The 553082-nt window shown below is 42.8% G+C and overlaps 26 protein-coding genes and 10 long non-coding RNA genes across 74 annotated transcripts in view; 19 read left to right on the plus strand and 17 right to left on the minus strand.

Annotated features, from left to right (window-relative positions):
• Positions 1-61650, plus strand: part of LOC139636012 (malate dehydrogenase, cytoplasmic-like) — a 171774-nt gene extending 110124 nt beyond the window's left edge. For 2 of the 5 annotated variants that reach the window (XM_071503659.1, XM_071503658.1), the window contains exons 2-9: positions 55132-55231; positions 56202-56298; positions 58238-58413; positions 60142-60264; positions 60366-60542; positions 60730-60843; positions 60962-61051; positions 61184-61650. In XM_071503659.1, coding sequence (XP_071359760.1) covers positions 55132-55231; positions 56202-56298; positions 58238-58413; positions 60142-60264; positions 60366-60542; positions 60730-60843; positions 60962-61051; positions 61184-61306 — 1000 coding nt within the window. In that variant the 3' untranslated portion in view covers positions 61307-61650. Of the gene's footprint in view, positions 1-49134; positions 49578-53969; positions 54140-55131; positions 55232-56201; positions 56299-58237; positions 58414-60141; positions 60265-60365; positions 60543-60729; positions 60844-60961; positions 61074-61111; positions 61129-61183 lie in introns of those variants that run through there. The other 3 variants (XM_071503656.1, XM_071503661.1, XM_071503657.1) reach the window with 3 other exon arrangements.
• LOC139636910 (homeobox protein OTX1 B-like) lies at positions 13769-20023 on the plus strand. Of its 2 annotated transcripts, none has more exons than XM_071505326.1 (4): positions 13769-14096; positions 15646-15827; positions 16413-16564; positions 18409-20023. In XM_071505326.1, exons 2-4 carry the CDS (start codon positions 15731-15733, stop codon positions 19207-19209), a joined length of 1050 nt encoding a protein of 349 aa, XP_071361427.1. In that variant the 5' UTR covers positions 13769-14096; positions 15646-15730; the 3' UTR covers positions 19210-20023. The 2 variants fall into 2 exon arrangements, with proteins under 2 accessions (XP_071361427.1, XP_071361428.1); XM_071505327.1 differs by having other exon boundaries at positions 13769-14006.
• A 1666-nt stretch (positions 61651-63316) lies between the features above and the next one.
• LOC139636005 (UTP--glucose-1-phosphate uridylyltransferase-like) lies at positions 63317-75905 on the plus strand. 2 transcript variants are annotated; one of them, XM_071503641.1, is made up of 10 exons: positions 63317-63483; positions 67127-67242; positions 68902-69009; positions 72559-72744; positions 72845-72978; positions 73445-73742; positions 73828-74025; positions 74418-74660; positions 75095-75199; positions 75518-75905. In XM_071503641.1, the coding sequence occupies exons 2-10, from the start codon at positions 67144-67146 to the stop codon at positions 75623-75625; spliced, it is 1479 nt and encodes a 492-aa protein (XP_071359742.1). In that variant the 5' UTR covers positions 63317-63483; positions 67127-67143; the 3' UTR covers positions 75626-75905. The 2 variants fall into 2 exon arrangements, with proteins under 2 accessions (XP_071359742.1, XP_071359741.1); XM_071503640.1 differs by lacking the exon at positions 63317-63483 and adding an exon at positions 65521-65835.
• Positions 75906-77062: 1157 nt separating this feature from the next.
• vps54 (VPS54 subunit of GARP complex) lies at positions 77063-96733 on the minus strand. Of its 2 annotated transcripts, XM_071503634.1 has the most exons (24): positions 96454-96733; positions 92840-93017; positions 92353-92594; positions 89829-89913; positions 88923-88957; positions 88553-88684; positions 88062-88447; positions 87310-87436; positions 86924-86953; positions 86057-86164; positions 85859-85914; positions 85145-85241; positions 84681-85045; positions 84226-84355; positions 83951-84132; positions 83590-83702; positions 82979-83042; positions 82334-82439; positions 81979-82066; positions 81749-81870; positions 81456-81536; positions 80973-81080; positions 80289-80383; positions 77063-79650 (listed from the first exon to the last, which is right to left on the minus strand). In XM_071503634.1, the coding sequence occupies exons 2-24, from the start codon at positions 92985-92987 to the stop codon at positions 79545-79547; spliced, it is 3006 nt and encodes a 1001-aa protein (XP_071359735.1). In that variant the 5' UTR covers positions 92988-93017; positions 96454-96733; the 3' UTR covers positions 77063-79544. The 2 variants fall into 2 exon arrangements, with proteins under 2 accessions (XP_071359735.1, XP_071359736.1); XM_071503635.1 differs by lacking the exon at positions 86924-86953 and having other exon boundaries at positions 96454-96732.
• Positions 89927-92331, plus strand: LOC139636017 (uncharacterized). The gene is made up of 3 exons (XR_011694335.1): positions 89927-90278; positions 90635-90770; positions 90919-92331. It is a non-coding gene; the product is annotated as an uncharacterized lncRNA (long non-coding RNA).
• Positions 96734-98003: 1270 nt separating the features above from the next.
• Positions 98004-115544, minus strand: LOC139636633 (E3 ubiquitin-protein ligase pellino homolog 1-like). 2 transcript variants are annotated; one of them, XM_071504862.1, is made up of 7 exons: positions 115292-115544; positions 106523-106697; positions 102333-102462; positions 101910-102011; positions 100542-100739; positions 100262-100450; positions 98006-99198 (listed from the first exon to the last, which is right to left on the minus strand). In XM_071504862.1, the coding sequence occupies exons 2-7, from the start codon at positions 106606-106608 to the stop codon at positions 98620-98622; spliced, it is 1284 nt and encodes a 427-aa protein (XP_071360963.1). In that variant the 5' UTR covers positions 106609-106697; positions 115292-115544; the 3' UTR covers positions 98006-98619. The 2 variants fall into 2 exon arrangements, with proteins under 2 accessions (XP_071360964.1, XP_071360963.1); XM_071504863.1 differs by lacking the exon at positions 115292-115544 and having other exon boundaries at positions 98004-99198; positions 106523-106692.
• A 1926-nt stretch (positions 115545-117470) lies between these two features.
• On the plus strand, positions 117471-124622 carry LOC139636586 (equilibrative nucleoside transporter 2-like). Of its 3 annotated transcripts, none has more exons than XM_071504795.1 (13): positions 117471-117560; positions 118440-118527; positions 118610-118691; positions 118804-118952; positions 119035-119174; positions 120452-120586; positions 120717-120814; positions 121384-121459; positions 121577-121665; positions 122610-122718; positions 122912-122997; positions 123141-123337; positions 123493-124622. In XM_071504795.1, exons 2-13 carry the CDS (start codon positions 118490-118492, stop codon positions 123602-123604), a joined length of 1311 nt encoding a protein of 436 aa, XP_071360896.1. In that variant the 5' UTR covers positions 117471-117560; positions 118440-118489; the 3' UTR covers positions 123605-124622. The 3 variants fall into 3 exon arrangements, with proteins under 3 accessions (XP_071360896.1, XP_071360897.1, XP_071360895.1); XM_071504796.1 differs by having other exon boundaries at positions 117490-117560; positions 118480-118527; XM_071504794.1 differs by lacking the exon at positions 117471-117560 and adding an exon at positions 118176-118272 and having other exon boundaries at positions 118480-118527.
• Positions 124623-124894: 272 nt separating this feature from the next.
• On the plus strand, positions 124895-133584 carry LOC139636587 (galectin-related protein-like). Of its 2 annotated transcripts, none has more exons than XM_071504798.1 (6): positions 124895-125363; positions 127212-127313; positions 128363-128446; positions 129474-129562; positions 130551-130734; positions 131589-133584. In XM_071504798.1, the coding sequence occupies exons 2-6, from the start codon at positions 127275-127277 to the stop codon at positions 131730-131732; spliced, it is 540 nt and encodes a 179-aa protein (XP_071360899.1). In that variant the 5' UTR covers positions 124895-125363; positions 127212-127274; the 3' UTR covers positions 131733-133584. The 2 variants fall into 2 exon arrangements, with proteins under 2 accessions (XP_071360899.1, XP_071360898.1); XM_071504797.1 differs by having other exon boundaries at positions 124903-125363; positions 127269-127313.
• Positions 133585-134729: 1145 nt separating this feature from the next.
• Positions 134730-140794, minus strand: LOC139636846 (myelin and lymphocyte protein-like). The gene is made up of 4 exons (XM_071505213.1): positions 140541-140794; positions 137771-137938; positions 136482-136607; positions 134730-135956 (listed from the first exon to the last, which is right to left on the minus strand). Exons 1-4 carry the CDS (start codon positions 140628-140630, stop codon positions 135882-135884), a joined length of 459 nt encoding a protein of 152 aa, XP_071361314.1. The 5' UTR covers positions 140631-140794; the 3' UTR covers positions 134730-135881.
• Positions 140795-145603: 4809 nt separating this feature from the next.
• pgap4 (post-GPI attachment to proteins GalNAc transferase 4) lies at positions 145604-154101 on the plus strand. Of its 4 annotated transcripts, XR_011694437.1 has the most exons (3): positions 145604-147052; positions 147912-149456; positions 151911-154101. XR_011694437.1 is itself a non-coding variant. In XM_071504834.1 (2 exons), exon 2 carries the CDS (start codon positions 148151-148153, stop codon positions 149345-149347), a length of 1197 nt encoding a protein of 398 aa, XP_071360935.1. In that variant the 5' UTR covers positions 145604-147052; positions 147912-148150; the 3' UTR covers positions 149348-154101. The 4 variants fall into 4 exon arrangements, 3 of the variants coding, with proteins under 3 accessions (XP_071360935.1, XP_071360937.1, XP_071360936.1); XM_071504834.1 differs by having other exon boundaries at positions 147912-154101; XM_071504836.1 differs by having other exon boundaries at positions 145604-146733; positions 147912-154101.
• A 2605-nt stretch (positions 154102-156706) lies between these two features.
• tpcn3 (two pore segment channel 3) lies at positions 156707-173340 on the plus strand. Of its 2 annotated transcripts, XM_071504959.1 has the most exons (20): positions 156787-157030; positions 158124-158206; positions 158828-158942; positions 159221-159349; positions 160884-161000; positions 161570-161688; positions 161886-161987; positions 162847-162973; positions 163932-164139; positions 165559-165703; positions 165802-165987; positions 167282-167311; positions 168782-168846; positions 169220-169307; positions 169503-169572; positions 170017-170236; positions 170650-170740; positions 171694-171807; positions 172540-172655; positions 172958-173340. In XM_071504959.1, exons 1-20 carry the CDS (start codon positions 156935-156937, stop codon positions 173089-173091), a joined length of 2355 nt encoding a protein of 784 aa, XP_071361060.1. In that variant the 5' UTR covers positions 156787-156934; the 3' UTR covers positions 173092-173340. The 2 variants fall into 2 exon arrangements, with proteins under 2 accessions (XP_071361061.1, XP_071361060.1); XM_071504960.1 differs by lacking the exon at positions 167282-167311 and having other exon boundaries at positions 156707-157030.
• Positions 173341-176022: 2682 nt separating this feature from the next.
• On the plus strand, positions 176023-223751 carry ttbk1a (tau tubulin kinase 1a). Of its 4 annotated transcripts, none has more exons than XM_071503407.1 (16): positions 176023-176110; positions 187133-187291; positions 188811-188958; positions 190026-190099; positions 190529-190669; positions 193793-193897; positions 200738-200803; positions 200978-201070; positions 201859-201984; positions 202076-202230; positions 202603-202813; positions 203068-203240; positions 203765-204105; positions 204807-204988; positions 221239-222692; positions 222809-223751. In XM_071503407.1, the coding sequence occupies exons 2-16, from the start codon at positions 187184-187186 to the stop codon at positions 223218-223220; spliced, it is 3789 nt and encodes a 1262-aa protein (XP_071359508.1). In that variant the 5' UTR covers positions 176023-176110; positions 187133-187183; the 3' UTR covers positions 223221-223751. The 4 variants fall into 4 exon arrangements, with proteins under 4 accessions (XP_071359508.1, XP_071359510.1, XP_071359511.1 ...); XM_071503409.1 differs by lacking the exon at positions 176023-176110 and adding an exon at positions 179399-179536; XM_071503410.1 differs by lacking the exons at positions 176023-176110; positions 187133-187291; positions 188811-188958; ... (1 more) ...; positions 190529-190669; positions 193793-193897 and adding an exon at positions 197240-197527.
• Positions 212190-213365, minus strand: LOC139635877 (uncharacterized). The gene is made up of 3 exons (XR_011694304.1): positions 213270-213365; positions 212949-212997; positions 212190-212328 (listed from the first exon to the last, which is right to left on the minus strand). It is a non-coding gene; the product is annotated as an uncharacterized lncRNA (long non-coding RNA).
• Positions 223752-225246: 1495 nt separating the features above from the next.
• Positions 225247-234427, plus strand: pex6 (peroxisomal biogenesis factor 6). Its single transcript, XM_071503412.1, has 18 exons — positions 225247-225778; positions 226787-227404; positions 228112-228278; positions 228407-228490; positions 228715-228841; positions 229231-229364; positions 229479-229581; positions 230203-230405; positions 230488-230674; positions 230831-230907; positions 231292-231409; positions 231544-231749; positions 231921-231982; positions 232813-232921; positions 233113-233229; positions 233604-233681; positions 233821-233960; positions 234049-234427. Exons 1-18 carry the CDS (start codon positions 225251-225253, stop codon positions 234183-234185), a joined length of 3195 nt encoding a protein of 1064 aa, XP_071359513.1. The 5' UTR covers positions 225247-225250; the 3' UTR covers positions 234186-234427.
• Positions 234428-237693: 3266 nt separating this feature from the next.
• On the minus strand, positions 237694-243050 carry LOC139636980 (uncharacterized). 5 transcript variants are annotated; one of them, XR_011694505.1, is made up of 3 exons: positions 242925-243050; positions 239363-239510; positions 237694-238123 (listed from the first exon to the last, which is right to left on the minus strand). It is a non-coding gene; the product is annotated as an uncharacterized lncRNA (long non-coding RNA). The 5 variants fall into 5 exon arrangements; XR_011694504.1 differs by lacking the exon at positions 242925-243050 and adding an exon at positions 242723-242915; XR_011694506.1 differs by lacking the exon at positions 242925-243050 and adding an exon at positions 242375-242496.
• Positions 243051-247336: 4286 nt separating this feature from the next.
• kcnh1b (potassium voltage-gated channel, subfamily H (eag-related), member 1b) lies at positions 247337-294976 on the minus strand. Of its 2 annotated transcripts, none has more exons than XM_071504702.1 (11): positions 294780-294976; positions 287919-288042; positions 287718-287824; positions 287070-287198; positions 286846-286964; positions 283355-283747; positions 276193-276622; positions 269147-269376; positions 268779-269031; positions 261650-261846; positions 247337-253210 (listed from the first exon to the last, which is right to left on the minus strand). In XM_071504702.1, the coding sequence occupies exons 1-11, from the start codon at positions 294850-294852 to the stop codon at positions 252362-252364; spliced, it is 2904 nt and encodes a 967-aa protein (XP_071360803.1). In that variant the 5' UTR covers positions 294853-294976; the 3' UTR covers positions 247337-252361. The 2 variants fall into 2 exon arrangements, with proteins under 2 accessions (XP_071360803.1, XP_071360804.1); XM_071504703.1 differs by having other exon boundaries at positions 269177-269376; positions 294780-294975.
• Positions 294977-297764: 2788 nt separating this feature from the next.
• Positions 297765-307869, plus strand: rcor3 (REST corepressor 3). 4 transcript variants are annotated; one of them, XM_071503145.1, is made up of 12 exons: positions 297765-297987; positions 298092-298148; positions 300014-300091; positions 300180-300232; positions 300485-300646; positions 301444-301580; positions 301762-301840; positions 302483-302698; positions 304345-304422; positions 304652-304709; positions 304940-305184; positions 305565-307869. In XM_071503145.1, the coding sequence occupies exons 1-12, from the start codon at positions 297864-297866 to the stop codon at positions 305946-305948; spliced, it is 1671 nt and encodes a 556-aa protein (XP_071359246.1). In that variant the 5' UTR covers positions 297765-297863; the 3' UTR covers positions 305949-307869. The 4 variants fall into 4 exon arrangements, with proteins under 4 accessions (XP_071359246.1, XP_071359249.1, XP_071359248.1 ...); XM_071503148.1 differs by having other exon boundaries at positions 301444-301568; XM_071503147.1 differs by having other exon boundaries at positions 297766-297987; positions 301444-301574.
• On the minus strand, positions 301573-304315 carry LOC139635757 (uncharacterized). Its single transcript, XR_011694283.1, has 3 exons — positions 304027-304315; positions 302600-302765; positions 301573-301829 (listed from the first exon to the last, which is right to left on the minus strand). It is a non-coding gene; the product is annotated as an uncharacterized lncRNA (long non-coding RNA).
• Positions 307870-308469: 600 nt separating the features above from the next.
• Positions 308470-315904, plus strand: traf5 (Tnf receptor-associated factor 5). Of its 2 annotated transcripts, none has more exons than XM_071503141.1 (11): positions 308470-308646; positions 309872-310211; positions 310443-310506; positions 310779-310880; positions 311018-311182; positions 311429-311506; positions 312120-312194; positions 312315-312407; positions 312584-312724; positions 313575-313737; positions 313914-315904. In XM_071503141.1, the coding sequence occupies exons 2-11, from the start codon at positions 309922-309924 to the stop codon at positions 314498-314500; spliced, it is 1758 nt and encodes a 585-aa protein (XP_071359242.1). In that variant the 5' UTR covers positions 308470-308646; positions 309872-309921; the 3' UTR covers positions 314501-315904. The 2 variants fall into 2 exon arrangements, with proteins under 2 accessions (XP_071359242.1, XP_071359243.1); XM_071503142.1 differs by lacking the exon at positions 308470-308646 and adding an exon at positions 308649-308762.
• A 14-nt stretch (positions 315905-315918) lies between these two features.
• On the minus strand, positions 315919-338718 carry LOC139636113 (uncharacterized). Its single transcript, XM_071503823.1, is given in 22 exon segments — positions 315919-316861; positions 317021-317067; positions 317388-317561; positions 317820-317993; positions 318175-318348; positions 318545-318718; positions 320152-320325; positions 320431-322198; positions 322708-322761; positions 322891-323019; positions 325013-325092; positions 326475-326636; positions 326967-327137; positions 328135-328308; positions 328717-328890; positions 329377-329550; positions 329757-329924; positions 330925-331098; positions 331205-332972; positions 333298-333348; positions 333471-333599; positions 336815-338718. Coding segments are annotated over 22 exon segments (6750 nt in total). The 5' UTR covers positions 336876-338718; the 3' UTR covers positions 315919-316265.
• A 134-nt stretch (positions 338719-338852) lies between these two features.
• Positions 338853-343932, plus strand: LOC139635748 (creatine kinase M-type). 2 transcript variants are annotated; one of them, XM_071503164.1, is made up of 9 exons: positions 338853-339902; positions 340468-340514; positions 340807-341005; positions 341458-341615; positions 342071-342203; positions 342363-342519; positions 342671-342794; positions 342985-343174; positions 343539-343932. In XM_071503164.1, exons 1-9 carry the CDS (start codon positions 339887-339889, stop codon positions 343697-343699), a joined length of 1185 nt encoding a protein of 394 aa, XP_071359265.1. In that variant the 5' UTR covers positions 338853-339886; the 3' UTR covers positions 343700-343932. The 2 variants fall into 2 exon arrangements, with proteins under 2 accessions (XP_071359265.1, XP_071359264.1); XM_071503163.1 differs by lacking the exon at positions 338853-339902 and having other exon boundaries at positions 339921-340514.
• A 157-nt stretch (positions 343933-344089) lies between these two features.
• Positions 344090-356334, plus strand: LOC139635729 (NLR family CARD domain-containing protein 3-like). 4 transcript variants are annotated; one of them, XM_071503131.1, is made up of 11 exons: positions 344090-345716; positions 345826-345994; positions 347089-347244; positions 347367-347451; positions 349788-349905; positions 350000-350074; positions 351566-353360; positions 353464-353637; positions 354064-354237; positions 355313-355359; positions 355512-356334. In XM_071503131.1, the coding sequence occupies exons 4-11, from the start codon at positions 347398-347400 to the stop codon at positions 356036-356038; spliced, it is 2964 nt and encodes a 987-aa protein (XP_071359232.1). In that variant the 5' UTR covers positions 344090-345716; positions 345826-345994; positions 347089-347244; positions 347367-347397; the 3' UTR covers positions 356039-356334. The 4 variants fall into 4 exon arrangements, with proteins under 4 accessions (XP_071359232.1, XP_071359233.1, XP_071359236.1 ...); XM_071503132.1 differs by having other exon boundaries at positions 345833-345994; XM_071503135.1 differs by having other exon boundaries at positions 344090-345994; positions 347370-347451.
• LOC139635755 (uncharacterized) lies at positions 347378-349225 on the minus strand. The gene is made up of 3 exons (XR_011694281.1): positions 348662-349225; positions 348456-348506; positions 347378-347505 (listed from the first exon to the last, which is right to left on the minus strand). It is a non-coding gene; the product is annotated as an uncharacterized lncRNA (long non-coding RNA).
• LOC139635758 (uncharacterized) lies at positions 349271-352071 on the minus strand. Of its 2 annotated transcripts, XR_011694285.1 has the most exons (4): positions 351954-352071; positions 351815-351859; positions 349954-350089; positions 349271-349400 (listed from the first exon to the last, which is right to left on the minus strand). It is a non-coding gene; the product is annotated as an uncharacterized lncRNA (long non-coding RNA). The 2 variants fall into 2 exon arrangements; XR_011694284.1 differs by having other exon boundaries at positions 351815-351955.
• LOC139635756 (uncharacterized) lies at positions 353218-354115 on the minus strand. Its single transcript, XR_011694282.1, has 3 exons — positions 353899-354115; positions 353450-353623; positions 353218-353358 (listed from the first exon to the last, which is right to left on the minus strand). It is a non-coding gene; the product is annotated as an uncharacterized lncRNA (long non-coding RNA).
• A 2020-nt stretch (positions 356335-358354) lies between the features above and the next one.
• mark1 (MAP/microtubule affinity-regulating kinase 1) lies at positions 358355-381297 on the minus strand. 2 transcript variants are annotated; one of them, XM_071503137.1, is made up of 18 exons: positions 380116-381297; positions 371720-371923; positions 368795-368848; positions 368434-368482; positions 368267-368332; positions 368059-368129; positions 367019-367075; positions 366589-366723; positions 366033-366134; positions 365614-365733; positions 365087-365186; positions 364826-364938; positions 364490-364631; positions 364208-364341; positions 363565-363650; positions 363338-363487; positions 362972-363241; positions 358355-362566 (listed from the first exon to the last, which is right to left on the minus strand). In XM_071503137.1, exons 1-18 carry the CDS (start codon positions 380140-380142, stop codon positions 362224-362226), a joined length of 2223 nt encoding a protein of 740 aa, XP_071359238.1. In that variant the 5' UTR covers positions 380143-381297; the 3' UTR covers positions 358355-362223. The 2 variants fall into 2 exon arrangements, with proteins under 2 accessions (XP_071359238.1, XP_071359237.1); XM_071503136.1 differs by having other exon boundaries at positions 380092-381296.
• A 1250-nt stretch (positions 381298-382547) lies between these two features.
• On the minus strand, positions 382548-402597 carry LOC139635735 (atlastin-2-like). 2 transcript variants are annotated; one of them, XM_071503143.1, is made up of 14 exons: positions 402461-402597; positions 396571-396851; positions 392701-392832; positions 392458-392562; positions 392223-392273; positions 390365-390421; positions 389761-389853; positions 389417-389555; positions 387922-388049; positions 387349-387405; positions 386465-386536; positions 385959-386390; positions 385716-385730; positions 382548-385541 (listed from the first exon to the last, which is right to left on the minus strand). In XM_071503143.1, the coding sequence occupies exons 1-14, from the start codon at positions 402519-402521 to the stop codon at positions 385431-385433; spliced, it is 1734 nt and encodes a 577-aa protein (XP_071359244.1). In that variant the 5' UTR covers positions 402522-402597; the 3' UTR covers positions 382548-385430. The 2 variants fall into 2 exon arrangements, with proteins under 2 accessions (XP_071359244.1, XP_071359245.1); XM_071503144.1 differs by lacking the exon at positions 385716-385730.
• Positions 402598-405256: 2659 nt separating this feature from the next.
• Positions 405257-425644, minus strand: LOC139635738 (heterogeneous nuclear ribonucleoprotein L-like). The gene is made up of 13 exons (XM_071503151.1): positions 425350-425644; positions 417110-417228; positions 415247-415484; positions 414581-414668; positions 414160-414254; positions 413919-413991; positions 412608-412667; positions 411673-411923; positions 411386-411507; positions 410541-410739; positions 410121-410178; positions 409846-409944; positions 405257-408812 (listed from the first exon to the last, which is right to left on the minus strand). Exons 1-13 carry the CDS (start codon positions 425536-425538, stop codon positions 408757-408759), a joined length of 1647 nt encoding a protein of 548 aa, XP_071359252.1. The 5' UTR covers positions 425539-425644; the 3' UTR covers positions 405257-408756.
• Positions 425645-431865: 6221 nt separating this feature from the next.
• LOC139635754 (uncharacterized) lies at positions 431866-435060 on the minus strand. Its single transcript, XR_011694280.1, has 2 exons — positions 433126-435060; positions 431866-432795 (listed from the first exon to the last, which is right to left on the minus strand). It is a non-coding gene; the product is annotated as an uncharacterized lncRNA (long non-coding RNA).
• Positions 435052-442531, plus strand: slc22a7a (solute carrier family 22 member 7a). Its single transcript, XM_071503156.1, has 10 exons — positions 435052-435492; positions 436392-436495; positions 438575-438729; positions 439396-439564; positions 439669-439792; positions 440274-440383; positions 440475-440689; positions 440826-440934; positions 441464-441670; positions 442091-442531. The coding sequence occupies exons 1-10, from the start codon at positions 435142-435144 to the stop codon at positions 442176-442178; spliced, it is 1632 nt and encodes a 543-aa protein (XP_071359257.1). The 5' UTR covers positions 435052-435141; the 3' UTR covers positions 442179-442531.
• Positions 442532-454492: 11961 nt separating this feature from the next.
• On the plus strand, positions 454493-471950 carry LOC139636114 (uncharacterized). Its single transcript, XM_071503824.1, is given in 21 exon segments — positions 454493-456206; positions 456512-456685; positions 456829-457002; positions 457134-457307; positions 457390-457563; positions 458371-458417; positions 458544-459146; positions 461352-461440; positions 462346-462631; positions 463175-463234; positions 464034-465897; positions 466193-466366; positions 466536-466709; positions 467633-467806; positions 468015-468188; positions 468407-468580; positions 469769-469942; positions 470373-470546; positions 470663-470836; positions 471097-471143; positions 471276-471950. Coding segments are annotated over 21 exon segments (7161 nt in total). The 5' UTR covers positions 454493-454683; the 3' UTR covers positions 471830-471950.
• A 2383-nt stretch (positions 471951-474333) lies between these two features.
• On the plus strand, positions 474334-476035 carry LOC139635753 (uncharacterized). Its single transcript, XM_071503168.1, has 2 exons — positions 474334-474475; positions 475655-476035. Exon 2 carries the CDS (start codon positions 475656-475658, stop codon positions 475815-475817), a length of 162 nt encoding a protein of 53 aa, XP_071359269.1. The 5' UTR covers positions 474334-474475; position 475655; the 3' UTR covers positions 475818-476035.
• A 3168-nt stretch (positions 476036-479203) lies between these two features.
• On the plus strand, positions 479204-493440 carry LOC139635759 (uncharacterized). The gene is made up of 4 exons (XR_011694286.1): positions 479204-479512; positions 479997-480061; positions 489559-489677; positions 492513-493440. It is a non-coding gene; the product is annotated as an uncharacterized lncRNA (long non-coding RNA).
• On the minus strand, positions 481270-484106 carry LOC139635731 (paramyosin-like). The gene has a single exon (XM_071503138.1). The coding sequence runs from the start codon at positions 483996-483998 to the stop codon at positions 482097-482099; it is 1902 nt and encodes a 633-aa protein (XP_071359239.1). The 5' UTR covers positions 483999-484106; the 3' UTR covers positions 481270-482096.
• A 547-nt stretch (positions 493441-493987) lies between the features above and the next one.
• jag1a (jagged canonical Notch ligand 1a) lies at positions 493988-523303 on the minus strand. Of its 5 annotated transcripts, none has more exons than XM_071503126.1 (26): positions 522937-523303; positions 520775-521077; positions 512783-512840; positions 509542-509799; positions 509068-509128; positions 508188-508318; positions 507918-508037; positions 507665-507778; positions 507448-507561; positions 505999-506112; positions 505364-505410; positions 504395-504568; positions 503328-503478; positions 502747-502911; positions 502535-502648; positions 502316-502429; positions 501116-501229; positions 500923-501039; positions 500263-500290; positions 499351-499436; positions 498576-498689; positions 498096-498205; positions 497466-497696; positions 497157-497288; positions 496572-496722; positions 493988-495761 (listed from the first exon to the last, which is right to left on the minus strand). In XM_071503126.1, the coding sequence occupies exons 1-26, from the start codon at positions 523012-523014 to the stop codon at positions 495232-495234; spliced, it is 3729 nt and encodes a 1242-aa protein (XP_071359227.1). In that variant the 5' UTR covers positions 523015-523303; the 3' UTR covers positions 493988-495231. The 5 variants fall into 5 exon arrangements, with proteins under 5 accessions (XP_071359227.1, XP_071359226.1, XP_071359228.1 ...); XM_071503125.1 differs by having other exon boundaries at positions 493988-495764; positions 522937-523296; XM_071503127.1 differs by lacking the exon at positions 520775-521077 and having other exon boundaries at positions 493988-495764; positions 522937-523297.
• Positions 498110-501046, plus strand: LOC139635760 (uncharacterized). Its single transcript, XR_011694287.1, has 3 exons — positions 498110-498290; positions 499787-499843; positions 500915-501046. It is a non-coding gene; the product is annotated as an uncharacterized lncRNA (long non-coding RNA).
• Positions 523304-553082: the final 29779 nt, after the last annotated feature.

Raw genomic sequence — 553082 nt, forward strand, 5'->3', positions numbered from 1 at the left:
TTAAAAAAAAGCAATAATAAACTGATAGATATGCAAATGCTAAAAGATGTAAAAGGAGCCCAGTCAATCAAGATAATGTGACACCTGTAATCTTGATAACAAAAATGGAGCATGAAAAAAAAGAGAGAAACAAATACAGTCCTCTTGGTTTATTCAGAAAATGTCTGTTTTAATCAGCAGATGATGAGAGGTAACAGTGTTGAGAGAGCAGGCCACTCTCATTAGCCTTATCTTTTTAATGTAGCACTGGCTCAGATTGTGATCTTAATCTTATTTGGTTATGGAGGCTTCGTTCACTCCGACGAGCACAAAGACCTTTGGGGGGAACAAATCCGGAGCCTCCGCACAAAAAAAAAAAAAAAAAAATCAGCGCCTTGTTGTCTGCGATGGCTTTTGGGTTTGTTCCTCGGGGTCGTGAGTTGACCGGCCTCAGAGCCGAGCGGCCCACATCCATTGGCCAGTCGCCCGTTCCTGTTTTGTCCCAGTCTTTGTTTCCCTGCGCTCGCTCTTATTTCTTTACCAAACACTGTTGTGTCTTACGGAGTCAGGGTTAGGACGGGGATTTAATAAAATGTGACAAACATTAAAAACATAATTTCAAAAAATATTTTTAGTCATTTAAATCTTTGAAGGGGACGACATCAGCACTAAAATATAATGTGTTTAAGAGGCAGTAAATGGAGGAGACTGTCACTGATTTGAGGGTGAAGGAATCATTTTAAAACAAACATCTCATTTGTTGAGAATGAAAGTTCATTATTCATCTTACAGTTTCCTCCATCTGCTGAGGAGGACTGAGGATGAAAGCTCAGGAAAAGCTACTAAGTGAACTTTGGGTTAACATTTTTTTCTTAAATCTCCCTTTGTTGCTTCTGTTTTTTGCTGTGTTTTACTTTCGCTGACTTTTAATAATCTTGGCAAAGCTCTTCTATGTGCAGAATTTTAGCCTGAGATCTAAATGCTGCGTCCACATCAATTTGATACACAAACATTGTGTAAAAGCTGCCATAACTCTGGAGTTTAGTGTCCCATAATGGTCTAAATGCAGTTTCAGAGGCAGGAGAAAAACATCTCAGACACATTGCTGAACAGTATGAAACAATGCTTAAACTGGATATGACTCTGGGAGTACAATTATCACATTTAGTTGGGTTGTCAGATTGGGTTGTCACTTTTCTGCACAAAGACAACAACCTTTAGCTCTTGCAAAAAATGCAATTTTGAGACTCATTGTACCAAAAACCACATTAAGGCTTAAAGAGCAGTTTGTCTGGGGGGGCGGTAATTTATTTTCAATTTCATGTAAAATATACTGTTTCTATTCTGCATGGGACTGACTTGTTTTGCTGCAATACAACACAGACAGTGAAATGAAAAATCCTTTTATAAAATTTTATTTTACATTGTGCATGTCAGTTAAATGTTTCCTGCAAATGTGGTCAAGCAAACCAGACAACAGCACTGCACTGGGTGATTCTGAAAAACCCCAGACAACATCTGTGTTTAAAGTTTTTTTTTTACGCCCTCTGGCACCATGTTTAAAGTTCTTGTTTCTACAGTACCTGCCTATGGTAAATACGAACAGTTAAGGCTTGAGAAAGGTTGTGAGTGTGACTAAGGCATGGTTAGTGACACGCTACATGCCCATCACAAGTGGCAACCTCTGGGGCTGAAACACGAAGCCAAAACCTGCAGTTCCTCTTTTATACAACTCACCTGTTTACATTTTATTAAGGCTTAAAGTTATGTATTATAGAGGGTGTGGCCACTTTGAGTGACAGGTGGGTGAGTGTATGATTCCCACAAACGGACATGCACTGAAGTCTCGGCATAACACACGTCAGAGTTTTGGATTAGCCGGGAGTTAAGGGCGGAGTCAGGCACTACCTAGATAGCGACGGTGGTGCAGCCCACTCTGAGCTTCAGAACCACTCTTCAGAAACCTGTGAGTGACAGAGGCTACGTCCATCTTTGTTTACAGTCTATGGCCCATCCACCACATCATTAGTTCCTGTCTCACTACATAAAGGACACATTTGGACACAACATTGGTGTTAAATGTTGGCACTGGAGGTGTGGAATCACCCAGTATGGGTGCAGCTCCCTCAGATTCCTGGCTGCTGAGCAGTAAACCTGAACTCCAGGCTTCAAACTGTCCACGTTCTCTGACAGTCCTTAAGTGTTAAACAAAAACTCCTGCAGTCTTCCCCCAGGTCTACCTCACTGGTGTGTATATAAATGTGTCAGGCAGCGTCTGCTCGACTTCACCGGCTCCTGTGAGGCCTGTAATCCAATCTGTAACCCAACAAAGAGACTCCTACATCTATGCATTGCTGTGGGTATTGTCTTGTGTTTTCTGGTTAATGGTGATTTGGCTGAAGGCCCAGTGCTGTCAGTCACTCTCACTCATGTTTCTGTCTCTGCTTGCACGCATTCCTGCAGGTTGGTTTGCACCAACACAGATAGTCTACTTTTCATCATCTCTGGAACTAACCCACGACATCGTATCGTGTGTGTCTACTTTGATACACAACACTGACAAGTTGTTTTAAGTAAACTTTTTTTTTTTTTTTACTTAAACTCTACTCCACACTACTAAAACAATAAAAAAATAGAAATCAATATTGAATATCAATATCAGCTACATATCAGAAATAATCTCTATCCCCACTACAACATGCACGTGTTGATGTAAACAGGAAGCAGATTTTCTACTCTGCAGTCGATTATTTGCAGAAAACACAATGAACGAGTAACTGTAAAGACAATTGTAGTTTGGAATTTCCATTCTGTGCTAAGCTAGCACGAACATATCAACTCCTGGCAAGACAGCAAACAATACGCTGCTCACATTTATTTATTTATTTATTTTTTTTTTTTTTTTTGCCATTCAGATACAACCCAGCCAATCAGACTTCAGAATCTAGGATTGAGAATGGGAACATCACGCTCCTTCATAACCAGCTAGTTAACTACCTACTTACATCCGTGCAAACTAGCGACAGAAAAATGGCCACAATTCTTGCAACAGGCGCTGGTGAGATCAGCGTCGTTGTACATGAAGTTATAAGTGGACAACATTTTTCTGTTATTGTCCTCAGGCACTTTCAGATAACGGCTTCTAGCAACCACCACCACAACAGCTTCTCTACACCAGTTACAGAAATCAGCAAACATGGGATTAAGAACACTCCTTCATACCTAGCTAGCTAACTACCCACTTACATTCATACAAATAGCAACAGAAAAATGGCGCTAGTGAGATCAGCGTTGTCGTACATGATGTTGTTGGTCAACAAACAAGAAATAAACATCAAAGCAGTGATGAGTGATTGTGTAGCATAATTTGTCCATTTAGTCGTACTGTCTTTGTTTTGTTGTTCATGCTCTTGTTTCTGGATCACAGGGATGAAACAGCATTTGACTGTTTTCTTCTCTGCAGCTTACAGAGCCTGAACATGTTTCTGTGGGTGGCCTCTATGAGAATGAAACTTTGGCAGATAATATGACTCGTATTTTAGGGAGTGTCTTCCCTTTTAAAAAGCTTTTTGACCTCAACAACAACAGAAGAAGAGAAGGGTGACTCATCTTCTGACGGCGTGAATCGGCCTCGTTTCATCCCTGCCACAGAAAAGCGTGATCAATGTCTCTCATGTCCATTTTCTATTGGTAATCCTCCACAAATTGCCCTCCGTTGCAGTTTGTGTATCAGCTGTTTGCAGTGGATTAATGCGAGCCACTGGTGGCAAGTGTTCAAATCAATGTTTATTAATGGTTTCTTTAAGTGTTTAAAGATTAAGTCATTAACATATTGATGAAGTTTTCGAAGTTGCCCAGGGAGAGAAAAGGAGCCGGAGCTGGAGAGGGTTTGACGAGCTGCTGAACTGTCGCCAGCCGCCGAAAAACAACAGGCTGAAGACGGAGGGAAAAAAAGCGGAGCTGTTGGTTTCCTGAGAGGAAGGACTCAGGCGCTCCTCTCCCTGAGGCAGGTTCCTTCAGGTCCTTAACTACCTCTGGAGATACATTAATATTTACTGAATGAAATTATTACATGATTATGAGTCATTGAAAAGGCAGGTGTTTTCGGTCGTGTCCTCCGTGGAATAAGGTGCAGTCGACTCAGATTGATTTTACCATTCAGCAGCGACCTGCTGCAGCCCTTTGGCTCACCATGGTAATTCCCTCTCTCACCTGATAAGGTGCCTGATCCATAATAAATCAATTCTAATTAGTTTTATGTTTGAAGGGGGGGTGGGGGGGCTGCACTTTGCTTAGGGGACTCTCTGCCGTCGAGCCCACCTCCTCCCATCATCCTTAGTTGTTTTCAGCCGCCAGTCATCTGCACACCTGGTATCAGTTAATCTCCTGTGCAGATTATTGATGGAGGGGAAGCGGTGGTGTTCGGCTCTGCTTCCTGAATCAAGGACATGCAGGTTTTGTTTCCCCTGCGCTGAGCTCCACTGGGAGGAGTCAAACACGTCCTCAAACACGTCCTCAAACTTCTGATGGCGTTTTCCTGTCAGCCTGATGTGTAAAGTGATGGAATCTAAAAAGGTTTTTTTTTTCCTGGCTGTCCCTCTGCAGGACATGTCATCAATTAATGCTCAGTTTGTCAGAAAAATGTGGTGGATGAACAGGTAAAGACGTCGTCTCACATCTGAGAAGTTCCTTGCAGCAGCTGTCTGTGTCCCGCAGCAGCCATGTGACCTGTCCACCTCCTCCGTCTGTCATGATAACACCGGTTATGTAAAATGCTGAGCAAGTTTTCATTGAATTTCTTAACTTTTAGCTAATTAAAATAGACATTACATTAACTTCCTTTACGTGAATATATTGAAGAGGATGGGACCAGATTTCATAATGAATTGCACACCGGTAACTTTAATGCACTGTGGGATTTCATGGTTGTAACATGTAACAAGGGTCACAATGTCAAAGTATGTAAGAAAAACCTGTTCAGTCATCAGTTATTGTTTTTTGTTTTGTGCCAAATTTTCCACAACAGCTGAGCTTAAACAATTTTGCAATTTTTTGTCTTGTTTTCAAACTGTGGTTTTTAATTGTAAACTGAAAATGAGAGTTCCTCCTCATCCGTGCTCTAAATGAAATAAAATCATATGGTGGATAACGTAAAAGATAGGGTGTGGTTTTCTTCATGAGTGCATCAGAATATACAACGTCTGCAGTTACTGAACAGAAGATGAGACGTGTTTTTACCTCCCTGATAAAGTTAGTTACTCAAAGGAAGTTCTCCAGGGAGGATGCACCTCCTGTTAAAGTGGAGAGAAGAGAGGTGATATTATAAATGTGTTTGAGCACTGCATAAATATTTTCACCCTCAGATATCAGTTAACAACATAGAAGCTTTCTGGACAGAGTGAAACTTTCAGCAGCTGGTGGTGTCAAATAAAATGAAAAAACTGGGGGTCACCAAAGTCATTAAGATTCATCGTCTGGAAACTTTGAATATTTGCACTAAATTTAAATCTGATCCACTGAGTATTTGTCTGGACACTTCAGTCTCAGTCAAAGTCAAAGTGGAACAGTGAAAAAGGCCGAGCGTAAAAACACAAATACACTTTATTAAGTTTTGCTTTATTTTCTATTTGACCTTTATTTAATTTGAGATCTAAATCTCATTATGGAGACGGTCTGGTCAAAATGGCAGCACAGACACTGAGGAAAGAAGAATTAGGAAACATAATGAAATAAAAGTACAGCAACAAAAACCTCAGTGGGAATTTAACCATTTAATCAGCCCATTTCTACAAATTATTCAGTTCTGTGAGAAGAATTTTAAGAATAAAACTAAATAAATCAACACAACACCACGAAGCAAACATGAAGCAGCCCCCATCCCCCCACCACAGAGTTGTGATTTCCCAGTTAACAATGTGCCACGGTGCCTCATCCCTGCCATTGATTTCTCCTGCATTCATTTCTGTTTTGGTTCATGCTCGGGGTCTCTGTATTTGAAAGTTGATGCTCCTCTCTAAAAGGCGAATTCATGCATAGACTCCGCTACTTTTGTAGTCTGTGGCGGTTTTATATGATAAGCTTTTTTAGACGTTCAAAATCAATATGTAATCCTGTGCAGGGGCTTATCCCCAGGACTAGGCCATTTGTGAGTGTCTTTGAGCTTTGTTACAGGTCTTCTGGCAGCTCTGTGCTGCAGATTGATTAGCTGCAGTGCCAGAATCCTATCAAATGGCCAGCTCTGATGATGGAGCAAACTCTCTCGCCGCCTCTAGTTGACTGGACCTGGAGATAAGGCCTGATGGCAATTCCCTCCCTCCTGTGTGCACGCTGAGGGGCAGCGAGGGAGCGCTCGTTTCTGCCCTCTGCTCCTCTGCAGCTCGGAACAGGACCAGGAGCCGTTCGCAAGGTGTAACATCCAGATTTAAAGACATTTAGCCGGGGCTCTCATCCACGGGGACGTGCAGTTACAGGTACAGGAGGCTTCACTACGTCACCAACATCAGCAGCTGAGAATGAACTGGTTGGTTCAAAAGGATTGTTTCAAACCTTTATCATCTGGAGAATATCAATCAAAAAGAATATCAATCAGTCAGCTCAGCTCGACTTGACTCTACTCACTTTGGTACCAGGTTCATCCTTTTCTATTGCCGATAGTACCCCCTCAATGTGGCATTGTTACTATATTGACGACGCACAAAGCTACAGTGACAGAGATCAGCTGTATCCAAATTGCGGTTCATAAAGATGTGGCCATTCGTAGTCGTTGTAGAACTGAAATGAGACGGTCTGGCCTGCGGAAGAGGTTCGTCACTAGAGGTGCTCACCCTTACTATTGTGTCATAAAGCATGGCTCCTGTTGCCTAGCAACCTTGACAACACATAACTTTTATCACAAAAACTTGCGGTTTTCAGGCCCTTAGTTTTGATCCTTCGTTGCCCAGGAAAAGAAGGATGCATTTGTCGGCCGTGTTTGAAGGATCCTTTGAGATGGGACAGCCTGGTAACGCCAAGGTCTTCAGATGCAGCCCTTGTAGGATGGCCGAACCTGAACTGGGACCCAGCTGTTAAAAGGAAATCAACCAGAGAAACATCTGCACCTCTGCAAGGTTTTGCGGGTAGCCATACTAAAAGTAGGGGCAGCTGTGGCTCATCAGGTCGAGCAGGTCGTCCACTAATCGGACGGTTGGTGGTTTGATTCCCGGCTCCTCGAATTGGCTTGTGGGTGCCAGACGGGTTGACATTGTATGTATGTGTGTCGATTGTGTGTCTAGTTTCTGTTTCACACACAATCTGGCAACATGGATAGCGTCAGGCAAACATATGGATGTGTCTATGATGATTCTTCATAATAAAGGTTGAAGGTCGTGCAAATGAGATCACCTTGAAATACAAGAGACGGGCTGATGGCAGGTATCTTTCAGTTGCTTCCAATGTAAAGCACTTCCATTGTTAAGTGTATTCAATTGACCATTTACTGAAAGTATTGTACAATAATTGTACAATAGCGTAGCAGGGTACAGCTGCTCGGCTGTTTAAACATGGCGGGTTGTTCAGAACGTCCGTCTCGCCCAGCGCTTATGCATCAGTGACGATTCTCTCTAACCAATCAGTAGCCTGCAGTGTTTTCATGTCTCCTCAGCTCACTGGAACCTCGGTGGGGTTGATTCAAGGAAAAAAGTACCAGATAATAAAGGTGAGTAGAGTCCAGTCACTGAACATCTACTCTCTAGGTTCTAGGAGGAAATACAACTGTTCCTCTATCATTGTTTACATCAAAGCACTTTTCTCTACAGTGTCTTGCTCTGGTGAAGTTAAGAAGTTAATTCAGGGCAATAAACACAAGTGTTTGATATAGTGAAGCTACATCTGTTACTATGTTTGGTTTAAACCTTGTTTTAAAACCTTTTTAGCTCCGTATCAGAAACAATCTCCATCCATACGATCACACCTGAAAACACATATACACATGACCATTCAGATTCTCTACTCTGCAGTTAATCCGTTACACAAACGAGGAACAACAAAGACAGTTGTAGCATTAAAATAAAGAATTTACCTGCACAACAGCTGCTAGCAAAGACAACAAGGTCAGTGACGCTAAACTGAATTTGTTATCAGGGAGTGAGCATCAGCGTCTACATCCCCGAGTGGTGTGGACACCAGGAGTAAACGTAGAAAAACAGAAGCATTTTTAAACTAAAACGGAGCCGAAGTGAGAAACGTCCTCTGCTGTAAATATTCGTCCATATGAACTTTCACTTCCTGTTTTCACATCTGGAAACTCACATCTGAGCTCAAGTCTTTTGTACTTTTAGGCTGAAAATATTTGTGTCACATGTGAAAACTTCACCTCACAATGAAAAGGTCAATATTTTACTTTACTCTCATTTTTTTTCTACAAAGCCTGCTTCCCTTTTAAAACAGCCATTTTCCTGCAAGACATCTGGGTAAAGCTTCATCGCCTTCGATATTTTTATTTTTTTTTTTAGCCCAGGGAGGGTGACGGGGAGCAGGACCGGTGCATTCCTGCGAGCCGTGCCAGTGCTCACATGGTTACCGCTGCTCCACATTGTTAGAGATATCTGAATGAGCGCTGGCCATGCAAGTTTTAACGTGATTGCCCGAGGGGCAGCAGAGTGAAAGAGCGAAGAACAGAGCCAGAGAGAGGAGAAGGGGGGGGGGGGGGGGGGGGGGCATAATCCTAAAAGGATTGGAAGTTACCCCCCACACACACACACACACAAACATCCAAGTAATTCCCTGCACACACACCTCTGTGTTTCAGGGGGTGATGGGTACTGGATGGGGTCAGTTGGTTTTGTGGCTCTGGTGTCTGATTTCTCCCTCCTCACCCCCCCCCCCCTCGCTTCATTGTTTGCCTTCTTAATGAGAGGGGCGGGACCACAGGGCCTGTGATTGACAGCTGCAGACTCCTCTCTGCCTGCTCCTCATGGTGTCTCTGTGAGGACCCGCTGCTGCCTGTACTGTACTTGACTCCGGGTGATGAGCCGTTTCTCATTTCCTGTTTGCTCGGCGCCTCCTCGGCTGTCCGTCAGTCTGAGCGGCTGTTACAGCTGACGGCTGACACACAAGTGAGTCTCATAACATCACTGTGAAAATACACCAGTCCAGTCTCCCACCCTCAGTGACAGAGCTTCTCCACAATCGCTCACATTAAAAACACGACTGGTTAAATCCACACACCCTAGAGATTGTTACTATGAATTATGGGTAACTGAAGGTTAGGGTGCACAGTACAAATGACCAGATTTGTTTTTGACTCTGGAAAGCTGGATTTTTTTGCATTGATCTAGAGGTGGTGGGAACTGGAGCAGTAACAGAGTGGGGCCCTCAGGCCTGGGGGCCTCCAATCATTCACCTGGCAGCTGTTCGTGAACCTTTAACCCCATCACAATATTGTTTTGTTTAAAAAAGAAATCACAAAAAAAAAAAAAAATCAAGCTTCAACCAAAACATTCACATTTTCTAAAGAGAGAGAAAAGCAGCTGCAACAAAACCTGCAGATTTCATTTTAATATGAGCACAAATTTTCTCTATTTCTCCTCCAGATAATTAAGTCAGCATGAAGCCTCAGATTAGGAATCACTGTTGTAACTATCATGTCCTCCTCCTGGCTGCATCACACTGCCCCCCCCCCAGTGTGAATCATACAGACCACACCTCCATACCACTGACCAATCACTGCGCAGAGTGGCCATGATTGTGGGATTTTAGGTGTCAAGGGCCGGTTGCACAAAACACCTTGAGTTTTCTGCTTAAGTATGGCACTTAAGGTTTAATTTTCTCCTTAGCTGAGGGAGTTACCTAAGGGGGGGTTGGACAGAATCTCCTAAAGTTGAGGCATTTGCAGCAGTGTCAGATTTTACAGCAGTAAAATTTTACTGCCAGTCGCGGAGCACCTCCTGGGATCTTTATTGCCTTCATTTATCCCCATAAACTATGTTACAGTAAAGATGGAGTCTGAGGCAGCTTTAGTTTTTTTCCTTACTTTGGATGCTAAGGTCTTTTGTGCAACGGTTTAACTGACTTCAAGTGATTCCTTAAGATAAGGAGAAAACCTTAAATAATTAGGTGAACATTTAAAGGAAACCTTAAGGAGAAGACTTAAGGATGTTTTGTGCCATTGTTTTTATTTTAAGGAAACCTTAACTCAACAGCAGAAGAAAAGTTCACGTACATTTAGAGACTGTGATCAGTTTAAACCTTAGAAACAGAGAAAAGGTCGTTTGAACATGCAGCCAGGTGTCAACGTTAAACACCTCAAACCTGAACTATCATAACACTGAAAACTGATTGAAAGCCTGTGAAACAGAAAAGCTCCACACTGACAGTCAGAGATGTGGATTATTAGGTTTCACAGTCTGATATCTTTTATTTTATTTCCTTGATTTTCAAAATAAAATTATCTCTGCTCCCAACATGAGTTTGTTTGATTGGTGCTCTGGTTATTTCTCCTCTCATGCAGCTGTGTACAGCTGTGCAGCAGCAGCTGTTATCCGCTCCGTCTGCTCCACTGAGCCAAGTTCATCATCACTGAGACGGTGAGGGTCAAGTGACTGTACCGTCCACTCAGAGAGAGAGGAGGCGTCACTATCAGCCCCTCTGTCCTCGTCACACCTGCAGGTCCACAGCTGATTTAAAGTACTGATATGTCCGTACTTCGCCTGAAGGCGCACCACCTGTATGATCTGCAGACCTGTCAGGAACTGCAGCTCTGCAGCGATAACAACCTCCACAGCTCCTCTAAAGTTTTATTTTGGATTTTCTGTTTAAATGTGTGTTGTGATGGTTTCACAGTGAGCAGACGTCTGCTGCAGCCACGACGCTGTGCACAGTGTGGGGACGACTGCTCTCTGACAGTGCTGCTGTCTAACAACGCTCCACACATTGGAAACGTTTCTGTTGTAGTGTTTAGATTTTTGGATGTTTCTGGTAGCATTACCCATAATCCCTTGCTGTCACTGCAGTTGCACAAACACTGACAGTAAGTATTGAAACTCCACGCAGGTGTGGTGGGTGTGACTGTTCAGGGGCAAATTGGACCATTTCACAAAAAGCTTTAAAAACTGTTCTGTCTGTAACATCTGCACACAGCGAGCACGCGAGCGGCTCAGGCTACTTCCTGGAGAGGCTCTGACCACGTCACTGCATGTAAAACCATCAATAACACAGGACAAACCAACACCCTCGCCACAGAGGGATTCTGGGAAATTTACATTTAACATGGAGGAAGGTGAAGAAGAGACAATAGAAAAAAAAATAATTTTCATCAATGTTTTTAAACAAAAATTATTTTCATCAATGTTTTTAAACAGAAAAGTGAAATTTATTTTTAAATGATTTGATGGTGTCATTATTTTTTGTTATTAAAGATAAATTCTGTGATTCTGTGACTTCACATCATCACTGAGCTTCTTTGATTTAGTGGCTTTTTAATTATTAGTTAGTTAATAATTAGTTTTATTATGTTTTTATACTGTTGATAGAATTTCATTTTATTTTAACAGCTATAATATTATTTAAGAAAATTAAAGATAATGAAACTGTTAATTTTTTTGCGCATTTTGTTTATTTAGAGGAAAAGTTAAAGATTAGAAAGATGTAAAACAGGAAATTTGACAACCAGAAGATTTTATAACAAACATAAAAATGTGTCATGGTTTTTGTAAATTTAGTAACTTTTTTAAACAATTAAATTTCAAATTAAACTGATTTTTTTTTTTTAAATCAGTGAGTTTACAGGTGTTTATGGCCGATCCTGAAATTTCACTGCAGCGCGTGGAACAGTAAATGTGATGAAGAGGTGTTACATAATCACACGTCTACGTCACCAACCTGTCCCCTCACACACACACACACACACACACACACACACACACGCACACACACGCACACACACGCACACACACGCTGAGTGTCACTGAGGATCTGTGGCCTCTGGAAACTCTCCCACCAGTGATCAGCTTCAGCTCCATCAACGTTTCACTGTCACCTCTCACAAAATTCTCCAAAACTAATCAACGAACACCGGAGATCAACTCAACAACACACACACACACACACACACACACACACACACACACACACACACACACACACACTTTCTACAGGAACAGTTCCAGTGTTTGACCTCGTTTATATTTTTAACAGCTTCTACCCACAGACTCACAGACTCTAATATATTAATTACCAGGGGAAAGAGGAGGTTTTAGTTCGTCCTACCTGAACCAGGTCTTGTCCTGCTGGACCTCGTCCGACAGCAGAGGTGTGTGTGTGTGTGTGTGTGTGTGTGTGTGTGTGTGTCCTGCTCCGTGTGTTTCCCTCTGTCCCATCTCCACCTGCCTCCTCCAGCCCGCAGATAAAACTCACTGCAGTCAGCTGATTTCAGGGGATTTTTTTCTGCCCTGTTCTGAGTCTGCACAGCAGCTTTTCTGTGTGTGTGTGTGTGTGTGTGTGTGTGTGTGTGTGCGTGCAGCAGCCCCCGGGCCGGAGCTTCCTGCATGCTTTCTGACGACCTGGGATTTTATGCATCATGCTTTTAATAAGCACAGACGAGAGAAGCCTCTCCAAACTTAACCCCCACCACCTCACACACACACACACACACACACACACACACACACACACACACACACACCTCTTTAGGCTGCCTGATCCCTGGATTTACGGGCTTAGTATTAAGAAAATACTCCTGCAATTTGGGATTAGATCCAAAAAGCCTCACAACAACAACGACTGTTTGATATCTTGATGCTTGTGATCGATCGCGGCCTTTGTCGGACACAGACACAGACTCTCACTTTGTTCACGTTCATTTCCCTCAAATACAACGTGACCTCTCTTTTTTTTTCCTTTGGTCACATGATTATTTTCCACCTGAAGTTTAGATCAGCTGCTTCCTGCCTATGATTTTATTCCTGATTGTATTAATTTATTTTTATGTTTGTTAGTGTAGTTTGCATTTTTAAACATGAATGTGTTAAATTTTGAAAAGATCTTTACAGCGTTAGACAGCAGGGGATCATTCGGCCTCTTTACCGTGAGAGAGTGAATCCTACACACTCTCATGTCACATTATGATCAGCTGACATGAATGTGTTGATTTCAGTTACAATTAATTTAAATAAAATGATTCATGACAGTGCATCACTCAGCTGCTGGAGGCTTCTGCTGCCAGGTCGTTTTATTTCCTAAAATAAAAAATGAAAAAATTATTTTTTTTTTAAGTAAAGTGATTCATAAATATATTTAAAAAAAAATGTAGGCCTTTTTTTTTAATGAAATAAAAAAGGGAATGAAGGGAAAAGTCTTATTTAGACTGAAAAGAAAAGCTTTGCAGCAGGTTTTAAATGTTTGATGCAGTGAAAGCTGTTTTATTTTGTAGCGTGGCCTGAAACTGGAGAAAATGAAGTGTTTGTTTGTTTATATACAAACTGCTCTCGGGTCATTTTTATAGTTTTATATATCACGTTATTATATGTGTGTATATTTGTCTTTTGCTGTAATGACCTGCTGCTGGGATCGAATAGAAACATTATTGTCTGATCACAGATAAAAATATTCACGACTCGCCGTAAAATCCACGCGTGGACCGTGAAGCTTCTTCTGCAACTTTCTGACCCAAACTTTCCCGCAGGTCACGTGGTTTCCCTCGGAGGGGGCGGGTCTTTCGGAGCCGACTTCGCGGGTTGATTGGCCGCCCCTGTTGCCCGGTGACGGCCCCGGAGGGCTGTGATTGGCTGGGAGCCGCTCAGACCCGCATGCTTTCTTGACTCAGAGGCGCGGGCCTCGGAGACGAGCGTGGATCCCGCATCAGTCAACACCGGCTGGAGAGAGAGAGAGAGAGAGAGAGAGAGAGAGAGAGAGAGAGAGAGAGAGAGAGAGAGAGAGAGAGAGAGCCCGGTGAGATGTTCTGAACAGGTGTGAGCTGCTCGTGTGGATATTTCCTGAGACCGTGGATCTGGTTTCACGCTGAAGCGGATTCTGCCTCTGAGCAGCAGAGGAAGGTGAGGCCCGGTCCGTGTCTGTCCCTCACTCACTTTGACGTCTCGTCAGGTGAGAGCGCGTCTGGAGGCTTTTCCTCAAACGAACCTGAGGTGAGTTTCAATCCCGAGACGCGGACGCTGCGTGTCCGCTGCGGTAAAGCCTCACTGAGCGTGACCTTCATCCAGGCAGGCCAGGGAAGCCTCTGTTTGTGGACTTGGTTTAAGGCCCGGCCCGGCCCGGCTCGGCCCGGCTCGGCCCGGCTCGGCCCGGCTCTCCCCGGCTCGGCCCGGCCCGGCCCGGCTCTCCCCGGCTCTCCCCGGCCCGGCTCTCCCCGGCCCGGCTCTCCCCGGCCCGGCCCGGCTCGGCTCTCCCCGGCCCGGCTCTCCCCGGCCCGGAGTCGCTTCACTCCGCCTCAGCTGCTTGTCTCCGGCTGCAGGAGCCGCGGGTCGCGCCTCAGCTCTGAGCTCTGTTCTCAGCTGCATCAGAGAGAAGACACATCTTCATCCTGTCCCGGCGACAGGCTGGTGCTTCTCTTCTTCAAGCGTCTCATGGTTTAGACGCCGCTTCAGGAAACAGCGTTTCTTCACTTTTATTTAGTTTAATTTACATTTTCTTCTCTGTCAGAGCGGAATTCTACATGATTCGGTTCATGTTCACTGTATGAGGCCTCGTCGTGTCTGCGAAGCTGAAGGATAAAGACACATGTGTAGGTGTGTGTATGGGAAATGAATGGACTCATAAATAGATCAAAATAAAACCCAACAAATCAGCTCAGGGATATTAAGCAAAACCAAAAACAAGTCTATTAAATATTGTAACGCGTCGCCCGGAGGTAAAATAATTCTAATATTAATAATAAAGTCAGTAAATAATATTTTATTCCAGCTCAAACTGAGTCCGTGTGTGTGTGTGTGTGTGTGTGTGTGTGTGTGTGTGTGTGTGTGTGTGTGTGTGTGTGTGTGTGTGTCCACAGGTCGGTTTAACTGTGAGTTATTGAATTAATTAAAGCGCAATGAAGATGTTAGAGGCGGGAAACGTCCTGATGCAGAGGAAGAGTGTGATGAGAGATTTTCTCAGCATGTTCCGGGTGTCAGGGTTGGACGGGTCCGGGTCCTGGACCCGGTCCGGGTCCTGGTCCGGGTCCTGGACCGGGTCCGGGTCCGGGAGAAGTTAGAGTTTTATTTCTCGAAGCTTCTCCAGGTGAGTGTAGGTGTGAACACTTTGATCAGAGTTGAACCTGCAGAACATTTTACACCAACAACACCGATGGTTCATGAGCTCGGGTCCCGCAGGAGCCTCTGTCTCCGGGCTGAGGATCATTCAGAGGCCGAGAAACCAGATCCTCCACGACGTGGATCTGTCTGTTGTTTGTTTGTTTGTTTGTTTGTTTGTTTGTTTGTTTTCCTCTGGGAGCAGCGGATGATTTTTATTTCCTGCAGCGTCACAGTGTGTTGTGTTGTGTTGTGTTGTGTTGTGTTGTGTTGTGTTGTGTTGTGTTGAGTTGTGTTGTGTTGTGTTGTGGTGTGAAAGGTGTGCGCAGTGCTGGGGGGTCACAGGGAGGGGGGCGGCCTCCAGGCGGTGTGGGACAGTAGAGTTGATGGATGGTACAGATTTCACAGGCTGTGTAATAATCAGTGACCGTGTCTGTGCCTCCTGCAGGAGCCGAGCCGAGCACCTGAACTCCGGGGACCTGCGCCTCCTCCGTCCGTCCAGACTGCGCCCCCCCCCCCCCCGAGCTGTGAGCATGATGTCTTATCTCAAACAGGCCCCGTACGGGATGAACGGACTGGGCCTGAGCGGAGCCGCCATGGACCTGCTGCACCCGTCCGTGGGATACCCGGGTAGGGCCCCGAGCGCACGGCCCCCCCGGCCACACGCTCCGTGACCAACATCCATGTTTAAAATACAGATTCAGTGAAATGAAGCGCCACGATTTTCTTCCGATATTCACTGATTTAGATGATAAAAAAAGATTTCCCTAAATGTTCCAAACTTTCCTCCGTTGATGATGTGAGCCGTGTTTCTCTCTGCGAGCTGCAGACAGAAACTCTGCTGAGTCTGCACTCGACGGTGAAATGAACCAGTGATTCAGGAACCGTCTCCAGACTTTGAGCTTGTGAGTCTGTTCGCGGCCACAAGTCAAGTGTGTTGATCTGTTTTATTCTGAAACGTGGGAAGTCTGTCACTCACTTTTTCTCATTTAAAACTCTGCTACCTCAAAAGATTTTTTTAAAAGTCAAACTGTTTCATAAGATCCTCGATTTACATTCAATTAATAATCACAATTAATATAAAACATAATACGAATTAATCTGAGAAATTATCGTTAAAAAATCTGCATCCACGCAGACAGCGGTGTCTCTCAGCGCAGGGACCCGCTCTGAGGGTCGTTTCACCGGTGCTCAGCTCCTGTTCTGCTCCCGCAGCCAACCCGCGGAAGCAGCGCCGGGAGCGGACCACCTTCACCCGGACGCAGCTGGACATCCTGGAGGCGCTGTTCGCCAAGACGCGCTACCCGGACATCTTCATGCGGGAGGAGGTGGCGCTGAAGATCAACCTGCCGGAGTCCCGGGTGCAGGTCAGAGCCAGGAACACAACTACATTTACATCTGTAATCTAGGAGAAATAAATCTTTCTGCTAAATTTGACAAATATTCCACCTGCATCAGTTTTTTTTTAGATTTAAATCGATTTAAAGAGAAAATGAAGAAGTGCCAGAAAAACAGAAATAACTTTGTACTAGTTTCCTCTCAGCTGATACAGTTTGATCTAATTTACCACATGTAAGTGGAGTCCAGGGGCCCCCAGGGGTCCTTGAGGGAGTCTCCAGCAAAAAAGGGAATAATTAATTTTCACTATATTTCCATCCATAAATAACACAGCGACGGACTGTTGGACTGTTCAGGTCACAGGTTTTAAAAACCGTCTGACAGCAGAAGTCTGTGTTTAGGTCGTTGATGTGAAAAAGTTTGAGACACACACAGTTTTACACAGCCCAGGCTTTAGAGTTGGCTTTCTGGACTCTGCAGGATTAGCTTCATTATTGATCAAGTGGAATCGAGGAGAGTCAGGTCTTTACTCGGAGGCTGAGTCAGAGGCGCAGTGTCCCGGCTGCAGAGGCCTCCGCTGGGCTCAGAGCTGCTGCTGGCTGCGGACACACACTGTCAGAGCTGCCGTGACAGCAGCAGCACTGCAGGGGCATTTATTCCTTTTAAAGCTGCTGCCACAGGCCTCCTGCTACCAACTCTGCTAATAATAATAGTCACTTTAACATAATTATTATAACAACATTTTATTACTTTTAAAAAATATTACATATACTACATATATTAATTAAAATGTTCTTGAGGCTGTTCAGGAGTTTCTGTGTATTTTCTACAAGAAAAGATAATTTTTCTCATCATACACTTTAAAAGGTTCATAAAAAATAAGTGTTTTCATTTAAATAGACTGTAAATGTTTTTCTGTTCAGTTTTTTTGTGGGATTAGTTACTTGGGCTTATTTACAAAATTAACACATATTTATAAAAAAGAAAAAAAGACTTAGTCAGGAATAAAAAGATGAAGTAAAAAAAATAAAATACTGAAAATGAAAATAAAAACTGGAACATTTCATAATAAAAGCAGAAAATCACATTCTTATAATGTTACTAAATGTTACACCCCGAAAAATATAATCACATTATTTTTTATGTTTTAAGTCATTTCGAAGTTTATTAGTTGAAGTTTTTTAGTTATTTTTTGTCTTTTTTGTTTTTAAAAAATGAGCTGAACCTGTTCATTACATCATTTAATTTTACAAAATTTTACACTCTGAGATTCTGCTGCACTTTTACTGATAATATTCATTATTTCATTTGACAAATATTTCATCATTATTATTATTATTATTATTACATCAATATTTAATTAGAGTGTGTCAGAACAACACGATTTAAAGGGTCTGCTCACAAAAAAAAAAAAAAATTTACTGACCTTTACTTCACAGTTTTATTTTATTCTTCCAGGTTTGGAGAAATGTGTTTTAAGCCTCTGTCACAAAAACCTGTTTTCTGAAAATAATGTTTTGCTGCTAAATTATTAAAATCTCCTTTTTTTCTGCAGTGGGCAGAAGCAGATATCTGAAATAAAACCATGAAAATAAACTCAATATATTTAGTTTTTTGTTATTTTGGTGAACTGGTCCTTTAAAGGACGTCTGATGTGATGAAATGTGACGAATCACAGAAAGAAGCTGTTTTCTAGTCATTTAGTGACTGAGTGAAACTGTCGTCCTCACAAAGAGCAGCAGTAAAGGTCAAAGGTCAGAGCCTCAGCTCCCCAGCGGGGTCATGTGAGGGTGGTGTTACGATCACTTCCTGCTCCATCAGTGTTTTTTTTAATTCCGTGGTGATGACCTTTTGACCTCTCCTCCCTCCTCAGGTGTGGTTTAAGAACAGACGAGCCAAGTGTCGGCAGCAGCAGCAGAGCAGCAACAGCGCCAAGGTGAAACCAATGAAGAAGAAGTCGTCTCCAACCAGAGAGAGCACCGGTTCAGAGAGCAGCGGCCAGTTCACCCCGCCCGCGGTATCCAGCTCCTCCTCCGCAACCTCTTCTGCTTCATCCTCCTCTTCCTCTTCCTCCTCCTCCGTTTCCTCCGGTCTCGGTGGTCCCGGTCTGATCAGCACCTCTACCTCCGTCACCGCCCCGGTGTCGTCCATCTGGAGCCCGGCGCCCATCTCCCCGGCCCCTGCTCCGGCCACGCTGCCCGACCCCGCCGCCCCCACCAGCGCCTCCTGCATGCAGCGCTCCGTGCCGTCCTCTGCCACCGGGGGGACGCCGTCCTACCCGGTGTCTTACAGCCAAACGGCGGCGGCGTACAGCCAGGGCTACCCGGCCTCGGCATCAGGCTCCTACTTTGGCGGCGTGGAGTGCGGCTCGTACCTGGCACCCATGCACTCCCACCACCACGCGCACCACCCCCACCAGCTCAGCCCCATGACCGGCAGCTCCATGTCCGGACACCCCCACCACCACATCGGCCAGACGTCAGGGCACCACCACCATCACCACCACCCGCCGCACCACCACCAGGCGTACAGCGCGCCCGGCCTCGCCTTCAACTCCACAGACTGTCTGGATTACAAAGAGCAGACGGCGGCTTCAGCCTGGAAGCTCAACTTCAACGCCTCCGACTGTTTGGACTACAAAGACCAGGCCTCTTGGCGTTTCCAAGTGCTGTGACTTCCTGTGTTTCTCTTCTTCTACGCCTTCAAAGAAGTATTCCTTTTGTTGTTGGTGGTTTATTTTTGAAAATCCTAAAACTAATAGTAGAGACATTTTTAAGAAGTTTATTTGTGAACAAACTGAAGCGATGCTCAGAGATCTGACGTCCTCGGGTTTGGCTCTGTTGCTACAGCGACCAGGATTATTTTTCTACTCCAGAACTCGACCGACCCACTTACAACTGTCGAAGGCCTTTAATAGTCAAATTTCAGTGGAACCTGCAAGATGGTGCAGTCTGGATCTGGATCCACATGGGTGGAGATGATGCTTCAAAGAAAAACAGAAACATCCCTGATGAATCGGACTTTTCTAAATCCTCTTTTTCAGTAAACACGATGCTGCTATGGTTTTCAGGTTGCTGGTGTTCATTTGAATCTCGTCGTCCAGCCTGTGGGTGTTGTACTTTGGAGACTAAATTGCAGCACTTGTTTATAAGGTGAAAGCTTTTTTTTCCGCTATTTGTTCTTTGCAGAGGAAAGAAAATTTTAAAAAATGTGAATTAGACACGCAATGTGAGTATTCCATTGAAATTTGAAAGATGTACATTCGTGTCTTTATAATAAAGTCTTGTTAAAACACGAGATAAGTTTGTTGTTTCTACAGTGATGGTGTCGACTCAACGGAGCAGCTTCCAACTGGTTTTCAAAGACCTGAACTGAACTGGTTGAACTGGTTTAAAGGTGTAAACGGAGCCACGTTAGCAACTGTTTTAATCATTATTGATTAACAGCAGCTCTTCAATGATTTATAAATAAATGATTGTTGTCTTTAACCATTGTTTATTCAGGGAAGTGTCACTGAGATTGCTCTTTGTCTTTTACACACACACACACACACACACACACACACACACACACACACATACACACACACACACACCTGGAAGCTGCCCAGTACAAACACAGTCTGATGTGTTTGATCTGTTGGCAGTTGAAGGATTAAATGATCAGTTTCACTATAAACTCAACAAACTCCTGCAGTGACATCAGTTCATTTAGACTGATCAGTGGAGATGAAGTAAATCTGTGTTTAACTTGACTCTTCAAACAACATCTTTAATGTTACTGAACACAGAAACACAAGAGGTTTGTCTGGACCAGAAGTTTCAATCAGTTCAGCTTTGTGAGGAATCATGTTTCGTCAATCATAATGAACATGAAGGGACCATTAGTCCAGTATAAACAGTGTGTGTGTGAATAGTGACCTGCTGTGATGACCCCTCAGCCAAAAGACAACAACTACATACTATAATACCCATGAGCCTCAGGCTGCATCCACACTACTAGGTTTTCGTTTTAAAAGACGACCATTTTACAACACACCTGAAAACACACACATACAGGACCGTTCACGCACACTGTGCATGTGCGAGCCGGTGGAAACAGGAAGCAGATTGTCTGGTCTGCAGTTGTTTAGTTACACAAAATATCACAATGAGGAACAACAGAGACAGTTGTCGAGTTAAAATACAGAACTGAACTGAACAACAGCTGCTGCAAAGACAACAAGGTCAGTAACACTTTCATTCATTATCCATATTGTTTCACCACTGGAAGTCCAGGCTGATAAGAGCCAATCAGAAGCCACCGTGGGCGTCTACATCATCATTTCCAAAGGTCTCTGTTTCTGTCCCTCCAGGCTACAACACAACCCTGGAGTTTTCAAAATAAAACGTTGTCAAATGAAAACGTAGCAGTGTGGACATAGCCTGAGAAATCATGTTTTGTCCATCATTTAATCCATCTATCATAATATATCAAATATGCAGATATTGCTCCCTCACAGCAGCAGCTGAAGGACTACAACAACAACTACAGCTATAGACTACAATACCGTCGTACAATACAGTCGCAGTTAACTTCTCACCCGAAATTATTTTGTGCAAAAACTTATGTCTTTGACTTTTTATCAAAGAAGATAAAGAGCTGTTAAAGCTCCATCCAGTCTAAAGGTAGATGTCCATGTGTTTGTGATTATAAAGCAGGTCTAGGTTCTATATTAATACTGTGAAAGTATCAAAGCCTCAGTCCACAGAGAAATGCACACAGCCTGTATTCAGAAACTGAGCCTTAAAACCAGCCGTCAGGACTTCTGGAACTTTGTGATGTCACAACAAAACACTCACCGCCCTCAGCCCTGCTCCAAACCCCACCCACTTGGACCCACCATCCAATCCTGCAGGATTTGGTTACTCTGAATGTTTGCCTGAAATCTGCTATTTTTTTTATTGGATCACTCAGAAAACAGCCAATTAGCCAATCAGCAGAGAGGCTCAGATCCTCTCTGCTGATTGGCTGACTGACCTGTTGTTACTAGAGCTCCAGAGAGAAGCCTGAGAGAGGACCAACGACACTGAGATGGTTTTGGTTTTTAAAACTACAAATATATCTTCTGATGGAGATCAACACTTCAGATAAAACACAGAAGAATAGTGAAATAGGGGACCTTTAAAAAATCATTTTAAAAAATCAATGTGAACATTTTCTGATCAGCTGCACAGTTTGCCTCTGGCTCATTAATGTTTTCTATTTCTGTCTTTAGATTGAAATGCCATGAGAGCTCCTCATCAGTATAAATGTCAATCAGACGAATGTTGGATTTGATCCTGAAGAAAACAGGAAGTGTTTTTCAACCAGTGACCAGGTCAGAACATGAGTCTGTTGTGTGTAGAAACATGAAACTGATCCAAACTAAAACACAGCATCCAAACCAGCTGTCAATCAAATTGTATATTTCAGTACATATCATATATTTTAACATATTTGTAATAATAAAGTGTGGATATGAGCATCTCGAACACAGCGATTGGGCTTTTAAATGACAAAACACTTCCTCCTTTTAAAAACACTCAGCTGTATACAACACGCTGAGGCTCCTGGGACGTGGTGCAGAGTAAATGTTATCTGTGGTACCCAGAGGAACATCCAAACAGCGTGTCAATAATCAGACCCCTCCCTCCTCACAGCCCGGCAGGTTAGCAAACATGTACGCTGGCATCCCGCTGTTTGTTTGGCCGTGTCGACAGTAGTGTACAACTCATTTGATCCAAGGAAAAAAGGGACGAATCACGATTTTAATTAACAGCCGTCCCGCTTCCTCGCGGCGTCCCTCCAGCAGCTGGACAAACACTTTTCGGTAAACATGGCGTCCAACGCTGTGTGTTTGCCCGCTCCGCGTCCCGCTGGGCTTTACCAGCGTGCACCGCTGCCTCGTGCAAACACGAGCCAGGATTTACCACACCAGGACAAACTAATCTTCAGGCCATGTTCAGGCAATCTCTGCTGCTTATTTTAGAGAAAGGACGCCCCTCTCTGAACAGCTGTTGTGGATGTCTTATTACCCCGCCAGCCTCTCCCCAGGGGCGTGAACTTCTACTCCTCGCCTTTGTAGTGACAAAGTGACTCGGCTTTTTGGCTTTTTAGTTTTCCAGAAGGAGAATGAAAAAAAACACTTTGACTTCTCAGGGGATCACCTCACTTTTCCTGACAACACAGCGTCCTCCCAGTTCTCCTGAAGACGCAGCTCTGGAGAACCAATGGGAACGAAGCAGCTTCCTCGACTCTGTGTGGACCTGAACCATGAGGAGACAGATTTCCACCATCGAGATGGACGTGGTCAAGATGGGTCTGCTGGTTAGAGGTGCATTTAAGGACCACTTGTATATTTGTTTGCTGTCCAGCACCAGGTTGGATGGGACAGTGGATATCCGGTTTATCCAGTACAGGTGACGTTTAGCTTAGCTTTGCTCTAACTGTAAAAAGTAAAAATGTAAACGCCGCTGTGACGCGGTCGCTCTCTGATGCAGCCTCTGATCATGTGACTGAGGTGTCGCCGGAGCTCAGTGCTGCCACCTGTGGCTGGACGATATCAGACAACCAACCTTACTGGACCCTTTAGTATTTATGGGATGGCTCCTGTTTGACCGGCTGTTCTGGAGCTTTTGGTCGTATCACATGGTCTTCGTCAGCATTTTTTAAGCCTTTACTCAAAAGTTGGGTTTGAATGTCAAGCTTGAATGTTCAATCTCAGCTTCACTGAGCGACTACTAGCAGCTAACAATTAGCCGTTGACAGGGCTAATATTTAGGTTTCCAAAAAGGCTCAATTTAATTGTGTTCTGATCTTTTTTTATAGACAAAAACACTGTGATACGTTCAAGAGCCTCTGAGAGATATGAGCAGCAGAGAAATGAAGGACGGTGGTAAACAGAAAATAACACAAAACCAAACTGATAACACACAAGTGGGTGGGAGATATTTATTACTGGTGGTGAAACACACACACACACACTGAAAACACTCAACCATCCAAATGTAAAAACAATAAATACAGAATAAATGACTTAAGCTTTAAATTAAGGAGATTGATCAGAAGCTAAATGATCCTCAACCGTAGGATGACCAGCAGTGTGTGTGTGTGTGTGTGTGTGTGTGTGTGTGTGTGCAAGATAACACTGCAGGTTAACTCTGAAATATAATATTCCACCTGAATAAGAAGAAGAAGTATCAGAAAAATAATTAAATGGTTTTTGTTTCCAAAGTTTTAAATGAGTCTTAAAATGTAAACAACAGTGACTTCTCCAGTTTGATTTTCTCACCACTGATCATTTTGTTTCCACGGTTATTTTTTTCACATGGACTCATCCTCATCTTTGTTTCTTACTGGGAGTCAAACTAACGCAGCAGCGTCGCATCTGAAGAAGTTCAAAGAGAAAAAAAATGTTCACAGGAGAAGTGGGTAAAAAGCCAAATGATGAGTTATGATTTTGAACACTTCCAGCATCTCTGTGTGTATAGTTTCATATGGAAATCCCTTTAGCACGGCGGGTAAATAGATTACGATACAGCGAGGGATTAGGGATTGCCTCGCCGCTGGCCCACTAATCCCGAGCGCAGACTGTCAACAGCCCTGACATGTCCGGGACTCCTTCTGCACAAAATGGCTCCTCGGCTGTTTAAGAAGCCAATTTAGAGACACACACACACACACACACACACACATACACACACCACCAACTCCGCCGACATGAATATTCCTATCAGGGCTCAGCGTCGGGAGAAACAATGACGTTTGTCTTCAAAGGGGGAGATTAGATGCTGCACGAGACAAAAACCGACTCTTTGAAGTGATTTCGGTTCAAATTCCAGCAAAGTTTTGGGCTGAATGAAAGTTTCTGTGTTTTCAAAACTTCTCTCTCAGACTTTAACACTTTCAGTTTGCAAATCATGTGACCGCCGGAGCAGTTTCAGCTCCTCCTCGTAGCCACTCTCATTTGAATTTGCTTGTCTCGTATCTTAAGTTTCACATGATAAATGATTTTTGTGTTTTGACTCATTTAAAAGTTGTGATGTTTCTTGTGTGAATTTGCAGATAAAATTATCTTGTGTTTGTGTTTGATGTCTTATTTAAAAAAATTATTATACTGATGCCAAAAAAGCAGTTTTCCTCAGAATCGTTTGATCAAGGTTGAAAATCTTCCAAATCAGCATTCATACATAAAGGGACAGAAAATTAAGAATACGATCAGAGTCCCTGTGGAAACCAGTTTCATTGTTTAAATGTGGACAAGTGATGAAATCTGTGTGTTTGTGATTGTTACGTCTACGGGGGAACGAGCAGGGCGACGAGGGGAAGCAACCATGTGAAAAAGAACAAGAATGTTCATTAACAAACAGAAGAAACGATGACGCGTGGAGTCGACCTCGACCTACCTGCTGCTCAGGAAGCTCAGAGCGGCGCCACAGAGAAACGTCGCGGCAGCAGCTCTGCAACATTCACAGGTTTGTGTAATATTTTGTTTTTTCAGGTTAATTGTGTAGTTTTGTTCGGTAGTGGAGGAGGAACTCAGACCTCTCACCCACGTCTTTTATTATCATGGTTTTGATTCAGGTGATTGGTGGGCGGGGCCGTCCACTCAGGCTGACTGGGAACACCTGGAACCAGTGCTCCCAGTCACTATAAAAGCTGAGGGACTTTCCACCAACATCCACCTCATATCCTGATTTTACAACCTTTACCTGATCTTCATGGATTTTTTCTGGATGAATCAGGTCACTGATGTGTCAATAAAACCACTTTTAAAGTTGTGGATAATCAGTGTACGACGTGTCTACATCATATCAGAGCTGATCAGACGATATTGATGAATCTATCGATACGACCCGCGTCTCTGCTCCTGCTGCCCTGTAAACAGCAGATGCCTCCACTCTGCGGCTCTTCTATAACCTGGTGTGTGCACCACAAATCAGACCCTGCAGAACTGGAGAGCATCTTGTTTTCAGGTTCAGACGTTTGATGCATTTGCCTTCCAAGTGCCTCTCACTTCTGAGGCCGTGCTGGCTGAAGCGGGGGCCTCTCCTTGAAACAAACGCCGATAGGGAATCTCTTTGTCGGGGCCGTGCCTAAGCCTAATCTAATGATTCAGATGACTGGGGGCCGTACTTAGCCGGATAGCCACTGGCTCGCTTCAAACAAGCCGCTACGGGTGGAAGTTTCCCAAGGATTAACACTTAAAGAAGCAGCAGAGGAAGAAAAAAGAGAGAAAAAAGAGAGAGCCGGTGCCTTCCAGGGAATCCCCATTAAGTCGAGTCTTGGAGTGCCAGAGAGGAATGTGTTTCTGCTGAGCTGTGATCCAGGTCTATTTCAGCGCTAATGGAAAAACTGGCCTCGTACATTTGATCTGTGACTTCTTAGAAAACAATAGAAACACGCTGGTGGGCTTTAATTCCACCTCCAGCGGAATCTGCCTGAACACAGACATGGTGATTTTTCTGCTCAATATTCAACACGAGCATAAACTCTGCAAAACCCACTGAGGGTCGACGTCACTGGAGTTCTCACACAGACCAATATCTTAACTTCCTCTAAGATTTTAACCTCTGAAGATTCACTGATTTGACAAATAAAAACTCATCAGAGCTCAGTGGGATAATAGAAATACACACACCTACCTACCTAAGGCAGTAATGGCAAGAGGAGGACTTTAAACATGTAATCAGTGCTGAATTTCAAATATCCAACATCACAGTGTTTGTGCTGACTTCACCTTTTTTGTGACATAATTCTGCAGCAGCACAGACTCGGATCTACCTCGTTATTCGATCACTCTGAAGGGCTTTTTGCTAATTGAGCTTCGGAGAGGCTCCTCGCTGTTTGTTTGAGGTCGACTTTGTCTCTGGTGCCTCAGTAACGAGTCGGTGCTTGTGTATGGGTGCAGGCTGTTTGAGGTGCCCTTCGGTGCTGCTGTCACTGCTTTGACTGACAGGCCTGCGCAACACAAGAAACCCCGGATTAAAGTCGGCCGAGCATAAACAAACACTGAGGGTTTAAAGTGCAGGAAAGCAGCAGGCAGAGAGACTTTTGACCGAGGCTGTTTTATCGCTGCACTGTGGGAGATTTTTAGGTCAAAAACAGGTAAAACTCCAAGAGTGTTTGGGGTCACATCAGCTGCATCTGAGATGCTCCAGGTTGATTCCTCTGAGTGTATGGTGTCTGCTGGGAGGCTGAGCAGGCAGAACGTAGAGGTGTACCAAATACCTTCATCCATCTCTGAGTGTCCTCCTCCCAGGTAAGACTCCTGAACACTCCCTCCTTCCTCTTCTACAACTGATTGTAAATGACATTAACATTCATATTTATACAACAAGAAGTTGTTTCCTGTGTAATTGTGATGACTCCATTTGAATTGGTGTGGTAGTCCTCACTTTGTAATGATGAATAATGGATTTTGTTGTTTCCCCTTTGGTTTCTCTGGCAACAAGTTGTAAGGTAGAAAACTAAAAACCCTTCCCCTCATTTGAGGTTTTCATCTTGCAGTGTTGCACCACTTAAACCACATGAACGCCAACGTCAGAAGCTCTGTTAGGTTATTGAACACTAGTAGCCATGTTTTTATTGGGTGTTTGGTTTATTGTCATGTATCTGGTTAATACCCGGCCTTTTTTAACAGACGTAAAAACTTCAAGAAATCAGGACTGAGGGATTTACTGACTTATTTTATGTTGTAGAATAAAATGTGAAAATGTCTTTAGCCTGTTTTTACCAGTCATCAGTCATCCAACAAAAAAACCTGCAGACTTCAGGAAGTGCTAAAATGCTAACAAATTACTGGATTTTAGGACTCATTCCTGCAGAACTCTCTGTTCCATAAAATACAATGAGGATAAAGGATTTAAAAAATTTTTTATTAGAGGCTCTTCAGCTGTATAAAACCTGAGCTGTTTAAAGTATGAAGTTAATGTTGTATCTATCTATAGTTTGGTAAAACTACATGCTACAGGTAGTTAGTGAAAAGTGTCTAGATAAGTGAAGGGCTGCAGCATGAAAGTGTTGGAAGGCCGGGAATTGTGTCGACTCCTGGTAAGGGAAACAAGTTTTTCCGAACGCCACTTTAACACCTCATCATTCCTCAGTGGAGAGATCCAGACCGAAAGCTAGTTAGTGGCTAAGTTACGACCCAGATACAGTTCAGAACAGGTAGCACGAAGAACCATACAAGACCCGAGAGCGAGTGGTAAGAAAAAGATTTTGGCTCATATATCAAACAATGATCAACCAACGTGGTCCTTTAAATCCAGACAGTTCAGACTGAAGTCAAAGCTAAGCTAAGACACGAGTGGACACAAACAGACATGAAAGCATCATCACCATCAGTTGGAAAAGAAGAAGAAAACTCTTCTGATCCCTTAACTTCATTAATGCACAGAGAGAAAAAAACACACTAAAGATTCAGTTGGTACATTAGACACATGAATAAAATGAGTTGGAATTGCACTTCATGTTCAGTCTGATGGGATTTCACCATCCAGAGAACACAACATCCAGTTTTTAGCCGTGCAGGTAGGTCACTGCACCACCTCGATCCAAACCGAAATATCTCAACAGCTATTGGACGGATTGGCATGAAATTTTCTGCAGACATTCATGATCTCCAAATGACGAACCCTACTGACTTCGGTAATCCTCTGACTTTCCCTCTGGCACCACCATCAACTGCCTGTTGCAGCTTTAAACAGCCACGTTGATTGATGGAAAGCACCATCAGCTCAGCTGGTTAAAGAGATGACTCATTGAGTGGGTGTTAGCACGCCTGCAAGGCAGGAACAAAAAGGTTATTATATTATATCAGCTTTTGTCAATCTGTTGATGAAACATATTGTATTTAACCTAGTTTTACTGGAACCACGATGGATAGATGGATGGATGGATGGATGGATGGCAGAAGAAGAGCAGACAGGGATGATTTGGATAATGCGGATCGCCGGCTGATCTGATAGCGCTCGTCTTATTCACAAATGTAACACGGGATATGCACTAATCTTATTTATTTAAGAGCTTTAGGGGCTCACAATGAGGGGCTTTAGTCTGAGCGGAGCTGCAGCCTTATCATTAGCAGAGAGGGAAGGCGATTAAGAGCAAATTATAAAACAAAGAATTAAGTTCTGAGAGCCAATCTAGATGAGATCTCAGTTAAACGGAATCAATTTGGAAAAGTGCAACGACATCTGGACCTCACAACGGGGGAATGTTGATGACTAGAAAGAAAGAGAAACACACACACACACCTTTCTTCTTCCTCTCTCTCCTCTCTGAAAATGCCATCTCACACTTCTGTCGTTGTGACTGTTTAAAGCTGACGTCATCTAACTGGGCGACAGGTGTCACCACAACGCGGCTGTGAACGTCTCCTTCACTTCATCAACTCTTACAAACAACGTTTCTGCACAACATAAGGAAACAGGGTTTGTAGGAAAGTCCCAAACCCGTTCGTCTTTCTCTAAACCTGAACCACAGATGAGACAGTAGATGCAAACTCTGGTCTCTGGTGTGACAGTTGTGTGTTTGCAGGTTGGAACATGCACAGGTTTCTTTCAGAGGTGTCCATGTGGTGTTTTTTTTTACTCTGGTGAAGCTGTATTTCTTCTTTTCTCCTTTGAATCGCAGAGGCAGCTCCACACGATGCATTTCAACACGTGCAAGGTTTCTACAAGTTTCTGCAGCCTGAAGTTACCCATAACACCTTTCTCCACATGAACAGCGTGTGACATTAATGAGACAGAGTGATTAGCATAACAGGCAGGATGCAGGTGGTATGGTAAACTAATCTGGTGGTTGCACACAGTAATACATTTTAATTTTAAAACTGCATTTTAAAATTAAAATGATCTTCATCTAATCCTGTGTTTTAGCTCCGTGTTATTGGTTGTTTCGTTGCAGAAAATACTGCGAATGACGAGCAGCAATAGTGAGAAGTGAGACCAGAGATTAACAGATGAGTATCAGACGGACATGGTGCCGGAAAACAGAGATTTGTCCACAGAAAGGTCACGTGATGAATCAGGGAAGGATACGTTGTGACTGATAAGACCCAACAGGAAGCGACCGTGGGCGTCCGCATCATTGTTTCCAAAAGCCTCAGTTTCTGTCTGTCCAGAGTAAAACACCACTCCAAAGTTTTCAAACTAAAACATGTCCAGCAGCGTCCACACTTTTAAAACTATCTCTGTGCAGACGACCGTATTAGCTCCGTCAGAGACAATCTCCATCCACACTAACACACCTGAAAACTCAGCCATTCATGTTCACTGGGCATGTGCGAGGCGGTGTAAACAGGAAGCAGATTGTCTGGTCTGCAGTTGGTTAGTTATACTGTGAAGGAGAGGCAACAGAGACAGTTGTAGAGTTAAAATTCAGAACTGAACAACAGCTGCTGCAAAGACAACAAGGTCAGTAACACTTTCATTCATTATCCATGTTGTTTCACCACTGGTAGTCCAGGCTAAGAGCCAATCAGGAGCCACCGTGGGATTCTATGTCATTGTTTCCAATGGTCTCTGTTTCTGTCCGTCCAGACTACAACACAATTTTCAAAGGAAACAGAGAAGAAGAAGAAGATGAAGATGAAGAAGATGAAGATGAGTGGACATATCTGTGATCTGATCTGTAAGTTTTCACACCAAGAAATCAGCTGCGTCTGAGACACAGAAATAAACAAGTTTTATTCTGATTTGTTCTTATCACCAAATAAAAGTCTCAAACATTTATGTTGCAGGAACTCTGTGTGTGTGTGTGTGTGTGTGTGTGTGTGTGTGTGTGTGTGTGTGTGTGTTGGGGGTGGGTTAATTTGGTGACTAATTGAAGTAGTGAGTGACTGACTGGGTGAAACGTCAGTTTCTCTCTCTCTCTCCTTTGTCATCTTTAAAGTGGTCGTAGGAGTGTTAATAATTTGACCCCCCCTCCCAAAGTGTCTCTTAAGTGAGGGGGGGGGGGTGTTTGAAGACTGACCCTCCCCTCTTGTTTCTTGTCACCCCCTCCCCTCCTTTCCCCTTTCTTCTTATTCTCTCCACTCCTGTTGTCTTCTTCTTCTTCTATCCTCTTTCATGCTCCGCGGCCTCAGCTCCTCCTTTTCAATCTGCTCGGCTCAGCGGTCGAACCGACTGGAACTGTTGCTGCTCCCCCTCATGTGGTTGTGAGGGTGGGGGGAGAGATGGGGGAGATGTTAGGAGGTGCCTCCTTCTGTCCTTCCTTCCTTCTTTTCTACCTCTTCCTTCCTCCTAACTTACATTTCTTCCTTTTTCTTTGATTTTTTTTCTTTCCATTCCCTACAGCTCTGCATCGTCACATTTGGATGTCAGCTGATAATACTGATAATTCTGATAATCAGTATCAGTGTAATACAGCTTAAAAATGGTGAGAGGCATCGGCATCATCAGTGAGTGTTAACCAATGACGGCGTGGCCACTGGGAGAACTGGGACAAACTGGTGTCGCAATGTGAAGTAAAACATGAGAAAGAGACAAAGAAAGTTTTTAAAAACATAAATGTCTGAAAAGCTCAGAAGAAGAAGAAGTTAAAATCCAGGAAAAATAAAATGTATATTTTTAATATTTGTTAATAAGATGTATTTCTGATTTGTCTGTATTATTGTATTATTAATGTATTCTGTATTATTCATTATTTTTTCTTTTATACCTGTTAGACAAACAATAGCAACCCAACCAACTTTCATCCTTCATTTCATCTCTTTCTTCTTCTCCTACACAAACTGTAGGAGAGTGTATTTTTCTTTATTTTAAGATGTTTTAACAACACTCACATTTCCTTGTTTTCAGCTTTGTTACAACATAACAACAGGGAGTGTGATGATTGCACTCCTCCTCTTTTTTTCGTAGTCTAATGTAAAAATAATTTTCTTCCTTTTTCCTTTCTTGCTTCCTCTGTTCCTTCCTTCCTTCCTTGCCTCCTTGCTTCCACACAGTTACATATTTTCCTGAGCTCTGGAGGCTGCAGGCGGTGGAGCAGCAGCATCAGCAGTCGTCTCCTTGTCGCTGCCAAAAATGGAATTAAGTCAGTTGCCAGGCTGGATAAGGAATTGGATTCTCTTCCTCTTCTGTTATCCCTCTGGACCAGATCCTGTTCCCCCCTGAGGGGAGGGGGGCAGGGGGTGGGGGTTGGTGGTGATGGAGTGGGGTGGGGGGGTGCATGGTACGACGGGGGCACATCTCTGCCAGGTCACTGTCACCGGAGCACCTCAGTGGGCCCACATCAGGCCACACCTGTCCCCCCCATCCCACCAAACCCAGGCGCTGTGTCTTGGGCAGCAGCTGCAGCCAGGCCGGGGGTCTGAGTCTCCAGACCGGCCGAGGTCTTCTCCACGCCACGCCGGCTTATTTATCTTCACAGGATGCAACACCTGGCCGGGCCCCCCCCAGCTGGACTGTAACACTGCTGAGTGATATCAATAGAGGCTTTGGAGTTTCATCACAAATCTCCTAGCAACCACAGCTGGCACCATAATGGAGGAACTAGCTGTGTGAAAATAATGTGCAGCGTGCACGGCATCCTGGGTAAAGGAAATCAGAGATAGCTCTCCATTGCTGTCGCCTTGTGCTTTAGGTACTGGGCTCAGAAATATCTGAGCTGGAGCTTCAGGAGAGCGGCCGGGATCGATTCCAGCTCTGGACAAGCTGATGACATGAAGTCATGTCTGAGAGGTTTTAAAAACACATTCAGAAATTATAAAATCTAAGTTAGCAAAAAGTCAACAGTAAAATTCTCTAACAGACAAACGGTCCTTTTCATTAGTTTGATGGCAGTTGAATATGAAGGTTTCATGTTCGAATAAGCACCTGGGTCACTTTTATGAAGTCGGGCCTCACTAAAGCCCCTTTTCCACGTGTCAAAAAACCCACAAACATCAGGCTTTTGTCAGCAGTGTGAACGGGTACAATCATCATTCACACCCAGATCAAATGAGTCCGCAGGGGACGCAGGTATTTATCAGCTCCGATCAGCAGTGATGTAAACACAATATCCAGGTGAAGCTGCTAATTCACATCCCTTTTCCTGCTGTGACGTCTTTCAGAGCACAAACGCTGTGAACACACCTGTCACCTGGTCAGCACAGAGCTGATAAACCAGAAAGCTGCAGCCCAGAAATAAGTTTCAAAAACACACAATCACCAATCAAAGCATCTCACACTGAGTCTTCGACACTGACAGCTCCACTGATGAGATGATCAGTGAAAAGACATGTACCCACTAATTTTGGTGTAAAAAGGGTCTGTGTCCCTGTGAATGAGCGAATAGGTATGCACAAGTTTACGCCAATACTGACATGGGATGTTTTTACATTTTGTGCAGTTACTAATCACGACAGCTTAGGAAGTTAAAAAACTGCGACCTAATCACATAGATTTGAAAGTGTCAGGTTTGACTGGAAAGAAGAATTGTCTTGAATTTTTTTGAATAACAAGACAAGTTAAAATATTCAGCTGGAATAGCAGAGGAATGACACAACACAGAGATCAGAGAGCTGCTTTCTCTTCAGGCCAAGGACGAGGGAGCCACCAACAGTAACAGGAATAAAGTATTAAAAAAACACTGGTTGATAATTTTAATATCCACTGTTTTCAACCGGTAAATTACACGTTCTTCATAGGAAAAGTTATTTGCCTATTTTCAAAGGAAATATATAATTCTGAAAAATTTAAAACCAGTCTGAAAAATCTACAAGCTTGTGTCCATGCCCCCTAAATACAAGGCAATTATCATTGTACCACTGAACCCTCATCATTGGCCGTCAGTGAAGGTGGGGGCCTGTGGGGGCTAAAGTGACTGTCACTGCTTTCCATGTCAGCTGGTTAATAAAAAAAACAAGGGAACAAAGATCCCTCAAAACTTGCGTTTGGAGTCGTGTGCCTGATTTATCTCGGCTTCAGTCCAGCCACCAGCAGAGGAACAGACCAATAAGATCGTCTGTTCTGCCGCTACTTTAACTTTCTGTAAATATATTTAATTGTTTTATACATTCAAAGATTATTGGTGAGAATCACTGATCGTATTTTGTTGTTTGTCTGTCGAATCTTTTGTTAAACGCAGCTCCCTCTGGAGGGGGCTGTATTTGGGGGTGAGGGGCTGGTTGCGAATTTGACCGTCGGACCATCGGATCTCCTCCTCTACTTTTTTCATTAAAATTATTTTTTTCCATTTTCCCAAGAACGAAGTGGAATTTAAAGTCCTCTATAATTGGGCCTATATTTTCCCGGCCTGCTGCGGCTGTGCTTATCAGCGAGGGGTAAGAATTAAGACCACATAGGGAACCAAATAACATTTTTTAAAAGCTGGGAGACTTAAGTAGAAAATTGGCTTAGCATGCAGATAGCAAAGTCAACAATGGGAACATATATCCCAGCTCGGAGTGATTGAAGTCCCTGTCTTTCTGATGAACAAAGTGTTTGATTTTCACCACGGCTCTTACATAAACTGCTAACTTGATTTCACACCCCGGATCTGAGGGTGACAACAAACACTTTAATTAGAGGAAGATGATGCAGGGAAGGGGAGAGAGGAAAAGGTGATAGACGGTAACAAATCCCCAGCACACTCCAGACGGCCTAAATATACAGCCAGCAAAGCGAAATATAATAATTTTTTCTCCTACTTTTCATATCTTATTATTTTTCTGTTCAATCTCCAGCTTGGAATTGTGAATATTTTTGCATAGCTTATAGCGCCGCTGCTATCTCGCTCAAACCTACGTGGCTCATTTGCATTGTCAATGGTTTTTGCGAGGGAGGTTTGTGGGTCTGTAGCGGGGTTACGTGCACCATAATTAAGCCTTTGTGGTACAGTTTTGGACCGGACAGTGAACGCACCATCCTGGCCTGCAGCTGGAGTAGCGCTGCAGCCCGAGTGGCACCTTGTAGCCCTTTGAACCGAGCCTCTCCACACGGCAAGATTAGCTTCTTTCAGAGCGCCTCCATTTCCTAAGTAGTTGTTTTTACACCAATGGAAGAGAAGAAAGAGAAAGGGAATGAAAAAGAGCTGAACAAAAAGCTCAGACCCTTTGCACTTGATCCTGCAGACGTTATTAAGTGTTGGGACAGATCACCAGAAATGATAAACGCCGTCCAATAAACGTGCCAATCAAGGCCTCCACCTTTCTCTAAAACCCCCGAAACAAACGCCACCTCTGCTCTCAGTTTGGGCTTTATTGGTCAGCAAATAATCAAAGCACTTTTTTTCCCTCCTCTGGAGGGGATTAGAAAGGCGAAGCTTAGCCCGCTGGACCAGACACTGGGGGGGAGGCCAGGGGGTCTCCTTATCAGCGCTGGGCTGCTGGATGCAGCTCCGCTACAGGACAGATTGCTTTCACTGTCGCCCGTCTGCGGGGGGAGAACAAAGACGCACTGCCGCTGCTGCCATAATGCCCCGGCTCTGGTGGGACACCAAGGGCTCCAAAAGACGCCTTTATGTATTCATTAGGATGAGCAGTGATATCATACATGCCCACCCCCCTCCCCTCCCCCCTTTCTTCTTCTCCTCTTTTCATCCATCCATCTGGCCTCCATTAAAATGGGGTTAATTTCTTCCTCATAACCTGTGCAGGCGGAGCATATGTATACAGATACATGTGCTGTGTGTGTGTGTGTGTGTGTGTGTGTGAGTGTGTGTGTGTGTGTGTGTGTGTGTGATGACTTGCTGTCTGCAGCCTCACAGACTCTCTGCTGTAGATGTTGAACAAAACTTGGACAGTTCATGCAGAAAAAGGAAAGATTAATGACAGTGAACGCATCACACTCTCAACCGGTCCAGGATATCAGGATTGTTTGCGTCTCCCTGTCAGAAAACATCTTTATTTAAACACAGACATCTTTCTCCATGTGTAGGGTTTGGGATTGAAACCCGGTTCCAAAATGCACAGAACAAAGTACCAGAAAAAGAACTGAATTCTGCTTCGTATCGATTCCTGCACATCTACAAGGAAGCGGCTGCATGTCTGTTTGTTTTTATACCAGCTGGTCAGAATCAGAGCCAGAGCACCGTCCACGACAACGAGACAAAGTGCAGAGTATGTTAATACTAATGTTAATAGCTAATAATCTGCAGGTCAGGTTGAACACAGGGTTCAATAAGGGACACAAAGCTGCTGCTGCTACCGAGCATCAGTCCAGGCTCCGTTCAGCTGGTTCAGTTAGTGAAGTGTGTGACGTCCTTGACTAGTAAAGTACAGGAAAAACAAAGACACTCAAATAAATCAATTAGCAATTAGTTTAATTAACTGATGCAGATTCATCTTTATCTGTCATATTTTTTAATACATGTGTCTGTGGATCATAATCTTTTATTGTAGTAAAGAGTAAATATTATTGACTTTGTGAAAGTTTCATTTGCACTTAAAATAAACATCAGGCCTCTTTAACCATTTTAGAATCGAAACAGGGAATCGATGAGGATCAGGATCGATCAGCAAAAATGGAATCAGAACTGATCAGATTTAAATGATAATTATGTGGCTGATGAAACTGTTGTGTTTCATATTAAAAATCCACAGCAAACAATAAAGAGGAGAATAAAGGACAAGAGTTTCTGACAGCGACGTGATAAAGTGATGAGCGATGTGATATTTTCTGGCTGTTGTTTAAACTCATGAATCTTTGACTACATGTTTTTTCTGGGGCCATTTTTCACCAAAGTCGCCACATTCACGCTGTGATGTGCAGCTTCAGGTCGTTTCTTCATCTCGTCTTGATGTCATAGATATTCAGTGTCCGACTCTGCAGATTTAAAAAAAAAAAAAAAAACAGTTCAGGTGACATTATGTTTCCCAAAAAATGTGTTTACCGTCATTCAGGCAAGATGAAGTTTGAGTGTGTGTGTGTGTGTGTGTGTGTACCTTTTTCCCTCCACGTGTCTTTATGTAACACAGCTCGTACAAGAGCTGACAGGAAGTCTCTGTTAACAGCGGGTCTATAAATGCGCTTGCTAGCGGCCATGTTGCTTCTCTCCTGACATCTAACCCCAATTTGCGTCACACTAATTCCAAGTTTTAAATTACACCTCTTTCTCTCGTTCTCTCTCTTTCTCTTATCATCTCTCCTTTCTCCTCGTCAGCCCTTCACTCTCTCTCTCTCTCTCTCTCTCTCTCTCTCTCTCTCTCTCCCTCTGTGTTTTAGGCCTTCGGGGGTTTTGGCTCATTTCTTGCGGAGAAGAAAAAAGCAAAATAAAAGGGACATAAAGGAGCGAGGAGGCGATGTGGCGTTGGGCGGACAGAGCGGCGCCAGTATTCGCCATCAGCACACACACACTCACACACACTGCCACAATCCACCAGCCTTTCTCTGATTGGCCAACAGCAGACGGAGACACGTGACATGTCAGGTGAGGGTAACCGCAGTTTGACCCACGCAGAAATGTCACCGGAGACACTGGTATTTTTACACTGATGCTGCTGATACACGGTCGTAACCAGATCATTTCAGCGCAGACATATTTCAGTCAGTCACCGTTTTCTCCTGAAAGTGTTTCAGAAGAAAAATTAAAGCTCCATATTTTAATTTCTCCTGTGTTTTATCTGAAGTGTTGATCTCCATCAGAAGATATATTTGTGGTTTTAAGAACCAAAAACCATCTCATTGTAGTTTTACATCTCCTCTCTCAGGCTTCTCTCTGGAGCTCTAGTAACAACAGGTCAGTCAGCCAATCAGAGGAGAGGATCTGAGCCTCTCTTCTGATTGGCTGACTGTTTTCTGAGTGAGCTAATAAAAATATAGCAGATTTCAGGTAAACACTCAGAGAAACCAAATCCTGCAAGGTTTTGGGTCCAGGTGGGCGGGGCTTGGGGCGTGGCTGAGGGCAATTTACTGCTTTGTTGTGACATCACAAAGTTCCAGAAGTCCTGACGGCTGGTTTTAAGGCTCAGTTTCTGAATACAGGCTGTGTGCATTTCTCTGTGGACTGAGGCTTTGATACTTTCACAGTATTAATATAGAACCTAGAGCTGCTTTATAATCACAAACACATGGACATCTACCTTTAGACTGGATAATCATAACTTTATGTACATATGGGACCTTTAAATATTTATGTGTACATTGTTGAAGATTAGTTGAGCATTGAAATGTTCAACAAAGAATTCTGAAATGTTACAAATACTCTGTGAACTCTCTGTAGGTGAATCCAAATATGTTTGTTGCAGAAAACTTTATTCAAATAATAATGGAAAAGCTCCATAAACAAACTGTAGCTAGTATTTACATGGCGTCTTCCATCCCATGATTCATCAGTGTACCCGTCCTCAGCGGTGCTCTGAATGAAAGTGTCCACTGGACGACAGATGTCATGTCGCTGCTCGTGCCTGGAATTTGTGTTTTCAACAAACAGATGGACGAACGCTCCTGAAATCTTCTGTGTGCAGACTCGTCGATGACGGAGGAAGAGAGCACATCTGTCGGGCGCCTCATCAGGCTGCCGCTCCTCGTGTCTCTGTGCATCCAACATGGCTGCAGGATTCGGAGCTGGGCAAGAGGTGATATGACGGCGTGGGGCGTGTTGGTGAGCATGTGAGACGACAGACTTTCCAAAGGTCACGCGCAGACAGAGAAGACGCGAGGCCCTTCGGGACTCCTGTCCCCGGGGACGAGGGCAGAGTTGAAGGGTTGAAAAGTTCATCCATAGGGGAGAAGAAAGGTGAGCGAGGCAGTCATGCAAAAATCTGACATGAAGACAGGACACGGGGGCGGGGGCAGGATTAGCCTGGGCTAAGGTGACAGAGGACAAATAATGGGCGGGACAAAAGTGAGTGTTTTACAGCGTAAACTGAGACGGTTTATGTTTCCTCTGGGCTGAGTAATCATTTCCAGCCTCTGATTTTCTACATTTTACTACACTCTGAAAGAAATCTGGAGACTTAATAAACACAATTATTGTATCACTGATGTTGGACTAAAACAGGAACGTAGTTTGTTTTTTTTTCTGCTGAAGTATTTTCCACTGACCTGCTGCAAAACACAGTGAGCAACAAGAATACACAACATTTATATCTGTAATTGATGAGGTGCAGGTCCTTTAAACTTCTAATTAATTAATCTAACTGATAAATAAAACAATAACTGAAGGTTTTGTTTGCTCAGTAATGGACAGTGGTGGAAGAAGTTAGAATATCACACTATTAAAAATATTTCCATACAAATAAAAGTCTTGTATTCGAGATTAAAGGTCCAATATTATAACTTCTCCTGTATTTTATCTGAAGTGTTGATCTCCATCTGAAGATATATTTGTGATTTTAAGAACCAAAAACCATCTCAGTGTAGTTTTACATCTCCTCTCTCAGGCTTCTCTCTGGAGCTCTAGTAACAACAGGTCAGTCATCATGAGACCTGATCCTGGACCCAGCCCCTGTTCTGTCCCAGTTATATTTAGTTGGTTACATTTTCACAGTGTATTTGTAACATTTCACTATTCTTTGTTGAACAATTGAATCCTCAACCAATCTTCAACAATGTACATACAAATATTTAAAGCTCCACACAGTCTAAAGGTAGATGTCCATGTGTTTGTGATTATAAAGCAGGTCTAGGTTCTATATTAATACTGTGAAAGTATCAAAGCCTCAGTCCACAGAGAAATGCACACAGCCTGTATTCAGAAACTGAGCCTTAAAACCAGCCGTCAGGACTTCTGGAACTTTGTGATGTCACAACAAAGTGGTCACTGTCCCAAGCCCCGCCCACCTGGACCCACCACCCAGCCTTGCAGGATTTGGTTTCTCTGAGTGTTTACCTGAAATCTGCTATATTTTTATTATTATTTTATTGTAGTCTCAGATCCTCTCCTCTGATTGGCTGACTGACCTGTTGTTACTAGCGCTCCAGAGAGAAGCCTGAGAGAGGAGATGTAAAACTACACTGAGATGGTTTTTGGTTCTTAAAACCACAAATATATCTTCAGATGGAGATCAACACTTCAGATAAAATGCAAGAGAAGTTAAAATATGGAGCTTGAACTCTTTAGGTTTGGATTGGATTGATCCGAGGTGCCCATAATGATGCGTTTCACCAAACTCAAAGACAGAACTCATACAGTGTCATCGTTGAAGACCAGAGACAATAATGTGTTTTTTGTTTATGTAAGATTAGAGTCGAGGTGTTGAAGTTGTGCGCTGTGACCCAGACTGACACAGCGACGTGATCTGAGGCGACAGACTGAGAATTCTTCACATTGTTGTGTTTCATCTGAGGTCAAACAGCCTTTATGTGAGAGTCTGAAGGGGGGGGGGGGGGGCATCGCACCGGCCTCCGAAGAGAGGAGGGCTCGATGCTCTCGCTCCAATCCCGTCCTCACCATTAACCATTAATCAGCGTATAGACAGCGGCTCTGGCCCCGCACCAGCACTTTAGGGCATTTTCTATCAGTGCCATTCCAGGCAGATGGTGGAGTAAGTGTGATTGGCAGGAGAAGTGGCAGAAGCAGCGACGGAGCGGATACAGTTGCCAGGGAGCATGGGGATGGGGATAAGAGGGTGCGGAGAATGGGGGTGGGGGGTTGTGGGGCGTGACCAGTCTTAATTATCCCAAAGGTTTGCCAAGTGTTGGCACTTTGACGAGGTTTCAGCGCTTCACTGAGGAGTTTGTGGATGGGTTTTGTTTTGGGTGGAGGTTTCTGATACCAAAATGTGACTGATGTGTTCATGACCTCTCTCCATCAGCTGTTCCCATGAGACAGGAAACAGCGCTGAAGGGAAGCAGCCAGCGGTTGCTATCGGAGCATCTGAACAGCTTCAGAGTTTTAATCCCTGGTTCGATCCGCTCTGCAAATCCCTGCTGGAATGCAACTGTGTGCATGCCGCCCTCACCGAGATACGGACTGACTGATGTGGCCCTCGTGGAGCGGCGAACAAAGCCAACTGCCTCCAGGTCGAGATACTGCAGGTGCAACGTAACTGCCTGGAGAGGCAGCAAAATGGCAGACGGGTGTTGGGTTTATAGGGGCGACTGGGAAGACGGCGGCGAGGAGACACCAGGCCGCCTTGTCCCTCCCCCACCTCTGATATCTGAGTCACGGAAGGAGGAGGCGATAACCGGCCATCGCAGGTGAGATCACCAATGCCGGGTTCAAACTGAGGTCAGGAGAAGATCCCACAATGCCCCTTGTTTTCACAGAACACGCCAGCATTGGCCTCGCCACCTAGAAAACCGTCTCCGATGCAATCACGTTTCCTCTCCGCCGTCTGTGTTGTTGTTGTGGCGCTGCCAGGTCCTGAAAATATTCATAATCCCCACATTGTTAGTTCAGACATAACAAACAAACGGCAGGCTGCGGCGCCGACGCCAGCCCGGCCTCAGGATGGTCACAGGCGGCTCAGGCGACCAAATGGACTCGTTTGTCCTCATGAGTTCAGCGGCGGAGCGATGACAAGCTGCAGCTCCGCGGTCAGAAAGCTGCATTCCCCACATTCCTCCTCCGTCCTGCTGAAAGAGCTGAGAGCTGGAATTACTGCACAATCATCATCATCGACACGCTCCCGCCCCAGGTCAGGGGTGGGACCAAACACGTCGTCTGTTCCAGTAAAAGTGACCTTTAAATTTTACAGCTTTCTTTTCAATAAACATCATTCGGACTTTGAAACGCTGAGAAATGACCATGAACACTGAAGCAGGGGTGGGAGATACCAAATGTTTACCGATACTGTCCTCCTGTTCGAATCATGTGACACATGCTGGCCGTTAATAATGAATTTATCACAAGTAAATAAAATAAGAATGTGTGCTAATAAATGTAAATTACTGAAGGTTTCACAGAAATACTATAATTAAATAATAATAAAATAGAATAATAATTATTAAAATAATTATCACAGGAAGTGCATCTCACTGTAGTTTAGTCCACAGATGAAATGTTCAGGCTGTTTTAACACTAGAAAGTACCAAAAACGTGATTTTTATATATAACATTTGAAGTGATTTTTTTTTTTAACTCGATACCGAATCAGTAACTCATGTGTACCAAAGTAGCGACGCTGTAGAATCGCTCGGTCCATCCCTACACTGAAGTTAATGTGTAAACTGTGTCTGTTACTAATGATGTCGCTCCTTTTATTTTTACATTGAACAAACCTTAAGCTGGAAGTTGTGTTTTCCTCTGTAAAGTCTCGTGAGCTGGTCGGAGAGATTTTGATTGATTTCCAAACACTGGGCAACATTTCCTGCTTTTTAACAGACACTGAGATCTCTCTCTCTCTCTCTCTCTCTCTCTCTCTCTCTCTCTCTCTCTCATGAACTCATCCTGACCGATACACTGAGATTGATGAGGGTGTCGCGATATCAGTACGGACGATAAGTGTGATATCGAAACAGTGTGATATCTAATACTCATAATAACATTGTGAGTATTGTGAGTGTGTGATAGTAAATAAACAAAGAGGTGCAATCAACATAAGATAAGTTAAAGATTCCATGTTGAATTTTTGACCTGATAGTTTGTTTTGTTAATCTTCGTGAACGACAGGACGTCCAGCAGCACACAAGCAGAGGCAGAGAGGAAGACGACGCAAGTGAACAGGGACGTAAACAACAAGGGAATCAAACTTCTAAGAAAAAGTTTTAGTTTGAAAAAAATATTTGCACTTTGAGATTTGTATATGGATATGAAACATATCTGTAGTATTGTATGTTGTATATGTTGTGTGTTTTTAATGATGTGTTGTGCAGAGTGTCTGTATTTTTACTTTACTGTGGAAGAAGCCAAAGGCAAATTCCCACTGAGGCGAACAATAAAATCAATGAATCAATCAGTCAATCAATAAAAATCAGCTTTATGAGGAGGGAAATCCACTCTGCGTTTGTTTGTTTGTTTGTTTGTTTGTTTGTTTGTTTGTTTGTTTGTTTGTTTGTTTACTAGAAACCAAGCTGTGTGTCCCTCTAAACACAACAGCTCCTGCCTCAGTAAAGTTATTGAAAAGACCAAACTGTGGTGTGAAAACACCCAGTAACTAAAACAATAGTCAGGTGTGTCACAGCCTGTGTTCACCATCGGTCACATGACTCAGATCATGTGACTGGGAGACACACACACACACACACACACACACACACTCGCAGGATTTCATGATTCAGCTAGAATTCGCTTCAAACATTTTTTTTCTGTAGCTGCGACCAAAGTTTGGCAGAAGAGGAACCTGCAGAGTCTGAGCCTGTTCGTCATGTTCTCCGGTTCCTGATCCACTGGTCTTCATCAGAGGAGGAAGGAGTCATTAACTCCTCTTCATGTGTGTGTGTTGTACATGTGTGTGTCAGGTATGTGTGTGTGTGTTACTTGGCGGCGTGGGCAGGTGAGCGCCACGCTCATCCCCTCCCTCCTCGGGCGTTTGCCGGTGACTGACAGCTAAAGCGGAGGGCAGGGAGGACAGACAATGCAGAGTAATGAGAGATGTGGTAAACAGGCTCGGCCATGCCTCCGCAGCTGTAACGTGACATGTCAGCTCCACGCCACGGCACTTTGTATACGCGTCACCTGTCACACCTGAAGTGGAAAAGAGGCTCTCGTCAACACCAGCCGATGATTAATGTTTCCAACATGTGAGGAGGCGCCGTGCGCTTTCTGGAGTGGCACTGATTGGGATATTGAAGTTGTAATTGGTTAAGTTGAACCTAATTGGGTGGAGTTAAGCATCACAATTATCAAGACCCTGACGTATTGGTTGATACAGTCTGGTGTCTTTACATTAGTATAAACATTTTGTCTCCATTAAGATCAGAGCCTTTAAATCTTTGTGACGTCTTAATCATTCAGGCTGGGGTCAACTTTGAAACTGTGGTTCATCTAAAAACCAGAAGAAGGCATCTACGTCCAGTTTTAACCCCAAATAAGGGCATTTAACATTTCTGTCTGAGTGTTTATTCCCAAATACAAAAAATAATACGTTTGAGTTTAATTACTCTTAAAATCTGATCTGTCTGCTGTATTTAAATGTGATGAAATGTGTCCAAATGTACAGTAAATAAAGACTAAATGACATTTCAGTTAGCAGCTGGGTGCTGAACTCATCAACATTGTAGGGTACAAAGGTCAACAATGGAAAGACACAAGTACACAGAAGTTACAGCTGTTACTTAAGTGTCAGATAGATATTAAATCATTATTGAGGTAAATATAAATATAATACCAGATCAGACCAAATATAAGCCAAAATAAAAAAAAACTTCAGTTATATTTGCATGAATAGAAAATGGAAACATCAACACTTCCTGTAGCTTCTTCACAATAAAACAACCCTGTCTCCTAGAAATCACATTTCTATACAATAAACTGCACAACATTTTGTAGGAAACGTAATCAGTGGATGGATTATGTTCAGAGGCCTTGTATATTTTAAATGAATGAATGAAGTGTTATATTTATTAGTGGCAGAGTCACCGGGACATGTTGGGACAGGACATTATGATGGAAAACAAATGTGTGGTAGTTACATCACACAAAGACTATGAGTCATTAAACTTCAAATGAAGATTCAAACAAAAAACCAATAGGATCAAAGAGGAAAATGTATCAGCCAGACGTCTGCTACCTAAGGAGCAATGCGTCATTACTCAGTGTTTACATGCTTGCTAATCAGCCAAGTGGAGGAAATATGGCCACAGTCATTATTATTCACTGCTGAATAATGGGCAGTGTTGTTTTTGCAGAACATTATGATGTCACAGTGAAGTTGACTTTTGACCATTTGGATATAAAATGTCATCACTTCATTTTATCCCTATAGATACATGAGTCAAATTGTATTATAATTGACGTATGAATTTGTGAGTTATGGCCAAAAACGTCGCAGTGACGTTGACCTTTGACCTTTGATGACCAAATAATAATGATAATAAAATAAGAACAATAAAAACCAGCTCGCTCTAGAAGCATCTCTCCATGCAGATAGTTTTAGTTTCAGTTCTCCAGGTTATGAAATACTTCAGATTTCTGCCTCCACCCAAATACAGGAACCATGAAAGGCATCTGAATTTGGCACAAGCAAGAATCCATCTCACCAGGCTCCGAGATATTCACGTGTGGTCAAACCACGAGTGAATATCCGACCAATCAGCGTCCAGTGAGGGAGGAACCACAGCAACGCAGCTACGAAGAAGCAGCTGTTTTGGTTTTCGTAAGAGTGGCAAGAACCATCTAGCATCATGCTAACTCGCTTTCAAAGCTCCTCAGACTGCAGCTTGTTGCTGAGTTGCTTCTTCTCTTTGGCGTTCTCTTACCGCGTCATTTGATTGACAGATGGTCTGTCCACTCACCTGCATGGTTGAAGAAAACCAGATGCCAAAGCATGACTGGGCTCCCCGGACTTGCTTAACCTGGTTATACATGAGGATTAAAAAATAAGTCGAATATTTAGCTGTTGGGTTTATGGACGAACAAAGGCGAAGAGGTTTAAGTGGTTTCTCTGGATGTTTCCACGCCTTTTTAAATATTGTTAAAATGTTGCCTCCATGTTGACCCACAACTGATGAATCAAACTGACATTGTTATCATCCTTAATTACTTTTTAAGTCCACCTTTGAAGAATGTCTTCACACCCAGAGAAACCCACAACATGACAGTGATATGAAAAACCGGTTCTTTGCTTCCTTGAACTTTAGCTCCACCAGTGAGAGGATTGCCTCCAACTATAATTACAACTGCAGTCTGCAAAATCAGGCTCTGGTGTGCGTGTTTGTGTGTTTGATTTTCACAGTCCAGAATGTGTACTCTACCTGGCCTCAAAGGTCATGTTGTGGGAGTCTCAGGGTGTGAGGACACAGCGTTCTTCAAAGGTGGATCCAAAAAGTAATTAAGATGGAAACAATGGTGACGTCAGTTTGATTTGTCAGCTGTGGATTCCTGTGTTGACGACATTAAAAAGGTCCTGAAACATCCTTAAATCGACCAATTTTCACAGCCCAGGATGCGTACCCTAATTGACCGACTGACTGACGGGCTGTTACTTGGCGGGTCGGGGCCTGCTGTGCACATCACTCAGGGCTGCCTAATCATGCATTGTCTGTGCCAGCGATGGCTGCGTGAAGGAATGCCAGAAATCAGCTCGCGGTCAGACGAGTTACTGACGGGCCTCGAGGATTCAAGCAGGGACAGGCCGCCTGGTCGGTCAGGGTCACGACTACGCGAGCTGCACTTCCCCTGTGCCTCGTCTCACTCATCACAGGCATTTGGTTTTTTTTTTTACATGACACTTAACTAAATCATCACTGTACTGAGAAGTTAAAGTGTTGGAGTCAGGCGCCGTCACTCTGCAGGGTCACGGTTCAGTTTCCTTCAGGACCACCCGTGTTGGAGATTTCCTGCAGGTTTCATCTGATGCATTTGATTACAGCTTGAAGACTGTGTTTAAAGTCATGATTGCTCCTGTGTCGCTTTTCTCTGATCTACAAGAGCTCGACAAAATAACAGGAACACAGATCCTTCAGAGCCAGTAGAGAAGAGCCCCACCTGCTGGCAGCAGAAGAAAAGGTGGTTTCAGTGGTAAAGAGTAACTCAGAAGTCTCTATTAATCTAGATCCACAGCAAAAACATCTTGGATGCTGCTGTTATTTATCAGTAGCTATCACTAGTGTAAAAGTGTTGATGAACGGGGAAACTACAAGCTATTGGCCAAAAGTATTCCCAATGGGAAATGACTAGAGGTTGATGGTTAATGTTAACAGTGACTGAATCAGCCGAAAAAATCAAGAAAAATCATATTTAGCCTGAAAAATCATGAGGAAGACCTTCAGCATCACTGACTGAAAGACACCAAATATGATATTTCCTCAAAGGTTAAAATGTCAGTGGCATATACTGCATGGTACATTAACACAGCAGTGATCGTGACAAGAGTCACTGATTGATTTATTTGCATGGCACTTGGCGCTCTGTCAAAACAACACGTTACGTTTCAGTGATACAAGAAATTATTACAGAATAAACCAAACAACCTGCATCAACAGATGTTCAACAAATGTACAGATGTTATCAAAGAACATGTTTCTCACATCATCAGATAAAAATAGGTCCAAGAAAATGTCAAGCCATCAAATTATCGACGATTATGACTGCGGTTTAAAAGTTGCTGTTGTCTGTTATTCCAAGGTACAAAGGCTTCAGTTGTTCATTACAGGTTTCTAAAGCTAAAACCAGTTCTGCATCAAGGAGAAAGTCTGTAATCTGTGGGAATCATCCTAAGGCCACAAACAGCTTGACAGTTACCCAAACCCCTGAAGAACAAGGCACCAGCGTCTCTTGTGTCACTGAAATCAATTCTTCATGCAGGTGTCGACCTCTGCTGGCAGCAGGCAGGAACGACACGGCCTGGTTCGCCTGCAGTCAGTCAGCCACAGTTCCTCACAGATTACATACCAGAGTCCATACAGATTTATAACATTTTTACAAGGTCAAATATATTTCTTTGGTTTTACTTTAGTACAGAAACAATATTCATCACAAAAAGTTAAGGATACTCGACATCTCAGTGAGTCCAAAGCAAACAGATTAACATTTGGTGTCTGGTTTTATTATTATTAGAAGTATTGTGATTATTCATCTTGTTATTTTTTAATGTCATAGGTCATTTTTGGATTCATATCTCATGTTAGTTTGTAACCCTGATAACTGCCAAACACTAGCACAGCAGAGTTTTTATTTTATGATGATACAATATGTGGAAGAACAGGAATTAGTCACAGTGCCACAGGGAAAACTGTGGGCAAATATAAGTGAGGAAAGATAATAAATCAACTCCTCCAATAACATGCAGGCAATTACTGCTATAACTGAGGCGTCACAGCTGGATGAGAAAGGCTGGTAGAATACCAGTGTTCATCAGTGTAAACTTCATCTTTTATGCATCAAAGATATTTTATTGGCAGATAAACAGATTGAAAACATCTGGAGGTGGAGATATGTCACCTGACCGTTTTTTTGAGGTCTGATTGGTCGTTGTTGTTAAAGTGATCTTTAAATTCAAACTGAAAACCTGCAACAACAGAAACAAAAACAGATTTTTCCCTTTGAATTTGCTGGATTGGACCTTAGAGTTTTCATAGACACATGACATCAGCTGTTCGGCGCCGTCACTCATTCATCCATGTAGATTTCACAGAATGCCCCCCCCCCCACCCCCCCACCCCCCCCCACCCCCCCACATCCTATTTCCTGCCACTATTTTTGTGTCCTCGTAACTATGCTGGTCAGTAATGACAAAATAAACACACGACCATGGATCAGTCCACAGTGTCAACACGGTCAGTGAACACAGCATGAGCACATCTAGCTACTGAAACTTGTATTTGTATTAAATAATCCTCATAAATATGTAAAGGGGCTGTAACACTTTAATACTTTGATTCTGCTCCTGCATTTGTCTGGTAAGTTTCTAGCTGCTTCGTTTCATGTACATTTACATAAAGTTATAAATGATCAGACTTAAAGTCACTGAGCTGATTGACCTGCAACTATTTAAATAAAGATCTGTAATAATGTGTATTTCATTATATTTCACTGCCTTTGTATTTTTAGAGAAGAAGAATTTTGAACACAAGACTTTCACATTAAAGTATTTTCAGAAATGATCGTAGTGACGTCTCAGTGTTTTATATTTGCCGTCACTGACTCGTATTTGACCTCATACCTGGCCGTGACCTCACTGTGATTAGTGACCTCAGTGACTCAGACATGACCTCCAGCACTATACTTAAGAACAATTTATAAAACAACTGTAATTAATCATTCTTTTACAAATTAAGATTAATAACAGTTCAGAAAAATAAAAACGTATAAGATGGTTTAATTTCAGTAACTGTTCAAGGCCAAAAAATATAAAATTATCCATATTACACAAAAAAAACCCAATTATTAGAGAAAAAGAAAAAAACACAGATTTGTGGAGCATAGATTTATTATCTGACAAATCCTCAGATTTATCATGATTCCTGCTGCCTCTCCTGCTCTGGTAAAAAAACCACAGGTCCACCCAGGTGCATGCTGGTCCAAAACCAGTCTACCCACCTAAATAACCTCATAGCGTTACCCAAATAAACAAAAAACTAGTTAACCAAAACTGACCATACTAGATAATAAAAGTGAATGTTGTCAAAATAAAATAGATTAATTAATCCAAACTCAGAACAGATAAATAAGTAATAGAAAAACCAACAGACAAACTAGCAAATAGCTCCTGCAACTACTTCTGCATTGATGCATTAATATCAACAAATGAAAAATGATATATACGGTCATTTATCTGTCACAGGGGCCAAGTACCTTTACTTTTGATACTTGTGGTACACTGCATGTACTACAACTATGTACTTTGCTGTTGATACTTGTGTGATTTTGTGACTACAGGACTTTATTTGCATTGTTGTAGTGGCGCTTTAACTAAAGCATCTGAGTTCTTCTTGCACCACAGTGCACATCTCTGCAGCCCCCCCCTGCAGCAGCCCCCCCCCCCCCCCGTCCTCATGTGACCCCAAAACATACACTTTGGGATGGAGCGTCCCATTCCCCCGCAGTGACGTCACCTTGTCTTACACAAAAATCCCCATGATTTTATTCATTTTTATTATTTTTTATTTTTCACAGTGCTGTAGCTTCCAACATTACAATTAATTCACACCTGTGATCACAGGAAAAGCTCTGCAGCGGCTATTTGCGTCCTCAAAATCTTATTAAGGGCCTAGACCGACTGCAGCACCGCGTGGGTGTGAGCGTGTCTGTGCGGGTGCATGTGTGCGTGGAGGCAGGGGTGGAGGTGTGAGCGCGAGCGACCGACACACAAGCAGCCGGGAAAGTCGAGCTGCAGCGCGGGCTGAAGGTCGCCTCCGGTGCCCCTGCCTGTCTCTCTCTCTGCACCGGTGGGTGTCCGCCTGTCCGCCCCTCCCTCTGTCTGTCCTCCTCCCGGTACCGTGTCGGGTCCAGACGCCATTTCTGCCGCAGAGGACGTGAAGTTGTCGGTGAAGGACCATGCTGACGCTGCTGACCTCCATGTATCTGGTGGTGCGGGCGGTCTCCCCGCAGGTGAGTCGAAGGCGGCGCCGCCTGTGAGCCGGTCGCTGCGGGACGGAGCTCACTGCGCGTCCTTGAACGCAGCATTAAGGATGAACCGGGGCGCTACCGGCCGCTTTGGCCCCGGTTCCCGCCCAAACTGCTCCGTTTCTGAGGCATGTCAGGTGTTTCTCAGCGTCGTTTATCGGAGCTGCAGTGCTGAACTGATGGGGAATTGGCGCGGAACCGGCCCCTTGTTTTCACACAGGGGCCCTTTCCGTTTGACTTCAGGTGTAAACATGGCGGCCGGTCACCTGACCGCACCTGCAGGGGAGAGAGGCGCTCGGCAGGTCGCGTCTGTCGCTGAGCCCGTCACCATTAATTCAGTGAGAGTCGTTTCCACCCGGCAGCTTTGGCAAAGCGTTCAGTGAAGCTAGATACCGCGAACAGCACGACATCCGGCCCGAGCCTTCAAAATAAAAGCCCTAATTTTGAAATCTAAACATTATTGGATGGTTTATTGTTTTAACCAACGTCAGTATCAATAATCCAAGCAGCAGAGATGACTACAGGAGAAGTTAATTAATTCATTGAACTGATAAGCAGTACAATAAAAGAACGTTATAAATATGTTATGAATAAAATTAGACCAATTTCAGAAATATAGTTATAGTTAAAACTAAATAAGTGGGGGGCTTTATGCTTTATGCAGTATATATACATGGATGTATTACTGGATGGAGTCTTCACCATATATAACGTAAAACAACCAGAGTGAGATATATAACAAGATATTCCTTCACAAAATGATATCAAACAAACACTAAGAGACATAACACGACTACGGAGGTGCAAAACATCGTACAAATGAAAAACCTGTTCAAAAAGATGAAAAAAAAGGAAATCATGTACAAAAAGATGCTAAATAAAAAATGACCACAAAGAGACACGAGAGGTGCAAAATGACCACAACAAGATACAGAACAGCAAGGTACACAAAACAATGCAAAACCACCACAAAGAGACAGTAACAACTACAAAGAAGTGCAAAATGTCCTCAGAGACACAATTGCTGATTTAAAGATTTAAAGAAGATTAATTTAAACTAAACCGTTTATTTAACATTAATAAAACTAGGTAGAAGGTAGAAAGTGATGTATACAATGACAAACAAAGTACCGTTGTTAATATATTTGAAAACTGAAACGTGAAATTCTGTTGTGTTTCTCCAAGAAGTCCGCTTTTATTTTGAAGGCGACATTATTGGGCTTCCGGCTCCGCTCCATGTGTTTGCCGCTGCCTTGATGCAGCAGTCCAGGCTGCAGATTATCAGCACCGCGGTCAGTGCCCGCAGCTCCACAGAAACTGAGCCCGGAGAACTGCACACAGATCCAACATGGCTGCCGGTGTCCTTGATAGGCTGAAGGTTGGACAGAGCCCCCCCCCCCCCCCGTAGGAGAAAACATCCCTCACATCCATCTACTTCACTTTTGTTCTGGCTCCTCCTCTGGTAGCGGTGGATTGGCACACACAAGATGGCCAAAAGTATGTGGACACCTGAACCCTGTTGTTTGTATAGTTGAACCTGTTATTCCACTGAGACTGGAACCTGCAGGCTGCAGGGTGTTGGACCGGCTTGAGGTCAGGGTCTGCTTTTAATAAACCTGTAAAAAAGACCTTTATGAATGCTTTAAAGTACCAACATCAGAAAAAAAAGTAATTCTCTGAAAGTCCACAATAAGACACATTTGTCAGGTGACTCCTCCCAGTGATGGTGAGGTGTAAAAGTCAGGAGGTCAACTCTCAAGTGACCACATGACTGGTAAATCAGGACGTTAGTGAACGGTGGCGTTGCAAGTTTTCCTTCATAAACATATCTGCAGGGGCGTCAAGCTGATGATAGAAACTCAAGTTTAAATTTATGTTTATTTCTCATTCCGTCTATTAAGAATACAGGTGAAGGGACAGAACATCTGAAGTGTGCACAGTCAACCCTGACAGCAGCAGCAGGACGGTGCTTTCAATGATCGGTCTGTAGATTTTCCAGTTAAAGGCACGAGTTGATTTTCTCTCTTACTGAACAGATATGTTTTAAACTCCGTCATTAATATCTGCTAATGTTGAAGAATTTCATTCAGAATCTGGTTTTGGTTCCTCATTCAACATAAAGTCAGTTTCATATTCGTTTTAGAAAAGAGGAAAACCAATACCACGCGTTTGGACGGAAACGTAAACATTTCGTCACAGACTCATGTTATCGCACCATATTCATAAAGTGACCTCCTGCCTGTCGTTTGCGGCCGTGGTCTATAAATGTCAGCAGATCAGACGGCTCGGCTCAGATTTACCTCCAGCGAGGCCGCAGGTAACGGGCTGACCGCCAACTTAACCAGCTGGTGACTGAACCCAGCGACTTCCTGTCGTCTGGGAGTGACCGTGACCTCAAGCGACCTTTCACCTTTGACCCTGATTTGAAAAACAAGTCACTTAGAACAATCCAGAGACCGTACTGTGAAACGTTTTCACTTTTTTCTACCTGTCAGAAGAATCTTTTCAAAGAGCAATCGGGAGATTTGTTTTTGGAGTTCTTCGTGCTACGAGCACCATAAATCAAATTCCTTTCTAATCTTCATTGCAGCAGATTACGTTCACGTAGCCGTAAGATGTTAAATGTGTTTCATGTAAATTTCGTTCCTACAGTAATGCCCAAAGAAAATCCTTCTACAAAAATACTGAAAGCTTTTATATGTTTGTCAGAAACAAAGATAAAGAAGAAAAAATCTACCTTCATAACCCACCATCTGTAATTCGTGTGTGAGGTGAACTCCCCCCAACACACGATAGCAGCATGGAAAAAGCACTTTCCATTTCATGGGACCTTTAAGTTGCTTAAAGGATCATTAGGTGAAGCTGCTTAACTGCCTGCAGGCGGCAGATGAGGCTGGTTCTCAATCGGCACAGGTCCTGGCTGTGACGGTGACTCCGTTTGTCTGGTCGACCAGAGCAGTTCGGTCATTTGAAACAACGTAAACAAGCAGAGGTGTGTAAGGTGTTGGCTGTAATAATCTACAGTACAATTATCTACTGGATCTAAAACTGTGTTCCGCTGGGTTCTCAAACTGGGGTTGAGGAATTGAGGGATTCTTGAAGGACATTGCAAGATCCACCAGCAGCTTCCAGGAGAGCTTGATAGAGTTGTAGAAGTTTCTGATGGTGCTCTCAGGATGCCTGAGACCTTTTCAGTGATTCCCGTGGAGGCTCTAAGGGTCCTGGGGGTTCTATGTATCCTTTTTGGGGTTCTATGGATCCCTTATGATTTGAATGTGTTTTTTGTGTGGGATCCGTTAGGAGGTAAATGAAAAGTATATGAAAAGGTTCCAAGGCCCCTTAAGTGAGTTACAAGACTGTTTGAGGAGTCAGTGAAGGTGTTAGTTGAGTTTTTAGGGTCCCACCAGGTTTTTGTGTGAGCTCTAGGAATCCTAAAGGGGGTTCAAGTGGGTTTTAAGAAGAATCCTTGAAATGTTTTGAAGTTTTATGAAACAGCTGAGAAGAACCTTAAGGGATCATAGTTCTTCTTTTATGGGGGCTTCAATGACCTTTGAGATGTTTCTAGGGGTTCTTGAAGGGAATCCAAGGTTCCTTGTTGGATTTTAGAGCAGAGGGTTTGGATATATGATGAGCCGTAGTGTTTCCAGGATTCAAGGTTTTGATTTTCTGTGAGAGAGGAGGGGGTTACTATCGATTCCTGTGGGGTGTTTCAGAAGTCTTTAAGAGGAACCCTGGTGAGTATACGGCTCTTGAGGAGGTTCCAGGGGTCCTCGTGGTTCCGGGGGTCCTCGTGGTTCCGGGGGTCCTCGTGGTTCCGGGGGCCCTTGTGGTTCCGGGGGTCCTCGTGGTTTCGGGGGTCCTCGTGGTTCCGGGGGTCCTCGTGGTTCCGGGGGCCCTTGTGGTTCCGGGGGTCCTCGTGGTTTCGGGGGTCCTTGTGGTTCCGGGGGTCCTCGTGGTTTCGGGGGTCCTCGTGGTTCCGGGGGTCCTCGTGGTTCCGGGGGTCCTGGCGTTGAGGCAGGTACCTGAGGACGGTCCTGGCCCCAGCAGTAAAGTTGTTGTCTGGAGAGGAGTCGGGCGGTACAGTGGCTGTCTTTTGTGTGATGAACATTTAGATAAGAGCTCTATCACTCGGGGCTCCCAGCAGCCTCAGGGCTGAGCCTCACCCTGCGGGACAGGAGCTGCGGTTCCGCGGCCGCGGGATGTCGCCAAAGCGCCGCTTCCGGATCCTCCGTCAAAAAGGAGCCTTTTCAGAAAATGCTCCGCCATTTGTGGCAGAGGTGGGCGCGGTTTGGCCAGAGCGGTGCATTATGGGGGAGTGTGTTCCTTTTGTGAAGTCAGTTGGCTGAAAATGCCCGCCTCACGATCTTAAAATGACTACAAGTCCCAGAGCGAGCGCGGGGCGCGTCGTGTGAGTCCTGCCTCAGTCCGCGGGTAGAGGTGACCCCTCCGTCTACTCCGACTCCGAGCCGGGAGAGCAGCACCGCCGAGCCGGGAGAGCAGCACCGCAGACCCGCAGACCCAACGCCTCTTCCTCCGCCAGCGAAATGGTAAGAAGGCTCCGTGGCTGCTGGTTTTCAGCGGGTAAACGGCGGAATGAAGACAGAATAGCGCCGCTCCCGTCGATACCCGCCCGGCGGAGCTAACGATGCCCGGGAGCCTGATTTAACGTCACTTCACGTGAATAATAATGTTTCGGGGCTTTCACGGAGTTTCTCTGCTGAATTCGTGCCGTAAAAACAAAGACGTCACATGCAGTTTGTGACGACACAGGGAGAAAACTGCGGTTGAACCCCGCAGAGGAAGCGTGACCTGTGCGGTTTGAACGCTTGATTCATCGGCCTCCATCTTGTGCCGTGGCACCGCGTCACGTCGCATCCTCGGTCCCTTCTCTGATCCGGCCGGGACCAGCCGCGGCGGCAGCTTCCCCGGCTTGAATCTCCGTTCGCGAACCTGCAGATTTAATGATTCGCTCCCTTTCAGACGAGTTGCAGCAGGTTCAAACGTGACGCACGGCAATTACTGAATGAACCTGCGACATCCTTCAGTTCGGCTTGTATATAACTCACTCTACTAAAATCTTACCCTCGTTTTATTGCTTGCCCATTTTCATTCATAATTCGCACAGTGATTAGCGTTAGAGAATTGTGCCCACCAGTATAAAAGGCGAGGGTTTGTTTGTTTTTATGCATGCCGAATTAAAGAGTGACATCAACTACTTAAGACAAAATCTAAAATTAAACTGAATGTCATGGCTACCCATGTCAGTATACAAGGTCATTCTACATTCCACAATTTTCTTAATGGAGTTTGGCGAGAAGAGTTCCTCATAAAAAGGGCAGAGTTGCCACAAGTATGTGGACCGGCATCCTCACTGTTTAATATGGGCTTTAATAAAAAAAAAAAAAAAAAAAAAAAAAGTCTCAGTGAGTGATCCACACAGTTCAGACCAACCGTGCTGGTGTCTGCTGCTTCGTTTCCTCCCTCTGTTGTTTATCTAGGTCAGTGCCACATATGAACCACTCCTATTTGTTCCCCTGCAGGCTGAACCAATCCGTGTTCTGGTGACTGGTGCTGCAGGCCAGATTGCCTACTCCCTGCTGTACAGCATCGCCAAGGGAGATGTGTTCGGGAAGGACCAGGTAAGAGACCGAGCCTGAGCTTTGATTACATAACCTGGAGCAGCAGAGCCCCCTCCCCTCCTGAAGCTGATCGCTGCACTGACAGCTGGGCCATGGACTGTGTGGGGCTTGACTGTTACATAATGGAATCACCATGAATAATGACCATGTTTCAGTGGTGGGATGCCTTCATCTAATTGGAGTCCTGACCTTATGAAAACATTAGGTTTTTAAAATGATAATATTAATCATGAGCTATTTAGCATTGTCTATGTCTAGCAGTGTTTGCATCCTATGAAACCCTGAATGTTCCCCAAGTTTATTTGCAGTTTATAGATGAAAAGCATGCTGAATTAATGAGTGTCATTAAGTACTTAAGAAAAACTTAAATTAAGCTCAATGTCATGTCCATTAATGACAATATGCAAGGTCATGCTATATTGCAAGACTTTTTAAATGGACTTTGGTTAAATCTCTAGCAGCATTTCACCATTCATGACAATTCATGACAATCCTTGAAATGCTCTGGAGTTCGTACATACGTTCATTGGTTTTTCAAATCGTAACAGGTCATTAAACATGTGGGGAAGTTATGGAAATTGAAACAACAACGTTCTCCTTTGTTTTCAGTCTTTGAGAGTAAACTGGAAAATATAACAAAGTTAATGACTCAAATTGTTTAATGGAAGTAAAAGGAGAGCAGGCATGTCTTAAGTTTATGTGAAGCTTGTGCCTGGGGCAATGTTACAGCCTAAAACACGACCTTTAAGAGTTACTTAATGTGGCCAGGTGAGACCTTGAAAGTCCTTGAAAGGCCTTGTGCTGATCTGTGCTGAATATCTGTCAGTGTCAGACTTCATCAGCTGTGAGCTTTCATTCACTTGTTGCATGCAGGACAATTTATTTTTCCCACATTCAATAATGCAACACCTGTTTAATAATTGACTACGTTGAATTGATTGGCTGATAAATGTCTCTGTCTTCTCGTCAGCCAATCATCTTGGTCCTGCTGGACATCCCCCCCATGCTGCCAGTGCTGGATGGAGTCGTCATGGAGCTGCAGGACTGTGCCCTCCCACTGCTGAGGGGTGAGTCGTGTGTGTGTGTGTGTGTGTGTGTGTGTGTGTGTGTGTGTGTGCGCGCGCGCGCGCGCTCCTCCTCTAGTCTCTTGGATTCAGTGTATGTTGAGAAATTTAATAAAAATTAAAAACATAAATGTTAAAGGTTTGACCGGTTTTTGAAATCTAATATACATTTTTAGACCTTTAGGAATGACAGTTATTCTCAGACTCCTCCAGAGTTTTTACTTTTGGGGTGAAAAATTTAGTGACAGTAGCTCACCCAGGAGAGACCATACAGTCAGCCAATCAGAAGAGAGGATCTGAGTCTCTCTTCTGATTGGCTGACTGTTTTATGAGTGATCTAATAAAAATATAGCAGATTTAAGGTAAACACTCAGAGAAACCAAATCCTGCAAGGTTGGATGGTGGGTCCAGGTGGGCGGGGCTTGGGGCATGGCTGAGAGCAGTGACTGTTTCATTGTGACATCACAAAGTTCCAGAAGTCCTGACGGCTGGTTTTAAGGCTCAGTTTCTGAATACAGGCTGTGTGCATTTCTCTGTGGACTGAGGCTTTGATACTTTCACAGTATTAATATAGAACCTAGACCTGCTTTATAATCACAAACACATGGACATCTACCTTTAGACTGTGTGGAGCTTTAAAATGTAAGATTTCATGTCAGCTTTTCTAAAACGGGGCCTGTTGTCCAGTCTCAGGAAGGTTGAAGTGCTGATCCTCAGGCTTTTATCACCACTACAGGAGCCTGTGTCGGTCACAGCTACAGCAGCTCATTGCGCTGTTCGTCTGAGCTGCACCTCCATGTGCAGCACCTTTTAAATACACACACTGTTTTTGTGTGAGATCATGTGGGTGTAATTTGTCCTTCATAACCTCTGTGGAGGAGCCTCCTCTGTGCTGCTGTGGGGAGGAGGAAGGAGTGTCTAAAACTAGGCCTCTGGTTGGCTGGTGGTTGAGGCACCACGGTGGCCAATCGGAGCAGTGGTGGGACAACAATAGAGGAAGAGATGTGACCCCTGACTGAAGTCCAGCGTGATAGCAGCGGGGGTACTCTGAGCAAAACAGACCTTATCGTCAGGATCAGCCAAAGTAGCAGGAATTTATCTGGAGACTCTGCTCAGTATTTAATACTCAGAGGTTAAGTCCTGACATGTGAAGTGGAAGAGTGAATGAAAGGGTTCAGGATGTTTGTCGAGGCAGTAAAAGCGAAAACATGGTAATAAACATCCCATTAGAAGAACATGTGATCATACACAACCTGAGTTGACAGGACGTCATAGAGACAGTATATACAGAGAGGGGTCGAGGTTCAAAGACCCTGTTCATGTTTAAAAGAAATCAATGCAGCTTATCAGCACTAATACATCAGCTCATCCTTATCAATATGTTGAAACAGAGGAGTCTTTGTTCAGAACAGATAATAACTCCTGCTGCAGGTTAATGATAAATGTCAGAAATTAGAGTCAAATTATTCAAGACTGTGAATAAGAATTTAAAGCTCCCTACAGTCTAAAGGCAGATGTCCATGTGTTTGTGATTATAAAGCAGGTCTAGGTTCTATATTAATACTGCGAAAGTATCAAAGCCTCAGTCCGCAGAGAAATGCACACAGACTGTATTCAGAAACTGAGCCTTAAAACCAGCCGTCAGGTCTTCTGGAACTTTGTGATGTCACAACAAAGCAGCGTTTAACTAATGTCAAAACACTTTCACCTTCTAAGGCTGTGTTTGATTTATGCTGCATCCTGTTGTGTTTTTCTTCTGTTTTACAGCTGCAGCGATTAGTTAACGTATCAATCAGTTGATCAACAGAAAATAATCAGCAACTACTTTGATTATTGACTAATTTGTGAATGAAAAAATACAGATTAGATATAAACAGAACATTTAATGTGCCATAAAGTGAAGTGACTCCAGGCTGAACTCCCCCCCCTCCTCCCCCCACAGAGGTCATCCCCACTGACAAGGTGGAGGTGGGCTTCAAGGACCTCGACGCCGCCATCTTGGTTGGCTCCATGCCCAGGAAGGAGGGCATGGAGAGGAAGGACCTGCTGAAGGCCAACGTGGCCATCTTCAAGACGCAGGGAGCCGCCCTGGACAAGTACGCCAAGAAGACCGTCAAGGTGACGCCCCCTCCTTCAGTCTGGTTACATTTTAATGTCATTGTATTGATTATTTATTGATGTCATGGATGAATCTTAGCATGCAAACAAACAAGGATACACTGTGGTCCGGCGGCGACAACATAAAAGCTCCTGTCATTGGTCTTAATATGAGAAAAAGATGATTTTTAAAGACCATTTCATTTGAAAACATTTGATTTTTACATTTATTTATTTTTAAATTTATCTTTATTTACATCTTTTTCACCAAAATTGTACTGTTTTGCAAATGATTTGTCGGCCCGCCAGTGGGCCCCTGTCGCAGATATCTGGTCCCTGCAGGTCCTGAAAAGTCAGATTTGTTTTTCTGTGCGTTAGTTACAGTGTTTTTGTTGCTTGTCGTACTTTAGTCAGTGTGACTGTGGCACAGGTGTGAGCTACTTTGTGTGGTTTTAAAAAGGTCTGAGGTTGAACTTGTTGACCTGGAGAAACCTTGTGTGGACAACAGGGAAATGAAAGTGCTCATGCAGCATCTCCACCAGACCAAACTGTTTCCTGTGGCAAAGCCGACGGCGTCTCGTGTCGCTCTGAGTGGAAGGATCAGAGTTCCTCTCACTGCTCTGTGCAACCTGTATGAACCCTGGTGCTGGCAGCAGGTTAATCAGCAGGGGGCCTCTGGTGACCCAGAGTCCTCTGTGAGGCCCCGAGAACGTCAGTGTGATGAAACGGGTTCAGTCTCTGCTGAGGTCAAAGGTCAAGGCAAAGAACCTGTGGAGCAGAGAAAATGACCCTGTGACGCTTTTCAAGTTCTAAACCAGAGAAAACACTTTTTTGTCTTTTTGACAAGTCAGTTTGACCCTGTCCCGTCAAGTTTCCAAGAATTCTGGGAAAATGGGAAAGAAAAACAGCAGCAGTACCGAGGACGTTTAGTCTGGAGATAAAAACAGTTTGTGTGGTTTCTGATTCCTGAAAACCCCACATCTTCACGTCTGAGTTTTCTGCTGTGAACCTTCAGGGTTACTGCAGTTCATATCCCAGACATGAGCCAAAACAAAATTCCACTTAGTGTTAAGTGCGGCTTTATGTAAACAAACTGGCATTTAAAGGGTTAAAATCACGATTGAACAGTAGTTGGACTGATGTTGAATAAAAAAAATTAGTTGTTTTTTTTTTTATATATATATATATATCTGGACATTTTTGTCCTAAAGATCAAGTTTTTTTTTTTTGTTTTTTTTTTTTTAAGAACACAAGGGTCAAAGTTTAGCAGCCTCTTCCTCAGATTCATCTCCTGTTGTGTTTCTGTTGCTTTTCAGTGGCAGGTCAGAGAATTTTTCTGTCCAGATCAGATTTCTGCTGTGAACATTCAGGTTTACTGCAGTTCACATGGATTTAAACAACAAAGTCAAATTCTTCAAATATATTCTGATTCTCTTCATTATTAAAACAGATAAATGATCCGTACTCGTCCTCATATTCACCACAAACAGTTACAACCCTCAGTCCCACTCTGTGATGCTAATATCATCAGCCAATCAGAGTGGCTGAAATGATTAATGAGAAAACTGAGGCAACGATGGATCTAAACACCTTCTCCAGCATTTTTTTTAAATTCCCTCTTTTACCTCCAGGGTCAGAGCAGTTTGTCTTTTTGTTCAGTCGCCATCTTCTTTCCCGGACAATCAGCTGATTTTGTGGAGGTGATGTTTCACCTGGTCTGACGGAGGTGTTTGGTTTTCGTCCTCTCAGGTTTTGGTGGTTGGAAATCCAGCGAACACCAACTGTCTGATCGCCTCCAAGTCTGCTCCCTCCATCCCCAAAGAGAACTTCTCCTGCCTCACCCGACTGGACCACAACAGAGCCAGCTCCCAGGTACACACACACACACACACACACACACACACACAGTTCCACGACTGTGTGAAAAGTGACAACTTGACGACACCGCTGCTGCTTCCATCCCTCACCTGCAGGTGGCGATGCGCTGCGGCGTGTCCTCTGACAGCGTGAAGAACGTCATCATCTGGGGGAACCACTCCTCCACCCAGTACCCCGACGTCCACCACGCCAAGGTCAACCTCCAAGGCTCAGAGACCGCCGCCTACGACGCCATCAAGGACGACGCCTGGCTCAGAGGAGACTTCATCTCTGTGAGAACCTGCTGCTGCTTCTGTGATTTAGATTTTTTTTATTTTTTTTTTTTTTAAATGACTATTTAATTTTAAATAAATTCATTTTCTCCATAATTAGACATCAGATCTAATCTGGATTATCCAGCTTGGTTTTTCCTGTAGGTTTTAAGTCTCAAACCTCCTTCTCTTCATCTTCCTCCTGCAGACGGTGCAGCTGCGTGGCGCCGCCGTCATCAAGGCCAGGAAGCTGTCCAGCGCCATGTCCGCTGCCAAGGCCATCTGTGACCACATGAGGGACATCTGGTTCGGCACCAAGGAGGTCAGTGTGGACGAGCAGACGGACGCCAGCTCTGAATGTTTCTGTGTGACAGTGTGACGCTGCTGCAGGACATGATTGTTGTTGACACGTTGTTGATTCTCGTGCTTCCTGCCGACAGGGTGAGTTCATCTCCATGGGCGTGTACGCCGGTGGAAACTCCTACGGCATCCCAGAGGACCTCATCTACTCCTTCCCTGTCCAGATCAAGGTGTGTGTGTGTGTGTGTGTGTGTGTGTGTGTGTGTGTGTGTGTGTGTGAGAGAGAGGAGAGGTGTTTGTGACAGATCGAGGTAAATGTCTGTGAAACTGTGAAATCATGTCCCTCCGTCGTCCCCCCACAGAACAAGACCTGGAAAGTGGTTGATGGGCTCTCCATCAACGACTTCTCCCGAGCCAAGATGGACGCCACAGCGGCCGAGCTGGTGGAGGAGCGAGACACCGCCCTGGACTTCCTGTCCCAGTGACTGTCTCCCCCTGCTGGTCAGCAGCAGCAGGGCCCCCTGAAGACGCGCTGCTCGCGGCTCTGAAGACGAAGCCCTCCACCATTATAACCGTCCCAGCTGGCGTCTGTGTGTTACTTCTGAGTGAGTGTCAAGTGTGTGAGTGTGTGTGTGTGAGTGACTGTGTGTGTCACTTGGCCACTTCTTCAGGTTGTCAGAAAACCTGTTTAATGACCACAACCTGGCCTCCTCCGTCTGCGAGACACCGAGCGAATGTCTGTGCTTGTAGATGATTCCAATAACACACACTAGCTGTGCAGAAACTGTAACGGAACATGTTGTCACCAATAAAACCACAAAGAACCTGACGGACCAGAACCAGCCTCGTTCATGCTTCTTAAATCTCATTGTCGTAAATTCACCACTGGGCCAGATGCAGCTGTTACAGATGTTCTTATGCAGGAGGTCACAACAGGATTCACAGTCGTAAACAGCTGTTTTCAACATGAATGCTACAGACATAGAGGGGCTCATACTCTACAGCAACACCACCCAAAATACTGCCTGAAATACATATATTTATACTTTCTTATACATATATACATATACACGATGTAAAGAACACAACAGGTTGGTTATTTTAGCTTCATCTACCCCAGGAATTCTAATCCTGAACGTCTCAGAAAAAAAAAGTGCCATCACGTGAGTAGATGTAAGTGACTTCTTATTTTTTCATTTTACAGGATATTTTATTCCTTCAGATGCAGCGTTAAAGAGACAGTCGGCTTCTCAGTCCTGTGTGAAGCTCTGAGATGTGTCAGGAAATCATTCAGCTTTTTCATCAGTGTCCAAAACATCACATAGAAAAGTCAGATATCTTCAATGGAAACACGAGATTATTCAACACACAAGATATTAAAGATACTCAGGATGCTAAGAGGATTTTAAAGGTCCCATATTTTACACTTTACATGACGTGTTGATATCCATAAGGAGATGTATGACTCCATTGAAATCTGGTCAGTAAACATGAGAGATTTCTGTCCGACCTTATTTCTATCCACCTGTTCATGATTTGGTTTTTAACGTCCTCACCAGTGTTTTGCAGTGAATCTTTTTAACCACATGGGGGCAGCATCGATCTGAAAAGAAGGTAAACTGACCCCTGAGAAGCCTTGTGAGTGATCCCTAATCAATTATTCATTTATTTATTCATTTATTTATTCATGACCTCAGGGGCCTCAGAGTAAGGTTCATTCTTTAGTGAAGGTTTTCTCTCTTTATATGGAAAGATTACAGGTCACAACATCCTCTACAGTATCAGTGTAAAGTGATGGGAATAACAGTGGGATGATGGAGACATTACAAAGATGATGACTTTCAGTTTTGACGACTTTAAGTAGTTTTTTATTGCTGAAAGTAACTGATCAAAGTAAGACAGTTAGGATGAGATGTAATATGAAGGACACACAGAGCAATATAAAGAGTAAAAATAAAAGTAAAAAGTAAATAATAGGTTTTAACACAAAATAAGATTTAAAAGAGAGAAGCTAAAATGGAATAATACAGATTAAACAAAAGAATAAATTACGTGACATTGAAAAATAATATAATTTTGTAATATTGCAATAATCACAACAATAAGTTGTAAATCTAAATATTAAATCGGTTAAATTAATTTTAAAAAACTGTATTTGCAGTTAACTCAACAGGGACTGAGTCAAATTTTGGCTCAGTTGAAACAAACATTGATGAAATTTACATAAAACTGAATAAAAGTGGCAAAAACTGCGACAAATTATGAATAAAAAATTAAATAAAAGATGTTTTTTTAAATTAAATAAAGTTAAATAAGTGAAGTATTTACATTTGTAAAAAAAAACAAAAAACAAACTGGGTGAAACAACCTGTCTGAAACTGCAGGTGAGGAGGGTCAACGTGATTGACGGGCGTCTTCGACCAATCACCGTTGAGATCGGAACAAGCCGCGTCACACGTCACGGCAGCAGGTTCGGTTGTCTCCGTGCTGCAGCCGCCGACAGCGGGAGGATGAGTCCGCAGTGAACCGGTCCACTTCCCGCTTCGTGTCCCGAGCCTCCGGGTCCGAGTCCTGCGAGTCCAGCGGGAGTTTTTCCCGGGCTGAGGTTGTCCCTGCTGTCCTCGGGGGGGGGGGGGTCCCGGCGCTTCGACACTGAGCTCAGGTGAGTAACGGCTTCCTCGCGCTGACACACCTGCGGCTGCCTGAGCACGAGAAGTTTGTCAGAAGCAAAATGTCGTTTTCAGAGTTTTGTGGGAAAGTGAAGGAAAATACAAAAAGCACCGAAACAAGTCTGAGCTGCGTGCGCGTGTGTGCGTGTGCGTGCGTGTGTGTGTATGTGTGTGTGCGTGTGTGTGTGTGCGTGTGCGCGCGTGTGTGCGTGTGTGCGTGCGTGTGTATGTGCGTGTGCGTGTGTGTGTGTGTATGTGTGTGTGCGTGTGTGTGCGTGTGTGTGCGTGTGTGTGTGTGACATTCAGACACTTGTCACCAATAAATCACAAAAACAAACCTCCACTTACAGCCGGACTTGAGGTCTTAATGCTGTGGATTAATAACGAAAGTGTCTTTGATGATTAAAGATGAAACCATCAGATTTCTTGTCGTTTTGTTCTGGACCTTCTCACTTTACTGTCATACAAGACATAAATAGTCCACCGATCATTTAAGCACGATACTGTCTGATTATATAAAAAAAACTGGCCAAGAGATTCATTTTAATATCTAAGATGATAGATAATTTATACACACACTTAAAAGTTGAAAAAACGAGCCAAAAACAGGTGAAATAAACAATTAATAAACAAGTATAAATAAAAAGAACTGGAAGTAGTCTAATGAGCAAAAGGCAGGAATGATTTAAAGCAGCACTATGAAACGTTTGCCCCCTGTAAGGGCGCCCCCTGCAGCCAGAGGGTGGTGATCGCAGGACGCTGGGCTCCGAGCCCGAGCTCCTCGAGGCTCTCAGCTCATTTACAGACAAACCTCAGGTCTCAGTGAAGAAAAGTGAGTTGTCATGTTTTTGCCACACAGAGTCACACAATCAGGCAGAAATAGAGGAAATAAAAGGACTTTTCCTACAGTTCCAGCTTCTCAGATTCGCTGTTTCTTTCTGTCGTGTGTCATCGTGAACTGAAAATCTTTGGGTTTTAGATTCAAGGAAAACGTCGCCTTAAACTATTTTTTATTTTTTTAACTATTATTGTGACACAGACCAATAATCGACAAATTAATCGATAATGAAAATAGTTGTTAGTTGCAGCGATAGCTAACGTTAAAAGTGTTGAGTGTGTGATGTCCAGTCGTTACGCAAGCAGACGACATTTGGGCCAATTCTGCATCAGATCACGTGAAATGAAATAAGAACCGTTACTGCACCGTCTGTGTCCATGAACATGTTGTTTGTAATGAATTATTCAGTCCAAACCTGTCAGGAAAGAGGAAAAATTACCCAGAATCCACAGCGACGTCTTCAAACGACTTGTTTTGTTTGATACTTGCTGATCAAATTGATCAGCAAGTATTTTGATGATAAAATAATTGTTTTAAACGTTAAATATTTTCTGTTTCAGCTCCTGTAATGTGATGATTTGATGATAGTAAAGTGAATATCTGTGTGTTTTGGTCAGACGTCACAGATTTTATTTAATTTTATAAACAAAATTATTAATTGAAAAAATAATCGTTAAGTTTCAGCCCTAAAGGGAAAAATCCTCTCATTTGAGAAAAGGCAACCAGAGAATATTTGGTATTTTTGCTTGATAAATGACTCCATTAATTAATTAATTATCAAAGTTTTAACAAGTAGATTTTCCATGAGTCAACAAGAAACGATTTTTGTCATTATCAATTATTCTGATGATTATTTTCTTAATGAATTGTTTTGTTTATTTGATGTCAGAAGGTCCTGAAAGGTGCAGCTTCATGCTCGAGCTCTGGAGACTAAGATAACAAATACTTTATTTATCCCCATTGGGAATTTCACAATATTCATGTATTTAACTTATATTGAGTCTGTGTCATTATCCACTTATAATAATATATTATAATGATATGATAATGATAATAATAATAATAACATGTAATAAATCTGATAATCACTCCATCAGTTTTAATTGTTATTTAACGTTGTGTTCAGGAGTGTGTGACGTGCAGGTCACAACAGTGAGTGGGCAGGACTGTCACAGGGAAACCTTCCCACACACACACACACACAGACACACTCACACACACTCACCCTGGCTGTGTGTGATTGGCGTGTGTGTCTGTGGGCAGGCCTTGTGTCGAGCTCAGGCTCGGAGCTGCAGACCTGCGACCTTCCTCTGGGCTGAGGATGAGGAGGACGTCTGTTGTTCTCTGCTGACTCTTGTTTTCTTTTTCTTTGGGACCATTTTTCACTTTTTACCCGACACATGGACTCACTGTGAGCCGACACGTCCGCCACCAACACCTGTATGAACACACACTCTGTAAACCTGTTTGTAAGCCGACTGTGGTAAAATGTCTCTTCTTGTCGCCGGTAAGTTCACGTCCTGATTTAAGTTTGTGACGCGTGTTTTCGTTGTGATTTTGTTCACTCGGGGTTTTTCCCCGTCCCGAGTGTTAATCAGTAATTTTCTGGTTTGCTGGGATCATCTGTTTTATTTCTCACAGTCGCTCTGACATCATGTTTGACACAGATCAGGACGAAACCCAAAGACACTCCTCATCCAGAACGTTTGAAAGGTTTTAGTCCTAAATGCTCCTGGTGCGAAGAAAACGAGTTTCACCTGAAATTAATTATAAAACATGGTAGAAAGAAGAACAGGAAAACAAAGGCAGACACAGTGTAAGATGCAGTTGTTCTCTCTTAACTCACAGACACAGATTCACAATGAAATTCCAACGGTTGACTTGAGAGAGCAGCTTTCATTGTTTAAATCAGCCTGATGGACGTATTCAAACTCTTCAGGAGTCGTTTGTGTCATTGAAGTTTCTGTTCATATCACGTTTTTAAGATCATCAACTGAAACTTTAATGTGTGTGATTTTTATATTTGAGCTTAAATTGAATGATTTCTTGCAGAAGTTTTGCGCAATTGAAAAACCTTAAAAAATGATCAGATTCACTGAAAAAACAAACAAACAATGAATGAATGAAATAAAATAACCTGATGAGAAAATATAAAAATGAATGAGCAGAACCACCTGTTGGTTTTTGATGATAGTAACTTTAGCTTAGCTTTACTGTTGGACTGTCTTCAGCTGCACTGTTTTCTTATAATTGTCTCATTGTTTGTAATTGTGCAAAATGAATTTTTAAGCTTAGAATTTTAAACATGCATCATGGCCGAGTAAAAAGGCTCAACTTTTTTTACAGGACATGAATTTTTACACAAAACCATACCATTATTTAAAAAACAGTTTGCTTCAACTGATTTAAGTTGTTCAAGGTCAGATCAGATATTTTTAGGCTGTATTTGCTAACATTATACATGAATATGCCTGTAGAGAGATATTTATTAGGTTTAAATTTCAGTGTTTTACTGTTTTTTCTTTTTAAGTTTATCCGATCTGGTCCTCGTTGAACACAGACACAAAAAACTGAAAAGAAAACCTGCGATTAACTGTGCTTCACTTTCTTCTTTCATCTTAGTAAAGTAAAGTAAAGAGCTGCAATAGAGTCAGTCGTCTGAGTTTGACTTAATGATCTGTTTTTAATGTTTCTGAAACCAGCAGCATCACTCAGTGGAGGTTAAAATACGTCTCTGGTTAAATGTCTGAGGGACGTGTGTTTTTTAATGAGAGATCTTTGCGTGTCTGTGTCTGCAGACCTGACCAGAGGAGTGATGACAGAGTTCCAGGAGAAGCTCCGTCAGCAGCACGAGGAGTCGATGCACCGCGAGCTGGAGGCGCTGCTCGCTACGGCCAACAAGGTGGAGGCAGAGGTGAGAAAGACCCGCTGCAGGAGCATCATCGTACAAAATCCCTGTGTTTGTCCCAGCGGAGGAACTGAGTTATTTCTGTGTGTTAAGGTCGTATATTTTACAGCTTCCCTGTGTTTTATCTGAAGTGTTGATCTCCATCAGAAGACATATTTGTAGTTTTAAGAACTACACACTGAGCTGTGTGAACTGTTGTTAAACCTGTGAACCACACGTTGTGGTTGTGGAGGCTCAGGAGGAAACAGGTGCTGATGCATCTGTCACAGATATAGAACAAATATTTGTACGTTATTGCAGACAGAAGGTTGCTGAGGTTATCTGAGCAGCTCAGGCAGAGTTCGGCCTCTGGGTGAACAACCCAGAGGTCCTGTAGGGGAACACACACACACACACACACACACACACACACACACACACGGTGAACTGTTGCAGTGTATCCTGCTGTATCAGAGACAAACCAGGGATTTCAGATACAGAGTTCAGTGCACTGAGAGACAGAGCCTTTGACCTCCCATCTGTGTGTCTTCCTCCTCTGGTCATCTGACCCATGCAGAGGGTCTTTTTATTTAACAGTGTACATTAATAATCCTCACTGTAAATGTGGCACAGTTAGATAAAGGATGTTTCCATCCATGGACAGATGTTCGTCAGGTCAAAATGAGCGTTAACATTATTGTTTAACTTCAGCAGCGTTTTCTACCTGATATTTGACTGAAGTTAGTGACTCTCTGATCAAACAGGACCAGACCGAAACACCAGCTCTCAGAGCAGATCTGTTCCTCTGAGTCAGCATTAGCCAGGACTGGAGGAATAGTATTCTTCTGTTGTGATATCTCAGTAACACCTGGAGGGATTTGCTTCAAATTTGGCACAAACGTCCATTTGGACTCAAGGATGATCTGATTTGTTATAGATTGCAGCACTGATGACGTATATTTGTAGGTTAACCTGGATGTTAGCGTCACCTGATTCCCTTCTTAAAAAGCTTTTGGATGATTAGAGAAAATCAGCAGCAGTTTCTGATCCTGACAGGTTTAGTTCAGCAGGATCATCTTCACTAATGACTCCACTTTATGATGTTTGAAGCCTAAATACAATCAGCAGCAGTAAAAAGCTCATGTTAGGCTCTAAACCAACGACACCACGGTCGCATGACTTCACCGTCACCACCACTAACCTCCAGCCTGTAGTCTGATTCAGCTCTGAGCTCTTCTACAGAAGCCTTTCCTCTGACAGAGTTAGTGACAGTTTGCAGAAACACAGCGAGGCTGTAAAGGTGGACTGGTGAGGAGGTCGGTTTCATGTTGGATAAACAACCTCTGTCGTCTCATTTAGACTCTTGTTAGCAACCGGCCTTTTTAACAGCCGGAGAAGCTTCAAGAATCAGGACTGAGGGATTCACTGACGGATCTGATGTCAGAGAATCAAACCTGAACATGTCTGAGCTGCTGTTAAACACAGACCTGATTTCAGCCAGAGACCTCAGGACAAGGTAACAGGAAGTGATGAGATGTAACTAATTTCCAGGTTTTAGGATTCATTCCTGCAGCACTGTACTTGGTGGTCAAAGGTCAAAGGTCACTGTGACCTCACAAAACACAACCTTGAGGTTTTAATTCTGAGTTTCTGACTGAAGCTGATGTTCGGTTCTTTCTGTCGCAGATCTCCAGAAAAGACTTCGATGGCTTCAAGAAGCTCTTCCACAGATTCCTTCAGGTCAAAGGTCCTGCAGTCGACTGGGCCAAGATCAACCGGCCGCCGGAGGACTCGGTGAGCACCAGATACCTCAGGTCACACTGTTTACCAGAGCTCAGGGTGTCGTGTTGCAACCCTCTGTGCCGTGATCCAAGGTCAGTGTTCAGAGCGGAGCCCGGCTCAGACGTCAGAGCGGCCAAGTGTTAACAGGCTGAGCACAAACAGGCGGGTAGACGCTCAGAGAGAAAACATCACAACGTGGCACCGCAGACGGTTCAGGAGGCGTCTGACAGAGCACGTGCAGCTCCTCTCTTTTCCCTCTGGTGTCCACATTTATTTATTTTTTCCAGCAGCTGAAGTTCGTGTGTTAAAGGTGTTAGTGTGTGAGAGCAGCCTCCTGAACCCTGGACCTGACCTTCAGCCTCAACAGCAACAATGAAGAGAGAATTCAGTTCTCTCCAAGAATCCAGGACCCTGTCGACCCAGGTCCAAATTATCTTCCTGTAGAGTCCTGTTGTGTAACTGCAGGGCTCAGGTTTCAGGGTCCAAGGTGCAGATCTGTGCACAGCGGCTCCTCTGTGAGCCTCAGCTCTCTGGTCTGCAGAGACAGTGACATCTACAGTGTCTGTGACTGTGTGAAAAACCAGCAAAAAACAAATTAAAAACTGAAGTGGGGAGTCGCCCAGGTGGCCTAGGGGGTAAAGGTCCTGACCGTGAACCAGAGGTTCGGTCCAGCTGGGGACTCTTGTTGGACATCAGTACCTCCTCATGTGGCATGTTGTTTAATGAACAGGTGAAGAAACAGAAATGTAAAACATTATGGTTTTAGCAGCACCAAATATCAGGATTAGAGATGAAACAGTTACTAGTTTCATGTTAAATCACGGTGCCAAATGTCACAGTTCCTGTTACTGTTTAAATTTTAATTATCACTGTAACTGTGGTTAATTTAACTCAGGTTCTTCTCACAGACACAGGCCAGCGAGCAACGTGGGTTGTTTAGTGTCAATCAAACATGGTGGAAGACAGTGGAGCTGCTCCGGAGATTTTTCAGCCTTTTAATGTCTTTATACACCAGTGTTAGTGGATATATGCAGGTTTTTAAAACACAGGTAAACCCGCTAGAAAAAGGTGATAAAAGGTGACAAAAACAAACATGTAAACATGTAAATCCACTTTGATGAAAGATTTTTTCACTCTTCCTGGAGCCAGGCTAGCAGTTTCCCCCTGCCTCCAGTCTTTGTGCTAAGCTAGGCCAAACAGCACCCTGCACCCATCTTCCTGCAGGACACACACACATGAAACCGATATCCTGTCATCTGACTTTCCTCTGGCTTCACACAAGTAGAGTTCCCAAATTGTTGGACTGTCCCTTTAAATAGCTGAACCACTGCAGAGTGGAGACGAGCGCCGCGCTCCAGAGACGAGCTAACGAAACCTGATCTGAGCACAGAGAACACTCAGGCTAGAGCCAGCTATTTATCAGCATGGTGACATTTCACACACACACACACACACACACTCACACACACTCAGTCCGTCCCTCAGTGTTCCCAGAATACCCAGAGGCAGAGTGAAGGTTAGGACTAAGAATAGTCTGACCGCCACAGCATTCGAAGTCGGGGTATAGGGCGGAGAGACGCTGACATTTATCTCCTGTGGGACACTGGACACAGCTGGGCAGCAACTTTATACCGCCCCACCCCCCAACTCCATCCTCCCACCCCCACTCTTACCCCCCCAGCCCCAGCTGTAGTTGATAATGACCTTAAAACTTCATCACCATCATCATGTCGGCTGATCAGAAAATGTGAAACACTATATGCTGAGTGAACTTATGCTAGTCACACACACACACACACACACCCACACACACAAACACACACACATCCACACACACACACACTCACACACACACACACACGGCTGCTTCACACATTCAGTTTTATTTCCATCCATTCATTCCTGCTGTCAGTGGCTCAGTCTGAGTCTGGACCTGGTTCCTGTGAGAAGATTTATTTCACAAAATAAAAACTGTTATGACGAAAGCTTCAAGCTCAGTCACATAAACAGCTTTACAGAGAATAATTAATAATTCGGGCCTTTAACAGTTTTTTTTCCATGTGAACAGCTCAGATAAAAGATGCAGCAGCTGAAAATGATAAAGTTCTTATGAAGCCAGGGCAGTAGTGGTGTAGAGTTATGTTTACTTCAGTGTCACTGTAAATCAATAATCTGCAGATTATTTTATCAATTCATCATTTGATCCATAAAATATCAGCCCTGTCATTATATCCTACAGACAAACAAAACTTACGTTTGTTGTTATGTGATAACAAAATGTTGCCAAAGTACCAAAACATTTTTTTACATAAACTATGGATTGATCATAAAAATGTAACTAAAGTACGGTGGCCCAGACAGGTCAATACGATGCAGAAACAATAACACCGGAAAAGTTTCTGAAGCAGTTGGAGAAGTGAAACGTTGTTGCTAGGTAACTGATTAATGTCCCTATATGATTGTCACAGATGAGGCATGTTTGTCAGTGTATTTGTATTTTCATTTTTTCTTTTTTATATTTATTGTTATAGTTTGAGTATAAAAGGACCACTGCTCACCCCTGCTTTGGTTTAATTTGCATTTTATATTGTGGCTTTTGTATTTCTGTTGTGGCTTTTGTGTTGTGGCTTTTGCATTGGTATTGTGGCTTTTGCATTTGTGTTGTGGCTTTTGTATTTCTGTTGTGACTCTTGTATTTGTGTTGTGGCTTTTGTATTTGTATTGTGGCTTTTGCATTTGTGTTGTGGCTCTTGTATTTGCGTTGTGGCTTTTGTATTTGTGTTGTGGCTTTTGTATTTGTATTGTGGCTTTTGCGTTGTGGCTTTTGTATTTGTATTGACCCGTCTGGGCCACTGTACTAAAGTGTAGACAGTGTCACGATCTCAACACCTTGACAGATAAGCCTGTATGTTGAGAAGAAAACAATCACATCGCTGAGACCTGCTGAACATGCTTCACTGCTGTCGATGCAGCTACAAGCTGCTGTGGTACAGCTTACATAATGAACCACATACTATCCATAAATACACATGGACCTTCTGTGTCATATGCGGCTGCTGAGGATTTAAAGGTCAGAAGTCATCCATCCCAAAACTGCTCCTCTGGATGATTGATTTATTGATTTATTGATTGAGCTTCCCTCAGATCTGATTTTGTTAACATGCTCATCTCCACTCTGTAGAGGTTTAATCATTTAAAGGAGCAGTCCCACATCTTGTATGAGGTCAGAGGAAAGTCAGGTGATCAGACACTTCCTGGGAACAAATCCAGGAAGTGTCTCTATCTTAGCTCTGAAGTTTGATTTACTTTTTATTTATTATTGATCCCCACAGTCACGGTGGTTTTAAAGTGAATAGAGTTTATGTTTAGTTTCCAACATCTGTGTAAATGTTGAGTCACCTGTGTGTGTGTGTGTGTGTGTGTGTGTGTGTGTGTGTGAAGATACAAACTGACCGACTGAGGATTTTAAATTGTCTCCTGAGTAAAATGTTTTCAGCTTTGGTCTCTCACAGACCCCTCATCCCGTTAACTCTGTGCCCTCGCTCTGCTGCGTCTCATCAGATCCAGCCCTATGATAAAATCAGGGCGAAGGGTCTCCCTGACAACATCGCCGCCAGCCTCAACAAGCTGGCTGTGGTCAAACTCAATGGCGGTCTGGGAACCAGCATGGGCTGCAAGGGCCCCAAGAGTCTGATCAGCGTCCGCAATGAGAACACCTTCCTGGACCTGACGGTGCAGCAGATCGAGGTGAGAGGACTCCACAGCCTGAAGCTCAGGAACTGGACTGAACTGAACTGGACTGGACTGAACTGGTCTGGTGTGAACTGAACTCTGTTTGTGTTTTCAGCATCTGAACAAGACCTTTAATGCCAACGTGCCGCTCGTTCTGATGAACTCCTTCAACACTGACGAAGACACCAAGAAGATCCTGCAGAAGTACAAACACCACAAGGTCGACATCCACACCTTCAACCAGAGCAGGTACAACACACACACACACACACACACACACACACACATCCACACTAATGTAGATAAACCTGAAAGTGTCATTAGTGATTTTATTATTATCATATTTTTTACTTTTCTCTTTTTCCCTCAAGAGAACTTTTAAAAATTAATGCAGCCACATTCATCCTCTCAGTTCAACAGGCTTTCTGAGACTGTTAAATTAGACAAGAAAAGAAAAAAGTTTAAAAATACTCTGCACACAAACTCAGCTATAATATAAAAAATAAATTATCAAAAAAGAGAACACAGTCACTGAACAATGTCCATCTTTATTTACAGTCTGTGGTTTTATTGCAGGTACAGACTCACTTTGAGGAACAGAAAATCTTTTTCTTCAAAATCTTTTTTTCATTTAGCAAATCAAATTAAAGGTCCCATGTTTTACTCCTCTTCAGTGTTTTATTTTATAAATACTGATAAATTCTCCTCCTCACAGGTATCCGAGGATCAACAAGGAGTCCCTGCTGCCGATCGCCAAAAACATGGGGATGAGCGGTGACAACGCCGAGGCCTGGTACCCGCCGGGTCACGGAGACATCTACGCCAGCTTCCACAACTCAGGGCTGCTGGACAAACTCATCGCCGAGGGGAAGGAGTACATCTTTGTGTCCAACATCGACAACCTGGGCGCCACCGTCGACCTCTTCATCCTCAACCACCTGATGAGTCAGCCGGCCGACAAGCGCTGCGAGTTCATCATGGAGGTCACCGACAAGACCAGAGCCGACGTCAAGGTCAGTGCGGTTCGCCTTCACGTCTGGTCTTGGTCGGGACGTGACGAGGCTCTGCTCAGTACCACCTGCTGTTTCCTCTCTGCAGGGCGGTACCCTGATCCAGTACGAGAACCACCTGAGGCTGCTGGAGATTGCTCAGGTACCGAAGGCCCACGTTGACGAGTTCAAGTCCGTCACCAAGTTCAAGATCTTCAACACCAACAACCTGTGGATCTCTCTGCCCGCCATGAAGAGGCTGCAGGAGAAGAACAGCATGGACCTGGAGATCATCGTCAACCCCAAGGTGACGGACGCAGCACTGAGGCGTTCAGATGGTGGTAGAGGTCTTCACGGGTCCTAAAACTCCTGCCCGAACCCACAAAGACCTGTACCACCTGGAACCAAACCACACCAGACTGTTACTTCAAAACTGGGTCCTGACCCAGACCTGAAACATGGATCTGTACCGGTCCTGTGTCAGGTCCCTGGACCTAGGGTTCAGGTGGATGGTGGGTCAGAACCTTTGGATCAGCCAACAGAAGTGTAAAATATGGGACCTTTAAGTTTATCCAAAGACAGGAAGTTTGTTACCGAGTCTGAATCTGTCAAAACGTTTAAAAAACAACATGAACCTCTGTTTTTCACTCAGTGCTGCTGTGTCCTACATTTTATCTAAACCCCTGAATCTGTCTCTAGACCTTGGACGGTGGTCTTAACGTCATCCAGCTGGAGACGGCGGTCGGTGCCGCCATTAAGAGCTTCGACAACGCCATGGGTGTGAACGTGCCGCGCAGCCGCTTCCTGCCGGTGAAGACGTCGTCCGACCTGCTGCTGGTGATGTCGAACCTGTACAGCCTGGACGCCGGCTCGCTCACCATGAGCAAGAAGAGGGAGTTCCCCACCACGCCACACGTCAAGCTGGGCAGCTCCTTCACCAAGGTCAGAGCCCGAAACATCTCTGAGGGGCAGGATCTCTGAGGAGCAGATCCTGACTCTGATCAGATTCATTGATCCTGACTCTCTGATACTGATGTATTTTAATATTACATAATTTTATCTCTAGATAAGAAAGTATAAAACAAAAGATAAATGTCATTTTATCTGATAATTATCCTGATTTATTTACTGAGGACGAAGGTTTAATTGTCTCATTATTTATCATTTTCATGATAAAATCTTGTTTTGTCCTGTGGACACGAGCGTTTTATCATGTATCTGATCAGAGGATAATTCTGCTCCATCACATCTGTCCCTCGATGTCGGGATAGTAGAGATATTAAATAAATCCTGACAGGTTTGTTGGCTGTAGTCTGACTAATTTAACCTCCTCTGTGCAGCGTTGTTGTGTCTAACTGAAGCTTCTCGTCCTGCAGGTTCAACAGTTTCTGGCCCGGTTTGAGAGCATCCCGGACATGTTGGAGCTGGACCACCTGACCGTGTCCGGAGACGTCACCTTCGGGAAGAACGTCTCCCTGAAGGTAAAGAACAGTTTACAGACCTCCGTCTGTCTCTCTGTCTAAATGTCCTGTTTTTGTTTCCATCCGTCGACACAGAGAAATCCAACAGTTCTGGAAAGAAGAAACTCGTAGAATCAGTCACATCTAAATTCATCTTTTTCAAGAAAACATGACTTTTGTAATTAGTGTGGAACAACCTTTTAAAAATCAGTGTTAATCAGAAACTTTATAATCAAATAATATTTTAGTGAGGATTCAATGTTTTTCTTTAACAGTAAACGCTAATCGTTAGCTGCAGCTACAGAGGAAAACTCTCTAACACTGTTTTACTTCCACCAGGGAACCGTCATCATCATAGCGAATCATGGCGACCGGATCGATATTCCCGCCGGAGCGATGCTGGAGAACAAGATCGTTTCAGGAAACCTGCGGATCCTCGACCACTGAGGCATTCTGGGGAAAAAAACCCCAAAAAAACCAAAGCCATTTATTTGCACCTTGAAGAGACTCTTCAGTGATGAACGTCAGGTCTGTTACAGAGACAATGTGACCACGTCAATGCAAGGTCAGCCTGAAAGGGTCAAAGGTCAACCTCCTCCTCCTCCTCCTCCTCCTGACGCACTGATCAGCTCATCATGAAACTTTACAGGAAGTTTCATGATGATGACGTCTGGGCCAACTGCGGCTCGCTCACTGTGTCTCATGTCAATAAAAGAAGTGGAACGTGTCCGCTGAGCGTCATGTGATTGTTGTCGTGTTGTGTTACAGTTTTATATTTGTGCTGGACACAAATTCAGAAAATGCAAATTTCGTCTTTAATAATTTCAAATTCACGGTTTGATGATTAGAAAGTTTCAGTTTAGAAATTCTGTCACGGTCTCTTTATCAGAGAGCTGATCTGATGCTGGTGTCTGAGTCTGACGCAAACACAGGATCAGGATCAGAGTCTGAGACCAGAGTTTATTTATTAACTTTACAGTTCACATCTGGATAAAACAGCTGTTTTGCTGGAAATCAATTATTTTTAGGCTGCTGTTTTAGAGCAGAGAAGAAGAGTTGGTTTATGGTAGATAGTAACTTTGGGAAACCGTCAGCAGTAAAAAGACGTTTACATTATGCCACTAAGGTTTTAATTTGGAGGGGTGGCACTGGTGCAGGAAGTGTTGATTATTCCTACGTTTATTTACTTTTCGATGATTCAGTCAAATGAGACAAAGATTGTATGGCGTTCAAGATTGTTATTGTTTACGAAGGGTTTTATCTGAGCTGCATCGTGCATCCGTACACAGCTGTTTCATCATTTTAACAACATTGTTCAGGAAGAAAAATGTGGGCTGCTGTTTTTTTTGCTTGAGGTTTGAATGAAATGACCCAGAGGATGACATCTTTCTGGCTTTTTAAAAAAAAAAAAATTTCAGACCTTCAGTAATTCGACGCTTCATAAACATTGGTGTTTAACTACTTTTTACAGTTTTATATGAGGTGTTTATTTGTTTGACACTCGGGCTCTTCCGTATAATTTAATGCCAAACAGATGATTCACAGATTTAAGAAAAGTCGAGTTTTCCAGTCGTAATTACAAACTTGGACGTGAACATGACACACGATCACGTCAGAAAATAACCAACAGTGTCTCTGTTACAAACATTTCAGGTGGTTTTGGTTCTGCTTGTGTGTAAAAGCTGCAGGAACCAACAGTTGGCATCAACTGTTTGTCCAACTTCCTTTAAGGTTGGAATGAAATCATAGTTTTCCTAATGTAGGACTGAACATTATCTACATATCTGATTGTCTCCGTTGACAGCAGCGTTGTCGATAAAGTTTGGAACAAGCTGCGAGCCTGACGCTGAGAGTCTGCAGCAGAGAAACAGACTGAAACACGAGTTGCTCCATCATCCTGTTTATTCACAGCAAGTTTGAAGGATTCAAGACATTTTGAGTTCTCAGACAGGCCAACTCACTCACTCACTCACACACACACACGCACGCACACACACACACAGTGGTATGGTAGGCACACTGTAGTGGAGAGCTCAGATGTGTCGTCTGACAGTAGGCACTTCTGAAGCTTTTTGTTCTCAGACAGGAAACTGAACCGTGGTCTCATCACACCTGTCGAGTGCAGCTCACCTGTAGATACAGGTGTGATCCTGGACTGCAGAGGCCCAGAGCACTGATTTCATTCACCTGTTAATTGTCACCTCGTCTCAGGACAATAAAGCCGTTTTCTCCATCCTGAAAAACAAACCTGCTGTGAAGTGCTGCAGCTGATTGGTGCAGTGTGTAGTGTTCACCTGTCTGCAGGGACTCAGCTGATCTCTACAGGTGGAGGTGATGAGGCCACAGCTGGACAGATGTGTTTGGTTTGGTTGGAGCTCAGAGCAGCTGGACTTCATTCAGGAACAGAAAATCTGATTTTTGTTTTTTAACGCTGCACTTTGGCACCATGTGTGGCTGAAACCGGTGAGTGCTGCAAACACCTGTGCAGGTGTTTTTCGGTGGGCGGAGCTACACTAAACCCTCTGTACTTCAAAGAAGCATCTAAATACACAGCTGTGAACAGGTGAGTGACAGAACAGCCATCAAAAGTCTTGAGAACAGGTCTCAGAGGGAGCGCTCCAGAACCACATCAGCACAGCACCGGTCTGAGGGTGGACAAGTTCAAAATTTTTTATTTTTTTTTTTTTAAATAAAAGAAAAACACTTGTGACGTCTTGAATCTGCTTCATGTCGCCTTGATTCAAGCGGGGACCCCAACTATGGAGGAGGGAAACTGTCACAGCTGTTCAGGAGCTTTAAGGGCTTTATCACCCACAAACCACCTGACAACACTGGTCTGATGGTGCATTCAAGGTTCCTCAGGCGACTGTGTTTAACTATAGGAAGCTGGGCTGCACAGTAGTAAATAAAAACTAAAAACTGAACAAAATGTCTGTTAATAATCCTGCGTCACATCGTCTGCTCATGTTTAAATAAGCTAAGTGTGTTTGACGGTGTTTTATTTTGAAATTATTGCAAATTCTTGCAGAGCAGAAACACAGCAGAGGACGTGACAACTCACGTTGGCTTCAGGTAAATTTCACCGACACGAACGTGACTCGGTCATGTGATCCTGACTGAACAACAGCAGTGTGACATCACCTCTGCGTCAGAGGACGTCCTGTCTCAAAAAGATGGTTTAACTCTCAGCTCATCAATTTATTTACTCAAATTGACACTGGAAGTTTGATTAATGAAAAGATAACTCTGGTTTCAAAATAAAATGACTAAATCCATTTTAGAAAAAAAATCAAACAGCTAAATCAGATTTTCTGTTCCGTTGAGTCGTTTCAGCCTCAGAGGAAACAAAAAGCTCATGCAGACGAAATAAAGGTTCAGTAGGAGGAAAAAGGTCAACAGTAGTTAACAGCTGATATTCATGCTTCATGTTCTGCAATTATTAAAAAAAAAAAAAACACATCCCCTTTGTCTCTGGATCATCACTTAATGCATGATTGGACTGATTAAAGGGAAAAAATGCAATTGAAGAGTTGAATTCCCAAATTAGAAGCTGTTTTACTTTGGTAATGACAGGATGTAGCTGAGGGTTGTGATGCGTTCACAGTCTGGATTGTGTTTATAGAAACATTTCAGGAAATTAACTCTTCAATTACACCTTTCTGCTTCTTCAGGGCTCCTCCAGGTCTGAACAGTCCGGGAAATGTTCCTGCTTCACGTATAAAAATCTAAGATTTCAGTTTCCAGCCTTCACCACAGTGAATCAAACAAAAACCAGCTGCTGAATCAAGTTTGAAAAAAAAACAAAAAACAAACACCGTGAAGAAACCCTGTTGATCCTGTCAGAGCAGGAAGGAGGAAACCGTTTCCACGACGATTCGTTTCATCTCATTAAACCCTGATTCCTCGTAAAACCAGCGGCAGGAAAACTCAGCCTCAGTGTCGTCGATGGTGAAAATTCCTTTCAGCTTCAAACGCCGCAGCGCCGGAAGAAAACGTCCGCAGTAAAGAAGACAGAAAAATAAATTACCCCGCCTTTTTTTTTTTTTCAAACACCGTCTCCGCCCTGCGCCCCCACTAAAACGGTCTCTAATAATTTACTAGTTTTCCTCTTGAATTGCACAGTGAGATGAGGTGGCAGCAGTTTTTAAGGAGGCTCTGTGTGTTACTTAGTTAAGTCTTTTAAGGTGGAGCTGTTCAGGAGTCTCCAGAAGTCACTGCTCTTCTCCAGTTTTGTGTTTTTTGGTCCCTCCGGGCCTCCTCCGCCCTAAGCTGGGGCGCTGTCGGCCCCCCCACCGGGCTCGGCCCTCCGTCGCCGAATCGGTCGGTCGGTTGGTCGGTCCTGGACGTCCAGACTCCGCCCCCTCCATCACCTCTTCTGCTCCCAGATCTCCACCATGTTCAGGTCAAGGCGCTCCAGGCTCCTCAGCACCTGCACGTTCTCAGTGTAGAAGGCGACGTCCACCACAACCAGGCTGCAACACATAGGTCAAAGGTCACAGGTCACACACAACTACACAACAACACAGAGGTCACAGGTCACACACAACTACACAAAGGTCACAGGTCAAACACAACTACACAACAACAGAGGGAAGCCACAACAATAAAAGCCTTTTCACTCTCTGCGCTTTAACTAATCAACATCCTGTCTCATGATCCTGTAGAGTCCAGAGGGGCCCTTGGCAAAAAATTACCAGGGGCCCCTCCAATCACCATTATTTAATAAATAATCTGACACCAGCGAAAAATCTAAACATTGAGATTGAAGTAACTCCATCATCTGAGATTTCAGAGAGGACAGACGTTTTTTTAACATAAACATTTGAATAAACTTGGATGTTGGGGGTTCCTGAACACATCACAGATGAGGCAGGAAGAGAATCAGTGGATCAGATCAAAACTCTTCACATCACAACCACAAACACAATGTTGTCCAACTGGAAAAACTAAATCCTCCCTAAATGAGGTTTTATTTCTCCTCAGAGTGAAACAGGAAGTTAGGCACTCAGTTGCGATGGTTAAGGTTAGGGTAAGGGGCTAGGGAGTACATTATGTCAATGAGTGTCGTGTGTGTGTGTGTGTGTGTGTGTGTGTGTGTGTGTTCACTTACCCGTGCTGTGGTCCTCCGTCATTAACGACCCCGAGTCGAGCCAGCTGCCTCTTCAGGTGCATTTTAAAACTGGCGTTTATCCTCAGAAACAACATCTGAACAGGAAACAGAGTTTAAACAACACAGAAACACACACAGTCACTCACTGCTGCGACTGATTAATATTATATTATATTAATATCATTTAAAACATCATGAGCAGGCGGGTCAGTCTGAAACAACAGGTTTGAGAGAGTTTAGTGAATCATCTTCACCAAACCTCATAGAAAAAAGTCTGAATTTTAGAACAAGACTTTATTTTGGTAGAAATCCTGTTGAAAATCATCTTTGTGTCTTTCACAGAGTCTATTTCCCACTAGAGGGCGACACAGGAGTGGACTTTCACTCCCGTCCTTGTGTTTGTATCAGTGGAGGTGCAGGTGCACATAGATCAGTCACTCAGACAGGTGTGTGGCCAAAACCTGTCGAGTAGCTCTAATGTCAGAGGGAGCAGCCTCTGATGCAGCCAATCAGCTCCCAGAGCAGGAAGCAGAGGACGAAAGAGTAAAAAAGAAAACCTGTCACATGATGAAGTCCATCAGTGCTCTGAAGCTTCAACATGTTCACCTCACACTGACGACATCGTCATGAGAAAGGTCGTTTAGAAGACGTTAACGATAAATGAGAAGCTGTAGAGAGTCTCACCTGAGTCTGTTCCTCAGGTAGAAGCTCATTAATGGCTTCGTGCATCTTCGCCATCTGTTTACAGACGTTTCTGAAACAGGCCGACGGCATCGGAGCCTTCACTTCATACTGAGGAAACAACATCATCATCATCAACCTGATGACATCACATGACAGAACTCACCTGTGGCACAGCACACGCGCGCACACACACACACACACACACACACACACACACTGAGCGGCCAGTTTATTAGGAACACCTGGCTCCTGATGAGACAGTACACAATCTAGGTACCTTTAGTTTACGTTCTTACTTTGGTCACTAAGGTGTTTTGTGCAACAGTTTAAGTGATTCCTTAAATATAAGACTAAGAAAACTTGAAATACTTGAATGAACATTTTAAGGGAACTTTAAGGGTGAAGACTTAAGGGTGTCTTTTACTTTAAGGGAAATCTTCACAGCACTTCCTAGAGTTTGAGGAAACCCCGCCCCGATCTTACCTTTGATAACACCTTCTCAAACAGACTGTCCATGATGGCCACCAGTTTAGCTGAGATCTCTGCTATGTGATCATTGTAGTCCTGCAAAACAACACAAACCGTTTCAGCAAAAACTCAACTTTTCACTGAGATGATCTAAAAGTCGAGACGGGAACCTCCAGGAGTTTTACAGCTGGATGCCTCAGACCAGGTTTTTATTTTTGTATAAAGAAACGTTTCCGATGACAGAGGCTGCAGCGCCGTGTGTAGTTTTTTGTCTTTATTGTGTATTTGAAGTGTTTCCTGTGTGTTACCTTGGTGATGTGGTCGAAGTGTCTGAGGACGCTGAACTGTTTGGGCTGTAGTTTGGTCTCAAAGTGAGCTCTGATGATGGGAATGTAGTGAACCACCAGCTGCAGGCAGCGGGAAGCTAGTGCTGCACGCACACGCACACGCACACACACACACACACACAGGTTGTCAGCTCAGGCAGAACGTTGTGTTTGTGACCCAGTGACAGGTGTGTGCAGCTGTCTCTACGTACCGAGGTTTTTAGTGGTGATGGTCTTGAGGCCGACGACCTGCAGCGCTCCAGCGCCCAGAACCAGCTGACAGCTCCGAGAGTTGAAGTGCTGCAGAGACACAGGAGGAGAGGAGAGCTGTTTAAAAACACCGACTGTGAACGTCACCTGACCGAGGCAGAAAGTCAAAGTCAACACACCTGATTCTGATGAAACGTAAACTTGTGTCAGTTCACATTTTCTAGTAAAACTAAACCAACTGTTACATTTTTACCAACATCACAGTCAACAATCCAAACAGACCGACAACATTTCAAAGGTCTAAACAGAGAAAAAGATGTTTTTAGAATGAGTGAAATGAAACGTGGTGGTCATGACCTTGAGGAGGTCTGACAGACGCGTCAACATGTCAGTGGCAATTGACGGGATGTCGTTGACACACTGACAGTACTCCAGAAAGATCCGGATCAGCAGCAGAACCGTCCTGAGGAAACAGGAAGACGACTGTCAGACAAAACCTCACAGACACGTGTCTCATGTCATATATTATACATATTATTTTACCTTAAAGCTCCACCCAGTCTAAAGGCAGATGTCCATGTGTTTGTGATTATAAAGCAGGTCTAGGTTCTATATTAATACTGTGAAAGTATCAAAGCCTCAGTCCACAGAGAAATGCACACAGCCTGTATTCAGAAACTGAGCCTTAAAACCAGCCGTCAGGACTTCTGGAACTTTGTGATGTCACAACAAAGCAGTCATTGAAGAGAAGCTCAGATCCTCTCTTCTGATTGGCTGACTGACCTGTTGTTACTAGAGCTCCAGAGAGAAGCCTGAGAGAGGAGATGTAAAACTACACTGAGATGGTTTTTGGTTCTTAAAACCACAGATATGTCTTCTGATGGAGATCAACACTTCAGATTAAACACAGGAGAAGAGTAAAATCTGGAGCTTTAAATTTAATTGTCTTACATTAATAGTAAATGTGTGTGACTGGTTTCATTGTTGCGTTCAAACACCTACCCAACAACGGCGTATTTCTGCCCGTTGACGAGCAGGAACTCGGTGGGCTTCCTGTCGTCTGGACCTGCAGGAGGAAACACGTTACAGCTCGAGTCTGTCACAGTTTTCTGTTTGTTCTGAGACGCGATTATGATCAATAATCACTGATCAGGTTACTGATTACCACCCATGTTTCCTGTCTAATCACCGCAGCATGTAATGGATGTTACAATTAAAAAAGGATCCACTGATCCTGCCTCACTGAACAGATGTGAATTGTTCTTCTGTTGTGTTACTGATGTCAGGAGGCGTCTCTCCTCACTTCACTGTCAACAAACACGTCAGGCCGAACTCTCCGGGAGGATTTTAACGCTCAGTCTATTTCTGCCCTCCAACAAGCTGCCAGTCAAATTTAAAGCTGGACGTGTTGGGACCGTCACTGCAGATTCACCAGAACCTTCAAACAAATCCTGTTGTTGTACATTTGTGACGTGTGTCAAGACCACGACGCTCAGCAGCCGTGACAGTTGGCGTCCAGCCTCTTCAGCTCTGCCACAAACTGCTTCACAAACACACAACAGTGTCTGTGTGACTCACTGGTGTTTCAGTGGAGGAGGTCGGTTTTTAGATACCTGGCGTTTTGCGCTCTGGTAGTGTTATCCTGCCATCAGCGATGGAGTTGACGAGATCCTGAAACTCAGCAGGAACCTCTGCCTGCTTCCAGCGCTCGTTGTCCAGGAGGAGGCTGCAGGGACGCACAAACGACAACAACCATCAGCATCAGGACTCACAACAACACAACACCACCTCTGCAGACTGGAGAGGCACAGTTTGGCTCCCGTGTTTCAAAGAAGTGGAAGAGGTCACAGGGGGAGACTCAGCAGGATGAAACCATCCTTCAGCTGCTGCCCCGAGCCTTCCACAGGTCACACACACCAACACCTGGATCTCGGTTCAGAAGTTTGTGACACGAGCCCAAACCCTGCAGGTTACCTGAGTTTGGTCTTGCGCTCTTCGTGGAAGCGGTGGACGAAGCGGTTGGCCTGGCTCTGCAGCGCCCCCCTCAGGGAGACGCTGCGCCTGCCGCACAGCTCCTCCGTGTCCCTGACAAAACCCTCCACCGCCTGAGAGAGACACACGAACTCGGCCGAGCTCAGACGCTCCAGGGAGCCGTCCTGTTGGAGGTGGAGACAGGCGCAAGTTTTAACGGACTCCGAGGTTTTAGGTGAAACGAACACGTCGGCGTTCAGATGTGGATGGAGCTGTACCTTGGCTCTGGCCGTGAGGACTTTGACACAGCGGTCGTGGCTGACGTCGGACGCCGTGTACAGCAGCTCCTGGATGTTGTTGATCACACGATTCATCTCCAGCTCAGTGGGCATCATGTTCTCACCGGAGCTGAAAACACACACACACACACACACACACACACACACACACACACACACACACACACACACACACACACACACACACAGTCAGCAGGTGACTGAGAACTTCCACGACAACAACTACATGAGTCAAGTTTCTTATTTCATCAACAAAACTGAAAACAGCCACAACAAAGCACGAGAGAGGAAACATCCATCGGTCTAATTAAAACAAACGTATTTTTCTATTCCTCATTACCAGGATAGATGTGACTATTTGTTGTGGTTCATGGTTTTAGAACATGTGACCCAGCTCTCACTGGTCCAGGTCTCATCATGATTCAGGGACGTACATGAAGCTCTGCTCCCTGCTGACGAAGCTCTCTGTGGCCCCAGAGGCCGAGTCGCTGCCGGCTGCCTCCGCCCGGCCCTGCTGGATCCTGGAGCCCACCACAGAGCTCTGATCCTGGGCTGCCGGCGCCTGCTGCTGCTGCTGCTGCTGCTGCTGCTGCTGCTGCTGCTGGGCCTCACTCAGCGCGTCGCTGATGAACAGACCCTCGTGGGTGAGGTAGGCCAGCTCGGCCTCACCCTGCAGGAGCGACGAGCCCTGAGAAGACTCCTGACCTGAAGCACCTGAAGCCGCCTCCTCAAGGAGCCGGTTCCTCTGATTTGAGTCCAGAACTTCCAGAACCACGTTTCTGATCACGCTCAGAGTGGCCTGACACACAGACAGAAGGGAGATAACGAGCAGTGATGTTATTGCTGTTACACCTGCCTCAGGTGTGAGGACTGAAGGTTTTCCTGAGTCCTGACTCACCTTGATCCTCTGCAGGAAGAGAAGGAAACTCTCAAAGACGTTTTTCAGAACCTCAAACCACTGAGGGAATGTCATCAGACGCATCTGTTCAGCTAGCCTTCACACACACACACACACACACACACACACACACACACACACACACACACACACACACACACACACACACACACATTAAAAACATCAGGATACATTTTCACCTCATTTACATCACTGAAGATGGATTAAGTGGATTAAATGTTAAACACCTGTGCATCTGTGAAATGAAGTTTAAAACCCTGTGTGTTGAATTTGTAGATGATCAAAGCATCGCTTCAATTATTCTACACTACAACTACAACCAGGTGAAAACTGCAGTTTATCAGCTGCCTTTAAGACAAGTGACGCTGCCACTAAACAGCAGTTTTGTCACATGTGAAGGTGCAACAGTCAGCAAAGCAGTGACATGAGGGCTGAAGTTAAAATTAGATATTATGAAAATATTGCCTATAGTAGGAAATATCGCGATGTTCAATGTTTGTTTTAGTTTTTTTTAAAATAATGTAGTGATATTCAATATTGCAGAATATTGGCCCGAGCCTGTGGTAGGTGGCTCCAAAGTCAAGACATGTTCCATTCATACACCAGCAGCTTTAAAATGTTATTCATTACTGCACAGATAATATTCATCAGTTTTACTGCTACAAATTTCATCACATTCACATTTCCACTCACTTAGTGACGACTTCAGTGTCAATTTCTTCTATGTGCAAAACACTTTCTGCCACACACTGCAAACACAAACATGACACACAGTGAGATTTACCACAGACTAAATGTTGGATCACTCATCTGTTGTTTATCATGTGCTGTTCTGAGATGAATCACAGATCAATATTTCTCTTTCACTGTCGTCAGTGTCGGGTGTCGCACCTGAGTGACGATGGCCTTTGCAGCCAAGATCATTTCATCGCTGTAAATATCCAGAAAGTCCAGCTTCCTCTGCCTCAGCAGGCCGAACACCAGCGACTCCAGACGCTCCTACACACACACACACACACACACACACACACACAAAATATCACCAAATTAACAAGAAAAATTACTGAGCCCAAAATCCCTGAGCTTCTAATTACTGTGAGTCCAACTCCACTGCAGCGAGATCAGAGCGGTTTAATCAGCACAAGCCACAGATCAATAATCAAAGTAACCCTCAGTCAGGGCGGGGCCGTGTCGACAAATCAGGGAAGGAAAAAAAAAAAAAAAAAAATTCACAGGAGACAGTAAAACTGATTGCAGCTGAAATTGAAACACAATTATTTTTGATTTCTTAAAATAACTTTTTATCCATTTGAAACCAACTTTAATTTAGATGTGAATTTTGATGATTAAATTGATGTTTAAGAAGAACCCTTCAGATTTGGCTGAGAATAGATCTGAATGAATGTAACTGAGTGTTTAGGAATAAAGGACCGAACACTGAAGCCGAAGCAGCTTGAATTAAATCAAAAATTAATCTGTGTTTCTAACGTGCTTGGAGGCCTCGTGGATTCACCACATCGTTACACACCTGAACTCGTGTTTAGACACAAACTGAAAACTCTTTGTTATTTCAAAGAGCTCAAGAACCTACCTGACCCCACCTGAAGCAATTAACCCCGCCCATCTGGTTCTCCAAGCACATTAAAACACTCCAAGAATTATTTCCAGACGATATTTGATCGATCGAATCTGGAACCAGATTTTAGCACAAGTCTGAGAGAGAGTGTGTGTGTGAGTGTGTGTGTGTGTGTGGCCCACCTTTTGGGAGACGGCGTTTGGTTTGTGGACCTGTGATGGGCACAGCATCCATTAAATACATAACAAGTCACAGCTGACTTCATCCTCCTCCTCCTTCAACTGAAATGTTTTTTTTAATTTATGATGGAGAATAAATTTAATTCACTGAATGGCTTCAAATGTAGTTTTAATGAAGGGACTGGATGATTCCTTAGTTTTTTTATACTCTGTACTTTTTCCACTTGGCTTATTTGAGCTGTGGCCGTTTGTTAAGTTGAATTATTACGTTCTGGAATCAGGGAAACTACTCTTTATGGAGGTTTTTGTTTTCATGAGACACGAGGCGACGAACAGGATGATTTAATGTCAGTTTACACATCTGTCACTGACTGTGAGTGTGTTCACACCTTCTCCAAGACCTGTGGCTCCTCCCTCAGGCTGCGGTTCAGGTCGCTGCGGGCGTACATGCTGAAGTCCTCCACCATCATCTTATCAATCAGCTTCTCCAGCTCGCACAGCTGGGAGCCCAGATGTCTGAGGGACACACACACACACACACACACACACACACACACACACACACACACACACACACAGAGTCAGACAGATGACGGCGGTCTGTGCAGTCTGTGTGCTGACTGTCAAACTTCCTGTTGAGGCTTTATAGGTCACATTAAATGACTCAACTCATCACTACAGTCCTTCCACATTCACACTGTTCTGTCTAAACTCACGTTATCCTTTTAAATTCATGGGCTCAAAATAGACAAAAAAAAAAGAAGGAAAAATAAAACTAAAAGTGGACGAGGAGCAGAATTAAGGAGTGATAGAGCTCAGACTGATTTCCACAGTCTCCAGAAGATTCAGGTATTTCTACGAGTTTCCTGCTCGTTATTGCATGACTCAATAAAGAATTTCACTGTCATTTCTGGGGGAGTCAGTCCCCATAGACTCCCATGTTCAAATGTCCAACTTTACAGCAGAAAGGAACATGTTTAGAGCCTGGTACAAAAACTGTTCTGGTCTCTAGAGATCATTTCCTCCTTCATGACAACTGAACGGCTGAATTTTATACAACTCACCTGTTTACATTTTATTAGGGCTGAAAATCACGTAACCACACATACAGTAACACACCCACACACACCTGCCCCCTCACCTGAAGCTGTGGATGCCCTGCAGCTCCTGCTGCAGCACCTCCTTGGTGGTGGCGATGAGCTCTAGCGCTCCGACAAACTCTGAGGTGGAGAGCAGCAGCTGCACAGTGGGCTGCGTCTGGTGCACGGCCGCCATCAGCTTCAGCTTGTTGTGCAGCTTCACGCAGTTGTTGCGGGCCAGAGCGGTGCGGAGGGCCCGCAGGGGCCCCTGGCACATGACGCGATCCATGGCGGCGGTCCGTCCCCGCAGGACAGCGACGGCCCGCTGCGTCTCCTGCAGCTGGTCCTGCAGCTCGTGCTGCGAGGACATGGCATGAAAAAAGGCCTCAGAGCGCAGCGAGATCTGCCGGGCGATGCTCACCTCCACCACGTCCAGGTAGTGACTCAGCTGCAGCAGAGAAGAACAAACGTCAGTCAGCGTCAGAGGGTCCAGCCTCCTCACTGAAAGTGTTTACAGTCCTGTGTGTGTGTGTGTCTGTGTGTATGTGTTCACCTTCTCCTGCAGCAGCTTGGACGAGGCCACGTCTCTGCTGCTCTTGCCTCCGGCGCTGTTGAAGTGCGACCAGGGCAGGACGGTGTTGAAGGTGGCCGGGTCATCCAGAGCGAAGTCGGGCTTCATGAAGATCTGAGGAGTTCAGGTAAACACATCAGAGCCCGTCTCTCTCTTCACTTGTCTCACTTGGTTTGTTGGATTTATTTTTGCTTTTCATGTTCACACATCCACACGTTACTGATGAACTTCACTCAGTTTTCTTCAATAAACGTGTTTTTACTTTAAAGAGTCACGTGTGGTCTCCACATTTTCCCAGAACACAAACTAAATCCACCCTCACACTGACAGAACGAGTGGGTGGATCCGTTACCTTTGGGACTTGTTCCAGCTCCGCTCTGGATTTATCTGGAGGAAACAGGAGAAGCTCTGGATCAGTCACACGTGTTTCCGCTTGTTTTACTTTCTGAACTGCAGAAATGTGGGATTATCACATGAATAATCAACAATGTCTTTATTACAAATGTACAGAAAACAAAGTTTGTTTGTGCAGCAGATCCCAGAACTGATGCTACAAAGTGTTTTAGACAATAAAAACTGAAATACTGAAATAGAAACCAAGAAAATACAGATGAATCAAAGGCCAATTCATTAAAGTGTTGAGTTGAATTTAAAGGAAAATATTTAAACTTTATGTTTAAACTGCAATGATCAGTTGGTTAATTGATACAAAAAACAATTTTGATGATGATTTTAGTTTATTTTCAGTAAAAACCTAAAATATTTACTTGTTTGTTTCCAGCTTCAAATATGAAGATTTCTTTGTCACATGATCATAAACTTTAGATTTTAGATCAGAAAACAAGACGTAACTGTGAGAATTACAACAGGCATTTTCACTATTTACAGACAAAACTCACTGAAAAATAATAGTTTCATATCAGCAGATTAATCAATAATGATTATCTGCAATAAATATCTTTCTTTAATGAACGAATGTGCAAAGAGTCTGAAACAAACTATTCACCAAACACACATCTGACGTCTGTTTCCTGTAGGTGTCAGGGGTTGTCATGGTAACAACCCAGAGCCTCTTCAGTGCCAATGATCATTGATTTCTGGATGTGTTACTGCTCAGGTTCCAACACTGGGTTAGTGTGTGTGTGTGTGTGTGTGTGTGTGTGTGTGTGTGTGTGTGTGTGTGTGTGTGTGTGTGTGTGTGTGTTTCCACTGGTCATTTCATGGACCCCAGAGGCTGCAGCAGGTTAATAATTCATACCGTGGTTGGTGGTGATGCTGGAGACGGCGTCCACGTCGTCTTTGTTGGGACAGATGGTTTTGCAGCGCTCATGGATTTTTTCTCTCTGAAATGAATGAAATCAAGAAAAGACACAAAAGGCGCAGGAGTTTTGATTAGAATTAAAGGACTGTTACCACGGTAACAGCCCCATGACGCTGTCACGTCATCACTACAGAGCACAGAAACAAAACCAGCAGCCGGAGTGGGGCAGAAAATGTGAGGTTCAGCCTGAGGGAGGCGCTGAAGGGCCACAGTTCCTCCTCAGGCACAATGCAACAGCTCAGAGGAGGAATAAGGAAGCACTAGGGGAATGTCCGACAGTCGTACTTTAATGTTTGACTGACTGAGACGTCACTCTGAAACCTGAGGGAGCAAATTATCATGTGAGCGACTTCTGTAAAACCTGAACCTGCTCACAGGAACAGAAAGGTACTGGAGAAACGAAAAAAAAACTGAAACTAACTTTACAAGCTCGTAAAATTAGAACGTCTCACAGGAGAAGTGCAGAAGTGCTGCCACGGCAAAAACTGAGGGAACAAAAAAAAAAAAAAAAAAAACAGTTTCATGTGCTGCATCCAGACGCTGCTGTTGTCATGACTACCACAATCTAAACATGCACCACAGTGCACACTGCAACATTTTTATCGATTTAATCAATGGAGCAGGAAACATGAGAAGAGGAGCAGGAAACAAAGATGCCTCAGTGTTTGACTGAGTGAAATATGACACAAATAAAAAATATTTCTATCATCACCACTGAAGCAACGTTAAATCCTTTTCAACAGGATCAGCTGGACGACAGGAAGTCCAATAAAACCTGAGGTAAACAAACCGAGGGAACATCACTCCAGTCTCTGTGTGTCACCTTCAAAACGTCTCTTCTGCAGTGCGACCACGTCTCTGAGCGACGCAGACAAACAGGTGAGTTTATATCCATATAAACCTGATGTAGATCAGACCTCTGCAGACCAGGACCAGGAGGGAACACATTACACCTGTTTCAGCTTCAGTGTTGATTATAAAATTCTTTCACTTGTTTTTAAAGCTCTTTGTGGTTTTGCTCCTGCAGATATGTCTCTCTCATGTTTTCACTGTGGACCATCGCGGCTGCTCAGGTCCTGAGACGACTCTGTTAACTGGTCCAAGTCCAGGACTAAAACCTTTAGCGACGCAGCTTTTAGCTCTGATGCTCGGAGCAGCTGGAGAGATGACGCCTGTAAACTCTGAAGATTCCTCTGCTGCCTGGTTCTGAATTAAATATGGTTTTCAGTCATTAGTCACTTCATTTTATTGTATCTATGTTGTTGCATTTTTGGATTGCATTTTATTCTGTTCTATCTAATTTTACATTTTCTTTTTTTTTGCTTATATTACTGTAACTTTTAAAATCAGCTTTCCTACTTGATTTGTCCTTTTTCTTTTCAGCTCATCAGTCGTCTTTTGAGCTGCACTAACCTGTGTGAAAAGCGCTTTACATTGATTGACTGATTTAGAATCAGTGTGACCCAAAATTATCTATGAATTAAAGTCCATAAATGTTTTTGTACATCCATTGGTTCACTGAAAACAGGAAGTGCTAAAAGCTAATTCAGCAGTGGGAGTTTTAATGCTGCTAATTTGCAAAAATGTAAAACAGACACAGGCTAAAGAAATAAACGTGAAGTCGCTGAATCCATGGCAACATTATGAATCCTGTTTACTGCTCCAACTGGATGATTCCACTTAATTTCAATACATTTTCTCATAGACGGTGGATTCTGTCCTTATTTCTTTACAGCCTGTGTGAACTGAGCAACAATCACAGTGACCAGTAACTCGTCACAGTACATGATGGGCTCATGGATACTGGAGTAAAATAAACTCATCATATGTTTTGTATTTTATAAAAAATAAAAACCTCTTATGGACATTAAAAGTTGATTTTCATCAGAAATCTTTAAACACTCATCTAACAAACAGAGGCCGTCAGTCAGGACTGTTTGGTGTTGATGAGTTTGTGTTAATCAGACTTTATCACTTCTATGATTACACAGCACTGGAAGTGAGTTTCCATCCACCTGTATTTTAAATTTGAAAACCAGAACATGGGGATGGAAACGTCAAAACTTTGACAACTACACTGACACTGAGCAGAGCAAACACCTCCAACCAAGGTGAAATACTGAAACACTCCCTCTCTGATAAAAAACATATTCCTGGATCAGCACCAACATTTGATAGGTTCTTCCTGTGCCCCACCCCCCACCAGGTTTGGTATAAATCAGTTTGTAGTGTAATCCTGCTGACACGGCTGAAACACGACCTCCTGGGTGGAGGAACAAGACGTTTCCGTTCTGAGCCACTGACAAACAAACAGAGGGGCTGAAACTGCTTCAGCAGGATTCCTGACACACCCACAACAACATGAACATGACCGCTCCGCCCTCGCCCACTAACGTTTAATCATCCTCTGCAGCAGTGAGTCTGCTGAGGCGTGACCTGAATTATTCAGCGCGGGTGTTACCTGAGCCGTCTCCTGCAGGTAGGGCCCGAAGTGTTCCCTGGTGATGTTGGGGAGGTAGAAGGAGGGCATCACCTCTGTCTCTGCGAAGTCCAGGCCCCACGTTTTGGTGAAAAAGTCGGACTCCCGCTTGGCGAGCCGGGGGTCGTTCAGCGCGGCGGGCAGGTTGACCTTCGAGCTGTACACCGTCCACCTGTCGTGCTCCGCCACCACAGACGGCCCGTCGCACAGGCCCCGCCCCTCACCTGCAGGAGAGCGTGGAAAACTGAGTCAAGGAGTTGAGCTGACTGACAAATAATTTGAAAATCAACTCATTCGAGTCATTTAACAAGCAGCAACAGATTCACTGCTTCTCTCAGTTTTATATCTTTGGACAGAACAAAGTGAAGACGTGACCTCAGAAAAATAAAGAAATAAAAGACTAATCGCTTCACTTGCAGCCTTAAACATCTACACATGCTGATGTATTGAGGAGTGCAGTGTTTCCCACCGGTGGGCTCCTTGGGGCAGACGTCAGGCAGCGAGCGGACGGGGCGGCGGCAGCGAGGGGAGGAGGGATCCCGCTCCTTGTGATAGATCCCATCTCGGCCTCCACCACTGGGACGAGGCACTGGGGAGGAGCTGTGGCTAGAGGCCATGGCATTGGGACTGGCCTCCTAGGAGGCTAGCTGGACACACACACACACACACACACACACACACACACACACACACACACACACAGAGCTGATATTAGATACAGAGGAAAAATACATTTCAATGCATTTCTACTGTGATTACTTTAACCAATATATCGACTCAGTCCCACACACACACACCGTCCTGCAGCCCCAAATACTCTCCACTCACCAAATGTGGATTAATCCGCCACTGAAAATAGTCCTCAGCGGAGGCACCTTTTCCTTCTGTTTGTTTAAAGACCAGTGAGCTACAGTGAGCAGCTGCTGTAAAATATGAAGCAGCTATAGAATATTAAAGCATATATCTGTGAGCAGCCAGTGTGAATTAGTCTGAACCCGACTCTCTGAACGTTACGGCTCTGCTCTCAGTTTTGAAGGTACAGGAAGCGACACCTGCTCAGAATGAGCTCACATTCAGCTCCAACCAAAACTGAAAGTCGCAGCACATTCAACGTGTTCAAAGTTCATCCTCTGCACCACATCTGCACCACCTGTGCAGCTCAGGCCCTCGGTTCATCAGGTGCACACTCCTGAAAACTACACTCAGGTGTTCCGCAGCTCGCCGTGGCTGTGAGTCATTAAAGTAAAAAATAAAATTCCCCTGAGTCTGCTGGGCACAGCTCTGCAAAAAAGTGACAGATGACACAGATAACCTGTGGTTTCTTGTTTTTTACTGTTAGTCACCCAATTTCTTACAATTTGTTTCACTCTAAATAAAAAATATCAATAAGCTGATAGACAGTCAGGACTTCTGGAACTTTGTGATGTCACAACAAAGCAGACACTGAAGAGAGGCTCAGATCCTCTCTTCTGATTGGCTGACTGACCTGTTGTTACTAGAGCTCCAGAGAGAAGCCTGAGAGAGGAGATGTAAAACTACACTGAGATGGTTTTTGGTTCTTAAAACCACAAAAAATATCTTCTGATGGAGATCAACACTTCAGATAAAACACAGGATGAAAGTGGGAAAATGGGATCTTTAAAAAACATTAATTACACAGAGAAAGACCTGATCATTGAGTGTTGCTCAGCGTGAAGCAGAGATGTGTTGCGCTGACAGTCGGCTCTAATCTGACTGCTCAGACTGTGGAGGTGTGAGACCCTCTGCTGTTAATCCCATCACAGTGATGAGAGGATTAGAGGAAACGTCTGCAGCCTCGTCCTTACCACCACCACCACTTTTAAAAAGCTACATCTGCTTTTACATAAAAACAACAGCCACCTTCTCAAAGCCAGAATAAACATCTAAAAGTAGAAAAGTTCACATCCGGCCCGGCTGCTTGTTTCTACCGAGTCTCCTGTGAAGTAAAAATAGAAATATTTGGCCGAGTTATATTTTTGGAAAGACGTGCTGCTTTGGAGGATTAGTCACTGCTCATCAAAATAATATGTGGACCATCACAGATTAAAGTCATCATTGTTTAATTCATTTCATGGCTGCACGTACATCAAGTGAAAATCTCCTCAGCTGTGATTTGGATCTGTGTTCTGACCAATAGAAAGACAGAGAAAGGACAGTAGTCACTATGTGTTTACTGTGTTTCCACCATCATTTGTCAACCATGCAAAAAAAAGACACTTTTCTATCAATGATTTATAATAAGAGCTGAGCAGAGAAGCTGAGAATTAACGAAGCAAAAAACCGATTTCAACATAATGAAAAACAAAATCAGAAAACAAATCAGAAAATGACAAGTGGAGCAAGAACTGCACAGATCTAATAATAATCCTGCTGTGATCAGGAAACTCTTATTTCTGTGGTGACACGTTGCTGTTTAGAGATTTTTAGTTCTGCAAAGGCTCCGAAGGTCGATCTTTGTGTTTGTTCACAGTCACTGTGTACATTTCGTACTACATGTTGAGCCTAACAGTATTATTTTATGAAGGGATCCAGTAATCCATGTATGGATTACTGGTCAGGCCTGCAGGGCACAGAGCCTCTGTTTGAGGTGACTGGTAATATTTACAGTTCCACAGAACTCAGTTAAAATAAGATGAGATTAACCTTTACTGACCCCTAAAGGGAAAATTCAGTTTGACGCGGCAACACAGGGGAGAGACGTGTGTGTGCACGTGCAATTATCTTTTATCTGTGGTGGTGACAGTTGACCTGAGAGCGGTGCGAGTCTCCGTCAGCGGAGGGAGGAGGGGCTGTGCTGTCGTTGATGGTATGGTGGCGCCCCCTGCTACACAGACAGGCAAGACTACCACAAAAAGACCACAAATTACATAGCTGGGGGCTCAAGAGGTAGGTCAGGCTGTCCACTAATCAGAAGGTCGGTGGTTCGATCCCCAGCTCAAAGTGTCCTTGGGTAAAATACCGAACCCCAAACTGCCTCTGATGGCTGCTCCATCAGCGCAGCCCTGTGTGTGTGGAAGAAAGCGCTGTGTGAACGTGTGAGTGAATGAGTGAATGTGGCTTGTAGTGCAAAGCGCTTTAAGTGGTCAAGAGACTAGAAGAACAGTCCATTTGTCGTCATTCTGCGGCCCTGAACCCAGATGAGCAGCTGAAAAACTGATGGCTGGATTTACCATTTACTAAACTGACTATTTGTTAAATATATTGTTAGTTGTTGAGTTTCATACCAACTGTCTCCTCACAGACGAAAGTTATAACTGATGTTACTGTCTACAGCAGCAAAGAGAAAATACTCCAGACCTTTGTAAATTACTAATTATTAAGACTTTTTCTTCCTTCCCAGAAAATGAATGAACCTGCAGCTCTCCTGGATTCACCACAGTCTCAGTGTTACACAGCTGCATCAGCTGAGCTGAGGCGAGCTGTCTTCCCCACAGCTGTAAACAGGGTCTCTCTGTACTGTATAATGAAGAAAACCGAGATTCACTCATGAGATGAAGTCTCGACTCATTCCTGTCGGGAAGACCGGGAGAAGCGAGCTTCAGAGGCTGTAACGAGCTGTTTTAACTCCCTGATGTTCACGGCGCTTGTCCAGTGAAGCTGCCCCGTTATTTAATAAACAACACGAAGGTTTAAATGTTCTCTTACAGACTTTTTCTGTCATTATTGACCTGAAATGTCACATCGCTGCTGTGTCTCCTGTCACGACAGGCAGCTGTGACACAAGCTAACCAGCTAGCTTTAGCCTAGCTCCGGTGCCTTCGTTACCTACTGTTGTTTAGCACTGAATCCACTGAGCTGACAATGAAGTTAACACCAACCGGTGACACAAGACGCACAAAAACTATTTCCAGCATCGGTGACAGGACTGATAAGGCGTAGAATAACCGCGGCCTGTACCAGAAGCTAATGCTAAAGCTAATGTTGTCACTGGAGTCCAGCGGGGTTACACGTAGGCTGGCTAATGCTAGCAGGTTAGCCGGACAGCTAGCTGACAGGCGGGGGTGAATCAGAAACAAACCCGGGGGGGCTCAGTAACCGCGGGGCGCCAGCCGCCCTCCGTACCTGTCGTGTGAAGCACTGCAGCCGGTGTTCCGTCTCACCATCACAGGGACACTGGCAGAACCGGGAGCAGGACAGCGGCGGCAGATAGCACCGGTACACTGGTCATCATGCACTCCGGGACAGGGGAGGCGGGGGACTGAGCACCGGCGGTGTCTGCTCGGTACAAAGCTCGCTGCTGCCACCTGCTGACCACGGTGTCTCCTCTTTCCGTGCTGGGTCACCGGTGAACCGGGGAAAGCCTGTCCCTGGACCCCCTCTCTTTACGCCGCCCCCTCCCACTCAGAGTCAACGTCCACTTCCGGGTCCACTCCGACTCAATGACAGCCCTGTTTATTTTCATACTTTCCCATATTTTACACTCTGAGCCCCCCCTCTGATTGGCTGATTGTTTTCTGAGTGATTCAGTTATGTTCAATATTACATCTAACAATTATTTTCTTTCAACAATCAATTAATTGTTCGGTGTGTAAAAGAGTAACAGTACCCACAAAAGCCCAAGTGAACATTATTCTGATTTCATGTTTTATGACCAGCTGTCAACTACACAAAAATAGAGTTTGTAGTATAATTTCATATTTTAAATTGTCAGATTGTGTTTATGTTTTTATGTTACCACAGTGAAGGAATTTCCTCCTGCAGGACAATAAAAATCTGAAGAAAATCTTTCTGCTGTGGCATCAACTTGCAAACACAGTAAGAAATATGTGAAAATGACCTGTTCATGTGTTGTTGTTTTCCGATGAGGTCCCAATTAAGTAAAATCCAAATATTTTATAACAGTATATGTCAAACTGTGTTGCCACAGCTTGGAAGACTCTAACACTGAGTTGAAATTATTTTGTCAAACTGCAGGTAAAATAATGTTTTTGATTGTGTTTAACAGACACAAGAAGTGACTCATGGCCTCTCTTTAAACAGCTTTAAATCCACATTAACAGAGTCAGATCCGAATATCAGCAGTGTGCTTTTATTATTTGCAGCTGTGACTGCACAGCTCTCAGGGAAACAAAAACACAGGAATGGTGAAAAAGCAGACTTTCAGTATTTGAAATGAGTCAGTGTGGGTCAGTGAACTCACCATCAGCTGTTATTTCTGTTTTTCACTTCTTCATTTACCCTCCTGCAGGTTTTCTCTGATGCATCCAGAGCCGCTGAGAGCAGATGAGGTTGGACTGAAGGATAGTCAGTGAAAGCTACTCACACGGGTTATAGGGTCTTTGATCTCTGACCAGTTCATCCTCTTGAGAGCAGAATGTGATCAGGGAAATTTGAAGAAAGCTGCCAGGTAAATTTCTGTATTACTTATCATTAAGTGGGAGGTTTGGCCTCATGGTGGCGCTAGAGGAAAAGTCATCAAGTCACCAGTATCATCATCGGTATAAATCTCCATAACTACACAGTAATCTGGTCTGGACCTGTTCAAATGTCTACTTAGTCTTAGCATTGATTAACATATTTTTATGTGTATATTTGAATTTTCATGTTGGGGTGAAGTATTCCTTTAAGAGCACTTTGGAGTCCATCCATCATCTACTAAAACAGTGTTTATTCCTCACGTTACTACCAGATAATGGTCACTCATGTCTGTAGTATACTTTTATTTTGTTGGAAAAAAAAACAAAAACATTACAAATATTCTTTCTAGATGTTTCAAGTCACAGGACAGCAACCTCTGAAGTTTCCCAGGTATAGCTCTGTTATGATATAAAGCTTGTATTAAGATTATTACAAAACAATAATTCCATCTTCAGAGAGGCAACAACATAACTGAGGAAGGTCACTTGATTTCAGAGAAGATCAAATACGGAAACAGCTTCCAAATCAACGAACTGGGACACGAGCACTCCACTTGACGCGGGGCTGAGACAGTGATCAGCTGCTGTTCAGTTCTGCACCAGTTCACATAAAAAAAGATGTTACTCAAGAGGTAAAAGAATAAATAAGAGAGTGAGGCAAATCAAACGTCATCACAGTTTATCCAGGCAGTTTCTCTGAGGCGACGCAGCCTGAATCATACATGATGTTCAAAAACAGAGCAGGAATCATCCCAATAAATGTCTAAATTAAGTTAAATTAATTTCATTATCAAAATTAAGTTATGAAAAATCCCAAACTAGAAACATATCGTTGTGTCCAGACATCTGTCGGTTAAGGCTTCAGTGGTTTCTAGTCCAGCGGGCTTTGGAAGATGAGTCTGACGCAGCCGGCGTCTCCACTCAGCGGCTCAATGCAGAACGGGCAGGCGGCGTGGAAGGCGTGCGTGCCGTGCGGCAGCAGGATCTGACTCCAGTACGCCGTCGTCTTCTCTGAGCAGACGTGACCGCAGGGCGCAAAGGCGTGGGTGGGGGGCTCCGCGTCTACATAGAAGGCCGCCTCGCAGCCCAACCACAGCGGCACGTAGGGGCCCCGTGCCCGGCACATTGGGCACTCTCTCTCCGGACATTCGGCCTCCACCTCGGGGTCGCGGCGGCCCCCCCAGCCGTGGTAGCCGTGCACGTGGCCACAGCGCATGTACGCCCAGGGCTGCTTCTCGTCCAGGACATCTTTGCGGCGCAGGCTGGGGAAGGCCAGCGTGTTGAAGCCCACGGGACACTGCGGCCGCCCGGCATTCAGCTCCTGCCGCAGCGCCTCCAGGTGTTTGACGGTGGGAGTGTGTGCCAGGCCCTCAGCGGTCCGCCACAGCAGGGTGGCGCCGCACAGGTCGATGAGCGAGCCGTCCACCAGCTCGTTAGACTCGGAGGTCACCTGAAGAGGAGATGGTAAAAGAACGAAGATCAATCATATGACATCACGTCATGCACTTTTTAAGGTCATTTCTATTTTGAGAACATTTAGCAGGTCAGAGCATGATGTCACTTCCTGTTCCAGCTGTTCCATCCAACAAACTTCTGATACAACATTTTTATTAGAATTTGAAGTCTTCTTGTTTTTAAAGTTAAACACGTACAATTTTTTTAATTATATATAATTTTCTTCATACAGAAGAGGAGATCTGCTCTGATCACATTTAACTGCTCATTTACCATCTGCAGGAAGCTGCACGAGCAAATGTGTTGAAGGGTTTGAGTTTTACCAGTGACCTTTATCCTGTGACGCCAACACTCAAACACAGACTCAGTGTGTCTGTTGATGCTGTTCAACTGTGATCCCACTCTCTAAAAAACAAAAGTGTGTTGGATCTGTGCATCTCTCATTTTTATGTGATTTTGAATGAGGTGAAGTGATTTAACACAACAACCAAATAAACACCAAATAAATAAAACAAGGATTCACACTCAGTTCTCTGTGAGAGTTGAGTCAGTTAAAGCTCCATATTTTATTTTATCTGAAGTGTTGATCTCCATCAGGAGATATATTTGTGGTTTTAAGAACCAGAAACCATCTCAGTGTAGTTTTACATCTCCTCTCTCAGGCTTCTCTCTGGAGCTCTAGTAACAACAGGTCAGTCAGCCAATCAGAAGAGAGGATCTGAGCCTCTCTTCAATGACTGCCTTGTTGTGACATCACAAAGTTCCAGAAGTCCTGGCGGCTGGTTTTAAGGCTCAGTTTCTGAATACAGGCTGTGTGCATTTCTCTGTGGACTGAGGCTTTGATACTTTCACAGTATTAATATAGAACCTAGACCTGCTTTATAATCACAAACACATGGACATCTACCTTTAGACTGGATGGAGCTTTAAATTGAGCATAAACATCAGTAGCAGTGAATTAAAATGAAACCCCAGAAGGAACAGCGGCTCATCAGCTCTGATGTGTTCTCTGTTTCTGCTGCTCGTGGATGTTCATGTTCAGTGTGTTGGTCACCCACCATCTTGCCTCTCTGCTGAGCTGATCTGGTCTCCCGCAGCATGAAGACGTTGCCGCAGACCGAGATTTCCCTCCACAGGCCGGGTTTGGAGTCCTGGCTGAAGCCGTGGCGCGGGTGCATCACCAGAACGCCGTTGGTGGTCAGTGCGTCCATCTGGCCGTCTTGCGTCCTCCATTTGGCTGCCTTCTCCTGTGAAGACGTAAAAAACATCACGTTTCTCCACAACGAAGAACAGCGTCTTTGAAGTCACACAGAAACAGCAGCGGTCAGGTCCACCTACCCCGAGGAAGATGTTCTTGGAGGAGTCGAAGCCCGCCGCATAGATCCGAGCAGAGTAGGGCGGGTTTCTTTGGCAGATGATGCGGCAGGCGAAGCGAGAAATTGTGCTCTGAAGCGTCTGACTGTCTGGAGGACCCTGACCACCAGGAACCATGTCTGTCACCACAAAGTCAATGGGATTCTCTGTAGAGCGCCCGATCTGTAATTACACACACACACAGTGTTAGTTTTATGTTTATGTATTTGTGTGTATCTACGTCCTCAGACTAGTGTACAATGTGACCCTGTGGCCGTCAGCTGATGACGTGACCTTTATGAACCACTGAGTCTGAACTGTGTAACAACAGAGGAGAGAAGATCCTGGAAATCCTGGAATCAGTAGAACCACTGAAAGTCAGTGAAAGTCACTCTGATGTCACGTTGTCTGCTGCTGTGCTTCACTGCTTCTTATTTACAGTTTATTTATTCATGCATTTGTTCAGTCTTACAGTTGTAATTTCTCTTCAGACTGAACTAAAATGTGCTGAATGAAGACTACGAGCTGAGCCCTGTAAGCTCACTATATTGAAGAAAGTTGTACAGTCATAAATCCAAGGTGAAGTCTTTTATTTCAGCCACAGATCCCGAGAAACTTCCTCCCACCTTGACCCCATGAGTCTCTGAACATCTGCCACCTGCTGCAGCTCGGCTCCAGACTCAGTCCAGAAAATGTTCACATCACCCTGGTCCCAGCATCTCTACACAGGCTGCCTGTTTACTTTAGCAGTGATTTTAAAATTCTTTGAATGATTTCTGAGCTTTTATCCCCCATGAGCCAGGACACAGTCTGAGCCCCTCAGGTTGTTCACTGCTGCCCAAGGTCTACGCTGAAATCCAGAGGAGCCGGGGCCTTTGCTGTCAGGGCCCATAAACTTTGGAGTGAACTGCCAGAAAATACATTTTTATAAAAAAGCTTTTATTGTGTGATCTGTTTAATTTCACTTATAATTTACTTTGATTTGTCTGGATGTTTTATATTTGACTGCTATTGACAAGTGCTATACAAATATAGTCTTCTTCTTCTTATTATTATTTTTATTATATACCAGGGGCCAAACCTCGTTGCATAAATAATACAATGTATGCTGGTTAAAGACAAGCAAACAAAACAACAAATTCTATTTGTTTTTTATTTTGTAAATATGAGAAAGTGACATTTCTTGATGTTTTTCTTTAGTAATTTGTGAATAATTCTTCTCATAAAGTGTTGAGGTAGACGCAGACTGAAACATCAGCTGTACTTTCAGGTAGTTGTCTTATCCCTGTGTGTTGATGCAAACACATGAATATAAAACCTGTGTCTGATGTGCCACAGTCAGGTGATACAGACCTGGAACATGTCAGTGTTGCTGTCGTGGGTGTACTCCACCACCACCGTCTGCGCCCGGGACAGAGTGTATGATATACTGTGCTGCTCCTTGTTGCTGATGGCCTGTTCGAACACAGGAGAGACGCACTGCTACACCATGTCTCAACTGTAAAAAACACAACTTCTTCTAAACTGGCATCAGATTTTATTTTCCATTTCAATCAAGAGTCTAATTGATTAGTCAATCAACAAAAAATGAATCACCAACTATTTTGATTGTAGGCTTGATACAGTCCAGTCCAGTCCATTATAATATCATAATCATATTATGTTTCGGCTGTTTTTTTATAATGTATATTTATATTGTCACATGCCAGGGTATAATCTACAGTAAGTAAGAGTTTTTAGTAAAATGAGTCACTTTTACCCGTGTCGATGTCTCACCTTGGCGGCCTGAGGAGTGCAGGACGTGTGGACAGTGCTGGGTTTCACCCCGTTAGCTTTGTTTCTGCGGCACAGAGCAAAGCGACTTTTCCTCCTCCCCTTGTCGCCATTGGGCAGAGAGCCGTTACACCTGAACACACAACAAGAAATGTCTTATAACTGTAAACTCATGTGATGTCATTTTTATTGTGTAGGACATCAGGCAGTAAACGAGGCTCCATGTTTAGGTCCCATCCAGTCTAAAGGCAGAGCTCCATGTGTTTGTGATTATAAAGCAGGTCTAGGTTCTATATTAATACTGTGAAAGTATCAAAGCCTCAGTCCACAGAGAAATGCACACAGCCTGTATTCAGAAACTGAGCCTTAAAACCAGCCGTCAGGACTTCTGGAACTTTGTGATGTCACAACAAAGCAGCCACTGCAGGAAAAGTATGAAATATGTGACCTTCAAGGTTCCATCGCACGATGATGCACAAACGTGACCTCAAATGTTGATGATGTATGTGACATTTCAAACCTTAAGTGCTGAAGAGGCAGAAATATAAAGGTTATTAATCTTCCTAAAAGTGCATCAGCCATAGATTGAACCTGCTGCTCAACCCTACGGCCCAGTGCTGATGTGGCGTCTCAGTGCTGAAGGGATCTGACACAGTCTGAGGTCCCAGACGACTTCATTTCACTTCTGGAGACAATAATGTGAAGCAAACAAAAGGTCAGAAACCACGGCAGCTTCTGTTTTCCTCTCTCTTGTGTCTTGTGGCCTCAGTCAGGAAGTCAGCTGCTTTATTTACCGTGGTGGAGTTTCTCAACACAGTCAACTAGATTTAGAGTTATGCTCCCTCCACTTAAAAACTCCCAGAGGTGGGACAAAGTCATTGTTTTTGCAAATCACAAGGAAGTCTCACGTCTTGGCCATGAAGTCACAAGTCAAGACCAACAGGTCCTCAGTCAAGTGCAAGACTTTGTGCTTTGCTTCCTAAACAAGTCATTACGTGACTCAATGTATTCAACAGTTCAATTTACAGAAATAAATGCTCTTTAAATATTATAAAGTCATAAATACAAATGTTAAAGTGAAATGATCGTGTGTTGTTGTGTTAATCCTGTCACACAATGACATTAATTACACGTTGCTTTCCTTTTTTAGTTGAGTTCTTGAATCATGAGGTGTTTGTCAGCTGGTCTGCTCTGGAGCTCTAGTAACAACAGGTCAGTCAACCAATCAGAAGAGAGGATCTGAGCCTCTCTTCTGAGTGGCTGAGAGTGGTGAATGCTTCATTGTGATATCACAAAGTTCAAGAAGTCCTGACGGCTGGTTTTAAGGCTCAGTTTCTGAATACAGGCTGTGTGCATTTTTTCTGTGGACTGAGGCTTTGATACTTTCACAGTATTAATATAGAACCTAGACCTGCTTTATAATCACAAACACATGGACATCTACCTTTAGACTGGAGGGGGTTTAAGTTTGGGGGGAATTTCTAGTCATCCCATGAATCACTGGTGTTAAAGTCCACACCTCTCATATGTATCACGAGCCTGGCTCTATCTTAAGTTGAAAAAATACATCTCAACAAAACATTATTCTGTATCTTTGCAGCCAGTAAGAAGCTTGTTCTGATCCACCGAGAGTCAGCCAGCTGGGTTTTGATTTCAATTTCTACACATGTTCAGGAAACAAGATATAATTCATCTGCCTCCAGTCTCTATGCTAAGCCTTAACACAATCAGAACTGATCTCTGTACGGAAGGTGAGAAGGCGAATATGTGTAAAATCCACGTTTCTTTAACAGGAAACTTTGTGGGACAGAAAAGGCTGACGAGAAACAACTGTTTGAGTTAGAATCAAAAGCAGGAAGCTGTGGTTATGTGGTTTTCAGTTTATCCAGCCATCAGGACGCCTTTTAAATTCAGCTTCAACTGAACTGCATTTATTTGCAAGACACCACGAAGAGCAATATTCTCATTCTGAGCTGAGCAGCGTGTGAAAAGAAAACCCAGGGAGTGTTAATGAAAACTCAGTTAGCTGGGGGTTATCTTCAGAGCCAGACTGCTGCCAGCCACAGGTCAAATAAACACTGCAGTTCAGTTGAGAGTCGAGCCATTCTTCCACTGGATAATGCAAACTTCCTGCGTTTCAGATAAAGTAACGTCCGCCTCCTTCCTTAGACAAACTCAGACCACCCCACCTCCACTGTGGCTCCACTGTACGACACAGAACACAACCTCTGTTTTCACTAACTACATGGCTCTTTAAAATTAAACCTTATGACCAGTGAAATTGTCGGTTGCAGACTCTCCCAGACTGTTTAAATCCACATGTGGCCACTATAATACAAAAGCAAACAAAAGGTCTGAAGCCACAGCGGCCACAGCTTTCCTGACGTCCCCCGACCTCCCTGAACCACAGGCTCTCTCTTGTGTCCACAGAGAATGGCCTTCAGTCAGCTGCTGTCGTTACTGTGGTTCACTTTCTCAACACACTGGATGTAGGCTCAGTTTTGCTGCTGGCCAACTTAACTACTGGACTGGATTTCAATATGTACATTAAAACGCTCAGTTGAAGGGATTTGTTTTATCTTAGTCATGCAGACAAACTTAACGGTGCATAAATTCTTATCTAAACATCTCGTAAAAACCAAGATGATCAGTTCAAAGGCTTATCGAATCAAATCAGATCAAATCAAATCAAATCAAATCAAATCTTCAGACCACACTGCACTCCACCCTCAAAACTTGTTTGATGTCAACCACAATGTGTCCACAGTTCCTAGCATCATCAACTGTCAAGTACTGAAATCTGGAATCAAATGTCTGGTCCGAAATTTGTGCAGCTTCTGGAAAGTAACATGTTAAATAACATGTTTTACTTCAGCAATGCAAACAGTAGCAGAAGAAACAAACTGGAAGTGCAGCTCAACTCAGTCTGGACTGGCTCTGTACATCAGCTTGGTGAGACATCAGTTATCCCTTTGTTGCTTTATTCATTCAAAGCTGTGTTATCATCATGTAGTTATGCATTGATGAGCAGAGACCGATGTAAAAGCTGTCTCTGCTGGTGCATTCATGCAACTAACATCTGCCATTCAACAGTCTAAAACCTTCTTGCATCCAAGAAATGACCAAACCCCCGTTGTTTGTTGTCCATGTTTGGTTTGTCTGTGTCTTCTGGGCTTGGCACTGGGGCAACAGAAGTCATAAATGCAATGCTTTCGCAAGCTGATTCTTGATTATTGTAACAGTCCCTGAGAGCACCAAGATTAGTTTCAACACAGGTCTTGCTCACAACTGAATTACCACACAAGTTTCCTCATGAAACGACGAAGCAGATTAAGTTCTCACTGTGGTGGATTACTTAACTACAGCAGGTAGAAAGGTCTGTGCAAGTGGATTTTCACAGTGTTGTGAAATTATCTCATTCCAACTGCAAAATGGATCTAAAATCTGAGGGGATTCTTTGGACGATGGTTGGCAGTTATGTGAAGTGTTCAAGGGGCTAAAACAAGAAAAACCAGTAGTTTGGTCCTGAGAAGCTCCACTTCAGAGCTGGTATAAAGAAGAGGCAGGCACAGTAAACAATAACACCAGACAACAAGTATGTAAACAGCTCAGGCTGATCTGAGCAGCTCACAGACATCAGATCAGGCTGAGCGAGGCTCACTCCTTCACTTTATACTAACAACATGTCACGTTCATGTTACTGTTACTGTGTGTGAACTGTGACGGCTGACATCCGTTGCAGCTGCGCTCCACACAGCACTCACAAAGGCTAACGTTAGCTTGTTTAAGCTAACGTTAGCTCGTTTAGGCTAATGTGTCGACAGCTGATGCTGTGAGCTGGGTGCTACATCAGCAGCTGCAGTCATCACTGTTCAGTCTGTTCAAATATAACGCTGCCTTTAAATGAATCAGTTCACGCTGTGGGTCTGTCACCATGTTAGTCATCTTTACCTGCTGTGCACTGACTGTATGGAGGTGTGTGTGTGTGTGTGTGTGTGTGTGTGTGTGTGCACATGTGCATGTGTGTTAGGTAATTTGGTTTCGAGAATCGTGGAATTTCAATGGAAGTGGTGCCGACTACCAAAACTCTCACACCTGAACTGTCCACTTGTGATCGCATCACCTGAGACAGATGTTGATACCAGGTCTGAACTAAGCCAAAGAGGTTTTTGCCCCAGATGTGGACATCTTACCCCAGCACAATGAGCTCTCCATATTTGACTGGTCCTTTGGTGGAGGCGGGGGAGGTGGAGATGTTCTCCTGTCCGAGTGAAAACATCTGTGCGGCCTTCTGAGGGAGGAAAGGTGAGGACTGTCCCGCTGTCGCCCTCAGAGCGTCTCCATCAGCGCAGGTATACAACACATCACCTGCAGACACAACCAGAACAAGGTCAATAACTTCACATACAAACTTGCTGAAAATGATAAATATGCGTGAATATGTTTCATAAGTTTTACTTTCAGGCAAACACGCCGTCACAGACAACATCACTTTGAATATTTCATTTGAAATTCAGACATTCATACAAACACAGACACACACAGGCTTCAATACAACAACACACATTACTACAATACGCCCACACTGTCTTTGTGCTGGGAGCCTGCAGCAACAGTGGCAGACAATATATGTATTCACCCAAGTACACTGAGCGGGGTTGTTAGGTGTAAAACAGGGTCATTTGCGTCTGTGACGGGGTGACTCACTTAGCAGCACGCTGGGACTGATGTTATAATCCTTTGTACCACGAGAAAAAAAAACAAGCGGCGCATTCATTCAGGAGCTCGGCTCTGATGTCAAAAGGCTGGAGAGGACGCAGCATCATCACAAACCTGCAAGTTACTCTGCTCTGATGAGGCTCATTCATTCAGGTCTGTTCGGGGTTTTGTAGAGTTTGTTGAAAAGACTCATTGCACGTGATCCTCCAGCAGCTGGAGACAGTTTGGGTCGACAGACACAAGTCACACCATCACATTATATTCTGGTCTTTCCAAGTCCACTCTCGCTAGAACAGGTCTCTAAAGGTTCTCGCGAGCTGATGAAGATTAGTCGTACACCTACCACCAAACCCGGACAGAATCTCGACTCTGCCAAACATCCAAACAAAAACCAAGTCAAGAGAACACCTGTCACAGCTGCCTGACAGGTGTGCAGCACACCTGCACCACAGGAAACAGAGAAGAGAGTATTTCTGTGTAAATGACTGCAGCTGGCTGTAAGACAGACCGAAAAACAGAAAATGAAAATGTTGTTTTTACTGTCTTTGTTTTGCTGCTTGATTGGGGCTGTGATCAGAAACCTCTGAAAAGGGGGCAGGTTGGGGCACAACTGGGGAATGAGTAATAATGCGTAATAAACTGTATCTGCCAAACAAAACAACTTGAAATATTCTAATATAAAATAAAATCCAAACAACCAACAACCATGGACAGATTCTAAAGGCCACAAACACCCCCAGCCCTTCCCCTTTACATAGGACCAAGACACCCTGACTCAAAGAGACACAGATCTGTTTGTACACAACAGGACATGTGACCTCTGTACGTGGAGAGGTCAATCAGTCAAAGCTTTTCAACTCACTCTGCAGTGAAGGGGAACCCTCGTCTCCTCTACAGAAGTGTGAGATTGATAAGTGAGAATTTAAGGTGGTTTCTGGCTGCAGACAAACTCCAGGTGCTGTAAAAACCAACAGAGAGCCGGGCTCCTGCTCCAGTTTCCTCAGGAGCACTTTCCTAACATCACCTTACAGATTTACTTCAGCTCCGGTTTTTCAACATCTTCTTCACAAAGTGTCTTTGTTCAAATTTAAAATTTTTGTCAAGGTGAGAGACACATTTGAATTGGACAGATTTCAGAGCAGATCATATTTCAACATCCACCCGTTTGCTTTAATTAAAAGCTTCCACCAGGTTTCATTAGCGTCCACTAACATTTCTTCACTTTCTGTGAAAATATATGAGCTGTGTGGAAATTTGCATCAATCTCAGGTGTGAAACACCTTCCCAAGCTGTTACATCACGGTAAGAAATATCTTCTATGTTCTGGTTTTGATTTCCATGACTGTGATTCTTGAAAATTAAACACAAAACATAAATTTTCCCAACTGATGAAACAGATGAGCTTCATATTTAGCTAATCCCTGAGTTTTAATCCAGGCCATGTTGATGAACTATAGTGTAGTAAAGTTACATTTATATTTTCAAGGCTATATCAGAATATTCCTCTGTGACAATTAAATTCATATTAAAACAGTTCCTCACGTCCAAACTACACAGGTTACATGGTCAAACACACACCAGTTGTTTTACTAATTAGCCAAAGAAAAGCTTCAGATCACTGGACATCAACCAAAATCAGTCTGTAATCAGATGGAGAGAAAGAGTTCAGCTTGCTTCATGTTATTAAACATGATAAATAGTGGATAAGGTTTCAAACACTTTGGTACAAGATTGACTGTAAAGCAGGTTTACAGCAGGTTTCCTCGTTTCAGCAAACACTCAAGATAAAATCATAACTGAGCTGAGTTGCAGGAAACAAAAACAGCACAAGCTACTGAGATCACAGCAGAAAACAGGACAAGAAAATATCAGACGCATTAGGATGTGGCATATAGCAGCTTAACAATGAAGAGATGATGATGGTGATAATCATAACACTGTGTTTCCACATGAAAAACATCAGAGCAGGGACTAAAGCAGCAACTATCTGACTTCACAGTTTCTGCAGGTTCATCAAGTTAAAAGAGCTTTTTACTATCAGACAGAATCATGTCCTTTAATACGTTTCACAGTAAATACCACCACAGTCTGAGAGACTGCACTGGAAACCTGCTGGGTGCATCACTTTACTGACATCCGTATCTCACTTCTGTCAGGTATTCCCCGCGTAGAACAGCACTTACTAATAACATCATTAATATCATTAATTAGGTTGCACGCCTCCACCAAACAGTCAAGTTGCAGGAAACATGATCACAATCTCCTCTTTCTGAGTTAGTGTTGAATAATGGGCAGAGGTGTTTTCACAGAACGGCTGTCCCATTTCAAAGGCTCCTTCAAGTGTAGCCGAAAAATGTGGCTCCAACAGGTGGAACCTTTGTGGCCCAAATCTATCCCAAGATTCATTGCGCGTCGCTAAATGTTAGTATTAATTTTCAGCTCAGTTCAACAGCTTATGGTAAAACTGTTACAACCAAGCCTTAAAGCCTCAAGTTTTGGTGAAAAAAAGGTTGCTAGGCAATAGGAACTGCGACTGGCGACACAACGGTAAGGGCGGGAACAGCCGGTGACGCGAAGGGAAAAATCCTCCGTAGACCAGACCATCTCGTTCCGGCTCAGCCTTCACGGGCTGTGACGCCTACATAGACCGTGTCCTCTGAGGGATACAGCCCCTGGACTGGGACACTGCTTTTATGATGTTTGATCTTTTGGACATAAAATGTCCTTAATTAATTAATCAATTAATTCATCGACAGGAAATTGACTGCCAACAACTTTTCATCATTTTTAAAGCAGAAAAACTTCCTTCATCTTATCTTACAGTAAACTGAATATCTTTGGATTAGAAAAACCAAGATTTTAAAGACTAATTCGTCACCTGTGTGTAAGGCTCCACTCAGACCACCACATGCAGCCTGTGGAGACGTTCATCTTATGTACCGTATGTTTATTTCATGTGTTTGGTTCTACTCTTGTGAAGGGAACTATTTTAACTTTTGCTATTGCTACATAGCCAACATTAACATTAGCAGGGCATCACATCACGTTTTCTGTGTGAAAATAAGTGGCAGGTTAACTGATGTCGTTCAGATCGACCTCTGAAAACCAATTTCCTTGGGGAAACCCTGCAGACCTCATGGACATGTTAACGGGAAGATCTGGTGGTTTCAGTGGGTTGAAGTTCAAGATATTTATAGTTACATGTATGATGAAAAGAGATAACCCCCAACCAGTCTCCCTGCTCCATCAAGACCGGAGCTTATTTCAAAGACCATGAATACAGGCAGTGAAGTGCAGGCGGACAGAGACCCATTCACTGCCTGTAACCAGACACCAGATTAGGAGGATGACTTCTAAAGTGACTTCACTCCTCTGAAACAACCGCGCTGTTGTGCATCTCTTGCCTCGCGTGACGGAGATGCAGCGGCTCGCCGGGTCTGACATGGAGGTGAATCACACGTCGCGGCTGATTTTATCCCTCACTTGTGACTCAGATCTTATGGTCTCTAATCAGCCTGAACAGCACAAAGCTCCATGGAGATGAGGGTCATTCCACAACCTAGTTTTGACTACAGTCTGTCTCAACATCAGTCAGCAGAAGAACAATGTTTGTCTTGTCATATTAGTGATGTTTTTTATATTTTACAATTCTTTTACTGTCATCTACACTGTTTCTGCTCTTACTGTTGGTTTTCTTCTTCTCTTTCTATTGTCATATTCAGAGATTGGGTTTGATAGTATTTCATCGAATCTGAATCCAGTTCTAAATCCACTTTTTCAAAAGGATCCGGACTTAATATCAAATCTGAGCAGGGCAATGTTGGCTGTAAAAGTAAGAGCTAACTGCAGATTATTAACCCCTGACTGGGCGATGTTCGCGATATGATTCTGGATGTTAGCGTCACCCTGGTTCTTTACTAATGACACCACTTTATGATGTTTGAAGCCTAAATACAAGATTTCAAATGAAAAGCGTCCCTGGTTTGTTTCAGGGCTCGGGGACAGTTCATCTGACAGATGTGGAGTGGTGGTGAATTTCAACTTCTGAATTATTGAACAAGGCCGGTCTCAGTAACATCACCTGCACCACAAGGCCAGATCAGTGCTGTGTTTGGGCTTAACTCAGGATTTCCTGCATCACGAAGCTGGCTCACTTTTAACCATGGTAACTGTGGTAAATCATCATAGTAACTGGGGTATATCACCATAGTAACTGGGGTATATTATCATGGTAACAGATAATGCACGGCTAACCTGCTCCGGAGCAGGTGAACTTCGGAGGACCAGATCAGACCTGTCAGCAGCCTGACTACAGGATGAAAATAAAGAATTCACAATAAAGTGACAACTAATGAAGAGCAATAGTTTTTTTTTTTGTTTTTTTTGTTCCAGTCTTTCCATGTGGCGTCTCTGGTTTTAAAACAGAGCTGGGATAGTTTATGACACAAAATATGATCGTGCTTTTTAAAGCTGCATTTTAATTGAAAAGTTTTCCAGTGTCAATGCTTTTACAGTCTTCTTCATCACTGCAGCTCGGAATAACATGAAGAGACTGTGTGTCTGGAAAGAGATTCTGTAAACTGGAAATAAAACTAACACCTCTGATGTATTTTATTTACAATTACCTACACACTGGTAAATATTTCCCAGGAATATAAATGAACATTTATGTCAGACATGAACTACTTTTCCTCTCCGCTTTGGCAGCAGAAACAGTCTGATATTACTTTAACATTTTGATGTGCATCATGTTCAGACTAGTTTGTTCAGCATGGGTCAAGAACATAAACAAATACTCAGTACTTCAGACATAATAACTTGTGTTCTTGTTTATAGCTGTATTTTAATTCTGTACTAGTTATTCGATTATATTGCTTACATTTCACCTCCAGCTATAATCAAGTCTTGCTGTTGATTTAACCAAATTTTCCTGTCAGTTTGTCACAATCATAGTTCTGAAGAAGTCACCTGTAATTAACAACTCCACCTCTCACATAAACACATCAGTGTTCAGCTGATAACGAGCGTTATGACAGCGGTTATACAGGGCAGCCAATGTTGGGCTCAGTGAAGCCAGATAAACCAAAGAGAGCCAGACTGTGTTGAGTTTACAGGCCCCAGGTCTGATGTGGAAAAATACAACTCTCTCTCTACCACAGGTACTTCATGTCAAGACAGGTGTTGGGTTACTTAATTTTGGGACTACTTTTTCAGACTCTGTGTTTTGAAATACATCCTGCATCTAATTCACACAGCATCCTGATAAAGAAGTCCAGTCCTGCAGTACTGTTTGCCTCTGAGCAGCTTTAATGGACCTGCCAGTTATTTTGGCTGCTCAGACCTGTGGCTTAATTTTGGGCAGAACTACACTGTTAATTACTGTATATGAGGGCGAGTGGAGCCACAGGGCTCCATGTGCTCATATGAGTGATGACGGTGCAAGTTTCCAACTACAGCCGGTGCAACAAAACCACAGGCCCACACAGCCTAAATAATTAGACTCACCTATGTAGGTCTGTGTGGGGAACATATTAGCACGTTTAATTACACCTACGTTTGACAAGTTAACAAGGGGTCTATTTGCTTACATCATTTAACTGAATAAATCACATGCAGCTCAGTCATGGTTTTGTTATGCTTCTCTGAAGAAACACATGAACGTCTCCACGGGCTTAAGGTGTTATGGGTAACCTCCTGAACCTCAGTAAAGTAAAGCTGACAACTCCTGTCAGGATTAAAAGGAATATAAAAGTATAAAAGAATCAACAAGGTAGAGAAATCAGAGTGACCCACCCCAGACTCAGCAACTGCAGCCACATTAAGGAACTTTGTTAAGTCCGGTAGTGATTCACAGACCAGCCAACCAACCACAGACCGTTCTCACCAAAACAGGGCCACATAAGCCCGGTGTGTTTTCACATGAGCCCTGAAGAGGAAATACCCCCCCCAGCCAAGACACTCACATACACCTAACCCAGTTCACCATGGGAACAGACAGAGATAAAGAATCTGTGGCTGCAAAGTGTCAGTGAGCAGCCTGTCAAACACATCACACCGCCTCCATAACAGAGGGGGGAGTGAAGGGGGTGAAAGGGGTGAGGGGGGTTAAAGGGTGCTTAAAAGCACACTAATGACTAAATAATGAGCAGATTAAGATAAATAGATTATTTCAGACAAGTCAGAATCAGAATTTGGGCACAAAACCAGATTAACAGCCAGCTGGTTAGTCGTCAGTCTTTGAATGAAAAGACATGAAGCTGTGCTGGAGGATTTTAACAGAGATCAACATCATAGTAAATCATTATAATTAGGTTTTAGAAATTTCACATTTGCATTTTTGCCATTTGTTGCTAAATATTAGGTCATTAAAAGAACAGGACATTGTTGTCCCTAAATAACTTAAAGGTCCATATAATATAAAGGGAGATTTCCATGTGTTTTTTGATTATGAAGCCGGTCTGGGTTCTATAATAATACTGTCAAAGTGCTCAATCTGCTTTATTTTTATTAAATCAGGAGAGACGTTCAGATCCTCTCTTCTGATTGGCTCACCGGCCTGTTGTGACTAGAGCTCCAGAGAGAAGCCTGAGAGAGGAGATGTTAAAGTTTTTGGTTCTTAAAACCACAAATACACCTTCTGATGGAGATCAACACTTCAAATGTAACACCGGAAAAGTGTAAAATGTGCGACCTTTATGAATACAATGTCCTGTCAGCAAAGGTTTTAATAAAGCAAGGTGATATCAGTGTGTTATCAGAAGAATATAAGAATAATTTGATGTCACACAACAACAAACAGTAAAACACACTTCTTTACTTTAACAACGGTTTGATTACTGTATGTGAGTTTTTGTGCACTGGTCATTACCCAGGTTCCCTCAAGAAATGCTCAGGTGACATGCCTCTGAAATCCTGACACATATTATCTCATGACTAATTTTTCTGAGTTACAGCCTTAACAATAGGAACGTTATTTATAATGGCTTCACAGAGGGTGAATGTTAAATGTCATAAAAGTGTGTTTATTTTAAGAGTACACCCACCTCCACTATGAAAAAGTGCAGGAAACCACATATAAATATTGTGACACTGATTTTATTGCCCAGCCCTTGGTCTTAAAGATGGCTGACAGCTTCCACTGTGACCATCACTTCTGTTCAGCCTCTGCTTTAATCCACACAAACTCTCAACTTTCTCCAGGCTCTAGGTCAGCAGTTGCGTGTGGAGAAAGGGGCTGACACGTCTCTAAGCTTTTAATATGAGCGGACAGTTGGACAAAAAGAGCCAAATTTCAAGTTTTGAACGGGGAACAAAAGCAGCGTCTGCGGGGACAGATGCTCTGGTAGGATGGTGCATGCTAATCAGTTTGTGTGGCCAGAACAAAAGAGGCCAGCTGGGCTACACAGACCCGGACAGACCGGCCTGTCATCCACAAACACTGCTGGAGTCCTGTTTAGGACAATATACATAAAGAGGGGTCCAAAAGTCTGACACCACTTTCCAAGTCACTTGAATGGGAAACTGCTGTATAATTACTCTTTATTTGATAAATAGCAAACTTAAAATTCAGGATTCATTCCTTTTCACACATGAAGGAAACACAGAAACATTACATTATAGGAGTATTCTGGGTTAATATACTACATACTGTATATAAAGTATTTATACTTTCTCTAGTCACTAAATAGCAAAGTTAAAATTCTGAATTCTGCAACACACACTTGAAATAAATATAGAAGTATTACAGGGAACAGGAGTATTATAATGACACTTCAAGAAGCAAAGAAAAACATGAAATAAACACATTTAAGTCACTATAGGCACATTACAGAAGTACTTACCTAAGTGTTTTAATAATGTCATGCCAAATAAAATGATAAGAAATACCATAAATAAGCTTCAACTTAATAATAATAATCACAGACTGTGTTAAACCACATAACATTAAAGTAGGTAAAGTGGGTTTTGAAGGAAAATTATTATAGATTATTTTCCCTATAAACATTGTAAGTGTTGAATTATAACAGCGTGAAACCATCAGGTACCGTTAATACAACGACTCACCGGCCGGTTACCGTTGACGTGAGTCCCGGTCCGTTACAGCTCGGCGCTGAGGTAACGGCTAACCCGTTCGCTAGCGCTCGTTTATTTAGCTCAATCCGGATTGAGGCAAACACGTTTTAAAGTCGGGAACATGAATTATGAGAAAATACAGAAAATACTTTTTAAAACAACAAACTTACCGAAGTTACTGTTCGTCCTGAAGCCGTTTCATCTCCCGTACGTCTCCGTTCAAGTTACCGACGGTGCTCACGGCTTCCGAACAGACACGTTAATCTGCTATATAGGCGATAATCGATAGTTTCAATGAGTTTTATCGGTAGTTGATTGAGTCAAATCAAAACTCGGTGGGATTCCGCTTCGTCTCTGACTCCAACGAGTCTGCGTCTGGAAAAAGTCTTCGGTTAAAGCCGAACCCACTTCCGTCAAGCTTTTCAAAATAAAACGAGGAAATGTAGTATTTGGATTTCAAAACTGACAGATCCGGTGCACGAATGTAATATATTTATATATATTGAATTACCATTTATAAAATATATGTACATGTAAAAGAATCATGTATGCACCCTATTAGAAATTTCTTATTATTGATTATTAATTATCAGAATCAGAATCAGAATCAGTTTTATTGCCAAGTATGTTTTCACATACAAGGAATTTTTTCTGGTGATTGGTGCAATTGATCAGCAACAGTGGGGCTCTCTAGCCTTGTTGATGAGGCTAATAGCAGATGGGAAGAAGCTATTTTTGTGGCGAGAGGTTTTGGTCCTGAAGGACCGCAGCCTCCTGCCAGAGGGGAGTGTCTCAAAGAGTTTGTGTCCAGGGTGGGAGGAGTTTCATATATTTATTTCATATAATATATTTCATATATTGATATGTACAGTAGGTGTAACCCATACAAAAGAGTATGTTTATATATCTATGCTCATATCGTAGACATATGTTACATAAATATATATATATATATATATATATATATATATATATATATAGTGGTTTCCAATAGTCTGAGTCCACTTTCCCAGAATGGGAGATGGACACATTTAAAATTAATAAGAAATTAATAAGAAAAAAACATGTATAAGCATATGGAATTTTTATGTTGTTTTAGGAAACTTGCTTATATGAATTAAATATATATTGTTAACGTATATGGTTGCAGTATGCTATACCATATCATAAATCATCATATAGATATTTTTATATATGTAAATATAGAAATTTTATTACAGGTATTTCATATATGTTATAAACTTATATCTTCATATATCCAGATTCTGCTTGATCAAAAGTAGTTTAGTGTAGAAGTTCTGTGTTAGAAGTAAAAGCCCTGCATTCAAAACTTATAAAGTACAAAAGTATTAAAGCAGCAAAAGTAAAAGTAATCATTATGCAGATTTCAGAATGAAATACTCTACAGTTTTCAAGTTTTAGGCATTCAAATGAAGGTGAGGATGCTTTCAAAAACAGTGCTATAATTATCAATTAACTTCATACTAAGTTTAGTAAACAGAGAAAAACTGTGCCCACCCTCTCTGTGTAAAAGAGAACAGGTTCTCTCTGTGACAGCAGCTTGAGGAACCGGCCGCAGCTCCTCGGTGGATTGAGGCCCTCTGCTGGTTCCTGCTGTTCAGTGACGTCTGGTGGGGATGGGGAGGACCGCAGACCTGAGCCACTCAAATGAAGGCTTGTTCTCACTGCATCTTAACACTAAAAAACATTTAAGAACCATGTTTAACTTGGTGACAGTCTTTAGCCTTGTTGTCCTTTTGTGTCAGGGCAGAATATGAGGCAGCTCCATGGATTCTGCACCGGCCTTCACACACTCCCATGCATTCACATGTATATTCCATTTACATGTAGTCATTTGGCAGATGCTCTTATTCAAAGCGACTTACAAATGAGGGACAACACTAAAGCTTCAGTGCAGCAGCAGGCCGTGGTGTGAGCACTAAGCACATCTGTTCAATAAATGCAAACAGATCAGGTGAGGAAGTGCACAGAACGTGTTTGATAAACGAGGTGCTCTCAGAACAGATGTGTCTTCAAGATAGACCTGCTGTGACAGCATGTGGCAGCAGCCTGTTGTTGGTAGGGTACAGCATCAGGAGGTCAGAGGTGACACAGCTGTGACTGTTGTGATTGGCTCTCAACAGTCACACAGAAACTATCATAGTATTTCATTCAACCTGAACCCGGACTAATATTAATTCAGTCATTAACTGATGCAATAATTTAGGAAACATATCTCAACTGTTCTAAGTTTCTTTTCAGGAATGAAACTTCATCTCAGAGTTAGTTTATTTTCACATGGCCTTGAACGCCTCTCTAGCCCCCCCCCCCCCCCCCCCCCCCGTCTTCCTGTTTCAAACTCAGCGCTCGAACACGACCTCGCTTCCAGTCTCGCGCCCGTCGCTCCACCTGCCGGACCCGCGGACCCACGACCCTCAGGTGAGTTCTCTCTGCCTTGTGTTCGCCGCTGTTCGTCTGAACTCGGTGGTTTTCGGACGCAGCTCTGGACGGTGAGTTCTTACACAGAAACTCTGTCACTTCAGTTCGTCGAGAGCGAAGGCGCGCAAACGGAATAAGGCGCGGAAACACGTTTCTATTGATTACCGGTGATTACCGGTGATTACCGGTGATTAACGAACAGTGTGATTATAGATTTATAATTTCTACACTCAGCGACCACGTGTTGAAACTTTACACATTATTGCGACTTCATCTCCCGCCATGTGGAGATGAGTCATAACCTCCCACGTCATTGTGAAACGACAGCAAATTACAGTCAGACAGGTGAGTTCTTGGTGAGCCCCCCCCCCCCCCCCCCCACCTGATGCGTCATATCAGGTGCATAACCCTGCAAACATATAAAAAACGTCCCCACAATGAAAACAAGCACAGTATGAAAGTCTTAGTATTAAGTATAATACTATTTATACAGTAAAATACTAGAAACACCATAAAACAAAGTCAGATTTTTCCTCTTATGTCTGAGATTACAGATTATCTGCTGTGACAAAAAAAATCTGAACTCAATGGCCACCCACTGGTTTTTTCCAGGAGCTTTCCACTGCGTGTCTTGGTCTTCATCAGCAGATGGTTGACGTTATAACACATCTCACACCATGGATCTGTTACAAAGAGAGAACCAAGCCGAAACGTAAAGAGCTAAATTAATGATTTTCTCTCCTTTATGGCACAAAACGACCAGAATATATTTTAAAGGGATGATGAGCAGTGCTGGTATTAAACCACTGACTCGGTGACTTAAATAAAATGGACTTTAGGTCTACTTTCATGTTATTACATGTTCTGTACATTGTTTAGAAACACATCAGCAGAAGAACAAAGTCTTGTCTCTGTGCAGAAACGACAGGATGAGGAACCAGATGACGCAGAGTCCGCCCGCTGACCGGTGAGTTTGATGGTTTGAATATATTTACGATAGAGAACAAAGCCACAGTGCGTGTAGAGCTACAGGTGTGTTGTTCCCACAGTGGCCGGGCTGTCGCCTTCATCATCTTCATGCTCGGTTTGGGAACCCTGCTGCCCTGGAACTTCTTCATCACGGCCTCCCAGGTTTCCCTCCGCCGCCTCCATCTTCGTGCCGCAGAGAAATAAGCATTCACGTGTCCTGTGGAGACGCTTTGGTTATAAATATATTTTCTTCTTTTTTCTGTCTTCGTTAAAGTATTTTAACGAACGCCTCACGCTTCCCAACGTCACCTCTAACGCCACATCAGGCGCCACTGAAGACTACAACTATGACAGCTGGATGGCCTTGCTTTCCCAGCTGCCCCTGCTGCTCTTCACCCTGCTCAACTCCTTCCTGTATCAGTGGTAAGTTAATCGCAGCTTTATTTAAACCATGAAACACGAACAAACTTGCTCTGGTTAATGGATTCATCGATTCTCCGTGCAGGGTGAGGGAACGCATCCGTGTGGCCTTCAGCCTGGTCGCCATCTTCATCCTCTTCTCCCTCACTGCTGCTCTGGTCCAGGTCTCCATGGAGCCGGACACCTTCTTCTCCGTCTCCATGGCAACCATCTGGTTCATTAACAGTGAGTTCGTACACAAACTAAAATACACCTGACGCCTCTGACACTCGGCTTTGAGCTGATGCGGACTGGAGAGATGAGCTGGCGTTCTAAGTTTTGCTATTGCTACAGAGCTAACGTTAGCATTAGCAGCTGTTTACTCACCAGTTTTGCCAAGAGCTTCAGCCATTGTTGCGTTTACAAGGGAATAGTTTATAATACGTCCTCTGAGCAGCTGCTTCTTCAGGACAGACTGGACGCTAGTGACTCGGTATCGGAAAATGACGAGACAGGCTGGAGCTAGCTGGCTAGCATGCTAACTCCAGTAGAAGAAAAGAAGAGATAGGAATAGAGGCAAAACAAGAGGGTTGCTTTCCACCTCTGGAGACAGCTCTTGGTGAATAAAGGAGTGAAGTTTGGTGCTGAACTCGCAGCGTTTCATCTAGACTGCTAAGTAAACAGCTGCTAATGCTAACGTTAGCTATGTAGCAATAGCAAAACACATACATTCACATACAGTATAGCTCCTTTAAATACTGGAGCAGGTTGAAGAGGTGATTAGATGGGAGGCAGCTGTGCAGGTGAGTCATCGGGAGATGAACCTGGTGACTGCACCCATCTCCAGAGAGACACACACAGACGCACAAAAACACACAGACACACCAAAACACAGAGACACACACAAACACAGAGACACACAAACACACAAAAACACAGAGACACACAAAAACACAGAGACACACCAAAACACAGAGACACACACCAAAACACAGAGACACACACAAACACACAGACACACAATCTTTGTCTTTTTGTTCACACACGAGCCCCTCCCACATACACACACTCAAACACAAAGCGACAAAAATTATGAAAGTTATCACTTTTCCCTTCTTGCTTGTTTGTTTTCTTGTAGTTGTCCATCACTTTGAACATGTTCCATGTCCCATCAGGTGTATGTTTGATTCCACACCCTAAGAATCTCAGAATTGATAAATAACACCACATGCTAACGTAAATATGCCTCCATAAGAACGGAAGAATACGTTCCTTTAGTTTGTTTATTTGCTCGGCCTATAAAAAAAAACATAATTTAGATGATTTGACGTTACTGAAGTGATTTGTGGCAGGTTGCCAGATTTTGTAAAAAGAACCAGAACCAGGAGTTCATTAAAATCTGAACTGATGAGGCAGAAAAAATCTGAGCTGACAAAACTGAAATGATTTTCACATGGAGGGAAACTGCTCCTGCCTTTGTCTGAATCTACCTGTTATGATCGTGTGTGTGTGTGTGTGCGCAGTGTTTGGGGCCGTGCTGCAGGGCAGTCTGTTCGGCGTGGTCGGCCTGTTCCCTCTTCGTTACAGCAGCCTGTTTATGAGCGGTCAGGGTCTGGCCGGGATCTTCGCCGCCCTCGCCATGCTCTGCTCCATCTTAAGTGAGTACCAGCCCGACACAGAACATTTATAATGACGTTTACAGTCAAACTGATGAACTGAACTTCTGGGGCTGATACATTTTCTTTCTGTATGTCAATAAAAACGAGCCGCTGCGTCTCCTCTCTGCAGGTAACGCAGACAAAAGCTCAGCTGCGTTGGGATACTTCATCACTCCCTGTGTGGCCACTCTGTGGACTCTGCTGTGCTACCTGCTGCTGCCACACCTGGTGAGGAGAAACACACACTGTCAGACTCTGATCACAGGAAGTGATTTAGTTCTGAAACAGCAAAACAACCAGTTTATGTCTTCATATAGAAATTATTTCATCTGTAAATTAATTTAATTCTACTTGGAATTAGACTTGACTCAGGCTTTATCAACATGTGTTTTCTGTACTGTGTCTGTCATTTCATCAATCCATCAATCAACCAATCAATTATTTTCATACAAATAATGAAACAGTCCACAGAATAAAAGCAATCAAAAAAATATCACATAACAACAATAAGAATAAGACAACAAAAACAGGAAGTGAGGAAACACTGAAGACTGGAAAACAAAGATAAAGATAAAATAATAAAATACTAAAACAGGAGATGTACTGAAGTAAGTAAAAAAAGGTAGGCTGTTAAAAACCAAAAGAGTAAAGACAAATTAATACAATGCTGAAGAGAGAGCTAAAGAGTAAAACCAGAAATAAAAGTAGAAATAAAATAAATAGAATAAAAGTAGGGTATTAAAAGAAAAACAATCCAGAATCAGATGTTTCATGATCTCATTTGTTCTTCTCGGCAGGAATTTGCTCGTTTTTACCTGAACAGGAATCAGTCTGATGAAGTGGAGACGTCGAAGGAGCTTCTCAGCAGCACAGGTGGGTTTCTGCAAAGACTCACCTGAGTGAGTGAGTGAGTGAGTGAGTGAGTGAGTGAGTGAGTGTTAAATGATAAACTAAGAGACTGACACGTTCTTATTGTTTTTCTTTGCGAAGACAAAAAAGAGCTGGAAGCCAAAGGGAAGCTGGTCCGTGAGGCAGAGGAGAGTCAGGAGCGCTCGTCTGTCCTGACCGTCTTCAAAAAGGTGAAACACTTTTCATCTGATGCAGGATCTTTTTTTCTTTTTTTAATTATTCATCTAGACATTAAACATATTATAGGTTTTGACCAGATTACTGTTAACTGGTGTGATCGAGTTGAGCTGCGTTATCAGCTGGAAGATAAAGTCACACTGTGAAGTGTTCACAGCCTGTTGGTCCCATTAATATTCATTTTCACATTTATTTATTTATTTTTTTAATGTTATAGGTGAATTCAGGACCATCAGGAAATCACAATATAACTGACAGTAATGTCTCATTCATACATATACATACACAGTGTATACTGTGTATGTATATATATTATATTTTTAAGCAACAGCTGTAAAAAAACCTATTTATTTAATTTGGCCTTTTTTTAATTCTCTCATATTTTACTGTTCTTACTGGTTTATATATTTTATCATCTACTGTCTTTCTCTCTATTAATTTGATCGTCTATTCGCCCTTATTTTATTATTTCATGTTTTATTGTAAAGCACTTTAAGCTACATCTCCTGCAGTTTCCAAGTTTATTATTATTATTATTATTATTATTATTATTATTAATAATAAATATGCAGCTAGGCCTTTGAATGGTTATGGTTTAGGAAAAGATGGTTTGGGTTAAAATAAGTAATTCCTTAAGATTAGAGGACCTTGGTTGTCATGGTTACAACAATAACAACGCAAACTACTGGAATCAAACTCCAGTCTCCTGTTTTGTTGACACAACCTCCTCTTAAGGTGGATTTAAGGTGGCTCTGTTTATTTCGTCCCCTGACTGGTTCCTTTGCTCTTGTCAGAATCACTACGGCCACTAGATGTCGCCAACATTAAAACATAACTGTGGTTCGTAAGAAGCTGCTGCTCGACCGACACAGAACTCCGTGAGTCTGGACTCGTGTCTGTTCTCGGTCCTGAACTAAAACCCTCCTGTGTCTCTCAGATCTGGCTCATGGCTCTGTGTGTCACGTGTGTGTTTGCCGTCACCCTGTCGGTGTTTCCCGTCATCACAGTCCGAGTGCAGACCGTCTACAAGGACAAAGTTGTCTGGAGTAAGTCTAGACTCCTTTTGTGGGGCTGATGGGAAATGTAGTTGTAGTTTTGGAGAAAAACAAACAGAAAATCCTATGGTTCAGCTGCTGTTTTGTTTTGAAATCAGAAACAGTCCTTTCCAGAAAGGGACGTCATTATATCTGCCTTCAGTCAGTCACTCCTGCTCTCTCTCTCTCTCTCTCTCTCTGACAGAGAAAGTGTTCACCTGTGTTTGCTGCTTCATCGTTTTTAATGCCATGGACTTGGCCGGCCGCATCATGCTGTCTTTCGTCCAGTGGGTGAGTCTGAGCTGAGCTAATTTCCACCCTGACGACAGTTAATCCACTGAATATGTTTCCTTCCCTCAGATTATCTGTCGTCTCTAAGATTGTCAAACTTTGGGCAAATTTCATTTCTAAACGCCTGAATGTTGATGTTGCAGCCATCTAAGGAGAGCCGCCTGTTTCCTGTGGCCGTGCTGTGCCGCCTGGTCTTCATCCCTCTGCTGATGCTGTGTAACGTGGAGAACTCCAGACTCACCGTCCTCTTCCGTCACGACGCCGCCTTCGTCGTCATCATGGCTCTGTTCTCCTTCTCCAACGGATACCTGGCGAGCCTCTGCATGGCCTACGCTCCGCAGTGAGTCCTGGACAGAAAGGGATGCTGGGAGTTCTGTCAGCCTGACATTGCATGTTAACATGTTGAAACATTAGCATTAAGCTCAAAGCACAAGTGAAAAGTTTCTCAGACGGTTGTTCATTATGATGTTGTGACCGTGTGTGTCTGTCCGTCAGGTTGGTGCGCTGTAAGGACTGCGAGACTGCCGGCTCTCTGATGACCTTCTTCCTGGTCCTGGGTCTGGCTGTGGGAGCGTCTTTCTCCTTCCTACTGGGAAAACTGGTTTAGAGCACTGGGAAGAGTGGAACTCATGGACCTGGACTGATCCTCGTTATGAAATTCAGTCAGAAGTATCAAGAAAAGGGAAACGCCACGTGATGAAACATCATTTTAATCCTTAAAAAGAGAAGAAAAAGAAAAATGAACCCAAGTAAAAGCTCTTTGTATTAGGACTTTTATTTCAAAATAGTGCAACACATCTGCATTTAAGTCTGGATTTCATTGAAAAACGTGGAAACCCAAGTGAACTGTTCCGTATCAACGGTTCATGGATGATTAAAGGGAAAAATTAGTTTGTATATTTTTACATATAATTGTGCAACAACAACACAACAGGAGTTTTTATCTACTTTATTCACAGCTTCACTCGTATCTGCAGCTAAAAATCAATACACAACAAAGTATTTTGAGTTTTATTTAAAATATTTTAAAATATTTTATTTTTTGTGACTAACATTATTTGACCTGTGCTTTTATTTTGGGGATATAATGATCAGCTTAAATGAATCCCAGCTTTTATTCTGAAGGCAGGACCATTTAAAACTGTGACATGTTTTTGGATGCTAGCAGGGATTTAGAGGTTTTGTCTTGTTGATGATTGTTTTGTAATTTATTGCATTTAAAGGATCAATGCAAATTCATTCATTTCCTCCTTTGGTGCCTTTGCTTTAAGATGGCATTGGTTACATCACAGCGACACAGCGCTCCTATTGGCTGCAAAGAGATCTGTGTTGCCCGACGCACAGAAGTCACACACTGATGATTTTATACTTTATGTTACTGGTTTTAAAATGTCCATGTTGAAGTATTTTTGTTTACAGTTTTTTATATTCATGTTTTTTTTATTTTATTACAGTGCTGGAAGTGTTTGTACTTTTAAAATTATTCATCTTTTTGAAACATTGTATTTTTATACCTGAAAACTTTTTTATTCTTTGCTTGTTGCTTATATATCTGTGTCTTTTGTGCCTTTATTAATATGTTTTATAGTTTGTTTGCTTTCATAATAAAATCCAAGCGCACTAAAGTTGGTTCACACATATTTAAAGGTGAAAAGCCCATTGTCATAAAGTGTTTTTCCCGTTGAACCAAGAACCTTTTGAGGAACCAGGAACTAAATCTAATTCATGTTTAATAGTTTGAGGGGGTAAAGACGTTCCTGCTGCGGGGGGGTGTAATCTGTAGAGTGGACATTTTGTTGACGTGTTTTAAACTGAGCCACGTGGATCAAAGTGATGACTCCTCATAAATCTCTTGCACAGATGACACGTATGAGGTAGAGGAGACACATGCACCAGTGCTGGCCAATCAGATTCCAGGGCCCGTGTCACAGCTCTGGCCCCGGAGGCTGTAAATGAGCTGCGGGAGAAAAATGTAGTGTAACTGCTACAACTACTGCAGCACTGTTGCTCCTCCAGTCTGTCATTGACACATTTGAGATTTTGTCTCTTGAAACTCGTTAAGTCACTGATCCTATCAGCTTCAGGCTCCTCTGCAAACTGACAGACGGGTTAACGCCACGGTGCACGAGCACTGAGCCTCTGTTGCTCTGCTGCCGCCTGGGTTTCCTCCTCCTCCAGCTCAGCCGTTTCCTTTGACCTCATGTCCTCCCCCTTCCTCCCATTATTTCACTCTCTTCATGGAAAATGAAAAGGAAAGTTGCAACAAGACAATGAGCTTCTCCGGTGTTCCCTAAGTCACATCAGAAATGAAAAAATAAGAACGGTTGAGTGACTGGGTGAAGCTCGGTTCCTCAGCTGCAGACTGGGTGAGTCTCTGCTTGAATTTGTTCTTGATTTCATCACCATGAGGAAACTGTAGTTTATTACACACACCATTCTGCTGCCCGCTAGAGCACCAAATGTGTATTCATCCGCTGCTGAAAATAGTCCCGACAAATGCACTATTTCCTCCTCTGTGTTTGAAACTGTGTTTGTGAGGCTGAGAGACAGAAGAGCAGCTGTTTATAGACGAGCAGACACATTGTTGGTTTGGCTCTTTTCATGAGGTTTGCTGACAGAAAGAGAAATATGTGTTAACCAGCGTCATACTTATGCAAATTTCCCATTGAGATATGTTTCCCAAAGCAGGGGCCACTTTGTGTTCAGGGTCAGGATGAGGTTTGTTAAGGGGAAAAACATTTATGACAAATTATTGACCTGCGCTTTTATTTTGTGGATAGAATGATCAGTTTAAATGAATCCCAGCTTTTATTCTGAAGGCAGGACCATTTGAAGCCATGACATGTTTTTGGATGCTAGCAGGGATTTAGAGGTTTTGTCTTGTTGATGACCGTGTCGTGTAATTTATTACATTTAAAGGATCAATGCAGCCAAATTCAGCTTTTTCTCCTTTGGTGCCTTTGCTTTAAGATGGCATTGGTTACACTGATCATTTCTTCATAGTTTTTATTCACTTTAACAAACACAAATCTCTTCTTCACAAGCACGTTTCTTTGTGGGCGTTCTACGACCATGTTAAGATGAAAACTGAGAAGCTTCATCTTCAAAGATCTCACCTGCTCTCCACTGACAAACAATAAGCAAACAGCAGCTTCCGTCCATGCGTTTACATTTACAGGTCACTATGATCTTCAGGGGTGAAAATAAAATGCACTGAAACATGATTTCAGGCTTCCCGGTAAAACATTTGAGCTGTTACCACATAAAGATATTTACTGTTTATAATTTCTGAGAGAGGAGACTCTGCTGAACTCACTGATATCAAATATTTGTCTGTGGAGCCAAATTGTGGCAGATTTTAAAAATGCCTCACCTCCTGTTTTCCTCCTGATCATCTCATTTCACATTGGAGTGAACGTACATGAGAAACAACCAGCACCACTGCACTGCTGTTTCTCTTGGTTTGTTCTGCAGGAGAGCAAAGCTCCAAATGCAACATAATAAGTAGAATAATTAGTCATCTTTATTTAACTTCTATTTAACTACTTCGTATTATGTGAAAATGCATAATTAAGTAAAATGTCAGATGACAAGTCACACGGCAAAATCCTCTTCAACCAGATTAAGATGTTTTATGTCCATTATTTAAATCTAATCTCTTTTATCTGTTGTCTTTTATCTATTTTATTGGGTTCATTGTTCATTAGTCTCAATTTTTTTCATTCAAACTGAAAGATGCTTTCAGTATAATTCCAGTGTCATTAGTTGATTGTAGAACTCTTTCAGTTAATGTAAATGTTGAGATTATAATTTGAATATGAGCAGCTGGAACTCTGTACTTAACCATGGATTGTCTGTTTGCTTTTACACACTTTTACACCCACTGATCTGAAAGTCTGTCATTAATGAAAAATATGAGCAGGAGAAACTTGTTTTAGAACAAATAAAAGGTGTTGGTGTTAAAATATGTTTCTGTGCTGGGAGGAAAGTTCACCAACCTGAGGAGGATTTAACTTTGGGGGGTTTGCAGTTAGAGCTGCACAATGAGCTCTGTTGTTATTGACCTGAGAGAGAGAGGCATGCAGGGGCAGCTGATTACCAGAGCAGAGAGAGAGAGAGAGAGAGAGTGTGTGTGTGTGTGTGTGTGTGTGTGTGTGTGTTGGAGTGTAAAGAGCCAGGTTGAAGCTCTACGTCAGTGTTGATTCCGTCGACAGGAGACGTCGGAAGCAGACAAACTGGACCTGCAGCTCATTCCTGTTTGTCTCCTTCAGATCAACATGGCTGAAACTCAGAGGGTGGCGGCGCAGGGCAGGAAGGTGAGTTTACACAGCTGATCGACAGGCAGCAGGTCAGAGGTTACAAACCCAACACACCCTCAGGAAACAGCTCAGGCTCACACACTCTCTCTCTCTCGTCTTTTGTGATTTTGAGTTTTTTTTCTCAGGGATTGTTTGGACTAAAATAAAGTTTTCTGTCAACCTGCTAGCCAACATGTGTGAAGCTGTCCAGAATGAAACAATGCAACTTCCTGTTAGAATTAACAAAATAAAACCTGTGTTATTCTATGTTGTAGCATTTTAAATAGCTTAATAACTACCAGTATACTGTGGTCAGGTTCAGCAGGAAACTGTTTCTTATTTTTCCCTTTACTGGTGACATGACGTAACGGAAACGTGTGACATGAAGGAGACAAAGGACATAATGGATGTAGATGACTGTGTAGATGAGGGGGCTGGAATGGAGCAATGGGGCAGATGGGACCTTGTGTTAGAGCCTGGTGTGACCTCAGGTTCTTCCCTGTTCCCTGTCACATGATCTGTGGGCCTCTTTATCACCGCTCATATCAGCTGCTTTTATTTTGAAGGTGAGCCTGATCTGAGACGTGTTGCTTCAGCTTCAGTCTGTCAGTTGTTATAAACGTCATCATCAGCCAGGAAGTGTGACTGAAATACAGAGCTTTTATTTTTACATTAAGAAAAATATCACTTTATGATAATTTCATGACGTCATATTACTGCTGCAAATTTGACACTTTTTATAGACAAAAAATGGATAAATAGATTTAATCGGTTCCTTGTTCACAAAACTAAATTGTGATTTGTGAGCAGAAACTAAAATGCAGATTAATTAACTCTTTAATGATGGAAAACACTCACTGCTTTCATACAAACAGCTGCTGATTTTCATGGTCCCCAGAGGAATAAACACCAGCAGACAAATATGTCCACAAACATATTTGCACAAACTAATGTAAAGAATCTATTGGTCACCTTGTTTCAAACGATTTAAACACACACATTCATTTCTAAAATGCCTCCAGGACAGATCCAGTGAAGGTACAGTCATTTGTGTTTGTTCCTTTCAGAAATGGGGGATTCCACAGAGAAGTGGGCCTGATGAGAGCAAAGCGAGCGGCCGCTGCCCTGAACAAGAGAACAAGAGAAACCTGGTAACACGGTGGCAGTTTTAAACAACAGATACAAACTTGTGAAATTACTAAAAATGTCTCGAAACTCAAATTTAATTCATTCCAATAATAAAGTGTAAGTTATTAATAGTTTTATTATTTCTACAGTTTAATAGATAAATGAACTTGAAATATCCTAAAATGAAACAATATGTGTTTATATGTGTAACTATAACCTACAGTCATGGACAGATTACGACATAATGGGCCCCTGGACATAAACTTGTAAAGGCCCCCGACTCCTCAAAAGACTTTGATAATTGATAGATAATTAACATAAAGATTCTTAACAAGTTCATATTTTGAATTGTCAAAAAAGAGATTGAATAAAGTAAAATTTCTGTCATGTATTTTTAAATTTCTTTTTTTATTTATTCTATTGAGAATTTGAATGTAATCCTCAGTGGAGCTAACGTTACTGTCACTGTTGAGAATGAAGTGATAATAGCACAAGAAGAAAATCAAAACTTAAAATGAAAAAAAAAGAAATTATGAGAATAAAGTCACATATGAGGCTATTGTAAGGAAAAATATTGTATTTATAGAAAAAAAGTCATATTTTATGATTATATCGTTACATTTGACAGATAAAAGTTGTACTGCTAAGAGATTAAATTCATTTAATTTATTAGTAACCCAAATTAATCATAACATTTAGTATTTTTCTCAAAATATCGCAACTTTTTTCTTAAAATATTCTGACTTTCTTTTAACATTACACCATTATATTCTAATATTGTTACTTTTTTTCCCCACTGGTTTTTCCTCAGTATTTCATATTTTTTCTCAAACTCTCAGAACATTTTCCCCACAGTGGCCTAAATACTGTATTTTATAGAAAAATAACGGTAATGGCTCAGATTTATCAGATCACCTCTCAGATTTTTCATGTTGTCATTTTTCTTGTTTTCAGTCCGCAGGCGTTCTTGATTTATCACTTCCTCTCCATTTAGATGCAGGTTGAACAATGAATCACGACTTGTGTTCATGTAAAAGTGTGTGTGTGCAGGCGGTTCCCTTCAGAGGTCACATCACAGGAGGGATGCAGCCGGGGAAGAAGGTGGTGGTGGTGGGAGTTGTGGACTCTCGTCCTGACAGGTGAAAATACTTCATCTTTCTTCCACTTTCCTTCAGCTCCTCATCTTCCTCACTGAAGTATTAACACACCACTTTTGTTTTATTTGATCTTTCTTCCTCGCATTTTCATTGTAATCATTAGTCCAACATGTGGGGAATTCAATATTCCCTGTGCTCCACTGTAGTTTAACTTTTTTACCAACTCTGTAACAGACATGAACATTCAGCAGAACAAAGACGAAAGAGAAAGATAAAAACCTCCCCAGCTGAGCTGAAGAATGAAGTGAATTTAAGTCCATCACACAGACATGAAACACATCGATATCATTCAGTGTGACTCACATTTCTGATGTGCATCCAGAATAAATCTCCTTAAACCTGCTTAGAAATCATAGAAGAAAGACACTTCTGAACTTGCCTGAGAATCGTCACATTTTAAAGTGATAGTTATTTGTGCATCTGTGACTCTGCTGGAAAAAGGAACTGCTGATGGTTAATTCAGCCTCTTGTAAATTATGTCAACTTGCCAAAATGGAACTAAATACAGCCTCAAATAGAACAACAGCACCTACATGTATCTGACGCTACAACAACCAGTATGAGCTTTTATGGGGTCAAAAATATAACAAAACATATTTGACTTCATCCATTTTCACGCAAAGTCAAGATTAAAACAGCGAGATCAGCTTTAATATATAAGGAAAAACAGAAGATAAATGAGGCTGTAATTATTTCTGGGGTTGGTTTAAAATCACACATGAGGAGCACAGGTGATGTTAAAATCACTGGACCCCGCCGGGAGAAATCAGTACTTTAATGCACCTTCATGCTGCCAACATGCAAAGAGCTGTCATGAAGTATGAGGTGAATGTATTATTAATAGGCTGCTGTTAGTATTGATATTGTGCTGATGGCTCCTCTCACTAATAGCTGAGCTCACTGAGCGTGCACCGTGTGCTCTCCACTGTTATATCTGAGTCGGTTTGACCGGTGTCGGTCCCTCTGTTAGGTTCTACATCGCCCTGACGTGTGGTCGTGGGACGTCCAGGGAGCCCCCTCCTGATGTGGCCCTGGAGCTCTGTGTGCGGTTCAGGGACCGACAGGTGCTGCGAAGGGCCTGTGTGTCAGGATCCTGGGGTGACCTGGACAGAGCGGTCCCCTTCTTCCCCTTCATCAGGGACCAGCCCTTCAAGGTAGCAGTGAGCTCTGAGCCTGTGCAGTGATAATCAGCAGGTGTGTTTCATCAACCTGCTTCATGTGCAGCTTGAAATCGTGAAATTAAAAAGCAGTTATGGAAACACTTGAATTTCAAGAAGAAAATTCTGAAATGTCTCAAAAAATTAAAACTTTAGATGCAGAATTTAAATTTTTTGTATGTAAGTTTTGGCCCCTGCCGTGTCAGGCCCCAGGGAGCCAGTTCCAACCAAGAGGCAGACCTGCTGGAAAGCTGTCGTCATGTTATTTGGAACGAGAGCACAGTATCATATAACATCACTCAGTGGAAACAGAGACCACTAGCATCTGTGTTTTGTTGAGTTTCTGAAGAACTGTGATGGAAACCCGGCTGGTTTCAGTCAGATGTGGAACCTGAAGAGTGTTCGTCCTGCAGCTGCAGGGGCCCCCAGGAGCCAGAAACCTCTCACAACCACTGGCTCCTTCACCAAACCATTTTACCAACAACGGGTTTTAATGAAAGTCACATCTGACACATGATATTGTGAAGCTGTAATGTGATTTTTTTTGGTTTATATTTGTGGTGATTATGGTTGGACAATGGTAAAGGTGTGTTGTCTTTCATGTCAGGCTTCACACTGCTGTTCTCAGACTACGTCCACATGAAGCCCATTAAAATCCAACAATGTGCATATTCAGTCATTCTCATACAAATCTGTCCACACTGAAATACCTGTGGGCAGACCGTGAAACTGCCACACGCAGTGGAAATCAAACAGGGAGCCACTTCATCGAGTCTCTTTTGTCTGATTCCACTTTAAAAAACGTCCAACATGTGAAATGAAACTGACCAATCGTGGCTCTCTCCTGGCAGATCGAGATTCAGTGCGAACAGAGCCGGTTCCGTGTGTTTGTGGACGGCCAGCAGCTGTTTGACTTCTCCCACAGACTGACGTCACTCAGCGCCATCGACACGCTGTGGATCAAAGGCAGCATCACCATCACCAAACTGGCCTGAAGTGAAGGACGTCACTCGACTTTCAGGGCCTCAGACCAGCAGGACTCAGATGTTTCACCTGGAGAAGAGGTCGTCTCAGTGTTAGTGAAAGTGCATTTCCTCTGTACCTGAGGAGTAATCCACATCAGCTGGAGTTCTGAGGGATTTAGTCCTGGGATAAGACGGATTAAGCTTGAAGATCTTCTACACCTTCCATGGCCTGAGGCAGGGGTGAAGCTAACAGAACCACCTGCCCTCGGACTGGACTCTGCTTATTGATTGGACCAATCAGTCCAATCAGATTCAGGTTAATGTCAAAATCTGTCCTGGTAACTTCAGTGTCACACACTGTGTGGGAACATTGAGCGCTGAGTTTTATAAACTGTTTTCTGCTCTGTATCTGTTCACAGACAAAATGTCGATCAGCAAAAACATCACAAAAATTCAGTTACAGTAAAACTCACAAACAAAACAATAAGATCAGTGTTTCAGTTCTAATCAATTCATTTCTTTTACCATGAAAATGAATCATCAGTCAAACAGGAGTAAACTCAAAACCTCTGACGCTGCTTGAAAACCAGTGAAGAACAGTGACAGAGAAAAAACCTGGAGACTGACATTGAAAAACACACTATAATACAAAAAATATCAAAAATGAATAAGATGATATGTGTGAGATTGTGTTTTTAATGCCTGTGTAACTTTTATCAGTGCCAACACAACTTTTTCAAAATGTTCAATGCCAAAATGTAACGTCACTGTTTTAACTGTGGTTTTAAACATCTCATTTATTATCTGATGAGCCTCACAGTGAGTCTGCTGTAGTGCAGCTGTTTGACCACAGGGGGGCACAGCTCAACGCAACAAAACACCATGAGTTCATATAATATTACTGCATAAGAATAGACAAAGAATAGGAGAAAAATGATATCGTGATATTAATAATGGGAATTAAGTATGTAAGAGCATTAGTGAGGGGAAAATAAGGAAATGTTATGATTTTATTCTTATTATATTCATTCATCACTGCTACAATAAAAACAACTACAGCAGTGAAATATCCAACCTTTTAAAAAATGTATATTCTTCATTACAAGGTAAAGAGTCTATAAAAAGTTAAATTTTGGTGACTGCACTACTTGGACAAAAGTATGTGGACGCTTGAATATTTCATTCACTTTGTTCTCTAGTCTTAATTAAGCGGTTATAATTGTAACTGCGACAATCTTAATCAACCTTATTAATTCTTTAATTCAAACCATAATAATCACTAACCATGTTTTTTTTAGTCGCTGGGGGGCGACGTCATGTTCAAGTTATAAAAGTGGACTGTAGGGGTCAACGCTGGGGTCAGTGTGGCTCGCCCCTGACTTCTCATATTTGCTAATATTTAATAACAATATATAATAAGAACAATAATAATAATCCATATAACAATAGAGATGAGTCCTCTTTTGAAACCCCTGGATAAAATGAATGGCTCGGGATGAAAATCTCATTTGGCTGCAGAGAGAAATGCAACACACAAAAACATCTGCAGACAAACTGTCCAACAAAACGACTGGACTGCAGCCGTCAGAGAAATAAACTGACCTTTACCTGAAGACTGTGGCATGAATCATGTGTAAAATACTGTACAAATGGACTATATATACTGTATATGTATCATTACATGTGTCAGTGAAAGACCTGTTCCTGTTCCTGTATTGTGCTGCCCATGTCAACCCACCGTATATCAATAAAGTTACAAACAGGAAGAGAAACAGGGAAGAGACAAACACAAACTCTGAAGTTTGAAATAACTGTGTGTGCTGTAACATTACGATTCACTTCACCGCAACTACGAGGCCCAAAACAGGAGAAATCAACCAAACAGAGTCTGAGGTGTCGTCTTTTTGAAGCGTATCAGCTGTTTGTCATCTGTAGTTGTGGTGAACGTTGTTGTCGTTCAGGCGGCTGCAGCCTCAGAGTCTCCACCGTCTTCAGTTTCATGGAGAAGCTCCACTATTGTCACCTGCTGCCTTCCCTCATCAATTATACATCACAGCTACAGTTCACTGACCCACCATACTCTGTGTGTGTGTGTGTGTGTGTGTGTGTGGAAGCCTGCCCTGTATTTACTCCCTGCCATACCCCATTAAACCAAGTCTCATGTTCTTGATCGGAGCTCAGTGCTCCACACCTGAGTATTTGCACAGTTCCCCTCCCCCAGTATCAGAGGAGGCTCGAGTCAGGTTTGTGAGGAGTCAGACTCTCCCAGCTGCCTCCATGAATTCATCAGCTGCAGTGAATTACACTCGTTACCTTGTGAATGTGTAACTTGGCTGATGAGCAGCAGGGAGAACGGGCCTGTGCAGAGCTGACGACACACAGCGTCCGAGGACAGAGGACAGGTGGGGCTGCCACCTGCGTCAGTCCACAGGGGTCGTTCCTCCACCTAAAGGCTGGAGCCATGTCAGGCTCCACAAACATGATGTCAATAATTCCTGTGTGTGAACTCTGACCTCTCCGCTTCACCTGATGTCACTGCTGATGAAAAATTCACAGGTGTCAAGCACCATCAGCCCCCACCCCTGTTACCATGGAGGCACGTACAACACAGTTATCGTGCTCTTGACCGAATTGTCAGACAGACGTGACGAAATCACAATCTTTACCCCCCTGTGCTGCACACCACAACAAATATATATATATATATATATATATATATATATATCTATAAGGGCATATATTATCATAACATACATACATCCTCTGGATATATGAAGATATAAGTTTAGAAAATATAAAAATAGTAAAACTTGTATATATATATATATATATATATATATATATATAATTTTTACATATATGTTTTTTTTCTATTTCAAATATACGCATGATCATATATGGAAATTAAATATATGTATTTATGGGCTTCCAAACATATTAGTATACTTTTTTATGGACATAAAAAAATCAGGAATGTTTATTTTTGGCTGATTTTTGAATAAAATAAACCAAAAAATGTTTAAAATGTTTCAAAACAAACACATTTATTCATTTTCATTTAATTCAATATTTCCAAAAAAAAAATTACAAAAACAAAGGATTACATTACAAAAAAATATCATAATTTACATCCTGGTTCAATTTCCTGTCGGATCCACATTTCCTTTCATTTTCATCTATTTGACAAAGTTAAGAATCATATAAAAAATATAAAAGCAGCCACATCAGACCCCTTCTGTAAAGTAAAACGAGAAAACCAAACTAAAGGGAAAACACCAGGCCGGTGCTCAGAGGAGGCAGAGATAAGCAGAGTGAACAAATATCCTCTAGACCATGAAGCTACAGGTGCGGGTGGACAAAATAACAGAAACAGCTCTGCAGTGAAACATGAAACAGATGGATGAGTTTTATTTTATGTTGTTTGTGATTCTCATACAACGTGATGTTGATTTGTGAGGCTGTAGTTTGACCTGTTAACAGGTTAAATGCTTATGACTTCTGAGACTTTTTGTCCGTTGCAGTAATGTTCCTGAAGCCGTTCAGGCAGCTGCGCAAATGAGTCCATGTTAAAAGCTAAACCAAAAACAGCAAACAAGCAGCTGGCACGCTGCAGGGCTCCAGAATAAAAAAACAACAAAAAACATACAAGATGCAATGGACGACGCCATCTTAAATCACATGATCCCAGTCATGTGACAAATGTGGAATGTGCTTTTTATGCTAACTCCTATTAGAAACCATTTCCTTGTGACTTCATCATGTGAGTTAAGATGGTGACGGCATGTTTTGGTGCAATAAATGAGTGAAAATTGGAGGCCTGCAGTTTGTCTGTTGTTTTTTGTTGTGTCCATCACGTCCACAGCTGCTGAGTGATGTCATCAGTGATACTGTGGTCTGCAGGTCTGTGGAGATGTTCGCAGAGGAGCTGAAGCAGCTCTGTGACACAAACCATCAGGGTCAGCCAGTCGGCGGCGAAGCCTCAGCTGTCTTCATCGCTTCAAACCACAGCCACAGCTGTTGCAATCCAGATGTTGCTGCACAGCTTCCTCTCCCAGTGGAGAGGGAATCAAAAGCCAGCCCTCCCTTCATGTCAGCGTGCCACAGCGTTATGTGCAGGCTTTATGAATAAAAATCAGTTCTGGTCTGGTGCTGCTCCCCAGGCTCTGCAGGGGGAAACGTCTAGAAGGATTTCCATCGGATGGCAGAAAGGATGGTGTGGATGAAGTAGAGGAGAGTCGCCACGTACGAGAAGACCTGAGGAGACAGAGAGTTTTCATTACACTTCCTCCATGGTGTGTTCAGGGGCATGTGAGAAGCTCAGCAATCGAATATTTAGGCATTTTCTCAAATAGTTTTCAGCTGCAGCTTTTCAAACAACAGCACCTCTGCTTCATCTGCAGAGGTGTCCACAAAGATACACAAAACAAACACAAAGACTCATTGCTGCAATTATCATGGCTGCTGAGTGTTTTTTGTTATATATTTTATGAGCATATTTCAGCAGAGCATCTTCTGCAGTTCAGCACATGTTACTAAATATGTTGCAGGTGGATGTTCTTTATTAATTGCTTGTAAATTATCTTCATTAATTAGTTAATGCTCAGAAACCCTTTATAAAGGTCGCCTTATCAGAGAGTGGTGCCCAGAAACTGACATGTAAAAAGTCTGCAAGTCTGTTTACACTTCAGTATTCAGATTAAACACAGAAGACACAACTTATTTATTTGTTTTTGAACGAGATAATCGTCCACTTGACCGACATGAAACAGCCGCGCTCACCACTGCAGAGATGTCCAGCTGGTAGTTCTGGAAGTTGGTCCCATCTTTCATGTCCAGGGTCACTTTGGCCAAAGCCACTGAAGCACTGAGGTAGAAGAAGGCAGCAATGCCGTGGTATGCAAAGTCCTGCAAGAAGAAGAAGGATGGGGAATCAGTATATGAGAAACTGTCAGTTTCTTCTTCTTCAGTTCCATGTCTAAACTGGCAGGAGTCAAAACTCACACAAACACACTGCAGAAGAAGAACGTTCTCTTTTTAATCTCTTAAAACTTAAAATCTCTTAACTGATCAAAGTGAAGGTTTAGTTCTCTTTAGTTTATCAGGTGGTTTGGTGACGCTATCTTGAAATCTCTCCCTGATGCTACGTTCAAGATCCTCCATTATCTGAGAGTCAGCTGTTGAAAACCAACTTTTTCTGGCCAAATTCACTTAGTCTCTTTCACAACATCCAGATTTTCTGATTGATTGATGTCAGGGTTTTAATTTTGGGACAATTCCAGCAGCTAAAACTTTTCCATCTCACAACTGTAGTGACAGTTGGCGGCAAAAATATGATCAGATTCAAACTTACAGGACAAACAAACAGCAGTAAAGCTTCTTGTACAAAGAATAATGTAAATGTGGCAGTTTTTGGGATTAGTTGTTGGGCCTAAAATCGGATATTTCAGTCGGTACACTCAGGCTGGTTTACGGAGGATTTTCTCTTTGCGTCACCAGCTGTCGGCTGTTTTACTCTCCTGATTGAACATGAACCATTTACTTTTCACTATGTCCCTCCCGTGTAATGCTACATGGAAATTAGCCGCTATCTCCTCTCCTTCCTCGTTGCCATTTTCACAAGTTTGAAAATACACTGACCCCCTTCTTCTACGGAGCCAAGATGGCGACTGTTGATGGTGAGCTGTGTCCATCCTTTTACACTTAATTTTAAACCATTTGTAGTGAACCTTCCGAGTTACAGTGCACTGAATGTTGGTATAATTGTCAATGTGAGCACATTTATGCACTCAGACAGTGTGAGTATGGAGGTACACAGTTTGAGACACAGCAAATCTCAGATGTCAGAGCGTTCTTGAATGCACCATAATGGTCAGTGTTTTTACAGTGCAGCATTTCTACATTTACTTCAGTGAAAGATGTGAACACTTCCTCCACTGCTGGAAGTACAAACTGGTGGAGGATCAGGGAAGGGAACAGGACTTTAGCTTAAACAAAGCTACGCTCTCCCAGATACAGTTTGTGGTATTGTCGTAACCTTGAGCCGTGTTTATAAAGTGTGGAGGACTTACTGCTGCAGCCCAGCTGCCTTTGTTGTGGTGCCCCCCGCAGGCAAACACCACCATCCAGATGAAGGTCATGATGAAGCAGAAGACGGACACGAACATGACCCAGCCCTGAGGGTTCTCCGGGACCACCAGCGTGCACGCCACCAGGATCCACACCAGACCCCCGAAGATCTGCAGGAAGACCGGAGACACGTGAGAGGAGACCCCGACCCAGCTGGTCGTCACGTCACCCTCTGACAATCAGACAGATCCACTTGCACCAAGTTTTTAAAATGATCAAATAGAGAAAAGAAGAAAATCCCCTCACTAGAGAAGTGATATTTTGTTCTGTCCCATTTCCTGTCACTCCACTGTTCAATAAATAAAAGCTTACAAATAATGATTTCAATTATTAATTGATTATCATAATATTTGTAGATTATTTGTGTGTGTATTTGACTAATCAGTTCACCTGTAAACTGCATATTTAGCACATCCAGGAGAAACTTGTCACATCCATATTTTTTAGTCCTGTTATCTTGGTCTGACTCCACGTGAACTTCTGCAGAGCTTCGTGAGCCTTCACTGCTACGGCTTTATGGTAAAACCTCTGCAGATTTTTAGCCGCTCGACATTTAACAGCTCCAAACCTGTCTGATTAACAGGCTGTATCTGATTAACAATCAGTCTAATCCGTCCGCCCTGTAATCTGCCTCGGCCTCTGTCTGTTCAACAGCACGTAGATCAGACAGGCTTGGACTAGGCCGGCCTCAACACGTCCTGATCCTGATCTGATTTGGTAAATCGTTCAGTTGATCCTCTGGAGAGGACAGAGAACAACAAGCTGCACCTAAATGACAAAGTGTTCAATCGAGTTTGGACTGATCATTACCCTGTGAGAGCTCTTTACCAGCCATTCAGAGCTGACACATTCAGCCTGATGTGACTAATGTAGCACTTTTCTGTTGTTTAAGTTCAGTTATTTCAGAATAAAAGTCTTTGTTAGCAGCAGGGATTATCCATTATTGTGTCTACCCTGTCTTTCCAGCCTGGTCTGCAGCACAGAGCAGGGCGTTCCTGCCTTCATTCACGCTACACCTGTGATGATTGACAGTCTGCATTATTCATGGAGCTCCACCCTCCTCCACCTGTTGCCACCCCCATCAAACTCCATCTGCTCACACCCTCTGTTTCTGTGTGTGTGTGTGTGTGTTTGTGTGTGTTACTGCATGAGTTAATGTGAAAGTGCCTGCAGCATTCCTGCTCTGCTCAGACTGCACTGACGTCCGTCAGGGTGTGAGGTGAAAAACATTTCTACCTTTTCCTATCAGCTCACAGTTTCATTCTGATCTCTCCTCTGTCACGTAGGTTCATTCTTTCTAAGAATAAGATCTGCTCTGTCTGAACTCCTGGCTGCTGTGACCTCTGACCTCCTTACATATGTACTTATTTATTTTGTAACATTGCTGATGCAGGGAGATTGTTCTCCTGCCAGCACATTAACATGAAAACATAAACTCAGGTTTTCTGGTTTGTCTGTTTCCTATAAATTCCAGGTATTCGACTGAGTCAGGCTAACTGCAGCTGAGTGTCGGCACAGTTGGCTGTGTTCTGGCACAACTATGGAGAGTTAGCTTTGGCCTGAATTTAGCTGTAACATCTGGATCTTGCTAACCTGGGCTCAGAATCAGTCTCTGTTACCAGCCCTTGGGCTAGCATTGGGCCGGTGTCGGGCCATCACTGGGACATCATCTACCTTGAGTCCAGCATTTCTGGATAAGTTAAGGTTACACTGTTTGACTAACTTCACTCACTTGTTTACTGAATTCATATTTATGATATGTAAGTAAACGTTTCTGCATCACAGATGGAAAACTATCGTTCTTATATTTGTAACGATAATAATTGTTTTCCGTCTTCTTTTGCAAACATTCCAGATGTTGTCAAATCTTAAAAGGCATCAGAATCATCAAATTTGCAGCACTTAAGAAAAGTTTAGCAGATTCTTACTTAAATAGAAATGCACAGAATTTTCATTTCATTCATTCATACTGTCACCCATACACAAATGTAATATATGTACATATATAGAAGTTACATATATGACATATGTGTACATATAAAATAAAAGAACGTAAGTAAAACTTATAAATAAAACCCATAAGAAATTGTAACAATCTCATATAGGGACATAAATGTTATATATTACATTTGTCTCTGGGCACAAACACAGTTTTGGACTGAAAAAGACACAGTGTGAAGATTAAGTTCAGATTCCTTTAACACAAATGACAGAAGATGTTCACAGCAGCAAACTGCTGCAGGTGCAGCTTCATCACATGTGAGCTGTTTGTTTCCTGTCTGAACATCACTGATGTTGGGCTGTGAGTCTACAGCAGCAGCAGCAGAATCACAACAATACACAGCTGGAAATAGTCAAGAAAAAAGTCATTACAGATCATTTTCTGTCTGAAAAGTGTTTTGTTAAAACCAAGAAGAAAAACGTGGAGGAATGATTCCACTGGTTCTGAGTCCAGAGTCTCTTGTTCTCGTTTAAAGAATCAGACCATCATAGTTTTTGAGTTCTGTCATAAATAATTTTGTCTTAGTGTGACGCTTCACAACAGTTAGACTCTAAACCGTTTACTAATTAAAACAAGGCGAGACGAGATGATTTCATTCGTGCGTAAAAGCTGCGTAAAGGTGCCACACCGTGCGCACAGCTGAGCGCACACAGGCCTCTCAGAGAAAAGTTCCCCTCCTGAGTTCAACTTCTGCGGCTGCTGTTTCTTACCAGTTCTGGCAGGTAGAGGATGTCGGGGATGGTCGTACATATTCCGATCCCGCTGGGGAGGTTCCCCATGGTGGCAGTGTTGGAGGCCATCCTGTCGCTGTCGCTGCTGCTGCTCAGACTGAAGCGGGACTCAGAGTTGCCGCGGTTTAAACCAGGAGGAGCCGACCAGAAAAACCGGAATCCCCATCAGCCGAGCGGAGACACGCCCGGCCGTCAGCACGCCCTGGAGCCGCTGAGAGTGTCCGTTAGCCGGCTGAGCTCCGCTGGAGCTCCGGGGGGTGAGAGTGATGGAGGGCCGGTGCGAAACAGACACTTATCAATGTTTGACCAGCGTGACTCATTCATCACCATGACGACCTGCAGAGGCTCTGCTTCCATCATCATCATCATCATCATCATCATCAACAACAACAACAACAACAACAACAACAACAACAACAACAACAACAACAACAACAACAACAACAACAGACTCATTAACAGTAGCCTAATAAGTCTCAGTTATGATGTTTTAATTATCTTTCGTATCTATTTTTGATGTCAATCAGAATATGTATATATATATTTATATATATCTCATTACTAAATACAGAATTTAAATTTCACAGAACAGAAATAATGCACAGATCCATACAAACTAATAATGAAATGAAGGCAATATAAACACAGCTACAACTAAACAAGGCTAACAGGAGAAAATGACTCCTTCCTAAAATATAGGCAAACAATATGCTTCTACTGGAACCAAAGGCAGAGTGATAGAAGGCTACTAGTAATATTAGTAATTGTCAGAAATTATCAGCAACTAATGTGTAGTGCAGGTGTGTTTGATATGTGGAGTTTACTAGTATTTAAGGAGCATATGAAGCTGCAGCTCTGAGGATTTTTATCAACATTTGTCTTCTATATTTTTTAGCGAAGCCTTTCAGACAACTCCTCTGTCTGATTTACACGTTATTCATGTTTATGTGGAAACAGAAACATAAGAGGAAGACGTGGTTTCAGCAGTAGCCAGCTGGTTAGATAAGATGTTAAACCTTGGGGCTGGTTGATGGTGGCTCTTTCCTGTTTTGATGGGAGCTAGGCTAACACTTTACCCCTGCCTCCAGTGTTTGTGCTAAGCTAAACTGATCATTCTTCTCAACTGATTCAAGGTCAAACTACAGGTTAACAAAGCTTAAGATGTCATGGTGATGCTTTAAATAAAGCATTAAGTACAGGTTCCTGTACTGTAAGTGGTGGGTACATGGTCAGAACCCCCCCCCCCCAAACTGTTTGACAGCAGATTAAGGTAGAGTCTGTATGACGACCGACTTTTGACTCTGGCTTTCTGATGTACGTGTTATTTGACCCACTTCTTTCCTTGTGTTTCCACAGGCTCAGTCGGATGTTTCCACCTTGACATCCTCGAATGTGACAAACAGCTCAGCAGCTCGTTTTAATGGATCACATGGAGTTTTTATGTGCAGACATCTGGGTTCAGATCAGTTTGTGACCCTGCAGCCTTTCACACCTCACCTGTAAACAACAGAGCCATGGAAACAACAAGTATCTCATTTGGCGGGACGAGCTGTCGGACAAACACCCCAGATAATCGCCGAGCTGGATCCGGTTTCCTGCTGCCGTCATCCTATCGTGCTCCCTGGGAAACCTTCTCCTGCTGGAGACACTCTGTAGACATGTCAGAGAGGACGAGGACTCCCGAGACAAAACCTCATTCAAAACCTTTACAAGAACCAGAACTCCTCCACTGTTTCTCCAAACTACGAATCCTTTTGGAAAACAACAGTTGAGACAAAAGCCTGTAAGATGTGCTCTCAACAGTCTCTCCTAATTTATTTATGCATCTTATTGCTTGTAACACAATGCAAAACGTTTTAGATGATTAGTCTATCGTCTGCAGAGAGGAGAAGCAGAGGGAGTATCTCTGTGGAAGCTGTAAAAACCTGCATCATGTGACGAAAAGCAGCCATTCAAAGACCCCCACCCCCACCCCCCCATCTGTAAACTGCTGCTCCAGGATTCAGTTTCGACAAAGTGATGCAACCTGAGCTGCAGGCGAATCCGTCTTTCCCCCTCAGCTCTATTGTCCGGCTGATAGTGTTATTCAGTAATGGGCCGTCTGCCGGGGAGACACTATGTTATCTAATCTTCAGGTCAATCACCGGAGCCTGAGCTCAGCGCTGAATACTTCATGATAAGATGATAAATGCTTCAGTCCTGGATCAATACACTGTGCTGCTCAACATTATCAATTCAGCCTTAGCTCCACTTCTGCATCAAGGCATGGGCGTCACTTGCAGCAGTTTTGCAGTTGTATTAAACACAAACAGCCTGAAGCCTGAAGCCCTGTTAGCGTCTCCTAGAGACTGCAGTCTTCATTATAGCCACAACAGGAACAAACATCTGGATGATTTGTCTGTTTGTCCGGTTCGTCCTGAGGGCTGTGCTGGTAGCTTTATGTTTGTTTTGACCACAGTTCACTTCCACAGACTGACCACACACTTATATGTTTGTCCTACTAACAAGTACTGCACAGTGAAACACCATGAAAGTTTATTTGGACTCAGTCTCACACACTGTCCTGCTGCCACAAATACTCACTAAAGCACCAAATGTGAATTAATCCGCCGCTGAAAATAGTCCCCAACAAATGCACTATATCCCCCTGTACAGTGAGCAGCTGTTCCAGGATATTACTGAGGCCTCTTTAAAAATAAATCTATATATTTGTGAGGTGTTCGTGTTTTGGTGCCTCAGTAAACCTCAGTGTTTTGCTCGAGGACACTTTGGCAGCGGGGAGTTAAAGGCAGGAGGTTTTGATTACCAGACAGTCTGTAACCAGTAAACCAACATGTCAGGAGTCTGGCAGATGTGGAGTCGTGGACGTGGTCTCCGTCAGGTGTCCTCTGCCAGTTGGACCGGCTCGGCTCGGCCTGGCACGGCTCGGTAGGGAAACTGTCAGTATGCTGGTGTGTTGTTCCTGCTGAGCTATAAACTGATGGCTCCCTGTCACCTGAGCCCACTGTATCTACACGGCTTATTACTACACATGGAAAAGTGCACCGTGAAGTCTGTGGACAGTGGAAGAAGAAGAAGTACTCACCGATGTACCTAGTGAAGTAAAGGTACCAGTACCAGACTGCAGAAATACTCATTACAAATATAAATATTATCAAAATTATTCAAATATCTTTCCTTTGATGGTGTTGTATTATATGTGCATATATAATATATCATAGGATTATTATTACTGATACATTAATGTGTAAGACGCCTCCACAGCTGCCAGTAAAACTAAATTCTGTGAAGAGACCAATGATCATGAACATTTTCATCCTCTGGATTTCACAGACTCTGTACAGAAGCTGTTTAGTGACTGAGTTAAAGTGAAACAATAAAAATAAGAGTTTGAAACATTCCCCTTGATTTCCACTGATATGAACTTCAGACGGTCATGAATCCCACTGAGTCTCCAACACTTCAGTCCACGATAACAACATGCAGCACAATACATACTGTGCTACTTTAAATATTACCATTAGTACTGAAATGAACATTTTGTTAACTGAACTTTCTGATCTTTGAGTTTTGAACTGTTGATCTGACAAAATAAGACATTTCAAGACGTCGCCCTGAACTCTTATTTTTTTTTCTGTTTAGTATTTTCCAGCATTTTACAGTTTATAATTTATAGACTAAGATCTCCACAAAACTGTTTTACGCCATGTATTTGTTCGCTATCATCAGATAAGTTGATGTATTCAGAGTAAGGAGCGGATGAGAATGCAGCTGAACAGGTTCAGGTCATTTTAGTCACAAACAGCAGACTGCTGTGTAGGAGACACGTTTCAACTCCTGACGGCGGCACCGGAGGCTGAGACGCTCCTCACTCATAGTCCACGAGCTGTTTGCTGCAGTAGAATCATTAACATGTTGGGAGCTGATTTAAAATGACTGAACATGAACGTGTGACTGAAACTCTTCTCCTGTGTTTTTCTTCTGTGGCAGAACGAGTAACTGGACTCGAGTCAGTCGACTGAATCCAATTTGTGTCTTCACCAATCGTCCTCGTCCACCTCTTCAGCACTCAGCTGTATTATTTACACCTTTAAACCTCCTGTCAAGAGGCCAACAAGTAATAAATAATAGAGTTTTTTTTAACCCTTGAGTCAAAGCAGTAAATGCAAGCAACAAGTTGGGTGTGTGAAATCAGGGGGTGGAAGAGTGAACGTGTGCTGCAGGTGCTGCAGAATTAAAGATAAGACCAGGGGCCATCACCTAATCTTCTCCTCTGACCTCTACTGTACTTTATTCTCAGTGTTGATAATCTGATGATTATTTTCTCATTTAGAAAAGTAATTGTTTGTTTGTTTTGGTCCGATAATAGTGAAAAATGCCTGATAAACGATCTCGGATGTTTTATGTGTTTGTGTCGGCGGTTAACGTCACTCTGACATCAGACAGGCGTTCAGATCGTCAGAGATGAGACGTCGGATGGAGATAAACTCACATGGGTCAGAGGTCATGGAGAGAAAAAACACACACTAATACACACTAATTATATGTTTACAACACAACGGTTAATTCATGCAATTATCTAATCAGCCAATCACGGTCTTCAGTAACTGTACTGGGTACTTTCTTCCACTATTCCCCTGATTACTACGCCCTGAGTAGGGGTATCAGTTGTTGTAGTATTTGTAGCGGTAATTTTAGTAGTTTTTTTTTTTAATGCAAACTTTATTGAAGTATAACAATTTTACAAACAAAGTGACATAATGCAATGTGAACGCAATACAAAGAGGCAAAGGACAAGCATTGTAAACACATATGATAGAATTAGAAAGAAGTGTAAGAGAGAAGTAAAGGTGGGGAAATAAATAAATAAATAAAATAATAATACTAATACTAATACTAATAATAATATCATATATATATATGCTAAGTGAAAATAGAGGGTCATTAATTGTTTCAGCAAGCTTGAAATCTTCTATTAGGTTGTAAAGCTTGACAGCATCTTTTTTTGTGATAATCTTAGTGAAAGAAAATATCGACATAGTTCTTTGTGAAATATGTTGAAATTTGGTTTGGTCTTTAGGAATCTGTTTTTATGCAGGAAAGATTTTCCAAGAATAATGAATGTGTTGATTGGCAGGTCGTGAGGAACATTCTTCCAAATTATGCCATAAAGAACATCTACTTTAGTTAATACAGGAGAGTTGATGAAATTAGGATATAGCCAGTGATGGAAATTTTGCCAAAATGCATTAGCATCATAAAACACATGTTCTGCTGTTTCTATTTGATCATCACACAAGGCACAGTTGTTGTGATCGAAGGCAAATCTCTCCTGAGGGATAAATACCATGAAGAATTGTAAAATGGATTTTGGTGGAGTTGGATACTTAAAGAAATTGACTCTCAATTTCTCAGCATCAGTTTTAGAGAAGAATTTGTATTGAATTTAGTCTCGATGGAAATGGATGTAGTACTTTGATTGTAATGTTGGGCAGTTTCAGATCAGTGAGAGCTCGACCATTCAGACAGAGACGGTGATGATGAGGATGATGATGATGATGAGGATGATGATGAGGATGATGATGATGATGATGATGATGAGGATGATGAGGATGATGATGATGAGGATGATGATGATGATGATGATGATGAGGATGATGATGATGAGGATGATGATGATGATGATGATGATGATGAGGATGATGATGATGATGATGATGAGGATGATGATGATGATGATGATGATGATGATGATGATGAGGATGAGGATGATGATGATGACAGTAGGAGTTTAACCGTGTGTCCCACGCCGGCCCTGTGGCGCCCCCCGCCGGTCGGGAGCAGCGCCTCCCTGCGCCTGTAGTCGCAGTGTTACGGTAATGGCGCCGCAGGTGAGTTACGGTAGCTGCGAGGGCGCAGTTGTGATGTTGGGACGCGGCGGCGACGACCGGACCGCAGCAGCTCCAGCACCGTGTGTAAGTCCGAGCCTCCGCCTTCAGTCCTCACACTCACCGGGCCGGGCCCCGGGCGTCTCACCGGGCCCCGGCCAGCGCCGTGGTCGGCTCCCCGCTGACTGAGCGGTTTACTCGGCGTCAGGGCGATGACGGGGTGGACACGCTGTACCGGAAGCGACATCGTAGCAGCTGCACGTTCAAAGAGCAGCCGACTCCAGGTGTGTGTGTCGACCTGCGTCGGGCGCGTGTGTGTGCGCGCTGCCGCCGCTGTCCACGGACCCACGGCCGCACCGCTCACCGGCCGCCTCACAGCGTGCGGCCGACACCGGGCGAAGACCAGGCGGCCCCGGCGCCGCTGCGGGCGCATGAATGCCTCACCGCACGTTCCCGCAGGTGGCCTCCGGTCGTCAGGCCACGTGGCTGAAATCAGCAGCGTGCAGATGATTGTAAAGATAAAGTTTATCAGTGCAGAGTGAGATCGTCTAACTTTAAGGAAAGGTTCACATTTTTCAGTCTGCTGTGATGAAAGAGTTGTTGGTGAGTGGATTTTTGAACACAGGGTTTGATTTTTCCTGTTGAAAGTAAAGAAAAACTGCAAAGACTCAAAACGACCACAGAGAAATACGAAATGACAACAGAGAAACAAAACGACTATAAAGAGACAGCAAAATAAAAAGATCCCAAACCACAGAGTCACTAAATGACACATCCTGTGTAGACACTGTGTCTCTCAGTCTGGGAGTCAGTGGGTGGGGGCCCATCGACTCCCACTGTGTCCACGGGTGTGTGTTATTGCTCCTGTCCGGTCGGACTGTGAGGGACATTGTTCTGTGTCAGGCAGACAAATCATCATCATCATTACAGGTTTTTTTTTTGGCATGACATTTCCTGTTTGTGTTCCTGTGCCCTCACAACAACTGTTAAAGCTCCAGTTTTAACTAAAGCTGAACTTTAGAGGTGTTTCTTGTACAGAGCGAGAGCTGTGGATTTATCCCCCGTCTCTGACAGTGAAAGTGTTTCAGGGTTGATCTGTTTACAGCGAGCTCCGTCAGTGAATCAGGGCCATGTGAGGCTGTGCAGTACCTGCTGTGACTCCGTCTTTACTCACTGATGCTGCTTAGTCCAAACTTTTGTTGAACTCACAAAACCAGACACTGGTCTGGTTGAACTGTGCAGCCATAAAAACATGGGGTCTTGTGTTGAATGATATATTCTTACACACTGTGAAGCCTGTGTCTTCATTTAAAGAAACATAAGAGGACATGAAACAGAAAATAACCAAGTGAAGACTTCAAGATGATAAACGATGATATGATTAATGGATGTTTTCTGTGGTTTTTCATGTTTCAACAGTAACAGAAAAAAACAAACAAACTCCTGTCGTCTCTTTCTACAGATGCGGTAGACCGGGACCGAGCTGAAAGTCTCACCTTAGCGGTGCCAACACCTGACTCATTTTCCACAGAGCTATCGGTTCACAGTGGGTTCATCGGGTTTCACTGCTGTGGTCAAGTCCTGTGGGTTTTCTGAAGCAAACTGCATGCTGGGACACCGTAAATGTTGACCTAAACCCTCCTGAGCAGAACGCCTCTGTCTGACGTCATCGCCGCGTGGCTCCAGCCGACTGTTTCATCAATGCCTCGATGGAAAGCGTTCTTCAGTCAGTACTTACGATGGTCCAGCACCGTCACTCAAGCTCTCGTCCTGACCATCATCACGTTTTGTGTCGTTCTTCCACTGTGCTGCCATCAGCTGCTTTACTCTTACTTCTTCATCCGGTCCATGTACCTGGACTCCATGAGTGAGGAGGTCCTGCAGGAAAGTCTCACCCAAGGTCAGGATGCCCTTCGTTTCTGGCAGAGTGCGTCCACTGCAGCGGTGGCGTCTTCCAGATCCACCGACGTCACCCAGCATCCTGAGCTGCTGGTTACTGTGGTGACAGCCAGGCGGAATGAGGGGCGGGACTTCCACTACTTGCTCCAGGTGATGCGGCAGCTGAGCAGCATTTTGGGAAGCTGTGGAGAGCGGCGATGTGCAGAGGTGCTGGTCTGCGATGTGGAAAGCGGTCCCAAGGAAAACCAGGATGCCCACCTGCTGGAGCCACACTTCAGGGTGGTCCGGCGTTCCCCTCAGGAGCAGCAGGCGAACCGGGAACGAGTCAACACCTTCGAGAGGGAGAAGAGGGATTATGTCTTCTGTCTCCGCAAGGGGTGGGAACTGGTGAAGCCCAAAAATGTGGTTGTCCTAGAGGACGATGCTTTGCCAAGACACGATTTTTTCGCAGTCGTAAAGAACCTTCTGTCACGTCGCTTTGCCTTCCACACTCTTTACATCAAGTTGTATCACCCCGAAAGGCTGCAACGCTACTGGAACCCAGAACCTTACCGCATCCTGGAGTGGGTGGGACTCGGGCTGGTCGGAGCAACGGCCCTCCTCCTCACCTTTCCTTACTGGAACCCCTGCTCTTTCTCCTTCACGCTGTCGGCCAGCCACCTTCTCTTCTTCATCCTTTACTTCATGGCTGTAGCAGAGCTGCTCGGGCGGCACTACCTTCTGGAGTTGCGCAGACTTTCCCCGCAGCTCTACGCAGTCTCCCCGGCCACAGAGTGCTGCACCCCGGCTATGCTCTACCCTGGCAACGCCTCGCTTAGGGTGGCCGAGTACCTGGACGGCTCGTTCTGCATCAAGGGGAACGCCAAAGACATGGTTCTGTATCACTTGGCGAGGACAATCCCTGGTGAAAGTTCTCACAGCGTGGAACCCAACCTCATCACCCACATCGGGGCCTATTCCTCAGTCAGGGCCAACCCACGCAGGCCCAAACTCCTCTGACAGAACGAGGAGAAGGTGGATCACAGTGGGTTTGATGATATTCCTTCTCTACTTTTCCTCTCTGCCATGTCGCCTTCTGGACTCTTCAGACATATCAAGACATCACTGAGTGAGTACGGGTTTGGCGATTTGCTGGTGAAAAGGTGTCAAGATGGAAAAGTGGGCGAGGTTTGGTTGAAATTTTTTTTATTTTTAGATTGTATTAGATTAGGTTGCAGTTTATTTTTATCTCAACAGCATTTCAACAGGTGCACATCAGCAGGTTTAACAAAAGACCTGATTGAATTGAAATGCTGTTCTCTGAAGCAGCAGAGAGTGATATTTAAACTTTTCAACCAATTTTAACCTGGTTTTGGACACACTCTGGACACAAACTACCCTCACTCAGCTGTGTTTTCAGTTTGGGACCGGACATCATATCATCATGCTGGAGAACTTTCTTATTTTTTATTGAGCTGAAGTGTTTACGAGGTTCTGTGTTTCTGGGGTGATTCTCCTGCCGGGGTTCTTGACTCTGTTTTAAAACCTATCAGATGCTGTCAGACTGCTTCATTCTCCACTTTTAAAAGATGCAGATTTTTCATTTAACACCATGAATATGATGAAAGTGGTGAGATTATTAAAGGATTTGTTCACTGTTTACCCAGACCTCATTAAAACAAGGGTTAGGGTTGAGAAGCATTTTAGGATTCTCTTTCACCCAGTTGGTCATTGGCTGTGTATAAACAATGATTCACAGACGGGAACTCATCGGACTACAAGTATAATCATGCATATGAGTTTTATTTTTAAGAAAATAACGTTTCTCAGTGGGTTTTATCATTCTGGTGCGACATTCGATCAGGCCTTTAACAAAACGATGAGTCTTTGCAAAGCAGAACTTGCGTCAGGTTGAAGTGACTTTTTTACCTTGACTTACTTATCTAGGGTCGTGGTTGAAAAATGGTGAACACATCCTTTATGGGACTAACTTGAGGAAGATGGGGTCAAAGTCTTTACAGCCCTGCAGTCTGTATCTGTAGTGACGGGGGTGGTGAATCCAGACCAGGATTCACTGAGAAAAACTGAGGATATGACCACAGGTTTCTGATTATGTCAGGGATTTGTGTTTTATTATCATATGGTTACACCATCTCTGTGGTACAATGTACCATCCTACAGTAGAGAACAGTTGAGCAATATTACACTGATATTGTACTGCTGTTGGAGAAACAACTACTGCAGCAGACTACATACTAATAGGACCTCAAAGTTGATGTGATCTACAGAGCAGCGACACGACCAAACCTCCATACTGACACATGGGGCGTTCCCTATTCACCTATTGAAGAACAGTCTGAGATTTTATGTAAATCAACCACTCACTAAGTGGTTCATGTCATATCGGCATTACCTTAATTATTTATGGGGGATGATGGGAAACACTTGAGAGTCCAGCTGCCTTAATCAATAAATGCTGACTAAACAAAATAGAAAGATACAAATGATCACATTAGCTTTGTTTCTTCCAAGAACATCATACTATCTAGCAAGACAACCGTTTGCTACCATGCTTGTTCAATATAGCACAATATCTTTTAAATTTCAGTGTTTTAATTACCTTTTAAAGGTGCTATATATAAGTTTTTGCTAGCGTTAGCATTAGCAGCTGTTCACTTACCAATATAAAAGAGCATTCACTTAACATAACTTAATTTTTTTACTTGCCAAGAGCTGCCTCCAGCAGTGGAAAGCAACATCAGTGTTAGCTTTTGTTTCGCTACCAAAGTTAGCATGCTAACCAGCTAGCCCCATGTCTCTGTCCCATCTCATATTACTTTGCAATAGTGACTCACTGTAGTGTCCAACTTGCCCTCAGTTCAGCATGAGAGGACAACGTAGCGTATTCTAACTTCTTGTCTTGTAAATGCACCGATGGCTGAAGCTCTTAGCAAGCGACCATCATCATCATCATCATCATCATCATCATCATCACCTGCTCCCGGCAAGAAACTACAACACAAACATTACAAATAAGCCCTTTAACAACAGACTTTGTCTGCACTTGTGTACTTTTTAGATCCAAGTTTGGTATCAGGATTCAGAAAAATTCAACTTTCCTGCACATTGTTACGACGACTTGATGTTGACGTGAACTGTTTACAAGTAGGAAACTGATAATTACGGTAACTTTGATATGACATGAACATGACATTAGCTCACAAACATTTAGGGGGTTTGTTAAAAGCTGCAAAAAATATAAATTATCAGTAAACATCAATATTAGATTGTTTTTCAAATGCGAGTCACATGACACAGGGTTGAGAAAAGCTGGATTCTTGGTTATTAGTGAGGTTTTCTTACTTCTGGAACAAAACCCGGAGGTTCTGGTTTCATTTCGCTTCTGTTTTGATGTAACGTAAACCTGTGCCATTTCTAAGCTTATGCACACTTACAATACAATTGTTACTGTAGATTTATGCTTTTTTTTTCATATTTTTAATATTTCTGTTTCACTTTTATGTTAAAAGAAAAAGACTGGTCAGCTCCCACCTAATTGACGCTTCTACATCTTGTTCATTAGGAGCCTGGACAGCAGCTCATCCTGTAGTCAGCTGGGTTTGATTGAACTGCTAAGCTAGGCTAAACACAACCTGGATCTTTCTCTGTGTTTCTGGCTCACAGACGTGAAACTGGAAGACAACGAGATGATAACAACTAAAACGTCAGACTGTTTATTAACACCAACCTAGCGTCTCACTGACCACTCTGAATGTGCCTTTAATGTTTCTGACTTTAGTACAATATTACCCACAACTCAGCTCTGAAGTTTATCTGTTGCAATATTTGAGTGCATTAAATTTGTATGTACTCGTGTATCGTAATTACCTTAAATGAATGCTGTTAGAATTACAGGAAGTACCTGCCAAAGTAAAACCATCAGGCCTATGAGAGTTCTCCAGACTGCCACTAATTACACTTCAGTTACACTGGAGTAAGAAACCGCCAAATTAAGAGTTTGATTCACAAAATCAAATAGCAACCATATGATAAATTATAGGTATTTCTTATTGTTTAATACACAGTCAGCGGCAACAACTGTAACACAAGTTAATGACACGGTTTAAAGAAAAAGATCTTTAAGGAGAATATTTTAAATCCAGATTGAAAATGAATTTAGAGTTTAAATGACAAAATCATGACAGATTATATTATATTATGATATTTATTATTATGATGTTTCCAAATAATGTTCTACTTCCTGTTTCAGGAATATCCAGATGAAAATGACAGAATAAAACACTTATTTTTTTTTAATTACACATATTTTAAAGGAATAGTTTGACATTTTTGGAAATGAGCCTTTTTGACTTCTTGTGTCACGATTCATATTTATTGTTATCAATCTGAACACGTAATTCTCAGCATGACAGAGAAAAGTTGAAATGTCAAACTACTTCTATAAAGGGAACATATCAGATGTTCACTCATCGTTCAGTTTGACATTTGTAAGTGTGTGATAGACAGGTCTGACCTCTGAATGACCTCAGGCTCTGTTTGGTAGGAAGATATGCAAAGTTAAATAATAATAATAATAATAATAAAATAATGCTGTTATTAATGTGAAAAGTTTTATTTATGCACCGCAAAACCTCCAGATTACAAATGTTTGTGTGATTGTTTTGAGCAATGATTTAAAATATCAGCAAACATGTTCACAAATTAACAGTTCAGTAGCAGAGGCATGAGATTAACAGACTACTAATAATATATTAATATAAATATTTATAATATATATATTTTAATTGACCAGCTTAAAGGGCTGATGATCGATTAACAGTTTAACAACTAATCAGAACAAAACTTTATCATTGAACTATGAACTTTCATTTTTGGCAGCTAAAATGGCTGTAAACAGGATGTATTATAACTGTTTTTAGTTGCACTTTATTAAAAATATACAGGATATATACATATATATCTATAAAAGGAAACCATAGGTATTTTATAAAATGTGCACAAATATAAAAGAACAAGCTATGGGTGTTAGGTTACTGCAGTTTTTATTTTGATAATAAATGATCACAGTAGCTGTACAGTATGAACAGATATAAATAGACAAATGTCTGTTTTCTGTTTCTTTTGTCTTCAGAAATTCAGTTTTATTCCTTACTTATATTAAGGGTTGACATTAATGTCTAAAATTAAAACTTTTTAATTAGTGTTTGGTTAAAGTTTGGTTGTGGTTTTATTTTGGTTTTGTCTCTGCCAACATATTTGATTTAATTTGAATTATAAATTATTGCCGTGCGTGTCCTTCATTCAGTGCAATACAAATATGTAAATGTAGTTAAAGTTGAGTGATGTTTGAATGTTTTTCACTTATTTTCTTTGTCCATTTACAGTCACAGTCACATTTAAGAGATTTAAGATTTATCTTCAGATGGACTTTATTTCTTTTTTATTTAGCTTTTTTTTTTGTTGACATTTTGGCAGATTTATTGTCTGAATCAGGCTCTGAATCTGAAAGCTCAATTGACCAAAGATCGGTGCTCCTTTGAATGCAACTTAAGATGAAAATATGTTGTTTAAATCTGAAACTTCAAAACAAAAGCATTGTATTGATTTTACTTAAATAGAGAGGGTGGAAGGATGACGCAAATGAAATCTCTTCTGTTTTGGGCTGAATTTGAATTTTCACGTGTCTGTTTACACTGTGACTCTTTCACTGTTTACTGCATTGAAAACACAATAAATCACTGGGTTTGAAGCCACTTTGGTGTCAGAAACTTTGTTTTCCAGTAGTGATGCTGTCTTGTTATCAAAAAAAAAAAAAAAAAAAATCCCTGGGATGAACAAAGCTGCCAGCTCTTCGTGCGTTCACTGAACCACAGAAACAGTTCACTCAAGTTGAAGCTTTCATGAATCACTGACTTTTCATAGTTTGAATGATCAACACTGTGGTGGGAAACAATCTCAGGGTTTTTAATTTAAACAGAGAAGCGGAGGATTGTGCAGAGCTGCAGATTTTCTGCAGAGTAACAGGATTAAACTCTTTATCATTTAATGAGCCGGACAAAAAACAAAAACACTCTGCTGTCAGTTTAATAGGAACAGATAGTTATTGGAACTCATGGCCCACATCCGACTCTGTAACAATACAGAGGCCAAATAATGACGTCTCACAGCTCCTTTTATTTTAATGATAAAGATCGAACATTCAGGCCTGAACTGAGGAGAGACCACGTGTTCTCTTTCCTTTAACGCTTCCTGCTGGTAACCAGCTTTCCATTGTATTATTCCAGTTTTTAAATATTTTAGCAGCAATCAGACTGAAATAGCAAACAACATAACAACATAAAAGTTCCTATCACTGGATTATTCTTATCACAGTGATAAGAAAAAACAATGAAATTAGTTTTTAAACATTTTTAATATTTTTACATATAATTTCATTTTAAAACATAAAAAAACGTGTAATAAATGTGTATATATATATATATATATATATGTGTATGTATATATATATATATATATATATATATATATATATATATATATGTGTGTATATATATATATATATATGTGTGTATATATATATATATATGTGTGTGTATATATATATATATATATATATACATATATATATATATATATATATTATAGTTATGTCTTTCCACCAAAATTGTATTGCTTGGCAGTTATTTGTCAGCCCACTTGCAATACCTTCATGGCCCACAAGGGGGCCCCCGCCCACAGGTTGAGAACCACTGAGACAGCGACACTAATGCAGTCCATGCAACAGTCCTGCAACAAATCCTCCTTCACGACGTTTATGTTCAGTTTGTGATAACACGTGTTGATTGATAGTGGAGGATGTAATGTGTGCTCCTGCTGAGCTGCATTCATGAAGGAGCCGGTGATGACAGGATGTAAAATGCTGCAGAGGTTTTAGGCTTTTAGATGTTTAGATTCTCAGCCATCAGGAGCTGTCTGGTTGACGAGGAGGCCAAACCTCTTCAGAGAGGAAGACGGAGTCCTGCAGCAGGTCTGGTCCCCACAGAGACCTGTATCAGCATCATGGATCAGTCTGGGATCACATGGAGCAGCAGAGGACACCGAGACAGACGCTGGAGCAAACCAGGAGAGGAGAACTGGTGGACAGTCCTCTGGTGGACAATCCACTGGTGGACAATCCACTGGTGGACAGTCCCCTGGTGGACAATCCTCTGGTGGACAATCCTCTGGTGGACAGTCCTCTGGTGGACAGTCCTCTGGTGGACAGTCCTCTCAGTCTTTTAAAGCTGCAATGATTAGTGGATTAATTCTTCAGTCAAATGAAAATTAATCTGCAGCTAATTTAATAATTGATTAATTGTTTCTGTCCATTTTCAAGCAACAACGCTGAAACTTCATGGTTCCAGTGTCTGAAATGTTCCCTCACATCACAGTGAAGTGAATATCTCTGACTTTTACACTGTTCGTCACTTTGGGCTCTTGGAAACTCTGCTGAGCATTTTTCTGTTTTATAAATCAAATGATTCATTGAGAAAATAATCACATTTAATAGTAGTGATTGTTAATTGTTAATTACTTGTGTATATAAAAACAAATAATCTCGTTTTCTTGTTTTATTTTATTTCTACAGCCAAACCATCCACCCAGGGGAATAAAGTTTAAGGTATAAAACCCGTCTGAAGGTGGAATTTCTGCTGCTGATGGACATAAATAATACCGTGAAACTGTAAACGACACATTCTGTTTATGTTTCTGCTCAGTGGTTTTTTACTTTAAATTCTTCTTTCTCCGTTTCCGCTGTCACATGACGCCTCCTGCTGCCTTCACGGTCTCCGATTAAAGTCCGAAAAACAAGAGTTCACACAAGAGCAAACCGACTGACAGCAAACGATCCTCGTGTCTTCATCCAGTCACACGGGTCAGCAAAAAGGAGAAACACTTTAAAAAGTTAAAGAAGAAGAAGAAAACAAAACCAAAAACTGAACAAAATGTGAAGAATTGAATAAGTAGCTAGAAAAGATAAAGTGACCCGATGAAGAACAGTAAGAAAGAAATAGTTTGTATAGAGAGGACATCACAATTTAATTCATTCATTCAGACTTTTTTTTTTTCTGAATAACATTTTCAAGCGTTGTCTGGTTGCAGCTTCTCAAATATGATCATTTTCAGTTTGTCTCTGTTATAGCTGACAGTGAATTAAAGATCTCTTTGGGTTGATGGTCATACCACGTCACTTTGTCTTTTTTCCTGTATATTTCTGCCGGTCCCTGAAGGCAGCACAGCCCTGGTCTATTAGAGCAGGACAAACAGGGCTCCGGGCCAGTGCAGAGTCAGACCGAGGCTCCGGTGGAGCTGCAGCGGGGAGGAACACATCTGATGCGGATCCTCCGGGATTCACGCTCCGTGCTGACGTCCACAGCAGAAAGAGAGAATTAAAACGCGGTGGAACCTTTTATTTCCCGCAGAGACACGCACACTGTGTCCCCGCAGCCTCCCACACCAAGCCTGGAAACTCTTTAAGAGGCGCTGAAAAGTTGTGGGAACTCCTCGGAGAAGTTTTGGGAAGAGCTGCGTCGGAGGTTTTGAGCGATGTCGGAGCCGGAGAAGAGCGAGAACATTCCCGATGAGTCTGCAGGAAAAGGAAAGGGCATTCCCAACGGAGGGAATCCTGCAAAAAGCAAAGAGGTGAGGGAGTGTGGCTGCGCGCAGCTGATGCCTGAGCTCATGTGTTGTGTGACGCGTCTGTGCAGCTTCTCTGGAGGACATGTTTATTCCACATGAGCAGTAAACTGATGGACTCTTGTCCCGCTGGGCTCATAAAGCGGTTAAACAGTGAGGGAATGAGACACCTCAGAGTCACGGACCAGAGGCTTCCAGCCTCAGTCATGTCTCCTGTCAAAAAAAAAAAAAAATCACCATCATCAGGCTGCAGCTTTTTTTTTAGCTGTTTTTTCAGTTTCATCATATATTTGAGTTTTAGTAAAGTCGCTTTAAAGATGGACATCTGACTTTATTCTATAACAGACTAAATGATTGATTGTAACACAAGTGAATCATTTAAAGGTCCCATATTGTCTAAAGGTAGATGTCCATGTGTTTGTGATTATAAAGCAGGTCTAGGTTCTATATTAATACTGTGAAAGTATCAAAGCCTCAGTCCACAGAGAAATGCACACAGCCTGTATTTAGAAACTGAGCCTTAAAACCAGCCGTCAGGACTTCTGGAACTTTGTGATGTCACAACAAAGCAGTCACCGTCCTCAGCGACCTTTAACACACAGCTTTCTTTCATCTCTTTAAATAACTTTGATAGAGTTAAAATCTATTTACTCGACTCTGTGGCACCTTTATTAAGCAGCTTCACGGTGTCATACAATCCAACATGGCCGCAACTCAAGACTGTTTTCATCATGCATCAATCTGCAGGTTTTTGAAGTAAATGAAAAGTGGAGAAATTAAAAAAAATGCTCATCACAGTCCCACACAGACCAAGACGACGAAGTACTCAGATACATTACTGAAGTAAAAGCACAAGTACAGCATGTGGAACATATAAAATTACTCCATTACAAGTAAAAGTCCTGCACTGAAAATTTGCTCAGGCTTGTGATAGTTTCCTGCCTCACACTCGCCTCCACTGCGAACACTGGATCAGTTCTTGAAGCTTTTGGTCCTCGGTTAATGAGAAGCTCTGATAATAAGCAGAGGTTTTGATTTGTTTTTCGTGGCACCACCTTCCAACAGCTCCATCCTCTCAGTGTCAGTGTGTGTGTTGCAGGATTTTGACCTGGCTGCGATCTACGTGTCCGACGCTCAGTACAACAGGAACATCTTCTTCGACACCTCGCCTCAGGCTGTGAGGTGAGACGCACACGTGCAGGTTTTATTTACCGCCCTGAATCTTCTCATTTTTAAAGCGACTGCTGATCGACACAACTTTGTTCCATCATGACACAATATCTCGGACACACTGATGCAGTTTCAGCTTGACTTCAGACTTCACTAGCAACATTATTTTCTGGTAATATTGTGTATTTTTCTTTCTGTCAACTTCTCACATGTGCAGAGTCAAACCAGCGGTTACTGTTTCGCACTAACAAGTCTGCAAAGGTAAATAAACAGACTGTAAACGGGAACAATGTTAATTATGTCCCTACAGCACCAAATGTGGATTCATCCGCTGCTGAAAATAGTCCCCAACAAATGCAACAATATCCTCCTGTTTGTTAGATAAAACCCATGGTGAGCAGCTGTTGTAGGAAATTACTGATTTTTATACATTTGCAAGGTGTTTTTAAAGATTTCCATCTTCAGTAGGAACCAGTGAACTCGGAGCTGACAGGTTTGGCTCTGCACATGAGATTTGTTGACATTGATGAATATAGAGAATAACAGCAGCTTTATACTTTAATAGTATTGTTGCCTGTGTCTTTAGTAAGGTGACATTTACTGGCTTTAACATTTAAGTCACTGTGTTTCCAGACTGTATCTGCTCTACAACCACTGGTTCCCGAAGGTGCTCCTCTACTTCTTCATCCTGGTCGATCTGTCTCTGGCCATCTTCGAGGAGCCGGCCGTCTTCCCTCTGCCTATATGGGTAAGACGGCAGCGGGTTTCATACTTACCAATTTTTCTTATATGCAATACATTTAAAAAAATCTGTTTATTGAAGTTTTTTGTTTCACCTGTAGCAGTTTGTTACCAAGTGAAACTTGAACCAAACAGTGTCCAGCTCCTGTAAAATGGGCTGAATGGACGTTGGGCTTGTCTCTGGTTCTGGTGGGAGATTTTGTTGCTCTCAGAAACTCCTGATTTCTCAGACCTAGAATTATCAGTCGGATGCCGGTGTGAAAGGTTTGTGGTGTTGTTTTCCAGGCCACCATGCTGGTGGAGCTGCTGTGTCTGCTGGTCTTCACCATTCGACTGGTTCACTACGCCAAGGTGATCCCTCGAGACAAGTTCTGGAAAGACCCCAAAAATATCTGCATCATCGTCATCCTCATGGTAAGAGGGGCTTATCGGCAGCCAATGAGTTAATGCCGCCACTTTGTCCCAGTGAACACCTGCTGTGCTGCAGCTCTGTCAAACCAAAACCAGACCAACTGAGACCAGGTTGGTGGATCCAGGGTTTTTAAAGTCGGGTTCAACTCAAGGACAGTTTTTGTAAACATGCTAACATTAGAACACGCAGTAGAACTTCAAACCTACAGGACAGGTACTTCATGACCGGCTTGGACTCCAGAGCACCTTTCTGTTTAGGGAAGACTTGTTACCTGGAACCTGCTGAAACATGCAGCCAACAGGATCAAACTGATACCAGATATGAAGCATGCAAAGATAAAACATAATAATTAGCAAGATAAATAAGCTTAATTCTTTGTGAAGAACAGTGGAAACTTCAGACTTACATCTGATTAGATGTTGGTGTATCTTGATGCATATTTGTCCATGAACTCCTGTATGACCATCGGGTCACGAGGTAATCCAGGTGCCTGCTGGTGAATTCTGGGACGATGTTTCCAGGACTGTTTGGACTGGGCCTGTGCAGAAGATCGTTATTAAAGTTCAGACTCAGGGGCGAGGTTTTGTTCTGGTGACAGTTGGTGAGTTGTAGAGTAGTGGAAGCTGAATTCGTTGGTGTGTGCTGAGCTGAGTTCCTGTCTGTGATCTGCAGAGTCAGAATGTGCTGAGGAGACTTTCTGCCTGTTGTTGTGAAACAACCTTTAGCCGGAGATGTTGCCTCGTCAGCGCCTTTAAAAGCAGAAAGTCTTCCTGGTGACTCAGTGACTCAGGCTCCCAGTCACTTCATGAAACGCTTTAAAATAGTGAAATACAAACGCTGACCTGACTGTTTTTCACTCAGCGCTGTAGTTTCCTACAGTCTGTGAACATCCTGACCCATCTTCATTCAGTGATAACAGGAATATGTCTCTGAGAATCTTTGTTTCTGTTGCTGTTATGTTGCTATGTTGTTATGTTGGGGGGGGGTCCGAAGGCTCAGAGTAGGGCCCGGTTCTTTAAGTGTGACTTAACTAATTTAGGCCAAGATGCTGTTACCAGGCTGAACGACGCCCGTCAACATGTTGACCCTCTGACCCACGAACACTCAGTGGTCATTACAACATTATCACGTTAGTGCTCAGGTCAGACGTCACTGCTGCAGCCCTCAGTTTCACCTCAGCGACACACTCCTGGTCCTTCTCGTCTTCCTGACTCTGGGTTTGGGCTCGTCGTCCTGCTGCAGGATGAATGAATCTGGATCTGATCAGACGCCTCCTTCAGGGTCCTGATGATGGATCAGAATCTAAACCTTTAAAGCTGGAGTGCAGGACTTTTACATAAATGAACACCTGTTACATTCAAGCTGGCAGCAGCTGAAAAGGGGCGTAACCATAGCGATGGAGATGGAGTGGGATACAGGAACTTGGAGTAAACTGAAGGAATGATTAAAACCAAACCACGTGAAACTGAAATGTACCAGATGATATTTAAAAGCAGTGAAATAAAACCTGGTCGACTTTGTTCCTGTTTGTTCCAGCTCACTCTGGTGGATATGATCATCTACGGAGCTCTGAAAGCTACAAACTATTACGCCCTCCGCTGGTCCAGAGTCCTGCGCCCGCTCCTATTGGTCAACGTCACAGAGGGGCGGCAGGTAACGGCCCACCTGTCTCACCTGTTGGAACACAGCTGTCTGTTTCCCTGATCCACTCAACTCCAGTTATTACTCTGAGTTGCTTTGGTTGTTAAATTTGATTTGATTTTACTTTATTGTCAAAATATTTATCTTTAATATCAAAATTTCCTACTTTTACTCTGAAAATTCTCATACCAGAAGTTAAGATGCCGCCAAATCCAGGTTAATTTGCACATCTGCATTTTTTCTCATAAAGTCAGAATAGGAGCAGGTGTGTGTTCAGGTGTCTCTCAGGTAAATTCATCACGTCAGTTCATTTTATTACTGAGGGACTCGCATGTTGTCCTGTAATCTCTGGATCATTGTTCAGTTTAAACACTGAGGGAAACTTCCTGCTGCTAAACATTGAAATGTTTGACTTTATGAGCCGATGGCGCCTGAAAGCATCATTAGTTTGTGTCTGTGTGGATGAGGACGGAGCGTTTGTGTCCCCCTGGGAGGACCATGATTCATAAAGTTGTGTGTGTGTGTGTGTGTGTGTGTGTGTGTGTGTGTGTGTGTGTGTGTGTGTGTTTGTTTGCGTTCAGCTCCGCAGAGCGTTCAGAAGCATCCGGAACGCTCTGCCTCAGATCTTCTACGTCTTCCTGCTCTTCATGTTCAGCGTCCTCATCTTCTCCCTCATGGCTCTGAAGCTGCTCGGCAAACGGTGAGTCGGCTCCGCCCCCTCTGTCGCTTCATGATCTGACACAACAGTGCTTTACACATTCAGCTGTAAAAACAACAATTAAAAACCATCTTAGCCTTAATTGATTAAGTTCTTTATTTTTGGAGATAAGAACAACGCGTCAGAGCGACTGATTGACGTGTGTGTAGCTGAGTGTGAAGTGTGTGTTTTCTCTGCAGAGGCCTGAAGACCATAACTGGAGCTCCGTACTTCACCAACTACCTGGAGATCGTCTTCGATCTCTACGTCCTCGTCACCACGGCCAACAGCCCTGACGTCATGTAAGACATTCAGAAAAGATCTCGTCAGTTTGTCGTTGCTGAGCTGATCTGGGGTCAGGTCAAACTGAGTTTAAAGGTGCCCTGTTGAGTTTTCTTGTGCACGTTCAGGGACGTTGTAAGGAACATGTGAAGCAGATTTTTATCGTTGTGTTTTCAGGTCGTTCGTCCGTCTCATTCTCATGAACATGAATTTCTCAGTCATGAGGGAACTTCCTCAAATTTAGCAGAAACATTTACTCAGACTCAAAGATGAAGTGATTAGATTTTGATGGTGAAAGGTCAAAGGTCACTGTGACCATAACTCATAAATTCATTCACTAATTATGACAGTGCTTTTGTTCACGCTCTGTCGCTGTGTTCACACCAGATATTTATTGACAGTTTGTTTTTCACAAAGAAAACGAAACTACAACTAAAAAAAACTAAAAATTGTAAAGATCTATGACATGATGTTCTACATACTACAAACGTTACTATGGCAACATTCTTAATTTTAAAAATTAATTGATGAATTAAAAAAAAAAAACACAAGTGTGATAAATTGTGATGAACAAATTAGAAAAATCCAGTTTTCTTTCTTGAGGCCTGTGTGACACTGGAGCCCGGCAGCTGCAGTTATATTTAAATTTAAGGTTAATTTAATGAATTCTAGAATATGAACATTGTATTTAACAACATTTTGTCCTTTGTCAGCTTGAAACAAATTATGTTGTATTTTAAGTCAAACAGTTTGAAGCCACAGGAGCGTTTCTGCAGGGAAGGCTGCACAGAAAAGAAGAAGGAAGTGACCTCTGACATTTTTTAATATTTCTCTCTGTATGTGAGGCCTCACGCTGCATCTTCTGCTTCTCGTTGGCAGGATGCCAGCGTACAACGCCAGCTTCGGCTTCGCCATCTTCTTCATCATATACATCCTCATCAACACCTACATCTTCATGTCCGTCTTCTTGGCCGTCGTCTACAACAACTACAAAAAGTACCTGAAGGTATGACTGTGTGTCCGTGTAACGTGGTTTCAGTCCCGCTCAGAGAGTCTCAGTAGCTGTGGGCGAAACACCCACAGCCCCAGAAACCAGAAACCAGCCAGTAAGAGTGGGGGTCCCTGCCCTGTACCAGGTTGGACTGGTCAGTTGTTCTCATCCAGATATTTTGATGTGTGATGTTTGTGACACTTTTGCCTGAACCGAGCTTGATCTCACAGCTGCAGCGCCCTGCAGGATCTACGGCCCCACACTCCTCTGCACTGCAGCACGAACGTCTCTGCATGTAAACAGTGACGCTGGAGCCTGGTGTCCATGTTCGTTATGAGAACATGTAACTGTAACTCAGGGTCGTCTCCCACCATCAGTTTGTTGTCGAGTGTATTTACTCAGTGGTCAAGTTTCTGACTGAAATGTTAAAGTTATTAAAACTGTATTTTACCACGGGGCCCTAACATGAGGAGAAAAGCACTTTAATGTTTCAGCTTATATTTGCCCAGTTGGTAATCCAGCTGTGGGTACGGTGGCTCTGATGTGCAAAAACACATTTAAACAAACATCTTGCAAAAGTCTCAACAATTGATAATATTAAACCATATTAACCAAACATATTCAAAAATGTTGTGATTTTTACATTTATTAATGTTTGTTGATTTGTCTGGACACTGTGTTTCTAATTTTTACATTTGTTTTACATTGGCTCTTTTATACAATCACAGAAATGATCTCTCCTTAGATTTTAGTTGTTAGTTTTCAACAAGGATATGAAAAAAGTTCCAGTTTTGTGGATTTTCATAATAACATAAAGAAAACATTTTCTATCAACACAGGCCTTCATTTTTGGTTCGACAGCTTCCATCACGTCATGTTTTCTACCTGGCTCAGCCGGATTCAGAAATCAAACAATGAAGCGCTGACCTCCTGAAAGCAGCAGAGCTCAGCTGTGTTTGTGCTTGTCCAACAGGAGGAGATACGGCAGCTGGTCAGGGCCAAAAGGCACAAGATGGTGCGAGCGTTCGCTGTTCTGCAGGAGCAGAGGGAGGAGGGGGCGGAGCCGGTGGTGATCCAGGCCAACTGGAACCAGGTGGTCCGGCTGGTCCACCCCCACATGAGTAACGCCCACAGAGAGCTACTGTGGAGAGTCTCCGACGACAAGAACCAGGGGGCTATCGGTGGGTCTGCGCAGTAACTGAGCATCACCAACGAGAGGCTTGTTCAGAGACGGCTGCGTTCTGCAGCGTCACGGCCACCGACACCTCTGAGCAGCTCTCACCTCACAGTTCTGCTGTGTCACTATCTTAACACTCATCTCCCACAGGGAGGAAGTCAAACTCTGCCTCATCATCATCACTGCACATGTAGCGACACAGGGACACGTCTACTGTTGTCTCAATACTTTTATTGAGAAATACAAAATATGCTGAACGTGCACATAGAAAGACGTAGTTGCTCCTATTTCCATTATACAAACCACAGACGTGTGAGAGAACAGAGTGTAGAAACTCACTGTAGTTCTACATCAGACTGAAGCAATAAAAGTGACAGGGACAAAAATAGCATTTGAAAAATGTCCCCAGCGAAAATTACACCCGTGACCATGCAATTGGTCCCTGTTTATTACTGGGCTTTCCCAACAGTTTGAGAGACGCTTCCTGCTGGTAAACTCTGAAATCTCTGACTTTATGAGCTGAGCACCTGAACACACCATAAAAACTCAGCATATGTTAGTTCAGTTTGCACTTTCATCTCAGAGTTAAAGTTAAAGGCCTTGAGATGAAATTTCCCTAATATGCTGCCCCCGGGTGGAAACTAACTAACTCACCTGTCTGAATAATTTCAAACAAACTATAATCACAAACCGTGTCTATACACAGTGGTTTTAACGCAGTGGTGGAAAGTACATTTACTCACATCTAGTACTCGAGTATTTGTGCTTCACTGAAGTATTTCCATTTCAGGACACAAATATCAGAAGGAAATTATATTTTTCACTACATTTATTTTACAGACAAAGTTAAGAGTTATTTTACAAACACAATTTGTACAAACATAAGAGGAGCTTGTAAAATACAAGATATTTTTCAAAAGATTAACTACACAGCAGTGTGTACAATTTGAGCTGAAATGAATTAGTTGAGTAGCTAATTATCACAAACAGTCAGTGAATGTTTGAAGCTGATTAATAGTGAAATTCATGTTTTTTTTCAGTTTGTAAAAAGTGATGATGTTTCTTTGTCTGAAATCACAGTAAACTGAGTAGTTTTGAGGTTTTGACTGTTAAAAATAGAAAAAAGTGAAGGAGTCACTTTGAGCTGTGGATTGATCAAGAAGATGATTAGCAGATTGATCATTAGTTGCTCAACCAACCTCAACCAACAGGAGTTAAAGGCTGTTTGAACATTAATGAATGAACCATAACAATGATATAATAGTTTAACACTCACAGGGACCATCTCTCTGCATTGAGTACTTTCAATATTTAACCACCTTTTCTCAGGTAATATTAACAAAGTTTTACTTCAGTAAATGATCTGAATCCTTATTTCACATTTTTAAATCAGTTTATGTTGTTTTGATTGGCTAATCGACAGGAAAAGTGGCGTTCGTCCAGCTGGCCGACCTCCTGAACATCGAGGTGATCACCCTCAAGTCGAGACCACACCCACTGCACAGTTTATGCCCCGCCTTCTACCTGTCGGCCCCAAGCCGCCTGCTCTGCCAGATGGTCCAACACCGGTAGGACCAGACCAGATGTGACCTGCAGAGACAGCATCAGCTGGAGGAGGTTACTGACACGCTGGACCTCTGCTCTGTGTGTGTGTTTTTACTTTCAGGGCCTTTGTGGTCGTGTACGACATCATCATCCTGGTGAACGCCATCTTCATCGGTCTGGACGAGGAGAATCCGCTGATCGCGAACTCGGAGTGGGTCTTTCTGGCTCTCTACCTACTGGAGATCCTGCTGAAGCTGTATGTGTTCGAGCCCAGGGCGTTCTTCTCCAGACACAGCTTCTGGAACTGGTGAGGCCGCAGCTGACGCCGTCTTCACCTCATGTCACGTTTACTGGTCATGGTTCGTGCTTGGATTTGACAGAATCTGTGTCCATCTTCAAAGACGCTATAATTGATTTAATTTACAGTTTATTTCATCTCTGCTTAACCAGATGAAACCCACTGAGGTTAACGACCTCTTTTTCAAGTTTCACACTGGTACAAATAAACAAATGTAAATATTAATAAAGCTGAAGTAAGCTAACAACAATTCACCATAGAGTGGTGAATGAGTTCAGTTTGAGATACCAAGCTGTTAAATTGAATTTTCCTCTGCAAACTGTTCCGAGAAAGCTTTATATCCGTCTGGATCCTGCAGCTACGGCAGGTTTGTGTTTGTGATCTAAGATCTAAGATTATCACTGAAATTAGTTTGCACAGATATTAGGGAAGTTTTTTCGATGATGACTTTAAATGAAAATATACCAGTGAGTCACAGAGCAGGTAGAGGGAGATGCTCAGCCGACTCTGGAGGACAGAGCGCGATGATGAATTAATTGTTAAAGCGGTTCGACAATGTGAGGGGGGTCCTGGCCTCGGCTTCACAGAGCTGCAGGCTCAGTTCCGGCTGGTTGTGAATGTGGGCACAGTGGAGCATCCAGCACCTGAGGAGCCAGATACTCCCCTCAGGAGCTGGTGGAGGCCAAAGACAGAGCTAAAAGAGAGGGAGCACAGGCAGAGGTGCAGTCATGTGAGGCCCCTGATGGCCCCTCATATTAGTGCATTTTGCACTGACCCTGTAAACCTCCCATAAAGACAGTCCACTGCTGTTGCCCCAAAGCCCCTTTAACAGGGTCCCCTGACGATATGTGCTGTAGCCAGCCTCCATCTGTCTGCATGTAGGCATTCTTCTTTAAATTGTAGCTTCTGTCAGGTTTGTTCTCCCAGACTCAAACTATTGGCAAATGTCAGATTTCTTGATAAAAATGTCACATATCTCATGTAGATGTTTTTCTCAAAAACTTGTTTCTATTTAAATCCTACAAAACTTCCTCTTCTGTCCAAACAGTGTGTGTAGATCTTATTTTACATCTACTGACACTATTAAGCTTAAATCATCAAGCTGTTATCATTTGGGACAAGCAGAATATGTACAAAATAATAACAATGATGTATTTTTCAATATTTGTTTGAAGCTGGATAAAATGGTTTGCAGATTGTTGTTCAATATGATGAGAGACCTTTGCTGATAAATCTCATAATGAGAACATTTGCATTTTACAAATCTAAAATCAATGAGCTGTGTCACGTCCATCTCACACAGTTTATCTTCGTCCCAGATTATAAGTACGAGGTACGTGACCCATGTTTCAGTCCTGCTGCTTCTTTTATCTGCAGCCATTCGCCTGTTAGCGCTTGGACCAGCTCACTGATGCTTGAGGCAGCAGTTGTGTTTATTGTTGTTCATTTATTTATTATAAAACAGTTGAGAGTTATTTAAAGAGTTAAGTTTGGGGCCAAAAAGTCTGAAAGAAAAAAAACTGTATAAATTGTTTTTAAAAATCCTTAAACAAACAAACAAACAAACAAAAAGTAAAAGACAAATCTACGGAAGCCCTGAGGAACATGCGAAACAATATTTTTTCTTCAGGCTCTTGTGGCTGAAAAAACTATTACAAAAACAAACATTTTAAAAAATCCTTACAAGAAAATGTTGTTTCACTTGCCTCACAGGTTTCTGTACAAATCAAACAAGAAGGAAAAAAATTAGAAACCAAAGAAAAATCCAAAGCTGGCACTGAGGAGTAAACTCACAGGTCTTTGTCTTTTTCTGACTGTTTTATTTCACAGTTTCAGTTTTTTCTCTCAGACTTTTTACAGGTTATTAGGTAAATCTGTGCAGCCGTGTCGTAACCTTTCTCTTTACAAAATTCTTCATGTTCAGTTTTTGTCGTCATTGACTTTAATCATCACGTGTTTGTTGAGGTCATGATTAAAGGTGGTGTTGCAGTGGACTGATTTATACTGAGGGGTGTTTCTAATGTTAATCCTCTAATTACAAACATGAGGGGTCAGAATATTAGAAACACCTGTGTATAAGTGCAACACCGTCACTGACTGTGACCTCAGCGCTGAAACACATATTGATTTAACGTCTTTATGACAGCGTAAAAAACTGAACATTATTGGCACCGTAAAAAGTGACTTTTATGACAGGATGGATGTTTGCATTAGATTGTGCTTGTTTACCTGAGTGTATTAAACTGAGCTGCAGCCGTTGATGTTTTCATTGGCGATTTTGCTTTTTTTGTTGACAGTTGAGCGCCCCCTGCTGGGTGTGACCCTCACCTGGACCTTCAGGTGCCTTCAGTGTGCAGCTGCAGTGAGATCTGTTTGCAGCACTGTGTTGACATGTTTCATGGGTGTATCACAAGAACTGGACACTGGGCTCAAAGATTACACCTAGTCACTAAACTGAAACCTGCTTGTCAGCAAGAAGAGAAAACTTTATTTGTATAAACAGCAGGGCAGCTCAGAAAACTTCATCATGCACATAAAAACAGCTTTTTTTCTTTTATAATGGAGGTCTGTGGCTGTCGTAGTTCTGCAAGTGGCTCCAGCTCTGTTCATACATCCATGATCCATTTCTGTTGTTCAACATTGCTGCTGTCAGACTGACTTCAAGTGAAGAAAAACTCTGAGCTTCAGTTACAGCTAACGCTGGTTTTGCTTTCAGCCTCTTCGCTGCTGAAGAGAAGTATTTCAAGTTCTTTAAGTTCAACTCTAACTTTTTGTTTTCTAAATGTAATGTTTTTGTTTCCAGGTTCGACACCATCATCGTTGTCTCTGCTCTCATCGCCACAATCATCAACTCCACCATGAAATCATGTGAGTGCTGATGGTTTTATGTCTTTATGCTTCAGTCTGTGGAATCAAAAGGTCTGAAACAATTAGTAGATGAATTGATAAATATACTGTGAGTTAATTAACTGTCAATAATTTTTATCAACAATCTGTTCAGTATTACCTGAGTATCACTGGGTTTCTGACTGTTGGTCGGACAGGACACTGGACTCTGGACATTTTTCAAATTGAACTTTTTTATAAATTAAATTAATCAATAATAATAAATAATTGTTAGTTGCTGCTCTGCTCCAGTTTAGCTGAAAAGTTGTTTTTATCCACAAGCAGTGAGGAGACCAATTTCCAATAAAAACTAACGTATGTGTGTTTGTGATGAATGGCTCGGGTGCTGTTGTAGCTGGGGGTTACACCAGCCGGCAGATCCTGGACATCGTCTTCATCCTGCGAGTCCTCAGACTGATCCGGGTGGTGGACAGCATCAAAAGGTTTGATCCATGACTGAATTCAGATATTTATACCATCAAAAATACTTGTCTCTGATTGGCTGATTGGCTCAAGGTTGACCTGAAGATGACCATAGCAATGGTTGGACACCTGGGATGGAGATGTGTCTCGATTGGTCCACAGTTGTGTTTTATGGCTGAATGCGTTGCTTCAGTAACGACTGTTTTCTCTGTTAGGTTTCGAGCGATCATCAACACCCTGACCAGGATCGGACCAGCGATCCTCACGTTTGGACAGCTCATTGTTGTAAGTTGCTGACAGCAGATTTCCTGTGGAAATATACTGTAGGAATCTGAACGTGTTTTAAATTCCTCCGGACAGCCGGGAAGTAGCTTCACCAACTCACCTGGAGCAGCCACACTGTCAGACATCTGCGTCCAAGAATCTTTTTTTACCTACGTCCCCGAGAAACAGGGACTCACCACTGCACCTCTCAAAATGTCCTCCACCGTGCTCGGGAACAAATGTTTGATGGGTTGTTGATGGTTGTTCACCATCTTAGTTTAGCATGTTAGCCTGCTAATATTAGCTGAGGCTGAGTCATTAGCTTTAAACTAAATTACTGGACTAATTGAAATTAGTGACCTGATGGTGGCGCCAGGTGAAAAGTCAAAGGAGCACTAAAGTTACTGTCCTGCTGCTAATGTGGCTAAAATCCCGAGTTAGCGTCCTCCTCCACCTCCTCCACAGGTGGTGTACTACATCTTTGCCATGGTGGGGATGGAGCTGTTCAAAGGGAAGGTGAAGTTTTATGATGAGGACTCCAGCGACCCGGCGAAGGCGTACTGCGGTAACGTTCTGCTGAAGGGAACGGACTTCGCACAACTCAACTACTGCAAGAACAACTTCAACAACGTGGTGTCGTCCTTCATCCTGCTGCTGGAGCTGACGGTGGTCAACCAGTGGCACGATATCCTTCCCCTGAGCGCTGCACACACACCTGCAGCGGCTTCATCTCCTGGGGTCAGTCAGTTACCGTCTCCAGGTCCTAGAGCTTCACCTGGTGGCCCTGACGCAACAAACATTCACCTGATCTGAATTCAGCTGATCTTCATAATAATGATAAAGCTTATTTATACAGCACAAAGTTACAGGATTAAAGAAGTCGGTCTGTTGATGAAGCAAAGTGTCTGAAGATTTGAGGCTGTGAGCTGCCTCACAAGGTCTTCCTCACAGGTTCTTCCTCACAGGGTCTTCCTCACAGGGTCTTCCTCACAGGTTCTTCCTCACAGGGTCTTCCTCACAGGTTCTTCCTCACAGGGTCTTCCTCAGATGTTTTTATGATTAATTCAGGTTTGTGTTGATTCTTTAACGTGACTCCACTGCTCAGCAGCGGCTTCGCCATCGTCACCCATGTGTCAGCCAGGATCTTCTTCGTCCTCTTCCACATCTTCGTCGTCATCGTCATCATCAAGTAAGACTAATGGGATTTGTAAAATGAGTAAAACTGTCAAGACTCAAATTTAAGGCTGGCAGGTTTTTAAATTGCAGTGGAACATATTTAAGACAAATGAACAACTTAAATATTCGAGAATGAAATAATCTTCTGCTGTTTGCAAATATAATTATCAGATTGATGCTCCTCCCTCCTCCTGAGGGAAACCGTGCTGGAGCTTTATCCAGAGCAGAGGGGTCAGACTGAAAGATGCTGCAGTTTCTTTAATGAGTATTGATCTGAGTATTGATGAGTAAAGATTTCATGAGAAGTGTTGCACAGCTGTTTGGATTCTGCAGTGAAACAAGCAGATCTCGTCTCTGCAGGTGAAGTCATCAACACATTACACACAATGTGTAGAGGAGGACGGCTACGAGGGCTGCATCCCATTTCTCTTCGTGATAGACCCAGCTTCAGATTAAAAAATAACTTAATTAGAGATTTGGCTCCTAAAAACAGCGTTTCTCCTCTGAGTCATAGCTGCGTCAGATCTGGACACACAGATGCACAAATCTCTAGATTCAGTGTGACCTGCACTTTTATATATTTCATATTTCATATATATCAATATTGCTGATGTCCATCATGAATAAACACCCATGAATCCACTTTGAAATCATAGAAGAAAGGTTGGTCCTTATATCTCCAGAACTTGCCTGAGAATCATCCAGTTTTTAGGTTTTCTTCAGCACCACAGTGATCCAGTGGTGGTTGATTCACAGAGCGTGGGTCCACTGCACACAGGACGTGCTAGTAGCTAATTCGGCACATTTTGTCAAATGGTGCCCATTTGACAAAATGTAAACAATATAGGATAAAAATGAATAGTCATCAGTTGCAGGTTAAAACCAGACGTTCACATCACATCATGTCTGTGTATTTCCTGCCTCCTCAGTCTGTTGTAATCATGTCTCCCCGCTGTCGTCTTTCAGTATCTTTGTGGCCTTCGTGCTCGAGGCGTTCTTCGTGGAGTATTCTGTGGATAAAACCGACCTGCAGACGTCTCTGGAGAAGAAGATCGAGGAGCTGGAGCTGGCTGTGGAGCAGTATGTTACCATGACGACCCCAGACATGATAATAAACCCTGATCTATCTACAATCAGACTCTCGTGTCTCTAATCCACTTTTTAAAACGGTCCGATGCAGCTGCATCATCGCACTGTGAGAAAATACTTTGGACCACAGAACAAAGCTTCCTAAACATGAACTCTGATGGATTATTTTAATAGAAATGAACTGGAACCAACAGTGGTCTGGAAGAAAAACAATCAAACAATCTGACTGACGAAAACAGAGTCTGAATATATTTTATATATGATATTTCATTGTTTTAAAGCAGTGGTTCCCAACTTTTCTGGTTCCTGGCCCCATAAACCAAAACTTCTGAACTCTCTTTTTTTTTTTACCTTGTTAACCGGAATAATTTTTAAAAGGTGAAATTATCCAATTATTCACAAGAACAAAGCAAAAATTTGAGGAAAATCTGAACTATTAAAAGTTTTCAGCTCTTATCCAGGGATGTTAGAAATGTGGACTAAATGATAATTAGCAAATTAAACTTATATCTTTAGCTCCAAAGTCATCAAAATAATTTAAAAAAAAATTCTGATTCAGTCTTTGTGACTCATGTGAACTTAGTTGTTTGACTTTTTAAATGTTTTGCCCTGATTGTTGTCTGGAAGGTAACGTAATGACTTTGATGTGGATTACAGAACGTGCTGTAATGTTTTTACAACCAGATCGTGTGTAATAACTGTCCATGTTGTTTTGCAAACCAGAGAGAAGTTGGAGGATAACCTGGTGAACGCTATGGAAACCATCGACAATGACCTGGGAACTGGCCAATCACCAGCAGCAAACAAACCCGGGCTGATGTTTAAAATCGCTTCAAAAAGTAAGAAACACTCAGAGAAATCATGATGACATAAAGTGATGTGTTGTTATAACAAAAATTTAAAAACTGAATAAATTGAAATCTCATAATGAGAATTTACATGAAAACCGATGAGAAAAGTTTCCTGTTATAAACTGAAGTTTTTATGAAGATGTATTTTCGTAATGGCAGCAATGAGCTTCCGTAGATCCCGACAAAGTGTTTGAATAGAGACAGCAATGAAAAGCTGCTCTGTGCTGGACCTCACAGTACTGGTCATCAGTCTCGGTGACGTTGCTGATGCTGTTGGTGTTTCCTGTCAGGATACCGGACGGTGGACGCCTTGTTGCAGCGAATGTTCGAGGCCGATCTCGACCCTGAAGACTTCGCTGAGAACGATGATCTTGAAGCTCAGACCAATGGGAACTTTGCGAACCCGGTGTTCAGCTCTGTATAGACATTTATGTACAAATATATATGAATGGAACCAGATTTTGTCATTTATATACAGTTTTACACTCAGTATCATCTCTTACTGCCAGATATGTGACGCTCGAACGTTTATTCAGTGCAATGTGTCGACAGTGTGGTCAGGCCATAATCTGAGAGTCATGTCCTATGTTATATTTTTATATTTCTGTCCTGTAGCTGTCTGTAGAGACACAGATGAAATTAGTATTTTTCACATAAAGAGTATTTACACTGATGTTTAATCTGTGGGAAGTTTTTCAAGTTTTTTATTTTTATTTTGTTTTATTTCTCCTTGTTCTCTGACCATGAAACACAAAAAAACAAGTTTGTTTTTATAGAACAAAAGGTTCATAGTGATCAAAGAACCCAGTGGAAAATGAAACATCAGGAAACATTAAAACATGTATATGATTCCCAATTATATTTATTTATATATATATATATATATATATATATATTCTACCTGCCTTCCTGTGGACGTCTGCCCTGCCACCTCTGATACTGCACCCAGGCGAGTAGCCCTGCTGGACCAGTCATCAGCTGGCAGCTCCCAGGAAATGATTTTAGTCCCAAGGATCTGTTATTATAAAAGGGTTGAGCGAACCCTTAAGAACCACTCTACATTAATCATACCCACAGTCTACTTTCTACTGTCTGAGAAGAATCATTGTACTCAAATTAATACAGAATTAAGTATATTTGTGTTGAGAAATATATTTCAAAGAGGGAAAACCATTCAGCAGTAATCAATGTTCAAATCACTTGTTGATCAAAATAATATTAATACCGAAATAAGCTGAGGCTGGTTGGCTTACATATAAATTTGGAGGGCGAAGGGTGGAGCGGGAGCCCGGCCACAGTGATCACTCCCTGTCTGCAGCCTGGTCCGAGATGTCCTCAGAGTCCAGAGTTCCTCCTCAGAGGTCTCAGTTCCTCCTTCACTGCTCACACAGACGTGTTACAGAGGTTGGATAATCATGCACCGCTGGTAGGCAAATTCACTTTTCTCACTTCTCCTCTCATACTCTATTTTCACTTGTAGAGTCTCTGTAGTCTCTTGTTGATGGTCTTTGGCTTGTAGGCTCCGTCCCCTGTGCAGGTGTCTGAGGAGGGAACTTCGTCGACGGTCAGTGATGGAGAACAGAGAATGAAGAAGTCACTCCTATTTATTTATACACCCACCCGTGACCTATGGGTGTGGGCTTACAAACAAACTTAATCATTATTTGTAGTACGTATTTACAGCAGAATCATTCAAGAGGAACGCTGTGTCTTACTGTCCAGTGGTGATGTTAGTGTCTTCACGTAGGTGTCAGGAGCGCAGAGATCTCCACCCTCCTGACATTAAAGGACCATGTGATCATTTTTTCCATTAAAAGAATTTAAGTCACAATGATATATATATATATATATAGGTCATCCATCCAACTGATTAGCCATAATGTGATGAAGGCAAAGTCAGAACAGAGACAATGATTTAAAAAAAGAAAATAAAACCCTTTATTCAAGATAAAGGGCAGCCAGAGATTTTATTGTGGGTATAGAAATGTTGGTGGTACTGGAATTTACTAATATTTGTCTTAAAGGACATTTTAAAATTTTGCTAATGCTACATAGCCAACGTTAGCATTAACGGCTGTTTACCCATCAGTCTCCTCAGGAGCTTCAGCCATTGTTGTGTTTACAAGACAAGACATCACAACACGTCCTCTGGGCAGCTACTTCTCAGGACACACTTGTCGCTACTGTGACTCGGTATCAAGAGTCCAGGCTGGGGCTAGCCGGTTAGCATGCTAACTTCAGTAGAAGAAAAAGAGAAAGGAGGCTACATGTCACAGCTTCAGAGGAGCAGGGCGTCTTCTTTCAGGTCCTCAGTACAGGTCCATTTGATTCTGACCAGTTAACTGCACCAACAACATTCCTTATAGAATCATTTCACAATTCATCTGGAATAAATGAGCATATGTTTTCAATTTCCTTTAACTTATTTTGAAAGAGCAGTGCTCTTCCCGTGTGATGACAAAGTGATAATAATTCCACATTTCTAATAATTATAATTATAAAATAATGATTCTATAATTTTCTCTGATGATGATTTTCTGTGAGAAAATGAAAATATAGAACATTTGAACATCTACAGTTTAAAGAAGATGAAGGTCAAAACCAGCAAGTGAGCGGAGACTGAGGAAAGAATTTATTATTTTAATTTATTTTTCATAGATGTGTCACCAGAGACATTTCCCATGAGAACTTCTCACATGGTTTAATTAACTGTTCAAATGATCCAGTGTTTCACTAAAAGTCAGATTAGAGGACAGAAAATAGATGATATCAGAACCTTTTCTCTTCTTTCCTCTCCTGTGAATCACCGACCCCTCAGATTTATCTGATGACCCCGTGGAGGGACGCGACCCCTAGGTTGGGAACCACAGGACTGAACTGCCTGCCTGTATTTTGAGCATGTATTTATTATAAGACCCAATGATCCAGCCATGATTTCTGCTGAAGCATCAGTGGCTCAGGATTAATGATCAGATACAGTCAGCGCAGTGATTTCACTGCAGGAAGAAGTACTTCTACTACAAACACTGTAAGTAAATGGTACTTTTACTACGATGCTTGTATTATGTGGTACTTTTACTACAGATGCTTGTATTATGTGGTACTTTTACTACGATGCTTGTATTATGTGGTACTTTTACTACAGATGCTTGTATTATGTGGTACTTTTACTACAGATGCCTTCATCTCATGGTACTCTGACAACTGATTCTTTCATAACGTGTATCTGAAGAACAGACTCCGTGTCAGCGGGGGGCGGTGTCGAGCTGCGTCCTCAGCATGGAGACACCGAGGAAGTGTGTGTGTGTGTGTGTGTGTGTGTGTGTGTGTGTGTGTGTGTGTGTGTGTGTGTGTGTGTGTGTGTGTGTGTGGTGCTGATGCTGTAGGGATGGAGCGCAGGGAGCGGATCCTGCTCTGTCGTCCGGACGGAAAACAACTCTCAGGTAAGAACAACAACAAACAAACACACGAACAAACAAAAGCCGCGTCAGACACGAACCGAACCGAACCGAACCGAACCGAACCGGGCGATCGAAGCGAACAGCGAACACGAAACCGAAGCGACGCGATGCTGATGCTGAAGAGTCTGTGTGTGTGTGTGTGTGTGTGTGTGTGTGTGTGTGTGTGTGTGTGTGTGTGTGCGGGAGGCCACAGGAAGGATGTCGGACCAGTAGAGTCTCATCAGAAACACGCAGTCGGGTTTGTTGTGTTTTATTCAGAAATAAAAGCCTCTCGCTGCTCCTGGTTCGGAGTCCAGAGGCGGATGTTCGTCTGAAACGTCGAGACAACATTAAGAGAACAGTAGAAAAGCGTTAGAACAACAGTAGAAAAGGCCCGACGGCAAATGAAGGGGATGATGGGGCGTTCAGGTGCTGCTCAGAGGGTGGGACTGAACAGCGCCGCCTGCCTCAGCTGCTACGTCCGATTGTAAATGAGGGAGTCACCGTCAAGTCGGAAAAAATAAATACAGCCTATAGCGTCCGGTCAATATTTTCAAAATAAAAATACACACTTAAATACATCATAAAAAATATATTTAAAAAACTTAAAATCAAATTTTTAAATGTGAGGGATTTAGGGAAATGTTGTTTACAGTGGTGGAATATTTTCTAATCTCCTTAATGAGATTAAAACTTGGAATAAAACTTTCCAAAATAAAAGTAATATTCTAAACAGAAAATATTACAGTTGTAGCATTTCGTTTTTTTATTAAGTAAAAATTGATCCAGTATCAGTTAGCTATAAATACCCAAGTGTCCAAATGTCAGTGGATACCCACAGCACACAGTGGACAGAAGACGCTCAGGGTGTAGGTTTGGTTTCAGAGGTGGGAGGGGTTACAGTCGCAGTAAAAAACAAGAAAGAAGAAGAACATATATTGTGTTTGCATTTTACTGTGTTTAATCCACATTTTCAGCCCTGAGTAGTGTCTGCAGGTATTCTGTTACTAGCATTCACCAATAGATAAGATAACTCGATTATACCTGCTTGTTAAGGTAATTGAGCTATAGCTGCAGCTCAGGGTTATTATCATTACTGAATAATCTGCCAATTATTATTTTTTCAATTAATAAAATGTCAAAAAAAGAAAAAAGACAAAGCCTGTTAAAATTTCCCAGAGCCCAAGGTGACATCTTCAAATGTCTTGTTTTGTCCAATCAACAGTAAAAAGCTGAGGAGTATTCAGTTTAATTCTCAGCTATGAGAAGCAGGGGCCAGATTATGTTGGCAGTTTGGTTAAAAATGACTAAGTTCATGTGAAATTTTCTGCCCAGAAAATATAATTTAAAGTGCTGCTTGTATGTGGATCCCTGAATGGCTCAGAACCGAATTATGAAACGGTGCAAAATCTGGGCCACAAATGTAATAAAACGTGAGACTTGTCTGCAGCATTGATTCCCGATGACACGGTGACATATCCTGACACGTCGGTGGACATCACTGCGCTGCTCTGAACATATTAATGTTAGATTGATGTATAAGGATAAGGAGTCGCAATCGCAGTGTCTGGAGTCCCTGTCAACGTTTTCTGTCTTAAACCAGACGAGGATCTTTTCTCTAACAGAAGCATAAACAGTTCAATAAAACTGGAGTCTCTGCAGGTGGATATTGTGCTGTGAGATCAGAACAAACACGTATCTGTGAACATGTTACTGATATGTTCAGTATCAACGTTTGTAACTTGCCAGATACACAGATGAACAACATTTCCTCCAGTGTTTGGGTTTTCTCTTATTTATATCATTGACAAGTGAAGATGTAAGAGAGTCTGAGATCGTTGCTCAGACAAAACAAGACATTTAAAGCTGAGTCAAATTTGAACTCTGGAAAACACAGTGGGCCTTTTTCATCAATTTTCTGATCTTTTATTGGCCAAACAATAAACCAGTTCATCAAGAAAATACTTGGCAGAAAATATGATAATTAAAATAATTTACAATCCTAAAACAAAATAAAGTAAATCAGATGCAAAGTATTAAGTAAAATGAATTTTTTGCATGTCCAGTTGTAATGAAGGTGCTGAGCACAATGAAAGACACACAATTAGAATTACAATGTAATGTTATCAACAAAACTGGAAAACATACAGATATGAAACCTCTTGTGTATAAATATATCTCAAACTCAGGAATAGGATCAAACAGTTACTCGTGGATATGATGATGAATGAAGAGGCTACACACTGTGCAATGATAGTAACATAAGATATTGTGCAATAGTAAAAATCAGGTGGATTCCTAAAAGCTGGACAGTGAGTTGCAGGTTTGTCCATTAAACAGGATCAACATTGTTCTTTATCAGGTGAAAATCAGAATCATTGTTAAAACAATTAATTAATTAATTTTCCAGAGCAGAACAATAATAATATTATGTAACAAAGGAGAAGTGTAGGTGTAATTTCTGATGTGTGGAATAACGTGTAAGTTTATACTAATACACACTGTACAATGGAAGTAATATACTGTAGACTAATACACTGTACATTAGTGCAGGTCAGACAGACATAATTAACTGCACATTCAATATATGTAATATATGAATAATTTCTACATTGTATATACATATGTTGACAGTATATACAGACAAATGTTTAAAGATTAGCCTGTTAAATAATCATTACACAAGTTTATAGGTAAAAAAAAAAAAAAAAAGAATAAAAAGTAATAATAAAAACTCCCACTTTATTCTTTGTTGAGGAAAGTGTCGTTCAGAGGGAGTTTTATTTTGAAAGCAGTGGCCGGATGTTGTGGTTGTGGTTGTGTGACGGTGGCTTGATGCTGGTGGAGGCAGAGCTGCAGTGCGGACAAACAGGCTGGAGCCGGAGAACCTGAGTCCCGCAGACCGCCTCCCGCAGCCGGCCCGCGCAGCCCCAGCTGGGGCTCTGGATCTGGTTCTTCCACGGTTCCACGTCTGGATCTGGTCCAGCAGGAGGAGGACCAGGAGTCCGCATCCCCGCGTCCTCCTCCTCCTCCTCCCTCTCCTCCTCCTCCTCAGCTGCAGCAGCGGAGAGCCGGAGGAGGACCCGGACCCGGACCCGGAGCCGGACCCGGACCCGGACCCGGAGGGCAGCGGGGTTTTCACTCCTGGACTCTGAGGGGAAGTAAGATCTGGGTTTTGCTTGTTGCCGGACTCGCTGGTCGGGCAGGGGTCTGCTCTGCAGCCGGGCCGGGGACGGACCCGGTCTGGTTGGATGCTGGGGACTGTTAGAGGAGAAATAAATGGTGGTTTAGTCCTGTGGGAGTCTGAGGCCCAGACCCCGGCCCCCCTTTAGAGGAACGGTGGGTTTTCTGGACCTGAACGTTTTGTGCCGAAATAAAATCCCAGATGAAGATTCCCAAAAGGCGGAAAAGGAGCGGACGGTGCGCCAGGTAGGCCTGACCCGGACCAGATCTGGCCCGGACTAGAGATCGGCCAGTGGGTGTGTGTGTCCTGCGCTGATGCGGGAACGGAAGTGAATGTGTTTTGATTTGATCAGAGTCCTTTAGCCCGGGACAGACCCGGGCCGTGTCGCTGTGATGAGCTTTGATTCATAACTCGGGTCAGTCCGGGCCAGATTTATTGATCAGCAGGATGTGATGCTGCGCATGCGCACAGGGTGCCCATGACTGTGCACTGCAGAGAGGAAGGTTCACTGAGCGATGCAGAGCAGGGAGGAGGCGAGGGCGGAAAACCTGGACCCCCGCGGGAGCGTCAGGGTTTCACACTCACATCAGCCTGTGTTATTATCCACAAAATAAAAGCACCGCAGAGCTGAAGCAGGTCGAGTCTGATGTACAGAATCACTGTTATCCCAGTGTTTCCATGAAGAAGACTCACATGTGGACCTGACATGATGAGGAACCATGTCAGAGTTTAAAATTCAGCAGAAATACAACGACGTCATGTGATGTTAGTGCAGTTTGTCACAGTTATTCTTGATTAGCTGAACTGAGCTGTCATTTTCTGCTGAGGGTTTTAATCACTATCACTATTTAAAAAAACCGTTATTGACAAACCAGATATTGTTGCCAGAGCAGAGCAGCACTTATGTAACAGAGGTTAAAGTTGTGCCGAATAATTCACTTTTGCACCAAAACCAATTTTTGAAATAATTCAATCTATTGACAAAGACTTACAAGAGGTCATGACAGCAGCTGGTGGACCAGCTCTTCAGATAAACCGACATTTCTAAAGTAAGAACCATCAAACAGCAACAGAAAACTCCTCGGACGTGAAGACTCTAATGAAACTTTTATATTAATTTGATGGGGTTTTTTTTTTAATCCCTTTTTGTTCTGACTATTCTCTGTTTTTAACACAGAATTTTAATCAATAATTAAAAATGACATTTTTTGAGAAATTTAACAGAGCAGAACAACAATAAGTACGTATGCTACAGATATACAGTGTGATTGTGCCAAAATTTAGTGTTGAAAAAATTTGATCTAAGGAGAAGGACTTGTAAGAGATGATAACAAAAAAAAAAAAGAATAACCACATTTTCAGACAAATAAACATTAACAAGTGAAAAACAACAAATTCAAGTTTAAAAAATCCTCAGAAATTAATGTCTGAATTTAGCTTTAATATTGATATTTACATTTATTTGATGTTACATTTTTGACACAAAGTTCTTTATCTTCTGATCCGAGTTTTCATTATTTGTTATCAACATTTGCTACTTTTAACATGGCAAATTGTAATCAATAATTAAAACACTGTATTTTTATCGATCAAATGTTGCTGCCAGAGCAAAGTGACAATAATATGATCAAACAAAGCTGAATTATGTAGAAGCACAGCTCAATGTGCAGAATGACTCTTGTGCCAAAATCCAATTCTGAAATAATTTGCTCTTAGGATAAAACTTATATAAGACACGATGGCAGTAAATAATGAATGGGCTCATCGTCAGACAAATAAATGTTAACAAGTGAAAACCACCATTACAAAAGGTCAACAGTAATTAGGAGCCTCACTGAAAGTGTATATTAATTTTATGTAATTCTGATCTTTGTTTTTCCACGTATTTATTCTTTATTTGGTGATTTGAGCAGGCACCATTTGTTATCTCCACGATTGCTGTTTTCTATTATCAGATAACATCATTTGTTGCATTTCCTTATTTTTGGATTGTTGGCATTGTTGCTCGCAAATATCTTGCTTGAATTACACAAAATAATATGAGACTTTAAAGCTTTTAAAGACTGATGGGTAATGACAAACTACAATGAGCTGATTATATTTTTTGACTAATATAATGGCCGAGATTGACTTGTTTGGAATTGAAATGTGTAACCTCTGATATCTCTTTGACCTTGATTAGTTGTCCTGTAACTGTTCAGACTCTGCAGCAGCGCCTGTGAAACTGTTCTGTGCTTCTTCTCCTTTTCCATGTGGTGTCAAATCCCCAGCACATGTAGCTCAGTATAAAAGTTTGAACTCTCCAAACGGTTCATCACTGGACAGGATGAGGCTGCGTAACGTTGAAGGTGTATTCACATCATCACGTGCACCTTGCTGTTGTTGTGGGATTTAGTGCAGAAGGCCGAGCGGGCACAGCCGACATCTGTTGACCCCTGCATGAACTGACAGATGCAGAAACTAATGACTAATGTTGTTGAAGTTCTGCAACTGTTCTATAACAAACTGGCCTCGTACTTCAGACCAGATGAAAAAGATATTTTCACATCAACGTGATTCAGTAAAAAAAACAAGAAACTGTTTGATTCCTACAAACATAGCAATCTATGACTAGCAACATTAGCGTTGTATTAAGTAAAGTCGTAGGGTCTGAATCAGCTCTCATTTACTTATTTCAATGTGCACGTTTATTTTAGTGTTTTTCTAATAATCCCTCGAACGTTTTCTAGCAGCTGTTCTGAAATGAGACGTTGTGATTGACGGATCATTGGCTGTCTTCCAGTGACAGGCCATGGCATTAGCTAGCCTGGTGGCTAACTCATTTAGCAACAGATAAACTGCAAGCATATGTTTGATATAGTCATTGTCCATTCACCTGTTAGAACGATCTTACTGAGTCCTTTTTAATTGTTATTTGTATTGATTGTTGCAGATTTGTCAGATAATTAGCTTAAATCGGCCAATAGAATCGTCTGTAGATGTATCGGTCGATCTCAGATTTTAATGCTGATACTTTTATCCTTCTATTTCAGTGAATTACTTAAGTAAATGATCTGAATATTTTTTTCACCACTTAGTATTTCACAAGGTTTCAAGAAAAGTCAGTGAAAAGTAAACATAATTTGTGCAGCATGAATTTTTTTATATTTCTCATATTCTGTCTTGCGACACTTCAGATTGATGGACTGGGGACGTCAAACCTCTAAAAGACTAAAAATTATGGAATCTGAAATTACAAAACAGACATAAATATGAAGTTTGTCCTGTGGGTGGGGTTTGAGGAAAAGTTATGAGGTCACCAAAATCAGGTGACTTCATCCTCTGGGGAGCAGGAACACACACTGCAGGTTTTATTCCAAGGCTCTGTTGAGGTGTGTTCCTCTGGAGTAACGAGCAGCGTCCTCATCTGTAGTGTTGCTTGGAGCAGGACACAGGTGTTTTGGTGAATCTGGCATCACATGGAACAGGTAAATAAATCCTGTTTTTTCACGTCACACAATTCTATTTGCTGTCTGAGGATCTGAAGGTGTTGTCCCTCCATGCTCCACCCCCCATGTGACATCACTGTTTGAGCCTGTGTGTGCAGGTAGGATGGCTGCAGCGGTGGGTCGTCATCCTTCTCCTCTCATGGTTAACTGTGCCCTCTGTTTTGGCTTGTAGGCTAACACAGGAACAGGAAGGGTTTTGTCCCGCTCAGGATTTGTTGTAAGGCGTCAGGTTTTCCGGGAGCTCAGAAATATGGTGAGCTCTGACTGACTTCATCAGATCAAAACTGGAATGATGCAAACCCGGCTTCTGGCAGAGCACCCCACTCCCCCCACCCCTCCCCACTAGAAACAGATTGGTAGATTTGTAGGTGAAGAAGAGAAGAAGAAGAGCAGACTGCGGTTGGAAGGTAGAGAAAGTGTCTGTGAGGATGTTTCACTCTGATCTGCTGCTGAGACGCGTTCATGCACCAGGACGTACTGCTGCTGGACCACAGAGGTTCTCTCATTAGCACTTATTTTACACTGCAGGGTTATTATCAGTGTCATTATATAATATATACAATATAATACGGCACAAAATCATAAGGTTTGGAATGACACAAAACAGTAAGGTAAGATTTAACGGAATAAAAATGTACAATATGATGCTACAACAGTGTTTGACACCATATGATATGATGCAACAGGACAACATGAAACCCTGCTGCAGAGGCTGTAAAGCTGTATAATACAGCCCATAATAATGAAATGAAACTACTTCTCCATGATACAACTGGACATGACACAATATGCTAATTATAATAATAATATTTACAATAATGATAATAATTTGTAACACAATGATAATACTTTAGAACACTGTATCATATTATACAGTAGTTATACACTTACGCTTATTTTTCTGTCTTGCCATACAATACCACATTATACCATATGATAATGTTCTATACTTTTGTACTACTATACTATACTGTTTTGCACTATAAGAAACAACAGTAGTATTCCATACTATACTATGTGGTGTATACTGTACTGTGCTAACCTATAGTTTGCTATACTAGAGTAAAGAATTAATACATGATATCACACCATACAATATTGTATATATAGCACTGTACTAACACTATAATACATTTGCTATAACATTAAGTAAAAATACTAAAGTATACTATATCATGCAGGACTATAAAATAATATAAGACATGTTACTGAATCTGACTATAATGCCACATACATGTGAACCTATTTTGCTACACTACTGTGTACAAACTGTGTATAAACTGTACAATTGTGTACAACTGTAGTATAGTGTAGTATGCCATCTTATATTGTAATATATTGTAAGATATGATGCAATACTATACAAAACTGGCCAGTTACTCACTGCTACGTTAGATCTGCTGTTGTGTAAGACTGTTGCAGTGCATTCAGAGAGACTCTGTGGCCCCGCCCTCTGCAGTGACTGGCGGCTCAGCAGCGTTTTGAGGCCTGCAGCAGGTTTCACTACATCTCCAGTGTTACAGTCGCTCCCACCTGCTGGTCCCTGTGCAGCTGATGATGATGATGATGATGATGATGATGATGCTGCTGCTGTTTGACAGAGCTGTATCACTGCAGGTGCAGAGAAGCCTCCTCCCCTCCTTCCCAGTCCGTCCAGTCCTCTGTCAGAGCTGGTCTGACTGGAAACACAGCGGACACTCTCCATTATATCTGCAGTCCGCCTGAGCTCTGCATGCACTGATGACGGCCCGTGGCATTGCATGCAGAACAGCATGGTTTGGGGACTGACATGCATCACTTTGAACTTTAAAATTTCCCCCACGAATCCACTGAAAACTGACGACCATTCATGGCAGATTGGTTGCACCAGAGCAGAATAAAACCCAGAGTTCAGTTCAGGTCGACCGAGTGCAGAGCAGATGGATGTAGTTGAGAGTGATGCTCGCTGAGATACAGGCCTGCTGATGGAAGTGTTTGGTTCTTTACCAGGGCAACCACATCCTCCACTACTAATCCATATTTAGTGTTAAGGAACGGTGTTTATAGTTGGCTAGTTCAGACTAATCAGCTTTTATTAATTTACCAACGCAATCACTAACCCAGTTTCAACCAATCCCCACATTACTCGCAGTTTCGCAGTCTTTGCAACGACCAGAAAACCTCGAGAATTTGAGCAAATGCCACATTTTCAAGTTTGAGCTCAGCTGAAATAAAACCAGAGCTCGACCACGTCTGAAGACTCTGGGACTTTTCTTCCCCTGAAGCCGTCCTCTCAGGCAGAGCTCACTCCCAGGCTGTTTGGTCCCCAACAAGCTCCTCCACAACTTTCTAAAATTCAACCCAAACGCATCCAAACTCGGTGCCAGGTATTTACAGTATAACCAATCATGGAGCTTGTTGGGTGTGGTCCTCCACTTGGGAGCGTACACTACCTGCCAGGTCAGATACAGGGGCAGAAAATTACCCATGTTACCAAGTCTAACTGCATATCTAGCTTCTGTGACAAAACAAGCCCTTGTACCTAAATAACAAAACAAGTTATTTGTCAGTACAGTACTAATTTTTCCTTTCACTGTAAGGGCTGGGTATGCTGTGAAAATATTCAATACTTCTGATTAAAGTCCAAAACGTTTTTTGTAGGAGTGTTTTCAGCAAAACCTTTCCTGATAAATCATTCCGAAATTATTCCGAAATCATAGACCTGTAAAATCAAGTGTTGCTGAATTATATGAGTGCAGAGATTTGACACCAGCTTTCAGTATTTCACAGTTTGTCAGTGCTAAGTATTGAGGTTCAGTGCTCAGCCCTTATCAGTATTAGTGATTATTTGTTTATACTTTTCCCTCTGAACTGCATTTTTAAAGGAATACTTTAACATTTTGGGAAACTTATTCTTAAATGTTCTGATTTATAGCACTCCCCTGGCTGTACGATAAATATGAAGATACAGGAAGCAGCTGGTTAGCGTAGCTTAGCATAAAGACTGGGAACGGGGGGAAACAGCTAGAAAAAGCGACAGTTCATCATTTTACAAGGGGCGGTCATGTGCCAGAATGTTTCTTGGCAGGGAAGTCAGTGCTCCGAGCCAAGAAATATTTAGTCACAAACACCAACCCCCCACTTCTGTTTTTGTACAGATTAAAGGTCCCATATAATACTCTTCTTCTGTGTTTTATTTGAAGTATTGATCTCCATCTGAAGATATATTTGTGGTTTTAAGAACCAAAGACCATCTCAGTGTAGTTTTACATCTCCTCTCCAGTGATTCAATAAAAATATAGCAGATTTAAGGTAAACACTCACAGAAACCAAATCCTGCAAGGTTGGATGGTGGGTCCAGGTGGGCGGGGCTTGGGGCGTGGCTGAGAGCGGTGCTTTGTTGTGACATCACAAAGTTCCAGAAGTCCTGACAGCTGGTTTTAAGGCTCAGTTTCTGAATACAGGCTGTGTGCATTTCTCTGTGGACTGAGGCTTTGATACTTTCACAGTATTAATATAGAACCTAGACCTGCTTTATAATCACAAACACATGGACATCTACCTTTACACAAACATGGGACCTTTAAACAAACAAGATGAAAGATGTTATAGTCAGTGAGTTCAAAGGTGCTAGTAAGTGGATTTTGTGACCTTTGGACAGAGTCAGGCTAGCTGTTTCCATCTGTTTCCAGTCTTTATGCTAAGCTAAGCTAATCAGCTAGTATCATTTTTACAGATATGAGAACAATCATGAACAATGTGAACATCTCACTCTCAGCAAGAAAAAGATTAAGTACGGTATATTCCCCAAAATGTCAAACTGTTCCTTTAAGTTTAAAGCATAAAAGATTTCAAATGTAATTTTAAAACAGCGTCTTCTAATTCAGTTTGAATCCCATCAGACCTCGGTGGGATCGTGTCGGGACAAGTTCCCGTGCCATGCTGATGGTTGTTAGTTCAGATGATTGACTAAAAACCAGCTTGGTCTGATCTCGGTCGTGTCGATGGCCGTCGGGCCTTCGCAGCATCGAACCTGCAGCTGCAGTCAGGATGTGGGCGGAACGTCCGACTGCTTCCTCTGCAGACATGATATTTGCTCCAGTTACTGCAAATACCATCACACACCCCAACCCCAACTCCCCCACCCTCACCGGCCTGTAGCCTGATCCAGCTGAAGAATGGCTTCTAATGGCAGCCAGTCATCTCTAATGCCTGTTGTTATACCGGACTGCTGTGACTGTCCCAGCACAGGGCTGTGGTTAGACTGGGAGCCCCCCAGTACCAAGATGACATTTTTTTAATCACTAACTTTTCTGCCCTGCTTTCCTTCCTTCCTTTCTTACTTCCTTTCCTCCCCCCTCCCTCTCCTCACAGATAAATGGCTCTTTTAAGCTGGGAGCTGCTCGTGTTCTGTCTGGCTGGCAGATGCAGTGCCTAGTCCCCAGCCTCCAGGACAACGCCAACATGAACGGGACGTCCGAGCAGGCCGACATCCTGCCGCCAAACTGCATGGTCAAAGACCGATGGAAAGTGGTGAGTCAGGAAACCAGCCCCCACCCCCACAGCTCACTTTATAGGTTCTGCTGTGGAGCTTCAAAAGCTGTGCATTTCCTTTTTCTCCTTTTATTTTGTAGAATATATTGTAAGAATTATTATTATTTTTGTTGTTTTTAATTTGCTTTTTGTACGTATTCTATTAATTATTCTTTTTACATTTTTTTTAATTCTATATTTTATTTTTAAATGTATTAATTTTTTTTATTGATTTGTTTGCACAGGTTAAAATCAAACAAATTTTAAACATATATTACCAAATATATTTTAATATAAATGGTATAATTTAATTTAAATTAATTACTGTATTTTATTTTTTAATAGATTATTTCATTATGTATCTTTAAATGTAATTGTCTATGTTTATTTTTAGTTTTTTTTGTTTTGTTTTGTCATCAAATAAAAAGACAAAAGAGAATAATGTACATGGAGAAGAAGAAAGAGGAAATTTCTTCTACATAAATAATATAACATCATATTTACAATGTTAAAAAAATCGATATATTATGACCTCATACAACAATAATAATATTTTTTTGACTAATTTAGTACCTTTCTGACTGCAGATAATACATCATAGTCAATATTTAATAGTTAACTTTGTTGTTCTTGTCATAGTCACATTATTATTGTCTGGTGATGGATCCAGCAGGAACCAATCAGGACACAGCTGCTAAAAGGTGTTTAGTGTAATAAAAATTAAAAGCAAAAGACAAATGAAAATCAGACGATATAAGCAGCATCATTTTCAGCAGCCGACTCAGACCCTGAAGTTTCCTCCAACATACCAGCAGCTGTTTTTATCAGTCTCTGCTCTCAGCTCCATCCACATCTGAATTTAACATGGCACACCAGGCGCAGGCTCAGGGACCTGAGGGGTCAGAGTATTTTAGTCCATCATTTTGACTAAAATATAAAGTTGATGAAATATCACCTGATGGATTTTCATTTAAATGAAAATAAAACAGAAAAGAAAGGAAATAAATCAAAGAAACAACAGTCATGTGAGGAAAGTCGCTACATGTGACCAGGAGTTAAAGGGCTCATACACGTAAAAATTCATGGCTGAGCGTTTCTGAAATAAGACGTTACATAACACAGCTGCTGTCTCAGCCAATCAGATCGCAGCGTGGAGCCTGCAGGCTGTTTGCACTTCAGTGATCAATTTACTGTCTTCACGGAACTGCTGAGGCTCAACACACACACACACACACACACACACACACACAGATATGTATAAAGAAAAGACATAAACTAGAAAAGTGAAAGAAAGAAAAAGAGTAGAAGAAAAAGAAAAAGATGAGGGAGAAATAAGAACAGAAAAGTCAAGAACGAGAAAAGAAGACAAGAAATGCAGTGAGATGGTTGAGGAAAAAGAAAAAGGTCAAAAGGGTCAAACAGTGTTTTGAACCATTCACTGCTTTAGTGAAGCTCTCGTGACTCCGGTTTAACGCCGCAGCCCAAACTGACCGAGTCTGTCCTGTGTCCCGTGTCCCAGCTGAAGAAGATCGGTGGGGGCGGGTTTGGGGAGATCTACGAGGCCTTGGACCTGCTGACGCGGGAGAACGTGGCGCTGAAGGTGGAGTCGGCCCAGCAGCCCAAACAGGTGCTGAAGATGGAGGTGGCGGTGCTGAAGAAGCTGCAGGGTGAGAGCGTCCACACCTTCAACACTCCGTCACACATGTAAACGTTAGCTCAGCCAGTTTCACAGGTAGATCTTTACCGTTAGTGGATAAAACACATATCGTTGATAGTGAGATTATTAGTGGGAGCGTTGAATCTTTAAATCTTGCAGCGGGTTCACTCAGGGTCAGGATGTTGGAAACTAACCTCCAGCTCCTCCACATATTGAATTTAATGCTGAAGATAAACATTGATGATGACAGTGGAGATTGTGTAATGTTGTTATGTCACTGTTGATCTCAAGCAGGGATTGTATTACATGTTTGTGCGTCATGGCAGCACATGATTGGTCAGTTCGTTACTAATCAGAGAAGCTTCCTGTGAGTCACAGGAGCTCGAGTTTCCAGCCGATGACTGAGATCAGCTGATCGACAGCCACTCCTCCGCCTCCTCAACGTTTTCTGTCTGTACCCGATTAAAAGAGAACGAAGCTTAAAAATAGAAATAAAATATAAATGACCAGGCGGCTTTAGATAAACTTGGACAGATTCAGTTAAACTCGAAGGTTCATTATGATTGTTCATGAAAAAAAAAAACATGTCCTGAAGGTCCAGGATTCATTTCAGATTCATTTTCCGTTCACATGAAGTGTTTCAGGTTTTCTCCATAAGGTTTCACACGCAGCCACATTCAGATCAGTGTTAACACTGAGGCCATCACTGTGAACTGTCTCTGCTCTTATCTGGAAGAAACGAGCAGTGACTCAGGTGATGCACAGATGAAAATACCCAACACGTCTGAGTCATGTCACTTTATTTAAAAAAAGATGGCTCTCTTATTCCAAACACTGTACATGTCGGCTGGTGTGTTAACAACTAGTGTGTTTTTTTTAATTTGACGGGTTTATTTGCACGTTCTAAAGGACTTTAGTTCTGAAGGTTGAAACTTGACACTGATTGATTTCATTGAGTGACTTGTAAAGACGAGTTGATTTCCCCGAGTTGACAATGACATTTTTACAGTGCAGCAGTTGTTGAGTTTCATTGTCAGACTGTGAATGAGCCTCTGCTCTTCTCTTGTTCTTTTTCAGGTAAGAACCACGTCTGTAAGTTTATTGGCTGCGGGAGAAATGACAAATTCAACTACGTGGTCATGCAGCTTCAGGTGAGTCAGAGTGCGGACGACTACAGACTCAGGACTTTTATTGTGAAGGGTCTTTGAGGGGTGGGAGGGTTTACATGTCAGCTTCCAGGGGTGCATTGTCTGATAATCTGTGCATGGCTGTATATATATGTATATATAATAAAACAGATCAAGTCTGGCTCATAATTGAACCCAGCACATATTATTTGCTTTTTATGATCATAAATCAATAAACCTTCATTATAATTAGATCAAATACATAATTGAATAAGAATCTGAAACACATGGAATTGTTGAACTACATTTTCAGACAGAAAACACAGAGCAGATAAGACCAGACACCAGCTGTTAGACTGTATTTTCACCATATTTTAAATCCACAGTGACGGCAGCTTGTTAAGTCTATAGCGTCTGTGTCGTAGCTGAGTGTTGGACCCTGTGCTGTTGCAGGGGCGTAACCTGGCGGACCTGCGGAGGAGTCAGCCCAGAGGGACCTTCACCATGAGCACCACCCTGCGGCTCGGGAAGCAGATCCTGGAGTCCATCGAAGCCATCCACTCAGTGGGCTTCCTGCACCGCGACATCAAGCCGGTACGCTGAAACCCTGCCTCTCAGCTGGGTTCTCTTTTCTCTGAAGGTCCAACCAAAGAGTCTGAGTCGTTTTCCTCTGTGGTTGGTTCATGTTCCTGAGTGGAAAGTGACGCTAAGGAGGGAAGAGATTGGCAGGGTTTGACTCACACCTGACCTGAGGAGTGTTGGGCTTTAGTAACTGAAGGTGACTCAGATTAGTGCATCAACATTTTTATCACCTCCTCTCTTCTCTCAGCGTCACTGTGGCTAACCGCTAACATGCTAGCTAGGTGGTGACATGCTGACATTAGCCAGCCACAGTAGCTCCAACAGAACGAGTACAATACATTCGTCCATTTTGGTCCCTGTTCACTCGAAGGTCAGCAGCTCTGACAGCTCAGCTTCAGGATCGGAGAAAAACATTTATGCCTCATAGTGTTTTAGTTCATCATTTATTGCTGCATAAAAAAATCTTAGATGTTGTTAATTGATCTTATTCTTCCCATATTAAAATTGGTACAAAATTCTACTTAAATATTGCCTTAGATATGAAGGAAAATGTGTAGAAAGTTTTGGTGAATTTTACTTTTGAATCAAAAACAAAATAATTCGTCCAGATGTCGGGAATTCTGTTTTCATGAGTTTTAAGATTTATAACCAGAGTTTAAAAGACTTTCCCCAGTGTCTCCTACATTTTTGGCTGCGCCACAACAGCGAGGTCGGACTGAGTGACTGAGTGATGAGGTTACACCATTGGTCAACTAGCCAAGTGTTGGAGTTTCCCCATTGGCCATTGCTCTTTCAAAATGAATTGGTGCTATTACATCATCAGGGGGCGTTTACAGCCTGCAGTGTTGATAACGTAGCGCCTTTGTCTCTAGATTAACAGACTTCAAAATAAAAAAAGCACCTGGAGACAAATCTACAGACTTTTTGGACACATCTTAGTAACTTTTTGTGGAGTTGCTTTCATCCCATGAGAGCAAGGTCGAGCTTCCCTCCCTCTGTGGACACACCTCTCTGTGCTCAGGGATCATTTTAACATTTTTCCAGCTGAAATCACAGCTCAGCCTTTACCTGATGTGTTTGGAGATTTTGTCAGACGACCATGTGGTTTTGAAAATCAGGGTTTCAGCTGCAGCTTGTTGACATGTGGTCTTCGTGGACCAGGTTTTGTTTCGTTGTTTCGTTGTCATGACAACAGAAACAAACACGTAAGTGAGAACAGCTTTGTTGGGAATTCAACTTATTAAAATACTGTGTATGTGAGCACAGAGAGGAGGAGAGAAGAGCTGAGACCAGCTGATACAGGCAGACGCAGCCCGGACATATTCGAGGTTCCGACTTGTTGTAAAAGCCTTGTAACGTGTGATGATTCCAAATCCAGTTCTAAACACGAAAACAAGCCAGTAACAGTGAGGACAGAAGAGGATATTAAGAGGATTTCGGAGCTGAATAGATTTGCATATTAACGAGCTGAACTGGAACAAAAGCTGGAGGACAAACGCTGATGAGTGTGGAGCATCAGGAAGGTCAGAGTGAGCAATAACAACCTGCAGAGCTTCTGATGCTGGTTGTTAACATGAGTCAGTCCATGAACGTAGGCTCGGTCTGGTTCAGCTTTCAGTGCAGCAGTAGAGGAGCAGCGGTGGAGTTCGGTTTCATCAAACCAGTCACTTCACTTTTTTCATTGAATGTAGTTTATTTTAGTTCCTCAGCTCCAGTGTTGGTGGTTAAGTTTTTAGGTTCCTCATATGATCTGCAGTCTTGAGCTTTTTCTCTTTCATGTACAGTTTTTTTTTACAGCAGGAGAAAAAGTCCTTAAATCACCTGGAATCAGTAAAAATACTGGGCTGTATCTTGGTGTCGGTGCAGGGTGCAGAACGTGTTGTCGCACACCGAGATAATTTCACTGAGCGCTTGGGTTTGGTATCACAGTGGGAGGAGAGGCGCGGCAGAATGTGTGGTGATAAATCCAGCAGCACTCTGCAGTCCTGCTGCCAAGAACGAGCGTTTCGTGCTTCCTGCCTGCTTCTCTTATACATAATGTTATATATAATACTTTGTTCACGTTAGTAGGTGAAGGCACACACATGTGAACCTCTCTGAAAACACACAACCACCTTTTTTGTTTGTATTTCCACTTGTACATCGTTTTAACCAGCTGACAACTGATCATGCAGACAAAAAAAGTCTTATTCTGATTCTGGCTTTGATCATTAATTATTGACGGACAGAATGAAGATGAACGAGTGATTCTTACCAGCTGCGTAACCCACAACTCTTTGTTTACAGCCGTCTGAAGGCAGCAGGTTTCTGTTCCACGTCTCTAACAGGAGAGATGATGCACACTGCCAAACCACAATCACACATTTATAGGTACAACAATGAAACTCACTTAGAAGGCGAGTCGCTGGTTCAACTCCGAGAGGTACAACAAGCAGACATCAGTTGGATCTTAACTTTACCAGTGAAGGAGGGACTAAAGCACAGAGGAATAAAAAGCTGAGTTTTTTATCCTGGACTTGAAAACCTCCACAGATCCTGCAGTCAGAGGGCGGGGGCTCAAAACTGCTGCAAGAAATCCACAGAAACCTTCATGCTTCTGTTCCCACAGAACTCATCGTGTTAATTATTCTACAGTTTCCACCGCAAATCAACAGACGAGTTAAATACTCACAGTCCTGAGAAAAATCATACATCATTAAAACTCCCCCAGGACTGTTCGTTCCCACCAGTCCTGCCCACAGTGTCTCCATCCAACACACTGCGTAACTGTGGCAGAGCGTCTGACCAAAGTGTTGCCTGGAGATCCACAGTTTTATTAAACTCCACAGTCCCTCTGTGTAAAAACACTCCAAAGTTTATCTGAAGCAAATATGAGGCTTCGGTTGTTTGAATGAGACAAATATCTTTAAAAGTTAAAGTTGGATTGGTACAAAGTTCCCTCCCCGTGTTGACTTCCCTGCACCACAGCTGAATAAGGACTCAGATAGTGTTGAATGGTATATTTTTACACTGTTGTACATTATATTATTCGGAGGATGTATTTTAATGAGCAGTATGAGCAGGAGGGACGATAACAGCCTGTATCTTTACTGGTGTAGTGAACTGATGTGTTTCTGTGTTCTTTTGCTCCCACAGTCAAACTTTGCGATGGGCCGGCTCCCCTCCACCTACAGGAAGTGCTACATGCTGGACTTTGGTCTGGCACGGCAGTACACCAACACCACCGGAGAGGTCCGGCCGGTAAGAAACTTTATCGACACCCACACCGTCTCCCTCGCTGTCCTGCAGTCTGCGTCTCTGAACCGGACTGGAGGCTGAAAAACAACCGTTGATCCTTGATCTTAGAAACAGTAGTCTGATAAATTAATGTTTTCTCAAGGTCCAGTTACGAGTTTTTGCCAGAGCTTTCAACCGAGATTATTTGAGATTATTTTGTCAAATTGAAACAACAGTTGATGTCCTAAAATTAAATGTTACAGGAGAAGATATTTGTCATCTTTTTTATTGTCATGTCACTTTTATGGAAGAACACCAAATAAATATGTTAGATATTAGGAAAAAAAGATCTTTTGATAATCTTGTAACAGAAAATATGACAAAAATGATAATTTTGAGTTACTTACCAGTATTTAAAACTGATGAATGTTTCATATGATGGAATAAGAGTCAGATTAAACGAAAACACACATTAATTATTTATATTTTGACAAGCATAGGGTAGCCCATCATACTTCAACACAAATTCTTAGAAAAGCCATCTCATAATTTTGATCTTCACTTATTTATTTAAGGAGAGTCAATCAAAAATAAATGATGAGAAAAATTTTTTGATTAAGTCAGTGCTTTATTCTAAATTATAATTTTGACTTTCAAATCACATGTAATGTAATGTATGTAGTATTTAATCTAATGTAGTATTTAGTCCACAAGACATATGTTAACATTTCAATGTTATTATCTCCATATTTTCATATTTTTTTTACAATTTTATTATTACTCTTGATACTCAAAATATTTTTTTGCACCATTTCTTTTTATTGTTTTTAATAGTTTTTGTCTTTTTCTCGAGCAGGAATGGTCTTCTGTACACAGCACATACTGTTCCCTCTATTCTCCTCTGATGTGTTCTCTGGGCTCAGTTTGATGAAGCTGCTTTAAAAGAAAAATGCCAAACTGAATAATATAAAGCTAAAATAAATCACACAGGCAGACAGGCAGGGTGTGTTTGCTGCATTGCAGCACATTAGTTCAATAGATCAGCTGTAGACAGAGAGTCTGTGCTGTTCGTCCTGTCTGTTGAAGGCCTGCCTGTGTCAGTGACTCACACAGATCAATCATCAATTATAAGGATTGATCAGGTATTTTTGAATAACATGACAAAGCAGGAGTTTAAAAGATCCTGATGCTGCATTATGGTGTTTTCTAGATTGAAAGGCTTTTATTGTGAAAAGTCTGAAACAGTTCTAGGTTTGGTTGTTGGTCCAGAGTCAGAGATCAGATCTGCTGGTCTTTGTAGTTTTTCTCTGCTGCTCTCCTCTCTCTCTCTTCTCATTTCTCTCATTCATTTCCTGTGTCTCTCTATCAGACTGAACTCTGAGCTATTTTTAGATCAGAGAGTACGTGAGCTGCCTCCATTTACTGTCAAACTCCTCCTCCTCCTCTCTCTCCTACGGTTCTTCTCCTCTCCTCCCTCTCCTTCTCCACATCATTCTTCCCCTCTCTTCTCCTCTCTCCTCTCCTCTCCTCTCTCCTCCTCTCCTCTCCTCTCCTCTCCCCTCCTCTCCTCTCCTCTCCTCCTGCAGTGTTGCGTTGCTTCTGTTGCAGCAGTGAAATGAATATTTGATGCTCTTACATGCGTCAGTGAGCGAGAGACCTTAGGCTCCCTGCCTGTCCTTCCTCTCTCTCTCTCTCTCTCTCTCTTTCCTCTCCTCCACCCATCCTCCATTGTTTCCCAGTGTCTCTCTCTCATTCTCTCTCTGGCTCCACAGCTGAGTCAGCTTCAGTCCAGTGATCCGACAGGATGACCCACCCCCACCCCTCTCCCACTCTTCTTCCTCTCCTTCCTCTCTCTCATCCCTCCATCATCTCTTTCAGCAACTCACTCTCTCTCTCTCTCTCTCTCTCTCTCTCTCTCTCACGCACACACAGCCACATCAGCTCTGATCAAACAGGAACTCCTCCCTGAACATCTGCTCACATCTGTCCATAGAGTTGCAAAGTGTTTCCAGTTTTTCCCTTAAAAAAGGGATTTCCTCCAAATTTAGCACAAATTTGAACCAGAAATTCTTTGAAAGAAAATGCAAATGAATGCACGTTTAATCAGGAGCTGGTTCCTGAAGAGAAACTGCAGGTGGAGCTAATGGTCCAGTCAGATGCTATTAAAACACTGCAGAAGAAGAACATGATGGAAATCTGACTTCTGACCTCACAGAGCTGACGTGCTCGTTTCCTCGGTGACGTGCTCGTCTCACGCTTCATGCACGTCATCATTTATTCACTGAGCCTGTTTCCGTTGTGAGGTAGGAGCTGGGGCGGGTTGTTGAGGGGAGGGATGGCCTTAGGGAGAAATCTGTTCAGGTGTGTGGTGGTCCTGGTCCTGATGGAGCAGAACCTGCAGCCAGACAGAAGGTTTCTGAGGAGGCAGTGAGCCGGGTGTGATCGGGCCACCATTATCCCATTGGCCCACGTCCTGGCTCACCATCGCCCTTGACGAGGCCTACGACTGTGGTGTCATTAGCAAACTGCAGCAGGTTGATGGAGGGCGTGGCTGGAGGTGCCGGAGAGCACAGATCTGGGGAGAGAGCACAACCTTGTGGAGCCCCAGTGTTGGTAGTGCGGGGGGCAGCCACACCTGTTGCTTCCTATTGGTCAGGAAGTCCATAATCCACTCACAGATGGGGTGGGGCACCTGCAGCTGGAGCAGCGGGGTGTGCAGACAGTCGGGGAGGCTGAGCTGAACACAGCCCTGACACACTGCAGGTTGTGGGTGTGTCCACGCGCTGTCGCAGCCACAGCTCCAGGATCAGCTGTCTGTCTCTGCTCTGTGGTGTGAAGCTGCTCTGAGGGGCTGATGATGAATAAATCATCTGGGTGGAATAAATAGCTCTGCTCCACCTGAAACACATCTGTTCCCTTTCTGTCCCAGAATGTGAGCGCAGCGTCTCCTCATGAAGCTCAGAGCCATGTGGCAAAATAACAGCTCTGAGATTAATGTCAGATTCATGAGGAAAAACACGGCTGGAGTTTTCCACAGACATCAGACAAAATATTTCAAATTTTTTTATTTAATAATCTACATTTCCTGGAACTCCCTTCTCTCAGATCCTCTCTTCTGATTGGCTGACTGACCTGTTGTTACTAGAGCTCCAGAGAGAAGCCTAAGAGAGGAGATGTAAAACTACATGAACGATGGTTTTTGGTTTTAAAACCACAGAAGAAGGGAGAAGTGTAAAATATGGGACCTTTATTCTTCTCTCAGGAGAATTGTATTACTAAATATGATATAAACTGTATATAACATAGTTTTTAAACATTTTTAAAACATAAAAGTTCTATGATTGAAGTGTGTAATGTCATAAAAACTATGAAAAGTTGGTCCTAGCTTGGATCAATGCAGCACGTTTTCTTTGCTATGTGAGTTGCCTGAGTTTCAGTTTGCATGATGTTCAGTCTGTATTGATCACCAATCATCAGTTCTTTTATCAATGATTTATGTTCTGTTGCTTTTTAAAAAAATCTGTTTACTGTGTTTTATATTTTCATCTTTTTATGTTTCAGTGTTGTTTTTGTTTTTCTTACAGTTCCTTTGGACTTATGATTTTGACGTGCATGCCTCCCGTTTCTCCATCATCTCCATGGTTACCCAGGGATGTGAGTGGTTTCTATAGCGACAGACGGGTCACAGCCACATCACCAGCACAACCACCAAAGTGAAAATGTAAAACATGTTAGTTACCATCGGATGTGCTGACTGTGGTGCTCAGTTATAATGAGGATCCAAACACGCTGGTGTGCTGCTGTAAAGTCAGTAACAGGTTTTCAGAAATAAATGAAGGTATGGTCTGAATATGAGACGACCCTGATAATAAGACGAGTCCTCATCATCCCAGTCTTTCCTGTCATAAGTCAAACATGAAAAACAGTCACATGTAAATCCACAAAACACGTTACTCAGGCCACGTCAGGTGTTACAGCAGAGCTCGTTTCTCCTGCAGGCAGCTGACACGTTCGGCTCATGTACCACAGGTCAGGACCATTTGTACCTGAGAGAAAACACAAGAATCACTTGTATGTGCCACTGAAGGACAGATCTGTTTGTGTGATGGTTGTCACACGAAGCCCGGCGGCGTCATGTGTTTTAATGCAGAGCCTGAAATGGAGCAATTAAAATCTAAGTCTCACTAAGACTAGTTTTTAAGGAAGCCCTGAAAGGCAAGCAAAAATGTATTTTGTTTTTTTTCATCTAGATAAAGGATCCTGACAAAAAAAAAAAAAAAAAACATAAAAAATGACTTGCCTCTCAGGGCTTGTTTTCACAGATGAGAAATAGAAAAACTTCCTGGCTTTTGGCAAAAAAAAAAAAAAAAAAAGATAAAAATTTAATTTGCCTTTCAGGGCTTTCATAAAAAATGAATCCTAATCATCATCATAACAGGCTAAACTGATCTAACAAACTGCAGCTCCAGTTGTAAATTGTCTGATCCCCTCCAGCAGATTATTCGTTTTTTAAATGAAAAATTTCACCTTGTGTTTGAAACTCTTGTCGCTCAGAGTAAAGAAAAATAAAGGAAATGAAACGAGTCTAATAACACTGTCATGACTCACCGATAAAGTCACACAGACGCATCTAAATTTACACACACTAGATCCATATGTCCACTTTCAATTCATGACACGTCTCCCAGTTGCTATGGTAACCTGTCCATGTCACCATATCCTGTTCACCACATAGAAACAAATAATATCGCCATGGGAACGTGTTAAATGGCCCCTGTGTGGATTCAGGCTGTGTAGCTGCAGTGTGACCCTCTGCTGATGTTTCTGTTTGCGTCGTCATGTGGTTATTTTGGTTATTTTGATCGTTTTGGTTATAACTTACCTGTTTTTAAAAAGACGCAGTATCTGGCTCGTCTGTTACTGCAGCTGCTGCAGCACAAGATGATGTTACGTTTCCATTCTGTGCAATCAAGTCAAATATCACCTCATTGTACTCAATATAGAAAGTTTGGGCCGTAGAGGCCGTTAAGTGTAATTATTTGTATGTTTTATCCTGAATAATTATGTCGTACTAATTGACGTAAGTGACATATGCTTCTGGTTATTTGTGGTGTTCGCGCCAAAAGCCTGAGCAGCACAGTGGGGGTTTGAGCCGGTCGGACGTGGTTTCCACTCTGTTTCAGTTTGGCAGACAGAACGGCACATGTCACTGCAGCAAGTAAACAAAACACCAAGTGCACCGAACAATCTGCACATATTTGATGTGGCTTGTATGAATCCAAATATAAAACGTACTCAAGTGTCTCTAGGTTGTAATTAGAAAAAACTCCTTGACAGCTGATTTAAAAAGAAAACCAAAGAATCCATCATCCATCCTGTCCATCACCTTATTAACACGTGTCCGTCCTCAGACCTTCATACACGCTAACAGCAACACCTGTATAAAACCTGCCAATCAGAGGACACCTGCAGCACTTCCTGCTACACATACAAATGAGGCTGGGATCTTATATTGTAAATATACACAATAAACATGGCAACATTATGGAAAATCTGTTGTCATTATATAATATAAACCTTTAAAGATGTTAGAAAGAAACATTTTTTTTAAACAGAAGAAGGAGGCAGTAAAGGCAGGAAGAAGATTTACTAATCACAATAATCCCAACTCAATCATGTAGAAGACATTAGAATAATTCTCTAATACTGGCAAATTTATTATATATGTTTACAGTTGTAGAGCTCAGTATTGTGTTTGTTTTTGTATTTGAGAAGCACACTGACACACTGACATGAATTTGTGTCACTGGCATCCTCTGATTGGCTGGTTTATCCCGGGTGAATGATGCTGTTTGTCTGAAATGTTGTGATAAGGTGAGTTCAGGTGATGGACAGTGTGTGGGTCATTTACAGATTTAACTTCAGATCTGTGTCATGATGCCTCTGATGCAGAATCTGCTTTTATTATATGTTTGTTTTTGAACTGATGCGTTCAGGTCTCTCTTTCAAAAGAGGTCCTGATACCAACCAGACCTCCAACCTGATCAGCCAACAACTCTCTGATCAAACCCATAGGAGCAGCTCCTGAACTAGTGCCCCTATGGCAGCAGGTCTTACGGACCTTGGTTGTCACGGTTACAATAACAACCTCCAACCTCCTCCTGACGTGGACTTTGTCGCTCTATAAACTTCGTCACCACACTTTGTCGCCTAGCAACAAAACCTAAATATGGCTCAGAGTAACCTGACAGACGCCCTGTGGGGTCGTTTTTTAGAGGAGCTCAGTCTCCCTGACCTCTGTGAAGACTACCTGGTTAAATAAAGGTTGTATTTGACTGTGCTGTAATGTAAACCTTCTGAAAAGCTGCACAGGTGCCATATGAGGCGACAGGTATACTGTCGAATCAGCTGATCTGTTGGCAGAGACACAAGGAGCCACAACAGGATATGAGTATTAATGTGTTTTTAACAGCCTGTGTTGTTTAGGATGCTGTTTTGTTTACGAGCTGCCGGAGTGAAGTGGGACCCACGACTAACTGACTCTGCCGCCGCCATCTTTACAAAATCAACAGATGAAAATTCAAACACTGAACAGCAAACATGAGGCGACTGCAACCAGAGAGCAGGAAAACATTCAGGAATTTCAGTAGTTACACTCAGCTGTCTCTACTTCCTCTTTTTGTTTGGGCCCAGATTTTCAAGTTGCAAGATTTATTGATAATCATGGTGTAAATTACACCAAGTTTCATCATGTTTTCTTTGTTGGAGCAGCAGGTTGTGTTTAGAAATGTGAGACTGAGAAGTGAGTGAAGTTGATGCTTGTCGATGTAACTTCACTAACTTTGCCTTGTGTCTTGTGCTCAGCCGAGGACAGTGGCAGGTTTCAGAGGGACGGTCCGCTACGCTTCAGTCAACGCTCATAAAAACAAGGTCAGTCTGTCTCTTCTCTGTGTGTGAGGAAACAATGTTTGTCCTGACAAATACTTTCACAACAACTAGCGCGTCAAAAAATGGTAATTTCTATCAGCCAATCAGAAGCTAACTTTAACTTCAGCGTCCTACATCAACAGTGATACACTAACTGTGTTTGTTGTGTCCCCGCAGGAAATGGGTCGCCATGACGACCTGTGGTCACTGTTTTACATGTTGGTGGAGTTCGCTGTCGGGCAGTTGCCATGGCGAAAGATCAAAGATAAGGTCAGAGTTTCACCTGAACATGATCCACCCAAACGCAAATGTAAATATATAGACCTACGTATACTGAATTTCCATATACAGTATGTGCATATAAAATAAAAACACATATGTAAAAAGTATAATTGAAATTGGAACAATTTCATATATTGACATACATATATGTATGCTTATGCTTATATTGTAGATTAATGTTACATAAATATATATCCATCCCTCAGCCTGTCAGTATATGTTGATATCATATACAGTAGAGTCCTTAAGTCTGAGGCCATTTTCCCAGAATGTGAAGATAGACATGTTTACAATTAGTGAGCAACTAATAAGTAAAACATGCATAAGATTATAGCATTTTTATATATATGTTGTTTAATATGCATATGTAAATTAAATATATATCATTAACAGATATGGTTGCAACATGTTATATAAAAATTAATTAGGTATTTTTAATATATGTACATACACAAATTTTACTATGTTATATGATTTAAACTTACATCGTCATATATGTATATATGTGATAATAATAAATCCCCTTATAGCTGACATATAAGGCTCTCAAGCTGTTAAAAAAAAAATCAATTATTGCAGATTTCACTGCTGTCACACTGAATTGTTTTACAAAATGATTCTATTGGATGTCAATTTCAGCTTATTTAGGTTCTGACTGTGGTATTTTCCTGGTGAGCTTCACCTGTTCTGTATTTCGGAGGTGTGGAGGCAAACCTGTAGATAAACCCACATTAATTCACTGCAGCTAAAAGATATGTTTTTGTGTTTTCATCCAGGAACAAGTTGGTCAGATTAAAGAGCGTTATGACCACCGGATGCTGCTCAAACACATGCCTGCAGAGTTTAATATCTTCCTGGACCACGTGCTGGCCCTCGACTACTACACCAAACCAGACTACCAGGTACACACTGTGGAGGGAACTGTCTGTCTGTCTGTTAGTGTTAATGCCTGGACGCGACTTCAGATTCATGACTTCATCCTTTCATTTTCAGCTGCTGATGTCGGTGTTTGAGAACAGCATGAAGGATCGAATCATCACTGAGAACGAGCCTTTTGATTGGGAGAAGGGAGGAAGTGATGTCACGCTGTCGACCAGTGCCTCCACCCAACCACAGCACAACACCCGACCTACTGCCGCCATGGTGGGGTAAGAATCAAACCGCCAGGTGTATAAGAGACGCTTTACGTCTCCTAAACCAAAATTCATGTGTGACCCTCTCCGAGTCAAAGAGCTTTGGTGTTGACAGTTCACGCACACAGTTCTGTTTTATTACAACAAATTTGGTTTGTATCATTTTTCAACTTGACATCACTGACAAAGACTAATGTCACTGCGTTCCCAGATCTTAGATATTAACTTGGTGATTATGATGTCATTATTACTGATAGAAATGATGAACACACCAATCTCTCTCTCTCTGTTATTAATTACTGGGGCAGTCCGACTCACATCCCCTTCAGCCTGTAAATGGTTTCTGAAATAAAGGCATCTGTATCAGAAACTCTTTTCTGTCTACAGAGCCATCGTGACATCAGTTCCTGGAGATCTTCAGCGGGAGAACACAGATGACGTTCTGCAGGACGAACATCTCAGTGATCAGGAGAACGCCCCCCCAGCCCCACCTAGTCGACCCCCCGGGGAGACAGGTGTCCAGCACGCCGGAGAGCCAGGAGAGGCCTGGGAGGACACGGACTTCAACCGCAACAGACTCAGGATCAGCCTGAACAAGGTTCGAACTGAGAACAGGGATTTTTGATTTATGAGTTTAATGTTTAATCTTTGTCCATAAAGTCGTCGCTTCGTACTTGTTGTGCTTGCACAATTAAAATTTGACCACTGAAGTATTACAGTAGTCACAAACAGTGAATGAGACAGTACATACATTATTTATTTAATTATCACTTATTTTATCAAGTTTCTGCCTAGGGTGTTTAAATGGCTGCTGTGTTAGATCATACAACATCCCTTCCTGTCCTACCTTAGGGGGCCCAAGAGGAGGAGGCAGGTCGGGCGGTGTGCCCAGTGTCGCCAGTTCGAGGTGGAGTGCCAGAGTCACCGACGGGTCAGGGTCGGTCTTTACGGTACCGCCGGGTCAATAGCCCTGAATCTGACCGCCTGTCTGCTGCTGAGGGCCGGGCTGACGCCTACGGACAGAGGTGACAATAAAGTGTAGAAAACACTGAGGTTTAAGAGCAGGAGATGGCATTTTATTTTATTTTTCAATGACTTGACAGTTGCAAGATTTAACTTGAGACTTGCAAGCAAAAACATTCCAGTCTAAAGCTTGATTTGTAAAATCCTGGTACAGTTAGAATTAAGACAGACCTTGTATACTGTTCTCTTGCTGAGGTGACTAGATCTCATTGATTTAAGACTTGATCTGAACTTGCCTTTAAAGACTTGACGTGTGACTTGGACTTACCCTTGACATTTGGCTTGAGACATCCTGACGAGACATATGACTTGACTTGAACTTGCCATTGAAGGCTCAGGGTTGAAGCTTGACATTGCTTTTCCCTCAAGAACTTATGACTTGACCAGTTCAGACTGATTGAATTGGGTGACAACTCCGAACTGTTGTGCAAGTCCAAAGTGACCTCCTTCGGCAAATTGTTGAGTTTCACTCAAGTCATATTTCTGTGTCTGTCTGCCTCTACATGTCTGTCTGTGTTTCCTCCAGGTCAAGGATGGACATTCTCGGTTCTCCATCTCGTCATGTCTACTCCTCCCAGCCGGCTCAGATGCTGTCCGTTGACCCCGGTTGCCGTGGTGATCGACACATCAGTGGCCGTCAGGAGGTGTCAGTAGCGTCCGTTGACCAGGAGGCGCACAGCAACGCCTTCATCCGCTCCGTCCCGCTGGCCGAGGAGGAGGACTTCGATAGTAAAGAGTGGGTGATCATCGACAAAGAGACAGAGTTACGAGACTTCCAACCAACCACATCAGGAACGACTGACGAGGAGCCAGAGGAGCTCCGGCCCTTGGAGGAGCAGGAGGAGCGAAGGAGGCTCAGAGCTGGAGGTAGGAGCTCCTGTATATACCTGAAAAGCAACAGAGACAGAGAGGAAGCTAGCTAGCAACATGGTTCTGCTTCAGGACAAACAAGGACAATAACCCCAATGTGCTACACACAATGCATCACTGACCTGACCTGAAAATGTCTTCTTTTATTTCCATGTTGTTATTATTTGGCTTATAAAACTTTTAGAAAGCTAAATAAGACAAAATTTGTTAACTGTTATTACATTACTACACTGTTTAAAGCTCTTTAGTAGTACTTTAATTCAAGTACTTTAATTTTGTTTTTAGTGTGTGAAATCACGACTGTGACTTAATGACTAAGGAGAAATGTGAACCCTGAAGACTGGACCAGTTGGAAAATGGTGCTCCAAAATACCATCACTCCACAATGATTTCAAATGTTTTTATGTACCTGTCTCCAGTCATTTCTAATTTTACTTGAAGCTTGTAGCTGCTAGCTAATTTCCATTTGCAGTCCCTGGGCAGGTTGAGACAATACAACAACAACAAGTACAGTTATATAATGACAGAATATATTATATTTATATAATATAGATTCAGATCCCAAAACACTTAATGCAAATCCCACATCACCACCATGTTTTCATTGATCCATCAGACTGCAGATCAACTTTGATGAAGGTATGGATTTTCAGGCCACAATCTTTTGAAACTCTGGTGAACATTTTGTTTTCCTGCAGGAGGGGAGCTGGCGGTTCGTCCGAAGACTCACACCAGAGAGAGCAGCCGAGGGATGCTAACACTAACAGAGGAGGAGGCGTCAAGGAGGAGTGGTGGTAGCCCCGCCCAATCGCCCTGTCATTCCCTACCATCAGGACGCCCCCGTCGGAGAGAGTCGGAGCCCATTGGACCTCAAAGACCGGTAAGAGAACCAGCCAATCAGAGAAGAGCTGAGCTCTCTGATGGCATGTTGGTGGACAGATGAATCAGGTGGATGGCTGTTACACAGATTTATGATTTATAACTCATGTAACAAAGTGCTGTGAAGCAGCTACGCCACCTCATTTGTCTGTCAACATGCAGCTTAAAGGACAAGTCCAGCATGATCAGAGGTTTGGCTAATTTCCAAATCTCCCTTCTTTGACTTCCATCAGTGAGATGATTATGCAGCTTTTTACTTCACTTAAATGTAAAACTTTAGGAACAGAAGAGAGCAATGGGCAGGGTGAAAAGGAAGCATTTTCCTCTCACATTACAGCTGCTGAGGTGGCCTTGAACAAGGCAAACCTTCATGAAAAAAATAAAGTAAAAAACAACTTTACGCTGAGTCTGGGTTGAGGTGTAGTTTTATACTTTATTTCAGTGACTGTAGCTGATAGAGTCTGTTTCTATGTCGTCTATTAGCTGCACTGTGCTGTGACCGACACGAGGTGGAGTCTGACACATTGACAGAGAATGTTAGTGAGATATTAAACCAAACTTTAGATGCACTGACAAGAGCGGATTCCAGTGTGTGTCAGTTCCACATATGTGAACATATGTTTTATTTGCTTGATTATCACGAGGAGATAATGCAAAGCTTTTAAATGCATCAGTGCTCAACATTCTCTGAAGGTTTCCTAAATAAAATACAATATAAAACCATCAAATTTATCATTTAAATAAAGAAATATCTAATCAAAGGATATGTTCCATTACCTGCACCTGCTTATCATCGGCATGGTCATGATGGAGTTGTAGGCAGGTAGATCCACCTGGACGGGACAGTCTCTCACCACGTTTCATCACTTGGTACACAGTTCATTAATACGAGTCCAGTCAGAGGCAATGAGTAAAAACTTCTGGAGTCATGCTGGAACTGTCCCTTAAAGATGTCACAGTGATGACAGGCAGACAGAGTCCTGCAGGAGTTTGTCTGCAGGTTTACGGCAGCACCGTCCTGCAGCGGAACATCTGTCACATGCAGTCGTTCTCTTCACCTGCCGGCCGCCAAAAGATCCTCTGAGAGGGCTGAACATATTATTGACTGATCAACCATCCCAAGACCACATCACCAAGTTAATAGAGCCAAATATTTGCATGGATCAATTTTGTTGTGCCACTGTCCTTTAAAAAAGATAAATGTGTTAAAATGCTGCAGCGGCATCCAGTAGTCACAAGTCTGAGGGGATCTGTAATTAATAAACATCAAAGATCCTCATTCATCTAAAAGCTCCACCCAGTCTAAAGGTAGATGTCCATGTGTTTGTGATTATAAAGCAGGTCTAGGTTCTATATTAATACTGTGAAAGTATCAAAGCCTCAGTCCACAGAGAAATGCACACAGCCTGTATTCAGAAACTGAGCCTTAAAACCAGCCGTCAGGACTTCTGGAACTTTGTGATGTCACAACAAAACATATTATCTTTATCCCACCTTCAGCCACGCCCAAAGCCCCACCCACCTGGACCCACCATCCAACCTTGCAGGATTTGGTTTCTCTGAGTGTTTACCTGAAATATGCTATATTTTTATTGGCTCACTCAGAAAAGAGTCAGCCAATCAGAAGAGAGGCTCAGATCCTCTCTTCTGATTGGTCTCTTCTAACTTCAGCTCTTCATTTGAGCCTCACTGTGACCCTGACGGTGCTGAGTCTCCCACGACTGCCTGTGACACATATAAACCTTTTCACCGTCCAGTTGTGTGAACGGTGCTGCCGTCTTTTCCTTTGTCATTGGAGCCTAGTTTAAATCTTTTCCATTTCTTTGTTTTTTTTTCCCATGACTTTTGCTTTGGACCATTGTTTAATTTTGAAGGAATGGATGGGAAACAGCTGCAGCTGTAGAACGTGTCCTGTACGACTCAAACTTGCTGCCATGATGTTTACATGTTAGGATTCTGATGATGTTTCATCCACTGTTGTTCTGCTGTGTTTTCTCATGTTCTCTGACACATTAGAATCAAAGTGACACTGTTTCACCACCTGGTTACACACACACACACACACACACACACACACACACACACACACAGTGTTTATTGATACTGTGACTGAGTATTTGATGTCTGTTCAGGATGGTGGACAAATGGAGGTTTATTGTAAAGAAACCAGTTTAAAAAAGCCTCCCAGTATCTCAGGGATTAACGTCCATATTGGACTGACCGGCACCTCCTGAGTGCCACCGTTCAGCGTGTGGAGGTTGGGTGGTGGACGGGGGTGTAGTGAGTCTGACTCTCTGGATTTTGTGTCCTGTCGTTGAAATGTATCAACCACAACCATAATTCCTTCCTAACCGTAACCTTAACCAGGTTCTTTAGTGGCCTAACCCTGACATACCTGAGCCATAACCATGATCTTTCCTCAGTGTAAATGTCAAGTGCAGATATTGCATTAAGTGATTTTTTTTTTTAAAACACTGGCTTTGGATGTAAAAAAAACCCAAAAACTGTTGTCACTGAACATAATTAATTATAATAATAATTAGGTTTTGCAGAATGGTTTAATCCTGATGATCTTGTCTGGTGACAGGTTGCAAAAGAGATTAAAAAAAAGTTGTTTTTGAAAGCTGTAATGAGAATAATGCGCAAGAGCTCTAACGCTTCATTTTGGCCTGATTCTGGTGAGGTGGTTTTTTCAGAGTCTTCAAAAAAAAAAAAAAACAGTCCAAACAATGAATGAACGATATACAAAAAAAATCATTCTGCCATTTACTTTTTTAATTTATTTTTTACTGAAAAAATATAAAAATGATGATGATGTTATTTTTGCTGGGCCTTGTACCAAACAAGCATATTCCCTTATGATTTGTTGGTCAGGGCGTCTCTGTAGCACCACAACGCTTCATTTACGGTCTGTCGGACACATTTTACCTTTATCACAAAAACTGCAGCTCTTGCTTTTTGGATTTTGCACTTGTTCACATTACAATGTTGGTAATATTTTGATTAACTGTGCAGCCTTAGTCTGAAGTCTTCCAAAATTCATTCAGAGTAGTAGAGGTGTTGGACATAACAGAAACTCCTCATCTTACAGAGCAGAAGTCCATCATAACCCTGATTTACAGCCCGGGATCAGGGTCATGATCGACTCACCAGCTGAGTTTTATTAGTGACTCTGCAGATGGGAAAGACATAAAGAAAGTCTGGAGTAAAGCACCACACAACCCAATTTACTGTGACTGAGGCACCTTTAATGGGCGAGATGCAAGATTTACAATTCAGGCGATTTCATTTGTAATTTAACCAGTAAAACCACATAATTACACACAGATGTAATTACACTTTTTTCCATATATAATATCATGTATCACTGAAAACAGCAGATGACTGCACAGGCAGCACACAGTCATCACTCAGGACTAAACCAGACTATTGAAGTTCTGCTGTTGGTTGAGAGCTGGATATTACATGAGTTTAGTCTGAAACCAATCAGACGTCCTGACACAGCAGATCAACAGGCCACAGAGAGTCACAGCGTCTTTGATTTTACACAGATTGACTCGACTTGTCTCCATCAGAGTAATTCACCTTTTTAGTGCTTAACACCTGCCGGCGTTGTTTTTCTTTACACTTTCAAAGCTGCTAAAAATGCAGCCAATTTGTGTTTTCAACAATGTTCCAGTAAGAAACTTTATAAAGTCCTTAGTAAATATTTGAGTCTGAGTCTGACGATGCTTCAGTAAAGATTCGTCTGGAGAAGGTTTTCTTGGATGTTGGTTGGACTCGTCGTTTCCGAGGCTGTAGTTTGTTGTTTGGCAGATTTACTGCCCAGTGTCCTTCAGTCAGGGTCGGTTCTTTTTGCTGAAGCAGTTTTTAAGACTTATTTTCTCTCTCTGTTTGCCTGAACTGCTGAATCGTCATAGACATTAACTTAAGGTCAAACTGCATAAACAGCAGCTGTATCTTCTCATAACAAGGCAATGAATTTCTACTTTTATAGGACATTCTTACATAGTTCTTGTTTGCCTCTGCTTTATGAGATTGAGTTTGGGTTAAAGGTCCCATATTGTATAAAGTGAGAAGAAGAAGAGAGGCTCAGATCCTCTCTTCTGATTGGCTGACTGACCTGTTGTTACTAGAGCTCCAGAGAGAAGCCTGAGAGAGGAGATGTAAAACTACACTGAGATGGTTTCTGGTTCTTAAAACCACAGATATTTCCTCTTACAGATATCGACAATTCAAATAAAACATCAGAAAATGGGACTTGTTAACGTTATAGCTCGTCCAAAATCTGGTCAGTTCACAGTGAGTATTCACAGCATCAGCTCCGAGCTGAGAGGACAGAGACGCTACAAAATAAGGAGCTAAAATCTTTTCAAGGATTTATTCAGGGTTGAGTGTAAAACCTTGCTCTTGGCCACAGTTTGGGAAACATACAGGTCTGAAAATATGGCTTTTATTTGTGTAGCAAGAGCGTAATGTGTCAGAAGTCATGACAGTTTTCCAACCACATGAAAACTGTCATTTGTTCATATTCAGCCATTTTCTTGAGATTAGTCTCGTACTGGAGCATCTAGACGTGTGTTTGGTGCTCGAAGGTTCAGGCTGTTTCTTATGCTTGTCTCAGGGCTCAGACTGGACCATCAGAGGTTGTGATGTCACCAGAGGATTGTATCAGCTGTAGATAATTAATTCCATCAGTCGGACAGAATATTAAATGAAGTCTTGACGTTGATGATGATGCTCAGTGAAAACACGTCTCTGTGATGTTAATGTTTGTGTTGGGAGCTTTGCATTAACGTTAAACTGTTCTGACTGTCTGGTTTAAAAATGAGAACCCGACTGAAAACCAGACACTCAGCGTTGTTTGTCATGAATACACACTCTCACGATTTCACTGACAAAAAGATGTTAACAAGATGTTACTGAAAAATATAAAATGTATGTGTACAGTGAAGATGTATTGTCTGAAAAACAAAAAACATAACCCTTTAAGAATTTAAGTAGTGGTTATTGAATTAATGAAGAAGCCCCAAGTCCCAAAAGATAATGTTTTTTTTGTTTGTTTTTCTTAAAGATAATATGCTGTGTGCAAAAGATTTAAAAAAAAATCTTATCTTTCAGGACTTCTGGGCCTCCATAGATAAAAAATGAACATAGGAAAGAACAGTTGTGTGTTATATAAAATAGTTATAAATATTAAATTATGTGTTTTTATGGCTAAATTCTAAACAAATGGTCTCAATAGTAGAATTTTCAGTAGTTATTTTGGAGCTAAATGATAAAAGGTTCTGCTTATAAAACAAATGAAACATTATTGAAGTGGAGCTCATTGTTATGGAGGATCAAACCTGACAAAAACGTGGGGGAAAAAAACAGTGAATTAATGAAAAAATAAAAATGAAAAATTGATCATTTCATCAACACTAACAGAATAAAAGGTTGCAGTTTTCACTACAGTTTCTAGAGCTAGAGGAAGGATCATAGATTTGTTAGAGTCTCAGGGGAAAAGACATTTCATGACATTAGATTTTGAACATTTTTATGTGCACTTGTATATATTTTGTGGAAATTCTGAAGGAAATTTTGTCCTGATGGTGGCAGTGGAGGAAAGGTTGGGGGGGGGGGGTTCATCAGAATAATTAGGATTTAACCACTGGGGAGTCTGAATATGTAAAGCTGGTTCCATGGAAAATGAATGTGGAATTGTTACATTTCACATTTATTTGATATTTTATTTTCACCTTGGGATTTAATTTATTTTCCTTCAGCAGGATTTTCTTCATGGGTGTGATTTATTGATTCTTCTTTAATTTCTTTATTTTCTTTATCCAATTATGCTTTTTAGTTCAGTTATACATTTATGTGACCATTTGATTTACTCATGCACTTTATTTATTTATTTACTAATAAGTCAGGTTTGGTCCTCCATACTTGGTGGCTGCTGTTTACAGGCTGGATATTATTCCATCATCACTGATATTTCACTTTATCTGCAGTGTAACATCTTACTGTTTAAGGCCTTGTCAGTGCTGCAATGTCTGCACAAATCCTTTTTTAGTGATACTAGCGAGCTCTGCTTCGATTTTCTTTTATTTTCGCGCCGATTGTCACCGCTAGACTCAGAGCGAGCTCTCCACCGCCAGCCATCGAGGACTGCCATTCTCTTTTTTACTCCTCTCCAATTCTTTCCCCCCCTCCACATAACTACTGATGCCTTTGCCCCCAACCTATCGCTTTAAAAGTACACAGTATGTCAAGTTTGACTCACCTGAGGAGACAGAGAAAAGAGCGAGGGTGCCATTGGGACAACACAAGAAGAAATAAAGTGGTGTTTCGGGGTAAGCACAGTTTAGGAATAGTCCTTTACCTCTGTTCTCTCACTGAGTTTCTGTTCCTCCTCTTCCTTTTTCCTTCTGTTCAGACATTTTCCTCCCTTTTTTCCTCCGTTGTGTGTCTGTGTTTTGTGTGCTTGATGACTCCATCTCTCTTTTGTGTTCCCTGTTTCTTTTTGCATCTCCAATGGTAATTTTTCCTTCAGAAATCAAAAGCTCAAACTGTCAGTTGTCCAGGCTCAGACTGTTGTAGACTAGTGATGATACAGTATGTGCAGTGCTCGTGCTGGTGACTTTGTGTCCTTTTAAAGTGCTTCTTTGTGGGGTAAAATATTGTCATCACCATTTTTCCAGCTAGAGGGATGCTAGTCTGACCAGTCTGGCAACCCACACAGCTAACAGTCTCTTAGCTCAACTGTCCTGTTAAGTCTTTCATAGCCTCTATCTAGTATCTGATAGCTGTAACTGTAGACAGAGTGCCAGATTTACACCAACACTCCCTCAGCTTCTCTCCCCAGTCTCCTCCCCTCATGATCTTTGACCAATCAGCTGAAGGCTTTAGATGCGTGAGAGCACCAATCAGCTCTCTCCTGTCTAACGTCTGGTCAAGGAGGGGAAAGAGAGGGGGCAGGAAGTCATATCAGAGTGTTGGGATGTAGCCGTAGGCAAACATAGCATTGATTTTTTACAAATGTCTGTTTCCACTTATTAACCTCCCCTCTCTCCCTCTCTGTGATTGGTCTGTTTGCAGTTGGAGGATGACAGGCACCAACCGCGACCCAATCAGCTGAGGAGGCTGGCCTCCTATGTCTTCTCCTCCTCCACCCTGGAGACGGAGCAGTATCCCCACGGAGGAGGCAGCTTCATTCAGAGGAGCCGCTCTGCAGAGAGCAGCCCTGCCCACATCACCGCCACCACCAACTCGGTCCGGCGGCGGCACGCCGGCACCCTGCCGACCCCCGGCAGCCCGCGGAGCAGACACTCGTACCTGAACGCGTCGAGGACACATCTGCAGCAGATGTTAGCCAAGCTCATGAACAAGAACAGCAGCTGAGAGAACTGAGAGACGGACTCAGAACAAACACACACACATGTGAAATACACTGATGCACCACACACATATGACACACACACACACACACACACACACACACAGGTATACAGGGACAAACATGTCGCACATATATGCAGGGTTGGTCAAACCATTTTTGTGGCCCAGGGCAGAATTTGTCCCCCTCACCCCCAATTTAACCTTAATGTCCCAGCACATAAGCTGTACCCTATAAAGACTGTACACAGTGTAGATCACCTAATTTATTAAGGGCAATTAAAAATTATTTTGTTATTTATTCATCTCCAAATCTTTGAAATGTATTTGATCCTCAATAAATAAAAAAAAAAGTAAAAAATGGCAATCAAAGTGACACTTTTAAAGTAAAGATGCACAACTTGATTTTGTTTAAGCGCCCATAAAACCTAAAATCATTTGTTGATTTTAATGCCTTTAGTTTAAAAGCATCACCTGTGAGCTGGGAGGAAATACGAGGATTTGTGTCAAAATTAAGGAGATCCCTGTTAAATACCAATATATCAAAGAAAAAGTAAGAAAATACTTGATTTCATGCTCACAATTTTCTGGCTTCGGGTCCCTGGTGGCTTAGTTTACTTCAGGCCTCCTCTGCATGAAAACACAAACATGAACATACACATAAAACAGACGTAATGAACACAACACACTGAGAGCCAGACAATAACCACACCTTAGTTAAACACACCGAGCCATATTACTGGTAGTTTCACACACACACACACGTTCACACTCACGTAGCTCTACCAACTACAAGCAGAGGAGCAGAAGAAGAGGACAGAAGTGCTGACTACGGGAAATATTTTCCATGCAATAAACTCTAAAAAGCCTCTCTGCAAACCTGATTTGCACACGCCACAGACCTGGCAAACTGGTGGAAATAATGTGAAACTGAATATTTCCTTCCCTTTTCTGTGAAGAAGAAGAAAGTGGAACAGAGTGGGGCTGCTAACAGACTGTTAAGCTTTACAGTATTCGTGCATTTATTTCTTTTTCATTTTCTCCGCTTTTCCTGCTGAAATGGAGGAGGAGCGATCGTCGAGGAATGCAGGTCGTCCCGGCGATCCAGTTTTTGCACCGAGGCTTTGGAGTCGGCGTCCCCCCCTCCGATCACCCCCCCCCCCGCTTCACAACGCGTCTCCACCGACACAAAACCAGGGATCCAACCGTCCTGCTCTGACTCGAGCGTCGTTAAATGTTGTGTATGAGGAGAGAAGTGTGAGTTTTCTCTGTGAAAAGGTTTTTCTGAAGGTGTGATAGCTGATCAATCACTTTGATCTCTAATCACAGCCTTTATGACAAAAACTGTTACTGTGCTCGGTCTCCGGGCAGAAGTACGGTGGCCCAAAGGTGCAAATATTTCAGAAAAAATGTAACAAAAAAAGAAAAACGGCAACATTTTTAGAAAAAGACATTACACAATGACATTTCATAAAACAACAAAATAAAAACCCATAACATTTCACTGAATAAAGTCACAACTCCAAAATGTGACAATATAGCAGAACTAAAGGACATCACAGTATTCATTTTATATAAATGTTTCAAAAAGATATTAAAACTTCAAAAAACATTAGACAGAAAACAAACTAACAACATAGATGACACAACATTCAAGCCTAGAATTAATACAACAAAGATTTTGCAAACCAAGCTAAGAAACAAACAAAGACAACAAAACTTGCAAATCGCAAAAAAAGAAAACCGAAACATTTTAACAACTTCTGACAAAATTTTTGGCTAAATGTAGCAATTGTTAATTCTGGTTAAGTAATTTCTGATTTATTTCCTGGAAAGTTGAACATTTTTTATTTTTTATTATTTACTTTGCTAAGGCAACACTGAAAATGACTGAGTGCTCACAGGTAGGAAGTAGTAAACTCCAGGTGAATGCAAGGTAAACTGGTCAGCTGTAGACTAAGTGAAGCCTCTGGGCTTACTTCAGGCACACTCACCGTTTTATTTTGCTGTGAAGGAGCTGAACTCCGGCAGTATTAGCCCACAGACACAACTGTGTCGTATTTATCTCACCCTGAGCCTGAGGAAATTATTTGAATTCTTTGTGACTCTTTTTTTAAATCAAATTTTTATCTCTGGTAGGGGACTGCAAACGGAGACAGAGCTCTAAGTGTGGGAGGGAGACGTCATACAGTATTACTGGTTATTGCTGATATGGAATAGTATAGTTAAAGAAAAATAACCCTTTTGTCAGTTTCTTAAGTGATTGTGGTTCATGCTAATGATTATTTTGAGACCTTTATCTGGAGATTATGGCTTCATTCTTTCATTATTTTGTGACGATGGCTGTCGGTCGGTCGGTCCACCGCTTTAGTCCAGATTGAAAGGTCTCGACATCTACTGGATTGGCATGAAATTTGGTTCAGGTGTTCATGGTGCTTCTACTGACTTTGGTGATCCTTCACTTTTCTTCTAGCCACAGTGAGGTTCACATTTTTGAGTAAAATATTCCAACAATTACTGGACAGATGTAAATGTCATGTAAACTAGTGACATTCCCATCAGCCTCAACTGGACTTTGTGTTTACCAATGCTAAGCATGCTAAATTCAGCATGTTAGCATTGTCATTGTGAACATGTTAGCATGCGGACATTAGCTTTTAGCTGTTTAAGTATGGCTGTAGATTCCTAGTCTCCCTGTTATCCTGAGTTCAGGATGTAATGATTAGGTTTAATGTAAAAAAACAGTTTAGTATTGATCAGGCGTTGTGTATCTTTATCATAACAGGCTTCTGTACTTCCTGTTTGTTTCAGTCAAATGAGACAAACGAGGAGAACTGACAGAGGATAAAGAAAGGAGACCGACCCATCATGTGACTTTTAGAGGCACTCTATTGTCTCAACATAATGAAATAATGAAATCATGATCTCAAAACAACGAGCTCAAAAACACTTTGCAAAAGCCCGTCGAGGCAACAGCAGGTTGTTGTGGCAGTTTAATGTCTTGCTGTCAAACCTGCATCTTTTCACGTTTGGCTGTTGTGTTTGAGTTAAATCCAGGTCTTCCAGAGGACAAGGTTGATCCTGTTTCATTCACAAGCACTACCTGTTAAAATGCAATCAATACGATTTGTTTTATGTTGTGTTTTCATGGTTGGAGATACTGTAAGGTAACTGTTGAAGATTCTTGCCTTTAAGGTTCATCTGGCTTCTTATTGTTGGTGTTTTCTGGGTTTTGAGGCAGTTGACCTCATGAAGGTGGTCTGAGACGTCAGACATCAGACCTGGGGAGTCGTTTTGTATGTTTTGTAAATGGCAGTGAGTGTGACAAGACAAACTCTGAGCTTCACTGGCAAATTAAATCCATTCTGCGGCGGTTTCTGGTGAGGTTTTCCTGGTTCGAGCATCTTGTCATGTGTTTGGATCAAAGTCTTATTTCCATTGTGCTTCCTCTTCCATCTCTATTTTCTGACCGCTGGACTTTACTGTTGCACTTTATCACTGAGTTGACTGGAGGGGGGCTGAGGGTCTCATTGTATGGATGCAAAACCCAGATGCAATAAGTGAAATGTAGGATGTTATAGCAAAAAAAGAGAGACTTATTTAAATGGACATTATGGTGGTTTGCATGTTCTTTCACATTTTCAAATCATATCATTAGTTTTTAGATTTTATTTCTTCCAGGCAACCTCTGGTTTCAGTTCCTTTGAGAATCAACTCGCAGAAACTTGAACTCACCACTGAGGATAACCACCCAACACCAGAAAGTTAGCTGTGATGGGTTATCTCCAAGTCTCTGCAAAATGATTGTCATACAAATCAACTGGAAGCAATGGCTGTCTGGAAGAAGATCGATTTGATGAAAGGTTTCAAAAACGACAAGCTGGGATGAAAAGTAATTAATGGGCTAACATAAACAGAAAGTGTTGTGTGGTGTGATGGCCAGTGGAAAACAAGCTGGACATCACTGTGTTATTTGTTGGTTTTAATAAAAGTAAGTTACCAAGTCTCAACAATGTGAAAAAGCAAGTTTCCTGGTAGATGCAATGTTGAAAGAAAATTGTGAAAATTGTGGGAGAGAGTCAGGAGTAAGGAGAAAATACCAAAACACCGTCAAATCAGCAAACATCTTACATCCATTGACCAAGCTGTGAAAATCTGCATTTTGGTGTTTAGTGACGAAGGCTTTGGCATTTTCGAGGGACGTCCAAGTATAGATCCGAAAACGTGACAGAAAGTGTCCTCTCTTGAGCCAGACTTAAGTGTGAGATTACCTCATTGGGTTTCAGTTCCCTTCAGACCAAGAGGTTTTCAAAGTCTGAGACTGTGGGCCTCACCTCAGACGAACCCTTGAAAAAGGCGCCCGCTCACCCCACCCTAGGTTACTTGCTGTGTTTCACTCAACTCCTGGATGCCTATTGGATCATGAAAAACAGTATCTGTATCTCTGAACTATCTTCATCCAAATCACACACATTGAGGCCAATTAACCTGATCTCCTTCTAATAAATAATGTAATAACTTGTTAGATTTTTTCCTTCCATTCACTGAGCCTCCACAGAAACTGCTTGGAGCCCCCAGGGTGAGGCCCACCTCCCTCTTTGTAAACCTCTGCTTTAGACATACGTTTTTCTACCACAAATAAATAAGTATTGAATAAAACTGGAAAAAAAACCCATCAATAGCTTGTTTAACTGTTCAGCTGTTCGAAGCCTCTGGATTTCGAAGGGCCCGATCATCCCTGCCTGTGTAGTGTCCATGCGCTTTTGAATGACACGCTGATTCATTAGTCCTTTTGGAAACATACAACTAAATCAAAAGACTAGCCATCAAAACAAATAGCAGGAAAAACAGTGAGTGTTTTTAACCAAAATTGAGTCGATAGTTTTGAGAAGACTTGTCATGTTCAAGCTCTCTCATCATGTTGCATCAAAAGATCTTTACAAGAGATGCAAATGGTGAGTTTTTACTGGTAGATTTCTCCAGTACAACAGCCAATTACCCTTTGAGCGAGGAGTTTTGTTCTTCAGAAACAAGACAAAAATCAGTGCTTGTTCTGTCCGGAGAGATGGTTGGTTGGTTGGTTGGTAGTCTCCACTATGTTACTCTATGAACAATGAGCCGTTGTAATGGTTGAGTGTTGAGTTATAAAACCCTGTTTAATATTTGAATGCTGCTAACGTCATACCAAAGCAGCTCTGTGTGGTCAAGTTGCTTTGAATGTCATTCGAACGACTTTCTTTGAAGTCCAAGCTGTGTCTCCTCAACACGTTCAAAAGCGTTTTCCAAAATCTTGCTACGTGAGACTAGCTAGGACGGCCATTTTGTGCAATGAAAGCCGAACTGTTGCTTTCTAAATGTGTTAAAGGGCTACATTAAGTAAATATGTACCACTCGCTGTTTCATTGAGCTTCTATTTGAGGCATTAGCATTAGCTCAGCCTGAGCAGGAGGTGTCTGTCAGCGCTGAGGCTCGTTCCAGCTCCAGCCTGATGAGGACGCAACCAGAGTTTGCTTTCATGCTGCTTCATGCTGATTTCAGGACGTCCTGCCCGTTTTATATTTAGCATAGCATTAGAGTACAACCACTTAGAGAATGTATGAAGTGGATCAGCTGCTATCTCTGAACTTTATTTTGCACGCCTGCAAAACGATTCACCTACCGTACAAGATTGTCACTGATACATGTTTTGTCCTGTGTCACCATGAACGCAGTGCCACCTTCAGTTGAAACAGGCAGTAGTAAGCTCTCAGTGTGCTTATTCTGCTGAGTTGAAAAAAAGATCTGCAGCATTAATGACGGTATGCCGTACCAAAAGACTGTTTACCGACTGTCGCCACTCTTTGCATGAGATCTACTGTTTGTACGACACGCACCTCTGACTGTAAAATGACTAAAAACAGCACTGTACTGTACTTACAACGAAAACAGTGAATATACACCTCTGACTGAAAAAACGTCTGTGATGTTTTTTGTAAATAATTTACACCGTTACAAGAGGGGATACTCACGGATCAGAGCTGTCAAGTCCGTAGCTGACTTTAAAATGACAAGAAGCAGCAGGAGCCTTTTTTTTAGTCCTGACAGTTACAGAATCCTTAAACTTTCATCACATCTCTCATTCTGCTGCGCTGATGTCTGAACTTTTACATCTAGTGTTATGTTTGTTAGTGGAGGTCATGTTGCATGATGCTGTTAAAACATCGTAGACTTCTTTTAACAACTTTTACTTCTCATTTTTGCCGTTTTGGATATAATTCCCATCGGTCGTGATAATATTTGATTCAGCAGCTTCATTGCAGAGGAAATGTTCTGCACAATGTGAACTGTCCAATGTAAATATTAAGCTAATTTGTGTTGGACTTAAAGCAGGTTTGCAGGTCAACAGACCATTGAAAAGCATTTGTCATGGCCTTTCAGAATTAGGGCCAAAACAACAAAAATAATACCCGATGCTTCAAACTTTTACTTGTGTAGTACAAGTTGCAAAATACTTACAAGGCCAGCAGCACACTCCAAACAAAAGGTGCTCCCAAAGGCTTTTCAATTGCTTTTCAATATGGTGCTGTGAGCATGTTTCTATAGTGACTCCGACTATTGATTTAATGAAGTTCAAAATCTGAACAAATGAACAAATGGCCAAAAATAAGGCAACCCACTGTGCTGCATTGCTAACAGGCCTTTTTGGCTGTAAGAAAATTGAATTTGTTTGGAGTGTTAGTCTAACTGCTGCTACTCATGTTTAAACTGAAAAAATATACTGTATATGTTTATTTGGTTTAATTAGGAAGATATTAAACCTACAATTGTTACTTGTAAAGAGATTCTCAGAAAACCCCAGAAATGTATTCCAGTTCTGTTGATTAGAAATCCCTGACATGTAGAAATGCAGTATTTAAATGTGATGATGAGTGGTAGCACTGCTCTGTGGTCAAACCAGAAATTAGGCTACTTTTCTCAGTCCCTGAAAAAAGGCTTTTATTAACAGAATAATCATCTTTCTGTCACATCAACAATACTGCAAATTTGAAGCCTTTGTTTTTAGATTTTCATTTACCCCGTAGAGGGTAAGTGCAGATTTATCAGAAACTTCAGTCTGCCACAAAACATTTATACCTCACGAATCACACACTACAATTATACTTTTTTGTTATATTTAATATAACAAAAAAATATTATACTCCTTGCCCCAACATACATTTTATTGCAAAAGTGATAATGCTGAACTTTATGAAATAACAGGGTGATATTGTACAGATAAGGTACAGACATTGTGTCTTTAGAGGTGAACACTCATGTCCATGCTAGTTTTGTTTAGACTGTATTCCACATTCACTAGTTTGTAAATCACATCTGTATGGAACTCATCCGTGAAAAAAATGTCACATAAAATCACCTGTGTCACTAATAGTTGATTCACAAAGGGACATTGAGACATTTTAGGAAATTCTTTTTAGTCCAAAATTAGTTGTTTTCCTCAAAGAAGAAGGATGACAGTTTCATGTCTGTGTGTCCAATCCAGAGATAGGTCCAGTAAGAGCAGAGCTCAAACCAACAACAACATTATGAGCGGTCTTTGTTCAACAAATAGCCCCAACACTAACTGCTGCTACTTTGACCACAATGTCTCATTTTTACATTTCTGTTTCCACACCTGTTCAATAAAGGACGTATAACGTGAGAATTGGACAGAGCTGTTGGACGGTGGATTCTATCTTAATGTTAGCTTTAATTTAGCGAGGCTAGTTCCTGCAACAATTCTATCTATCTACTATCTACTATCAGACCTCTTTGGAGTTGCTGAAAAGTGGATTTGTTTTCTCTTTTGAGAGAGCTAGGTTTCTCTTGCTTCAAGTGTTTGTGCTAAGCTAGACTAAACGCTTCTTGGACCTATGTCTGAACGAGTTAAAATGTTCTCATCTGGTACGACAAAAACAAAATAATTTCATAAAATGCCTGAGTGTTCCTTTAAAGTTTTTGCAATAAAAGCAGGTAGTCGAGGTAAAGAGGATTGAAGAACTCACAGTGTTAGTTCAGTGTGATGATCCGTGAGTGTCTATCACGTGTATAATACATGTAAGCGTTTTTTTTCTATCACTATATGATTGTACAGTACTGCTTGTATAATTTACAGGTAAAGCATGTATTTTAAACTTTTTGTAAATCCAAATGATAACTGTGTACATATATACAGAAATGTAGAAAGTAATTAGGTTTGCAGTTAATCTCTAATAGCATGATAATTAGCAGGGTTTAGTATGTACAGGCTGTATGTTAAATCTTTACGAAGGGAAACACTTGAAAATCACCTGATATCAGACTGTGTGCTGTCTAAGGATAAACTCTGCAATGCATTTTTTGTGCCTTTTATATCAATGTATGTAATCTAGACAATCTTGAAAAGCTTGTGTACAACCAAAATGACATTAAAATGGTTTTGGGGGCAAATACATGAGTTCCTGTGGTCTTTCTTACTGGGAGGGACTGTTAGCAAAAGCAGTGAGGAGTGCTTTCTTTTTTCTCAAAACACATTTACAATCACCATGGTTTAAAAAAAATGGTGGTACTGCTATAAGTGAGGGAGTAACACAAATTAAATGACATAGCATAACGCACAGGCATGCCATCATTCACCATTCATTATTCATTACCTTGGAAGCAAGGCAGGTAGCAGACTTGGTTTTCAGTTGGTCAGCGCAAGATTTTTTTTTTTTAACTGGTATGTGTGGTTCATGATGTCCGAAAACTTGCTGGTCCTTGTGTTTGTGCATTGTGATCGTAAACTCCTTCTGTGATGTTTTTGTTACAAGTTTATTGCTGTCTTTATTTGAGTCAATTCAATGGTAATTAAAAGTGTTGTTAAACTGTTTCCAGGTGTTGTCACCCACGGAGCAGAGCACCCCGTCGCCACCCTCCCCAGACTACCGGACAAAGGGCCAGAGTGACGAGAAAGAGCACTTCCACATCCTCCCTCAGCTCCAGGCCAAGAGGGCCGACTTCCTCACCGTCATGCTGACTGGTACCTTGCCTCAGCGAAGGAGTTTCGCCACGCCAGACGAAGAAGTCCCAGAACCTCCGGGGCCAAAGGATGATGACGTCACAAAGAGTGAATCAAACAGTGAGGCCAGTCAGAAAAGCACTGAACGTAGCCAGGAAGCTGCACCTTCAACACTCATGGCCGAGGACCAGAGGGCACAGCGGGAGCACGCCTCGGCAGCTGATGCAGACGCCGACTTGGAAGATGCATCTAAAACCCTTGTACTCTTCTCACCTGGAGACACTCGCAAGTCTCCCTCTGGTGGTGATCATGTGCTAGAGGGTGAGCTGGCCACACCCTCTGCTCCTATTTCCCGTAACGACCGCCTCCTGGTCGGGGAGGCAATTCAGCCTGAGACTTCTGACACTGGCCGTTTGTCCCCTGCTCTCAGGTCGGACCTGAGGCCTTCCACTCCCATTGCTCCTGCATCGCCACCCTTCACCAAAGTTGAGCGCACTTTCATCCATATTGCAGAGACATCACACCTCAATGTCATGTCTTCCAATGGTCACTCTGCTAAGGAGAGTGACCGGGAAGTCTTTTCTATCATGAAGGAATCAGCTGGTGAGGATAACATCCATGAGCACGGTGGAGCACCAGTGACTGAAGAGCCTCTAGAGGTGCCAGACCAAACTGCACCAGTTGACAAACACCTCAAGACTGAGAATGGTCCATCAACTGTACCGGTCCAGTCTTTGGAGCCTGTCCCAGAAGCTATGTCACCAGTTCATGAATATAGGGATCTGTCACAGGAACCTCAGAAACAGCCATCATCCAGTGACGAAGGTGCCAAGCTTCAGACAACTGGATCAGAACTACCGGCTGCCATAAAGCCCAGAATCCGGAGCCGAATCCCAGTACTCATTTCTGAAGAGGACTCAGGCTCAGAGCAGTCCTCCTCCCTCTCAGCTCGGGCTCGGCTTCAGCAGCGGGCCAGGCAGCTGGACCTGGCCCGTTTGTTGGTCCAGAAGCAACAGGGTCGCTGGATGAGGAGGAGGATGCTGTCTGGGACGTCGTCATCATTGTCCTCTGGGGACGATGAGCGTCGCAGGGCTTCTGAAACGCTGTCCACCACTGGCTCAGAGGAGGATACGCATACCTCGGACGAGTCCAGGAGGAGCTCCCGGCTCAAACCGACCGAAGAACAAGGTTCCAAGGAGTGCAGGAGCAGGATCCCCAGGCCTGTCACCCCAATAAAGAAGCCTTCAGGGGGGCTTGCTGCTGCTGCTCCTTCTCCTCTTTCCTTGCCAGACTCCAGCACCTCCAAAGGAGCACCATCAGTTTCTAACGGGTATGATTCTGTTTTTCCTTTTTAGTGTATTAAGGTTTTAATTTTGAGGCAGTTTGACTAAATATTTTTTATAAAATTCAAAGAGATAACATGTTCAGTTGACTTTCTGTCCACAGGAATCAGAAAATTGGACTAAGCACTCTCAGCACCCAACGGAAATCCAAACCTGTTTCACCCAGGTCCTCCTCATCATGTCCCCGTCCCTCTACTGTCCCTGCCCCATCTGGCAGCCCTCGAATGCCCCTGCGAGTCCTGTTTGGTACCCGACGCAGCCTTAGCTCCACCCACTGCAGGACTGACAGCCCCTCCCCTCAGAGAGTATGTCCGTCCAGGCAGCCCCTCTCGGTTCGAGCCCCAACTGTCCCTATGCTACCGCCCAGGACTACAACAACCATGCGGCGCAGCGCATCACAGGAAGCCACCGCCCAGTCCTCCTCTGGCACCATGCCCGTTAGGACCAGGCCAAAACCAGCTGGGGCGACAAAGGGGAAACCGAATGCCAGGGAGAAGGCAGTGCCCGCTAGATAATACAAAGAGACTCATCACTGAGACATGTTTGTGTATAATCAGTCTTCGGACAAGCTACGCCTCAAAGGTTCTCACCTGATTCCATATTAGACTGTGATGTTACAATGACCTACTTCAATTCATTTAATGTATACGGACCTCTTATTTTTTCCAAGGACAGCTTATTGAATTATCTTCATGGGCTTCCAGTAATCTTGACTGACTGTCATACAAGACCGTTGCTGCCATGGTGCTATGGATACATCTGCTACTCCCTGGTCAATCCCTGATTTAACTGGTTTCTGGAGCTGAGAATCATGGCCTCCAACAAGTCCAGTTTCAGAGACACTCACCTTACACAGTACTCCCAGCTTGTCCACAGCTATAATACTCTTCTATCGACAGTACCCTGCTTGGTTCACATTGCATGGTGAAGTATATCACAAATACATTGAAATTGTAGAGGGAAAACAACATGTACAAAGATCTGTACCTTTAAATTATTTGATATAGTTCTCCCCTTCCTATTGGCCAAAAAAAAAAAAGATCAAATTGGACTGGTTCGAATGCCCGAACAATGTTAAAATGGCAAGAGATTCCTAATTATATCCTGTACTCATTATAGTCTTGGATAAAGAGAAGAGTTGGATGTGAACACAAAATAAATCGCTCGGCCTGGCCTCCTCCTCATGGTGTGACAATGGGCATGCTTTAATCATTCTATTTTCTGGGTGTTTTTATTTTGTTTATGCTCTGAATTGTATATAATAGAATCATTTCCCATAAAGACATCTTTATTTTTTATCTTGCGAAGCAAAGTGTAAATTTCATGTCTTTAACCTTCTGTTCCAATGTGTTGGCACTATGCCTGTTTTTTACGCATGAGAAAAACAGGGTTAACCATGAGAGGAAGTTCTACCTGCTTGGATTCTGCTGACAGCGCAAAGGACTGCTGGTTGTTGGAGCCCATGTTGTGTTTGTAAGGGGTAGATGGGCACTGAGCTGTGAAGTAAAGTCTTGATCATGTGGAAGTGGTTTTTGTCTTTATTTGGTTTCCAATAAACCCAAGGACCTGACCCGATCTGGCTCCGGACTTTCCACAGTGACTCAGGATCAGATCAGATCTATTTGGACTTGCCACAGGCCTCAGGTCTGTATAAATACAAGTCTAAGTTATGATTATACCCAAGACAATGAGTAAGTCAAGCACTTTTGGCACTTGTAGTATACCTGAGTATTTTCATTTTATTCTACTTGATAATCTACTCCATTATCAATTGTCAAAACATTGTAACGTTAGTTACCAAATACTTTTTAGATTTAATTTACATTAAGCGCAGGGTCCCCGGCCTTTTAGGTTCGTCCCCTCTTACAGAAATAGACACATATCCCTTCTTCAGTGTGCATTTTAGAAATCTGATACTTAAAATACAGTGTTTGCATGAAAAAGCATGAAAGTTTTAAAAGTAGCAATGATTTAGACATCCAACCAGTACATGGAGTAATACACTTGTTTATTTATAAGTGAACTGAAATATAGTGTACTGTGTAAATCAAAGTTACATCTACCTTTCTAAATCCACCTTTCTAAATACTGGTCAGGGAAGGATGTCACATTTTCTACATGGATACTGTTTCATGCACATGTCAGGTACAGTTTCGGCACTGACGTCTGAAAAACCCGTGGTAATATTCTAATATCAGCAGCCTTAATGCCACTTCTGCCAAAGGCTGTACTGTTTATTACAGTAAAAACAGTAAATATGAAGTGAATATAACCTTTTACGGAGGGCTCACACACAAATTCATGTTTATGTCATGTTCATTTATTTTTTATATATAAGACAGGTCAAGAGCCATAATTCAGCCAGTGGGAATGATAATTTGTGACTATTATTATTATTATTATCATCATCATGTGGTAGTTTTAGTGGTAATTGTAGTCGTAGGGGTAATAGAAATAGTGTGTTGTAGTTCCGCGGCCGTCCACTGGGGGGCAGTAATTAAGCGCCGGAAACAACAAACCAGTGGCGGTGGTGACGCAGTCAAAGATGGCGGTGCAGGTGGAGCTGTGCTGCCTGGAGACGTTCCCCTCACACCTGAGTCCTCTGGATGCTTTGATATTAAGATCTCAGCTGGATCCAGTTTTCCGGAATGACACGGACCCGCCGACCGTCCTCTTCGTCCCGCAGCGGCCTCAGAGCTCCGGGGGGCCGGGCATTTTACTGTGCCTTCACCCGACAACGGAGGAGGAGACAGTGGGATGCGGAGGGAGAATCTCCCCCAAAGCCGACACCGAGTCTGGCAGCCGGGTCCGGCTGTTCACCAGCCGCTTCTTCCTGCGGCACCACGGGCTCCAGCGGCTCGGCAGCTCCGGCACGATCCGGGCTCTGGAGCCGGTCAGCCTGGACAGAGTGGTGCTGGGAGCCCGCAGCAGGCAGAGTCTCCGCTGGGCCGGAGCTGAGCAGTTCAGCGGCCGGCTGCTGGAGCTCTGCCGCCCGGGCCGGTGGCTGCTGGCCCGGCAGGGGGACCCGCTGCTGCTCCCCCGACCCCCGCTGCCGGGAGAGGACCCGGGACAGGTGAGACTCCAGGGCGGGTTATTTCCAGACTGAATCCCGTAAACAGTTTATCTTCGGTTTCTAGCAGATGCAAACAGTCCGAACATTTAACACCGACATGTTTCCAGTGAAGCTGAAACTTTGCAGTGGTAAAAGAAAAACTAAGACATTTGCTTCAGTAAAAGTTGCACCACAGTGAAAAGATCACAAGATAAAGTCCTGCATTCGCGCATGCGCTTTACCTCAAATATTTTGCAGATAAGACATTTTAAAAACAATTTTTTCCAAGTCTCAAGATGAGAATAACAGCAAATGTTCACACTGAAATAATGTAATTAAATGTAATGAAAATACAGTTTTATACAGAATCAGAACAAAACTTATCAGGACAGTCCAAACGTCATAGTTCTGAGAAAAATTAATATTCTCAATAAGCTTTATTCAGTATGGTTATGCAGATGAAGTGAGGATTTTTTGTTGTGCTCTATTTTAATGTTTTGAATGACAAATATTTTGTAGCTATATTCTTCATTGTTTGTTGTTTTTAAGTATGAACATTAGAGTTTTTCCAGGTTAACAACTAATCGGGATCCACACAAGTGACTGAAACCACTTTACCTAAATTTGCTTCAGTCTTTAAACTTGTTAATAAACAGTTTAACACAGCAGCAGTTTTCAACTTTAACAACCAAAAGCTGTGTTTTTCCTTGACTCTGCAACTAATGATTATTTCCATTATTGAGTAACCTACAGATTTATTTTCTGGATTAATAGTTTGTTTCATTAAGTTTATAGTCATGGAAAAATAAGAAAAACAGAAAATATTCATGTTCAAGAAGCTGCAGTCAGTGAATTTCTGCTTAAAAAAATACATATTTATGCTTCAATGAACTGATTCACTTACTCAATTATCAAAACTGTCGCATCCTGTCACATTTAATATTTCATCTTGTCGTAGTTCATCCTGAGAACCAGGTCTGTGCTCAGGTCCTAAGCTGTTTTCTCTTGTCGGTGTGTTGTCGGGTGCAGCAGCAGCAGTTGGACCTGCTGGTGTTGGAGTGCAGTCCTGTCACACAGGGGCGGATCACAGCTGACACCTCTCTGGTTCTGACGGACTGCTGGGACTCAGTGGACCCCCCAGGCGCCCCCCCACCGTGCAGACCGTTCAGACTGTGCGTTTCGGATTTCGCTCATTATGCCGACGGCCTCGGAGGGGGGCGGTCTCTTCTTGACAACAGGAAGCTGCTGGGCTCAGGGTTCTCGGGGATCCTGCAGGCGCTGGAGTGCAGGGTGGACGTGCGGGTGGTGGACGCTCGACAGTGGATCGGGGTCAAAGGTCAGCAGGAAGCAGGTGTGGATGTAGACAGCTGCGTGTTTGTGAGCAAACAGCTGCTTCTCCGGCTGGGGCTGTTTAACCAGGAGTGGGTGAAGCTGTCCAGGCTGGGCGGACCCTCCAGACCTCCCACAGGTCCGGCTGACGTCAGGGGGGTCTGCAGAGACCGGCTGGTCTCTGTGGTGGTGGTGGATTTAACACAGAGTCCAGATCTGCAGAACCACGATGAAGTTGGTTTCATATCAGCGACTCTGTGGTTCAACATGACTGAAGGAGACGTGATCCCGGTGAACAGCTGCACGCTGAGGATGAAGGTGAGACACATTTTCATCACTGATGAATCTGCATCAAGGAGTCGTTCTGTTTAAAGTGCCCACCATAACTTTAAAGTTAAACAGACTCAGACCACAGCCAGAGATGATTAAACCAAACTGGAACCAGCAAACGGGTTCATGTACTTTCAGCCAGTTGGTTTTTCATTTTAAAACAAACAAAAAAAAAAAAAGTTTTTTCTGTCTCTTTCCTTTTTGTTGTCAGAATGAAAAAAACAAGAACATCAGTTTGGAAGAAACGAAACACTTCTGGTGTTTGCAAATTCCCTTTTTTTTTTCTATTTTTCCATGTTGAATGGAAGAATGAAGAAAGGTAGTCAGGTGGCACAGAAGTAAAGGTAAATATTTCAAAATAAAAGCCAGAATAAAAAAATGGATAATTTCTTCCAATTTGATATTTTTGTTTTTAAATTCTGAAAATTTTAAAATTCTATTAGTGTAAAAAATGAAATGCACACTGATTATCCAGAGTAACAGGGAAACAGATGCTGCTGCTTGAAATTCAGTTTTTCAGTGCTGTGAGTGAAACACTCTACACCTCCGGAAAACTGAGAGACAGATGTGTCGACAGAGAAAATGACAACGACTGCACAGCTGGATATAAGAGAGAGAACAGAGACAAGTCTGTGTAGTCTGGGAGCTCTGGTTCCTAGTCTTGTTGATGCTGAGTCACTGTGGTCTCTCTTCAGAGGTGGAGACCGTCTCCCCCGGAGCCCGGCGCTCGCTCTGACAGTTTCTGTCAATCCGCTTCTCCACCGTTTGCCAGCGAGCTTCACATCCAGCCGGTCGTGTCTCCGCTGTACAACAACCTCGGCTGCTACGACAACCTGCTGTCGGAGCACTTCAGCACTCCCAGGTCAGCAGGTGACAGCATGAATCTGGTCTCAGTCTCTGTCGCTCCAGGATGAAACGTCTCCACTGTTAGCATGAAGTTAGCTTCAGACAGCCCCCAGTCTGACCAGTGTGTCCTCTGTCTCTGTGCAGACTGGTTTCACAGGGAGACGTCTTATCAGTTCCAGCTGAGAAGCATCCAGACCTGCTGGAGAACAACTCTGAGGGCGTCCACAGGTACCTCACATCAGTCCTGACGGGACACCTGGACATTTCTAATGTCACATGTTGCTCAGATGTAACGATGAAGCTGTTTATTGATCTAGAAAATTAATATTAACGCTATAAAACCAGAATCTGTTTTCTGAAGTACAGACGATGATGACAAACTGACAGTAAATGGTTATAGTTCTGTTGTAAAGTGTCAGTGATGAGTCTGTGTGACCTTTGACCTCTGTCAGGTGTCCAGTGCTGTTCTTCAGAGTGCAGAAGGTGTGTCCGTCTGCAGAGAGAGGAGGAGAAGAAGAAGAAGAAGAAGAAGGAGGAGGAGCTCACCTGGCCGACAGAATTCACACCTCGCTCTACATGGTAACCTTTGGCCTTTGACCTCTGGCTGTTGTGTATCAGTTAGGGTTGCAGGACTCTGTTGTTCTGCAATTGATCTGGTCTTGATGCAGAACAAACAGAGCTGCAGTAACAACATAAAACCTGACGTACATCCAGACATTAGCCTCCTGCCCTGCAGCACTCGTCAGCTGAGTCATCCAGAGGTTTAACACTGCGACAGCATCACGCCGTCGGACCGGACCTCTGGTCTGAGTCTCCATCTGAGGCGAGAAGCTCCGGGAGGGACACTGTCACATGTTTGATCCGTTGCTATCAAACCATCAAGCAGCTCAGGGAGGAAGTCGTGCAGCCCCAGTGTCAGTCTGTCACTCTGACACGGTCTGTGTGTGTGCGTGTGTGTGTCTCCTCAGGGATCGCCCACCAACAGCCCCGCCCCCTGCTGCTCAGCGGAGGGGGCGTCTCTGTGGAGCAGCCTGTCTCCTCCGGGCCTCAGTAAGACCGTGGACCTGATCAGCAGCATCATCCTGCCCCACCTGCAGCACAGGTAACTCACCTGAACACTACGACTCTTGCAGCGGGATCTGACTGGTCCTTCTAAGACCTGTCATAGACAGAGGCATGATGGGACATGTGGTCATGTTGTGTCTGGTTGCAGCAGCTCTCTGTCCAGTTGCACCGTCCTCCTTCACGGTCCTGCAGGAAGCGGTAAGATGATGGCGGTCAGCGCAGCGAGTCGCAGACTGAACCTCCACCTGCTGAAGGTACGACGGTTTGAGAACGTCTCTAAAGGTTAAAGAGATAAAATATGTTTGATTTTTAATTTCAGGTTTCAGTATGAGCCTCAAAAGTCCTGCATTTTTCAGGCTGTAATATTAAAGGTCCCATATTTTACTCTTCTTCTGTGGTTTATCTGAAGTGTTGATCTCCATAAGAAGATATATCTGTGGTTTTAAGAACCAAAAACCATCTCAGTGTAGTTTTACATCTCCTCTCTCAGGCTTCTCTCAGTCAGCCAATCAGAAGAGAGGATCTGAGCCAATAAAAATATAGCAGATTTCAGGTAAACACTGAGAGAAACCAAATCCTCAGCACTATGACAATGAGTCTGCTCTATACATAAATTCAGTATTTTACATATTTTATGTAACTTCTTCACATATTTGATCACTAAAATGAATTAATTTTTAATTATGAATTAATTTTCATACGAGGTTTTCATACTTTATTATTAAATATTATGTCTAAAATCTGAAAATCTGTTCTCGAGCTCACAGGAAGAGTTGTCTTTTCCAAATAAATGCAGCTGATTCTCACAACATTATAAATGTGCGTTTGCCTGCTGTTGCACATTGTAGTTGCACTTCCTGTTGTTACCTGTGCAGGTGGACTGTGTGAGCGTGTGCGCTGACACTCCTGCAGCGTCTGAGGTGAAGCTGACGTCGGCGTTCCAGCGGGCCGATGCCCTGCGGCCGTGCGTCCTGGTGCTCAGGAACCTGCAGCTCCTGCTCAGACCCAGAGGGGCCACAGAGGAGGACGGCAGGGTCCAGGCTGCACTCTGTCAGCTGCTGAACAGCGCCCCCACCAGGTCAGCGACCCCCTCTTATCCTCATATAGTAACACTGAAGAGGCATAGTTGGTCACTGATGACAAGTACTCTTGTGTTTCAGCGTGGTGGTGGTGGCGACGGTCTGCAGACCTCGGGATCTGTCTGCAGGGGCCATGACGGCGTTTGTCCACCAGGTGGCCTTGGAGAGCCCCACTGAGGAGCAGCGGCGCTCCATGCTGGTCAGCCTGAGCCGAGACCTCCACCTGGGGAGAGACGTCAACCTGGAGAGACTCGCCAAGCTCACAGCGGTACGTCAGACAGCAGAGCCAGGACCCAGACCTTTCAGGACCCAGACCGGTCACACCTGTACAGTTAGAGAAGTACAGAGGAGCAGCTGCTGTAGCAACACGCAGGTGAAAACCTGACTGTGACTTCATTCGTTAACAAGCGTCTCCCGTCCCCAGGGGTTCGTGTTGGGGGATCTCCGGGCTCTGCTGGCTGAGGCGGGTCGAGCGTCCTGCAGGAGACTGATCCAAACCTGGTGAGAGTCGAGGACGTCACACCAAATGAAAACACATGTTAAAGGCTTCTCCTCCTCCAGGCCTCGTTTAGTTAAAGTCAGAAGGTGGTTTTAGAAACACGCGGGTAGCTGGAGCATTTACAGATCACAAGTATTGATTGATTTTTTAAAATGTTTTTGTGGGTTTTGTGTTTGCAGGAAAATAACTAATGTAACTGACCAAGATTGTGTTTGCAATAACACGACAACAGGCTTAATTAAAACTAATATGAAATTTAGACTGGAGGGAAACATCGGTTTAATATGTGTAATAAAATGTTGAGCTGCATCCAATCACCTGGTTTTACAGCCAATAACAATGTTGCAACTCACACACACGCTTTACGAGCCCTGTGGTGTTTGCAGTGGTGGTCGGCAGCAGGAGGACCTGTGCTCCAGTGGAGTGGCCATCCAGAACCAGGACTTCACCTCCGCCCTGGAGACCCTGCAGGACGCCCAGTCCAAGGCCATCGGAGCCCCGAAGGTGAGTGGACGCGGCTCGGCCCCCAGCGCTGAGCAGTTTGATCTCACAGCTGAGGAGACCAAACCAGAGCTGGAAGGAGGGTCAGAGATCAGCTGTTTCCTCTGACATCACGTCCGTGTCCTCTGCTCCGACAGATCCCTGATGTGCGGTGGGAGGATGTCGGAGGTCTGCAGCAGGTGAAGAGAGAGATCCTGGACACGGTCCAGCTCCCCCTGCAGCGTCCAGAGCTCCTGTCTCTGGGTCTGAACCGGACCGGAGTCCTGCTATACGGACCCCCGGGAACAGGAAAAACCCTGCTGGCCAAAGCCGTGGCCACAGAGTGCTCCATGACCTTCCTCAGGTAGGGTCACCTTCATCTTCCTCAGCTCCCTTCACAAACACAGCAGCACAAGTTCTTCTGTTTTTGTTGTGGTTGTAAAGATTTATTTTTTTCATCAGACTTGATCGAACAGTTTTAAGTGTTAATAATAATGAATGACACTTTTTCATCAGATGTTTCTTGTTGTTTCAGCGTTAAAGGTCCAGAGCTCATCAATATGTACGTGGGTCAGAGCGAAGAGAACATCAGAGAAGGTTTGTGTCACTTCACACATCTGACGACAGAAACAGGCTCAGAGCTGAAGGGAAGGAATTCTGCTGGTTTCCCACATTTCACTGACTGATGACCGAGCTGAAGGAGGTCATGTGATCTGAATTTAGACAAGTTCATTTTCTTAATGACTTGAGTTCATTTCAATTCAAGAAACTTTATTTGTCTCCAGGGCGCAATTTAAAGGGCACACAGAGTAGACACAAAACAGTACACAAAAAAGAAAACACAAGCAGTGCAAGACAAACTGCACACATTTAGAAAAACGACAGCAATGACATGAAAAAACAAAACCTGTAACATTATCTTCCAGAATCTATCAGTACCAATACACTGTGTATATGTAACGTAGTTTCTTTATTGCACCAGGACCGTCTGTGACACAGCCAACAGTCACTTATTCATATGAACAGTTATTTGTTGCTATGGTAATGTCATGTTGTTTCTCCATGTCCTGCACTTGTGTTCTTTTTGTGTATTTTAATGTCTACTCTATGTTCCCCTTTAAATCGCCCCTTGGGGACAAATAAAGTTTTTTGATTTGAAATGAGTTGAATTGTGCAAAACACAACCTGTGATATTATGAGAGTGGGAGAGTGACACGATTGTGACTGTTCACATAAATAACTGACTGACTGTAAAACATATGAGAGAAAAACTTAATAATAACAAACTTTGTAAAGGGAAACTTGATGACAACAAAAAAGAAAAAAGAATAAAATGACCTTCGATGAATCTTTCAGATTCGTCGGTTGTTGTCGTAGGTTTCCTTGAATTTGTGACGTGATGTTGTCGATCTTGTTGTTGTGTGCAGTGTTCTGCAGAGCGCGCTCAGCTGCTCCCTGCGTCGTCTTCTTCGATGAGCTGGACTCTTTGGCTCCCAGCAGGGGGCGCAGTGGAGACTCTGGAGGGGTGATGGACAGGTGAGTGTTCACCTGCTCTCACCTCCATTTTATTCTAATTCTTTAACTGCTCACAATCTGTTTGTTTTTCTTTTCTTTGTCATGTTTTGTGTTTAAATCAGTTTCTCTTTTCTTTTATTGTGAAGCCACAAAGCTGTGTGACTGTTCAGCTGCAGCAGGATGAATAAAGTTTTGGTTGAATCTCTCTGCAGAGTCGTGTCTCAGCTGCTGGCCGAGCTCGACGCTCTGCACTCATCTGTCGGGGTTTTTGTGATCGGAGCCACAAACCGTCCAGACCTGCTGGACCAGTCCCTGCTGAGGCCCGGCAGGTCAGACACACACTCACACACACACACACACACACTCACACACAAGCAAATGACATGAAATTGCATATTATATAAAATATTGAATTATTTTTATGTAACTTAAACATGAAATATGTCACAGCTCTGCAGCTTTTCAGCCTCTTTTAGCTCCTAGTTTTGATTCTTCAGCACATTTCCTGCCTGGTTCAGACGTAGAGTAGAGTTTCCAGCTGCTACCGATACAGCTTCACAGCTTAGAAAATTCAGTCCTGATTTACAGACACCTCCTTCAGCTAATCTGTGTCGTCTGAGTCCAGCAGACGGGGTCCAGGCGACGGACTCATCTCTATCATCTCAGACTGTGAAATGTTTAACTGCGTCTGTGTCACCGTCAGGTTTGATAAGCTGGTCTACGTCGGCATCAACGAGGATCGAGTCTCGCAGCTCCAAGTCCTTCAGGCCGTCCTCAGAAAGTAAGAACAGTTTAAACAGTTTAAGTAAGAACGTGTTAAATCTAACATCTGTTAAAACAGTTTGTGCAGATTTTCTCAGTGATACAAGCAGAGGATGCTCAGTGATTCTCAGTCGAAACGGATTTAATCTTGCCCCCAGGTTCCAGCTGGACCCTGCGGTGAACCTGCAGGAGGTGGTGGATCGCTGTCCGGCTCACATGACCGGCGCTGACCTTTACGCTCTCTGTTCAGACGCCATGACGGCCGCCATCAAGAGGAAGATCTCTCTCATCGACGACGGTGAGAAAACAGAAACACCAGGTCGTGAACATTTCAACCACAGCTGTTCAACACTTTTCAGCATTCACAGTTTGACTCTTTCTCTCAGGTCTGGACTCGGAGGACTCTCCTGTCCTCCTCTCCGTTGAGGATTTCTCTACAGCGTTAGAAAACTTCAAGCCTTCTGTCTCAGACCAGGAGCTGCTGCGATACAAAAACATTCAACAGAAACTCGCTGTAAAGTAGAAACACAGAACTGACACCCAGGGGACATAGACTGTTAATTATTGGTTACTGACAGACGACGATGTTTACTCTTCAACAGATAACCACATGTTTTGAGAAGCTAAGGACTCACATGAAGGTGTGATTGTATAATTAAGGAAAATCTACTTTGTAAGATACTGTAAAATAATAAAATGTAAATGGAGCATAGTTAATTTATAAAATTGTAAAATGTGATTAATAAATACAAAAGCTAATGAGAACAGATGTGTGAATTCAGTTTATTTGAATGATGCACTGTCACATCGTCATCTGCTAACGGACTGAGATCAGCCCACAGGGCCAGAGGGGGAGTTTCTTCACATATATAAATATATATGTGTGTGTGTGTGGGTGTGTGTACGTACATACATAAATACATACGTGTGTGTGTGTGTGTGTGTATACATATATATACACACATATATACATACATACATACACATCTATATATATATATATATAAATAAATAGACATACATATGTATATACACACATGCATATATATATATATATATATAAACATACATATACACACAATCATGTATGTATATATATATATGTATATGGGTGTATATATGTATGTATGTTTATGAATATATACATATATGTGTGTGTGTAATATATATATATATTTTTTTTTTAAAATATTTGTTTATACATATATGTTTATATACACATGTATATATATATATACACACACACACGCATACATACATATATAGTACATATATACATATACACAAATACATATATACACGTGTAAAAAAAATGTGTTTACGTATATATATACACACTTGTATGTATATCTATTTGCATGTATAGATGTGTATATATGTATGTTTGTTTAAATATATATACATGCATATGTATGTAAATATACTTACAAACATACATATATATATTTATTTATACATATGTGTTTATATATATATATATATATGCGTGTGTGTATATATATATATACACACACACACACACACACACACACACATATATACATACAGTATATAAACATACATATATATATATATATATATATATATATATATATATACACATACATACATATATACACACACACACATACATACAGTATATAAACATGCATATATATATATATATATACACACACACACACACACTTTATAGTGGGCATTTTTCATCATTTTCTGCCATTGACCAAACAATTAATCCAAAATTGGCAGATTAACCGTTAATGAAAATTATAATTGCAGCCCTGATGTGTCCCAAAGTGAAACTTTTAAATGAGTTTGCATCTTTAAAATATTGGAATTGCAGAATAAGTCATGAGAACCCAAACAATGATGCTGATTTTTTATCATTTTTGTCAACACAAAAACTGAAATAACACTTTAAAATTTGTTATAAATGGTTCAACCAAAAACACATTTTTCATTATCAAAAAAGCCTGTTTTCTACATCTCACTGCAGTTGAGAGTAACACAAATTTATGGAATATTAGTGGACAGTCATATCACACTCCATCAATCTTAAATTTGAATTCCATGTGTTCAGCAACATACAGAACTCAAGAATTTGGCAGATAGAGTTTTGCTTCACAAAGTTATGACATGCTGAGATGATATGCTGAATAGCCAGTTTTTTTTGTTTGTGTTTTTTTTTTTTTTAACTGAAAAACATTCAAACTATCCCAACACGAGAGGACGAGAGGAACCCCAGGGGCAGGAGTCAAGCTATTAAACTAAAGGTCTTTTTTGGGGGCAGCTGAAACATACAGTCGACAGTGTAGCAGTGTTGATTTTCGTGCAAGAAACAGAATTAAACAAGAAAACACACACACAGGGGTTTGCAGTCGTACTATATTTGTTGCCCTTTCCCTCAGAGTGTGTGGATACTTCTAACTAGATGTGAGCCTCATTGACTTTCACATTCTGCTGTAAAAAGCTTGTAAAATGGTTGGAAGTAATAATTTAGTAACACTAACATGTTAAGCATCTGGTAGTGTGGTTTATCCAGCTAGCTGTCTTCTGCTGTAAAGCTAGGATGTACAGAAAGAAACAGTAGCATAGTTCGCTAGTTGGCTGTTCTGTCGAGCCAGTGACTGCCTGCTAAGAGCGTCTTGCGGTCATGTGGTACGTGCCCCAACCACTCGACTACCGGGCCACCTCGAACTAACCTCCATTTTTAAAACTAAAAATAGTAACAATCGAAACACTCATGTACAAAGGTCTTGAAATGATAAAACCCGGCTGATAACCCTGCCCGCACTGTCGACATGATCCAGCCATCATTAGTACCTTGTCCAAACCAGTGTCATTTCTAAGATTTTATACATCTCACAACGACAGCTTTACTTTTACTTGTTATACTTCTCAGTTTTAGTTATCATTCTATGATTGTGAGTGTAATTGGTAGAGGTATTGTGCAATTAAAAGTGTAATGAAAGGTACGTAGCTTTATTAGCTGATAGCCAGCTAGCTAGGTTGCTGCACCTTCCAGAACTCTGTTTAAACTAATTGAAAGAAAAGCTTGGTTTTCTGATCTTCACAGTTGTAGAGGAACTTACTTTTCAACAAAATATAGCAACATAGCTGCTCGGCAACATGGCAAAAATTCAAGCAGGGATGCTGAATAAAATAAAGTGTACAACACAAGAGTAAAGACATCCAGACCTTCTGCAATCAGTGCTGGTGGACTACAGATCATTTAATCTGAGCCGCCCAGTGTTGAAGCTAAAACAACAAAAAGAGACTCTGAAGGCTCCATTTGGACAAAAGAAAATTTTGTTTGCATTTTATTTAATACTTTCTTTCCTCCATATAATGCTTCAAATAAATCAAACTAGTTTTTATGCACACCATTACGTCACGGTTTAGTAAGATCATTACACAGATCTCTGACTTTCCGATATCTGATATTTCTGAGAGGGAACCTCCTCAACCTCTGTCAACTGTTCAAAGATTTCGTTCAAATTTGCATGATACTATGAGCAACAAAGCAACTGTTGTAGTCAGACAAACATCACAAACCCCATGTTTTCTGAAGCTTGTGAGATATTATCAGTCACTGATGTCCTTCGCTTTGCGAGGTCCAATCATCCCACATGAAGCAAACTTCTCCAGACACTCCAATGTTTGAGCCTGTGGTGTGGCCAGTTAAGTACAGACAAGCAGGATGAAAATGAAGCATTTTCTTCTAAAACCTGTTCCACCCACTCTATGAAAAATAAAATGGGAAAAAATCTGTGTGCATCTCATTTAGTCAGTTAAGGACTTCAAAGGCATATCCTGCAACAACGGCACAGATAATTAAGCACATTTTTTCAGTTTCTATTGCAAACAGTGCCATGATTAGGAAAATAGCATCAGAATATTGACATTACAAACTGCACGGATTGGATGTTGTAGCGTTCGCGTGTCTCGGTGGATGTCATGTAAAGCTTCGTATTGTGTGGACGTGAGCTACTTGAAAAGTTTTGATCTGACAGAAGAATGTGAGGCAGGAGTTGGCGTCCCATCAGATTTAAGAGTTTAATCAGCAGCTGGTTTGGGCTTCTCTGAGACTCAAACACATCAACCTGGAAACCTGAAAGAGTCTGAACTAAGAACACAGGGACAGCTGGGTTTGTTCGACTGGCAGTTTCCCTTTGGATAGGAATGCTCTACAGGCCACAGTCATTACAGTTTAATGAGCCAAAACAGATGTGTATTTGAAGAAAGGGGTGAGATGCTGGCAGTCCAGGTCTGATTAATCTGGAGGTCTCAATCTCTGTGGTTTGTTCTCTGGCTTCACTCTGTTTTGTGGTTCCTGGATTTTAGTTCGTTGTTGGGGAAAAGATCCAACACACATGTCGTCCTTTTCTTTGTCTTCCATATCTAATGAGAGGATGCTCTCCGTTAAGGACTCAGGTGAAGTGGGGCATTCGGCTGCAGGTTCTGGAAGAAGACAGGGAACACAACTGGTTTTTGATGCATCACATCAAAGTTTATCTTTTTGTACGGATATTTTTCTTCACTTTTACCAAAGACAGAAAACAAGCAAGAAAAACCAAAGGTAATAAAGTAAAAATACATATTTCTTCGCAAAGTGTTCAGTTATTATAGAACTGGACATTTGTCTACTAATTAACCACAAGCTGAACACAAAACCCCATTAATCCATCCATCCATTATCCATACCGTTTATCCTTATAGGGTCACATTGTAGGGTAGCTGACATTGGGTGAGGGCAGGGTACACCTTGGACAGGTTGCCAGTCTGTCACAAGGCTGACATATAGAGACAAACAACCAGTCAGACTCACATTCACACCTACGAGCAATCTAGAATCACCAGTTTAATGCGCATGTCTTTGGACTGTGGGAGGAAGCCGGAGTACCCGGTGGGAACCCACGCAAGCACAGGGAGAACATGCAAACTCCACACAGAACAGCCCCAGGCCAGGCTTCAAACCCACAACCTTCTCGCAGAACAATGGTACATTGTTAAGATAGAATTTCAAGTCTTCTAGCTTTTTGAATGTGGCAAGGTTTTTTTTAAAGATGCAAAGTTAGATTTAGGCAACTCAATCACTTTTTTAAAGTTCAGGAAAGCTGCTGCTTTTGGTTATACATTGAAAAGACTTTTTTGTGTCCTCTATAATGCTTCAAGTAAGTGCTTAAGCACCAACTTTCTGAACCTTAACCAAGAGCTTTGAGTTTGGAAGGCTAGTCCAAGGAGTCTTCATCATTGAAGCTTAACATTAAAGGATAACACAACTCCCATTTGTCACACAATCACACTCTCTCCTGTCACTCTCTTGGAAGCAGTCGGAATGACTTTCTCTAGGGTCACACATTTTTTGAACTGTCTTTTTATGATCCTCTTATCTGTGAGGCGGGTGATTATCAGCTACTTGAGCAACAATTTGGTTTCCACACTAAAGACATCCAAAGATGATTTCCACTCAAAGTTAGGTAACTAAATGCAGTTAGGGCTGCCAACTAAACTAACATGCAATAAACAGTAAAGGCACAAACACTGTTGTTGATTGTTGTTGTCATCTGATGACATTAACAGCTGTAATGTAATCTGTTTGTGCTGTGTAAATTATGTTTTCTTCCTTTCTAACCAGTTCCTGTGTTTTCGTTGATGGTGGGGTTCAGCATTCCTCCATGCAACATAAGCCATATTTACCGCTTACGTGGCCTTTGCTACTTTTGTGCGCTTCATCCTTTTCCTCCTCATGAGGGTCACCTGAGGCCTCTTCAACCCTGCGATCAGCAGCAGCAACCTGGGCCGCGACTTGGTGAGCCAGCTTCTCAGTAGCGTCCCCTTGGGAAACCTGCAGGAACCACAGCAGTCAGTTACAGCCAGGACATCTGGTTAATCTGGTTACTTCTCCTTTACTACTTAGTCTTGGTTTATAAAATCACAAAGACAACATAAAACCTTCCTGGAGTCTCCAGTCTGGTAAAAAAATAAATAAATAAAATAAAATAAAACTGTAAACACCAAATTCTACTTTACAAATCATGCAGTATTGGTCCTAAAAAACAAACCTTCAGAAATGTGATTGAATGCGGATTTGTTTTTTGAGCCGCAGTAGTGGTTGTAAAGACAGTAATATAGAAATATATAGATTTACATTTACATGAACTCATTTGAAAGATGCTTTTATCCAAATTGACTTAGAAGTGTGAGCACTAAGTACTACATCTATTCAATAAGTGCATGGAGATCGGGTAAAGAAGTGTACCGACAGTGCATAGTAAGAACTAGTCAGACATGTAGGGTGTTAGAGGTGTAGAAGAGTTGATGCTCTCAGAAGAGATGAGTCTTCAGCAGATTCTTGAAGACAGAGAAGGATGCCCCTGCCCTGATAGCTTTTGGGTTTGTTCCACCATCGTGGATATCTCAACAACTAATGGACGGATTGTCATGAAATTTTCCCTGTGGATGACCTGTAATTTATCCAACTTTTGGTTATGAACAAACTAACAATATTCCCATCAGCCTCAGCTGTACTTTGCTTTTCAATTAGCTAATTCTCCAGATCAAAAGCAGATAAATAATCACAGCAGTGGAATAAACTGAAGGGCAAATGTCTGCTGCTGTGATGGGATGAGATGAGAGAACAAGAAATGCAAAAACACAATCACATCAATGGAAGGTTTTGTTTTTGACCGTGGCTTCTCTCAAACCAGTTCAAGCTTCTGCAAATAGATTTTTTTATAATTGATAGAAAAGAACAGAAACAAACAACTGAAACATGCAAAAACAGACGATCTGGTAACTCAACAATATCTACACACCCTGATCAACACCACCGGTTTCAACACTTCACAGTTCAGGGATTTAACATACAAAACAACAGTTTCATGAGACGTTAAGCCCTTTTCCAGTAGATCACACAGGTGTGACCTCTACATCAGGCCACCTGTCTGAACTGTAGGACTGAAAACTTGTTCATTCACATCAGTGTTTTCTCTGCTTTCTTCTTCTGCTCTGACGGGTCAAGAAACATGAAGAGTCTGACGACCATAAAAAACTACAAAAATAAGACCTGAATTATCCTTTAGCATCACAAATGCAAACCAACCTGAAGTCATGAAATGTCTTGTGTTGTCCAATAAAAAGTCAAGAAACAAAGATATTCAATTTGCCAGAACATAAGAAAGTAATATCTACAATTTCTCACATTTGAGAACCTGAAACCTGGATCATGTTTAGTCTCATACTGTTTTATCAAAAAAAAAAATCACAGCTTCCTAGAATCCAAAGTCACGTCCTCAGATGCTTCAGACCAAAAAAATGACTCATATTTAATTCACTGCCATATACGGATGAAGGCAAGAAGCAAATCCTCCTGCAACCAGCAAACATTTGGTATTTTAATCAATTATTGACTTTCAATTGACTAATTATTATTATTATCAGAGCAACAACAGAAAATGCTGGTTTGCTGACTTTGTGGGTGTGGCCTTTTGACAACACCATCACTCTTATCTTTTAACGTTTAATCCAAGATTTGACGCCTTGTGGCCAAAGACCTGTCCGACCAATCACATCCACACCTCGTGCTCTTTCAAACGAGAGTGGGCGCCATATCCAGCCCACTCTCAGCTCCTCTGCTGCAGCACTAACGTCCCCTCCTTGGATTACAAAGCAGGACAGTACCTCAACCAGTACTACTCCTCACCGAAGCACCATAGCAAAGGTTTTTAAGCCTCCTTCAGACGCCCGGCCTCACATTCTTGAGGAACCTGCTTGCAGCTTTTTTTAATGGCAGTGGTGTGAAAAGCCAAGGCAGCCGCAACCTTTGTGTTTTTATATGAGTTGCGACCTGCTGAGCGTGATGGAAAACAGAAAAAAAAAACCTCTCAATTGTTTGGACTTTGTGCTGTTCGAGCACACTGAGACCAGCCAGAGAGAAATCTAGCAACGTTTAGACGTGGAAGGGCCTTGCTGACGCCATTGTTGTCGCCTGCGGGGGCTTGACGTTAAATGTAGCGAGGGTAACATTGTTTGTGTAGCTGACCCTGTGCCCCCCACCCCCCACCCCCACCCTCTCTTTAGCCCTCATCCTCTTCATTATCCTCATGTGAATTAGCTCCATTTTAGCTTCTTCTTCTCCTCGAGTACTTCTGCAGGGTTCAGAAGCATCTCGACTTTTAACTGAGTTGTTTCTTCTCCTCCATGTGAGGATCAGCTGCCATCTTCAAATCTTCTTCAAGCTCGACGGAAGTTCAGGATCTGACATCGTTTCTTTCATCTCTTGCTGACCTCGTCTTTACCTTTCACTCTTTAGTCTTCTCTCATTTTGTCTTCCTTTGTCTTGTCTTGTTTAGTCTTTTCTTCTCTTGTTTTCTCTCATTTTATTTTCTGTCTTTTCCTTTGATTTTTTGCCTTGTCCTGGTCCTGACTTTTTCTTTTTCCTTGGTAGTTTTCCTCTGGATAAATCTTCTCCCCTCTCTTTGCAGATCCATCTAGTAAAAGCAGGTTCAATATCTTACCTTCTTGCAGCTCTTCAATTCAAAAATCCCTGTCATAAATCAAACCGTCCTGCTTTTGTAGCTCTTCTCTTCCCCCTGTTGTTTGTCTTCACAGGTTTTCTAATGTCATCCAAGTTGTTCTTTCCCCTACCCAAGCCTATCACCACCTCCTGCTCCTCCTCAGCAGACATCTTTGTTGTTTTCTGTTACTGACCGGTCGCCGACGTCCTTAGAGTCAGAGGAACCAGGTAACTTTGACATTCTCCTCGTCCGTCCGGCCTGTAGCAGCTAGCAAGAGGAGCTCACTCTTAATATCTGAGTCACCTAACAATCAAGCTGGCAGATCATCATCAGCAACGTCACAATCGCTCCCTTCTGTCTGTTCCAGCATGAAAAGAACCATTCATCCCAAAACTTAGTAATCCAGGTGAGAAGTTTATTTCCACACACACTCACACATATCAGAGAATAGAGGTACTACTAAGTTGTTTTTCAGTGCAGCGGAGCAAACTTTAAAAAGCAGATCTACAACTTTGCGGCACCGACAAACCAAAACACTTGCCTTAAATTCATCAGGAGTCCAACTGTGAGGCTCTGAAATACATTGAGTTTAAAAGTTTTAAAAGTGGAACATGGAGTCCCAGCTGACGTTATCCACATCCAAGCTCCATCACCTCCACTCCTCACCTCAGCACACAACTTAGCAGTACTCTACCTCCACTCCCTACCTCTGCACAAGGAACACAACGGAAAGCAGTCCTTACCAATTGACCCCACACATTTGTTAGGTTATGCCCCCGGCGTCCCTGCAGAGGCACATATATGATCCCCCACTGCAGTTTTTTCCTCTCGCACTAGAAGGTTCAGCCAGGATGCAAAAACAAATCTGCTAAATAATAGGAGGCCATGAACTGGGAGGGTGGCTGGGGGGGCTTTAAAAAGGAGGGTCCACTCAGCACTTCTGACTGCAAACGGCAACGGGTGATCCCGGGACATGCAGCCAATCAGGGAGCAGACTTCACCTGTTGCCATGACACCCGGCAGTGACCAGTATAAAAAGTGGGGGGGGGTCTGAAGAGTGAAGGAAGAGGTTATAGCCGAAGGCTGCAGGGCTGCACAGCTGCTGCTCTCTCTGTCTAACACTACATCATCCTGTCTGACATTCTCACTAACTTTGTACGTTCCCTCTGTTAAATACTGTATCCATCAAAAATAATACAGACCTCCTGTGTTTTCACTTCTGTCCTGAGCCATGACTCAGTCTGAATCCACTGAACATCAGCAGGGGAGAAGTGAGATGAGCAATTCTGAAAACATGTTGAGCATAATTTATTTATATTTCAACAAACAGTCCGAATTTTTTGGACAACTCCAAAATATATTCATATATATCTAAAATATCTTGGCATTTCTAACAAGTAGCATTTTTTCTTAATTTACCTCTAGAAAGTTTTGTCCAAGAAATCCAATAGATTAGTTTGATCTGGACGAGTCTGGTTTTGAGTTCTTTGGAAAGTCTCCTGATATTTTTAAGGATTAAATTCTGAGATCTCGCCCCACAGACTGACTGCAGAGGGGGCAAATTCTTAAAGGTCCCATCTTGTATAAGGTGATATTTCCATGTGTTTGTGATTATAAAGCAGCTCTAGGTTCTATATTAATACTGTGAAAGTATCAAAGCCTCAGTCCACAGAGAAATGCACACAGCCTGTATTCAGAAACTGAGCCTTAAAACCAGCCGTCAGGACTTCTGGAACTTTGTGATGTCACTACAAAGCAGTCACTGCTCTCAGCCATTCCCCAAGCCTGGATCCACCATCCAGCCTTGCAAGATTTGGTTTCTCTCTTTCTCTGTTTTGGTGGTTTTTGGTCCTTAAAACCACAAATCAATCTTCTAATAGAAATCAAATATCAACTTCAAATAAAACACAGGAAAAGTGTAAAATAAGGGACCTTTAAGTTTGTAGCAAATGCATCATTCACTTGTTCAAGAAAATCAACACAGGAAGTGGTTTCTGGAGGCGATCTGCAATCGCAGTGGAACACAGATACAAAAGAGGCTGTTTTAAATTTTTGGCAATTTGTGGCTGAAAAGATGTGTGGAAACATGGTGAGATCACTACAAAGAGGCAGAGGCAACGCCAGCAGTCATTGGTGGGCAATGATGACATATCAGTTAAAAATGAGCACAGCAACAAAAGAGAAACTGACACTTTAATAAGGCAACTGATCATTTTAATTGTGGTTTATGGAACAAGCACCAGACAACCTGACACTAGAACAAACTACAGTAACAGTACATTTTAAAGCAAAGGCTTCATACAATTTATTTCACATTGCACTGATGCTCTCAAACACTCACCATCCAGGCTTCCACTAATCTTCTTCCACTGTAGGGTGGTGAATTCTGCTTGGACCCTGTGATGTTATAATGATGTGATGTTTTGGGGTTTTGGCTGAGGATGCAAAGATCAAACATCTCAGTGTTAATGTTAAAGGATGATTTAAGTTTAAGTTTAAGTTCTGAAGCTAAAATTTTCCTCAAGTAATGAGTTAAGAAATGTTCTCAGCCTCATGTAGTTCATGTACCAGCAGTATGAACTCAGGACCGGCGCAGGATTCCTCCACCACTAGGGGTCTCTGTCACTGACTGACTGATGCTTTAGATTCTTTTAAGAGACAGTTTCATTTTATGAGAAATATGAGTTAATTCAAAATATGATTCAAACAACAGGTACATGTACAGACACTTTAACCTCTGTCCAGCTGCAGACCACCTGTACTGTGCTCATCTGGTGATAATCCTGTTTAATCATGTTCATTTAAAAACATGCTGGACACAATGGTTGGAGGAATTAAAGTTGTATGTGGGGGGGCAACTTTTATTCTGAAAGCCATCCTGTTTCTGGCCCATGGTCACCACTTTGGCCCAGACTGAAATATGTCAGCTATTGGATGAATGAATGAATCTTGCTCATGTTCTCCTCAGGATGAACTTTGTGATTATCCTCTAACACCATCAACAAGTCACATTTTAATTTTCCTATAATTGGGTTTTTAACCAAATACCTGCTAAACTAACACCTTAATGACATTCCCATCATCCTCAGCTGGACTCTGTGTTTGGTGCTAATTAGAAATTGTTAGCATGCTAACATGCAAAGTAAACATTATACCTGCTAAACATATGCATGCAGTGGTGGAAAGTAACTCAGTAACTTCATTTATTGAAGTACTGTGTTTAAGAACACATTTAAATGACTCCACTTTTTAGTTTGATGCTATTTTTATACCTATACCTATACTTTTCCTCCACCACATTTCAGTGGAGAACAGCTACACTTTTTTCCCCTCTACATTCATTTTGCAGTGTAGTTTCTAGTTTCTCTCTGCAGATTTTAAAACAGTAAAATACAGTAAAAAAGTAAAATACAAACCATGTTTATATTGTCAGTATCAATGAGTAACACCAGCCCTGCTGCAGGCAGCTACATGCAGCTAAAATGCTGCATATATGTTAATGGATCATTATAAAAGTGTAACATATAATAATATATAAACACTGACAGACTACATTTTTGTTGCATAGTTAATGATACATGATTCATTTATGAACTTTTACTTCAGTAAGATTTTGAATTCAGGACTTTTCGTTTAAAATGAGTCTTAAACTTTATTCCAGTTATAAATTTCAATGTTTACATTGATTTAACTTATAGTTCGAACTGAAACCAGACTGATTTTATCGAAGAGGATGAATCCTCCTGGCTGTAATGTCTGCTGTCTCCTCAGTAGAGGGCGCTATGGCATCAGGATAACAGAGGACGCAGAGGAAGGTGGATGAGGGGGAGGAGGGGGAGGAAGGGGAGGCTGGGGAGGCATGTTAAGTCTCAGGCTGAGAGGATCACCCCGCTGTTCGTTCACTGCTGCAGAGATCAACCTGGAGGAAAAGAGGAGGGGGGAGGAAGGGGGAGGACGGCTGGCACTGCAATGCAGATCATCAAATGAGGAGGAGGAGGAAGGAGCAAGGGAGGAGGAGGAAGGAGGGGAGGAGGGAAGAAGCTGCCAGCTCTGCAGAAAGCTGATTCTTTTTTTTCCGTGGGGGAGGTTCAGGGATTCCCTGTTGGTTTGGAAAAGATCCAGAAGGAGGAGAAGCAGCAAGATGAGTTCAGCTCAGGAACACAGAGACAGATGGAGGCAGATTCACAACAGAGCAGGAAACTGTTTGTAATGTAACTGATTTAAAGAATTTGTACATTTAAATTCTAAAGACATAAATGATCTTAGAGAAACATCGATCTGGATCTTGTTGTTGAAGTGATGACGCACAGCGACGTGTCCTGATGGAAGAAGATCATGTTTGAGTCACAGATTTATACTCAACACTCTCATTAGAAACAATGAATGATAATTAAACCATGACCACACACAATACTGGTCTGTGATTGGCTGGCAGGTACACACACCAAAAATAGTTTCACCAAATCAGAATTAAGTTAAACGGCAGGTAACCATAGCAACAGAGCTGACAGCAACTGGCTGGTGAAATTAACTGTGATAACAGACTCCCAGGTGTTTTCCACCTGGTTCATGACTTCAGGACACCTTCTCATGCAGCGTCAATTTAATTTATTCACGCTGTGCAATTTATTTATTTATTTAATTACTTCTGAGCCCTGAGTTCCTGAGGTCTGACCCTGTTAACGCGTAGCTCCAGCTGAAGTTACTAACTCACACCACCTGATGTCAGACCCAAGTGTTAGTGTACGTGATTTCAGTAATAGAGTCTGAAGAGTCAAGAATGGACCAGTTTAATACAGAGGGATTAAAGTGTAAAAATAAAGTTGTGAGTGTGAACTCTGTAATAGAGGTAGATGTCCATGTGTTTCTGATTATAAAGCAGGTTTAGGTTCTATATTAATACTGTGAAAGTATCAAAGCCTCAGTCCACAGAGAAATGCACACAGCCTGTATTCAGAAACTGAGCCTTAAAACCAGCCGTCAGGACTTCGGGAACTTTGTGATGTCACTACAAAGCAGTCACAGCCCTCAGCCACACTCCAAGCCCCGCCCACCTGGACCCACCATCCAACCTTGCAGGATTTGGTTTCTCTGAGTGTTGTAGTGAGCAGTAGTTAAATGAAACCAATCAAAAAACAAACAAAAGTACAAAAAGTACAAAGTATAAAATAATTTATTGTTGACATTTGATGTGATTTGTTATAAATACTCTTTGTGCTGATACAGATTTCATTCCTGACAATAAGTGAAGAACAAATTAAGAATATGTGTATATCTGTGGTAACAAGGTTTCTCTCAAGCTTTTCCTTCAAGATGTGAATCTCCAAAACAGTGCATACATGATATTAATAAAGACTTTGTACCGTCTCAACATTGAGGTGCTCTTCATGCACAGATGGTGGCCGTTAAATACATGTGACCGACAGCAGAAGGTAGTAAAGTTTAGAGAGAATGAAACCTCAGAGATATTTAAGAAGCAAGGCAAAGTCAGCTCAGGTTCAGTCTTTCCTTTATAAAAAAGAAACAAGTTTCAGACACCAGCGTCATGCGGGGATGACAGACGACCAAAGTGCATCAGTGTCGATAACCGGCGGTGCTCGTGGGACAGCGTGAGACACACAAAGTGCCACAAACAACAACCAGTCTCTCAGTACAAACAGCATACATGGCAATAATTGCATATTATGACAATACATTTTATATCACAGCTACACAGGATACACAAGATACCAAAGTCAAGACAAATGAACATCTCAGATTATCATTTAGACATTTCAGGTGAGTACATTTTTAAATGTCAGGTTACATTTCCTCTGATGAGCAGGGACAAAGCATCAAATGTGTTGTGATGCTCAGAACGTTTGACATTTTACTGCTAAAGTTTTCAGTTGTAAATGGATTTGACAGTAATTGTACATAAGCTTAGTTTTGCTCTGTTATCATGTTTGCAGATGATACTCAACTTAAAGCTGAAGAACGTAACTTATAAAAAGACAGGATTTTTTTCTATGTTATCAATCTGGTGGATGTTGGTTTAGATAGACGTGTTCACGTGGTCATGAATGGCTACATTTTTGTCACATGGACTGGCTCGGCTACGTGGACACAAAGTATCACTAGCGTCATTGCATTCAGCTGCAGTTTCCCTAACATCCACTAGATGCAGCACTACGAAGACCCAGACTGCTTTGAAATAAAGACATCAACTTCTGTCTTCAAATACAAAGTTCAGCAGGAGGTACAAGATTCAAGTATGTTTGGGGGGTGTTTTTACCTCCATTAACAGGTGTCAGCCTGTTGCACTTAGCTGTGACGGTTGCTGCCCGTCTTGTCTTGACTCCACCTCTCTGTCTCCATATCAGGTTTTCCAAGTACAAAGATGGTGACGAGCAGTAAACCAAAACTCCAGGATTCAAAGCAGAAACCTTCAGAAACCTGTGGGAGACCCCAGAGATGCTACTGAAAAGTTTACACAGACTGTGGTGGGCAGTATCACGATGAGGCTAACAGCCACACAGCAGGAAGTCGGTGGAATACCCATGAAGGAATAAAGCAGTAATGTGAAAAAAAAAAAAAAAAATGGAGGTCAGCACTGAGCTTTATTGTTGCAGATCAGCTGCATTCCTCAACTCCTCCTCGCTTTGAACACCTCCAAGGACATAACTTAACATTGCTGCTGTGTCTCAAATGCGATACTTCTGTCAGTAAACTCACATGTAGTACATACACTGTGTACACTGTGTGCACAGCAGTGATGCCGTAGTGCATTTCGACAGGGTAGTGCTGTCCCAAATCAAACACTGCCATTGTGTGCAAAAATGATGATCGCAACATGTGGCTATTATCCTTGATTGCCATCTTCACAAGTTTGACATTACGTTGGAGGTCCTCCCCTTCTGCTTCGTAGCCAAGATGGCGACTGCTGAGGAGAGAAGTGTCCACTGTTTACACTCGATTTTTTGACAGTTTGATCTGTTGATCCGGGTTCTTACAGTGTACTGCATGTTGGCATATAAGTGTGAGTATGGATGCACGCCATTTGAGACACAGCATATTTTATAAGTTAACAGTGGTAACTTACTTTCCAGCTCTTGGCTGAACAGGAAGTTAACACAGTTTATTCAAACAGATTTGTATCATTGACTTTTCTCTTCTGCGGAGCAGTTTATGAGCTCGTCTATATAAGATTAGAAGGTTAAAGATGGTTTGGTGAGTCAAAGTTCACCAAAGTTCAAAGAACTCCATGTAAATACGTTTCAATTTCACATTGATTTTGCCACTGAAGTCAGTGACTTCAATCTGTTTCTGTCTGGAGTTTTGCTGTTGTGTCCGGGCTGTGAGAATAATCTCGAGATGACGAGCTGAGATGAGTGAAACCAGTCAGTGTTCAAGGAGAAACATTGCATATAAAATCATTAAGGTTTACTGTGCTTGAAAGCATTGAAGAATCGATGGAGGCACAATGAAGATGTCAAAGTTAAGACCAAAGAAAGAGCTGGTGAGCTGCAAACATCCGCCAGGCTTCAAAAGCAACGTGGAGGATCGTTGTGAGACAATCAGCGGCGTTCAGCTCAGTCACTCACAACTCTCTGAGGTGTCTATTGGCCGTTGTGACCTGCAGCGTCAACCAGTGACAACAAAGGTGTCGTTGTTGGTTAATAAATGACAACAGACGATGGATCACAGTCGCTGCTGTCATCGTTCTGTGGACATTTGTCCAGAGGTGAAAACGTGGAGAATGATTCAGTTCATCGTTTCACCTTCGCTTGTTCCTCATCATGTTTGCACTGCAGGTGGTTTAGTTGCTACAGGTCGTCACTGTTTTCACTGAGCCCTCAGAGGCACAACCAGCGACTTCTGGAGAGAAAACGTCCTCCACCAGTGGACACTGACTCAAAGTCACAAGGAGGCAAAAGTCTGAGGAGACGTACGACATCTCTGCCAGAAGAGGCACTGACTGACGTGCACCTCAAACACCTACCCACACGACTGGTGCAGATGACCCAAACACACTGGTGACCTGATTTCTGACCAAAAAAAATTCACTTATTTTGTTTTGGAGACTTTCTGCCCTCTAGTGGTTAAATATTAGTTAATACAGCTTTAATCGTGAGTGAAATCTTAACAGTGTATCTTTCAATAAATTACGAAAAATGAAAGCCACTTATTTCATATAATGAACTCGTGAAGCCATGTTGACTCCAACGTGTTTTAGGTAGAGCAGGTTTTTATGACTTCAGGAAACCGTCATCAGACTGTCAGTGTCCACGAGGAGAACCGGCTGCAGTCTTCGGACCGGACTGTAACATTACTGTTTACAGTGTTCTGTAATTCCCCAAATGCTCAACTCCTTCATCCACTGTGACCACGTGTGTTCAGCACAGAAAAACTCACCAGCTCTGATCCACACTCAAACAGCGCTGCACTGATGGTTGTCATTTCAGAAGCTAAACTGGAAATGAATCTGACAGACCACAGACCGAAAACTAAAACCAATGGACTGGTTTTGGTTGCTGATCGAGAACTCCAAGATATCTGTGATACCCCATGTCCACCAGGTATTTGAACAAGATCTGTGTCAAGATCTGGATCAGGGAAGAGGTGTTAATACAGGTGACATTTAACTTATATGTCACAAGTGTCTGCTGAGAGAACAGCATCACTTCCCTTGACCAAAGATGTGTCCTGTTTGCTGAAAAGTCAGTCAAACCTTCCTACCAAAGGATGGAGACAATGAAAATGTTACTTAATACCTGACAAAGGCGTGATCAGATGTCATTATCCTGTTAACATGTCCAGGTACAGATCCTAGGTTAATACCAGGTGGAAACATTTAGACTGGGGTCTAAATACTATCCATTTAATTTAACATTAACCATTTCTTTAGAAGACGCGACTCAAAGACTATATGTACTGTAAGTCCAAACATATTCCACTTAAAATTCAGATGCATTTAGGCAAACATATTACGAATTAGAAGCATCCTGTTCTTTAAACTGAAGAAGTCACATTATTGTTGTGTTTGAGGTGTAAGATATGATCTCCATTTAGAGCTGGAGACTTGGCAACATGCAAATTTATAAAATGAAATTAAAAATCAAGACTAGACCATCTAACTTCCAGCTCTGCGCAAGAATTAAACATCAACATCAGAAACATTTATGGCCTCATTTTCACTGTTGCTTTAAATCCTTCACATTCATTCTGGACATATAAACGCTGTTGATCCCAGTCATCAAAGACCTGAAGTCTGTACACACAGTGTTTTAGTCTGCATGAAGGTGGTGACATTCTGTTGCCTTCTCTGTAATAAATCTCAAATTTTCAGAGGAAAATGATGCTAATGCCAGTTAGCATGTCTCACCGAGCAAAACTGCTGACCATCAGTTGAAAGATCTGGTCCACAATGTTCTTGAACTAGTTCAACAGCCTCCTGATTGGACTGAAAGGCTGTCTTTTGACTGGCGCTCTCAACAACCAGTCACATAACGTGGCTTTGATATGATGATATGCAGTTGTCAAAGAGTGCAACTTTCCAAATGTGTAACAAGTGAAATCATGGACTCCACTGAGTTTTAAAGGTTTGGGAATCTGTAAAAACAAGAATGCTTGTCAAATTGACTTGTTATAGTAGTTTGTCTACACTGCAGCAGTCTAGCAGTCTTGATAAAAACCCAATGCAGTCCTGTCTGTAAACCTTTTGATTGAGAGTGCAGACAGCCAGTGAGAGTGAACCCTTCAGTATCAGGAGGCTCTGAGCAGCTAAACAACTTTTATGGACCAGACTTCATGAGACTGGGTCAAAGTCACCACATCACAGTGCAAAGTCCTGTTTAAAACAACAACTTTAAAGCCATCTGTTATTATTGCCAATATCACGTGAAGGTCTGCAGGCTCCAGACCCTCCTGAGGACCAAAGGTGCCATTGTGACTTTCATTACTCTTTCTATAATCTCTGATCAAGCAAAAATCTGACTTATCCTCATTCCAGTTTGATGTCATGTCAGTCTGCAACGTCTCGAACAGCAGAGTGATGCTACTAATGTACCAAAGTGCTTTTGTCTTCTGTGTGATATCGTCATTGACCACCATCAGCACAGCTTCACACTGTGGTCAGAACATGACATCTGAAGGCCAAATTGTTCAAGTTTGATTCCCACGGACTGATTCCATATTCAGTCTAAGAGAAGCTGTCCTTATCCGAGTCGGGGGAGGGCGGCCGTGAGATCTCAAAGAAGGAGCCCGACGACTTCCTGGATTTGAGCAGACGTAGCATCTCAGCTAACTGACCCTCCAGAGCTGCCATGCGACTGTTCAGAGATCTGATATCTCCTCTTAATTCTTGTTTCAGCTCGAGGAAAGAGGCTTGCATGCTCTGCTCTGGTATTGGACAGAAGACTCTCTTCTCCTCTGACTGAACTGGACTCCTCTCCTGTGGCGTCCTGGCATCGCCGACATTGTCCAAACGGAGGTCACTCTTTGTGATGCCGCTGTCGCAGGAGTCGGTTTTCTTGAGGGACATCTCGTCATGAGACTTAGTTCTATCGGGCAGCGTCTCCATGGACTCAGCCTTGGAGACGCTGCTCCATGACTCGGCCTTCACGACCGACTCCTTGAATCGTCCCCAGCCTTTAGCTTTGGGCGGTTCTGCAGATTTGCAGCCAGTAAGGTTTCCGTTTTGGGTGGCAGGAGTGTGGAGCATGACTCGGCTGGAGGTCCTGGATGAAGAGGATGTGGAGGATGTTGAGGACGTGGTGGGTGTGGCTGGGCTCTCTGCCACCATGACGATACTAGTGGAGGCCAGAACCTCTGGACCTTTGGGCTGCTCTAGGTGAACGACACCTTTTTCCACGTCACTGGTACCCGGACCGACCCGCTCGGCGGCAAGTCGGGCCTCCTTCTGCTGTCGGAAACGCTGGAAGAGTCGTCTGACTGGGTGGTCTGGAGGGAGATTCAGAGGAGCCTCATTCTTCCTCTTTAACATCTCCTCCTCCTCACGTTTCACATCACTGATCTTTCGGAAGACGATCTGTTCAAAGACATAAAACCAGAAGATCAGAACAGTTTCACCTTGTCAAACAAGTATCCTCAACTTCAACTTCTTTAAAAATTCAAGACAAAATGATCAAAGCCTAGCTACAGGATTTGTGTTGGAGGGTGGATCTCTGTGACTGTTCAGGCCTTGTACTGAGAAGTGATGTGACTGAACTTCCAAACAGAGGTCCACACAGGCCTAAAAACTTGTACATGACCTGAAAAGGTGATTCTTCTTGTCAATAAAAAGGCCTTAAAATGGCCTTGATTCTGCAACTGAGTATCCTAACACCACCTGAAAATCTTGGGTGTGTAGTGGATTCAACTGCTGTCTCAGACCATCAACTGGGTGAAGAAAATCTGAAGTTCAATTTTAGTGATTTTTGACACATGAATTTGTGCTGTTGTCCAATGGCAAAATGTCTCGTCAGTGCTGGTCTTTGTGGTCAAAACAGAGGAAGCTTATTAGCTGTGCGTCACCTTCCAGTTTTACTGAACCTCTTCTGCTGCAGAATAAACTGCTCCCTGATAGAGACTTACACACAGAAGACAGGAGAACATGATACATGATAACGCAGCTTTTAATAAACTGTCAAAACGTACTGTCCCATTTGTGACCAGGCTAGCATTAGCTTGCTAACTGAGAGTTGGAAGCCAGCTAGCGTGGAGAGCTAGTGACTGACTGCCACTAGTGTTCTCAGCTTGCTAGCATGTTAATTGAGCCTTGAGGAAACCAGCAGGTGACACGCACACTGAGGAAATGTTTCGTGTTCCGAGATCTGAGACCAGATCTGAATAAGAATCCCACCCAGAGCCTCAGGGCATCAATTAAAACTGTATGTGCAACAGTGTCAGATGGAGCACTCACATCTGAAAGTGTGTGGACTGAGCATCTGCTTCTGCTGTTAAAACAACAGCTCATCCATTATTAAAGAAACATCTCTGTGCTGAACAGAGCTCGGAGACCTGATTGGAAAAATTATGTAAGAAGCCTTTTCTCTACAGCTTTGATCCAAATGTCAAAAAAGGTATAGATACAGACCTTCATCCAGATATCTTTACTTTTGTGTGTAAAGACAAACTTGAGAAAAGAAATCATCTAATTCAAATATATGTGATGATGTGAGTCTGTGGTGTGAGGCCTAACTTAAAGTTGTCTTTCCAGTAAACAAATAAGTCCTCAAACATATCATGAGACGTTGCTGTTAAAAATAATATTCTATTCATTTTGTATGAAATTGCTGTCAGTGTCTATTCGCTGCATTATGACTTATGGCAGCTAGATTCCTCATTCTGAGCAGATTTCACTGGATGATGATGGACAGATACAAACAGCTGTATGGTCCTTTAATTAAACATCTTCAGGCTGTTTCTGCTGCAGGTGATGCAGGAGGTGAAGGTTACAGCTGACCTCACTGGAAATCGATGTGTCAGACTCCTAACACACATTAATGGTGTCCAGGGACTGTTTACTACATGTGACCTCTGCTGAGGCTGACCACTGAGCGTCTTCATTCTGCAGTGACAGCGCCGGGTCACGGCGACAACAGCGAAGAGACTTTCCAGTCATCAGCATGTCGAAGCCTGAGCCAATCAGTGAGCTCCTGACCTGTTGAAATTGGATCGTGTGGACGAAGCAGAAGCAGAAGCAGCTGGACGGTGTTGTCAGAGCTCACTGAGGAGAGGACAGGAGAGGAACACGGAACGTGAGAGAACTGCTAATCCTCAACCTCTGCTGGCCTGTTTCCTCTGACAGAGCACATACATCAGACTGCTGCTGCCGTGCTGTTTGTAATATACACCAGGCTGAGACGCTTGGCTGTAATGTACATAAATCCCACAGTCTGCAGGGACTCTAAACATTCACAGCACTCTGTTATTACAACCTCTAACCAGCAGCAACTGATCTTTTTGCCAGTTGTTTTCAGCTGGAACAAGTTGTGGACACATCATTGACATATCATCAGCTGATGTGTTGAACTTGCTTCGACATCCAGCTCCTGACTCCTGAGAGTGAACCAGAACAGAGAAGTTATCTGTAAATAAAACTGAATGTAGACTCTGGGTCTGAACAGTGAAGCTGATGCTGAAGAGCCTTAAAGCTTCATTCTCTCTACTGACCATCAGGGGGCGACTCCACTGGTTGTAAACAGAGTCTGATTGTATTGAAGTCTATGGGAAAATGTCTGTACTTCTCACTGATTTATTACCTCAGGAAACGTTTTCCTGATGAGTTTATGTCTCAGTCTCTAGTTTCAGTTCTTCTTAAATACATCATGATGTTCATTTTTTTAAATTATGGTCCATTTTAAGGAAAATAGACCATAAAGCAGGGGATGCATTAGGGCGGGGGTACTGTGTGATAGACAGACTGTACCACACAATCAGGATAGAGGACAGAGCAGGTCAGCTCCACCCCTCACTCCTCCTCAGCTCCACCTTCTCCTCCAAATATGGTTTCTTCTGGTTTCAAAAAATCAAGATGATGACGGACAAATTACAAACTGGAGGCTTCAACACAGCAGCTCATAAACCAGTGGGTGATGTTGGTCCAGACATTCACTCTCTGTGCTGGAGAAAGCTCCGTTTCTAAAAGTCTCCGTTTTCAGTTTCTGTAGCTTCAACCTAAATCTCTCAGCATCATTATTCTGCTCACTCATCTCTTTCAGCTGTGTTCTCCTGCTGCCACTACTTCACATTAAAAGCTTTCCAATGGGAGGCTTTTATTGTGAAGAGGCAGCAGGACATGTAATGTGCTTATTACAGAATTAGTGGAGCTTCATTAGTGTCATTCATCAATAAAACAATCTACACAGTCACATACGGACATATTCTGTGCTGATTGTTCAGCAGGTCAGTTTGGACACTGCAGTGAGCTGAAGACAGCAGCAGACGACAGACTCCGACTGTCTCTGCAACACCTCCTACACCTCATCCAGGTAATCAAAGCCTTTCACCTCGACGTGCTGTGAAGAAACACTCACACAGTGGCAACTCGCCCTGCGTGGTCACGACTACCTGCCTTCCAGTGTCGGGTCCTGTCAGCGCCCCCTACAGGCTGCACTGCTCAATACGCTTCAGGAAGTCAGGTGAGATAGTAAGAACAGCTGAAGCTTTTATTTATTGTCTTGTTTAACTTATTATTTCCATGTTTTTCTTTTGTCCCTAAAATCATTTCCTGCCCATGTTTTTCAGACTCTTGTGGCTGAAATGAGTAATTACAAAATCAAAGGGGCTCTGTACTAACCAGAGGTGGAGCTGAAAATGTAAAGTTGCTGGAGGGATGTTCATGGAATCATTAAAATCTAAAGGGTTCATCTTGTGGGGAACAGGAACGAGGTCAGGATGTCAGGAGGAGTACATCCTCTGGGAACCATAAACATCCACGTCCCAGTTCATGTAAATCTTTCCAGGAGTTGTTGAGATATTGTGGGGACGACCAAAGTGTTGAATGAGGTGTCAAAAAAAAAACAAAAAACAAAAAACTGAATATTTCACCATATGACTTTTACAGAAAAGAGGGATTATGTCACCACATTTCCCATTAAAAAAAAAAACAAACTCAAGTGTTAGATGGATTTTGTGAGAGCAGATGTTTTGTGTGCAGCTGCAGCTGAGTGCGACTGTGAGCGGCGTGGAGGCTGTGGTCTGAGGGTTTGGAGGTGAGAGCTGCCCTGGCAGGTCATCTCTCTTCACCAGCGTCATTATTGCACAGCCAAGCAGAACAGGACACGCTGGCTTTCACATCGATTTACAGCAGAGACAGAGAGAGTGGGCAAGAGACAGAGAGAGAGAGGCTGTAAAACTAACAGAGCGAGCAGCTTATGGCTAACATCAGTGTTTAATACGTCGTCTTCCTTCCCTGCTCTGCCCTGTGTTTGTTTCCTTCTGATTTTGCAAACCAAAGTTCACACAGACAGTTCAATAAAAACATCCTGCGTGATTTTGTCCACGTTTAAACCTGATGAACCTACTTCTTTTGGAAAATGATAAATAATCTCAAAACTACCGGCTGAGTTTAAGATCAGGGCTGTAGAATGCATGAAGGGGGATTTTCGTTAGTGTGTGATAAATGTGATGAAATGAAGGGTGACTATTACAAGGAATGAGGTTATCTCAATTAACACAGTGATGGTTGTATTCAACTGTAATTTAATCACTGATTTAATGCATCACGCTGAAGATACTGTTGTCTGCAAAAGTGTGAGAACATTCAATATTAAATAGGTGAAAAGAAATAAATGCAGCAGACATAAAACATTAATGTTAATGTCATGAACTAGAATTCTCACCTTGAGGTTGTTTGCCTCCGCCAACAAGTCCGGCTGCAGTTTTTTAGCTGATGAATTCTTAAGTTATGGCCAAAGATATGTTTTGTGAGGACAGAGTGACCTTTGACCTTTGACAATTAAAATCTAATTCATCTCATTCATAAATCTACTACATCCTTGAGTCCAGTGGACGACTGTGCCACATTGGAGGGGATTCCCTCGAGGCCTTCCTGAGACTGGGACAAATGGACTGACGGTTTGTGGCAAGCATACGCTCACCCACCTGTCACTCAAAGAGGCCACGCCCCTAAATTATGCATAATTTTACACCTTAATAAAATGTAAACAGGTGAGTTGTATAAATTCAGCCGTACAGGTGTCATGAAGGAGGAAATGATCTCTAGAGACCAGAACAGTTTCTGTACCAGGCTGTAAACATGTTTCTTTCTGCTGTAAAGTTGGACATTTGAACATGGGAGTCTGTGGGGACTGACTCACTGTGATCTGAGGAGGAGTATTTATAAGTCTGAACTGCAGACATTTATAGAAAAAGAATTCTCATTAGGTCACATATGGGGATGTATACCGGACTCTCTTCACTTCCTTTTCCTCTGAGATGCCTCCAAATAAAGAAGTTGAGTGTGTTCCAGAAGCAGAGGCATGAGATCAGGTGTCAGGTGTTTTCTCTTCATAGAAACAATAGAAATTATTTTAGTTTCTGTGGTTTTAAAACAGTTTCACTTCATTTCAGTTAAATGTTTCCTTTGTTTCATCACATGGACCAAGTCAGAGGCTGACGACCGATCAGGTCGTCTGTCAGCAGGTTACTATGACCCGTAGTTAGGTTCTGTTGCTAGGCGACATCTAGTGGTCGTAGTGATGATGACAGGAGCAAAGGGAAAAGTGCGGTGACGTAGTTTATAGAGCGACAAAGTCCACGTCAGGAGGAGGTTGGGGTGGATGGATGGATATGACCCAGGAGAGCGTCACTGTGACTGAGCTGAGAATCAGACACAGAGGTCGGGAACACGAGGTCCTGATATGATGTTGATGGATCACTGAGGAAATCTGTGCATTGATCGTGGTCGTTTCCATCAATAGAGGGTCTTATTAAATTGACCTTTCAGGGCTCAAGGACTCGTTAACTCCTGCAGCTGATAACCAGAGAAGAAGAGGAGCAGCAGAGCGACACAGACACACAACACTCTGCTGCAACAGACGCTTCATTACACTCTAATTAAACCTTTATCAAGTCCAACATGTTCGTGACTTTAGCTAAATTAGCATGATGCTAACAGCATCAGTCTGATCTTTATCAGAACATTAGGACTGTTTTAAAGGTCCTGTCAGCAGAGGTTGAATTAGGATTTGTGAGGAGGGGGAGCCTTTGTCCAGTGACGTTGGGGGGGTTTGGTGTGGGTGGGGTGGATTCCACAGACCACACTGTGGACGATTTCTTCAGTAGAGAGTAGAAAGTAGTTCCAGTGAGCCTGTAGACCTGAGGACGTGGACTGTCCAGAGGCTAATGTTTCTAATGGACTCACTGTGAGTTTCATCAGTACAGTGGAGCTGAATGAAGTTAAGTGTCTGAAAGGCCAGATACCACGAGGCAGAAGTGACATTTTCATTTGATTTTAGTCTAATTTATTTATTGTTTTGGTGATTTATGCAGCGACACGTTAAATGAATCTGTGGGAAAGCAGCAAACTGAGAACTACCTGTGATCCTGTGACTCTCCAGAGGAAACAACATCTGGACTTCGGCTGAAAATCAGAATCACCTCCTGATGGTTGTTTCCTCCACCAAAGAGCCAAGTTACAGGAAATAAGGTCACAATCTCCTCTTCCTGAATCACAGTGTTGAATAATGGACAGAAGTGTTTTTGCAGAACATTATGATGTCACAGTGAAGTTGACCTTTGACCTTTTAGATATACAATGTCATCACTTCATCATTTTATCCCTTTAGATATTTGTGTTAAATTGTGTCATAATTTGCAGTTGTTGCCAATAATATGCTGAGGTGTGAGGTCACAGTGACCTTGACCTTTGACCTTCTGAGCTACTGAGACATGACGTTCATGAGAATGGGATGAACAGACGTCTGGACCACACAAAAACATAATGCTCCCCCGACTGTCGCTGGTGTGGAGGCATTAAAACATGTAGCAACAGCTTTGATGGAGAATCTTTGGTTCCACTGATGTCACTATGAATCTGTGAGTAACAGCTCACCTGTTCACCTGTTCACCTGGTCACTGAGCAGATAAGATCCTGCTGCTGTGACACCACAGCTCCTCTCTCTGTCTGCACACAGTGTGGATCCTGCTGCTGAACAGGAGCCACAGTCTGAGCTGGAGACTGAGCCCAGCTCTGATTGGCTCCGGCCAATATGTCTGTATTTGTAAAAATATAAAACCTGCTCATTGAGTCACAGGTACGATCTGATGTGTAAGCAGAAGATTGACGTTATGTTCTACAGGTCGTCTGTGTCCTCTTCAGCCTGACTGGAGAGAATGTCGGCGTCAGACTGAGCAGAGTGTGTGTGAGCTGCAGCAGTGGAGGTGTGAACACAGCGCTCCGTCATCATCCACCTCCACTCTGTGACATCACACCTGCTCTGTGCAGCAGCACGAGCTGACAACACAGCAGCTTATGTAAAGTCTTCAGACGACAACAGACCGAGCTGCAAGACGATCCGAGGTCACATGGCTCACACACACACACACACACACACACACACACACACACACACACACACACACACACACACACACACACACACACACACACACCTGCCTGTCTGTGTGTGTGTTTTCTGTCCCTTTGGTCTGATTTGAGGAGATTTTAGTGTTTTATTCAGTCACAGTAACAGAGTCCTGAACAAAAGACTCATTAAAGCTGCAGATTTTTGCATTTTCTTTATAACAAAATAAATGTAGTAAATCCATTTCAGCTAATATTAATACTGTGAAAGTATCAAAGCCTCAGTCCACAGAGAAATGCACACAGCCTGTATTCAGACACTGAGCCTTAAAACCAGCCGTCAGGACTTCTGGAACTTTGTGATGTCACAACAAAGCAGTCACCAAGAGGCTCAGATCCTCTCCTCTGATTGGCTGACTGACCTGTTGTTACTAGAGCTCCAGAGAGAAGCCTGAGAGAGGAGATGTAAAACTACAAGATCAGCTATATTGCTCCACCTTCCTCTATGTGATGTAATACTACACCACTTTATCACACTGACAGTAGAAACCTTTCACAGTGATGCACTGACAAGGGTTCGTTTGTTTTCTACTCCAGCGTACCTGTGATGAGCTACTTTCCTCAACTTGTCTTTTCCACACAGTGACGTAGACAAATGATCTCAGCAGTGTGTGTGTAGCTGCTGAGGGTAAACCTGTAAACTGAGCGCTGCCTTTTTTATTGTATTTCCCACCACAGTAATGTTTGTTTTTATGTTTTATGAGACACATTAGGATTTGTTTTGTGTGCTGTGAATACAGACTCAGAAAAAGGAGATTTACAAAGCTCTGTTTTGTTTCCCTGTGTTGTTCCTTTTATATCTTTTAAAGCTACATCCACACTACTGCATTTTCTAAAACAGAGACTTGGAAACGCTGCTGGACCCGTTTTAGTTTGAAAACTCCTGGGGTGTGTTTTAGTTTGGACTTTTGGAAACAACGATGTAGACACCCACCTTCTAGTCTTATCAGCCTCAACGAATCCTTTCCTGATTCGCCACACTCCTATCGCATGACCCTTTTCCACTGAAAAACGTCGCCATGACCACCTCACACTCATGAGATACTTTTCTTTCTACCGTTGCTGTTCATCGTTTTGTAGAATCTTCTGTAATTAAACAACCAACTGCAGAGTTGACACATGGCTGCCCCGTGTACGTGAATGGTCACGTGATGTGTTTTCAGTTGCGTTAGTATGGATAGAAATCATTACTCATATGGAGCAAAAACACGAAAGATTGTTTTCATTTTAAAATAAGAACTCAGTGTGGACGTAGCCTAAAATCTCAAGTTGTTACTGCACTGACATTTAAACACCAGTAGGAAACTAATAAGTCTTTTATTACCTGACCCATGAAACTGAATCCCACTGTAGGTTGTGGCCTGTATCATAAAGTGTCACCCAGCGAAGAGAACTCACCCTCTTCCTCAGGTTGTAGGTGAGGACCAGGTTTCTGGCGAAGTGGTTTGCGAAGTTGGAGTAAAACTCCAGGACCTTCTGCAGCTCGTCTCGTTTGATGATGTGGAGGTCGCAGTAGGTCAACGCTCGGACGTTGGCGCAGGCCTGAGCCAACGTCATCTCCTTCCAGAAGACGTCACCGAACACGTCGCCTTTACCTGCAGACAGACACAGTGTCATCATCTTCCACACAACATCTGAATGTTTGATATGTTCCACAATTTCACACAAATCCAATGTAGTTTAATTAGTTTTATTAATAATAATACTGATAATGAAAGAATATATACAGTAGAGATATTGTGTGTTATCAGCTGTGGATTTTGAGGCCATGTTGACGAACTAAGAGTCCAAGGGGCAGAACATAAATGATGAATAGTAATGGCCCGGGACCTGAGCCCTCATGGAGACAAACTGGTCTCTGGATGTAAGGTGGGACCTGAACATAAGATAATGTGTCTGTGACACCAAGCAAATCAGTCTAACTGATCCAGCAGCGGTTTGAGGCAGAAAGCAGATCCAGTTAGTTTTAGTTACATTTAGAGCTGCAGCTAACGATTATTTTCATTATCATTATTCTACCCATAAGTTTATCTATTAATTATAAATAGATAAAAACATCCATCCCACTTGTGTTTTGTTTCATCTGAGAAGGTTCAGAAATATTCAATTTACATATATAAAACACAGAAAATCAGAAAATATCAATATTTGAGGACCAGGAAAGTTTTTCCATAAAAAACAACTTTAACAATTAATTCGTTATCAGAGTATCTGCCGGTTCTTTTTCTGACAAGAAAATAATCGATCGACTGATGGTTGCAGCTCTAAAGCTAAGAACATGGACGGAGAACGTAATGACCACGTACACCCAGAGTGAGAGCAAAGCAGGATGCTAACATGCTGCTAATGCTAACTCTACACTTCCTGTAGCTGCTTTTCACAGTAAAAGTTTTACAGTGAAATCGTGAGCCTAATTTTTACTTTCAGCATCCAAGTGTATTTCAGCAGTCGTCCACGTCGACCATCAGTGAGCAGCTCAAAGTTCATGACCTTCACAGCGTAAACTGATCAGTGTCGCGTGGAAAGAACTGCTCGTGCAGCCGTGTTGGACTGTTTCTGACACTTTTGTCAGTGTCATCACAGCAGCTCCAAACACATCCGACCCTCAGTGAGCAGCCCCCCCTGCTGGAAACAGGTAAAAGCCTGGATGTTCTCAGATCGTACTGTCAACAGCCTTGTAAAGGACAGGTTCAGAGTTTTCCTTGCTGTAATATTTCCAAATACACTTCCAATGTTAGTGACAGAAAACACAAAGAGGGAAAAACTCTTACTCTGGAAGATGCCAACCCACTGAACTAGTATCTAACCAGGAAGTTGAGACAGTTTGACGCTCGTCCTGTTGTTCACATTCCTCCCAGCAGAGGAGAGGTCTCCTCTCTGAAGCCTCCTCCCTTATATAAGTGAAACATGAACACGGTCGTATGTAAATCCCACGTCGGTGTCTCTCAGTCACAGACTCTCTCTCTTCTGTCAGGCTGATGAGGAGTCAGAATCATTTCTCTGACAGTTTTTCAGACTTTCTGAGCTCATCATCTGTCACAGCTGTGTCTTGTCTGTTTGACTGATTCTCTCTCTGGTTCATTTCTGCTGTGAAGTCGTTTCCACTCGTCATGATTTTATTTCCTCTGTGGAACATGTGACAGCAGCCTTCAGGAAGTCCAGCAGGTCCAGCTGCTCTGATCAAACACTTGTCTCTGACTGACTCAGGCTCAGGCTGGAAACACTTATTGTCAAGATACCTCCAACTCTTTCAGACAACATTTCTAGAAAATAATATTGTCTTACATTCAGGTCAACGTCTTAACTGGTTTGACTCAGTCTGTTAAAGTTAGAATCTGAAACTTTTCCTCATTAAAACATCTAAAAACAACCAGACCTCTGTTCTACATGTTGTTGAGCTGTGTTCTTCATCATCACTAATGTTTCCATCACGTCTCAAACAGAGAATCAGTGATTTTAATCATGGTAACGCTCCGTCTCATTGGTGGCCTGTCAGTGATGTCATATCCTGTCTGCTCAGGTGTCAGTCTCAGCTTGAAGCCTCATGTTTCAGATCCTCGGTGGTTTTCAGCTCTGTGTCTGAACCAGATGAAGGACTTTAGTCGTCGGACGTCTGGATCTGAAGTTATCAGAGAAACGAGCTGAGGAAATGTTCGACAGCTCAGCTCCAGCCAATCAGAGACGTCCTGTGTCACTGAAGAGCGTCGACCAATCACTGACTCTAAATGTGAAACTGTTTGATTCAGTGTTTTTACTGGTTCTGATCAGCTGCTCTGTTTGTTGAGGAGAGGAGGAGACTCTGTGGAGGATTCAGCTCCAGGTCCAAACCTCCTGAACCTCTGACACTGAAGGATCCAGACCAGGAGGAGACTACAACTCCCATGATCCCACACTGCTTCATGATGTCACCCAACACTGTCTTGACTGAGAGACTCCTAGAGGCAGAAGTTACAGACTGTGTGTAAATCTTCATATTTTTTTCAGATAAATTCTGAAAAAAAAACAAGCGACAGTTTGTCTCCATCCCTCAGTGACAGGTTCATTACGAACAGAGGAAACATTACACCAAACAAAACCTGTTTCATCTGTTCACATGTTTCCCTGACTGTTGTTGAAAGCCTGTGAATTTCTCCTTTAACTCAGCGACTGGAACGAACAGTGTGACTGTGCTGATTGGTCCGAGTGACACTGACAGAAACCATCACGGCAGATTCTCAGACAGCTGCTGACATCCAGGACTGAGTCTGAGCCAGATGACACACAAAGCTGCTTCACAGCGCTGCCTTCATCGCTGACACTAGAATGGATTTGTGAAAACAACCTGTTGAGCACGGAGGCAGATGTTTTGTGCTTCTGAAGCAGATTCAGTTTGTATGTCTTTGACCACAGTCGACACAAAGTCTCCTCGGCTCATATTCAGCCTTCAGGACTGAAGGTAAACCAAGAGAACAAGTTCTCCCAGAGTTTTAGCTTCAGAGAGAGTTTCAGCTTCTTCTTGGTTTCAGGAAATCAACATCAGTATCATCAGCTGATCGACCTTCTGGCGTTTGTTAAAGGTCCCATATCTGATCTCCATCAGAAGACATATCTGTGGTTTTAAGAACCAAAAACCATCTCAGTGTAGTTTTACATCTCCTCTCTCAGGCTTCTCTCTGGTAACAGGTTAGTCAGCCAATCAGAAGAGAGGATCTGAGCCTCTTGGTGACTGCTTTGTTGTGACATCACAAAGTTCCAGAAGTCCTGACGGCTGGTTTTAAGGCTCAGTTTCTGAATACAGGCTGTGTGCATTTCTCTGTGGACTGAGGCTTTGATACTTTCACAGTATTAATATAGAACCTAGACCTGCTTTATAATCACAAACACATGCACATCTACCTTTAGACTGTGTGGAGCTTTAAATTCAAGTTGTGTTGTCGAGTCATGGTCTGATCCTCATTAATAATATGGAGTCTCTGCACTTTGTTTGAAAAGATTTTTGTGGAGAGACAAGACGAGTTTCATCATCCACATGTTTGGTTCCTCTGTTAAATAAAACCTCTGTCGCCTCTGGTGGAGACAGATGAATGACAGAGCGCCAGGGGGTCAAAGTGATGAACACTTTCATTTATGAAGCGACTGAGAAAACACACATTCATCAGAGTGAAGAATGGATTCGATGCTGCGGCTGCAGCTGCTCTGAGAGAACATCTGTCTTAATGTGAAAAGAGGAAGTGAGGCTGGGGACAGGGGACTTTAAATAGTTTCTAATGTGATGTGAAACTACAGAGGCAGCGGTGCACGACTCAGTGTGTTTCTGAGAGATCTGCAGTGAAAATGTAAATATTTATCCAGAGAGGAACCGAAGCTGATTCAGTGGCCTGATAATACATCTCCTCTGGTAATTATCTGGAAGTAAAGGCACATATCTAAAGGACAGAAACAGGTCACTGAGGTGCAGTCAGCTCGCCTCATTTCCTCTCAGCATCTCAGTCACAGCAAAGACGACAAAAAAAAAAAAAAAAAACGGATTCGTGGACCTAAAAAAAGGCGGCAGCTGGGTCAGTGAGCAGCTACAATTACCAGCCTCCAGCTGCATTTCTGAATTAACCACATCACAAATTTCTGACAGCTACAGTATCTTATATCTGCAGAGGTGTCAACAGACCAGACGAGACGCTGATGGTCTGGTTCTCTGTTAACAAACAGCTACAAATCTCAGCTTCTGGGCAGCAGGAGTGGCCGACAAGTCCAAACAAAGGTTACAGTCCTCAACTAAATCAAGTTAATTGATTTACTTGATTTAGATCCAAACAAACACCAAACCTAAACCCTCATGGTAACAGGTCCTCAGTGTGAGAACTGATGCAGATATGTGGGATACTGTGCCAGGCTCTTGTTTTTTGATTTGAAAAGTTGGATACTGTGTGATATAAGTTCTGGTTCTGTCCTGGTCTTGAGGAGATCCAGACTCCTCCTGTGTCCATGTTTGGGGGGCCGCTCCAGAAGTGACACATCTACCTGTAGAAGGTCATGAGGTCACTGCTTTCACTCTTTCAGCTGCCTGATGCAGGGACATGCAACCTCTACCTGGCTTCTACGATTTTTATATCTCCTGGAAAATATTATTTTATTTATTATTTTATGTGATTTTACTTTTTACTGTGTAATTTTATTGCTGCAGCTCAGGTCCTTTGTTAAGCACAGTCGGTAACTTCTGCCTCTAGAGGTCTTTGAATCAAAACTATAACTATAATGTCTCCTCCTGGTCTGGATCCTTCAGTGTCAGAGGTTCAGGAGGTTTGGACCTGGAGCTGAATCCTCCACAGAGTCTCCTCCTCTCCACAACAAACAGAGCAGCTGATCAGAACCAGTAAAAACACTGAATCAAACAGTTTCACATTTAGAGTCAGTGATTGGTCGACACTCTTCAGTGAATCTAATGAAACATCCAGCAGTTGTTGAGATTGCTGGGTCTCAAACGTCCACAGATTTCTGCAAACAGGAAGTTGCACCCAGACTGCAGAATGCTGCTGGGTGTGAGGGAGAGGCTGTTGAAGAGCGGAGAGGCTGTGCGAGCGAGTGAACTGCATAATGACTCTGACAGCTGTTCGTTCAGCCGCACTCCGCCTCAGCAGCTGCCTCCGTCATCTTTCACTCTGTTTGTCTCTGAACCGGTGAACGCTCTCCCTCCATCAGTCAAAAAAAACAGCCAGGAAAAAAACACACACACCATGCATAAAATGATGTTTTGCTAATGAGAGCCCTGGAGCATAGATCCTACGCACACTGACAGAAATAGCAAACGGGCTCAGTTTTGGATGTGCTGAGGAGGCAGCGGAGCATCGTCTTGTTCTACTCGCTGTTTCTCTGTGTGTCAGGTGACTCTGTCTTTGTCTCAGAGCTCAGGTGTTTCCTCTGGAGACAGGTGGAGACGGTGTCAGCTCACAGCAGCAAAAACACACTTTAACTTCTCTGTTTTCACTTCCACTCCAGAACTCAGGGACGTTTCAGTTCTCATCCCGCCAGAGGAGCTCTTAGTGTTGACGGATGAGTCTGACCGGGACGGAGTCCAGAAGATTCTGCAGGACTGAGCTGAACTTTCTAACAGGAAACCTCAGTGTCACCATGGCTACACGTCAGTTTAAGTCACCATCACGAAGGCGTCACAAAGCTCTTGTTTCTGTTTGGAGCAGCGAGGACACATGAGACCGGCCGACTCAAGTCCTGCATCGCTTCGACAAACCCGCTGGAAACTCATGTTTATTTCTTCGACTTTAGTTTTAGATTCTATTTGTTTTCAGATTCACTGGTTAAAAACTTTAACTCTATTCATTAGAAACAGTTTTATTTCCCCTGTTAATCTGTATCATGAAAACCTGAATATATATTAAACTGTGCCAGTTTAATGAGATATTTTTATATATTCTTTTATATTCAGAACCTTATTAAATATTAAATATCTAAACAAAATAAAGTTAAATACAGACACATATATTTTTTAATTATAAAATTATATTATGACAGCAGAATGTGCAGGTGTGGGTCAGTTTAATGTCAGGAGGAGTCATGGTGCATCCTTATAGGTATTTGTGCAGCACCATTTCCAAACCGACAGAGCCGTAAAGTCTGACCGACGGCTGATCCAGCTGTGATCCAGCTGTGACGTCTCATTTATCTAAAAACATGTTTCCTGTTTCCTCTCTCCTCACATCCTTTCCTTGGATCCCTCCTCACATCTTCAGAGCGAGGGATGAACGACATGAGTGTTAGACGACTGGTGGTTGGAACTGAACCTGATTTTCAGGAGGAAAAACCACAAAGGTTTGGTTCTATAAAAATCTTCAGATCGATGGTGTTTGATTTTTCTTATTTGTTTGACTGATTTCCTGCTTTTCTGATTGTACACTTTCAAACTTCATCATGAGGTCTGAGCAGCAGGTTTGGTTTGTTTGTCCTTTTGATTTCAATGGTTGATTTCTATTCTATACTTTCTCTTTCTACATTTTTATAACATGTTTAAACTGAGTAAAAACATATAAAATAAACTTAGATAATAAACTAGAAACTGTTGTTTATATTTTATTTTGTGGTTCTGTGGTTTCAGCTCATCCTACTGCAGATAAACATTTGGATTTTAAGATTATTCCAAAGGTGTGTTAGATGAAACAATAATGAAAGTAGCTGCTCAGTTGACCTTGATGCATAAAGTATATCTGAGTATATCAGACATTAAAGTCATTAAAGCAGAAACCAAACGATACATAATCACTGGTTTCACTTCCTGATATTTCCGCGCTGTGAGGGCAGAGAGACGAACCGCGGTTTGTGCTGACACATTAAAGCTAACACTGTTTTCTGGCTGTAGACTGAGGGAAGTTACTAACGGCAACATGCACTGATGAGGAAACCAAACATGAATTAATAAATCATCAAAAAAATAAAACTGTTTCTCTATGTGAAAATTTTCAATCTAGATTTGCAGCAGAGCTTCAGCTCTTTTTAAAAACCAGGTTTCAGGGCTCAGTTCTCAGACATTTTTAAGTCTCACCTAAGATGGCCACCACCTCGTCGTCCTGGATGACCTCTAGTGACCCCGACACCACGAAGCACAGGCTGTCCACGCTCTCTCCGGCGTGGTAGATGAGGTCGCCCGGCGCGCTGTGGACGGTCTGGAACTCCATGGCGAGGGCCCGCAGGCAGCCGTCGCTGGCCAGACGAAACGCCGGGTGTTCCTTAAACACCTTCCTGTTGAGGTGGACACAGATGTCCGCCCGCATGTCCTTCGGACAAATCTGCAGCACCTGCGGACACGATCAGGTCACACTGTTACACCAGCACATGTTCACATGGTTGCACATGGTTGAAATATTAACACTGCAGCTTATAATTATATTCTAGATCCCAAGGAAACTCCACCTGAGACGGCGAGCAGGACGGAGCTGTTACCTTGTCGGTGTCAATGCCTCTGGACATGGACCAGGTGGACACGATGTAGTCCATCACCCGCTCACTGAGGCCTTTGGGGACCTGGTAGAGTTTGAGGAAGTCCCTGACGCTGTTGAGCATCTCATGGTAGCGGTTGGTGTTGGCGTACATCTGCTGGAAGATGGTGGTGACGTTACCGAAGATGGTGGCGTACAGCAGCGCTGCAGACAGGAAGGATCACCACAGGTTTGATGAAGTATAAACACTGCAGGAGTTCTACATCCAAATTCATCCAGAATACAAGCAGTATGGGTAAAACCTAGAAGCCGTTCCCAGGTGAATAATCTCTTTCCACTGCAGATACCGACTCAACCTTTCTCGCCTTTTTTGGTTTTCAGTTGGCCAGAAGCTGTGGATAGTACCTGGTACTTTTTTTTGTCATCACCTCCACCAAGGATGGATGTACCTCCATCTTTCATGTGTCATCTCTGTAATTACGACGCTACATTGAGGGGGAAGTGTCTGCAGTGGAAAAAGAAGAACCTAGAGCTGAGTTGGTACAATGCATTGGAAAAAACACCATATTATCAAAAAGATGCTGCAGCGCTCTGACATTTAAGCCAAAGAAAAGTTTGATAGTTTTTAATCTGAGGATTTTTACTTTCAGCAGTTTGATAAACAGGGGCCCTGATGTGTCTCTGTGTCTATCGACAGATTAACTGTTCACGTCACTTCTGAGCCTCAGCTCAGCTCATCAGTACAAACTGCTGCAGTGCCTCCCTGACTCAGCCCCCTCCCTCACAGCCTGTCAGCAGTATGGCCCCGGGGTCACCGGATCAATAACGACCCTGTCCAGCAGCAGCAGCAGAAACCTGCTGTCATCCAGCCTGACCGCACTGACAGCAGCTCAGAGGAGCTGTGGAGCTGACTGGAGGTGTTACTCAGGACTCACAGTGACCTTCACAAAGGTCACGGTCCAACCTCAGCGCAGCCGAGCTAACGCTGAAACAGCAACAGCAGGTCCTGAACCAGAGCCAGGTCTGGAGCTTCGCTGCTGAGAGGCTGCACACAGCGGAGGAGGTGTTTGGTATTTTGATCTTGCTGGACACATGATGGGAAACCTTTCAGAGGCTCTCAGTTACATTCATTTACTCACAGACATTCAAATTCAATACGGATCCTCCTCATGTTAGACCTCAGTGAAGCTGAGTGTACAAGGTCCTACCTGAAATCCATCTTCGGCCACAAGTATCAGGTATAAAGGGAGGGTGGGGTTATAATATAGTTATACTCTTGCATTTCATGTTTCAGTTGTTTTGGGTTTTTTTAGTAATATATAATTAAATTATTGTATTTTCTGTTTCAGGTAGAAGCCACAGTTTTATTTGTCACATGCTCAGGTTAAGAACGGAGGTTACATTTTTATTATTTATTATTTGATACTGAAATCTAGTAAAGTGTTAACTATCAACTGTCTTGTGATATTAAGTTACATGTGTCACCGTGCAGTCATTGGGATGCAGATCAGGGGATTGATCATGTATCAGATGTAATTAGAGCTTGATCAATCAGTTGATCGATTGAGGTTATTCATTATTCATTGAAGTTAATTATTAAGCCAAACATGTCCGGTGTCAGATGCTTGGAGGCGTCACTTTGGACTGAGAAAGAGAAACTTAACTTTATACTCTGACCAGACTGAGTCACGGAGCAGCTGCTGAACAGTGGAGCACAGATAAAGAGCTGGTGGAGACCAAACACAGAGCTAAAAGAGCAGGAACACTGGACTGAGACTCATCAGGTGACACAGACTCCACAAAACATGGATCCTCGTGCTGCTCTGCGGATGCTGGACGTGGAAATAAGCAGCTGTTTGCTAAGTTACTGCATCTTTAAATATTAGATTAGGCTGCTGGTGTGTGTGTTAGTCTTAATGTAAAGAGAGAAAGCACGGGTGGTTTACTGTCAGTGGGACGATGCAGCGTTGGACCCAGACCAGAAGGACCTGAGGAGACTTTGTAAAACTACAACTAAACTAGTCTAACTTTGATTCACTGCAGAAAATAACCTCCTGCGATGACAATAAATCTCCTGGTGTCTTCACAGAGGGGGCGAGCACGAGTTTGGTCCAGTCTGAGCCAGAGCGCTGAGAGACGAAGGATGTTCCTGAAAGAAAGTGGACCAGCTATTTCTGTCCCTCCTCTCAGATCCCAGCCTCATGTCACAGTATGAGCATTACAACACTCACACTCGCTATGTTAATGACCCCAACTCTCATCCTGGATCCAGGATGCTGGCTGTCATAGCAACCGCTTTCCATCAGCCGACAGGAGGGGGTCAGTCAACCCTCAGCTACCTTCAGGGTTCCTCATGAATCTAAATAGGAAACCAAAAGGTTTTATTCAGCCTGCACTGCAGCCCCAATACAGTCCAAGTACAGTTTCTGTACAGGAGCCCCAGAGGGACAAACTGTCAGAACAGGACGAATGAGCTTGACGCTCACCAACAGGAAGTGAAACTGGGTTAGAAGTTAACTTTCTGGACACTCTGTGGCCTCTTGAACTAACTTCAGGAGCATTTCACCGCTGATAAACAATCTGAGCGATGAATCTTACATTTTCTGTCATTTACAAGTAGATGTTGGGATTTAAAGTCAGAGGTGCTGTCTGAGAGTGTCAATGTGATCCAGACTAACAGACTGTAAATTCTGACGTGACACGAGACGACAGCAGCTTCCGATGAAGGAGACAAATTGTCAACATTAAAGCTCTTCATCCTTCAGCTCAGTGAGGAAAAGCTTTTACCTGCAGACGTCTCCTCTGCTCTGGAAAACCTCCACCAACTCACTGTCAGCCTTGACTGCTTGAAACTGCTCACGTAGACCTGCTTTTACTGTACTTGAGAGCAATTTGGATTTCAAAAGATTAAACCACCAGTATGTAAATAATGTTTTAAATGTTTTAAAATGAAATGATCTTTAAAAACATTATAAATATCTAAAAACTCCTTTTAGTCTATTTCATATTAAGGCCTATCACTGTTAGAAACCAATGACAGTAACTTTTTTGTTGTCACTGCCGGATGAAGCTGATTCTGAACCTAGAAACTGATTCTAACGTCTTCACCAGCCACTGTTCGTTTCACACTGAAGTCCACAGTTACTACATCTCATTGTCTGTGGTGTTTAAATATTACTGTGCAGGATCAGTGCAGCCCCCTCCCCCAGCTTTCAGGCTGAACCGGGCGTCCTGCTGAGCAGCTGGATGTGTGCAGACTGTAGCAGACAGCAGGGAGGACACGAGTCCAGCTGATCTGACAGTGCGCTTAATATTTCAGTGAGGAACTCCACCACACCAGACCGCAGCGTGTCAGAACTCATCACATCGCAGAGGAGCGGCTGCTAACAGAGAGGCCGGCCGTCGGTCTGTGTGGATCGGAGGAGACAGGCTGATCTAAGTCTGTAAAACGCTGACAAGCTTCACCGGATTCAAACTACAGAGAGCGGCTCGTCCACAAACACGGTGACCTTCAGCTCTCCTGCTGTTCATCCTGAACATGTGGACCAGGAGAGACCAGGAGAGTCCAGGAGAGTCCAGAACAGGCAGCAGCAGGTAACAGTGAAGGTCAAAGTAAACAACACAGTGGGAAAGAAGAACAGAAAAGTCGCAGCTGACTGTGTCATTTTCTGCATTAACACTAAACTGTCTACACACAAACTTCCCTAAATTACCTCTTTATAAGCTCCTCCCCTGAACAGCAACTGTCCAATCACAGCTTAGCAGCTGTCAACAGTTACTACAGGTGTGTCTGTGTTTGTCTATTTGTGGACAGAGGGATTTAATACAGGAACGTTTCTTTGTCTTTTTAAGTCCTGGACTCCTTTTATTTTGAAAACCTCGATGATACTGCATATGACACTGATGTGATGTAAAAATCTGTGGTACCATTTTATTACATTGTTATTATAATAATGGCTTTATTTCTGTATTTTTATGTCTTATTTTTGGTAAATCTACACTGAGTCATTTCATATATTTAACTTTCAGTCTGATCTGACGTAACACAAACGCAGTTTGTTCACACTGTGTTAAAACTGTTCATGACACTAGAGAACGGAGGCGCTGAGAAGGCAAATGATTTAAAAAAAAATAAAATAAAATTCCCAAATAGGCAAGTGAACTTTTCTGGGAAGAATTTTTTTTTAAATTTAGAAAAACAAGAGTAATTTTCACAAATAGAAAAAAAAACTTATGTACCTTGTGTTCAGAGTGTATGAAGATATTAAAAATCACCTAGAAGGAAACCTGAATGCTTTAAGTCTGAAAAAAAAATTGCTGAAATAAATAAATCAATCAATAAATTTCACAAAAAAATTAAATTGCCTCACACGGCTTGTTTTCAGATGAAAAAAAAAAAGTCTTTTTAATTCACTTGTTTAATCTGGTTCTCACACTGGACGAGTTGTGTTTGTGTAACCGTGTGAAAATGACACGACATCCCTCAAACTCACGGCTGCAGACGGAGCAGAGGAAACAGAGGATCAATCACACAGAGGAGGAGGAGGAGGGTTCAGACGACAAACAGTAGAAACCACTGAAACAAAAGACTGCAGCCTCCGACTGACTGACAGCTCTTTAAATACAGGAGGACAAACACCGAGAACAAATACAGCTGAGTCACGTTTCCTGATGCTTTTGAAGGTTTGTTTACATCAGTGATATTTGTAGACACCGGTGTAAAACTGGTGCATCTTCAGTTAGGATCTATGAGTGCAGCAGCTTGTCGGTGGTTCAGTCATCACAGACTCACACTGTGCAGCAAAACTTCAAACACACAACTTTATTTTAAAGTCTAGTTTACGCACCAACGTTCTTTTCCAATGGGATAATTGAGAGGAAACAAAAGGGGGAACCTGGGTGTTAAAATGTTGTAATGTTTTACCTCCATCTGGTTATTGTTAACTTCACACGGTGAGAAAACGGCCGACTGTTCCTTTAAATGAATTTCAGCAGCCGCGGAGCTGAGGTGTGTGTGGGAGGAAGCAGAGGAGTCGTTTTTGATAACAAAGTTCTCCAGCATCAGACAATCGATGTCTGTTTCACAGACAGTGATTGATGTCATCATGAGATTTAAAATTACTCAACAGACGCTGCTGAAAAAATAAAACTAAATTACCTCTTGACCGGATGAAGGTCACTGTGATGGAAAAACGGCCCTGTCTCTCTGTTTCCTCTCTGTCTGTGTCTAAGACATTTTTATGAAGGTAACAACTGCATATAAATGGAAATGTTCTGCAGTCAGACTGGATGTTTCAGGGAGAAGCTCTGAAGATTTTCAGTATCTGGTCAAACTTAAATTGACTCTGAAATAATCTGAACTGGAACATTAACGAGCTGTCAGAAAGAAAAAGATGTCGCATCTGTGTGTGTGTGTGTGTGTGTGTGTGTGTGTGTGTGTGTGTTCTATACCAATTTGTACCAATCAATCAACTATTTTGTAAATAACACTATTAAAGAAAAGGATGATGATGTTGTTTTGTATTAATGTGTCTATGGCTGAATGATGAACTGTATGTACTGGGACTGGGCTGGAGGACAAAGAAACAACAGAAGAGAAGATTACAGATCAAATATTTCATTTTTCCCACATTTCAATGGTTCCTAATCTGCAAAGTGTGAAATCCTCACTGTGAGCTTCATCTGAGCTCTGAATATGAGTCAGACCACTGAGTCAACCATCAATAAATTATTGACAGACCTGTCTGACTCTCCTCTGTTCTGTACAGAGGCATTGTGGGATGTTTTGTTCATTTTGCCGGGAAAAGACACATGGAGGACAAAGTCCCGCCGTCTGGAGGTCTGACAGGGTCATTTTATACCGACTCAGACTGAAACGTGCCGAGTTCACATGTTCATACTGACTAAGTTTCAACTATGAGAATGACAATTACTGTAAATTACATTCAAAACAACTTGTGCATTATTTATGAATAATTTAAAGCTCCATCCAGTCTAAAGGTAGACGTCCATGTGTTTGTGATTATAAAGCAGGTCTAGGTTCTATATTAATACTGTGAAAGTATCAAAGCCTCAGTCCACAGAGAAATGCACACAGCCTGTATTCAGAAACTGAGCCTTAAAACCAGCCGTCAGGACTTCTGCAACTTTGTGATGTCACAACAAAGCAGTCACCACCCTCAGCCACGCCCCAAGCCCCACCCACCTGGACCCACCATCCAACCTTGCAGGATTTGGAGTGTTTATCTGGTTTATATGGTTTTTGGTTCTTAAAACCACAAATATATCTTCTGATGGAGATCAACACTTCAGATAAAACACAGAAGAAGAGAAAATATAGGACCTTTAAATCACATTTAGTTTCACTGACACAGACAGATGACAGGTGGATATATGAGTGGAAGAAGTGAGTCACTGATCGTAGCAGGACGTGTGTTACAGCTTTTAGCAACAGATCAAATTACTCTAATGTAAAAGCGTAGCTGCACCTTCATGGAGCTCGTCTAAGTCTTTCTCTCGTGTGTAGAGGGTTGATTACAGATTTTGATTTTGCACATTCTCAAAAATTGAACTAACTTTAATGTGCTGCTAATGTTTTCTCAACAAGTTTCTACAGGTGCTCTGTCCTGTGGTCTTACAGAGATTTCTACAGGCTGTTAAAATCCTCTTGTGACCATTTTGGGGAAAGTTCCAGAAACGACACATCCACCTACAGAAAGTCAGAAGATCAGTGTTTTCAGTGCTGTGTCTGCCTGATGCCTTCGAGACGGAGGGAAGCTGCTGATCTGAAAACTTTTACCGAGCTGCTTTCCAACATCACTGGACAAAACCTTCACATGGGGCATGAATAAACTTTTACTTATTTATGTATTTATTTCCTTTTTAAAGTTTGTGTTCTATCTTCTCCTCTTTTTAACTTTATCTCTGCTGACACGTGTTTCCTTCTGTTATCTGGATTTATGCTGTTAATATTGTACAAATTAAACTAAAATCTTCCAGATTTAATGACGAGTGACTTACAGCCGATCATCATCATGGCCACGGCGAAGATCTTCTCCCCGTCTGTGTTCGGTGCAATGTTTCCAAAGCCGATGCTGGTCAGACTGGTCATGGTGAAGTATAACGAGGTGATGTAGACCGAGTCTTTGCTGGGGCCGCCCTCCCAGCGGCCCGAGCCCGAGGTGTTGAATCTGTAGGGCGTCCCCACCGTCTCTCCCAGCAGGTACAGCCAGCTGTCCATCCGCACCGTGTTGGTGTCCTCGTCGATCACCTCGTAGTCTCCGATGCTGTACCAGATGCAGGCCAGCCAATGGGCTGCCAGGCCGAACACACACACCAGTAAGACCAGCACAGCGGCACCGTACTCAATGTAGTGGTCCAGCTTCCTGGCAACCCGACCCAAACGCAGCAGACGGACCACTTTGAGAGAGCTGAAGAGACTGCTGATCCCCTGGAGAGGAAGAGGAGGGAAGAGATGAAGAAAGGAGGAGAGAACGAGTCCTACAGGAACTGCACCTGAACTTGTATCTGTCGTCCTCCACCTGCTCTGAGAGACAAGTTTCAGGAGTTAAAATTCAACACGAGTTGGTACCAAACCCAGTACCGGGTACAGGCGGGAGGAGGGGGTGGGTGGGGGTGCTCACACTGACAAGAACTTTTTGAACTTTTTATAATGAAGAACAATGAAGAGTCAGTTTCCAACACATGTAAAAATGATGTCTGCCCCTCTGTCGCCCTTTCAAGCACTTACATTCTATCCTTCCTAGTTTGTAAAAAACAGTGGAAAAGCAAAACAGAGACGACCACCTTTCCCCCAAGCTCTCAAAAGGTTCAGGTCAAGAGTCACTGAGTTTCTGGAGAACAGCTATATGGGTCCTGTCAAACCTAATTCCTGGGTTCAGTTCAGTTGTTTGGTTTGGTGTGAAAGCTGTCAATCAAAACTCTGATGTCAACCAAGCACCTGGACCAAGACCCACATAAAAACCAGAGTCTTGGTTTTGAATCATTGGAAGCAAAAACGAACAATTGCTTAATTTTCTGATAGTAAATATGTTTTGATTTTAGCATGAATTCAAAAGTTAAATCAGAGATGTAAAGAGTTTGTGTCTGTGAAGTTTAGGTTTTCCTGAGTGAATTTAAAAAGTTGTTAGTATGTCAAACTGCTACAATTCAACCTGCTCACAACTCACAACCCCAGAGAATTTAATCTAAACACATCAGGTTCAGTAAAATGCAGCATGACCTGCTGTAAGTCATCAGGGTTTGATTTTCCTCTGCAGCTCCTGGCGATGCAGGATGATGTCACCAAAACACTCAGTCGATCAATGGCCGACCAGTCAGTCATGTGACTTGTTGAATGTTTGCGGCTCTTGGTTTGTTTATAAAAGTTCAGTGTGAACAGGAACAAGAGCAGAACTTCAAGACAAGGTGGGTCCTTGTTTTCCTGGTCTGGACCAAATGGACCAAAGTACAGGTGTAAAAAAGGCCTAAAATCAGTCAACTGAACCCAAGGTGATGATATTTTTAACTCACTTCACTGTGTTGTGATGTGACATACAACAAAACCCATGTTTAAGATTGTATTACAGGCCCTTTTAGATTGGGGGCTATTTGCTGTGTGCAAGAGTGGAAACTTTTATGGATGCTTTTATTTTGTAAACGCTTTTATTGATTGAAAATGCTGCACTGAGCTGCAAACACACCGAACGTTTTACTCTCGTCCTTTTCAAGGAAACTTCTCAGTCTGTGTAAAGTGCTGCTGTTTTTTTAAATCTCATTTCATGTCAAAACTGTTCATCATGATCACTGAGCATCATTTGTTCATCCTGACATGAACCACCATGGTCTCGTCATGGTCAGCTGCACTGCTGGAGGCTCAGTTCATTGATTCATTGATTCATTGATTGACTCCTCCTAGCAGGTCATTGGGTTGATTTATTGATGGGGAGGAGACCTGATCAGTCTGAAGGTGTTTCATGTTCTGTGAGTCACATTTGTAGTTTTTATGTTTCCCAAATCCACTATGTCATTTGAAGCCACTGGTTTAAAGACCCTCCAATGAAAATCAAGTGTTTCACCTCGTTAACATGATGAGTGAAATAATCATGACTGAGTGTTTCCACCTTGAACCAATGACAGTCTCATAACAACAGATTCAGACAGTCAGGGATTCATACGTCATAGAACCTAAGGAACCAATCCTGTGAACCTGTGGGGACGGGGGCGGGGCTAAATACACCTGAATTCAGACTGGATTTATTTCTCTAGGAAAGCTGTTGTGATTTCAACGTTACCTGTGCTGCTCAGTGATTTCCATCCCTTCAAAAATGTGTATGTGGGCTAATCTGATGGATGTAAACATAATAACACCATCATACAGATCTATTTGGGACCAATACGACAACAGCGAAGATTGAAACCAACATTTAACCGTTAAAAGCTCATATGTGATGTTGTAATGTCAGCCACAGGCAGGTACTGCTGTTCAGTGACATTAAGCACTGTTAAAAGTGGCTGAATTGGTTGAAGATTTTTATTTTTATTAAGAGGTTTATTCTGGGTGGACATCAGAGATAACGACACCCCGGGGACGGACGAGTCACACTGAATGATACTGACATGTGTTTCATGTGTGTGTGTTCAGATCTTATGGTTCAGCTTTGTCCTTCTGAACATCCACATCCTGTGATTTCCAATAAGAGGCATTAAAACTAAATAACACAGACTTAAAGACAGGACACAGTGATGTCATAAAAGACGATACAAAGAGATCAGGTCATTGAGAGAGTCTACAGCCATGCTAACAGCATGCTAACAACAATGACAATGCTAACATGCTGATGTTTAGCAGGTATAATGTTTACCACGTTCAAAATGTCACTACACTACATGTTGAGACAGATGTTTCAGTCTGCACCAAAGTGGTGGACTGACTTTGCTAAACTTAAATCTGCTTCTAGCACAGCTAAAAAAAGTTATTATTTCATATGATTATGTGTGATTATCTGAAAATAAAGAATTACCTCCTGCCAATCACAATAACATGACATTTATTAAATAAAATACAGAGTATAACTCATATTATGTAATAGTCATAACTGATTCTTGACTGAGGTCAGTGCTTTTATTTTTCCCGAACTCTTAAATCCTCCTCTCCACTTTCCATCAGTGCTTTTAAAGTCAGGATACACAGAGTCTGTATGCAAGATGCATCAACACGTATGAAACATGTATGAGACATGTATGAGACATGTATGACACACGCAGACACACATCCTCTCCATCCTCTGTCACGTTACTGCAGCCTCTCCTCAGACCACTCAGCCGCCTCTCCAGCTCCTCTCATCAACAACACTGTTTCCTCACTGGGGAAACACCCAGAATGCACTGCTCCTCCATTAGCAGAGACACTAAGTGTCGACTCCGTGACTGAGGCGAGAATGAAAAGGTTGATTTCACTCTCATGGGCTGAAGTGAGGGGTTAAATCCCCCAGCACTTCATCTCCCTTCACTCAACAACTTTGTTTTTCTCTTCTCTACGGAAGCCCAAACAGGACTTTTTGTTTTCCTGAGATTACACAATGATTATCTAACAATCGTGACACAACAAGCTTTGTTTTCCTTTGATTCATGACAAAAATAATTACTGTGTGATGATTCAGTTTTTCTGCTGCATATGTGCTGTGTTTAAATAAGTTTTAAGCGAATCCCACTAATTGCAGACAGAATCATCTTCATCATAATTCAGTACACACACATACCTCAGATCAATAACAGAAAAGAAATGCATACTTGATTATTTATTACTACATTATTTACCAATACATTTAATATAAATGAATATATCGCTTATCCATACAGGGATATTGAGACAAACAACCAGTCACACTCACGTTCACACCTACAGGGCAATTTAGCGGTGCCCATTATGTGTGCATGTCTTTGGACTGTGGGAGGAAGCCAGAGTACCCGAAAGGAACCCACGCAGACTCAGGGAGAACATGCAAAGTTCACACAGAAAGGCCCCAGAGGTTCGAACTGTGCTAACCACTGCACCACTGTACCGGCCTAAACAAATATATAGATATATAAAATGTATATAACACCGTGATAAAGTAGTATAGTGTATATATACGTAAGATTTATTACCATTTTATGATATTTATATCAAATATATATTACTTTTAATTTAAAATGAATGTGTAGCTGATAAATCTGCAGCTACTGTGTGATGCAATCATGACAACACAGAGCAGAATCTCCAAACAACGTTTCCTCCAACGAACCTCCATCACAAAGAATTCACGCTGTCTATTATATATATTTCATAGCCAATAGTCTCTATGAAAGCATTCAACAGTGAAGTCTTATAATCCACAGTAAAAGCAGGAACACACTGTGACGTTCCACAGTTGGTGGCAGTGATGCAACACAACAGTGTTTGCCAACTGCTATAAAAATCAAGAAGGAGAAGAAGAAAAGAAGACTGCTTAACGAGAGCAGGAGAACAGGACCAGGACCACTGTTCCAATGAAGAATCAGAGAAACGTGGGTAACACAACACCTCTCCTCGAAACAAGAATCCTCTTTGTCATCTGGAACGTGCTCAGTCAGGGCGCTCGCTATGGGTTCAGGGAAACTATGTGTTCAGGACTTCAGACTTTGATTTCTCCTAAAGATAATTTTACAAACTGAATCAGACCTTGTCACTATCACTGACTCCCCAACCTTTACTTAGTTTTATTCATTGTGTGTTATTTGAGTGTGTGATTTAGGTGAACTGACCCTTTACTTTCATGCAGACATGAGGGCAGAACACTTCAGACTGTGTGCTGCTCTTCATGTTGATGAGCTGTGTGTCAGATTCAGGATCACGTCGGCCATCTTTAAACAGATCTGTGACAGACTCCCGCTCTGAGCTCGTCTTACAGCAGCTTAAGATAAAGTGGATCATTCTGTTCAAAGAGGATTCCCCCTCCGCCTTTTCTACTATCGGCTCTCAATAAAACACTTGAGTGACGTGCCAGGCTGTAGAGAATGATCCGTTTTCTCTGATTTAAAAGATATTCTTGTTGCTAAACTGGAGGCTTCACATTTTTCACATGTCAGCAGTTCTGTGGTGCTCAGCCGTGACCTTTCTCTCTGCCTCCGTAGGAAGTAATTACACACTGTGAAGTGACTGGCTGAATGTAAAACAGTCCACTCCATCATCTTGATTAGACTCCACATCCTGCAGTCACACTGCATCATCTGCAATTTCATGCCTCAGCTGGACGGACTGTGGGTCACATATGACTGAACCACACTGTGACCACTGTACATCGAGGATTACTCTACTCTTACTTCACAAAGCACAATACTCTCCATGACTTTCCCTCCTCTCAGGCAGCTGTTGGTTTAAAGCTCCACACAGTCTAAAGGTTTTTAAAGCTCCATCCAGTCTAAAGGTAGATGTCCATGTGTTTGTGATTATAAAGCAGGTCTAGGTTCTATATTAATACTGTGAAAGTATCAAAGCCTCAGTCCACAGAGAAATGCACACAGCCTGTATTCAGAAACTGAGCCTTAAAACCAGCCGTCAGGACTTCTGGAACTTTGTGATGTCACAACAAAGCAGGCCAAAGCCCCGCCCAGCCTGAGAGAGGAAATGTAAAACTACACTGAGATGGTTTTTGGTTCTGAAAACCACAAATATGTCTTCTGGGGGAGATCAACGCTTCAGATAAACCATAGAAGAAGAGTAAAATATGGGAACTTTAAAATTCGGACCCTCGCTGCAGTGAGATCATCGATCACAGTCAACATTTTAGGGCAGATTTACTGAGCCAGAAAACAAAAAATGCTGCGTGTTTGTACATCTGCAAATATACTTTTCTTATTTTAATGACGCACTGCTGCAAATAACTGAGACCTTACAACATATCCAGCACAAAACAAAGGGAGCTACTTCAGCTGAAATATTGACCGAAGGAAGCAATAAATGTGTTTTAGTGCCACAGTCTGACTCCACTCTACTTGTTGTCAGCCCAATGAAAAGGTCAGTGAATGAATAAAAAAAACAAAACAAATATCAGTTTAACATGAGCTATAAGCCTGAAGAACATTCTCAGACTTTCCTCTGCTGCTACAGTAGAGCTCCTTCCTCCATCCTGTATATTTTGTATTTGATAAATGTGTCTACATCACATCTTCTCGGCCTCCCACTGCACTGGAATATTGTTCATTTCAATATATGCACATCCTCCTATCTGGTTAAACACTGTATTTTATCTTACTGACTGAGTGCAGTGAAAATACAGCTCAGTGTGATGACTGTTGACTGCAATATCCAAAATGTACAGTGATATACTATTTTATTGCATGGTGGTGATGGTGGGTTTAACATTGTATTTTATTTGTTTATGTGTTGTTATTGTATTTTATGTGTCTGGTATAAGTGATGCTGCAGCTTAAAGATTTATTTGTCACATGCTAAGGTATAATGTAGAGCAAGCGAAGCAGTGAAATGAGGGTCAGACTCTGCAACAAAACTGTCAGGAGGGGAAATCATCAAGCTGTGTCTAATGAAGAAACAATCAACAAGCAGCTGATCTTGTTTGTTGATTTAAAGCTCCACAGTCTAAAGGTAGATGTCAACAACAAAGCAGTCACCGCCCTCAGCCACGCCCCAAGTCCTGCCCACCTGGACCCACCATCCAACCTTGCAGGATTTGGTTTTACCTGAGTGTTTACCTGAAATCTGCTTTATTTTTACTGGATCACTGTGAAAACAATCGACCAATCAGAAGAGAGGCTCAGTGAAACTTATTCAGTATGTATTATTTGTTATATTGACTGTTTCTATCTAAACCTATTGAAAAGCTTTAGAATTACAATTATACTATTCTGAACATCATTACTGAAAAATCATTGGATTGTTGACCTGATTAAAAAAAAAAAGAAAAAATTATATCAAAACAGTGTCGAGCATCAGGATACAGTAGCGTTTCCCTGTGTCAAAGCTTGACCACTCTCCACAAAAGATTGGCACATCCGGGCCACCATACCCTGACCCTTTCTTATGTCTGTGTACTTCTGTCTCTTCACTCAGCAGCCGCCATGTTTTACACATTAGCTCTGTTTACATCCTCACTGACGCTGTTTTCCTGTGACAAATTTAACAGACTGATAAAAGTCCACTGACCTCGTCGACGTTCTCGAAGGCGTTGATGACATCATAAGGCAAGCAGGACAGCAGGTCGATGACAAACCAGGTCTTGACGTAGTTCATGCGGATGAGTTTCGGGTCAGAGATGACCTCTCCGGCCGGCCCGACAAAGGTGGTGTGGAAGTTGAGGACGATGTCGACGAGGAAGATGACGTCCACGATGCTGTCCACCACCAGCCAGGTGACGTTGTTCTGCTTGGTCTTGAAGGAGACGTTGTAGGGCACCATGATGGCGGTGTAGAAGGTGAGGATGAGGATGACCCAGTCCCACGTGGTCTTGAAGAGGCAGTAGTGCAGGATGATGTGTGGCGGCGTCTTCGGGGTTTCCTGTTTGTACTGAGGCAAGATGTCTGAGCCCAGCTGGAGGACCTGAGACACACGAGGAAATATAATGAGCAGAGCATCAGGCTGCGGTTTGGCTCAGAGCTATCATCACCACAAGTCCTCCAGGTGATGAGGAGCTACTCAGGCCTGAACGTATAATTAAATACAAGTCAAAGACTCTGATGAAAATCAATTAGCGAACCAATGAAAGTCTCATAAAAACCAGACACCCAGGGAGTCATACATAATATAACCTATGGAACCAATCCTGTCAACTTGTGGGAATCGGGGGCGGGGCTAAATACACCTGAAACCCTGTTAGAAGCTGCTAACAATGTACAAGAAGAACATTTTATCTCTAGACTTTTCCCTGCCTAATAAACCTGCTTTGTTTTCACAAATCACTGTAAAATAAAATGCTGTCATGTGACCAGGGTCCTGATGTAGTGTACAAACAGTATCACCCCGTGAACTGCCCTAATCATGAACTAATTCATTACTGCCAACACTAATTATCTCTCTGCAGTTAATGGAAAGATTAGTCACAGCTAATTACAGCTGAAGAAGGTGTAAGCAGCGTGAGGCCTGTCGGCAGCGCACTGATGTTTGGGGAAAACTGAGGAAGTGCAGTTAACAAATCTTATTTTTTATCATGTGAATGGTTCGAAAGAAAACAGGAGTGTTTGTTAAACTAAAAGCCACCGGGGTGTAGGATTTTATTTTAGATGATTTTAATGGAGCTGGGATTTAACATAACTTCCAGCTAATCAGATTGTGAAAATCACATTTACAGATCGCTTCAATATAAATAACTGTAATTTCTGTATTACAGTTATTACATTTATTATGGTTACGCATCATCACAAGGTTTTCCCTCAGAGTCATTAGTGTCTGGTTCTGACTCCCAGCAGCTCTGTTTAGAGTCCTTCACTGAGAAATACTGTATGAGACAGTGAGGAGGTCAGGAACCAGCTCAGTGTAACTAACAGGACAACAAACACACAGTGATTACCAATAATCAATACTGAAAAGTATCCATTGTTACATTTAAAACAAAGTTGTCAAACCCTCTGCTGGTGGTTGTACTACCCCCATCGGTCACATGACTAAGCCTGGGCAGTATCCAAATTTTAAAGCTCCATCCAGTCTAAAGGTAGATGTCCATGTGTTTGTGATTATAAAGCAGGTCTAGGTTCTATATTAATACTGTGAAAGTATCAAAGCCTCAGTCCACAGAGAAATGCACACAGCCTGTATTCAGACACTGAGCCTTAAAACCAGCTGTCAGGACTTCTGGAACTTTGTGATGTCACAACAGAACAGTCACCGCCCTCGGCCATGCCCTAAGCCCTTTCCACCTGGACCCACCATCCAACCTTGCAGGATTTGCTTTCTCTGAATGTTTACCTAAAATGTGCTCTATTTTTATTGGATCACTCAGAAGAGTGATCCAATAAACACTCACATGTGATCTGGGCCCAGATAAATTACCTAAAACTCCAGAGACCTCATGCTAAAAAGCCCCACTCACTTTTCAAATATTCCAGATATTAAGATATTTCTGAACCTGAGATCAATGAAAGCCAAACTGGTTCAGAGTTCTTCAGGAGCTGTGGTCACTCAGGGAGAAACAGAGCCCACGTTCATTTTTAATAACAATGCGCTTGGCTCACTCTGAAAGCAGGCCATCAGTAAACAACAGGAACTACTTCCATCTATCAGCACGTCTGAACACTCTGCTCTGCCAAACAGCAGGAAGACACAGGGCATCAGAGGCGCTGTCAGCTGCTGATGCTGTTGGCTTCATTTCACATCAATCTAAATTTATCAACTTATAAAATAAACTTTCTGTACATTTCTATCTATTCTGTCTTGTGCCGTAGTGATGTGTGATATTACACATCACTACTTTTACTGGTCACTTGACGTCTCCAGTTGTCTGAGTAGACAGTGCAGTTATTTATAATACATCAAGTTCAGGCCTGTGCTCGGCTCCTGGCAGCTGGAGCGGATCATCTGTTACAAAGTCCACAACAAAAGGAAAGTTTCTCAGACGGCACAGGTGAGGCGGCCTACAGGGAGGTTCTGCTGGTGCTGCTCACCTCAGGATGTCTGGGCTCCTGGCCCCTCATTTAAAGGTCGCATATTGCATGAACTGAGATTTCCATGTCTAGGCAGGTGTAGGTTCCTTGTCTTATACATCATGGGACCTTTAACACAATGCAGTTTAACAGCAGCACAAAATTCATTCTCAGAAAATTACCATAAAGTTGAACCAAAACCTCAGTAAAACAATTTCATCACAAACTGAACATTACAAGTTTCATGACGGAGGATTACCTGCAGGACTGTTGCATCTGACTGATGTGGTGTTTCTCATAAACCTGACAACTGAGTGTGTGTCATTAACTCTGCCAAACATCTGTCCCACTTCAGACAAACACAGTTTGCACAGTACTGTTCTACGAGATAGTAAAATGTGTTCCTAATATTTTTCCACCCTCGTGTTTGTAAATGAAGAGGGCTACACATGGGAAAGTAATCCAGGTCAACACCACTGCAAACTACAGCCTCAATAATAAACAAAGTTAAATCAATACCACAGTGACAGTGTCAAACCAAACTGAACGTTACTGTCTGTGTAAACGAGGAGGATCTCAGTGAATACTGGACATACCGGACTGTTAACGGGTTTTGTTTTCAATTAACAAAGCAGAAACAGTTCGTATTCGTTCAGAAATGTTTTTATATTTATGCATCAATTGTCACCAACATCAGTTTCTCTGTGCATGTACACGAGATGCAGAAAATGCGCCATAAAGTTGCAGAACCAGGCATCATTTGAAATCTGTGACACAGCTGAATCAAGTCATTTCACTATCTGAACATAGTTCTCTGATTATTGAAACACATCCACCAGGCTGAACTGAATCAGTGGATGTTTACTTGAATTAAATCTCTCACAGATTGCAGCAGTGGCTTTGAAAGACTAGATTTTACCTTATCGAACAGACAAGATCACTTCACCTCCACTCTGAAAGGTCTTGGACAGAACCCACCGTTCTCTACCAACGTTTGAATGTCAACTGAAGGATTTTAGTTTCCACCAGGTAGAGGTTGTCTATGAGGTGAAAGGATCTTACCTCTGCCAGCCGCGAGTGCTTGTGCACGTTCTCTCCTTTATGGACGGCTGGAGCGAGCTGCTGAAGAACTCCTCGACTGCTGGTTAACGCACGAGTCAGACGGGCAAATTTACCCCAACCTGCCGATCACACAGAAAAACCACAGCATCACGGGACTGAAAGCTTGATGAAACATCAGTGAATACGTCAGAGTTTTTTTCAGAACCCATGGGTACGCCACCCACCTTTTGAAGAGTCGTCCTCAATTGGTTGCTTGAAGGCGGTGATGTCACTGAAGGTGCAGAGAAACAGGACGACTTTGTCCTGCTCGTTCCTGATGGGAGCGATCTTCACAAAAAACCAAACGGGCATCCCTGCAGCACAGACACAGGAAATCAGACTGATCCACAGTTCACCTTACTCCAATCACAGTGGAAGGACAGACACTGATCTTACAGGAACAACAGTGTGATATCAAAGGTAGCTGTGTATGAAATATGAGAATAACTTCCACAGATAATTTTATCATTTTAAACTTCTGATTTGATGCAAAGTTACAGCCACTACTGACCTGGATATATTTGCTTCCAATCAATTTCTTATGGAATCAAAAAATAACACAAGCTGTTCTAAATGAGTGAAACTGCTGATTCATTAAGCGGAGCAGTCCGACAGCTCTCTCCACTGACTGTTTCTACTGTCTCTCTGACAAGCTCAAACAGCTGAGAGGCCGCCAACTGCCAGCATGGTGTGTCCCAGTTTAGGACCTAAACTAGGTCTCGAGGTCTTGAGATCCTTGAATTTTCTGGGATTTTGGGGATTCAGGTCAGACGAAAACACCTTGTGAGTACATGACAGATAGCTATGCGGTACCATCAAAAACAGGCACTCACGGTTTTTCTTGTACATCAGAATCTCAAAGGAGTTCATCTCGTAGTTCTCAAAGGTCTGTCGGACCTTCTCGCTCATCTCCTTGTCTGTCAGCTCTCCGTACATGAAGCTGCCGGAGAGAAAACACAGCCCGTCCCGGTGCTTATACAGGACCCAGACACTCAGCTCTGAACCAACAGCAGTGTGTGGGTGTGTTGTTGTACCTGCAGGTGCTGCTCTTCTGCATGACCTCGGCCCGATGGTAGCCAGACAGTTTGCAGAAGCCATCGTTGCTGTAGACGATCGGCCAGTCGACGATCTGTGCGTTCCCCAGAACAAAGTTGGTGTCTGAGCACAGAAACCAGGAGGTTAAAATCAGACACATCCTATAACTGTGTTTTATACACAACAGGGCTGCAACTAACAGTTACTTTATTAATTATGCATCAATTATTTTTTCAATTAATTATTTGGTTTATAAAATTCATATAAAGATAGAGGGTCAAAGCTAAACCCAACACAGCTGTTGATTATCACAGAAGAAGAGAAAACAGAAAATATTCACATTTGAAAAGTGTTTGATTAAAAGGTCCCATATTGTACAAAGGTTTTTTGATTGTAAAGCAGGCCTAGGTTTTACATTACAGTTACAGGTGAACTAACCAATCACAGCTGATTTTCTTTTGGCTTTTGGTTGTTTTTAGTCAAGCATGTGAAAATTGTTTTGTCATCATTTTGTGGAGCTGATCCCGTGTGAACCAGGACTTATGACAACATAAGGCTGAGAGTGTTTGGTATTTTGAACACGTACTGTGTTCATTATTAATATTCAGTCTGGACACAACAGAAAAAACAGCTAACGGCCGATCACAGTAGCAACTCACGGACACAACCACACCAGATTACAGCAGCACAGGGAGGTTTATCTGACTGTACATATATATATGTGTGTGTGTGTGTGTGTGTGTGTGTGTGTGTGTGTGTGTGTGTGTTGTAACTGGTTTATAACACATTCATAACAACTGAACAGAGGCTTTGCAGCATCATTACCAAACTGGGGATTGTGGTTTGTGGTGACTTCTTTAAAACAGTGACACAGCTGGATGTCAAACTGTTTCTGGTACTGAGGGAAAAGTGTTCATAAATCTGAGCATCAAAAATTGTCAAGTACTCAAAGTCGTCACCAACTGTCTGTTTATAATCTTGATTTATTCTTTGATCAGATAGTTCACAATTAAAATTGAAATTTAACCATTTAAACCCCAGTCTGGACTGGATTTATTTCTCTTGGTGAGGTGAACTGCTCTGTGATTGTGTACGTTGTTAAGTTTACTTAAAGGTCCATCCAGTCTAAAGGCAGATGTCCATGTGTTTGTGATTATAAAGCAGGTCTAGGTTCTATATTAATACTGTGAAAGTATCAAAGCCTCAGTCCACAGAGAAATGCACAGAGCCTGTATTCAGACACTGAGCCTTAAAACCAGCCGTCAGGACTTCTGGAACTTTGTGATGTCACAACAAAGCAGTCACCGCCCTCAGCCACACCCCAAGCTCCACCCACCTGGACCCACCATCCAACCTTGCAGGATTTGGTTTCTCTGAGTGTTTACCTGAAATCTGCTATATTTTCATTGGCTCACTCAGAGAACAGTCAGCCAATCAGAAGAGAGGCTGAGATCCTCTCTTCTGATTCAGCAAATGCCAACTGTCCTCCAGTCATTTAAATCTTGTCCCTGGGTTTTAAAGAGCTGTTTGTCTTAATTTTTTATATCAGCTCAGTATGAAATTTGACTTTTGTGTGAAAATGAAGGAAGTCAAAAATGTTCTTGCTGAGTTGATGGATGAAAACATGCCAACACTGATATGTGGGCTGATTTGGGAATCGATATGATGACAGAAAAAAATTAAAGCCATCACCACCACATGTGCTGTTGCAATGTCAGCTACTGAGAGATCTTGGTATTCTGCTTAATCTTGGTATTTTAAAACCTATATTTATTTACATTTTGGCAAAATGCTGCCATTAATAGGAGCCATATGATCTCTAAGCAGCTCCTGTTAGCAGTGTAATCATGGATGTTCAGATAACTATCACTTCATTACTGTGATACTGAAGCAAACTTAAAAACAAGATGATTGTGAATGACGTTCTGCAGCCTCTGATTTCTCAGTGGATTTATGGAGGTGTGTTCTGAATGAACATCAGAGATAATGATAAAGTGCAAGTCACTGACATCAATATGTGCTCCATGTCTCTGTGGTCAACAGCACCTTTAACACTCACCCCACTGATAAACATAATTTACACATCTGAAATGAAAATGTTCACGTATCATGAAGTGATAGTGATAGATGAAGTGTATGCATCATGCAGTTGTTGTAAATGCCGTGTCCTGTACAGCACTGTCATTATTTCATTTGGTTTGTACCATAATATCAGAAAGCCTGATGTTTATATTTAGGTTGGACTTCCTGAATATTTCACATCGCTAAATTCATTTTTCAAACAAAAGCCTGAGCTGGATGCCTGCACAGAGGAGGATAATGTGTGCAGTGCAGCCTGCAGGCTTTAACATGCACCAAAAAAGCCTCCAAGGACTTTGACTACATGACTGATCCAATGCAAAATACATGACATTACTTAGTGTCACGTAGTAGGGATGGAGATTTGTTTTGAAAAGGGAAACAAGCACAGCAGTCACAACACAAACAGACGTCAGTCACATTTAAATGCATGTTGATGTTGCAGCTGAAAGAAATTTCTATTTGTGACATATTTTAATCAATTTCATCATTGTTTAAACAGATTTCTTTTTATGATTCTTTCATAATAATATAATTGTATTGATAACTAATTATAGTGGAACACAGATTATCCCTGACAAACAAAAAACTTCGCTTCACTGTAAATGTCTCTGTTTACTAGTAAATGTATTGTTTATAACAGACTCTAATGTCGTTGTAAGCAGATGTGTTGAGAAGCTCTGAGACTCTCTTCTGATTGGCAGACTGTTTTCTCAGAGATCCAATAAAAATATAGCAGATTTCAGGTAAACACTAGTTGGATGGTGGGTCCAGGTGGGCGGGGCTTGGGCGTCGCTGAGGGCTGTGACTGCTTTGTTGTGATATCACAAAGTTCCAGAAGTCCTGACGGCTGGTTTTAAGGCTCAGTTTCTGAATACAGGCTGTGTGCATTTCTCTGTGGACTGAGGCTTTGATACTTTCACAGTATTAATATAGAACCTAGACCTGCTTTATAATCACAAACACATGGACATCTACCTTTAGACTGGGTGGAGCTTTAAACATAAACTCTTACAATGTTATTATAGCTGCTTTACAAGTACTTATACTACTTATAGTATATTGTATATATATACATTTATAATGCATTATAAAGTCTTTATAAAATGTTTGTGTACTGCTTATTTACTCCAAACCCTGTGTGAGGCTGAAACGTACAGTGTAAATAAAGTAGCTGCACAAAACTGACAAATTATTGGACTAATTGCGATGATTCCTAATAACCTCTGTGCCCCCACGACCTTCCCTCCAGCACCACCATCAGGAAAAGTTTTCCCTTCTCTTGTTGTGTGGTGTAATGAACGGTGCAGCCTCTCGGGGCCGCAGGCAGCTCTGTGGAATTTAAAGCTCGATTTCATCCTTTGTAATTTAATTAACTGGGTGAACTGGACTCAGCAGCAGAACATCATGTTAATTAATTGTTCAGCTGCAGTTTATCATTACAGTGAATTAAACAACAGCCTGACGGCCACTAATCCAACAGCCATGAGCGCTGACACTGCTGGTCAGTTCAGCTAAAGCACGAAACATGTTTCCGTATTTCCATTAACAGGACTGTGTGTGTGTGTGTGTGTGTGTGTGTGTGTGTGTGGATATAGACACATACTGTATGTACAGCTGTCATGTGAAAACCTTGTCTGTTTACTTTCAGTTAAAAGTGTCCAGACAAAATAAAAAGGTGGGGGCACAGCCACTGTCACATCACATATAATAAACCTCACAGCAGCAGGAGACAAGATTTAAAGACTTTTGTAAATTAATTTGAAGACTCTTGAACACACTCTGAGTGTTTTTGTGAGTGAACTGAATTTAAGAGATGACCCTCTGATGAAATGGGTTTGATAAAGTCATGAACATTATTAGAGCCAAACTGAAGTTCATTAACACTTGTGTCAGAGAGGAGTTAATTCAACTTTATGGTCATTTTGAGGCTGTAGTTTGTTGTGTTATAATGCCTCATGTATGTACTTTTCATTATAATACAGTATAAAATCTAAACATTAAAGTCTTCACTTACAGGTGTAGTATTAGTCAGTGTTAGAACAAACTCTCCTATAAGAGAGAGAAAATGTGCAGTTTCAGTTTGGCTTATTGGCCTCAATGTAAATTTTATTAACATAAAATGAGACTCTGGCCTCCACAAATCTAAAAACTTGGTCACAACCCAGAAAAGTGTTAAAGGTTAAAGAGCTCAGATTGTCCAAAAAAAAAAAATTAAGGCAGAAAAATGACCATTTGGCTTCATGAACCCCTCAGAGACTGTATGAAAATAAGAAGCTACAAAGAGAGAGAGGGAAAGAGACACAAGGTTTCACACAACAGCAAGGATTATACACACAAAAACTCCAATTAGACCTGCTGTGTGTGTGTGTGTGTGTGTGTGTGTGTGTGTGTGTGTGTGTGTGTGTGTGTGTGTGTGTGTGTGTGTGTAAGACAGGTCAGTGGATGGGGAGGGATACATGAACACAACAGTATGTGGAAACACTGGTCTGTACCTGTCTGTCTATGTGATAATGTCCAAACTGAAAAGGTGAAAAGAAAAGTGGTTAAAGGAGCAGAAACAGTCGAAGCAGTGAGAACAGAGCCGAGATAAAACTAATGCGCTTTCATTTCAATGACCTCAGGAGGGGCTGAGGAGCCGCGACGTCAGGAAACAGCTGAGCAGACCTCCTGAGGGTCAGCCGCCCTGCTGGGGCTGCTCGGTGTGATGACTTCACTTTTTACAGTGTGCGGAGCCAAGCTAGCAGAGCTACTGGAAGCTACCGGTGCCTGTGTCGAGCTTGCTCATTGTTTTTGTCCCTCAAGAGCAATGAAGCAAATATGACTGAGAATTTATGGCTAATTTTAAGACTTCTGTCGGCCAGAAGAGGAAAAGCAGCACAAACCAAACTCTATTCACCTTCCTTGTATTGAAGTGGAGGCAGAAATCTAAAAGCCTGGACAAATAAAACCAACTATCTCTGCACAGAGAGACGTCACCAGAAGCAATTATGAAAATAGGATGTTTTCTGTTTTGAGCTGTCTGCAGTTTGCAATACTTATTATTACATCAACGTCACATTATGTGATGTCACTGCACCTCCCAGCGCAGTGCCAAAGAGGTTTAAGCACGGCACAGATATGCTAATGATGCTAGCCATGCTAACTAGCTGCTAGGTACCATTAAGCGGCAACTAGTCTGAAAAATGAAGCATCAGCAGTGAAGAGCTGAGAGCTGCAGTTCCTCTAACGACCACTAGAGTCTGGCTCCAGCAGAGAGTCAGTCCCACAGACTTTACAGCAGAAAGAAACATGTTTACAGCCTGGTACAGAAACTGTTCTGCTCTCTAGAGATCATTTCCTCCTTCATGACCCCTGCACGGCTGAATTTATACAACTCACCTGTTTACATTTCATTAGGGACTAAATGATGGAGAATTGAGGGCGTGGCCTCTTTGAGTGACAGGTGGGTGAACGTATGGGTGAACATTTGAACAACTTAAAAGTCGCGCCTACTTAGACCCCCCCCACCCCCACCCCCACCCCGCAGCCTGTCAGGTTTTGGGGAACTGACCCTTGACTTTCCCACAATGTTTCTGTTGTTAACTTTTAGTTTCTCAAAACCCCAGAAAATCTTCAGATGTTGTTCATCAGTTATTTAACGTCCACAGTCACAACCTCCTGTCACGGTTACTTTAATACTGTCTGGAGCTTATTTTTAAATACAGACCTAGATATGAACAAAACTTTAAGATTACACATGGATTCAGTGTTAATATAAAACACTGTTTAAATATATGAAGCAGAATACAGAGGACTAATTAAACCAAGGTTGCATTAACAACTAGACAAAGTGAGGAAGTGTCGGAAGCCCCAGCTTTACTCTGCTCTGTCTCTGTCGACATGATTTGACTGGTTTGTCAGAGATTTGTGCCACTGAAGCAGAATATCAACTGAGACACCTTTTGTCTCGTAGAGAGACTCAGTCAGAATGTAGTTCTACACTTCAATCACTTTAAACTGTGTTTGTTTGTTGTAAAGGTGAAGTTCATCAGACTGATAAAATATTTTTTATGCTTAAAGTGATTAACACAAAGAAAACCTTGGGAAACTTTGTATTGTTTCATCACAGGGGAACTGTAAAGCTGTTGTTTATCTTCACGAGCAACACATATAATACCTGCAGTTTTTCTCTTGCACTGAGGCATTAATAATCTCAATCTCAATCTGAAATCTTCATGTTTACTTTAACAATTGATTGGTCGGTCAGTGGATAAAGTGCAAAATACCCACAATTAACATCACCCATCTTTTTTTTTTTTTTGGTCAAAAATGCAAAAATATTTTATTCTCACAAATAACCATGAAATAATATCAGTGAATTTTTGGCTTTTTTTAATTTATTTTTTTATTCAAGGATTATCAGTGACTTTAACCAATTATTAAAATGCATTAGGGGTCCGTAAGCAGATTTTTGACCCGAGGCCCCCAAAAAGGTTAATGCAGCCCAGCCTGAGGGTCCGGGCCCAGAGATTTGAATCCCGCTGTCCTCAGTGGTTCTGCTCCACCGCAGCTCGGCTACACGGAAGAACCAGCAGCTGCTTAACACCAGTAAACGGGCCGGTGCTCAGAACCGAACCGGTTCCGGCTCCGACCGGAGGAGCCCGAACAGAGGAGCAGCCCGACGGTCGAAGACCCGAACCGAACCGAACCCACCCGACCCGACCCGAGAGACGTTTCACACAACAAACACACGAACATCTGAAACCCAGGAGCCCGAACCGGACAGAACCGGATCCTACCGTTGGACCTGCGGACGATGTTCTCCAGGAACGTGTTCTGAGGGGCCACGAGACCCCGCCGTCCTCCCGCCATCCTGCAGCGCGAGACAGGGAAGCTCACATGTCTGATGCTGCACGAGCCCCGCGCGCTGTGGAGTAGGAGCTCGAGCTCTGTCTCTCCCTCTCCCTCTCTCTCCCTCTCTCTGCCTCTCTCTCCCTCTCCCTCTCTCTCCCTCTCTCTCCCTCTCTCTCCCTCTCCCTCTCTCTCCCTCTGCCTCTCCCTCTCCCTCTCCCGCTCTCTCTCCCTCTCCCGCTCTCTCTCCCTCTCTCTGCCTCTCTCTCCCTCTCCCTCTCCCGCTCTCTCTCCCTCTCCCGCTCTCTCTCCCTCTCTCTGCCTCTCTCTCCCTCTCCCTCTCTCTCCCTCTCTCCCTCTCCCTCTCCCTCTCTCTCTGCCTCTCTCTCCCTCTCTCTCTGCCTCTCTCTCTCTCTCACTCTCTCTCCCTCTCTCTCTCTCTGCCTCTCTCTCCCTCTCCCTCTCTCTCCCTCTCTCTCCCTCTCACTCTGCCTCTCTCTCTGCCTCTCTCTCTGCCTCTCTCTCTCTCTCTGCCTCTCTCTCCCTCTCCCTCTCTCTCCCTCTCTCTCCCTCTCACTCTGCCTCTCTCTCTGCCTCTCTCTCTGCCTCTCTCTCTCTCTCTGCCTCTCTCGCTCTCTCTCTCTCTCTCTCTCTCTCTCTCTCTCTCTCTCTCTGCCTCCCCCGCTCTCTCTCTCTGCCTCTCCCTCTCTCTCTCTCTCTCTCTCTGCCCCCCCCCCCCCTCTCTCTCTCCCAGCAGGCTTGTTATTGGCAGATGGCTGCAGCACGAGCCACAGCGAGGCTGAGTGTGGTAGAGAGAGCTTAGAAAACACTGGGGGAGAGAGAGAGAATGGTAAAGAGACACCTGCAGATACTGAAAGAGAGAGAGGTAGCAGGTATCATTACATCACTCAAGTGAAAGTACTTAAAGGGTCAGTCCATCCCACATTTATGAAAGCATATGGTGTGTTTACCCCCACCTGTGGCGAGGGTGGGGCATCAACTCAAAGCAGGAGCCAAAACGATGAATAATAATAATAAAGGAATATTTTGGCACTTTGGAGAGTTCTCCTCTTCACTGTCTTGCTGGGAGTCAGATGTTCTGGAGTCTGAAGGCTTAGGTTAGTTACTGTATATGATTTATTACCCTATAATGATAAATCGATCGCTTAGCTTAGCATAAAGACTGGAAGCTGCAGCCGTCTCTGAAATCTCTTCCACAGATTCTCTTTACGTCGTGCGTGACGGTGAACAAAGTGTGAGAGGAAACCAGAGCAACAGAGAGAAAATATAAAGAATCTGTTTCGACTGACAGGAGCTAGCCCAGCCCGCTAGCGAGTTAGCAATTAGCTCATCAGCTACAATCATTCTAGCCCTGCGAGTATTCACCCAAATATTTCAGAGTATGTGGATGAATGTCGCTGGGCCGACCCTGTGTGAGCAGGACTCACTGGTTCAACCTGAACAGAAAACATTTCCCTCAGGAGTCTCTGCTGGTTTAGCTCAGGGCTGGAAAACCAGACTCACGAGCTGAAAGATGTCGCGAATCTCAGGGAAACTGTCGGTTCATCGCCACCGGTGACCTTTGGCACATACAAGTAGTCAATATATTCTTAAAGTACTGAGTATTAATTAAGGATTCTGATTCTGAAACTGAGGACCAGAGGGTCAGCAGGGGCCCACAGCAGCAGGGGCCCACAGCAGCAGGGGCCCACAGCAGCAGGGGCCCACAGCAGCACGTCTCTGCAGCACAGATGAATAAAATATAATTTATATGTATATATATATAAATCATGAGCAGGACCTTGTCTTTGCAGAAATGTCTTTTTCTAGATATTACACACCGTCAACACTAGAACTGTTTTCCACTGATGGTTAAATTACAGTAAAACTCTCCGGTGTCCTGGGAGACGTCTCGGTGGAGGAGAGCCTCAAAACCCCGCCACCAAAAAGCACCTGCGAATCAATAAAGTAAGAGGGAGAGTTTTCTTCTTCTTTTGGATGAACTGCTCCATCAACTCAACGTGTTATCTCATGTACTGCAGAGAAAACTGCACATTATGTAATTTTCTCATGTACTTAAAAATGCAGAACCTTGATAGTCTGTAGAGAACAGCTGAAGGCCTCTTTAAAGACCTGCTGGTCTGACCTGAAGTCATGGGCAGACTGTTGTGTCTCTTTGCAGCCGTTTATTTCTTAGCATGTTTTTGCTTCTCTTGAAAGTGAATTTAAAGGAGTGAAGCTGGATGAATTAGTGAGGGGGGCAGCTGGAGTCTGACCGTCAGAGTGAGGGTCCACGGCCGTGAAGCGCTCCGGAGTCCGGCTGTGCGATGTCTCCCTCCGCTGGTGAGAGAGACTCGGTGCAGGAGGACTCTGATAAACAAGGAGCGAAATAAGAAGAACACACTGAATGATCATCCACATTTAATCATCTTTAGCACGTATAATGTCATAAAGTGATTATGTTCAATATGTGAATAACCTGTGATGTGGATTCGTATGAAATAATGATGTTTATAATTTGATTTATCTGTAATATTTATGATTTCCGGATATTTTGGACTCAATTTTGATTTTATTTGTTTTAATCTAAGTTTTGTTGCTGTTAAATCTCAGCTTCAATTTTATTTTGTATTTATTCTTATTTTATTAGTTTGTGTCGGCGGAAGGATCTGCTGCCACAAGCTCCGCAGCAGCAGTCGCCGCACTGCTGCTCGACGGTGCGTAAAAAGCCTTCCGCCGCGGTGGTTAGACCCGGTGCAGGCACAGCTTTAAAGCGGGAAAGATTTCCGTCACAGGAAACATTTTACACATCAAAACTACGTAAGATCCACACGAGTCTCTGTCGTTGTTATTTGTTCGGTTTTTTAGCCTGAAGTCACCGTGTAAAACGTGGCGGGAACAGGGAGAGGACCGCGACAGCGACACGGACCGAGCCGCGGCGAGCGAGCGAACAGCAGCGGAAAATCCTCCAGCTCCAGCTGACATTTTATCTTCCTGCACAGCGGCGAGAAACGGGGGATTAGCGCGCCGAGATGCCGGGCATGATGGACAAAGGCTCGGAGTATCTGGGTAAAGGTCGCTCGAACGGAACCAAGAGTCCGTCCAACGCGTCGAACGGACATTTTTCTGAGGACAGCGGCAGCGACGACGAGCACGGTGAGGGTAGCCTCGAACAGCGCCGCCGCTGCCCGCATATGTCCGCGTCTTCACCGTGAACCTCTCTCACGATGTCTCCCGTGTTTGTGGCTCGTGTTTTCCAGATGTCGGGATGCGGGTCGGGGCGGATTATCAGGCCAACATCCCCGAGTTTGAGCCCGGTGAGGTTTTTACTGGTCCCGCTGGTTTGTGGCTGGTGGCGGACGGGGGTAGCCTCGGTGCCCGCACGGTCCAGACCGCGGCCGCGGCTGGTGAATGTGTTTGTTTTCTCGCTGTGAGCGCAGAGGCAGTGAGGGTCTCACTCAGGCTGTCGCCCGGTGTCTGGTCTCAGGTGTGACTGAGCCCTGAGGTGAAGGTTGAGGCTGCAGGAGAACCGTGAACCGAGGCTACCTCAACTTCACCGACGGCTCCTGACGGTATCAGTTCTACCTCATGAGGATTAATAGAGTTTGGTTAACGGTCCCGTTTATTCTGCCTCATGTAAAATACTCTGTGGAATGGATGTTATTAATAATGAGAATAATAACAGCGATAACGACTTGTAACAAGCAAATATAGCCAAATATATGATTTCCAGTTTTTTTGTATAAAATTGGGAAAAACGTCCCTCACAGTTTCCCAGAGCTCCACAGGACATATTCACGTCGCAGTCACTTCAGATCATTTATTTATAAGGATATAAAACAGAGAAAAGAGGAAAACAGATTTTAAAAGATGGTTTTCTGCTTGAAAAAAAGATTCAAATCATTCATCAAATCATTAAGTAGTTGCTGACGAATTTTCTTTAGATTATCAATGAGTCTTTTTTTTATTTAGTTCTCGGGAAAAAAATTTTTTGCATGATACCAATATTTATATATTGAGTAATAAAATTAGAAAATGATATAAGGTTTAATTTTAGTTTTTCTCTGCGATTACATGAAACAAACATTTTTGATATCAGGTCCTTATAATTATTATTGTTTTTCTTTGAAATAAATTGTGAGCTGTGTTTGTGCCGAACATTTGACAGACTAAAGATAAAGTTGTTGGTCCTCCTGGTGGACAAACTGTGTAATGGACAATGTTTCAACATGTAGTTGGCATTTACTGTTTCTCATCAGTCAGCAGATGCAAATCTCCGTGATGAATCTTATCATCTTAACAGACCTCAGATAATAACTAATTAATTCAACAAAACTAATGTAAGAAAATCAGTGGTTTAAGCCTGAAGCTTTTAAAAAGGCACAATCAATAAGTTTTCAATCGTAACAATTACAAGTTGAAGCCTTGGTTGAAAACTGAAGTGATGAATTTGTCGAGTGATCATTAAATAAAATATCAACCTTTTAGCAAACTACTTATTTAAATAACAGGTGACAATTTACTTTGACTCCCACTAATTAGCATTTATTAGAATTATATAAACATGTAATAAATGGTTAATAACACACCTATAATGTATATTTAAGCTGTAATAATATAACACATGTAGAAGTTGTACTTGTTCACAAATACTGAACATTAAAAAATATTTAAAATGTCTGTGTCTGCTGATAACTACAAGAAGTTATAGAAAAAAGTTTTTTAAAAAAACTTTGTGACAAATATTAAAATAACTTTTGGACTAAAAAAAACTCATAATAAAAACTGAAGTGATTTGAAATCTGAAAATGACGATCACCCTGGCAGAGCACAAATATTTTACAGAAACCTACAAAAAGAAAAGATTAAAATAATGAAGCATTAAAGTTGCTCCAGTGATTTAATTTTTCACTTCTATCAAGAAGCTGAAACACATTAAAACACATCTGTGATCAGCAGAGGTGGACGTATCCCAACTTTGAGTCCACAGATACTGGCTCCTACATTTCCCACAATGCAAGTCAGCACCTTTCAGAGAAGATATTAGACATTATGAACCTGTTTACAGAGTACTGCGAAGCACTTTGTGAATAAAACTAAACTCAAACTTTACGTTTACTGAAAAAGTAGAAATCAAACGCACCTGCAGCTGAATTAAGACTGTGCTGTTTGTCCTGTTCAGGCTCCACCAAGTACACAGATAAAGACAGCGGGGGGATGCTGGTTTGGTCTCCGTATCACACCATCGTCGACTCCAAACGTAAGTGACCTCCTCTGTCTGTAAGAGGCTTCGGTCCTCCTTCAGGTCCTCAGATCAGACTGAGCTGACGCTGTGTTTCCCTCCACAGTGGATGAATACATCGCTATAGCCAAAGAGAAACATGGATACAACGTGGAGCAGGTGGGTCCCTCCGTGTTCTCAGTGTCACACACGGAAGAAGTTGGTTGTTTGCCAACAGGAAACAGGACGAAGGAGGTTGAACAGTTTTTATGTTGTTCATGTGTTTCACAGAGATCTCTACCAAAACCACCTGCAACCGTTTTCTGACAAAAAGCCTTTTGAAATTTAGACGTCTTAATATGGAGCATTTGCATGGTGTTAACACTGTGTGTGTGTGTGTGTGTGTGTGTGTGTGTGTGTGTGTGTTCACAGGCTCTCGGCATGCTCTTCTGGCACAAACACAACATAGAAAAGTCTCTGGCCGACCTGCCGAACTTCACTCCATTTCCAGACGAGTGGACGGTGGAGGACAAGGTGCTGTTTGAACAGGCCTTCAGCTTCCACGGGAAGAGCTTCCACCGCATCCAGCAGATGGTAAACACCTGACACCACCACAACAACTACAACATCTGACAGTTTATATTTCTACTCCACTGCCTTTATTTGACAGCTGTAGTTACTGTAGTAGTGACTCTTTTATGTTAAAAAGATTTGATAAGATCAAACCAGTGGTTTGAGACTTAATGTAAAAATTTATTTCACAAAAATCAAAGACAAACTGAAACTGTTTCCTCTCCCAGTTATCATCTCATGACCCCTCAGATTTATCTGGTGTCCCTTTGGAGGGGCCCCGACCCACAGGTTGGGAACCGCTGGACTAAACTATCTAACTGTACATAGAGAAGTTAAAACCAGCTGCAACAGTAAAATGCTGCTGCAGCAACAAAGACTTAACAATCGACATAATGTCAGTCAGAGATCAGTCACTTTTACTGTGACACTAACTACAGGAAGTACTTTTACTGTGACACTCTAACTACAGGAAGTACTTTTACTCTGACACTAACTACAGGAAGTACTTTTACTCTGACACCAACTACACTACATGCTAGTGATACTTGAAGTATATTTTGCTGATTGTGCTTTGATGTAAATAATATTTTAAAGAAGCCAGGTTTGAACTTGTAAAAGAGTATTTTGTTCTTAGTACTTAAGGTAGTACAGAGTACTTCAGTTAGAACAGAGTACTTAAGGTAGTACAGAGTACTACTTTCACCTCCACACACAGCTTCATTACCTGAGGGACAAATCTCTCTGTACCTTTCTCTTCGTCTCCATGTGGATCAGAACTTATTGGTACAAAGTGTTGAATGTTGTCGTGTTTGATTCAGTTACCGGACAAATCCATCTCCAGCCTGGTGAAGTACTACTACTCCTGGAAGAAGACCCGCTCCAGAACCAGTCTGATGGACCGTCAGGCTCGTAAACTGGCCAGCAGGAGCAACCAGGACGACAGGTACAGGTACAGGTACTCTCTCTCACTCACACACACACTCACTCACTCACACACACACTCTCACACACATATTTCTTTGTAATATCTTGTGTTTCTTGGCTTTGTGTGTTTGTTGTTGTTGTTGTTGTTGTTGTTGTTGTTGTTGAGTGACGACATGTAACCACTGAACTTTCACTTGTCGATGTTGCCATAGTGATGAGGAGATGGAGGAAGCCAATCCCATCGAAGCCAACGACAGCGACTATGACCCCAACAAGGAAGCTAAGAAAGAGGTACATGAACACACCTGAGCTGCTGTTGCTGCGGCGATAACACAACTGGTTCCTATTAAAATCTATAGATTTATGAATAATTCTTCTTAGAGCAGAGACGATAGAATGAATTATTTCTGTCATACAGTCCATTACCAGGGATACATCTAATGTTTATTTTTGTTTTGATTTTTTAACTACTCACAAATGGATAATTTTCTTTCAGGTATCTACTTAATCTATAAAATATAAAGAGACACATCATGTTTCCAAAGCTCAAAGTGACTTGAAGCTGCTTATTTTATATCATCGACAACTGAAAAGTTCTTAGTTTATAAGAAAAGAAAAAGCAAACAAAATTTGAATCTGGCATTGTTTGGTATTATTTCTCTTCTGCTTCAGAACCAGTGTTAATGATGAGTCATTGAACAAAATAGCTAATATTCAGTTTAATGTTTTTAATTGATTGATTAAAATTTATCAGCTAACTGGTGGTGACAGAAAAATAAAAAGCTTTTTGCTTTTTTCACCAAGTATTAGAGCCGACGGTTCTTTTTACACAACGTTTTCATTATTTAACTAACGCTGTTATTTTTTGATTAATTCAGATACATCTTTGACTTGATAACTTCTGTCCTCCTCTCTCTATTCTCTCACCTGCAGAACCAGGTGGAGCTGCCGGTGCCGGGCTCCAAGGTGGCTCTGGGCCGACGGGAGCACCAGACCCTGCAGCACCGACACCACCAGCGCTCCCGCTGCCGCCCCCCCAAAGGCATGTACCTGACCCAGGAAGACGTGGTGGCCGTGTCCTGCAGCGCCTCCGCCGCCAACACCCTCCTCCGTCAGCTGGACATGGAGCTGGTGTCCCTCAAGAGACAGGTTGGTGGCACTACAGCAATCCTGCATCCTCCTCCTCCTCCTCTTCATCCTCCTGTAGAACAGGGATCTGAGAATGGAGAATGAAAAATAAAATATTTATTTTTAACCACCTGATTCAGCCCGTCATTTACGTCTGGTATTATAACATCGACCAAAATATCAATCCACAAATCTGCTAAAAATATGGACGCCCAGAGCTGAGCCACAGGACCAGGATCTGGACTGATCCAGGCATTTTTTGAGAGGTCCCGCTTAGAGACGCCTCGTTTCACTCTGACACCACAAATTTGGGATATAAAAAAAAAAGGATCCTTTTGCATCTATTTCGGCAGCGTGTGCACATCTCTGATGTTCCTCTGCTGCATCTGAAATGACACATTTTGTTCATGGACATGGGGGGTGGGGGGGTGGTTGGGGTGAAAGGGATAGGTGCATGCTGTAGCTCTAAAAATAACGTGAGTTTAGTTCACGTACTTTGGTTACTGAATCTGAACACACAGACATTACATCCACTTCATAGAGAATCTTAAACGACTGCAGAACCTGCCTGAGAATCATCGTGTTTTTAAGTTTTCCCCAGTGTCACAGTGATCCAGTGAGAATCATCTGTACGTCCGTGGGTAAACTGCAAACAGGAGCGACTGAAAGCTACTTTGGCATATTTTTAATTATTATGTAAACACATATAGTTGGGCAAGAGTTGTAGCCCACAGCTAACTACTTTAAGCTTTAAGACCACCATAGGAAATATTAGAGGAAACCATGAAGGGAAAGCTGTGCTGTTATAACTCAGAGCTGTTCAGCTGTCAGAAACATTATTACTGTTAAACAAGAATATAGTAATGAGAAATATTGGAAGGAATCTGATACTCAGGGTTAGATTAGACTCAGACTGGAGACAAAGAACGTGTGGTTGAGACATATTTAGTTTTCCCTGTCAAATTTCATATTAACAAAACTTCTGACTAAATGTCATCGTACCAGAGACGACAGATCAAAACTAAAAAGCAAAAAAAAAGAAGTCATTAACAGAGGTCCACTCAGTAGCTTTCTATCAGCTGCTATTTGCCCTGTTGATATTTTTAATTTCCATCTAGAAGGAGCTTTTCAGACTCAAAAGTTGAGTCTGAAGTAATAATCTGCTGTAGGATGAAGATCATGTGATATAATCAAAAGCTCCACATAAGCGAAGTTAAACTGAAGGGAAACATAACTCAGTGCAAGAACACCTACACTACCATTAGCATGCTAACATTAGCATGTTGCTGTTAGCATACTGGCATAACTGTAAAGGCAGTTGTGTTTGTATTTATTCAGCAGCAACTCACCAAACAGTCAGAGGGCATCATGGGAAACATGACAGTAGCATGAAGCTCATGAATCAGCTGCGTTCATTCACTAAATCTTCACCTGTTGGCAGAGGCCTGGCTTTGAGCACAGGTGGGAAAATGTTTGAGAACAGGTGAAAGACCCCAACCATTGTCCTGAGTCGTCCAGTGTAATGCCTGTTTCATCTGCCAGGGCTCTGACGCCACCTGCTGGTGACACCGGGTGCAGTGCACTGTTGAAGCTGAATACATGTGGTGCTTATTTTCAGGTAGAAAGACACGAGAGCATCACCTGAGTGTTTCTGTCTCGTTCTTCAGGTCCAGAACGCCAAACAGATGAACAGTGGACTGAAACACATGCTGGAGTCTGGGATTGAAGAGTTCAGGCTGTCTGAGGTACAAACATACTGAAGCAGTTTCCTGGTCTGAACAATAAACTACATGAACTTCACCAGAGATACTATTTAAATACTACAGTTTAAACCATTCTGGACAGTGGTTGACAGTTTTGTACTTGATGTTAATGGATTTTCTTAAGAACGTTTGTATCTACATCCTTTTAGTTCTAGATACAGACTGTTGGTCTTTACTGGTCAGTCACTAACTCTGACGTTTAATCTTGTAGTGTAACCAGAAGGTGAACGCTCGCTGGACCACAGACGAGCAGCTCCTGGCTGTTCAAGGTGAGCTTCATCACTGTTTGTACTAACCTGACCAGGTAAAAAGTCTGAAAGGTGCAGGGGTCTGAAATCCCATCAAACCACCAAACCAAAACCATAAATAAAGACCCTGATAAAAAACTGTAAAGGTGAACACTGTACATTATGTTCAATAACATAATCAAACTGATGATGACGATGTTCAGGAGTCTTTGGTAGAGATTTGGTTACATCATTATGAACCTGTTCTCCAGGTGTCAGGAAATACGGAAAAGACTTTCAGGCCATCGCAGACGTCATAGGTAACAAGACGGTGGGCCAGGTGAAGAACTTCTTTGTGAACTATCGGCGGCGGTTCAACCTGGAGGAGGTGCTGCAGGAGTGGGAGGCCGAGCAGGGGACACGAGCTCCCAACGGAGACAGTGCCACCTCTGGAGAGGAGGGAAAGAACAGCTCCACCACTCCGTCAGGGAAGAGCACAGACGAAGAGGATGAAGAGGTCAGAAATTTAACGTTTTCATGTTTTATCTCTATTATAAACTGTGTTGAGTGGATGTTTCAAACATGCTGATATAGTTAGATTCTGTTATGATGTCACTAATATGCAAATGAGTGTGTGATGTCATCAAGTAACTCAAGTAACAGACTTTAGCTACTTTCTGTTGACAAAAGTTGGCCACACTGTTTAATAAACGATCAGAAGTAAACTTTCATGTTTTTAACAACAAAAAAGCAACAATGGGAGAAAATTCAGAAAAGTGTTAATAGTTAAAGGGTCAGAATGAGTGTTAACATTTATTTTTATGAATATTTTTTCAATTAAACATAAATGCAGACTTGCAGTGAGATAACTCTGGCCCCGCCCTCTCCTCTCTGCAGGGTCAGGTGACCTCCTCAGGTGCGTCTCCTGCTGCCTCCTCTTCTTCTTCGGCTCAGACTCCGGTGACGTCCAGCACCTCCTCCTCTTCCCTCCATCAGCCCCCTCCCCTCCTGCGGCCCTCCCTCCCTGCTACGCCCTCCCTGCACCGCCAGCCCCCGCCCCTCCAACAGCAGGCCCGCTTCCTGCAGCCCCGCCCCACCCTACAGCAGCCCCCACCTCTCATCCGCCCCTCTAACCCCCTCCCCCCACGCCTCAACCCCCGACCTCCGGCTCCTATGACCCTCGGTGGCAACCTTGGGGGGTCAGGTTCAAGCTCCTCCCAGCAGCCCTCGGCCCTGGCCATCCACCAATCAGAGACGGCCTCATCTTCCTCCCTCCATTAACGGACTGAGTTTCTGTTGAAGAGACACAAGACAGAAAATATTCACTCTGTCTCAGAAGCTGCTGTGTTCAGGTCCTGTGGGAAAATCTGAGAGACAGGCTTTTTCCATTCTTACCACACATGAAATCAAAAATCCTAATCTGAATTTTCAATATTTGGTGAACAATGTGTTGGGGGTTGAAGTTTGTCTTTCCCACAGGACTTAAATGCAGCGTACCTGCTGGCTGATGGGTACCTGGTTCTAAAATCTTTGTTTTTTTAAAGGAGGTTTGACTCAAAGTCATTCAGTCTTTATACAGATTATTAAATCAGAGTCTTTTCAGTCATCAGCTAATCCTCAGAAGACATGTGGCGTCCCACAGGGTTCAATCCTGGGCCCCTTCTTTTTCTCCATCAGTATGTCTCCTCAACCACAAATAAAATGAAAATATAAATATTTATATATAATAAAATAAAATCATCGGTACCTGTAAAACCAGATTCAAAGTCAGTGATTTAACTGAACTTATAAACTGCCTTTTAAATGCAAGACTAAGAGTCTACAGCCGTGCTAGCATTCATGTGAGGCTGCACTAAAGCACAGTGGCGCTTGGACCTACAGTAAATGCTAATTTCAGCATGCTAATGTACACAATGATAATGCTAACATGCTGATGTTCACCATCCTAGTTTAACATGTTAGCATGTAAACATTTGCTAATTATGTGATAAGTTTCATCAGTTCAGTGTGTTGTAACCCTCCTGTCAGGATTCACAGTAATGAACTCTTATTAATTTAATGACCTCATGATCTTTTTGTTCATATTGTGGCTGTAATAAACAGTGTAGCCTCCAGGGGGTGCTAGCAAGACTGTAAACTGTTTGCTTTGTGTTTGAAGGATCGGGCTGGTGACATTATTTTTCTGATTGTCAACCAATCTCATGTGCAGCCCCAAACCAACAATGTGTCCGTCCATCTCTTAACACTCTGACCTCCGGCCTCTGTCTGTGGCTCTCAGCTCAAACTTCATTGGTTCAAGATGAAGATAGAAATATTTAAAACACTGCACAGGTGTATCGTTTATCAAAAAGGCTCAGTAACTTCTTGAAAAACAGCTGATCACTGTAGTTTTTAATCAAACATACACAAGGAAGTAGTGCATTTGTGGGGAACTATTTTCAGTGGCGGATTAATCCACATTTGCTGCACTTGTTAGTAGGAGACAGTCAGTGTTGCTTTGCTCTGCACATGGGATCTACTGACAAGAAGGAAAATACAGGATCTCATCAGAGTTGTACAGATGGTGACCGGTGGAGATGGAACTAGAGGCCTCAGTGTTGTGTACAGTAGCATTAGACATCCACATGTACAGTTTGGTATTTATTTAAATAATTTGTAACCCGCTGTTCATCCGATCAGCTGTTAATAACTTACAAATAGCTGCGTACATTTGGTTTTATTGTTGATTTGATGCTTTTTGAAAACACTAAATCTTCACCCAGACGTCCTTCAGTATCTGTGGAGCTGTCTCTGTCAGCCACATGAAAAATACCATTGTTCTGTTGTTGGGGTTAATGTTCTCAGAGTAGCTGGGTTTGTGTTTTTCCCTCACAAGGTTCATTTGAAAACTAAAAACCATTTCCTCGTCCTCTGGACTCTGAGCTTCAGATGTACTGTCAGTCTGTCTTTTTATTATTTATTCTTCTTATTCCTGGTGCTACCAGTTTGGACTTGGTGTGAAAAAGTCATTGTGAAAGTGCTCTTAAAGCTTTTTGGACAAACATGTATCACAGCATTAAATGTAACTGGAATCATAGAGTCATTCATAGAGTCCTTGGGTTTCAGTAGAACTTGTATAATATTGATGTTACGATGAAGCTGCTGCGATGTCTCTCTGAGGTTGTTGCTCATTCTCATTAAAAACTACATTTGTACCATCTGACTTTTCTGTTTGATGTCACATTTTATAAACATATCATATGTTGTGTACAGTGGTGGAAGAAGTACTCATCTGTGACTGCAGTATCACAGAGTATAAATACTGTGTTACAAGTAAAAGTCAAGTGAAAATAAGTTGTAAAAAACAAATAAAAATTCTACTCAAGTGATCAAAAAAATTCTACACACACACACACACAGATAGATATATGGATGGGATTTCAGATTTCAGGTAAACGTTCAGAGAAACCAAATTCTTTCTAGATTGGATGTAAGGTCCAGTCTTGGGGCGTCACTGAGGGCGGCGACTGCTTTGTTGTGACATCACAAAGTTCCAGAAGTCCTGACGGCTGGTTTTAAGGCTCAGTTTCTGAATACAGGCTGTGTGCATTTCTCTGTGGACTGAGGCTTTGATACTTTCACAGTATTAATATAGAACCTAGACCTGCTTTATAATCACAAACACATGGACATCTACCTTTAGACTGTGGAGCTTTAAATATAATAAATCAATATATAGTTACATAAACATATTTAGATAAAAATTTGAGTCCTGGTTGAGTTTTCCATTCATCATATTCTTTGAACTGTATTGACCCAGCAGCAGCAGCAGCAGTGTTGATGTTAAGTCACTTCCTGCAGTTATAATTTCCTCCTCTGCTGCTGCTGCTGCTCTGTCGGCTGCAGGTGATCAGCAGTGATCGGTCTCATCGATCCGCTGGACCGACAGGCTGCAGTGTGGAGCTGTTCCCGGGTATTTCGGGGGATTTCACTGAGAGAGGTAAGAATCTGTGGAAACTGAGAGCTCTGGACACTTGTACTGACTGACCGAGGAAACTGAAAGTAAAGAAGCCCGGTGCTCAGCGGGAGGATCACGGGTCTGACACGGATCAGAGGGTAAAAGTCTTGATGTTGGGAAAGTTAAAGTGAAGTTCTCGTGTTTGAAAGGAGCCGGAGCTCCAGGTCCAGCTGAGTTAAACCGAGCGGCGGCGGCGGCGGCGGGGGGGGGGGGGGGATTCCCCTGCAGCCGCCTCCCATTCAAACACCGCTGACCGGATCTGAGCGTGATCCCCGCCCGGGTCCCTGAACTCATCACGCCCGTTAATGCGGCGCGTTATTCTCACAGAGGATCGACCGTGCGCGCGTGCACGTGCACCATGAGCACGTGTGGTGTATCTGACATCTGATGTGTCACATCCGGTCTCTGATCAGACAGCTTTTTATTAATGAACGAGAATACATGTTTTATTGTCTAAGAACATGAGCCCAGTTCGGGGTCTGGATGAGTTCTGGAGGGTGGGTTCAGCTGGAGGGGACCAGTTTCTGGTTCCTCTGTAAAGACACTGTCTGACCCCTGCACTGAGCCTGGATAACTGTGGTACTGGGCTCCATCATGGAATATTCTAGTGTTGATTCACCTCAGTTCCTCTCAGCAGTAACAGTTCACTCATCATGCTGATAATGAAACATTTTCATTCCTTTTTATTTATGCATAATCACATTTTGGAGAACAGTCAAAAGAAGACGAGGTCTCACATTACGGGAAGTAAACAAACACCATACAGGAGTGTAGTCGGTACACGGTGTCACATAAGCATTTCGTCAGTAATACACAATGTAAATGGGAAGGAGAATAAATAAAGTCCTGCAGACCTGCTGCTGCTGTTTCGTCATAATAAATGATCAGAGACTGAACTAACGAACAGCAGCTTACACAGAGAAGTAAAATGAGCTGCCTGTTGCACTGAACTGATGCTGGCATGCATCAGTATATTACAGTATACAGTCCTATAAAAACACGTGCAGTAATATTTCCTGCAGCCCAACGCTCACACATCCAACAGCAATATACAGAATTCATTGCATTTTACAGAACTTTGTTTTGTAGAGCAACTGAGATCAGTTTTCAGTTTTTTTGATCTGAAGTAATCCAGCTGTTGTAGCTACAGCTCAGTAAAAACAGTCACATCAGAAGAATTACATCATTTACCAAAACCTCTTCTCAGGTTTCTGAAGTCGCCTGTGTGAGCTGCCCGGTCTGGTCTCCTGCAGACTCATGGCCGCAGCAGTCACAAAGCTGGGAGGAGCTGATGGGTCCAGTTTGCATTCTGAGGAGTCAGTGAGGAGGTCGGAGGAGTCGAGGCTGGCATCAGAGGAATCCAGGATGAAGTCGTCCGGCCCCGTGGGCTCCTGGGAGTCTGAGCTGACCTCCATCCAGCACTCCCTGAAGTTCGTGTTGAAGCTGAAGGAGGAGTTTGTTTGTCCCATCTGCAGAGGAGTCGTGCTCAACCCCCAGCAGAACTCCTGTGGACACATCTACTGCTTCCACTGCCTCCAAGGACTACTGTAGGAGCCAGTCCACCTTAAAATACACTCACACTGACACAGTCCACCTTAAAACAAACTCACACTCACACAGTCCACCTTAAAACACACTCACACGGACACAATCCACCTTAAAACACACTCGTACTGACCCTGAACCTCAGAGCTAAATGTTTCCCACAATCCACCACGGTCTACAGGTGCACATCAGTCCAGGTGCTGCTGGTTTGAGTGTCGGTCTGTGTGTTTCAGGGAGAGTTCATCACCGTCCAGCCCAGTTTGTCCAGTGGACGGAGCCGTGATCACACCAGCTGAGGTCAGAGCCACACACACACACACACACACACACACACAGACAGACACACACACAGACACACACACAGACACACAAACACACACACACAGACACACACACACACACAGTTCCTCATCATCATCTACATAAGTCAGACTTCAGTAATAATATCATGTGCAGACGGTGTGTGGAGCTGCGCGGCTCAGAAGAATCAGATACATCAGACTCACACACACACACTTTGTGTTGCTTTGGCTCCAGACAGACACTAATCCAGAGTTTTGTCTCTCCAGGTTTTCCAGGACAACTGCTGCAAACGAGAAATCTCCAGTTTAGAAGTGTTCTGCACCAACTCCCCACAATGCACCTCTGTCATCACATTACACCACCTGCAGGTAGACCTTAGAAACCATCTGAATGTGTGTGAACGTGCACAGAGTCGACAGTACACTCTGAGGGTGATGTCACAGAGGCTTTATGTACAGTCGAAATGTTTAATTCATCAAATGTGAAATCACTTCGTCCTCTGCAGGAGCACCTGAGGTCGTGTCAGTATGAGCAGCTGCAGTGCACCAATCCAGGCTGCAGGGCGGTGCTGCAGAGGAGATACCTGCAGGAGCACCTGACCAGCGGCTGTGCTCACCGCATGGAGCCCTGCCCACACTGCAGGCAGCTGCTCCGCCTCAGCCTCATCCAGGTAAAGTCAGGTCCAGGTTCAGGTGGTTTTACTAGCCCTAAACATAAACCACCTGATGTTCCAGACAGGACCTCCTCTCGGTCCAGCTTTCTCAGGGCAGGCTCTGCAACTTACATCCAGCAGGAATTTAACTGAGTTTGCATCACCAACACAGTCCATGTGACGCACCAGGAGCAGTCGCAGCTTTGAATCCTTCTGCTTTCGCTCAGCTGACATGTTCGGTCCTGGTCACATGTTTGTGCTTAGGATCACGTGCAGAGCCTGTGTCCAGATGTGGAGGTGGACTGTCCCAACAGCTGCTACCAGAAGGTTCCCAGACACAAGGTGGGCTCATCCTCTGATTCACACCATAGATACACCTACAGACAGAGCGATCAGCCGACTGCTGATTGGCTGGGTGACGGTGAACTGATGAGTCACTTCGATACCTGGTTAATATACCTGAAACCTTGTCAGTACAGAGCCAGAGTTAGAATTAGCACAACTACTAACACTGTGTCAGCCACTGCCAGTTACATGCTAACAAACAACATAACAAATAAAAGATGCTAACTATGCTAACTGTTCTGATAAGTCTGCTCGTCCCTGACTCTGGTCTCAACAGACTCCTCATCTGAGTCTGGGTCTGACTGGAAGTAGGATCAGGATCAGGAAGAGCAGATCAGCTTCAGACCAAGTTTTCCATTTATATTTGGGAAAACCATGTTAAACCAAACACATCATAACGAATCACAGCAGAGGATCTTTACAGAGTTTAAAACATGTCTGGAAGGAAACTGAGTCAAAGTTTGCAGAAATAATCCGCAGGATGACTGGTGGTGGGATCACAGGAGGATGATCAAGTCATAACTGACCAATCAGAGTCAAGTATTCCACATCAACATTAATGAATGTGGGAAATTTGTGTGACAGTTCAGGTTGTGTGTTTCTCTTTCAGCTGACGGAGCATGGCGAGTTGTGTCCTGAGGTTCTCATCGACTGTTCCTATAAGAGGTTTGGCTGCTCTGTGCAGGTGTGTTCCTCTGATGAAGCGATCACACACCTGACGCTGGCTCTGTGATGATGTGATGATGAACTTTTCAGGTGTGTTTGTTTGTGATCGCTACCTCACACTGAGCATCGTGTCCTGCAGGATAAACGAGGGGAAGTGAAACTGCATGAAGACGCTGCTGTCAATCATCACATGCTGCTGGTGCTGAGGAGTAACACCAACCTGGAACAACAGGTGTGACAAACACAGCTGAGAGTTGTGTATCGTTGTTGCTTGTAGTAGCCTGTAACAAACTGATAACTGACTGTGTCTAAAGTAGCTTGAATCTGAAGTGTAGCACTGATCTGATTTTAGCTAATGTTCATAGATATTTAAAAATGTGTTTACCTGTCTGTTGTGTCCTCACTCAGGTGGGGGTTCTCCAGGAGGAGGCGCTGCTGAGGCAGCAGGAGGTCCAGACGGACAGTTTACTGCTCGCTGGTCTGCAGAAGAAAATCAGACCACTGCTGCAGCAGAGCAGCTGCCACGAACACATCGTCTCCACAGCTCAGGTTAAAACACATTTAATCATCTCCGATCATCCGGTCTTTACCGACTCTCCTCTGTACCTTCACGTCCAGGATCATGTCAGAGTTATGAGGCTTAAACTGATCTGTACTGATGAAGCCAAACACTTCAGTGACACTCAGAGCCACATAGTTTATTTTGAACTCAAAGTCTCAGGATTACTGAACCAATTTGCACCAAACTTGGTGAAACTGGGTCGTGGACCAGGGAAGAACCCTTGCAATTTTGGTGGAGATCTGGTTAAAGGGGCAGATCCAGGAACGTTTCATCACTTTCCTTAACATTTTTTGACCCTTTCATTAGTTTCTCAGGAAATAATTTTTGGATCTCGATGTAAATAAATCTGACATATTTGTGGTGCTGAGATCCATGAGTTTGTACAGTTTGTGGCTGATCCAGATAATGATCTGGATCTGAAAGACATTTGTAGGATTTTTTGTCCAGAGGGATCAGCTCTACTGAGTGTAGCTCAAGTCGTATAGGATTTTACAACTTGCGAGTGTGTGTGTGTCATCATGACAAAATGTAGTCCTGGAGGAAGCTACTGTAGCAGGAACTCAGGCAACATTAAAGTACCACATACATATTAATACTTAAAGAATAATGATCCAATAATGTAACTATAGAAATAAGCAGTACTTTTACTTTTGATTCTTTAAGTCCATTTTGTTATAAATCCTATTTTACTTCTACTAAATTAAAACCAAGTTTCATGCTTATAAACACGCAAACAACAATCACACAAAGTGATGAACATCATGACAAATGAGTTTTTCTTCATACACCACACAGTCGGAGCATTAAACCATGTTCCCTCTGTCTGTGTGTGATCAGCGGACTCTGAGCAGGCAGGAGGACGTCCTGTCCACCGTCCAGCTGGACGTCCAGCAGGTGTCTCGGGGACTTCCTGGTCTGGAGGAGCTGGAGCAGCTCAGAAAGTCTCTGGATGCTGTGATGCAGGAGGTTTCGACAGCCGAGGCCCTCAGAGAACATCTGGGTAACAACACCTGGAAACCTACCTGTATAAACCTGCTGAGTCAGTCTGATGGTCAGGTTGGCTCTAAGCTAATTCTGGTCTGACCTCCTGACCAGGTGGCAGGTAGACTCTTTAAATACACCTCCAAAGCAGATTGGTACATTTCAGTAAATGCTGTTTGTATTTACCTCTTCTAGGAAGTTTGGAGGAGAACCTGAGGCGTCACTCCGGTATCCTGGACCTCCACGCCTCTCAGCTCAGTCACAATAAGCAGCGCCTGCAGGAGCTCGAGGCCACGTCCTATGATGGGAAACTGATCTGGAAGATCCAGGACTTCAGAAAAAGGAAGGAAGCCGAGGCCAAAGGTCAGCCGCCGTGCCTGAGCAGCATGCCATTCCACACCGGACGCTGCGGCTACAAAATGGCCATCAAAGCCTACCTGAACGGGGACGGCGAGGGAAGAGGAACTCACCTGTCCCTTTATGTGGTCCTGATGCCAGGAGACTTCGACGCTCTGCTGCCGTGGCCGTTCAGACAGACCGTGTCTTTGTCTATTCTGGATCAAAGTGGTGCCGGTAACCACCGGAGTCTCAGCTTTAGACCCGACCCGACGTCCAAGAGCTTCCAGCAGCCTGCGACTGAGTCCGCGAGCAACGTCGCAGTTGGGTTTTCCTGCTTCATTTCTCTGACCAAGCTGGAAGCTCCTCAGAGCGCTGCGTACGTCAAAGACGACACGCTGTTCGTCAAAGTGAAGGTGGACATGGCAGGTTTAGACTATCTGTAAGAGTTCTTACTTTGGCACCATCTGGTGGTCGATGCTGGGGTGACACAGCAGTAGACGGCACACACTGCAGTCACAGTGGGACACATTCATACAGATAGTTTTTTTGTTAGTTTTTTTTTTTGCCAGGATCATATTTCAATTTGTAATCTGTGAAAACAACCCACGAGAAAAAAGAAAAGAAAAAGTTAAAATATGTCCCGCTCACCCTCAAATATTTTTTTCACTTTTCATCTCAGGGGTTGTTTTCACAGGAAAAAAACCAAAGAATTTAAAAAAAATTTTGTCAGGATTTTGCTCAGTGTTTGCTTTTGTAATGCTGATTTCTGCCACAAGAAGGCGAAGTGCACCACTACCTCAATATGAGTTGGAATTTTTTTTTTTCATCTGTGGAAACAGAGAGAGAGACAAGTCCAAAAAAATATTTTGAGGTTTGTTTTTTTTTCTTTTTTCTTCACTGAGAAAAAAAAATAGACTTGCCTTTCAGGGGGTGTGTATACAGATAAAAGAAAGACAGAAAAAACCAAACATGTACACTAGAAAACATGATGACAGGCTCCTGACAGCAAGAACAGGAGCAGGAACACCATGAAAACGTCAAAGAAAAGGTGTATATGATACTGTTCACTAAACAAGCGTCCAGTTTGTTGACAGTCAGTGGCCATAAATCTGTGGCTGCTCAAGCCAACGGGCCTTAAACCCCGTAAAATTTCCCTTTATAGACGTCAGTTAAACAAAGAAAATAAACATGTTAATCAGTGAGATGACAAGATGCTGGCTGGTGTTTCCACCTGTTTCTAAAAAAACTATTTGCACTTGAAATAAATGAGGTAATGAAGATGTGATCACAAGATTAACAGGTTGAAAACAACCACAAGCTGCTGCTGAAATACGGTTTGCTCTTTCGAGGACGTTACCTCCAGATGTTAAGGTTGAACACTGTACAGTACTGCTGCAGACTGATACGACCGTTCATTATCCTTCAGGGCGTCTTAATTCTACAGCTCATGAAGTCAACACAAAAAACATCCGTTCAGTCTATGACTTCCACTTCTATTACAAAGTCCAATTGAAAAATTGGAAAATTGAAAGGCTATTTATAAAAAAAAAAAAAAGTTGATTTCAGAGAGTTTCAGACGTCTCATATAAACTGCAGTCAGGTTCAGCTTAGTGTGGTTTCACAGAGTGATCACTATGTCACTCTTCAGTTAAACTCCATCATAGTTTGTGTGTTTATCACTTTATTGTTGCTATAACAGCTGTTAACAGCTGTTAATGCTAATGTTAGCTACGTAGCAGCAGCTAAATTTACAAATAGCTCCTTTAATCTTGAAAAGCACAACTCAGAGTTTCATCAGAAAATTGAGCAAGAAGAAATAATAAGAATAAACTTTTATTTTTATTGAATGAAGTGTGATAATGGTGGTTCCTGAACTCTTTTCTCACACATTCTGTGACATTTACACATAAAAGCATCTGGCTACCAGTTCTGATGAATTAACGTTTTTTACACTTTTACATGCAGTTTTCTGCTCTGTATCTGTAGTAGCACTTCTTCTCTAGCAGCGTCACACAGTGTGTAACGTCACCGCTGACGTCATTTGTTCACAGTCTTTTTTTTAACAAATACAAATCTCTTCTACACATGCACAAACTTAGATTTCTCAGTCAGATTCAGAAACTAAAAAATATACAACTTCCAAAATCACATTTTTATAATTACATTTACAGAAAAGAAATACAGCTAAATAAAAATGTAGATCATTCATTATAATCCCAGTTCTGCAGGAATACCAGACAGAAATAAGTAAATCATGGACACTTATCATTGCTCCTGCAATGAGCACAGAGACACTGAGGAGCCAGAACCAACCCAGAACCCAGGGTAGAGAGGTTCAGTGAAGGTGGTGTTGAAGGTGTGGAGGTGGATCAGTGAGTCAGAGGAGACTCTGTAGAAGGACAGAGTACCAGCAGGACAGTCCACATACACTGCTACTCTGTGAGAGACTGAGGATGGGGGAAGGTCTATCCATTTCTTATTGTGACTCACAGAGAAACCATCATCATCCGAGCAGCTCAGACTCCAGGACTGATCAGTCTCTCCAAACCTGCAGCTAAAACTGCGTCCTTTCCTTTTGATTCCTCTGTAGGTCACTGCTATGTGAACCTTTCCTTCCCACTCCACCTCCCAGTAACCGTGACCAGTCAGACCCTCTCGACACAGCAGCTGATGCCAGTGGTCAAATCTCTCAGGATGATAACCATTCGGCTGCTTCTCCCTCACTGGCGCCACCGTCCTGTTGTTGTCAGACAGTTTGAGGTTTCTGTGTGTCGTGTTTATGTCCAGTGTGAGTCCACAGGCGACTGATGGAGACAACAAGACACAACACAGCAGCAATTTATCATTTAGCACAGCTGATGGTTTATTTTTGGTTATTAACAGACTGAGCATTCATTAGATTCATTATTTAAACAGCTTTAACATGAGCTTGCTTTCATGAATCAAAGTGAGGACACACTTACACTTCCTCAGACCAGGTTTCAGCCTCTGCTCTCCACCATGATCCAACCTGGAGGAGGAAACAAAGTCAGACTGAACCACCAGAAGCTTTCTCATCGATGATCTGTCAGGGTTTAGCCTGACTGTAATGACGAATCGGCTAACCCATATTTTTAAAAGTATTATCACAGCCACATGAGGTCTGTGTAAATGCTAAAGCTTTTTATTGAAATATCTCAGGGTGCAGCTCCAATTAGTTAGGAGGTCAGTCTCAACAGGAGTGGGGATCTTCAGCACTTAAGGTACAGGTACAGACCGTGAACAAACAGTCCTCAGCTTGTCAATGTGACACAGAAAGAGTGTGTGTGAGCTCCTGAATTCAGGCCATACCTGAGAGTGTCCAGTCTCCAGTCTGGATCCTCTAGTCCAGCAGACAGCAGCTTCACTGCTGAGTCTCCTGGATGGTTGTAGCTCAGGTCCAGCTCTCTCAGATGGGAGGGGTTGGAGCTAAGAGCAGAGGCCAGAGAAGAACAACCTGCCTCTGTGACCTGACATCCTGACAACCTGGAGAAACACACACACGGGGACACACACACACACACACACACACACACACACACACACACACACACACACACGGGGGGGAGGGGGGGGTCCTTGATTCAGCTTTGTGTCAATATTTGATGCAAAAGCTCAATATAAAACTGGTGTCAATAAAACTCTGTCCACTGCTTTTTTTCCTATGAAAAAGGGTAAACTAATAATTTGGAGATGTCTTTGTAAAGTTGAATGGATCTGCTGAACAAATACTTGTCTCCTGACCTGAGAGTCTCCAGGGTACAGTGTGGACTCTTCAGTCCAGCAGACAGCAGCTTCACTCCTGAATCATGCAGGGCGTTGTTACTCAGGTCCAGATCTCTCAGACTGGAGGACTGGGAGCTGAGAACTGGGGCCAGAGCTTCACAACTTTTCTCTGACAGGTCACAGCTGACCAGTCTTTACAAAGATGCATAATACACATGTGAAAAGATTAGATTATATTTAATGTGAAACAAAATGTTTCTAAATTACAAATCTAACAAATACAGGTGACTCAAATCCACACTGATAAAATCTCTAAAAGAACCACCTAACCTAAGAAGACAATGAACTCACAAAGCCAACTAAGTGCTCACACCTGAGAGTGTCCAGTCTCCGGTCTGGATCCTCTAGTCCACCAAACAGCAGCTTCACTCCTGAGTCTCCTGGATGGTTGTAGCTCAGGTCCAGCTCTCTCAGATGGGAGGGGTTGGAGCTCAGAGCTGAGGCCAGAGAAACACAGCCTTCCTCTGTGACCTGACATCCTGACAACCTGGACACACACACACACACACACACACACAGAGAGAGAGAGAGAGATAAGAATCATAGTGGATGTCCCTGTTCAACTTGGTGTCAAGATTTAATTCAATAACTCAATATAAATCCAATATACATCATTATACATTCATCCTTTTGTAAATCATTATTTCAATGGTCCTCTACTGAACCAATACTTGTCTCCTGACCTGAGAGTTTCCAGGGTACAGTGTGGACTCTCCAGTCCAGCAGAGAGACGCTTCACTCCTGAATCCTGCAGGTCGTTCTTACTCAGGTCCAGATCTCTCAGACTGGAGGACTGGGAGCTGAGAATTGAGGCCAGAGCTTCACAGCTTCTCTCTGACAGGTCACAGTCATTCAGTCTTTAAACAGATGCATAATACATGTGTGAAAACATTATATTTAATGTGAGTTATAACTACATTTTAATAACCACTACTTTTGTAAGATTTTCTGAAAACATAAGTGATTCAATGAATGAAAACATGCATACAAATTACAAATGTGACAATTCTGAGCCACTTTTTATGGGTTGACAAATTGACACTGATAAAGTTATTAGTATGCACAATTAAGTTTACATACACAACATGAAACAAGTGATTGCATAAGAATACACACTTGTCAACGTTGGTAGTTACTAAAAAGCTTCATTGGTGGGAGTTGGAAGTAAGTGGTGCTGTTAAAGGTTCTCTAAATGAGATTTTAAACAATAACATAGCAGTAAACAACTATTTTAAAGACATAGTAGAGTAATGGAATCTTGAGCAAATCACACCCCTACTGTGTGTGTTGTAATCTGAGTTTCTCTGTCCTCTGTTTTGGTATGTGGGCCTTCCCCATGTTTAAGCATACAGGCACCACCCACATGCAAGCTGACATAGTGCAGTATGCAGCCTTTAGATGAAAGCACTACATTCAGGAGAAAGTGACCTTTCAGAGTTTCTTCCACTGAAGAAACTATTTTTTGTCTAAAAAGGCCTCATACAAAGAAATAGATAACGCCAGAGCACAGGGGTCAACTGGCTCATATCCTTTGCAGCCAATGGACCGTCAAAACATCTAGAAAGCTTTTTAAGTTTTTGTCAGCTCAATCAGTGTGTTTACCAGCTCCGTCATTGTCCTTATCAGCTCCATTAGTGTCATTTGTGCAACCGTGGATTAGTACAAGGCTGAATTCCTTTCCCAGTCTGACTGCAGAGGCAATGCTGCTCTGGCTTCATGGATGGAGAGCCACATGAGCTGTCTCTATCTTCAAAAATCTCTTGAAGACTCCTTTTTTCTGAGAGCACCTCCTTTCCAAACACCTCTGACGCCTTAATATTCTAAATGAACACTTACTTACTGTTACTGGCCTCAATCACTTTGTCTATTTGAACAAATTTAGTACTTAGAGCTAACTCCAAGGTCTTCTTGTACTGGGAGGCTTGAGTGTTATTACTCGTTCACTCATATATTTTCAATAAAAGTGTTTGCTGAGTTAGAATGCATATAAAGTTTCCCCCTGCTTCCAGTTTTTGCACTAAGATAGGCTCAACATGTGCTGGACTTCTCTCTGTACTGGAGGCGCAAAGAGGAGACTGATATTCATGCGAAACATCTTACTCTGGACAAGATAGCAAACAAGGTTTCACTAAATGATGGCTCTGTCGTAAACTTGTTTGGAAAATTGGAGCAGTACATGATCACAACATCTGAGAGACTTCTAGATACTTCATTATAAATCATTATCCATATGCATTAAATGCATTGTGCAGAACCTCAACTGAGGTACTTACAGGTGTGACAGTCTTACATGAGTCTCTGGAGTTTGCAGTTGGGACTTTTTAGTCCGTTAGAGAGCAGCTCCATTCCAGAATCCTGCAGTTTATTTCTGGTCAGGTTTACCTCCTCCAGACCAGAAGACTTCAGGCTGAGAACTGGCGAAATATACTCACAGGATCTGGCAGTGAGGTTACAGTCAGTCAACCTAAAAGGGGAAAAAATAACTTGACATTTTCTGTAATGTACTTCACTGCTTTCACACAACTCGGAGACTTCAGAGTTGTTGGGTTTCTGGGCACTAAATACTTACGAAGCTGTCTTTGACACTTTGAGAACTGGCAGCAGCCTCTCCAGAACTTCATCTGATCTGTTGTATTTCTTCAGATCAAACACATCCAGATCTTCATTGGAAACAAGCAGCACATAGGCCAGGGCTGACCAATGTGCTGGTGAAATTTTACTAACATCCCCTGAGCTCTGGTACCTTTGGACTTGCTCTACCAGAGACTGATCACCCAACTCATTTAAGCAGTGGAACAGATTGATGCTCTTGTCAGTACAGGACAGTCTCTTGATCTTCTCGTGAATGCACTTGATTGTCTCCTGATTGCTCTGCAGACATCTTCCTTTGAATCCAGATATTTTCTGAAGGAGCATCTGATTTTTATCCTTTGACAGACCAAGCAGGAAGCGCAGAAACAAGTCCCATTGCCCATGATTGCTTTTCAAGACCATATCCACAGCACTCTTGTGGAGGAGGGTGATAGAACTTTCGCCTTTAATTGGTGTCACTTTCACCTTTCTCTGAATGGGAAGCAGATTTTCTCCGCTATCTATGAAGGTTTCTAATACATACAGGGCTGCAAGAAACTCCTGAACACTTAAATGTACAAAAGAGCAACACTCCTGGCTGTGAAGACCATATTCTTTTCTTATGATCTGTGTACAAACCGCTGAATAAATTGCAGTTTGTTTTGGATCAATTTCACAATCTTTCAGATCGTTTTCATAGAAGATTATGTTGCCCTTCTTCAGCTGTTCAAACGCCAGCTTTCCCAATTTCATGATCATGTCTTTGTCTGATTCCCCTTCCTGATAATTCTTTTCTTGTTTCTGCTTTGTTTGGATGATGAGGAAGTGTGTGTACATTTCAGTCAAAGTCTTGGGCAACTCACTTTCATGAGTGCCTGTGAGGAGACTCTGGAGAGCCGTGGCTGAAATCCGACAGAACACTGGGATGTGGCACATGATGTACAGACTTCTCAGCGGCTTTGACTGAAGATGACTGAAGATCTTTTGAGCCTTATCCTTGTCGCAAATGTTCTTTTGAAAGTACTCCTCCTTCTGCTCATCATTAAAACCTCGTACCTCGGTCACTCTGTTGATAAACCCGGGAGGAATCTTACTGGCAGCAGCTGGTCTACTTGTGATCCAGACCAAGGCTTTGTGAAGGAGGTTCCCTCTGATTAAGTTGGTTAGAAGGATGTCTACTCTTGCAGCCTCTGTGACACAGCGGCACATCTCATTATTTTCAAAGTCCAGAGGGAACTTGCTTTCGTCCAGGCCGTCAAAGATGAACATAACATTAGAATTGTTGTAATCTGATGTTTCCAAATCTTTCACTTCTTCAAAGTAGTAGCCTATTAAGTCACTAAGACTGAAACACTTGTCTTTTATTAAATTCAAGTCTCTAAATGTGAACAGAAATATGTACTGGATAGTTTGGTTGGCTGTTCCTTCTGCCCAGTCATGAGTAAATTTCTGCACAGCGACAGTTTTTCCAATACCAGCAATTCCCTTCGTCAGGACTCTCTGGGGAGAGTTCTCCTCATTTGATAAAGGTTCAAAAATATTATTGAGGTGGATTTTCTTCTCCTCACTTGTATATCTTGTACATTCCAATTCAATCACTTCGTGTTCACTATTAACCTCCCCACTGCCTCCTTCTGTGATGTAGAGATCCGTATAGATCTTGTTTAAAGGAGTTGAAGATCCATCCTCCTTTGTCCCTTGAAACAGATTCTTGGTTTTATTTAGAAGATAAGATTTTAGTTCAGCTTGGCATCTTAGGATGTTTTCTGAAAGATGAATAAAAGTATAGTTACATAAATGATAACCATTTGCCCATATCTTATACTTTAAGCAAATATATGTGTGTATATGTGTGCTAAGTTTTTTGAACAAACTTGAAACATCAAAGCTGTGTCCAAAGTCAGTGGACGCATCCCTTGGAGGTTGCATTTAAGGACTGATTGTGTCATAGTGGTGCCACTGGGCTGCAGAGAAATGTGGCCTTGTCTTCCTAACCTATCCCAAGATTCATTGCATACAGTATTGAAAATAATATGGCAGCAAACACCAACAGAAACCCCAAAGATTGCACTTTTAAATGTGTGGGTTAAAAGTGTTGGGTTTCAGCTCAGTCCAACAGCTAATGGTACAACTGTTAAAACCAAGGACCTTTAAACCTACAGCCTACAGCTAGCCAACATTCTACTTGTAGAAAAGTTAAGGAAAAGTAGTAAAGTGTTTGTTTGTTTGTTTGTTTGTTTTGTTTTTTGTCATTTGATTGTGCAAAGCATAGTACCTTCTGTTTTGGAAGAAACAACATCAGTCTCAACAGTCCTGGCAGGTGATTGGACTGGAAGAGAAACATAGAACATCTCTTGAGAAACACAGAAATAATTCAATGCCTTTTGTTAAATTTTAGGCAATTACATAATTAAACATATTAATGTATTTAATTTATAAATTCAGGACAAATATTTACCATATGTGTTGTTCACATTGACATTTATATCCCTTGCATGAACACCAGTAAACTGAGGTGTGCTGACGACACCTCCACTGTGGGCGGTGATTGTCATGTTTCCATTTTGCTTCTGAGTTATAGCTGAATCTGAAAAGACAAAATGATCAGAAACCAGGAACCACACCTCAGTTTCTTTTTGTTAACACCTGACCTGTGTACAAGGGGTTCAGAGAGTCTGTTTTCTTAGAGATGATTTAGCAAAGACCTGAAACATCAAGAAGAAATAAAGCTTTGTAAAAATATGATATGTGAGACTGACACACGTACAACTTTAGATGGACTTTTCCTGACCTACAGAGCTAAGAAGGTGGAATTGTTTAAAATGTGAAAGGGATATGAGTTGAAAACTAAAATGTAACTTAAATAGAAAACCTGTTCACTTTCTGTCTTTGCTGCATGTTCTGTCACTTGGCATTTGCTTCTGCTGCCTCCTTAGGTTTGTTTTAACATGTCACTTAAATTTTACATAATACTGTAAGGCCCCTCAGATAATCACCACCTTGTCTTAGTGGGGGGTCTCCATACCCCCATGACTCTGGTAGCTGTGTTGTTGGGGATAATGCTCCTGGTAGAGTCAACTAAGACCCAGAATAGGTGGACCATGGTCCTCTCCTGGAGCCATGGATGAAAATGCTGGGTGCACTGCTAATCGTCACGCTGAGGCCAGCCTACAAAAGGGTTGTAAGGACATGGTACGTCAACCCTCCTTAGTTGGGAATAAGTTGGTGTGGGACGTGTATCGGTGCCAACTATAGTTGAGCTTACTTACACTCACAATACTGGCTCTGGAACACAACATGAACTCAGAGATGAAAGGTGCTGCCTAAAGATATTTGTCAAATGCTTCAAAGAAACTCTGTGACGAACGCCTGAATCTGATTTACATTTCCTCTGCAAAGGAGGCAGAATTTAAAAGCTAAAGGGAGGCCATGTCAAAAAGCTCCGCAGTGGTAAAGTACCAAGGTTGACATCAGGTTTAAAAAAGTGCCAACCTCCAGGGGCTAAAAAAATGAAGCAGCTAGGGAACTGCTAAAAACTGTATTTCCTCTAACGACCACTAGAGTCTGGCTCCAGCAGTGAGTCAGTCCCCAGAGACTCCCATGTTCAAATGTTCAACTTTACAGCAGAAATCAACATGTTTACAGCCTGGTACAGAAACTGTTCTGGTCTCTAGAGATAATTTCCTCCTTCATGACAACTGTAAGGGGGGTGAATTTTTATATAACTTGCCCGTGACAGGTGAGTGAGAGTATTCTTGCCACAAACTGACATTCAACAAAGTCTTAGCTCCACACACGTCCCACCTCTTTGCCCATTTTGTACAAGTGAAGCGTGTTCTCAGCAGGTGTTGGGGTCTGCCAGGTTTGTGCCTTGTCACAGACTTTGTTATTTTCATGGACGGCTGAGGTCACACAGATCATAGAGCATATTGAGCAAAGAGGCTGAAATGCTGATTTTAGATTTTGCAGGTGTTTTAAAAATGTGTTGTACACATTGCTGATGACCCAACTAACCACTACGATTGGACATGTTTATTGTCAGATCAGTCATTTGTACAGGTGTGAGAATGGAGGTGTTCAAAGGCAATTTTTCATGATGTGCATTCCCTCAAGCATGACCAGCTGCGGCTGTAATAATAAATAATTAAGCTGGCAGCAGAACTGCCAGGAAGTGAAATCAGGAAGCAGAGGGTGAGAGTACTGCCCACACGATTTGTTCACCCAGCACAGATGGTTTTTCGGACATTCACAGATTTTGATTTTCTGTGAAAGGATTTACTTATATGTTCACACATTTATTTGTTGTCAGATAATTTTCCCCACAAAAAATTACTTCTGAACATCATTCCACAAACACTAATGTTTTAGGCCACGTGCCCCACGTTCGTCAGAGTAACACTCACCAGTTTTAGTCTGGTTTTCACTTGGCTGACCAAACAGGTTGGATCAAGTCAACTGTCAGACAGTTCATAATTATAGTCTGGGCATTTATTTCTCTCTGCTTCATACAGAGCTTTTACAGTTTTGGTGCCAGAGTGTCCGTACAGTGATACTTAATGAGGAAATAAAAACCATCTTACCATCGTACTGTGATGCTTCTGAATCCACGGTCTGGACAGCTGTTACCCAGTTTCCCATTCTGCATTCCTTCAGCCAACAGCTGATGAGGACGAAGTGCACATCGCACTGTGGTTAATATTAACTTCAGAGTTAATGTACACTGAGTGGAAATGAAAGTCAAATTTCATCATGTGAGAGGAAGTGGTTCTGTTGTCTGTGTTACCGCCCACATTACTAATCTTATGTAATCTAATTTGTTGGGGTTTTTTTGGCTTGTTTTTTAAGAATCCATTTTAATGTCATTTTATTTTTCAGATGAAAAACTGAAGCTGATGTGCAACAGTGATAAAACTAAAGTTACTGTTTTTGGTTGAAGAGAAGCTGATAATACCTTTGTTTGTAATGGAGAAAAGATTTGTCCATTGTTTTTTTTTTTATCTTGGCATCTCAATGAATCATAACGGCTCATTTTAAAATTTACATGCAAGAGCTGTATAAACAGGCACCAAGAGCTGCTTGTTATTTCTATTTTATATTTTCTACTCACTTCAAATACCTCCTCTCTTTTAGCATTTTATTATTACATCTTCATTATTCTGCATTTTTATTTGGTTTTTAATATCCTACCTTATTTCTAGTTTGACTCACATTAGTACAGTTCCTGTTTTAGTATTTTATTATTTTAGCTTTATTATTATTATTATCTTAAGCTTTGTTTTCCTGTCTTCAGTGTTTTCTCAGTGCAAATATATGAGATTCACATTAGCTTTTCCTCAGTTCCTGTTATTATCTTGTTTTATTGTTTTTATTTAAAGCTTATACCTTTATGGCTGTGTGTGGACAGGGGTGGGATGGATTATTTTTATTTTGTAGAGCATTTTGTGTTACATTGTTTGTATTAAAAGTGCTACACAAATATTCCATTTGCTCTTTTGACAGGTTAAGTCCCACCTGTTTGTTATATGCATATGAATTCTGGAAGATTGAAAAGGAAACATATTGGAAAAACTACACATAAAGAAGAAAAAAGGGGGTGAACTACACAAATCTGAAAGGTTGAAATGACAACTTGTGTTAACATGATATATGGGGTAGGGGGTGGGGGGGTGGGGGGGCACTTCTGGGTGAGGCTGCTGAATGGTAAAGAAACTGAACTTCAAGAAAAGGTTTCTCGCACAACTTCATCTAATTCCAAGGTGAAGGTCATGGAAAAGAGAAAAAAGTCTAAAGGTGTGAAAACTCCACTTAATAGGATACAGAACAACTTTATTGTCAGACTGAAGGTATGAGACAGAAAAGAATAAAACAACCAATCATATGCATCCACATACAGTAGATATCAGCCATTGGGGCTTCCATAAACACAGGTTGGGCAGGTTGGTCACGTGGCTTTAGTCTAGTCATTGTCAGGCTGGTAGAGGTAAAGGGAATATTCAATAGAAGACATGGGTGACACCATATTTAATCCATAACTTGTTTGATCACTCCATCACCTTCAGTGTGTTCAGTTTGTAACATTTGTCTTTCTGTAACTCAGTCAGCAGCTTCCGACCGGCTGCGCCTGGATCACTCTTGCTCAGCTCCAGCTCTCTGAGGCGAGACGTGATTGACTTCAAAGCCGAGGCCTCTGTGCACTCCAACAACCTGAGAGACAAATACAGTGCTTTGATACCACAGTGACGGGAAACGCTACTTTCTTTCTTGATGTCTGTTGCTGAAACTGTTAGTCTCAATAGACAAACTACCATAACTTTACATTTATTCGTGGCTTTTTGTTTAAATGTATTATACAGTGTATGTGTTATTTAAATGTACTTGTAGATGTTGAAGTCAGGCAGTAGGTGTCAATGTGTTTGACATTTGAACAACCAGCTGCAGCCTGAGTCTGACACTAAATATTACATCAGTTATATTTATTTTTTCACAGAACTAGTGACAAGAGAAGAGAGAATAAAACTGTCTGAGAAGTCTCACCTCAGTACCTCCAGTCTACACTGGGGTGTCCTCAACCAATCAAAGAGCGGTGTTACCCCCTGATCCATCAGCCGGTTGTAGCTCAGGTCAAGCTCTTTCAGGGCAGAGAGAGAACTGAGGCCAGCGGCCAAAGGCCGACAGGCGGCCGTCGTTAATGTGCAGCATTTCAGGCTGGAAGGAGACATTTAAATACAGTTCAGATCTTTCAGTGGAGACATATCAGATAGACTCATTCATTCGAGAGGAGTTCATATATTTGGGCTATGACTGAGGAGAAAACAGATTTCTTGATTTTTTTTAAACTAATTGGATAAATGTTTATGAGTTTTATCTCTAAATTAGTTAGAGTTTAATAAAGTTTCTGGTCCTCAGAGGATCAATCCTGATGGTTTCCATGACTCACTGCTTCCTCACTTAAATACAAAAATCTAATGAGCAGAAACATTCACTCTCCCCAGAGCATGAACTATCTCTCTGAGTAACAGAGTTGGCATCACTTGACTTTCAGTCCTCTTGTATTTATGAACATTTATAACCAACCTTTAAGGAATGGCTAATAATACAATACCGTGTAGTTGTAAGCAGATTTTAATGTTTATTAATGTATTTGTTAACAACTATAAATCTTCCTCCCACCCATAAGTGATCACTAGTGTTTAGACTGATAATAATGACAAGATATTAAATCATATCTAGTAAAATAGAAGAGGTTATGAAATATTAACACTTGTATGTGTGTACAACTACATTATATTAGGGCTGCACGATATGAAAAAATAAATCATATTGTGATTGTTTTGGCAGATATTGTGATATGTGATATGATTTCATTAGGAGAGATTGTTTTTCATTTCATTTTCACCGGAAAAAAATTTAAATGATGATGATGCAATTTTTGTTGTACCAAACAAACTTGTTCCCTTACATCTGAAGAATTTGATGTGTAGGCCGGGGCGTCTCTGTGGCACCACAGCACTTATGGTGATAACAATACGCAACAATGTCGTGACACATTTTACCCAAAAAATAGCAGCTCCTGTGATTTGGATATTGCACTTGGCCATATTAAGATTTCAATCATTGTGCAGCTGCATTACAGTGTTGTTGGGAGTTTTAGCCTCAAATACCTGAAAACTGTCTCTGCACCTGAATGTGTGACAACACTCACTTCAGTGTCTCCAGACGACAAAGTGGCTCCGCCAAGAACTCAGTGAGGTTTTCCACACCACGGTCTCTGAGGTCATTTCTCGCCAGATCCAGAACTCTCAGGTGGGCGGGGTTTGACTTCAGACTGGAGCCCAGCGCAGCACAGCCCTTCTCTGTGAAGCGACAGCCGGCCAGTCTGTCATGGAAAATAGGTTTGACTTATAGGTGATAACATGCAGTTGCAGCTCCTACTATGTAAAAATAAAAAAAAGACTGAGCTCCACTGAGGCTCCAACCATCCATCCATCAGTTTTCTTTCACTGATCCTGGTCTTAGTCACAATAGCATCAGGCTGAACACAGTAACCCAGACATCCTTCTCAACACTCAACCTGCAGTGTTCTTGGTTTTCAGGATCCATGTAAGTCCTTTAATGTGTTCTGACTCTGCCTTGTTTCCCTCCAGCACAGTCACCTGGATTTCTCTGCTCATCTAAACACCTGGTTACCAGAGATCTAGACTAACTTAGCAACCACTGCACATTTAACAGCATGTGTCTGGTGTCTCATCACAAAGCAGGACTTTAAGTATGAGGACTGTCTCACCTCAGTGTTTCCACTTTGCAGTTTGGATCTCTCAGTACAGCAGCAATCTCCGTCACTCCGGTATCACCCAGATCGTTCCCTCCCAGATCCAACTCCCTCAGGTGGGAAGGGTTCGAAGCCAGAGCTGAGGCCAGAGCTGCAGCACAGGCCTCTTTTAGATCCGTCTTAAAAAGGCTTTAGAAGAACAGGAGATGTTATTCAGTCTTATTTTTCAGAGTCCCACATGTTGCTTAGTCTTGTAGTTTGGTTTGCTTGCCAACACAGCAAGAAAGTGTTGCGTTTCCCTTTTCCTCCTTAATTTGGACGGTCCAATTCACTAAGCACTGTGGTCAGGCAGTGCTAGCTGTTTGGGAAGGAGTAAACAGACACATTCTGCCTCCATGACCCATGATGTTTCCAACTGCTTCTTTTCACGTACCAGCAAAGCTAGCCAGCTAACAGCTAGCCTACCACCACCAAAAGTAAAACTAGCAAGTCCCAGAACTTTTATTTCCCTGTGTCCTGTTAGCGATCAAGCTAGTTATCAGTTCACCCCGTAGTTAGCTGTGTTTTAGTTGAGAGCAGGAAATTAGTAGTAGTAAATTGTTTTTTAAAGCCCATATATTTAGTTACTGGTACCGCTTTGAAGGTAACTTGTGTCTTACTTTAGCCAAATCTTACCATAATCGCTCCACCTGGCAGTCGAGATGCTTCAGAAAGTCAGAGAGCTGAGCGACTGCTTGGCCTCCAAACCTGTTCCTGCTCAGATCCAGGTTTTTCAGATGAGATGGGTTCATCCTGAGAGCTGAGGCCACAAGGTTGATTCCATGGCCTGTAATGCCACACCCAGATAACCTGCAGACAAAATAGACACCTGGCTTTTGGTCAACTATTGGTGAGGTGGTTCTTAAGTTTGCTCTTGATATTCATGGTCCCCAGAGGCTCGATCATACTCATTCCCCTTTCACCATCATCAGGGTGAAATTTACATTCGTAAAGAAGAAGTTTAGAAGCAGATTGCCATGATGAGTGGGTCCTCGGACTGTTTATCTTGTCTTTACCTCAGTGTTTCCAAAGAACACTTGTTGAGAACTTCTGAGAGCAGCTCCGCTCCTTCATCATGAATTTTATTCTTGCTGAGGTTCAGCTCTTTCAGGGGGGAGGCATTTGAAGTCAGACCACTGGCTAAACACAGGCATCCTTTGCTTGTAATACTACATTCTTTCAAACTACACAAAAGGAAACAAAAAGCACATTTATTGATCAATAAAGAAACCGTCAGGCTTGATTCTAAACTTGAATTTGGAGGAAAGCAATTATTATACAAGACTATACAGAACAATAAACAGTAAAATGACATTTGCACCTGAACTTTGAGCCTCGGGAAAGTTCTATTGTTAGTTCATGTATTGATAATGATATTTAGTTTATTTATGCTGCTGTGAAGCCAAGGACAGCTTTCTACACTGTGGACAGCAAGTCCACCTTTTTGCATAATTACTCATGTTAAACCCATATCCTGTTTCAGTGAGAACTAACAGAGATGTTCAGGGTAACACACTCTTGAGAGCTCATGTCCCCCTTTGTTTCAATACATGTTGGTTTCCTCTTTAATGCTACACCGCAGTTGCTTTATCATGAATTACAATTACATCTTTCTTTCTTTTTTTTTGGCCATTTTTGCCTCCTGATTTGAGTGCATGTAGGTCACATGACTTTAGTTCAGATAGGAATAGAAAAACAGATGCAGATTTGAGGTGTTCACACCAGTATTACATCTCACTCACACATTGAAACCGGACTGTTTCAGGAGTTTGGTTAAAGGAACAGCTTAATGGGTTTTTAACCAACTCTACACAATTTGGAATTGATTGATTTGAATGATTTCCCTCAGAGTGTTTGACTACTTTGGTCAAGCACTTAATGTAATAAAACATCTAAAAGCAGAAATCTTATCAGATGGGGGTCTGTGGTCAATTTTGTGTCAGTTTAGGGTAACTGATGTAAAAAAGTTTGAGTACCAATGATCTACACTATTTGAGTCTGAGGAAGACGGACAACAACAAAAAAGATTTGGATTAGGTGAAAACCTGTTGAAGACTGGAAATCACCACTGCATCCATGACAGAAAAGACAGAGTGTTACTCCCAGTTTAGGTGTTCTACAGTTGTTATTACTTGTATCATACGAATGTGTGCAGTACATCTGTAAATTATTGCCTGATTTTACCTGAGTTTTTGGAGTTTGCAGTTGGGACTTTTTAGGCTGCCAGAGAGCAGCTGTATTCCACGATCCTGCAGTTTATTACTGGTCAGGTCTAATTCTTCCAGACCAGAGGACTTCAAGCTGAGAACTGATGAAATATACTCACAGGATCTGTCAGTGAGGTTACAGTCAGTCAACCTAAAAGGGAAAAAAAATAACTTGACATTTTCTGTAATGTACTTCACTGCTTTCACACAACTTGGAGGCTTCAGAGTTGTTGGGTTTCTGGGCACTAAATACTTACAAAGCTGTCTTTGACACTTTGAGAACTGGCAGCAGCCTCTCCAGAACTTCATCTGATCTGTTGTATTTCTTCAGGTCAAACACATCCAGATCTTCGTTGGAAACAAGCAGCACATAGGCCAGGGCTGACCAATGTGCTGGTGAAATTTTACTAAGATCCCCTGAGCTCTGGTACCTTTGGACTTGCTCTACCAGAGATTGATCACCCAACTCATTTAAGCAGTGGAACAGATTGATGCTCTTGTCAGTATAAGACAGTTTCTTGATCTTATTGTGAATGTACTCGATTGTCTCCTGGTTGCTTTGTGGATGTCTTCCTTTGAATCCAAGAACTTCATGAAGAAGCTTCTGATTTTTATCCTGTGACAGACCCAGCAGGAAGCGCAGAAACAAGTCCCATTGCCCATAATCACTGCCTAAAGCCTTATCCACAGCACTCTTGTGGAGGAGGATGATAGGACTTTCTCCTTTCTCTGGTCTCACTTTCACATTTGACTGAGTGGGAAGAAGATTTTCTCCGCTATCTATGAAGGTTTCCAATACATACAGGGCTGCAAGAAACTCCTGAACACTTAAATGTACAAACGAGTAAATCTCTTGCTTGTGAAGACCATATTCTTTTCTTATGATCTGTGTACAAACTCCCGAATAAATTGCAGCTTGTTTTGGATCAATTTCACAATCTTTCAGATTGTTTTCATAGAAGATTATGTTGCCCTTCTTCAGCTGTTCAAACGCCAGCTTTCCCAATTTCATGATCATGTCTTTGTCTGATTCCCCTTCCTGATAATCCTTCTGTTGTTTCTTCTTTGTTTGGATGATGAGGAAGTGTGTGTACATTTCAGTCACAGTCTTAGGCAACTCACTTTCATGAGTGCCTGTGAGGAGACTCTGGAGAGCCGTGGCTGAAATCCAACAGAACACTGGGATGTGGCACATGATGTACAGACTTCTCAACGGCTTTGACTGAAGATGACTGAAGATCTTTTGAGCCTTATCCTTGTCATTAATTTTCTTTTGAAAGTACTCCTCCTTCTGCTCATCATTAAAACCTCGTACCTCGGTCACTCTGTTGATAAACTTGGGAGGAATCTTACTGGAAGCAGCTGGTCTACTTGTGATCCAGACCAGGGCCTGATGCAGCAGTTTCCCTCTGATTAAGTTGGTTAGTAGGGCATCTATTGTTGTAGTCTTTGTAAAACTGCGGCACATCTCATTATTTTCAAAGTCCAGAGGGAACTTGCTTTCGTCCAGGCCGTCGAAGATGAACAAAACTTTAGAATTGTTGTAGTCTGATGTTTCCAAATCCTTCACTTCTTCAAAGTAGTAGCCTATTAAGTCACTAAGACTGAAACACTTGTCTTTTATTAAATTCAAGTCTCTGAATGTGAACAGAAATATGTACTGGATAGTTTGGTTGGCTGTTCCTTCTGCCCAGTCATGAGTAAATTTCTGCACAGCGACAGTTTTTCCAATACCAGCAATTCCCTTCGTCAGGACTCTCTGGGGAGAGTTCTCCTCATTTGATAAAGGTTCAAAAATATTATTGAGGTGGATTTTCTTCTCCTCACTCGTATATCTTGTACATTCTAATTCAATCACTTCGTGTTCACTATTAACCTCCCCACTGCCTCCTTCTGTGATGTAAAGCTGCGTATAGATCTTGTTTAAAGGAGTTGTTGATTGATCCTCATTTGTCCCTTGAAACAGATTCTTGGTTTCATTTAGAAGGTAAGATTTTAGTTCAGCTTGGCATCTTTGACTCTTTTCTGAAAGATGAACAAAAGAATAGTTTCATGCATTTCATTCATTTTCTCATACTCTTCTTATGCACTACTGGTTTTCAGACAAACTCAAACAAACAAAACCCAAGAACCAGACTTGAATCACATTTATTCCAGATAAAGTAAAAGATAGACGGATGACAGGAAAAACAGAACGACAGGTGATGGTCAGTAACTTTGCTCAGTACCTGTATTTGGTAATTGTGTAAATTATGCCACACCTTCATAACAAATCACTCTAGGTACATTCTACTAGCAAAAAAAGCTGTATAGTGATTTTTTTGTCATTTGATTGTGAAAAGCACTATACCTTCAACTTTGGGAGAAACATCAGCCTTGTCTGTCCTGGCAGGTGATTGGACTGGAAGAGAAACATAGAACATCTCTTGAGACACAGAAATAATTCATTTTGTTAAATTTTAGGCAATTACACAATTAAACATATTAATGTGTTGAATTTATAAATTCAGGGGAAACATTTACCATAAGTGTTGCTGACATTGACATTTATATCCCTTGCACGAACATCGGTTAAGTGAGGTGTGCTGACGACACCTCCACTGTGGGCGGTGATTGTCATGTTTCCATTTTGCCTCTGAGTAATAGTTGAATCTGAAAAGACAAAATGATCAGAAACCAGGAACCACACCTTTTTTGTGTGTTTTGTTGACCTGAAAGATTGAAAACAAATAAAATTCTGTAAAAATGCGACACGGGGGACTGATACTCATACAACTTTAAATGAACCAGACAACATCAGTTGGATTTATCTTGACCTACAGAACTAAGAAGGTGAAATTGTTAAACAAGTAAAGGAAATCTGAGTCAAAGCCTTAAATGTGACCCCAGTAGAAAACTTGTTCACATTTACATTTACTCCTTTACACTTTTATCCAAAGTTTGCAGGTATGGCAATGCTAGAAGCCTTTCCTAGGATGAATGCAGTGGCCAAGAAGGAGGGTAAGGCTGTATAATTGAGTTCAAGTAGATGGGTGAAGACAAAGAAGTTACTCTGAATGCAGCATTTGAGACTTGAATTTTATCTGGGCAGGGGTTAGTGCACAAAGGAGGCCTGTCAGAAGAGATAACCATGGCCTGTACCAACAGCTAGGTGGCGTACTTAGTCAGGTAAAGCCTGATTTTTCTGATGTTGTATTGTGTGAAGGGACACAACCGAAAGATGGATGCAATATTGATATCATGACAGAGAGACTGATTGGCCGGGATGACTAGGAGTTCAGTCTAAGAGAGGTTTAGTTGAAGGTAGCATTCTGTCATCTATTCGGTCACATCTCAGAGAGACAGGCCGAGGTCCATGCAGAGACAGTGGGGTTGTCTGCATAGCAGTGATATTAGAAGCCAAGCGAGTGGATTATAGGACCCAAGGAGGTGGTGTACATTGCAAAGAGGAGGGTTCCCAGTACTGATCTTTGGGGCTTTTGTGGAATTGATCCACCCAGTCCTACTTTGTATACATTTAGATAAGAATGGAAGTAGTGAGACCAGTTGATAGTTCTCCACTTGAGTAGGGTAAAGTGAGGGCTTTTTGAGCAGAGGAATTACCTGAGCCTGTCTGAATGCAGTTGAAAATGGTCCCAAAGCCAGTAAAGCATTTTTCACATGTGAGTGCTAGAACAATGGTGGGAGCCATGACTTAGAGGAGGTTTGTAGAACTGGGGTCCAGCACACATGTAGTGGGACAGCTACCAATCACAAGTTTTGACACATCATTCATTTGTCATTTGTTTGTCACCCCCATAACCCTGGTAGATGTGCTGTTGGGGACAACAGCCACAGGTAGGATCACTGAGGGCCAGGAATATGGAAACCAGAGCCCTCTCCTGGACCCATGGATAGGAGAGGTGTGATTACCTGGTGGATGGACCTACACCCATCAAGCTCAGTCATGCTCAGCCTGAAGAGATGACATGGGGCGCCTTGGGGGTCCACCACTCACAAGACTGGATGAAAGGGTTCAGTGCACTGCCAAATGGACACCAAACAAAGGCACAAGCCTTGTCATGCTGAGCCAAGATATTAATGATGGGGAATACAATCTGCCTTGATGGAGAGAAACTGGTGCAAGACTTGGTGAGGTACCAACTAGATATAGTTGAATTTACCTCTTTGAAGAGCATTGGCTCTGCAACAAAATTACTGACATGGGCTAAAGTCAGGGCATTTTCCCTGGGAAACACAAAGGTAATCTCTATTCAGCTGAGGGTTGCAGAGGAAGGGTCTGACTGTTGTCTGTGCTTATGTGGCTGCTCTTGAAGTTTCTGGATGGTGATCCTGGTGAGGGCACCACCTGGGGATTCTATTGTTCCTCTGTGGGACTTTGATGTCAATGTGGGCAAATGTAGAGAAATCTGCAGGTGGGTGACTGGGAGGAGTGGCCTGATTGGTGTTTTATTATTCATGGACTTTCCTCTTTGATAAAGCTTATAGCTTATATTTAGGGCTGACTCAAGCTTGTCTGAACAATACCTTATGCTACTATAGGCCTAGACTGCTGGGGGACTTGCCATGATGCACTGAACACCTCTCTTCTCTCTCTCTCCATCTGTACCACTTCATATCCCACTTACACATCTTACTCACTTGGCTTCTTCTCTCTCCTGTAGTTTTGTATTTTCTTGTCTCTTGTCTCCTGATGCTCTCTGTATGTCTGCCTCCAGAGCTGTAGAGTCTGGATCTGTGACTACAAACTACCACCTCCCCTCATGGCACTGCTCAACACCCACTGCTACAAATATTATGATTATTACCATACACCTCTATGTGGAACTCCTCCTGCTCTCTCTGCTCTTCTGTCAAAAGGGAGTTTTCTTTGCCACTGTTGCCAAGTGCTTACTCATGGAGGACAGTGGATACAGTCTAGACTTGCTCTATGTGAGAAGTGCCCTGAGGTAACTCTTGTTATGATTTTGTGCTAAATAGATAAAACTGACTTGACTTGACTTGACTTGTCTGTGACTCTGAACAAAAACTGTTTTGTGCGTGCTGGGTTCAGACCTGCAGAGAGAGGAAATGGGTGTTGTAGAACAAGAAAACTTTAACTGTAGGTCAACCACAGAAAGGAAACCTGAAGCTGAGTCAGAGTTTCTCTTTGTACACTTCTAAAACCTTCCACTGTTGACAAAAGCATTAACAACCAACATTATGAGCAACAAATATAACAACTTCTGCTCTGCTGACTGAGAAGAGAAGATAATGCTAATTAAATTGTAAAATATGCATTCTAATTAAATTTCACTTTTTGAAGTTGGAGATATTGTGTGTCCATCTGTTGAACCTCTGAAATGAAAATTGTGTATATTCATTTTCAACTGAGAGATGTCATGTTAAGAATTTTTGATGACAAAGTACTGACTGGTCAAGTTGGCAGAACAACTACCAGGAAATGAACCCAGGAACTAGGAGACAAGTTTGATTCTCTGTGAAAGGATTTTATTTGCATGTTTCCACATTTGTTTGTATTCATGCAAATACTTTTTCACAAACTCACAACAAGTGACGCAGAGCCACAAGTTGTGCAATTCCTTCTTAGCATCATTCCACAAACTCATAAGGTTTTAGATGCTCATTGTAACATTAGCATTGTTAACCAGTTCTACTTAGTCTAGTTTTCACTGCCAAACCAAACTGGTTTAGTCAGATCAACTGTCTTATGGTTACTACTTGTTTTTATTACTAAATGGCAACAGTAATAAAAACAAACAACAACATTTTTTTACTGTGACCGTTTGTCTTAGTGTTTTAAAGTGACGTGAGTGAGTGCCCATAAACAGTGATTCTTAATAAGGAAAGAAAAACCACCATCTTACCACACTGTGATGCTGCTGGATCCACAGCCTGCCCTGTAAAGTAAGTAATCCTGTTTCCCATTCTGCATTCCTTCACCCAACTCCCCTGACTTCAGGCATGAAAGACAAACACTCCACGGTAAACAATACAAGTCATTTTACATGACAAAGCCTCCTTCTCCTTTTCCATAAAGTTTCATTTTCCTCTAATTCCAGTTGATATTGATAAGAGGAAAAAAGGAGCACATCCCTCTGTAGTTAATATTAACTTCAGAGTTTATCTGCATGGAGCAGAAATGAAAGTTGCTTCCTTCTCTTTTAATCTCAGCTGTTGCCAAGGATTATGTTTGATGACGTGAGAAAGCAGGAAGTGTTTCCGCTTTGTGTTAACACCCACATTACTCATCATCTTACCCCGACAGTAGACTATAGTGTCACACTTCAACTGAAAAATACTCTGACAGAACCTATTTTGATGTCATTTAACTCTTCAAAAAGAATAGTTTTGTACTGTACATGAAAAAGGTGATATACATAAAGAGGGCTGTCACTTTTGCAGATATCCACTTGGTCTGGAGTGTTGAAGCCTCATATTAGTTTCAGGCAAACTGTTTGTTTTGTCCCACTTGGCATGTGTCTGTCTCTCCTCCCCTCAGTGTGGCTGTGTGTATCAGTGATTAAACAGGTGGGACCCTGTGATTGGTCCATTCCAAGGGACTGCTGCCTCTGGATTGGACCAATGGTTAACCCCGACTCCCTCATCTCTCCCACTGTCAACAATGAGCCAGTACCTAGTTCCGTGTATTGGTCTGGGTGTTCTGTAAGTAGAGTCATTGTAGACCAACACCATGGAAGGTTAGCAAAGTTCTCTGTGCAGATTTAGTGATTCTGACAGACTGGTTTGATAGGAGTGAGAAGCCCTTTTTGTCTTTATTTTTATGGTTTTGAAGATAATTTCTGTCAGTAATAATAAAACTCTACTCAACAAGTTAATAGCAGACATTTGTGAACATCTTTATAAAGAATTCTAACAAGTCAAGAAACACAGTGTGAATGTACAACAAATGTGGGAAAAGCCGATCATGGTGGTCAATAGCTTCCCCGATCAATATCATATAACTTTAACAAGCTAGTGGGGCCTGAAAACAATGCTTGGAAACACAATGCTCAGGAAATACATTACTTAAACTAGAATGTATTATGTTTATGACCATGGGTGAAAATAACTTTCCAATCAGAGCTGAGTGTGTAAGTAACATGCTGAGAGAGAAGGGTACGTGTGTGTTTGAATACATGAACTTGTTTATCTGCTTAGTTAGACTGTGGGAGTGTATTTGGGTATAAATGGGTTATGGTTATGCTGTGTTGTAAACACTTTGGTTAACGCAAAATGTTCATTTGACATCCCAATAAAGCTCCATTTGAATTTGAGTGGTGCCATTTTTCCCATGGTGATTGTGTATCTGTGCCAGTTTCTTGGAGGAGAGTAACAGTGTTGACTTGTCTCAACTGACCTTTGGACGAATCTAATATTTTGAAGTAAGTTTACCTTCTGTTGTAGTGACGACATGATGGGGGGGCAGCGGGGTGGCCTTCTCGTCATGTTAGCCTCGCGCTGTATGTTTTCCAACATGGACGGCTTTTTGTTGTTTTACAACACACTACACCACACACAACATTACACAGTACACCCAACAAAACACCACACAAACAACACATGACACCACAAGCTACATAACACACTACGCCACACAGCACCAAACTCAACTTCACATATTACACTACACACAACAGCATCTAACTCCACACACAACACACTACACCACAACCTGCAGCACACACAACACCGTACTACACCACACAAAACACACCACCATACACCACACAACACCACTAACTATGTACAGTACATATACTGCATATTCAGTTTTTTATTCAGAGTTTTTCATTTGAAATGACAAACAGTGGTGCAACCACTCAGCTAAAAGTAACTTACAGTTGAAACTGGTAAAAGGTAACAAATGAATTGTGGTTATGATAAACCGTAACTTACGTGCCATCAGGTCTCAGCCATCCTCCTTGTTGTCAGGCTCAGGTGGAGATGAGGGTGATGGAGTTGAACAGGTGGGTGCCGCAGGGCTGTGGCTCTCCACGTTAGCATCGTCCTCCCCAGGCTCTATGCTAATGCTAACAAGTGAACTTTTGAAAAAATGGAGACACATAGTTTGCATTACTAAATGTCCTTACCTATGAAATCCTCTCTCTCTGCTGCTCCACTGCTCCAACATTTGTGTTTAAGAGGCGTCTGTGTCACCGCCGGTCAGCTTCAGCCAGCGCTAAATTCATGGTCATCACCTGACGTGACCTCTGACCTGACACGTCATCATCTTCGTAAAGACACAGCTAGCAAACCAATAATATCAGCAAATAATTTCTTATTTGCAAATAAAGTAACTCTGGATTCATTACATTATTTCAACACACACTAACACATTAATGATATTATAATTAATATAATATCATTAATGATATATGAAAAAAATGGTGGGGGTTTGGAGGCCCCCTAGAAGTTGGAGGCCCCTGGGCACAGCTCAGTAAGCTGGGTAATGATCCGTGCTTGGCATGGAGGGGCCAATCTTTGGGTTCTTGGGGGCAGAGGCAGTGCACTGTGAGATTTAAGGGGAATTTCATTTGACATCAATGCAAAACTTACCAATATGAGTGGTCATCTAGGGCCTGGTTTTCCCCCATTGGCCTGGTTTGTGCCATCTGACAGAGCACACTGGATGAATGATGTGATGTGTATTGACAGAAATGAGTGTACACTGAGCCCTGGGCAGGAAATCACACTGACACAGTTATAAAACAAGACACACATGATGAACCCCTCTCTCTCTCTCTCTCACACACACACACACACAGCAGTGCAAACATAGCAGCAGTGCCGTGTGTGTGCAGTTATAAAAAGGCTGACATTGTTTGGACTGTAACTGGACTCCTGCAGGCTGCAGGGATGAGCTGCTCCCAACCAACACAACTATTCTTAGATCTTTTGTTGTGCTGACGGTCTGTGTCCACCATCACGCTGACGACATGTGGAAGGTCAAACGTGAGTGTCCCAGCGTTTTCACTGCATGTCTCTGTGTTTTTCACTCAGGACACTAACTCCCTGTTGTAGTTTGTTGTTTCTGACCAATTAAAGGTTTGTTCTGCCCAGATACAGTAATAAGGGGCCTGTGCCTGTGAATACAAGAATCCTCCACGTTATAAAGTCTTATTGTATATCCTGTGGCTCCCGCACTCACAAGATAAACATCAAGATCTTTACATGTGTTGAGTGTTGATGCAGAGTTTTTAATCTCATATGGAGTCTAACCTCGCAGCAAACAAACATGAATATGGATCTTCATGTGTATGATTAGAAAAGACTGGGACCATGTGTAGGTTGAATGATAATATTTCCTTTGAAGGCAAGTATGTTAATAAAGACAACTGTTCATTTCGGTTGGTTGGTTTTATCTTCGCTCCATCACAAATTTTCCAGTCACTAAATGTCTAAATGTTTTTTTCAACACACTCAGAAAATTACTAAATATAATAATTCAACAATCTGTCACATTTTACATAATGTATGCACAACAACGAGGTGAAAAGATGTTTTGCTTTTGTTGCAGCTCCAGTTGCGTTTCCTAAGGAGATGAGATACCGGCCGATTTTAGAGGTAATGACAGAGAGAGTTAGTGATGCCTTCATGTTTAAAGTTAAACTGAACAGTTTATTACTGCTATGACTGACAGTCAGTGCAGCACTGATGTCCTCTCAGCTCAGCTTAAATCCACCCATCCATTATCTATACCGCTTATCACTGGATTTATTTTCATCCTGTCGTTTTAAGTTGAGGTGACACGGTGGTGTAGCACAGTCCTCATAAAGGCTTGGGCCGGTCCTGCAGTTTGACATTGTTGGGACCTGGCAGCATCATTCTAACTGACGGCTCTTTCATGTGTGTCCAGAGTTTGATTCCCCCCGACCCCATGTCCCAGTTCAACCTGAGGAGAGGTTCCCCCGAGGAGGAGTTTCCCGACCTTTGCAGGAACTCTACCTGGATGGGACGGATCCTCACACCGGCCATGTACCGCCGACAGTTCGACCGCTGCACCGACAGTGGAGTCATCTTCGATGATGTCATCCGCCCAGGCCTGGAGGAACCAGGTGATGTCACTGTGATGTCAGCCTACAGGTGTTTTCTAATATATTTTTGAAGATTTTCTCTCTTGAACTTGTTTCTCAGCTGATGATAATTCTGATTACAGGTTTATTTAAACATTGTCTTTACAAGCATCATTAATGTAAACATGATTGTTGTGTGATATATGTATGATATATGATATATGTGATAAATATAAAACTATGGTGGATGAAAAATATTTTGAGCAGATTGCAGGTTTGCAGATGTTGTGTGTTATCCTTTCAAAAAAAAATCCTTCGTGTGTGAAACTGCAGGTGCTCTTGTGGCCACTGGACGGCCAGCTGAAAGAAAACTAATTGTACCTGAGTAAATGAGGAAAAAACTCTCTAGCTATATACAATATGAATCAATTTTCCTTAGATTTCGGAGGATTTGGAAGAATTGTCGGTGTTTGTCTGTCATGTTGTGTGTGAAGGTGAATGGTCAGGTCCTGTATCTGTGGGATGCATTGCGGGCGACGCCCAGTCCTACATCCTGTTCTGTGACTTCTTCGACCGAGTCATTGAGGCGTATCACGAACACAAGATCACCAACCAGACGCCAGAGAGCGACTTCAACCACGATAACCTGAAGGTCAGAGCGCTGCAGATTTTATGTAACAGCAGCTTATATAAAGAGGGTCTGGAGAAATCTAGTTGATCACTTCAAAACAATGATTGAATGGAGATACCAGTTTAGAAAATATCTGCTGACATAGTGACTTCAAATTGTGATTATGGTACTTTCTATTATCTCTTAAGACCTGAAATCCCTAGCTTAATGTTTTATCCACAGGGTTTTATCATGACGAAGTCTGTCCAGAACAGTGTTTTATAACCAACTCCTGTGTTTGAGCAGATTTTAAACAGGTCAGATTTAAGGCCGGTTGCATGATCTCAGGTGTCTGAAAGGAAACGGTACAAAGTCACAGCTGGTGCTCATTTGTAACACTTAATCTTCAAACACATGGTGTTACTTTAACTGCAAAGTGTTGACAGAAATCTAACAAAGCTTGGTGTGTGTGTGTGTGTGTGTGTGTGTGTGTGCAGGGCGGTGATGACTTGGATAGGTCATATGCGGTACGCTGTGAAGTCAGCATCGTTCGAGGTGTTGAGGACTTCTGCTTCCCGACACACTGCAGCCGAGGAGAGCGCAGACAGCTCCTCTCGCTGGCCACGAGAGGTACTGCATCTCTGTGTTTCAGCAGCTCTCCACTGAGTGGATTCTCAACAACCTGATTCTTTACCTGCAGGTTCAGAGACTTGGGCTCTAATTTCTGATCTCTCTTAATCACACATACGAACACAGCAAATTGGGGTCACTGATTCCTCTCTTTGTCAGCTCTGCAGCGGCTGGAGGAGGAGGAGCTGCCGGGTCGACTCCTCTTAGTGGAGGAGCTGAACCAGGAGAAGCAGAAGGAGCTGAACCTGAGCCCTCCGTCTTCCTCCCAGCTCCGAATCGGCGTAGCCCGCGACTGGCCGGATGCCCGGGCTGTCTGGTCAGTTTGCGACAGTCGGCAGTGGTCTGGTTTGTTGTATGGATAGAGACAGGCTACAGTTCAGGTGCAACAGATCTGAGAGACCAGTGATTCAAATCCTTTAGCCACATTTCACATCCCACATGTATTGTCCCATAATCCCTTTTTGCAGGGTGAGTAAAGATGGAAGCCTTGTGGTCTGGGTCAACATGGAAGACCACCTTAGACTGGTGACTACACGAGATGATGCCAACATCGCAGAGGCACTTAAATGCATCTGCATCAACCTGCAGAAGGTCAGCAATGATTCTGATTCTCAGGAAGGTCCAGTATCTCATTGACACTGAAGCTGTTCACCTATAATCCATTTAATCCAATCAAAGTCTGCAGGTTTAGTCAGTCTGCTTGTATTATCTGCAAATAACAAATACTCGACTTGATCTTCAGGAGGCTCTGATTACTTGCTTCCTCCCTCTGTGTTTCCAGCTGGAGGCGTACTACAAAGAGCTCAGACACCCGTTCATCTGGAAGCAGCAGCTGGGTTGGGTGACCAGCTCTCCGGCTGACGTGGGGACAGGTCTGAGGGTCAGTGTCCACCTCAAACTGCAACACCTCCCCAGACACAGGCGTCTCCAGGACGTCCTGAAGAGACTGAGGATCCGCATGGACAAAACAGGTACTGAAATACACTGGAATAATGAATGTATCTACAAATAGGAGAGGAAATGATCACTGTTTATGAAATATAATATTAAGACTATTATTCTAAAGGGAATGTGAGGAGTAATGCTGCATCAGACTGCAAAAACCAAGTAAGTAGTCGTAGTATGGTTACTATAATAATGGTCATAGGAGATGTGATATGAGATATGTTATTGAAATTGATTAATTAATTAATTGTTTCCCAAGCAAAAGTCTGAGATCACTTTTCATTCCTCCTCCTTCAGCATATGACAAAAATATTTTCTTCAACTTTCAACTCATCCATAAAAGTTAGAGTTCAACAGCTCTGGGTTCAAGCCTGCCTTTTTATTTCCCAGAATCCTCTGCACTGTACCTTGTGAGCAATGTGGCAACCTTTGGCCTGAACGAGGTGGCACTGACCCAGCTGGTGGTGGACGGGGTCAAGCTTCTCATCGCCATGGAGAAGAGGCTGGAGGTCAACAGGGACGTCGATGAGCTTGTTCCTGCTCAGAAGTAGATCTGAATGATGATTGGCTGGAATTAGGTGGAGAACTGACCAATAAGATGAACGTGTGTAACTTGGTCCACACCTGGTGGCAGTTTACTACCAGAATCCAACAGCTTCTGACTACAGAACAGCAGCTCTTCCTCTAACAGCTCATGGTTTCAAATTTCACATCATGTTATCGTTTCACAAATCTCTGTTTGTAAATCATTTCAAACAAACTTTAATTAAATCAGTTAATTAAACAGTTCCATGAAATCTCTAATTTACTTATGTTTTTGTCTGTTGTCATTAAATATAATATAGCACATAAACAAACATCACTGCACCACCACAGGTTTAATTATTTGTCATGTGATTTGCAGTAACTGACAGTGACCACTGGATGAGTGATCACGATGTTTCATTATCATTTAAATGAGGGCTGTCAATCGATTAAAATATTTGTGATTGAGTGATCATAGTTAATCATGATTAATCACATATTTTTAATCTTCTAAATGTACCTTAAACTGATTGTGATACTCTTTTCAACATGAGAATAGACAAATGCTTGCTTTATGCAAAAAAATCATGTTTATTTATTGCTACAATGAGAAATACTCTCAGTTCAAGTAACTAACATGTGCAAACTGCATTGTACAACAAGATGCTGAAATAAATATGGTTTGCTTCATGGAGGAGGGGGCGCCGGGCTCTGCACCGCTGTGTGCTTGGCCCACAGGTGGCATTTGAGACTAGACGCACTCAATAAATACAAATGACTTTTGTCCTGTCAAGAGAGCCATCTGGCAAGACTTTGAAGCTGAACTTGCCATTCAAAATATCTTTTTTATCCATTACTGCTCACGACGGCATCGACCTCGGTGCATTGCTTCCTGATTTCCTGAGCTACGGAGTGGCCCGAGGTTCAAATGTCACAAGCGTTAATCATGTTAAAAAAATCAATCCTGTTAAAAGCATGTTGCGTTAACTTTGACAGCCTTAGTTTAAATACTTGATGATATCTGTATTCATCAAACTGTTAATCACAATTAATGGAGATATTAGCTCCATCAGATCTGAACTATAATACAATAATCAATAACAATAAAACACAGAGTGTTTGTGTGTCGTGAGGAGGTTTTGTGTCCAAACAACACTTCTTGTTGTTGGCATGTGAACTATAGTCGGACTGAGACGCTGCCTGACCAGTTGGACTGCATATTTGTATAGTATGGAAACGGCAACACACATACAGACACACACACACACACACACACACCACAAACAGGAGCTCATTACAGCTGACTCAGTTACTTTTAATGGGACAGTTGGGACAGACTTTTCTGGGACAGAATTGAAACAAACAGGTTAAAACCAGGCTGTGGGAGAAGTTTTCACCTGTTGTTGACATTACAACAGAGCATGTGATGAGAGCTTTTGCATGGACTTGTTTTCCTGGTGGTTTTAAACTTTCGGTTGTCTCAACAGACCTCTACGTTGGTGCTAGTATGTTTCCATCTGTCAGATCAACAGAAACATTTTAGACTACCACATATTCCAATCAGTGAGCCTCAGACAGGAATCCGGTCTGAACGGGTCCTTAACAATTTACTGATGACTGTCAGTAATCACACTGATACCTTCAGAGATATCTTCAATACAAACACTGATTCATGTGGGTGTCAGTGAAGTGTTAAAGTGACAGAAACTGTCAGGTATGACCTCAGCGGTGGAGGTAAGAGTTGTGAATCAGGACTCGCTGGATTCCTTGGAGTTCAGGGAAATGTCAGTCTGAAATACTGAAGAAATAAATGCTAATGTGTTTGTAGAGAGTTGAATTCAGGGTATAAAATCAAAGAGGGAATTGAAAGCAAATTACAGAAACAATGAGATAAGGAGACAAGGGAGAAGAATAATTTTTATCTTCATCCTCAAATCAAAATCTGTTGTTCAGGAGCTCATCAGGATTAAATGAATCAGCCTGAGGCTGCAGCTCTGTGGGTTCATAGGTCCTGACACGCAGGAAAACATCCCACTGGATTATGTGAGTATGGAAGTCTTCAGACAGTCCAGTCCATTTTCCTAAACTGTAGGAAATACTTCTATTTTATTTTTAATTTTTTAACACAAATATTTACTTGTTTCTGCTTCAGAGAACAGTGGTTCGCCCAGAACATCAAAACTACCAACAACAGGAAGAAGAAAATCTGCTTCTGTTCCAGCCCCTCCTATCAGTCCCGCTTCCATTCCAGGAAACAGCTCACCTGTGTCAAACACTTTTCTCTGCAGGTGTCGAGTCTTCAACTCTCTGAACTGTTTGATGTAAGTTTGCTTTTTTTTCTATATGTTCAGTTTGTCTTTAACGCTCTTGTGTAACTACAGCTCTCTCCAAGCAACTATCTTCATATTAATGTGAACTTAGAATGATATTTAAACCATTATCAGTCCTCATCTTACTGCTGACCTCATCTATAATGATTAGAACATATTGATCCTAATAACAAGTGTGAATCCTATTGACCACAGACCAATACTGTGATTATTTCTCAATCAGTCAGTTTACAAAGAACAATATTATTCATATTATATATTAATTAAGATATTAAATGTTATGTAAATGAGATTAAACAAGATTTTAAACAATAAAATAGCAGTAAACAACTATTTTTTTATTTATAGATATAGTGGAGTAATGGTGTTCTGAGAGTGAAGTCACTCCTCCTCTGTGTGTGTTGTAATCTGAGTTTCTCTGTTTTGGTAACTGGTCTGAGAAAGTGGGATGGTCATGAGTTAAAGTGTTGGCCTTCCCCATGTTTAAACACACAGACACTGCCCACACACAAGCAGACACAGTGTAGTATGCAGTCTTCAGGTAAAAGTGGCAGCATTCAGGTGAAAATGGCCTTCCAGAATTTTTTCCTCCACTGAAGAAACCAATTTTTCAACTAAAAAGGCTCTAATAAAGACAGATGAAACCAGAGGCCATGGTGCTACTACTGGCTCAAATCCCTGTCAGCTGGTGGACTATCAAATCGTCCAGGCAGTTTTTTAAGTTTCTGGCAGCTCCATCAGTGTCTTTATCTACCTGCCCTGTCGGTGTCTTTAACAGCTCCTTTAGCAGGAGGCCAATGGTGTGGCTGATGAAACATTTGTTTTGGTCTGAGATCCTGGTGGTGTAGTGCAACATCTAGTGGCAGTCACGGTTGCTAACAGAACCTTCAATGATATCTGTGTTCATATATAGTGTCATTATCAGGCTGATGAACATAAGTGCTAAAATAATGCAGTAAACATCAGTGTAAATCAGTATTATTGTCAGTGCTGTTTGTGGAGAGTTGAGAGCTGCTGCAGGTTAAATATTAATGATATCAAGATCCAATAAAGGTGCAGGAACTGATCTTTGAGCTGTGGTTCAGACTGCTTTATGGTTTAGGTGTTTCATTGTGACGGTGGCCTGCAGACCCAGAGGACAGATTAAGGACAACAAGCAGAGAATTCCAGCATATAGACCTTCTATACAGACCTGGTCCAACCTGAGCTGCAGAGTTAGGAAGCTCATGCGGAGAAGCTGAGTAAGTAGACCCTTGGTGGTTATGGTGTTTTCCCTTCATAACAATCGAGCTGCTCTTTGGTGGTAGACTACATCAGTCACAGTGCTCACATGCAAAGTGAAATAATCTCTTCCATCTCTCAGCAGACGTCAAACCCACAGACCTGATGCCGTGATGTCTGAGGAGCAGAGTGAACTTACAGCGTGTCTGCTGTCAGCTGGCGCTGCTGTGAGTCACACTGATGTTTGACTTGATTTTGTCTTGTATGAAGTCAAGAAGCGGCTGCAGGCAGAGGACAGAAAGTTTTAACCTTACACACAATACATAAGGTCAGATAATTATTAACCACGTTGTTATTCACTGATAATAGAGTGAATAACTGAATGAGTGAATTTTTTTTTCATTAGTAAGAGTTGTTGGTCACATCTCATTTTACAGTGTGAAAAAAATGATAAGATTAATTCTTAAACAGCCTTTATTAAAATGTAAGTCATGTAAAGCCTATGTCCTCTCCAAAGGAAAACATACTGTACACAGATATATAGACACATGTACAACACAAGAAGAGGAAGGCAAGTTTCAATATGTCACAACATGTTAAACTGTCAGGAACATCAGCTTGAGTTTAAAGCATCATCATCAGCTCATTGCATCAAACGAACCAAGCAGAACAGGAAACACCGAGACTCCTGCTGGTGACAGGATGACTGCGGACATGAAATTACAAATAAAACGTCATTATCAATCAGGGATGTTAAGTCACTAAATTTTGAGTCATAAAAGGTCAAAACCAGCACCAACACCAGTCCAACGTATTAGAAAGTTACAGGTTCTATAAACGATCGTCGTCAGTCTGAGTCTCAGTCAGCGAGGTGTCATGAGGCCCAGTGAAACTGACCACTAAACACACAACAAGAAGCACAACTGGATAAAGTTACCCTGTGGACATGAGAGCCAACAAAAAACAGTCTAACCACAACCATTAGCTCACACTAGCATTGCTGTGATATGCTCCATAGCATGCTAACAGCTAGCCAGCTAGTGATAACAACTTTTGCCAAACATATTCATAATATGGGTAACAGCACAATAATCTGAGCCTTTCATTCTTGGTGATCGAGTGTGTTAAAAAATTTGATCAGGGAGCAGCGATAGAGAAGCCTGTGAAGGAGCAGCTCCTGGACACTTTGCAGGATTTGGGAAATGATGAACTGAAGCGCTTCCAGTGGTACCTGCAGGACCCTGAGTTACTGGATGGTTTCCCTGCTATCAAAAAGTGCGATCTGGGGAATACAGATAGATTGGATACAGTGAATTTGATGGTCAGCATATACACTACTAAAGATGTTATGGCAAGGTTAATTTTATGGAAAATGAATGAAGGTGAGTCATAGGAAATATTTCATTTAAAGCTTAAGCTGTATCTATTTCACTTTACCTTTGGTAAACTTTGGCAGTGTCCTAATTCAGGGGCTGCATCCTTTGGAGGACGCAGACCGAACTGAAATGAGATGGTCTGGCCCAAGCAGGATTTTTACCTTGCATCACCAACTGCACCTTGCCCCTTACAGTTTCCTCCAAAGCCTAGAAGCCCTCTGTTGCTTAGAAACTGCGACATGTAACTTTTTTCACAGAAACATTGGGTTTGAACAGTTGTACTGTTACCTGTGGAATGAGCTGAATCCAATACTTACTTCTAAAAGTGTAATCCTTGCACCTTCTATCGGTGTTGTTTACTTTCATTAGTAACACCCAATGATTCTTTGGATATGTTGGGCCATGAAGGATCCACCTGTTTGACCCTTTGTTTTTCAGGAAAAGGATGCTTTTCTCAGCCATATTTGAAGGAGCCTTCAAAATGGGACAGTCTTGTCACGCCGCTGTGATGCAATCAATTTTCAATTGCAGCTTCCAAAGGATGCGGCTCCTGAATTGGGACACGACTTGTGTGCTTCCGGACAGTTGATGTCTGAAGACAAATGCCATCTATTTCATATTCTGTATATTTTGTTATTAATCAGAAAATGCATCATATTTTACAGAAAACTGCTCATGATATAAAATTCACTTCCCTCCAACAGTAAAACAGTCAAAAGTTGGGCTTCAAGACTCGTCAGCCCGTGCAGCTTCCGCAGAGTTCAATGGGTTTTCTGAGGGGATGTCAGTCAGGCACAAAGCTGTAGGAGAAAAGATGTCTGTGAAGACTGTCAGTCATCCAGGTTATAGTTATCCAAGAAAAGTTGAACCAAGGGCATCAGGACTTCGTTATTGATACTTAAGATGTTCCAGCTTAAGTCAGAACTGAAAAAGCCTCTTGCATCAGAATTGAAAGTGAACTGAGATTACACTTTAGTTATTAACTCAGATCCCTTTCACGTATTACACAATTTCATCCTCTTAGTTCTGTAGGTCAAGAAAAGTCAATTTAAAGTTGTCAATGTTTCAGGTATTTGCTGAATCATCTCTGGACCTCTTGTACACAGGTCAGCTGTTAGCAAAAGGAAATTGAGATGTGGTTCCTGGCCCCTGATCATTTTGTCTGTTCTCATTCTGCTATAACTCAGAGAGACACTGGAAACATGTCAATCACTGCCCACAGTGGAGGTGTCGTCAACACACCTCAGTTGACTAATGTTCATGTGGAAGGGAATGTAAATGTCATTGTCAACAACAACCCACACGGTAAATGTTTCCTCTGAGTTTATAAATCATGTTTAATTATGTATTTACCTTAAATGTAGCAAAAATGAATGTAATTATTTTTGTGTTTCTCAAGAGGCAACCCATGCTTCTGTTGTCCAATCTGCTGCCAGCACAGATGAGATTGATGGTGTTTCTCCCAAAACTGAAGGTACCATGATTTTCACTGTGAAAAAATAAAAAAAATATATATCTTACTTTGCTGCTACACTGCAAAAATATTTAAATAATAATTCCTGCCCAGGAAAAACGACTCTCAAATCATAACGCCAGAGGGCATGGGGTCTTATCAATGGTCACAGTTATAAAGATTTTAGTTAATTTTAAAGATTTTTTTAATTCTAGAAAAACATCACATCAAGGAAAGAACAAGTTGACCCTGCTGACTCAAGCTCAGGTTTTATAGTCCAAAGCACATCTGCAATGGATCCCAAGCCCTGCAGCACTAAAAAGCTGTGACAAAACATTCAAAACCAAAGCACCACTGGGAACGAGAACCTTAGACAGCTCAGTGGGTTTCTGGTCAGATACAGATGGTGTGTAAATGCAAATTATGGCTGGATCATTACAGAATGTGCCAAAAAACTGCAGTTCCTCGAATGACCACTTGAGGCTGGTTCCAAACAGGAGTCAATCCCCATATTCACATGAATCTCATGGTAAAATGTCCAAATTTACTGCAAAAATAAACATGTTTACAGCCTGGCACAAAAATGGTTTTGTTCTCTAAAGCTAATTTCTTCCTTCATTGTAACTGTAAGGGGGTGAATTTATACATGACTCACCTCTTTACAATTTCTTAAGGCTTAAAAATATGCATAACTGAAGGTGTGCCAGATGGTTAGGCGTATGCTTGCCAAACCCTAACATTCACCAAAGTCTTGACTCCACCCACTCCCCAACCTGTTGCCTATTTTTGGATTAGCTGGGAGTAAGGCAGAGTCAGGCACTGCCAAGATGGTGATGGTGGTGCAGCTCACTCTATGGTGGACTGAAATAAGTCAAGATAAAGTTACTGTACTTGATCCAGTGTAGTATTTCTTGATAAAGTTATCCACAGTTGTGGCAAAGGGGGCAATGGGAAATGGTGCACAGTCTAAAGACTGTTGTTTGTCCGAAACATCTTGACTCAGGACATTTGAACATTTCCCAGCATGCAACAATGAGAAAAAATGATTAAATTCAGTCTTTCTGGGTGTTATTTAACTGCACTATTACCGCAGGGTCAGCCCTATACTCTCATTTATAGGACTTTGTTAAGCATATATGTTGTGGCTACAGTGGCTGTGTTGATGATTACTTGTTCAAATGAGCAATGACTGGCTTCTTGTGTCAGCAAAGCAAGACAAAGTGTTATGAAAACAAATGTTTCCTCCTGGTGTGACGTTGCACAAATTAGCACCTTCTGCTGTCTAAGGGCCCCGCTGACATAATAAAGCAGACTAATGGGTTGGCATAATTGACCTGCCTCTGACCAAAGTGAATTCTAAAATTACAGCAGGAGCTCTGAGAGTCATCACTACACCACCAAGATTTCAGGTTCAACTACTTCACGAGGATGTGTGAATTAATTTCGCTGTGACACTTTCTCTTGTGACCCAACATTTACTGTCATCTTATTGTCTGTCGTCTATTCATTCAGAGGCTTTTAACAAATGCCAGCTGAAACTCAAATCTAACTTGAAGGAGAAGTTCCAGTGTGTGTTTGAGGGGATTGCTAGAGCAGGAAACCCAACCCCCCTGAACGAGATCTTCACAGAGCTCTACATCACAGAGGGAGGGGCTGGAGAAATCAACAATGAACATGAGGTCAGACAGATTGAAACAGCTTCCAGGAAACCAGACAGACCAGAAACAACCTTCAGACAAGAAGACATCTTTAAAGCCTCACCTGGAAGAGCTCAACCAATCAGAAGAGTGATGACAAAGGGAGTGGCTGGCATTGGTAAAACAGTGTTAACACAGAAGTTCACTCTGGACTGGGCTGAAGACAAAGCCAACCAGGACATACAGTTCACATTTCCCTTCACCTTCAGAGAGCTGAATGTGCTGAAAGAGAAGAAGTTCAGCTTGGTGGAACTTGTTCATCTCTTCTTCACTGAAACCAAAGAAGCAGGAATCTGCAGGTTTGATCAGTTCCAGGTTGTGTTCATCTTTGACGGTCTGGATGAGTGTCGACCTCCTCTGGACTTCCACAACACTGAGATCCTGACTGATGTCACAGAGTCCACCTCAGTGCACGTGCTGCTGACAAACCTCATCAGGGGGAAACTGCTTCCCTCTGCTCGCCTCTGGATAACCACACGACCTGCAGCAGCCAATCAGATCCCTCCTGAGTGTGTTGACGTGGTGACAGAGGTCAGAGGGTTTGATGACCCACAGAAGGAGGAGTACTTCAGGAAGAGGTTCAGAGATGAGGAGCAGGCCAGAAAGATCATCTCCCACATCAAGACATCACGAAGCCTCCACATCATGTGCCACATCCCAGTCTTCTGCTGGATCACTGCTACAGTTCTGGAGGATGTGTTGAAGACCAGAGAGGGAGGAGAGCTGCCCAAGACCCTGACTGAGATGTACATCCACTTCCTGGTGGTTCAACTAAAACTGAAGAACGTCAAGTATGACAGAAGACTTGCGTCAGATCCACACTGGAGTCCAAAGAACGAGGAGATGATTGAGTCTCTGGGAAAACTGGCTTTTGAAGAGCTGCAGAAAGGAAACCTGATCTTCTATGAATCAGACCTGACAGAGTGTGGCATCGATATCAGAGCAGCCTCAGTGTACTCAGGAGTGTTCACACAGGTCTTTAAAGAGGAGAGAGGGCTGTACCAGGACAAGGTGTTCTGCTTTGTCCATCTGAGTGTTCAGGAGTTTCTGGCTGCTCTTCATGTCCATCTGACCTTCATCAACTCTGGAGTCAATCTGCTGTCAGAAGAACAAACAACCTCCTGCTGTCCTTTAATGTGTTATATCAAATTGTTACATGTCCACCAGAGTGCTGTGGACGAGGCCTTACAGAGTCGAAATGGACACCTGGACTTGTTCCTCCGCTTCCTCCTGGGTCTTTCACTGCAGACCAATCAGTCTCTCCTACATGGCTTGCTGACACATAGAGGAAGTAGCTCACAGACCAATCAGAAAACAGTCCAGTACATCAAGAAGATGATCAGTGAGAATCTGTCTCCAGAGAAAAGCATCAACCTGTTCCACTGTCTGAATGAACTGAATGATGGTTCTCTAGTGGAGGAGATCCAACAGTCCCTGAGATCAGGACGTCTCTCCACAGATGAACTGTCTCCTGCTCAGTTGTCAGCTCTGGTCTTCATATTACTGTCCTCAGAGGAAGATCTGGACGTGTTTGACCTGAAGAAATACTCTGCTTCAGACGAGGCTCTTCTGAGGCTGCTGCCAGTGGTCAAAGTCTCCAACAGAGCTCTGTAAGTGCAAAGATTGTTGGACTTATTTATCATTATATACAGGCACTGATACAAAATAACATAGATATTTTTCTTATTTAACTCCTTACTATCATCTCTTCAGACTGGGTGGCTGTAGCCTGTCAGAGAGAAGCTGTGAAGCTCTGTCTTCAGTTCTCAGCTCCCAGTCCTCCAGTCTGAGAGATCTGGACCTGAGTAACAACGATCTGCGGGATTCAGGAGTGAAGCTGCTGACAGCTGGACTGGAGAGTCCACACTGTGCACTGGAAGTTCTCAGGTCAGGACTCAACAGCTTGTTCAAAAAATGGCCATTCTAATTTAGATTGACATTATATGATACATATATAACATGGACAGTACTGTCTCTGCTAATATGATTAGTGTCACATTCCAGCTGTTAGACTGGTAAGAAAATAACAAATTAATCTAAACAAATACAAAGAAATAAGACAAATCTTTAAAATTAATGCAGTACAGAGTGACTGAGTCAAGGTGTGCAGCACAGATGTTGTTGTTTTGTAAAAACAACTAAGAATACAGTCCAGTAGTCAGAGAGATGTATGGAGAGAGATCTCCATGATCTGGTTGCTGCTCCAGCCTTGAAGTGTGGGGCACACTGGGCCCCGGTATGTGCTGTGCCATCGTCTGTACTGCTACAAGTCTTGAGAGTATCTGTCATATGTGTTGTTTTGTATATTCGCAGGCTGTCAGGCTGTCTGATCACAGAGGAAGGCTGTGCTTCTCTGGCCTCAGCTCTGAGCTCCAACCCCTCCCATCTGAGAGAGCTTGACCTGAGCTACAACCATCCAGGAGACTCAGGAGTGAAACAGCTGTCTGCTGGACTGGAGGATCCAGACTGGAGACTGGACTCTCTCAGGTAGGGAAAGACCGAATTCAAATGTCTCACGCCAGTGACCATAAAAACGAACCCACTGGTTGTCTGTGCAGCAGGTTATTATGACACATAGTTCTGTTTTGTTGCTAGGCAACATCTAGTGGTTTTAGTAATGATGACAGGAGCAAAGTGAAAAGTGCGGTGACGTAGTTTATAGAGCAACAAAGTCCATGTGATCAGGAGGTTGGGGTGCATGGATGGGTCAGCCAAACAGGAATCTGACGCAGGAGAGCAGTGTTCTCATGTAAAAGTAGCAGTTTGTTGTTTGCTGCACTTGCCACCAGGTTCAGCGCACTATATGGGGTAGACACGGAGAACAGAGCAAACATAGGCAGAGTTTTACTAACATCTAGCAGGGCATGTCACCAGGAAGCGGGAAGCTCTGGCTGTGTAGAGACAACAAAGATGTATCTTTCCAGTGCTAAGAAACAAGCATTAGCACTAACCCTGCTAATAAGAAGAAGTGGAGCAGCAAAAAGAGGCCTTGGTTGTTCAGGTACAGAGGGCAGCTTGGGGATTTCAGGCTTGTGAAGGGGCTTAGTTTCCATAGCAACTTGCTTCAGGTCTACTTCCCATGCCTGTCTGGATGCCTTGTTTCTATTTGCTGTGGTTAGCATTTGTGCAAGCTTGCCAGGTGCGGTAAACCGTTGTGTTGCGGCACAAGCCAATGAAAATAATGGGTTTCAGAGCACAGTGGTGCCACTGCCACTTTCTGTCTGAAAGTAGCTTAAATCCTACACACAAGTTGAACACAAGCTAAATTATGATCTCTTTGTTATGATACACGAGGGGTAATATTCCTCAAAAGTAGAGGCCAGGGTGTTCAACATGTGCTGCTCTCCATTTCGCACGTTTTTATCGTAACTATGAAAACCAAGGTCTGGTACGCCTGCCGCCATAGAGTTGTCCTATGGGTTGTATCAGAGAACCTGTCAAACCCTAAGCCTACATTTGAAAAGAAAAATAAAACGATCTGTGTGTGAGAGCGGTGTAATGTCCATGTAAGGACGCTGATAGAGAACGTGCTGGTCTGACCCCCCCCCCTCCCATCTTTCAGGGTGGAGCCTGGTGGAGTCCGATGGTTGAAACCAGGTCTGAGGAAGTGTAAGTGTGTTTTTATATTAGATTTATGAAAACAGCACATTCAACCATCTTCAAACTGTCACATGACTGATGTCATGAGTCGTCATCAAACTGTCAATAAACGATCAGATGGTAGATCAATAACTGCAGCTGTGTCTTGCTCTCTCCATCAGATTCCTGTGAACTCACAGTCGACACAAACACAGTGAGCAAAGACCTCAAACTGTCTGACAACAACAGGAAGGTGACACTTGGGAGCGAGAAGCAGTCCTACCCTGATCACAGAGACAGATATGACCGGTCCCAGCTGCTGTGTACAGATGTTCTGACTGATCGCTGTTACTGGGAGGTGGAGTGTGAAGGATGGGTTGATGTATCAGTCAGTTACAAAGGAATCAAGAGGAGAGGCAGAGCCAATGTCAGATTTGGAGAGAACAACCATTCTTGGAGTCTGAGGTTCTCTGATGGTGTTTACACTGTCTGTCATGATAACAATGAAACAACTGTCTCCTCCACCTCCTCCTCGTCTGAGAGAGTAGCAGTGTATGTGGACCGTCCTGCTGGCTCTCTGTCCTTCTACAGAGTCTCCTCCGACTCACTGATCCACCTCCACACCTTCAACACCACATTCACTGAACCTCTTTACCCTGGGTTTAGACTCTGGTCATCTGATTCTTCAGTGTCTCTGTGCTCAGTGTAGCAGACATAAAGCCAGGAGGGAGAGAGTAAAACAACACGAAACATGTGGCACCACATTCAGTGCCAACATATTTATATCTGATATGATTTACTTGCTGTAAAAATGATGCGATGAAAACTAGACTTTAGCTTGTCAGTGACAGTAACATATTTGCACGTTTTTCTTTAATGAACACAGAGAGGAATGAAATGACCCACTGCAAACAATATGTGGACTTTAACAGTTGACAACATTGTGTAGTGTTTGTATGATTTTCCTGCAGTACACACTCCAATAAAAAGGATGTGAGCAACAAAGTCTGTGAAAGAGTCAATTTTGTATTTAAGACCCAGAGAAAAGACTGGAAAGCTCTTTAAAAAGCTCTTACAGCCTGTCATCTTTATCAACTGACTGATTTAGTCTGTGGGTCACGGCGGAAGCAGAACCGAGCAAATTAAAAAAAAAACCCTAACCCTGATTTAGCCATTCAGCTGTGTACGACACTAACCACAAAGATACGGACCAGGCTGAAACGAACCTCTTCCTCACAGCAGTGGAAGCAGATCTCTCATACATCCAGGTCCTGTCCTGTCTCATGGTTGGTGCTGCCTGTCTACTCCTCCATCCGGCTGCTCTGTCTGGACATCTTCACCTTCCTCCTTCCTGTCTGAACACGTTTTAGGATTATTCTCCTGAACTGACACTAAACCGATCAGATATGCAGCGTCAAGGAAAAATAAGTAGAAATCTGGTCATTGTCAACACACCTACCATCACCTGACAGTGACACAGTGACCATGTAGCATCCAGTATTTTCCCGCCTCGGTGTTGTTCATCTTCCTGGTTCATCGTCTGGACCGCAGCTGAAGCTCAGAGACGCGGGAACTTCGGTCTTGAGGAGTCGCAGCTTTTATTTCCTGACAAACAGCCTGAAGTGAACAAACATTACACTGCTACGTTCACAGCTAACTGCTAACTGCTAACCGCTAACTGCTAACTGCTAACCGCTAACTGCTAACCGCTAACTAGCGAGCTAACTCTGCCCTGGTCGCCGCTCTCTCTCTCTCTCTCTCCCGCTACGACCACAGCCTACACACTGATCTGTTCCTGGAAGAAGCTGCTCTGCTCCTGTAACAATGTTCTGTCTCAAACTTTCTGCCGAGCTCTCACACAGATGATAAATTAGTTTACTTTGCTCTAGCTCCTCACCAGCCAGAGATCTCAGCATTATCCTCAATGCGCATGTGCAAACCCCCAAATTAAACTGCTCTCCTCTCCGTCCAGACAATGCCCTGCTGCCACCACCAGAGGGCAGTAAATTACATGATGAGTGCAGACAGGCATCACATCCTTCATGGGACAGAAAGCTGAGATCAGATGTAAGGAGAGGTGTCACTTCACTTCAGTTCTGCAAACACTGCCTGTGTCCCAGTGTCTCCATGTGACAAACAGATCCATCATCGTTTGGAGGTTGTGGGTTTGATCCTGATGTTGAAGATGACACCCAAGGACAAGAACTCATCATTAATCCTGAGTATATTTAAGGTTGTGGGTCAGGCTGTAATAACTTGAAGGTTTATGTCTAGAGGAAAGACTGGTGGCTTTAGGTGGTAGATGACTTCCTCTTGAAGTGTCGAGGTTGTTGGTTCCATCTAATTTTAATGAGGAAAGACTGACAAGCTGAGAAAAGACCTTTCTGGTGTCTCTGTCCAATTAGAAGACTCCTCAGAAAAATGAAGGTTCCAGTGTCTCTGCCCTAACCTAAGCTAAGCTTATCCTTGGTCACAGAAAGTTAGAGTAACCTAAATCAGATATTTCTATTTCTTGTGCTTCATTACCAAATGAAACCTGATATGTTCTGTAAATCTTTTCAGTTCACTTTATTGTTATTGTATTGGATTTTTTGTGATTTTATTTAGATGTAAGTGCCAACAACTACGGTTTTGCAGTTTACTTTGCCACCACATTGCTGCTGCTGTCACACTGTGGCCGGCCCAGAGGTCCATCACCAAAATCTGGTCTGGATTCATCTTAGTTCACAGTGGACTCCCCTGCTGGAGGGTAGAACTGAAAGCTGAAAGAACGTAGTATTTGAACAGGTTACATGGTACATATATGTGTGACTGTGTACAGGAAGGATGAGCATAGACCTTGGACCCCAGATCTTTTCTTGAAGACTGAAAAAAACCCATTTTCCATGTGAGAAGAGAAGAGATATTAATCAATCAAATTAATCAACTGTCTTCAGTGGATGTTCAGAAAAGTCCAACAGCAGTAGTTTCACTCTACTGTGACTTTTTATCAGCTGTGATCACAAAATGAATCATGGTGAAAATGTTTCATCTCAGTGGTTTTTATTTAAAACGAATCTATCACGGCTACACTGGACTTTGCTACTTTCCTGGTGGTGACGCGGCTGACAGATCAGAGGCGGTCACCAGGTACAAGTTACTATCTGAAAGCTGAGGTGAAGGCTATTTTCAAGTAAGAGGCTCAGATTTACGTACAGTCTCTCCCATGACATGAAGGCAGCATCACATTCAGACTCCACACGTTTTAACCCCTCCCATCCCTGTCAAACAAGGATGTTAGATTTGCATTGCTTGTTCCCTTCCTGGTTTTTTAAGTGCTACAACAAACAGTACTAAGTGTTCTCCGGTTTCAGTAATGATGGAGAACCATTGCACAGAGAACCCTCAGGACCTCAACACTATAGAGACAAGCAGAGCTGGTTACTGGCTCTGTTGATACACAGACAAAGATTAGCGGAAAAATAATTAAAAATATACAGAAAACTCAAACTGAAAGAAAAAACACTGACTACTCGTTTCCTCTGATACAACTGAATGCATAGGAAATACAAAGCAGTACATTCAGAAGGCATTAAGTGGTGGAACAGATACAGATTTGAGTTGGTCTACCAGGAAACAGCAGGAAATAGGCTTCATGTCAACAAATCCCATGTGCAGACTCAAACCAACAATAGGGAGTTTATTCCTCTGAGCCACATCGTTTCCAGGAACCATTAAACACACATCAGTGAGTCACTCCTTCTTCATCACCATCAACACACACACACACTCTACTTTATATGGACTCACTTACACACACTGTCCTGCTACCACAAATACTCACTAGAGAGCCAAAAATGGACTAATCCGCTGCTGAAAATAGTCCCAACCAAACGCGCTAGGGTTGCAATGAATGATTATTCTCATTATCAATTAATCTGATCATTTTTTCAATTAATCAATCAATATTTTTTTCTGTATAACGCCAGAAAATAGGGAAATGCCTTTCAAAGTTATCAATATTAAAATTTATTCAGTTTCCAATCAAACTTTTTAAGGCATATTGTCCGAAAAATATATTTGCTGTTCGACTTGCAGCTCTTATACTTTCTGTGAGCGGCTGTTTTAACAAAATACCGAGCTTTTAAAAAAAAAAATGAAACTATATATTTGTGAGGTGTTTTTTTTTTTGATTTACATCTTCAGTAGGAACCAATGGGCTCAGACTGAAGTCAGACAGAACTGAAAGACGGACTCACACGTTGTTGGTTCGGCTCTGCACATGAAGTTTGTTCATGATAGAAACAAATGGAACAAAACCAGACTGATCCTTTAACTTTGAACAGGGGACATGTGAATGATCTGATCTGTTGAACCTGAAGTGCATTTGAACGTCTCAGTGGTGTCGTTCTGGTTTATGCTCCATTCAACAGCGACATAAATACAACCACCTATATATTTAAAAAATCGAGGTTTTATCTCACTGCTAAAAGCCTTGAAAATAAGAATAAAATAACATTTTCAGTGGTGGAAAATATAAAGACGTAGACAGTGTAGACCAAATAATTCTGAGATTCTGTACAGGAGCCAAAACTAATCAACCTGCATACATCCACCTGGGCAGGTGTCATTTTATACAGCAGAGAAAATGATCAAAACACATTCTGTTCTGTCAGCTGTAAATGTGGAAAAAGATTCATGGAGCTTTACAGTTTGTGTTTGAACCACCAGGAAAAGTTGCTGAGCATCAATAATCATCATCAATGCTCTAACGTTATTGCAACAGTATTAACATCAGCCAGCAGGGGGAGTAATAGGGCGCGCTGCTTCAGGAGGTCAGAGGTCACGGCAACCACATTTCCTCAGTGAGGATGTTGTCACAACCTGATTCTTCATCATGTTTAATGACTCATTACCTCTGCTGCAAACTGTGCAACTTACAGCAGCAAAGCTGAAGCTGAGAGTAGAGATGGAAACCTGCTGCAAACGTCCCCTTCACAGCCCGACAGGTACGAGCCTGCTGCGAGCGGTGGACGCTCAACACCAGGAAAAGAAACAGCTACATCATGTTTCACTATGAACACGTCCAGGCGAGAGAGAGTGACTGAAAAAGTCACTTAACCATCAACTACAACAACAAACTATGCTACACTAACATTAGCTACAGAGAAACCTCATTTATACCTGTACGTTTGTGCTCATGGGGGAACCTCTGTCAGTTTGTCAACCAGCTCTCAAGGTGTGACGCACAAATTCTATGTTTTTGCATTTGAGTTCATCTACCACCAAAAGCTAAAGTACAAACATGAGCGAGTGTCTGTGTGGTGCTACAGCTCAGGCTCTGACTGGCCTCTATCAGCCTCTTCCCTTCAATGTGCTGTCTCACAACCAACTCAGAAAGCTGAGGAAAGTAAACGTTTGGTTGATGGTGAGGAATTTGTGATTCACGGTCCAAATTCACGTTTTGCATATCAATCTTTTTGCTAACATTTAAATTTTAATAAGGTGTTAGGTTGTAACTGAGTGACCTGGATCAGTCAGAAGAGTTATTTATTAGCAGTGACCCTGGAACACAAAGACTGGAAGCAGCCAACAAGATGTTGATGCACAAGCACATGAACACACAGAAGCAGGAAGAACGACTTCCCAACTCAGGAAACGGGACCATCCCAGGAGCATGTGAATGCATCGTTAGCATTGACTTTATATGCAGTTGTGCCACCGCTATAACAGACAGGTGTAACGTCACATTAAGCCTGATAAAATGACGCATTTTTTCATTTCATCATTTGTAGCTCGGTTTCATCCACATCCACAGAACTCACCAACGCTCTCCTCTAAAGTCATTTCTTCAGCTCTCTAACTGTGTCCTCTGCTGACCACAGCGTTCAGTCCTGCTGTAATTACTGACATGACTCAGCCAACCGTGACCCCTCAGCTGCCTCATGGATTCGCCTCTTCTACTGAACCGTGACCTTTGGCCTGTGAACATCTAAGGCTTTGGGGAAATGTTCAGACATTAGATCAATTTTCACAAAACTACCCCCCTGATTTAAACACATGAAGCGATCCACGTACTGTTGGGACAGGAAATTGGAAGTTCTGGTTTCCTGTTGTCCCTCTAGTCGCCTCACATTCAGTCTAAACAGACACTTAACTGTGTCTCTAGCAATGGAGGCACCTTTAGACTGTCACTGCGTTCATGGCCAGCTGTTCTACTTTCCTTAACTTCACATGCCAGGAGATTTGCACAGGTAGAGCAGAGGTAATATTTCCAGATCACTGTTAGCGATCAGGTTAAGGCAAGAAACTGGATAATGCGTTGACATGCATTGCAATATTATAATAACTCTAACAATCCACATTACATGCAGTCTGATCAGTCTCCACATTTCCACCTGAATACTGCTGCAGTCAGCTTCTCACCGCGCTGCCTCTTTCACATGCAACCTGCTCACTCCCAGGTTTCCCCAGTAGAAATCTACCTGTGAAAATCAGCTTTCATCCCTTTGACCTGACGGAGTTTCTGCTTTAGATGACCTTCAGGACTCAGTTTCTGAGGTTTTGGAAAAAATCGGATTTCTTAAGTGCACGTAAACGCAGCGATAAACTGAGCGGCTGTCAAGGGGCAACTCTGAGGGACGAACCACGACCTCCTGAATGTCGGCGCCGTCACTTGATCTAATATTTGGTTTCACTGGCATCAACATTTAGTGATAACATTAAATAGTAACTGTGTTGAGTATAATAAGGTGTAGTTTCTCTGAGTCATACAGCAGTTATCTTGGTATAGTGCTGAACACAAGACGGCCGCCATCACTCAATGGGGTGTCGTCCTTTGAGGAAGAGGAGCAGAGGCGTTCTCCTCGTCAGTGTTTCAGGATAATTTGATTAACACGGGGGCTGGGGGGGCGTTCACAGCCTGAGCTCATTGGCCACTTTGGAGGCGATGTTTTTGAAGGCGATGGATGTGCCAGAGATCCTTTTAAACCGCACGCCGTTGAGCGAAAGGCGGGGCAGTTTGCACACCTCCATCTCCCATTGGACCAGATTGTCCTGCCGGGCATCGCCGTGCACACAGAACAGCAAGTAGCGCTCACGCTGCTCATAGTCACAGTTGTTGGCATCCAGGACCCTCCGGATCTCCTTCATCATGTCCCCTGGCTCCATGGAGGACGTGGTCTTCATGCTCCAGGTGAACCGCAGGGAACGAGGCTTGGAGTCCCGCAAGTCCTCTTTGGGTTCACCTGAAAAACTCCTGGAGGAAGGAGACCAAACAAACAGCAGTCAGACTAAAGCACATGAAGAAGAAGCAGCAGCAGCTCTGAGTGTGGCATCATCAGAAGATATTGTCAGACCACATTGTCAGCCAGATTACACAAGAACATATTTTCATTTCCCTCTGGTGCTACGTTTCCTGTCAGGTGGTTCTGGTTTTATTTCCAGGTGTGAAATATCTGACAATGACTGAAGAAACAGTCCCTGTGACACCTGTTCACAGCGTGTTCTGCCAGAGGCCCCAGTTCAGGGGCCGCGTCCAACAGTCGGATCCTTTGTGGCCCAACATATCCCAAGATTCATTGTGTGCCGGTAAAGAAAATAATATGGCACAGCTTGTTTCTGAAACAGTTGTTTGTGACTTTGATTCCTGGCTCTCACTGACCTGCGGACGAACTTGGAGGTGATCTTTCCAATGAGGGAGGTGGAGGTGCCGCGGTGAGGCGCAGCTAGCGGTGTGGCGGCGTGCTGCGACAGGCTGGGCGAGGCCGGGGGGCCGTTGTACGTGGCGGGTCGTCGGTCTCGGAGCTGAGCCCCGTGGAAGGTGGAGCGGCTGGAGGAGCCGCGGGGGAAGCGGGTCCGGTCTGGCGTGGTGCTGCTGCTGCTGCTGGTGACGCTGAAGGCTGAAGGTGAGGAGGGGGGCTGGTGGGGGGAGCTGGAGGGGTGGGAGGAGAGGATGTTGTTGTTATGGTGATCTAAAAACAACAGCTGTGAGGGGACATGAAACATGTCTCCACGTTTTGGTGTTCACCTCTGATACTCTGCGTTGTCGTCGATGGGAGGCAGGCTGGACTTCATGGGGTGTCCTGACGCTGACATAGACTTGACATGACGGGGGCGTGTGGAGGAGACGGCAGCTCCTAGTGACGGGGAGGGGGACGCAGCAGGTACCTCAGGTAGACTGAAATGGAGACAGATGAGTTATGGATTTGAAAATTCAGAATGTGATCAGTGGTAACTCGCAGATTTCCTCCTCACCTGCTGTCCTTCCCGTTGGGGATAGCAGCCGAGTGGCGGTCGGTGCCCGTCCTCTCATACACATACGTGTTCCTCCGAGTCATGCTCTGTAACACAAAGAGTCTGATGAGCCAGTCGCTTTATTCCACTGATCCACAGCAGCACAGAGAGAATGAAGTGCTGCTTCTGTCCCTGCAGAGTTCATCACAGCCACAGTATGAACTCAGCATCCTGATCACCTGATGAGCTTTTACTGGAGTTTTACCAGCTGAAAAAGCAGCTGATTGTATGATGCACTGAGCTGCAGGTGTGATCACCTGATTCAACAACATGTTGTTTGACCTTTAAACCTGGTGTCCATATCAGGACTTTTACTCTTCTCTTGTGTTTTATCTGAAGTGTTGATCTCCATCAGAAGATATATCTGTGGTTTAAGAACCAGAAACCATCTCAGTGTAGTTTTACATCTCCTCTCTCAGGCTTCTCTCTGGAGCTCTAGTGACAACAGGTCAGTCAGCCAATCAGAAGAGAGGATCTGAGCCTGAACCCTTTGATACTTTCACAGTATTAATATAGAACCTAGACCTGCTTTGTAATCACAAACACATGGACATCTACCTTTAGACTGTGTGGGGCTTTAAGACCAAAATTTGTATTGTCTCACCCCTGAGGATGTGGCTGACTTCCTGCGGTCTGGTGCTCCTGCAGGAGAGGCAGGATCTTCCCTCCTGTCGCTCTCTACACTGTTGGCGTGGGAACGCTTGGTGTAGGAGACGGGCGGGGGGATGGAGGGCGCCACTGAGACACAAAACACAGAAAATCCAAAGACTGATCCAGAACTTTGATTATTAATCTGACATAAGGTCCAGGAGCAGGTCCGGTAAACACGCCAACTTTAAACCAACTGTAAACACAGCAGACAGAATCTGATTGGACAACAACTCACCATGGTCGCTGAAACGCCGCTGCTTCTGACTGGTTGGTACGTTGCGAGAGTGGGCGGGGGACTGACTGGAGCCATTAAGGTCACTGCAAGGTCGCGACCTTTGAACCAGTTTACTGCTGGACAAGGACTCAGTGCCTTCAAACTGGTGGAGAGAGCCACAACAGAGGATTCTGGGTAGAAGACTGGCTCATTTACAGAGTGTGTAGATGAGGTGTTGTTAGGTGGATCCTTTCCTCTAATAATGATGCTAGGCTAACAGTTTCCCCTTGGTTCCAGTCTTTGTGCTAAGCTAGGCTAAACAGATTCACTAGGTGTACAACAGGTAATGTAACACACCTCAGCAGGTTTCCTCCCCAGCAGCAGGTACGTCGCCATCACCTCGTTGTATTTCTGACCGTCCAGCGCCTTCATCACTTCCTCCTGAGGGAAGCCCATCGTCCCCATCAGCTCTGATTGGTCAGAAAACACACTCGGCTTTGGTTGGTGCAAAAACAAGACTTACAGGCTCCAGCTACGACCAGAGGAGGTGTGTGACTGTATGTTCACATTTAAAAAAAGACTCATGAGAATATGTGTGTGTGTGTGTTTGTGTCTGACCGATGCGTTCGAGGTCACTGAGGTCCTGCTCGGGTTCGATGTACTGTTTCAGCTCCTCGCTCTCGTAGCCGACGTTCATCCATCGATCCTTCATGATTTGCTGAGAAACAGACAAACAGCGAAAAGTGCAGCTGTTGAATTCATCTTTTAAACATGAAGGTTTTGTGTTTTTGTGTCCAGAGCTGAAGAAAAATGAATCAGGACGGAACCAAACAACTTAACTTTGGCTAACAAAGCTCAGACACAGACTTTACCGACAACACTTCCCTTAACCCAGCTTTGGCACTGACAGGAAGTGAAGAGGGAGTGATGGTGGCAGAAACTATGATTAAAGGTTATTGATTTATCTTTTCTTTATTAAAACCTCATCAACTGATCACTATTGTCTGATCTGTCTTTTTGTGACGTGCTGCTGCCAGAGGCTTTGATTGTGAAACAGCTTAAGGAAGTATTGAGGTAGTCACAACCCTTGGTTAAAGGTTAAAGTCAGGGTTGAGGCTGCAGGCTGCACTGGGCCTGTGTTTTACCTGAAGGCTGCCTCGTTTCCCGGGGTTCAGGACCAGCAGCTTCTTCAGCAGGTTTTCACAGTCAGTCGACATGTAGAAGGGAATCCGGTACTTTCCTCTGAGGACACGCTCCCTCAGCTCCTGCACACACACACACACACACACACACACACACACACACACAGAAATACAGGGGTCTTGTGATGTGTGTTTCATGTTGTGTGGTGCGTAGTTACCACTCCAGAACTCCCCTTAGCTACAATGCTAATGCTAATGCTAGTTTGTTATTGCACAGTTCTACAAATACAACAACACAAGGCATTAATGTTTCCTCCATCTTTCACACAGTGGTGAACAGCTCTCGGCTCAACAGGGAATTTAATAAAACAGTTTTTTTAAAAACAGAACACAGTTTGTATTTTTGTTATTTTCTGATCTACCTTGAGGTTCTGTCCGTCGAAGGGCAGCGAGCCGCTGACCAGCGTGTAGAGAATCACTCCCAAACTCCAGACGTCCACCTCCGGCCCGTCGTACTTCTTCCCCTGCAGGATGACAGAACTACATTACCCAGCAGCCCACTGCTCTCCCAACACACTAACACACTATTTTCATTCTTTGATTCCAGTGATTCTGTGTTTTTTAAATTCAGTTTGTAAAGTTACATTTTTATTTTAATTTATCTGACTAAATATGTTCGGACACGCTTTCATCCCAACACAGGACTGGAGGATACTTGGTGCTCCTGCCACAGTTCCCATCTTTTTCATCTTGTTCAACTTCATTTGTTTCTTTATTAAAAGAAGATGAATAAAACATAAAAAAACAGAGTATTTTATAAAGTATTATAACTTTCCCATAAAAAATGGATATTCATGCATCATTAGAAAGACCTGTGCCTCCTCATACAATCACAACAACAGGCTAACAGGAAGTTATTAACAGCATCTGGCCCCAGGTGTTGTTATGCAGGTGTGGTGGGCGGGGCTGAGTGTTCACCTGGAAGAGTTCAGGAGCTGCGTAAGGAGGGGAGCCGCAGAACGTGTCCAACTTACTGCCCAACGTGAACTCGTTACTGAAGCCGAAGTCGGCGATTTTAATGTTCATGTCGGCGTCGAGCAGGAGGTTCTCTGCCTGAGAGACAGAACTCTGGTCAGTCACCAGTTATCAACAGAGACAGAGACACATCAGTTTCATCTAGTCTGCATGTGAGGTTGGGGGGGTGTTCTCTGATGGGCGTCTTTGCCCGGGGCCCCCAGAGTCTAGGACCCGCACTGCTCCATTAACAGTGCAGAATAATGTCACATTTGTATCAGTCAAGATGACTGATCAAAGCTATTGATTTTACTTTGGTTATCAGTGTCACTGTGTGTGTGTGTGTGTGTGTGTGTGTGTGTGTGTGTGTGTGTGTGTGTGTGTGTGTGTGTACCTTGAGGTCTCTGTGTACAATCCTCCTCTGGTGGCAGTACTCCACCGCTGACACGATCTGACACAAACACAGTGAAACAGGAAGAAGAAGAAGACGTCTGTCACCACCAGCACACAGACGTAATTCACAGTTTGTCCTGAAGGTGGCGGCACAGGCAGCACATATTGTTCCCTGAGGCAGTGGTTTTATCCTCTCTACGGTGGCCTTCAGGGGACATGTCAGAGTCAGGTTGTCAGGCTCAGCTCTTCACTGTCAGACTGTGCCCTGCCAGCACGGCCACAAACGGAGCTGAACTTAGCCACACTTAGCAGCAGCAGCAGCGTCTGCCCAGAGCTCAGCAGTTTAAACAGCTCTGTTAGCCGCTGCGCTAATGGAGCCATAATGAAACCGACTCATTTTATTAGTGGTTACTCTACGCTAATCTATCCTGTGGGTGAGGGGGGGGCTGTGGTCTGGGCTGAGCCGACACATCCTGCAGTGGTTCATGTGACGGGTTCACCAGTCACTGGCCCGACAGACCTGAACCTGAGGCTGACTGAACCGTGTCCAAACCTTCCTGCTGCAGCAGGTCAACACAGGCACAAAACCACAGGCCGCTGTTCAAGTCACAGCAGGAGAACACCTGGAGGGCTCACGCTGCTCGAACCTGAGGTGCCACATAAAAAGAAATCTAAAAATAAAGCCACACACAGAGGCAGCTGCTGGGTGGAGGTGGTCCTGGAGGCTTTCGTGCCACCAGTGAACATGTGTTATACATATATTAATGTGTTATAATGGCAGCTACGGCCTCGGTGATGTAGTTACTGGCTGCAGCTGGTGGAGCTACAGGATGGTCCCTGTGTGTGATCACAGTTCTCCATGGATGCTCGAGCTACACAGCATCCAGGAAGTCTGCAGCTATTAATCCATTAACCTGACATTTCCAGACTTTGCAGGTCGACAGGACTGAACCCCTGAATGGACCGTTCAACGGCTGACAGGACACAGTGGCTTATGGGATACTGAGGACTGGATGCGTCGTAGGTATGAAAAGATCTCACCTGGCGAAACTTGGCTCTGGCCTCTTTCTCCTTCATTCGCCCGTGAGCAACCAGGTAGTCAAAGACCTCACCTGAAAAACACACAGACAGGTGTGATGTGACAGACCTGAGGCTGGAGAACAAAACCTCTGGATGACCTCATATCAGCACGGACTCCATCACTGTTCATGTGAAGAGGAGAAGTTAACTGATCACCGGTGAGCCTTACCTCCGCTGGCGTACTCCATCACCAGGTACAGAGTTTTCTCCGTCTCAATCACCTCAAACAGCTTCACTGAAAAAACAACAGAGAAAATATAAAGCTGCTGCCAAATACTGAGCCTAGTCATGTCAAATACTGAGCCTCAAGCTGCCAAACTCTGGGGGTGGACTCACCGATGTTGGGGTGGTTGAGGATCTTCATCACACTGACTTCCCTGAAGAGCTGAAAACATGATCTGGATCAGTGAAGCCGAGGCTTTGACACATTTCATGGCATCATTGCTGAAATCAGACTCAGCTAGGCTAACAGTTTCCCCCTGCGTCCAGTCTTTGTGCTAAGCTAGGCTAACCGCGTCCCATGCCTGTCTCACAGAGATGAAACAGGTATCCATCTGAGACATGTGACTCTGGAGAAGACAGAGACGTCTGTCCCTGATTGGCTCAGACAGAAGGAACAGACCAGGTGTCCTCACTTGTAAAAGGTGAATTCAGACAGTGAGTAAGGGGGGGGGGGGGGGGGGGGGGGGGGGCGTACCTTCTGCAGGCTGGTGGGGTTCAGCTGCGTTTTGTCGATGATCTTGATGGCGACCTGCAGAGAAACACACACAGATCATTACATTTCCCTCCAGATCACTAACTACAGATAAAACATGTCGGTGTCGACACATAAAACAACACATTTTTTCCATTGACTGTAAATAAAGACGGACACAGCCTCTGTGACATCACGCACTGGTTTTTGTGGGCAGCTCCACCATCGCCAGCTTGGTAGTGTCTGACTCCGCCCCTAAAGGTGGGGCTGAGATTCAGCCGTGCAGGTGTCATGAAGGAGGAAATGATCTCTAGAGAGCAGAACAGTTTCTGTACCAGGCTGTAAACATGTTTCTTTCTGCTGTAAAGTTGGACATTTGAACATGGGAGTCTGTGGGACTGACTCACTGCTGGAGCCAGACTCTAGTGGTCGTTAAAGGAACTGCAGCTCTCAGCTTCATTCTTCAGCCCCAGTCGTTGCCGCTTGTTGTTCTCCTCAGAAACAGGACTTTGACGAAAAATTCTCATCACAAGGTCAACTGACTCGGTGCTCGAGCACTGACGACATCATGTCATGTGACTGAATAAAAACCTGTTGTTTTTAATGTTCTTTAATTCAGGTTACGTTAATTAATTCAGGTTGGTCAAAACCTTGGTCTTCATATTTCTTATTTCTACTGCACAAGTCTCCAGCTTCTCGTCTTTATGCTGTTTGCATATGTGCAGAATAAACATTAGCCTGTATTTAATTTAAATGTTTAATTACCAGTTTCTTTGTTCCTGTTTAACAGTTCTTATTTTTCCAAGATACATCCTGGTTTCAGAGTAAGTAAATACAATTAAGGGAAAAACTGCACTTTCCTAAAAAGATTAAACTGCTTTTAAGATACACTTTATCTAATTTATTGCATCTAATTTAATGTCTACGTTATGTTGCTTTCTTATATTGATTTTTTTAATAGTTTCTGCTTTAAGCATGTTTGAGTGGCACATGCTGTTTGATTTGACTGGCATTAAAACAGAAGTGATCATTTAAAACATACAGAGTTAAACACACAGTTAAATCAATTAACAGGCTGCAGACCAAATGAGAGGGAAAACGCTGAGTCAGCCGGAGGCTTCAGCAGGATAAAAGGTCAGAGTGTGATTCAGGCTCGAGTCCAGAAAACACTTTAAAGATGATCAATGAGGTTAAGATCGACTGCAGCAGAGAGGAGTTAAAACACAGGAAATCAGCTGATTCAGGAGGCGCGGAGTCACTTTAACCATCAGAGCGGGAAACGGTGGTCAGTCATGATGAAGTCAGAGCTGGAGACCTCCCCCTCATCTGGTCTCAGCCTCTCGTCACCTCTGTGTCTTCTTCTTCTTCTCCTCTGATCAACCAGAGCCTGACATCTCCAGAGAGAAACAGAGCAGCTGATTGGACAGCTCCGACTCCTCCTCTCAGAAAACTGATCTTAAAATAAGTGTAAAACGTCACACACACACACACACACACTCTCTGTTTCAACCAACCGGCTCGCAGCTGCCAACGTGTGCAGCATCAATAATTCATCCCGCGGCCACCGTCTCCAGCTGATGATGACACGGCATCAAACCCATTTAACCCCCTGACCCTGAGAGCGAGGAGAGGACGTTCAGAGACGCCGCTGCTCCTTCACATCTGTTTCTGCTGCGTTTGAAACACCTGATGCTGTATTTTACGAGTCCCGCATTTTCCAGCTAGTTTCCTGTAAACTTTCCTCAAAACCTCCTGAAAATCAGCTGCGATTTATCTGTTCATTTCTAGGATATTTCCAGGAAAGATGGACACAACTAGGTGCTAATTATAAGGGAAATGGAGAAAGTTATTAAATATCTGCTCCTTATATTTGTGTTTTTAAGATAAAACTAAGAAACTGTGTCTTATATGATGAGAACTAGTTCATTAACAGAGGGTTTCACAGACAATCTAACAAAAAGCTTTAATTCTTCTCCAGGTGTAAAATGTTCCATGTTTGTTTTACAGATTGTTTTTTGGAAATAAGGCAGAAATATGTTTGTGGGTCAAACTACATGGAATGTGTTTTATTTATTGATCATCATCAGTTTGAAACACAAAACTAAGGCAACAGGCAGCAGAAACATCATCAATTCAGTGAATACGTATCAATTACCAGTCAGATTGATGATGTAAGCAGAACCTGAATGAAGAGCGTTTGTTGGTCTTTCTGGGAAACTGACGTCTGTTCATGAACTATTTCACACTTACCTACCAGTTCTTTCTTAAAAGCTCCAATAAAACGAGTGGGTACCTGATAACTTTAGTACCGTGTTGTATTGGAAATATCCCAGTAATGAACAGTTAAATAGCAGCTGATAATAATAAAATAAGCCTGAAAATATGGGACCATGAGATAAACTGAACTCTTTGTCACTATAACAGAACATTTTAATGACTTTTATTTTCTAAACTTTTCACTGGGGTTTGAGGGTGAGCGATGGTTCCTGACACTGTGCGTTTCACATCACCCCCCCACAACACTGGCACCATCACGAGGATGCTGGATTAGCTATGGGCAGCTCCTGTCTGTCCTCATGTATGTCTGTGTCCTCATGTATGTCTGTGTCCTCATGTATGTCTGTGTCCTCATGTATGTACAGACAACTATCGCTGGTCACGTTGACACTGAAGAAAACCTGAAAACATGATGATTCTCAGGGAAGTTCTGCAGTTAGAAGGTGTGTGTTCATGATGGACGTCAGAGATAACAAAGATGTGTCGTGTAAAATGTGTGTATCATGAATGTGTGTATCACGTCCTCACAGTCACTGCTGACTACGACTAACTTCCTGTTGTTTGGAGAAGAGCTGCATCACAGAACTCTGCTGTTTACTGGGAACAGTTGTCCTGCTTGTCCTTGCCCTGCTGAGGACGGTCTGTTCTCACCTCTCGGCCGGTCAGTGTGTGTCGGGCCAGTTTGACTTTGGCGAAGTTGCCCTTGCCGATGGTCTTCAGCAGGCGGTAGTTTCCGACATGCGGCTGTTCGTCGGCGAGGGACGTGACAGAGCTGCGACATGGCGGGAGACTGTGGCGGCTGGATGATTTGGTGGGTGGAGCCGGCGGCTCTGGGAGCTTGTCTGAACACTTGGGCTGAAAGAGACACAGAAACACATATTTTAGCTTCATCCTGAACTGACTCACACTGAGCTGAGCAATGCACATCTGACTCAGTAACAATCGAATGGTTGGAATCATCTCTACAGGAAGGAGTCGGTGCGTGAACTTTCATCAGGCCAGCTGCAGTTATGGAGTCACACAGGGAAGCGTACTCTGACCTTCACTGTCGTAAATAACCTTCCAACACAAAGCGCTTTATCCATCTGTATGCAGATGACGCACCTCTCCACTACTCAGAGAGCTGCCTTGTGGATGAGTTAATAAACTGTGACTAACCCCTCAAAAAAACTAAATCTAGACTCTTACACAGAACCAGAAACTCCTTGACAATTAGCGATGGAGCAGCTCTTCTGTTAACACACATAAGGTCATCAAAGAATTAGCAGCTGGTTTGGCTGCAGTAAGTAGATCCGAGGCGATTGTAAACAGTCCTCATCACTGTGTACAAGGCTCCTCTGCTTACTCACTGAGACCAGAGCGTGAATCACCACTGCAGCGTAACACAGCGGGGTCGGACTGGGTTCAGTGAGGGCTCAGCACAGCTGCACGCCTCCTCTCAGACAATAAACAGACTGATGAACCTCTGCAAATGTTTGGTATTGACATCAAAGTGACTGTACTGAGAACAGACGAGTTAAAAACAACAATTCATTATTTTAAGAAGATTTATGTGCCAGACGACCCCCCCCCCCCCCCCCCCCCCCCCCCCCCCCAATAAAAAACACTCCAGGCTCAGAAAGTCCCTTCATAAACCTGAGGGAGGCACAGAGTGTCCGAGCAGGTTTATACTGACTGTGCTTTCAGCGCAGAACAATAACAACAGAGTGAAGAGTAATATGTGCTGCAGGCCGGCGGCTGTCAGAGGAACTGGAGCTGACAGAAACCAGTCTGACAGCATCTGAACCAGCAGGAGGAGTCGACACTGAGGAGACAAACACCTCTACTGTTACACACAGCCCCATGAATCAGTGCACCGCTGCTGACACTCAACACCCACTCAGGACAGTTAGTTACAGTTACACTCAGCTGCACTCAGCTGCAGACAGTTGCAGACAGTTGCAGTCAGTTGCAGTCAGTTGCACTCAGTTTCAGTCAGCTGAAGACAGCTGCAGTCAGTTGCAGACAGTTGCACTCAGTTGCAGACAGTTGCACTCAGTTGCACTCAGCTGAAGTCAGTTGCACTCAGTTGCAGTCAGTTGCAGTGTACAGCGATATTCACTCTGTTGCTTTGTTTTTTGGACGGAAACTCCAACAGGCAGAGCTGCTGTTAAAGGCCTGATTATAGCAGCATGTGACACACTGAGCATCTTCAGCAAACATTCAGTTCAAGACGTCGATCATCAAGTTGAACCTGGTCAGCCAGGAGTAAATCCACTGATCACTCATCTATTGGTTTTGCTGTAAAATGTTGTCATTTTAAAGGCATTTTAAAGTAGCTAAGTACATTTACTTTACTTGAGTATTTCCATTTGATCTGATATCTGATAACTTCAATTACTTTGCAGATTCAGATGAATAATTCTACATTTAATTACCAAATAAATTATGATGTATTATTTATTAGTATTTATTTATTAGAGATTAAGATAAGATTTTATTGATCCTCAGGAGAAATTTCTCCTACTCACCTGCAACATTTAAGTGTTGAACACATTAAAGCATCAATCATCATAGTGCAGGTATGTAATGTACATTATTCTGCACAGTGAATACTTTCACTGTTGGTGCTTTAAGTGAACCTGGATTCATGATTTCACTGTGTGACTGCTTCTGTCTGAGTAACAGACCTGAGGACGTCGTCCACCACTGCACAGGGGTTTACAGATGTCGCTGCTGGTTTAGTTTATAACATTGAGTTCTGGTGAAGAACACAGCAGTGGTGTGAAACAGGATCTGCTTTTTCTTTGTGGATGAGTTTACAGATTTCCGCTGCTGGAGGGGTCAGTGTCTGCCCCTGTTACTGGACGCAGAGTCTGATGGAGCCACAGAGACTGTTTCTTATTGTCTTTTCCTTTCTCAGCTGTTACTCAACTGATTTAGAGTCAAGAAAAGGGAAGAGACTCGGCGGCAGTTAGCTGAAGTGAAACCAGAACTTCCAGGTTCTGTTCCAGAGGAAAGAGAACCTCACTGACATCTGTAATAACACAACTGACTACAACTGCAGGCCTGCGTCTGACAATCTCCTCACAAACACACAATCTGACATTCACACCCACTTTACTCAGTGATTAGTCAGATGAGTGGGGGTGAAAAGGAACGGGTGGTTTCTTTACTCAACCACTTTAATCACTTTCCATGAAAGAGGAAAGAACCTGTCTGAAAACTTGCTCTGACATCTTCTCTCACTGTGTGACAGCAGCTTTCTCTCCCTGCTCTTCAGAACATGTTTAAACAGGGTCGAGCCGCACAGGTCAATGAATGGAGACCTTGGATGGATGGAGAGGACGAGTGTTTCAGGCAGCAGAGATTAGAGCTGGAAAAGAAGAGAGAGCAGCTGGAGGGGAAACTGTTCCCATGACATAGACTGATCAGCCTGCTGTCAGTAATCTGACCTTACAGCACAATATCCACTTGTAGTGACTGCAGTAGTATTAGACTGTTCATGGTCCTGCTCAGAGTCTCTTGGTTAAGGTTAGGGAAAGATCCTGGTCTGGTTTGATACAGAAGACTCACAGTGTACTGCAGATGCATTTTTCTGTCTTTGTAATCATTTCATTAAAATCTGACATGTTTCATTCCAGCTGGAAAAAGTTGCCAAAGCCATGTGTGGCCCGACAGCGGCACAGTCACGGTGTGTCGGTCATCAGTCAAAGGCTGGTGGATCTCATCACTGCTGAGACCAGAACCTGCATTTACCAGACCACTCATGGTGTGTTTACACGCTGGGAGGTGTATTTTCTTTTGGATGCTCACAAACTACTGGTTGATACTCACTTATCGTAAACATGGTGATAAACCTGTTTAAAGCTCCACAGTCTAAAGGTAGATGTCCATGTGTTTGTGATTATAAAGCAGGTCTAGGTTCTATATTAATACTGTGAAAGTATCAAAGCCTCAGTCCACAGAGAAATGCACACAGCCTGTATTCAGAAACTGAGCCTTAAAACCAGCCGTCAAGACTTCTGGAACTTTGTGATGTCAAAAGAGAGGCTCAGATCCTCTCCTCTGATTGGCCGATTGACCTGTTGTTACTAGAGCTCCAGAGAGAAGCCTGAGAGAGGAGATGTAAAACTACACTGAGATGGTTTTTGGTTCTTAAAACCACAAATATATCTTCTGATGGAGATCAACACTTCAGATAAACCACAGAAGAAGAGAAAAATCTGGAGCTTTAACGTTTACAGAAAGATAAAAAAGGCCTTAATGAAAAGACTGTATGGAGTTAGAGATGTTAGAGGACAGGAAGTGATGCTGTCTTGTTTTTAGCTTTGGACTTTAAAGTAAAAAAGTGAGTTTGTCAAACTATAAAGACAAAAATCCAAAATCACCACAGTTGGACATACATGGTTTTCTTTGGAGGGGAAAGGAAAATATTATACTATGATGTGTTTGATACAAACATCAGGTTATTTTTTAGGACAAATTCAAATTCAAATGTTTTAATCCTCCATGATTAAAACTAGCATTGGTTAGCCACTGTGCTATCCAGGATGTGTCATCTGGCCGGTTTGTCTTTGACCAGACCACATCACACCCCCACCCCACCCACACACACACACAGATGTCACAGGTCAAAGTTCATGATCTGGTTGGGACTCAAGAGTCAGTGTCTCCTCAGCAGGGTGGAGGTGGATTTCAGCCCTTGAGAGACTTCATGTCTCATGGTGGGTGGGTGGGTGTAGGGGGTGGAGGAGGTTACCACTCCCACTGGGGGAATCCCATAGTAAACCTATGCATTGCCATGGTGATGCAGAAAGCCTCCAGCAGCTGATTTCACAGTTAGGCAAAAAAAAAAAAAACACCACAGGAGTGATTCATCACAGGGAGAAAGGACGCTTCACACTCACTGTGGAAGACCGCACATGACACAGTGACCCGGGGTCATGGGTGGACCCCCCCACACACCACTGCCCCACCTACACAGGAGAAAGAGCCACAGACTGACACACAAAAGGATTCCTGCAGAGGCTGCATCCCTTTGTGTTGGACTAGCTGTGTATCCGTCCAAATGTAACACAACTTTTACCAACAAGTCAAAACTCAAAGGTTCAGTCTCCTCATCCTCGTCGCTCCACACAGATGTGATGAGTCTGTTAAAGTTAGAATCTGAAACTTTTCCTCATTAAAACGTCTAAAAACAACCAGACCTCTGTTCTACATGTTGTTGAGCTGTGTTCTTCATCATCACTAATGTTTCCATCACGTCTCAAACAGAGAATCAGTGATTTTAATCATGGTAACGCTCCGTCTCATTGGTGGCCTGTCAGTGATGTCATATCCTGTCTGCTCAGGTGTCAGTCTCAGCTTGAAGCCTCATGTTTCAGATCCTCGGTGGTTTTCAGCTCTGTGTCTGAACCAGATGAAGGACTTTAGTCGTCGGACGTCTGGATCTGAAGTTATCAGAGAAACGAGCTGAGGAAATGTTCGACAGCTCAGCTCCAGCCAATCAGAGACGTCCTGTGTCACTGAAGAGCGTCGACCAATCACTGACTCTAAATGTGAAACTGTTTGATTCAGTGTTTTTACTGGTTCTGATCAGCTGCTCTGTTTGTTGTGGAGAGGAGGAGACTCTGGAGGATTCAGCTCCAGGTCCAAACCTCCTGAACCTCTGACACTGAAGGATCCAGACCAGGAGGAGACTACAACTCCCATGATCCCACACTGCTTCATGATGTCACCCAACGCCGTCTTTTGTCTGTTTCCACTTTGTCACATTTTGTGTCGACTTTTCTGTGATGTTTCTGATTGAACCTTTGCCACATGTAAAGAGCCGCTGAATGGAAACCTGCCTGTTACGCTTGTTTGGTGTCACTCTGTGGTCGTCGTGTTTCTGGTGGCGGTCGAGTTTCCAACATGTAACAGTTGGTGTAAACTGAGACTGTGGGGCGTTCAGGAGATTTCAGTCAGATCATATGAAAACTGTTTAAGAGCCGTCATGACACAGCTGATCATTCTGAATGTGACTTCCAGGAGACTGGGATTAATAAAGATCACCGTGCTCCCGATATCACATCCTGCAGTGTATTCTGGGAAAAATCAATAGCAAACAGACAGTAGGAGCCAGCTGCAGCTTCTGCACGTCAGAGAAACGTGAAGGAGAAAAGATCAAAACTCTGCTGAGACTCAGGAGACGAAGACGTGACTGAGCAGCAAGAATTGATTCGATTATACTATGAATAGTGTTTGAAACAAGCTACTGAGACTTTATCCAACATGGAGGCACCAGACCAAAACTCCTCTGGTTTATAAGCGAGTAAAGATGTCAAACTTCTAACTTCTTTTCTTTGACTGATTTCATTGTAAACTGAATATTCTTGGTTTGACCGTCGCCTTTTTCACACACGGCGACAGATTCAGACACGACTTAACGATCCTGTAAAGATCTTCAGAGACTGAAGTGAGGCCTGAGAACGACACGCTGCTAGCACTCCTGCATTAGCATGACAATATGGAGGCTGTGTTTACCCAGCATTCCTTCAAGGTCCATCAGCGTCACCAACGTCCAAACAGCCTGAAAACCAAAGAGCCCGTTCACAGGGGCCATGGAGAGGCTGGAACCACGGTACTCCTGGTGTCTGACAGGCGACGGAGGCCCTGTTCACACCTGGTGTCAACGTCCGTCTCAGGTGATCTGATCACAAGTGGACAGCTCTAAGCTCAGGTGTGAACACACCCAGGTGCGATCACTCGGACACATTCAGAGGGGATGTGGCCAAAATGAAGGCCCGCCCACTCCACTGGCGTCCTCTGCCACAGTCTGATTAGTCCCAACACAGTGTCATAATGAACACCTGTGTCCACGTCCATGTCCAACAGAAGACACTTGTCTCCTGCTCAGTCAAAACAAAACAAGTCTCTGGTGAAATGGCAGCTGCAGGAAACTACAGTCATCGAAGCAGAGAGCTGATCTCCACGCTCCAAACGGCAGATAGTTCCCCCTCAGTGCAACGACGCACGATTGTGACATCATCACCAACGGGACACAAACATGAACAGTGGAGGATACAGAGAGGAAACTGAACAGAGAGACTGTGGCTCCTCCTCAGTTGGCTGTGGCCTGGTTTTACAGGTGGCCAAACTAAAAGCAGGGGGAGGTCATCCACTAATCTGAAGGTTGGTGGTCCAATCCCTGGCTCCTCCAGGTCTTTGGGCAGGACTCTGAACCCAAAACTGCAACTGAATCACGGTGAACAAATGGTGTGAATGTAGAAAAGCTCTTCCACTGTAAAACGCTTTGACTGGTTGATGAGTGCAGCTCATTCCCGTCTCGCACACCGATGACGCAGCATTGACGATTCTCCCTGACCAATCGGTAGCCTGCAGTGTTTTCCTGTCACCTTTTGGTGTCACCTTGGCCACTTGGAACCTTGGTGAAGGTGATACCAGCTACCAGGTGCTATCCACAACTTCTGTCTGATAGAAAACCAAACCAGGTGAGAAGAACAGAGTCGAGTCGAGTTGCTCTGAAGTACCTGCGACATCCCCGAGGCGACAGATTTTACCAGCTCAAGGTTTTTAATCTGACACGAATCTTTGCTCCAGTACAAACTAAGTTTCATGGTCTAACTCCAGACGAACAGACAGTGAAATAAACTGTGATGAGACGCTGCTCATCTAATGTTTGTTCTGCATCCAACTGATACAACACCAGCTCCACTTCAGCTCTGACAGTGATTCAAATCCTGCACAGATGTTCACTCAGGTGTGAATAAACAAAGCAAAGTGCAGGCTATGATGTGGGTAGTTCAGGGCGACTGGGAGATTAGAGAACTCTGAGTCAGCACTGCCTGTGTGGAAAGGAGGACTGACTGATCAGAAACACTGTTGTCAAATTAGCTGATGGGTGCAAAGAGACAGTAAAATAAGACTGACGCACCTTTAAATCCACCAAATCCTGGTGGGACTATTACATCACAGGAAACCAGTCTCCAGTGTGGCCTGTGGATCCAGACTAACAGGGAGTCTGCTCTTGAGAGGGAAGTTTTTTTAAACACTCAGCAATCTCAAAATCTGTGATGATAAAACCAAAACCAGCTCATGGATACGAGGCTGAACTATCAACAGCCTCTCCTGCGAGGCTCCCAGCAGGCCCCGAGTCACGGCGTGAGAGTCAGTTTGACCTCTGACAAAGAAGAAGAATCCGTGGAATAAAGAAGGTTCTGCTGCTTGATGAAAACACCTGCACTGGTATCTAATCTGAAGGCCTTGTGTTGTACAGGTGCCACAAGTTTAAAGGGGCTATGTGGAAGTTTTCTCTGGCTTCAGCCGTCGTCATAACACGTCCTCGGAGCTGCTACGACTTCAGGGCAGACTGGAGGCTGCAGAGGCTCCAGAAAGTGATGAGAGGGGCTGGGGCTAGCTGTTAGCATGCTAACTTCAGTAGAAGAAAAGATGTGATGAAGACAAGAGTTAGCACTGGTGTTGATTCCCACATCTGGAGACAGATGTTCGGAGTAGAGGAATGAAGTTTGATCACAGCTGTTCCCACCGGTTTCACCCAAACTGCTCAGTGTCCAACAGCAGGAATAAAACTTCATCAGTAACAGAAGCATAAAACTCTGAGTGATGAACTAATGAAACTGAATCACTCAATCAATAATATAATAATACAAGTTTATAACGTTTGTTTAGTTCTATCAATAACAAAACAAATGAAGATTGATCACAAAATAAACTCTGGCAATAATTAAATAATTAAACTCCATTAATAACAAAACAAATAAAAGGTTAACTAAATCAATAATAAAGTCATTAAACAGCAAACTAATAGATATCTATCAGTAATAATAATAAAGTTCATCAATATTAATAATTAAAAATAAGCTGTTTTAACTCATTTCAGAGTCAAATAAAAATAACTGAACTGCATCAATAATAAAAACAACTCCATTCACAATTCAATAAACTCCATCAATAACAGAAGACTTAAACTTCATCAATGATCAATAATCGAACCAGAGGAGGGACTGATGCAGACTCACCGGTGCCTGCTCGGACTCGCTCACCGGGGTCAGAGGCATCCTGCCGGACATCTTCCTGCTTTCCCTCCGCTGCTGTCGGCTCTCTTCAGTCCGGAACAAGCATCTCCTCCGCCGGCTGCTCTACAGCATCTCTCCCCGGGAACCAGGCCACCTCAGCGGGGCTCAGCTGGGAGGCTCCGCCGGCCGCAGGGACAGGGAGACCGGGGCGGCGGCTACAGGAAGGCCCGGTGTTTGTGTCGGTGCGGGAGGGAGAACCGCATGGAGACAAAGAGAGAGAGGAAGAGGAGGAGGAAGAGGAGGAGGAGGAAGAGGAGAAGAGTTACAGTAGCAACCCTCCCGCAGCCTCCAGCGGTGGATCCGGTCAGACACTGCGGAGCTCAGACACACACATGACAGTCAGAGCTCCTCCTCCCCTCATCCTCATCTTCATCACCGTCATCATCCTAAAATATCCCAGGATCCTCAGCTGCCTCCAGTGAAACACACGCCCTCCTCAGAGACCACTCTGGGGATTATTCAGCTTTTATTTCACACGGAAGTCTTTTATTTTGTAGGATTTAAACAGTGGAAAAACACAAAGAGGATTTTTTTCATTAAGCTCTTAAACTGAAGGAGCTCTTCAGTGTCAGAGAGGATCAGAGAGACACGTTTTTACCTCTGACATTAAAGCTGATCACGTTCTCATCTTTAACTGCGAGAAAACAACAAGAATTCAGAGAGAATAAAAACTTCATCATGACACAACCAGAGTTTCCTGCACTGTTCTGTTAGAGGAAGTTTAAGAAGAAGCTGATTTAACACTTTAGTCATTTTCTCTGTTTCATCTGTGATTCTACAGGAGCCACAGGGGCCACAGGGGCCACAGGGGCCACAGGTGATTTGTGTGGGGGCCTTTCACATGTTTGTGTCCAGGCTGCAGGATTTTTTCACTTTAGACTTTAAAGAGTCTAAACACAGTTGTTGCCCCTCTGCTCTGAATTTGCCCCCTCCAGGTTATGGCCTCGGTATCAGATCAGACTCTGTTTATCTTTATAATGTGAATGTATTTCTTGTCCTGAAGGTCACAGTCTGTTTTTACTTTGCCACAGGTGCAGATTAATACTCTGATGTTGTTTCTCTTGTCACGATGAACATGATTATGTGACTTTACTGCCCCACAGAGGCAAAACACTGTCACTGTCTCTGACCTGGTTCCATTTATTAAAAAGAAATCATTTCCATGAGAGCAGGTTTTTTAAGTTCAACTACAGTGTGAGGAGATCTGTTAATGTAGTGCTGTATTAATAAAGTTTATTGTAACATTATTATAATGACTTTGTGGTGAAAGGAGCCTAAAAAGACACAGATAAAAGCATAAGACAGAGGATGGGACAGTGAAGCTCCTCCACTCCTAAACAGACTGAAACAAACACAAGATGACAACAAATGATGCAGAGCTGTTTTGTCTTTGTAGTGATTGTGAGGCATTTTGTGTCTTTGTGGTCATTTAAACAGGAAATGCTGACAGTCACTGGCTCTGGCTCAGGGGCCCCTGACCCTGTTGGGGGCCAACAGTTTCTTAATCAGCTGGTTTATTAGCTGTTGTTTGATGTTGCTCCTGATGACAGTACAAAGTTCAGCTGAAAGTTTCTACTCTGCCACGGTTAAACTCCGTTAAAGGTCAAGATCAACTTTCTACAGAATTTACTTCAAAAATGTGAAACAGTTCAGAAGAAAGAAAATTCAGCTATTTTGAAAATCAATTCATCGTTCGACATTTTTGACATTTCAAACGTTCTGAATCCTGCTTCATAAATACAGACCGCTCCGCCAACATACAGTGGATATCTTTGACTATGTTGTTGGTTAAGTATTGATTATTATAATAACCGGGGGATAAATTGATAATGATAATTGTTAGTTGCAGCTTCACTTCCAGTTAAGCTAAAAACATTGTAGCATGCCAACACTGACCGCTTAAAGGGCCGTCGTTTAACATGTTAACATTTATTAGCACATTTCCCTTCAATGTTTTACTTTAAACTACCGTCACCTGATCAATATTTCAACATGTTAACTAAAATATTAACCTCAACACATTCACAAAACAGGAAATATGATAACAGGCAGTCCTGTTACTAGCATGCTTAAGATAGCATGACATAATTTAGCATGCTAAAATGTTAACCCGAGTATATTTTGGCATACTAGTAAAAACTGAAATACTACATGGGTAATATACACGAGTGAAAAATACAGTCAGGATTACGTTTTTAAATTACACTACATTTATACAAGATATTAGCTCCTAATCCTGACTTGGAGTGAGTATTGTTATCATTAGTTAATTTTTTCCATTTGTTGGCCTTCCACTCTCTGGCCTTTAAAAACAGTGAACAGCGCCCTCTATATAGAAATGTCCTTCTAAACATCTGCACAATAAAAACAACATTTCAAAAGAGAGTCTGACACCAATCTGTGTTGTAGGAGTTTGGTTTAATATTGTATTGAAAAATAAATTAACGAAAATAACTTTAAAATGCAACAGAAGACAGAAAGAAAAAAAACAAAAAAAACAAAACAAACAAAAAAAAAAAAAAACAGATTATAAACATTCTTTGCCAGCAGGGGGTGGAACTGCAGTGCTCATGTAAGATTAAATTTACAAATATATTTATAAAAGAGGAATTTATTAGACATATCCACAAATCACGAAAGCATTCCTTTACATCCAGTGAGCTGAATCTGGTCTACCACCCAACCGTTGTTCTTGCAGCTACAAAAAGGTCTAGAAAATTTATATTTATATATGTATATATTTCATACACATGCCGCATGTGTGGATGAAGCTGTAAAAAACTAAACTGTACAAAAACAAAAAGCACACAGTGGTGATGTTGTGGATGGAATGATGATTAAAGAAAGAAAAACATGATTCAGTAAAAACGCGATGACCTCTGACCCCCGAACTGAGGTCCGAGTTGGGAATGAACCTTTCATTCGTCCGATTTCACGGATTTTGGCTTTAAAAACTGAAACACTGACACCGTCTCCACAAAGTGATGCAACAGCTGAAATGAGTGAAAACGAGCGTCGACTCGACCTTTAGTGTTTTACTAAACGGCTTCTTGGTGCTTTAAAAACAGGAGGAGGTGGTTCAGTCCTTCAGATTTGTCAAGATGAAGGAGGAATGACAGAGGGAATAACACTCTAGTTAAACAATTACATATTATCTACAGGTGAAGTGAACAGAGACACTGGCAGTCAGATCAAGAGGACTGAGATCTTTTACACCAACTACCAGTTTAAATATGGAAATGTTTAGAAGCATGATGTCCCAAATGATCTTCCAAGATAACTAAAGGCCTAAGAACTAGTTCAACATTTGGTAAATTGGTGTATTTACTTTCTTTTTTGGAGATCAGAGGATCAAAATCAGTCTCATGTTTGTTTGGAGCGGGAGCTGTGGCGGAAGGATAGAAATTTGCTGTCACGAAACAGTTCCTAAACGCTGCCGACTCTGGTTCTGTACTTAACGCACAGACCTGAGTGAAATCCACCTGAACATCTCACTCTCAGAATCATGGTGTGGTTCATAAGATGTAAAACCTTTAAAATAAATGGAAAACACAAAAAGGAGGTAAATACTGAAAGTCAGGATCATTCTGAGGCTGATAATCTCAACAAAAGAAAATCATCAGGTTGTGATCTCATGATAAACTGGTCTATAATGAAGTATCAGTAACAGATGCCTCTGTGGGTCAGCACAACATCTGTCTGTAGGTTCGACACTTCCAACATGAATCCGGTTTCAGGGGAGTTTAGCTTCTTCTGTTTTCCCAGAGTCAGAAACTCACGGAAGGTTTGGAGCAGTAACCGTCTGCAGGTGGTTTTTCCACCCAGTGCACCGACGATGGACAGTGAAGTGTTAACATGTTGTGATATTTATCTGTGTCAGAATCCAATGACTGGTGGGGAGGTTTGTTTGTGAAATTTAAGTTGGGCCCAGTCAGCGTCAAGAGAGACCGATGCTAGTTCTTGAAGATGCAGAGTGAACATCCTGTTTGCCTCCAGTCTTCCATTATTATAATTATTATTATTATTATTGTTTTTATTCAGTTTTAAGAATTTGACCAGATTCACATAAGCTCAAAACTCTGAGGATTTAACTACACACTATTTCTACATCTGTTTTTAATTCAATATTTAAAACCTGAGCCACTTCCTGTTAACAGCAGTGTCAAAAACTAGTTTAAAATCAATGGCTATAAGAAAAGTGCTAATAAAAAATGATGCTAGGCTAACAGTCCGTGATTGGGTCACATAGATTTCCCTTCACAATCCTGAGGAATCAAAATGTTATTTTTGCTTCGTATCCAGCAGCGTCCGAGTATTTTTATTATCTCAGCCGTCGACTCTCCGCTCAGAGTTAGAGCTGAAATGATTAATCAGGAAATTGATGAGCAATTGCTTTGAAAAAAATCGATCAATTAGTTCTATTACATCCCACAAGACTGAAGTCCTGGCCTTAAGGTCATGTGATGACGACTGAAGTCACTTCACTGTCCAAAGCTTTGACAACAGTTAAGTCAATATTTAGCACAGATGTGTAGCTGAGAGTGAAATATTTCTTTGTTGTTCCTCTGAGGTTTGTGGTCATTTCAACAGTTGGAGGATTTAAGTGTCTGATCTTCTGACAGCCTCGGGTGTGTTTGTCTACTTTAACGTGGAGCAGCAGTTACTGTTCCTGTTTCATCAAGAGCCAGTCAGGCTGTTCAATAAACGTTCAAACTGCACAAAAGTGTAGAAACTCACCCATGAGTCTCTGAGTCTGGGTCAGAAAACCTTCCCTGAAACCATGTGTCAGCTGCAGTTTCCCGCCTGCGTTTGTCAGTCCGCTCAGTCTGAGAGCCTCTAAGAGTAAAGCTGTAAACTTTGGTTGTGACTCCTCCTCGTGACGCCGCCCGGCGACGGAGACAGACCTGACCGTGACGACAGGAGGGAGAGGAGGGAAACCACGAGGAGAGCAGTGAGGAGGGTCTGTGGTCATGCTCTTCATTCATACATTCACATAAATGGGAATCGCTAATGTCGGGTCATCATGCGACAGGTGAACACACACCTGGGATGACACTCAGTGATAGAATAATGGCCCCTCCCACCAATAAATACCTTAACCCCGCCCACTGACAAATAATAAAATACATCAAACTTCTCGATTCAGGTCTACAGCGAGTCGTTAAACCTACAGCCTGCACGGCGAGGAACCATCATCTACAGTCAGAGAACAGAAAATTATTTATACGTCTCAAACCGTCCTAAAAACCGAGCAGAGGGAAAAATAAACGTGACGCGTGCTGCTAGTTTTTCTTCTTGACGTTGTTGTTTGAGGCGAGCCGCGGTCGTGGCGCCGGGATCAGGCTTCCCAAGGGGACTCGACTCCGAGCCACCTCGAAGAGTTTGGAGAAAACCTGGAGGGAGAGAAAGAGGAGGAGGTGAGAGCAAAGCTGAACATCCTGGTTCGTCCACTTAAGTCCATCAAACAAAGAAAAGTACACAAACCACACCATTATTCCCACAGCTTTTCAAAATAAAATAAACCTGAAAAGATGCTCCTGACTTTATTAGCTCTGTGAATTTCTCACCTTCCGTGGAGTCCTCTGGAAGCAGGAGAGAGAAAATACAGAAGAAGGATTAGAGGAAGAGGAGGATGAAAGAGGACGGTGAAGGATGACACGACTGTGATCTGCTGAAGTGAGTCAGTGTTTGATGCAAACTGAAAGTTTGCTGTGGGTTTTTTTTGAAAAGTCAGGGGCGTCGGCTTTGTTCCACCTCACAGTTTTGTGAGCATGAACAGGAGAGAAAAGATCCTCATCTAAGACTCTCACCTGTTCCCAGAGGGTTTCAGCCACCTGGTCGATGACTCCTCCGACCTCACGAAACTCTCCAGAGTATTTGACGTAAGCCCAGACACAGAGCGCCGTCAGAGCCACGCCCATCACCAGGTTGCACAGCATGGCCACAGAGCTGATGCCCACGAAGCCGGTGACCAGCGACACCACGTACATGACGAACATGACGGCGAACAGTGTGGCGGGCGTCCGCGCGGCATAGAAGATGTTCTTGCCATCGTTGTGCTTGCTGAAGTTGGCGTAGGCCTCGTCGAGCTCCGCCTCCAGCTGCTCCTGGTAGCGCCGGCAGAAATCCTCGCCGCCCATCTTCTTGACGGAGCGGAAGTGCCGCACCGACGCCTGACGCAGCTCCACGTGACGACGCTCCAGCTCCGTTGGGGAAATGTAGGGTTTGTCTCCACCGCAGACCTGAGACCAGCAGATGTGAAGAGTTAACAGGACGAACACTGGAGCTGTGATATCCAGTGACAGCGACGCGTTACCTGCTCCATGCTTTTGTTGTATACGTCTTTGGCTCCTGCTACAGCTGCAAGGTTATTGGCTTCTGCTGTTGCCTGGGAAACAGACGACAGAACATGACTTTAACATAAAGAATAATCCAGGAACACAGAGTCCTGTCTGACCTGATGGATACGCTGTCAGTTCCATGGAAATTTAAACTGTCGTCTGGTCTGAAAGGAAACGTGATGAGCAGCGTTACCTGTTCAGACAGAACAGGATCACAGTGTCTGTGGGGACATGATACTGGCTTCCTGAAGGTGGGCAACATTAGCTGTGCTAGCATTAGCCTCCCTCCTTACCATGCAGGCTAACGTCTACTGAGCGTGCTCACATGTGCCAGTTTATTCTGACAACCTGTCACCTGTCTAACTCTCCACCTCACTTGTTTACATCATCCAGGTAAAAGCATGGAGAGAAACTCAATAATAAACATATGAACCATTCAACTCATCCTTGTGAAGGAAACCTGGACCCAACATCCAACATTTGGTTTCTCAGTCAGCCAATCAGAAGAGAGGCTCAGATCCTCTCTTCTGATTGGCTGACTGACCTGTTGTTACTGGAGCTCCAGAGAGAAGCCTGAGAGAGGAGATGTAAAACTACACTGAGATGGTTTTTGGTTCTTAAACCACAGATATATCTTCTGATGGAGATCAACTCTTCAGATAAACCACTGGAGAAGTGAAAATATGGAGCTTTAAACTTAACTTGTGTTATAGAGATTTAAACTCTGGAGATATAATCAGTCAGTCGTGTTTTTTCCTGTTGTTATTCTGCATTAAATGTCATGATATAAAGTGTCCAGTAAGTGGAGCTGTTTAACAGTGAGATGATCTGGAGCAGACTGAGTACAAGCTGAACTCACCTGCAGCATTGACTTGGGGTGAGGAAGCTCCTCTCCCTGGTAGATCTTCATATAGGCCTGAAAACACAACGACAGACAGAACTGAATGTGGAGAAAAACAACAATCAACCACAGTAAATTCTCCTTCTACAAACCACAAGACAAAAAAACCTTTCAGTTTAACCACCGTATAGAAGTGGCCTCTTTCTGACTGACGTGAGCTCAGTAAAGCCTCAAAATTTATGAGAACAACTCAAGGTCCCCTTACTAGCTTTTTCTAGGGCAGTGGTTCCCAACCTGTGGGGTGCAGCCCGTTGGTGGGCTGGTAACGAAGAAAAAAGATAAAATCTATTTTCTAAACAGAGCCACTCACAGAAACAAGAGATGTCAACCTGAACTCAGAGCTGACAGGAAAGAGAAGACAAAACAGCCTGATGAGAAAATATTTCTATCCCCTCACACATCCTATGACATTTCTTTCACACAGCATCTTTTCCTGTGTGTCACCATTCAGAGGCGTCGCTCTGACTGGCCCAGTAAACTGGATGAAGGCCACTGAAGCCACAGATTCTCTCTCACAGCACATGAACTCACTTTGAAGTATTGCAGCAGGTCTCTGCAGGTGATCTTGACTCCTCCGATCTCTTTCTCCACCAGGTTTTCTGGAGAGAGCAGCGTTGGGACCAGGTTCACCAGCTCCTTCTTAAAATCTTCATCGATGTCTGAGACACAAACCAACCATAGTCAGACAAAGTGATAAGTGACAATTTACTTTTTACTGATGTAAAACTACACTGGAGATGGTTTTTGGTTCTTAAAACCACAAATATATTTTCTTATGGAGATCAACACTTCAGATAAAACACAGAAGTTAAAATATGGGACCTTTAATGTACACTGTGCCTTTAGCTGTAGTAAAAATAGACGTGAGGTTTGGAAGAAATTCTTACTACAGAACAATCACTTAACCTTCAGTAAATCTTTGCAACTGGCAAGAAAAACCTCGATTGTTGACGTTTCCTTCACGGTGAAGTTCAAGCTTCAAGTTAATATCAGCTTCATTCTTACTATTCCAACAACTACATCATAAACGTTGTAGATTACAGTTTAATCATTTGCCATTAAAGGTCTAAGATATAGTTTAGAGGTCGAGCAGCTTCTCAGAGAGTTAAAGCCGTTTTATTGGCATTCTGTGAATGTCCAGCTTCCGAAAAACAACATTCATGGTGTTTTAACAGTTACTCGACCGGACTGTTTAAACCAAGCAGGACGCTGTAGCACAGAGGCAGCTACAGACTGCACCGTTCTGTGAGGTCTGCTGTGTGTGATAATGAGTGACGTCTGGATTGAAAACAGTGAGACCAACCTTTAAGCTTTAATTTATGAGCCTGCAGCTCTGTAAAGATGTTTAATCAGTGTTTACAACCTCGATTCAAAGTCTGGTTTCACTGGAATGTTCAGTTCATTTTCCTGGCAGTGCTCCTGGAGTACAGATCACTGTCACTGTGGTGCACTGTTCGTTTTCACTGGTGAAAGTGAACTGAATGTGAAATAAACACGAGAACAAAGGAAATAAAACAGGAAGGAAAATAAACATCTAGACAAGTGAGATTTTAAAATGGAGCTGAATCATTTTTTCTATTTGTTGTGAAGCCTACAACACAACCTCTCATCCCTCCATTCAGCACCAGTTCAGAGAAGAGAACAGCTGACTGACAGCAGCACTTTGGACATGTGGACAGATGATGACTGCTGAACTGGTTCTTAGTATCATGGGTGAGTGGGAGCTGAGAGTGTGAGTCGTTTGCACTGAATGAGACAGTACGTTATGTAAAACAGCAGATAACCTTCATGTGAAGCCTGGTTAAATACAACCAGGATCAGTTTCACACTCAGGGACTGTGTGGCTGTGTCTCATGTCGGGTCGGGTCCAGATTTGATCTAGAAGTAATTGCAGGTAAGAGGTCAGATCTAGTACCAAACTTTGCTGGTGCAGGTTTGCAAGTCTGGACCTGTGCAGGCTGGTTGTTGGGACTGGTTAACTAGCTGCTGTGCGTGTGGGACTTGTTGGCCCGTGTCGGTGCTGTACCTCTGAGCCGGCCATCGAACTGCGGGTTAGTGGCTACCCTGAGGCCGGGGTGAGGCAGCAGGAAGCAGCCGATGTTGGAGAAACAGGAGTGGATGTGTTTTCTGACATTCTGCAGCTCCTCGTGTTGGTTCTGCTTCACCTGAACACAGACGTGAACACATTAACACCATTCAGCCAAAGGTTAGAAGAGAAAAAAAAACAAGTTGTGAGTGGTTGAATATATAAGACCAGCAGTGTCGCTCCTGCTTCCTGAGCTTAACAGGTCCTGGTCTCTCTGTTTCTCTCTGTGTGTGGTGAAGCTGTGATGTTCAAACTAGAGAAAAAGGCTGAGCGGTGAAACTCGCCTGCAGCCGTTTCTCCAGGAAGCTCTGTCCTCCCTCCAGACCGTACTGGTGCTCGTAGGGGTAACTCCAGTCTCTGATCAGGAACATCAGCGTCTGAGGAGCGAGATAAACATTCAGCTTATTGCTTATTGATCAGTGAGGATTTCTGACACAACTTCACTGCTGAAGGACATGGAGAAGAGAAGGTCTGATGTGGTCAAAACTCCAGCTACACTTGACAGAATGACGACCAGCTTTAGTCAACTGTTTTTGTGGCTCAGCTGCTGAAGCTGAAAAGTTCTTTATGCTGCAGCTGGAACTTTGATCAGAGTCAAGAAGATTCAAGGAAAAGTAGCTAAGGATTTAACACCAGTGTTGTCCACTTCTTACGGTGTTAGTTTTCTATTTCACGCAAATAATAATTACAAAAACTTAGATAATTAACCGTGTCTTTCAAACTGCTCAATTAAGAATTTATTGTGAACTGATATTTGTATGAATTAAACAAAAAGAGTGACGTGACAAAGCTTATTAAACTAAATATTTCCTGGAAAGATTTCAGTCTCATTTAGTCATTGGTGGACAGAAGCTCAAACCTCCAGGAGACCATGTTCGCAGCTCGTACCTGAAAAGGTTTCTCGTAGACCTCCTCCATGGCCAGCCGTCCGTACTCAGTGAAGAGCTGAGGAGGACACAAGCACTCTGTTTAAAAACCAACCAAACATCAACATTCATGAGAACTCGATTAGCACAGGAACTAATGCGTGCACATGTGACTGTTAGAGTGATCCAGCTTTATCCGGTCTGGGAAAGCTTTTCCATTTCCTGCTCTGAACACTCAGCGTCTCTTCACTGCAGCAGCAAGAGATAAAAGTCTTTTTTGCTCGGAATTTAAAAAAAAAAAAAAAAAAGGATGTTTGTTGCCACGTTCAGGCTGATACTGTTTTAAATCTTTCCAGGGAACCCCACTCAAAGTTTTACCTCAGACCCTGACTGCCTGATTGACAGGTGATCTGACACCCAGAGATTAGCAGCTGGGCCCAAAGATGGAAAAAACTTTTGAGCATGTTTTGAGCTGCTTTCTGCCTCATATGGCCGAGTTTGACTCGGCAGTTAATCCTGAGCCCAGATCATCATAAAACACCTGATATGGATCGTTTCACTCACATCTTCAGAAGAAAACGTTCTTAAAAACAGAAACACTGCTGTGTATCTGTTGGATCAGAAATCAGCAGTCAGACCATGAAAATGGTTCTGCTGTTTAACACGAGGGGGAAGGACAATTTATCTGGAGTAACAGCCATGTTTAACACAGTTTGCTTTGATAGAGGGGTTTATTCCATTTCATCAATGAGTTTGAATGGATCAGCTCTTTCTTGACTTAGACCCCAATAATAACCACACCTAACCTTTAACTAACCACATCCACCTCTAACCTTTAGGTTACATTTACTTCTCCAGGATTATACATAAACATTTTGAATTCTGTGTCAACGCCACCTTCATGTTTGGTGAGCTGAGTGCTTCAGTCAGTAGCTCTGAGGGAATCCATAACTCGGAGTCAGTCGCCCTTAAAACCAGCGAGGAACAAACCATCTCGTGGGTCTTTTCAGCAGCTGGTTGTGATCCAGCAGAGTGAATAAAATAAGCAGCTGCTTACGGCCTCAGGACGCATCTGAGAGGTTAACACGCTTCTGATATGATTAAGTTAACATCTAAGCAAAATAACAAGATAATGTTAAAATGTCTGATTTAACTCCAAACTACACTCAGTAAATTTTTCTGGCATTATGAACATTACAGCTCATGGGGGCGCTAGAGAGGCCACAGACTAGTACCCGTTTGACACCAAAATTAACGGGAGTATGTGTCTTTTTTTAATGTGGGTAAACACACAAAAAAAAAAAAAAAAAAAAAAAAAAAAAAAAAAAAACGGCAGACACACTGCCAAGAGTTTGCTGAAGAGGATACACACAACTGCAGAAACAGTGAGCTGCTAGCTGTTGTGAGGTCTGATGAACGGATCCATCACGTCTCATCCCCGGGCTGTTGCTCCCTGTCAGTGTCAGAGCCTCCATGTGAGACGCTCACATCAGTGATTGTGTATTTTTAAAAAGTGTTTTTAAAACTTATTTCAGGTGTTTCTGGTGTAAAAGGTGACAGGTGTGTTTACAGTGTGCGATCTGGAAGACGTGACGACATAGAAAAGGTGTGAAAATGAGCATGATCACCCAGGTGTTGTGTTTACATCAATGCTGATCAAAGCCAGAGCTGGTAAATACCTGTGACTACTGCAGAGTCATGTGATCTGGGTTTGAATGTCGATTGTACCCTTTTCCATTTCTGGCAAAAGTCTGATGTTAGCGGGTCTTAGCAGGCCTTAGCATTAGCTTGTTGGAGCATATTTGACTGAGGGCCACATAAGCCTGAGTAAGTTGTTGAGCAGAGTAATGACTAAAACCGTCCTGCAGGCCAACACTGACCTGGAGGTGCTGAAGGTCATCTTCCTGGACGTTCTGGGACAGGTTGTATACCTGAAACACAACAAACCAAGACCTCAACCTGTTAGTGACCCAGGACCATCACAACAAGGCTTTTATCCCTTAAAGCCTCAATAACACTGGACTCCAACTCCAATCTGAGCTAATTTCCCTAATTAACAAAAGCCAATTATGGTGTGTGAACTGAGCACACATTAGGAGTAAACAGTCAGCTGACCTGGACAGAGCTGGTCATGGTGCTCAGGGCGAACAGTGTGGCACAGTCTTTGATGGTAGACTGGCTGTCAAACGCCCCCTGTGTGTCGATTAGTAGAACTGCAACCTGCAGGAACAGCAGCACACGTTCATTTCATTCTAACATCGTTTTTTGTTGTTTTTTTTTTGTTTTTTGTTTTTTTTTTTAAAACGAGGAGACACACTCTGCTGGGAATGCAGCCGTCATGCCAGACTGTCAACTGACCTTGCAGCCGTCTGGTTTCTCCACCACGAACACCTCGCTCCAGGCCAGGATGCCCGTGGTCTCCCTCTCGCAGCCGCCTCGCCAGGTGAAACCCGTCAAAGGCTCGTCCTCGCTGCCAATCCACGAATCGGACTAGAGGAAGACAAGAGGGGGATGGAGAGCTTACAACACTGTTCCTGTTCAAGTTTAATGTTAGAAGACCAAATTCTTCAATGTATAAATGGCATCTGAAACGTATGAAGCCCGTTTTGAAAAGAACCCATCTTTGGATACAGCACATTTTACATTACAGCATCAATACATGTTGTGATAGAATAATAAATTTTCTGCAAAACTGTATGGATATAATGTTAGATCTTTAATTTTCTGAATGAACAGTCAATAAAATACCAAATAAATCAAAGTAATTTGCCACACTGATGCAGAGAAAGGCTGTTTCTATGGTATAAATCAGAAAAATCAGTCAGCACATGAATGTCGATCTTCTCTATACAGTGTTGTCCACCCTCATGACTGCAGTTAATCATCTATAACACAACCATGTATAGAATGTAGTATGGTCCTTGCTGCACAGTCAGAATCAGAATCAGAATCAGAATCAGAATCAGTTTTATTGCCAAGTATGCTTTCACATACAAGGAATTTTTTCTGGTGATTGGTGCAATTGATCAGCAACAGTGGGGCTCTCTAGCCTTGTTGATGAGGCTAATAGCAGATGGGAAGAAGCTATTTTTGTGGCGAGAGGTTTTGGTCCTGAAGGACCGCAGCCTCCTGCCAGAGGGGAGTGTCTCAAAGAGTTTGTGTCCAGGGTGGGAGGAGTCAGCTACAATCTTCCCTGCACGCCTCAGAGTCCTTGAGGCGTACAGGTCCTGGAGGGACGGAAGATTGCAGCCAATCACCTTCTCAGCAGAGTGGATGATACGCTGCAGTCTGTTATTGTCCCTCTCCGTGGCAGCAGCGTACCAGATGGTGATGGAGGAGGTGAGGATGGACTCAATGATGGAGGTGTAGAAGTTCACCATCATAGTCCTTGGCAGGTTGAACTTCTTCAATTGCCTCAGGAAATACATCCTCTGCTGAGCTTTTTTGATGAGGGAGCTGATGTTTAGCTCCCATTTGAGATCCTGTGTGATGGTGGTTCCCAAGAAGCGAAAATGCTCCACGGTAGCCACGGGGGAGTCACACAGGGAGATGGGGGTGGGTGGGGCTGGGCTCTTCCTGAAGTCCACTATCATTTCCACTGTCTTCAGAGCGTTTAGCTCTAGGTTGTTCTGCCTGCACCAGGTCACCAGACGCTCAGTCTCCCACCTGTAGGCAGACTCATCGCCATCAGAGATGAGTCCAATGAGAGTGGTGTCGTCTGCAAACTTCAGGAGCTTGACAGACTGATGGCTGGAGGTGCAGGTGTTGGTGTACAGGGAGAAGAGCAGAGGAGAAAGAACGCAGCCTTGTGGGGATCCAGTGCTGATGGTCTGGGAGTCAGACACGTGCTTTCCTAGCTTCACGTGCTGCCTCCTGTCAGACAGGAAGTCGGTGATCCACCTGCAGGTGGAGTCAGGCACGCTCAGCTGGGAGAGCTTGTCCTGCAGCAGAGCCGGGATGATGGTGTTGAAGGCAGAGCTGAAGTCCACAAACAGGATCCTGGCATAGGTCCCTGAGGAGTCCAGGTGCTGGAGGATGAAGTGGAGAGCCATGTTGACGGCGTCGTCTACAGACCTGTTGGCTCTGTAGGCGAACTGCAGGGGGTCCAGGAGTGGGTCAGTGATGGATTTGAGATGGGACAGGACAAGACGCTCAAATGATTTCATGACCACAGAGGTCAGGGCAATGGGTCTATAGTCATTTAGTCCTGTGGGCCTTGGTTTTTTGGGGACAGGGATGATGGTGGAGGATTTGAAGCAGGCTGGCACGTGGCAGGTCTCCAGTGAGGTGTTGAAGATGTCCGTGAACACTGGAGACAGCTGATCAGCACAGTGCTTCAGGGATGATGGAGAGACAGAGTCAGGACCGGCTGCTTTGCGGGGGTTCTGCTTCTTAAAAAGCCTGTTGACATCTCTCTCCAGGATAGAGAGAGACGTTCCTTTGGTAGGGGAGGAGGGGGGTTCTGATGTGGCTCTGATGTGGAGGTTAGTGTCAGGCTTGTCCCACTGTCTTTCAAAGCGGCAGTAGAACTCATTCAGATCGTTGGCCAGACGGAAGTCATTAATGGAGTGGGGGGGTTTAGTTTTGCAGTTTGTAGTTTCAGTCTGATCAGATTTTCCAATCTCACTCTGTGGGACCTGTGAACAACCCCACCATGACCTGGTCTGTGTGGGCGGGGCTTATTCTATGCATACAGCTGGCCTTTATGTGTGGAATAAACAGCAGAGAGCTGTGCAGAGGCCCAACCACAGAGCCCACATTGTGGCAGCCTAAAATCCTCTTTACAGCATGATGAAACCCCCCAGAATGTTCCTCAGCGCTTACTGTAGATTAACATGGGCAAAGGTCGAGTTACAGATCCACACATACATACAAACACAGCTCAGAGTTTCAAACAGAAAAACTTTACTGGAGTCATTTCCTGCTGCAGCAGCAGACAGCTGCACTGAAACAGTGAAAACTGTCACCCAGCGGTGACGTTTAGATCTTTAAGGGGAACGAATAAGGAAGATTCCATGTTGTGCTGAAAAACCTCTACCACTGCTGTGCTTATGAAATCCAAAGGATAAATAATATTATCAATAAAACACAAAATTATGTCACCTCTACATCAGCAGGTGGAGTTTGCTCAGTTTACAGAGATTGATTTGTTGATGTGACAGCTCAGTGACTGTTATTTCATCTACATTTTATGACTTTGTTTTGTCAAATTTCCGAGTTGAACAATAACCTTTCGTGTTCAACTTCAGAAGAACAGATTCACATGTTTTTGTCTGAGTTCCACACTCACATGTATGTCAGGACAAGTTGATTCCTCCAGTTCACACTGGGCATGAAGTGATACTGTACTCTACGAGACACAGGGCAAAATCCACTATTCTCATTGTGTGGAAAACAACTTCTCAAGTTCAGCTGAAGTTAATATTCAACAGCCTGATGAGGACAAGTTAACTGAGTATTTTCTGGGCATTTCATGCCTTTTATTAGAGAGCTGGGCAAGAGAGTTGAGGAGCTGGAGATGGTTAAAGACAGGCTTTGAAACATTTTTTTGATCTCCAAAAATGTGCATGATTATGTGTATTTTCATGCGCAAACAGATGGAGATGCAGTCAAATGTTTTTTAAAAAGGTATTTTTCATATTTTTACTTCTCCAGTGTTTTATCTGAAGTGTTGATCTCCATCAGAAGACATATTTGTGGTTTTTAGAACCAAAAACCATCTCAGTGTAGTTTTACATCTCCTCTCTCAGGCTTCTCTCTGGAGCTCTAGTAACAACAGGTCAGTCAGCCAATCAGAGGAGAGGATCTGAGCCTCTCTGCTGATTGGCTGACTGTTTTCTGAGTGATCGAATAAATATATAACAGATTTCAGGTAAACACTCAGAGAAACCAAATCCTGCAAGGTTGGATGGTGAGTCCAGGTGGGCGAGGCTTGGGGCGTGGTTGAGGGTGGTGACTGGTTTGTTGTGACATCACAAAGTTGCAGAAGTCCTGACGGCTGGTTTTAAGGCTCAGTCTCTGAATACACGCTGTGTGTATTTTTCTCTGTGGACTGAGGCTTTGATACTTTCACAGTATTAATAGACCTGCTTTATAATCACAAACACATGGACATCTACCTTTAGACTGGATGGAGCTTTAAATTAATTCATATGACTGTCCAGCATCAATGGAGACCTGTTCTCTTGAGTGTTCTACAGTTAAACACAGCTTCAGGTGACGGTGTACCTGTTTGTACATGTAGCGCAGCATGAAGTCCAGCAGGAAGGACTTGCCCTTGCGGAAAGCTCCGGCCACAGAGACGACGACCACGTGGAGGTCCTGCACCTCGTCCTGCAGCAGCAGCCTCTCCAGCGCCTCCTCCTGAAGCGTGAAAGAGTGCTCGTCCTCGTTTGCCGTCACGATCTGCACCGGCCTGGCCACGCCCACTTCCTCCTCCTCCTCCAGCAGGTCATCCTCCTCCTCCTCACACCTCATCTGGGAGGTTTCTGACTTAAACCTGTGACCACCTGAGAGGGAAAGGTGACGAGAAGCTGATTGACCACAGCTGATTGGACAAAGCGTTGGGCTGACATTTAAAAACACTGTGGCCATGTCAAATTGCGTTATCTACATCATCTTGTTTTACTACTAGTAACAGGAAGTGACATCTTTAACAAGGTTAATCACACCCACTGTGAGCCACTGCTACAACAGCCTAACATCTTGTCATATTATCATTTGTTTACCTGAACAATGCAGCATTGGGTTTGAAGTGACACTAACAAAGATGCTAGCAAAGTAAAAAGTTCCATTGGTGACCATTTAGCCAGTGTTTGACAAACTCTCATTCATTGTACTGACCCCAGCTTGACCCCATTTATTATTATCCAACTAACACACATAAATACAGCAGCAACAGTGAGTCATGTACATTTAAAGTTTAATGTAACTTAGATTCTTTAGTTTAAATGATCCAACCTACAGCAGGTGACATCAGGGTGCGTTCACAGCCTTGCCAAACAACTTTTAGCAGCCAATTCAAAATCCTGTGGTCCATAAACTAACCTACCATTTGAACGTTAACATGATCCTGAACATAACTGCTCCTGAAAACACGAGAATGTTGGAATCATTTTCCAAGACGACACAATATTTTCCAGGACATTTTACTTTTTCTGTCATTTCTGTCATGTGTTGTCCATGAATGGAGAACTTGTCGACTGTTCTCCAGGTTTTCCAGGACATGTGGGAACCCTGGTCCTTATCTCCAGTCTGACTGCAGTGGTGAAGGCCAGGTTCGCCCACAGGGATCAATAAACTCTGATGTAGAGAAGAGAACAGCGGCTGCTGGACTGAGAAAAGTTTCCTGACTTCCTCCAGTGAGTGAAGCATCTCAGGAGCTCAGCCAAGAGGAAAGCTGAGGGGAATCACTGCTATTATGGGATGGCAGGGCCGGCTGGAGGTTTACAGTAAACAGACAGAGCCCTCAGTCAGTGTTGTTCTCCAGAGTCAGTTTTAACCTGTGGACTGATAATGCTTTCAGCTCTCCTTTTATGGCAGCAGCTACACTTCACTGATCTGCAGCTCTGTTTCTCTGCACCAGGATACTTCAGAGACATGTCTGACTCTTTTTGGATGCTTCTCTCCTCATCTGACAGCCCAGAGCTGGTTTTATCATCTCTGCCAAACAACCCACAAAGATTTGTGGGGAATGATGAAGTCACTGTGCCCAAGTTTCGGAGATTGAGCCTGTGACCTTATGGTTTCGTCACGACACTCACTCAGACGCCGTCATGTGATTCCACAGCTAACCCAGCAGCCTGAGGCCTCATGGGAAGATGCACAGCGTCTTCATTCAGGTCAGTGTTAAAGCTGGTCCGGCCATGTGAGAGCTCTGCAGGCAGCGACACTGAACTGCCTCCTTCACATTCATCACAAAACTCACTGTTTGTTACATGTGCAGCAGGGGTTCTATTTGGTTGTGTTGTTGTTTGGGTTTTGTTTTGTTTTTTTTAAATTGCTGCACATTTTCTCATGTGTTGCCTGAATTTTGTCTTTCAATGTGCTATATAAATAAAACTGCCATTGATTAAATCGTACACCATCCCACAGTCACATGATCCAGGGGGAGGTGATAATAACACAGGGTGAAATTAAAGCCCGTTTTGGGCCGATGATGAGTGCTTTAACTGAGGCTTTTGAGGAGACCAGTGATCCGCTTTAAATCAGTGTCCCAGTGTTCTCTCTGTTCTGCACATGAGCTGCCTGAGGGAAAATACTGAACCAGTGCAAACCAGAAAAGCAGAGTAAAGATCAAACTATTAGTCAATAAGCAAACAAGCAAAATCAGTTATTTATCAAGCAAAAACATTAAAACATGATCTTCTTCAAGCTTCTCCAATGTGACAATGTGTGGCTTTTCTGATTTACCTTGTTGTAAACTGATTCTGGGTTGTGGACAATGGGTCATGGTTAAAAAAAAAAAAAAAAAAAAAAAAAAAAAAATTAAAACAAAATTTGAAGACATCACCATGAACTCTTGGAACTCTCAACAGGTATTTTCAGAAACTTTACAGATTAGACAATGGATTAATTACTCAATGATTATTGATGATTTTATTTCATTTAAAATTCTTTATGGCCTCTTAAAATACTCAACTGTTATTGATTTGTTGGGCATCACAAGTTTCATTTGAACAGTAATTTTACAGTTGGATCATGTAGCAGGACACTTTTGTGGCTTTATTGAAATCAGTGCAGGAGAAACATGACATATTCCCCAGAGCACGAGTCTGTTTAACGACTGTATTAATACGGACAAGTGCAACTCTGACACGCACCGTATTTCTCTGCAGATCAACTGTTTGAGACGGAGCTAAGCGTAGGTGCGCGTAGGAATACGGTAGTTCAGCGGGTTAAAAAATGTAGCGCCCCAGCAAAGGACTGTTTGACGGCAGATAAACTCTGAAAATATTAAAAATAAAAAACACTTCAATTGATATTAGCTTTTTCTCTCATCACTCAGCTTCTGTTCATGGTGTTCTAAGTGCATTTTATATTAATACTGATGAAGAGTCCAGATAAGCTGCCTCATATGATTCACTATTCAGTGTTAAGTTTGATGCAACATCAACATTACAGCAGTTACTACTGTGCTGTGTGAGCGAGAAGATTAGACACCGTCACATCGCACTGATAAGGAGGTAAAAAAATGTTACAATATCACAGATGTTGCTTCAACAACAACAAAAAGTTTTTTGTGTTTTTAAATGTTTTTTCTTAAAAACAATCACCAGAGTTTTCACATCTGAAAACACTGGACTAGTGCAGATGAGGAAAACTGAAATTAAGTCTAACTGAAGTCAGCAAATTCAAAAAGACTTTTTTGTCCTGTATCTGCCTGTGATCACTCATTTAAAAAACCAATGTAGCTAATCAGGAGTACAGCTGTTGCTGTCATAAAGTTGCATTTATGTCAATTTTTTCAGATGACTTCTGGTCATAAAATGATTTCATTTTATGTTCATGGGCTGCAAACAAATCAGTTTTATATTCTCACTCAGTTGCCGACAGCTACATCACAGAACAGCAGATACAGAGGGGAGGAGGGGACAGAGCAGAGGTTAAACCAGACTGTCTGTCTCACTGCTCAACACATGTGGGCTGTGATAAAGGAGGACGGATTTAGTCGTTCTCCTGTTGTTTGGGTGTTTCATTGTGGAAGGAGACCTTTGGCAAAAACAACCCAACAACAAAGACTTTGCTCCCACAGTTGATAATGAACTGGGTGGATCAGTGGATCATCTGGTGATGTCTGTTGACTCCTTGCCACAGTGACACCTCAGTGAGCTTCTTGCATTATTACTTCACTAACACGACAGCAGCAGTGAATAAGTACATTTTCCTGCTTATCTAACAGGTCAAGTTCGCCGGCGGATTCCTGTATTCTCATTTTAAACAGTGACTTCCTCATAGCAAAACTCTCCTCTTTGGTCAAAGCAGTCCCTGTATCATTACACTCATCTGCAGAGCAGAGGAATCTGGTTTGGGCTCTGCTCAAATGTGTGTGCATCCTGTTCAACACTCAGACACTTAATAACAGTCTGGTCCGGCTGCATTCACAACAGACTGGCATGCTCGCAGCACTGCTGACCTACATGGTCTGGGGTCATGTGTTAGAACTCAGGAGGCACTCACAAGTAGGGCAAGGGGTATAAATGACATGATGAAAGCATAGGAGCACAGAACTAAAGGTTTTAAAGCTCAAGAGTGAGCAACACCTCTCACAACTTTAACAAAGCAAACAGGAATAGCAGAATAACCAACTTAGTACAGTCTCAGATATATCTGACTCTTTTTACTGAGAACCCCCCCCCCGCCCTCCAAACACTGCATCTCCAGCCAGTCCTATACACAAGTATCCTTGTGTAAGAAAAAGCAGACAAAACTCCATTCCAAAATCTGCTAATTTAACGTTTATATGCTTCTTTTAAAAAAAAGCAAGCACTTATCTAATCAGCGTACTACAAAAAAATTATCATGCCTCAAGAATTTTCTTATGAATTCAGCATACAAACCCAGATCCATAAGCATCAGTCAGTATCTAGAGGCAATTCTTCAAAATGTGAATTTAGAATGAGAGGATAACTATACCAGTACAACCGCATGTGGAGCACATGACCACTGATGCCTCCATTTTTGCCCCAGTTTGGTCTTGGCACATAGTGTGCAGCTCTCCACTCATCGGGTCACTGGATGTCTGTCCAGCTGCAACAACACCAGCAGCACCAGCTTCTTTCAGCCCGAACATTCACATTTACTGTTAGACCAGGGAAACTTCATGGGCCTGCGGTCAACAGCTCTGATGGCTCAGCGCTGCTTGCTGGGGCTTGTCAGACATATTCCAGCCCTGACTGTAATCCAGTTGATAACATTTCATGTTGTAATGTTGACTAAGCACAGCAAGCTAGAGGTTTCATCATCAGGGAGCCTGGAAGCAAATTTCCCATCAGGTTTCAGCTGGCAGCTAGCTGACAGAAACTAACCCACCTCAAACCTAGCAGCTCTAGAGAGATCACCACTTACTTACAACAGATAGAAAGGGCGGGTTGAGTGCTACTGTAACATTATAATTTGGAGTTAGTTGGACGACTATCAGCTTATGACTGCCCCAAAACACTGTGCTGTTCCCTCGGGAATGAAGAGATATTACAAGCCAAGCCCCATTTTAAAAAAAAACTATATTTAACGTTACCACGCGTTTTGGAAAAAACACACACAACAACCACAAAGGTCAACAACGCGTCTAAAGCCCTGAGAGAGCGTCGCTGACTCGGATACAAACACACTCCCGTGTCTGGTACTGCATGCCAAAATACAGAGGAAAACACAACAAAAATCACAACTGACTCGACTGTTTTTCCTACCGTCGACACGGCCACGGTTAAAAACCAGCCTTAACGCCTGCTTTGCTGGGAATTAGCTGTATAGTGGGCAAAATGAAAAGCAGAGACTATAACTCAGACGTTGAAGATTTCTGGGGTAGACTTATGAATCTCAGCAGGAAAAGAAAGTTGGCTTAACGGGCTCACTTTCCAAACGGCTCGTTCTGAGCGCCATTTGCGTCAGGCATAAGCCGGTGTCCGGTTCCGTTTGACGAGCCCAGTATCCACCGCAGGGCGTGTTAGCCTGGCTGAAATTATTCAGCCGCCGAGGTTAGCTCGCTCACTGGCACCAGTTAACTGTTGGCAGTTTAACAGCTGTTTGACACAACAGGACAATAAAGAATTGGCCCGGAGAGGCTAGCAGTTGTTAGCAGACCGCTAACAACAAATACACATTCATCTGCAGGTGAGGAGCTCAACAACACGCCACCCACGGCGGGAACAAGTCCGTGTCGGTGGAAACACGACCCACGGTCACTGTCACGGTGCCGTGTCTGGTGTTTTCAGTGATATTTTACCGCTCAGACACAGCGGGATGCGATTCGACAGAAGATGCGATTATTCGACGGAGCGAAGCCGCCTGCGGTGTCCTCCGTGAAACACCCCGCCGTGGAGACCACACACCCGGACGGGCCCCGCCGTCATCTGCCGCTCCGATAACATCATTCAACCCTCAATATGCGTTAACCTACCCTCATTGAAGATGCTGTTCTTGTGGTTCCGCTGCTTCAACCTGCTCTCCTCCGCCGCCATCTTTCTTGACCTGCTGGTAGCAGCAGAGCGCGCTGACGTCACAGGAGCTGTGGCGGGGTCCTAAATACGGAGCCGAGGCCCCGCCCCTGCTTAGCTAGCTGTTAGCATCCAGAGCTAACCTCAATCTAAAACTGTTTATCTGCAGGTCTTTAAACGCTTAAAAATTCTACTTCGTTCACATTAAGACTCAGGGGACATAAAAAAGTCTGAAGTTTCATGTAAAGGTCTTGATTTTTAATAACTTTTGGCTGTCATTGTACAGATGTTAGGAAATCATCAAGTCACAGTGTCAGTTTCAGCAAAATAAACAAATTACTACAACATTACTTAAATTGGTTAATCCATCCATCGATATTCCGCCGTTTATCTGGATCTATATAGTTTATGGATCTAGTATTATGCTGCATTCACGTGCTCCTCAAAGGGTCCTGTTTCCCCCGCTGAGAGGTCATTCTTCCAACTTCAGTGTGTTCATGTGCATTTTAGTGTGGAAACAACATGGATGCTGTAAAGAATATGTGTTGTACTTCAGAGTGTTAAAACAACACATCGCCAGCTGTTTCCAGTGTTTGTGTTACAGCGTTCCTAAATAACTTTTCCAACTGTAGGTCTCCCCACAGCAACCAACGGTTACAACCCAATACCGTATTAGAAATGAAATGTTATCAAAAATTGATGCTAAATGTGAAAGCTAGTCATGTACCAAAATTTTCAGCAGCTGTCTGAGTTGTTTTTCCAATTTGAGGGGGCATTTGCATTTTCCCAATTATTCCAACACCACATGAGTGCGGGTTAAAAGATGAAGCATAAACAAGTAAAAGGCCCCGAACCCCACATACTTAAGTCTCTTTGTGCTGGTTTTGCCTCTGTGACTGTCAAACAAGAAATATCAACAGCCTCTGGCCCAGGGCCCCCCTGACCCCTCAGGCCCCAGGGCCTCCGCCCCATAGGCCTGTTCAATAATCCATCCATGAGTCCAGGTCATGTTATTTGATTACTTATATTTCTAGGAAATATTGTTATATAAAGCTTGGAAGTGCTGACGAATTTATGACAGAAGTGTAAATAAATTCATGCATTTAATTTAATAATTGTATATCTCATTATTGTCTTCTGTCATCCTTCGACTACCATGACTGTGAAAAGGACATTGAACTGCACTGTGTGTTGTACTAAAAAGGCCTTTAAAAATCTTATATTTCATTTGTTGAACACTATAGAAATGTTGTTAACATGATATTGAATTTTCTGAAAATATAAGATAAATAATTTTAATATAAGATAAGTGCACATTCACTGCCCCACTGCCGCTGGCTAATGGACAAAGTTAGATGCGTTTCCGATTTGTTGTTGATTGTGAACAGCAGGATTTTAACATCTTCTGTAAAACATGGGATTAAATGGATGTAAGATCCAAACTAGACCCAATTCATCCTGAATGTCAGAACTTGTTTTTGAGACCTTGTGACTTTTCTGTAGAAAATGGATTTGAGTGGAGACAGTCAGCTGAGTCCCTGGATGATGTCGGTCAGGAGAAAAGGTCCCGTCTTTGTTACTCCAGCCTCTCTCAGTTCATGCTGTTTTTTCAGATCATTCTTTCCTCCTTAAAACCGAGATGAAGCAGCTGTCTCTAACAAACTGAGGAGGCTGCAGGTTCCCACCCTGACCTTGTTTCCTCTGTGTTCTGTGTCAACTGGTTTGATGAGATTATAATCTGTCTTCACACCTGGATGTCAGTGTGGTTGAGTGTTATCTGATGGCAGTCCAGTCAGACTGGCTCTCTGCTGTCTTTGCTCGGGAAAAGAGCGGGAGCACGCTGATAACATGAGCTGCAGTTATCATACACACAGCTGAAACACATGCAAAGCCTTCAACTGTCATTTTCCTCCACTTTTTAAACCAGCCTCAGGTCAGGCTGTGATTGGTTAATCACCACAATACATCACAACAGAGATGAAAAAAGAAGGAGTGTTTGTATTTCAAGGCACAAGCAGAAAAATTAAAGTCAGATCAGGCTTCGTCCTGCAGTTTGCAGTGTGATTCAGCTGAAGATGTTTGTACTGTTTCTACAGTCAGATGTGCAGCAGAATCCTCACAGAGGATTCAGCTCTGAAATCATTTAGTCCCTGAATTATTGATGAACCCTTACCTGCACAGAGAGGTCAGAGGTCAGAGTCTGGTCTACAGTAGGACCTTACTACAGAGTGCTGCATGAATGAGTCCTAAAACTGGGAAATTAGTTAGCATTTCATCACCATCCGTCTTCCGTCAGCCCTGCGGCACTCTATAGGCCAACATGCAGCTGCTGAAAACCAACAAGAGAAAGAGAAAAGAAGTCTGAGGTTTCAGGCCAAAATATTAAACATTCAAATCCAGACTGGGGCACAAACTGAACGATGGGTTTGCAGCATATGTGAATATTCACAGTGCATCCATGGATTTTGCAGACTACAGGACACGCTGTGCACCACCTTAGTTGAGAAATATCTTGACAACTAGTCAATGGATCACCATGAAATGTAGCAGAGATGATCAGGTCAAAACAAAACTGATCACATTCCCATCAGCCTCAGCTCCTCGCCTGCTGGTCAGTGCTGACTAACAAACGTTTGCACGCTAACACACCAGACTAAGCTGGTGAACGAAACATTATCACTGCTAAGCATTAGCATGTTAGCATTGTCACTGTGAGCATATTAGCATTAGTTCAACGTACAGACTCACATTAAAACAACTTGACAGTTCAACAACAACAAAACTTTATTAGACGTTGTGCGTAGCAGCAGAGATGTGACAGGAAAACAAACGACAGATCCACAGACACTTTTCTGTATCAAAATATCAACATATGTACAATGAATAATTAGGCTGGTTCCAAATCAACTCTTAACTAATGAGTCTGGAAAAAAACAAACTATGACTTTTTCATTTTAAGGAGGATTTGACTTGTGATTAAAAGCTGAATAATGATGCAAATACAATAACTATTGTACATCTGCTCACACTTTTAGCCAGAGACAATCACAGAAATCACCAGCAGACAACTGTCAGACATTTGAATGCCCAGTGCAGTGTGGTGGGCTGAGTCTGTACAGACAGAGACAGGCAAACACGCTGCCGCTCATCTGTACGGACACAAACTGAACTCAGGTTCCTCAGAAAGCAAAGTTCAGTTTAACTTCACAGATGATGTGACGTTCAACACGATTCTCAGTGCAACATATGACACAGCACTTATTGATATCAGCAACTTCTGGTACAGGGAATGATTTCTCTGACCGTGTAGACACATATGGTTTTATGTGGATATGGAGATTTGTGCCTCCACATCAGTAAAATGGAAATGAATATAGTTTAGTTTGTGTTGCTTTGAAAAGCAGCCACAGACTTTTTTTACTTTGGGTGACTGCAGAGGAAACAGTCCCCGTGAAACCTGTCGATAATGTGTTCTGCTGATGATTCTGCTAAGGTGCTAAATCTAGCATGCTTACATGTGAATATTAGCAAAGGGCTTTGGATAGTTGGTGTTTTTCATGAGCATGTATATAGTCATTTTTGTGTCATAATTGACATTAACATTAATTGTCATTAACATGCACGTAACATATACTCTGACGGCTTTCATGGCAGAGACCTGCAGGTTGTGTTAAAGCTGCATTTGTTGATATTTTGTGTCAGTGTTGGGTTTACAGCTCATTCCTGCTCAATGTGCCTGCAATAACACTCACTCTCATGAGAATCAAATACAGTGTGTAACTACACAAAGCTAAAGAGCTAAAGAACCACACTAAAGTATTGCTACTGAAAAAGTCACAGTTCAAACAACTGAAAAAAAAGATTTAATCCCCAACGAGGAAATAATCCGTAAACATGGGCTCAACACTGGCCATTAATGATGTTGTGCTTTTATGTCCAGTTACATCTGGACTGATAACTGTAAAACAGTGGTTCCCAACCTGTTCCCCACGGGTGGAACACAAGGGCTGACAAATCATTGGCAAAATGGTATTTTGTATTTTACAATTTTGGTTAAAACAAAATGATAGAAAAATGTTGAAAACTCCTTTCATTTTTTCTTCTTCTCATATTAAGGCCTATCACTGTCATAAGACAATGACACGCGTGCCAAAAGAAGAAGAGAGGAAGACTTAAAAGGAAAAGAGTCAAGAGAAAGACAGTCAATCAACAAGTGATCTCTCCCTGTCAAAATAAAAGAAAAGTCAAGTCCCCCCTGCTTTCAGTACAGTGCACTAAAAAGTGCTCAGTTCCATTATTTGGCCTCTGTGTTTTTAAGGAGTCGGATGTGGGCTGTCAACGTTTTTGATATTTTCAAGTGGCCATGAGTTGGTAAAGGTTGGGAACCGCTGCTCTAAAGAAAACGATAATAATGTTTGTGATCATTTCCGCAGTAAACCAACATTTACCCCCTCCTCTTAAAAAAGTCACTCAGACGACGTACAGCTGTAAACAGACAGTTTCTTTAAAACTATTACAACAGTAGAAACACACTGACCTGAACACGTACTTTTTTGCTTTCTCTCCCTTTGCCTTCTTTTGAAACTAAATCAGTCAAACTTTGAACTAATTTTGTAATAACACTCACTGATTCACCAGTAACTGCAGTGCAGCCTGTGACGTACAGTAAAGTGTGATTCTTCCCAGTGTAATTTCTTGTAGGAGTGCTGCACCAGTACACGACATACTGATACATACATGTAGGAACAATATGTGATGTCAGAGGAAACAAAGAGGAAAATAAAGAGAATAATCCATATTCTTGTTATTTTTAACTAACAGGTGACTGTTGTGTTATTATGGGGAACAGTGTGACCATTACTGTGCAAGAATCTGGCATTTATAACAGGAACTTTTACTCTACACATTTTAAAGCTCCACCCAGTCTAAAGGTAGATGTCCATGTGTTTGTGATTATAAAGCAGGTCTAGGTTCTATATTAATACTGTGAAAGTATCAAAGCCTCAGTCCACAGAGAAATGCACACAGCCTGTATTCAGAAACTGAGCCTTAAAACCAGCCGTCAGGACTTCTGGGACTTTGTGATGTCACAATAAAGCAGTCACCGCCCTCAGCCATGCCCCAAGCTCCGCCCACCTGGATCCATCATCCAACCTTGCAGGATTTGGTTTCTGTGAGTGTTTACCTGAAATCTGCTATATTTTTATCAGCTCACTCAGAAAACAGTCAGCCAACCAGCAGAGAGGCTCAGATCCTCTCCTCTGATTGGCTGACTGACCTGTTGTTACTAGAGCTCCTGAGAGAAGCCTGAGAGAGGAGATGTAAAACTACACTGAGGTGGTTTTTGGTTCTTAAAACCACAAATATATCTTCTGATGGAGATCAACACTTCAGATAAACCACAGAAGAAGAGTAAAACATGGAGCTTTAAGAACTATGTAGTTTAGCTGTCCCACACTTCATTATGCAGATGTATGTTATGGTCATACTGTGTCTTGTAATAACTTCTTATTTAAAAAAAATGTCTTGAGTCTAAAAATATTCTTAAGTTCCCACATGATCCTCTTATTCCCTGACGTCACATGTTATTCTCCACATGTCTGAACTGGTGCAACATACAGTGTAGATTACACTGCTGTAATCCAAAGCATTACTAACTATAGAATAAAATAAATACTCAAAATAAAACCAAATCTGTACGAAACCAAACAAATAAAATGACATTAAAACAACAGATATTTTAACAACATGTCTCTTCCTGGCTGATATCTGATTGGTTTACAGTTTTTAATGATTCCTCCCTGAGTTTTGTTACAAGAGCTAATATTTCAGCCTCTAATATTCAGTTTTACTGTGACTTACTGTCAAATCTTCAGGATATGAAAGGGCCTTTGTGGAGGATAAAGTCTTTTATTGATTTTGATTTGTCATGCTTGATTGAATAAAACTGTTCAGCTGGAAGAAGACTCGTGTTGAGAAGATTTCCTCTCAGCCCGCTGACATCATTCAGGAAAAGGCTCAGTGCTCATCATCACTGGTCACTAAGGTGCTGCTCGTCTTCAAAATGCTTCGTCACGACTCCGTCACTTCCTGCTGCATGATGAGTCAACACGAAACTCACAAAAAAATCATCCACTCAAACACCAAGAAGAAAAACTGAAATCCTCTGTTCATCTCCTCGTCTTTTCGTGACGAACAGGTTTCCTCTCCGGTCCGTCCTGGTGGAGCAGGCGACTGTGGACGCCATCTTGTTGGTGCGTCACAGGTGGGAGGAGGTGGAGAAACAGAGTTTCAGGGTGAAGGGGTTGGAGCTGTCTGCAGGTCAGAGAGGGAGAACAGGTTCACGTCATACTGAAATAAACACTGCTGCCAGTCTGTGTGAAGGCGCTCAGTCCAAAATCATGACATCATGATGATGTCATTAAATAAAGTCTTTACTGTCCCACTGTGAAAAGTTCCTGTCAGTTTGTTGTTGTTGTTGTTTGGTTTGTTTCTGTAAAAACCACATCTGTATGAAGCCTGACATCTGGTGGTGACTGCCTGTTACTGCCTGGTCTTTGATTAAAGATGATGTCACCACCTCAAACCTGCCGCCAACAGAGGAAATGAGCCAGAAAAAATCCCTGGTTGCTGCTGTTATTGATCATTGATCAACAGCTGAAGCTCAGTGTCTGAATGGTTTTAATTGGAGAGGCTGATATGTAGGAAAACAACAACACACACGTCCAAAGTCTTTGGTGCTGAAAACAGACGGAACAAATTTGATGATGAGGCTGATCGGAACTGAACAGAACAGAGCAGCAGAACAGCAAGTAGAGGAGAACAGGTCTGTGCTCAGTCAGATTTTCACCTGGATTCAACTTTGGCAAATTAGAAATTATGATGTCAAATTTAAAAAATGACCTAATGGGCAACTGAGCGCTCAGCTGCGCTAGGTGCTAATCGTGCTGAGTTCAGGATCCTACCATGCTATGGGAATTCTTTGAATGCACCATCAAGGTGGTTCCTGTATCATCACAGCCGATGTTGAAGTGGAACCGTTCTATGAGTGAGATTTTCTTCTGAATATCAATCTCATGTCAGTCTCATGTGTTAAGTACAAAGTACACTTGAGTCAGTGTGTAATTAGCCTAGCTTAGCACAAAGACTGGAAGCAGGGGGGCCAAAGTTGCTTCCCCCTAAAATCACAAAAATTTACAGTTTGTGATTTTAGAGGAAAGCAAAGAGACAAGGAAACTAGATCCTTAAAATTTGGTCCTTAAAAAAAGCCACTCTGCCACCTGATTGGTTGTTGATGGTAGCAGCTCCTGCTGTAGTGTGAGTTGGTCGGTGTCAGCTGAGAACTTACTGGGTATTCTGATCTGATGGTGGTTGAGGACGGTCAGAGCCTCCACAGCGTCAGTTTTACTGTCGAACTCCAACAGGCCCGACAGAGTCTTTGAGCTGGCTGCAGGGATGAAGAGGAAGAGGAGGAGAGAAAAAAGAAAATGATGAAGAAGTAAAAAGGTGAAGGATTGATAGAGACAGGTGGCTGAGTTGAAAGGTGCATCCTGACAGTCAGATCTCAGTTAGACATGTCTGGATCGGAGCATTAGCGTCTGATCAGCAATGGGATAAACTCACGTTTGGCATCAAAGACCTTGAACTTGGTGAAGGCGGGAACGTTGTGTTCAGTACAGAGCTGGAGATCAGACACAGACAGAGGTCAGACTATTTTCTCTTCTTACTTTTTCGCTATTTTGAACTTTAATAAACAAAAATAAGCATCAAGTCGTCAAAGCTAAACCCTTTAGCACACAAGGTCGTCTTCATGCCTCCTATGAGACCAGACCTACAAGCTACAACATAATTTGTCACAAACAGCTGAGGAAAATCTCGGGATCACATCTCGTCCGTGAGGGTGTCCCACAGAGCTCCGTACTCGGCCCCATCTTCTTCTGTGGTAACTCTTCTTTGGAGAGTTCTTTCAACCATCAAACTCCTACAGACCCAACTACAGCCAAGTGTAATCCCTCTCCGTTTAAAATGCAGGTGTGACCTCACCTTGTGCAGCTGGTGTTGACTGAGGGTGGGCGGGGCGTTGTAGAAATGCAGGACGGTGGCGGGCGGCTGGATGATGTTCCTGCCGCTGTGCGCGCTGCTGAAGCGGTTGTTCCTGGTCAGACTGAAGTCCTGGTAGCTGCTGCTGCCGTCGGCAAGCTCAAACACCTGACTGGGAATCACCGCCTGCTGCTTGGACACGCTGCGGTGGGGGTGGGGGCATGGGAGACGATGAACAAAGCCATGTAAACAAAACAGAAGGAAGAATCTGGTGAGTCGGGTGTTTGTGCTGCAGGGGACGAAGCTGTGAGTTGAGTCATCCTGTAAGTTGAGGCAGCAGTTTTCAACCTTCTCCACTTGTGTTTCCATCCAAACACAAATTTTAACCAAATTTCCAGAAAATCAGCACAAGCTCAGAATGAATGTGTATCTCCATTCACTGGTGGAGCTGATTCTCCAGAGAGATCTGACATAATGTGAGGAAGGACCCAGTCTCCTCTTCATCGCTCCACACAGATCTGATGTTTCACTGGAGGCGACACTGTGATGTTCAAGTCACGATTCATTTACATTGACATGTATTTACATCAAGGAAAAATCTTTTGACTTTATTTTGAGTTTATGTTATGATTCAACATGGACGACAAAATCAAATATTAATAAACATAAATATAAATATTTTGATCAGAGAAGTTGGTGCAAAAAGAGAAGTTGTTAAAATCAGGATTCATCTTCTGGGATGACATCGTGTTCTAGTATCAGACTCCACCCGACCCCCACCCCTGACCCCCACCTTAGTTACGTCTCCTAAACGAGGTCTTAAAGCTGAAGGGAGGACCATCACTCACCAGACGTTGAGTTTTTTGCCGAACACCTTGATGCTGTTGAGGTGAGTCACGGCTCGGTCCACAGCGTATTCATCACCCATCTCCACCAACGCTGTGCCGGGAACGCTCTTCATGAACTTCACCTGCGAACAACCGACCACAAGAGGTTCTTAACGCTCAGAAGACTGTGAATCCACCGAGAGAGTTTCTCAAAAGCATCTTATTAGGATCTGAAACATGCAAACTGCAGTTTAAATGACTCAACGTTTACATACACAAACCCAGAAATATCAGGACAGCACACACACCTTCTCCACGTTGCCGTAGAGACAGAAGAGGTTGAAGATGCGGCTGCAGTTCATCTTGGCAGGGTGGAGACTGCTCACCATGGCGACAGAGCTCGAGGCGGCGTGGCCCAGGAAGGAGGAGGAGGAGGAGGAGGAGGAGGAAGAGGTGGTCTTAGGGACGAGCAGCGGGTAGGAGATCATGTCGTGCACCTCCTCACTGCTCCTCCTGTACCTGCTGTTAGTGGGCAGAGGCAGCAGGGGGCAGTATGGGCCTGCAGAGAGAGAGAGAGAGAGAGAGAGAGAGAGAGAGAGAGAAAGAGAGGGGGGGGGCAGAGAGGAGGGCAGAGAGGGGGGGGGCAGAGAGAGAGAGGGACAGAGAGAGAAAGAGAGGGACAGAGAGAGAGAGAGGTTCAATGCTCTGCCAATGATCACAGTGAAACAGCTGGAAGAGAGACACAGACAGACAGAGACACAGACAGTCAGACAGACAGACAGACAGACAGAGAGACAGAGACAGTCAGACAGACAGACAGACAGACAGTCAGAGAGACAGACAGTCAGACAGACAGACAGAGAGACAGAGACAGTCAGACAGACAGACAGACAGACAGTCAGAGAGACAGACAGTCAGACAGACAGACAGAGAGACAGAGACAGTCAGACAGACAGACAGACAGACAGACAGTCAGAGAGACAGACAGTCAGACAGACAGAGAGACAGAGACAGTCAGACAGACAGACAGACAGACAGACAGACAGACAGACAGTCAGAGAGACAGACAGACAGACAGTCAGAGAGACAGACAGTCAGACAGACAGTCAGAGAGACAGACAGTCAGACAGACAGACAGAGAGACAGACAGAGAGAGAGAGAGACAGAGACAGTCAGACAGACAGACAGACAGACAGTCAGACAGACAGACAGAGAGACAGACAGAGAGAGAGACAGAAGGTACCGTAGCCATTGGACGGATGCTCTCCCAGGATGGCCTGACGCTGCCTCCCCTTCCCCCGCTCTGCAACGCACACAGACAGACATTTTAGCCAAACTGGAGCTGACAGGAAGGTTGTGCCAATGGCACTGACACACACACACACACACACACACACACACACACACACACACACACACACACACACACACACACACACACACACACACGCTCATCAGTGAAGTGTGGCGGTCTTGGAGTAATGGCCGAGGTTAACAGAGTCTGACCCAAATAAGGACAGCGGTGGGAGGTGAGAGTGAGCGCTCCCTCTCTGATCATTCTCCTCAGCAGAAAAATCTATTTCCAGCAGCTTCAGCAGCTTCAGCCTCCACCTACAGGCTGCAGCTCAACCTCTGCGTCTCCAGGCAGAGCTCACTGAGCTCCACCCGCTTCACCCTCAAACCAGGAGGGTGTGACAGGGTCGCGTCTTCATAACTGACGTTTAGAGCCACATGCAGAAGTGTTTTCATCATTTAGCAGTAACTTCCTCACTTAAAGCCAGTTTCCTCTGCTTGAGGTTAAAATAATGACTTGGTTAAGGTTTGGAATGAGACCAGTGTTGAATAAATGAAGAACTGTCTTTCAATTAAGCTGTTCCCCGTCCGCCGCGGCCTCCTCCCTCTGTGGACTTTGCCGCTCTATGACGTCACCTTTTGCTTCCTCCTTTGATCCCAAAGGACAAGAGTCTTAATTCCTACGGTCGCCGGAGGACTTGAAGGTAAACAACAGACGTTTTTCAGTCTCAGGAGAACAGAGTGTGGTTCTGAGTCTTCATCTTATATTTGTGGACCAGGGGTTCTTTTAAATTTTGTTTTCCAAGGACCAAACTCACAATTTAACCACAATCACAACTACATTAGCTTCTGGTCATTACAGCAGAGATGTTGGTTAAAACTTCAGTAGATCAGCTGACGTCATAAACTTTAGCTTTATATTTTCAGGAGATCGTCCTGTGCAGCAGGTTATTATGACCATAAACTGTAAATAAAGATGGTTGTAGCCTCCATGACGTCATCCACAGGTTTCTGAAGAGCTGCTCCACCATCGCCATCTTGGCAGTGCCTGACTCCACCCCCGACTCTCATCTAATCCAAAAATGGGCAAAGAGGTGGGGCCTGTGTGGAGCACGAAACACTGAGGAGATCATTTACAGACTAGCTGCTAGCTGCCCCTCCCACTTCACAACCAGAAAACCTGAGAGAGAGAGAGAGTGTGTGTGTGTGTGTGTGTGTGTGTGTGTGTGTGTGTGTGTGAGGAGTTCAGGTGGTGTCCTACCTCGGTGCAGGAGGAAGGGTTTGCTGTAATCCCAGCTGCTGTTGTCATTTCGGACGACGTTCAGTCTGTTGGGCTGCAGGGGGCGACAGAGCACAGCACCTCTGGGTGGGTGTGTGTGCGTGGGCATGAGCCTGAGGGTGTGTATGTGTGTGTGCACCTGAGTGTGTGTTTGTCAAGAGCCCTGTGTGTGTGTGTGTATGTATGTGTGTGTGGTTGTGTGTGTGTGTGTGTGTGTGTTTACCCGAGCGTATTCGATCTTGAGTGTGCAGCAGCCGGCGTAGATGTCGGCTCCGTTCAGAGCCAGTTTGGCCTTCTGAGCGTCCTCCACTGACTCAAATGTTAATGAGCTCATTAAGGATGACTCATCAGGGTGACAAGCAACCGGCCAATCAGAGGAGAAAAACAAGACCACTACGGCACCTTCAGGGGTTCACTGTCTGCTTCAGTGAATCTAAACTTCATCTGGTCTCAACAGAACAATTCCAATTATCTTTAATCCTCCTGCTCATCGTCATGTTGCATCTGTAGCAGTAACACCGAAGTTAAAGAGTCTATTTAGCTCCAACCTGCAGCTTTAATAGAATTAAACTGAATTCAAATGAGTCTCCACTGATCTGTGAAATACTTAAACACATACGCAACCGTACACACACAGTCAGGATATTCCACCATGGCCTGGATGCCGTTGCGTTTGAAGATGACGATGCGCAGGACGTTACTGACAGGGTTACAGACGGTGTACAACACGTCCTGAGAGAGGGGGAGAGGGAGGGAGAGAGAGAGAGAGCGAGAGAGAGCAGTGAAAATAGCAGCATTTCACACAGCTCACCACCTTGAGGTTGTTTCTTCCACCAACCAGCTAAGTTACAGGAAATATGGTCACAGTCTCGTCTTCCTGAGTTACAGTGTTGAATAATAACCAGAGGTGTTTTTGCAGAACATTATGATGTCACAGTGAAGTTGACCTTTTACCTTTTGGATAAAAAATGTCATCACTTAGAGTTATAGACTATAGAGTTAAATTGTGTCATAATTAGTATATGAATTTATGACCTTTGTCTACGAAATTCTAATCAGTTCATCTTTAAGTCCAAGTGAATGTTTGTGCCAAATTTTAAAAAACTCCCTCGAGGTGAGATATCGTGTTCACGGGAACGGGACAGACATACAGGGATGAGAGAAAAGCTCTGGGTCGGTGGCTGGAGTTCTGGTGGAGAGGAGTTGATGAAGTCGTGTCAAGTGTCGGGTAAAAACCAGTCTGGTTGAGGTAAAGACATAAAGACAGTTCAGAGTACGTCAGAGAGGGGTCGAGGTTCTGCTGGACTCACGGTGGTGATGGGGTACAGCGGGTTCTGGATGGACAGCAGCAGGACCTTGTTGCCGCTGGTGGGGTCGTCCGCGTTGGTGGGTCTGGTGATCCTCTGGCTGGTGGAGAAGTTGAAGAAGGCCTGCTGCTCGGCGATGTAGATGGCCTCACGGGTTCCATACGACACACAGCGCTCGGCGCTTTCCACGCTGTCAAACTCCACCAGAGCCTGACGCTTGAAGGGCATCATCATCACGTAGCTGCCGACAGGTGATGGAGACACACGGGTGGATGTTACTGCTCAGCCTGCAACAACAGAGCTGTCTGCAGCTGTGAAGTTCTACGTCCTTTCATCAACAGCTCCTCAGTTATCTGTGATGATCGCTGTAATAACTGCTTTCAGGCGGCGTGACAGCTTCTTTTCATCATCATTATAACACTCATTTATATGCACACACACACACACAGTTGTCTGTGTTGTGGCTTACATACAGCTCTCCACCAACGCATCAGCTCCACTAGAGCCACACTGTCACTGATACTTAATTATTGACAGTGACGCCAACACTGACACTGATATTAAAGGACCAGTGTGGGGGATTCAGTGGCATCTAGTGGTGAGGTTAGAGATTGCAACCCTCCTCTTCTAAGAGTCTGTGGTGGCCTTCAGGTAACATAAAAACATGAAAGACCCTCTCTAGAGCCAGTGTTTGGTGGTTTGTCCCTTCTGGGCTACTGCAGAAACAAAGCAGAAGATAACCTGCTCCCTATGTAAATATGAAGGGCTCATGCTAAGCTAATAACAACACAACTAATTGTAGTTACAGCTGATAACACACTAATGAACACATGATTATGAATCTTATGTTCCATTTCTGCCACCAGATCCCAGATCCTTTAATACCGACACTGACACTGAGAGGTTTACCTGCAGACAGTCCAGAACAGCAGAGGAGAGGAGCATTAGAACTAGATTAGCTGCAGCGTGAGCAGCAGTGGCTGCTGGGATACCTCTTGTGGTGGACGTGTCTAAATCAGGTTGTTCTCACTGACGGCATCAAACTGCACACACAGGATACACCTAAATAACCAACAACCGTGAGACCAGAAAATAACCTTTAGTTTGACTGATAAAACCCAGCAGCCACCTACAGACAGAGAGAGCAGCAGGGCCAGTTCATCTTCATCTGCCTCATCATCGTTGTTGGACTGTGACATTTTACACCTTTCCAGTGTTTTAACTGACAACAGGTCAGTCAGCCAATCAGAAGAGAGGATCTGAGCCTCTCTTCTGATTGGCTGACTGAGTGATCCAATAAAAATATAGCAGATTTCAGGTAAACACTCAGAGAAAGCAAATCCTGCAAGGTTGGATGGTGGGTCCAGGTGGGTGGGGCTTGGGGCATGGCTGAGGGCGGTGACTGCTTTGTTGTGACAACACAAAGTTCCAGAAGTCCTGACGGCTGGTTTTAAGGCTCAGTGTCTGAATACAGGCTGTGTGCATTTCTCTGTGGACTGAGGCTTTGATACTTTCACAGTATTAATATAGAACCTAGACCTGCTTTATAATCACAAACACATGGACATCTACCTTTAGACTGTGTGGAGCTTTAAAGTAAAGAAACATGTTTGTGTGTTTCTCTTGTTGTGCCTTGACATGGATTTACATGGATAAACTGATGTAATTAAACTTATAGTATGTTTCTACATGTCTGGAGGGGAACATGTCTTAAACCATCTCCTCTTTTCCAGCTTTCTCATACAGTGTTGTTGTTTGCATCTTTAAAAAAAAACCAAAAACAAACAAAAAAACTTTCCAGAGAGATTTCCCTGAATATACAAAAACAGGAACTTGTACAGGTGGTATTCAGATGTGAAGTCTTACCAGATGTTGCCGAACTTGTCGAGTGCCTCCACCAGATCAGCCTCCACCACAGCGTCACAGAGCCCTCGGACGTGGACGACCGGGGATGGGGGGATGCAGTGATTGTCCTCCACACCGTCCTGCAGAGAGAAGAGAAGTGAACTCAGAATCCCTGCAAGATGCACAAAGGATGGATGGATCAAAAAACCTGCATGTGCTTCCTCCAGCTAATGAGGTGGTATTTATAAAAACAGAGACAGAAACAGAGCCTCTCTCACAGGGCTGCACTGCGACTCTGCTTTATGAAAAATAATGAAGGTTTGACCCAAAAGTCACTGGAGTTGTTGCTGAGTGCATTATGAAATAAAAAGTCACTAAATCCAGTGTCAAAGTCGCTCAGTTGGTAACAGTGAAAGTCAAAAAGCTCCTGTGTACTAGTAAAGGCAGTAGTAGCTGATCCATCCAATCCAGACTGCTATAATCAATCCAGCTCCAGACCGAGGTAGGACCGCTGAATTAATGTTGATTAATTACTCTTGTGTGACCACTTTCATCATTGTTTTCACTCACTTTACTTTGTCAAGTCTGTTTCCATCACATCACTGTGAAACTGCCGCTTAACACAGTGACAATTGTGGCATCGCAGCCAACAGTGGTTCACACACACACACCTGTACACAGCTCATCTCTGTCTCTGTGTCCACAGACTTCCTGGCCTCTGGTGTGGGGGCCCCATACAGATAGAAAAACAAGATCACACAGACACACAGACACACAGACACACACACACACACACACACACACCTTTGTGATGTGAAACACAGATGAAAGGGGTCAGGACAGGAAGACAGTGAGAGAGACAGAGACACCCCCCCCGACCCCCCCACCCCTGCAGCAACAAACAAAACCTCCACTGATCAGAAATCAGGTTTGTTCCAAGGCAGCGGCTCCAGGACCTTGATGAGTCACCGTGCTTCAGTCCCACAGTTGGGTTCAGTCATTAAAGCTTCCAGTGGTTGAACCAGAGAAACTGAACCTTTCCTCTCCCTGCAATCATCACTGATTTATCTGGTGACCCCTGTGGAGGGGCCCGGCCCCTGAGTTTGTTTAATTAACAATCTAATAAAGTCTGAGAGAGTCAGTCACAGGAGCCATTTTACCCAGTTACTAGTTTTACTTTTGATACTTAAAGCTCATCATCTTTCTTTTTACTTCAGTAACATTTGAAATGCAGGACTTTTCCTTGTGATGCAGCAGTTTTATGTTGTGTTATTGGAACATTTTATACCAGAGGATGAATTCAGCCTCAGCTGAGCTGTGACTGTACTGAAGTTTTACTTGTTCTCCTCTTTTGGAAACTTCAGTTCTTCAGTTTTCTTAAACCTGTATAAGGTTTGGGTCCAGCTCAGGGGGGGTTGCATGACTCTGATCTAAATTGATTCTAAGATTAAACTTTTTGTGGTTTGTTGCAGTGGGGACTGAAGCTGTGCAGAGAGATGAGTATTGGGTGACATCAGCAAAGCCAGGCTGAGAAAAAATCATGACAGTCGCAGTTGCAAAATCTTCACTCATGCACTTCTCACAACAACAGGGAGTCGACAAAAACATGTTTACTGTCTCTCTCAGGAAGCGGCTGAGCAAGCATTGCAGTTTTTGCAGCCTGACCTTTTTTGTGCAGCAGGTGGAGGCTGCAGGTTCGCTCGCTTCTTACACCAACACATGCAGGAAATATGCTCTGATTGGCCGCAGCCAGCGGAGCGGGCTGCCGACCTCTCAGAGATCTGATCTCTAGATGTGACTCACAGTTTGAGTCCAACACATCACTCAGACATTTGGAGCTTGTGTTAGGTTCAAAATCTGCACTTTAGAAAAGGTTCAAATAAACACAGGCTGCCCAGGTTTCCAGAAAGTTTCTGGCAGCTGAGATGACGGTTGAGTGCTCAGCTCTAATTCTGGCCTTCAGCACGTCTCTTCAGAAACAACAGGTGAGGTCAGAAATATTTTTACAGACTGTGGTCTGAACAGTCGAGTGCCCTCTCCGCTGCATGTGGGCTGCGCTTGGTTACCATAACAACGCCAAGCGGGAGGCTGGTGGTTGAGACTTGGACCATGTTGAAGAGGAGGAGAGGTGTTACCGTACCAACGTACTCATGAGTCAACAGTGAAACGATACACAGACAGAAATGCTTTATATGATGTTGATAAGAGTGATAGTTGCCATGGTTACCTCACGGTTAATCTGAGTGAAGTTGAGTTTTTGCTCTGCTCCTTGTCAGCAGGAGCACAAAGGAGGTGAAGCTCACGCGGTTGCCATGGTGACTGAGCCGAAGCTTTTTTGGGTGAATATGTGTGTGTATGTGTATGTGTGTGTGTGTGTGTGTGTGTGTGTGTGTGTGTGTGTGTGTGTGTGTGTGTGTGTGTGTGTGTGTGTGTGTGTGTGTGTGTGTGAGCCTGAGGCTGAGCGTGCTGTGACATGTTGCTTCCTTCCTGTCAGGCTGCTGTATCATTACAGCTCCATCTGACTGTGGCCTGGGCTCATCCTCTCCTCCTCCCTCCTCATCCCTGAGCTGCCTCTACCTTCATCACCTCCTCCTCCTTCTCTTCCTCCCTGATGTTTCACTGTAAACATTAGCTGGGTCAGTCGATGAGCTAACGAGCTTTTAACGAGGCTAATGAGGCACGACGATACATCATTTATAAACCCCTTCATGAGGAAATGTTGAGGAAATATTGTGTTTTTCTGGTGTGTGTGAGTGTGTGTGTCTGTATGTGTGTGAACGGAGAGGAGATCTGACAGTCTGACGGTTTGTCCCTGTAGAGCTCCTGTAAACAGAGGCGCTCTGTGATGTGTGAACACACTGTGTATCACTCAACTCAGGCTGCAACAGTTGAAACTCCTGTTAGCGTCCTCGAGAGGCTGCAGCGTTCATCACAGCCGCTAACGAATCAACAGCCTGATGATTTTTTCAGTCTTAGAGGAAAAGCTAAAAGGTCCATCCTCTGGGGATCAGGAACAGGACCAAGGGTTTTACTGTCAAAATGTCAATATGTTAGATTTTGATTTAGCCACCGTACATCACAAAGGCTGAACTGAAATGAGCCGGTGTGGCCTATGGAAGATTTCTGCGTCACGTCCCCTGTTGTTCCTGCCCTTACCGACACAAAGCACCGCTCCTGTCGCCTAGCAACCTTGACAACACATAACTTAACGAAATGAAAGGCTGTTGAACTGATCTGTTACATTTAAAAGTGTAATGCTCAGGCTCTCTGTCACTGTTGTTTGCTGCCATGTTATTTTCATTACTAGCAATGCATCTGGGGATACATAGGATCCGCCCTCTGGAGCCGTCTTTGTCCAGAAAAGAAGGACACATTTCTCGGCCACATAATTTCATCAAGTTGCTAACTGTTACATAATTTACCATCATATCTGTTTAACTGAAAAACTCAGACAAGCTCAGTTAAAGTAAATCTGTGAACATGGCTGTGTAGAAGAACCCTGGATCAGAATCACTATTTCTCTCAGAGTACTCCAACTATACTCCAACTGTACTCCAACTATACTCCAACTGTACTCCAACTGTACTCCAACTGTACTCCAACTATATTCCAATTATACTCCAATTATACTCCAACTATACTCCAACTATACTCCAACTAGCACATCCAGGTTTCTCAAAGACAGGATAATGGCTTATAGAGGTTTCTGAAACCAGGACATTGTGTTCCCATGTGTATCTGGAAGAGTTCAAATACCTGATCATAACCAGGACACTGAAGATGTAAAGTCACTCACGTTCACTGCAGTGGAGAAATGAAACAGTCAACACTTCAGTCTGCAAAAACTTTTTCATCATCGTTTTAGGTCCTGTAAGTAAAAAGTGACGTTGTGTCTGATTGGTTGATTAACAGAGGGTTGGAGTGTGGCCAATCAGCAACAAGTACAGATGAACTTTAAGATGGATGGATGGATGGATGGATGGTACACCTATGAATGAATTGAGGATATTTACATTTTGAATGGTAATGGATGAATACATGAAGAGATAAATGGATAAAGGTATTGGATGAACTGATGAATGGAGTGGATGGCTGATTAATGGATGAATACATGGACTCACGGCGTTCTGAGTGACGAGCCACCGGACCAACAGAACAAAGGTTATGCCCTCATTGATGTAGGTTTTTCATTTGAAGGTTTTCAGTGGACAACATGAAGGATGTGTTTGGACTCAGACTGGTTCACTGCATCATTTACTGACGGACTCAGTGCTCAGGTCAGTTTCACACCTTGTCTGGTGATTTGTGTTTGATCTTCACTGTAGAAGGGATCAAAGGTACTTTGATGTCGGCTGAAGTCCGCAGAGGGCTGCACCTTCACCCGCAGTCACTCTAAATACAGTAGATTTCACTGCAGCACAGGCAGGTGATTCAGTCACAGGCAGGATAGGTTTGGTCTGAAGAGTCTGACTCTGACTGGTTCATAGAAACATGCAATTGGTGGTTTCATTGTTTTAATTTTTAATCCTGTGCTGTCCTGTTTGAGAGCACTCAGGACGATCAGAGAGGAGACTAATTAAAAAAACAGCAGCTGCAGGATTTAAATAATCATGTAACGTGAGTTCTGTCTGTCGGCAGGAAGTGGCCGGTCTGAAATTGCCTCTGCCTGCCAGTTTGATGTCTCAGACACACAGGAGGAGCATTGCTGTTTCATTATCTCTCTTCCCATGATGCTGTCTGCCTTCAGAGTGTTGACTGATCTGTTAAGGAGGGAGGAAGCAGCGGCCAGCGGACAGTTTGATCAGACTTCTCTAACTCTATTACATCCTTCAGTGTGTCGAGATCAAACATTCATGCAGACATTTCAGTACACACAGGCGTCTTAATGCATGGTCTCCGTTACTGACTCACAGCAGCTGCTGAATGCTGTTGCACTGATCCAAATTTACTATATGCTGCATATAATCGTCTGTATACATTTGTTTTTTCACCTTGTGAAGCCTCCTAAAGGTCCTACAAAATCCCATACAGCCTCCTCAGTGACTCTAAAACCTCTTCCAGAACTGATCTGTGTACTTAAACCTCTTCAACACGTTTAGAGTCTCTAGAAACTCTTACATCCATCTAAAAACCTGCTGTAGAACGTACAGACGGAGCCTCACCAGAGGGACCTCTAGAATCCATGTAAGGACCTTCATATCCACCTAAAGAACCACTCGAACCTGAAACAGAATATCTACAACCTCCTCTAGAACCTCTAATGGATCACACACAAGACCAGTGGAATCATCTTGATGTTTTCTAGACCTCACACAGGGAACATAAAACCTCCTAAACCACCTAACCTGACCTAACCTAACCTAACCTAATCTAATCTAATTTAACCTAATCTAACCTGACCTAACCTAACCTAACCATAACTGGGCCAAACAGTCTTCATGACTTTGTCAAGACCTTCTACAACTTCCTGCCTGGTGTTCAGTGGAGTAAGTTTAATGCTACGCTAACTATGCTATCAGCTCTGTGATGACGTTTAGCATGTTTACCATTAGTTTAGTGTGTTAGAATGCTAACGTTTGCTAATTAGCACTAAACACATAGTGTAACTGTGGCTGATGAGAACATCAATAATTTTGCAGGCAAAAATGTGACTTGATGATGGATGAAAAGTCAGAAGGTCAGCAAAGTTATCACAGTTCATGAATGTCTGAACAAGACTGCATCATAATCCATCCCATAGTCAAGATATTTCAGTCTGAACCAAAGTAGTTCTGTCATGTAATTCACAGTAAACAGAGGAAAACATGCAGAAACAGTGTTGTGTTCCTTTAACTCCATGTGTCACCATATTTTGGAGATGGCCTCTTCCTGTACTCTCTGGCTGTGTTTGTTCCTCTGGCTCAGACTCCTCTCTAATCACACTGCAGCATTCGGTCTGAACTAACCTGGACACTAACAAGGTTACAGACTCACTCAGGGTGATGGTGCTCCCGCTGAGAGAATACCACAGGCCCATTCATCAAGGCAAACAGATGGCCCCAGTTTCTGCTGAGTGCAGGCACTTCCTGTCACTGCCAGAACCTCACAGAGACACCATATTGTCTCACCGTGCAGAGGATCAGAGCCAGAGACACGTGGTAAAGAAACATACACTGATTATGTTTTCAGACATGGATATGAAAGATAATAATCCTGCAACAATCAGCTGAAAAACACAATTATCTCCAAATATCTACAGGCTGCACAAGAGTCTGCAGAAAAACCCTGAAACCTCCTACAGGCCAGGCCATGAGGGACCTCCTCCACTGAGGAGGCCAAATCAAATCACACTCACTGTGCCTCACAAAACCACAAACTGAGAACATCCTAAAGTGGTTATCATCCATCTCAAATCTCTGAGTATCAAACTGAGTATCCTGCAGACCTGAAAGGTGTAAACGGCTATAAAACCAGAATAGCAGCTGTGCAGAGATATATGGTAGAAGTGTTTGATGCATCATACAGAAGGAGACAGGGATAATAGTGCAGCAGTGGTTTGACTAGTTTCCTCAGATATTTTGATCATTTTTTCTGCGGGTCACTGATGTGAATCCAAGCTGAACAGAGTCTGTGTTCTTCAACAGAACTCAACCGATTTTTGCTGAGATACTGTTTTAAAGACCGCTTGATCACTATCGAACAACAGTTGCCAAACCCGTGGGTTGGGACCATGGATGTACAAATATAACATTTCCATGGTTTAAAATTCAGTATTACATCCAGCAGTAAGTGACCTTGTTTGCAGTTGGAGGCTTCCTGTCAAAGATTTAACAGACAAATCAGTCGAGTGTCTGTGGTTAGGTCACAACTGAGACACAATAGCTGTGTCCCAATTCAGGGAACACCTCCTTAGGAGGCAGTGGTCTACAAAGGTGCAGCCGTACTGAAATGAGACGGTCTGGCATTTGCTTTCGCTTCATGTCACCAGCTGTGCGCACCTTTACGGTTCCTTTACGGTTAGCTAGCATATTATTTTCATTACTGGCACACAGTGAATCTTGGGATAGGTTGGGCCACGAAGGATCCGCCCATTGGAGGAAAAGAAGGACGGATTTGAAACAGGACAGACTAGTTGCGCCACTGTGATGCAACTGGTTTATATATATCTATATATATAAGCACCAATGATGCAATGCTTCTAGTTTGTTCATGGGAGCTGTAGTTTTTTTCCACACAAAAATAAACTGTTGTTTAGCTTTGTGAATATCAAGAAGGTTTCAGTTTCTTTTAATTCCTGCTGTAGAGGACGACGATTTGTCCATCTGGAAAATAAACTCCAGGAAAAAATGCTTCACTTATTCAGAAAATCCAATGAACGAATGAATGAATGAGTGAAAGAGAACTATTGACTTATGAAGCTCGACAGGAAGTGGCTCTACATCCGTTGGTGAGACTCCCACGAGGTCAAAAAACACAGGCCTATTTTTTACACAAAATAAAGGATTTCTTCTACTGGCTTCTAAAGACCGTGTGATTAAAACAAGAAAGAAATGTGTGTCTATGAAACAGAGGTTTCAAGGAGAAAGGTTGGGAAACCCCTAAGGCCTAAAGGTTCTCTCGTGCCTTCAGAGGGATCTCGAGAACCTCCTAAAGAAATCCAAGCACTTCATCAAAATCTCTTCAGTCTCCCAAAGAACCCGGGGAACCACTGAAAGAATGGTTTACCCCTCTCAAGTCCACAGAATTATGTCTAAAACCCCAATGAAAGAGCGCAAGTACATCCTCGAGAATGCCAACATCCTCCTGCACAGGCCACAGAACCTACGTGCAAACCTCTAAAACCTCAGAGAACATCTCTGGAAACTCTCCCCCTAAATCTACATCTGACAGACAATACGTTCCTATAACAGAACACAGAACAAGTTCAACAGAAAGGTTTGACTGTTCTCCCATCGCTGCCTGTGACCAGTGAAATCCTCATTTCCCTGATGCAAGAAGTTCCTGAGCCTGTTTTCTGATCAGAAGGTCTGTCCTCAGCGACAGTCCGTCCAGGGTTTGACCCCGCTGTCGTTTGTTCCACAGTGAAACCAAAGAACAGAAAAACTGTCTGAGAAAAGATCTTTTTGTGAACTGAAACACATTTCAGAAAAGAACCTGTGATTATTTTCCATCCCATTTTAAATGTAGCTTCATGGAAACTTGTCTGATTTCGGTCTGGAGCTTCAGACACAAACTCCACATGTTGATGTTCTGCCGGGGAGCAGGTCTGAGCCGTCACCCACCTTCCCTCCGCTCCTCCGGCTCCTGCTCTCGGTGCCTCCGCTCCCCGCTGCCTCCTCGCCGGCAGAGTCCTCCTCCTCCTCCCCGTCTTCTAGCTCCTCTGCGCCGGCCTCCTCCTCCACCCGGAGCCGCTTGGCTGCCCGGTGGTATTCTCCTCCTCCTCCTCCGCCTCTGTCTTCTCTCGCCTCCATCACAGACGGCGGTGAATTCACGGACAAAGATTTTCGTTTACAGGAAGGAAGAAGCGACCGGTGACACCTGCTAGACCTGAACCTCTCTCTCTCTCTCTCTCTCTCTCTCTCTCTCTCTCTCTCTCTCTCTCTCTCTCTCTCTCTCTGCAGGCTCTAGGTCGGTCGGCTCTGAAGATAGGAGGAAACAATGACGCCCCACTCTGTCACAATTTCAGGAACAAAATGCTGACCAAGATCCAGTTCAGCCTTAATTATGATTAATAGTTATAATAATTATTATTATTATCGTAGGTTAGTATTTTATTTATTAGTTCTTACATGATATTTCATTAATAGTTAATTGTTTTTTATTATATTTCACTGTTTAAACCTCACTTCCTTCATTAGATTAAATATATGAGAATTGTACATTTTGGTAAGTTGCAAGCAGCTGAAGTGGGAGGAAGTATTTGATTTAAATGTTGTTATATTATGGGTTATCATATATTTTTTTCAATATATAAGCGGTCACCTGATGTTGTAGTCGGCAGAGGTGAAACTAATTCTTACTGTTTTATGTTCTGTCGTCTCATCTATTAAAATACATTTTTTAAAACTGTTTTATGTGTAGAATCTTAATCTGAAAAGTAACTAAAAATATAGTGAAGAAGAAAAAACAATTTGCAATTTGAATGTGGAGGAGTAGAAGTATGCTACCTGAAAACTGGTTAACAGTAGTATACGGACTATATTGTATATATAGCAGCTATGGAAATATCATTATGTAGAACTGATCAAAGGCAGATCATCATAAAATGTCTCCATCTTCTTATGCTTTTAATGACCTCATGACCTTTCCTCTAGCGCCACCTTCAGGACACACTTTATATTTTTACCTTCACCACCAGTGAGACTCTCAGTCCAACATGTTTGAAGTCTGGTCTCTCAGCTCCAAGTTTATTGGTTCCTACTGACGACATAGATCTTTAAAAACTCTTCACAAATGTGTAGTTTCATTAAAAAAGCTCAGTAATAGTCAGCAGTAGAGTTTTTAGTAAAAGAGAGAAAGCTGCAGGAGAACTGTCACTTTCTGCTCGACTAGAGACTCTAACGAGGACAGAGTCGGTCGTCTCTCTCCAGCTGTTTCCTCTGAGCGGAGGTCAGGTTACCACAGCAACAGCACACCTGTCAGAATGCACCTCAGCATCTTAAGCGGTGCACCAAATGTATAATGTCAGGAAATATCACCACTGTCTTTTTTCTCACTGATGTCAGAAGCAGTGGTGACTTTTCATGTTTTAGCTCCTGTGGTGGAGGGAGGCAACAAATCAATGTCAAATACTCTGTTACAAGTAAAAGTACATGAGTATTACTACAAAATGTACATGAAGTTTCCAGAGTAAAGGAAGTTGATATTCATTATGGCTCATTTCAGAGTAATTTGGAGCTCAGAGGTCTAGAAAGGTCAAACTGTCTTTTATTCAACATTTATTTTCTTGTGAATGAAGATGAATATATATTCAGGACTTCAGGTTCAGGTTCATGTAAATGAGTAGGTCTGACCAGCTACATAGCTGATAACACCTGTGTGGTTTTCAAGGCCTTTAATCTTTGATACCGCGTCATATCTAAAAGCTGATCACATGTTATGGTTGTAAAATCAACAGTAACTGCAGCTCTCAAATAAATATACTGGAGTAAACGGTACAATATTTCCATATGAAATGTAGAGAAGAAGCATAAAGTACCATAATGTAGAAATATTCATGGACAAGTACCTTAAAATTGTATATGTGTAGTAGCTGAGTAAATGCAGGCTGATTTAGTTATTTTCCATCACATCTGTATGTCACACCTCTGATAAAATCAGCCTTGATGGATGTTTATTTGTCAAAGGTCATCATCATGTGACCTGCAGCTGCCAGCAGGAAGTGCCAGTCAGCCAATCAGAAGAGAGGCTCTGAACCTGATTTCAGGTAAACACTCAGAGAAACCAAATCCTGCAAGGTTGGATGGTGGGTCCAGGTGGGCGGGGCTTGGGGCGTGGCTGAGGGTGCTGACTGCTTTGTTGTGACATCACAAAGTTCCAGAAGTCCTGACGGCTGGTTTTAAGGCTCAGTGTCTGAATACAGGCTGTGTGCATTTCTCTGTGGACTGAGGCTTTGATACTTTCACAGTATTAATATAGAACCTAGACCTGCTTTATAATCACAAACACATGGACATCTACCTTTAGACTGGGTGGAGCTTTAAGAAAAAGGGAGGTTCTATGTTTTATGTGTGCAAATAAAATAAATCAAATCTTTCTCAGAGGAAACAGTGGAAGTGTAAAAAGGAGGAGGATGGAAGGAGAGTGTGCATCTACAGTAAGAGACCTCCAGGTGGCAGCACCGTCCTGATGTTTCTCTGTCAGACGACAACACACACACACACACACACACACACACACACACACACACACACACACACACACACTGGTCATGTCTTCAGTGAAACATATTAACCTGTTGTCATCAGCCATTATTTCTGTCACAGCCAGTGTGACCTGCAGTGACGGGCCCCTCCCCTCACCTGTGGCACATGACAGTGCAGTTAACAGCTCCTCTCTCTGGAGCCTTGTCGACAGCAGGTCAGTGAGTCGACCACATTTCTTAACTCTGGACATGTGAGAGTTTCCTCATCGACGGGACCATGTTGTTTGTCAGTGCCTCCCAAAACATCACAAAAATAATTTATATGAACATTTTCAGATTGGCCATCTGTGTATGAAGGACAAAACATGACGTAAGTAAATGAATATATCAATAAATAAAAGCATTAATCAATGACTAAATACATAAATAACAGCAAAATAAATATATTTTGGTGATGAAAATGTGCTTCTGTATTTTTGCATTTGTTATTTATTTAGTTATCTATGCATTTCTACATTTGTTTTTTTCTGTATTACTACAGTTCTGTATTTGTTTGTTTGTTTGTTTGTTTGTTTGTTTGTTTGTTTTGCCCCAGCTTGTGGAGTCAAGTGGTTGGATGAGCTCCCTGCGATCATGTGTTTACTTCCATGTGTTATTTCATATGTGAGCGACCATGGACGGAGCCCGACTGAGGTTTGACCTTTAGTGTCCCTCAGCTTTTTATTATCAGTTCCCAGTTTGGCCCAGGGGCCCGAGGAGATGAATTATACAGAGATAATGATACATTTCATACATTTTAGTGAAGCCTTCGTCCAAAAAACATCCACCGATTAGTCACAGAAATCCCCCATGACCCCAGCAGTTTATCAGCTGACCTCTGTGAGGGACACGGATGACGAGCTCTGAGTGAATTTCATTGTTGTGCCTGTTGTGTCATCTCACATCCTTCACATCAGTCACATCTCTTCCTGTTGTGCTGTTTATGAAGCAGGTAACAAACAAGTTGTTTCTGCTCTGTTTCATTCATGTCAGTAAACCTGCTCCTATAAACACACATGTCTTCATCCAGCCGAGTTTCTGATGATCACATGACGGTTTGTGTCACAGTAAGTAACAGAAAACATTTTAGCACAGCCTGTTATTTACAGTGTAATAAAAATACTTATTAATGTATAAATGTAGTGTAGGTGCAAAACTGTGGGGAACAAGGGAGACACAAGTTGGTATTTTAGAGGAAAGATGAAATAGATTATGTCTTTATTGAAAATCCCTGAGGGCAAAGTTCTTTGTTACAGTGAACTTAATTAATTAAAAAACAAAAAAAAAAACATATGAATGCAGATAATTAAGGATGTAACAACAAAAATCAAACTGCCAAAAGCACACAGAGCATCATTACTCCAGCTGTCACCGTCTTCTCCTAAAACAAACCAAGTTGTTTTAGTGTCTCACTTTAACCATGTGAGGTTCTTTCTTACACAGAATCTGAGGAGCAGAGGAAACTGAGCCGAGCGTGGCCGCAACAGCAGGACTGAAGACTGGACCTGAGACAAAAGGGAGGTACAAGTTACAAAAAGGTGAACAAGCAATAGTCTGACCGGAGCGAAACGCCACATGCTGTGACTGAACCGGTCTAAAATACTGTGGCAGCTGATGAGCTGACTCAGGACAGGTGTGGTGGAAGACAACCGGAAGCCAAATGGACGCAGAATCCAAACTGGTGACAAACGAACACATAAAGGTTCTAATCCTAACAAACCGAGCTGTGACCGCTCCACACGGTTAGCTGCACATTTATTATTGTGACCAATGTGACAAAGATCCAACACACCACTGTCAAAACACTCCGGCTGTTCATTTTTGTAACCATGACAACCAGGTCCAGAACACAAGCAGCCATAAAGATGCTCCTATGGGTTGTAACGAACGACCATTACAGTCATTCAGGTTGGACGACTGGTTGGTAACTGCTGACCACGGTGACCTCACCACCTTACATCATGCACTGATCCATCCTCAGAGAATTCTCACAGAGATTTGTAGCCTCTTTTAGATTCTGGAGTTTTGGTTTTTTGGCCACATTTCCTGTTTGGTTTAGTCAACAGCAGCATTTAGCCTCTGTCCTCCACCTGCTGAGCAGCAACAGGACTGACTCAGTCAGAGCAGCTGCTGAACAGTGGAGCTAAAAGAGCGGGAGCACTGGACTGAGACTCATCACTGCTCCACATGAATCATCGTGTTGTAACTGCTGGGTGAGGTAATAAACCGTTTGCTGTATCAACAAGTGGACAAAAAAGAGAAAAAGAACAAAAAGACTCATACATGTGAGGGGACACACTGGTTTACTGGTAGTTGTCAAAATTAGTTCATTTTCTGGGCCAACGTCACCACAAACGTCCAGACCTTTAAAACACACCACATGTTCAACAGAGGGAAAGAGCTGAAGACTGAACCCTGTCGAACTGCATCAGTGATGGGAATCACCAGAAGATACTGCTCATAAAATTCCTGGAAGCAGTTAATTTACTCTCGTTCCCAAACCTGAACACAGAAAGTGTTTGTCACGGCTTCAAAGAGAAAACTCAGAGCACAAACTCTGTGTCTTCACGTCTGATATTAAACTGTTTATTTACACTGGCTGCAACTATGTCTACCCTGACCTCTGACCTTACAAACTGAAGTGACCCCAAAAATGAATTGATGTGCACAATAATTTCTCAGTCATACTGGCCATGGAAACAACAATGTGCTCGTGAAGAATCGGTGGGGGCCTCCCATTCACACAATGTTTGCTAACAAGAAAGCTAATCACAGGAAATCTACTTGCTTCTACCATGTTTGTGTTGTGACCGTCTTGCGCTGACGTCCGTGGAGCAGCAGGAACATTTCTGGACAGATGAAAGAATGTCCCATCATCTTAAAACGTGTGCTGTCTTTTTATTCTGGTAACAAAAACAAACATTTACTCATTTAGCAGATGATTTTATCCAAAGCTTCGAGACCCTTCAACAGGGTCTTGAAGACAGAGAGGGACGCCCCTGAGACTTCAGGAGCTGGTTTTTAGGCTGATGGAAGACCAAGGGAGGGCTGCTGGAGGAGCACTGCAGCATTTCAGGTGAGAGATAACCATGGTCTGGACCAAGAGCTGGGTGGAGGACTGAGTCAGGGAAGGCCTAGTTTTTCTTTTTTACTCTAGATGTCATAAATATTGTTTTTAATTTCTGCATTGTTAAGGATCAATGACACGCTCTATTTTAATGACGCGTTAGTTTAGGAAAACATTTGAAAATATTTCTTATTTGGAAAAAAAAGAGCCAAACTCAGAGAAGAGGTCAGAGAGTCACAACAGCTTCGAAATGAAACTAACAAGCCGAATAAATTCAGTTTGCACAGTCACAGAAAACTGACTGTATTTGCAGCCTGAGTTTCCTCGAGCTGTGACGATGCTGCTGTTGAGCGATGAAGACAGGAAGATGCATTTCACTGGGAGAGTCCTGAACTGATGCAGCGAAACATCAACAACCTCAGCACAACAACGGCAGCAGATGGTGATCAAGGAGACAAAGATCCTGATGCACCGTCTCCCAAAACCCTCATCCGAACAGCAGAGCCGAGGAGTTTGAGAGATACAGGTGCAAATCTAAACCTTCTTTAACATAATAAAAGAGTTTTGGGTTGAAAGTGAACAAATCTGTGAGTGAAAAACAGAAACAGTCTGACAGAGTTTTAATCAGTGACTGAGGTAATCTCAGCTGTAATCTGCTTTCACATGACCGAGTCCAGGACGTTGTGACGCCTTCATGGTGTAAATTCAATTTCACACTGGAGTTTATCATCTCTTCTGCACTCTGTGATTTATGTGCATGTCCAAAGGGGATAAACAGTGATAAGTGTAAACTGCTGGACTAATGAAAAATAATCTTCACCAGGAGAACTTAATCAAAGGGTTTATTTTCTGTATGGTGGCCTTGTTAGGACATCTCAAACACAATAATTCAGTCTGATGTAGGATCAATAATTCTAACAACCACTAAATGTCTGATAATTTGTTGTAGTATAGCAATGGTATGGATCTAATTTGGAACCAGCCTGATTATTCATCGTATGCTGACCATGTCAATAATGTGTTACATAAAACTGACCAGAGATTAATGATCCAGCCCCACCTCAGCCCCTCAGCCTCATATTAACTCTCTGTTGCTGAAGTTGTTTGTGGTCAAACCATCGTGTGGTTATTCTCAAGATTTACACTCACTGGTCACTTTATTAGGAACACCACACAAACAGCTTTCCTCTGAGACTCTGCTTCACATCATTTCTGCAGATTTATCAGCTGAACATTCTTCTCCTGTTCTACCTGTTCTAAAGGGGGTCTACTGGATCCAGGTCTGGAGACCGAACTGGACTCACTGTCATGTTGATGAAGCCAGTTTGTGTCATGGAGCATTATCCTGCAGGAAGGAGCCATTAGAAGATGGTGAACTGTGGCCATGTTCAGACTGAGACCTTCAGACCAGGACTGATCGGTGTTAAGACCCAAAGTGAGACAAGAAAACATCCCCACACCATCACACCCCCACCACCACCACCACCTGGACAGGTTGGTCCATGAATCCAGACTCTGACCCATCCATCTGCTGCCTCGGCACAAATCCAGATCCATCAGACCAGGCCTTCACCTGTCCAATGTTGGTGAGCCTGTCTCTGCAGCCTCAGGTTTCTGTTCTTGGTGACAGGAAGTGGACCCTGACGTGGTCTCTGCTGTGGTTGTCCATCCACCTCCAGGTTGGATGGGATGTTCAGTCTGAAGCTTTTCTGCTCAGCACAGTTGTAAAGAGTGGTTATCTGAGTGACCGTAGCCTTTCTGTCAAATCAAAAAACCATGACAATTAAAGGGAGGAGACACAAGAAATTAAAGCATAAACCATCATATTAATTAAATCTAACCAAAAATGAATAGAAAGGTCAAAGCTGTTATGGGATGTGACAGTCAGTAGGTCAGTGGAGTGTTTGAAACAACCTGATGTGAGGTGTTGAACGGTAAAAGTGAAAAAAGAAAACCATAAACAAGAGCGTGGAGCACCAGGAGCAGACACTAGCTCATTGGACACATGAATAAACAGGTGTACAGGTGTTTCTAACAAAGTCTTCACTGAGTATATTTTGTGAGGTTTGTAATACAAAAGATATTTACCTGTAAGTAAAGAAGTGTGTCCTGGACCCTGGACTTTGCTGTCATCATTGATTGATACCACACTGACCAGAGGTGCAACATCATCACTCAGTCAGTACCAGACATTTGTGTTTATATGGCCGGCCCTGGTTCACAGAGGTCTGCTGACTGTGGACATTTGAATCCAGTGGCTCCTTGGAAATAATCACATCATTCAATCTGCTGAGGAAAAATCCTCAGGAGTAATGAAAACTCTGATACAACCTCATTCTGACTCAGTGACATCAAGCTGAGAAGAATCTCTGAGAAGAATCCAGTTTGTTCTGCTGCAGGTCAGGAGGCAACAACCGCCCTCAGGAAACTGTCAGTCACACTTCGCTATCAGCCATGTGTGACCCAAGCCTGACAATACACCGAGAAATCGTTTATTCACACACACACACAAACACACACACACACACACACAATATTAAACATAACCACTACTAGGGCTGGGCGATAAATCAAATGAATTCTATTAATTTTTGTTTATAAACAATTTGAAAAATTCTTAAATCGCAAAATTGAGAGTGAGTTATTCTCTGGAGTCACCACAGCGCGGCGGTTGGAGCAATTTCCTAGACACACCTTTATGTCTGAGCTCCTCTGGGTAAACGAACAACAAACATGAGACATGGCAGCTGGAAAAGACGACGAAATATTACCGAAAGAAGGTCATGTTACTTCAGTCATATGGACGTGGTTTGGTTTCGCAAGGTCTGACCTGGAACAGGCCACTGTGCTGTGCAGAGTTTATAAAAGTGCTGTTAAGACAAAAACAAACCTGTTCCAACACCTGAGACAAAAGCATCTGGTGGAATGGGAGCAATGTTTTCTCTTGAGTTCATGTAGGAGGAACAAAATCGATTTAAAATCATAAATGGTCCAGAACATGGAAAAAAAAATCAAGATTTAATTTTTTAACCATATCGCCCAGCCCTAACCACTACTTATCCAACCCTAACTTTAACCTTAACCTAACACCTGATCCTAACTTTAACTTAAACCTAACTGTACCTGGCGAACACTGAGTGTTAGACCTGGGCTTCTCACTCAACACTGACTAACCCACCCACTGTGACTCAAAATGTGATTGGTTCATTCACCGGCTACTTTCTAAATAAACACACACAGCTTTGGAGCCTTCAGGCCTTCTGTCCCAGGCATGACATCCTAACCAATGAGTGAGGAGCGAACATTAGAGACAAAGAAGAAGAAATTTGATTGGATGACATATATTCATGGTTGTAGGACAGAAGCCCTTTCATCACTTCTAAAATTAGAATTAGAAGAGAAAAACTATTTAACACTGAAAACACTGATGTTTGGCTTTACAGACCCTGAAAAAACCTTAAATGTTAATGATTGACATTATAAAAACTTGCTCTTTGTTCCTTCCAGGAAAACAAGTCCCCATAATGTAGCTATTTGATCTAGGTCCCCACAACATGAGTAATACCTTGACCACACACACTGTCTAAAAAAAAGAGACTGAAACTGCAACTTGGATTTAAATGAGTTTGTTTGCAAGGAAACTGAACAACCCAGAATAACTTCAGTTATTCTAGACAAACACATCTTCCAAGCAGTTCACTAAGGGACAGGGTGAGAGCCCCTGAATATCCTGCTATTCACTGTGAGTTTGTGGTCTCTGTTCTCACACAACCCAATCCTTAACCATCAAATATAAACAACTGACCCCCGCCCTAAACCTGACCTCAACCTAAACCTAAACCTTATTCTAACCTGAACCATAAAATCAGGTCTCAATCCTCACAACGATGCTTTCAAACCAAACTTTGCATTAAAACACAAAAATGAACACACACACACACACACACACACACACACACACACACTCACGCACTGCCAAGCACCTCCCTCTCTCAGTGTTTTCTGCCACACTTTAAAGAGCTGCAGACAGACTGAGACAGAGAGACAGAGGACGAGTCCTCTCAGACAGTAACACACAGATCTCAGCTCTTCCATCTCGTCACCATGAGGTTTGAGGAGATCCTGGACAAAGTTGGCGGCTTCTCCAAGTTCCAGTTCCTGCTCCTGTTCATCCTCTGCCTCCCCCGTGCCATCCTGCCCCTCCACTTCCTCCTGCACAACTTCATCTCTGCCACCCCTCCTCACCACTGTGCCCTCAGGACCCCGGAGGACAGGGACGCCAACCCTGAGGGGCTGGCCCTCAGGATCCCCCGTCAGGATGACGGCTCCTTCAGCTCCTGTAGAGTCTATGATCCCCTGCTGACCTCTGACCTCAGCCAGGGAAACGGGACGGCGCCTTGTCCACATGGCTGGGTCTATGACAGATCGCAGTTTAGCTCCACCACGGCTACCGAGGTAAAGAGATGCTAAAGGAAAGCTCCTTTAATCCTCTGTGAATAATTTTATCAGAAAAGAAGAAGAGGCTCAAGTTAATGTAAAATATTTATATTATGTAAGAATTTTGTTCACTCCACTTTTGTTTGTTGTAGTTTTGCTGGGTAAATCATGTGAAAGGAAAGGTTGAATTTCTGCAAACTGTTCGTTCTAAGTTTATATAAAACAACACAAACAGATTCATAGAAAAAAATCTGTCAGATTTATATTTGTCTTGTTCTAGGAACATTTCTTAATCAATTATTGATGCGGTAATTGTCTCAAATTGGTTGTTACAGTCTGTTGTTTTGGTGTTTCTCCTAAAAATGATGTTTATGAATTGAAAAATTGGAAAAAAAACAAGAAAGATTTTTCACTTGCCTCTTGGGAGTTGTTTTCACTGATGAAAAGAAAATCTTATTAACCTGGCAAAAAAAAAAAAAAAGAAAAATTCATTTGCCTTTCAGGGCTTCTGTAGATTTATAGTCAGAGGCAAAACCTTTTTTTTATAAATTTGTGATTCACTACATTTGAGATTGAATCTTTCCCTGACTTCAACCAAGAGCTGTGAGAGTCTGAACAGAACCAGAAAACACTTGATTAAAGATTCAGTGACTTTTGAGGCTTCTTAAGCTGCAGTTCCTCTAATGTCCACTAGATGCTGCTCCAAGAAAACACCCGCCTCCTCTCCTCAAATACAAAGTCGATAATGTTTTTGACACTTTAACTCTCAGGAGATGATTTCATGTCCTCTGATGCCTCTCTGAGAGGCAGATAAGAACTGTCGCCATAAAGGTCAGAGAAAAAGGTGTGTTTCAGGAACCTGAGGGTTCAGACAGGTGTGATACAGTCTGTTGTTTAACCTGTGTGTGTCTCTGCAGTGGGATCTGGTGTGTGACGACAAACAGCTAAATCAAGCTCTCGCCACATACTTCTTCCTCGGGGTCACGTTTGGAGCCATTCTGTTTGGACAACTTTCTGACAAGTGAGTTCTTCAGGGTTCATTATGTCTGAGACACTCACAGTCAGCTGATCCAGGGACAGAGGTCATTATTATTTATATCACCTCTTCTGTCGCATCATTAGCAACACGACAGTGAAAAAATACTCATGATGCAGAACTGCCGCTTTCAGCAACACCTCAACCTCTCAGGTTGAAACATGAAGAGCCAAACGCTGAAATACCAAAAGCTGCAGTTCCTCTAACGACCACTACAGTCTGGCTCCAGCAGAGAGTCAGTCCCCACAGACTCCCATGTTCAAATGTCCAACTTTACAGCAGAAAGAAACATGTTTACAGCCTGGTACAGAAACTGTTCTGGTCTCTAGAGATCATTTCCTCCTTCATGACAACTGTAAATTATGTATAATACAGGGCGTGGCCACTTTGAGTGACATGTGGGTGAGCGTTGAAGTCTCTGCTCCACACACGCCCCACCTATTAGCTCATTGTTGGATTAGCCAGGAGTTAAGCACCATTTCCCCAAACTTCTGTTGTGTTTCCAGTGTATCTGTGGATACACCGCATTTACAAAAATACTTAGAGGATAATGTATTTCTTTCTGTCACTTAAAGTCACTTTAAGTATCAGTTGGAACCGTTCATTATTTTATTTGTATGTTATTCATACAATAAAATGACCCTGTAAAGTAGCGGCTGTTTTTTAAAGTGTGACCTTATACAATGTGGTGTTGTTGAGTTTCCAGTGCAGCCAAACAAATTTGTTTTATTAAAGAAAGTCAGTAACTAACCACCACGTCCCCATTATGCCATGAGCAACCTCGATCACAGTGGCAGGAGCTGGTTATGGTGCGTGACGGATGTGTTGCTTCATGATGCACGTTTGAACAACCGTGGCGAGCGCTACCATCAGCAACAAATACTTGGTGTTTCCTGTGCCAGTCGTTCTGTGTTATTCCAGTTAAAATGTTTTAATGTGAAGGAACAGCAGCAGGAAATATTCAGCGGTAACAAAAGCTCCTTTATGTTAGTCTGAGTCTGAATAAACACCCTGGTCATGACAGCAGTGCTCAGCCTGACGACCATGTCTGTATCACTTTCAACACAACAGCAGCAACACATGAAGAGACAGAGAGATTTTCTCTATCATCACCAGATTGATCTTCTCACATCTGATCAGTCTAAAAAAATATTTTCTCCTCAGTGTGAGGATACAAAACCCTCTCACAACCACAGTAATAATCCGACCAACAATCTCTTCAAGTATTTCCAATCTTCATTCAAACAACCAGTGTGGATATTTACTGCCCCACTGTCCATGAAAACATTTTACATAGAGCATGTGACCAAAACATCACCAATGAAACATCAGCAGGCAGCACCATTCACAACCAATTGATAAAACTGATGTGATCATGTATGTAAATAAGTTTTAAAATCTTGTAAATGTGCCGTCATGTCTGAAACTGTGAGAACTTTAACGTTAATTAACGTCTCCTGTGTCTGATTACAGTTACCAGTGAGGCTGACACCAGTGATACTGGGTTACACTGAACTGAACAACAACACTGAACAACACTGGATAACCACACTCATCCTCTGTTCACTTTATTATTAGCAATTTTTCTTCAAAGTCAGCTGCTGATCTGCTGATAGAAACCTGTGTGTGTGTGTGTGTGTGATAATGACTACAAATTCTCCACATGACTATATTGAATAAGTGCAAAATGTCAGTTACACACACACACACACACACCACTGCCCTGCTCATTGTAAATCTCTTGCTCTGGCTCCAGACATCACATGATCGTCATCAGCAGATGGAGTCTGACCATTTGCTCTTCAGTTGCAGATGTTCAAATTTCTGACCACTTTAAGACTTCAGGTCCACGCTGGTTTAAAAGTCAGGAGCTGTCGTGCAGCTTTTGATCATGTCACATATCACACACAGAAAAAATCAACTGAACCTTGAAGATCAACAGTGAAACTCAGAACAAAATCTGTTCTATGATAACTGAGCAAACTCCATGTGCAGGTAAAGATCATGTGATTTGTTCAAAAGTTCCAGAAAAGCTGCTAAACTGACGTGTGTTTTGTGTGGCAGGTTTGGTCGTAGGAAGATGCTTCTGGTTGCTTTAATCACCGCCACCGTGCTGGGATTCACCTCAGCCTTCTCCACCTCCTATGTCATGTTCGCCATCTCCAGAGCGCTCTGCGGTGTGGCCCTCAGCGGGCTCTCCATCATCGGTGTGGTCCTCGGTAAGAAGTCAACAACACGCACTTCAAAACAAATGTGTGCACTCTGGTAACATTAGTTTAATTTTACAATGAAAACTCTGCAGAAGAGAACATAGTCTGTAGAGAACTCATTATATGACGATGACACCTCAGTATATTGAGATTACATCTTAATTAGCATCTTATCAAAACAAACTGTTCACATAATGTTTACGTGGTAATCCTGAAACATCCATCCATACAGCCATTGTTTTTCGTTTATCCGGGGTTGGGTCATGGTGGCAGCAAGCTAAGCGGGGTATTCCAGACATCCCTTTCTCTAGCAATGCTTTGCAGCACTTCCTGAGGGATCCCGAGCTGTTCCCAGGCCAGGTGGGGTTTGTAATTCCTCCTGTGAGTTCTGAATCTACCCCCGGGTCTTCTCCCAGTTGGATATGTCCAGAGAACCGCCAAAGGAAAGTGCCCAAGAGGCATCCTAATCAGATGAACCATCTCAACTGGCTCCTTTCACCGTGAAGGAGCAGCGACTCTACTCCGAGCTGCCTCCAGATGTCTGAGCTCCTCACCCTATCTCTAAGGCTGAGCCGAGCCATTTCAGCTGCTTGTGTATATTTAAAATCAAACTTGATTTCTGTCCGAAACAGATCTCTGCTGAATGCATTTCACTGACGCCGCCTTCCTGCTCAGGTATCGAGTGGACCGACATAAAGCACCGGACCTTCACCGGTACTGTCATGAGTTTGTCATGGAGCGTGGGGAACATGTTCCTGGCTCTGTTGGCCTACTTCATACGAGACTGGAGACACCTGACGCTGGCGGTGACAGCGCCCTGCATCCTTGCCATCATCTCCTGGTGGTAAGGGGAATGTTCTATGATGGGGGCTTCAAGTCTTGATGTTGACAGTAAATATCTTTGTGTCTCTGTGTTTTTAAAAGCCAGTTCCCTCCATGTGCTTTTAGGTGGCTGCCGGAGTCGGCCCGCTGGTTGCTGGCCAACGGCAAAGCAGAGGAAGCCCAAAAGTATCTGGTTCAGTGCGCTAAGATGAACAAGAAGAACGAATACACAGCTAAACTGGACACTGAGGTACAGCTGACAACTGACTCAATATTAACATCCAGCACTCATAAACCTTACTGATTAGCTCAAGTCCATACTTTTGTCTTACTGGCATCAAGATGTTGAGGTCAGTTCATCAATCTGTCCATCCAATACATAGACTGTAAATAGACTGTAGCCTCTCTGAAGTCACCCACAAATTCCTGAAGAGTGGTTCTAACACTCCTGTCAGCATCGTTAGCACAAAAGCTAATTCATTTTCAGGCAAATTAGTTGGTTAATGAGCTAAGCTAACAAACCAGGTGAGCACAGGCATTGATAGTAGTGCAAACATATAAATAAAATTACAAGAATTTCACTCACCTCACAAAACAGGTGAGTGAGTTTGTTTCATTCCCTGGGACCTGCCACCTGCAGTCAGTCGCACTTAGACACGCCCCTCCAGCATTTCAGATATTTCCACACAGATCATGTGCAGTCTCAGTGTTTGGCCCTGTGATCTTTTCAGACTCTGAGGAAGGTGACGGTGTCTGAGGTGGCCAAGAAGAATCCCTCTTACCTGGATCTGGTCAAAACACCTCAGCTGAGGAAGATCACCCTCTGCTCCGGATTATTCTGGTACCACATCACGCAGTTGAAAATGCTGTCTGCTGTGTAGCCCACCAGGCTGATGTGTGTGTTCATACTGATTGTGTTGCTGCACCTCCAGGTTTGCGGTTGCCTTCCTGTACTATGGCATCAGCTTCAAGATCTCAGGTTTTGGTGTCAGCATCTACCTCACACAGTTCATCTATGGCGCCATCGAAGCTCCTGCCAAAATCCTCACCTTCTTCGTCCTGGACTGGATTGGCCGGAGGAACGGCCAGGCGTGGTTCCTGATCACAACTGGAGCCCTGATTGGAATAAACACAGCCATACCTTTAGGTTACATCACTTTCTGTCCTTTCATACACATGTGCACAGTAAAAGAGACATTTTGATGAGCTTCATCTTACCTGTCTGCACAGATCCACATTGATGTTTGTGACCCTCACACATTATTGATCTGCTTCTCTGTCAGACTACTCTGTGGTTCGTACGTGCATTGCTGTGGTGGCGAAGGGTTTCTCTGAGGCGGCGTTCACTACGGCGTTCCTCTACACAGCAGAACTCTACCCAACCATCCTCAGGTAAAACCCCAAACTGAAACCAGGAGGGTCAACCTAAGGGACCGCGTTGAGGACAAATGTTGAGGATGACAAAAGTAAAAGTACAGAAAAACAGCCCCTGGTTTGGATTATTGTTACTGATGCATTAATGTGAATAATACGCTTCAAGAAGGATCAAATTTGAAATATTTTATATACTGATGTGTATTTTAATGAGAACTGAGATTGAAATAGAAACTAGTATGTAAAGTAGTTAAATAAATGTAGTGGCGGTTTATTCCAAACATCTTTTCCACGATATCAGTGGAGATTGGTCCCAACAGTCTTAAATCCACACACTGGTGATGTATACACATTTGTCCTGAGAGTGGCGTGAGAGGAAAGCAGGAATCGGGAAATTTAATTGGATCGTGTCCAGAATGGTCTAGGGTTCTGGGTTCTGTTCCAAAATGTTAGACCCACATTGCCGTCCTCAGGTCTGAATGAGTGGACCATGTACTTTGCTCTGAGAGGCATCAGGACTGACGCTGCTGGTTGTGTTGTTGGACAGGCAGTGTGGTCTGGGCTACACCTCCTGCCTCTGCCGGATCGGAAGCTCCCTGGCTCCACTGATCATGCTGTTGGAGGATGTGTGGCTCCTTCTGCCGCCGCTGATCTTCGCTGGGACAGGGATAGTCAGCGGCAGCTTGGTCTTCCTGCTGCCAGAGACGCTCAACGTCCGTCTGCCCGAAAACATCTTTGACATCGAGGAGGGAAGGTACAGCCACTCAGGCATCTTCAGTTATATCCTTATGAACTGTGATATTTAAAAATAAGCAGATTTAGGCCCAAAACTACAGAAAGAGTTACCTCTACTGTATGGCTACTTTAGTTGTTTGAAACTGGGGGGTTAGGGTTAGGCGGGGGGGGGGGGGGCTGCCCTGAGGGGACATAGAGCTCATGAAGAGCGGTGTGTTTGATCAGGGGAACAATATGGTGTGAAAGTAGACACTGCTGTGTGTCATATCAGACGGTTGTTGGTTGTTCAGGTTCAAGACTGGTTCAAAATTCAATATGTATTAGTTACTTCTTCTAACATTGTTAATGATTGATAAATCATTAAGTGGGTGGGGTGGGGGGGTGGGGGGCTTTATATAACACCATCTAAACATTCCTCCTTTTCTTGCTTCCTGTTTAGACACAGGCAGAGTGACCCAGACGCAGATACAAATACTGAGCTGAAGAAAATGAACCACGAAGACACAGCGATGTCACAGGACGACTGATCTGGTTTTCGTCCTGGTTGGTTAAGAGATGAGTTCCTGCTGCAGCCTGTGGAAGGACACTGCAGCCTGATGTGGGTGGATCGGTGCTTTCAGATTTTTTTTATTTAGACCTCAAGTGTGTGTTAGAATAGAAATGTTTGTATCATGTGCTCAGGACAGACCTGACACACAGTTTCCAGTCCTCATTACAGACCGGTTCTAAAACTGTTAATACCTGCTGCTGATGCTCAGCTGTCAATTACCTGACTAAAGACTAATGGATTTTTTAGGATGCTGCAAACACGTACCTCACACTTTGTACAATATCTTCTGCTGTCAAATGAAGACTATGCAAATAAAATGTTTTGTGTGTATTTGTCTTCTTTAGGGTTTTTTTAAAGGTTTTTTCTGCAATTTACTCACTGAAAAAATAAACCAACAGTTTGTTTTTTTTTACATCACATTCACATCTTCTTCATTGATATTTCTGACGATTCTGCCATTAAAATCAAAATAACAACAAAATCTCCTGTTTTAGACAAAACCCATCACAAGGTTTGGAGAAAAAAGGAAAAGAATCTGGTAATCATCATCCTCAAATACTTTATTATATCATACATTTCTACAAGCTGAAGATAAACGTAAGAAAACAAGGCACGGTTGAAGCTGTGTATATCAATATCTTTAATAATAAAAATGAATCAAATGGCTCCAACCTTGTTAACAGCTTTTTAGCCTCTTTTAGCTCCTTGTTTCTGTTGTGCAGCACATGTCCTGTCTGGTCCAGGTTCAGCGTTTCCAACTGTCCCTGCTGAGCAGCAAACAGCAAACACTCAGTCAGAGCAGGAGGTTAACACAGTGGAGCATTTAGAGGTTTCCCTCAGAGCTAAAAGAGCAGGAACACTGGACCAAGATTCATCAGGTGACACAAACACCACAACACATAAACCATTATGTTGCTCTGTAGCTGCTTGATGTGCAGAGAAGCAGCTTGTTGATCACATTAGATACAAATAACATTGATCATGTCTTCGTATCTGTTTTTTCTGCTTAGTGTCCAAAACTTGATTAATGCAGCTTTATCTCTGCAATGTGCAACAAAAAACTATGAAAACTTGAGTTGGTCCATCAACTCAACCAACTCAAAATCTGACTTTTCCAGTTTTAATTGCAACTTGGAAGTTGATGTGGACACTATTTAAAATGAAGAAATGCTGATAATTACAATAACTCTTATATGACATCTGCACAACATTAGCGTGTTAGCATCATTTAGTAATTGGCAGCAAATACACAATACAACTGAGGCTGATGGGAATGACTCTAGTTTAGCAGGTATCTGGTCATAAAATAAAGCAGTGCACAAACTAAAATGTGACTGATGATAAAGTTAAAGGATCATCAGAGTTATTACAGTTCATGAATGTCTGAACCTCATTTAATCACGAACCATCCAATCATTGTTGAGATATTTCAGTCTGAGCCAAAGTGGAGTCTGTAGCCATGCTGCTAGCATGATTAAACTACAGTTCAAACACAGTCCTGGCTCTGATTGGCTGGTTGGTTTGTAGCAAGTTGGTGACGAAGACTCTGTGTCCTTCATTTGTTCATGGTGTGGAGCATCTTTTAATGCTGAAGGCAGTGCATTAGGAACTGATGGCCTCTCATTGTTCTCCAATCAGTTCCTGATGCAGTATCATCAACACCAGAAAGCTCTGGACTCTGGACTCTTCATTCTGGCTCCACAGATACACAGTCATACTTCTACAGACAGAGTCTCCACCTTAAAACTGAATAATTTACATTATGAGGAGCTGCTCTTTGTTCCCAAAAGGAAATCAAGTCTCTGTAAACAGATTTATGTCCCCACAACTGGAATAATACAAGAAACACACACACACACACACACACACACACACACATACAAAAGTTACTTAAAATTTAATTCTGAAATATCTTTTTTAAAAATTTAAACTCATTAGCATCAGAAAAAAGATTTGATTTATGATTAGAAATAGTAAAACTTCTTGAATCAAAAAACTCGATGAACCACTAAACTCATAAGTGACAGAAAATATGTCAGAAAAATAACAAAATATATTTTTTAAAGTTGTAAAAGTCACATTAAGGCTCAGTTCACTCAAACCACAAAAACAAAACAAAGAAATTATTCATTCATGTAAAGTGTCTTTGAGTTCCATGAAAAATGCTCTATAAATAAAATGTGTTATTATTATTATTCATTTCCTTTGGGTTTCTCCCTTTATTGTAGCTGAAACCTTTAAATAAAAATGAAAAAATTAAACCTATGACAAAAAAAAAGAACCGTAATGAAAGTGAATGAGCTTCCTGCTGACACAGAGAAACTTGAACACAATAAACCATCTTGATATGTTGTTCATATTTTCTGGTTTCCATGGCGCCCCCTGGAGGCCGTCCCGGTCCTCTTGTGGGTGGTGATGGTGCTGCGTTCAGGTGAACCTCGGCCAGCTCTGTGGGACACTCGTAACTCACAGTTGCCAGCTGAGATTAAACTGTATCACAGCTGTTTCCTCTGTTTCTATCAGTCATTGAACTCACTGACAGGAGGAGGTCTGGACACATACACAGTTACCTCCAGCTGCCACCAGGGGCCGCCTCCTGCACCTTCATGATCCAGCAGGGGGTCTGTTACTGATCACAAAGTGTCATTGATCAGGACAGAGTGATCGGCAGGACTGGATCATCTCTGCAGGTCATTGTGAGGAAACGTGTGACGTCACAGTTGCCTGCAGAGATTAACAAGTCGACCTGAGGAGCTGGACACACACACACACACACACACACACACACACACACACACACACACACACACACACGCACACACACACACACCCTTTTCAAATTCGACATATTGTTAACGTTTTATTTTAAAGGTTTATTCCCTGATAAATAAAATAATTAGTTTGGTTGTAATTACAGGAAACTAGAGACAAAGTTGTGAGACAGTGATTTTATTTGGTTCAGTTGGTTCGTTAAGTTTGTTATTGTTACCATCAGGTGAAAGAATTTCCTCCATTTAAACACCTGTGAATATTTAATTACTCATTCATCATTATTGGAAACTTTATTCTTTATTTAAGTTAAATTATTTGTTTTGTTATTATTTGTTTGACACATTTCACATTTTGTTTGTCAGCTCACCTTCTCTCCTCTGAATAAAAGTCATAAAATATGATGTTAGCTTAGCATTTAACAATAAGTGAACATGTGACAAACACATTACTCTCTATCTAAACTGTGGTTAGAGCCAAATTATCAGAGACTGGAGAGAGACTGGAAATTAAAGGACCCATACATCACTTTGGGAAAATAACAGTGGAATATATATGAGAGTGAAAATGTACAAGGATGGAGAACCAACCTCAACACACCCCTTCACACAAACACACACTCTGACACACACACACACACACACACACACTCCGACAGACCTGAGCGCAGATGACATGTTGGATTTGTTCCGGCCTGCGGGCTCTGAGGCCTCTAACGAGGCGAGACGTGGACAGACAAAGCATCAATTAGAGCTGCGGGGTGTCGGAGTGGCGGACAGTGGACACTGAACACGGACCCCCTCAGCTGCTCCTTTGTCCCGCCATGGAAAACAGAAAAATAAAGACAATGTGATTTGATTCTGCTGAGGTGCACTCCAAAAGGCTCTGCAGCGTCTGCGAGTTAAAAACAGCTCCCTGTCGTCTTCAAAGCGTCGTCGACCTCTTGGTCTGTGGCCGGCAGATGTGTCCCTGCGTGTCGGCCCCTCGCTGTGCTCCACATACACGTCCCATCAGCCCGGTCCTGCTCAAACAGCATCGACATCAAGTTTCCTGTATAAATAATCAACGGTCAAAGTCCAAATAACGTGTGAACAGTTCAGAGGCAGAAACATGTTGAACTTTGAGAAGGACAAGAAACAATAATCAGACTTAATGATGTCAAAGCATTTTTCAGGGCTATTTTCAGTCTTATGAATAATGGAAATGTCAAAGAAACATTCAAAACACGCAGGAATCACTTCTCTCAACAATTCAATATTTCTTGATGCAGAAAAGTTGTTTTCTGGTCTACACACACACACACACACACACACACACACACAAACACACACGCACACACCTAAAAGCTCTTGGGGAGTTAGCTTTAGAACTGTGCTGTAAAATCCTCATATCAACATAAATATATGACATTTTGCTTGAAGCACATTCAACAAAACAATGAATTCTGTTGTGGCTAAGGGAAAAAGAATATTCCCCGTCTGACAGCAGCCGTTATCTCCACACATCAGCCAGAATGAAAGACTTTTATCATTTATCCTGTTTTGTGCCTTTAAATTGCACCAAACATCGAACACGTTAAGGACACGTCTCCTCGTCTCAACATGTGACACGAGAGTGAAAACTCTGCTGCTGCAGTTCAGCTCAGAAACACAACCCACAGTCACCCACGCCGTCACAATCACACAGATCTGTGTGATCAACGTGATATTTCAAAATCAAAGTTTTTCTTACCTTGGTGACAAACAGGCACATGGAGGCTGCCGGGCTGAGGAGAGCTGTGAGAGTCAGTACTGTAGCGCCACGCTGACCCTGAGACACACACACACTCACACACACACGCCCCTCCCTGGCATCACCCCCCTGAGACCTCCACCCTCAACAGTTGGGGCTGAGGAATTTCCCAAGATCTTAAATGTTTTCACTTCATATGAAGATATTTTTCTTTAAACCCATAAATAGTTTGAATTTTAAAACCTGGCATGAGAATAATTATTTCATGTTTTATGAAATGTAAATATGATTTAGAAAAACAACAAATTCTATTCTATAGTCTATAGATTTAGACAATATAGATTTTTGAGCCTCTGTTTTGGAGCCTTTTCATGTTCAGTTGTTCTGTAGAAGAGTCAGATCATCGTCACAGATCTGATCTGAGATCATTATGGTATCCAGGGGCAGGACAACAAAGACCGTGACACGCAGCCACTTCACTGTGTTGTTTAAAAGTTGTGTGAAGAACAGCAGCGTTGTTTGAGGACATGTAGTTGTAATATGGATGGAGCCAGAGACAGAGACCAGAGTCCTGAGGATGGTCCAGCTCACAGACGCTCCACATCCAGAGGTTCAGAGGGTCTGACAGGAAGAATGAGACAAATCCAGGTCGTCAGAGCTTGTAGAGACTCACCCAAGATGACTGGAGACTGTAACTGCTGCCAAAGGTACGGTGGCCCTGAGGGCTCAGTGCACATGCAAACAGACAAAACACAAACAAACTCAAATGATCACACTGAACAATTGATGGAGACGTTTTCTGAATGTGTTTGTGTTTTCTCTATCTGAATGTTTTTTCTTAAGTTGCAGTGAGTTGATCCCTCAGGGCCACCGTACAAAGGGACTGCTACAAAAAAATGGGTCTAAAGACTTTTGTTAATGAGAGATTTTCGTTTTTGATTTTTAATAAACTTGAAAAAAAGAAAGACAGGTGAGATAGATAGATAGATAGATAGATAGATAGATAGATAGATAGATAGATAGATAGATAGATAGATAGATAGATGTGTGATATTTATGTGGCTACAGAGGTTGTAAGTCTTTAGTTACTCATTAACTACAGTTTCTAGTGAACACAGTTCTACGTGTCAGCGCAGCCTTGATGTGAGTGTGTTCTCCTTATCAAGCAGCCGCCGGCCTTCCCACCTCCACACGTCTGCTGCACCTGACGGCTTCCCAACAAACACACAACATGGCACCGCAACACACAGGACTGGACATAACGTTACTGACATGATAATAAAACACAACTGTAATCATAGTTTTGATTTTTTTTTATATGAATATTTGCATGTATTTAAGCATATTTCATAATTTAGTTTATAATACATTTATTTATAAAAAGTTTCACCCCTCCCCTTCCCTCTCTGCTTATTTCTTCGTGATGTTGCCATATATTAAATTCAATTCAATTCAATTTTATTTGTATAGCGCCAAATCATAATATACATTATCTCAAGGCACTTTACAGGGTCAGGTCAAGACCTTACTTTGTTACAGAGAAAAACCCAACAGTTCCCACAAAGAGCAGCACTTGGTGACAGGGGGGAGGAAAAACTCCCTTTTAACAGGAAGAAACCTCCAACAGAACCGGGCTCAGGGTGGGGGGGTCTGCCTCTACCGGTTGGGTTTAGGAGAAGATAAAAAGAGGGGGTGGGGGGAGGAGAGAGGAGAGAAGAGAGAGAGACCAGGAACAGCTGTGTAGGTAATGGTGTTATCAATAATAATGATGACAGGTAACAGTGGTTAATAGTAAAGATGAGTAGTGGTGGATCTGGATCCTGCTGCTCCCGAGGCAGAGAGACCTGCAGAATGAGGAGAGAGAGAGAGAGAGAGAGGAGAAGCACAAACTACGGGAGAGAAAAGGAAACAAAGTTAATGGCATGAAGTCATCGAGAGAGAGAGAGAGAGAGAGAGAGAGAGAGAGAGCGCCCAGTGCATCATGGGAATCCCCCAGCAGTCTAGCTCTATAGCAGCATAGCTAAGGGATGGGTCAGGACATACCCGAGCCAGCCCTAACTATAAGCTTTACTAAACAAGACAGTTTTAAGCCTGATCTTAAAGGTAGAGAGGGGGTCTGCCTCCCGAACCCACACTGGGAGCTGGTTCCACAGGAGAGGAGCCTGATAGCTGAAGGCTCTGCCCCCAATTCTACTCTTACAAACACTGGGAACCACAAGTAGACCTGCATTTAGAGAGCAAAGTTTCCTATTGGGAAAATAGTGAACTATAAGCTCTCCAAGGTACGATGGTGCCTGACCATTAATGGCTTTGTAGGTGAGGAGGAGGATTTTAAATTATATCCTGGATTTTACAGGGAGCCAATGCAGAGAAGCTAACACAGGAGAGATGTGATCTCGTTTCCTAGTTCCTGTCAGTACTCGTGCTGCAGCATTTTGGATCAATTGGAGGCATTTTTTGGGACATCCTGACAATAAGGAATTACAGTAGTCCAGTCTTGAGGTAACAAATGCATGAACTAGTTTTTCAGCATCCTTTAGACACAGAATGGGTCTGATTTTTGCAATATTGCGCAGGTGGAAGAAAGCTGTCCTAGAGACTTGCTTTATATGTGAAGTAAAGGACAAGTCCTGGTCAAAAATGACACCAAGGTTTCTGACTGTAGCTCTGGAGGCCAAGGTGATGTCATCCAGATTCAGTATATTATCACATAGTGTATCTCTGAGGTGTTTTGGGCCAATTACAATAACTTCAGTTCTGAATTTAAGAGTAAGAGATTACTGGTCATCCAGGTTTTTATGTCCTTAAGACACACCTGAAGCTTGGCTACCTGGTTAGTCTCACCTGGCTTCATGGATAAGTACAGCTGGGTGTCATCTGCGTAACAATGGAAATTTATCTGGTGCCTCCTAATAATGTTTCCTAGAGGAAGCATATATAGACTGAAGAGTATTGGTCCTAGCACAGAACCTTGTGGAACTCCATGACTGACTTTTGTGATGATAGAGGAGTCATTATTAACATGAACAAACTGGAGTCTATCTGACAAATATGACTTAAACCAGCTTAGTGCGGTTCCTTTAATGCCGACCATATGCTCTAGTCTCTGTAACAAAATCTTATGATCGATGGTGTCAAATGCAGCACTAAGATCTAGCAGGACAAGTATAGAGACAAGTCCATTGTCTGAGGCTATGAGGAGATCATTGGTAACCTTAACCAGAGCAGTTTCTGTGCTATGATGGACTCTAAAACCTGACTGAAAATCTTCAAACAAACCATTTCTGTGCAAATAATCACATAACTGGTTTGCAGCAACCTTCTCCAGGATTTTGGAAATAAAGGGGAGGTTGGATATAGGTCTATAATTGGCTAAAACATCAGGATCAAGAGTAGGCTTTTTAAGTAGAGGTTTAATTACTGCAACTTTAAAAGCCTGCAGTACATAACCAGTTGATAAAGATAAGTTAATCAGATTTAATATAGAGGTGTTGATTAAAGGAAAAACTTCTTTGAACAACCTTGTTGGAACGGGGTCAAGAAGACAAGTCGATGGTTTAGATGAAGAAACTGTTGAAGCGAGCTCAGAGAGATCTACAGGAGAGAAACAGTCAAAATATAAGCCAGTTACAGTGGACTCTGAGGCTGCTGAACTGGACAGTACATCTGAGCCAGCTGTGGGGAGGAGATGGTGAATTTTTTCTCTAACAGAGACAATTTTATTTGTAAAGAAGCTCATAAAGTCATTACAACTGAGGGCTAAAGGTATAGATGGGTCAACAGAGCTGTGGCTGTCTGTCAGCCTGGCTACAGTGCTGAACAGAAACCTGGGATTGTTCTTGTTTTCTTCTATCAATGATGAATAATAGGATGTTCTGGCTTTACGGAGGCTTTTTTTATACGCCACTAGGCTGTCTTTCCAAGCCTTTAGAGATTCTTCCAGGTTAGTAGAACGCCACCTTCTTTCTAGCTTCCTTGAATTTTGCTTTAAAGCTCGTGTTTCTGAGTTGTACCATGGAGCTAGCCTTCTCTGACTCACTACCTTCTTCCTCAGAGGGGCTACAGTATCTAGAGTTGCACGCAGTGAGGCTACAGTACTGTCAACAAAATCATCAACCTGTGTGGATGTGAAGTTAAGAGGGCTGTTCCCTACTGCATTGATACATGGCAGTGGGTTAAATACCAATAGGATTCTTTCTTTAAATTTGCTAACGGTATTGTCAGAGAGACACCTGCTGTAATAGATTTTTTTCCCAGATGCTGTGTAGTCCATGACTGAAAACTCAAATGTTAACAGAGAATGGTCAGATAAAAGAGGGTTTCTGGGAGAAACTGTTGGATATTCGATGTCAATCCCATAAGTCAGAACCAGATCAAGGGTCTGGTTAAAAGAGTGAGTGGGTTCATTAACATGCTGAGAGAAGCCAATTGAGTCTAATAATGAATTAAATGCATGACTCAGGCTGTCACTTTCAACATCTACGTGAATGTTAAAATCACCCACCATGATAACTTTATCTGTGCTGAGAACTAACTCAGATAAAAACTCTGAGAACTCAGATAAGAACTCAGAGTCAGGGGCAGGAGGACGATATACAGTAACTAGTAGGACTGGTTTTTGTGTTTTCCAGTTTGGGTGAGACAGACTAAGAATAAGGCTTTCAAATGAATTATGATTAACCTTAGGCTTAGGATTTATTAGTAAATTGGAGTGATAGATGGCTGCCACCCCTCCTCCTCGGCCTGTGCTTCGAGGGATATGAACATTAACATGAGTGGGGGGTGTTGATTCATTCAGACTAACATATTCATCCTGCTGCAGCCAGGTTTCAGTCAGACAGAGCAGATCAATGTGATGATCAGTTATCAGATCATTGACTAGTAGAGATTTAGATGAGAGTGATCTGATATTCAATAATCCACATTTAATTTTCCTGTTATTTGGTTCTGGACTAACAGTTGTGTTAATTTTTATTAGGTTTTCATGTCTAACTCCTCCTCTGTTCACTTTTGATTTATTATATTTAAATGTAGGTGGTCGGGGGACAGACACAGTTTTTAGGGGGTGAATGGCAGCGACTGCTCTAAGAGGCGCAGAGAAGAGTGTAAGACTGCGGCTCTGCCTCCTGCTCTCAGCTCTGGTTTGTCCTGGCTTTGGCTTCTAATAAACTCAGTGAAGTTTCTAGGTAAGAGCGCAGCTCCATCCAGCGTGGGATGTATGTTTCTGATCAGACCAGGTCTTCCCCAGAAAGTCTGCCAGTTATCAACAAACCCCCCAGCTGATAACCAGCGGCTGAACGATGACAAGCGGCTGGACATGTCCCCGCTGGTCAGGTTGGGGAGGGGCCCAGAGAAAACTACAGTCCGACACTGTTTTAGCACAAGTACACACCGACTCCACATGAATCTTAGTGATCTCTGATCGGTGTGATCAGGTGTCATTAGTGCCGACCGGAATCACAGTCGTCCTGTATTTACGTTTATCCTTCTCCAGCAGCTTCAGGTTGGACTCAGTGTCGCTGCTCTGGCCCCAGGAAACATGTGACTGTGGCCGCTGGTGTCTGACTTCACCAATGACCAGAGTCTGTTTCCCAGCGGGGGGAGAACCTGTTAGAAACGTGAACAGGTTGTTCGAACAGTCACCAGCCGCCCTGACCCCCCGCTGCTCGGAGCTGCTGGGGGTCGGGCCGCACCAGCTGCTGGGGGCTGGCTCACTGGAGAGGCTAAAGATGTGGTTTCCACGGTGCGGATATATGTCACCTATATCAATATCACATATACATCCTCTGGATATATGAACATATAAATTGTGTATGAAATACTCATAGTAAAATTTGTATATGAACATATAGTACAAGCTTTCATGTGTCTGTTTTATTATCTTTTCTAATTAATTTTAAACATGTCTGTCTTCCCATTCTGGGGATGTGGCCTCAGATTTTTGGACCCTACTGTTTATAATATCAGCAGATATTGACATTTTCTGGGATGGATAAATATCTATATAACATATGTCTACAATATAACCATACATACATAAACATACATATTTGTATGGCCTAGACATATATGTGAGTATATGAAATTATTCCAATTTCTAATAGGTTTCATATATGATTTTATATAGCGCTTTTATTTTATATGTACATATATGTCCTGCATGGAAATTCAATATATGTACATATATTACATTTGCATATGGGCTGTTAGACCCATCCAGGACTAACTGAGGTGTCTGCACACACGTCTTTTGTAAGATGAATGGGATCCACAGATTGGCCTGCATAAAAATCTCTGGAGAGACTGAAGTCAGAACAACTGATGAGGACGTTTGGAGAGACTTGTGTCAAGATTGTGTGTCAGCAATTATCAAGGCTCGTTACAGACTTACACATCACAATGTTGTTCACCAGCTCTGCCTCACACACCTGAAGCAGGGTCATTTAGGCTGGGCAGCTGGCTTGGGCACAAATGGAGGAACACCAACGATGGAAAAGACATTTTTGTGAGCGGTTTCTGAGAACCAGTCTACATTAAAACTCTGTCAGACTGAGGTCTAACTGACGTGTAGAATAGACATGTATATGGACTGTCCTGCTGGCACTCTGTCCTTCTACAGAGTCTCCTCTGCTGACAAACAAATGCACACACACAAACTTACTACCACAGCCTGTAAATCCTAAATAAATCCTTACAACAACTGTGTTGTGACTGATTTTTTACCATTAGTGAAAAAATGTTTTATTTTTCACTAGAAATGCTTTAGATGTCCTTCATCATCATAATTACAAATCATAATCATAACTATCATACGTTTTCTTTTGTACCAAATGTACCAAACATGTACAGAAATGTGATTCCACAGTTTTTGTAAAGGGAATTCTCTGATAAAAGAAACCAATGTGTTTAAACACACAAGGTCCAGTTACTGTTGTGATTGATTATTGGAGGATTGAACTATCATTTGTTTCAGTATCTAATTAACCTGCTGCATTAGTCGTCTTCCATCTTATTTTCTATTGTTGTTTTCAGAATGATAAAGTGATAAAGTGTAATCTGCAGCACAAACAGAGGGGAACCAAGTTTAGGGAACTGAAAACCATTTGTCACATTAACTTGAAGTCACATTGGTCTTGACCAAAAATCATGATCCTTGTTCTGTTTAAAATCTGAAAGTCAGCACTTAAAATCATCATCATCGTTTCCCTTACCCCCCCCCCCCCCCCCCCCGGTTTCGACTTCGTTAGAGCCCTATTGTGTTATAACGACAGTCGTTGGAGTCACATGCCACTTGTGAAAGTATGTGAAAGTAGAGAAACCATCCCTCAACAGGGGAGGAGGACTCAGACACCACCTATCTCCAATTTACAATGTTGCCCTTTCATCCCTTCCCAGGAAATTCAACAATTTAGCACAAAGGGAACCAATGACATCATCAGCCTTGTGAAAGCCCCTCCCTGAGGTTAAATACCTGGGTCTCCAAACCAGATAGTTGGACCAGTCCCAGCCTGGTCAGGTGCGAGAAGGCACTGATGAAGCCTCTTGGATGAGAGGTGAAACGTCTTCCTAGACAAATAACCAAGTCCAGTTGCTTTCGATTTAAAACTCCTTTGAGATTCAACATGATGGAGAAATTAGACTTTTACTAACATCTCTGGATGTTAATGCTAATTTTCTTTATGAATTTCTTTATTGTTCAGGAAACTCTGCTGCAGTTTGTGGACGTAAATTAAAATCTAAGCTGAAGGAGAAGTTCCAGTGTGTGTTTGAGGGGGATCTCTAAAGCAGGAAACCCAACCCTCCTGAACCAGATCTACACAGAGCTCTGCATAACAGAGGGAGGGGCTAGAGAGGTCAATGATGAACATGAGGTCAGACAGATTGAAACAGCTTCCAGGAAACCAGACAGACCAGAAACAACCATCAGATATCAAGACATCTTTAAAGCCTCACCTGCAAGAGCTCAAACAATCAGAACAGTGATGACACAGGGAGTGGCTGGCATTGGGAAAACAGTGTTAACACAGAACTTCACTCTGGACTGGGCTGAAGACAAAGCCAACCAGGACATACAGTTCACATTTCCCTTCACCTTCAGAGAGCTGAATGTGCTGAAAGAGAAGAAGTTCAGCTTGGTGGAACTTGTTCATCACTTCTTCACTGAAACCACAGACGCAGGAATCTGCAGGTTTGATCAGTTCCAGGTTGTGTTCATCTTTGACGGTCTGGATGAGTGTCGACCTCCTCTGGACTTCCACAACACTGAGATCCTGACTGATGTCACAGAGTCCACCTCAGTGCACGTGCTGCTGACAAACCTCATCAGGGGGAAACTGCTTCCCTCTGCTCGCCTCTGGATAACCACACGACCTGCAGCAGCCAATCAGATCCCTCCTGAGTGTGTTGACGTGGTGACAGAGGTCAGAGGGTTCACTGACCCACAGAAGGATAAGTACTTCAGGAAGAGGTTCAGAGATGAGGAGCAGACCAGCAGGATCATCTCCCACATCAAGACGTCACGAAGCCTCCACATCATGTGCCACATCCCAGTCTTCTGCTGGATCACTGCTACAGTTCTGGAGGATGTGTTGAAGACCAGAAGGAGAGGAGAGCTGCCCAAGACCCTGACTGAGATGTATATCCACTTCCTGGTGGTTCAGTCCAAACTGAAGAAAGTCAAGTATGATGGAGGAGCTGAGACAGATCCACACTGGAGTCCAGAGACCAGGAAGATGATCGAGTCTCTGGGAAAACTGGCTTTTGAGCAGCTGCAGAAAGGAAACCTGATCTTCTATGAATCAGACCTGACAGAGTGTGGCATCGATATCAGAGCAGCCTCAGTGTACTCAGGAGTGTTCACACAGGTCTTTAAAGAGGAGAGAGGCCTGTACCAGGACAAGGTGTTCTGCTTCGTCCATCTGAGTGTTCAGGAGTTTCTGGCTGCTCTTCATGTCCATCTGACCTTCATCAACTCTGGAGTCAATCTGCTGTCAGAAGAACAAACAACATCCTGGTGGACTAAAGTCTTAAGAGCCAAACCTGAACCAGCACTTTTCTACCAGAGAGCTGTGGACAAGGTCTTACAGAGTCCAAATGGACACCTGGACTTGTTCCTCCGCTTCCTCCTGGGTCTTTCACTGCAGACCAATCAGTCTCTGCTTCGAGGCCTGATGACAGAGACAGGAAGTGGCTCACAGACCAATCAGAAAACAGCCCAGTACATCAAGAAGAAGATCAGTGAGAATCTGTCTGCAGAGAAAAGCATCAACCTGTTCCACTGTCTGAATGAACTGAATGATCGTTCTCTAGTGGAGCAGATTCAACAGTCCCTGAGATCAGGATGTCTCTCCACAGATGAACTGTCTCCTGCTCAGTGGTCAGCTCTGGTCTTCATCTTACTGTCCTCAGAAGAAGCTCTGGACGTGTTTGACCTGAAGAAATACTCTGCTTCAGAGGAGGCTCTTCTGAGGCTGCTGCCAGTGGTCAAAGCCTCCAACAGAGCTCTGTAAGTACTGAGATAACTGTAGATACTGACTGTATCACATGTGAAGGATTCTAGTAAACTCTATTAAACATGTAGGGTCTGACTTCACTCATAGGATTCATGCAGTTTTACCTCTACATATTTCTAAGCTGTTAGAATAACCTCCAGTGATGATCGCAGCCATGTAAAATGATCTGCTCAAATCTGGGTCTGCCGATGACCAACCAACATATTGTGTAAATTATTGTGATGTAAAGCCGCAATAATTTTATTTACGTTTTGGACAACAGAAACATTGTTTGTCTTTGCCACTAATTCTCCTTTAGGCTAAGTGGCTGTAACCTCTCAGAGAGAAGCTGTGAAGCTCTGTCCTCAGTCCTCAGCTCCCAGTCCTCCAGTCTGAGAGATCTGGACCTGAGTAACAACGGCCTGCAGGATTCAGGAGTCAAGCTGCTCTCTGCTGGACTGGAGAGTCCACACTGTAAACTGGAGACTCTCAGGTCAGGCTTCAGGATCTTCAATTAAAACCCTAATGAGTGATTGCTTTTCTAACTTGACTCAGTGAGGTCAAGCTGTGTGATGCATTATACTTTGTCAGCAGTGGAAACAGAGTCACAGCTCTGTATCATTAACTCTCCTTCAGGTTGAGTGGCTGTAATCTGTCAGAGAGAAGCTGTGAAGCTCTGTTCTCAGTCCTCAGCTCTGAGTCCTCCAGTCTGAGAGATCTGGACCTGAGTAACAACAACCTGCAGGATTCAGGAGTGAGGCTGCTCTCTGCTGGACTGAAGAGTCCACACTGTACCCTGAAAACTCTCAGGTCAGGCTTCAGGATCTTCAATTAAAACCCCAATGAGGGATTGTTTGTGTACTTGACTCAGTGAAGTCAAGCTTTTTACTTTGTCAGCTTTAGAAATGGTGTCACAATTCTGTATCATTAACTCTCCTCAGGTTGAGTGGCTGTAATCTGTCAGAGAGAAGCTGTGAAGCTCTGTCTTCAGTCCTCAGCTCTGAGTCCTCCAGTCTGAGAGATCTGGACCTGAGTAACAATGACCTGCAGGATTCAGGAGTGAGGCTGCTGTCTGCTGGACTGGAGAGTCCACACTGTAAACTGGAGACTCTCAGGTCAGGATTTAACCATTTATTCAACGAATAGTTAGTTGCAAGTTTAAAGAAAAGTTAATTGTCTAAGTTTGTGTGTGTCCAGGTTGTCAGGATGTCAAGTCACAGAGGCAGGTTGTTCTTCTCTGGCCTCGGCTCTGAGCTACAACCCCTCCCATCTGAGAGAGCTGGACCTGAGCTACAACCATCCATGAGACTCAGGAGTGAAGCTGCTCTCTGCTGGACTGGAGGATCCAGACTGGAGACTGGACACTCTCAGGTATGAAGAGAAGACAGCAGCTCACACACTGTTTTATGACCCCAACATTTATTGTGCCTCTGCACCAGTAACAGCTGTGACCGCACACATTATGTTTTCGGGTCATCCGTCTGTCTGTCTGTCCACTCCATCCTTGTGAATGCAATGTCTCAGAAATGCTGATTTTAGATTTAAGATTTTTGTGGTCAAAGGTCAAGCTCATTACGTCTGCACTAAACAACTGTACCTTCACAAAAAACCCTCCACTCCACTCCTCTCCCTCCTCCCTCCCTCATCATCTGCCTCCATGACTTGAAAAACTGGACGACATCAGACTGACTCAAGACCAACAAAATAGAACTTGTGGTTGTTGGGCCAAGACTCATAAGTAACTGTTATTTATCCATCTGTCCTCCAAACGGTTGGTGATCCTGATCAGACCCAGTAGGCCCTGGGCATGACTCTGCTGCCAGGGTTGTGACATGCACAAAACATATAGCCCATCACCACCGCTCTACAGCATTGCCGTTGTCCACACCTACAACCTCTTACATTCAGTGCTAATCTTCAGTGCTGCTTTCAGCAGTACTGAGTCTACTTCTCTTCTTAAACCTAAACTTAAGACTCATCTTTGTAGCCAAACTTTTTATTCATCCATTTTTTGGTTGTTCTCTGTAGTGTCCTGAAAGGTGCTTAGAAATCAATTTTATTATTATTATTATTATTATTATTATTATTATTATTATTATTATTATTATTATTATTATTTCAGCTTTTACAGCTGTTCTTGTCTACGAAAGTTCAGTCTGACTTTGTTTCCTCTTCCAGGTTGGATCATGGTGGAGAGCAGAGGCTGAAACCTGGTCTGAGGAAGTGTGTCCTCACTTTGATTCATGAAAACATGGCAGCTCATGTTAAAGCTGGTTAAATGAAAAGTTTGTGTATCTGCAGTAACCATCAGCTGTGTTAGATGATAAACTGCTGCTTGTTCTCTCCATCAGACACCTGTGAACTCACACTGGACACAAACACAACACAAAGAAACCTCAGACTGTCTGACAACAACAGGACGGTGACAGTGGTGGGGGAGCAGCAGCCGTATCCTGATCATCCAGACAGATTTGACCAGTGTCAGCTGCTGTGTGAAAATGCTCTGACTGGTCGCTGTTACTGGGAGGTGGAGTGGAGAAGAAAGGTTGATGTAGGAGTGACTTATAGAAATAGCAGCAGGAGGGGAGACAGTGATCAGTGCAGGTTTGGAGTTGACGGTCAGTCCTGGAATCTCCTCTGCTCTGATGATGATCATTACACTGTGTGGCACAGTAACAAAAGAACAGACCTCCCTCCTTCCTCCTCCTCCTCCTCCTCCTCAGTCTCTCACAGAGTAGCAGTATACGTGGACTGTCCTGCTGGCTCTCTGTCCTTCTACAGAGTCTCCTCTGACTCACTGATCCACCTCCACACCTTCAACACCACCTTCACTGAGCCTCTCTACCCTGCGTTTGGGTTCTGGGGGTTTAGTTCGTCGGTGTCTCTGTGCTCACTGGAGGAAGCAGAGTCTCCTGTGTACAAAGACTCAACCGAGCAAAACATGGACAATGTGCTTCTTTAATATGTGAATATAGACGTGGACAGCTGATGCACGCATATATGTAGAGATGCTATAATTGTCCAGACATGACAGCAGAGAGATTTCACCTTTGTCCCACACATCCAAACATTATGTGTCTAAATATAAAAAAAATCTGAATGTTCTTTAAAACAAATATCCCAGTCATTTCACTGTGTTTTTAATGGGAGGAAATAACCTGTGATACGTTTAGATTAAAATGTTTCTTGTAGCTGTTCCTCATTGAAAGTATTTCAGTGTTCAGTATTTCAGTGTTTTACTAAACATAACTAAATGACATGTTTTTGTGGAGCGGCTCCAAACTCTTGCTCTGACAAACAGCCTCAGGGTCTTATTTAGTGTCTGGTTTGACTCTCAGCTCTGGGCTGCAGCCGTCTTCTCTTCCTGCTTTTTTCTGACCTGTTTGCCTTCAGACCTGTTCTCCATCAAATGTTACAGATCAACAACAGCTGTTAATAGTCAGTGTCAAAGTATGTTTAACAGGAAACTGTTTGTTTGTGAGAAAATCAGTTAGGGCACAAACAGTATTGTGACCTGTAGAGTCTGAATCTGCCCTGTGCAGGTGGTGTGGGGGAATGTGCTTCATCTAGTGGACTGACAGCTGAACTACATCAGGAGGGAGGAGGGACTGCAGCCATTCTCTCTGCACAGTTCGTGTGTACTGATGTTGACCTGTGTGAATTTACACCTTGCTCTTAAACTAATTAACTTGTCGTTACATGATGTCGTCCACCAGGAGATTCATCATTATTTCTGCTACTAGATTGTTTCTGTGTTAATAAAGGCTCTCTTGAAGAAAATAATATCTTGGAGTGATTTCAGACTTTACAGCAAACCTCAGCACTGAAGCTGCTCTCACTAAAATAATCAGTGACCTCAAACTCTGAAGAGAAGTCTCAGTTCTTGTCCTCTCAGACCTCAGTGCTGCGTTTGATCCGATTCACCGACATGTTAATCAAATGAAAAGCTGGTTGGTCTTTCTGTGTATTACGTCACACATCAAACGGAATTTAAAACTGTAAAATTTTAGTAACCTGGGGAAATTAACTCCTGGGTTAAATGTGAGGTTACAAGTCTTAGAGTCAGAGCTAAGTTTCAAGTCCCACACGCCGTTTTTTTAAAGTCAGTGCAATTCACAGAAACTCTGTAATTTTAAATTATTTTTCTTTAATTTTCTGTTACTTTCTGAAGCGGATGGTCGACATTCACACCTTCACACGTTGATCTGCCCCAGTGAGAGGGGGGGAGCAACCGGTGATTCTCCCTCCTACAGCTCCTCGTCCTCTGGGCCGGCGACAGCCAGAGCCCGAGCCATATACGTCCCACAATATCTCAGCAACACCTCAATGGAACTTCTTCAGATTTGGCACAAACACTTGAAGAAGGATAAACAGATAAGATGTTGAAGGTCAAAGGTCAAGGTCACTGTAACCTCATAAAATGTGTTTTTGGCTTTGTGAATGTAATATCTCTATAACACCTGGAGGGAATTTCTTCAGTTAGTAAAAACGTTCACTTGGACTTGGACAAAGACGAACTGATTAGGTTTTGGTGGCTAAAGGTCAAAGGTTATGGTCATGATGACCTAAAAAACATGATTTTGTCCTTGTCAACACAATATCTCGAGAGCGTCTCAAGGGAATCCCTTCAAATTTTGGCACAAACTTTCATTTGGACTCAAGGACAAACTGCTTAGATTTGGTGGTCAATGGTCAAAGGTCATGGTCAGTGTGACATTATGATAAAATTTCACACAAATGGTTCATATTTAATATGATCCTGGATAAACAGGGATGTAACCTGAAACCAGTCTGAGTGGCAGAGGGATACAACCGTGAGGCGGTAATTACAGCTCATTACACAATTTTTTCAGCTACTTTAAATGAAAAAACAGCCGAATGCAACATTGTGACTGTCTTCCTGAAAACCACAGCCCTTCAGTGCAGCAGTTATATCAACACGATGCCCAACGTCTGACGGCACGTTTAGGAAATGGATCTGAGAGGCCACATCCCCTCCACTCAGTCAGTACACTTCATCTTCATGGGCCCTGAGTCATGTTTGCTATCTGGGAAAGGTAAATGCCAACAACAGTTAAGTGAACACAAAGTGAGTTACACAGTTGTGTTGATGTCGCGCACAACTTCCTGTGCATTTTTACAGGAACTCACATGAAAAGAGGAATCTGAAAAAGCTGAAGTTGGAACTTCACTTCTTGCTTCATTTCTTTATTCTCCATTTGTTTTAACCCACTTAAAGGCAGCAGAGGTAAGAGTCTCTTTTTTTATACATCAGTTTAACATGTAAATACATTTGTAATGTGAGATAAAGCTTGAGGCCTTTTTTTATACATCACGTCACTGAAACAGGTTTGTCCGTCCTGCTGTTTATTTACTTGAAGAGTGACAGGATTGTTGCAGCTTCTCCACCATGAAACAAATGGTTTAGTTGTGTTTTCAGTGCTGAGGCTCTGTGACTGACAGTGTTGGTCTGTCAGTACACATGTTTGGTCTAAGCTGACATTCATGGTCCCCTCTGGATGAACCACAATGACTGTGGTGATCTTCTGACTGCGTTTTTTCCTCCAGTGCCGTTATGAGTTGTTCATATGTAGACATGTTAACCTTTAAGTTGTGGTTTTGTGATGATTGCTCATTATCATAGACGGAATATAAAAAGATCGTTACTGTACAGCAGTGTTTGCTCTGATGAGCTATACTGCTAGCATGGCTAAAAACAACAGCGCAGACTTTTTTTCAAGAACCTTTAATTATTATGTGTAGTTTTCTCAGTGAATGAAGGAATCTGACAATTAATTAGCATCCTGCTTTAACATTAACAGTTTACATTTGGTGGTGCTTTAATTCAAAGATGTCTCTCTTTAACAGGCAGAAGAAGTAAATAGTAAAATAAATCCGGCCTGTTGTCTTCTGGTCCAGTATACTCCCGGTTCCACGGCCCAAATTTGGTCCATATACAGCATTACTGTCAGATGCTACTTCCACATCTGGACCAATCAACATCCAGAATCTGCCCGGATGTGGAAATATATGGGCCAGATCTGGGCCGAGGACCGAGGTATATCTTGGGCCAGAAGATTGATTTTGCTACGTAAACAGTGTGTCCGGCCCACAGCAGTTTTCCTCCAGGTTGATAGCACTTCCTGGTTTTAGCAGGGAGCCACAATGTTGGCAGAAGACCTCTTGAAGTCTCTGGAGGATTTAAGAGATGGGGAATTCAAGGACTTCAAATGGTATCTGCAGCAGCCTGACATCCTGGAAGGTCACTGCACCATCAAAGTGTTCAAGCTGGAGAAGGCCGAGCGGCGGGACACAGTGGATCTAATGGTGCAGACCTATGGATTTCATGGAGCTCTGAAAGTGACCAAGAAGGTTTTAGAGAAGATCGACAGGAACGATCTGGTGCAGAGTCTGTCAGACACCAGCTCAGGACCAGAAGGTCAGATACACTTTCTTTTTTTGGCAACTTCATTTTTATTTGTAGTTTCAGAGAAAATGAGTGAGTTGACGTGTTCAACACAATAAAACACAGCACAAGATACAGGCTTTGGGATTGTTCAGGTAGAAAACACTCCTCAAAGTGAAAACACACATCTGCACACTAACAGCAAGCAAGTAAAAGTTAAATATGTATAGGTTACCATTTTACTGTATGTCACTGTCATTAATAAACACTGCTTTTCCTGTTTATGATAAACAGCTTTTAGAAATGTATCAACAAAAGTGGAAATTAAAAAATTCTATGCTATAAATTTCTCATCTTATTATATTGTACTTGGAATGATTTCATGAATAGTTTTTTTTAGAGCCACATGTAAATAATCGTACTTAACGATAAAGATTCACAGCAGGAGTCACAGCCAATCAGAGCAACTTATGCAAAACACATTTAAAAAACACATGAAATGAAAAACTAATGAAGAAACTCTCATATAAGTAATGAGTCTAACTGAAAGTATAACAGATGATCTCTGTGTCTCAGTGACTGGCAACGATGTTGGAGCGACCTCAGAGAACAGAGGACGATCCGCTCAGACCGAAGGTAAAGCTGCTCTGTTCTTTCAGTATGGAAGCCCAGAATGGACAAGAAAACAACTACACACAGAAATGTAATGTATGACATATATGGCAACATCACACTTGCTGTTGGGACATATATGTCATATATAAGGGGATATATTATTATCCCATATATACATTCTCTGGATATATTAATACATTTATAACATGAAATATAATAAAATTTGTATATGTACAAAAAAATATAATTTGATGGTTTTATATGATATAACAAATAAAGGATACATTAATAAATTATGTATGTCAACAATATATATTTCATTTATATATGCATATTTATGAAAACAAAACATTAAAATTTAGTTTGCTTATGTATAGTTTTCTAATTAATTTCTTATTAATTCTAAATTTGTCTATCTTCACATTCTCAGACTTTTGGACCCTACTATTACATATTATAAACATATATTAACAGGTTTCGGGATGGATCTATATTCATGTAACATATATCTACAATGAAACCATATATACATATAGTATGGGTTAGATATATGTGTCAATATATCAAATTGTTCCAATTTTTAATAGGTTCCATATATAATTTTTACATATATGTTTTTGTGTGTGTGTATATATATATATTATATATATATATATAATATTTAATACGTGGACATTCAATATATGTACATATATTACATTGACATATAGGAGATTTTATCAAGAACTTTTATTAACCTAAATTAATCAGTTACTTTTTAATTTGTTCATCTATCTATCAATTTCCTTCTGTTCATTTATTTATTTTTTATTTCACACAGACGTGATTGTTCCTGTTCCAGAACCACAACCCATTTCATATTACCAACACCTGCTTCAGTCAAACCTCCAGGATAAGTTTATGTGTGCACGAGAGGCGTGGTCACAGAAGAAGGACGAGCAGCGTCTGGACGATATCTACACGGAGTTGTACGTCACAGCTGGGGGCGACACACATATCAACACACAGCACGAGGTCAGGCAGATTGAGATTGCCGAGAAGCTAGCAGAATCCGAAAAACCAATTAAACCTAGTGACATGTTCAAACACCCCACTGGAAGATATAAACCCATAAGAACAGTGCTGACCAGTGGAATTGCAGGAATTGGCAAAACATTTCTTGTGCGCAAGTTTGTGTTGGACGTGGCTGAAGGAAGAGCCAATCAAGATGTGCATCTCATCTTCCCCTTTAATTTCCGCCAATTAAATTTAAGGAAGGGAGAAGAGTTTCATTTGGCAGAGCTCATTCATGAATTTATCAGAGAGACCAGAGACATCAAGGAGGAAGCTCTGAATCACATCTTTACGACTCTGCAGGAATCCGGGAACACCAACTATGACAAGAGCAAATTCAAAGTCATGTTTGTTTTGGATGGACTGGACGAGAGCCGCCTTCAGCTGGACTGCTCCACCAGTAAGAACCAGGACGCAGACTTTGATGTGACAGTGTCGACTTCAGTGGACGTGCTGCTGACAAACCTCATCAGGGGGAAACTGCTTCCCTCTGCTCGCCTCTGGATAACCACACGACCTGCAGCAGCCAGTCAGATCCACTCTGACTTTGTTGACGTGGTGACAGAGGTCAGAGGGTTCACTGACCCACAGAAGGAGGAGTACTTCAGGAAGAGGCTCAGAGATGAGGAGCAGGCCAGCAGGATCATCTCCCACATCAAGACGTCACGAAGCCTCCACATCATGTGCCACATCCCAGTCTTCTGCTGGATCACTGCTACAGTTCTGGAGGATGTGTTGAAGACCAGAGAGGGAGGAGCGCTGCCCAAGACCCTGACTCAGATGTATGCAGAATTCCTGGTGTTTCAGATTCATCAGACAAAACAGAGGTATGACCAAAAAAAGTGCATTCGGTACATTAAGTCATTAGCAAAACTCGCTTTCCACGAGCTGGAAAAGGGCAACCTGATCTTCTATGAGAAAGACCTGAAAGAGAGCGGCATCGACATCAGTGGAGCCTCGGTGTGCTCCGGAGTGTTCACACAGATCTTCAAAGAGGAACGTGGGAGGAGGAATGATGCCGACAAGATGTTTAGCTTTGTCCATCTAAGTGTTCAGGAGTTTTTGGCAGCTCTCTATGTAGAGGCAGCAATCCTTAACAGAAACAAGAATGTTATGTCTGAGCTAGGGCAAACGTGTGGTGAACAGGTGAGAATGATTTTCAGCAAAACATCTATGACAAGAGTCCACATGTTTGCTATTGACAAGGCATTGGAGAGTCCAAACGGACACCTGGACTTGTTCCTCCGCTTCCTCCTGGGCCTTTCGCTGCAGACGAATCAGTCTCTCCTGCGAGGTCTGCTGAAAAAGCAAAGAAGATCACAGACCAATCAGGAAACAGTTGATTACATCAAGAAGAAGATCAGTGAGAATCTGTCTCCAGAGAGAAGCATCAACCTGTTCCACTGTCTGAATGAACTGAATGATGGTTCTCTAGTGGAGCAGATCCAACAGTCCCTGAGATCAGGACGTCTCTCCACAGATGAACTGTCTCCTGCTCAGTGGTCAGCTCTGGTCTTCATCTTACTGTCCTCAGAGGAAGATCTGGACGTGTTTGACCTGAAGAAATACTCTGCTTCAGAGGAGGCTCTTCTGAGGCTGCTGCCAGTGGTCAAAGCCTCCAACAGAGCTCTGTAAGTGCTGAGATAACTGTAGATACTGACTGTATCACATGTGTAGGGTTGTTTTCAATTAATGAAAAAAATTGTTTTTGTAAAATATTGTGATTCCAGAGATACATTTGTTTTTTTTTGTTTGTTTTGTGTTTTTTTTTTTTTTTGAAAGTTGTATATATTTATATACTATATCACAGTAATGAAGAAACATGGTCTTGTCACCCAGGACCTTAATGCATAAAAAATGTGTTTCTCACACTGTAGACAATATGAACTATGTTAGAGTTTGTCTTTATCACTGATTTGCCTTCAGGTTGAGTGACTGTAATCTGTCAGAAAGAAGCTGTGAAGCTCTGGCCTCAGTCCTCAGCTCTCAGTCCTGCAGACTGATCGAACTGGACCTGAGTAACAACGACCTGCAGGATTCAGGAGTGAAGCTGCTGTCTGCTGGACTGAAGAGTCCACACTGTAAACTGGAAACTCTCAGGTCAGAGCACACTGTGATTCCTTTGTATGACACTGTGTTTCCCTGTTGATGTTGATTTTGCTGATAGAGGGATATTCCTTTGGTTTCTACACTGTTGTTGATACTAAACCGATATATTGGATGTTGAACTAAGAAAAAAAAAGGAAAATATGTTATTTATTTTTCTCAGGTTGAATCGAACTGGGCTCACAGAGGATTGCTGTCAACAGATCTCATCAGTTATCAGCTCCCAGTCCTCCAGTCTGAGAGATCTGAACCTGAGTTACAATGACCTGCGGGATTCAGGAGTCAAGCTGCTCTTTGATGGGCTGGAGAGTCCACACTGTAAACTGGAGACTCTTGGGTCAGTTCACTGTGTCCTGCTTTTTTGTAATATTGTGTTGTATACACTGTGTCACCCTAGTATCAAGTGTGCATATAAGCTTCTATATCCAAAAAGGGGATTTTGTGTTAAGTTACCCATTAAACCTTGACTATGTTTGAACCACTACACAGTTTGTAAAGCAAATCTGTAACGCTCACTGACAATCGGCGAGTTTGGGATTCTAAACTGAAATATAGAGGAAAATGTTTTGTTTTCCTTGATTGTTATCAGTTTGAAGCAGACGAGGCTGCACAGAGAAAAACGGTCAGAAGTTCTCATTGGTTTTCAGCTCACAGTCCTCTAGACTTAGAGAGCTGGGGCAGGTTGCACAAAACGCCTTAAGTTTTTTTTTTCTCCTTAGCTGAGGGGGTTACTTAAGGGTGTTGCTGTGGAAAGTAGAGGATGTGACTCTAGACGTTTGGACAAATCATAGATGGACTGCCGGTCAAACCTGTGATGTAAAATCAACTCCTCATCATTGAGATTGTCTCCTGGTCACAGCTCACTCTTCTTGGGATGAGTTCATGTTCTTCATTTGTAGCCATAAACTTGGTCATGTTGCAGGTATGACAGAATCAGATGTGTCTTTAGGCCTTTTGTGCAACAGTTAAACTGCCTTTAAGTGATTCCTTAAGTATAAGACTAAGATAAGGAGAAAACTTTTAATACTTAAGTGGATATTTTATGGAAACCTTAATTCAGACTTTAAGTATAGTATTAACTTAAGGTGTTTTGTGCAACTGGCCACTGTAGTAGTAACAACGACCTGAAGGATTCAGGAGTGAAGCTGCTCTCTGCTGGACTGGAGAGTCTAAAAATCCACAAATGTATTTGTTAAATACACTGAACTCAGTATATGGGATGTTGAAGTAAAACATAAAATGTTTGTTTATTTTTATCAGGTTGAATCAAACCAGACTCACAAGGGAATGCTGTCAGGACTTCTCAACAGTTCTCTGCTCCCGGTCCTCCAGTCTGAGAGATCTGGACCTGACTAACAACGACCTGCAGGATTCAGGAGTGAGGCTGCTCTCTGCTGGACTGGAGAGTCCACACTGTGCTCTAGAGACACTCAGGTCAGGTCATACTCTGATGCTTTTCTGTAACATTGCATTGTACCTCTTTACTGTCTTTTAATATTTATAGGAAAGCTTAAATATTGACCACAGTTAGATAAGTATATGTATATATTCTGAATGATAAAGAACATTGAAGTCTGTCCTGCTCACTGACGCTTACATGTACATAAATGAAAATGTTTTGTTTTTTATCTATTACTATCAGATTGGATCAAAACTGCCTCACAGATAAATGCTGTGAGGAGTTCTTATCACTTCTCAGATCCCAGTCCTCTAGTCTGAGAGATCTGGACCTGAGTAACAACAACCTGAAGGATTCAGGAGTGAAGCTGCTCTCTGCTGGATTGGAGAGCCCACACTGTAAACTGGAGACTCTCAGGTGAGATTAAGCTGTAATTCTTTTGTATAACACTGTGTTTTTTTGCTGACAAACAACATGACAAATATATATTCCTCTGATTTCTACTGTCTTTTTGATGATCATATGCTTTCACTTTCAATTATAAAAAAAATCCACAAATATATTTGTTAAATACACTTGAACTCAGTATATGGGATGTTGAAGTAAAACCTAAAGTGCATGTTTATTTTTATCAGGTTGAATCAAACTAGACTCACAAGGGAATGCTGTCGGGACTTCTCATCAGTCCTCAGCTCCGAGTCCTCCAGTCTGAGAGATCTGGACCTGAGTAACAACGACCTGCAGGATTCAGGAGTCAAGCTGCTCTCTGCTGGACTGAAGAGTCCACACTGTAAACTGGAGACTCTCAGGTCAGTTCATACAATGATGCTGGTCATCATTGCGTTTTACCTCTCTACTGTCTTTTAAGTTTTTTAATATTTAAAGAGTGCTTCAATTTTGACCACAGTTAGATAAGTATATGTATATATTCTGAAAGAAAAAGAACACTGGGCCTCATTCACCAACCATTCCTCAGAAGAAATTTCTTCTTGAAACCCACTTAAGCACTTTTTATGAAGATTCTGACATTCACCAATGTTTTCTTATTTGGGATTTGTTCTTAGGTAAGAACAGAATCAATGCACACTCAAGAGTTCTCTTACGCACATTTGAGTGCTGACATGTTTGAGCAAAATAAGTGCTTATTGCTTTTTCTTCTGTTCTACAGTTATATAATATTATATTGTTTAAATTACAATAATGTTTTTGTCATTTAGAATATTAAAAAAACCTTGATATTTTACAAAGCATTATGGTCTTTTCTCTGATGATGGCCCCAATGCGCTGGTCCAGCTCAGACGCTTCTTTCCCTGCTGCCCCCCTCCAGTGCTCTGCATCTCTTGTCTGAATTTTGCAATGTTTTTCTTTATGTGTCAGATTTCAAATCAAACCACTTCTTTTTAACCTCATGCATAGTGCGCTTTTCTCTAGATACTGCATTCACTGAATGTGTGATTGCATCCCATCCCATCTTTTTTTGTGTGATTGCTACTAATTATTACTGCTCCTTTGCAGCTCACCTCCTGCAGCAGTACCTCCACTTCAGAAATACTACTTTTGTTGTCGCATTTTCTCAATCCCTTATGGTAACTCTTTGTGACTTCTATCTGTTTCTGCACATGGCCCTTCAGTCTCATACCCTTTAAGGGCCCTTAAAGAACTTTCTTAAGAGCAACTTAGGAAAGAATTTAAGAAAATATGTAAGAAGATATTGGTTAATGAGGCCCATTGAATTCTGTCCCTCTCACTTACACTGAACAGTTTAACCCTTTAACACCGGAGCCTTGAAATGTCCGCCTGGTGAAATTACCGTAATGACACCTATATGCCTAAAGCGCAAGGTCTTAGCTTTCAGAAACTGTCTGAATTTTTTGATTGCTCAAACCGTGACAGAGTTATGGTAATCCAAAGTGTGCCTGCGCTAATGTGTCGCTGACGACACACTCGGTTTTAAAGGGTTAAGGATGCTTACATGAACATTAATGAAAATGTATCAGGTTGGATCAAACCAGACTCACATGGGAATGCTGTCGGGAGTTCTCAACAGTTCTCAGATTCCAGTCCTCTAGACTGAGAGATCTGGACCTGAGTAACAACAACCTGCAGGATTCAGGAGTGAGGCTGCTCTCTACTGGACTGGAGAGTCCACACTGTAAACTGGAGAATCTCAGGTCAGATCATACTGTCGTGCTTCTGAGCAGCACCATGTTTTTATGGGGGTCTCATGTAAAATGAACCAGTGTCAAAAAGTCGTTTGAAGATAGAGTCTTCAAACAAGATAAAATTAAATAGAAAAAAAAAGTCTTTTATGTGACATCATATTGTGCGTCAAACATGAAATGTTCTAAAGTTTAGTTTTGTTTTGCCTATGATACCCTATTGCTGAAACAAAATTTTACTCTCTCATGGTAAATATCATCCTATACAGGACTATTTCTCTAGTTTCAACAATCTGTTTAATATCGTCCATGTTCAGATCATGCTATGTTAGCAAGTTAAATCATAAAAACAGTCAACAAATGCAATTGCTAAATACGCTGATCCCTGTCCTACTGCTCTGAGACAATAAATGGAAACCCTGGAAATTTTTCTTTATATCAGGTTGACTCAAACCATGCTCACAGAGAAATGCTGTGAGAGCCTAGGACCAGTTCTCAGCTCTCAGTCCTCTAGACTTAGAGATCTGGACCTGAGTAACAACGACCTGCAGGATTCAGGAGTGAAGCTGCTCTCTGCTGGACTGAAGAGTCCACACTGTACCCTGGAAACTCTCAGGCCAGGATTAAACTTTAGTCTTTTAACTGATAACCATTTACTCTAATGAAGAAATTCACACTAACGTGAAAGGACACCCACTGATACACAGAATCTGTGTGTGTGTGTTTCTCCAGGTTGTCGGGCTGTCAAGTCACAGAGGCAGGTTGTTCTTCTCTGGCCTCAGCTCTGAGCTACAACCCCTCCCATCTGAGAGAGCTGGACCTGAGCTACAACCATCTAGGAGACTCAGGAGTGAAGCTGCTCTCTGCTGGACTGGAGGATCCAGACTGGAGACTGGACACTCTCAGGTATGAACAGAAGATGGCAGCTCACACACTGTTTCTGTGACACACTGACAAGCTGAGGATAGTAACTGATGTGCTCAGGGTCCCAATACAAACTAATGCAATCCAGTACAACTGTTCTGTCACACTTCCACTAAGACCTGTAATGTTCAGTTTTTGTTTATACTGTCAGAGGTGAAGGTCACATGGATCCTTGGTTTTTAGAGGGATGAAGGTTTATGAAGATCAATGATGAGGAAGCTTCACTTTGTTTCCTCTTCCAGGTTGGATCATGGTGGAGAGCAGAGGCTGAAACCTGGTCTGAGGAAGTGTGAGTGTGTCTTCACTTTGATTCATGAAAACATGGCAGCTCATGTTAAAGCTGGTTAAATGAAAAGTTTGTGTATCTGCAGAAACCATCAGCTGTGTTAGATGATAAACTGCTGCTTGTTCTCTCCATCAGACGCCTGTGAACTCACACTGGACACAAACTCAACACAAAGAAACCTCGAACTGTCTGACAACAACAGGACGGTGACAGTGGTGACGGAGCAGCAGCCGTATCTTGATCATCCAGACAGATTTGACCAGTGTCAGCTGCTGTGTGAAAATGCTCTGACTGGTCGCTGTTACTGGGAGGTCGAGTGCAGAGGGAGAGTTTATTTATCAGTGTCCTACAGAGGAATCAAAAGGAAAGGAGACAGTGATGACTCTTTGTTTGGACGAAATAATCAGTCCTGGAGTCTGGTCTACACTGATACTGACGGTTACTCTGCCAGCCACAATAAAAGAACGCTCCGCGATACCCGCTACTGCCTCTTCCCCTCCTCCTCTGGCTCAATCAGAATAGGGGTGTATGTGGATTGTCCTGCTGGTACTCTGTCCTTCTACAGAGTCTCCTCTGACTCACTGTTCCACCTCCACACCTTCAACGCCACCTTCACTGAACCTCTCTACCCTGGGTTTAGGTTTATGTTTGGGTGGCGTCGTTCCTCAGCGTCCCTGTGTCTGCTGTAGGAAAGAAAAAACTCACACTGCTGACAAAACAGATATAAACACTTTTTGTAAGTCATAATATAGTTGCTCATAATTACAAGAAAATCTGCCTGTCTGTTCTCACAGGACAAAAAAAAAATAATACCACCATGCCCTCTAATTTGACCCCACAGTAGAGCTAACATGGTTCCCTTCAAATGAAGAAGAATTGATGTAGCCAGGTGAGCTGGAGGCTCTGTATGGTGACAGAAAAAGGAAAACATTTCTATTTAGGCTGGTCTTAAGTCTAATATACTATTAAAAAATACACACGTTATTAAGTGTCCTCTGGGGCTCTTCCACTGGTGAGAAAACATGACGCCATGATGAGTAGTTTCCTTTCGGTGATCTAGTTGAAGTGTGCTGTGGGGTACAAGTTGGGAAGAGGATGAGATACTGGGCGCTGTCATTTTGATTCATTTTAAAATACTCCTGCCTGTTTAAAATGTATTTATCTACGCTGGCCTTTGCTGGTGCTCTGTGAAATGGACATTATGCATTTTTTATCTTATCGTGTGTATATGAGTGTGTGTGTGTGTGTGTGTGTGTGTGTGTGTGTGTGTGTGTCTGTGTGTGTGTGTGTGTGTGTGTACATGCATGTACATTATTATTAAGATAATATTATGGTGGAGTGAAGTGGCCATTATAGTAGAAATGGATGTGTAGCCTGAAACTAAACTAAAACATCTTGTTACTGCAGCTGCTTTACTCCAGCTCTTCCAGCTACAGCTGATTCTCAAAGTGTTTGAGGAATAAACGTGTGAAATGTAAACGTTTTCTTTGTCTTTTCTTGCAAAGATGTTATATTAATAATTGTATATTAGTACTAATGTACAATTAATTACAGCTGCTGCTCCAATGAGCGACTGTTTTCTACTACAGCAGATAAAGGAACAGACACGACCTGGCGTCATGACTTTGGCTCGTTATTTCATTTTATCTTATAATTAAATTTTTTATAATTATAGTTATTTTACTATTAACTGTCTTTCCACCTTTATGGAAGAACAATACCGAGCAGGCTACGCTTTAATCGTAAATGTTGGACTTTCAGCCTTGAAGGCAACACAAAGGGCAAAAATACCATGGATGTATCATACGTAGGACCCTACATTGTTGCCTGACTGCAAAACATGTTATAAAAAAATCGATACATTTAAATGTATTGTTTTTAAACTTTTAACGAATATTTAATTTACGATAAATGGTTTTTATAATAACAAACATATTCATGATTTTTACAGAATGTTTTTGTCCCTCTCGTTTCAACCTGAGCGCCGCTGATGAATCTGTTCAGGCAGCTCGTCGGGCGCCTTCGGTCCGGAGCTGACAGTATGGTCGGCGCAGGCGACGCAGTTGATCCCTGAAGGTGAGCGGCGCAGTTATATCACCACAGGTCAGTGCGATTCGGTCTGTTTCTGAGTTTTATTCGGGTGAAGTTGAAGTTTGTGCCGCTCAGCTTTGTGAACAGACAGTCAACGAGTCTGAAGAGGCGGCTAACAGTCTGCTAGCAGCGTGTCGCAGCTAGCTCCGTTAGCAGCTCGGATTAGAGTCAGCTGAGGTTATTAAACACGATGCAACTGAGAGACTGACAAGACGATTCTGTGAGAAAATAATTCACAGATTAATTGATTGATAATAAAAATAATCCTTAACTGATGCTCTAATAATGTGGGAACACGTGTGTCCCCGACAGGCTGCAGCTAACGATTATTCTCATTATGAACGAATGTTTAGGCGGGTTTGATGCTAAATGCATCCCACTATATGTTAAAAAAAGGATTCAGTAAGTTGTTTGGTTTGTATCATGTCATCTGTGGCATCTTACAGTGTTTTGTTTTGTGACGGTTGGAAGTTCACATATGTTAATTTAACTTTAAAAGATGTGATTTAACTAGAGCTTTAGATAAAGAAAAGCACATTCTCTCAATTTGAAACTAGGAATTGATCAACAAAATATTTGCAGAATTAATTTTCTGGTCCTCGAACAATCATTTTGTTGTGATAGTGTGTTATAGTTAAAGCTTTAACGCTGTTTGAAAGCCACTTTTATGTTTGTAAAAAGGTAGATTTCACTGCTTTTTTCACATCTAGACCACATCGGACCGGGTCTCGATCAAGCACCACTTGACAACAAACCTCTGGATATTTCAAGAAAGAAGAAGAGAAAGTTAATCTCTGGTTTTCCATAGTGTGTTTTGGGCCTTTTTTCCACACAGTTGTGTTTTACACTTTGTCAGTCTGTGTTGTTCTGAATCTAAATGATTTTACTGTGTTGTTGGTTATACAGAGGAATCTGAGGGAACAAGTGACACCAGTAGAATCGGATCTATAATCTGTATCAGAGCTGACATTCATCTTCGTTTGTGTTTCAGCTCAGCGCTGCTCAGTCATGGGCCTGCGGCAGTTCTGGCAGAACAACAAAGTCTTGATTGTGATGGGCACAACTCTGGGTCTGATCCACTGGGGCTGGTACAACCTGCAGTCCAGCTCTCTGCTGCAGCAAACCAAAGAGGAATACATTCCTGAGCCGGGCATCGTTACCTACGTTTTAAACTCGAAAGCTGCTTCTGCACATCCTCCTGCAGCTGCTCCCGCTGCTGCCAAGAGCAAGTGAACCAGACTCAGGTATGAGCTCAGTTTCTCTCACCCGCCACAGCTGAGTGTTGAACTCACAGCTGCAGTTCCTCTAACAGCCACAAGGTGCTGCTGTAAGGAAACTCACTGCTGTCTGTAACATTTTCCAGGACAGTTTTTATCAAACTGATTCACACAAATTGCAAAAAAACAGTAACTGAAATAAAGCCAGGCCACTGAAAGTACAGAAAACAAATAAAAACATAAACTGAAAATAATAAAATAAAAATAAAAGAGGGGACATAAACAATTAGAAAAAAATAAAACATGTTGGAAATAAAAGTAAAGCAAACAATAATAACAGTAAAGGTCTTTTTCAAGAAACGTTTTTTGCCGATTCTGCAGTTATCAGATCTTCAGCTGCAGAGCTGAGGGGCCGGTCTCCCTTAGTCTGGAGACAGGTCTTCTGGGATCACAAGAGTCCTGCCTGCAGATCAGTATCAGAACCAGGAGCCAGGAAGAACTGTGGTCACTGCAGCTTAAAGTGCAGCAACAGAAACAAGTCTGATTCAATGGGATGAAAATTACTTGTATTTAATTCTGTTGATTTTATTATTGAATATTTTCACAGGAATAATAAAGATGCTGCTGTGAGGACTGTTTTCTTGTTTAGTCCATTTTCAGTGTTTTTGTCATCACATACTTGAGTGAAATAAATTCAGTGTTTTCTTTTTTCAATAAAGAAGATGTTGTTCACCACGTTACATGATTTTCATGGAGCTTTTAAAGGAAAATAATAAATCTGTTTATTGACTTTGACTGGAATCATATCAATGATTTGAACGTTTTGCATGATCATCTCACAAAATGTAAAAATTATTTTATTTATTTATTGAAAATGTGATAGAGAATATTGAGTTTAATTACATTATTAACTGAAAGAACATCCAGTGTTTACTGGGTTTTTTTCTGTTTTTAACCTGGAGGTGTTTCAGGTTTAGACTGATAGATATTTAAAGACATTACCTCAGACACATTTTTCAACATTTTCTGACATTTAATTTACTTTACTACTAATAATTGTTTGATGATATTGAAAATAATTAAGTTTCGGCTCTCTTTTGATTGATGTTTGATGCCATCCTATATTTAAACATGTAGTCCAGTTATACAGTATAAAACTGAATAAAGTGAACTGTATAAATTAAGTTTTTCGTGTCTTTTTCCCAGCATGAAGCCTCAGAGCTGGCTGCGGAGGAACTGGCTGTGGGCAGCGGGCGGGGCCTTCGTCACCATCCACCTGGTCACCTGGCTGATGCAGAAAGCCATGAAGAGCGCCGTCCGCTCTGAGGTGGCGCTCAAACAGAAAGCTGATGACGAGAGACTGGACTGACAGTGACTCAGGAGGAGGACTGTGACCAACACAACCACTGACTCATTCACGGATAAATGATCCACTGTTTCCTCATCTTAAATTATTATGAATCACATCACTGCAGGTGAAAAGAGCAGCACTGTTTTTGTGTTTTCTCTTCTGCCAGGTTTAGTGTTTGGTTGATGATTCAGTTGTGATTTACAGTAAACATATTAGTCAATAAACCAATAAACCAATCAACAAGCTTATTTTAACTTTCTAAACCCCTCAAATTCCCTGAAAAGGGACATGATATAGCGGTTTACTGTCTGAAAGGCATTCTGGGAAATTGTAATTGAGGGAAATTAAATTTTGAGCAATTAACAGATTCCTAAAAGCAGTGGAAAACCTCGTGTCTCTGTGTTGTCTCTCGATGCGTCTAGTTCCTCCACAGTGGAGGAAGAGGTCAAAGGTCAAGGTGTGGTAAAACCTTTTGAACTTTAGCACCATAAACTCCCTTTCAAAGGTCTTACGTAACTTGCACAACTCCCTTTAAGTGCCATTTACTTTCCTCCGCTGTGAGAAAAGACGTCGTCCATGTTTGTTGCGAGGCGGCGGCGGCGTTGCTGGTGGACTTGGCTCAAACAGCTGGACTGTAGCTCATGAGAGACCCCGCAGGGTGAGAGAGGAATGGAAAACATGTTCCATCATTGAATGCTCAGAAATCCGACCATGAAATTCAGTTTGTAACTTTGTTTTGAACAGATCAGGTTTCAGGGAGGGAGGCTGCTCCTCTGCTGCAGATCCAGCTCCGACTTTAAGATAAAATCACTCATAGTGAAGACGAACTGTTGGTACCTGCTGAGAGGAAGGATCTCCCAGATGAGGGCCTGGATCCTCTGATGGATGCTGCGCATGAAGGGCCCGAAAGTCGGACTGAGTCTGAACCTCATCCTCAGATGAGACCACACACAAACAGAAACTCCCGGTGCCTGCAGACACTCCTCGTTTAGTCCAGTCAAACATGTCTTCAGTTATAACCAGGAAGATTCCCTCAAACGACCCGTGTGCTCAGGAACCTCATGAACCGGTTTTAATGATGGCCTCCTGCTCTAATCGGAATCAGGGCAGGGGGAAGAGAAACCAGATTTTTTCTGCCTGGATTTGATTTCTCCTTCATGTCCATGACGTATTCATGAACCAGTTCCTGATGAGTTTTTAACGTGAGCAGCAACAGGACAAACGTAACCTGGTTTCCTCGGCTCATGTAAATGTTGTGGTTTTTACAGAGCCACCAGGGGCCATAAGCTGCTGCCTCCACCACGAGATCCATTCACACTTCTTCAAAAATTACGACCTTGGTGCCTAATACCTGTCCAGTGTGTCTACGTCAGCACCGTCTGTGGCACAATTTTTTCATTTTAGTGGGACGAGTGTGTCGATGCAGCGTGGGCGCCTGAAAAGCAGATGCCATCCATCAAAACGCCACGTTGGCTAATTGAAAACACAGGCTCACATTCCCGGTGGAGAACTTTTCTTTGGTAATTTTAAACGCCTCATTTCTGCTGTCTCATGATATTACAATCTGATGAACCTTCAGACTCACGGATCTGTTCATCTTCTCACCACCACTGGCCCCACGAATGCAGCACAGTTATCTTCCCATGTGACTTCAGAGCTCTGCTTTGATTTGACAGGAGGAGAACTGAACTTTTTTGGAGGCGTCGCAGTGCCCCCACCCTCCTGCAGAGGGAGCTGTGTGCCGTGTTCCAGCTGCAGTGTTTCCCTCAGGGCTGAATTCTCTCTGTGTTAAATCATCCCACACAAAACTGTCTGTCTGCCGTCCTGAGAGCAGTGACGTCCATGTGTTCACTTCATGTAAAAGCCTCCAGACTAACATCTTTTATGTGACCACAGGACTGTATGGAAGCTAAAGAGTCACAGGTTTTCAGTACAGCTGGAGTTTTGGTTTTGATTTGATTTGTCTCATGGTTTCACAAACAGCACAACATGAAACGCAACATGAAACCAAATACTGCAAACATTCTGTAATAACATGATAATTAAAAGACCAAATATTACTGTCGCAACATCCATTTTCACACAGAAACATTTAAAACATTTTGACAATTTCACATTGATGTATATGTTTTAACGTACTGAACCCCCCCCCCCGAATTGAGACACAGTTTATACTAGTTTATACTGTATGTGCACAAAAAAAAGGGAAAAAAAGCCTGAAAAATCAGAGGTTCACCAAAGTTACTGAGCACAGGAAGGATATGTTTCAATAATGTTATAAAACATTTAAAAAAAATGGGAAAGATAAAATGTAAAAAAATGTATTTAAATTTAAAAAAAATGTAATTCAGAGTCTATTTGCCTTTGTTTTGTCCGAACAAAGTTTTGGGCCAATGTGTTTGGTATTTAGCATTTCAGTGTGAACCAGGTGGTGGACGGAGGGAGATTACAGAGCTAGCTGCTGCTAGCATGGCTAAAAATGTCGAAGCTAATTTGATTTGTGCTTCAGATCAATAAGTTCCCATAATTACACTGCACATTGTGTTGGGTGTTTTTTGCTGAATCAGAATTCAGTCACTTGCTCTCATTATACAGATGATTACAGTCATTGATCATCCCCACCCCTGCAGATGTGTGCTAACCATCAGCTAATGCTAATCTCCAAATGTGTAAGTGTTTGCAACGTGATTTATTTCATGTTTCCCATTTTCTTACTTTGGACCAGTGGGTCAGAGTAATGTGATCTCAGCAGCTCACCTGTGTGAAGCTCATCATGTTCAGCCTGTGATCATCATCATCATCTTCTTCTTCTTCCTGCAGTTTGAGATGTTTTATTTCTTTATGTCCCTGGTGCTTTATGTCCCTGGACACAGTGAGGTGTTAGGATAAGTCTGCACAAACACTTGTGCACAGTTGCATTTATTGGACAGTGAAAAGTGATTTCTTGTTTTTCAGTTGACCAGCTCAACATGAAAACCTACAATGAAGTGACCAGACTCATCTCCACTGTCTTTTATATGAACAAGGGTCAAAGGTCGCAGTGGAGGGAATAGTGACACTGAGAGCACCAACATGGGGGAGGGCCCTCACAACACCAGAAATTATAGCATTGTTTTTATCTGTAAATATGAAATTTTACAGGATGAGTGAACTATTTTCACTATTTATTTCTTGAATCCTAAACAATATCAGAGCTTCTGAGAAGTGACATGTGACCTTTTTGGCCGATCGATGACCAGACGGGCACCTGGACTCTCTGTAAGTATTTCACTGTGCGTGGAAGGAGCCCCACCAGACGAGCTCTGCAGTAGTCCAGGTGAGAGATAACCATGGTCTGGACCAAGAGCTGGGTGGAGGGCTGAGTCGGGTGAGACTTGATTTTTCTGATGTTGTCTAGAACAAAACAGCATGACGGAGAGACAGATACAACATGGTCAGAGGAGGTTAGTTGGTTATCAAACATGACACCTAGGTTTGGTTGGGGTAATGATCGTTTCTGAGGGTAAGACGTCTTCCACCTCTGTCTAATGCTGTCGAGTGTAGCTCAGGGACAGCCTGAGATTTGGGTCTGTATTTCTTGTTGTATTTTGCCACCTGTCCACTAGGAGCCCTCACTAATCTCATCACCTGCCAGCTCAGCTGCTCCGTATTTGCTCTGTACAGCCAGAGCAGCACCTCAGGTGTTTTCCACCATCTACCTTCACCTCCAGACTGTGAGTAAAGTTCATGTTGCTGCTGAGTTGTTTTCTTGTCTTCGTGTATCAATTGAACTGCTGCCATGAAATCAAACTTTATTCCTATCGTGAACACAAACACCACTCACCACTTAGCTTGGCTGTAGAAGCCTCTGCCAGAGGGAGACAGAGACAAAGGCCATCTCTGTCAAGTCAAGTCAAGTCAACCCCCGCTTAAAACCATTTTTTAATCTTCCTGCTTCTCTTCCTTGTTGTGGTTTTCATTGCTCTGATTTCTTCATTGTTATTTTTGGTTCTGTTTTTCCTCGGCTTTGTTGAATTCCTCTCGCTTTTATTAGGTTTGTTCGTGCTGTTTTGACTTTTATGTCTTTTATCGGCTTTGGTCGAATGGTTTCTCTGCCGTTTTATTTTGCTTTTCTTGAGCTTTCGCCTGAAACTTTTACTTCCCTGCAGAGCAACTGAGCCTCGGTTTGATCACAGGCTTTTGTTTTTTGGGTTTGAGGTGGAGGAGGATGGCAAGTGAGCGGCTGCAGGATCACTGGGTTAACTCTCCTCTGAGCATCTGGGGTAAGAGTTTCTATTTTTGATCTAGTTTCTAAACAGTCGACAGTAAAACTGGATCTCACCATTGAGGGTTTTACTTTTTACTTACTTTTTTTACTTTTGGTTTTCTTAAGCTGCCTGTGGCTTTTCTTTATGGTTTACTTTTATCATCCCACAAATTACCTTCTCTCACCACATTAAGGGAAACACAGAGTCATTGAAACCCAAACTAATTAAATTCCTCTGACAAAGCTTGAGGAGATTCAGATGAGAGACAGGGAGAGGGTGCAGGAATAGATTTTAATGGATGTGTGGACACTTAAGGGAAGACGAGGGCTGAGAAGCTAAATCATGCTCCTCTGGGGGATCAGTCTGCATCGACCCCGTAGAGGTGCCAAACAAGTGTTTGAGCAGATAGTTTGACCAGGTCACTGAGTCATGTCCCTCTGAATATGGCTCCTACGCCAAAGGAGCAGAGCAAAGAAGTCACTGTTATATTGAAGAGAGCAAATATGAATCAATAGCTGTGTCCTGATTCAGGGGCCCCATCCCTGGTCTACAAAGGTGTGACCCTTCGTAGCCATTGTAGACCGTGAAGGCTGAACTGAAATGAGACGGTCTGGTCTATGGAGGATTTTCACTTTGTGTCACCACCTGTTCCCGCCCTCACAGTCACATCACAATCGCGGCTCCTGTCACCTAGCAACAACACATAACTTTTTTTTTCACAAAAACCTGAAGTTTTAGGACCCTTGGTTTTAACAGTTGTACCGTAGCTGTTGAACTGAGCTGAAACCCAATATTCACATTTAAGAGTGTAATCCTCAGGCTCTCTGTCAGTGTTGTTTCCTTTCATTATGTTCATTATAAAATACATCTTCAGCTAGGTGTTTGAAACCCTCAGTCACTGATGTAAGAGCAGAGTCAGGGCCATGAGCATCCTTTAAACCTTCACTTTGGTCCTTTAAGAAACTCATTTAGCTGCTGGAACAGTTGGTGATCATGGGATGATGGTAAATGTTTAAAGAATTTTAGATCAGTACCTGAATTAAAGAAGAGTCTATTTCACTGCAGTTTTTATCTAACCTTTGCTCACACTGCCTCCATAAGCTCCTGGTCTGGAGCAGCAGTTTATGAATTGAGCAGAACTGTTACTTATAAATTCAACTTATCATTTTCAAAATAAGGAATGTGAAATTTATTTTTTGGGCTTTTAATGCCTTTATTATACAGGAAAGTTGGGGAGAGAGAGAGGGGATGACACGCAGCAAAGGTCCGCAGGTCCGACTCGAACCCCAGGCCGCTGCGGTTAGGACTAAGGCTTTATGGTACACGCTCTTACCTAGTGACCCACTGAGGTGCAGGAATGTGATGTTTCTGCTTTCTAATATTTATCCAGTCTCGCTTTAGGGTTCTCCATTTGATATGTAATATGAAATTACAAATTAAGGTATAAAAATAATGGCAATTTCCTCTGTAGCAGACAATTAAAAACGAATCAAAACAATAATTCATAGGTGAATGACCTCAGCCTGGAAGTTTGTTCACCTGTTGGTCTCAGAGTTAACTGAAGTTTGTGTCTGGTTCCTTCTACACTGGTGAAGAACCTACTTTACTGATTCTCTACACACAATGTCTGAGCTGGGTAAAGCACTGCTGACGGTAAATGACAAGAAAAGAATGAGAAAAATTCAATCAAAATATTTTTGATTTGAATTTTATTTTTCTTTACTGATTTGAATTATTTGTGGGAGGAAACTGGAGCACCCAGAGAAAACCCAGGTAAACACGGGGAGAAGAGCCACCGTGCTGCCCTGTATATGTCTGTGAAGACTGTCAGTCATCCAGGAAGGGTTGGATCAACGGCAGCTGGACTTGGTCGTAGGTACTTGAGGACGTTTCACCTCTCACCCAAGAGGCTTCTTCAAACCTCTTGGTTGAGAGGTGAAACATCTCCAGGTAGCTCAAGCAAGTCCAGTTGCCTTTTAACGGTACTTAGAAACACCATGACCTGGAGGACTGAGAGTCTTCACAGACATAATGTCTTACCAATGTGTTCCTAATGTGTGCCCCAATTCCATGGTTTGACATTATGAACAAATTTATTCCAGCCTTTAGGTTTTGTGGTCTTTTCTGTGTCCTTGGAACATCCAGGCTGTTGGTCATCATCAGAAAGGTCTTCGGAGGTGGACGTGGCAGCAAACTTCAAGCTACGCCTTTTCTCGTAGTCTGAGTTCTTTTGTTCCAGTTCCTGCACTTTGAGGGTAAGGAAATTCTCCCTTTCTGAGGCCCACAGCTTCTGCTGGGCGCTGGAGTCCTGCAGCTGTTTAACCTTATTGTTGAGGGCCCGGATTCTTTGGAACTGTTTGTCTTTAATGGCCTCCTTGTGAGCTTTTTCTTCCTTTATCTTCTCTAACAAGCCTTTTATTCTCAAGGCTTTTCCCTCACAGATCAGATTCAGTTCTTCTATCTCATGAAGGTAGGCAGCCTTCTCCTTCTCCCAGGCTTGGAGTTTACCATCGTGCTCACGCTCTTTTTGGAGCAACTCTCGGAGGTCAGCGATTTCTTTGCCCATGGTCTTCTCCCTCTCAGTATTCTCCAGCTGCAGCTGCTTAGTCAAGTCCATTTCTTTTTGGAGCTTGATGTTAAGGTCCTCAATTACATTTTGCAGGGTCTTGTTCTCTGTTTTCTCTGCCCTGTATTTTTCAGCCACACAGTCAAAGCTAATTCTAAGCTGATTTAAGTAATTGCTCAGGAGCTTGGACTGTTTGTCCAAAGCTGCAAGTGTATCCAGATTCTGCAAAACATCTGTTTGGAGCTTCTTTACCAAGCCAGATGTTTCTTGTTCTGGAACCTGCTCCTCCTCTGAGTTTCTGAGTGGCTCTTCTCCACAGGCCTCATTTTCTTTTTGTGCTGATGTCTCAGGCTCCTGAGTTTCATCCTGTTGATGCACAACAGTGACTTCCTCTGCACTCTCAATTTCGTCCTTTTTGGACAAATCTTGGAGGGCCAAGTTGTTCTCTCTGCAGCTTGTTTTAAGTTGTTCCACTTGAGTAATAAAGATGCCGTTCTCCTTCTCCAAGAGATCAATTTTTGGCATAAATGAAGCTGCACATTCGTTCTGCTCCTTCTGAAGCTGCTCTCCAAGGTCACAGAGCAGCTCCATGGCTTTGAGTTCAGACACAGTTGAAGCTCCACACTCGGTCCGCTCCCACTGGAACTTCACCTTGAGGTCACAGATTTCTTTGTGCAAGAAATTTACCCGCTCAAAATCCCTTTGCTGCCTCTCGGCTCGCAGATCTTGTTCCTCACTTAGCTGCAGTTTCAGTTGTTCAATTTCTGCACAAAGGGCCTGCTCCCCCTCAGTTGTGAAGTTCCTGGGCACCACCTGGGCGCAGACCTCAAGTTCTGTTTGGGCTGATGAGTTTTGATATGTCACAGTGACTTTCTCTGTGCTGTCAGCCACAACCTTTTCAGACAGATCTTTGGGGGTCAGGTTGTTCTCTTTGCATCTCATTTCGAGTTGTTCTACCTCAGTGATCAAGGCCTTGTTCTGCTTCTCCAAGGCTTTGAATTTAGGCTCAAATGAAGCCTCACACTCGTTCCTCTCCCTCTGGAGCTGCTCATTGAGGTCACTGATTTCTTTTCTGAGAGCCTTTTCCTGCTCAGAGACCCACCTCTGCTTGTCAACATGCAGATCTTTTTCTCTAAGAAGTTTAAGTTCCTCAACTTTCTCTTGCAGCTCATCCATCTGCTTTCTAATGGACTCTATTTCTGCTGTCTTACCTTTGCACTCATCAGTGATATCACAGACAGTGATAGTCATACTCTCCATCTCTGCACGAAGGGCCCTCTCCCTCTGAGTGGCCCTCTGCTGCTCCCTGACACGCAGGTCTTTTTCATTTTGGAGCAGACGGGAGAGTTCATTAATTTTTTCCTGCATCTCACACTTACCTGCCATCTCACCGAAGACCAAGAGTTCTACAAGTATTCGTACTTGTCTCAGTTTGGCTTTTTGTGTTTTCAGTTGTGTTGAAGTCACTCAGTGAATCACCTCTTGTTCATCTGAAGTTAATATGTGTGATTCTGTGATTATAAGAACCACACTGTGATGTTGGTGTGATGTCATAACCTGAGAAAGGCTTTGATCTTTAAAGGCGTTTCCTGTCCTATGCTGCATCATCATTACAGGGAATAGAGTGTTACACAAAAATATTTCTCAGTGTGTCTTCATCCATACAGTGTGGAGAGACTATGAGAACAAATGCTGGTTAAAAGACTTGATGACCCATATGAAACATATGGCAACTAAAACCCTACATGTCATTTAGAAGGGTAGTTGCATGGTGTTTTCTGTGAGGAACCCTGTCTTTACACCGACGCTGTGGTTCCTACTGAGTGAAGTGACCTGGAAGTATCTAAGTAGCAGCCATGATAAGAGCTGGTCAAATTCTCTAAATGATAAGGAAAGGAGCTTCAATGCTTCCTATCTCATCTCCTTTAGCACAGGAATCACTGGATGTTCCTTTAAGAAAGTAAAGTAGAAAATGCCATCCCACAATTCCTTGCTGCAGCAACATTGTAGTTTCACCATGGCAGACCCACACCCCCTAAATGAAGAAACAACACAGCAGCTGTTTTATATTTGTGACATGATGTAACATTTAGGAAAATCTTTGCAGATCAAATCCATATAGTTAACAATTAGTTAACCTAGTTAACCTAGTTAACAATATCAACATCATCATAACAAAATACTATATACATAAATGTTGTTTCACTAAAATCCACTCCCATTTTTTATTATTTTAATGGTTCAACTTTCTACTTGTCTGTTCCTTTCATATTATCTTATTGCAAGTTAGTTATTGCAGTTATTTTTCTAGTTTATCTTTTTCTCCCCTGAAGTTCTCCGGTGCCCCCCAGGGGAGACGTGCCTTGCACTTTGAAAACCGCCTAGACAGTCTGCAGGGGACGAATTGCACAGGGGACTTGGACCCCGTTCGTACCTGCTTGCAGGTGTAGTTTATTTTTGTGTTTTGTTCATTATATTTTGAAAGAGATCTATTTTTCCTTTTTATTTCATTTTGTTTGTGCACAGATTGCAGCACTGTGTATAATGTATTGTAGCAGTAGAAAATCAGTCCACTGTTGAACGTCATTCTAACTCCTCTTGTGAGTTAATAAAGCTAAACTGCTCCTCGATCCCAGGAAGATGTTAGCATCTGTGTTGTTTCCATAGATTAAGACTAGAGGTGCTGCAGCATGTTGGCTGATGTGTGAGACTCGCTCTGCTCCGTCTGCTCCGTCTGCTCCACGTTACCGACCCACTTCACATCAGCCGCAGGAGCTGCTCCCACATCGCTGTGAAGATCGCTGCACGTTTGCCTGTTTCTCTAATTTGATATTGATCGGCTGAAGTTTGGTTTGGCCTCTTGGAGAGGGGGAGGAAGAGGAGGGTGTGTTTGGTTTAGTCAGAGGGACGCACAGTTGAATAATGAGCAGTTATTGTGCTGCTGTCTACATTTTTCAGCTGATTCAAACTGGATTTGTGGGTAATAGGTTTTCAAAAGTAGTGATCGTCTAACGTGTCTCTAGAGTTGTTTGTGGCCTTTAAAGCGTTTTGTAGGTCGAATGTTGTGCAGTGCATGTTGATGATGGACAGAGCAAACAGACTGACCCGCTGACCTTTTTGGTTTTGAGGCATCTCTCAAACCAGCAGACCACCCTGCCGACTGCCTGACCTTGTGTTTAGCTTAATGCTAATTTAATGCTAACATTCTGACTTTGATCCTGACTTTGCCACAACCGTTTCACTTCCCTTTTTCAGCCACAAGTAATTCACAAAGCCCCAGTTCGTTCCGCCAAAACGCCGCTAATGCAGTCAGTGTCAAACCCACTTACGTTTCTGCTCCGAGGAGGTTGGTATACTGTGCATACCGTGGCTTGGCGCCCACAGCGAGCTCACCCACATGGCTTCCTTCCAGGTGTAGGATCCCTGAGGCTGATGAGCAACGGCCGCAGATGTTTACCCCAAAACCAAAGCAGAGAAAATGCTTCCTAAGCAGAACTGCTCCTGTCAACGCTACCTACTGCTCCGTCCAGGAACAGGGACCCAGGCTGAATCTGGAGCGGTGGATTTGCATCTTTATTTAAAAACAACAGACCACCCAAACCGGACTGAGATGATTCGAGACTTAAGAGCAACAAGCAGCTGGTTTAGCGATGCCACCAACAATGAGTCACTGTTGTTCTTCATCATGTGGCTTTGGAGATGCACACGCTTCAAAATGCAGCCGTGAGTCAGAGTGGAAACAAACAGGTCGACATACAGCAGCATGTGGTAGTCATTACACTATTACAACACACACACACACACACACAGCGATACACACATGCTGGGAAGGGAATTTATGGTATGTGTGACAGTCTCTGCTGTGGGTTTGGAGTTTGGAGGGAACGATGTGGCTTCAGGTCAGCTGGCACGAAACTGTGAGTGCAGATTATTAAAGGCTTTAATGATCCTCCAGGGAGAAACTGCCTTTGTGGCAGAAACAGTTCAGATTAAACAGCTGATGATTATAATAAGACTCAAAGTCTAAAGCTCCACTTGTGTCTCCTACAGGCTGCAGTGCTCACTGATTTCACTTTTACCAGTTGGTACGTTTTTGAGCCTATCCAGAAATGCATGTGTTGATTTTCTAAAAAGAGGCCTCATCAGAAAGGGACCCCCGAACAGTCAGATCCAGTCTGAGGTCTGAGGATTTACTGGACCAGTTACATCCACACTGTGGTGGAGCTGAAAAGAGAGAGTGAACAGCAGCTCGTGGTGCTCCTGAGTTTTCACACTCCTCGTTTTTCTTGGCATGCCTTCGTTCTGCTACTGCTGCAGCTGTTCACAAGCTCCACCTCCACCCCAGCATCCACCTGCCCACTCTGTCCTCTGATCTGAGTGGGTGGTTACTTTTGATAAAAGTGGAAGTGTCACTGTCCCATGAGACGGACAGGTGATGCAGTCTCTTCCTTGGTGAAGGTGCAGTGAAGTCTTTCGTCTTTACATGAGCTGACTGAAGTAAAGTTCCTCTCACTTCCAGTGCACAGGGGTCGAGGGCAGAAATCTTATCTCTGCAAAACTACTGTGAAAGCGATAAAGAATGTTTTTGTGATTTGTGACTCTGCTAAGCTCATAGAGTGTAACTGCAGCGCGACTCTTTCTGCTTCATGTGTCACAGGTATGAACGTCAGCGTTTCTGCAGCCGCGAAACAACCAAACCCAAAACAAAAATATCAACTCAGCACTTTCTCCAGCAGCTGAGGCTTCATGGCAACAAAGCTGCTGGAGGCAGCTTCGTCCGTTCGTGCTTTCTGGGATGTCCACAGCAGACTGATGAGATTTTAATGTTTTCAGCCATTAAACTGAGAAAGATTTAAAGCCACTGTCTGATTGGAAAGATGCTACGTTCACTAGAAAATTCTTCCCCCAGTGGATTTTAAGTAACGAGAGCATTTCAGGGAGAACTTAAAAGAAACAGTTTGAAAACGGTGAACAAAACTGTCGACTTGGACGAATGGATCCATGTGGACCGAGACTGATTCTGTAAGGTGAAAGGTGGTGACCCGATGACGTGACGAGACCCGATGAGGGGAGACAGCCCGGGATGTTATGTGACAGGGAACTGTGTTGTGATGGAGGGGGACAGAGTGGGATTGGACATGGTGTCTTGTGACGGGCCGTGGTGTGCTGTGATTGGTTGGGCCTGATCAGACAGAGTTCGACGTGATGTGACGGGACAGGACATAGAGGGACATGGTTGTGACAGGTTTCATGTGATGGACCATGATGTGAAATGATGAGATGATGGGACGGGAGTTTTGGACCCTGGTGTGGTTAAGTGTAGTGGGACAGGGTGTGACTGCAGAGGACACGGTGTGAGACGAGACGTGATGGGACAGGATGGGGACGTGATGAGCTGGGACATAACTGAGCAGGACAAGGTGAGGTATGACCTGAAACAACTCAGGCTTAGTGTGAATTTTTATTTATTTATTAATTGATCTTTTTTCATTGTATCAAAGAGTCAGAATTGTCAAATTTAAATGTCTGAACCCAGACAGCTGCAAACAGCTGGTAACATCACAGTGAACAACATCAGTGTCTGCTGGCAGGTCTCGTTCGGGACATATTAAGTTGGATCCAAGTGTTGAGGTTGAGAATTGAGATACATCTACAATCTGAAGAAACACAAACCAAGTGTTTAGCAGGAGTTTAGCCTTCAGCATCTGCTCGTCCCCTGTGGAAGGTTTTACTCAGAGAACAAGCCTCTTTGTGCAGACGTTTTTTTTTTTTCTCTGTTTAGAGATTTGATTGTGAGAAATTGAGTCAAGATGTTGGACTTTTAGAAAACACAGTGGACAGAGACAGAGCTGAAAGAACCAGAGAGCGACAATAAAACATCTCAGGGAACATGATGGGATCCTGTTGGGATGAATCACTGCTGTTTCATTTACTCCTCTCTGCTCAGCCTCAGGGAGTTGACGTCAGGCCCTTTCTCCTCGCTGTCTCCAGACTCCTGCAGTTCCCACCACTGTCTCTGAGCTGAGTCATACTGCCACACACACACACACACACACACACACACACACACACACTCTCTCCCACCACACCCCATTCAGAGCAATTTGTGCAAACACTGAGTTCTTAAATTACAAAAACCATAACAACCAGACTGGAGTTGAACTTTGAATCGATTCTCTCGGGGTCGAAACCTCGCGGCTCCACATCTGTTCACATTATTAGTGCAGTTGGTCACAGCGGGCATTGAACCTCCAACCTCCTGGCAGCGTTAGTGCCTTGCTCCACAGAGGCTCGTAGCATCAACTCTGCTCCCCGTCTGACTTTCAGACTTTAATGTCTCAGTTGAACTAAAGCCTCTGTCAGTGTCTTTTCCTCTGTGCGTTCTGGATGGAGGCGGACTCGGGTTTCCCAGATGGATTAGTGGAGCGTTTGTGGAGGCGGGCAGACGTTGGTGATCCTAACGATCACGTTAGCTCTGCTCTGCCAGCAGCCTTTGATCCAGTGAGAGCGCAAAGGTTCAGATTTCATGACTTGAACCATTAAAAAACCAAAAGAAAGAATAAAAAAAAATAAGGGACACTGGCTTGTGTCTGGTGACCGTGGAGCTGGACTGAACAAGAGCACACACACACACACACACACACACACGAGGAGGAGTTGTGTGAGTGGTAAAGACAGGAGGGTTTAACCATTATGGTTTCCGGCCGCCAAAAGCTACTGATGGCTTGTGTTTTGAGCCAGATTTGAATATTAAACCAATGTTGTTGCATGTTTCAGCTCATTAACCACAAATCACATGTATTTTACATTATTGATGATTTTAAGACGTCTCTGTCCGACCTTCCAGGGAGGGTTTTGCTTTCACTTTAGTCCACATTAAAAATCCACTTGCAGAGACTTTCAGCAGAGAAGCTCATCCATTTATTTCTCACTCTGCTCGTTGCAGAGACTCCGGATGTCAGTGCCAGACATGATGTCTCAACGAACGCCGTCCTGGTTTCCACGAGATCTGGGTATTCGCCGTCTGTGCAGGATGGGTGACCCCTGTTCTCTCCTTTACTGCGGGTAAGGCTCTAACTACAGTTGAACTGTGTGTATGTTGTTTGTCTGTCAAACACGTCCATAATTTGCGGTGTAATGAACAGGGTTTGGTTCTGATAGCCAGCTCCATTTTGGACCCAGTTCAATGTTCACTTTATTCATCCATAAAAAGCAGAAATTAAAGCACTAATCAACCAACACTGACCATAAAATTACAAACAAACAACCATAAAGTAAAACCACAGAGAAAAACATAACACAAAATTTCCTATCGTAACATTTGGGGTCACTAAAATACCCACAAGTCATTGAGCTACAGCTGTTATTTCAACGTTTCAGTTACATTTAATCACTATTAAACTAAAGGCTAATGAATCTTTTATCTCTGATCACTTCTTTTGGGAGCTAAGAACAGTGCACTTGGATTGATTGTCTTGCTTTTGTGAGTTTAATGTTCTCTCTCCAAACTGTTGTATGTTCTCAAGCAACAGTAACACAAGAACAGAAACACATCTTTTTAATATCACTGTACAAGTGGATGTCGATTATTTTATAGGTTTTTGTGGGATTTTGTAGAATTTAAGTGCTGCTTACTTTTTATGGTTTAAAGGAGCTATTTTTAAGATTTGCTATTGCTATGTAGCTAACGTTAGCATTAATAGCTGTTTACTTACCAGTCTCACCAAGAGCTTCAGCCATTGTTACGTTCACAATACAAGAGGTTATAACCTGCCCTCTGAGTGGCTAGTTCTTCAGGGCAGACTGGACGCTGCAGTGACTCGGTATTGGAAAGTGACGAGACCATCCAATCGGGTCAGGGCTAGCTGGTTAGCATGCTAACTTCAGTAGAAGAAAAGATGTGATAGAAATAGATGCCAAACAGTAGAGTTGATTTCCACCTCTGGAGACAGATGCTGGTGAGTAAAGGATGAATTGTGATGCTGAGCTCACAACGTTTCTTCTAGCTTGGTGAGTAAACAGCTGCTAATGCTAACATTAGCAATGTAGCAATAGCAAAATGTACAAGCAGCTCCTTTAACTTCATACACGGTGCGTTTTCCAAAGGATGATACTAATATTTTTTAGACTCCAAGTTATTTTCAATATGTACATTCATTAGAAATAAGACATCACATATACAATGTACATGAATTACTTTTGTTCAGGTCTTTTCAAAATTTCCTGCATGGTCTTAGAACCTCAGTATTTTGTGCATTGTGTGTTGTTGTAGTTCATCAGAGTGTTGAGTCTTCTGCAGAGAAACGGTAATGGTCAGAATCTCCTTTCATTCAAACAGCAGCTTGTGGTAAATAAGGTGTAAACATCAGTAAACTACAGCTGTTATTTCCATGTTTGAGCTACAACAGTAATTAGACACCACTCCAAACTGTTTCTGCCCTCTCAGACAACAAAACACACACTGAGTTATTAGTTTCTGAGAGATGGTGGATTTAATAAGAGACTAAAGGACGTGGATTTAATGAAACATTATTGAACTCCGGCTCAGGGCAGCGTCTGAAAGATGTCAACAGGGAATTTGACTTGGTCCTGTTTTTGTTAAAAAGACATTATCGCTGTGTGGTGATTCACTTCAGTGTAACCCTCATTCAGCTGACTGAATGCTAACTGTGATTGATTAACTGAAACATGTTATGAATTTACCAGTTAAATGAAGAGAAACCAGCAGCTGCTTTGATGGAAGAAAAACACTTTCAGCATCTTGAACTGTGGCAAGCTGCAGAAAAATGTCGACAGTAATGTGGCACAAACATAATTTGGATTAAATTGGCTAAAACATGCGAAAACATTAGTATATTCAGATGTTGAAATATGTCACCAAAGAATTTTCCTCTGAATGAAATGTTTTGTCAGAGACACAGAGAGACAGAGACAGTCAGAGTCTGAGAGGGGAAGTTGCGGCCTGGAAGAAGACGAGACCATAATGGCAGAGAGGAAGAGGATGAGGGGATTTTACAAATAGGGAGGGGGAGAGGGGGGTTGGCATTATTAAGCAACTCAGAGCATGAAAACGCACACCAGCCAAGATGATTCAACTTGATCTGTCCCATAAAACCCTGCACAGAGCGGCTCACTTCCCTTATCGGCCTCTGATTTGGATTCTCCTCAGCCTCATGCTTGAAAATCACCAAGTCTGCATAACTGCAGAAAAATGCACATAAACGCAGCTTTCCCCTCGGAATCGACCACAGTGGAGCAGCCTGTTTGGAGGCGCGGGGGCTGTGGTTCCCCGCGTCTTGTTTGTTATGATGAACGTTTGGGTATCGGGGCAGAGATTCCTGCTGGAAAAGCATTTATTCAAGATGTCCCGTGGTGTTTATCTGTGGAGGACGGCTCTGCTGTGTTTGGGTCTCTCTAAACGCTCTCACATGTCTGCAGAGGACAGTGTGTGATAGAGATGAAGGGCAGACGGTGGCTGGGAAAAACGGAGACAAAGTGATCTCTGTTCGCCGCCTCCAATAAACGCCCTTGTTAGGCAACATGTCTGGGTCAAAAGAGCAACAAACCAAAGCCTTTGCCCCACATCAGCCAAACACATGCATGAACAAAAACATGCATCAGGCTCTTTTCTTTTCTGTACGGGGTCCAAATGTCTGGAAAGCCATCAATGCGTCCTTCACAGACTGAGCTCAGGACTGTCACCAGGCGACAGTGTCCAGACATGAGCGTGTCGTGTGACAGTGCTACAGTGAAAATGGTGTTTTGTACAGAGATGTTTAGGGTGGTGGTTCGATCACATGTCTGAACGCAGTGTCAAACATGCTGACTGAATCAGAATCCTTTTAAAACACACATCAAACCCTCTGCGTTAATGTTCAGTCTTTTCTTTCTTCTTTTTAGACCTTCAACATGAAACCTGGATGAGCAGAAGAAATTTGTTGCTGTAGCTTTTATTTGAAATTGCAGTCAGCTGATCTCATTGTAGAGGACTCGTCACTCTGCTGAACTACAGCAACACACAGTCGGCCGTGGCTCAGGCGGCAGAGTGAGGCGTCCACTAATCAGAAGGTTGGTGGTGCATTTGTGTGTGTGTGTGTGTGAATAGGTGAATGTGGCATGAATTGTAAAGAGCTTTGATTGGTCTCTAAGACAAAAAATACGCTGTGTAAGTGCAGTCTATACTGTAAATGTTGCTTCTTTCGCTAAGAAACGGTCTTTGGCTGAGGTTAACCTTGCAGAGAGACAACAGTCATGTTTTATTTTGGTTACTTGTGGGATTAAGGTTAACCGTTGCCAGTTGATATAATGTGCTGCAGATGTCATTTGAAGCAGCCAGTGTCAGTCACCTCCAGCTAGAGAAGCCTGGTACTCGAATGTTTTCTGCTTTGGTCCTTGTTAATAAAGTAGAGCGAGGACTCATTAGCCCCTAAACTCAGTTATTCAGGTATTTTATTAACCTGCAACTGGATCCTGAACAGACCAACTATTCAAAGTTAAATGTCAGTGAGTGGAACCAAACAATCAGTTTTACTACTCTTTTGCACAAGAAGCAGTATGTGGAAATCCTCTGGGCTGTTTGCTTGTGTTGGTTTGGAAGCAGCTACTATTTCTCTCTATTAGGTTAAAAGATTTGTATCAAAACTATCAAAGTTAATATTTGCTAGATAATATTTTCTGATGGCTTTGCTGTCAGCTGACAGCAGCTGTTCGCCGTCCAGATGCTTCCTGTTGCAGTTTAGGGAAGCAGCTGTGCACTACTTTTTATTGGACATGGGAAAACTGGACCAAGAAAACTTGGCAAACTAGGTTCATGTTTTTCCATGAAACCATTTTTGAGCACCAATCTTTCACTCTAGATTGAATAGCGATGATTTAAATTCATACTTGATGTTTATTATCATAATTCCAATGATCAAGTTAAGGTTGTATCTAAACTCCAGATCATCTGAGAGCTGCTGTAGCCCAGAAAGCTGTTGTAGCTCAGCCTGTTGAGAAGGAGCATTTTGTATGAAATTATTTTCTACAGTGTTTGAGTCCGACCAGGAAACCAACACGATCTTGTGCGTTTTAAATTGCAGGAGTCGGGCTAATGGGTTGACAGTTACTGATTTAGCCCCAGATGTATAGCAGTGCTGATCTTAAACCTCAGATTAGCCATACTTGTGTACAGTATGTTAAGTTATGTGTGCACACCAGCACACAGTGATACTTTTTGTGACAGTGTTGGTTCTCTGCCTTTTTCTGTATCCGTAAAAAGTCTCAAGATGGAACGGTCGATATTTACGAACGTTTCAGAGCGACATGATTTAGACTCTTGGGTTAGCCCAACTTCATGATAACAAATCTTTAGGGAATATAACAAAAATAACAACCCATTGTTGCCAATAACAAACAGAAAGACTTTTATTTCTCAAGGTCCAAAAAGTATGAGAAAAACAACTTTTTTTTTTATTCCTCCATCATAAACTAAAGGGGCCGACGACTGAAATCAAACATGGTTTCACAGCCTTATTTTATCCTCCAATTACATGTCACATGACAGCTCTACAGTATTCTTGTTGAACTCTCTCTTCAAGTACTTCCTTAATTATGCAGGTTTGATCACTCAGATTATTACAAACACATGGAAACAGGAAGCAAAGCCTGTTTCAAATCTATTTTCTTTTACACTGTACAAAAAAACAAGAAATTATTGCCAAAAAAAAAAAAAAAAAAAAAAAGTTGCGTCTCTTGAAGATTTTCAGTAGCAAAAGCGATACGTCTGCCACCATGTTGGTTTTGTATAAAAAAAATTTTTTTAAAAAAGACCCTGCAGCAGCAAAATCTCTAACCACACAGCACTTCCCCCCTCCCTTTCCATTTACATGTAAAGAACAGAAAACCCTGGCAAACATACCAACAAAACGGTATCAATCAACAGACAATGTATAAAACATTTAATTGAGGCACAAAAATGCCCAAATCCAAAAGGCTAAAAATAAACTATTCTTTCAAGAACACTTTTGGCGTTGACAAAAAATATATCAAAAACAATTTCCATCAAGAAGTGGGACGCTTACAAAGCTGTCAACCCTTCAACTCTAAACTCATAAATAAAAAAAAAAATATCTTAAGGCTTTTGACGATTAAGTTAATAAATCAAATATACACAATGATTAATTAAAAAGTATTTACACATCTATACAGAAACATACTACATGGATGATTCTTCATATTGGCAGCAAAAAAATCCAAAAACAAACAAAAAAAAAAAAAAAACCAAAATAAATATCTTTCTCCCCAATTCGTCAGGTGCTGTTGTGCAACTAATCAGCAGCACATTCAAATAGTGAAACTCTTTTGAATGAAACTGATTTCATGAAACTGAAACCGTGCGTGTAAGGCTTTCAGGAACGCTGCTGCACGTCCAACTTCTATCGTCCTCAAAATCTGAGATCCAGCCAACCACGGTGGACCGTTCAGACCAGTGTCAGTCGAAACATAAATTAAACAGCAAAAATCCAAAGCCTTCGAATCCACTGAAATTTAATTCTGTACAAAAAATAAACATGAAAAGTGACCAAAACGTCCACCAAGGGTCATTAAAATTGCTGATCTCCAGTCATTTTGAGCCCGTTGGCTATACAATATACTCCATCCTGTTTACGCTCTGTGACTGTAACTGCCTGTTATCCTGTTTGCTAGTCCATTGTGGGGGTTTGCCTGTCGTATGGTGGGGGGGGTGCTCCTCCCAGTCCACCAGTGAGTACGCTGGTGGTGCCCTGGGGAACCTCGCCTTCTGCAGCCTCTTGTCCACCTCGTCTTCATCTGATTGGCTCCCAGTGTCTGATTTCCTGATCTTGGCGTTGACAGAGTTCTTGTCCTCGTAGAGGTGGTGATGGAGGAGGAGGTGGTGCTGCTGATGGTGGGTGGGTGGGTTTTTCTCGATGGGGTTCTTGATGTGGTTGAGTTGCTCGCGGGCGGTGCTGATGCTGTTGTGGAGGGCGTTGTTGTCCTCCGCTGTGGGTGCCAGAGACGACGAGGCCTGGGTGCTGACCCCCGTGTGGGCGCTGTGCTTCCTCCGCCTCTTTACGCACCAAAGCAACATTGAGACGACGGCCAATACCCAGACGACGATCACCACGGAAACCAGCAGGGGTACCAGGTAGTCTGCTGGATGGAGGGAGGAGCGGAGGTCAGTGAATGTCACCTGAGTATCTACGACCTTTACTCTCCAGCGTTTGGCCTAGCTTAGCACAAGACTGGAAGCAGGCAGAAACTGTTAGCATAGCTCTTACACAAAATAGAGGAAACTATGTGAGCGAGCACCACATCTGGATAAGGTTAAGAGGCTGTTTGTAAACTTTCTTACAGTAACGTTAGTAATGGAACGAGTTTCATTCTCCAATGCGTTTAAGAGCTTGTTGGTCATCATCCAGCTCCAAACGCTAACTGCTGCTAAAACCTTAATGTCTCTTACGTTTCTATTTCCACACCTGCTCAGTGATCAAGATACAGTGTGTAAATGAAGCAGGCTGAGTTGTTGTTTCTTTCTCTCCTGTGGAGCGAGGTCGACCGTTTCGTCCCGATTCTGTTCTGTGTGGTGAACTTCAGACTGTTTCTTGAACTCATTCACAGAAAACCTGACTCTATCAGTCAGAAATGGGACTTAAGATCATCCATCCATTCACCAACCCGCAACATGCTTATCCAGTTTGACAAAATAGTCTTAACTCATGATATCCAGGAGCTTTCAACCCCATCTCATGGTCTTCTTGGTCCTCAGTTTTCATGGAGATAGCTCAAAAATCATCACGTGGCCTAGGTGTAAAACTTCGGTCATGTGATAACAGGTATAAGCTAAGCAAGAATAGTCTTTAACAGAAAAAGCTAGTAAGTGGACCTTGAGTTACGACTACTTTGTCAAACTGCGATTTCCAAAGTCAAGAAGGAACTTTCAGCCTCAAAGCAGCAGCTCACCATTGGAGTCATGGCTCTGTCGTCTCTGGATCCGAACCTCGGCGATGGCGCTGATGATGGAGCTGTTGGCGCTCCTCCTGCTCACCAGATCCATGATCCTGTCCGTGATCTCCTTGACGAAAGTCATACCTCCCCTCTGCTCCTCCAACGACTGAAATATTCAGCGGGAAAACAGCATTATGGTCGGTCTGTCTACCTGTGACAGTTCAGTCTAAATAAAGGCTCATTCAGTGCCCTCAGCACAGTCACCGTTTCACCTCATCATGAAAGTGTTTCCATTAGCTCCTTGTTTCCGTCATGAGCAGAGGATGTGTTTTATTCTTCTGGCTGCAGCAACAGTGGTTTGAAACTAGTTGTTAATCTTTCAAAACTTTACTTCAAGTTTACTACTGATGGCAGCAGGAGGATTGTGCCCTGTTACTGCTCTTATCTCATCTTTTTTTTTTTAAAAAAAAACCCCCTCAAAATTCTTGATCCTTCTCCATCTTACAAGTCCAGACAGTCAGTGGAAATAATCATGATAATCACAGAGCTGTTCTCGGCTTTGTGCAGCTTTCATGATCCATTTTCAGAGGCGTGACTTACGATGGCGACGTGGATCTCGTTGTTGGTGCTGAGCGACGGCTCACAGGTCAGGGAGACCGAGGAATCCAAGGAGAGGTTCTTGACAACATAGAGGGTCCTGAGCTCTCGACAAACCTGCTCCACTGTCACACCCTGTTGGAGCCCAGCAGAGGAAACACGTCAGCGACTACAACAGCATGAAGGTATCAGATATTCTCGGAGCGTGACGTGGTATCAAGATGCTCCAGAACAATGGATTTGTATTTTCATCAAGCCTCACAGCTGTTAGAAAGTCAGGAGGAGGGAGCGGTCACAGGAAACCAGACTGACCTTTGACATGATGTCCTTGTTAAAGGTGAAGGTGACGTTGGCGCAGCTGCTCTCTGGGTGACACCTGGCTGTGGGCGGGGCCCGGTGGGCGGGGCTCCAGCATTCCCCCTGGCTGGGGCAGGGCTTGATGAAGCAGCGCTCGTCCTGGACGGCGACGCAGGTCTGACCCGCCGGGCACTCGGAGCCGTGAGTCTTACTGTGGAGTCTGCAGGGTTTGGGTCCGCACCAAAGCTGTCGGAGACAAGTCAGCGGAGGTTAGATGGTTCGTCCGATTAGTCCGACGGTTCACAACTTTGCTGTTAAACTATTATGTTATTAAATAAAGAATTGAGACTAATAGATTTTTTCAGTGCAAAGGTAAACATGAGTCCTCTCTAGTGGACAAACATCTCTCTGATACTTCTACAGAAACACTGCATCAGCATCAACAATACGATGTGACGTGTCTGTGACGAGCTCCAACAAAAACAAAGGTTTCTAGAAATAATAATTTTCTATTTGCTAATGCAGCTTTTCTTGCTATTGCTAGAACAATTAAACAGCAGATCGAACAAGTGGACTTGGAAACGTCTTCAGACAGAACCTTTCATGGATCTGCACACATGAACCCAGATTAAGCTTCAGTCCTACCTTTGTGCAGGTGACTCTCCCATTGTGACAGCGACAGCTGTTGCAGTCTTCGTCCCACCTGCTTCCATCCAGAGCCACCAGACCCCCGACCACACACGGCCTCCCCGACACTGCAGCACAAAACCACCAGCAGCAGCGTCACCACTCAACTCTGATACTGGACACTCACTCGTGTCTGTGCACAAACATCCTGAGGTCAGAACTGTCTAATTACTGAGACTGATGTGTTTCTAAAATGACCCTCAAAGCAGAGACAGAGCTACTGAGCACCAAAACATTTCAGTATTTCACCTTTTGATCCTCTTTCTTGACCTATAAATGATTCATTTTTGATTCATCAAGTTTTTCTCATCAGTTGTTTCTGAAGTAAAAATCTTTCTTTGTCACATCAGTGCTGTTCTCATAATGATGACCACTCTGCAGGTGAGGTGGGGAACTCTTGTTACACTAAACTGTCTGACTGCAGAGAGGAGGTTTTACCTTCTTGGCAGCGGGGCCCAGCTCGTCCTGGTGGACAGATGCAGCGGTAACCGTTAATTTCATCCACACAGGTGGAGCCGAAGGCGCAGGGCGACGACTGGCACTCATTGATGTCTGAAAGAGAGATAATTATTGTTTTCACAGAACATCCAACTCATCTGTATGAATCTGTATGACAGCTTCAAATTGTATTTTCAGTCCAAAACCCAAAGATATTCAGTTTACAATCAGGCGAGACAAAGAAAACACATTTAAAAAAATCCCATTTAAAGAAGCGTGGACCAGAGAATTTGATTAATTTATTTTTTCCTGAAATATGATGAATCAATTAAAATAACAGTAGATTATTTTTCTGATCAATGAGTTGTTACTTTTTTTTTCTTTCTATGGATCAAGGCTAGCAGTTTGCCCCTGCTTCCAGTCTTTGTGCTAAGCTAGGCTAAACATCCTGTAGCTGGAGAACAGGAGGATTTCACTGAATGTCAGACGTGATCGGCTCTGAAAGCTGCTGAGGTTTGGAAGAGATTTAACAAAAGGTCCACAGAGTCTCGTCTTCCTGTGTGTGGTCCAGCATCCAAATCCAACACACTCTGACCTGAGTTAACACGAGTTTAAGCCTGGCTTAAAGGCACTGAGGCAGAAACTGAAAGCTGGTCAGAAGACAGAAAGTAAATGAAAGAGAGACAGAAAAGACTCGGGGAATAATAAAGTGCAGCAGATGAGTGGAGGGATAGATGAAGGGGGGGGGGCAGAGGGGGCAGAGGTCAACACTCACTGATCCTGCAGTCGGGGCCGGCGAATCCCGGAGCACATTCACATCGATACCAGTTGTCTCCATCAACACAGGTCCCACTGTTGTAGCTGCAGGAGGACAGAGATGATGCCTGATAATCCACGATCTACACTCGATGTAATAACAAGACTTTCACTACTGGAAAAAAGAGGCAAAACAACTAAAAAGGAAAAAATTATTTGAATTCACCATAATTTCCCACTGCAGCTATAAATCAGACAGCCTGACCTAACTGAGCTGGAACACTCATCCTAACCCTAATCTTAATTATAGACGGAAAAACATTTTTTTTCCTGATCAGTGTTTTTTAAAGATATGAGCAGTTTCTGACTCTGTGGTTTGGAGACAAGAGTGGGAGCTGAGCAGATAAAAGCGAAACTGGCAGAGACTTTGTTGTTTTGTTCCTCTGTTGTTCCAGATTTGATTTGGTGAAAGGACAAACGAGGAGGAGGAGGCCAAAGAAGGAGAATTTAATGTGAGATATGAAGGTTTATCACTGAAAATAATCACAGCTCCAAACGTTACAACTTCATGTTTTGAATTGAATTGAAGGATGACATGTTGCTGTGGGGATCTCTGACACCTCCAGCTTCAAACAAACTGTCAAAACCACGTGTGTGATGCCAAAAAACACTGGATTTTATTAATGTAACAGCAGCACTGGGCCTGACAGGGATTTCTGTGCTGGTCAGTCAGTTAAATCTGCAGTTAACTCTGACTGGACACTGTGAGTTTCCAGTTTTTATGTGCATAAGTGTGTGTGTGTGTGTGTGTGTGTGTGTGTGTGTGTGTGTGTGTGTGTGTGTGTGTGTGTGTGTGTGTGTGTGTGTGTGTGTGTGTGTGTGTGTGTGTGTGGACATCCAAAACACAGACGTCTAATTCAGTTTAACTCACCAGGGATGAGGACTGCAGTCGTTGGCATCTGGAAAATAAGGAAAATGTTGTGTTATGTTCACTGTGTCTCTAACTATGTCTCGACGACTGTTAGACAGTCATTAAATTGCAGAACAGTCATTCATGGTCCCCAGAGGATGAATCCAGGTGAATTTTAACAGAGCTTCACATCACATTTTCAAATGGTCCAATATTTGGGAAAGAGTTGTGTATTATGAGATTAAGGCTACAACTGTTTGCTAATATTAGCATGTTAACCATGTTGCATTGCAAACACTATTAGCTTCTTCTGCTATGTTGTGTTATGTGCTTGTTAAGCCTTGCACTTTGTCTTATTGAACAACTGGTGCATGTCGTAAGCATTCTGACATGTTAAACATTAGCATACGAAAGGTTAGCTCATTACAGTATCCTGCATACAGTCTTTATTTCAACACACTAACTGTCAGCGGCTAAATGAAAGCTATGACATTTACTATCACAGAAGACAAAGTTCATCTGAAACTGTTCATGTTTAAGAAGCTGACATCAGAAAACGTAGTTTAAAAAAAATAAATTATCAAAATCATTTGTCTGTCGATGGACTCCATACGTCTACAACATGAACTCTGGTGCATGTTGTGTAAAAGGAGTGTTTGTCTGTGTTGTGCAGGGACTCACTGTGGCTGCAGGTGGCGCCCTCCCAGCCCTCCTTGCAGACGCAGCTGAAGGAGTCTCCGTCCACCACGCAGGTTCCTCCGTTCTCGCAGGGACTCGGCAAACAGCTGCTGTTCTTCGCTGGAGAGACAAACACGACCGTCAGCGTCAGAGCCGACGTGAGACACTTCCAGCACACACATGTTGTCAGACTGACCGATGTTACAGGTGGCTCCCTCCCAGCCGGCAGCACACACACACTTGAAGGCGTCGCCCTCATCGTAGCAGGTTCCTCCATTGTTGCAGGTGGCCTCGTCACACTGACTCTCTCCTGGACGTGAAAACAGCCGAGCAAGTCAGAAACCAACGTCTAAAACACCAGGTCGAATTTACAGGAGAGTTAAAAGTGAAATCACATCTCAAACTAAATCTCTGCTTCAGTTTCTCTTCTTCTCTTTCAGAACAAACGTTACAGAACAGAGGTCGTGTGTTTTACTGTCACCTCTGATACAGTTCACCCTTTTCACTGCTGAAATTCCTTCTCTTCAACAGAGCATCTAGCAAGCTAACAGTGCTAATTGTTAGCATGCTGAAATGAAAACTGTATACATGATAACATGTAATAAGCTAACTTTTAGCATGTCAGGATGCTTGCTATATGTCACAATGCTAATGTTTCTATCAAAATAAAACCTGTCGGGGCGCCTCGGTGGCTCACCTGGTAGAGCGCATACCATTAAGGCTTAGTCCTACCCGCAGAGGCCCTGGGTTCGAATCCGACCCGCGGCCCTTTGCTGCACGTCATCCCCTCTCTCTCCCTGACCTTCCTGTCACTCTCTCACTATCCAATAAAGGCATTAAAAAGACCAAAAAATAAAAAATAAAAATAAAACCTGTCACAACTCTCACACGTGCTTGCGTGTGTTCACAGAAGAAGCTAACAGTGTTTGCAACGCAACATGGTTAACATGCTAATATTAGCAAGCAGTGTTAGCCTTAAACTCAGTTCTTTTAAATCAGGGCTTAAATGAGACAATTTATTCATATCCTGCACTTTTTTATATTGTTTCTTTTATGTGTTTTAATGCCTTTTGTCTCGTGTGAAACACTTGTTGTTGAGCTCGACAAATAAACTTGTCTTGGTGTCACCTCTGATCACATTAACGTGAAAGGATTTTGACCTAGTCTGACCAGACTCAAACAGCAATGGTAACACTTACTAAATATAAATTTGATTTAAAAACAACCTTAAACTGGTTTAAACAATCAGCACAGACACATTTTTAAACTTTTCCTAACGTAATAAAGTGCATTTTATAAAGGTAGGAAGAGGATTTTGGGGCATAAACATAGGGTCAAAAGTGAGAGAGAACACACACACACACACACACACACACTGCACATGTACGGGACTCACTGGAGTGGCAGGTCTTTCCCTTCCAGCCGTTGTTACATTCACAGTAGAAATCACTGACCAGGTCTCGACAGACGCCTCGGTTCTGACAGGGAGCAGAGCCGCAGTCGTCGATGTCTGCAGCACAACGAGACAAAACAACGTCACACCTCCAGCATGGCCGCTGTACGTTACTGCTGCTGCTGAGGAAGAAGAGTGATGATGAAGAAGAGGAGGACTCACTGTTTTGGCAGGTGGGGCCGTCCCAGCCTTCAGCACAGATACACTGATACTGACTGACTTTATCGATGCAGGTCCCTCCATTCTGACAGGGGGCGCTCTCACAGTCGTTTATGTCTGAGTCAGACAGAGAGAAAAGGACAGAAATTATATTAAAATAAAAATAAGATAATATAAAATAATTACTTAAAGCCTGAGAGGCCTCATGAACTCACTCTCATGGCAGTAGGTCCCGGTGAATCCCTCCTCACACCCGCAGCTGAACTGACCGCCAGCGTGGCTCCGACACCGCCCGTGGGGGCCGCACACGTTGGACGAGATCAAACGCACCCCGCCCGCTGTGCTATTGGACGTCACCGCCACTGTGCAGCTGTCAATCACTGTAGAAGAGGAGGAGGAGGAGGAGGAGGAGGAGCAGAGGGGTGAGTTTCAATCTACCTGGAGATGTGCATTCATTTACATTTTCTTTTACCAATTTCCTTTAAATTGGGTTAAACTTTGTGCTACACTGAGATGGAAACTTTGCCAATGATTCTGGAAAAACAAGATGGATCCTATGTACAGTTTTAACACCTTCCTGTTAGCTTAGCTTAGCATAAACGCTGGAACCAGGCCTACATTATATCTTAAATCTGTGCAAAAAGCAAAGTGTTCAATCTGGAAAAGCCTAGAAAAGATATTTTTACTTGTGACGTTAGGTTTTGTTTCTCATGCCGGAGCCATCATTCATCACTGTTCACTAATTACTGGAAACATTAACGTCTGAATAATGACTGAGCGCAGACTGAATGTGAACCTTTGCAGGGCGTGGTGCGGCAGTGGTCCTTCAGGCGCGAGCAGTTCCTGCCGTCGTAGTCTTCAGGACATTTACAGATGTAGTCGGAGGCCAGGTTGAAACACTGGCCGCCATTTTGGCACGGACTGTGGAGGCAGTAATCGATATCCAACTGTGGACCAGAGACAAAGACGAGGAGACAGAAAGACTCAGCTTCAGCTGTGAAAAACGATACTCGTCATTTCACCCTTTCTGTGACACCTATACAATACACGTCTCCATGGTAACCACCTACAAATTGCCAGCACACCTTTGCAAGCACGTCAGGGTCTGAGATGCACATCAACAAATACAAGATTTCAAATGCTGATAATAATATTGATCATTTTCTGGAGAGTTAATAAATACATCAGAGTGTAAAAATCTGTGACGTTCAGTTTAAAGAGTTTTGACTGTTTCAGGCTGAAGTCTGAGCTGTTCGCCAGTCACACAAAGACGTGGTGTAAAGTTACAGCGATAATCTCTGAACACGATGTGACCAGCTGAACGAAATGACAGAAGGAAGAGGAGATGAACAGAGGGTGTGATACAGTGGGATGCTGTTTACATCCACCACCACTGCAGAGACAATCTGGTTTATTTACTGAATGAAAAACATTTCAACACTATAGCGCAGGTACAGGGATGCTGCTTCTTTTTCTTTTTGTTTTATTATGGATTTTGCTTTTGGAAATCCATCTTTTCTTATTATTATTTAATTCAATAAACTGTTATGAGCACAAAAGCAGGAGGAATATTGTTTTAATACAGTATAACCAAATTTAAACTTATTATAATTTCACAGTGGATGCTGGTTAAATAAACTCAAGTTACCAAAACCAGCTGCTGCTGAATCCTGGGAAATGTTTCTCTGTTAATATGAAACTCACATAAACAAATGAACAGAACATGTTGCTGGATGAAACAGACTTCAGTAAGATTAATGAACGTTTTACAAATGAAATGTGTCAGTGTTGTTTGTGGAAAAATACATTTCCAGGTGGCAGTTCCCAGGTTCAAAAAGTGGGCGTGGCTTAGCGACAGCTCACCTGACAGCGACTTCCAGAGAAACCAGGTGGACACAGGCAGTGGAAGCTGTTCACTTCGTCATGGCAACGGCCGCCGTTGAGGCACGGCTCACTGGCGCACTCGTCCACGTCTTTCTCACAGTGCTCACCGCCGAAACCCGGAGCACACACACACTTATAACTGTTGACCAGGTCCTGGGGGAGGGGAGTCAACAGGAAGTTACTCTTTACAGTCATCAATGTACCTGTTTGTTAAATCTCAAACGCTACTAAATTACTTTTTACAAGTCATTTACTTCTGTATTTGATGTATTACAGTCTTAATATGTTAGTGAAGTTTCATAAGAAACAAGAATACAAACAGACATGTTCACCTTCACATTTTTCAACTTGTTCAACAACAACAACACTTGTTTATATGTTTCATGCAAAGACAACAACACAGTGTGAAGATGTTACTGGAGGCTTCCATAGTGGATTCCCTGTCGATCATGTGAACGCACATTTTTCTGAACTCAGATGTTCCTGCCCAGAAGTTTACGAATTTACCGTTGTATTGAACGCAGCATTTGCAGACATTTAAAGCCACAGTTATTAATTGTGGTTTGAACCTGAGATATTGTTTTACCCTCTGAGGAAGGGCTGTTAAAATGACCTGCACTCTGATTTTATTAGTGTTTTGAGATGACACTGACCCATAAACACTGAAACCCTGACATGTTCACTGAAACTGCTGCTAATGTAACGTGATCGGACTCGAATCAGCAAACAAGAAACTATTGTGAGAAGAAGAATGGAGAAAAAATAATCTCCATTCAACACGAACCTGGACAGACTGTTTATCTTCTGCTGGGAAATGAGAAAGTTTAGAGAAATCTGATCTGCTGTTGTTATGGAGGCTTCACACACACACACACACACACACACACACACACACACAGTCTGCATGTGTGTGTGTTGCAGAGAGAGAGGAAAACAAAGGGCCCTCACCTTGCATGTTGCTCCGTTCTGACACTGGCCGCGACAGTCATTGATATCTGCAGAAACAATTCACAACACGTTTCACGTGAGCTGAGGTGAGTTTGAAAAGATTTCAGTCAGTTAAGCTGCTGGACGTCAGGTAGGAAACTTCCACACGATTGTTCTGGAGGTTTGGTTTTGGTTTTTGAGGCGGCAGTGACGATCGTCTCATTAATCTGTTGCTTTGGTTGGAAGGTTTTTTTTAACCTTGTTGGAAAAAAAACCTTATTAGATTACACAACCATGTACAAACAGAAAAATGTGCATATTTTAAGACGACTGATGAGCGACAGAAGGACCAGATTTAACAAATCAGCGATGTCAAAGCTGTCTGGGAAGGACCCAGTGATGGAGCTGAGAATTATCTGCTCCCGTCCTGTTCTCACCAACACGCTGCTGCTCAGAATTCATGGATTTCAAAACTTATTTTCCATTGTTTTTGTTTTGTTTTGGAACAAAAACTCCCCAAACGTTTCATTTAAAACAAAAGCCTTTTGTAAACATTTCATATACAAGTGAAGATAATTGTTATTGCTGCTGGCTGAAGGTTCTGGCAGCTCCTCCTCAGTAAACAGATTCCTGTGTCGGTGGAGCGTCTCACTCACTGGTGTCGCAGTTCTGGCCCGTCCAGCCAGGGAGGCACTCGCAGAAATATCCTCCAATCAGATTGCGGCAGGAGTTGGCGTTGACACAGGGGTTGTCGTCACATTCGTTGGCATCTGAAACACAACAATAAACAGATTAGAGAGAAAGCAGAGCGTCCTGCAGACAGCAGGAGACCTGACTCCCACTCCTCTGTGGTGAAGGTTGATCTGTAAACCAACAGAATTGAAAGATCTGGTTCATCATTTGATGATGTCAGAAGATCTAAGAGTTAAAGCTTAAATGTGACATTGCTACGACACAGACTCGGTTTGGAAGATGTTGTATCCAGAAGGACATGTAGGACAGACGAGAGGACAAAAAAATCAGTTTGCACTTGATATTCTGTCCCTTCTGTTTTGGTTATTTCACCCTCAGCTGTACTTTTTGTTAAATCCTAATCTATAAATGTTAGCATTCTAGCATGCTAAGCAAAGAGGGTTAACATGGTTCATATTATACCTGCCATGCTACCGTTGGTGTTTAGCTCAAACCTTCGGAGCTGCTCACATGGCTGGAGACAGAAATGATGATTTTTTTTTTTAAACCGAAGCCTTTATCCAAACAACATTTCATAATACACACAGGGCCTTTGTTGCTAAAGCCTTACTTGGTCTGGTATAACCAGAAGCTTGTTATCTAACTTTAGACAGATACTGAGTCAGTTTGTTGACTTTATGATTCTATCCCACGACATTTTAGCGTTTAGCATTTTCCTGCAGATGCTACTTGTGGCCACAGTGTTTCCTTCAGTTAAACAGTGTGGCTTTAAATGACGCTTCGTTAGTTTTCACCATTTAGCTAATGTCAATGAACAACCGGGGATAAAGGTCAAAGGTCGGGCGCCACAGCACGTTGACAACAGATGGAACACATGTCATTCCTCAGTCTCTGGAGCTGTGACATGGAAACAGTGTTAATGGTTAATCTGGAGTCCTCAGTTGCTATTCTGAGTCTGGCCTTCAGTCAGGAGCATTAGGAGCAACATCTGAAAGCAGTGGATGTGTCCAGAATCATTCAGCAGTGGAAAACGGGCTCCAAAACGAGAGCTGGCAGACCAGACTAACCAGCCACAGTTAAAGGTTGAGGAGCGTGTGGTTGGTAGTTTGTGGACAGCGGTGGATTAGCGCTGTGGTGGGGCGATCTCAGAAGCTGAGCCTCCAAACCACAACCACTCCTCCAGAGATCATCCTGAAGATCAGGAACAAGACCTCGAGAGTCCCAGCAGGACTCCGTGGTAGAGGTTTATGTATGTGAGACCCACATCAGACACGGCTTCAACTGATGAGATGGTTCCAGAACTGATGGCAAAGCTCCACAATGAGAGATGAAATAAAGAGTTTTCTAAACAACCTCTCAAACCTTTCCCAAACTGTAAAAGTTCTGGTTGTGTGGACGGAAGGAGCACTGACCGATGAGGCAGGTCTTTCCGGTCCACTGAGGAGGACAAGTGCACTTGAAACCATTAACCAGGTCCTGGCAGGTTCCTCCATGACTGCAGGGATTCACCAGACACTCGTCCACATCTGAGACAGAGAAAAAAACAAAGTCCACCAGATGATGAAGCCTCAGTGGAAGTTCAAAATGGATCACATAAACCCTGAAGCGGTCGGAAAGGTCTGGACTCACTGATGGAGCAGGAGGGTCCCGTCCATCCGGGGGCGCAGCGACACTCAAAACCCTGACTGGTTTCCACACAGCTGCCTGCATTCATGCAGGGGTTGGACAGACAGGCGCGGTCCGCTGCGGAGACACACACACGTTTACCCTCAGCTCGGTGGTCATGGAAACAGTCACAGTTCTGGACCCTGACAGAGACGACTGGATCTGGACTACATCTGATACTGAAGAGAATGTGCAAACGTGAGGATGAACCTCTCACCTCTCTGACAGTTGACTCCGGAGAAGCCGTCTGGACAGGAGCAGTGGTATTTGTCTGGTCCCGTGTTGCTGCAGGTTCCTCCGTTCAAACATGGCTGCCGCGTCCCGCACGTGTTCAGATCTGGAAGACGGAAACACACGTCAACACATCACAATCAGAGAAGTGCACCAATCAGCTGCTGCCCTATCAAAATAAAAGTTCCTGTATAACATCATCCAGATACTTTTCATGTTCACAAGACCGTGTGTGTGTGTGTGTGTGTGTGTTCACCTTTGTCACACAGCTGTCCTCCATAGTTGGTGTCACAGAGACACTGCCAGGGCTCCACACAGCTGCCGTGCACACAGCCTGGATGAGGGATACACTGATCACAGTACTCCCCCTGCCACCCGTACAGACACCTGACACACACACACACACACACACACACACACACACACACACTTCGTCAGTACTGATGGTCGACTAGAACAAAGTGATAAATCCTTGAGAATGTCTATATTTTAACATTTTTGTATCTCAAATTCAATAAAATACACAAACAAATAAAAGAAAATAATAACTGATAATAATTAAAGCTCCATATTTTAACTTCTTCTGTGTTTTATCTGAAGTGTTGATCTCCATCAGAAGATATATTTGTGGTTTTAAGAACCAAAAACCATCTCAGTGTAGTTTTACATCTCCTCTCTCAGGCTTCTCTCTGGAGCTCTAGTAACAACAGGTCAGTCAGCCAGTCAGAAGAGAGGATCTGAGCCTCTCTGCTGATCCTGAAATCCTGCAAGGTTGGATGGTGGGTCCAGGTGGGTGGGGCTTTGGGTCGGGGCTGAGGATGGTGACTGCTTTGTTGTGACATCACAAAGTTCCAGAAGTCCTGACGGCTGGTTTTAAGGCTCAGTTTCTGAATACAGGCTGTGTGCATTTCTCTGTGGACTGAGGCTTTGATCCTTTCACAGTATTAATATAGAACCTAGACCTGCTTTATAATCACAAACACATGGACATCTACCTTTAGACTGTGTGGAGCTTTAAATATTTGGTTCATCTTTTGTATGTTGTTCCATCAGTGTTGCTACTGCCCAGCCTTGAGGCTTTTCTGGCCATCTCCACTAAGAAAGTCAAAGCAAAATAAATAGATGTTGGTTCTCACTTGCACTCTCCGGGGACTTTACAGGATCCGTGTTCTGTGCTGCAGCCCTGTCTGCAGATCGCTACACAGAGAGAAACAATAAGCAAACAAAGATTTGAAAAGATTAATATGGATTTCTTTTTTCTGTCAGCAACTGACTCTGTGGTCGTGGGTGTTTGAAGTTTCCCACAGGCATTTGAAAGCACCAACAGGAAGAATTATTTTTTTTTAACTGTCCCTGCTCTCAACTGTTACCACACTACAATAAATTAACTCTGACAACACAGTGAAAGACTAGACGTTGACTGTGATGGTTCATCTCAGCAAGTTTAAGTCTGTGGAGGTTGATTGTCAGTATAAAGGCAGTGAAACCACCGGCCGCCAGGAAGGAAGGAAACCGAGGATATACAAATATTATATAATGGGCTAAAACAGGCACAACACCAGAACAGTTCTTTAGCTAAAGAGAGAAAACTGAGAAAACTCAGAACTCACCAGTGTTGCAGTCCGGACCGGACCAGCCCTCCAGGCACGTCTTGTTGCCGTTGTGGTCGCATTCGTAGTGACCGAAGAAGTCGTCCCGCGGCCGGCAGAACTTGTTGCAGCCGAAGCCGTAGTAGTGGTCGTCGCAGCTGAGGCGGACCTGGAAGTGGAACTGAGCCACGGGGCCGTTGTGCTTCAGGCTCTGCCACTGCCGGCTGGGGTTGATCATCCCCGAGTGGACCGCTTTCTCGATCACCGCCCCGCCGGCGCCTGTGAACACAAAGGTCTAGATCAGTCAGAGAGAAAACACTGACGTGAAGTGATGTCTCGTGTCTGCAGCTGCTCCCAGACAGCGAGGTACATCTGGGCCACATGCTTGTGTTCATATAGCATGACTGTCAGATGACACTTCCACATCTGGACCAATTCTGGCACAAACACAGAAAATCTAACACCGGAGGATAACAGCCTCGGGCCGGACTCGGGCCGAGGAACCAGGGTGTATAACGGGCCAGAGGTATAATTTTGCTTCCTGGGATGAAGCAAAGAGGCATCACTGGAGGGCTTTTACTTTGAAAGGCACATGTAGAAGCTGCAAACAATGAATCTTTTTTGCATCACAGATAATTTATGATTGAATAGACGACTAACAGTCTAATAATTAAAGCTCTAGACTGAGTGTCTTTAACCTGACGACCGGACGCTGCCGATGAAAGGCTCAGACTCCGACAGGCCTCTGCTCCGAGGACGGGGGCAGTCGTAGCTGCAGAGGGGGGCGGGCAGCTGTAATGTTCCAGAGTTTGGAAATGCTGAGCTGCTCTGTGGTATTTCACCGGCAGGGTGGAAAGTGTGGTCGGGCTGAGGTGACGGCGTCTTGTTCAACCGACGAGCGGCTGGACCGAAAGAGCTGAAAACACAGTCAGCTCGCATCCAGAAACCTGCGAGCAGGTAACAGCGCCGGCCTGGAGGCAAACTGTGACACTTCACATCACGATGGAGAATAAAAAAAAGGCGTTAAAAATGACACTGGGGTAGCAGGTTTGAAAAATAGTTAACCCCAAAAAAAGGCTGTATCTGCTCCATCCAGGATATTTGAGCAAATATTCAAACCTGGCACCTGGTCGATGAATACTGCCTGAGCGGGCGAGAAACACCTGCCTGAGAGCTGCAGGAAGCTTCTGACTGTGAATGTCCTGCACAGCTTTCTGAAGACACAATCTGAGATGTGGAGCTTGTTTCCTGCCATCTTTGTTACTGGAGCATGAATATACAAAAGCTGCCACTGCTTATATTAGAAATTTGAACATTCATTTGACTCCGTCTATAAGTGCAACACAGCTCTAAAAATTCAGCTTCACTCATTGTTTTACCCAAACACTCAGAAAATAAGGAAAAGTTGATGAGATTTCTAACGTGCAAAGTCGAGCTGATCAGATTAATTTTAGCCTTTACACACAAAGGTCACCATCTAACACACTACACAACACACTGATGGGAGTTTAACTGGAGATTTATTGAACACATGGTAAAAGTAAAAGTGTCTTTCTTTCAACCTTAAGACTGAAACATGAGCCAACATGAATCTCGGTCCAGTGCTCCCGCTCTTTTAGCTCCGTGTTTGGTCTCCACCAGCTCCTGAGGGAAACATCTGGCTCTGTAGCTGCTGAGAAAACATTGAGACCAAACCAGACAGGAAACCTGCTGCACAACCAAAAACAGGCTAAAACAGGCTAAAAAGCTCTGCAGGTCTCGAGTGCAGCTTTACTCAGTGATAAAATGACTGGGTTCCTAAAGCTGTGTTTACCTGAGCTGAACCACAGAGACAGAAAGATGCAGGTGTTTGTTAGGGGCCACGTGCCGGGGTCACTTAGCTTGTTGATGCTAAACGAGAGGGTCAATATTTGTTCTGTCCTCATTTGGTTCCTCAGCGGTTCCAGCGTCAACCTTCCCGCTCTGAACCAACCCTCCAAATCTCACACAAACGCTCAGCAGCTGAGCCTCGCCAGCAGCCTACACGCTCCTGGCTCCGTGTTTGGACTAAAACTCAAATGAACCGGACTCCCTGTCACCCCCACCCCCTCTTCACCCTCCCAACTGGACCAGGGGGGGGGTCAACCAACTTCACACGGAGCCTATAATGGTTCCCTGTGGGACGCCAAATACAGCACCGAGCCAACACTCTCACTCCGACTGCCTCGCTGACCACTGGGTGATAAACACACACACAAACATAAACACACACACACTTTACGACCAGATTTCTGAATGGGTCTGATCCTGGGCATGTGAACGCCTCCTCAGGCTGGTGTATAAACGAGAAGGGGAGTGACGACTCACTCACTGTTTAACGTCTTCTGTGTAGTTTCATTATTGACTCATTTCATCACATTTTGTTATTTGTTTTTTTAATATCAATCTTTATTTTTTTAAGTTATTTTTCTTATTTTGTGCCTTTGAAATTATATTTTAATTTATGATCTAACTTGGTTTTACAAACAATTTAAATTACATTTGTGGAAAAATAATCACACAAAAAATATTCTAATTAAGTTAAAAGCCTTTAACTATCTGCTTTCTGGTTTAATTTATTTATCTAAACATTATTGTTATAATATTTTATTTTTTATATTATAAATTCTAATAATATTATTTTAGTGCTGTCTTATAATTCTTTGAAGCACATGTACATGTTTTTATTGTAAAGCACTTTGAGCTGCACTGTTTTGCATGAAAGGTGCTAAATAAGTTAAAGTTCACTCATTGATTCTAATTCTGATGTTTTGAAGTTTGCTTGAATTATTCTTTGTTTAATAATAATTTCAATCTCAAAATGTCTCATCACATTTATAGAGGAGTCACAACAGCGGCTGGATGTTGTAAATTGTGGTTTTGTGTAATTTAATATCTTTTGTACACTGTTCTCAATATTTAGTTAATGAAGTCAAAATGATGAATTGATTAAATAAATAGCCGTTATAATGACAGATGGTTGTTTATAATCTGACAGATCCATCTCAGTTTCTTTTTGTGTTTGAACCAACAAACTGAATCTGATCTGATTTTCTGAAGCTCTGTTACTTTTCACACTGAAGTGACGTCTCTAGTTTTAGTGTCTGTGCAGCTCAAAGGTCAAAGGTAATTTTATTTTCAGCAGGAAACTAAACAGAACAGAGAGCTGTGAAAGGTGGTTGATGATGACGATGACGATGACGATGACGATGACAATGATGATGATGATGATGATGATACTCACTGCTCGAGGACGAGTCATTGTTGAAGTCCAAGGCTTCCACAATCAACGTGTAGGACCTCTGCACACAGACAGACACACACAGAATTAACCAACACACATTTTCATAATTAACTGGTTTAAAATTTTATTTTATTTTCTAACAGCTTCTGAAACATGAGGATTTTTTTACTTGGCTCTTATGAAACCAGATCATGTATCCTGTCATGGAAAGAGGAGGTGCTGTGTAACCGCTGTGGGTGACGGCACCAATCTCCCAAATCAATGCAGTCTGGATTCTATTCAGTAGAATTAAATGGGATCAAATTAGATTTGATTCTTCAAGATTAAATTCCATCATATAAACACCAATATTCAACAAACCACAAACTCTTCATCGCTTCATTATTCAACATCAAATATAAACATGTTGAGTATCAAACCACAAAAATTACACATGTTGAACTAAACTAAACAAACTGAAACCAAAAACCAGGGAAAATAAAACCTCATCATTTATAACATGTAACTAGAACTTACAAATAACGTTTAGCACAAATCTGCAGATATTTACTGATAAAAACACAACTTCATCATCGACTGTGTGTCCGATCGTCATGGAAACCAGAGCACCACGACATCACTGAAACATCCTCCTGCAGCTCTGCATGTGTTTGTTGTGTTTGTACAAGTGTGTGTGTGTGTGTGTGTGTGTTCAAGTCCCATTATTTCAGCTCCACTTTGAAACTCTTTGTCTCTTAAGGACAGGGTCGCTCTCACCGCATATAACAGATCAGAGCCAAAGTGTGTGTGTGTGTGTGTGTGTGTGTGTGTGTGTGTGTGTGCGTGTGTGCATGTGTGTGTGTGTGTGTGTGTTACTGTGGTTTCAGGCTTGCAGATCTCTCTCTCTTTCTATAGTGACACTCTCTCTCCAACATTCACACCATCTGAACACAGAGCTCGATGTCAACCAGACGCTAAAAATAAAGAGAGTGGAGCATCACAAAAACTGTAGTGTGTGTGTGTGTCTGACTGTCTGCATGTGTGTGTGTGTGTCTGTGTGTGTGTGTGTGTGTGTGTGTGTGTCTGTGTGTGTGTGTGTGTGTGTGTCCTATTTTTGTGAGGTCCTTGCTCAACCCTCTAAAGTGAGGGCATTTTAGGAAAGTGAAAACAAAGTGAGGGCTGTTTGAGGTTAAGACATTGTTTTGGGACCAGTAATAGACTTGGAGGCTGTTGTGTTTGTGTTTGTGTAGAAATGACAATAACGCAACACAACTGGATTTGTAGGTCGAGGCTCTGTAGCTCCACACTGAAGGATTTGTGGACACATGTTCTCTCTGAGATCAGCTTCATCAACATGTATCAGTATAAAGGAAGACGCTGCTGTGACACTGAGACTGTGGATCCATCATAGTGAAAATCACAGCTGTGTTATAATACAGGTCATCAGTTCAGTGTCTGGCCACGGACCTCAGCCGGAGCCGGGGCTTGAACCACTAACCCTGCGATCAGTGGACAACCAGCTCTACCACCTGAGCCCCTGCTGCCAGATATTAAGGACCAGCAAACTGCAGTACAGAAATACGGAGGTTATGTTCTCACCCTTCCCTCTAAACTGCAAATTATTCAAAGTATAATCATTGTCAGGAAAATATAAAGTTGACTTGAGTTGACGAGCACCAACTCAGCGGGTCGGACTGGTCCAGAAGAAAAGGCTGAAATGTTTGTGAAGCTCAAACACAGCAGCTCAGCACAGTCACGAGGACCCAGTCCTGTGTGCGGAGATCTGAGCCCTGAGACCCGACCACCATCCACACTGCTGTGGGAAAACTGCCACAGAGCCCACCAATCAGAGCGGCAACGCCATAAACCTGGTCACATGACTGGACGGTCTCCTGTTTGCTGTGGCGTCGATGTCGTGCCCGACTCTCCGAGACTGAACTCAGGATCTGCAACAAAATTAAAGTTGGTCTAAATGTGCCTGAACGTCGGTCTAGGTGGTCTTACATCATCCTGTCCAGATTTATCAAACCCTGCTGATGTTGGAGTAGATCCACAGCAGCTAGATAAACTCGCTCCGACCGACACTCAGCGCTGCAGGAAACCACAGTCGGGCCGTGTCGTTTACAGATTAGTGGTTAGCTCGGGCTGTGATGTCTGGTTATCGAGCGCCCAGAGCTGCTGACAGGATTATTGGAGCATAATGAGCCGTGACAGGCATCACACAGGGGACCAACTCATGTCTGAGATGGTTCCTGTGTTCTTCTACTTCACTGGAGATGGAAAATATGGTGGAGTTATACATTAACACAAACAGGGGCTGATATACGGCGAGAGCAGAAGTATTATACTTGGCTGTGTGTGCAGACATGTAGCTGGATTTCACAGCAGGACAGTGACGCGAAGGATCATTCACCAGGAACGACCACGTTAAACACACCAGGTTAACATCTGAGATCTGTGTCAGTAATAATCCTGTCAGATCATGTGACTGCTCATGTTTCATGTTTCTCTCTCCCGTCAGACTTTTTACTCATGTCCACGTGTTTCCTTCCCTCAGACATTAAAGCTCAATGTTTGACTCTTCTTCTGTGTTTTATCTGAAGTGTTGATGTCCATAAGAAGATATATAAACCATCTCAGTGTAGTTTTACATCTCCTCTCTCAGGCTTCTCTCTGGAGCTCTAGTGACAACAGGTCAGTCAGCCAATCAGAAGAGAGGATCTGAGACTCTCATCTGGTTGGCTGTTTTCTGAGTGATCCAATAAAAATATAGCAGATTTCAACCCTGCAAGGTTGGATGGTGGGTCCAAGTGGGCGGGGCTTGGGGCGTGGCTGAGAGCAGTGACTGCTTTGTTGTGACATCACAAAGTTCCAGAAGTCCTGACAGCTGGTTTTAAGGCTCAGTTTCTGAATACAGGCTGTGTGCATTTCTCTGTGGACTGAGGCTTTGATACTTTCACAGTATTAATATAGAACCTAGATCTGCTTTATAATCACAAACACATGGACATCCACCTTTATACTGTGTGGAGCTTTAAGTGGTGCAGTTTGGACGAGGTCGGCTCCCGTCTACACTGACGGTTACGGGGCTAAAGCACCAGTTTGGCTCAGCTTCACCACAGACAGTATCAGGGTTGAGGTTCATTAGCATTTGATCAAATCTGAAACATTTTGAGATTTCATCATTTATAAGTAAAGTTCTAAACTCAAAGACTCACTTCAGATCTGTGATCAGCTGTTGTTGTTTAGCAGCTGCTAAATGAACTCATCGTTGTGACACATTGAGAGACAGCTGGAACAAACTGACTCTTACACCTGATTCAAAAACCACTTGATCCAGATCCCAGAGCTCCACATATTGATCTGATGCACACTGGGACTCACAAACAACAGTCAGCAGCTTGAAGAGAGCACATCAACCAACAGACTGAAGTTTCACATTAATTAACATTAATTAGCTCCAGCTGATCATTATCTACCAACCGCTGCTCGTTTTAACAAGAGGCAGCAACAAGAGAGGAGCTGCACAACTCACCTGCAGGTTTTCTACACAGGTGTTAATGAAAAATAACGAGGGGAGATAAAAGGTTCGATAACAGATTGGTTAGTGTTTAACGAATGCTGATCAGGAACCAGATCCAAAATGGAACCGAGCACCAGGAGCCTGGACAGTAGTGAGCAGCAGACGACATCTTCCACTGAAAAGTATCACAAAAAGAATCCTTCATGATGTTTCTGGCAGCTGAAAATAAATCTGCTTTTCTTTTCTTCCTGACAAGAATCAGAACCAAGAAGAACCAGAATCTGAAAGCAGAATCAGAATCAATAAGATCTAAACCTGAGGCCTACAGATCTGTGAAACCCTCCTGATTCCTGGTCGGCTGCTCCACGGAGCGAGTCATGTCTCCAGTGTACCACGGCGCTGTTTACCCCAACGCCACATAACTGGCACTAATGCAGAACCGAGCTAACGTGCTGAAGCTGCGACTGAAAACCCTCTGAACAACTCTTGCAACATCCTTGCGTCACCTCTCTGGCTGAAACTGGATCTAGGCGTCAGGCTGATTCCTCCTGACCCTGAAGGAAAAATAAACATGTTGCCCACCAAACACAGTGGGTGGCACCTCAAAACATTTTAGCAGCTAATTAGATTTTAAGACGAGAGCCGGAGCGAGAACCTGACAGCTGGTCACCTGCCAACAGGTTCCACTCGCTTCTTGCCAAAACATCTACCAGCATTCATCCACAGACTGTTGGTGATTTCCCATCACTCCCCGTCCCTTTGATTGTTTGATTGAGGAGGTGGAACTGCTTTCTCTGGCTGCAGGCTCGGTGTGGGAAAATAGTTTGTTAGCAGTGAGAGCCAGGCGACATGTGGAGGCAGGTCCAGGCAGGGAGGAGGGAGGCTCCGAACTCAGTCACACTGCGGCCGAAAAAAGGAAAACTTCCTCTGTTTATGTTCTGTTTGTTGGTCTGTCTGACGCCGCGTCCAGACCTGATGAGAATAAGATGCAGTTCAGGCATCGCTGCTTCTCAAAGCATCGGGAACATTCAGGACTCCCTGAAGGTCAACAACAAAACAACAACACCTCAGATTTCACTGAGAATCAACTGAAGCTGCAACTTATTGTTATGATGTTAAAGGTCCCTTATAGTCTAAAGGCAGATGTCCATGTGTTTGTGATTATAAAGCAGGTCTAGATTCTATATTAATACTGTGAAAGTATCAAAGCCTCAGTCCACAGAGAAATGCACACAGCCTGTATTCAGACACTGAGCCTTAAAACCAGCCGTCAGGACTTCTGGAACTTTGTGATGTCACAACAAAGCAGTCACTGCCCTCAGTCATGCCCCAAGCACCGCCCACCTGCACCCAGCATCCAACCTTGCAAGACTTGGTTTCTCTGAGTGTTTACCTGAAATCTGCGATATTTTTATTGGATCACTAGCAAAAGAGTCAGCCAATCAGAAGAGAGCACATCAGTCCAGTTGAATTACATTGGAAACAGGTTTAACTCATTTTCCTGCTTGTAGTGGACAAAAGTGACGGATCTCCGCCCCTCGTCATCAGTTTCAATTAATTTCTATTAAAATCAGCCTGCAGGGGCGACCTGAGTGGTTAGGGCGTGTACCGCCTCTTAGCAGGCGAGTCGCAGGTCTGACTCCCGACCGGCCCAACTCTGACCTGCGTGCCTCTCTCTGCCCCACCGTCACTCTCTACTGCCCTAGCAGATAAAACAATAACGCCCAAAAAATATCTTGAAAAGTCAACTTGCAGAGACTTGATGGATCATCTGCGTGGTGATGAGAAGTCTGGACCATGTTAGCATGCAATGATAACACGGCTGGGACAGAGGTCAAACTGATGTGAGGTTTAACGGATCACTGGGAAAAACCCTGTGAGAACCCGTCTGATGTCAGGAGGTGAGGAAAGAAAGGCAGGATGGGAAAATAACCACGGAACGACTGGATGTCAGCAGGACTTTGGTCATCAGAAATGTCCATGTTTGGTCGACCACATCTGGACTCGTCTGAGCCTGGCACAAAAAAAAAAAAATCCCAGCAGGCATTTCTGCTGCCTCAGTTATCACTGGGAAACATGCAAAGAGGCTGCGCTTCACTTTCACTGCCTCCTTCCTTCAGACTCTGACTTTAGGTTTCAAATCTCTTCGCCCTCAGTAACCGGAGGCTGGAGAGGAACAGAAGTGATGTCTGGGCATGTTTCATAAATTCAGATATTATTTACAGAGACCCAACAGCTCCCACTATCAGCCGGTGACAGAAGCAAAGAAAAACGTCTCTAACAGAACCAGGCTGGCCACCTCGGCTCTGGCGTTGGGCTGTGGTTAGATTTGCGCGTCACTTATAGATTTAACGATCGCTAAAAAAAATAACTTTATTTATTTATTCATATGGCACCTTTAACAACGGGATTTACTAAGTGCTTTGACAAATGAATCAAAAGTAATGGAAGTCAAAGGACAGAAACACAAATAAGGACAATTAGAGGGAGCAGAAAAACACACAGGTAAAGCCATAAAAGGACGATTCAGAGATGTTGAAGATAAAATTTTTTTTTTTTAAATATTTAAAAAAAGAATTTAAAAAATGAATAATGATATGAAAATGATAATATAATATAATAATCAACAGCCCTGATCATTTCCGTCCTTTGACCTGTACACAGATTTCACATGCTTGTTGTTTCTGCTCAGCTATGAACCTGTTTCCTCATCACCCGTCATGTGAGTCATGTACAGTTGCCTAGATGTGTCAAATATGATGAAACTGCTGCTTTTCTGGAGAATTAACGTGCGTGTGCTGGTGTGTAGAACTTTACTTGGAAAACTGCAGGCGTGTGTGTTCACGTCCACATCACGAACACGTCACAGTAGAACCTCACGGTGCCGCTGTGGCTCGGACACCGGGACGTCACCGTTCATCCATAATCGCGATCATTGTTTGTACATGAGGGAAAGAGTCCAACTGTAATGAATCTAAACACAACTTTGCTCATGTTCACTCCCTGCTTTTGTTTTTGCGTCATGACTCTTCTCTACTTGTGTTGTAACATTTACCACCGTCCTGTGGTCACACGGGAAACTGCTCTTTTCTATTCTTCTCAACTGACTGCTGCACTTTTCTGCCTTCATCATCATCATCATCATCATCATCACCACCACCACCACCACTGGTTTAAAACCAGGAAATAACGTAGGACAGGTTCACTGACTTATCTAATAACTGATGAATAAACGCAGCTCTCCTGCAGCACAAACCTGGACCATGGCACCCTCTGAGGGTCCTTCCTGAGAGGAAACTCGATTCAAACTTCTGACCTCTGTAAATATCTGGACCCTGCTCACTGTGCTGTGATTGGTGGATTCAGAGGATTCAGATTTAAAGTGTGTGCACAGTGGGTGGACGGATGCTACTGGTGATGCCAGCACATTGCATCATTAACTCTGCTCTGGTGCCTGTTTCCTGTTGCTAAATCACCTCCAATACTGCATCATTCATGGTGGATACACCACAATCCACCCCCCCAGAGTCCCAGCCCGTCAGCCCCAGCATTGTCCCATAAGCCCCGGCTGCAGCCCAGCCAGGGACGTGACTATTGTTCCTGTATAAACCATCAGGAGGTGGAGGGAAAGACAGAGAGAGAAAAGAGAAAGAAAAATGGTTAAAGGAAAAGAAGCATCCAAATAAACAAAAAGACAAGATCCACACGTGTAAAACGAGAGAAGGGAAAAGATAAAATGAGACACACATAAAAACAGCTGCAGGGAAGAAAGAGGAGGAGGAGGAGGTGGTTGAAGAAGTGACGGAGGTGTCTGCAGGTTTGGAACAAGCCGCCGACGCACACACAGAGACGAGACAACAACAACACAAACCTCATCCTGCCCGGCGACCACGACGGCTTCGTTTAACATGTCAGTTACCAGGGTCAACAGCAGGAATGTCCCGCAGCCGGCCGCCAACAACAGCCCTTTATCCCCCCCCCCAGCTCTACCACTGCCCCACCGCCCCACACTGAAAGGTCAGGGGAGAAAACTACAACAACTACGCAGGAAAGACACACACCGTCTCCCGTCACTGAGACCATAAAGAACCCGGACTCCTCCTGAATCTTCTGCATTTCTACACTGTGAACTTTAAACTGCCACATTTCAGACTAGTTCCCTCAGCTGAATGTAAAATATTTTAAGTCCCATGAGCTTGATAACTATGGCCTCAGCTTCATTTCAAATGCTTCACCTTTTCTCTGGTGATGCAGCAGCTGTGGGAACAGTACATCAGTCAAACTGCAGGGGACTGAATCAACACAGGAAACACCAAACCCAACAAAGTGTTTCAGCATCTTGATATCAATTCAGGTCGGATCCAAACATGTGGTGTAAAATATGAACATCTGGTTTTAGACACAATGAGCATCAGAAACTTCGAATCCTCTGAGACATTCATTCAAAACACCAATGACTCATTGACGAACTGCAGAACTTTCGGACTCACCGGCCACGCAAAGCTGAACGGCAGCACGATCTTGGCTTTGTCGCTCTTGGTGTTGCGTAAAGAAAAGGTATTCCCACCGAGCACAGGCGTGGAGGTGGTGCCGAAGCTGCAGGGCCCGGCCGAGGAGACCTTCAGCTGGTACTCCTTCAGACACACCCGGAAGTAGGTGTCGCATTCGTCCACCGTGCAGCGCTGATCCGTCGTGTCCCGGGGTCCGTCGCAGCAGGCACCGGTCTGCAGCCGGCCGTTGATGTTCTGCATCGACAGAATCTGAAGCTCAAAGTGTCCCGAAGCTGAAGAAACCTGCAGAGAGGGTCGACAGGTGAGTCACCGGCAGGGAGTGAAACAGGACTGTGGAGGTCCTCGAGGGTCCGACCTAGATCCAAATGATTTTCCATTACTAACCAGCCTCAAGTAGGGCTCAGTTTTTAGGTCTAATACCCAAAACTTGCAGCTCTCTCTTGACCAGGGTTTTTGGTCCAAGTATGCTCAGGACCAGGTCTGACTGTTGGATTATGTCTCTTTTCTTGAAAAGAGGTTCAGGTTAACTACTGGTCTACCTCTGTCCTCCAGGTGTGGTCAACTTTATGACACATATTTACCTTGAAATGTCAAAAAAAAATTATTTATTTCTATAAAAATAAATAAATGAGAGAAAAACCATCATTTGATCACTTGAACTTCTTTCTAAACTCTTCAACTGTGATTTTCCCCCAGAATTCCTCCTGATGAAGCTCCAGCCATTTAGTACTGGGCTGCCACAAAGACTGGAAGCTTGCAAGAGACAAAAGGAACGGTCACATGAACCTGCAGAGGCCGATCCACCCTGACTTTAATTCAAAGCCAGGACTCCAGTGTTTGTTCTTATGAATCATTTTAGACAAATACGTAGATTTGAAAACCTTTGGCTCACCACTGGAATTTCAGATGAAGCTCTGCAAGTTTGAACAAAGTTTGGACGAAACAACATGAAACTGTGAAGGAAGTGGACATGAAGATTCAGCTGACTAATCAATTAGTTGATTGTCCGGAAGTTAATGGAGAATTTTGACAAATGTGGCAAATATTTGCCATCTTGTTTTATTCCACCAAGAGTCCAAAACCCAGAAAAGAAAAGCATCATATCTTCACATTTGAGAAGCAGGAAGTATGAAAATATGAAAACTTCACTATCAAGATAGTTACAGGAAAGGTATCTGTTGACTGACTGATCGATAAACGGACTAATCACATATTAGTTGCAGCTTCTCCACCTGGCTGCTGTTTCTACATGTTTGTCCTGTAAATATTTAAACATCAAATATGATCAGTGGCAGGACAGTTTAACTTCAGGAGACCAGGTGAACGCGGCTGCAGAGTCACTGAGCAGACTCGGCTCTCTGCAGGATCCAACTCACAGCTCACACAGAAAACTAATGACAGCGAAGCAGAACAAGAATGATTCTGATTAACAAGAGCAGTGTCAGTCTGAGTCCAACAGTTTGCGGCCGGTGCGATGCATGAGCTCAAAACTCAGTCCATGTGGTCCAACGCTGAGCAAAATCAAATGGAATTTGTCCCCAAGGAACCAGAGTCCCATTAACTAAAGGACTTTTTTTATGCACAAGGCTCTAAATACAAATGAATGGTCTTTAAATTCCCTAATTAACCTGAAGATTTAGTGTATAAACGATCGCATTCTGTTACAGTCACTAAATGTGTAAATAGTTCACCTTTATATTAAGAATGATTATCCTTGATTAATAATTAAATTAAATTATTCCGTTTTTTGTCTCAACTTTCTCAAACTTGTAAATTCAACCATGATGATTTATGTTAATGTTGGTTTAATGTAACAGGAATATTTCACAAATTCAATTATCTAATTCAGCCGTTTCATCTCTTAAAGGGCTGTTTTTCCAGGCACACTTCATCACAGTGTGAATATGATAACTTGAGTTTTAAATTCAAGGTTCAAACGCACTTTTACGACATGACATAACAACTTTTGGCAAACTTTATGGAAATCCGAAGTAACCGCTGATTTAAGAAGAAGATCAACATCATTTTATCCAGAACACAAGAGGAACATTTGTCACATGTTTCTGCCTCTTCCTACAGCTCAGCTGGCTGCACTTTAGAGCGACCTGGTCATAGGGCAGACAGCAGCGGGAGTCTGGTACCTGGATGCGGGCGGAGAGCAGGAGAAGCTGCAGGCTGAGGGCAGCGGGGAGGAGGACGGAGCTCCGTGCGGGGGTCATGCCGGCGGCGGGCTGCAGCCAGGCGGCTCTTGGTGCTCAGTGATAGTCGGTGCGACCCTCCGCTCCGGGTTTATACCCCTCCGGGTGGGACATGCACGGGCGGAGACAGAGCAAACCTCCACAGAGTCCTGAGGAGGAAGACCCGTCCTGCCTCCTTCCTGCACGGAAAACCTTTTGTCTGCTATTGTCCCGATTTCCTTTTATCGCCGCCCCCGCTGAACGCGCTCTGCAGCCCGACTGACTGCAGCGGGAGCCCGGACAGCACTTTGAGCGGCCCCGGAGGAGGCTGGGTAATATCCACCAGAGGGGGAGGGGCCTCGACGCAAACCGCGCCCACTGATTAATATTAATGAGGCGGTTTGTTTACAGTTTTTTACAGTCAGTTCACATAGAGGTGGAGAAGTGCCTTCACACATGGCGGCCAACAACCCCCCCACACTGACATGAGAGAGGTTTAACGCCTGGATGCTAATTATACAATCAGAAGAAGAAGAAGTTAAAGTCCTTAAATCAACATTCAAATGTTTTTGTCCTGATGCTGCTGTCATGCTGCTCGGAGACGTCACAAAAGACAAAATTTCACTGAACCAAAAGGTGATTTTTTGATTTTTGTGTGTGTGTAACTTAAGGCACAAATGAAAAAATGTACAGAGCACCTTGAAAGATATGTTTTTTATAACGTATGAAACACACCTGTATAAATACAGATACACAGATATGTCTTTGGTTAGTTAGAGCTTTGCTAACAGTTTAAAAACCAATTCACTACACGAATCCTAAAAATTCATTCAATGTAAAAATAAAATTATATATATTTAATAAAAGAAAATGAAAAATACAGAATTTTTTTTAAGTAATTAAGGAAATGTAAAGATGCATAATGTAAACTGAAGAAAATTCTCTAATTTTGTTTCTCTTTTGCTAATTTGTCGACCAAAACAGTGTTTTTGGTTCTATTAATTTAGTAAAGATCAGAATAGTTTATTAGATTTGTGTTTTTTTTATTGTCTGTGTTGTGTTTTACTTATGTTCCATTATTTATCTGCACTTTAGGGGCAAAAGGATTTGGACACCCCTGAAATGATGAAATTATTCAGGTGCTCTGTGTGCAGTGTGCAACTTTCAAAATAAAAGCCCTCTGTGGCATTACAAGTGCTCCTGCACTTAGAGTCAAAATAACCACCTGATGCTGTCACGTCACCGCCACCTTCATCTCTAACCCAATCACAACCATCTTCATCGTCTAGTCAGCACAATCTTCCACATCACTTCCATACACACTCTCTAAACACTTCAGTTTTTATTTATCACATTCACCTTTTACTTTCTGTGGTTCTGAGAGACAGAGACATACACAGAATATTTATATTTTTTAACCTTTTATTTTTTATTTCAGTCTTTATCTATATCTCATTTCTGAGGGGGATCATTGAATGTGTGGAAGATGATGGTACCATATCAAATACAGATATTCAGTGAAATATATTTACTTCTTTATATAAACGTTACATGATATGAAACATGAGATTGTGACCAAAGATTATGTAAATCTAGAGAGAGATATGTGAATGCGTCAAACGTGGAGAGTGGAGGAATGAAAGGAGGTATTGGAGGGGGTGCAGGGAGGCGGGGGGAGAGAGGGGGAGGTGGTGGAGGTGGTTGATGTTTCTTCATGAAATAGAGCCTGAGCGACAGAACAAAGGTGGCCTCCTCTTTATTCTCAAATTAGAGCAGCTGGGCTCTTTTCCCTGGAGGAGCCCCATGAATAGATTATTGGACCACGGTCACTGAAAGAGAGACAAAGCACCCCCCCACATCCCCCCGAACCCCACCTCCCTCCCTCCTCACCCTGCTCACCCCAAACACCAGCCCTGCCCCCACCTCTCCTCTGCTGCTGTGATGATCAGACAGACTCCTGCACCACCACCACCCCCCCACAAGGACCTGATCTGGACCAGGTTTAGGATCCAGATGAAGTAAATCAAAGAACAATCCCAACGTCCCCGTGTTTTCTTTCTGTTGAAATGTAAAAATGTTGCATAAAAAAATCTAAACTTTCCCTTTTGTAAAAAAAATAAATGGACACAAACTACACAAGCTGAGTTTTTAACCAGTAAATCAGTCGCCAACAAATAAAATGACTTTGAAGCACAATGACAACCACCAATAATATAATAATAATAATAATAATATCACAGACAGGTAGAAAATCCACCTGGACAGGATTTACCAGGTGTTTGTACAGGAGAATTTCAGTATTGTAGAGTCTGGGATCCTTTGTCTGTTACAACGAGAGACTTTAAGATATTTTTCATATTATTCTGACATTTTCTTGCTGTTATTCAATAACAGTTTGTTCTGTTTTTACAGGAAAGTCATCTCGTTATAAGATCACATGACATAACTTGATCTCATGATATCACAAAACAAAGATGTCATGAAAACAAACTTGCATCATATTTATTTATTGTACAGATTTCTTGGATACGAGCTAGCTCCTGAGAATCAGCACTCAGGCCAAATTTCCCACACAGAAATGTAATATATGACATATACTGTATGTCCCTATATCAAAAGTGATGTTTCCATATATGTCACCTATTAGAGGACATATTATTATCACGTTTACATCCTCACAATTTCTATATGAACATGTTCAAAAATATTTATAATGCATTTTTATTTGGTAAAACAGATTGTGACCATTTATGTCGACAATATATGTTAGATGTTATGATAAATTTTATCAAAATAACATATAAAAATTCTCTATTCTTGTGTGTTCTTATTAATTTTTAATTTGAAACATGTGTATATATACAATATATATTTATGTAACATATGTCTAGAAGAATATATACATAAACATACATATTTGTTTGGGCTGGACGTACAGTATATGTCAATATATTAAATTATTCCAATTTCTAATACATTTTATATATCATTTTTACATAAATGCTTTTATTTTATATATACATACATTTCATGGAATGTCATGGAAATTCAATACATGTACATATATAACATTTGCATATGGGCTGGACCGTCACGATCACCCAGAATCTGACGTAGATAGAGCTTCTAAGTGAGTCTGATGCTGAGCAGATCTCGGGCGGAGTTCTGCTTTAAGGTGGAATTTTCCTGTAATGACTGAGTAAAAAGATCCTGCAGACTGCTGTGTCAACCAGCAGCCGCTCTCCCGCTGCACCGTGCTGGTTACTCAGTGCACACAGCCCTCATGCCGTTCAGGTCTAATCGCTTCATGTGAACACACTCACACTCAAAAATGTTCGAACTCTGAATCACAAAGATGATCAGCATCAAAGCTCTAATATCAAACCCTTGATTCACACGGGAACTTTCTACCTGACGTGTTTATCAAGTTGTGAGTCGCAGACAGCTGCTGTTATATCAGACTGCTTCATGTGTCCATATTCATTATGGATTTACTTGTTTGGTTCAATTGGCTCAAACAGGAGGCACTGGGAGAATTTTTTCAACAACATTTTTAATGTTGCGTTGTTTTGTTTTGTTATATAAAAACTTAAAGGTCCCATATTTCACATGTTTTATCTGAAGTGTTGATCTCCATCAGAGGATATATTTGTGAAACCAAAAGCCATCTCGGTGTAGTTTTACATCTCCTCTCTCAGGCCTCTCTCAGTCAGCCAATCAGAAGCAAGGATCTTAGCCTCTCTTCTGATTGGCCGACTGTTTTCACAGTGATCAAATAAAAATACACCAGGTTTCAGGTAAACACTCAGAGAACCAAATCCTGCAAGATTGGATGGTGGGTCCAGGTGGGCGGGGCTTGGGGCGTGACTGAGAGCAGTGACTGCTTTGTTGTGACATCACAAAAATCCAGAAGTCCTGACGGCTGGTTTTAAGGCTCAGTGTCTGAATACAGGCTGTGTGCATTTCTCTGTGGACTGAGGCTTTGATACTTTCACAGTATTAATATAGAACCCAGACCTGCTTTATAATCACAAACACATGGACATCTGCCTTTAGACTGGATGGAGCTTGAAGAAATCGGAGCCTAATGAATATTTTGAAGAAAAATACTATATATTGTTTGTATATTATTCACCACAAAGCAGCTAATCACATTCTCTTTTAACTCTTTTCAATTCAGCTTGTGGAATAAAGTTTATTCTGCATGTGTGTTGTTTTGCCTCTTCAAGTGTTGTTATTCTGAACACTGAACATTACTTTAAGCAGAACAGCACAGGAACATTTTACAGGCTGTATTTCTTGCAGCAGCGGTTACATCGGACGAGTTATTCTGGGGAAGCAGCAGCAGCGCAGAGCCGCTGGCTGCTGATGAACCTTTGTGGTCGTTTCGAGGTTTTCAGTGGAGGAGTTTGTTTCGACACACTCGTTCCCTCCCCACGCCGTCGACCTCGAGGTCAGAGACAGAGGACAGGACAGAGAGCGTGAGAAGTTTTCACACAGAGCGAGGAGCAGAGCTGCTCATTCATTCACTGGGTTAACTTTTACTATGACTACTGTCTCATCCAGAGACACATGCAGGGATGGAGGCAGCTGGATGATATTTAGTTCATTAACTTCAAGATTACACACAAGTAGAAAGAGCTACAGGGTCAAAGGTCACAACACATACTCAGTAACAAATGAAACAGTTCACTTTAATTAACACCCAGCTCCGAGATAGATGAAGGTTAAAGGCAGACGACCATGTGTTTTTGATTATAAAGCAGCATAAAGTATAACATTTATTTCAACTTAAAATTAGATATTGAATTTGAAAAAAACAATATTAAGATATGATTAGTTGTCCAGAATAACAGGTACAGTGTTTCTGACAGAGCAGTGTGCAACAGCATCAAACACTGGACACAGGAAACCTGGATCCTGATCAGGGCTGAGTATCAAGTAGTTTCAAGTATCTAAAGTTGGCTGCAAATGAAAACTCTGATCTTTAATCCGATTTTTAGACTTTTGATCAGATTTAAATCAGGAAATAAGAAACATTTGCTAATTTTAGAAGGTATTTTGTTTGAACACAGTTCCTGTAAGGCTGCTTTGTTCATTGAAAACAGTTCTGTAGAATATGTCTGTATTACTCAAACTAAATTACTCTGGTATTGGCAGCAGAAGAAGAACCAGGCTGATCCCAGCTCTAATCCTGATGTTAGATGACGACAGCAGCGGTAAAAACCTCTGAGGCATCTCCTCCTCGGCCCTCTGTTTACTGACAGATGCCTTACTGTCCTGAGTTTGTTTGAGGGAAATGTCATTAAATGAAGCTGCTCTTTGCTTTGTGAAATGAAGCAGCTCTGCAAACAGCGGCAGCACTCACTTGATTTACTGATGTTAATGTGACGTGAGGTCAAAACTCACTTTAAACATGTAAGAGTCTTCAGGCTGCTTCAGGACAGCAGAGCAGGTTTACAGCAGAGGGAAGGCTCCTGTGAATCGAGGCTGTAAATAAAACCCACTTTATTCAGTCAGTCTGATATAAACAAGTTTGTCTGGATGTCACTGCTGAAGAGAGATTTCACTAACATACAGTTTCATGGACACAGTGACTGTGAACAGGGTGAAATAATGACTGACAAAGGCCTCGGTGAAATGTTTTGTAGTTTGGAAAATAAATGTGCACTATTTCATTAATGAATGATGTCACCTTTTCAAGATATACGATATAAAGAATGTATTCAGTTTAAAAGTTGGGTTTTTTTTTAAAGAGCTATTTGTAACTTTTGCTGTTGCTACATATCCAGCGTTAGCATCAACAGTTTATTTACCAGTCTTGCAGAGAGCTTCAGCCATTGTGGTGTTTACAATACAAGAGGTTATAATACGTCTTCTGAGCAGCTGCGTCTTCAGGTGCTACAGTGACTCAGTATCGGAAAGTGTCGAGATGGGCCGACCAGGTCGGAGCTAGCTGAAGCTAGCTAGGCTGAAGCTGCTACAGAAGTTAGCAAGATGAGTGTTAGAAATAAAAGCAAAACAACAGGGTTTTGATTAGACAGGTTTTTAAGGTCATGCAGCTCTCAGTTCTCAGCACTACACAGACTTTTTCAGTCAGTATCAAAACATAGACGATCAATACTCAGCCCCAACCAAAAGCGTACTTCAGAATTTTCGGTTGCTGGTCGTGTCCAACACGCTTCACAGGAGGAGTTTAGACACTTGGTGCTTTGCTTTGTGTCGGTGTCTTCAGCCTGCAGCAGACTCACCTGAAACTTTCCTCATGCCCAGAAAATGCTGGAGAATCGCTGTGTCGGGAATAATTCAGAGCTGATGGGCTTGTTCTAATGTCTGAATTCTTTAATTTGGTTTTTAAGGTTTCATGATGGTTTGACTTCATCTCAAAAAACATCTAAATTACAGCATGAAAATCACTATAACTGGAGATACAAGGTCAGAGGACGACGGTTATGTGTCTGGAAGATTCTTTCCTCGGTGGAAAGTCGCTGCAGGCCTGAACACAGACGATCTTCCTCCCGACGTGGTCGAATGTTGAACCATGTTGATTGTTCTGGGGCTTTTTAAAATTGCGGCTGTGGTTTGTGTAGGTTTGTGTTTTGTTTTCTTGATGTTGCCACAGTCCTCCACATCAGCTCCCATTTATCCTACGGTGGCCTTCTCTTTAATTAATCCTGATGGAGATTATTACTTGAGAGAGTTTTCTTTATTCCTAGATGATGTAATCTTCACATGAATAACTTACAAAGACGCCTTGTGTAAACTAACATTAGCTGTACACAGAGTGTGTGTGTACAAAAAGCCCCCTCACCACCACTTTCAGATCAGCTGATGTTGACTTTCGCGGTTTGATGCAGTCGCATCAGGAATTTTCTCAGCGAGCAGCGAGGAAAACTTGGCAAAGCTCCACCGTCAGTTCATGTTCATTTTCACGCCTTGTGCGGCGTCTGTGGGCTGAAGGAAACGCACAGTTCAGAGCTGAGGCCGGACTCATGCAGGCCGCCAGTATCTGTGTCAGCTCGCAGCTGGAGGCCGCACGTCTCCCTCAGCTCTTTACTGAGCATCAGCTGCTGTTTTCTCTCCAGGTTTGTTTGTACAATAATGAGGTGATTTTTATCCTTTTACACCATTTCTTTTAAAAGCTGAGACAGACACTTCAGGTTTGTCTTATTATGACATCATTTATATCAGTTATTTACCAGATATTTACTCACCATCTTAACGGCTGAGCTCCAGTAATAGTAAAGAGACACCTGTAAGAAAAGGGGTCAGAGGTCGTCTGTCAGCAGGTCACTATGACCCAGAGTTAGGTTTTGTTGTTAGGCGACATCTAGTGGTCGTAGTAACGATGACAGGAGCAAAGGGAAAAGTGCGGTGACGTAGTTTATAGAGCGACAAAGTCCACGTCAGGAGGAGGTTGGGGTGGAATATAGAGCGGTGTTCGATTCCCATGTGACAGTAGCAGTTTATGTTGTTTCTATTGTTATTATTGTAACCATGACAACAAAGATCGTCTAATGTTGAGGAAGAACTTATTCTAACCTAATTCACCATCTTTTCCTAAATCTAACCAAGCCATGACCGTTACTATAGTAACCATGGTGATGAAAGTAGGTATGCCACTGTTGATACAGTCCACGTTTATTATTGTAACCATGACAATGCCATAAGGACACTATCTCAGATGCTCCCTGTCATTGACATTTATCTGAAACAAGCTCTTGTTGCCTAAACTGAGCCACAGACTCAGGATGTGAACCAGGTCAGAGACCTGCAGGTTGTAAACCACCATCCATCCCAACACAGAACATCCAGGACCCCGACCCAGGCAGCGGTCCTGCTCTGTATGTGCTGATTTCTGAAGGAAACACAGAGTCAGGTCAGAGTGTTCAAACCAGTGGATGCAGGCAGACTCAACTCTGACTGATTCTACCTCACATCTGAAACGAACACACACTGAGAATCAATAATTGCCCAATCTGTACATGCACCACCACAACTTCTTCCTTTGCTTTGTTCTGGTGTCCCTGTGTGTTCTGCTTGGCAGCAGCTAAGATTATCATTATGCAATCTCACTGGGAAGACAAGCCCACCATCCCCCAGAGCTGCTGTGGTTAAACTAATGTGCTGAACTGAATCGAACAGCGGGAACGAGACCAGTTTGGTCGGCTAGACTCGCAGCTGCCAAGGACTGAAAATGGTTCAGGATCTGTCAGTGCAATCTGAAACAACAAGGTTCAAATCAAACGAGCTGAACCAACAGGATCCACGTAGCCTCTGCAGAAACCTCAAAGCATCTGAGAGTTTTGGATTAACTTCCTGCTTAGCCGGGTTTGTTCTTTATCCTTATTTCTCGTGTCCGTGCAGATGTGGTGGTTTCTTCAGCCCCTTCCACCACAGTTATACCTACGACCTTTAAAAGTTAAAGCTGCACTTCATGTTTTATACTAATGAGGGATCACACCTCCACTGAGCCCTTTGGTGTCTTTTTTGCTCATTTTCACTGAACAGGTGTGGAATTAGATGTGCAAGGAGCAGACATGGTGGTTCTAGCAGCAGTTGGAGCTATTTGGTGACCAACAACTTCACACAGCATCTGGACTCTGGTGAGGTTGTCAGGTTTGAGCTCAGTACTGACTCTGCTGTCGACTGCATCCCTCTGACTGCGAGATAGACTAAGGACCTGCTTGTAAGCTCACAAGCTGCCTTATAACCAGGTGTTATAAGGCAGCTTGTAATCAGAGTCAGGCCTTACCTGGTTCAGTGTGCCACGTACCTCTTGGTCCAGGCCTCACCTGGACGGCACACACTGAAACCCTGATACATGGTCCAGAATGTGGAGGCCTGTCTGGTCTTTGATCATCCTTATAAAACAAACTCAGAGTCTGAGGAAATTTGACATTTTGACTCATTTCCAAAGTGACATTGATTCTGGACTCGCATCCCTAACCACCTCTGACAGGTGTAAATAGAAGGAACAAAAATGTCCCGAAGGAGTTTTGGGGCGTGACTGTGAGTGACATCTGTGACCTCAGGTAACCCCAACTGTCTGCTGTCAGTACAGAGCAGCAGAAACGGTAATGTTCACACCACAGAGAGAAATACATCCACCAACAGACAGTCAGCTGCTCGCTCGGCCTCTTTTTCCTCCTCAGTCAGAACTAAAACAGGCAACACACACACACACACACACACACACACACACACCTTCCTGACCCCTCCAGTATGCTGAAAACGAGTGGAGGGGTAAAAATGTTAACTTAATAAAAGGGGAGAATCAACCATCTGTCCTCCCTGAGGATGCGTATCCTTCCCAGAATGCATTGTGGCCACAGACACACAAGTCCTCTCTCTGTGCCGGCGTTCCCACCATCAGGGATCACATGATGGAGGACTGCGTGGGAACTGAGAGCTGCAGACGCACTAACACAGGAATAACTTCAACACAACACAGACGGGCTCAGTGACTGAAAGCAGCTGCTGCCACCTCAGTATGACAACCTGACAGAGGACAACTCTGTGACCAGACAACCTTTATTTTCTGGTTCATACTCCTCCCTCCATCCTGTCTCATCTACTTCCACTGCAGTCAGCGATTTCCTACGTTTCCCAGAATGCCTTTCAAGAATCCTCACAAAAGAAGTTGCAGCTTGGTTCTCCTCATCACGTGTAGTTCTGGAGCCTATAGGCTGAGTCACCGCGACAGGACCCACCCTCACCAGCTGATACTGTTAGAACGTTTACAGAGAACCTGGGAGGGAACCACAGTCAGAACCAATTAAAGACACAGGAAGTGAGACCAAGAGACCAGATAGATGGGAACCAGAGAGAGAACCAGTGGGAGAACCAGAGAGAGAGAGAGAGAGAGAGAAACACAGAGAGAGAGAGGGGGGGGGGGGGGGGTAAAGAGAGAGAGAGAGAGAGAGGGAGGGGGGGGATAAAGAGAGAGAGAGAACCAGAGAACCAGTTGTTGTTCAGTTGTTGTTACAGTGGTGATTAATGTGTAGTTGTGACACAGCGATGACCTCACTCTGCTCGTTCTAGGAGAAGAATAAAAACATGAAACTCAATAGTTGAGTTGTTTCCTCACAGTGAAACGTTCTGAGTGTGAGAGAGAGACGGAGAATATGCAGGAATGTTCTGTGATGGTGCAGAACAATGCTTTGATCCACTGAGGAGCTCTGCTCTGTCTGAACTCAGCACAGCTTCAGTCAGAGAATCCGTCCAACAGGAAGACAGTGATTTTATATGATGTGAAACCAATCAATAAGGAGAAGTAGAGAGGGATCATCAGCTGAATAAGAAGAAAAAGTCAAAGGAGTCAGTTGATTATTGACACTAATATTAAAATTTTAAATCTTGGATAAGTAAACTCATCTAAAAGCTCCACAGTCTACAGGTAGATGTCCATGTGTTTGTGATTATAAAGCAGGTCTAGGTTCTATATTAATACTGTGAAAGTATCAAAGCCTCAGTCCACAGAGAAATGCACACAGCCTGTATTCAGAAACTGAGCCTTAAAACCAGCCGTCAGGACTTCTGCAACTTTGTGATGTCACAACAAAGTAGCCACCAAGAGGCTCAGATCCTCTCTTCTGATTGGCTGACTGGCCTGTTGAAGAGAGAAGCCTGAGAGAGGAGATGTAAAACTACACTGAGATGGTTTTTGGTTCTTAAAACCACAGATATGTCTTCTGTTAAACATAAACACTTCAGATAAAACACAGAAGAACAGTGAAATATGGAGCTTTAATGTCTGGCTTCCAGAGTAAAGAGACTTTAAGGTACCCCGACTGTCACGACAAACACCATGAGCCCTGATCCTCTCAGAAACATTACTCCCTCTTCTCACCAGAAAACCCCAAGTTTTCCTGTTTCCACAGAGAATGAGAGCAGAATGAACAAGCTGTTGGATCATCTGCAGCCAGTTCTGCTAATTACCACCAGATGTTTGGCTTCTGAAATCTGCATTACTCTCTCTCTCTCTCTCTCACACACACACACACACACACACACTTACTAATGTGTGTCACAGACAATCACTTAACAGGCAACTGTGTTCATGTCCAGGAAAAAAAAGTGTGAGGGGAAGACATCCGTTCTGTAAATGTCAGAGAGGGTTGCTTACTTTTTTATTTGGGTCGAGGATCTGGAGGATCTGGAGCCTCCTGTACCCGCTGGGCTACAAATCTTCACTGGACAGAATGTTTTTCATACCAGTCGGACGAGTTCTGGTCTAGACCAGTGGTGTCCAACCTTTCTGGCTCGTGATCCCTCAAAATTAGGTAACGTCTATTTGTGACCCCTCATCACAGATTAAAAAATGGAGACATTCTTCCTCATTTCAACCACTGTGTGGTCCAGACACTCACAGACATATGTAGCTCTGTGAATACAAACACTGAGATGAAAATGAATAAACATGGTTAAAGATGGAAAGAAAATCACTTGTAAAGAAAAACACATTACAATACAACCTCTGAGGTCGTCTTCAGGGCAGACTGCAGGCTACAGTGAGTCCCTATGGGAAAGTAACGAGAAGGGCCCGGGCTAGCTGGTTAGCATGCTAACTTCAGTAGAATAAAAGATGTGATAGAAACAAGAGTCAATATTGGTGTTTCTTTCCCTCTCTGGAGACAGATGTTGGTGAGTAAAGGAATGAAGTTTGATGCTGAACTCACAATGTTTCTTCCATACTGGTAAGTAAGTAGCTGCTAATGCTAACACTAGCTATGTAGCAATAGCAAAAACTTACATATAGCACCTTTAAATGACAGCAAATGTTTTGGACCAACACCTGACGCCTCACCTGCAGCAACAGTCAGAACCTCCTCATGAACACACTGATCAGATTCCAGGGGCCAGAGCTCTCACTAAATCTGACCCAGTTTGTTTCTGGCCCTCTGGTGCACACAAGCAAGTCTGCTGAAACTCAGCCACGATGTTCGCCAGCAATATGAGGTCTCCATTCATTTGTAAACACAACTTCAGCTTTCAGTCACTTCAAGTTTTTGAATATAATGAGCAATCAAATTCACGACAGAGGATCAGTGTCTCCACTTTGCATTTCCACTGTTTGGACAGTTTGTAGAAATCCAAACCATGATTTTGTTTGGGGTTATTATTGTAGCAATATAATTTACAAAAGTGTGTGGAGAGTTGTGAAACTGTATCTCAGTCTGTGTGTGTGTGTGTGTGTGTGTGTGTGTGTGTGTAGTCAGACTTCTGTGTGTGTGAGAGTTATCTGTTCTTCCAGTACACTTGGTTTTCACTCATAATAAAATTTTAAGGGCATATATTTGCAGATTCTTTTACACATGTACAAATCTTATTCAGTTGTACAGATTTTTGTACACATTCACAGTTTCTTTTACACACACACACACCTACACACACACACATTCTTAGTATGCCTGCAACAACTCCACACACACTGTATTTTCCTCAGTAATAATTCCATGATTTTGACAGTGCACCGTGTCTAGGATCCGTCTGCAGCTGCCCGACTCCAGGACACGGTGACTTCCTGCCAGCTTCAGATCAACTAAATGAACTGGGTCATTTTTGCAGGTGGTCAGCACCGTTTCATGACGTCACTTTTTTGACCCCATTCTTAACCATTACAGAATGATGGGTGACCCCCACCCGTGCTGATTGCAAGTCACAAAGATGGGTCAAAAAATGAAGGTTCAAAAGAAAAACAGGCACGATCATGAAAGTATTCCTGGGCTGGGGGGCTCTATCTGTCTGAAAAGTGACTCATGTTAGAACACGGAGACCAAACTGGATCTGCACAGTGATGTGTAAAAGTATGACGGCTGGATCATGCACAGTTAAAATGAGAGTTTAGCCGTTTAGCCAACACCCTGAAAACTAGAGGAACACACACAGCTGTTTCCTGGCTGGCCTGGTCGAGTGAGGCACTGAGTCATATTGCTAAAACACTGGACATGACACTATGTATACATTTACATTTAAGGCACTTACTCTCACTCAGACAGAGTTTAGACACTTCAACTTCAAGTGAAAAGAAAAGAAGAAAAGGCAAAAGGCCGCTTGCCTCTTGTCCTGAAAAATCCTCAGTCAGGAGGCCACATTAGGAACCAAAATACTTTGCGGGTATCATTTTTCCATTTTGGACAAATACTCTAGAGAAAAATTTATGTGCAATGATTCACTCTCTATATGAAAACAATCTTTTTTACAAGCTCCTTCATGTCTCTCAATCAGTAAAGACATGTCTACGGAACAATAAGGCACGCACACAAACTCTCCGGTTTCTGCAACATGCAAGGAAAGAAAAACAACAATCTGTGAATCGATAGCATGACCGCAATCTTCAAACATTCCCAAGCTCATAAACCATAGTCTTGCAGCGGACTGTGTTTCATGACTTTCAAACATACGGCATAAATCATCTTCTGCATGTTAGCATACAGCCAAACAAAACTGTTTAAGGACAACTCGCTCTCACATGACACAAGTTATTTTCACCCTTTGCTGATGTCCCCACTCCTGAATTTTTAAGTTTACAGCTGCACATCTTGATCACATTTTTCTTTTAGCTGCCCGACTAAACAGAGGAGGGGATATAGGGGCATCCCCGACTTGTACCGCAGCCAGTCTCTAACTGGAGGAGGTTGTTGGGGGACTTTGTAACTGCAGCGTTCGTGCATGATAGAACTATATTACAGGGCTGAGACAAGGCCTGGGAATGGAGCCAAAGATTTTGGGTGGGGTGGCTGTGTTGGTGAGGAGGGTGGTGGGGTGGTGGTGGGGGGGGGGGGGGGGGGGGGGGGGGGGGTGGGGGGGGGTGTCTGGCAGCGATCCTAACAAAACCACTCTCATTCATTTCAAAATGTTGAAGCTCCTCAAACAGAGCCCAGAGCGATTCCCTCACATAACTTCACACAGCTGCATTACAGGCACAGTGAGAAAGCACTGCTGTCAGACACACACCACTTATACCATGTTAACAGTACAATTTGCAAAGAATGAAAGATATAATACTTGTTTTCTTATTGACTTTTAATGTATTTTCGAAATCGTCATGCAATGGGATTTTAAAACGTTCCAAGGGCCCATTAAGTGTCATGCAACTCAGTCAACACATCGATGATCATGTCAGCTTTTATTTTGAGGAAGGAAAAAGTGAAACCGCAATATTGTAGTTAGGTGGTTTTTCCACGACAACAGCAAACAGTGTAACGACAGAGGGCTGGGCCAGAGCCTGGCATCATAACACCGATCCCTAGAGAGGAGAATAGAGCCATTATTGTCTGAAGAGGCTTTAAATTATTCATAAGGCTGATCTATGAGGCTGCAAAGACCCCCACCCCATTCCTCACATCTCACCGAGTCAATTTGTTTTTTCCCTAATTTGGGTTTTTCCATTGCATATTTCAGCATACTGTTCTCCATGCTAGTGATGGAAAAAGAGGATGGTGGTCAACTGGACACGCTACATTTCAATAACTACTGATGGGATCTCCATTAATTCAGCTGTGGATATTCATGGTCCCCAGAGGAGGATTAATCCTTAATATTTTGGTAGCCTCTTGAGGATGAATTCTTTTAATTTTTACAACTCCGTGATCGTTCCTCTAGCTCCACCATCAAGATAAGACAAGTAGCTATATAGTATATTTCTATAGTAAATCTAGGTGGTAGACCATAATGCAATGTAACTGCAAGACAGGTTGCAGTTTTATTGCTAAACGACTCACACTCTTTGTCTTTTATAATAACTCTCTGTCTTTTAGTTTGACAGATTGTGCGTCCAGTGAGAACCAGGAGAACAATAGCAGAGATGCTGAATTGTAACACGAGGAGAAAAAAATCACAAGGGGTGAATTGGCTTGGTTTGCTGGTTTGTAGTGTGTAACAATGTGGACCTTTTGCATCCTCATTTTACACAACAAATGCAACAGAACTACCTACATGAAGAGAAGACCAGACCAGTTCTGTGGGTGCAGCCGAGTCTGGTCCTGTGGCTACCCAATACCTTTGACTCAATATGTGATACGATGATACTCGTAGACTGTCACAGATCCAGATACGGGCCTTTGGAGGAAAACTTCCCTAACCCTTTGGATTTGTATTATTTCTGATCTTTGTGGCATTAACATCTACCAGTTTTATTCAAGCCTTCACATTTAGAGTCTTCGCAATAGCATAAAGTTGCATTTAGAAAAGGTCACAGATCCTCTGGAGACCATCACGTCAGCAGAGAGGAAGATGACTCGTTTTGACCTGCTTAGACCAGAGTTTACCCCGAGGACATCTGGGATAACAGTAAGTTGATCCAATAGAAGTGATTAGCAGCTTCTTATCAGACTGAAACACAATAAACTGTCTGGACTGTCTGTATTTATTAGTGTGTTCACTTCCAAGAAGCACTCATGATCTCTTATTGACGTCTTTTTCTCTGGACAGATATTTGGTACCCACCAAATCTTATTTAAACTAAACTTTGCTTGGACCAGCCCTGATTGTTGGCAAGGTTTTTTTTTTATCTGACCTCTTATAACTATAAAGGAAAATTTCCTCCTTAAGGGTTCTCTATGAAGCACCGCTTGCTTCAAAACAGAGTAGTGAGTCTATTACTTTGAGGTTATGATTCATACTCTGGATGTGAGAGGTCCTGTATGCAAATCCTACATGAGCCCTTCACAAGAACACCTACTTCGAATGTGTGTGAGTCACTTTGATTCACTGTGACTCTGCTCTCAAAACCCAGGAATTACTTAATGTCGTGTTGTGCATTGTGTTGTGCAACAGATACAGAGCATAAATTTGAGTCATATCCACGAGCCTTGCTTAGCATAAAGACTGGAAACAGGGAGAAGCTGTTTGCCTAACTCCTTACTTACCTAACGACTTAATGAAGAGTTCATTTAATAAAACAGAGACTACCTACCTTGGCTACTGCAAGTACAGAGTCACCAAGGGAAGGTCTGTCAGGAGACTTTGTGCCTAGTCTCAAAATTTTCAGTGGCTTTGGCCATCATCATGTCCAATGGCTTGTTGGTCGAGGGTTATGATTCTTACTTTAGGTGTGAGAGGTCCTGGCCTTTTAAAGGATGTACAAACCATAGTGTCAGAGGCTAAGTTCTTCACTGACTACAAGGACTGAGTCAACAAGGGAAGGAACAAGGGGAGGTCCCTCAGAGGGCTGAAGCCTGGGAAGCTGATTCATTATGATTTAATTTCCTCTTTTTGTGCTCTACCACTCAGACATTAGTGATTTTGCAGTTCTCAATGGCTCATTGGTCTAGAGGTATGATTCATCATAAGGGTGCGAGAGGTCCTGGCTTCAAATCCTGGACAAACCCTTGACAAAAGAAGGTCTGATGACCTATGTCTTTGAATGGACAAGATAAATGTAGTTGCTTGTTAGTTGGAATTATATGCAAGGATGACTGTGTGGCAAACACTTAACATACTGTCTGACAAAAATGTGCCTTTTAAAAGACATATAATCCATTGTGTCAGAGGCCAAGTTCTTCACTAACTACATGGACAGAGCCAACAAAGACAACACCCTTTCAGTCAGAATCTGTTTATTGATTTTTCATGTGATCTAATGAGCTGCTGTGCAAACAGCATCACTGCAGGGTAACAATATCACATGATTTGTCGTACTGTAGATTAAGCAAACTACCTGTGGAAACAAGAATGACAGCACCACTGGCAGATCTATACTTATTTATTTTTCTTCATATGGTTAAAAACAATCTTCCTCTTTCATTATTTTACATTTCAAGTGGACTACAGCTCATTCTGGAAAAATATACAGCTCCGGTCTAATACAGCCACAAACTGACATATATTATTATTATCCCATAATATCAGCCTGCGCCTGAAAATGATGTCAAACTTACTAGACCTGCGGTCTTTCACAAACTAATTACAGCTTTTTTTTACTACAGCTTTTATTCAGAACATTTGTAGCTGTTTTTAAAGAGCCCTATATCTATCTGTTACAGTATATTAGTAATAAACATACAGTATTTTCATTGTCTACTGGTGTCAGTGACCTTCTCACAGTGATGCAGCTATAAAGTAGATCTATAATCAGTATTGAAGCAGCAGACATCAGGAATTTAAACTGTTAAAAATGAGATTTGCTGCTTTTCCATTTTTTATAAGACCTGAAATATTTAAACCATGTTTGTTTCAGAATATTTACTTTGAAAACAACTGAGACAAAATAAAAACAGATACAAGCTTGAAAACCATCTACAGCGATCAAAGAGAAACAGCACAGAGGTGACCTTTAGAAAGACTGAATGTTCTGAATTTTAAATATTAAATGATGAACTTCAGATAATTGTTTTTATTTGAACTGAACCCCACGGCTCTAGCTCATACCGTCTGCCTTGTCTCCTCCCCTGCCCAGATCACTGTCATTTCAGAGCAAAAACCTATAAAACAGTGCAGCTGAAGTTTACAGTCCTCCCATGATGCCCTGGGGGAAACAATAGGGAGCATAACGGACCATGGGCTTCAAAGAGCTGCCAGTACAACCAGCAATGTAATTACAAAGCTCTGCTGCCTTTAAAAGCTGTTTGATCGCTGCAGATACCTGACGGCAACGAGAACGGAAAGTAGAGAATCAGACTGCTGACTGGGCTGTTTGATGCAGGAGACAGGTAAGTTTCCTCTGACTCCCCCCTCGGTAAAACAGGTCATTTTCAGTCATTTCCTTAATGTTGTCCAACACATCATGAAACAAGAGACTACAGGGGTCATTTATGTTGGCACCAAATTTCATCGCAATCCATCAAATTTTTTTTACCCAAAATCCCAAGTGTGAGGCTGCTGATGGTGCTACACAAAAAGGTCTTTAAGGTTCATGGTTCACGTCTGTACAAGATTTCCTCACAGTCCTTTACCTTGTTTGATTACTGTATCTATTGATTACTGTTTGTTCTTTCGTACAACCACTACTTTTCTGCAATTTGTTAAATTCAACATTCAGTTTTTCACAATTAATTATAGTTTGCTAATAAAAGAAAAGAAACGCCGTAGATGACAATTCCCACCTAAATACATGGCTAAGGAAACAGAAGTGGGAAAAAAATTGGTGTTTTATAAGTCACAGAGTCAAGTACAAAACCTAAATCAACTCTGACGAGTCAGAATCTCAAGACAGGAACCAAGCACCAGGTCCCAACTCTGAGACAAAAACGGTCTAATTAGTCCAAAGTCTAGACCCAAGTAAAGTCCATTAAGTCAAAAGTCAAATCAAAGTCCAGAGTAAGTCCCAAATCAAGGCCGACAAGTCCAGACTCAAGTTACATTTCAAGACCAACATATCTCAACTCAACAAGTCTTTCTTGACTCAAGTCCCAAAAGAACCAAATCCAGTGCCAATTCCCAAGACTAGCAACTCCCAAGTCAACTCCCAAATAAAGTCTAATAAGCCCCAAGTGAAGTCCAGCAAGTCCAACAAGTTGAGATTGAAGCCCCAAGACCAACTAGGACAGCAAGACCCAAGGACAGCAAGACCCAAGTAACGTCCTAAGTCAAGTTCTAAATCAAGACCAACAAGTTCTCGTCAAGCCCAAAGTCAAGACAGACAAATCCCAAGTTATATCCCCAAATCAGGACCAACAATTTTTGGGTCATAGCAAACAAATCCAAATTCAACTACCAAGTCAAGACCAACAAGTCCTAAATCAAGTCCTAAACTTTACATTCTTAAACAAGTGCTTTCCTAACCCTAACCCTAACTTTTTTAATGGAAATAATGTTTTTTAAAAGGATTTTGTATTGCTGATTAAAGCCTGTCCAGTACCTGCTACAGGCTGCAGGCTTTCATTACAACCCTCAAAAAGTGTGGGATAATAAAACATCATACTGATGATTGAGCTGTTCTCAGAGCCTAACTGCAGTGGCTCTGAAAATGTAAAGTTTGTAGAAATCTAATCAGTAATGTCTCAGTGTTTTGTCTCTTGCTGTTGGGTCTGCTGCTGTTAGGGTGAGAAGATTCACTCAGTTGGTATTTGAGTATTTTGTTCTCCCATCAGGGGAACCTCAACAAATCTGTGACTCATTATGAGATTTAACCAAAGCTGCTTCACCTCAGGCTTTCAGGCTGAAAGGATTTGTGTTGGTGAACCAGGGAGGTCGGGGAAAGAGCCTGAGGTTTACCAGAGTAAAGTTTACTAAATGAAGACGGGTGAGTTTATGACAGTGAAGCCTCACTGATCCCAGGAGTTCACCACGAGGAGGACAAGGTCAGGGTACTGCATGTATGTTGTATTACACTGTGCATGTGTGTGTGTTTAATATCTGAGAAAATATGGGAGTATCTGATGTTGTATACAACAGGGGTTTCTATGGTAACCTCTGAAGCAAGAGCTGTAGAGATTATACTGTCAGAGCAGAGGCCGGACTCTAAATTAAAGTTTTCTCTTCAACTCTGTGATGATGATGATGATGATGATGACTATGATGACGATTTCTCAACCAGCGGAGAGGAGTAAGATTGTAATTTCTTTGTTTATTTATATGGAACATGCACATAAACAACATTAATGTAATTTTTAGAAACCATATATAATAACACCTGAGTTTAGTTTTTAAACCACTAATTCGATTTTGGTGATCAAAGGTCAACGGTCAAGGTCACTATGATCTCACAAAATATGTTTTTTGGCCATAGCTCATGAATTCATACACTCATTATGAAACAATTTAACTCAATTGTCTAAGGATAAAATGATATTTTATACTCAAAAGGTCAAAGATCAACTTTACTGTGACATCACAATGTTCTGCTAAAACACCTCTGGTTATTATTCAGCACTGTGACTCAGGAAGGAGAGACTGTGACCATATTTCATGTAACTTGGCTGGTTGGTGGAGGAATCAATCACAAGGTGGTAATTTTAGTTTTTTCTTTAAGAATAGATGCCAAAGTTCTCAGATGTGAAATGTCTGAGGACAAGCAGCTGTGCTAAAACTGTGTCTGAACAAAATATAGTTCATCTAAAAACAGAGAAATTATCAAAGTTATATTTTCATTCACGACCTGGTCATCGAGAACCACTGATGTCATATTAGCCAACATTTGTCTTGTTAGCTGTTAATCTGTTCATACAGGAATTACACAATGAAACACCACCTGTAGTGATATCTACCAATGCAGAGAGAATTGGTTTTATTTGTGTCTGTTAAATGAACTGGGCAGATGGCATCACTTGATCTTAATGAAAAGACGAGCTGCTGGTCACAGAGCAGCACTCCCAGCGGGGCGTCGGTGAAAAGCAGCACATGAGCTGGTTATTGATTTGTGAAGGTCAAAGGTGACAGCTGTGGTCTGATGGAAGTCAGTCAATTATTAATAAGATCACAGGCTTGTAACCTAATCTCACTTCAGCGTTTAAATTCATTCAATGTATGAAAATTTGTTTCAATCAGTTTTATTTTCTCCCGTTAGCGTCAGTGTTGCTCTGTCTCTCACTCCTCTGATCCCGAGTCAGATATCTCAACAACTTCTGACCAAATTTAAACAAGATTTTCAGATTTCATTCCTTCCCCCCAGACAATGATCGGTTAGATTTGAATGACTGCATCACCTCTCCTGGAGCGCCAGCCTCAGGACAAACAAACATTTTCACACAAAAGCCAGATTTTACATTGAGCTGATAAAATGCAGCAGAGGGAAAAAGGTCACAGAAAAACATGAGGCCATTGTGGCTGTAATTATTACTGGGATTAAAATCACTGACCACAGCAGGTGATGTAAAAACTCCCCATCTCACCTGGAGACAGTGATGCAGTCTAAATGGGGCTTTAAAATGATGGTACGGTGGCCCAGAGAGCTCAACAAACTACAACTTAAGACAACACATGCAAATAGCCATAGAGGCCTGTCGGACCCACCTGGTCAGTCAGTCCTGTCACAAATGATCCAGAACATAAAACTACAAACAAATGAACAATTCATTTGAGAATGATTTAAAAAAAGGGAGAGAAAGTTATTCAGAGTGACAGAGGAGGGTAAGGAACCGCTGATGTAGAGGATTCATAAACATGTCAGGGAAACTGTGCAGGTATAAACAGACTGTAACAGTGTCCTCAGTGGAAACCTGCAGCAGCAGACTGTACCTCAGACTTCAGACTGCTGCACTGGCTCACTGTCACCTCAGCTCAGTTGGCTGCATATAAGAAGAAGAAAAAGAAGAAGAAGAGGAGGGTTGTTGTTTCTTTAAAAGCACCTCACAGAAACGCAGCAGCAGACGACTGACTCAGGAGAATAAAAACCTTCTCCTGGACTCATAAAGACCTTTAATGAGTCTGCAGACCACAAGCCTCCCGCTGCTCTGTCTTATCACAGCGTTCAGCTCAGCCTTCTACGTCATGTCACCGGGTTACAGCGCTGTACTGTATATGTCCGGTTTACACACAGTGTGTTTACATGTGCAGCTTCAGCCACAAACCTCCTCAAACATCCCTCAGAGAATCAAACACACCCTCCTCCAGCTGCTCCATCAGTCTGTCTGAAATCCTGAAGCTCTTTGATGACAATGCCTCAAAAAGTGTTTGTCCTGTGTGTGGGTGTGTATATTATTGTTTGTTTTCATCAACTACTCTTTAAATTCTCATGAAAACACAGTGTGAAAATACTGTGAATCATCCTTTAAAGTAACGGTACAACTTTTGGGGTAATATGCTCACTTACCTTTTATTTGTCAGAGTGAGATGTTCATATGACTATGATGATGAGTGAACATGGGCGATAGTGTTCAGTATGGTGCTGGAGTCAAGATGGAGTTAGCCTAGCTTAGCATAGAGACTGTAAGCAGGGGGGAACAGCTAGCCTGGTTCTGTCTCTGGTCCACCCACAAACAGAAACGTAAGAACTGCAGGTTCTGGGTTTTAGAGGGAGTTATGTGCAGGACGATTTCCTGACAAACAGCAGTGTATCCCTCCGCCCAGTACGTCTGTGCAGTTTCATCGGCTCTAGTGTGGGTTGGAAAATTCACCTACATGGGGATATATTATTATCATCACCTAAATTAGTGTTTATGTTTATAGTATATATGAAATATCTATAGCAAAATTTGTACATGAACATATATTAAAAATATCTATATGATGAATTTTTAAATAATAGGTTGTGACTATATATGTTAACAATATGCATTTAATGTCTCTGTGGAAATATATTAAAACAACATACATACATATATTATATATGCCACATATGTGTGTTTTATATATACTTTTATGTATTTTTCTTATTAATTTCTCATTAATTTTAAACATGTCCATCTTCCAATTCTGGGAAAGTGGTCTCAGACTTTTGGATCCTACTCTCTACAATATAAGCATACATACATAAACATACATATTTGTATGGGCCAGATATATTGTATATTTTTCCAGTTTCTAGCAGATTTCATATATAATTTTTACATATGTGCTTTTATTTTATTTGTTCATATATTCCATACATGGACATTCAACATACGCAGATATATTACATTTGCGTATGTGTACAGAACCAGGCAAGCTGTTTCTCTGTTTCCAGTCTTAATGCTAAGCTAGGCTAACCACATCCTGACTCCTCGCTGTTTCCTGGTTGCATGATAGGACTGATGCCCTATCAGGAAATTTTGCATGTACGTTTAAGTCTGAGATAAAGTTACAAGTATAAATGCAACCATATAATTTAATGATCATGTAGAGGAGACACATTTACAGCTCTGAGACTTTCCCTTTGTTGCTGTTTGACACAGTGAGTGCAGGAGGAAGACGTCTGAGTCCCCTCGACATGAGTTACAAACCACATCACTGCAAAAACACACTGCCTGCTGACTTGCTGAGACTGCAAGAGGAAAATATTCCCTGTCAGAGAGACTGTGTGACCTTCACCAGAACTGGCTGCCGCATCACAGTTCATCAGTTACATCTGTGACTCAGACTGTAAATGTCAACTGGAAACCTGAGACGGATGGGAAAGGGACACTCGTTCTTCAGAGTGAAATCAGAGTTTTAGCAAAGAATATAAACAACAAAAAAAATGTTTTTAGATTCATTCCCATCAGTGAGTTTTAAATTGTGTGGTGATGCATTGATGAGCAGAGACTGGTGAAGAATAGTGGATTTTAAGAGATTAGTATATTGTATTTAACATCTATAGATTCATTGATAAAGGTCCTGTTGAAATGTCCTGGATCACATAAATGAAACACCAGTATTTTTATGTCTTACCTGCACCAGCACTGAGAAATGACTCAAACCTCCAGACAGGTGCCAAATGGTTCGATGAACAGCTAATGAAGCTTGTGTCAATTCGCCCTCAGGACTTTTCTTTTTTGTCAGATTTTTTTTTTTTTTTTGCTGCTGTCTCAACAGTTTTAACAGCTGACCTCCTCAGAGGGAGGAAGTCTTGAGGTTTGGCAGAAGATTTCACTTGTCAAGAAGCATCATGTCTGTTTGGCAGAGGAGGGAAATGAGCCACGGTTTCTGCTCAGTTTCACCTGAAAGGTTCAACTATTTACCTGTGTTTGACTTCAATAGAACGACTGAGATACTTCCTGTGTTTTTTTGTTTTTTCCTAAGTCTAAGGAACTTTGAAACACCCCTGACATTTGAGCCCTGCATGCTCACACCAGAAAGTGACACTCAGCCAAGTGAAACACATGATGTTAGAGGTTTGGTGCTGCAGTGGCTCATTGATGAAAAATCATATTGACTAGAAATTACATTTGAAAAATGACTTTGGTTAGCTCTGTTTAACAGATGGGAGTTTCTGAAGGCTTCTGCTACAATCAGTAATAAATGAAGTAATAAATTAAAACTGCTATATTCATGAAGGAAAACAAGTTCCAACAATCTCCTTCTTTACTGCAGAATTGGTCCAGAAACTAAATCATCTGTCAAACAGCCAACAGCTACGACAGTCTGTGACATGCTAAACAGTCAGTTTGGTGTTTTCCCCCATTGCACTGAATGGGTCTTAAATCCAAATCAGTGTTATTTCACGAGGAAACAGACGACTCTCCTGGATAATGTAATGATCATGCAGGTTTATGTGGTTTATGTATAAATACTACAATACCCATGAGCCTTGGCTGCTGTTGTTATGGGAGGAACAAATCAGAGATTCAAAACGCTTCCTCGCTGAGTTTATGAAACTAGTGAACAAAAATAAGCTGTATTTCAATTTAAGCTGGATGGTGTTTTCAGTTTGCTAACAGAATCTTAAGCTTGCTGACTGGATGTTTCTTACTCAAATGCACCTTGGGAGTTGTAGTTCCCTTGAAGATTTTATGACAAAGGCAACTTTTTTTTATATCAAAGAACCAGATGTTTTCTTACACAGTTGTTCATATTTTGTACTGATGATTTAATGGTAAGCTGGTACTAGCACCAATCTTTTAGCTGGGCAAAATTTCACTTAGCTAGCTTGCTAACTGTCAATTAGCTGTTGACTGAACCATTCAGTAAATGTGATGCAAAATCAAAAACTAGCAAGAAGCTAAAAAGCCTATATTTGAGTTTTTTATTCAAAACATTTATTTGACTGTAATGAGATAATCACCTCAACCTAAAGAAATGATTCAGTAGAGGCTTCATTTACGCATCAGTGTCATTAATTGGACAAGCATATTTGATTAATGTGTAATTATTCTTGTACAAGTGAATCTACAGTTTCATGTGTGATTGTTCTAAGATGCAGGGAGATTACAAGAAGGTCAACGTTCTGGGTGATTTTATCAGCTGCAGAGATTCACTCGGAGCTTCGACTTTCCAGATGCACATAATAGACAAAATTTATGACTGGAGGGAGACAAGGGGTTTCCCATAACTCTGTAAACGTCCAATAATGTCCTTTACACTCAGTGCTGCCAAAGCATTCACTTACATGTAATAATGACACACCCTGTTCCAGTGCTGCAGAGTGAACCCTCCTGTTACAGTGAAGAGCTGTAGCCTCTGGAAAGGAAAGCGTTAATGCTGATATGAGGACAAACGAAATGAATTGTGTCTCTTCTGTGTTGACGTCCTGCTGTGGTTCAACTCCACAGTAACATGAATGTTGTCTCTCAGCAGTGAGATGAGGCACCAGCGCTGCCAGAGGTCAGGAGGTTCGCTCCCACTGCGACCAATCAGGCTAAACATTCACTCTCACTGCTGTTGGACACTCTGAAGGAAACCCTCCATCTAACTGGCTGATTTTTGGGCCAGTTTGTAAAGTCTCCTGTGCTAAAGCCTCCTCCCTCCCTGCTACCCACTGGACTGGATGCATCTGCATCCGAATGGTTTACAGTCTGTTTTATGAAACAGGGAAGGAGTCAAGTCTGTCCAAAAACTCTCAGTTTTCCCCTTTTATTTTCATGCTGTAAAAAGCCACCACAACAAACACGAGTGCCTCACTTTGGAGTCAAGTTATTAACCAGAAAGACTAACTTCATGTCGACCAGATGACTTAACAAACCATGAAAGAAGAACCTGACGTGTGGAGGCTGCAGAACAGGACACAGAGGGAGTCACAGGTCGAAAATCACTGTGCAGATGATTTGATGTTTTTTGACATTTTACAGCTGCATTATTTAAGGCACAAAGCAAGTTAGAAACACAACACAAGGTTCTTGTAGTAAACTTGTTAGCAAACAGTTTTCCACATCCAGCAAAGAGCAACATGATCATCAACCTATTAGTGAGCAGTATTCACACTCCTGGTCTGGTCTCTAAAAAACACGGCTGGCCTGTTTTTGGTAGTTTGAATTTACTCAGAATTCATGGAAAATGATTCCTTTAGAACTAGACTATTCGTTAGATCTCACCCAAATGTCTGTGATTTCATGTGAAGCCCACTGACACCTTAAGAGAGCTATTTTTAAGTTTTGCTCTCGCTACATAGCTAACGTTAGCATTAGCAGCTGTTCACTTACCAGTCTAGGAGAAACATTTTAAGTTCAACATAAAACGTCATTCCTTTACTCACCAACTGCTGTCTCCAGAGGAGGAAACAAACCCTTTTGTTTTGCCTCTATTTCTATCGCTTCTTTCCTTGTACCCAAGTTAGCATGCTAACCAGCTAACCTCTCCATCCACTGCCCTGAAGAAGTAGCTGCTCAGACGACGTATTATAACCGCTGGTCTGAACGCATTAATGGCTGAAGCTCTTGCCAAGACAGGTCAGTAAACAGCTGTTGATGCTAACTCTAGCTTTGTAGCAACAGCAAAACTTACAAACAGCTCCTTTAAATTGCTGATGATAGCCTGGTGACCTGACAGCAGCTGTGTCCCGGTTCAGCGGCTGCATCCTTTTGGAGGCTGCACATTAAAACCGATTGTGTCACAGCGGCCCGAAACGCGTCCAAACGCTCCAACAGTTGGATCCTCAAACATATCCCAAGATTCATTGCGCATTGGTAATGAAAATAATATGGCAGCAAACAACACAGACAGAGCCTGAGGATCACACTTTTAAATGTCAGCATTGTGTTTCAGCTCAGTTCAACAATGGTACAACTGTTCAAACCAAGGACCTTAAAACCTCAAGTTTTAATGAAAAAAGTAACGTGTTGTCAAGGTTGCTAGGCAACAAAGCAAAAATCCTCCGTAAGTCAGACCGTCTCTTTTCGGTTCAGCCTTCATGGGCCATGATGAAAGACGTGGCCCCTGAACTGGGACACCGCTGTAGTGACTCCAGCCTAAATAATGAATGGATGGAGAAGTTTGACATTTCCTAACTTTTTGATTGTTAAGGTAACACGTAGACCAGAGCACCAGAAACACAAACTACATCAACCCGCTGCACTGTGTTGGAACCCCTGGTGACTTCTGGGAAATGCAGTGCAGAAACACCACAGTGATGACTGCTGAGAAACCCTCTGCCTCTCAGCTACATCTGTTTTTTATTTCGACACTTTCCTCACTGAAGTCTCTTTAACAGATTTTCTCTTTGTTTTACACATCGTGTTGCGGCGCGAGCGAGACGCTCAGCGCCCTAATGAACCGTCTGGACTGTTTCTCTTCGTTTATGGAGTCGTGAACAATTATGGCTACAAGAAGCAATCCATAAAAACAATTACAGAGCTTTAATGCAAAGTGTTAAAGTCTTTTCCCAGGGCCTAGTGTGTGTGTGTGTGTGTGTGTGTGTGTGTGTGTGTGTGTGTGTGGAGTCTTTTGTTTTCTTTAAACACCAAAATAAAAGATTTTAAACGCTCTCATTGGAGAGAAGAAGATGACTTCATCCTTTCTTGACCCCAAATACCAGATAATGGAGGAAATCTTTCTTTTCTTTTCTTCATCTTCAGCTTCATCTTTCCTTAAAATGTGAATAATCTACATAAATGTTTTGTGCATCTCTTTTTTATTTTTAACACATATTCCTAAAGTCCATCCTGACAGAGGTGAAACCAAACCTCATAGAGACGCCCTGCCTCAACTGTAAAACCTTTAAGGGTTTATTTTTATTTTATTTTATTTTATTTAGAACTTACTGTCTGTTTCCAAAGTCACAGTTACAGTTTCATCTATAAAATGTGAATCAGTTTCTATCAACATATCTTTATGTGTGTTTTAGTGTATCACACAAAATTAGTAAAAACTTCTTCAAAGTTGTTCCACTCTTTCAGGTGGTTGAGGTGTATATAATGGGGGATGGAAACACCTTTACTGAAAAGGATCAGCTGTTTCTGCCTCTAGAAAAGGAGAAGAAGAAGCTGTTTTGGATGACTTCTAGTAGCTGACATGAAAGAATAATTATAACTTGTCGACCTGAATAAAACAGCCCCTTCTCCTGAAACCTATGACTCATTGGTCTAAGGGTATGATTCGCGCTTTGGGTGCGAGAGGTCCCGGGTTCAAATCCTGGATGATCCCCTCAGGAATATCTGCTCAGTCTGTGTGGGTCTTTAATCTGTCTCTCAGTGAGTCACCACATCAGACAGTGGCCCTTAAAGTAACATCGGACAGATGCTAAACTTTGGTGGGAGATGGAAATGGGTTTGATGTTGTTTAATTCACACTGTGTTACGAGACGTACATTTTTACAACACATCAGCATCAGCTGTTAGTATTGTACATCAAATTAAAGTTGGCATCAGATTATCCTGACATTGAATTTTGGTCACCTGATGTCACAGCCTAACGACACTGGCGGCCCGCTGGGTGTCTGCAGGGAGACGCTGCCTGCTGGAAGCGACGCAGTGAGAGCGAACCAGAACAGCGGAGTTGTGTCCGGACAGATAAACAATGAGCTGAACTCACTGTGAAGACGAGAGGAGCTTCAGGTTCAGCTGATAATTCATCACTACCAGAGGTAATACCCACAAAAGTGACTTTAAATGAACATCACATTAAATAAGTGACACCTGTATATTAAGATTTAATAAAAATATGATTCTGTTAAATGCCCGTCAGTTGTTTCACAGAAACGTGCTGGGTGTCAGATTTAAATTCATATCAGTCGTGGCTCACGCGGCACTAACGAGGATTAAACTTGCATCTTTTCATCAGCAGCGACACCACTGACACTGTTGGCATTTAGTCCGTTTTCACAGTTCCTCTCCATGCGGACCTCCTCGGCCTGCATGTGCCTGACTGACTGCCTCTCCATTCAACCCTCCTCTTATTAATTGCAACACTCCGGTGAAAAGGCAGCTCGTAATCTGCAGAACAATGGCAGACAAATAGAGCAGGGAGCTCATTCACGCTGCCGGCTGCCGGCAGCCTTCAGCGGCTCGCAGCCAGCTGCAGCAGCACTCAGCTTTTCAACCATCAACTCTTCTTATGAAGTGTTGAAGGACTCACACGGCCATCAGTCCGCTTTGTTTCCCCTCCCTCTTCCCAAAGAAAACAGTCACTAAAGTCTCATTTGTTGCCACTTCTCCATGGCGGGCGTGGCGTTGGATGCAGCCCTTGTGTGTCGATAAAGGGATTATGAGGGCTTAATTGAGTGTGCTAATTGATGGGACAGTGAATGGGGCTGAATGGAGCTGAGGGGCAGATGTGGTGTGAAACCCCTGGCTCTTTCTAAAGAATACAAATCAGCAGCAGAGGGATCTATTCTCTGCTCTCTATAACACTCAATTATCCCTTTCACAGTGCGAGCAGGGGGCCGAGCGAACAGATGGTTTCCACACTGAGAGCTGTATGGAGGCCATCACTGCCTCTCCACGCACCTTTTCTTTGACTCCGATTCACCACGGAGCGATGGGCTTTTTATTGGCTATTCATGGTGTACAGGATCTCGGTGGGAACAATCGCCAACTGGAGCGGCCATGAATCGAAATGAGAGTGGAGGTTTGGGTTTGGTCCTGGGGAGGCGTCCGTTATGCTTTGACGCTGAAGAGAAAGGAGAGGGAAAACTGTGGAGGGTGTGTTCACCTGGGGAGGAGGAGGAGGAGGAGTCAGCACACCGTCTGTCCATGGCCACTTCAAGTGGAGAACAATGATATCCTTCATCTCACACACCCTCAGTGGTAAAACCCGACCTGTGTGAGCGACCACAAGAATAAAGTTTCTGTTTGTCTGATCCAAAGGTGTTTTCGTGTCATTTCATTGGGGAAACACTGACTATTTTAAAGGTGCAGCATTTAAATACAGCTCCCATAATTCCCTCCTGCAGCCTCGTAAGCTGCCAGTAAATACCAGCTCTTCTTAAAAACAGTCACTTTTTTGTTGACAGTGTTGTAGCAGGAAGCCGCACAAGGAAGCGATGGACGACCGTGAGTCTGACCATCGTCTCTCCGCTCAGAGAAAAGCTCAGTCCTGATTAGTTGAAGGATTTTTCCTGCAGCTGATGTCTGTGGATTTTCTCATGAAACAAACTTCAGATCGACCTGCAGAACTTTTTATCTGAGCGCTGTGCTGTCACTTTTAATGATGTGACACATCAGCACAAGGCTGCGGTGGAAAAGTCTTTATGCTTAGGAAGGTTGGCAGCCATGATGAGGGCGGAGGAAAGGAGTGTCAGTGCTTCCTATCTTATCTCCTTTAGCATAGACTGGACCTTCCTTTATGAAAGGAAAGGAGATAATAACGTCCCACAATCCCTTGCTGCACCAATATTTAAAATGATGCATGATTGTACCTTCATCACAGCAGACCCACATAAATGTAGAAACAACAGAGCA

This window comes from Trachinotus anak, unplaced genomic scaffold (genome assembly GCF_046630095.1).
Source record: "Trachinotus anak isolate AG129_WGS33_773 ecotype Australia unplaced genomic scaffold, CSIRO_AGI_Tana_v1 ptg000019l, whole genome shotgun sequence".
In the NCBI taxonomy this organism is placed as follows: domain Eukaryota; kingdom Metazoa; phylum Chordata; class Actinopteri; order Carangiformes; family Carangidae; genus Trachinotus; species Trachinotus anak.

Bases quoted from the DNA above. Each gene is read 5' to 3' on its own strand.
- LOC139636910 (XM_071505326.1), top strand. From the start codon at position 15,731: ATGATGTCTTATCTCAAACAGGCCCCGTACGGGATGAACGGACTGGGC. The intron at 15,828-16,412 runs GTAGGGCCCCGA...CTGCTCCCGCAG, and splicing joins CCCGTCCGTGGGATACCCGG to CCAACCCGCGGAAGCAGCGC. The intron at 16,565-18,408 runs GTCAGAGCCAGG...CTCCCTCCTCAG, and splicing joins TGCCGGAGTCCCGGGTGCAG to GTGTGGTTTAAGAACAGACG.
- LOC139636005 (XM_071503640.1), top strand. The intron at 67,243-68,901 runs GTGAGAAAGACC...TTTCTGTCGCAG, and splicing joins CCAACAAGGTGGAGGCAGAG to ATCTCCAGAAAAGACTTCGA. The intron at 74,026-74,417 runs GTGACGGACGCA...ATCTGTCTCTAG, and splicing joins AGATCATCGTCAACCCCAAG to ACCTTGGACGGTGGTCTTAA.
- vps54 (XM_071503634.1), bottom strand. From the start codon at position 92,987: ATGGCCTCTAGCCACAGCTCCTCCCCAGTGCCTCGTCCCAGTGGTGGA. The intron at 81,537-81,748 runs GTAACACACAGG...GTTGTTTTGCAG, and splicing joins ACTTCGACCACATCACCAAG to GACTACAATGATCACATAGC. The intron at 80,384-80,972 runs GTGAGACTCTCT...TTTCCTGTTCAG, and splicing joins TACCTGAGGAACAGACTCAG to ATGTTGTTTCTGAGGATAAA.
- LOC139636633 (XM_071504863.1), bottom strand. From the start codon at position 106,608: ATGTTTTCACTCGGACAGGAGAACATCTCCACCTCCCCCGCCTCCACC. The intron at 100,740-101,909 runs GTCTGTATCACC...GTGTAATTACAG, and splicing joins GCAACACTGACATGTTCCAG to ATCGGGCGCTCTACAGAGAA. The intron at 100,451-100,541 runs GTAGGTGGACCT...ACGTCTTCACAG, and splicing joins CCAAGAACATCTTCCTCGGG to GAGAAGGCAGCCAAATGGAG.
- LOC139636586 (XM_071504794.1), top strand. From the start codon at position 118,238: ATGGATCTGTTACAAAGAGAGAACCAAGCCGAAAC. The intron at 119,175-120,451 runs GTGAGTTCGTAC...GTGTGTGCGCAG, and splicing joins AACCATCTGGTTCATTAACA to TGTTTGGGGCCGTGCTGCAG. The intron at 122,998-123,140 runs GTGAGTCTGAGC...TTGATGTTGCAG, and splicing joins TGCTGTCTTTCGTCCAGTGG to CCATCTAAGGAGAGCCGCCT.
- LOC139636587 (XM_071504798.1), top strand. From the start codon at position 127,275: ATGGCTGAAACTCAGAGGGTGGCGGCGCAGGGCAGGAAG. The intron at 129,563-130,550 runs GTGAAAATACTT...TCCCTCTGTTAG, and splicing joins GTGGACTCTCGTCCTGACAG to GTTCTACATCGCCCTGACGT. The intron at 130,735-131,588 runs GTAGCAGTGAGC...CTCTCCTGGCAG, and splicing joins TCAGGGACCAGCCCTTCAAG to ATCGAGATTCAGTGCGAACA.
- LOC139636846 (XM_071505213.1), bottom strand. From the start codon at position 140,630: ATGGCCTCCAACACTGCCACCATGGGGAACCTCCCCAGCGGGATCGGA. The intron at 137,939-140,540 runs GTAAGAAACAGC...GTCTTCCTGCAG, and splicing joins TCCTCTACCTGCCAGAACTG to ATCTTCGGGGGTCTGGTGTG. The intron at 135,957-136,481 runs GTGAGCGCGGCT...CTGTCTCCTCAG, and splicing joins AGCTGGACATCTCTGCAGTG to GTCTTCTCGTACGTGGCGAC.
- pgap4 (XM_071504834.1), top strand. From the start codon at position 148,151: ATGCCTCGATGGAAAGCGTTCTTCAGTCAGTACTTACGATGGTCCAGC.
- tpcn3 (XM_071504959.1), top strand. From the start codon at position 156,935: ATGTCGGAGCCGGAGAAGAGCGAGAACATTCCCGATGAGTCTGCAGGA. The intron at 170,237-170,649 runs ATATCCTTCCCC...ACGTGACTCCAC, and splicing joins GGTGGTCAACCAGTGGCACG to TGCTCAGCAGCGGCTTCGCC. The intron at 172,656-172,957 runs GTAAGAAACACT...GTTTCCTGTCAG, and splicing joins GTTTAAAATCGCTTCAAAAA to GATACCGGACGGTGGACGCC.
- ttbk1a (XM_071503407.1), top strand. From the start codon at position 187,184: ATGCAGTGCCTAGTCCCCAGCCTCCAGGACAACGCCAACATGAACGGG. The intron at 201,071-201,858 runs GTCAGAGTTTCA...GTTTTCATCCAG, and splicing joins GGCGAAAGATCAAAGATAAG to GAACAAGTTGGTCAGATTAA. The intron at 202,814-203,067 runs GTTCGAACTGAG...GTCCTACCTTAG, and splicing joins TCAGGATCAGCCTGAACAAG to GGGGCCCAAGAGGAGGAGGC.
- pex6 (XM_071503412.1), top strand. From the start codon at position 225,251: ATGGCGGTGCAGGTGGAGCTGTGCTGCCTGGAGACGTTCCCCTCACAC. The intron at 230,675-230,830 runs GTACGTCAGACA...TCCCGTCCCCAG, and splicing joins GACTCGCCAAGCTCACAGCG to GGGTTCGTGTTGGGGGATCT. The intron at 233,230-233,603 runs GTCAGACACACA...TGTCACCGTCAG, and splicing joins TCCCTGCTGAGGCCCGGCAG to GTTTGATAAGCTGGTCTACG.
- kcnh1b (XM_071504702.1), bottom strand. From the start codon at position 294,852: ATGGCGGGAGGACGGCGGGGTCTCGTGGCCCCTCAGAACACGTTCCTG. The intron at 286,965-287,069 runs GTGGGTGGCGTA...TGTGATCGGCAG, and splicing joins TGAGGACGACTCTTCAAAAG to GTTGGGGTAAATTTGCCCGT. The intron at 276,623-283,354 runs GTCAGTGGACTT...CTTCCTCTCCAG, and splicing joins CCTTCGAGAACGTCGACGAG to GGGATCAGCAGTCTCTTCAG.
- rcor3 (XM_071503145.1), top strand. From the start codon at position 297,864: ATGCCGGGCATGATGGACAAAGGCTCGGAGTATCTGGGTAAAGGTCGC. The intron at 300,233-300,484 runs GTGGGTCCCTCC...GTGTGTTCACAG, and splicing joins ATGGATACAACGTGGAGCAG to GCTCTCGGCATGCTCTTCTG. The intron at 305,185-305,564 runs GTCAGAAATTTA...TCCTCTCTGCAG, and splicing joins CAGACGAAGAGGATGAAGAG to GGTCAGGTGACCTCCTCAGG.
- traf5 (XM_071503141.1), top strand. From the start codon at position 309,922: ATGGCCGCAGCAGTCACAAAGCTGGGAGGAGCTGATGGGTCCAGTTTG. The intron at 310,881-311,017 runs GTAGACCTTAGA...CGTCCTCTGCAG, and splicing joins TCACATTACACCACCTGCAG to GAGCACCTGAGGTCGTGTCA. The intron at 311,183-311,428 runs GTAAAGTCAGGT...GTTTGTGCTTAG, and splicing joins TCCGCCTCAGCCTCATCCAG to GATCACGTGCAGAGCCTGTG.
- LOC139635748 (XM_071503163.1), top strand. From the start codon at position 340,425: ATGCACAACAACGAGGTGAAAAGATGTTTTGCTTTTGTTGCAGCTCCA. The intron at 340,515-340,806 runs GTAATGACAGAG...ATGTGTGTCCAG, and splicing joins GATACCGGCCGATTTTAGAG to AGTTTGATTCCCCCCGACCC. The intron at 341,616-342,070 runs GTCAGAGCGCTG...GTGTGTGTGCAG, and splicing joins TCAACCACGATAACCTGAAG to GGCGGTGATGACTTGGATAG.
- LOC139635729 (XM_071503135.1), top strand. From the start codon at position 347,398: ATGTCTGAGGAGCAGAGTGAACTTACAGCGTGTCTGCTGTCAGCTGGC. The intron at 347,452-349,787 runs GTGAGTCACACT...GCTATAACTCAG, and splicing joins TGCTGTCAGCTGGCGCTGCT to AGAGACACTGGAAACATGTC. The intron at 353,638-354,063 runs GTCAGGACTCAA...GTATATTCGCAG, and splicing joins TGTGCACTGGAAGTTCTCAG to GCTGTCAGGCTGTCTGATCA.
- mark1 (XM_071503136.1), bottom strand. From the start codon at position 380,142: ATGTCCGGCAGGATGCCTCTGACCCCGGTGAGCGAGTCCGAGCAGGCA. The intron at 365,187-365,613 runs GTAAAACACAGG...TCTGTTTCTCAG, and splicing joins GGAAACGAGGCAGCCTTCAG to CAAATCATGAAGGATCGATG. The intron at 364,939-365,086 runs GTCAGACACAAA...CTGACCAATCAG, and splicing joins CAGTGACCTCGAACGCATCG to AGCTGATGGGGACGATGGGC.
- LOC139635735 (XM_071503143.1), bottom strand. From the start codon at position 402,521: ATGGCGGCGGAGGAGAGCAGGTTGAAGCAGCGGAACCACAAGAACAGC. The intron at 392,833-396,570 runs GTACACCGTCAC...GTCTTCCTCTAG, and splicing joins TGCGCTACATGTACAAACAG to TCCGATTCGTGGATTGGCAG. The intron at 386,537-387,348 runs GTGAGTTCAGCT...TCTGTTTCCCAG, and splicing joins ACCCCAAGTCAATGCTGCAG to GCAACAGCAGAAGCCAATAA.
- LOC139635738 (XM_071503151.1), bottom strand. From the start codon at position 425,538: ATGGAGGCGAGAGAAGACAGAGGCGGAGGAGGAGGAGGAGAATACCAC. The intron at 417,229-425,349 runs GTGGGTGACGGC...TTCTCTCTGCAG, and splicing joins GCCGGAGGAGCGGAGGGAAG to GACGGTGTGGAGGACAATCA. The intron at 412,668-413,918 runs GTAGGACACCAC...TGTGCGTTGCAG, and splicing joins ACCCTTCCTCCTGCACCGAG to AGCGGGGGAAGGGGAGGCAG.
- slc22a7a (XM_071503156.1), top strand. From the start codon at position 435,142: ATGAGGTTTGAGGAGATCCTGGACAAAGTTGGCGGCTTCTCCAAGTTC. The intron at 435,493-436,391 runs GTAAAGAGATGC...GTGTCTCTGCAG, and splicing joins GCTCCACCACGGCTACCGAG to TGGGATCTGGTGTGTGACGA. The intron at 436,496-438,574 runs GTGAGTTCTTCA...TTTGTGTGGCAG, and splicing joins TTTGGACAACTTTCTGACAA to GTTTGGTCGTAGGAAGATGC.
- LOC139635753 (XM_071503168.1), top strand. From the start codon at position 475,656: ATGAAGCCTCAGAGCTGGCTGCGGAGGAACTGGCTGTGGGCAGCGGGC.
- LOC139635731 (XM_071503138.1), bottom strand. From the start codon at position 483,998: ATGGCAGGTAAGTGTGAGATGCAGGAAAAAATTAATGAACTCTCCCGT.
- jag1a (XM_071503125.1), bottom strand. From the start codon at position 523,014: ATGACCCCCGCACGGAGCTCCGTCCTCCTCCCCGCTGCCCTCAGCCTG. The intron at 509,129-509,541 runs GTGAGTTCTGAG...CTCTCTGTGTAG, and splicing joins CGGTCCGGACTGCAACACTG to CGATCTGCAGACAGGGCTGC. The intron at 508,319-509,067 runs GTGAGAACCAAC...TGTGTGTGTCAG, and splicing joins AAAGTCCCCGGAGAGTGCAA to GTGTCTGTACGGGTGGCAGG.